General features: G+C 38.2%; 1 protein-coding gene across 1 annotated transcript; it reads right to left on the bottom strand.

Moving 5' to 3' along the window:
• Nucleotides 1-609: 609 nt before the first annotated feature.
• Nucleotides 610-268,937, bottom strand: TMEM163 (transmembrane protein 163). The gene is made up of 8 exons (XM_043991105.1): nt 268,136-268,937; nt 261,652-261,771; nt 134,228-134,271; nt 132,727-132,818; nt 70,989-71,085; nt 24,636-24,747; nt 2,739-2,880; nt 610-1,655 (listed from the first exon to the last, which is right to left on the bottom strand). The coding sequence occupies exons 1-8, from the start codon at nt 268,317-268,319 to the stop codon at nt 1,595-1,597; spliced, it is 852 nt and encodes a 283-aa protein (XP_043847040.1). The 5' UTR covers nt 268,320-268,937; the 3' UTR covers nt 610-1,594.
• Nucleotides 268,938-405,217: the final 136,280 nt, after the last annotated feature.

Here is a 405,217-nt window from a genome sequence, read left to right as displayed (position 1 = left end):
AACTTAGCAAATGCTTGTTCCCTATCCTCCCGCACATACCTCCTCACCACCAAAAACTTTGAACACAAAAGTGTTAGAGACTAAGGGATTACACACAGTAGGATCAACTTATTTTCCTTAGACTCTATGATCATCTAGAGAGGTCGTATGGCATAGTGGATAGTGGGCCAGATTTGGTATTGGGAAGACCTGGGTTCAAGTTCTGCCTTGAGACATATAACTATGTTGGGGCAGCTAGGTAGTGCAGTGGATAAAACACCAGCCCTGAATTCAGGAGGACCTGAGTTTGAATCCGGCCTCAGACATTTGACACTTACTAGCTGTGTGACCCTGGGCAAGTCACTCATTGCCCCACCAAGAAAAAAAAAAAAGATATAAAACTATGTGATACAAACTACCTGTCTGACCCATGGAAAATCATAATCTCTTGGCGCCTCTAAGCAACTTTAAAACAAAGCTGCAGAGGTACTTTCGATATCCATTGGTGGATGGAACTTTTACTCAACAATGAAATCACAGACCAAAAAAACAAAACAAAACTAAGAAAAGCATCATCCAGGGAAAATACCAGCCTCATACTTGCAGAGTGAAAAATACTTCAAAATATTATCTCCCCATCCCATATAAAATAGATATTTTTATTGATCATACACCATTACTTTAGAGAAGCAACAGTGTTAGAGGTACAGAATGCCTTGTGTTGGATGAACATTTTTACAGAAGAATCTAGTCTAACAAATTGCACAAACTGAAAACATTCTGCTCTTTAGAGAAGAGTGCATCATCACTAACACACCATCATATACCATTTACCATTCTTAACAGGGCATATAGATATATGCATATAGATTATATATATATATATAATTTTAATTTTTTTACAAATAAAAGACTTCAGTTTTTACTTCTCAAAAAATGGATCCATTTTAATAGTTACTTTCAAGTTCTGACGGTCACTGAAAAGGGACATGTGCTTGGTTGATCCATGCAAAGCTCATACACGTGTCACTAAGTACTTTAAAAATAGAGTAGCCTCTTTTAAACTAATTGGTTAAGATTTAAGATTAGTAAAACAGTATGAAACCAATTAAATACATTGTTAGAAATTAGAGGGCCATACTTGGATGTCTCTGAAGTGATATGACTGGTTAGAAGAAAGCTATGGGTCCCCTTCACCCCACCAAGTGGAAACAGAGCTCCCAACATCACAGGTAAAACTCTTTCCAAATGGGCCTTGATTACTAAGTAGAGGTTTCATCTTACCCACGGGAAGATTTTTCACTCTAGAGAATGAAAAAGTGTCCACTAGTTAGGGCTGGAAAATCAAGACCTCATTTCTCCCTTCTATGCATGATTCAATGATGCACTTGAATAGGGAAAGAGAGCCTGTGGTGTTGAAGGATGAGCAGTGCACAGACTTAGCTGTTTTGATGGATCTACTTCCCATTAGAACAAACTTTACAAAAGAAAATTCCCCAAAAAGAAATTGGATGTTCAATTAAATAATGTTGGCACCATCTGCCTGTACTCTTGAAAGTCCTCATGCTACTGATGCAGGGCAGGGGACAGCTGACTCTGCCCCCACCAACTACCTTCATTCGAACATTTCATAATGGCGGGTCTGCCTCACCCGAGGCACCATGTCGATGAGTAATCTGAAAAATAAAACCAAAATGAGGTCACTTCAATACCCCACCATCAGTCTGACTACCATGTGAACTTAAATGCTTCCTCAGACACACATTAGCTACTAGTGTTGCCCTAGGCAAGTCATATAACCTCTGTTTGCTTTTATTTCTTCATCTGTAAAATGGAGACAATATAGCACCTCCCCTCCTTGTTAGGAGGATTGAATGACATAATATTTGTAGAGCAGTCTGAAAATTTTCAAGTGCTGTATAAAGTGATGCTACGGTATCATCAGCATCCTCCTCCTCCACTCAACCATTGGTGAAACACTGAAGCTTAGAATTAGTTTGCTCTTTTTGCAAATGGCCATTAGAAATGGTTAATTGAAATGGAAACTACAACTTCAAAGGACAAACCCAAAGCTATTGGAATATAGCATGACTTTTCCCCCACATCATTAGATACAGTGATTCTAACTCTCCCCAATCAGGGGCTTAGTGAGAGGTTACTGTACTCATTCACTGTTAGAATAAACAACTTGAAATTTAGTATTTAGTATCTCAGCACAGTGTACTTTTTTTTTTTTGGCAGGGCAATGAGGGTTAAGTGACTTGCCCAGGGTCACACAGCTAGTTAAGTGTCAAGTGTCTGAGGCTGGATTTGAACTCAGGTCCTCCTGAATCCAAGGCCAGTGCTTTATCCACTGTGCCACCTAGCTGCCCTCCACAGTGTACTTTTGTTTATTTTATTTTATTTTTTTTAGTGAGGCAGTTGGGGTTAAGTGACTTGCCCAGGGTCACACAGCTAGTAAGTGTTAAGTGTCTGAGGCCGGATTTGAACTCAGGTACTCCTGACTCCAGGGTTGGTGCTCTATCCACTGCGCCACCTAGCTGCCCCCCACAGTGTACTTTTAACACACTATAGCTACTATGGAATGCATGCTCTCCTAATGGCCTGAAAGTTAACACACTTTAGTGGAAGGTATAAAGCAGCCCTTCCATTTACTTACTTATTCTTGGCTATAGAATGGGAGAGTGAATGGGGGAAGAGGATGACAGAGAAGCACGCTTAAAGAACAAGTTACAAATGAGAACATGAACTCAACTCACTTGACTCCATAAGCAAATATGGTCAGGCCAATCAACACTCCTATGCTCCCATCCAGGTACCAGACAGATGCATTGTGCTTGAATACTTCTGCACTGAGAAGAATGGAGAATCCCATCACTCCACCTACAAGTGAGTTGAAGCCTGGAAATAAGAAGCAGAATGTTCAAAGAAAGAGTGCTCAACCTCAGAAGTCATCATACAAGAGAACCCAGCTCCTGAGAATTTTCTGAAGCTTTGGACAGCTTCCTTGGGCCCCCTTCCTCAAAGAACAAACATCCTTTAGGACTGAGCAAATGACCAAATTCCCCGGGGCCTCAGAAGAGTCTCTTAAGGGTTTCACATGGAGATAAAAGAATCGGGGAGTGTCAGAAATGGAAAAATCCTTGGATAAAATCTAATCCAGCTCCCTCATTTAACAGACTGAGACCCAAAGAACAGAAGGGCCTTCCCTGGTTAATGCTAGACTTAAGACTAAAGTCTACTTATCCTAATTTCTAGTGTAGTGGGTTCTTTTTTTCCCCAGGGCAATGAGGGTTAAGTGACTTTCCCAGGGTCACACAGCTAGTAAGTGTCAAGTGTTTGAGGCCAGATTTGAACTCAGGTCCTCCTGAATCCAGTGCTTTATCCACTGCACCATCTAGTTGACCCCTAGTGTAGTCTTACAAATAAAATCATGGTGTATAACCTATTAACCCTCATGATTTCTTCATGAGGAAGAGAAGTAAAAATTGAATTAAAATTTTAAAAAATAATTATTAATCACCTACTTATTACAAGGGTCGTGACATCCCAAGCAACTTTCCAAAATTGTTACAAAGTTGTCAGTCTGCTTCAGAGGAGCAAATGCCCACATGGAGAGTTTCTCAGGGCAGTGAAATCCCAGACCCTCATGACCTGAGCCACAGAAAAGTATAATGTACGTGCTGGGAATACAAAGATAAAATTAACCTGATCCTCAAGCCTAAAAAGTTCCATGGACTCCTCAGGCAGAGAAATGGAGGTCACTGAATGTAAAGAATTAATTGTTATTTGAGGTTTTATGACCCCATATTTTGGCTAGAATTAAAAAACCCCAGTGCATGCACGGGCCTGGGGTTCAGGTGCAGCATCTCCACAAACAGCACGGTGCTCCACCCACTGGTTGTAGCAGTTGCCATGGTGCTGGCACCTCATGTCATTACTACTCACTGATGCCTACATGGGCCTGGCAAAATTATAATGACTGGAAGCCCAGTGAGGGCAGTCATGTGACTGTCAGTGAGGGCTGCCAGTCAGTTGGCTGGGGGCTGTGTGTGGTCAGCCTGGGGTCTGCTGGGAAGAAGAAGGGAGGAGTTTCCTCATTCTAGCTTGAAGCTGGAAGGCAACAGGACGCAGCTATGTGTTCTCAGCTGATTCCTGGGCGGTGGTGTTATTCAGGTTGTATCGTGTCTCTTCCCCCATTTTCTTTCTTTTCCCTTAATTCTACTGATTTTGCTTGTGATTTTAAGTTCATTCTTGTTAATAAACCCTGTTCTGTTTTTGAGGGAGGCTGTCAGTCTCCTTCCTTGCCCCAATAGTGCAACAAGCCGCATAGCTAATACTCCCCAATTAGAATTTGGCCCTACATGAAGAAGTATTCCAAGAGGGATTTTGCTGGAGACAGAGCCATGAGGATCTCCTTCACTTGCCCCTAAATAGGTAAATTCCAGAACTTTGCCTGCTGAGCAGCTCAGTAGCTAGTCTATGAATAGTGGAAAAGAAGGCATTTTCTGTAATCACCTTCTAGTGAGCTGCTACTCCCAGCATTTCAGATAAGCGATTTAGCTTGTTCTAGAACCTGCTGGTTAGAGCTGGCTCAGGCACACCCCTGCATAGAATCTAGATGTGGTATGGAGCCCTAAGAAATTAAGTCTAGTCCTTGAACTTTACAGATGAGGAAACTAAGATTCAAAGATGTGAAGTAACTTGCCCAAGGTCACCCAGATCATTTGGGGTATTGGCAGAATCTGAACTCAACTCATTTAAAGGCAATGCAGTATGTTCAAAAGGGAGCTGCACTGGGAATCTGGATACCTTGGAAGTTCGAGTTCTTCCACTAGTAAACACTGTGTGACTTCTGGCAAGTCAGGTCATCTATCTCAGTTTCCCCATCGATCAAATGGAAGGGTTGTACTGGATGATTTCTAGCTCTTGTGTTCTTTTATCCTCAGAAGACTGGCTTAAACTTGGAAGGAAGGATGCAATTCAAGGGGAGGTTTGTGGGCACAGGAAGATTTAGGTGACTTGTCCAACCCATCCACTTAGTTCAAGTGGCAAGAGAGAGCCCATGCCCCACAGAATGATCCTGGTGTGCTAAACTACTTCAATAGACTGTTCCCTAAAATGGGCAAACCGGGTAGTTAATCTTGCTTCTTTTTGATATTTTGCTCTCACGGTAAATTTTGACTCCTTCTTCCTCCTTGGTCCTGAGTGCCAGGCCCTAGCACAACACCTCAAAAGCAGTCCATCAGTATTCAGAGAATATATGAATAACCTGCCAACAGCTCAGGCATTAAGACTGAGGCTGGTATAGGAGAAAGGTATCAGCACCTTCAAATGACACCATCTGTTTAATTCTAAACACCAAGTGACTATTACCTATAGTATCTTCCATTAATGTCCCCAGAATTTGATCTCTCATTCTCTGGCAGTCCTTTGAATTCTTTAGTGATTTCTAAATAATGCAATCAGGACAAATACCTCACAGAAAAATGGCTTTGATGTTCCAGTTCTTTTCTCTGCAAGTTTATTCTAAACTCAGGTCATCAGCTCCAAATTTCTCATGTGTTCAGCACTGGAAAAAATTCTCCCTTATGTCAATGCCCAATGCCTGCTTCAAAAGAATGAACTAGCTTTGGGACTTCAGCTGAATTATCTCACATCTGTGAGCTTTAATTTTCCCATATTTAAAAAGAGGCTGTTGGACTAGATTCTTTCTAGAACTCTTTAGCTTTGACATTTTACCATTCTGTGAATCTGGGAAAGGATGAAGCCCCATGTTTTTTCCTAACATGACCACTAGATGTCCACTCAGCTCCATGAAGTCACAAAGCTAGTTCATGCATATTGGTGGTCATTCCATTAAAACACACTAAGACCTCTTCCCATTCACCCAAGCTCAATGTCCTGTTTTTTCCCCAAGGGCAAAAGGTATAAGAGTATGCAGTGAAAAGATCCATGACATAGACATACTTTCCCCCTTTAGAATGGTATGGATCTCTTCTGGGGAACCACTTTCATTTTCCATGTATATTACTGCCTCTTGGAGAGGCCATATGACTTCCAATCACAACACTATGTATGATCTCAAAAAACCATAATCACAGGTACCCCAGGGACAACAGGAAGACACTTGGGTGGGCACAAGGACGCTGCATCCCATTCCATTATAAAAGGTAACTTGCATTCAATAAGTAGCCTAAGAGACTTTACTAAGGATATACATAGCTGGAAAATGAGGTGGTCCAGTTATGTAGCTACATGAAAAGATGGTGAATGAATAACTATATTGACACATGACAATAACAATAACAGTTAATATTTTATAGAGTGCTTTAAGGTTTTCAATGTGCTTTATTTCAGTGCTATCAAACTCAAGTAGAAATAAGGACCCCTCATCTATACATAAGATATCCTATGGGCTGCATATGACAGTTTAGTTATCTATGGTTTTCTGTAATTTTATTTATTTTATTAAATATTTCCCGATAACATTTTAATCTGTTTCAGCCAAATTCAAGAGTGTTTCTAGTTGCAGTCAATTTGACACCTCTGTTTTACATAATGCAGGGTGAGCCAAAAGTCACAAGGGGGTTTCAATATTTAATAATCACTTTATTTTTTGTTTTTAATTTTTAATACCATAGCATCATATACAGTATAAATAAGAAATGAATTTAAATTATGTGTGAAAAATCAAATCTCATAAATGATTAAAAATAAAGGAAAAATCATTTTCAAAAGGTTATTAAAGCATTGTGACTTTTGGCCCACCCTGTAATAATAATTATTATTAATAATAATATACCCCAGGGCTAGGGACTACTAATTAACAATAAAAATAATTGCTAGCATGTCCACAACACTTTAAGGTTTAAAAAGCTCTTCATGTACATTATCTCATTTGATCCTCATAACTCTTTATTGTAAATGAAATTATACAGATTTGGTATATAAGGAAACTGAAGCTAAGAGAGAAATTGTGTGGCCATAACCATGTAACTAGTAAGGCCAGGGCAATATTTGCACCTAGGTCTCCTCTGACTCCAAGTCCAGGGCTCTTTATACTGTCTATGCTAAACTGTTCAAAGAACCAGATGAAGACTAGGATATAGAAAGCTATAACTATGAATCACGCAAGAGGAGAAAGTGGGCAGGACTTGCACCAGAGGAAGGGCCAACCCCCCTCTTTCCCTCACCCCCCCAACCAATGAGATCTCTTCTAAATATCTTGACATGAGTTCTCTAATTGAATGGAGAAGATGGGGTTTTTTTTTATTCTTCCAAGAAACTTGAAGGGCTACCCCTGAATCGGATATAATGGTTACTGATACCTTTCAACATTTTCAGGATTTCCAAACTATCATCAGGAATGAAGTCATATTACAGAGCAAATGAACGAAAGATTCCTCCACGGTCTTTTTCTTTCCAAAAAAACAAGATCCTCATGAGCGGGCTCCCTGGCCCACATCCCATTCCTTAGAGAATCATAGATTTCTACCTGGACGGGATCAGCCCAGAGCTCATTTGGTCCAGGAGCCTCTCTTTATAGATAAGAAAATGGGAGCCCAAGAAGTTACAGTGATTGATTGATTGCCCAAGGGAGTAAGTAGCAGATCCAGGGTGCAAAGCCAATACTCCTTTTATTCTACTTTTATAGATCTATAATTTATCAAAGCCAATAAGAGGAAATCATTGTAACTAGCCCTTCCACAGCAAGGCAGCTGCCACTGGGAACTCAACATGTCTGTTAGTCCTAGTGAGCTGTGTTTCTATTGACTTGATGGCTGCTAGCAATTCTCTTCTAGCTGGAGGTTTCTTAATGCTCATTAGCACCTTCCCAGGGTAGGCCAGGGCAATCCAAATCAATCTGTTTGGTCCCTTGTTAACAAATTTGGCCAAGGATTTGTCGGGGATTTACAAAACTAACATAAAAATTTACTGATTCCAGAAAAGTGGGCTATGTGTCTGCAGTGCATGTATAGATGTTAGGGGACACTATTTCTGTGAATACTATAATTTTAGGAAAATGTTGATTATTTCTAAGTATAAATACAGTACCTAATGATAGACTTGCTTCAATGAATAGGTACTGACATTACCATATTATTTGTACGCAAATAAGCTAGTGTTTGGAAATTTGGGGAAACACTTTTTAGTCATTTAAATGCTGCCCTTATAATCCTGTCTACAATTAATTTATTTAGCAATTGTTTTTTTTCCTTCTTAGAGTAGAGGTGAACTTTAACCTACTCCAGAGACACCATCTGTGGGTCCAATTAATGAGGCTTTTGCTGCCTAGAGTTAGCTGAGGGAAGCTGTTGATCCTCAAATTCTCAGTTATCCAGTCTTTTCTGTAGGGAAAGGCCAACATTTTCCTTTTCAGTCTATTTTTTTAATAAGGGAAGGGGGGTAATTGCTCCATAACAAAGTAAGCCAGGTGAGGAGACTGTGAGCCAATTCACCCACTACAAGTTGGGCTTTCAAAATGTACCCTCTTAGGGTTAAGGGGATGCTCCTTACAGGAGAAACAGTTTGCTGACCTAAGAAGCCAATTCCTTCTCTGAGAGAAAATGCTTGGCTCAGCCTGCCATAAAGGAGAGAGGCCCATACCTCTGATGCATCAGGGAGCAAATGAGCAGAAAGAAGCAACCAGGTGATGAGGAAGGCAACCCCAGGGGTACTGCTTGCATTTGCAAAGCTCAGAGGGAGGCAACACCACCTAGGAGAGAAATCTCAAATCTTGCCAGCCAGAAGAACTGTACTCATCCCCCCCACCACCACCATTGGGGCACCTCTCTACTCTTCCCCCTCCCCTCCCTTTCACACACACAGGAATAGGAAAGCTGAAACAGTTGTAATCATAGTTTGCCTCCTAATTCTCCTGATCAATGAATGCACAAGTTCCAGGTCCTAAACAATACAATGTAATTACAGAGACAGATTTCCCTGCCACTTCTGCCTGGTAGGGGTCTGAAGCAAAACAGTCATGAGGCCACAAAGTAGAAAATGGTAAGAAAACAAATAGCAGCCACAGGAGGCAAATTGTGGTTCTTCTGGGTCTGGGTCCCAGTTTCCCCTTCTGCTTCCTTTCCTCTTTGTTCTTTGAAATCATTCGCGTGACATTTCTGACAAATACCAGGACAGGACCTACTTATGGGTAGCCACAAATATTGCCAGGCTTTATAGCCGGGGTTCTTAATCTTTTTGTGTGTCAGGGAGCCCTCTTCAGAATAATATTTTTAAATGCATAAAATAAAATACAAAGTATTTCAAGGAATCATTTATGATGAAATAAAGATATAACTTTTTTTTCCCATCCAAGTTCACGAACCCCCTGAAATCTATTCACAGAGCCTGGAGACAGCCATATCACTTGGGGGTATTTAGCCCTGTTTTATAGGATCATGGACAATGGAGTTGGAAGAAGCCTCAGAAATCACCTAACTCAAGCCTTTGCCTACAGTGGGATTCCATGTTACAGTCTCTACTGGGACAGTCCCACAGTGATGGCATTACCGTCTTCAGAGGCAGCCAGTTCCATTTTCAGATAGCTCCAATCATTCAACAGTTCATCATATTGAGCCTAAATCCATCTCTTTAACTAGTTTGGTCCTAGTTTGGTCCTCAAGAGCCACAGAGGAGGAGTATAATCCCTCTTCTATGTGCCACAGCCCTTCAAATATTTGAAGATAGAAATGTCATCATCCCATTCCTAACCAACACCATGTTAGCTCCAGTCTCAACATCTCTATTCCTTCAGTAATCCTGCTGTGACAGCTGGAATTCCCCTTGCCATCAGCCTGCCTCTTCTGGTTGGAGACAGGCTTGCCAATGACCTTCCAAAAATGTGGCATCTGGAAAAGAAGTCAGATATAGACTGGGCAGCACAGAATATAATGAATGAGACTACTGTCTTCCTCACTATGAACTTCTCTTACTGCAGCCTAAGCCTGAATTTATTTCTCTAGCTGTCAGAACACTCTGCTGACCTGAGTTGGGCTTGCAGTCAACTAAAAGGTCCAAGTTGTTTTAAGATTAACTACTGCCTATTCAGGTCTTCCTAGTGGTTTTCATTTTTGTATTTTGTTTGTTTTTCCAAATTAAGTTCAAGACTTTAAAATTAATTTAATAAGACTTTTATCTGTTCATTTTGGCCCCATCTCTTCTGATCTCTTGAGACCTTTTTGAAACCTGGCTTGCAGCTTTAAGTCAGTCAGCCAATAGCAACAAAAAGAGGTATGGACCCACAGAAAAGGATGCAGAGATTTGCTGGAGGCAGCTTGAACAGAGAGCAGAGAACCTGTTGTTAAATTTTCAGTGATGACCTCTGAAGTTCCCTTCAGGTCTTAATCTGTGATATAAAAGTCTTATTCTACTGAGCCCTGGATTTGTGTTGTGTCTTCTACTGGTCATGAATGAATAAATGAATGAATGGATGGATGGATGGATGGAGGGAGGGAGGGATTAATGAATGAATGAATGAATGTATGAAAAGGCATTTATTAAGCCTCTACTATGTGCAAAACACTGCACTAAGTCAGGAGACACAAATAGAAAAGTAAGAAAGTCTTTGTTCTCATGGCACTCACATTCTAATAAGAGAATACAAACATACAGGAGATATTAGCTGCAAATCAGATGAAAAGATCTTTCAGTAATCCTTAGGACACACAATAATGCATCTTTGAAAATGTTGTTGTTCGATCATTTCAGTGGCATTTCACTTTTTGTGACTCCATTGGGGGTTTTCTTGGCAGAGATACTGGAGTGGCTTGTCATTTCCTTCTTCAGATCATTTTACAGATGAGGAAACTGAGGCAAACAGGGTGAAGTGGCATTTTCATTAAGTAAACCATATCAGTTTCTGATGCTGAACAATTTGGTAGTACCAAGTACTTGGGTGACAAGGATTTTCTTTTTTTCTGGTCTTCAGTAATTGTGGCTACTGAGAAGGTAAGGGCTCCAGAGCTTTCAGAGGCAGTGACCAGGTTGCATCTCCTGAAAAGGTCCTTCTCTGGAAAATGACTGTAGGAACTAGCCTGGAAGTCAGGCTGGTGGTCTGAGGGTGGTGGGAATGGGGACAGGGAACACTGCTTCTTCCCAGGACTCTTGCCTATTGGTGATATTTCATTGGTAGGTGTTGGTGACGTCCAATATCATAGGACTCTTCTCCAAAATGATTGTCTCATGAGCAACAATAGATACCTACATATATAAACTGGGTTTAGTGATATAATCCAATAAAGTCTACAAAGTTAATCTGACATATTTGAGGGGGCAAAATTGTTATTGAACGTTATGCTAATTAAGAAGCACTGCTAAGTCTTCATATGATAATTTACTCTTATTTTCACCTAGTCAAAGCAAGATTTTCTGAGATCTGCTAAGGGAAATGATGAGGGAAAGGGAAGTTGAGAGGAGAAAGTAAAGAGTCCAAAGGTACTCTGAGACCTCTGTGAGGACTTCTGAATCCACAATACAAGGGTGGGTGGTCAAGTTGAAATGGCCTCCCCCCTTCTCTAGAAAGGGATATCCAGATACCCAAAGACATTCAGGAAGCCAGCAACTGGCAGGGGCTCTCAATCCTTGTATGTTAGGAGTTGGCACTGAGCTGATCTGAAGATTCAGTTATGGGAATTATAACCTCTTGCTTGAAGAGACAAGTCAAATCTCCTCCATGTACTACTTAGAAATTCTGGAAATTAGGGATTCATTGGATTTAACAAACATCTCTAGGAGAAATAAAGCTTTGTTGGGGATGAGGGAGGAAAAGAGAATTTGGTAAGAATTTTCCAACAAAGTAATTTCATCAAATTGTATACATCTAATATAGAGGTTGAAAGAAAAACTCTAAGGGACTAGGAATTTGGAGAAGGCGTGAGTAGTAGAAGGAGAGAAGGAGTACTTTGGAACAATGAGGAGTCTGGAACAACTGAGCAGTGGAGGGAAAACCATGAGCAAAGAAAGAGAAGTGGGAATGATAGACTAATTGGAAGCAATAGAGGGTATATACCTGGATTTCAGTATTCGATGAAGTTTTATAGCAGATTGGCTAATAATACACTTAGGTAGCTTTAGGACTCACTGGATGATTGGACACAAAGGATTACACTTAAACGTTCAATGTCAAAGGCAGTTAGGTGACTCAGTGGACAGATTGTTAGAAGTAGAATTGGGAAGATCTGAGTTCAAATCTTGTCTCAGAAGCTTATTAGCTGTGTGACCCTGGACAAGTCACTTAACCTCTGTCTGCTTTGGTTTCCCCAACTGTAAAATGGAAATTATAATGATACCTACATGACAGAGTTTTCAAGGGCATAAAATAAGTAAAGTGAATTGCAAATCTTGAAGTGTTAAGTAAATGCTATTATTATTATCAGTATTCTATTCAACCTAAAGAAAGCCTTTTGTCAATTGTCATAGAGCTCTATACTTAGCTCTAGGCTGGTCAACATTTTTGTTCATGACTTTGGTGAAGGTAGAGTGGTATCTTTATAAAATTATTATATGATGGGAAACTGGAAGGACTAGCTAACATGACAGAAACAGAATCTGGATATAGAAAAACTTGGCAGACTAGAACAGCTCAAATCCAATAAGATGAAGAGTTCAAATTTCCACAGCACTAAAGGTTTACACAGTATTGAAGAAGGATTGCATAGAGAGAGGCATTGTGTACAGAATGAGGGAGATGATATTCACAGTGTACTCTGCCTATTTAAACAACAGCTGTATTAAGTTTAGTTCCAGGGATTACAATTTTTAAAATATACTGTTGAGATCATTTGAAGGAACTAAGGAATAGCTTAAAGAAAAAAATTATGCTGGAAGGTGAGGAGGTAGGAGAAGGTATGAAATGGTAGCTGTCTTCAAGTATTTGAAGGGTTGTTGTAGAAGAAAGGCAACTAGGTGGCTCATAGGGTGCCAGGCCTGGAGTCAGGAAGACTCTCTTCCTGAGTTCAAATCTGGCCTCAGACACTTACTAGCTGTGTGACCCTGGGCAAGTCACTTAACCCTATTTGCACCATTTTCCTCATCTGTAAAATGAGGAAAAGGAAATGCCAAATTGCTCCAGTATCTTTGCCAAGAAAAATCCCAAATGTGGTCACCAAGAGATAGACATGACTGAAAAATTATTGAACAAAGAACAACAACAACAAAAATGTGAAAGAGGGATGACATTCTGCTTAGCACCAGACAAGAGAACTAGGAAAAATGGATGAAAATTACACAACAGGAAGATTCTGTTCATAATTTAGGAAAACTACCTGACAATTAGAGTTGACCAAAAAGTAGAATAAATATATTTATTGATAGAATGATTCAAAATCTGGCAAGAGCAAAGCTTCTGTGGTTTGTGATCCCATATGGGGTTGCACAACTGAATGGGAGGATTGTGAAAAATTTGGCAGCAGTAAAAGGTTATGTATACTTATTTTATATACCTCTATACCTGGAGTCATGTAAAAATTTCTTGGACAAAAAGGGCAAGTGGAAAAAGATTAAGAAGCCCTGGGCTAGATGACCACTTTTCAGGGATTCTCTAGAAGGGATTCCTATTCAGGCAAAGATCAAGCTAAGAGACATCTTCCTCCCAACTCTGAGATTTTATGACATAGTAAAATTCCCCAGGTGGGGTACCTGATTTTTTGCTGTGAATCGAATCAATCTTTAAATTGTATAAATGATGCTTACTCCTAAATTTAAATTTTCACATGTCATATTGTCTTCTCTTTTCTTTTCCTTTTTTTTTTTGGTGGGACAATGAGGGTTAAGTGACTTGCCCAGGGTCACACAGCTAGTAGGTGTCAAGTGTCTGAGGTCAGATTTGAACTCAGGTCCTCCTGAATCCAGGACCAGTGCTTTATCCACTGTGCCACCTAGCTGCCCCTTTGTTATTTCTTTTTTTCTTCTTTTTTCATGTTGTCTTAAAGAAAGTATTTCGCAAACTTGAAAGCATTATATAAATACTAGATGTTGTTGTTGTTCATGTAGATTGTAGTAATACTATGAGAGATAGAAGTTTAAAGGTAGTGAATAGGGTATGTGTTTTCAGTTGGGAGTACCCGGATTCAAGGCTTTCTCTCACACAAATTAGGGGAACATTATGGGGAAAGTCACTTAACTGCTTTTTTCTACACCAGGAGTCCTCTAGCCTAACAAAGTCACATTTCCTTTATACATTTATTAATATAAAAAATACACATGTGTGTCCATAATAAGAAGTGTCTTACCATGTAATGACTGATTTTCTTTAAAACAAGTCTACTGGAGGGGGCGGCTAGGTGGCGCAATGAATAAAGCACTAGCCCTGGATTCAGGAGGACCTGAATTCAAATTTGGCCTCAAACACTTGACACTTGCTAGCTGTGTGACTCTGGGCAAGTCACTTAACCTTCTTTGTCCTGCCCCCCCCCCCCCCCCCCCGCCAAAGTCTACTGGAACTTAGGACATGCCACTTATTATTTCAGTGTTTGTACTTATTGCTTAAACTGATTCTGAAAACTTCTCATAGAATTAGCTTCAGAGTCAATTTACAAGCATCACAAGACAATCATCTCCTTACTTTCTAGCCCCATGAGAATCAACAAATGTGGTATAATAGAGAGAGCTAGACTCAGAGGCAAGAAGTCCTGGGTTCCAATACAGTCTCTGATACTTATTAGGTCTGTGGCTATGGGCAAGTCACTGGAACCTTTCCGAGCCTCAGTTATCTTATCCACAAAATGGGGGCATTGAACTCTATGTACTTTGAAGTCCTTTGTGATCCTCACTCCTCACACCATCTTCTGATCCCATTTTGGATCTCTCACCTAATTCATTAGGCTTGAGTCTAAATGATTTTAGAGGATTAAAAAAAAATCAAACTTGCCACAGAAGGAGGCAGACTCACCACTACTGAGAATAGGAAAAAGAATTCTCAGCCCCACTCTTCCCTTCCCATACCACTCAGGTTGATTTTCTATGGTTACATAGGGAAAGCCACCTTTAATGTGTCTGTTCAGGGTAACACCTTTGAAGGGGGTAGATAGCACATTTGAATGACTCAATTCTAGCATTTGTTTAAAAAGAAAACCACTTTCATACCCTTATAGGCATACCTCATAGGCTTATAAACTTGTCAGCTTTATGCAGACCCAAGGCCTTGATTAACATCAGACCCAGAAAGCTCAAGAGGACTGGAGGTGCCAGCTGTGAAACCCAAATGAGAAATCCCTACTCACTAGCACTTGTGAAAACCGAACATGCCATCTTTTACAGATGCCTGACGATAGATAGCCTTAATGAAGGTAGAAGGACAGGCTTCAGAGGAATAAATGAGTTCCCTGAATAGTCAGATGGATGAACTCTAAGGTCACTTCCCTGGTCTAAATCCTGTGAAAGTAAAGGCAAGCAAGACCCCCAAAGAATAAGCTGGCTAGCCCAATTCTAGAGAGGGAGAGGAGAGAAAAAAAAGGAAAAGCACTTCACATACAGAAGAGAAAATTCAGGCGAGTGGTGAGAACCTGATTCAACATCCTCTATAAATAATAATGTTGTTTTGATCTTTCTGTTCTAAGAACTCAATATAGATTATATTCTTGGCTTAAAAAAAGAAAGAAATAGATGTCATTTATGCCCCCAGGGGAGTTAGGCATACTTTCAGGGAGCGACCCAGCTTTCTCTGGGCTCTTTTCCATGTCTCTCCTTGATAAATGCAGTACACAAAAGAAACAGCACATACATCAAACAAGATGCCTGGAAAGAATGCATCGAATCAGTCACTACATTAACTATTAAACAATGCCATTTAGAGCTCATGTTTTGCCTTCTTTTTCTCTGTCATCTTTTACCCTAAGTGCCCAACACTGAGTTTCCCACTGACTGAGCCAGAGAAGAATTCAAAGGACAGTATAGCCTCCTCAGCAGACCTCAAAGACATATTCTAGAGGTTTAGTGAAGTGGGAAGAACATTGAGTCTGGAATCAGTAGCCCGAGAGTCAAGACCCAGTTCTTGCCACTTTCTGGTTGTGTGACCTTCACCAAGTCCCAACCTCCAAGAATCACAGTTTCTTGAGCTCTAGATAAAATGACTGTGGTCAAATTAAATCATACATCAGAGTGCTTTGTATAAATTATTACTTTGTGACCAGGGCTGGAATATGTCCACAGCTCTAAGGTCCATCCCAAGACTTCTGTCTTGTACAACACCTTGTTCAAATCTTAGTACCTAAATCAGCTGTTTATCAGTATACTCCATTCATCATTACTAGAAATTATGTAATTCTTACTTGTGCATTCTTTGTATTAGAGGTATGCTCTGGAGACTACCAATATATTTGGTTCATTGTCCCTATACAGATGAAATTTGAGAATATCAGCTTAAATGATCAGAATATTCTTCAAAAGCAACCATCAGCTCCCTTTATAAGCACCCAAGCTCACAAGGCTTCAAAAATTTGTTTATACAGTAAAAGGTAGAGAAAGGTCTCTCCTCTGACCCCAGGGAGGTAATCAAGGGACCCTCATCTACTGTGGACCAGCCTCTACCCCAGGAGCAGCTAGGTGGTGAAATGGATAGAGCACTGGCCCTGAAGTTGAAAGGACCAGAGTTCAAAACTGACCTCAGACACTTACTAGCTCTGTGACCCTGGACAAGTCACTTAACCTCAATTGCCTTAACCATCTGGGGCCATCTCCAGCCATGCTGATATATATCTTGCCACTGGAACCAGATGGTTCTGGAGGAGAGAGTGAGGTTGGTGACTTTGCACAACCCTGCCTCACTTAAATCCAATTCACTGCAAGCCATAACATCACCTCCTGAGGTCATGGTTCTCTTCGAGAATGAAGGACAAACAACAACAATCCTCTACCCCAGGAACTTAGAGTATTACCCTGAGTGGGATCCCAACGAAGGACAGAATGGGCTCTTCCACAGTGGTGCTCTGTGGTGTTGTTGTTTTTTTTGGTTTTCTTCCAGCAACTATGTTCCTATGTATGCTTAACCCCATGCACTGCTGTTGTGGTCTTCAGTGGTACTTCCCTGTTATCTATGGTTTAGGTAATTACCTCCTTTCTTAGAAAAAAAAAAGCTGGATCATGTAGTAGGGTGGGGGATCACTGGATCTTCAGCAGAGAGCATCATAGCTCTTCTCTATCTCCAGAGCATGGAGTTTCTTTAGCCTATTTAAAACTCCTGAATTAGAAACAGAGCATAAACCCACTAATTGGGAGTAGCTAAACAAATTGTGGTACACAAATGTCATGTACTATTACTGTACTGGGAAGAAATGACAAAAAGAAAATAAATAGAGAGGCATAGGTAAACATAGATGAACTGATGCAAAGTGAACTAAGCAGATCAAAGAAAACAACATATACAATGACTACAACAATGGAAATGGAAATAACAAGGACAAACCAATCGAGAGTGAATGTTACAGAATTACAAAGAACTATGGCCTCAAAAAAAAAGATATGAGAAGACAACCCCACCCAATTCCTTTGCAGGGTGGAAAGTCCACAGAAGTGCTGTATTGTACATATTTTCAGATTTTTTAAATGTATTGGTCAGTTTTCATCTCTTTTTTTTACTTTAAAAATATCTTTTGTTATATGGGATAGCTTTCTGGTCAGGGTTTGAGGTATGATATTGGCAGAAATTTTGGTGTTGTAAAAAAAGAATTCAATAAAAAAAATTTAAAGAAAACAAAAAAACACCTGCTATTTTACAAAGCCTTACCTTTCACTCAAAGCAATTTTTCAAGTGCATATGGAAATAGCTTCTTCTTAGGCCATCAAAATAGTTTTGCTTTCCATTCTAGCTCATGGAAAATTTAGAACAGGTTACCTAAGTATGTTGTGTCAGCTCCTCCTACTGAACAGAATACTCTCAGTATATGACAAATGCCTTTAGCCAGAACTGATTCCTTTTTGTCTTCATATCCAAAAGGTTTGCACAAATTAGGGACTTCATAACAATTTTTATAGAGCTAATTTAAATGGAGGTGAACTTAAGAAAAGTATTTCTACCCTTTGCTTTGTTCTCTCCAACTCCCATCTTCCACTGAGGCAGTTTAAACAGGTTTTATTCCCAGGAATATGTCTTCAAAACCCTCCAATATGGAAGAGAGGAGAGTGGAATCAACAGCAACCAGCACCTTCTCCCAGAGAAGTCCTCAGGACTCAGAATGAGATAGAAACCCCGTCTGGATTATCTTTTGCCTCTTTTTGTATCACCAGGACTTAGCATAGTGACTGGCATACAGTAGGTAGTTAATAAATGTTTACTGATTGATTGATTGATTGATTGATTAAGGTCCTTTTCAGCTCCAAATGTCTGACCTTATGATTATTTGAAAATAGGAAAACCAGTGGAAAACAGAAGTGGCTTGAAGTCAAATTCTGGAGGCAGTACCCAGAGGTAAGGTCTATGTGTCCATACTGGTGGTTGCAGAGATCTTACATAAAGTTGTTGGTTTCCCCCAGCTGATGGATCTAGCACAGGGTTAGGTGCATGGGAATTGCTCAATAAGTACTTATTGATTCAATATTATTGAAGCACTGCACTCAAACAGCATTAAGTACAAGACATTCACTCAGCAGATCCTGTCTAGGGTCCAGACCTGCCTGAGTAAGAAATCCCTGTGGTCAGTCCTTGAAAGCCTTGGGTCAGGCTGCCAGGTACACATATCAGTGCATTAACACTTCTTAAAAGCAGATCGGTGAAGAAGACTCCGTCTTGCATCTAGTTGACCCATCTACCACAGCACTGATAAGCAGATGTCTTTGTATGCTTTGAATATGAAAAAGTTGTGGTATGGGGGAAGATTGCTTCCCTGCTAGAAGGAAAAGCAGCATAAATGCAAAAAAGTACTAGAATAATCAGAATGGGGTGTTGGCCACACCTGGCATGCTTGCCAAAGACATCACATGAGCCAATCACTGCTACAATAGTATACGTCTTATCCACTAGGGGAGCCACTGTTGTGACTTTAATAGAATATAAGCTCCTTGAGGGCAGATATTGCTTCTCTAAAGTGAATACATACACACATACATACATACATACACACATACATATACACATATATACATTTGTTAAGCACCTACTAGGGCAGCTAGGTGGCATAGTGGATAGAGCATTGAGCCTGAAGCCAGGAGACCTAAGTTCAAATCCAGCCTTAGACAGTTACTAGCTATGTGACCTTGAGCAAGTCACTTAACACAGTTTGCCTCCATTTCCTTATCCATAAAATGAGTGAGAGGATAGCAAACACCAGTATCTTTACCAAGAGAACCCCAAATTGAAATGTGCCATATACTACACTAAGTGCTAGGGATATAAAAAGAGGCAAAAGACAGTCCCTGACCTCAAGGAGGTTGCAGACTAATATATAAATGTGCTTTGGTGTTATACATGGCCAGCTGACTAATTTGGGCCTCAGAAGCCTGGACTCCAGGAAAGTGTTCCATCAGCATGTACTTTTGGGAAAGTTATTAAATCTATTCTTTATATGTCCCTGTATATAAAATAATTAATCCCGATCACTTTTATGTATTTTATATTTGAAAAATATTTCAGCTTTTCCATGACTCTCAAACTTTAAGGAATTTTTATTCTGGCACATTTATTTCTGATACTAGTATGACCTTTGACAAGTTGCTTCACCTCTCTGAGACTCAGTTTCCTCATTTGTCAAAATGTAAGAGTTGGATTCAATGACTTCTAAGGTCCCCCAAATTCTATGATCCTGTGCTTTTAGTCTTGGACAAGCAAGCATCTGTTCAGCTTTCAATCCCCTAGGCAAATGGATGGTTGATCAACATTTTCCCCACAGAAACTGAAAAGTAGTTTCCCATTCTACCTGACTTCCGTATAGTTTTTGATACAATCAAGCATCCCTTCCTCCTGAACATTCTCCTCCCATGGCTTCTAGGACTGGAAGACTGACAGTTCCTTTGCTGACTCATCACCTTTCTCCTGCCCACTTGGTATAGGTCTCCCCCATAGCTCTGTCCTAGGCTGTCTTCTCCTCTCTCTCAATACTCTTTCATGATCTTATCAGCAACTATAATTTCAATTATCAACATGCTTTACTGGTGTTTTTTTTTTTTAAACAAAACACTACAGTCATTTTCTGATAGGCATCCCTTTCCCCCCACCCAATAGACTCACCCTTGTAACAAAGAAAAATAGTTAAACAAAATGAGTTTACATAGTGATCACACGTATTAAAATATGAAACATCTATCTCCTTTAGTTGACTCCAATCCCTACTGAGAGGATGGAAGTGTTTTTAATCATTTTTCTGCAACCAATTACTATTTTATTTAATCTGAATTTCCTGCCTTTTAATGACAATTTCATTCATACTATTTTAATCAGCATATTGTCCTTTTGATTCTGCTTTCTTCATTCCACATCAGTTCATGCAAATGTTTCCATAGTTCTCTGAATTCTTCATATTAATAATTTCCTAAAGTAGAATAATATTCTATTACATGCATATGCTACAATTTGTTTAACCATTCTCCAAGTGATGGGAAATTTTTTCAAGAGTTTTTACTAAAGTAAAGCAAGTCTGAGGTACCACCTCATACCTATCAGATTGGCTAATATGACAAAAAAGGAAAATAATAAATGGTGGAGAAGCTGTGGAAAAATTGGAACACTAATGCATTATTGGTGGAATTGTGAACTGATCCAACCATTCTGGAGAGCAATTTGGAACTATGACCAAAGGGCTATGGGACTGCACATACCCTTTGACCCAGTAATACCACTACTAGGTCTGTATCCCAAAGAGATCATAAAAAAGGGAAAAGGACACACATGTACAAACATATTTATAGCATCTCTCTTTGTGGTGGCAAAGAATTGGAAATCAAGGGGATACCCATCAGTTGGGGAATGGCTGTAGTATATGAATGCAATGGAATACTATTGTGCTATAAGAAATGATAAGCAGGCAGATTTCAGAAAAACCTGGATAGACTTAAGTGGACTGATGCTGAGTGAAGTGAGAAGAACAAGGAGAAAACTGTACACAGTAACAGAAACATTGAGCGATGATCAACTGTGATAGACTTAACTCTTCTCAGCAATACAATGATCCAAGAAAACTCCAAAGGACTCATGATGGAAAATGTTCTCCACATCCAGAAAAAATAACTGTGGATTCTAAGTGCAGATTGAACCGTACTGTTTCTACTTTGTGTGTGTGTGTGTGTGTGTGTGTGTTTGAGGTTTTTTACCCTTTTTCTGATTCTTCCTTCACAACATGACTAATGCAGAAATAGGTTTAATATGATTGTACATATAAAACTGGGAGGGCCAAAATTTGATATACAGAGCATTATTTGGGTGACTCGCCTTAATATTGGGGTCCCGGAAATATGAGGGACCCTTTTAGGTTTAACCTCCCCTCTAAAGTGCCCTTTTTAGATATTTCTCCTAGGCCAATAAGAAAGGAGCCTCCAAGCTTTAGTTCACAAAGGGATCAGATTTTATTACTTGGGAATTAATTAAACAACAAAGGTGAAACTCATAAAAATCAAAGATAAGGAAAGAGGAAAACAGAAATACAGAGAAATGATCTTAACTCTAAACTTAGCTTAAGCTGGTTCAAAGGAATTTAGGGTTTTCAGTAAGTAACTCGCCAACCTGAACAGCCCTCCAGTCTAAGGTTGCCAGCGCGCCACCAGGACTTCAGTCACCAGCCAGAGAGAGAGTGAACTTGTGGTCCCAAAGTCACTCTAGAGTTGGTGTTCCAGAAAAGCCTCGAGAGCTTAGCATTCTGGAAGTGCCCTTTAACCTCCCTTCAGGGAGCATTCAATCTTTTCTCCCCCAAAAGGGAATGTCCTTCAAAAGCTGCCTATACCACAAATAATTTTACCACATAACCTATATCAGATTGCTTTCTGTCTTGAGGAGGGAAGGGAAGGAGGAAGAAAAATTTGGAACTAAACATCCTATGAAAACAAATGTCAAAAACTATGTTTACATGTAACTGGAAAATAATAAAATACTTTCATGATTAAAAAAGTTTTTGCTAGCACAGAAAGTATTGTTGTGAATTTGAGTAGATGGGTTTTCTTTTGTTTTTTAGTTATTGGGTTTTTCGTATTCCTTTGCATTATGCTCATGGATTCAATTATTTCTATGCTGGTACCTCCCAAATCTCTCTCCTGAACCCTAGTGTATGTGGCTATACCAATGCCATCTACCTGCTAAGACTTCTTCACTTGGATATGCATAGGCATCTTGAACACAAATCATTATATTTTCTCCAAAGCCCATCCTACCACCAAGTTTTTCTGTCAAGGGAACCATCATCCTTCCTATCACCCTAGTTTACAAGCTGAGAGTTACTTTTGTTACTTACTTTTCCCTCAACCCCATATCTCACCAACTGCCATGTATTATCTCTACAACATTTCTACCATCTTGTCCCCTTCTTGTTCCTCACACAGCCTTCATTCCCATTCAGAACCCCACACCTCTCACCTCAACAGTACTATAATTGTCCTGTTTCCTTTCCCTTCTTCTGTTCTTTTCTTCTAGCTAATCTGGGCAGCTAGATGACTCAATGGATAAAGAGATGGACCTGAAGCCAGAAGACTTGAATTCAAATCCTGACTCAGGCATTTACTTGCTGGGTAGAAAAGTTATTTAAGCTCTCAACCTCAGTTTTCTCACCTGTAAAATGGAGACAATTATAGCATCTACCACCCAGGGTTGTTGTCAAGATAAAAGGAGATAGCATTTATAAAGTGCCTCACAAACCTTAAAGTACAAGAGAAATAGATCTAGTTGGATGGACATCTATCTAGACTTCCCGTCTACAGCTGCCAAAATGGTATACCTAAAGTATGTCTCACTGGGTCATTCCTTTAGTCAAAAAATATTTAGTGACTCCTGTTTGATTCCAAGAAAACAAAATCCTCAGCCTGGCATCTAAAATACATCATAATCTGACTCTCACCTGCATTTCCAATCTCATTTTATTTTACTCCTCTTCATTCATTCTCTACTCCACTCAAAGTCTATTACCTCTTTCCCATATACAACATTACTTGTCCCACTATAAGGCCTTTGCGAGGGTGGTCTCTCCCCACCCCACTCGCACCTCATGGCCTGTACCCTTTCCTTACCTCTCTCTACTTCTTTGAATCCCTGACTTACGTCAATAGCTAAGGTGCCACCTCCCATATTACTTCTTTACCAATTCCTCCAACTACTTTGATTATACCTGAAATTACTTCACATCACTTTACATACATTTTACATTTTCTTATTTGTGTACAAATTGTATCTCTTGCCCCACCACACCCCCACCCCTGTCTAGAAGGTAAGCTCCTTGAGGACCTAGACTGCTTGGTGGTGTGTGTGTGTTGTTTTTTTTAATTTCATAGCCCAAGCACCTTTCACAGTACCATGGACAGAGCAGAGGTTTAATAAAGGCTCAGGGAGTTGAGTCAAGCACAAATAAAATCCAAAAAAGAATCAAATATAAATAGGAAAGAAGAAATCCCACTTTGTCAAACTTCTTCTATACACTTAAAAAGTAGTAATTACTGATGATATTATTAATATAAACTATAATTTTATTAATAGTAATTTACATCTAAATAGTGCTATAAGGTTTTTATAAAGAACTTTCCTCACAATGTTGTGACGTAGGTAATTTAGGGGTTATCATATCCATTTTACAATTAAAGAAACTGGGATTTAAAGAATTTAAATAACCTACCCCAGGAACACATGGCTAGTAAGTAGCAAGACAGGTAGGTGATGTAGTGGAGAGAATACAGGATTTGGGATCAGGAAGACCTGAGTTCAAATCTTGCCTCAGATATTTCCTGTGTGTCCCTGGCGAGTCAACAAAGATATTAAATAAATGCTGACTGAACTTAACCTCTCTCCACCTCATATTTCTCATGTGGAAAATGGGGATAATAATAGCACCAAGGTCCCATGGCTGTTGTGAAGATCAAATAAGGTAACACATACACAATACTTTGCAAATCTTAAAGTGCTTTATACATGCCAGCTATTATTATTATTATCATTATTATTATTAATATGGGCTAGGTTCTTCTGATTCCAAGTTCAGTATTTTTTCACAGTACTAACCCTGTACCCTGTTTTCTGCCCACTCCAAAGATAAAACACATCTGATTTGTCTTCGGTTTTCAGATAAAGAACATGGGATACTCATCCAGCTAAGAAGGATTTATATAAATATCCTTGATGAGTATTGATCTTAATCAGCTAAAGGGGAAAATCCTAACAAGGTTGGGAAGAAAGTATATTTTGGATTCTGGAAAGTGATTTATTTTTTGCTTGGAGCAACACAGGGAAAAGTCAACCACATGTGAAGACCTTTGTGCTTTATTCTTAAAAAGCTTAGGGCCAAGAGACACACTGCTAAGAGAAGGAGCTGAACATTTATAATTCATAAAGAGAATATTAATGCTCTAGAGGCAATGGAGGTATCTTCTTCTTTGGGGGGGGTCATCTAACCAAGTATATCAGAAATAATAAGGGGCCACAAAGCTCTCAGTGGACAAATACAGCCCTTTTATGTTATTTGTATATAAGACGCTCAGCTAGGTCACTGATTTTCTACATTAATACAAAGATCACTAGGTAAGTTGGTCCTACTTACCATCCGTTATCAGAGCCCTGCTTGTCAGAACCTTTCCCAACATAAACTTTAACACAGCCAAGACACTGCATAGGATCCCACTTAAAATGGAAACACTGAACAGGAAATCATCCTGAAAAAGAAAATTGAAGATTTCAGAAGATCATTTGCTATCTATCATAAACCAAATTAGTCTAAAATATCAGTTAAAACAATACTTCTTAGTTATTCAATTCAGTTCAATCAATGCATCTAATGACAATTAAGTGATTACTATGAACCGGCTAGGGGACATACAAAGTTTAGATAAGATAAAGCCTCTAAATTCATGGGGTTTATAGTCTATAGGAAGGTGCTACACAAATAACTATTATAGCAAACAGAGAATTTGTATATAAAAACTCCTAAAGTCCTTATTATATGAGAGCAATGGAGGGGGGAGCCAATAGAGAAAACAAACTTGTGTTTATATTTTTCAGTGCAATTCAACACACACACATGCACATGTTCCCTCCAAAAGAGAAACTGTCTTGATATTTTTCCAAGCTAAGTCACTTAACTTTCTGAGCTTTAGGCAGCTAATGTTAGAAATTACCAATAAATTGTGACTAATCCTTGAAATATTGATGCAAGATTAAAGCTCACTGATTGATGGGTAGTGGGAGCTGTTAGGATAATAAGAGCAAATCAGCCACTTGCTAAACACTGTCCATGGATAAATAATTCACCAAGCAGATAGACCACATGCAGATAATTGAGAATTTGGGTTCCTCAGAGGTACACAACAGCCCCATGGTCACAAAGTGGCTAGACAGCTATATACAACAAGAGGTTAAATATAGATGGAGGTGATAAAACACTTAAATTTCCACTGAATTCACAATGCAGTTGAACTTGGATATAGCCTTTAAGTTCAGTAAAAAAAAAGATCTAAAAATAAAATGTGCTACTGACATTATCTCAACACTTACAATAAAATTTTACCTTATCATGGCAAGCTAATGAGTCACTCTTATGCAATACCAATAACCTTCCCCTGACATTGGGACCCATCTGGAACAAATCAGGCCCCAAAGTCCATGTAAACAACTCGGCATCAGGACTTCCATGTATATTAATTATTGATTCTGTATTTTTTTTTCAAATTGACAAAATAACCAGGAGGTTGACAAACTATCATTGATTGACTGAAATAGGAAACTTTATTATATCTGGAACTATCTGGAACAAAGGAAAGAGATTCTGTAAATATTTTATCAGCAGAAATCACAATTATAATTGAGGAAAGCAAAAGGAGTTCAGAAATGATAAAAGGAAGAAAGAAAAGAAAGAGAAAAGAAAGAAATGATAGGGAGGGACATGGTCAATAGAAAGGAACTTTAAAACTTTCACACTAGTATAGTTTTAAGTCCTCCAAACATCTATTTCTTTTCTTTTTTTTTTTTAGATAATTAATTATTTTTTCAAACATCTATTTCAACAAAGCAGAGGATAGCTTACTATTTGTGATTTTCCACAAAGACATGTGGATAAATAAGAAATGAGACATCTACTCATTTGTCCATCCATTCCTCTCATTCTAATATAGTAATATAAAGGAATAGCATTATGCCACCAAAAGAAGCAATGATAGACACATTTAATAAGCACTTACTATGTGGAAGACAAATACAAATAAAAAGGAAAAACAGACCCTAGCACCAAGGAGCTTACACTATGGGGGAGCAACATCTAGAAGGGAAATAAAAAGCAGGAAAGATTAGAGATAGATTAGAAGAAAACATGGCTGATGTTGGTAGTTCTTCAAATGGAGATTCAGGGCAGGAACTTGCTAATTGGAGGAGGGGGCCACACGAGTAGAGCATTTCCAGCTTGAGAAGGCAGCTGGAAATGGGAAAGTCAAGAGAATCAGGAGGTTAAAAATGAACAACAAATCTGAGTAATTTAGAAACCTTTGAGATGACTTATATAAACTGATACATAGTGAAGAAAGCAGAACCAAACATGTATACACACAATACCTACAATGACATAAAGAAAAACAATATTAAAATATATCAGAATTTAGATGAACATAATGACAAATCTTGATTGCAGAAGACTGATAAAATATTTGCTTTTTTGAGAGAAAGGCAATGGATGGAAGGTGGATAAGGAATGCTGCATACACTTGTCAGACACAATTACTGAGTCATTTTATTTATTTTATCATTTCTCTTTTACAAGGGAAGGCAGACTCATAGGGAGTGGTATTGGGAAGTTATAGTGATGAAAAAAATCAATACAATATTTAAAGGAAAAAAAGACATAATCCCTCAACCCTGAGAGGCTTAATCTGCAGATTGGGGGAAGGGAAAGCAGACAGTAAGTATATGAACCTTCTTGAAAAAAATTAAGAATTAACCTAGAGCAAGGTCAAGATAGAATGAGCACAAGTTAAGTGCTATGGCATTGGAGCCTTCAGGAGCCTTGACCAGTCACTTTATTATTGGTTAAATGCCATCAAGACTCAAAGAGAAAAATATGAATAGTCTTCTGCCATGCTGCATCCCCAAGGAAATATTTACAACTCCTCATTTAGAAAAGCATAGTTTTTATATTTGTGAGAAAATGATGAGACTAAGCCTATGCTTCCAACTCTTTGTCCCCTTTATGGTGTCCCATATTTTGTTGCCTTTTCTAGCCAACATTGGATTGCTGTCTCAGAGGAAAGTACACAGTGACACCATATCTTTCTCTATCATAAATGATAGCTCAGGGACCTTGCATCATCATTACCTGGTCCATGAAAATGAACATACTAAATCAGCTTAGAGATATAAGGAGATGAAAAAAGAGAGCTAAAAACAAAGGAAGAGGGCAGCTAGGTGGTACAGTGGATAAAGCACTGGCCCTGGATTCAGGAGGTCCTGACTTCAAATTTGACTTCAGACACCTGATACTTACTAGCTGTGTGACCCTGGGCAAGTCACTTAACCCTCATTGCCCCACAAAAAAGAGAGAGAGAGAGATAAGGAGATGTAGACATGTTAAATGCATTCTAGTCTGCTCTAAACAGCCATTAGTTTGCTGTAATAGACCCTAACTACTGCTTCTGAGTCACTGGCAAGGTTAGCCCACGGCAAACCACAAGGTGGGAGGTCAAGTCATGGAATTCATTCCTTCTATGAGAACTGTACAAGTTCAAATGCAAAAAGGTTCAAGAAAAATTAAGATTAATGGGTAATAAATCCATTAAAGGTTATTTCATGGATTTAAGGGATGTTTGTTATATACTTGTCATTCTTACAAGCTGACATTATAAATGATATGTGTAGTTCATAATCACTTAGGCATGGAAATGATGGTCATTAAAAATCGGCTTGAGTTCAACAAGAACAAGTCACTTCATTTCTTTTTTATGGATTATTAGACTAATAGGTCAAAGAAATAATCCAGTCATGACTACCTGGATTCCAGCAAGGCTTTTTACCTAGGCTTTCACAATATCCCCATAGAAAATCTGGAGAGAGGTGAGATGAATGATAGTACAATTACCTAAATTCAGACCTGGTTGAACGATTAATTCACTAACTAGCACAATTTGGATCTGCTATCAATTTGATCTCTAGAAGCTTGTATTGAGGCTCGCTTCTTGGTATTGTTCTTTTCAACATTTTTTCCATGAACTTTAGGACAATGATTGCATGTTTATCAAATTATTCAGGTGACATAGAGCAGGAAGGGATAATATAGATAGTATAATGAATCTAGATTAAAAAAATAAAACAACAGGTTAGAATATTGGGTGAGTCAACTAATAAAAACAAAAAGGCAGAATCGATTTGATAAGATAAATTTGACAAGTATAGAAGGAAACAGGAAGGAAGAAAACAAAAATGTATTAACCACCTACTATGCACCTACTGAGAAGTGGGATTATTATCCCCATTTTACTGTTGAAGAAAGTGAGGCTGACAAAGGTTAAATAACTTTCTAGGGTCACATAGCTAACAAGTATCTGAGGCCATATTTGAACTTAGGCCTAGCACTCTACTACACCACCTAGCTGCCTCATTTTATAAATGTAAAGACTTGTACTTTGATTCAAAAATTAAATTGCACAAGAAAAAGATCAGAAAACTGCAACCATGCCACAGTTCCCACAAATCTACTTATAGATTTTTTTGGACAACAAGCTTAAAATAAATCAGCAGTACATTATAAAATCTATAACTTACTTTTTCATAGTAATCCTTTGAGGCAGGTGGTACAAATATTACCTAAATTTTACATGAGGAAACTGAGGTTCAGAGCAGGTAAATGATTTATCCACAGTCATGAAACTAGCATGTGTCAGAGCCAAAATTCAAATCCAGGTTTCCTGAGCCAGTGTCCAAATTGTTTTCCACTACAGCACACTAATGCTAAGTCTAAACCTCAGGGTGGATCATCAATAATCTGAAGCACACCCAAAGGTATGTGTAACATATACCATGATGAGATACTAGTAACCATGACAAAACAGCTAATAGTACTGATTCTTATAGAAGCTATGGATAGTTACCTGGAAAATAGGTAGCTTAACACACATAACAGTATTTTTTAAAGTTTGAAGAGCTGTGCTGAGGAAGCGAGATTAGTTTTATGGTGCTTGACCTAAGCCAGAAGAACTGGAAACCAGTGAGTTACATTACCATAGTTGCATTGTCATAAAATGTAGTGCCTTTTTAATTTCAGCTGAAGCATAATAGATTCTGCTCAAGTCTCTTATTTTAACTCTATGTGTACCTTTCTAATTCAAGTGTGTTCGAATCCATTCTGCTATCCTCTTTTGTTTTATGGGTGAGTTCATCCCATTCCCATTCACAGTTTTGATTGCTAACTGTTAATTTCCCTCCATCCAATTCCCCATATCTATCCTTCTATTTTTAACCCTGACCTCTTCTTAAGATGTCTCCCTTAGTCAATCCACTCTCTTACCCTCCTCCTCTTTTTCTTAGCCTATTTCCCTTCTACTTCCATGTTGGGTAAGATGAGTTTCTGTACTCATCTCTGTGTATGTCTGCTTTTCCCCCATTCTACCCTTTAGTGTATAAATACTTCCTCAAGCACCTCATTTATATGGAATAATTTTCCTCATTCTTCCCAATCAGAATTCAGTTTGTCATGTTTTAGGTCATTGTGGGAGAGGCTTTAAGGAAGCTGAGGCAAGGGTGCCAACTTTTCATTCCACCATCTTAACAACATCTCCCATAAAATGTAGCATTCAGACATGAATACAATATACCAGGCATGCTTCTTACCAATGCAAATTGCAGTGACTTTTGTGGTGACTATATCACACCATTGGCTCATTTTGAGTTCCCAGCCTACTGCAGTAAAGTCCAAATCTTTTTATTTTAATCAACCATTGACTATCTACATTACCCTACATCTTATATTTGTGAAGGTGATTATTTTATTTTATTTTTTAGCAACAAACATTTATTTTATTTTTTCAAGTTACATGTAAGGGTAGTTTTCAATATTCATTTTTTTTTTGTTTTGTTTTGCAGGGCAATTGGGGTTAAGTGACTTGCCCAGGGTCACACAGCTAGTAAGTGTTAAGTGTCTGAGGTCAGACCTGAACTCAGGTCCTCCTGAATCCAGGGCTGGTGCTCTATCCACTGCGCCACCTAGCTGCCCCTTCAATATTCATTTTCATAAGATTTAGAGTTCCAAATTTTTCTCCCTCCATCCCTCCCTTTCCTTCCCCCTCCACAAGATCACAACCAGGTTATATATATACAATCCACAAATGTTCTTTTTATCAGTTCTTTCTACGGGGATGAATAGTAAGCTGAGTCATTAGTTTCTTGGGATTGTCTTGGATCATTGCATTGCTGAGAGTAGTTAAGTCATTCACATTTGCTCATTGAACAATACTGCTGTCACTATGCACAATGTCCTCCCAACTCTGCTCACTTCACTATACATCAATGTTCATTAGTCTTTCCAGGTTTTTCTGGGATCATCCTGTTTGTAATTTCCTATAGCACAAGACCATTCCAGTGAAGGTGATTTTTTTAAACTCAAATTTAGAATTTCAGATATCCCTTAAAAATGAATGCTATTAATGGGGCAGCTAGATGGTGCAGTGGATAAAGCACCAGCCCTGAATTCAGGAGGACCTGAGTTCAAATCCAGCCTCAGACACTTGACACTTGCTAGCTGTGTGACCCTGGGCAAGTCACTTAACTCTCATTGCCCTGCCCCCCAAAATTAATGATATTAGATTTAGTCCAATGTTCTATTCTATTAATATCATTTTGTATCTAACATGTTAGTAATCATTACCATCTTTGTGTTACCTATAAATTTAATATCATGGGGAGTAAAATTTTGGCTCACCATAAGGGAAGACTTCCTCAATATTAAAGCCATCCAAATAAGGAAAAAGATAATGAGCTTCCTGTTTCTAGAGATATTCTATCAAAAGCTGGAAAAAAACACTGTTGAGGATAGCATAGAGGGAATTCAAGCATCAGGTACACAGTGGACCAATAAGATGTCCTCCAACTCTAAGAGTCTATGATCCTGTCATCACTGTCAAAGAAAGAATTCCAGGCTTCTATCATCCTCTACAAAGCATTCTGCTATGTGCTGGGAGAGATCTAAATATAATTAAGATTATAAACTACATGAAATGCCATCACATAACAGTTTACAATCCAGCAGGAATTAACACTTTCATCCATTAGTTACAATGTCATAAAAGAAACCTTGTCAAGTCATAAGGAACCATCTCCACAAACCATGGGATAAAGAACTTTCTGGCCTAGATAATACTCAAATACCTCTCCCTGTGTTATTTCCATCAGGGACTCTTTCTCCCATCAAATGTTGGAGCAATGGTGGGCCTCTCATCGGAAGAGCAAAGGTTGCGTCAATTATGGCACCTGAGCTCCTGAAATCAGAGAACGGCTCTCATCAACTCTCATGGTGCCAAAAGATAACCCATACAGAATCTCCTCAGAGATTTATATCTCTAAAATAACTGGGGACCTTGGCCCTAAGCAAAGTTATGAGAGTATCAAGAATCAGCTTTCCTTGATAGTCATTTTTATGACTTTCCATGTCAGAAAATAAATGTGACAACTTGCTGCTAGGCTCAACTAACACACAGGTGGTCCTATTCACACAGAGATACCAGAATCTATTATTAGCATAGGCATAATGTCAAAGAGACATCTCAAGTCAACCAGTGCAACAAGTTAATAAAGGAAGAATCTACTTCAAACACAACTGAGTATTCAAAGTACATTTATTCAATTGCATTCCACAAATAGTCATTCACCACCTACTATGTGCAAAATACTGTACTGAGCAATGTAGATCCCAAGATGATACACAACTCATGCCTTCAAAACATATACCATCTAGTGTGAGAGAAGCATGGGAAAAACAATAATACACATTAGTAACTGAAAACTACAAGAGAAGGGTCCAGTTAGGGTTTGTGGACGAGTGAAAAAAGGAGAAAGCACCTCCTCTTGGGGGAAATCTAATCATTTACCTTTTCCTAACTCTACACAATTCTTCACATTGAGGGCAGGGAACCTTACTAATTCATGGATTGCTCCAATGACATCATAACTCTTCTCAAACCAACTCTTCAGTGACTCCCTGAGTGAAGAGCAGAATGCCATTTTAAACAGAAACAGGGAAGTTAAGATAATAGGGACATTTAGGACAGCAGGATAAATGGGGGCCGGGGGGGAGATGACTTTGGTTTGGGCTATTTTGAGTCTGAGGTATGGGTGGAAATGTCCAGTAGGCAGTTGATAGTACAAGATGAGAACTCTGTAAATAGGCTAAAGGGATAGAGATCAGAAGCTAGGATTCATTTGTATAAATCTCATATTTGAATAATGCATCATACTCAGAGGGCTCAGAATTGGAAGGGATCTCAAAGATCATCTATTTGAATTCATATCTGAACAATAATGTACTTTATAGCATACCAAATCCAAGTGATCATCCAGCCATCTCTTAAAGATCTCCAGGGAGAAAAAATCCTCAAGTGATCATCCCTCTTTGTGATAATTCTAGCTAGAAATCCTTTTTTCCCTTATATGTGGTCTAGGTTTCCTTCTCTGCAACTTTCATACATTGCTATGATTTCTTTCTTTAGGTACCAATAACAAGACTAATCTCATTTCCATGTGGCAGCCCTTCAAATTTATGAAGACAGTTAACCATGTTTCTCCCTAAGGCTTCTCTTATTTAGGCATAAGAGGCCCAATTCCTTCAAATGATCTTCATGTACCACATGTTAAAGACCTTTCACCTTCCTTGCTACTCTCCTCAACTGATGTCATTTCTAAAATGTGGTAACTAGAGCTGAAAAACACAGGGCAGACTGTGTTAACTTTCTTAGTGGCCATGTGACACCATCGGGTCATATTAAGCTCAAAGCCCACCACAACCTCCAGATCGTTTAAAAATGAACTTATAACTATTTGTACTATACAGTCTCTTGGATTTGTGAAGGCAATTTCTTAAACCAAAATTTAGAATTTCATATTTATCCCTCTAAAAAATAATGTCATATTCAGGATTGTATGTCCCATTGTTGGTTTCTCCATCTTTTGAAGGATGAAATTATCATTACATAAAGTCTAGAATTATTAGCTCCTCTGATTTTGTCAGGCAGAGAGACAGAGAGAGAGAGAGAGAGAGAGAGAGAGAGAGAGAGAGAGAGAGAGAGAGAGAGAATCTTGAACATATGTCTGACTAATTGAAGTTTACCTCAATGCTAAGCATGTGTTCCCACATTCATATGTTTCCTCTGACTGTCACTGTGGTCTGCAGTATAACCTGATGGCAATATCTCTTCTGTTTTGCTTCTGTTGATCCTCATCCAAATGTTTTCCCCATCTTCTCTGCTCCCATCAATGTCACTTTCTCTTGCCCTGGGACCTAGATTTCCTCATAGAAGCATGTTTTTAATGAGCAATTCTCCTTAGCCCTCCAGAGGCATATTACTGTCAGACTATAGACACCAAATCCAATAAATATCTTTGAGGTCAAATTTGCCTTATACGTTGGCATCTCCAGTTGATAATATGGAAAGTAGAGAGACATTCCTTGAGACCCTTTTCCTTCTCTACTAAGAGACAGACCAGCATGAACTTGGTGTAGAGATAATAATTGGCATGACAGAAAGAGAAACCAAGCTAGCTTTTAACACAAGGTCCCCACGATATTTTAGTCTTTCCTATACTTTCCAGAAATGCTGATTTTTGCATCTCTGATGTCGTGTAATTCTCAAAATCAAATGAGCTATCATTATATCTATTTGATTGATGAGGAAAAAAGAGAAATTGAGTGACTTTCTTAAGGCCATTTTTCTAAAAACAAAGTCAGGAGTAGATATCCAGATATCCACTCTGTCGTGATAATTTATCTTTTGACCCAGTGTTTTTCCTTCATCCTAACTGGACTATAAGGTTCCTCAGGAAAAGGATGAACAGTTATTTCAATCATGGTATCTTCTACAATGCATGATATGAATAACTAAAGACAGGGGCACAATAAGTTCTATTCAATAAAATGTGCTACTTGCTTCAAAAGAGAAGAAGCAATGTTTTCTACAGGAAAAGTTGAGAAACTAAACCCTTTCCCATGGAGTAATGTTTGACATTATCAGAAGGAAGAAACAGAATCCATGCCCTTGAAGAGATTATATTCATAAGGCAAAAGGATTAGAGAGACATTGTAAACAAGAACATTGGTCCAATGTGCTCTTGTGGGCCTAAAATTAACAAAGTGCTGGACATTATCAATAAAGAGCTTGACAACAGTACATAAGGCACTATCTTATTCTTATTTTTTAAAAGATGAGCCCAGCTTCTCCAAGATACTATGCACCATTTTGAAGCCAATATCTCAAATAGGCTATAATTAAACCAGAGGTGATGCAGAGAATGGCTACCAGAGTGTTAGCCATAGTATGGAACACATCCTAAAATATTTGATACGCCTTCCTGGAAAAATGAAGACCACATGATCAAGAATTACCAGGTCTTGAATGTAAATATAGTTCTACCAAATTCCGAGATAGGATGAGAAAGCATCCTTTCCAATCTGATCAAAGTAAATTTACCTCAAAAAGTGTATAGTCATACAGGGAATAAGCTTTAGGAATTCATTTGCCCTAAGACAAGGAAGGATTGGCAAGCACAGATGGGTAATGTTCTTTGATAAATTGATTTCTCATCATCACTGCCCTCTATCCCCACAAATGACACTGATTCAGAAAGGGTTTACGAATGACAAAGTCACCAAATGGCCACTAAGAGAAATTAGAATATACCAAATCCATAAAACCACCACACTTGTCACCATATATCCCTTGGGGCCTTTAGAGGAAATAAAGTACTCTGATGGATGGACCTTGTACTTGAGGCAGTTCCTGAGTTGCTATATTAAAAATAATGCAAGTCAAAATACTTGAAAAAGAATTCATTTGAAACAGGGCCCATCAGCCTTACACAGTTGTGATGTAAATAAATTTTGCCCTCATGTCTCCCTCTTCTGTACTCCCTATTCTCTCCTTCTTCCTTATGCCCTACCTCTCTGCCCCACCCCGCCAATGCTCAATGCTCCCAATGCTGCCCAAAACTTTCCAAAATCCAGCCCTCCCCATCTTATTTGTCAAGTCCCTCTTTACATTATTAGTAATCAAAATTTTAGCAAAACAAAATGAAAGGAGCAAATAGCAGCTAATACCTAAGTTACTGGTGGTAGATCATTTAATACAGGTATAATCTCATCCTTTAAAATTATTATTGAATTCTTTTGTCCTTACATAATTTTCATTTCTGAATATATCCTTCATCTCTCCTCTACTCATTAAGCCATCTTTTAAATTAAAGAATAAAAAAGAAAAGGAAAAAGAAGTTTAACAAAACTAAACAACCTGTCAACAAAATTTGATTGTATATGCAATGTTCCACACCCATAGTCCCCCACATCGGCAAAGAAAGGAGGCAGGCACATTTTCTAATCTCTTCTCCAAGTCATTATCATGTAACTGCATTTTAAAAGAGGACTGAGTGTGAAGGAATAACTAATGTAGAGGTGGAATTTGAGACATTTGAGAGATACATCTAAGGCTAACACATCTCAAATCACACTATATAGTGAAATGTTTATCTATCCATGAGAAGTCTGGGATTCTTGGCAGGTTAGTCCAGTGGCTCCCCAAATCTTTTAAATAAATAAGCTCCATCTATTAGTCTAGCATCACGAGGTTTGTCTAGTATCATTTATAGAGGGGTACTTATCAGTCAAACACCTAGAAGCTGAGTGCTGCTCCTACACCATAGGTACTAAAATGACTTAGAGTAAGGCTCTCATTCAACTTTATTCCTCTCCTGCTGTTTGTCCTCAGTGGTGCCTAAGCTGAAAGAAGAAACATTCATGTTTCACTCACTGTGATATTACTCTGCTACTACAGAGAGACCCTACAGAGCAAAGACTTCACAGATACCATAAGCCTTCCTAACCATTGCATGGCAGACTTAGACTTAGATTGAAATGAAATAAAGTGAAGGGGAGGAGAGAAAAGAAGGAAGGAAGGAAAGACAGAGGGAAGGAGGGAAGTAAGGAGGGAGGGAGGGAGGCAAGGAAGGAAGGAAGGAAGGAAGGAGTGAAGGAAGGAAGGAAGGAGGGAGGAAGGTAAGGAAGGAGAGAGGGAGGAAAGGAAGGAAAGAAGGAAGGAAGGAGGGAGAGAGAGAAGGAGGGAAGGGAAGGAAGGAAGGAAAGAAGGGGAGGAAGAGAGGGAGAGAAGGAAAGAAAATAAATCTAGCAGAGCAAAACTGGCTAAATACTATATGGCATTTTAAATAATGAAAGAAATTGTCATTCTTGCTAACTTTTACACTTCTTATTAGGCTATTTAAAGATAGTCAGCTTTCAAGTGAAGCTGTAGAAGTTACTTTCTCTTGGGGGTGGTAGTTATAAAAGGTAGGTTATATGGTCCAGGAAATGGCATGAGCATGTCTAAACACATCGCAATAGTTAGAACAAGCCTCAGCTGTCTTTAAAATGTCAGAAACAACAAATGGAGAAATTAGGTAAAGGACATAGAAATGTTGTGAACCTCTCTGACTGTGTTTGATTCAAAGAACATTGTGTTAGAAAGGAAGGGGAAGGGAACAGGCATTTATTAAACACATATTAGATGCTAGGTACTGTCCTAAGTACTTTACAATTATTATCTCAATTGATCTTCTCAACAGCCTTGGGAGGTAAGAGTTATTATCCACATTGTACACTTGAGGAGCCTGAGGCAGACAGAGGTATAATAACTTGCCCAGCTCAGTACCATATCTACTATACCACCTAGATGCCATTAGTTGGCTAGAAGCCAACTGATTCAGCCCCTTAACTCCAAGCAAACCTAAATCATTCCACTTCAGAATATATTCTTTCTTTCTTTTTTTTTTTTTTTGGTGAGGCAATTGGGGTTAAATGACTTGCCCAGGGTCACACAGCTAGTAATTAAGTGTCTGAGGTTGGATTTGAATTCAGGTCCTCCTGAATCCAGGGCCGGTGCTCTATCCACAGCACCAACTAGCTGCTCCCAGAGTATATTCTTATTTATTTATTTATTTGTTTGTTTGTTTGTTTATTGCGGGGCAATGGGGGCTAAGTGACTTGCCCAGAGTCACACAGCTAGTAAGTGTCAAGTGTCCAAGGCCGGATTTGAACTCAGGTACTCCTGAATCCAGGGCCAGTGCTTTATCCACTGTGCTATCTAGCCACCCCAGAGTATATTCTTTAGGATCTCCAGGGCAGGAGATTTTACTATCTTTCTCACTGTAAATCAATAATTAAATGAGATAATATAGATAGAGCACCTTCAAACTTTAAGGTGCTATATAAATATCAATTGTTATCACTACTGTGTTGTTTTTGTGGTTGCCTTTACTGATAGTGAATTCTCTTTAGTCAATCTAAATAGAGACATAGTCTGATACATACTGAAAACTTTGGGGGAACAGATTTTAGAGATGGAAGAACAGGTAGGATTTTGTGGCCAGCAATTCCACTGAGGATGTCAATTCAAGATGGATGGGACACTCTCAAGAATGAATTCTGATGACACAAACACCAATGATCATGATGAAGAAGAAAAGGGCACCTGTCTAAACAGATAGATGTGTCCCTCAACCAAGGAACTCATCAACCATCTCAGATTTTAAGAAGTACAGAAGATGAAAGCAAGAGCAGGTAACAGGGACTGAATACAAAAAGTGGTATCATACCATAAGAATAATAGAGAGCTAAATAAAGCCCAGGGCCACCTGAGGCTTGTAATGAATACTAAGGCAAACAAAAAAGGGGCTTTTAAGTTATATGGGAAGCAAAATGAAGATGTTAAAAAGGAATAGGATCCCTTTTTGTGGTGGCTGAGATGGTAGGGAACAATGGATAGCTGGTATAACTGACTACTCAACTCCCGGTTTGTTTCTGGGTTTTTTTGTCAGATGGAGAAGTGATAGATAAAAATAGCTAACAGGATACTAAAATAGCTATGGGGAAGTAAATAACTTGGTAAAGTATTCAATTTGTAGTCTGAGATTCTTTGTTTGAATCCTCCCTCTACAAGTGTCCTTATGCAGGTCACTTTTTTTTTTGGCAGGGCAATGAGGGTTAAGCGACTTGCCCAGGGTCACACAACTAGTAAGTGTTGTGTCTGAGGCCGGTTTTGAACTCAGGTCCTCCTGAATCCAGTGCCGGTGCTCTATCTGATGCACTACCTAGCTTTCCCCAGGTCACTTCTTTCAGCCTCAGTTTCCTCATCTGTAAATTTATGAGGGCTAGACTATACATAGGTCATTTCCATATCTAAATCTATGATCAAAAGGTGATAATTGAGGAGTTGGATATGGATGTCTATACTACAGTTTAAAATATTAAAATGACAAACTTTTGGTCAGAGAATTCGTCCAAGAAAGGCTAGTATATCTCAAAGGGCTTTAACCTGAAAAGGAAAAGGGAAGGAGACAATTGCTTTTGTATAGCCACAAAGCTATATCCCATAGATAATTCCTACAGTGTAGGGAGAATGGCAGTGGAAATGTTCAGGAATTCATGAGGAAAAAATCAAAATTATGAAAGGAGCAAGGAATCAATCTTATGGCTGCAGACGTCGATACACAAATGTGCTCAGTAGATTAAAAAGTGAACTAGAGTTATCTTTACAATATTATTGTTATTGTATAAATTGTTCTCATGGTTGCCTATTACCTTTAGCATTCCTCTGTAAAGCTTTCTACAACTTGGCCCTAACCTCCCTTTTCAGCCTAGACATCACTCCCTTTTACATATATTCAGCCAAATTGGCCTTCTTTTTGCCCCTGACCCCATGTATTGCATTCTATCTTCCATCTTTGTGCCTTTGCACTGGCTATCCTTCCAGTCTTCCATTCATTCCCTCCACAACTTCATATCTTCAGGAAGCTACAAGGTTTAGCTCAAATGCCACTGTCTTCATGAAGCCTTTCCTGATCCCCCTAGCTCTTAGCACTATCAAACCCAAACTACCCTTGTAACTGATTTACAGTTATAAATATAGATATAGATATATGGATAAACATACACGCATATATGTATATCTATGTATACATGTACATGTTATGTCCCCCGACTAAAATTTCTTAATACTTAAGTGCTTAAGACTATTTTTTTGTTCCTATATACCCAGATACAAGCACTGTGGTACTTGGCACATAGTAGGCATTTAATAAATGTTTACAGATTTATTGAATCTGCCATTGTTGCCTGTGTTTTGTGGGAGATTCCTGTTTATGTACAGGACTACCAGGCAGCTAGGTGGTGCAGTGGATAAAGCACCAGCCCTGGATTCAGGAGGTCCTGAGTTCAAATCCAACTTCAGACTAATGTAATGACACTTACTAGCTGTGTGACACTGGACAAGTCACTTAACCCTCATTGCCCCGAAAAAAAAAAGATGAGAATACTGAATATTCATGATCCTAGAGGACTGATGATGAAATACAATATCCATTACAGAAAAGTGATAGATGAAAAGTGTAGAATGGAAAATCTATACTTTTGTATATAGTCATTGAGGGGATATTTTGCTTGACCAAACGTCTTTTTTACAAGAAATTTGTTTTTCTTTTCTTTTTTCTTCCCAATGGGGTAGAGAATAAGAAGAGAAAAAAATAGTTTTTTGTTCACTTTTTTTTGATAGGGAGAGAGGGATGGTACAGATATGAAATGTTGCACCTACCTTCAAATGAAGTCACTGCATTATCTGTCATACTTAACTGTTTTATTTGATTATAAGAGACCTCTCATGAAATGGGAGTAATCTAGAAATGTTTATAATGTAAAAACAAAAAAAAATCAATGGGGGGATATTCTGAGAAGATGAAATTTAAATAGAGGTAAATGTAAAGTCTTTTATTTGGGCTAAAAACATCAATTTCAAATGAACAAGATGGGAAATATTTGTTTGGGTAGCAGATCATCTGAGAAACTTTTGTGGGCTTAGTAGACTGTCAACCTAATATGAGTCAACAGTGTGATATATGAAAAAATAGGATCTTGGACTTCATTCATAGAATATCCAAGGACATTGGAGGTGATCATCCACTATGCTCTGCTCTAGTCAGACTAAATCCAGAGTATTCTATTCAGTTATGGACACCCCCATTTTATCAAGCACATACAAAAGAACAATTAAGGAAAACAAAGACCTTTTGGGTTCATGCCATCTACAGAATAGTAGAAGGAAATTAAAATGATTTAGCGTGAAGGGGGAAAAGACAATGGAAAAAAGAGAGCCAACTTCAGATATCTAAGGGTCTGACATGTCAAAAAGAACTTAGAATTTGTTCTGCTACCAAATGGCATAAGTAGGAACAATGGGTGAAAGTTTCAGAGGCGGTTTTATGCTTAACATAAAGACTTTCTAATAGAACTATGCAAAAGTGGAATGATCTGCCTCAGAAGGTAGAAGCTCAGCCTCACTACACAGGTTCAAGCAAAAGATGAATGAGCACTTTTTGGATATGTTATAGAGAGGAAGTTTGGTCATGTTAGTCCTCTGAGGTTCCTTCCAACTCTCAGTTACTGTGATTCTGTGAAACCAAAGACAGAAGATAAGAGAGGGAGCAGTAAGCTGACCTCAGGAAATTCAGGTCAAAAGGCCTTCATGAAATACTTCTTCACCTACTGAAAGTTCTTTTAGAGACAACTGCTGAGCTACTATCAAAATCCTGCCTGGGGAGGGGGGAAGTGGAAATCATTGAAAGCTAGAGAAAAGTTGCAGGCCTGACTGGAAATGGGCAAATGTCCCGATGGTTCAAAAAAGGTTCTTAAAAAGGTAGATTTTTTTAAAAAATAGGCTGTTAAGTTTTCCCTGGATTTCTCTAAAAATTTTAGACTATATAAATAAAGCAATAGTTTGTAAAATTTGGAAAGACAAGTGGCAATCACTCCCAAGTCTACAGAGGCCCATCGAATCAACCTAGCTACACTTCATTGGCTGCTAGGAGGTATAGTGGATAGAGTATTGAATTTGGAGTCAGGAAGACCTAAGTTCAAATTTCACCCCAGACACTTACTAGCTGTGTGACCCTGGACAAGTCACTTAACCTCTATGGCTCTCAGTAACATAGGAGAAATAAACTATGGAGCTCTATTGCTGATTTTTTCCCCTTGAGACCTAAATAAAATGCATATCAAGTTCACAGCTAACATAGAGCTGGGACGATGAACATGTTGGACTACAAGACTCAAAAGCTAGAACTATGGGCCAATTCTAATAAGGCATGAACATAACTGAAATCAATGCAAATACACACTTGGCTTCAAAAAATAAAAGGCACAAATATAGCATGGAGGAAGATGTGGCTAAACAATTATTCACTTAAAAACACCTGCAGAATTTGATGGACTAACCATTTTAATACAGGCCACATGGAAGTCAGAAAAGCCAATCATATTTTAGGCAGCATTAATAAAAGTACAGTGACCTAGCAGGGAAGTTATAGTCCCACTTGTAACCTGTCTGAGTCAGACTACACGGGGAACTTAATGTTCAGTTCTGGATTACACATTTGGGGAGGGAAACTGATAGGCTGGAGTATATCCAGAGGTGGGCACCCAGGATAGTGAAGGGATGGACTAGAAACCATGGCATAATAGGATCAATATGAAGAAAGCATTGGGAAAAACATGATCATCACCTAACATATAAGGCTTAATATGTGGAAATGAAATTAAACTTTTTTTAGTTTGACCTAAAATAAGAAAAATGAGAAATCAGGAGGAAAAAGTAGAAATTGAAGAAAGGCAATAAAAAGAAAAACTTCTTTATAGTGTCATGGGCTGCTTTAACAAGTAGTGAGTTCCCCATCAGTAGAGATCTTAAAGCAGAACCTAGAAAATCAGTTGCTTCAGAGGGTATTCCCACTCAAGTTTGAGGCAGATTGGATGACTCTTCTGGTCCCTTCCAGTCCTGTGATTCTCTGTTATGTAGCAGAATATGGAATTGAAAGTCAAGGAACCTAGTACTGTCTTTGCCACTAACTTGCTGTGTGATGTTAGGTAGTCTCTTTTCTTCCTTGGACCTCAATGTCTTCATCTTTAAAATGAGAGGATTAGTCTAGTGAATACTTCAGGCCACTTCAAGCCCTGCTAAGTAGCTACATAGCTCAGTGGATAGATCCCTGAGACCTCAAGCTAGCAAAACATGAGTTCAAATCTGGCCTCAGGCACTTAATAGCTGTGTGATCCTGGACAAGTCACTTAACTGGCACCTGCCTCAGTTTCCTCATCTGTAAAAGAAGATAATAATAGCACCTATATTCCAGGGTTGCTGTGAGGATAAAATGATATAATATTTATCGACTGTTTTACAAACTTTAAAATACTATATAAAGGCTAACTATTATAATTATATTATTAAAGTATCCCTACAACAATATAGACCTCTTATTTAGAAGTAAGCAGAGATGAGAACCAAATGGAGAAGGTAGAAAGTTGGTAGTTGGTATAGACTGGAATCTTCCCCCTTTCCCTTCCCCAGACTTTCAAATCACATACTTGAAAGCCCACACATTCAGAGATGGCTACCTGAGTTAAACCTGAGTTTTTGTTGTTGTTGTTTGTCCCTCATTCTTGAAAAGGACCATGACATCATGGTGATGTCGTGACTTGCAGTGAATTGGATTTAAATGAGGGAGGGCTGTGCAAAGTCACCAGCCTCATTATCTCTTCCAGAACCACCAGAATCCAAGAGCAAGATAAATATCGGGATGGCTACAGACGGCCCCACAAGTTTAAGACAATCGGGGTTAAGTGACTTGCCCAGGGTCATTCAGCTAGTAAGTGTCTCAGGTGAGATTTGAACTTGGGTCCTAGCAACTTCAGTGCCAGTGCTCTATCCACTGTACCACCTAGCTGCCCCTAAGTCTGAGTAACTCCTGTCAATAGCCAAGGTCAGTCCTAGGGTCTCTGGCCCATTCACCATCCAAAGTCCTAGTTATCAGTTAAGCTTAGACCAATCTTGATCTGCCAGTTCCTTACTTTGTGATGCTAAACTCTACCTGTGACTTCCTCCTAACCCACATCATGTATTCACAATGAATACCACCATACAATAGGTAAATTCTTGACAAGAAGTGAGAAATTCAACTTTTCTAAACCAAATCCTATTTTCCTTCTGATAAGTAGCATGATTTGTAAGATAGTTCATCTTCATTTCTGTTTCTCTTTAATCAGCAGTTGCTTTTCTTTATTTTTTGTTATTTTTATTTCTTTTCTTTCTTTATTTTTGTGGGGCAATGGGAATTAAGTGACTTGCCCAGGGTCACACAGCTAGTGTCAAGTGTCTGAGGTCACATTTGAACCCAGGTCCTCCTGAATCCAGGGACGGTGCTTTATCTACTGTGCCACCTAGCTACTCCCAGTTGCTTTTTTAACATGTGGATCTTGCATTTCTGTGGCCCCCACAGACCTTCTGTAAATCTCTTTCTCTAAGCCACCTTCCAGCAAACCCTTTTTATAAAAATCAAGCGAGCCTTTTGTAGACAGTGTGGCATGGTCAAAATAATGCTGAATTTGGAGACAGACCCTGGTTTCAAAACTCAGAACTACCATGGGCCTTAGGTCTTTTATCTGTAAATGAAGGTGATAGGACAAGATGTCCTCTCGCACTACAAGATAACCACTTTTGTACAAAGTATCACCCCTATGTTCTATGTCTGTGTCTATCACTTGGGGAACAAATCAGATTTTCTTAAAGCAAGACACATCTGTAGTCCTAATTCCCACTCACCATGGACAGCAGCTACTACACACTCCATTTCCTAGGCCCACAAAGACCTCTGTCATTGACATGCATGGTCTGTACCCAACACATGCCTTTTTTGCAAGATGTATGACAGCAAGTAGAGGAAATATGGAAGCTGGTTTGCTTATGTCTGCAAAAAGGCGTCCTTTGCCATACTAATGAGGACAAATTTCCAACTGCCCTGACACTACACGTGTTATACTATTACCCAGGGAAATGCAAGTGCTGGCTGAATAATACATGGGTATCGATTTACAGACCCAGGTGAAATTAAAACAGTTACTCTCTTTGCTGGATCTTTTAGTCTCTGAAGCCGATGAGGAAAACCTACTGATGGAGAGGCCACTGCTCCAAAGAGCAGCCTGCAATTTCTTCTCCATGATTATTAAATTATATTGATGGATTGCTGTGGGTTCACATTCAATAACTTTTTTAAATGGAGTTTCCATCACTGAGGGTCAAGGAGGGTTAAGGGTCAGTGTTTACCAAAGCAGGTAAGGATGGTAGGAGGGCTCAACTGCCAATCATGACAATGTCACATGAGAGAGTCAGCAGATGGTCATGGGAGACAAGATCCCTGGTGTTCCTGGGCTGGTTTACAGATCTGACAGCTCAGAACCTGTGAGTTCCCTTTAAAAGAACAGAATGACAAGCACCAAGAGGCTGAGAGTCACAATAGGTCATTGGATGCTGTTAAAGTTGGGGAAGCAGAAACCGCTGACAAGCTTCCATGTCCTTGGAGGACAAAGAGGATATTTTGAAGTGCTTTGCTAACATATTCAGGGACTAAGACTGGCTTCTGTCAAAGAATGCACCAAATCAAACACAAAGAATGCACCAAGTCAGATACCCATTCTCCGACACACAAATGACACTGGAGTTGGGGGAAAGCAAAACTTCAAGACAGTAGAATGCTTCTCAAAAGGAGGCTAAAATATTGCCATTTAATCTAAATGCTGAGAAAACTCCCTTTGCTGTTTACTGATTATTGTACAGGCAAGGCGTGCTGCCCAGCCAAGCCCTATAATTTCGGGAGACCCAGAGAAATGAACAAGTCACAGAAGACCCACTAGAAATTGATTAGCTTGAGCCTGTTGGTTCAACTAGGGAATATTTACAGGGGCATTATTAGAGACCTTTACAACCCCACAAAGTAGCATTTATGTATAACATGTGCCTCGGCTGAATTCTTCTAAACATTCAGGAGTTACTCGTTCGCCCATTATTTCAGCCTGAAAATACTGTAAGCAAGAGGGCAAGATGAAATTGGAGCAAAGGGGCAAGCTCCTTTCAGCTGCCTCCATTTTCTTTAATATTTAATTTTTCATATTTCTTCACTGGCTAGAAGTTTTTACTTTTATTTTTCCTCAGGGTCAGGAGTTTAAATGTGGACCACTGAAAGGGAATGTCATTAAAAACAGCAATACTATCAAAGGCAAAATTATGCATGGCTGACATGATGCCTCTAAAAATGTAGGAGAACATTAGCTGAATACTGAACTTGGGTTTTCAGTATGTTCTTTGGGCTGGCTATTCCATTAGTGGCTATGTGATTTGGGAATTTCAGTCATTTCTCATGGTCATGAATCTATCAAACCAATTCCTAAACTCCATCATTACTGACTCACAGGTGTTAAGATGGAAAAATGGAGGCAGATGTAGTACTTAGAATGAGTCAACAGTCAATCCCTCAAACACCTATACAAAATGGAGTGGAAAATTATGTGATCTGGAATACTCTTTAACTCTCATATATACCTCATGTTCTAACTACACCTGAGTATTATCTGTATTTCTTCATGGAATAGATCCCTTCCTTCCCCTCAAAGTGGGCATGGAATAAGAAAGGGCTAGATATGATCAAATGTGAGCACTGGTATCTTAAGCATCAAAAATATCTTAGGAAAAGAGAATATTGGGACTTCTCATGGCAAAAGAATGGCTATTTCACATTGAACCTTTAAGTCTACTAGGGCCTAAAAATTTCAACACTTCCTTTGCATTCAGCTAGACAAAAAAAAAAATGATCTGCAATGTCTTGGTCAAGCTCTCAACACTCCATAGCACCTGAATGTCAATGGAAAAAATTTAAATAAAATATTAGCAAAGAGATTATTAAAATATATCACAAAGATCACATACTATGACCAGGTAGGATTTATACCAAGAATGCAGGGTTGATTCAATATTAGGAAAACTATCAGTATAATACACCATGTCAATAACAGTAACAACAAAAATCATATGACTCTATCAATAGATGCAGAAAAACTTTCAGAAAAACCTGGGAAGACTTATATGAACTGAAGCAAAGTGAAGTGAGCAAACCTACAGGATCTTTGTATACAGTAACAGCAATATTTTAAGGATGATCAACTGCTAAACACTTAGTTACTCTGATCAAGATAATGATCCAAGACAAAAAAGGAAGATAATAAATGTTGGAGAGGCTGTGGGAAAATTGGAACACTAATGCATTGTTGGTGGAGCTGTGAGCTGATCCAACCATTCTGGAGAGCAATTTGGAATGATTCCCAAAGGGCAATAAAGCTGTGCATACTCTTTGACCCAGCAATTCCACTTTTAGGTCTTTTGCCCAAAGAAATCATGGAAGGGGGAAAGGGACCCACATGTACAAAAATATTTATAGCTGCTCTTTACGTGGTAGCAAGGAATTGGAAGTTGAGGGGGTGCCCATCAATTGGGGAATGGCTGGACAAGTTGTGGTATATGAATACAATGGAATACTATTGTGCTGTAAGAAATGATGAGCAGGAAGAGTTCAGAGAAACCTGGAGGGTCTTACGTGAGCTGATGATGAGTGAGATGAGCAGAACCAGAAGAACATTGTACACAGTATCATCAACATTGAGTGTTGACCTACTGTGATGGACTATATTCTTCTCACCAATGCAATGGTACAGAAGAGTTCCAGGGAACTCATGATAGAAGAGGATCTCCAAATCCAAGAAAAAAAAAAGAAAAAAAGAACTGTGGAGTATAGATGCTGATTGAACCATATTATTTCTTTTGTTTTGGGTGCTGTTGTTTTTTTTTCTATTTTGAGGTTTTTCATCACTGCTCTGATTTTTTCTCTTGTAACAGGACTAATGCAGAAATAGGATTAATGTTATTATGTGTATATATATGTGTGTGTATATATCTATATCTATATGTATAGAGATATATAGACATAACCTATATCAGATTACCTGCTGTCTAGGGGAGGGGGGAGGGAGGGGAGGGAGGGAAAAAAATCTGAAATTGTAAAGCTTGTATAAACAAAAATTGAGAACTATCTTTACATGTAACGGAAAAAATAAAATACCTTATACATTTAAAAAAAAAAAAAAGATAATGATCCAAGACAATTCCGAAGGACCCATGATAAAAAACGCTATCCACCTCCAGAGAAAGATATGATAAACCCTCAGTACAGATTGAAGCATTCCTTTTTTTTGCTTTATTTTTATTGTTTTATTTTGTCTGTTCTCTTTTGCAACATGGTGAATATGAAAATGTTTCGCATGACCTCACATGTATGGTTGGTATCAAATTGCTTACCTTCTCAAGGAGGGAGGGAAGAGAGGAAGGGAGGAGATTTGGAAATTTAAAAAATTTAAATGATTGTTTTAAAAATTTTACATGTAATTGGGAATATTTAATGAAATAAATAAAAATATTTTTGCAAAAGGGCATATACAATTAATAGTTGCTTCAATTTCCTCTTTTCTCACTCTCTCTTCTTAACACTAGTCTGCCTTCTGACTTCTTCATTTAACCAAAACTACTCTCTCCAAAGAGACCAATGATCTTTTTTTTTTTAATTTTTTTTTTTATTTTAGTGAGGCAATTGGGGTTAAGTGACTTGCCCAGGGTCACACAGCTAGCAAGTGTTAAGTGTCTGAGGCCGGATTTGAACTCAGGTACTCCTGAATCCAGGGCCGGAGCCCTATCCACTGCTCCACCTAGCTGCCCCTGACCAATGATCTTTTAATTGCCAAATCCAATAGACTTTTCTCAGTACTCATCCTTTTTGACCTCTCTGCAACCTTCAATAGTGTCAATTGTGCCCGCCCCTCCCCCATCTCTGTCTCCTTATTCTCTCTACCTTAGGCTATTTTTTCCCTAATGAATATTGACACAATTTTATTTTATTTTGTTTTATGGATCTAAGGGGCTTTTATTATTCTCCTTTTTCAACTTTTTTATTTAATAGTATTTTTTCCAATTACTTGTAAGAGAATTTTTGACATACATTTTTGAAAGATTTTGAGTTCTAAATTCTTCTCCCTCCTTCTCCTCTCTGCTCCCCAATATGGCAAGCAATCTGATATAGGTTATACATGTGCAATGATATTAAATGTAATTCCAAATTAGTCACATTGTGAAAAAAGAAACATAAAAAGGGAAAACACATGAAAACAAAGAACAAAAAAAGTGAAAATAAAATCCTCCAACTTGCATTCAAATTCCATCAGTTCTTTCTTTTTCCGTCATGAGTCTTTTGGAATTGTCTTGGATTTTTTTTTGGCATTGCTGGGAAGGGCTAAGTCAATCATATTTAATCATTGACCAATGTTACTGTTACTGTATACAATTCTCTTGGTTGTGCTCACTTCACTCAGTATCAGTTCATGTAAGTTTTCCAAATTTTTTTTTGAAATCTGCCTGCTCATCATTTCTTATAGTATTCCATTACATTCATAAACTACAATTTGTTCAATCATTCCCCAATTCCCTCAATTTCTAATTCTTTGCCACCACAAAAAGAGCTGCTATAAATTTTGTATATGTGGGTCCTTTTCCCTTTTTATGATATCTTTGGGATATAGACCTAATAGTTGTATTACTGGGTCAAAGGGTATGCACAGTTTGATTGCCCTTTGGGCAAAGTTCCAAATTGCTCTCCAGAATGGTTGGATCAGTTCACAACTTCACCAATACATTAGTGTCTCAATTTTCCTACATCTTCTCTAACATTTATCATTTTCTTTTTCTGTCATATTAGCCAATCTGATAGTGTGAGATGTGTAAAGAATTAATTATTTGAGGTTTTTATGCCTCGGAGCACACTGGCCTGGGGCTCTGCAAACCACAGGGTGCTCCATCCACTGGTTGCCATGGCGCTGGCACCTCATGTCATCACCACTCCCGACGCCTACATGGGCCTGGCAAAATTATAATGATTGGAAGCCTAGTGAGGGCAGTCATGTGACTATCAGAGCGGCCAGCCAATTGGCTGGGGACTGTGTGGGGGTGCTGGGAGAAGGGAGTTGTTGGTTTGTTTGTTTGTTTTCTGGCATTCTGGCTGGAAGCTGGAAGGCGACAGGAGCTCTGCTGTGTATTCTCAGATAATTCCTGGGTGGTGGTATTTTTCAGGTTGTATAATTTCCCTTTCCCCATTTTATTTCCTTTCCCTTGATCCTACTGATCCTGTTTGTGTTGTTTTTTTTTTTAAAGTTCATTCTTGTTAAAATAAATCCTGTTCTGTTTTGAGGGAGGCTGCCGGTCTTATTCCTTGCCCCAATATTGCAGCGAGCCGCTTAGCTAACACTCCCCAATTAAAAATTGGTCCCCACAGATGGTACCTCAGAGCTGTTTTCATTTGCATTTCTCTAATCAATAGCAATTTAAAGCATTTTTTTTTTACTATAGATAACTTTGATTTCTTTATCTAAAAACTGTCTCTTCATATCCTTTGACCATTTATCAATTTACCCCAGGTTTGGGGGGGATACTATTCCCTCCTGGTTCTCCTATTTATCTGATTGCTCCTACTCAGTTTCCTTTGTTAGATCTTCATTCAAATCATGCTTGCTAATGATGGGTGTTCTATAGGGTTTTCCATGGGCTACTTCTTTTTCCTCTATACTGTTTCATTTTGTGATTTCATCAGCTCCTATGGATTCAATTATCATCTCAATGCTAACAATTCTCAAATCTACTTATCCAACTTAACCATTCTGCTGACCTCCAGTTTTGCATCTCCAATTGCCAATTAGATTTCTCAAAATAGATGTCTTGTGGACATATTAAACTCAGCATGTCCAAAACCAAATTTATTATCTTTCCCCCTAAATTCTCCCTCCTTCAGAACTTCCCTATTATTGTCAAGGACAGAACATCCTCCCAATGTTCTAGGCTTACAACCTAGGTTTTATTTTTGACTCTTCAATCTCTCCCTGCCCTTCCTGCCCCCATATCCATAGGGTAGCTAGGGTGGTACAGTAGATAGGGGACCAGGTTTAGAGTCAGGAAGATCTGTGTTCAGATCTGGCCTCAGATACTTAGAAGCAATGTGACCCTGAACAAGTCATTTAACCTCTATTTGCCTTAGTTTTCCTTATCTATAAAATGGGGATTAATAATAACATCTACTCTCAGTGTTGTGAGAAACAAATGAGATAATAATTGCAAAATACTCTCCACAGTGCCTGGCACATAGTAAGTGCTATAAAAATAAATGTAAGATTATCATTATCATTATTGTTTCCAACTTGTTGCCAAGGTCTGTCAATTTGACTTTTATAACATCTCTCAAATGTTCCCTGCTCTCTTCTTTGATATAAGCTACCAACCTGGTACAGACCCTTATCTCCTCACCCCTTGATTATTGCAAAACCTTTTGGTTGGTCTACTTCACAAAACTTTCTCCCTACTCTAATCCATCATCCACAGTGATTTTCCTAAAGTGCAGGTCTAACCATGCCACCCCTCCACTCAAAAAACTCCAGTGGCTCCTTATCATCTCCCAGATGAAAATCCTGTTTAGTATTCAAAACCCTTCACAACCTCGGCCAGCTGCTACCCTTCAAGTCTTCTTATATCTCATGCCCCTCCTCACCCCCTTCCACATGTACATCTTACCTCTTTTCTGTTACTCAAAAAAGATACTCCATTTCTCAGCTCTGGACATCTTCACTGGCTGTCTCTGATACCAGGAATACTTTTCTTCCATATCTCTACCTTTTGGCTTACTTCAAGTCTTAGCTAAAATCCTACCTACCATCTACAGGAAACCTTTACCAATACCTGTTAAATCTAGTGTCTTCTTTCTGTTATTTCCAACTTATACAGTTTATAGCTTATTTTCACATGGTTGTTTGCATTTTGCCCAGCCCATTAGATGTTGAACTCTTTGAGAGCAAGTTCTGTCTTTTACCTCTTTTTGTAATCCTCAGTACTTAGCACAGTGCCTAACTTGTACTAAGCATTTAATAAATGTTTATTGACTGACTAGTCTCACCCACCTCTTTTTTAAAATAATAAACATTTGTATTTATAGTTTTGAGTTCCAAACTTTATCCTTCCTTCCCTCCCTCTCCTTTCCCCTCTGTGAGGCAGTAAGCAATCAGACATAGGTTATATATGTGCAATTATGTAAAACATTACCATATCAGTCATTTTGTACAAGAAAATTTGAATAAAAGAAAAAACGAAAGAAAGTGAAAAGTAGCAAGCTTCAGTCTGTGTTCAGTCAAAATCAGTTCTTTCTTTGGATGTGGATAGTATGTTTCACCAATAGTCCTTTGGGATTGTCTTAGATCATTGTATTGCTGAGAATAACTAAGTCTTTCACAATTCTTCACCATACAATACTGCTATTACTGTGTACAATGTTCTCCTATTCTGTTTGGATATCAATTCATACAAGTCTTTCCAGGCTATTATGAAATATCCTGCTTGTCATCTCTTATAGCAAAATAATATTCTACTGCCGTCATATACCATAGTTTGTTTAGCCATTCCCCAATTGATGAGCATTCCTTTGATTTCCAATTCTTAGCCACCACAAAAGAGCTGCTATAAATATTTTTGTACAAATGGATCTTTTTTCTATTTTTGGAATGTCTTTAGGATATAAATCTTGCAGTGGTGTTGCTGAATCAAAGGGTATGCACAATTCTTTAGCCCTTTAGGCATAGTTCCAAATTTTTCTCCAAGATCTCACCCGCCCCTTAAAGTTAATAATAAAAATAGCTAGCGTTTATATAGCACTTTAAAATTACAAAGAACTTTGTGTGCGTGTGTGTATAGATGTATATATACATCTATATATACACATGTATATAGATCATACATCTATACATATATATGTGTGTGTGTCTATGTCTATATCTATATATATATAAAATCTCATTTAATCCTCACCTTGGGAGGTATGTACTATTAGTATCCCCATTTTAGAGATGAGGAAACTAAGACAGAAATAGATTAAAAGACTTATCCAGAGTCACACAGCTAATAAGTGTTTGAGGACAGATTTTAATTCAGGTCTTCTTGATCCAAGTCCAATTCTCTAACAATTGCATTCTCTTCAAAATGTAATAAAATATTTTAAAAATACCTTTAAAAACATAAAATAGGCCATACAACTATATTCAAAATAATGGAAATTGAGAAGTAGACACTTTTAAGGAATACCACATTTTGATTTCTGAGCTCAGTCTAAACCTTTGCTAATCAGAAGAGAACCAATTGTTTCTATTACAGTTATTTCCTAGGTAACAGTTGAAGTGAGAAGTATACCACTTTACAAAAGGCTAAACTGTCCTGTATGTTTCAGAAGGTTTAATGTTCCAGTCAAAGTGTGCTTAGGTCAGTAGCAGGGAATATTCCCTTGCTACCCATTTGATATATTCTCAGATCTTAAATAATAGAACCATTTTTCAGCAAAAGCATTTCTTACCATCTACATCCAGTAACAGCTGTTTTATATAGCCTGCTGTTTACATTCTTTTCTGCTCTTATCAACTCTTTTTTAAAAAAATCTAAGTATTACTCTATTATATTCCAACTTCCAGGCTGAACAGGCAACACCGTAGGTGCTTAATGGATTGATTACATTCAGGCAAAACCGTCCTGCTTAGCAACTTGAAATTTTAGGCTGCTTCTATTTTTATCCTACACAGATTTGATCAAGGTTCCCACCAGCCCTACCTCTTTATAGTTAGGTTTTGCCCAAGCTCAGCTCTTGAACTCATTGACACTCAGACTATAGCAGGCAGAATGTCATGCTGTTTCTGTTAGCTTAGAAGCTAGAGGTTCTCCCTGGATGTTCCCAGGGGCAGGTGAAGAGGCAGATTCTCTTAGCAACCTAAAATATTCGTCTGAATCTTTCTAACAAAAATTGAGTTGTTGATAGCATGGACTTAGGGGTTTCTCTACCCCTCTGTCCTACCTAAGGGTTTTTAAAAGGAGAATCGTCAGAGTTCACTGATGACAGAGCTGCCTTCCAGAATATGGCCAGATTGTATTTGCTTGATGTTTATTTTAATATAAGTAAATACAACCTCAAATGAATAACTTTAAATTTGTGCCACCTGGCTGCTTAGAGAAGAACATTAGAATTGAAGTCACAGAACCCACTTTGATTCAAAGCTCAGCCCTGCTTCTTACTAGCTCTGTGATTGGTAGGAAATCTCTCAGCCTCAGTTTTCTCATTTATAAAATGAGAATAATATTTTACTATATACCTCATGAGGCTATTGGGAAGAAAGAAATTGAAATTAACAAAGTACTCCTTCAAAAAGTTATTTTTTCACATTTATTTATTTTAATTTATGGAATAAAATAAGCAGTCCCATAACATAATGTAATAAAAAGATGTTTGCACATGAAACTGCAAATCTATTCTGTACAACTTGTTATTCCTTTAAGTATATAATAAAGTAATCAGACAAACTCCTTTTTCTCTCTTTTTTCTTTTTTTCCCCTACCCCCTCCTCCATCCTAGAGACAGCTACCGTTAGACACAAATATGTATGTATGTGTATGTGTGTGTGTGTGTGTATAAAATTATTCTAACTCTGCATAACTCTGCAGCTTAGCATCTTCTCTGCAATTTAAAGTCTTAGCGTATTGTCTAGAACAATGAGAGGTTAATTGATTTGGCCAGGACCAAACAGCCAATAAGTCAGAGGCAGGACAAGAACTCATTTCTTAAAGGCTTCAAGACCAGCTCTAGCCATGGGACAATATGAGTTCACTGAGGGAAAGAAACATCTAAGGATAAGCAGCAGGCTAAGGGTGGAACCTTGGGGAACACCCACAGTTTGGAGGCTAAACTCAGGGGTTCTTAACCTTTAAAACATTTTGATGAATGTATTTCAGAAAAAAATCATTTTTACCATCATATCTATTTTATCTTAGGCATTCATATACATTATTCTGAAGAGGAATCTAGTCTTTATCAGACTGCCAAAGAAGTGACAGACAATGACATGACAAAGAAAAGGTTAAGAACCACTGCTATAAAATAGCAAGGCAGTTTCCTTTGTAGCAGATAAAATACTATGTAGGCATCCTACCTTTGAATTTTCCAGTGTGAATAATGCAATAAAGTTTCATAGGGAAATGTGAAAAGAAGAACCATTGCTATAGGAATCAGCCAAGGAAATATAATATAAAAGCAGAATCTGGGGTAAAAAACAGTCAAAGAAATCAAAGGTGGAGAAGGGACCTAGAAAGAAAGAGTGGTCAAATGCCAAAGAAAGATTAAAAAGGATGTCTATAATATTAATAATTGGATTAGGCAAAAAAAAATCACCAAGAAACTTCAAGAAAACATTGTCAGTAAGGGAGCAGGAGAGGTCATTTCCTATCCATTTCATAGTCCTGATGCCAGACTAATCTTCCTATAATACAACTCTTTTAAAAACTTGTTTTTAAAGTACAAACTCAATGCTATCTTTTTCTTGCTCAATTTTTTTTCATGGCTTTCTATCATCTATTGTATCAATCTGAATCCAGCCCAACATTTGAGCCTCCACAATATATAAGTTGAACATATCTTTTGAGATTTCTCTTACATTACTTTCCTCTATGTACCCTAAGCTCTAACTAAACTATTCTCTAAAGGCAGTTTTTCTTACTCACATAGTTTCCTCCATCTAAAATGTTCTCCCCAATTATCTCTGCCTATTAAGTACTTAAAGACCTATTCCAAATGACCTGGGTAGGTAGGTGATATAGTGAATAGAACACTGGCCCTAGAGTCAGGAGAACCTGAGTTCAAATTCAGGCTTAGACACTTCCTAGGTATGTGACCTTGGACAAGTCACTGTTTGCCTCAGTTTCCTCATCTATAAAATAAGCTGGAAAAGGAAATGGCAAACCATTCTAGTATCTTTGCCAAGAAAACCCCACATGGGTTTCAGATACAACAGAAATTACTACAACACTCCTTCCCAGGCTGATGTGATCTCTCCTACTGAAGTCCATGAAACTTTGAACCTCCATTATGCCACTGATTTTATTCTATTTTGTATTATTTCTTTTGTATATGTCTTTTGTTCACCTAAGATTTTCAGTCATAGAAGACATCCTGTATAAACTCCAAACAAAACAAGGTGAAGTTCTCTCGATGTTCCTATTCGAAAATGACAATGTACTAAGTTTCATCTAATCTTGAAACCTCTTCAATAATATTCAAAGCAATGATGAAAAAAGTAGCCTAACTAGTCACAGAGTAAAACCAAAGTGGATGAAAAAATATTGGCCAAACTATAACATGGAGACATTCAGGTAATCTATCAAATTAATCAGTTGAAATGTAGACCTTGAACAGGTAATATAGATGAACTTAGCCCAAAATTATGCTGGAAGGGAAGGGGATAGATTGCATCTGGAAAATTATATTCTTTCAAAGATCTCAAACAGCTCACTGCTGTAAAAGCTTACCCCCAACATAAAAATTATCTAGTAATAACATAATGCCATGATTTCAAGAGGATTCAAGATAAAAAATAAACCAAAAGACAATGATAAGACACATTATGAGCCTACCAATGAGATATGCTTCATGAAAACCACTTTGATAAAATAAAGGGCACTATACAAATGTAAATAATTGGGAATCTAGAAGTTTCTAACACATATAGATAGGGAAGATGAGGACAGTAAAGAAGAGACAAAATGAATATAGATGAATTGTTTCAAATAATTTCCTAGCAGATCAACAAGAAAAAAATCAAACTCTAAAATATTTTACAAGGGCAAAAGGTCAAACTGTAATGATTACTTCTACTCCTCCTTTACCAGAATTCATTTCCACTGGGTAGGATTGTCCTCCTGAAATGCTGGTGATTGCCAAACTCTAAAGGAAAGCATCACAGGTAAGTTTTCTTTTTAAGCACTCTTGAAGCTCCATTCTTTGTTCAACTCCTAGCATTGTACCTGGAACATCATACGTGCTCAATAAATATTGGTTTGATGAATGAATGTATGTATTATTAGAGCTCACATTTCCAATCTGTATGAGCAAAAATAGATGAAAACAGACTGACCCTCATATCAAGAATATCATTTCTAGGTTGAATGAGTAAGGGTGAAAAGCATTTTGGACCCAGTGTAAAATCTAAAATTCTAGTTGTGATGTCTAAAGTCTAATGAATGGTTGCCTTAAATTAGAAGCTTAGCAAGAGTTTACCTTTTAAGTATTTATTAAAGCATATTAGAAGTTAGTGAGAGAGAGAAGAACAGATTTCTTATAGCATGGAAAATCCTAGGTTAGATCTATTTGGTATAGCCAGAGAGAAAAAACCTTCCTTTCCTAGCAACCTACGTGAAGTCCCCTACCACACCAAAGTCTGGAATTGAAAAGGCCTTGATTCCCCGTGGCTTCTCCCAGAAGTCTCCTGTAAAACAGGAAACAGGGCCATCCACACACAGAGCTCCAAGCTAATTGGCTGGTAACACTGATTGACAGGACCCACAGGTGGCAGACACCACTTCCTGATGCCAATCGGACCTTCCAAACCCCAGAAAAGGTCACTTCCAGAAGCTGAAGTCACATGCTTTCTTTTCATGGAGGAGCTTCCCTTTTGAAAGTCATTTTCATTATGAACTTCTTTAACTTTACAGTTAAATATTTCAATCCAAGCTATTTACAACTTTAAAAATCTTTCTAAAGAAGACAAAAAGATTCTGCATCTTTATAGGTTTTGTTTTGTGAGTGATTTGACAATTTAGAGAGATTTTGTTTAAGCATTTAGAGAATTTGGGTGGACAAAGGAAATTGAACAATAATAATAATATCTGATACATGGTGCTTCAAGGTCTGCAAAACACTTAACATAGTTTAACTCACTTGAATCCTTCAACAACCCTCTGAGGTAGTACTGAAAGTATCATCCCATTTTATAGTCCAGGACAATTAGAGGTTAACTATTTTACTCATGGAATAAAGAATAGGAATAAAGTGGAAACAATTTTCGTCAGGAATACTTTCCTTCCCATAATGCAGAGTTCTCTTCCTTCCTCTCCCAATCCTTTCCCTTGTTTTCTCCTTCCTTTCTCCCTTATTTTTTCCCTTTTCTCCTCCTTCCTCCCTCCCCTAATCATTTCCCCTTTTTTCCTCCTTCCTTTCTCCTTCATCTTCTTTCCTTTCCAAGGATATTGGGTGTATAGGGACCAGTGAAAGTAGAGATTTTATTGTTCTAAATAATTTTTGATAACTAGAACATCAAATCTGTATTTCATGGAAGCATTAGAGAATCCCTTTTATATATATCACTCCTTGCAATGAGATTTACTTGTACTTGACAAGTACCTATCAACTAAATTAGTTACATAGCATATGCATGGAAAGGTACAGATGTACATTCCTTACTATCCTGCCCAGTCATTGTTTTTCTTCCAATGAGATAAAAAATTTAAAATAATTTTGGTCAACATTAGAACTAAATGGCCACACGTCTGCCCGCACAGTCTTGAATCAAACACAAAACGACTCTTACACTCTGAGGTTAATGTGAGATGTAAGATCTAATTCTTCTCACAAACCACAATCACTTTTAAAAACTCTCTATCCTCATTTCAGCCATTTTGCCTTTTCACTCCTGCCAGCTAATTAGCAGAAGAAAAGAGGAACCATTGCAATGTCAGACAATTGACAACACTGGAACAAGACATACATCAAATCTAACTCAAAATGAGTAGAACAATGGGTCAGAATGATCCTCATCTTACCTGGGAGGGGGTCGAAGTACTCTCTAGTTTTCACATTTAAGCAATCAGGAATGAAAAGAAAGGAATGAGGAGACTATGCAAAGCTCAGTTTCTCTTATGGGGATACTTCAGTGGTGAGGCATCAGAGAATATTCTCAAGAATCAAAGGGAAGGGGGTAGCTAGGTGGTGCAGTAGATAGAGCACCGGCCCTGGATTCAGGAGGACCTGAGTTCAAATCCAGACTCAGACCCTTGACACTTACTAGCTGTGTGACCCTGGGCAAGTCACTTACCCCCAATTGCCTTACCAAAAAAAAAAAAGAAGAATAAAAAGGAAGAGGGGCAACTTGAGTCAGATTTTTATCATCCCATGAGCTTAATTCATAGGAACCTAGGATGTGAAGGGAGATTCAAGTTCATCTAGTCTAACATCACCCCCCCACACACCTTAGTTTTCAAATGAGGAAACACACCCTGGCAGCCCAAGTATGTCTATTGTCCCCACATTCTAGGTATCCTGGAGCAGCCCATACCCACTTCAGCCAATTATTAAATTTCTAATATCAGCATTTACTCTCAGAAATTGGTCATTGCTACAAATCATGGCTTTGCTTTATTGCTTTGTTGATTGTCTTGATTTAACAAGGTATGGAGAAAAGGTTATGGATGCAAGTTAAACTTAAAGATATAGCATGCATCTTGGAGAGTCAATTGTAAAACATTTACTAGTACACCTCTGTCTATACTGCAAATAGGGTATCTCCCTGGACATGAAACAAGAACTTAGTGGGTAGCCCCAAAGGGGTGAGAGTTTTGAAATAGAAGGATATAAAGGATTTGAATCTGATTAGTAGATCCATCTGGTTAATAGGTCTAATGCTGAAGAGCTCCAATAAATCTGATGTTGCACACATGGATACTAGAGACAAGGCCCAAATGATAGCTTAGGAAATTAGGGAAAGAATAAGTGAAGGAATGACGTAAATTTTCAGACCCAAACAATACAATGACAATTTGTTTTGCTTCACTCTGCTTGGGGAGCAGCATGCTATAATAGATAGAGAGCTGTCTTTAGAGCCTGGATACAAATCCTGCCTCTAAAATATACTCACCCTGGGTAAGTCATTTAACTCTGTGCACAAAACAACTTTCTAAGACTTCAAATTTCAGAGAAGGTGCAAATCTGCAGTGGTACTGGGAGTTTCCTCAGCTGAGAGTTGCCTATGCCAATGATATTAAAGATCTAGTCTTTATCCCTATATTTATTTGTAACAAGAAAGGTTTTTATGGGGGTGTGTGTGAGAGTGATAGTTATAGGTGAAAAAGAAAAGAACATCAATGAAGCATGTATAAACTACAAAGAAGAAAGTAGAAAGAATTTCAGGAAACATAGATAAGAAGGGTCATTGAAGTCTTCCAATTAAAGATGATAAAGATAAAATAAGAAATAAAACAAGCTATACATAGTAGAATAACAGCTTTACAATGCATGCTTCTTTTTCTGACCTTTCTATATGGAAATATTCATGTTCATTGATGACTATTAAGTTTATAATTTTTTTAAGTTTTAAAAATCACTATAAAAATGGAAAATAAATGAAGGGTAGGTAGAACCCGCTTTTAACAACTGAGTGATTTAGGTAAATTGAACAGGACAAAATAAAATGTGTCAAGGAGAAAAGTAAGTCTTATAGGAATAGAAATCTTCAGAATTGTCAAAGAAAGCAAAAGTAAGGTCAATAAAAGATGACCCAAACCCCAGGAGTGATCTTTGGAGTGTCACATCCTTCCTATTCAAGGGAATTAGAGCAGCTACAGAAAATAGCCCAGAGTCACAGGGAACAGCCTGAGGCTCATACATCAAGATAAAGACCAGGAATCCAATTCTGAAAGATTTAGGATCCCACCATTCCTGGGAGCAATGCCACGTCAACCACACCTCAGGCTAGAAAACCAGAATATCTCTATTCAGTATGTAGGCCAATTCAGAAAACTGTGTTCTTTTCCTTTAAAGCGTTGTCTTTCTTGCAACTCCATCATTTCACTTGTAACCTTCTCTATAGTTTTGATGCTTTTCATTTACCTTAGTTTCTTAGCAGAATTACCCGACTAAACTGTCTAGTTTATATGGAAAGAAGAGTGTTTCCACAAATGGCATAGCAGAGTTAGGAATCAATGCTATATTGTTGGCAGAGCCTGGGCCCACCCCAAAGCTTAAGGAAGTCAAAGGAGTAGAGTCAGTGTGTGTGTGTGTGTGTGTGTGTGTGTGTGTGTGTGTGTGTGTGTGTGTGTGTGTGTGTGTTTGGGGGAAGAAGAAGAGACCCCAGGAGGAATAAAGTATGGACTGACTGTTGGGGATAGATGCTAAGAAGTAGAATTAGGAAAGGTAACGAATTTGTCTCTGAAAAGCAAACAGGGTGCAAATCAAATAGCTAAAATATGTAAAGAGTTTTTAAGCCTTAAAGCACTGTATAAATGCTAGCTATTGTTATTGTTGTTGTTTTTGTGGGGCAATGAGGGTTGTTACTTGACACAGTGTCAAGTGTCTGAGGCTGGATTTGAACTCAGGGCCAGTGCTTTATCCACTGCCACCTAGCTGCCCCTTGTTGTTGTTAATAAAGTCACTTTAGCCACAAAAATCTGTTGTTCATCTTTGAGGACTTAATTTGAAGTTGAATTAGCAACAAGATAAGAGATATTAGATGGAAGTTACCTGTCTATCTATGCCTATCAACCATGATATCTCAACATTAACTAGGAGTTACTGACAGGTAGAAATTGCATTGGAAGTGTGATAAAATAATGGGATTTAGCAGATACTCAAAGGCCCACTTGGAGATTAATCTAAACTGATTGAACTAAGTGAGAATGATTGACTGCTGATTAGCCTACTTCAAGTTAACTAGATTGTAAGCACACCTGGCTAGCCCTTAAGAAGGTATTGTTCTCAGAAGCTAAAGACTTTGAACTTAACTCTAGACCACCTTCAAGTCCAGTGAATCAATGGATTTGGATGACACTAACCAATCAGCTTGAAGCAGTGTGTAAGGATCTCCAATGCTCTGGACCTATAAAAAGCTTCCACATTCAGTTTGAGAGAGTTCATGATTGAAGCAGGCTCAAGGCAGAGGACTTGAGGAAGAACTAGACCAGGCTGGAACTCTAGGCTAGATAGGCCTTTTCTTAACTTTCTGAACTCCATGTGAATAGCTGTATGCTTTAATAAATGCTTAATGCCCAAAGACTGGTGCTAAAGATTCTCATTTAAGGCGACCACACAATTTAGATTTTAAACATCACAGAAGCAATTCCCAAGTTTCTAGCTTATCAGAAGAAATACATGGAGGGAGAAAGAAAAGTGAGCCCAATTCCTAAAGACTTGGCTTTTAGTTCTGGCTCTGTAAAATTCCAGCTGGGTCACCTCAGGCAAGTCACTGACTCTCTCTATATTTTACTTTCCTCATCTGTAAAATGAAAAGAATACTATCTGACCTACCAACCTTATATGGTGTTTGTGAAAATGAAATAGAAGTAGCCATGCAAAGATACCCTCACCAATGTAAAGGATGATGATACCATTTTTCTTTTACCAGAACCGTGATTCCATCCATGAAGGAAGTTCCCAGTAAGTAATTTTCATGACCAATGCAATGCAGAGTAGCACTTCTTCTGTAACTTTTAGGACTAAAGAGTTGTCTAGGGTAATAAGAGAATTAGTTGATGGTCCAGAGTCACATAGCAGCCATTATGTTTCAGAGGAGACACCTGAGCCCAGGTTTTCTTGGTTCTGAGGTCAATTCTATTTAATCTATATATAGGTTATCTGTAGACATATATATATATACACACTAATAGACATAGCATATTAATATTAGATACAATGTTATATATTGTTACATAGCTATAATTACATACATGTACAGTTATATCTATATATTATAGATGACATCCATTAGTTATATTACTTTATAGATATAATCATATTAATTATATCTATGCATCATATATTATATAGAACATATTTTATAAATCACATATCTATTATGTCTATGTTTAATTTAGATCTTTTTAGTTACTAGAATAAAGATTAATATAGGCCAGCGCTATCTCATACCTCCTTGATACAAGTCCCATATAATATTATTACAAACTGTTAAAATCCTGTGTATACAATTTAAAGTGCTGGGAGGATGACTATGGGATTTTGGAGTTTAGAGTTAAAAAAGAGATAATTTAGTCTAGGGGTTGGCAAACTATGGCCTAAGCACCTTCTTTTTAAGAATATCTTTTTTAAAAAAACATTTTTCAATATGCCAGCTCAGTACCAACACATGCAGCAGGCCAGGCCATCTCTTGATTTTATGGGTGAGGAAACTGAAGACTAGAGAAGGGAAGTGATGTGTCCGAGGTCATCCAGGTGGTAGTAAGTAGTACAGATGGGAGGTCAAACCTATCTTCAGACTTCAAATACAGTGTTCTTCCCACTATATGCTGATCCTAAGCATAGTACTTATATCATATATATTTTATGACAATAGAGAGGTATATGGTGGATGTTGCATTATAAATAAGGACTTATGAAAGAGTCCTAGAATAAAGGACATTGTCAAATAAATGTATGAATAAAAGAAAATTGAACTGGTCACATAGGAAAAGGAAGATTAACCAGGCTATGTAAAAAGTAAGGAAGTCTTCTAGCTTCTTGGATCCCTCCTACCACATATATCTACACCTCCTACCCACGAGGTGAACTTTTTTTTTTTGCAGGGCTGTGTGACTTGCCCAGGGTCACACAGCTAGTAAGTGTCAAGTGTCTGAGGCCAGATTTGAACTCAGGTCCTCCTGAATCCAGGTGCAGTGCTTAATCCACTGTACCACTTAGCTATCCCCCCACAATGTGAACTTTTATGAGAGAGCAGAGACAAGAGTTACACAGTGGGGGCAGGCATGGATGGGTTGCAGTCAGCATCTTTGGAGGAAATTGAGATTCAGTTTCACTTGTGTATTGGAATGTGTACATATATGTATATACGAGCATGGGAGGCAGTATGGCACAGTGGACAGAGTGCTTTCCATAGTATCAAGGAGACCCACAGTCAAGTAGAGTGTATAACCATGGGAAAGCCACACTCTCAGTGCCATAGGCAGCTCTCCAAGTCTGTAAGTATATGGTAAATTGGAAAGAGCATTGGATTTAGAGAGAGAAGAACTAAATTCAAAGTTTATCTTTTGTTCTTTCTACCTGAGTAAACTTAATCTGTTTCCTCATCTGGAAATTGAAATTGTTGTACTAAACAACTTAAGAGTTCCCTTCCACCTTTAACACAATGTTACCATGATCTTAAGTTATAGACAAGTTACTAATGTGCATCAATGGAGGGATTTTACATGCCTAGGGTTCTTCACTCCAATAAAACTTCAGGTCTGGAACAAGAAAAAAATATGCACACATTTATGCAGAAGGTTATTTTCTTCTTTTCCAAAATTTATTTCATTTACATTCCAAAGAACCTTCATATACATTGGGAAACAACACTCCTTATGTTATTTGCACATTATGCCCTAGCAGCTGAATGTTTAACTCGAGTTATACATAGCATAACAGAGAATAAAGTTAGCATGATTGCTTCAGAATAATTCAATGGGAGTGAGCAACATCAAGGCTTTTTATCCAAAGAACTTTACAATTAAGAAATTGGTAATTTTAGTTCCTACTCAAAACTTAAGCACTGCTGTAATTGTTCTCCTTCTAAAAAAGTTATGTAGATTAAGTTATCATTTAAGAAAACCCTGCTTTGTAATGTGACTGGGGGAAGCAATGGAGTTTAATACATAAATCAAAAGTGTAAAATGAAGTGTTTTTTTTTAATTTGGGGCAATATTCAAGTTACCTATTAATTCCACATTCATATCACAGAATTGGCTCATATCATAGAATATGCCTCAAAAGACCAACAAGGCAGTGAATAGCATTCTCTTTGATTCAAATATTGATTTAAGAAAATAGCTTAGATCAAGGCTTCAAGACAATGGCCATGAGCCAATCTTTATTTCTCTGGCATTTCAAATGTTCGCAGGCTAATGGATGAAGTGCTGAATGGCACCAGTATTCATTCACTCAACATTTAACAACAATAATCAGAATCAGAACACCTGAGTTCTAGTCTCAGCTCTTGCCATGAATTTGATATGTGACTTTGGAAAGACCACTTCATCTTTATGATTCTCAAATTTCTCATCCATAAAATGAAAGAATAGGACTAGATAATCTCTAAGGTCTCTCCTGATCATGACACACACACACAGCTAAAGGGAAGGATGCCTGGGAGATGACCAATTATTTTTTAATTTTTGTCTCAATACAAATAACTCTTGTTTGGAGAAGAATACTATCATTTGTGTTCAATAATAGGTTAAAAGATATCTCCTCATTAATCTTATGGCATTCCATCTATTAAGATTTTCTATTAATTGGCACGCCCATAATACAGTGATAATTATGACCCAGAGGCACTATTAAATCCTGAAGTGCCTTCTAAAATTCAGAGAATTCAAGAGGGAAAGGAATTAGAAAGTAGTAAAGGGTAAAAAACAGTATGGATACGAATTATATAAGTATAGGGGCAAGACAGGGAAGAGAAGAAAGTAAAGTCAGAGCAGGAGTACTTGAAAAAATACTCAAGTTTGGAGGTTGCAACATGGGTGAATAATTTTAGGAAGGGTGAGACATGGGGAAAGATAGAATGATAGGAGGTTTGGGTCATTTTTTGATAGAGATACATGAGAGCCTTTTTTGTCTTTTTTTTTAAATCAAGGAAGTGAAACACTTGAAGATAATAGTGAAATCCAAGGAATGACCATCCTTAAGCATGACTTAGGTGAAGAGGAGGTCTTGGAATATGAGGGACTTAAGAACTAGGAGATTAGGCTGAGTGAGGGAGCATCAATATGAATGTTGAAGCCTCCTGGTATAAGAGCAAGAGTTGGTTAAGAGAAGAAAGTAATGAGGCACATGCTGAATGACTTGATAAAAGGAGAATGAGCTGAAGGCTGGTAGTCAATAAACATTATGATATGTACAGGGTGAAAAATGTTGATAGCACAAGCTTCAAAAGGAGAAGATGGTGGCCAAAGGAAAGTCTGGAAGTGACAGTGAAGAATAAATAGTATTATGATCTCCCATTCAGGATCAGTGCGTTAAGGGATATAAGAAAGAGTACAGACAGTAGTAGAGGGGATGGCCAGGGCTGAAATGTAATCTGGGGATGTCAGCTTTCAGTGAATGCAAATAAATGGAAGGGGTATGAAAGAAAGAGTTTCAGAATGGGAACGTTTGTTTATCATGGAATGGGAATTCCAGAGGGACACAGTAGAAGAGATAGGAAGAATTGGAGTAGGACATAAATGAAGACATTGGCTGAAGAGTATGGGGATTGAGAAGTAGGAGTTGGGGGTAGTTTACACGTAGGTAGCTGACATTATTACATTACACTGATATATGTACAGAATTTTGCAAACTTTGTCATTTGGCTCATTCACAAGTCTTTGGTGTGGATACTAGAGTTATTATTGTACATGTTTTGGTTGAGTAATTGAGATTAAGAAAGGTTAAAATACTAGTTCAGAGTCACACAGCTAGTAAGTGGGGGGGGCAGGATTCAAACCCAGGTCTTGCTTATTCTTTCTACTATTCTATTGCCTCTCTAAAAAGGAGTTTTTAAAAAGTTTTGAACATATGTGATCTGTACATGAGGAAAATTAATGTGGTAGTAGTAACACAGATAATTTAGAGAGGTGGGTAAGGGATGGAAGTAGGAAAAAAGAAGGGAAAGGAATAAACATTTGTTAAGCATCTACTATTTTTAGGCACTGTACTAAGTGTTTTTACAAGTCACTTGATAGGTAGGGAAGCCAGGTAAGAAGCAGTTATAATAAATGATACAGGTGAGTAGCAATAAGAGTATGTACTAAAATTTTTATAGTGAGAATGCTGTTGTTGTTTGTCCTTCATTCTTTGTTTGTTTGTTTTTTCGTGAGGTGATTGGGGTCAAGTGACTTGCCCAGGGCCACACAGCTAGTGTCAAGTGTCTGAAGCCAGATTTGAACTCAGGTCCTCCTGAATTGAGGACCGGAGCTTTATCCACTGCACTACCTAGCTGCCCTTTGTCCTTCATTCTTGAAGAGGACCAATGACACCATGAAAGTGATGTCTTGACTTGCATATGAATTGGATTTAAGGCTGCACAGCCATCATATTTACTCTCTCCTTTAGACTCATCTAAGTCCAGGGGCAAGACAAAAGCCTTTCTAAATTTAGGTCTTTCCCAAGTCTCAGTTTGTCTGAGGCAATGCCAATTCAATGACTAAGGGCTAGGTAAGAATGGAAAGAAAGATGGCCTAGTTCACCATCAGAAGATTATCAATTTGGGAAGACTCTCAGAGTTTCTGTGCAAAACAGAAAACAATTGCTGTTTACACTCATTTTTAGCCATCGAAACCAAAATCAATGAGCAACAGAGGCTTGGGCTGGGTCCTAGCCTTTCAATGAAAGCCATAGAGATCTGGTTTAAAATAAAGTACCTCCATTTGAACCACAATGGACTTTTTAAAAGCCTGTTTTTTTCAGAGCTATATTTCAAGAAATCATAAATGAAAACTACAGGACAAAAAAGTAAGTAGTCCCATCTTTTTTTGAGGATAAAAATAAATAAATATATTTTTTAAATCTAGCTCCCAAAGAAAGGGGGGAAACTAGGTCCCAAGCTCCAAATTATCTTATAAAATATAAAATATAAAATTATGTTCCTCCATACAGAACACTATAGTGGGAATAGAAAAAGGAGGGAAGGATTTCTAGAAATACCAGAGAGACAGAATCAACAGGCCTCAGCAAGTGATTATACATGTCAGATGGAGAAGAATGAGTAAAAACAAACAAAATACTGTTGCTTTAAGCACTGGTTACTAGGTGGAGAGTGGCATTGAATTAGATGGTATTGTGTTGGTTCTCCCCACACCCATAGAGATCATCCATGTTCAATGTATGTCTTCTTATCCTATCTTTTAGAAAATTCTCCTGATCGAACCTAGCCAATGTACGGGGGGAAGAAGCTTGCTTTTAAATCTTATAATACAAAATCATTGACTTAGAGCTAAAAGGCCAGGACAGGCCATGTAGTATAATCCTTTCATTTTACAGATAAAAAAACTGAGGCTTAGAAATGTTAAGGTGACTTGTGCACTTACACAGACAATAAGTGATGGAACTAAGAGGTGAACCCAGGTGCTCTGATTCCAAATTGAGTGCTTTGCCTACTGTATCACACTGCTTCTCAGTATAAGAGGGACAGTACTCAAGCTGCCATTTATTTCCCCAACTCTTTTTTCCAATCATATACTTCCTTGGTGATAGCATTATATCACTTCTTATAAGTGCCAATTATGCTTTTTTTTTTTTGGCAGGGCAATTGGGGTTAAGTGACTTGCCCAGGGTCACACAGCCAGTAAGTGTCAAATGTCCAAGGTCAGATTTGAACTCAAGTCCTCCTGAATCCAGGGATGGTGCTTTATCTACTGCACCACCTAGCTTCCCCTGCAATTGCTTCCCCCCCCAAATTGCTTTTTAAGTCACCCAGTTTTAATTTTTTTTAATGGTAATACAATTGTCAGAATTAGCAAAGTCACAAGGAAGAGTTAATTTGGGCAGAAAAATTTTTGTTTGGGGAATGTTGGCTTCAAGGTGTCTTGCTCCTAAACTTGTTCTGTGTGACTTTCAAGTACTATCTCTGTGCCATACTCAATACTTCTTTTATCTTTCCAATATAGTAAACTACTAGTTCATTGACCCATGCTATTGTAATGCACATTAGGAGTTGGACAGGCATTCACAGATTCACCTGGCAACATAATCTAGGAAATGTAACATAGAACACTGTTTTCTATGAATTGTTATCCAAGGTTTAACACAGAAATCAGCACTCTAGAAATGTACCTTCTACACTACAGCTGTAGCAACTAGCCACCTGCTAAGAAGAAAATCCGCCACACATGCAAACAGCTGTTGTGGCCACAGGTTATCCAGGAGGAAGGAAATCTACCCCTCAACTCCCAACCCCAATTCATGACCACTCAATAAGAAGGGAACATTTCTCACTTTCCAAGAATACAGGGGAGGGAAAAGGAGGAAAGGAAGGACTCAAGTGACATTCTTATCTGCCTCTGACCTTACATGGGCTAACCATCTGTATAAGCCATATTGATCATTTTAGCCTAGTATTGGACTGTCCTTTTTTGTGGGGCAATGAGGGGTAAGTGACTTGCCCAGGGTCACACATCTAGAAAGTGTCAAGTGTCTGAGGCCAGATTTGAACTCAGGTCCTCCTGAATCCAGGGCTGGTGCTTTATCCACTGCACCACCTAGCTGCCCCTGGGACTGTCCTTTTTTGAAGCAGTGGAGGCTTAGAGTTTAGGACAAATGGACTGCAACTTTAGTCTCCCCTTTTAACTTCTTCATCATCATCATCCTCTCTCTCTCACTCACTCACACACACACACACACATACACACACACACACACACACACACTCACACACTCATTCCCTGGTAGGAGTTGTTTAAGCTGCTGTCCTGAGGAATGACCTTCACAAGAAGAAGTGATAACTCTTATTATTATCTTATTAGCAAAAAGGTATCGAAGAAAGGAATAATGTTAAGTAGGTTTGAGGTGTAGAGTTGGTCAGAAAAGGGAACTCCAAAGACATGTCTATAATGGGAATACAGTTAAAGAGTTTAGAACCATAAAGAATATTAGATATCAATTAATCCAGCTCTCTGATTTTAAAGATAAATAAACTGAGGTGCAAAAAATTTAAGTGATGTGTCTAAAAATCATGTGAAGTAGAAATTATATAAAGCTGTATAGAACAGTTTTAGTCCAAATTTCCAAGGGGAGGGCATAGGGAATATACTTTACATTCTTAGTATTCACAATGGATTCTTAAGTGAAAATAGAGTATGAGGAAGGTCTAACAAAGTATGGTTTTAGCTGGGTTCCCTGATGTCAAGGCCAGCCCAACTTTTTTTTGGTGAGGCAATTGGGGTTAAGTGACTTGCCGAGGGTCACACAGCTAGTAAGTGTCAAGGGTCTGAGGCTGGATTTGAACTCAGGTCCTCCTGAATCCAGGGCTGGTGCTCTATCTACTGCACCACCTAGCTGCCCCCCAACTTTTCTTTATACGCTATTTTCTCTTTTCTGTGATCCAGTCAATTGCCTATTATCTTCCATCTATTATCTTTGCTATACTAAACTCATTATCAAAACAGATATAACATTAGTCATTTATACCTTAGTGTGAATTTAAGACAATATGCCTTCTTTCCCAGGGATACTTCTATACTCTTATGCCAAACTAAGGAATGGAAGATTTTTTCCCTTATTCAAAGAATTTCACATGTCATGCACTAGATAGGAAAGATGTCAAATAAGAAGTAAGCCCTCCTTTGACCCCTAAAATTGTACTATGTAATATCACACTAAATTATTACTTTGACAATTAAAGTTCAAAAAGAAGTAAGACAGGGGCAGCTAGGTGGCACAGTGGATACAACACTGGCCTTGGACTCAGGAGGACCTGAGTTCAAATCTGGCCTCAGACACTTGACACTTACTAGCTGTGTGACCCTGGGCAAGTCATTTAACCCTCATTGCCCCACCAAAAAAAAAAGAAAGAAAAAAATGAGACCATGGGTAAAGAGGAATGGGACAGTCTAATGTCCCAATTCTACAAATATACTCTAATCCCCAAACTGATGGCAAAAGTGATTCCTTTGCACCCTCTTTTTTCCATCTTTGAAGGATCAGACACAAGTCTGATCACCAGTCAATGGGAATACCAAAAGCTGAAATTAGGAAAATCTACTTGTGTGATCCAGTCTCTGTTATAAGGAGAATGAATACCTTGAGGTAATCTCTAGGACTACAATATAACTGCCTTCATAAACTGGGGAAATTCACTTCAATGTCATCTCCTCAATATAACTATAAAATCATTCCTAAATAAGGAGAATTCAGAAAAAGCCTGCCATATTTCCTCCACATAGGTTCCCTGCATGATCCCAAACCAAAATTATATAAGGTCTAATAATTCTGGTCTTGCAGAAGTACTACAGACTCTCAGTCTGACTCACCAAATCATGTGCTACAAGATCAGCCTATATTTTACCTCTGAATCACTGCCCAGTTTGTGTACACAGAAGAGTTATGATAAGGGCAGGGTTTTCATCTCAGAGTAATCCCAGTGGCTGTCTTTTATGCAGATTCACTGATAGAAAGTTGTTAAAATATTCCTACTCTTTGGGCATTCTTAGAAAAAAAAGATCAGAGTGCAGGTAATGAGTTATGTCCAAAGAGCTAGGCATCCACAGGAGTATCTTCATTGTGTGTTTTTTTTAAATCATGGACATTTAAAAATCATATCCAATGTCATTTTTTCCCACCAATCCAAAGATTTGTTTGTGTCACTGGAATTTCCATTGCACTGGAAAACCTAATGCAAATAGCTTTGTGTACTGAAGTGTAACACAATTTAGGGGGTAAGAGGAAGGGGAGAGAGGAGGAAAGACCATTAATTCTACTGAATGGACAAAGAATGACAGATGGAAGCAATATGAAATGTATCACTTTGCCATATGTGAAACAAACAAATTCCTAATACAAAAGAGCTATTTAAAGATATGTTACTTTAAAGTTTAAAAAAAGCATCAAGCTCCAAATATCTACAGAGAACGATGCTGAACACAGTAGTGACAAAGCAGATGGCCCATATGTCGAGAAAGGCTGCTTCCATTTTCCCTGTTGCTGCTCTTCAAGTCATTTCCCTCTGCGCTGTAGTCAATTTACCAAAATAAACATGAATCTTCATATCTTTCTTAAACATGGACATGCTGTGTTCTTTTTCAATGTGATCATCACTCTCAGCAATCTTACTGGTTTGAGGACTCCATAGGAGACCGGTTTTGCTTTAAAAAAAGAGCATTTTAATGAATAAGAGTGACCTTACCACTTCTGGGAGCAGCCTTGTTGAAAGGTCATGGATGGCTTTGACCACTATACATATAGATGACAGAAGGAATATCACCCCCAAGATCACACAGGCTCTGCAAAGAAACAAGAAGTTGAGAATCTTAATTTAGAATATACCACCCTACAAAGGCATTAGTACAATCAACAGTGACCATGAAAAGGATAAATAGAGCAATTCTGAAAAGGTTATGGCTTGCCAATCTCCCACTGAGGCTGCAAACAACTTCCAGAGTTCCCAGGAAGGCAAAAATTTAGAGTCAAAATGCACCTTATATACCTTCTACTTCAATACCCTCATTTTATAGTTGAGAAAGTTAAAATTCATGATAGTAAAGTGAGTTTCACAAGGTCATACAGTGAGTAAATAGCTAGGCTCATATTCAAACCCAGTCCTTTGAGCTATCTAAATAGCCTTTGCTACTATAGGGAATATGCATTTATTAAGCACCTGCTATGTACTAGGCACTGTGTTAAGGGCTTTTCCAAATGTCATTTAATTTGGCCCTCAAATTAACCCTGGAAAGATAGGTATTATTGGGATCTCCATTTTATAGTGGAGGAAACTGAGGCAAACAGGTTAAATAACTTGCCTAGGATCACACAGCTCATAAGTGTCTGAGACTAGATTTGATTTCAGGTCTTCCTGAATCCCAGCCCCAAACTCTATGCAATGTGCCATCTATGTTACAATACGGCTACCTGATAACTAACTTTCAACTGGACCAGACACCAAAGGCTAGCCATTAAAAGTCAATACAATGTGAAAAGCACTTAAGGACACATGAATGTCACAAACCCCATGAATGTAAAAACTAGAGTGAACTTACAGAGATTATTCCCCCACCTTGCAAAAGAACATTTAAATGCATACAAGCCAGATGAAACCTATACTATGCATCTGTTATTGCTATAAACTGTTTGATTTAAGGCAAATGGAGCCCACTATGTTCCTTTGCTTTTTTAACTGTGCATTCCCTACATAGTCCTAAAGCAAGAAGCTTAAAAAGTCAAGTAAACCACTTCAAACAAGTCTAGACAGTTGGGCTCTCTCATTTCTGGCACTCACTTTTGTTATGGGTGTCCTACAGAAGGGGTGAACATTTCATCATGCAGCTGACAAATAAACAAAGAATACCAACAGGAACTCTATATGGAGCAAATGTATGAAATGACTTAGCAAGGCAGACTAAAGAATTTAGACATTTAAAAGACCCAAGAATTTAGGGAAATAGGAGAAGTTTCCTAACTTGTAAAATGGAAGTTCTACTACTTGCATTACCTACCTCATGGGTTTATTGAGAGACAAAGGGCTTTGTAAACCTTAAAATGCCATAGGAATATGTGCTATTTTATTAAAAAACAGTCCTTATGAAGCATGCCCAAGGTATATCAGTAAGAAGGTTAAATGTCTAAGATCAGAATAGATTTAACTTCCATTTTTAAATCTTCTTTCTCTATAAGAGGGAAGTCATTTAAGGAGAAATTTATTGACAATAACTCTTTAGACTATACTTGAAAAGATATAATTTTCTCAAAACAAGAAAGCCTGTGAAACTTAGGGTGCAAAAACAGACATGAGAAATAGAGGGAAGTATGTTTTACAATACATCTAGATATGAGACAAAGCAGGAATTCAATGCAATTCAACAAGCATCTATGTGTACCTGGTACTATGATAAATGCCAGGGATATAAAGATTTTTTTAAAAGCCATCCATTCCTCCCCTCAAGGATCTTACACTCCACTGGAAAGAAGCACCATTACACAGATAAGTATATACAAAATATGTACAAAATAAATTTTAAAAAATAATTTGAAGGCAGGGAACTGTAACAATAAAAGGGATCTGAAAAGGTCTCTCGTAGAAGGTGACATGCACCTTTAAGGGAGCTGGGGATTTCAAAAGACAGAGGGGAGGAGGGAGAACATTCCTAGCACATGAGATAGCCTATGCAAAAGCAGGAAGTTGGCAGTTGGAATATTATTTACGGAAGGGGATAAAGGTGCAGCAAGTAGGCCAGTTTGTTTGCAATGTAGAGTGCCTGATGGTCATTCATCTGGAATTAGTCTGGAAAGATAGGTTGGAGGTACATTGTGAAGACTTTCAAATAACAAATTAAGGAGTTTGTAGTTTATCCTAGGGGCAATTTTGAGGCACTAATCTTGGGCAGAGGAGTGACATAATCAGATCCATGTTTTTCGATGATCAATTCGACAGCTATTCTGAGGATAGGCTAGGGAGGAAGGAAGTAGATGTAGAAAAATCAGTTATGACTCTGTTCTAGTAATCCAGGTGATGTTTGACTGAACTATGATGGTGGTCATGCAAATGAAAAGAAAAGGACAGAGATAAGACATTTGGGGAGGTAAAATCAACATGGATATGAAACAGTCAAGAAAAATGGTAAAGGAAAAGAAGGAAAGGAAAAGGAAGAGTAAATGTTGCAGACATGGATGACTAAATAATGGTGGTATTCTCAACATTAGCACCATTATGAATAGGGAAATTAGGAAGAGGAGTTCAGTTTAGAGAGGAGAGGAGACAATGAGTTTTATGTAGGATACACTGAATTTGTGGTAGTTATAAAACATCCAGATAGAGGTCTGAAGGTCAGGAGAGAAATGAGGGCTGAATTGTAGTTTTTGGGTGTCATTTGCAAATAGATGATAGTAGAGCTCCTGGAAACTAATAAGATCACAGAGAATGTATTGAAGAAAGAGGGTCTAGGACAGAACCATGATAGATACATTCATGCAGAGAGGGTCATACATGGATCATGATCCTGAAAAAGACTGAGGAGTGGTCAGAAAGGTAGTAGAGAAAGGAGAGAGCAGTGTAACAAAAACCTAGGGAAGAAAGTGTCAAGGAGAAGAGATTATGAAGAGTGCCAAATGCTGCAGAGAGGTTAAAAAAAGATGATCAGAAAAATCTATTGGATTTAACAATAAGAAGATTTCTTATGGAATTGGAAAGAGAATTTCAGTTTAGTGATGAGGTTAGATGCCAGATTGCAAGGAGTTAAAAAGTGAGTAGAAGATTAGGAAGTTGAGAGAATGAATATAAACAGCTTTTACTACTACTTTGGCTGTGAAAGTGAAGAAAAGTATAGGACAATAGATTGAAGGGGTGGTAGTCAAGTGAAGACTTAATGGACAGAGAACTGGGCTAGGCAAAAAGAAAGGAGTCAGTGGAAGGAAGAGTGAGAAAGAGAGGATGGGGGGGAAGCGGGATAGAGACTATAATCAAATAACTAAAAGATCAAGTTCATGGAGGAAATGGCACTAAGGACATGTGTGAAGGAGTTGGCTTTGACAAGGAGAAGGGATACTTCTGACACTAAAACTGGATCCAAAAGGGAAACAATGAAGGAATAATGTGGAGGGAGTTTGAAGTATAGAGCAGAAAAGGGAATTCAAAACAGATGGCTCTAATTTTTCACTAAAGTATGAATCAAGGTTCTCTGCTGTGAAAGAAGGGTGGAGGGCAGGATAGGTGACTGAAAGAAAGAAGGATCAGCATATAGCAGTGATGGCCCTAAATAAATTTGTATATAATTATGTAATTTACACACACATATATATATATATATGTATATATAATTATATAAAATTTTAAATATAAATTTTAGTGGCTCCTATCAGTTTGGTTATGTGACTTCTTCCAGTGAGTTTAGAAGCAGGAGAGGAAGAACAGACAAGGTAAAGGGTAGGAGTAAACCAAGGTTGGGGAAGTGACTCAGAAGGAAATAATGATGAGATAGTGATATAAGACCTTAGAAGTTGATCTTCATGAAGGAGACCAAGGCAAGGTGTTTAAGGAAGTAAACCTAATAGTACTTAGGAAGGAAGACCATAATTTAGCAATGCTAATTCTGGTATAAAATGGAAAGAGAAGAAAGATGGTAAAGGCAAGAGAATGACAAGGGAGAGGTTAGAGAACAATAGGAATAAAATATCATAGGTTGTGACTATGAGGTGAAAAGAAAAGACAATACTTATTCTAGTTTTGTCAGTTCATTATTTTGTATGCCTTATATGTAGCAAATTTTTTAATCCATGTGACTTCACTACAATTCAACATATTTCTAGACCTAATCCATGTTCAGATAATACAAATTAATTTTAACAGTCCCATGAATGACATGATGAATAGGTAAACCTATCATCCATCAATACACAAGATGCATGTATATAGATCTGCATATACAGATATATTGCTATATACAACCATATGTATATTTCATATCCCTAGACTTCTTTGACTAGAACTCAGTCACTCTGTTGGTATATATCAAGCTTCAAAGTGTTACATGATCAAATTAGATTAGAAAATGCTGATCATTTACTAAACTGATGTTATCCCTTAATTGTATTAGCAAAGTAGAATGATTTAGGTTTCTTCGGGTCAGTTTTATGGAATTTCAATCCATAGCATCTTGAAGTCAGATTTCTTGATATTCAATGCTTCTTAAAATACAGGTGTGAATCTAAAAATTGACATGGTCACAGGCTAAAAGGCAAGAAATTTTAATCATTTCAAAAAGAATAAGATGGAAGATAGAGGACAATTTAATAATGGCTAAGAAGTAATAAAAATATGAGAGCAGCACATGGAAGGTGGGATGAAAGGTCCACCTATGTCAAATCTTTGTAATGAGACACTTGGGAGAGAAGATATGATTGAACATCACAATAGCTAGCTAGTCTTTATATAGCACTCGAAGTTTCCAAAGTGCTTTACAATTACCAATTCATTTTATTCTCACAAGCACTCTAGGAAGTTGGTGATTTTAATTATGTTTATTTTATATTTCACAAAAGTGACGGAGAGCGAAAGTGTTTTGCCCAAGGTCACACAGCTGGTAAATAAGGATCTAAGGCAGGATTTAAACTTAGGTCCTCCTTTTGACACCTCGTTGCCTTTAAATGGAAAAGAAAAGAAGAAAAAAGAAAGCCAAAATCAGGTTATGAACAAGTAGCCACTGATCACCAACAAACTACATAGCACAGAAGAAGGATAAAGTGAAGAATTCCAAACTGGAGTTTGTTAACATAAAGCAGAGAACTATGGCTCCTATTGAAATTCAAAGTTGGACAGAGGGAGGACCATGGACAGCAGCTGAGTGAGTGACAGTGTGATGAAGAGGAAGAAATTGAAGGATCAAAGAGCTAGATGAAGCTACTAGTGATTTTTAAAGCCTACAAAGAAGGGAAGAGGGGAAAAAATGTATGCTGTTTTCATGGCATTGGAAACAGTATGAAAAGTATACAAATATAAAAAATATATAAAAGTAGCCCTGAGATTTTGTGAACAAGGTATAGCTGAGTTAATAAAAGCAACCTGGAGGTTTTCAAACCCAATCAAGATAACCTTATGGCCAAGTATATTGTAGAGGGGGCTGCTGCTTAGGAATAAGTTATACTAGGGGGCAGCTAGGTGGTGAAGTGGATAAAGCACCAGCCCTGGATTCAGGAGGACCTGAGTTCAAATCTGGCCTTACACACTTGACACTTACTAGCTGTGTGACCCCGGGCAAGTCACTTAACCCTCTTTGCCCCCCCCCAAAAGGAATAGGTTATACTAGATAACCTCTGAGGTCACTTCTAACTCTAAGATTCTAATTTTATCTGTAATGAAAAGTGCACATTCTCTATTACTGTCCACTCAAAGCTTTGAACCTTACTTGATATATGACTTCATTTATAATGTAATCAAGATATCTGTATTATGGACAGTAGAATGTTCTGGCAGTATAAATTTATATTTTTAAAACATTTTAAAAAACATTAAAAACTGTCCCTCTGTTTCTTTCCTCCCCTGATCCTGCTCCACTCCATCATGAGATGCATCTTAGGCAGCTATCTGCTTCAATGTATATGTCTAGTCCTAACTCTGCATATAGTCAAAACACTTTCTATTTTTTAGTAAGCACTTCCATTCCAAAGTCTTTTGTTTGGTAGAGAATGGGGAGAGTACTGGGGGATTAATCTTAATATACAAGGCCTGCCAAGCTGCTCCCAGAACATGGATTGCAACCCTAAAATGAGAACACTGAAAGGAGAAAAATATGGACAGATTTCAGGGGGAAATATATCCTTACCTTGAGAATAATTTGGTATTGCATAGAGAAAAAAACCTTCAGGTCTGGACCCCAAGAATTTATTTCCATTTATAGAGATCTTGTGCAAAATCACTGGGACTTAATTATTAAACAATCATTTCATCTTAATTTATAGGGAAAGAATGCATCTAACAAATTCTAAAGGAATAGTGACGCCTGATCATCTTCATTACCTCAAGAAACTAGTAGAGTAGCTAGTATTTGTGTATGACAGCCACAAAGGCAAAGGAATCACCATTCCTTTCCTCTGGAAACCAGACTAAATGTGGGGTTGTTTTCAGTTAAAAAAAAAACAGAAACAAAAACAAACAAACAAAAAACTCAAAAAACCACTGGGTTCAGAGAGCTTCCCAAAGGAATATGGTTAAAGTAGGGAGGAAAATAATCATCTCCATCACACAAAAAGGCACTTTAGGCATATTCACATTTGTATCTACAAGTACATATATACAATGTGGTGTAATGGGTAGATGGCCAGCCTTGGCATAAGAAAGAACAGGGTTCAATTCTGACTTTCTTCCATACTTGCTGTGTGACCATAAGTAAATCACTTAAGCTCCCAGTGCCCCTGTGTAATTCTCTAAATCTATAAAAATAAAGACAAGTTACTGATCTCAGTAAATGGAAGGAGTTTGCAGACTGGGAGCTCCCTGTACTGATGAAATGAACCCTTCTTTCCACCAACTCCTCCCTCCTGCAAAAAAGTACACACAAAAAAAGAAAACCATGTCCGCTATATGATACAAATAAGATTATAGAATTATTTTTACATCATGAAGGGATTCCTTTGCAAAAGGCATTTCTTAAAGTTTAAGTGAGAGCAGCTATTAGTACCCATGCCCAATAATCTTAAATTTTATTTAATTGCTAATGATCTCTTAAAATCATTTATTTATCAAACAGTCTAGGAAGAGGGAAAATAATGAACTTCAAAGTCAAAGTATTAGGAATCAAACGTCTGATGAAGATCAATCAGAAATTTTAAAGAGATCTCTGAAGTGTAAGAAAAAAATCAATAAAGGCCTACAATTTGATTGTCAAAAATTGACTTTACACACAACTCATCAGAACTTCCCTGTTACATAAAAGGAAGCACACCTGTGCTCTTTTTTTTTTTGATTATATATCCTTCACCACTATTCCTGTGAGCAGAGGATCAAAGTAAAAAAGGTCTTAAGATCCATTTCTGACCCAGGATGCTTGAAATTCTGTGTATTTGAGAAGAAAAAAGAAAAACTAGGCATCCAATCCTTTTTATAATTTTTTTTTTGCAGGCAACGGGGGTAAAGTGACTTGCCCATGGTCACACAGCTAGTAAGTGTCAAGTGTCTGAGGCCGGATTTGAACTCAGGTACTCCTGAATCCAGGGCCGGTGCTTAACCACTGCGCCATCTAGCTGCCCCCATCATCCAATCCTTTTTAAACCAAGAGCCTGGAGGAGTTCTTTTTACAATTTTAATTTTCCTTCTAATGCTATGAATTTAAAAGGAACTGTCAGCCTTTCTCTAACATGGTTGTCAGCCTGTACCTTGGCACTTATCTGATAGCACAGCCAAGATGGCTATTATTAGCAAAGGAGTATGATGCTATTTTTTAACATTTTATTAATAATGCATTCTGTTTACATAGCATCTTTCCTCTCAAGCACTCAGAGTTCTTTACATATCAGGTCAGAAATCCCTTGGAGGTCCCTTACCAGCAGAGTTGTTTGGGGGAGGGGAGGAAAATATCTTGGTTTTTAAACAAGTTTAAATGCAAGCATTTAAGAAGTTTTTTCCAAGGCCACTTACTGATTGCCCAGTCAATTTAGAAATAGAATCTATATCACTTAATTTACAGGCTAGTGCTCTGACCTATAGACCCTCAGGGTCTCTTGTGTTTTGGGCCATACACGCGACAATCTCATAACATTCACTCCAGAGACTGATGAGATCTGGGACACTGCCTAGATTCTGGTCAGGAAGAAGTATGGCGAATGCTGCCTGCTCAGTCTCTTCCTTGGTACTTTGCTCCTATCTTGGGAAAAAGGTGGAAATGTTTGGGGGCATGGAGCAGGAAGTAAGCTTTAAGATATAAATAATGTAGCCTGAGCAGCCGGCAGTTGAATGGACACCCAGAATTCTGCCCAGCAATTACACTGGAGGGAAGCTGAGATGCAACAGCCAAGAGAAACCTAGTCAAGAAATAAGCAATCTCCCCCAGCCCACTTCATCTCCCCTGATGAAGCAAGATGCAATTTGGGGGAGGGAGTGAGGAGGTTTTTTAAGGAATAGACAAGCCAACCACCATCCACTCTTCTCAAAATTCTCTTATTCTATAGTTTTATAAATCCCACATTGCCTTAAATCCCAATTACTCTTGTTTCAGACACAATTATTGTTTCCTGAAGAATAGTTAAAAGTTGTCAGATATTTTCACCCTATTTTAAAGGTGAAGGGTGCTAATTACAAGTATGATCGAGAGCCTCTAAGTGTAATTAGTTGAAAGCATTAATTTTCAGCTCCAAAGGTGTGTCATCAAAACCTACAAAGATACTCAACTCCTTACTTCAACCCTTTCCCCTCTAAATGCACATGAAGACCTTGTCATAGTTGCTATTAGGCTGAATATCTAGACTTTAGCCAATTTATGCACCTGTGGGACTTTAAGCCTCATTTAGCTTTATCTTATAAGTTCTAAACTCCCTGCCATTTTAATAGGAGAGTGAAATGCAAAAGGTGAGTTATGACAGGCTTCTTTTCATTTTCCTACCTTTTACTTAAACCCTAAAATATGCACTTCTAACAATTGAATTAACTCAAAACTTAATGTTTAATATTTGATGTATGATATTTCATGTCGGATTTCAACATATTAAAACATTCCACAATAGAGACCCTGGTAGTTTCAGTAGCTAGGTGGCACAGTGGAAAGAGTGCTAAACCTGGAGTCAGGAAGACCTGAGTTCAAAACCTGCCTAAGACACTTACTAGCTACTTCAATTCTGTCTACTTCAGTTTTCTTATCTGGAATTGGGGATAATGAATGAATAAAGAATTTATTGATCACTTACCATGTACAAAGCACTGTGCTAAGAGAAAATTTCATTTATTTATTTATTTATTTATTAGTGAGGCAATTTGGGGTTAAGTGACTTGCCCAGGGTCACATAGCTAGTAAGTGTTAAGTGTCTGAGGCCGGATTTGAACTCAGGTATTCCTGACTCCAGGGCCAGTGCTCTATCCACTGCGCCACCTAGCTGCCCCTAAAAGAAAATTAAAAGTCCCTATTTTAAAGGAGCCTACATTCTCATGGGAGAGACAACACATGGAAGGTGTCAGCAGCACATCAGATAGAAAGATCCCATGATCCTTAAGGGTTGTGAGACTAAAACATGATAATATTAATAAAAGCACTTTGCAAACCTTAAAGTACTAAATAAATGTTAATTATCATTATGATTTATGGAAATTATTTAAATGTGTGGACAATGATGAAAACGAAGAGACCAAATTGTGAACACATACCAGATTTATGGATAGTTAATGATGGATTTTGTGTTACACTAGTAAGGTCTTTCTCTGATTTTGTGTGTAAGTGTTCAAAAGCTAAAGCAATCAACAAAATCCTTTTTTCTTCAGGAAGGAGAGGGTGGGGACAGATAGAAAAATGTGGCATAACACAAACATGGAAAACTTTCCAACCCTGAAATATAATAATAGCTAATAATTAGATATCACTTACTATGTGCCAGGCACTGTGCTAGGCTCTTTACAATTATTATCTCATCTGTTCATCACAACCCTGGAAGTAGGTGATGTTATTACTTCCCACTTTACAGCAGAGGAAACTAAGACAGGCAAAGGTTAAGTGACTTGCTCAGTCACACAACTAGTGTCTGGGGTCCAGATTTGAACTCAAGTCTTCCTGACCATGCCCAGCATTCAATTTACTGTGCCACCTAGCTGCCTGAAGTATGTTGCCTGCTGTCCAAAAAAAGGGGAAAATAAATGTTTACTTCTTCAAAATGGGACCTACTTTTGTATGTTGAATACTCATTAGTCTATAGACTAACTTCTAGGGAAATAGGAAGGCTTCTTTGCCCAGCATTATTTTTCCAAATTGTCACTGCCTAAAAGCCTTCCATTAGAGATTAATAGAATCTGAGGTTTGGGAAAAGCCTAAACACCATCAAGCCCAAGTTCCCCTAAAGAAGGACCCTCTGTTACAGAATGTCTGAGAGAGTTTTTCATCTTCTATTTGAATGTTTCTAATCACCTTACCAATTTTAGGATGTGGGTTGTTCTGGAGCTGGACAGCTCCCCGGTCAGAAAATTCTTGCATGGAGCCCAAATCTGAGTCCCAATAACGTCCATCCACAGATCCTATTGCTCTCCTCTGGAACTATACATAAGACTTATCCCTCTTCCACATGCCAGCTCTTCAGATATTCAAGGAGAATATCAGTGTTTCTTCTTAGGTCTTCTATTATACATTCTAAAAACCTAGAAGTTCATCCATTTCTTCATATATTACAGTTTCTGACCTTTCATTTCAGTTGTGCTCTTCTTAATTCTATCTAAATTATCAGGGTCCCCTTTAAAATATGACACCCAGAAACAATAGTCTAAATGTGATTTAAACAGCAAAGACTATTATTGACCTTTACTTAGACACTAATTCCTTTGGAATAACAAAATGACTATTTTTTTATTTATCCATTCATTCAATCATTCATGTATTTATCCATCCATCCATCCATTCATTTTAAAAAGCTTAACATGTAAGAATTAATGGGGCACACTTTAGTTTAGATTCATTTACTCTCTTGATAATAATTACAGTAAAGAGCCCCAAAATTCACTAAGGAACATTATGGGGTGTTTCATTCTGTGGTTTCATTGGTATGTTGAGGAAGTTTTCTCACTGATAGATGAACCATTATTCTGTAACTTCTAGAAAATTCACTAAGGGGTGCAGTGGGTAGAGCACAGGCCCTAAACTGAGTTCAACTCTGACCTCAGACACTTATTAGCTGTGTAACCCTGTGCGAGTCACTTAACCCCAATTGCCTTCCCAACCAAAAAAAAAATGACAGAATTTAAGTTGTTTGTCAAGGGTCACATAGTGAATACTTGTCAGAATATAAATTTTATCTTAAATGCACATATACCCCTTATGAAATGTGACCAAGGATTATGACTCCAAATCCAATATTTTGTCACCTATTAGCTTGCCTTGATTTAATGGAGTAAGCCAGGTATTAATAATGTCTTGAATACTTGCCAAAGGGAATACTATGATGATCTCTCTCCTTCAGGAATTTTTTTGGTAAATAATGACCCAAACATGGGATCAGAGAGGTTGCCAAGATAAGAATTTATTTGAAAAATATTTAGTTACTTTAGTGGACCTGTAACCCCAGTATAAACTGAAGTGTGTGCCTGTGCCTGTGCCTGTATGTGGGAGGGATGACATATTCAGACTTGTGTTTTAGGAGTGGCATATAATAATACTATAAAGTTAGGCAAACAGCAGACAGTGAAGGGCTGTAATGCCAAACAAAAGAGTTTATATTTGAACCTAGAGCCAATAAGAAGCCACTGGAATTTACTAAGTAGAAGAGTATATTGATCAAAATGGTGTTTTAGAGGAAAAATCACTTTGGCAGCTGTTTGGAAGATACTTTGGAGTAAGAGAGATATCACATAAGGAAACCAATTAGGAGACCCATTTCAGTAGTCTAGGCAAGAGATAATGAGAACCTGACCTACAGTACTAACTGTGAGATTGATGAGAAAGAAATGGACTTGAGTGATGTGGTAGAGATAGAAATGACAGAATTTGGCAATGGATTGGATATATGAGGTGAATGAAAATGAAAAATCTAGGATGACACAGAGATTGCAAACCTGTGTGAACCTGCCTGTGATATGATATCTTAAGAACAAAAAGAAAAACCATCATCACCATAGCAATTCCCTATCTTCAATCAGCTCCTTTTTCAAAGAACCCAGAGTACTCATTATAACCAGAATTTCAAAGCATTAGGCAAACATTATCTCATTCAGTCTCAGTCATATCCACAAGAAGCAGAATAAAAACTAGCTGCTCTATGGGTATGCAAAGGCTGAGCACACTCCGAATGGTTTTCCTCAAGAATTGTGAGGGTCAATATGGAGCCATCCACTCTTTCTCATTCAGTAGTTCTTGTGATCAAAACCAAACATTGACAAGATACTTGCTACAATTTAAGAAGGTAGTCAATAGTACAGTCTTTCTTTAGTACAAATCTTAGTGGTTTAATCTTTGGACTTCACTTCATACCACCTCATGACAAAATTCATCTATTCAATTCACTCAAAAAACATTGAGCATCATGTGGCTGAGAAAACAAAATGAAGGGCTAGACAAAAACAAAATAGTTTCTGACTTCAAGAAGCTGAAATTCCATTGGGATGCAACAGACACATATATGTATGTTGTATCCAAAATGTATGCATAACAATGGCAGGAAATAGCAACTAGGGGGAACTAGAAAGTGCCTTTCATTGAAGAGCTAAGCACTTGAGCTAAGCCTTGAAAAGGGTACTAGAGTTTACAAAGATGGAGGTAAGGAGAGAGAAAGTATGTTAGGCAAGGGAAACCACCTATGCAGAGACTATGGGGCAAGAGATTAAATGTAGGGAACTGCAAGTAGGCTGTTGTTGTTTGTCCTTCAATCTCAAAGAGGACATGGGGTGATATCATGATCCACAGTGAATTGAATTTAGGGCGGAAGGGCTGTGCAAGGTCACCAACCTCACTCTCTCCCCCAGAAACATCTGGTTCCAGTGGCAAGACAAACATCAGGATGACTAGAAATAGCCCTGAATGTTTAAGGCAATTGGAGTTAAGTGACTTGCCAAGGGTCCCACAGTTAGTAAGTGTCTCAGGTGAGATTTGAACTCAGGTCGGTTCTCCTGACTCCAGGGTCAGTGCTGTATCCACTGGGCCACCAAGCTGCAAGTAGGTTTGTTTAGGAGGAATGGAGAATCTGTGAGGGTAAACAATATATAATCAACCTGAAGAGACAGTTTGGGAGGGGCTTAAAATGTCCTAGAGGCTATGGCAAGCCATTTATACTCCACCTGCAAGGGAGTGGAAACAACTGCCCCACACCAAATGAGCTGATATAGTACCAGGCTATAATGAAAAGAATGCTGGATTGAGTGTCAGAATCTTAGTCAAATCATGACTCAGTTGTATACTATCTGTGTGACATTGGAAGCCAAGCTATGTCCTTTTTCTGGGTCTGTTTCCTTGTTAGTAAAATGAGAGACATGTACTAAATTATCTCTAAGGCTCCTTCTGCCTTCTCTAAACTTATGATCCTACAACTTTATGAAAACCTGAAAAAGCAAAGAGTGATTCACCCTAGATTAGCTGAATCAGTTGTGATTTGCAAAGCTATATATCCATTCCTTGTACTAGGAGAAAGTAAGAACGGAAATGTGGATATTTGAGACTCACAGCCACACGTAACTAACTCCCTATCCAGTTGTAAGAAACAACAGTTAACGAACAGGCTGTGAGCATTCTGTTTCCCCTTCCTGTTGCAGAAAAAGTCAAGAGGGCCCCTGCTTGCCTGAGTTCAGAGAAATGAACTAGATGACATTCCAAGACTCTTTTCAATCCTGTTGATCTTTTGACAAGAAGAAGAAGAAGAAGAAGAAGAAGAAGAAGAAGAAGAAGAAGAAAAAGGCTGTAGACTAAGAACACAAGTAACACCCAATTGCCTTAAACATCCAGGGTCATTTCCAGTCATCCTGATGTATATCTTGTCACTGGACCCAGATGGCTCTGGAGGAGACAGTGAGGTTGGTGACTTTGCACAGTTCTCTTTCAATTAAATACAATTCATTGCAAGCCATGACATCTCCCCAATGTCATGGTCCTCTTTAACAAAAGACAAACAATAACAGGTTAAGAAACAAAAGAAGAAAAATGGAAACTGAGAAATCAAAACTCAAGAGAAGAGCTTAAGCAGAATAACTCTTTGGTCTTTCCAAACTTAGCTCAACAGACCCAGAAAATGAAAGTATTAACATCAGTGGGATTGGTTATATCAATTGCATCAGTTGACATAATAACTATTTTATAATTCAAAAAGTAATTTTACAATAATTTACTATAGTTTCTGGGCAAGTATACTTTACAAATAATTACAAGGAGATATTATCATTTTACTTGGAATTAAAAATTTATATTCTATCTTTATTTGCTTTTCCTTTTGGATAAAAAAAGAAAAAGAACTGAGTCAATTGGTGCAACTTAGTCTTTTAGGTATTCTTAAATTCTGGACATTAAGAAAAGAGAATGTTATCATTTAACTCCAGGTGACATGACAGAATTACAATAAAATGAACCTCTGCTAAAAATACTTTCATTTAGCCATCCTAGATCATTGTTTTTTTTTTACCTGGCAGCTTCCTAAAATCCTCAAAACAGGCCTCTGTCTCCTTCTATCACTATAGCAGACTATATAAAATTTGTTTGTTTACTTTTACAAATGCATTACCTGACAAAGAGAAGAATCCATTTGCAGTAGCAATTAATTTGAAAGAGGACATCAATCTTGTTCATGCTGATACCACCATCACTGATCATTCTTTAACCAAAACCCCAAACAAAATGCATCTTACCTTTGGCTTAAATTTTCAGTGAAAATTTGACCAAAACCTTTAATTAATAAATGAAACACTTAATTAATCCATATATGCAATTTTTTTATTAAAATAAAGCTGATATTGGGAATTTGTAGCAGAAACAAACAACTTTCAGGAAATGGCAAGTCAAGGAATATGAAAAACCTAATCTACTATAGCAGGTGTTAGAATCTAAGCATTAATTGATTTTAATGGATTATTTGAAAAAGGTCCCTCTGATATACTAATAAAAGTCCTTCAGTACTTTCTCCCAACCCTTAGGGTTCAATCCAGTAGCCTTTTCCCTTCCCTCCCTTACCCAGTAGTTCTCTTCTTATTTTCAGCTGACTAACATCAAACCTCTGCTCATTGATAATTAAAGTGTTAGCTGATGGCTCTTAAAGTTTGGAAATGAAGCTCAGTTCTACTGCTTACTACCTGTCTGACCTTATACAGATAACTGACTCAGTATTAGAATTTAGAGCCAGTAGGAATCTTTAGGATCCCCCATTGACTGTGAGCTCCTTGAAAGTTGGGAATGTCTTTTGTCTTTCTTTGTAACTTCAGCTCTTAGCACAGTGTCTGGCATATGGTGGGTACTTAATGAATATTTACTGACTGACTTACTGATCTTAGTTATTATCCAGTCCAACCGTATAATTTTACAAAGGAGGAAATTTTGATCATTCAGTCAATGGACGGCTTACTATGATGCAATTTCCCCTCCCAAATGCCTGTGCCTGAGTCCCCAGTGAAGGAATTTGTATTTTAATTCATAATCTCCAAGAAGATAGGTACCATACATTATTACCTTGCCAATAAAAGATGACATGCAAGTGAGTACTTATTAAAACACTTATTAACATGGTGATGATGGACTAAACTAGTCTGGAATATGGATAAGAAAAATGGATGAGGTCTTTACAGAAGTATTTAGCAACTACTGTTCAGAGGTGGAACAGAAGTCAAATTTTGTACTTTACCACTTTGCTTACCTTTAGATCATGATATAGCATAACAGTCACCTTTTCTTCATATCTTCTTGGCAAAGGGAAGTGGCAAACAACTTTGCAAGGTCTCATTAAAAGAGAACTATAGAACCCAAACTATGGCATCATTAAGGGAGAGGAAATAATTCTATTAAAAAGAAAACATGGAAAAACATGGAAACCAGAGGTAGAAGGGCATTCCTAATCTGACTGGGGCTGTAGGAACAAAAGTGTAATTGGATTTCAGGAGGAAGCAGGACTCTAATCCTATGTGACATTTGCTAGTTTTACAACTATAGGCCCCAGTTTCAACCTCAATTTCTTCCTCGGGAACCCTTTAATCTTCTCTGTTGTGGTTTCCTAAACCTTCCTCAAGTCCTCCTTTCAAGTGGCCTAATTCAGAAATGGACAATTATACTTACCTAAAGCTAAGTAAAATAGGAGGACTGGACTACTACAATATCTATCAACTTAGGAAATGCTTTAAGTTCCCATTTAGACATTATTTTCACATGTGGGCTACATGCATCTCTTGCTAGAGATACTAGTAAAATGAAACTGGGGCAGAAAGAATAGTTCTTAGAATGTCTTCTACTTGACTAATATTGCCAGTGTTCTGACAGAACCATATAAATGAGAACTCGTGTTCCAAACATGAAGCGTGGGCATAAAATGACATTAAAATGAAAGTGAGATATACACAAATATAGATGTATACATTTAGGAATATCTAGACCAAAAAAATGCCTTAAAGTCAGTATACCATAATTTGTTTCTGAGCATACAAAAGTGTTAAGAATGACATTTTAAACTTGAGTCTGTGGCATTTTCCCCATCCTCCAAAGTCCCCCTATTTCATAAGCAAGAACCTGACTTTTATACTGACAATCTGGTACATATGGCATATAACATGCATGTCAGTAGCTGAAATTTGCAATCTAGTCCTGTGGGTCTTACTCCTTGGAAGGTTATTGAGTAATTCAGAATTCTGCTCTTCCTTAGCTGAGTAGAATTCTCTTAAAATAAATTTAACTATATCTGGTTTGAAAAGTCATATATTGGTTTTCTTCTTCCAAGGTGAAGGGCAGAAGAAAAAGAACTAGATCAGAAGTCATCAGGCATGGGCAGGGGGTGGGGGGATTATTCTGGTACTTACAGCTGCTTAGCTGAGACCTTAGACAAGCCACTTAATATCTCTAGCCTGATCTGCCCTATATGAAAAATGACAATCTCTAAGTTCTGTTCCCATTCCAACATTCTATTCTCTTTTAAATATTGGGAGAGTAACATTTCTAATTTGAATTAGAATTTTAGCTATCACTGAAGATATTAATTCTTATTCACTATTAGTTAAAGACCCTGGTACATTTGCATAATTTAAAGGGGAGAATTAGACAGTAGGCATTTTATAGCCACTAGCAAGTTAAAAATAAGTTTTCTACTGAGCAGCTAACAAATCATTATGGGCTTTTCCTCATTTATCACCAGAGAATTGTTAGATAATAGTCAAGAAATAACTGAAAACATGGCATCTTACTTATTTCTGCAACTTCTCTGTGACCTACAGACTGTGCTATTTTAAAGGGCTGACAAATTTCCTAGAGAAGGGGAAAAACACAAATGAAACTTTAAAAGGAGAATGTCATTCATCCATGAATCATCCAGTTGGCTTTCTAAACTCCTTTAAAATGATACTAATTTGTGGTGCAACAAGAGAGTCTCATTTAAAATGACTTGGAGATGGCACAGAATTTGGAATAACTATCATGAACAGTGCTGGACATTGAGTCAGGAAGAGCTGGGTTCAAATCATACCTCAGGCCACAAAAAATCCCCTTGAGCTCAAACAAACCACTTAACCACTCTGAGTCTCAATTTCTTCATCTGAAAAATAGAGATAATCAAATGAGATGATGACTGAAACATGTTGCATTCCTTGATGTACTGTCAACTATCTCTAATTCTTCCTTGAAATACTAGAAAACTTCTTTACAACGCAGTCTCAGCTATGACCAAGTCTTTTGACTTGGCTGAAGTCATGTGTCTTTTGACTAAGACCCCGAGGGTGTAGTGTACAACAAAAACATTTACCCCAACACTTTATGTCCTCCTGTTGTTGTTGTTCAATTCTTTTCAGTTGTGTCTCTTTGATGCCACATTGGAAGTTTTCTTGGCAAAGAAGCTGATGTGGTTTGCTACTTCTGCTTCCATCTAATTTTACAGATGAGGAAACTGAGGCAAACAGGGTTAAGTGACTTGCCCAAGATTACACAACTAGTAAGTTTCTCAGGTTGGATTTGAATTCAGGTCTTCTTGACTCCACATCTGGTACTCTATCCATCTATGCCATCTACATGTCTCTTGTATCCTCCTAAGTGATCACTATGGTCAGCATAATCCTATTCAATTTGCAAATGGAAAATAGAAGAATAAAAAAGGCCAGTACATTGTCTCCAGTCTTGAACCGATAAACAATAGTTTGGAGCACATGGAAGGAGGATACTCTTTACCCTCAGAGGTTATACCAACTATCAAAAGAAAAAAAACATAGGTTCAAAAAGGGTTAAAGGGTTAAACACATTCTGGGCTTACATGGATCAGGACTGCATTTTTCATATTCCCAAGTTCAAATCATGTACCACTGATAATATTCAATAGAAGCATCTTCTCTTAGACTGCCCCCATAAGAACATGTTCCTGGGCTAGCCAATCTCTAAAAGGAGAGTTATCACAAAAGCTGATCATTTTACAACATGAAAAGTACTAGGTGATAAGAAAACCCAATCGGAGAAAGGATTTGAGGCATCAAAGAAAAATGAGATGTTTTCTTTTTTGTAAATCCTATTTATCTCCTCTGACTTTCATTGATGTTTTTTCTCTACCAGGCATGTACAGTGGAGCTGCAGGATACATTAATTTAGTGTATGCAAATCCAATTATACAGGATCAAAAGAAAGAGAACTGAGAAGTTAAATGGGGCTGGTTTTTCCATCTGACATTTTACACAATAAACAGATGACCTGGAGTAAAGTCTGAGAGGGGAACTTTGAATCTGTCTCCTCACCCTCTCATGGGCAGGTGGTAACAGGGAGAGAAATAGTAACCAGGCACCTAGAGTAGTGCCTTGTGTAACCCAATCTTGAACTCAATTCCATTTTGGCCACCAGTCAATCCTTAATCCAAAGTTATAGATCTAGCTCATGAACCTCCCTTATTTATATTGTTCCAACCTTCCAGATGCTGTCTACCTTCAAGACCTGCTTCAAGGAGAGTATGTTAGACTATATGGGGGTTTTGTATTTTGGTTTTAGGTAGAAGCTAACCTCTGGGTCAGATATGACTTCACTTTATTTGAAATCTTCCATAACTTCGATAGTGGCCCCTGTTACCTGTTGTCCTGTCTGTCTCAAATCATCACACTGATCAGTTACCATCTGGGAACCTAACTAGGAGGGAGGCACAAGTCATCAACATAAGATGATGAGTCTGGGGGTGGGGTGGGGGAACAAGACAGGAAATTTAAGCTAATAGAGATGTTGAATGTCAGGAGGTACTTCAAAGAAAAGGGAGAGCCAATCTAAAAAGACTGCTTTGAAAGAAGAACCACATATTGCCACCTTGACACTTCTTAGAAGCTTAACTTGGGCTTTGAGGGGTCAAACGAACTTCTACCAATAGAAGTTGGAGAAAATCTATCTTGTCTTTAATATTTCAAAAGCATTTTAAAGTATCAGTATTTTACTATAAAGGAAGGAAATACACATTTATATAATACTCACCATGTGCCAGGCATTGTGCTAAGCATTTTTTATAAATATTATTTCACTTGACCCTCACAACAACTCCAGAAGGTAGGTGCATTATTATCCCATTTTATAGTTGAGAAAACCAAGCCAAACAGGTTAAGTGAATTGCTCAGGGTCATACAGCCTATAAGCATCTGAGGCCAGATTTAACCTAAGGTATTCCTGATTCTAGGTCCAGTGTTCTATCCGCTATACTGCCAGCTGACTCACGATTGCAGTCCAAGTTTACAGAATAATAAGAACTAAGCTATTTAATAGAAGAACAAGGAACTGGAGATAGTATTGACTCAATAACATGATGAAGCTTTTAGAAATGTCATTGTCTTATGTATGCATGTTTTGTAAAAATCATCCTTTTGCTCTATTCCCTCCAAAACTGCTTTGAATTTGCTTTACATATTTTGTCTATACTTCATCAGTATATATGATATTGCTCTTATTTAGAATATAAATTTCTTAAGGTCAAGAAGTATATTATTTTTGCATTTATATTGCAAGGGATCAAGGGCAGCTAGGTGGCTCAGTTGGTAAATCAATGGCCCTGGATTCAGGAGGGCCTGAGTTCAAATCCACCCTCAGACACTTACTAGCTGTATGACCCTGGGAAAGTCACTTAACCCTCATTGCCCTGCAAAAAAAATATTGCTAGGGATCAACACAGTATCTTGAAAACCACAAGTATTTAGTACTCAGTAAATGCCTGTTCCATTGATAGGTATAAGTCATTCATTCTTTTCCATAAAGATTTATTAATGCTTCTGTCTAAGCCAGGAGTGAGGGGCACAAAGACACAGTAGTCCTTGCCCTCAAGGTGACAGTACAAAAAGTGCTGGAAATCAAGAAGACCCGAGATCAAACCTGGCCTCTGATACTTACTAGCTGTGTGACTCTAGGCAAGTCACTTACCTACTCTCAACCTTGGTTTCCTCATCTAATAAATTGAGTTATAATGATAGCATCTGCCCCGTAGGGTTGTGGAAAGGATGAAATGAGCCCTTTACAAATATGTAAAGTGCTTTGTTTTGTTTTGTTTTGCTTTTTGGTGAGGCAATTGGGGTTAAGTGACTTGCCCAGGGTCACACAGCTAGTAAGTGTCAAGTATCTGACTCATGTCCTCTTGGATTCAGGCCTGGTGCTCTATCCACTGCACCACCTAGCTGCCCCTGTAAAGTGCTTTTTGAGCCTTAACATGCTAAATAAATGGTAATACTATTATTAAGGAGTTTACAGTCTATTGAGGGGATATAAAATGAATCTTGAAGAATGGGTAAGATTTGGATGGAGGGGATGCATTCTCCTCAGAAGAGCAGAATAAAGATACAGAAGAGGAATGAACATGGGGGCGGGGCTAGAAGATAATAGATAGAAGATAGTTGATAGATTAGACTATAGTAGATAGAAGATAGACAAGGTCTTCTTAAGCTTTTTCCACTCATGACCCTTTTTGCGATCCCAGGTATATAAGTATAGGTATATTTAACCTTTTATTCTTGCCAAATTTTTCACAACCCCCACATTCAGATACATGAATCCAAATGGAGCCTAAACCCCCAGTTTAAGAAGTTTTGGGATAGACTAGAGAGGATGCAGCATTGTAGCCTAGGTACCACCCCATGGACCACCTTGCTCTTACAGTAGAGAAAACAGAAAAGATGCCTGTGGCCACCACAAGGCTTACTCTCTTTAGGCTCTTCCAAAATTTATCTGTATGTATACTGTTGCTATTGATCATTTACAAGCCATCATTTTATTTTTTTTTATTTTTTGGTGGGGCAGTGAGGGTTAAGTGACTTGTCCAGGGTCACACAGCTAGTAAGTGTCAAGTGTCTGAGGCCAGATTTGAACTCATTTTAAAAGCACTGTAGAACTGGCCAGGGACTTGCAGACACAGAAAGAACCTGAGACTGTTGCAGCCCAAAGCATGTGAGAGATCTCCAGCTGCCTGTCTTCCCCTGACCCTCTACCAATGCATATCTTCCATAGGCATGAAACTTATTTCCATCTGTATAAAAATGTAATTTAGTTTTTGACCCATTACCTTTTAGAATAGGTAACACTCACTTCTTCTGGAAAGTCACACGTCAGAGATCGGATCCTCCCTAGATTTGAGACTTGCTGCAGTTCTCTTTTTTATTTTTTCATTGTGATTGTTTAGTAACTTTAAAATTAAAATGTAGTTTTAAATAAAGTTTGGACTTGCCTATAAAAAAGCACAATATATGTGAGGGTAGGGGCAGCTAGGTGGCACAGTGGATAAAGCACTGGCCTTGGATTCAGGAGGACCTGAGTTCAAATCCAGTGTCAGACACTTGACACTAGCTGTGTGACTCTGGTCAAGTCACTTAACCCTCACTGCCCCACCAAAAAAACAAAAAAACAAACAAGTGAGGATAGTTATTTACCAGTAGTAGAAATGGAGCAAACTATCCAAGCTAGAAGGAGCACTGGGTTTCATTTAGACCCACCATATTATTTTACAGTTAAGGAAACTGAGACCCAGAAAGATTGAGTGCCTTCTCCAAAATCACAGAGCTAGGAAGAGACAGAACTAACACTTGAACTCAGGTTCAAACTTACTCCAAGTTCAGAGGTTTTTCTGCCATACTACACATTTGCACAGAGCCCTGTGCATTCTTACTAGGGCTTTCTTGTGACCTAAGCTTGTTGGTTTGGGTAAAGAAGTCAGGTGTTTGAGTTTCCTAGACTATATATGTTTCCTGTTAATGTCTCCCTTTTCACTAAATAAATTCTAGAGCCATCGAGAAGACCACCAAATCCTAAGAGAAGGACTGGAGCGTGTCTCTCTCTCTCTCTCTCTCTCTCTCTCTCTCTCTCTCTCTCTCTCAGCTTGCTAGTATTGCAAGTTAAAGTTTTCCTACACTAACAAAGTTCAGCCCCCTAGAACTCTAGGGCTTCTTGGGCACAGAGCAGATAATTGGCAAAAACAGCCCAGAAGATTTAATAGCTTTTCCATAAATAATCCAGCAAGCTTATGTTGAAAGTATCAAATTTTACAGACCTTTACTATCCATTTGCTTTATTTTGCCAACATAGAAATAGTCCAAGAGCACTGGGCTGTAAACCAGTGGAGTAAATGGCTACAGTAGCAATAAAAACTATAGTCATTTATTATTCCCACTGCAATTATTTCACAGTGGATTATCTGAGGGTCATTACACTCCAGCCTAATGCTGCAACTACCTCATTTTGCTTTAATTTGTTTGCCCAATGATTTTGAATTAAACAATTAAGTCTTTGCCTTTAAAAAATGTACCTTTGCAGGTTAAAAGAAAATTGTGCTTGTTACAAGTAGTCTCTGTGATACACATCTCCTCCCTAATTACCACCCCATTGGCTTTCTGACAGATGGAATAGAGTGACAAAGCACCTAACCAAGCCTACAATGAAGCCGGGGATAATTGCTACTCTACATTCAGTCTGCTCCATTAATGGCAGGGGTGGTACAAGAGAAATAAGAATCCTATAAAGATTAGTGATGCATGTGCACATACACACTATCTTTTTCCCTTCTCTTGTCTTTTAAACCTTTTTTTTTTTTTAGTGAGGCAATTGGGGGTTAAGTGACTTGCCCAGGGTCACACAGCTAGTAAGTGTTTAGTGTCTGAGGCCGGATTTGAATTCAAGTACTCCTGACTCCAAGGCCGGTGCTCTATCCACTGCGCCATCTAGCTGTCCCTCTTTTAAACCTTTAATGTAGAAATCCTCCCCACTGGAGATAGTGAGAAGCTCTTGTCTTTTACCAGCTGCATTGTATACTTTCTCTTACGGTAAGCTGAGGGTGGCACCAGGCACACATTAAATCACTCGTGTGATGACTCCCCTAGATAAAAACACACTCTCCAGTCAATAGAAGTTGAATTATTCATCTGCTTCTTAAAAGATAATATGCCAAAAACTTTATTTAAAAGAAAATATCAGAAGTGTAAAACTCAGTGGTTGAGTTGTTTGTTGCTTTTTACTTCATGTTTCCTGATGTCTCCAATGTCCTTAACAAACTATAATCACTCCTGAAGCAGAGCCACACTGGCCATATGCCATCAACTATGAGGAAACAGAGCCCTGGGCTGAGAATAGAGGACCCTGTATTCCAGTCACAACTCTAACACTAACTAGTTCTGTGGCCTTGGACAAGTCACTTTACTTCTTTAGGCTCTAGTTTTCCCATCTGTAAAATGAGGAGTCCTGACTAGATGATCATATTGGATTTTAAGTCTTGAGAGCCGGTACTGTCTTTTGCCTCCTTTTGTATCCCCAGAGATTAGCACAGTCCCTGGCACATAGTAGGTGCTTTTAAAATGTTCATAGATTGATTGATTAATATACCATACCTGGAAAAGACCATAGAGACTGAATGGGGGAGGGGGAGGGTGTCACATAAAATTATAGCTGAAATGATCATCATCAACTGTGAGTTCTGACACTGCATGTGATATAAGTGCAAGAGTAAACCCTTGTATAAGAGACATCTAGTCAAGAGAGAGATGGTTAGTTTGCTTACTTACTCTTTTCCTCATTTTATATAAAAGGTCTCACTGTACAAAGAACTCATATGTGAAAATAAGGATAGGGGATAGGTAATATACTCATGCTGTCTATGATGGCATCATTTTTTTTCTTTCCAACTAAATGGTGATGGGCAGCTAGGTGGTGCAGTGGATAAATCACTGGCCCTGGATTCAGGAGGACCTGAGTTCAAATCTGGCCTCAGACACTTGACACTTACTAGCTGGGTGACCCTGGGCAAGTCACTTAACCCCAATTGCCCTGCCCCCCCAAAACGAAAATGAAAACAAAAACAACTAAATGGTGATGCCCAGAGGTTTGAAGGCATAGATCTTGGGATATAGGAAGCAGATAACACATTAAGACCATAGGATCATAGAAAGCTGGAAGGGACCTCAGATACCATCTAGTCCAACCCCCTTTTTTATGGATAAGGAAACTGAGGGGGTGAGGGTTGTGAAAAGTCTTGCCCAAGGATACAGATGGTTCATGTCAGAGATAGGATTTGGACCTGGGTCTTCTGACTTGGGAACTAGTATTCTTTCCACTGTACTATACTGTTACCCACAGAGCATGGAAGCCCCTGTTCAAGTATGAAATCATAATCATGGCCTTGTGTAGCCACTGTATCCACAGGCAGAGCGCCATGCATTGGCATGTAGCCACATGGGAACAGGAGACATGTCCCTGGGAATTGAAAGGCATCTACATGGTGGCCAAAGGCAGGCACCCTTTCCCTCATGTATCCTTGTAGGCATCAATGAATGGAAGTAGCATTGAGGACACATAAGTGTATTGTGCTATATCCATGATTTCAGAAGCACGGTGTCGTGGCATAATATAGACCTCTAAGGTAGGAGGGACTGACTACCCAAATACCCAAGCATCACTGGCAGAACTTGGCATGGAAAGTGCTTATCAGCCAGGTGCTGAAAATTAGACTTTAACGACCCCAAATCAAAGACCATGGGCTTTACCACTATTGTTTTACAGGTGAGGAAACTATGATGCCCCAAGATCACACAGCTATTAAGCGCCAGAGATCCCAGGATTCAAACACGAAGTCCTATGAGTTTAAAACTTCCCATTATAAAACATTGCTTTTACCCCCCTCAAAAAAAACAAACATCGGGATGTATTACAAATTATTTACCTGCCTGGTCCAACCTAAGAACCTCACAAAAACACAAAGTTAACTGTTTTGGGGGGGGGGGTGATTTACTGAAAACCAGTTTGGGCCCTTTGTGGAGAATGCTCATGGAGAAAACACTCAGGAGCAGGAATGCAGCTTTCCCCAGTGAGCTTCCAATAAGCAAGGGGAGCTGGGATGTAGCCTCTAGTCCTGTATGAGCACAGATGGATGTTTGAGAAAGGCTTCCAGGACCAACCAAAGGGCTGGGCTTCAATCTCAGGAAACAACTTGGAAGAACTCTGATTATTCTCAGTGCTGAGTGTTTCCTCATCTTCCTTGCTGTCCAGAAGGGAGAGACCAATGTCTTTAGCTCTTCCATCCTTAGGTCTGGGCAGCCTCTATAGGAATCACTGACAACCAGTCTCGATTGTCTCCTATAGGAGACAGACAATATTGTCAGTGGTGCCCCTCATGCAGTGCTTTCAAAAAACCAGTTTAAGTATCTTAACTCAGGCATTCCCACAACAGCTGTAGACAAAACCCTAGGTAAATTTTCACACTGGCAAAGTTTGTCTTTGTTGTCTCTCATTTCAGCTTCTGCATCCTTCTCCCATCTCGTGCTTGTTTTTCCCATCTGTCCCCTGCCCCTAAAACCTGGTGTCATCAATGACGCCTTGGTATTCGTTCATTCTTCTCAAGGTCCTTTATCTTTTTTGTGTCATGGGCCCCTTTGGCAATCCAGACATGTTTATGGACTCTTTCTGAGAATAATGATTTAAAATTCATAAAATTCATAGGATCATAAGGGAAACCAATTCTATTAAAATATAATCACAAAATTAAAAAAAATTCATGGACCCCAGCTTAAAAAACCCTTGATCTAGGACCATGCTAAAATTTACTGTCTACTATAGAATTATGCCTCTATTAGAAAATGTCCACTTGCACTGGCCACTTTAAAACTTAGACCAAAAATTATTCTAGACCTTACAATTAAAATAGCATAGTGATGGGGCAGCTAGGTGGTACAGTGAATAAAGCACCAGCCCTAGAGTCAGGAGGGTCTGAGTTCAAATCCGGCCTCAGATGCTTGACACTAGCTGTGTGACCCTGGGCAAGTCACTTAACCCTCACTGCCCCACCAAAAAAAATAGCATAGTGATGTTCTGGAATGATCTAATTTCATTTCATTTCATTTATGTATGTATGTATGTATTTGTTTGTTTTTGTGGGGGCAATGAGAGTTAAGTGATTTGCTCAGGGCCACACAGCTAGTGTCAAGTGTCTGAGGCTGGATTTGAACTCAGGTCCTCCTGAATCCAGGACCGGTGCTTTATCCACTGCATTACCTAGCTGCTCGGTACAGGTAATTTTAGCATCCAAATTGAAGACTTTAAATGTCACCCAGTATAACTGTCTACCTAGTATTTGAATCCTCTTCTACAACATTGTTGTTCAGTCGTTTAAGTCACATCTGACTCTTCCTGATCCCATTTGGGGTTTTCTTGCCAAAGATACTGGAGTGAACAATATGCAAGCCCTATTTAAACACATCCAGAAACAGGGAACTCACTACCTCATATGGGAAGGCCATTCCATTTGGGGGAAGTTCTAATTAAATTCCTCCTTATATCAAGCTAAAACCTTGCTCCAATTCTGCCCTTTGGAGCAATATAGAATACTGAAAATTATCATGTCCCCTGAAGTCTTCTGTTCTCCAGGCTAAAATATTTTGTTTTTTCAACTACTTAAATTACATGGTCTCCAATCACATCCTCTGGATGTATTCCAACTTGTCAGTGGTTCTTTTCCCACCTCTCTAAAAATATGACACCAACAATTGGACACAATCCTCTAGGTAGAGTCAGATTTTCTTTTAAGAAATCATTTCTCAAGTATTACTAGTCTCCATGGCTTCCTTCATGACACCTCAAATCTCACCTTCTCAAGGAGGCCTTTTCCCAGTCTCCCCAGCTACTAAGACCTTTCAACTACTTTCATTTACTCTGTAAATCTTGTATGTGTCTATTCACATCTCTCTCATTAGAATGTGAGCTGCTTGAGGGAAGGGACTGGTTTTGCCCAATCCTCTGACTTTTTCTTAAAACTCATTTCTCTTAAAAAAAAAATAAACCTGGGGGCAGCTAGGTGGTGCAGTAGATAAAGCACGGGCCCTGGATTCAGGAGGACCTGAGTTGAAATCCTGCCTCAGACACTTGACACTTACTAGCTGTGTGACCCTGGGCAAGTCACTTAACCCTCATTGCCCTGCCGAAAACAACAACAACAACAACAAAACCCTTAGCTCTCTTTCCAATACACCCAACTGTGTCTTTAAACAAGAGTTTACTGTTTTCCCCAACTTCCACATTGGAGAATGTTGCCTTTTCAGTGGAAGCTGATGGAGACCCAAGGTCTGATTTTGATCCAAGTTGTTGTCTCTGTGTCTTTTCTTCTTTTTAACCCTTCCTCTCCAGTCTCCACTAGTTACCACCTTCCAACCTCCCTCCAGCAGTCTTTTCCAGCAGACATCCTTCAGTCTTCTAAGTTTCTCTGTGTGAGAGTGTGAAAGGAGAATATTCCTAACACTTGATTTATTTATACATTATTTTCAAGGGAATGATAGAGATTGGATCCATTATTTCATTAGCATATGAAGCAGCAAGGAAACTCCCTCCAGCAATCCAGGTCAATGACTTCTCTGTAACTCTTTTTTTAAAAAAATTATTTATTTATTTTAATTTTTCTTAGTTACATGTAAAGATATTTTTTGAGTTACGAATTTTTCACCCCCCTTTGCCTCCCATCTCCAGAAGGCAGTAAGCAATTTGATAAAAGTTATACATTACAATCATGTTAAATATTCTAATAGTCTCCCTACTTTCCCCATCTTTCATCTTTGTTTTGTTTTGGTTTTTTTGGTTAGTGATAATGCTGTCTAACCCACCACAAAAGCAGAAGAAAAGAGGTTCACAGAGCCATTTAAAAGAAAATGCAGAGAAGAGGATAGAAGAAAGTTCAGTAGAAACACAGGCAAACAAAAGCACAGGCTTGAAAGTAACATGTTGAATTAACTTTATACCTTTTTTTAAAAAAGTAAGTTGTACATGATAGAGATTTTCAGGTTCAAATACAATCATCATTCTCTTGTTTTATTGTGTATGTGGAAATACTTTTTAAAACTTCTGTTTATTAAGTGAATAATCAAACCAAAAAAAATTTAAATAAAAAAAACTAACTGAAAATTTCTTCTCTTCTAAGATCCACAGCAAACTCAACTTTAATGTTGTGATGATTTGCATGTTTATTGTCAATTATACATTCTTAACTATGCATGCCTATTATATACAAGAAAAGTATATAAAATTTATTTTGTATCCACTTTCTAGAAACCCATTCAATGTTTTCCCCTGCTTAACTGTTCTAAGAAAAGGCTTCATAAACAGTTCTATAAGCATCTCATATTAAAAATGTCAGGGGGCAGCTAGGTGGCACAGTGGACAAAACATTGGCCCTGGATTCAGGAGGACCTGAGTTCAAATCCAACCCCAGACACTTGACACTCACTAGCTATGTGACCCTAGGCAAGTCACTTAACCCTCACTGCCCTGCAAAAAAAAGTCACAGCAATTTAAAAAATATTTATCTTCTTTGTTTTTCATGTCCTTTACAACCTTCGCCTTTCTAATATTGGAGGGTATTCTCTTCTAGACCTATAAGTATGTGGTGTTTTTTTCTTAAATACTAATGCAAAGTTTGGAGAGAGAATATCAGAAGGCTGGTTACTTAGTGATGAGTTTTTTGTGTCATAACAATTCACAAAACCATCTGCTAAGTCATAAGGGACTCTATTGGTAGAAGGCATTTAAATGATTTCAACAAATTTTCCTTTTACTCTTGAGATAAAATACAGATGCCTCAACCTGACATTCTATGTCCTTTACAATCAGGCCCCAACTTTTCCAGACTTAAATTCTAGTATAATAATGCTAGTATATTTACATAGCTTATAATAGTATTACAGGATATGATTACGATATATGTCATGATATACGTGATATATTTTATATGATATGGCATTTTGTTAAATCATATGCTACTTTATGATATGTGTTTTACATGATATCATGACATGTTATATGCTATTTTATGATATGATATGATAGTAACTATTTTGTTCATTATTAGTATTATCAAGAAAAACAATGCTTTGAGAGCCAAAACACCTGAGATCACGTCACAGCTTTGTCACTTGCTCTATCTCTGTGACCTTGGGCAAGTTACTTAAATTCTCTTGGATTAAATTTGCTCATTTATAAAAGGAAAAGGTTGGACTAGAATACCCTATAAATGTCCCTCCTAGCTCTAAGTCCTATCATCAGATGGTGTCAAGTCATGAGATTTCAAATTCAGGTCTTTCAAATAAGAAAGATTTTTCTAACCAATAGAACTATTTCACAATGGAATAAGCTACCTTGAAAAGCAATGAATGCTCTCGCAGTGGCAAGATGAACACCTTTAAAAAATGTTATAGAGAGGGGCAGCTAGATGGCACAATGGATAGAGCACTGGCCTTGGAGTCAGGAGGACCTGAGTTCAAATCCAGCCTCAGACACTTAACACTTACTGGCTGTGTGACCCTGGGCAAGTCACTTAACACCAATTGCCTCACCAAAAAAAAAAAAAAAGGAAAAAAAAAAAGAAAAATGTTAAAGAGGTAATTCATACAGCACGAAGGTGGACTAGAGGCTCACTAAGGTCACCTTTCCCCTCCAAGTTTCTAAATTTCTGTTATCTATGCTATTAGACGTCAGGACCTTCATCATGTGCCTTAGCCCACTGGATACTCATTACATCAGTGACCAAACAATGATAATGGAACCAATGATTTGAAGGGTTTGGTGGAAAGGGATGGAGAGACTGATTCTTTTGAAATCCTTTTTTTTTTCTTAGCTACTGGACCCTTGCTTCTGTGAATTGTTGGAGCCCCAAGAAATAGTACCCTGATAGAAATAGGGATCACTTAATTCCGTTCTTTCAATCTGTTATAAAAACAACCTTGTGTACTTTCTGGAAAATGTGCTTCTGGCTCTTCTATCCAATATGAACCTTGCATCTCTGAGGAACAGAAAGGAGTTTCTTCTCTGTAAATCTATCCAAGCCCTCTTTAGTCTATAACAAAAATTAAATTACTGTTTTAAACTTCTGCAATAACTCAGTAATGTACTTTCTTTGGGATTAAACCTAATCATATAGAATTCACTACTGGGGTTACAGGGAGAAAGAATGAATTAAGAGAATTATTTAAGTAGCTGTGATTTCCTTCTATTTCTATTCTCGGTTTCCACTCTCCAGATACTCTCTCATCACTATTACTCACACACAGAGACATCAACAGAAGAAAGACTATTTTTTCCCCTTGAGATAAGCTGATCATCCCCACATCACAGGGTTTGAGAACCCACTAGAGTTGACTTTACAAACCTATCCATAGTCCCTCTTTCCCATTCCTGTTTTAGTTTTAATTCCAGTGATTCTCTTCTTCTGAGCCATTTGTACCTCGCACTGTGCTAAGTACTAGAGATATAAAAAGAGACAAAAGACAGCCACTGCTCTCATGGTGCTTACAATCTAATGGGGGAGACAGCATGCAAAGAAATACATGCAAAACAAGCTGTGTACAGGACAAATAGGAAATAATTAGCAGAAGAAAGGCACTGAAATTATGAGGAGTTGGGGAAGGCTTCCTGTAGAAAGTGGGAGTTTAGCTAGGACACAACCAAGGGAACCAAGGAGATCAGTAGTCAGAGTGAAGGAGGGAAAGCCTACCATTCCATGCATAAGAGACAGGAAGAATGCCCCTGAGCTGAGAGATGGAGCGTCTTGTTTCTGGAAATACCAGGACACCCCTGTCACTGGATCAAAGAGTTTGTGTTAGAGAGTAAGGTGTAAAAAGACTGGAAAGGTCGGAGGGGACTAGGTTTGGAAGAGCTTTGAGCATTTTGTATTTGCTCAGGGAGGCATTAGGAAGCCATTAGAGTTTATTGAGAAGGGGAACTGGGGTGACATGATCAGACTTGCGTTTTAGGAAAATCACTTTAGTGTTAGAATGAAGGATGGATTGGAGTGGTGAGAGACTTGAGGCAGGCAGGCCTACCAGCAGGCTATTGCAAGAATCAAGGCATGAGGTGATGAGGCCTGCACTAAGGTCTTGGCAGTGTCAGGAGAGAGAGGGGCAGAAGTCGCAAAGGTGAAATACATGTCTTTTTAACCAGCTTGCATCACATTCTAATGGTGAATTGAAGAGGGAGACGGAATTGCAAAGAAAGGAAAAGAAAGCAAAGAAAGGCTTTAACAGTAAGGTCTGAAGGATGTTGTTGTGGTGAAATTCAACCTGTTATTAAAGGGTCGCTAGTATTTATTAAGTATTTGCTTGGTGCTGTGCTGGATACTATACCAACCATAATTCTAAAATAAAGATACAGTGTCATTCCTATAAAGGGGCTTCCCTCCAAATTTTTCCAAAAGGTTTTTTTTGATAAATTTAAAAAAGCTACATTAAAATGATCTCACCTGTCCTATTAATTATTTAATTAAATGCTGGCCACCTGAGCATACCCTTGTTCTTACTACTTTTAAGGTCCCATTAAATCATGAATCAAGCAATCTAACTCTGAATGTGTTTCTGTGTTTCCAGCCATGGTTCCTTTGCAAAACAAGATTGGTTCAATTTATACCCTAGAACTCTCAGATTTGCTGTAAAGCCTTTGTTGTCAATTATATAACATGACTGAACTGCCCTCTCCCTATCTTATCCCCATTTTCTATTGTTGTTGTTGTTGTTTCTCAGAAGGTTGCTCAGACAATTTCAGGGCTTTAATTGACAGAAACTATAAACAATACCATTAAGTCATATTCTAAAATAAATCAACAAATGTAGTCAGGAAGCTCTCTCCTATCCCCCAGACCAATAATTGTGCTCAAAATAGTTATCAGAATTGAAAGACTAGTTGAAATTGTGCTTCCAGAATCAATTCAATTCATCATTTATTAAGTACCTATTATATACCAGATCCTGTTAAGAGTTAGAAATAGAAAAGAGAAAAATATTCCTTCGCTTCAATGAGATTACAATTGAGTAGGGAAATAAAAAGAAATGACATGCACAAAAATAACTAATATGAGTCTCCCATTTCTCTTCCATCCCCCAATTTATAACAAGCACAGATATTCTCTGACTTTCCCCAGGAACTACAGAGAAATCTGAGCATGCACAGATATCCTGCCTATTTCTGGCTATATGTGACTCTTTGGGGTTGAAACCCCCTAATTGATTGCTGAACTAAAACCAAAGCTGATGATTCAGGGTACCATAGTGGTTAGAAGAAAAGATAGCTTTCAGTTGTTGACCATCTTGGCTTCCACACTTCTGGCAGCAAGATATGATTTCAGCCAGGAGAGGGAAAGGAAGCTATTTTCTACCCTGGAAAAATGGCAGCAGTAGCCAGTGACTCAATTATCAGAGCTTCTACCAGGGCCCCAGGCTGCCTCTTCATTTAGCATACAATTTGTGAATGCTGAATGATCCTGGAAGGCCTCAGAGAAGTAGCAGCAGCTATTGGGTATAGCAGCAGAGAGAATATACTGGTAGCCAGGGAAGAGTTAACATCAGATCTTGCTTAATGTTTGATTGGATTTTTGTGTCCCAAAAAGGTTTAAATATCAGTCTCCCAAATGATTGCACTATTGCTGATAAGGTATTAGATCCTAATCATTCTATTATTCTTCATTGCTTAGTATTCCCTTTTCTGTGTGGGAATAAACTGCCTTCTCCATACCTGATTCACTTTTGTGGAAATTATGCAGTTGCTAGGAAAAACCCTAGACTTCAAGCTTATAATTATTTCTATAATTAGCAAATCTATAAGTAACAACTTTCCTTAGGAATAAGAGGTATGTATATATAGGGAGGGGACAGTAGGAGAAATGATTAGGGAGCCTAATTCCCCTACTGAGGAAACAGGCAACACTAGGTCAATGACTCCAGGGGAAACCAAGTAATCTGGTAATGTTGCATAGGGGTGTGCTGAAGCTAGTTTATACTGGTTCATGAGAGCTGGTTGTTAAATGTTCAGTGTGAGCATTTATACCTCAGAAAAAGATCAATGCTACAAATTATGACTTGATTTATTATTTTATTGGTTGTCTAGACTTAAGGCAATGGAGAAAATGTCAGTGGAACTTTAAAGTGTATGATTTGTACATTTTTCCCTTTCAAGAGTCAATTGTTAAATAATTACCAGTACACCCTGGATGGGCAAGGATTTGAGCAAGTCACCAGCCTCCATGGCTTCAGCTAAGTCATGTCTAGTTAGCCAAGTGATAGACAAGTATATCTGCATTTAAGCATACACATAGGAGACATCAAACAAATTTTTACAGTGGGGAAAAGGGGGGGAAGAAGGAAAGCTCTTCATTGAAGGGGGTGGTACCTGAGCTGAACCTTAAAAAGAAGGAAAGGATTTCAGCAGGCAGAGACATGGAGGATAGGCCTATTGGGGATATCATGCACAAATCTAATAAGCAAGTATTTGCTGAGGGCCTTCAGTGAACATTTGTACTCTAACATTCACTTGGGATACATAGGAAAGAACAGACAGGGTTCCTAATTGCAAGAGGGAAAGTCTACTGGGGAGACAAGACAAACGCAATTAACAAAAAGAGAGAGATGCAATACTATAATGAGTTTATTAAGTGGGGAAGATAAGTATGTGTTAAAGATGGTTTTGAAGAAGAAGCCTTGCCAAGTAAACTTTGATTACAGGGAATCTTTGTGTGTACCTCTGGTGGCCCATGGGCAGGTACTCATGAAAATAATTGGAAGGGGAGAAGGAGGTAACTTCACCTTAGTTAAAAAACATATTTGCATGTGTATCCATATATACATATACGTATACACATGTATATTAACAGTCATATATTTTTAAATGACCTGAGGCTCAAACACCTAAGATCAGACTATTGTCTACCCAACTATCACCACTCTTCTGCTTCCCCAGGAGGATATCATGTAGTGAAAAGTGTGTTAGACCTTGAGTGAGAGGACCTGGATTTGAATCCTGGCTCTGTCACCTGAGTGGCCCTAGACAACATTTCGCCTCTCTGGGCATCAACTTCCACCTTATCTCTAAATTGAGGAGGTTGGTCCAGACAGATAACCTCAAACGTCCCTTCAAGCTCAAAATCTGATTCTCACTCTCAGATCTTTTCTCCCATAGGTAGCCCTTAAGGTTCTTAACTTGATTTCACCTGTATGAAAATGATTGGCAGAGAAAATGACACAATATAATCTACTTTGGGCTCGGAACTCCCTGGGGATGGAATCTCCCTGGTCTTGTCATCATTATTCCATCTTCAGCCAACTGCTAGAAGCCTGACTTCTGTGGCATATTCACAGTAAAGTGGTTCAGAGGTCTTTGTTCTGGCTCTGCTGCTATGGGCTGCTTGCCACCCTGTGAACAAAAGAAATCTCCAGCCAGAAGTTCTTAACCTGTGGTCCTTGAACTTGCCATTTTAATCCATATTTTGATAACTGTTTTTCAACATGATTAGTGTCCTTTATAATCCAATGTACCTTATTTTATGTATTTAAAAACATTATTCTGAGCAGGGGTCCCTAGGCTTAAAGGGGTCCGGGACACATACAAAAAAGGTTAAGAAGCCCAGCACAAAACTAAGTCTGGTTTCACCTTCATGAAAATGCTAACTTGTAAGCAATGCTCTTTCCAAAACATCTCTCAATAGATCAAGCAGTTCCAATGAATTCTTTTAAAAGCTTCAGATAATGATGTTTTTGCAATAGGGTATACCCTGAAATAGAATATTTTCTTTCAAAACTCTTTCTTCACCTAAAAGGAGTAGTAGTAGTGCTGCTGCTGCTGCTGCTGCTGGTAGCAATTAGAATTTATATAGCTCTTAAAGGTTTGAAAAGCACTTTACAAATATTGCCTTATTTTATCCTCACAACAATACTGGGAGGTAGGTGTTATTATTACCATCATTTTATAGATGAGGAAACCAAGGCAATCACAGGTTAAGTGACTTGACCAGAGTCTCGCAGCTAAGTAAGTGTCTAAGACTGGATTTGAACTCAGATCTTCCTGATTCCAGGCCCAGCGTTCTATTCACTGTACTATATAGCTGCTTCCAGGAATAAGAACTTGACCCATCTTTAGGACTAAAACAATAGAACTCACTTTTGGGGTGAGAGTAAAAAATAATTAAGATGATTATTTACTAGCCAAATTACCAAATAATGAATTTGATTCTGATAGTCTCATATATTTAAAATTCCAAAACTCAAAAGGACAATGAATGCATCCATTTTCATACCAGTTGATACAATCACAAATACTTTGATTCCCAACCTACACTAATAAGGAAAACCATGTGGATGATGGACTTGAACATCTTGGGCTTTCTGCCCTATTTATGTCTATCTCTGACTTTGGTTACCAATGACACCATGAAAACTGGCTTACAACAGAATCACAGCTGTGACTGAGACACAAAATGTGCTTAGGGAATACCATCATTCTGCTATGCATAAGAAATAGGTAAATTTATCAATCCCTACATATGTTACTAATTCTCTGCTCCTTCTATCACCATTGGAATTGGCCGTCTTTCCAAAGCACATCTGCTGTTGGGAGTGGGGGGGAATAACCAAGATTACAAATCAGGGAAATTTCGATAGAAAAACTATAGGGTCCTACATAATACATCCTAAATGCAAACCAAGAGTTTCCATCTTCATTCTGAATTCAAACAAGGATAACATACAACACTACATTTGAATTCACTCATAACTTGCCTTCTGCCTTTGGTGGGGGGAAACTTAATTAATTGAAATAGGATTGTAAAAATATCATCTCTTGGAGCAGGAAGACACCATGAATGCCCTCGTTTCGTATCTGTGATAACTGAAGCCCAGAGCTATACCCCCAATCTAATACTAAAGGACTCAAATTTATGAATAATGGATAAGAGTTTCTCATATAATATCAACATTATGGTACAATGGTAGTATAACTTTTTTCATATGGCAAGAATAACTTCCTCTGACTTGAAAAGGAACACAAAAGACACTAAGACTCTTCCCCCTTATACTGTATGAAGCACGTTTGCTACCAGAGCAGTGTAAATTAATCGGAATTCATTAAACCTGAATACCTAGAATGTGATCCCTGTTCCAAAAGCCCCAAGACATCTTTAGAAACACCTAGTAAGATGAAAAGTACAAATCTGGACAATGTTCAATGGGGTTTGATAAAGGTTTAGTCACATGGGTCCTTCCCACACATGGAAAAAATATGTTGAGCCATCCCCAGTGCCTGCTTTTCCAAAACCGAAATCACTCCAAAATGTGTCCAGTCTTACAGAACAACTTAAAAGTCACATTGTAAAAAGAAAAAAAAAAAGAAAAAAAATTCACATTGTAAGTACCTTAATCCTGATCAGACTTAATAAAGAACTTTAGCTGTTCCAATTTGAATTACCTTGCCAAAGGTACTAGCCAAAAAATAAAAATAAAACAATAGGGAAGAGCCAAGAGAGGCAGACTCATTATCTCACATGGTTGGTATAGATATGGGTTGTTTAAAAATCTAAATGTGGGTTCTAATCTGTGCTCCCCACAGTTTGGGGTGGGGGGGCGGGGGGTGGAGGGGACTGGCTAAAATCACTGATAAATTCAGCAAGAGTTTAAGCTTTTAAGGCTTTATTTAAAGATATATTATAAGATAGTGAAGAGAGAGAAAGATTGAGAACAGATCCCTTATAGCACAGAAATCCTAGCTTTCCTAGCAGTTCTGCCACCAAGCCAATGTCTCAAACCAAAAGAGGAAGATCCAGTCCGCCAGCCTCAGCTTCCTACTGCCTATCCTCCTCTCAGAAAGGGAGGTTCTTCAAGTTGATTGGCTGAGAGTGGTCTCCTGTTGATGTCAAAGTCCACAGCCTCTGAGAACACACCCCTCTCAGGGTTGGCCACTTGTGGTCTCAATTTAATCAACCTTAACTAGGTTCAACTTCTGAGAAAAATACCCTACTCAGGGCTAGCCAATTGTGGTCCCAATTTAATCATCATTAAGTAGGTTCTCAGTCTTGCAGTCTCACCCAATTCAATCAATTCCAAATCAAACTTCAGGTGGGGGCTTCTGGGCATCTGCCCAGAAGTCCCATTATTTTATCATAGATACAACAAGTCAATGGATCATTTGCCCAACTACTCTTTCTGCTAAAGTTAACTTGCAAGCTCCCTGAGAGATCAAAATATTTTGGGGTCCTCAGATATTAAAGACAGTGCCAAAACTTGCTGGACTGAATACAATTGGTAGGTTTCTCAAGCATAAACCACAACACATACCTTCATTTTTCCAAAGAAACACAATTTGTGTGTATAACATAACACACATATGTATGTATGTATGTATGTATGTATGTATGTATGTATGTATGTATGTATGTATGTATGTATGTATGTATGTATGTATGTATGTATGTGTATATACACATATATACACTCACATAATGCTAATACTCCAACATGGAGTCACAGTATGGTCCTAATGCCCATAAAAGCATATAGCAAAAACAGACCATTGGTACTTTTCCACTGTTCTACCCATATTTATTTTGTGTCAAGTAGATAATACTAGAATCTTTCAATTATATGAAGCTCTGGGCCTGCTGTGGAGGGTCTTGCCTCTTCCTCCTGCTGCCTTGCATAGCTAACTCTGTTCATGCTCCTGATAAAGAGAGTCCTCCAACCAGAGCTTCACCCAAGCGCAGTATAAATAAATTACCCTGAGAATTTTTCCACCACATGTAGGTCTTAACTAAGAATGTCCCCTCCCCCTAAGGCACCAGTTACCTGTTTTCAACCAAGTTCATTCTTAGAGTATATAATTTCACCACCTGAACCCCAACTATGAGCATATTTCCTCCCCAAGACATCTCCATTTCCCTCATGCTCGGTGAGTTTCTTGTATCCATGGAGATAAACCTCTGTTTATTTCACCATATTGTATGTGTATGTATGCTTTGTCTGCTTGCTGCACTATATAATAAAACCCTTTGTTTGTATCAGCTTCCCAAATTTCCTGAAAATTCCCAAACCCAAATCTTTGCTCTAAACAGAGTCACTAAGCCAAATAAAACAACTTTGCAAGGCATATTCTCATATTATTTCATATTTGTTTATCCTACAAAGATCCCCTGGGAGGTAGATAGGGAAGGTAGTAGTTTCCCTAATTTACAGATAAGAACATTGTGGTTCAGAGAGAGAGAGAGAAGGTAACCTGGTTTTGGCCACATAAGGATTAATGGTAAAAGGCAGCAGTATAACCAAGATCTCCAGACTCCTAAAACAGATCAGAATGTTCAAGAACATTCTGAGAATGAGCAGAGATTGTCATAAGGGAATCTCATTTGTGCAAAGACAGGATATTTCCTGGGAGAGTTAATTTGCATTTGCATTCTGAAGCCACTAGTTTTGAAGGTTACACTCTATTTCTAGTTCCTACTCTCTTTCCCAGTACTTCTGAAACCACATAATAGGCTTAGAGATCTAAGATACAGGAGTATCAGTCAAGGGACAAAAGGGGAGGGAATGGAAATTAATGAGCAAAAATGAACTCACTGTATCCATTTGAATGTTTTCTATTTAATACTAAAAAACAAAAAACTGAATCAAGATCTAGTAAGAAACAAGGACAAAACCCATTACAGATAAAGCTAAGACTCTTCATGAATCATTAATGGAGATATAAATTCCCTCTTCTTCATCTCAAAACCCTTTGAAAACGTCTCTCTTATCCTTTTCCCAAGTCTCTGACAGAAAGGTGGCCCATCTTCTTGCCAAGGCTAATCCTTCTATATATGTATTTGATCCTATCCTCCCCAGTAGATTGCATCGTTGATTTCCCTTTGCTCTTGAATATTCAACTTCTCCCAATCAACTGGTTCCTTCCCTATTGCTTTCATATATACCCAAGTCTCCTCCATCTTTTTTTTTTTTTAAGTGAGGCAATTGGGATTAAGTGACTTGCCCAGGGTCACACAGCTAGTAAGTGTTAAGTGTCTGAGGCCAGATTTGAACTCAGGTACTCCTGACTCCAGGGCCGGTGCTCTATCCACTGTGCCACCTACCTGTCCCCGTCTCCTCCATCTTTAAAAAACTTTGCCTTGACCCTACTGTCCCTTCAAATTATCATCATATCTCTCTTTTTCTCAAACTTCTTGAAAAAGCTGTTTATACTTTCTACTTCCACTTTGCCTTCTCTCGCTTACTCCTCAACCCTTTGTAGTCTGGCTTTTGACTTCTTCACTTAACTATAACTGCTCTCTCCACAGTTACCAAATATCTATACATTGACCAACTAGATGGTCTTTTCTCTTGCAGATCTGCTACATTTGGCACTTTTGACCACCTTCCTCTACTGGATCCAATTTTGTCTCTGGATTTTTGAGACATTAATTCTCTTCTGGTTCAATCCTACCTATCTGTCCACTCCTTCTCAGTCTTCTTTGCTGTCTCATTATCCACATCAAAAGAGTGGACATTCCATCAGGTTCCATCCTGGCTTTTTTTTGCTGCTCCTCAGTAACCTCATGAGCTCCCACTGGTTTAAATATCATTTCGATGCAGATGGCTCCCATATCTATTCCCATCAAGCTTTAGTTTCATATCACCAATTGTCTACTGGATATTTCAGAATGAATATCTGAGAGACATTTTAAACTCAACATATATAAAAATGAATTCATTATCTTTTACCCTAAACCTCCTCTTCCAAACTTCCCAATTTCTGTCTAAGGACTTGGCAACAGATTGGATGTGCATAGTGAATGTGAGGGAGGAGTCAAGGGTAATAATTGGGTTTCAAGCCTGGGTGACTGGGAAAACGGTGGTGCCCTCAGTAGAAATAGAGAAGTTTAAAAGAGAGACAGAACCCACAGGACTTTATAATTAACTGATTATACACATATGTATATGTATTTATTAATTTTTATTTGCCATACATATTTTATGTGTAATTCTTGCTCCCCTTTTGGAATATGAACTCCTTTTGAATAGGGATTGTTTCATTCTTCATACTTGTATCCCCAGTTCCAAGAACAGTGCATGGCAGATAGTAAATACTTGTTGAAACAACATGTAAAAACAAATAACTTTGATAGACTGAGGAACTCTGATCAATTTAATGACCAACTATGTTTCCAGGAAATCAGTGATGAAGAATACTTATCCACCTCTTGACAGAGAGGTGATGGACTAAATTTGCAAAGTGAGACACACATTTTTAGACATGGCCAACATGGGAATTTGTTTTACCTGACTGTTCATAATTGTTATAAGAGTTTTATTTTATTTTGTTTTGTTTTTCTGAGCGTGGGGAAGTAGGGACTAAGGCATAAAAAGACTGGAAAAGGAGAGAGAGAAGACCACTGCTTGTTAATTTTAAAAATTTAATTAAAAAGATATGACTTTAAATGTATAATAATCAATTAATAATAATTTATGATTGAATTTATGATCATTTTATTTATTAATAATAAATTAAAGGATTTTATGCATTTAATTTAAAGATATAAATATAATTTAAAAGATATAATTTTTTAAAAAATATATAACAATTAATTGGTTGATCAATTAATTAAAGGAAGGAAGTCACTGATAATCTATCACATATCATTTAATAGAGCAAAAAAGCTATCACTGGAATTTCAATGGACCCCTTGTCACAGAGCCCTTCATCTTTGAGGCACCTTTGATAAACAGCATTGATCCTTCCTTCCCCACTCCCCAGATACCAGAAGGGAAAACAGCTACCGACCAATTCCAACTTTCTATATCTAGATGGCACAATGGTAGAGCCCTGGACCTAGAGTCAGGAAGATCTACATTCAAATCCAGCTTCAGATTCCAATCAGCTGAGGGATCCTAGGCAAGTCCCCTCTTCTGTGAAATGGAGATAATAATAGTATCTAGTTTCTAGGGTTTTGTTGTAAGGATATATTTGAAAACCTTAAAGCACTACGCAAATGATAGTTATTATTAATGTTGTTATTCCACTCCACTTCCAGGTTTCCTAGTACTTCTAAGGGGGACTTTTTTCTCATTTTAGTCACAGTTGGGTCTAAGCACAGAGGTTTAATTTCTTTTGGCAGTGATGAGAATTATAGAAAAGACAGCCACCATTCTTTCTAGTATAATATTTACAAATTACCCACAGCAGTCTTGGCTAGTTTGCTGTCCCCATGGTGAAACAGGAGGGCTTTACTCAAGTTCTTGGCTTTGATATAACCTACCATAAAATACTTTAGGATTTTTTCTCCCCTGAGTTCCCAATCATGGCACCTAATTCCAGTTCCTGACAAATGAAGGGTGTCTTCTCCTTGATTGAAAGGCTGAAGAACTTTGGCAGATCTCTTCTTAGGCTGGAGGAAATTTTGAGGCTCACACTCAGCTGCTAGCTCTGCCTCTGAAATGTGTTGGGGTGGAAATGAGCAATGAACAAGTCCAGGCAGAAGCCAAAAGCAAACCACCCTGTTTGCAAGACTATCAGAGCATCCAAGCCTTCAGTAATTCCAAAGTCAGTCCTTTGCCCCAACGTGCACATAAAATACAGCCTGATGCTTTTGGGAAATACAGATATAGGCCCAGAGAGGAACAAAAGAGAATGTTTGCAGCTGAGACATTTGAAATACATCCCAGATTACAAACTCTCCATCTTATGAATTAATACCAAAGCCCAGGACTGTGTTATGGGTTTAAATGTTTCTCTCAGGCAGCAAGGCTCTTTAATCTTTTCCATGTCCTGGACTCCTTTGGCAATTTGGAGAAGCCAATGGACCCTTTCTCAGAATAATATTCTAAATGCATAAAATAAAATACATAGAACTACAAAGGAAAAGATTCCAAAAAACAATTTAAAATAAAAAAAAAAGTTCACAGACCCTGTGTTAAGATCCCTTGGCCTAGTGCAGAAGTTGGTAAAGTAGGCTTCTTAAGAATGATTTTTACATTTTAAAATGAAGCATTATTATATTTTAAAATGTAAAAGCTCTCTGTCTGTTACAAGAACAGGTGGGCAGCCAGATTTGGCCCTCGCATGTAGTTTGCTGAACCCTGAACTAATGGATAGAGTGCTGAATTCAAAGTCAGGAAAACTTCCTCTGCCACTTATTAGCTGTGTTATTATAGGGCAAATCACCAAAGTTCTCTGAGATTCAGTTTCCTCATCTGTAAAAAGTAGATAAGATACCCACAGTAAATACACTTTACAAGGGTTTTGCAAGGGTCAAATGAGATAATGGAGCCTGGCAAACTTCAAAGTACTATATAAATGTTCATTATTATCACTATTATGTACTTTTTCTGTAGGGACTCATCCTTTTATTCTTTCCTCCCTAATATATCCAGGGGTTTATTTCCTTAGTACTATACTGGCATAGCTGGAGCAACCGGTCATTCATAAGTTACACTGGGTGTGGCTTGAAAAGGAAGGTGGAAGGTCAGCTGTACAGAAGGTCATTTGGGGCAAGCAAAATTTTCCAAGTGGTACAAGATGGGGCAGTGGCCATTTTTAACTCACACTTTCTTTTTGTATATTTTGTAAGGATGCCAAAGGACTGTTATCAGACTCCCATTGTTTTTTCACCTCAGGAAATTAAGGACCTGAAGAAAGGTCTTCATCATCCCTTCCTCACACCCTTCCAAACTTCCTTCCTGACTCCATTCCACCATTTTACAATCTGTCAGTTGGTTCATTCCAGGAGATGAGGGGGAAACAACCTTAACCCATCCTGATGTGAGAAGTCAAAACCTCAGGGATACATATTTCACCCTACATGCTCTGGCTTACCAATGTTCTGTCTCTTTTAATGGGAGGTTTTCCATGCCTTTTCATGGCAGTGGAAGGAACCTTTTCCCTTAAAGGGAACTCTCCAGAATGGCTTCAAGTGCCCATAATAATGAATCAATGGAATTGCAGATGGGAGTGGGGGGGGTGGGGGAGAGTTCTAGCAGGTCAGAATCCCAGAAGACTTGTGATCCAATAGAGAATTGTGATAGCCAGTATGGACTCAGAAAAAGAAAAGCAGGAACCACTCAAAAAAAAGAAAGAAATATGACATGGAGTCCCATAATGCTTTTTGAGGAGTGTTGGGATATTCCTAAGCAGTCAAATCAAGGAAGTCTGGTGACATAAGCCATGATCTGTGGAATACTGATCTGGTCTTGCAGTACATGTGGGGGAAAGGAACTGTGGAGGTTAATTCACTGTGGAAAGAATTGGCAGCACAAATCTATAGTGTAGCCCCAGGGGGTTCTGGCAAACCACTGTAACATAAACGGGGTGGGGGGGGTGAGGTGGGGGGAATGGGACATGAAAGTCCTCTCACCTATTCCAAGCATTTACTAAAGAAGGATTTCCCCCACCTACTCCTAAGTTTTTCCTGAAAGAATTGTATTGTATCTATCACCTTTGGAAATATAGATTTATGTATGGAGAAGACAACAATTCTGCCACCAGATTTATTTACATTGCTTTTATATCTTAACTAAATGATTTTGCTGTTGAATTTATTTTCTACATGATTGGTAAATTGCACTACACTGGTAGAGTCCCAAGCCATAATTTGCAGAATTGATTAGCATCAGAGTCGGAGGTCTTCAGGGGACTAGTGTTACATTTCTCTGTTAAACTCTATCACTTCTAATTATCATCATCCATTCATGACATTTTTGAAGTCACAAGGTTTCCTGAACCTAGCTTTAAGGGGGTGTATGGAAAAGGCTTTGAAAAGTGAAAACCAAGTGTAAAATAATTATACAGAACCTCAGATTTCATGCCAGGTCTAATCAATCATAGCTACCTCATGGGTAAAAGGAGCAGGAAAAGCAGCTTTGGATTGGGAGGCATGTGGGATGCTACTTTAATATAACACCACACACATACATACGTTTTTTAAAAGACTGGGTATCAGGACTTTAAGGTAAAAGAACTGCTTTCTTATAACAATCTGGTGAGGTAGATATTCCCATCTTCATTTTATGAGGAGGAAATTAAGACTCAGAAAAGTGTGTCAAACAGACAGCCCACACACTCCAGAGCGGCCCAAACAAATTAAAATGTAATTGGGAGGGGACTGGCACAGTGGATAAAACACCAGCCCTGGATTCAGGAGGACCTTAGTTCAAATCCAGCCTCAAACAATTGACACTTACTAGCTGTGTGACCTTGAGAAAGTCACTTAACCCTCATTGCTCCACAAAACAAAACCAAAACAAAACTTGAGAAATAGTCAATCAAATAAATAAAAATACAATAAAACATAGAAAACATTACATTTTAAAACTAAATCAATATGTATTCTAGAGGGATACTCATGTATGGTTGTGTTGTTCAATTCTTTGATTCAGTTCATTCAGTCATACCCCAACCCTTCATTTCGGGGTTTCTTGGCAAAGATACTGGACTGGTCTGCCACTTCCTTTGCCAGCTCATTTTACAGATGAGGAAACTGAGGCCAACAGAGTTGAGGAACTTTCCCAGAAAAAAATTAAAATTAAAAAAAATTTTTAAGTATAGGGCCCGATTCCAGAACTAATTGACATCAAAGCTTTGATGTACTTTGTTACTGACATGGACATGTTCAACATTCCCTAGGCTCAGCATATTGATTTCAAACTTTGTTCTGACATTCAATCTGCATAAACCACAGGAGCTCAAAACTTCCAAACTCAAGAGATCCATCATTAGCCTCAGCCCCCCTGACAGCAGGGATTGCAGGCATATGCCCTCCTGCCTGGCTACCGTTATATATTTCTAAAGCATCATGCCCAGGGATTGAATTAGGTAGCCTCTAAGGTCTCATCCAACTTTGAGAATCTATGGTTCTTTTCCTTCTTAATATGCCTTTCCCTTTTCCTCAGAGCATGGTAAAGCAAGCAAATAGTTAATCTATCGTGGGATTGATTGTTATCTTTCTTTGTCAGTCTTTGCACTTAGTCCAAAGGTAGCATGATCAGCCCTTAAAAGATGATAGAAGCCAAAACCATCTGCCTCCCAGAAGAGCGTAAGCTCCTTGAGGCAAGGACTGTTTTTTCCCCCTTTGTAACCTAGCATAGTGCCTTGACCATGGGCTTTTTTTCTTTTCTTTCCTTTCCTTTTCTTTTCTTTTTGCAGGGCAATGAGGGTTAAGTGACTTTCCCAGGGTCACACAGCTAGTAAGTATTGAGTGTTTGAGGCTGGATTTGAACTCAGGTCCTCCTGAATCCAGGGCTGGTGCCTTATCCACTGTACCACCTAGCTGCCCCTTGCCCATAGTTAAATGCCTTACAAGAAGCTTGTTCTATTGGATCTTGTCCAAAAGATCAAAGTTCCAAACAAGATCCGAGCAACTGCCATAGGAAGAGTGTTATATAGTATGTGCAGCAATATACTCCTCATGGGAGCTTTTGAAGGGTGAGTACCTAGCAATCAGTATAAGTGGTCTGGATAAAACATGGGTTTAAGGTAGTTCCAGCTTATGAGAAAAATTATAGTGTGGAATCTTATCAGATGGAGCAAGTATATACATGTGTGTCATATCACAGGTGTGAGGCAATACAAGGAATAATAATTGATACACACAGATATATTAACTTGATTACAGAAGACTATTTTTAAATAAAATATCAATTAAAAGTGATCATTTGATTATTTTTCTTAGCAAGTTTGATAATTATTTTATTGTCTTATTTATCATTTTACATGTTTATTGTTTATGTATTTAAAACAGATATTGAACAGTTACACTTTGTCACTTCATGAGTTCTTGAAATATGCCTTGTGCAGATGACCATGAGCTTAATCACATGGCCAAATTTATTGGGTTTTGAAGTGTGTTGTGTTGTACAAAATATTAATTGAATAAAGTCAAAATTTCTGACCTTATCAAGTTAAAACAACAGGACTTCATCCTGTCTACTATAATCCTTCAATCTAGCCAAGTCCCTTGGCTCAGCAAATTAGGTAAAGGGGAAGGGATATAAACCACATACAATACAATGTAGCCCCTTTTCTTCAAATGGACACTCAAAGATTATCCATTGCAGTGCTTTCAAAGTTTTTCTTTCAACATCCTGCTGAGCATAATGAAATTTGGGTAGACTTGGCACAGGAAAATGAACTTCTGAACTAGGAAGATTTGTTTTTGCCTCGTTGTGGCAGAATTATGAAGCTGAGGAGGCGAACAATGTCCTCCCATCTGCTAGTACTTCTCCTTCCAACAGTGTAGATTTGTAGCCTAAAGAGACAGCTAGGATCGGTGAGCTTTCCTGTTACTCCTGACTGTGCTGTAATCAGATGGAAAATGTCAGGTGCCCATAATGGGAATCAAGCTGTACCTTTCATTGCAGGTGTCCTGATTTTCTTCCAAAACTAATTTCAGCAGGTGGTGGTATTTCCTATTGACTTACACTACTGTACATGCTGCATTTAAATCAGAAACTTGAGACCATACACTTGGAATTCCTTATGCAATTTGACTTGACCAAAACCTGTTCATGCCTGTCTTATTCCTTGCCATATCAACGGATTCCTTCCCCTTGTTTCATCTTCAGTCCTTTTGATTTTATTTTTTCAATTCAACAGATATTCAAACTAGCTTTAATATCCCCCCATTTCTTCCCAACAAGGACATCTACTATGTATCAAGCATGGTAGTGGGGGTGAAGGTGGGAATTGGTTTTAAAAGATAAAGTGAAAACCAGTGACTGCCCTCAAGGAACTTACATTTCTTTATTTTATTTTATTATATTTTAATTAATTAATTAATTTTTGGTGAGGCAGTTGGGGTTAAGTGCCTTGCCCAGGGTCACACAGCTAGTAAGTGTCAAGCGTCTGAGGCCAGATTTGGACTCAGGTACTCCTGACTCCAGGGCTGGTGCTATATCCACTGCACCACCTAGCTGCCCCAGAACTTATATTTCTAATACCATGTGCAGTCTATTAATTTCTTCCATGATCATAATATTTGGGTTTTTAAAAATCCCTCCAGGTCCAGGGTTTTTTTTAAATGAAAATTTTGTAAAATGTAGTTAATAGACTTGGTTAAGGAAGTTCAGAGAAAGATTAGGGGGTTCATAAATTATTGATAGAGCTGGGAGGTATCTTGAAGATCATCCCAGCTAACCACCTCATTTTTTAGAGATAAGGACATTGAGGTTCTTAGAAGTGATGGGTCTCCACTCTATCATCTCTCTTATGGGAGTTTTTCCCCTTATTAGAGTCCACATTTGAAAGGAAAGGAGAGTCAGAAGCCAGAACCAGGAAACCTTGTTGGTTGAACTGTAAATAGGGTCCACAAAAGGGTAGAAGACAGTCAGAAGAATTGTTTGGTCCCAAGAAATTCCCAGAAGTTGAGGATCAAGACACAGAAATGAACCCAATCTTGCAGTCAGATGATTAGAGAATATGCAGAAGCTAGATATTGAGGCAGAATAGGATGTCAAAATCAAGGCAAACATTCAAGAATTAGAGAGCACACAGATGCTAAAGTCCAACATGGCTACATAGCAGGATTTACTAATGGCGAGATTCCTATGCTATGACCCATCACAAGGTCTGGAGGAAGGAGCAGGTTAATCATGAGGAGACAATAAGTGAGTTAACTGGATGAAAGAAAGAGTTCACATTTAGAAAGAGTGAATCTCAGAACCCTCTGGTTCTCATTTTTATCACTGCTCATTGGATAAGAGTTAAAATAAGATTCTCCTGTTAAGTAGAAAGGTAATAGAAGACTAAGGTTTGGGTCAAGATCTCTCAGAGGAAATGATGCACACCAGAAATAAAAGAAGCTTTACCTGGTTAGAGTGAGTGGCATAGTTGATTGCCATGTCCCCCAAAAGAAAAAACAAAGTGCTGAGGGACATAAGCATGGCCCTAAGAAGTTGATCATGTTAGAAAATGTTTGAGCAAATTAATTAATTCTTTGATGTTTTGTTGAGATTTTTTTTCTGGCTACAGAAATTGTGCTCAACTAAATACTGCTCATTTGTTCCATAATTTGGTAAAAGAAAAACAACCCAACAATTTACCCAGTGCCATTTAGACCAACAACGACAAATGACAACATTTTAAAAGCCAGAAAAGTCATGTTAGAATCCTTTAAAGAGTCCTAAGGTTCATTATCATGCCTAAGGTGAAACTGTGTCAGATATACCCTCAACAGAAAGGTATTTGTCCATTCTTGTTTAAAAGTGAGGAATCAGATTTCATCTGTCTTTTCACTCTACAGAATTCTAATCACTTGAATTCTATTCTGCTCATTCCCAAAGCCAGGAGAGTGATTGATGATTAATGGACAGAGGGAGGAGAATTAAAGCTCACTATGAAGTTTAAAAAACTAAATAGAAAAGGCCCAAAGAGAATGCTAACATTTTCTAAGTAGTTTAACTGACTTCTGAAAGGTTTTCACAACACCATGGCGCTGAGATTTTTACCCTACTAAGCAAAGGAGCATAAAGGAAAGTACCTATGTAGTGAAGTAGATAGAGCAGTGGACCTGGAGTCAGAAAGACTCCAAATTCAAATCCTGTCCACATACTTGCTAGCATTGTGACTCTGGAAAAGTCACTTAACCTCTTTCTGCCTGTCTCCATTTCCTCATCAGTAAAATAAGGATAATGAGAACATCAATGTCCCAGGGTGGTTATAAGGATAAAATGGTGTGATATATTTAAAGGGCTTTGAAATCCTGAAAATTCTACATAAATATTTATTATTAATCAATCATAACAGTTTCCCCAGTGGGATTATAGGGAGTAGTACACTGTTTTCAGAGAATTATGATACTCCTCCCAATGATTGTGAGCATTTCTCCCTGGCACTTGACTGATTGATTTTCAGAAACTGAGGCTGCTTCCTGATGATAGACTGACTGAGGAGCAGGGGGCCAAACTCTTAAAAGAGCTGCTCCTCCCCCCATTTCTGGTGAAAGGAACAAAGACACTACTTCTATCTTTTTCCCAAGCACTCTTGAACATAGACTGTCATGTGAAAACACAACAAAGTAGACCTTCATGGAAGAAGGGGAAGGAGCTATCTCTTCCCCTTTCTTCTCCACTCCCTATTCCCTTGTAATTAATGGTGATTTGCAGTGGAAGCACATGACCAAACTGCATGAGGATGCACATAGCCTGAAAAGTGAGTTCAAACTGCAAAGAAAGTTGATGATCGTCAATTGAAGGATGGCTAAGCAAATCATGGTACAAGTGGAATATTACTGTGCTCTAAGAAATTATGAATATGATGAATATAGAGAAGCATGAGAAGAGTTAAATGAACTGATACAGAGTGAAGTAAGCAGAGCTAAGAATATATATATATATACATATATATATATATATATATATATATATATATATATATATATATTTGGAAGGGGACAATGAGGGTTAAGTGACTTGCCCAGGGTCACACAGCTACTAAGTGTCAAGTGTCTGAGGCTGGATTTGAACTCAAGTCCTCCTGAATCCACGGCTGGTGCTTTATCCACTGCACCACCTAGCTGCCCCCCAAGAAAACAATATACACAATGACTACAGCATGAAAATGAGAAACGAGAACCACGAAACAATCAAAAGCAAATGTAAATGTATAATTAATATTCTATTGTTTGCCTTCTTAATGGGTTGGGAAGGGGTAGGAGGGAAGGAAAGAATTTGGAACTCAACATTTTTATAAATTAATGTTGAAAATTTACATGTGAATTGGGAAATATTTAATGAAATAAAGAAAACTATATTGACTTTTAAAAGTAAATGTAAGGGGCAGCTAGGTGGCACAGTGGATAGAGCACCGGTCCTGGATTCAGGGGTACCTGAGTTCAAATCCGACCTCAGACACTTAACACTTACTAGCTGTGTGACCCTGGGCAAGTCACTTAACCCCAATTGCCTCACTAAAAAAAAAAAAAAAAAAAAAAAAAGTAAATGTAAGATTTCAAAGAACAGGCATGGTCCCAAATAACAGAAATAAAAAGAAACCTCTCTTTCCTATACCAACCTGTTGCAGGAGCCAGAGGTCCATGGTATATGACTTATCACAAACATTTTCCAATGAATTTATCAGTTTTGCTCATTTTTCTCTTCTTTTTTTAAAAGAGGGGAGTTCTAGTATATTGTCATTTATACAAGGTAACTCCAAAGTCTTATTGCTTTAGTAGCTTGTCCTTAAAAGAACAAAGGAAAATGAATTTTTCAGATTTTTTTGTAGTATTCAAGGAAACAATATCTACTTTCCTATCTTTACTACACTTGATACTGGAAATCTATTCATCAAATGTGAGCCTAGGATATCTTGACATTTACAAATATTCATTGTGACTTATTATAAATGTTCACAATAGACTCAGAAATTCTGTTTACTTTAAAGTGAAAGGCTGATTAAAAACCATTGGATTTGAATATAGTAATAGGCCATCATAGATGCATAGGATTGAAAGTGACCTTATTCACTTTCAGACAAGAAAATATCTAAACCTCCCTATAGCCCAAACTTCCCCTCAGTCTCTCTTCACTTTAATCTGTTCTGTACACCTAGGGAATATACAGAACCTAGGGGTCAAGGTGGGACTAGAAGTCAAAATCAAGGCAAACAGTCAAGAACCAAAGAGCATTAAGTTATTAATCTCACCTAGGAATTGAGATTCATAAAGCACATAGCTAACCACATTACATATCTCCTCAAGAAACCTCAATGGCTCCTAATTTCCTTTAATTTTGCAGGGGATTGGGGGTTAAGTGACTTGCCCAGGGTCACACAGACCCTAATTTCCTTTAAGAAAACTATAATCTCCTCTTTTGGCATTTAAAGTCCTTCAGAATCTGGTGTTAATTGATCTTTTCAAGTTGATTATATCACTAGCCATGATTCTAAATCCCAGTCAAACTGGCTTTCTTTCTGCTATCTGTACACAACATTCCATCTTAGATTTCAGTATGCTTGCACATGTTCCCCATGACTGGAATGATCTTGCTTCTCACCTGTATGTCTCATGATTCCTAGCTTTATTCAAGTCTTAGCTTAAGTATGACTTCCTATAAGGCCTCCTTTTAACCTCACCTCAACTCTAGAAGTGGAGTGGGGGGGGGAGAGAAAGCAGAACAAGCATTTATTAAGTACCTACCATATGCCCAGCGCTGTGCTAAGTGCTTTTACAATTATTATTTAATTTGATCCTCACAACAATCCTGGGAAGTAGGTGCTATGATTATCCCCATTTTATAGATGAGGAAACTGAAGCAGACAGATGTAATAGACGTATCTAGTATCACACAACTCATAAGTAAATGCCTGAAACTAAATTGGAACTCACAAGATTATGACCTTTGGCTCCAGCTCCCAGAATCGGATCTAGCCTAAGTAAGTGGAAGGGGACCCAGAGGTTAGGTCATGGATCACAGCAATAAATGAGCAAATTAGGAATAAGAATTGGCTCAAAAACAACAAATGCATAAATTTTGGGGGACATCTCTGTGTGTGTATTTGTGTTTGAACACCAAATAACCCAGCCACAGTCATATGGCTTGATTCTGCATCAAGAAGAATGGGCTTCTGTTTGCTTACAGTGGCAATCACAGGTTAAGGACTCATTCTGAGGCTTGGAATACTCTCAGGAAGCAAAATGGATGAACCGAAGTCCGGATGGCTATTTTCCAGAATGATTAACCCGAAGTATGGTCTTTGGCACTTAAGAAAATCTAATCAAAGAATCGATTAGCAGATTCTCCTAATCTATATACTCCTATCATTCACTTGTACACATCAGTATGCCAATGTCTACTTCCTGCTGGCAGTCCACAGCATGACTCTGAATTTACAGGGAATCCAAAAATTAAAACTAGTTAAACTAAAGCTGACATTGTAAAGGATTGTGATCATGGTTTTAATCATGAGATTAGTAGTCTTTCTGTTGCTCACTGACTGTCAGGTGTCCAGCCATTTAGAAATTATAAAACCATCTTCTTGGGAATGTTTTTTACTCAGTAAGTCCATGATTATTAATTTCTTGAAAAAGGCAAATATTTAGGGCATATTAAACACACAGTAGTCAAACCAAGGACATTTCAGGCCATGGAGTAGTATCTCAAGAAATTCTAAGCTATTTACTTTGTTTACAATGTCCCCAATACTAATGAGAAACCTCCAGAAGTTCTAAATTTATGATAGGCAGGTAAGCAGCTATAAAGGCAAAGGGAAGGATATGTTTAAAGATCCAGTTAGAAGAATGAGATTAAATGAAGACTTCATAAATAAATTCATCTGCCTTTTCAAATTCAAATTTTCTAGAAGACTGTTGGATTCTAGAAATCTCATGACGCTTTGAAACAAAAGGAAGATGGATGGGAGTGATTTCTCTTTAGATTATACAAAAGGGTGTGTGTGTGTGTGTGTGTGTGTGTGTGTGTGTGTGTGTGTGTGTGTGTATGTGTGCATGAAATCCATTTTCTAGAATGCTGTAGTGTTTGCTCAATTACTGTTCAGGGAGCACATGAGCTAAAAAGGGACAACTCAGAGATATAATTGATAGAGATTAGATAGATAGATAGGTAGATAAGTAGGTAGGTAACCAAATAATTCCAAATGGACACAATATCTGGTATTCAAACCAACACACAAAAGCCCAATCTTTTATAAAAGAGTAACAGTATGACTCCAGCAGTCACCAATACTCTGCATATTGTCTGCTCTTTCTCAAAAAGGTTTATAATTAGTGATTTAGACCTGAATGGTGAGTGACTTCACATAAGATGAGATTCTTCATTTTCTTTGCCCTTTTTTCAATGTTATCTCAAGTTACTCACCTTGGTGTAATCACTTTCTTCTTGATTACCCATAATCATTTTAGGTTTACTCTGAAAAAAAATGCATGATGATCATTTCCAGAGATGGGAAACCTCTTACTAAAACAGACTTTTTTTTAGGGCCCAAATGAATAGATTACAGAATAAATAAATAATACACAAAAGCATTTAAATTGATGCCTCATGTAATCAGACTGAAAACTTTTATTTCAGTATATGTGCTATCAAAACGAGCACTGAAAATCCTATCTTAAAAGAAGCTAAGACAACAAAGACATTAGATTTAGTCCTTATTTCCTTCCAAATTTCAGTTGGTATTGAAATTACACATGAAAATAGGACATCTGGTGCCAAAGGAGGGTGTTGGAACCACTGGAAAGAATGTCAACTGTGGTGATAATCTATGTCTGAGGGTTCTTCCAAGAGTGAGCCAAAGGTGGAGCTGAAAAGGAAATATTTGTCTTTCAAGATATTGACTTATACCACTACTGTGTAAGGTGTGTTAGCTCATGGGAATGTCTCCAAATTTTCTAGATTCCATTCACTGATAACACAAGCCACCAGTTGTCTGGAAGGAATATCCTCCCAGAATATATTGGATGTCATTTTACCTAAACCAAAGCACAATGTGAGTAGTTGCCCAGCTGTGACATCAGGGTATCAAAGACCTTCTGTTGCAATACATACAAACTCAAGTTTAACAAAATTAATTCTACTGTTGCTCACAGGCAATTTTAGTTTCATGTCTATGGGCAGTGGTTACAGTACTATCTGAATGCCAGGATTTCAAGCACATTTAAAAGCTTTAATATGTGTTTAAGAATGACATAAAATCCCTATGATGACATGTCCTTAGATTTAGACTCAGAAGACTACAGTTAAGAAGGCATCTAGTAGTTTTTATCAAAGTTCTAAACATTTCCACAAGTGAATTTTATCCCATCCTTTTCTGTCTTTGCCATGATCTTGCTCCATTAACCATCCCAAAAAAGGCAAGTAGGCGATACAGTAGAGATGGCACTAGGTCTAAAGCCAAGAAGACCTGAGTTGAAATCCAACCCCAGACTCTTACTAGGTATGGAACCTTAGGCAAAACACAAACTCTGTCTGCCTCAGTTTCTTCATCTGTGAAATGGAGATTATAATAGGACCTACCTCACAGAGTTATTGTGAGTATCATATACGATAATAATTGTAAAGTGCTTCATATGCTTATTTCCTCCCTTCCCATATCTCTAATAGCTCTTTTTAAAATTTTTCCTTTTTATTATTATAAACTTTGCAAATATCAACAAACACAATAATTTCCTTGTACAAAGGACAGGGAAAAATACTGTGTTTGAAGCTGAGAATCTCCACTACATTTTGCTTGATTTATTGCCATATATTTCTAATTTAATTGTATATATTTCAAACTGATGCTCATTAAAAAAGATTCATCAAGGCTCTTTTGATTTTTCTTTTATTTCTATTTTTAAATATCATTATCTCCACAATCTCCCCCAACTCTTTCCCTCCAAAATAAAATAATAATAAAAGCTCTCTCTTGTAACAAATATACATAGTGAAGTGAAACAGATCTATATATTGGCTATACCTGAAAATGCTTGTCCCATTCTGCAATACTACTCTATTACCTCTCTGTCAAAATACTCTGTCAGCATTCTACTGGAGTGAAAAATAGTCATTTCATTGATCATAGATCTTAAGCCTTTTGTAGTTGCTTTCCTTTAAAAAATGTTGTAGTTATTGCATAAATTGTTCTACTGGTTTTGATCATTTCACTCTGCATCAGTTAATACAAGTCTTCTCAAGTTTTCCTAATTCTGTCCTTTTTGGAATTTCTTATGATATAGTAGTATTCCATTGTATTTGTATACCGTAATTTGTGCAGTAATTCCCCAACTGAAGGGCATCCCCAATGTCTCAAGTTCTTTGCTACAACAACAAATTTCTACAAATATTTTTGCACATATGGGTCTTTTCCCTCTTTCTTTGATATCATTGGGGCATGAGCTTGGAACTAGTATGCTTATTTACTATATTTATTTCCACAATTTATTTTTCTTGGTTTATTGCTATAGTTAGCATTTCTAGAATTACATCAATTAACAGTGGTGACAGTGGATAATCTTGCTGTACTACTGATCTTATTATAAAGAACGCTAAAATTTCTCCATTACAATAAATGTTAGCTCTTGATTTTAAATAGATGCTATTTATTATATTAAGAAACACTCCATTTCTTCCTATTGTTTTTAATGTTTTTTTTTACTAAACTGGGTGTTGTATTTTGTCAAAGACCTTTTCTCTTTCTATTGATATATCCTATGTTTTTATTGTTTTTGTTATTAATATGATCCACCACATTTATAATTTCCTAATGTTAAGATAACTATGCATTCCTGATATAAATCTAACTTGGTATGTTGTATAATCTTTTAAATATGCTATTGCAGCCCCTGTGCTTACATCTATAACTTAACAGTATTGGTCTATACTTTCTTTCTCTGAATTAGCTCTCTCTGGTTTAGGTATCAGGACCAGATTTATCTCACAGAAAGAATTTTATAGAAGCCCTCTTTTTTTAATTTATTTTTAGTTTATAAAATAAAACAAGCATTTCTATAATATAGTAGAATGTTTCTTTAAATGATCACACATGAAACTGCAAATGTATAAATGTACAACTTGCTATTCCTTTTAAATATATAATAAAAAGTTATCTAACTTTTCCTTCTTTTTTTCTTCCCCTCTCCTCCCCACCATAGAGATGGCTACATTAGACACAAATACGTACATATATATATATGAAAATAATTCTATACATACTTCCATTTATCAGTTCCTTAGTCCTTTGTAGTTAATTTGGGTATTTATAATAGTAAAAATGACTTAGTCATTCAAAGTGGTTCTTAAAACAATATTGCTTTTACTATATACAGCATTCTCTTGGTTCTACTCATTTTACTCTTCATTATTTTGTACAAATCAATGAGCTCATCTTTTCTTACACCACAACAGTATTCCATTACAATCAACTACCAGAACTTGTTCAGCCATTCCCCAATCTACGAGCATCCCCACAATTTCCAGTTCTTTGCCACCAAAAATATGGCTGTTAAAAGTAGTTTAGAGCAAATAGGTACTTTTCCTTTTTCCTTACTCATATTTGGAAATAGATCTAGTAGTAGTATTGCTGGGTCAAAGGGTATATGCATGTACAAAGTCCTCTTTTTCTTATTTTTGAAAATAATGTAAAATAGGAATTCATTGCTCTTTAAATGCTTGCTAGAATGATTTTGAGTATTTTTCCCTTTAGGAGTTATTTTATGGTTTATTGGGTTCCTTTTGCTGAGACTAAGTTACTTAAATCATCAATTTCTTGGTTCTGTTAATCTGGTTATTTTTCTAAGTATTCATCAATTTTATTTGTTAGTCATTTTATTGCCATCACATTTTTTCTAATGGTTTTCTTTATTTCATCTTGATTTGTCAAGAACTTTCCATTTTCATTTTGGTAATTTGGTTTTCCTCTATTATTTTAAAATATGATTAGCTAACAAATTCTCCCATGTACCTTCAATCTCTTTTTCTCTAATGACTTCTCTACCTTTGCCCACAAAATACTCAGTTCCTTTCTATCCGATCAATCTATCACAAAGCATTTACTGTGTCTAGCACTTACCATTTGTCAAATATGTACCATACAAAATGCCAAAGATTTAAGGACAAGATTGAAACTATCCCTATCCTCAAGGAACTTACATCCTATCAAAAGACCACATCTCCAAACTAAAAAAACTTTCCATGGACCATGCTACTAGTGCCATTGCCATATTTCTTTTCTACCCTTTATTGCCAAATTCTAGCCTATGGCCTCTGCCTTCATCTCTTCATCTCACCACTCCTCAATCCCATGCAATCTGCTTTCTGTCCCCACCACTTCAATAAATTAAATTCCATAGAATTATTAATGATCAAACAACCTTTTTCTCTTCCCATTTTCCTTAACTTCTTTATATTATTTAATCATTTTTAGAGGTAGAAGATGATTTAAAGATCATCTAATTCAACCCCTTCATTTTATAGATGAGGAAACTGAGGCTACAGAATTTGAATTCTTTTTTTTGCAGGGCAATGAGGTTTAAGTGACTTGCCCAGGGTCACACAGCTAGTAAGTGTCAAGTGTCTGAGGCTGGATTTGAACTCAGGTCCTCCTGAATCCAGGGCCAGTGTTTTATCCACTGTGCCACCTAGCTGCCCCTAGAAATTGCAATTTTCCCTCACAATCTCTTGGAGGATGGTGTCTAAACTCTTGTTTTGGTCATGGTTTTCAGGTAGTCCAATGATTTTCAAATTGTCTCTCCTAGATTTATTTTCTAGGTCAGCTGTTTTTCCAAGGAGATAGTTCACATTGCCTTCTATTTTTTCATTCAATTGGATTTGCTTTACTGTGTCTTGGTTTCTCATAAGCTCACTAGCTTCCATTTGTTCAATCCTAATTCTTAGGCAATTATTTTCAGCAGACAGTTTTTTAATCTCCTTTTCCATTTGGCTTTTCAAACTGTTGACTTTTTTCTCATGACTCTCCTGCATTGCTCTCATTTCTCTTTCCATTCCTTCCTCTCTTTCTCTACATCTTCGTTCTATCTCTCCTACTTTCTCTTCAAAGTCCCTTTTGAGAGCTTCCATGGCCTGAGACCAGTTCATATTTTTCTTGGAAGCTTTGGATGTTGGAGCTTTGACCCTGTTATTATCTTCTTCTTCTGAGGATGTATTGTGGTTTACCTTTCCCCCAAAGAAGTTTTCGATGGTCTTCTGCTTTCTCTGCCTACTCATCCTGGCTTACTGTTTCTTGGCTTTTTACTCCTTAAAGTGTAGTGCTGCTTCCCGGACACACCGTTCATGCTACAGCGTGGCCCAGGGGGTGATTGGGCTTCTTCTCAGCCTGCCTGGCTTGTGAGTAATCACAGCCGCTTTCTCTTTGACCCGGAAACAGAAGTCTGATTGAACTCTGATTCTCTATGGTCGGAAGCTTGGCGTGCTTTTACCCCTCCCCCACTGGGCCACCACCACTCTATTCAGCCCACTGGTTCAGACCCAGGGCGCCTTGCCCCAACTCCAGCAGACACTGCTTCCACTTCACCCCGGCCCACCCCCGAACCCCCTCACCAGCCCGTGATCGGAGCCCCAGAAGCTGCTGGTGCTGAAGACTCCGACATGTGCCGGAAGCACTGTCCCTGGCTGGGTCCGGACCGCGAGCTGAGCTGTTCAGCCTGATCAGTAGGTGATCAGAATTGCCCTCTTTTGCAGAGAAACAGTCTCACTCTGTTCTTATGTGCATAAGGTTGTTCTGCCCCTAGAAATTGAATTCTAATGACAAGTTTCTTAACAACCACTTTATGACCTTTTCCCACCTTTCCCTAATATTCTTGACCTTTTGTAGTATCCCAGATTCAGTATTAACTACCTGTGTGACTGTTAGTGAATCATAATATCTCTGACCTTGTTTCCTCAAATAAAAATGAGGATAATAATACTTACCTCATGAGGCTATAATAAGCAAAGTGTTTTGTGGTCCAGAAGTGTTATACAGAATGTTACAGAACTCAAATAAATATATCAATCTAAGGACTGTTATGGAATTATAACCTTCTAGTCACCAGGTGAGAAACCTCGAAATCTTCTTTGACTTTTCTCTTCTTCATCTCAGACATCCAGTAAGTTGTCAAACCAATTCTGCCTCTACAGTCTTTCATTATTCACCCTCTAATTTTTATTTCCATTGAGCCTACCCTAATTCAAGCCCTCTCTTGTTTTCACCTGGCTTTTTACGTACATATCATTTTTTGTTCAATCTGTTGGTGCTCTATCTCTTCTCTAAAGAATTTTTCATACCACTACCCATAAACTCTTCCTAATGCATTTCTCTGTTCACATCACTCCTCAGCTAATTACTTTTTTTTTTTTTTGCGGGGCAATGGGGGTTAAGTGACTTGCCCAGGGTCACCCAGCTAGTAAGTGTCAAGTGTCTGAGGCCGGATTTGAACTCAGGTCCTCCAGAATCCAGGACCAGTGCTTTATCCACTATGTCACCTAGCTGTCCCAGCTAATTACTTATTGAATAAAAGTTTCAATCTTGATCCTAGCATTCAAGGCTTTCTACAATCTGATTCCAATCTAGCTTTTCACATACATGTCACATTATTAGTCTTCATATATTCCATGTCAAACTCTATCCCTTGTTTTGTTTTTTTTTCTATCCCTTGTTTTAATCTTGTCCTTTCCCATCTCTGTGTCTTGGTTCAATTCACACCTTGAATAGACTCATTTCACTCTAGTCCATCAAAGAAAGGAATGCTTTAGATTTATGTACTGTGCTAAAAAACTCTCCCATGTCCCTGTGTCTATAAAACTTAATTTTAAAAAATTTTAAATTTTGTAATTTTTTGCGTGGCAATGAGGGTTGTGACATGCCCAGGGTCACAAAGCTAGTGTCAAGTGTCTAAGGCCATATTTGTGAAACCTTAATTTAAAAAATGTATTTCTTGTTCTTGTTTGTTTTGTTTTTAAATCAATAAGGAGTCCTTCTTTTTCTTCAAGGCCTATCTCTGGTATTATCCTCTTGTCTAAACACATATTGATGCTCCCTTCCTACACCTTTGTAACAAGCTTTCCCTTTTCATATTTCTCATACTATTTTTCCTATACCTCCTGTGACATTTTATTCTCACATCATACTTTCCTCATCCTACTCCCAACATGCCCATCTGAATTTGATGTTAAGTCTTTTAAAAACAGGATCTGCGTCATGTCCTTTTCTAAATCCCCAGTGCCTAATACAGTGTCATATACCTAGCAGACACTTAATATTTGTTGAACTGACTTTAAAAATTAATAGTAATTGTGACTATGGGGGAAGAATGAATGAAACATGAAATGGCTAAAGATTCAGTATGGTGGTTTCACCACTATGACAATCAACATTAGGTATACATTAAGCAGAAAAGCTCCAGTTTCCTCCTGCTTTATAATATATTCCTTTATTATAGTGCCATCAGAACAGAGGGAATAAGAAAAGGGATGGTGAGAATGAAGTAGCCACCATCAAGACTTCTGGGGCAATCCTTTCTACTGATGTGGTATGGAAGTGAGAGGAGAAAAGTCATGTGACAGAAGTTGGAGGTAAGTGAGAAAGTGAGAGAGTGAAGGTGGGTCATGATAGATGAAGGGAAGTGGATGGGATGAGGATGAAAAAAAGAGAAGATCAATTACGAGTGTTTCAGGATCTCCCAACAGAGAGAGAATTATCTTTGTGGGTTAAAAAAAAGACAGAATAAACTAATAGAGCAGAGAGAAAGACTCTATTCAAGAAGTTTATCAGTTGGGGAATGGCTAAAAAAACTGTGGTATATGATTGTAACAGAATATTATTGTGCTATAAGAAATATCAAGCAAATAGATTTCAGAAAAACCTGGAAAGATTTACATGAACTAATGTATAGTAAAGTGAACAGAACCTACACAGCAATAGCAATGTTGTATGATGAAGAACTGTGAATAATTTAGCTATTATTAGCAATGCAATGATCCGAGGCAATCCTGAAGGACTAATGATGTAGCATACTATCCACCTCCAAAGAAAGAACTGACATTGATTAAATTCAGACCACAGCATATTTTTCTTTCTTTCTTTCTTTCTTTCTTTCTTTCTTTCTTTCTTTCTTTCTTTCTTTCTTTCTTTCTTTCTTTCTTTCTTTCTTTCTTTCTTTCTTTCTTTCCTTCCTTCCTTCCTTCCTTCCTTCCTTCCTTCCTTCCTTCCTTCCTTCCTTCCTTCCTTCCTTCCTTCCTTCCTTCCTTCCTTCTTTCTTTCTTTCTTTCTTTCTCTCTCTCTCTCTCTCTCTCTCTCTCTTTCTTTCTTTCTTTCTTTTCTTTGAGTCTTCCTATACAAAATGACTAATATGAAATGTTTTACATAATTGCACATGTATAACCTCTATCTGATTGCTTACCACCTCAAGGAGAAGGTAGGGAAGGGACAGAGGGAAGAATAGAATTTGAAATTCAAAACTAAATAAAAATGCTTAAAAGTAAATAAAGAAGTTTATACTTCTATATTAATCATAGATTTTAAAAACAATAGCATGCTGGACTTAAGTGTGAGAAGATTCATTATTGTATAATGGAAGCCCAGTTATAACTCAAATATTTATGTGTGTGTGTGTGTGTGTGTGTGTGTGTGTGTGTGTGTGTGTGTGTGTGTGTGTGTGTATAAGCTTGTTCCTCTCCTGTAGAGAACTGGGATTCCATTATATAATGTTATTATTATTATTATTGTTATTGTTATCATATAGATATCATAGTACCTTCATGTTACACCTGAGACCATCAAAAGAACCTCAAAGTGTTTCTTTACTTAGAGATATAAAGGTACATAGGTCAAAGTTCATTGATAACCATCCTTTTAATCGTTGCAAATGTAGACCTGATCACACTTGATTGCCTCAGCTCTGAGGTTTTCTGCTGCCCAATCTATAGAGAGCTAAGATATACTTACATGTATTCCCTGTGTGCAGAGTGTACAGCTGCTGCATTGCTGTAACGCCACAGAACAATCGCAGATGACAAAACATCCAAGATGGCATCAAACTGGAGGAGGGAAATATGAGAGTCAGTGGTTTCCAGGGTCATTTTGCTAGGAACACTTAGCAAATTAACGTTAAAGAAAGGTGACTTCATAATAATTTTAAAATAATAGATCACCACTGATTTACCCTTGGGGATTCAAGTACCCTGTACATCTAATCCACCATCAAAAAAAAGGTATGATCATCTCTATTAACTAATCAAAAAAGCCACAGTCTTTGATATGGCAGGATCTGTTTGTATGCTCTCTAGTTGCTGCCCTCTGGAAACATTAAAAATAAAGGGGCTACAATGAACCCCAAAATACCGAATCTTGTTTTAATACACCTTAAATCATTTGGGTGAAGTTCAACATATCCCTGCCAAAGGACTTTGGGAATAGTTTCCTGCATGCTCTAAAACTCCTCTATTGGAAAGAGAAAATAGATTTGCGAATGGGGTATATCTGTGTAGGGGAACGTGAGGTGCAAAACAAGAAACCTCAATGTTGTGGGTGGTGTTTAAGTGAGGCCCTTCACATCCTATTGCCCGTAGATCACACATTTCATCTGATGAAATTACAGAAAAATCCAACCCCCTTCCCCAATTATTGTACAGATGAAGCTTTCAGAACAGTGTAGCTCTCCGACTTCCTCTCCTCTGTAAATAGCATCACAACCTAAGCAATTGCTCTCTACATCCTTTAAACAAGGTTTTAGAGCAGGAGTTCTGAAACTGTGGTCTATAAACTTGTTTTTCTTTTCAAATATTTTGATAACTATATTTCAATCTAATTTCTTTCCTTTGTAATCCTAATTATTTTATTCTATGCATCGAAAAAGTGATTCTGAGAAAGGGTCCATAGGCTTCATCAAAGGGATCCAAGACACAAAAACACTCAAAATGCCTGCTCAGTCTAAAGAAAATAAGAGTTAGACCTTCAGAAACGCATGCTTCCCCTGGAAAGTGACTTAGAGACAACCCCAAGCCAGACATAATCTTGCTCTTAAGTGTGATCCTTTTGAGGAGGTAGGGGTGGAGGGAAGGGGGAAATCACACCCAACCAAAGGATAGTTGAATTAATATCATTTTTCAAACCTACAATAAATTTGGGGAACTTGAGAAAAAGCTGAAATCCTAAAACATTGCAGAAACTATCTGCGGGAAAGTAGGCATTTATCATTAAGTGAGAGAAACTTTCACCTACCCAGAGTGAAAAATATCAGAACACTTGCACTGTGTGGCTGGGAATATGGTCTCAAAGGCAATTCTATTGCTAAATACTAAAGTATTTAGTAATTGTGTGTTGAGATAGTCCCCAATGCTGATCTTCTCAGAGTGAGTAATTGCACATATTCACAGAGTCCATGGCAAGGTTACATGGCTCAGATAATGGGGCAAAGCAGCATAAAAGGACATTTCAAATTACTTACAGCAAACCCAAAAGCAGAGGCGCTGTACCTCATTACGGAGACAGCTAAAAAGAAAGAAAAGATTGTTCAGAATAATTTCGACCTTGTTAGGGATATTTTCTTTCATTGTGAATATAGTCATCAGAAGTAGTCTTTTCAACACTGTAGGAAGACCTCCAAGAGAACAAAGACCAGTGAGGTACCTCTGCAAATTGGGGGACTCTGAAACCAAGAGGCTCCATTTTGGTTTATTCTTAGGAAGAGGACATTGCTCATCCTCTTACTTCTCAGTCTGCTATAATGGCCAATTGTAGTACATTTTGAGGGCACTCAAATGGGAGAAAAAGATTTCATTACAAATCAGACTCTTACAATCTGGGTATCAAAAATTGACAAAATCCAAAAGAGAAAAGGAGAGAAACAGACACACACATATATACAGTACAAACATGCACTGAGAAACTTTTTTTTTCAGGGCAATGAGGATTAAGTGACTTGCCCAGGGTCACACAGCTAGTAAGTGTTAAGTGTCTGAGGCCAGATTTGAACTCAGGTCCTCCTGAATCCAGGGCCTGTGCTCTAGCCACTGCACCACCTAGCTGCCCAAGAGACTCTTACTGTTGAACATAAAAGTTGTTAAGATGACAAAGCAATCAATCAGAAACAGACTCACTGGGACATGTTACAAAGCTAACCCTAAGTGCAAAGTGTTTCAGTGCCCACAAGGTTATAATCTAGAAGTCACAAATACTTTCAAAGAGAATTTGATCCAAATCCAAAGTGGAAAAAAGGTTCAAGGGGGAGCACAACTTTTCCTGTGTTTAGGGGGGCATTTTTGGCAAGTCTATGTGGTGAAACTTTCTCATAATTCTGTGATCTATCAAATACCTATATAACCTTTGGCAGGGTAGGTATTGGACACTCTAACAATATAACTTAGTTAAATACATTTAAGCTTCACAACATACATATCAATAAAGATGAGACTTACATTAGAAGTTGGAAATCTCTTGAAAAAAAGTAGGCCAGGGTGCTAACCCACTTTCATGTTAAGAACTGGCAAAAGGGGTAAAGTGTGGAGGTGTGAATATTGGCCATTTAATGAGAGATGGTAAAGGGTTAGGGACTGAGAAAGTGCAATCTATGGCACTAGTAGTAGTCCACACTGGTGGCAGGCTAAGGGGTTGTGGCAAAAGAAATTGATTCATATGTCAAAAATAATCTATCCTTGGTTTGAATGAAAAGGGATGCTGACTTCTATGCTATTATAAATATTTAAAGCCTTTTTCATTTCCTTTCATAGGAAGATAGAAGCAAGGTACTACACCAAATGAAAGCATGGAGAAAATATAATTTGTAACTAAAAAATCATTGCAGATTTTCCCTATTTTTACATAAACTAGTTAGAATAACTTCTATTTACCCATTATATCTTATTTTTCTGGATACTCTAATTTATTAAATATAGTGCTATAGGCTGCATTTAAAATATGTGTGTATGTCTTACTTAAAGAAATGGTAAGATATGCCTGCTATTGAGAGTAGATGGGGGGCAGCTAGGTGGCACAGTGGATAAAGCACTGGCCCTGGATTCAGGAGGACCTGAGTTCAAATCCAGCCTCAGACACTTGACACTTACTAGCTGTGTGACCCTGGGCAAGTCACTTAACCCCCATTGCCCCGCAAAAAAGAAAAAAAAATTACAACAGAGAGTAGATTGTTGGCTATATTTAAAAATATAAGCTTTACCATTATGTGGTATTTTTAAAAAATGTCTTTTAAGCTGAATAATTTTATACCTTTATACCATTCTGATGCATTGAAAAGTGGGGGGAAATGTAGAATTGTGACACTTTTTAGAAATATTGATGGGATATTGTTAATGTATGTGGTATTCCACTGAGTCTGTTGGAGTTGAATGCCCATGACTGAAATACATGCAAAATCACATTAAAACATTATTTTTGAATCAGTTAAGATAGCAACTTTGATGTCATTTCAAAGGTGAGATATTATGAAAGGAAAATGGGATATTTTTCAATCACTCAGGACCTTATGTGATAATCCTACTAAAAGTAGTACAATTTACCCAAGTACTCTTAATAGAGTTGAAGGCTTAAAATTTCCATTTTTCTTATAAATTGACTTCCAGTCATTTCCTTTGTGAAATAGAATGGAAAAGATGCTAAGAATCCCTTAAGGAACAAAGACTCACTAAAGAGCCCTAAGGATCATCTTACCCACAGAATCTTCAATTTTCAATTTTCAGTCAACACCGAAGCCAATTTTCACTATTAACTAAGAGGGAAACATTAGTATGGGTCCTGGTCACGAAGAGTTCAACTGGGTCTCTTTCCAAATTTCTGGGATAAGCTTGAATAGCAACTCTATTTTCTTTTGGTGCACAACTCAATGCAACAAATTCCTGTCCCATCCCTGGGTTGAACTCAAGCAGATCAAAATGTTACAAAGAAAGTCAGGTCAAACCAGATCATTTTGTTTAGCACATTTTCACCACTTTTCAAGCTAAAAACAAGTTTCAATTGAATAATATCAGGCTGCACCCAGGAAGAATGTCTCAGGGATGAGATAATGAGATATGGCACCTTTGACATCAAGAAAACATTTAAATTCAGCCTAGATCAGTGGTGATTAAAAGCCACTGGAAGCCCCAAACTCAAAGCTAGCAGGGTGGTTCAGTGAAGAGAACTATGTAGAACAGACAATAGACCAGCATTCATTTGACCTTAAACTACTACTGTGAATGGCAATAGCAATAAATAAACCAGCCATTAATTAACACGGAGGCTGAATTTCACTTTCCCCCCAGACAACCCTCCCCACCCCCCACGAAGCTGGTTCTTCTGGTGAAAATGAATATTTCAGAGGTTTGTGATAATGAAGTCATCACACCTGCCACTCCCATGCTAGCTTCATTCAATCTCTATTATAGCAACTTGGAGTTACAGACCTCTATGTCCCATATGAATTTATTAGACTAGAATAAAATCACAGAGCTCCATGGGGAGATTTTCAAAGGCTTCTCCGCCACTGAAGCTTAGAAAATGTGTTCTTCCCCCAAGAGGCATCTACATGAAATATGCCTCATGCACTGGGGGAACACATGGAAAATAAAGACAGTTTTAACATCAGCTGGCCAGCCTTTCTACTTTAATCTTATTGGCCGCTTATTTAATTATCCACTGCAATGGTTTGCAACCTTTGCCTGTCTCATGAAGTCCCCTCCTCCAACTCAGCCCTGAACATAATTACATGAACATGTAATGTAGGGCACCTCCACCTCACCTCCTCTATTCCACAACATCAGCCTCTCTTCATACATATGTGTGTGTTTGTGTACATACATATATATACATTAGAGCTCATATAGATATATATTTTACATATATATACATTTAAATATATAGTGTGTATCATATATATATATATATAGTGTGTGTATATTACTATTTAGTTTTTACGTAACCAACATTTCTAGCTGAATTTCTCCACTTGCCCTTGCCAGAAAGTCATTCCTCATAGGAAAGATTTTTTTTTTAAAAGGATAGAAGAAAAAAGAAAAAAGTTCCATAATAACATAGCACTTGTTTTCATGGAAGACACACTTCTATACCGGCCCCAAAGGCTATTTTCTATTTGTGCCCTTGACCTTGTATCTTCCTGCCTCAGCTAGGACATTAGCTCCATCAATTGTTCCCTTGAATACTCTTCAGTCCCTCCCTCCTTTGATTCCCTCCCAATTACTTGTAAAATATTTATCTCCTTAATCCTTAAACAAAACAAAAACAGAACCTAAAAGAATTTTGTCTTCCTTCTACCTCACTGAACTACGGTGGCATCTCTTTCCTCTTATTGAAGTCAATTAACCTTTTTGAAGAGGTGCCTCTGCCTGATGATTCCACATCCTCATCATTCACTCTCTGATCAACTCTTTGCAATACAGCTTTCACTTTCACCACTTTATTCAAAGTACTCTAGCAAAGCATGACCAAATGACCTCCTAAATACCACCTATCAGTTTTTATATGCCTTGACCTCTCTAGACATGCACCCCCTTTGGATTCTTTCTCTACCCTTGGTTTCAAAGAGATGACACTTTATTCTCCTATTTCCCTAATATTCCTTCTTTTCCTGACCCCCCAGATGAGTTTTCTCCAAGGTTCTGTCCTTGCCGTTCTGTCCTCTCTTCATATAGTCTCTTCTTTGAGAATCTATTTTTTGTTGTTGTTGTTGTTGTTGTTGTTGCCGGGGCAATGGGGGTTAAGTGACTTGCCCAGGGTCACACAGCTAGTAAGTGCCAAGTGTCTGAGGCTGGATTTGAACTCAAGTACTCCTGAATTCAGAGCCAGTGCTTTATTCACTGCGCCACCTAGCTGCCCCCGAGAATCTATTTTATTACCAGGGTTTCAGTTATCACTTCTGCATCATTCCTAAATCTAATTCATCAACCTTGATTTCTCTTCTAAGTTCCCAACTCCCATCTTCACTTGTTTGCCCTATAGACACCTTAAGCTCAGCACACTTAAGCTCAAAATTCTAGGATCCTAGAGTTAAAGCTCTAGGGGATCTTAAGAGGTCATATTGAGCAACTAGATCATTTTACTGATAAGGACTCTGGGACCCAGATATTTGCCCAAGGTCACAAAATGTTTTAAGTAGCAGTGCCCAGATTTGGCTCTCAACCTACTACAACAAATTCCCTTACCCCTCCTTTCTATATGTAACACATATATAACTAATATAAAATAATATTTCCCATATAAACTTGTATATTATTTATATGTGTAACACATATACATCCCTCAACTAAACTATAAGTCTCACAAGAGTCAGGGCAACAGGGATAGAACATGTTATTATCTACGTTTGTGACCTCCAGGTTAACATTTTTATTGGCCCAAATTTTTCATGCAATGTATGAAAGGAGAGATGTGAATACAAGGTTGTGTGTGTGTATACATACACACACATACTCACAAAAGCCTTAGTGTGAGCAGTCTTCTCTCTTGCTTTAATATTTTGTTAGCAGTCCCAACTATTGTTTTTCTCTTTCATTCATCCCCCCTCTCTATTCTTTCTCTCACACAAACTATCTCTAAAGATATAAATATATATGTATATATAAATTCTAAAGACATAATTTGTATAGATAAAATTATAGATATGACATTAATAGATACACACCTATACGTAAATGTATGTGTGTATGTATGTAATATGTATTCTTGTAAAACAGTAGGGCAGACAATTAACTCTAATATGTACCTACCAATATACCAGTCTAGTTAAAGACTGGACCACCTTTCCTTCCTTAACTAAGTCAGAGTCACACCATGCCTAAAAGAATGCCATTTGGAAACTCCGAATTCAAACAGAAGGACAGCTGGAAAATGGACTGGATTCATTATTGGAATAAAACCATATGTAAATTGTGCAGCTGAATAAACAAGCAGAAGAGAAGGCTTAAGACAAAGCCGTATAAATTTGCAGGATGTTGGTGTGTATTTCAGTGAATTGTGATGTCACAATCAGCAATGTGCCATTCAACCCTATTAAAAAAGAAGGCAATTTCAATTGCAGGCTAGATTTATAGCAACAATGAAGCCCCATCTGTCAAGCTGTCCAAAGTCAAGCAATAATTATCTTGAACCTCAGCAGTCCTGCTTTACCCCAGGCCCCATAACACCTCTAGCTGCTAAATTATGTGACTAGTAAAGCTCTGTTAATAAATCAATCTCTCTTTAATTAGACTGCCTCTATCACTTAGATTCCTAGACTACAGCATTACAGAAAGCTATGTTATACTTCCAACTTAAAAAAAAACACTCTGATGTACTCACTTTAGATGGGGGCTCATATAAATGAGAAAATCAGATTTAGAGGTTCAAAGTTGATTTTGTTCCTTTTCCCACCTGTCTGAAAACCTTCTAATAAATTAAATAGCCTCTTTTCTCCCCAAAGATAAAGTTGCCACTTATGACAAGTTGAAGAAGATGAATGATTTATTTACTCATTTTGCGCCTTGTTGGTCTAACTTCATTGGGCAAAAAGAAATGCATTTTACTTTTTTTTTTTTTTTTTTGGTGAGGCAATTGGGGTTAAGTGACTTGCCCAGGGTCGCACAACTAGTAAGTGTCAAGGGTCTGAGGCCCGATTTGAACTCAGGTGCTCCTGAATCCAGGGCCAGTGCTCTATCCACTGTGCCACCTAGCTGCACAAGAAATGCATTTTAAAAACACACTGCAGATTGGTAAATTGTTTATTGTTTCAGGATGGTGTCCTTTAGCACATCACATTTACTAGTCTAAGATGGCCCCAGTTCACTATGAATTAGAAACAGCCCAACTTACTGAGCAAAATTCTGTTCAATTTGCTTAAGATTTCTCGTACTTTGAATCATGCAATGATATTACATTATTAACTGATGGTTTAGCAACCTACCCATCCTTCTCTCCATCACTCTCCTCTTTCTGTACCTAACCACATTGCAAATACTTGTCCTTCTCCCTCCCTCAAAAGGGGCCAAGGAGGACAGCACAAGTATATGAACGTAGCTTTGTTGTTTCCTCATCTCCCCACACATATATCCTCATCTTAATATGACAGATCAGCAATGCCAGCTGTTGTGGTGATCGACAGTTTCCATGTGTAAATATGTTGGTCCACAGTACAATCATAGTGAATGAATTGGCAGTATACCCTTTCACTCTGCAATAATATAGTGGATGAAGCTTTCTACATGGATAGGTTGCAGCCAGAGGAATGAACAAGTCCAGGGAACAAAAACCCTGAGCCCCTCTCCTGGTTGCTAGCAGCAACCAGGATATATTATGCAGCCTTTATTCAGAATTAACAAGTCTTTGTGGAAAGAAACAAAGACTTAGATAGAAGTGGTGCAGAGAATAGGAAATTTGAGTTTTAGACCAGAGAACTATAGGATCTGGGGAAAGCTCTTGAGCAAAAAGTACAACCTCCATTTCCTCATGAACTCTACCGTATCCTCCAGATCTAATGGCTGAAGCCTTGCATTTCGCTCATAATCAATATTCTGACTGATAGTCAGCCTTTTAAAGTGTGGTCAGTTCAAAAGACAATATTGAGGCTGGGCAACAGATTACAATATCAGTTTAGGGGACCCAGATATGTAAGAGCATGTTCTGAAAATTGAAGTGATGAGTAAGTATTTAGTACTTTTCTTTTTTATTTTATTTCAGCAAGAAATAAGAGGGAAAAAAAGGATTTCACTTTCTTCATCAGTAGGATGAGGAGGTTGGATGATCTTTAAGGTCCTTTCAAATTCTACAATCCCTTTATCCCATATAATAGCTATCACACTGGAAAGAGTAAAAGGTGTTCCCTAAATTCAACATGCTGGTCTCTCACCTGCGTATCCTACACTGATAATGTCCTCCTCCTCAGAATCTTTCTCTTGTTTCGAGGCTCAGGTCAGGCACCACTTCCTCCAAGAAACTCTCTGTTATCTTCCCCCACCCCATCTCCAACCATCTACAAATGTCTTCTTCATCAAATAGAGCACCTTGTTTGGATCTTGGCTTTGCTACCATCACCTCCTGTCTTATGCTATTTTCTTTGTACATGCTACTCTCTCCCTAGGGGAAGAATACTCTGAGGCCCTCAGGGGTTTCTTGAGGGTTAAGATTGAGATTCTTAAACCTTTGTAACCACAGTGCCTTGCACACAGTAGGTATTTAATATATGTTTTTGGATTGAACTGAGTCATCATGTTATGGGTAATCAGAGCTGAAAAACAGATTGTGATATCCTGCCACTCCTTGCCTCAAGTCTCTCCCAACTCCAATTCATTTTCTACTCAGCTATCAAGTTAATTTTCCTAAAATTCAAGTCTGACAATATCACACATACACACACACACTCAATAAACTCCATTGGATGCTCATTGCCTCTGGGATCAAATATTTTCAAAAGTTCTTCATAGGGGCAGCTAGATGGCGCAGTGGATAGAGCACCGGCCCTGGAGGCAGGAGTACCTGAGTTCAAATGCGGCCTCAGACACTTAACACGTACTAGCTGTGTGACCCTGGGCAAGTCACTTAACCCCAATTGCCTCACCAAAAAAAAAAAAAAGCTCTTCATAAACTGGTCTCTTCCTACCTTCTCACATCTTACTCCCCAACACATTTTCTTTGATCCAGGGACACTAGCCTCACTGCTGTTCCACTAAAACTCTTGACTCTGGGCATTTTTGCTGGCTGTCCCTCACCCCTGATATTTTTTCTCTTCATCTCTGTCTTCTAGATTCTCTGGTTTCCTTCAAATCTCAGCAAAAGTCCCATCTATTGCAAGAAGTCTTTCACAGTTCTCCTTAATCTTAGTATCTTCCCTCTAAAACTACTCCTAATTTATTCTCTATGTATCTTGTTTGTACATAGTTGTACATGTTGTTTCTCACATTAGACATAGTTTCTCAAGAGCAGGAATAGTGTTTTTCCTTCTTTGTATTCCCAGGGATGTAAAGTGTTTAGCATATAGTGGATACTTAATGAATGCTACTTGACTGACAATGGGCCATCTAGGTGGCACCATGGATAGAGCACTGGCCCTGAAGTTGGGAGGACCTGAATTCAAATCTTACTTCAGAGACTAACTGTGTGATCTTGGGCAAGTCACTTAACCCCAATTGCCTTACACATCTGGGGCCAACTACAGTCATCCTGATGTATATCTTGCCACTGGACCCAGATGGCTCTGGAGGAGAGAGTAAGCCCTCCCTCACTTAAATCCAATTCACTGAAAGTCATGACATCACTTTGATGTCATGGTCCTCTTCAAGTAAGAAGGACAAACAACAACAACAATGCTTGACTGACTAAAGAGGACATGTATTTGATTGATTTGAACCAATCAGAAACATTAGTTGATTCCAAGCAAACTAAATGCCTTACTCCAATAACTCGGTTCATATATTTGCTACAATCAAAACAAGAAATATGAACCATATGGTACTACCATCATGAGTACCAGTCATGCCATTTAAAGTATCATACAGAGACCCTAATATATCATTAAACACCAAAATTATCTACAACCTCCCTTCCAGGTAATGCTTTAAAGGCCCCTTGCCTCCTCATTTGGAAAGATATTTGAGATTTTAGGGGAGCAAAGAGGTATCCAACCTGTGATTTCATCATTGCACAAACTCCTTCTACCAATTCAGACTGACAACTCTACTGTAACTAATAGTTTTAAAGAGTTGTCTCTAGAGTACTGAGAAGTTCAGTGACTTGTCCAAGGCAGTATGTAATCAGAAGTGAGAATCCTGTTCTCTAGTTTTCCATTCTGCCTCTCCTTAAGAATGGGAAGAAAACGTGAGGTGGTAACGGAGAGGAATCAACGTGGGTCTCTGCAAAGGTAGCTGTCATGACCATTCAAGAGATAAAGGGGAGAAAGCCACTGAATCATTAACTTTTTTTTTTTTGAAAACTGGGTCTCCCTATTTCATCCAGGATGGAAATGCAAAGGCTGCTCATAGGACTGATCTCACTGCTGATCAACAATAACACTACGACTTTCTCCATATTGACCTGGGCTCCATATCATTACTCTTTAGGCAGACTGGTGGTTCCTATGCTCATCGTATTGGTGTCAAACTCAGTTTAGGCACCTGATTTGCCTAAGCCCTACTGAAGGAATTACAGGCATAGGCCACTGCACATACGAATGTTTTGTATTTTTCCAAGTAGTTGAAAAGGTCATGTCTTCACTTATCTTGATCCCCTACTTTGTAAAGGGCTTGTGACTCATTTTTACAGACCTAATTTCTTCCTTCTAGAAAGTTATCTTAACTTCTGGAATGTGACTTCCACCAGACCCCTGTCCTTGAAAGATTGGACAAGGAAATAGAGCAGGGGGGAAAAGCTTAGGACCCCCCAATTTTAATAATTGGCTATTAAAATGAGAGAGAAATAATAATTTCTCTCAGTAAGGGTTAAGTGAATTAGAAACCACTGGGCAGTTAATTGAATACTTACCACACTTGCCCCTTCCAGAAAGAGAGAGAGAGAGAAGAAAGAAGGAAAGAAAGAAGGAAGGAAAGAAAGAAAAAGAAAGAAAGGATGAAAGAATGAAAGGATGAAGGAATGAAAGAAAGAGAGAGAAAGATCCAAGCCAAAAACAAAATTTGTAACTGGAACTGAACATAATGATTTCTTCAGAACATACTTTAGTTGAAAACCTGTATTTACTTTTGATATGTTTTAGGTTGCCCAGATTTGTTGTTTTTAAATAAAGAAGTATCAGCCTTCCTTAACCTAAACAGTTGTTTAATTGTACCCAATGAGTCTATAACCTAAATAATGGCTTCAACTAGATTTCACATTTTTTTCTTTATACTATTTCTTGGTTCTTAATCCAATCAATATCCTTAAGTTAAATAAACAAACGTACCATTATGGACTGGTAAGACATGGGAGAATACACTAAAAAACTTGAAGGAATAACCCAATCTCCTCTTAAATAAATAAAGTTCCCATCAGCAATGCCTGTGCAATAGGTTTAAATAACAAATATGAGAGGTTCAACTCCCACTCCCCATGGAGAAACTATAGCTCAAAGGCATCAGTCCTCACCATGTGGCATCATCATGCCGAGTTCAATAGTACAGCTGGTTACTCTGGTAGGAATGAATGGCACCAGGCATTGATGAGCTTGCACAGATGGAGATCGAAGTTATACATGCTTTATACAATCTGGGCCAATTTCCCAGAGATACTTTGACACAAATCAAAGATAATAAGTTTTGAGTGTGTGAAAAAGAAAATAAGAGTAAGGAAACACAGCTTTCATTGACCCTAGGCTGGTGCTTTTGTCTTAGATTGAATAAACTTTATTATCATGCCACACTAATAAGTTAGCACCTCTGAAAACACAGAGTAAATTGAACTTAGGGGTACCTTCAGCACAGTTGGTTCATCCACATTTTTAAATGTATACTAAAATCCATAAGAAATAGAAAAAACAACCAGCAGAAAACTTCAGGAAGGAAGCAAATTGCCAGGTACTAATTGTTGTTGTTTATCCTTCGTTCTTGAAGGCCATGACATCAGGAAGTGGTTTTGATTTGCAGTGTATTAGATTTAAGTGAAGGACGGCTGTGCAAGGTCATTAGCCTCACTCTCTGCTCTAGAGCCATCTGGGTCCAGTGGCAAGATATAGATCAGGATGACCGAAGATAGCCCCAGATGTTTAAAGCAACTGGGGTTAAGTGACTTGCCCAGGGGCACACAGCTAGTAAGTGTCTAAGGTGAGATTTGAACTCAGGTCCTCCCAACTTCAGGGCCAGTGCTCTATCCACTGTGCCATCTAGCTACCCCAGGTGCTCATAGCAAAAGAAAACTACCATTCCATACTACAAGGATAGTAGCATTGCATTTCACATATTCACAAAGGCCTGAAGGCTTTTGGGAACCTAATATTCAACTGAAGTCTTTTCTTCATTCAGTCATTCAATTAACATTTATTGACCATGTACTTTAAGCAAGATGCCATACTACAAAGATGAATAAATACAGTCCCTGCCCTCAAAGAGTTAATAGTATAATTGAGAGTGGGGTGGAGTAGAGAATATGTACACAGACTTCCTTGACAAAAAAAATTGTTTCCCCTGCTAGAAGTGCCTCAGGTGGGAGGTAGTCCCTAGATCAAAAATCTTTGTTAGTAGCAACACATGATGATGATGGCATGTATGGTACTTTAAGGTCTGCATTATATGCTATTATTATACTCTATTACTACATTATATTCTCATTTTATCCTCACAACAACCTTGGGAGGGTGGATGCTACTTTTAATTCCCATTTTACAAATAAGGAAACTGAGGTACATCAAGAGTTTAAGTGACTTGCCTAGGGCCACACTGCTCATAGATATCTGAGGCTGTATTTCAACTCAGACCTTCCTGATTTCAGATTCAGTGCTTCATCCACTGTGCTATCTAGCAGACTTAGATTTTGAAAAACAGGCAAAAATTATTCACTGAGACAACATGTTTAGATACTAAGAGAAGCAAGAAGCAGCTTATTTTCAAACTTGAAGACAATTTGCAACACCAAGTCTTGTGTGAGATGTTTTTTTAATAACCTGAAGCAAGAAGATAGCAATATCTTCTAAAGTTTTGAAGTACTTCTTATGTCCTAATTCACTGGAAACCACTAATTCTTGAGTGTTATATCTAGTAGCTCTCTGTTAAGGAGAATATTCAGTGAAGTGGAGCATCTGATTTCCAAACACATTGAAAAACAAAACTTTCCTTGGGTAAAAATATGATTTATCCAAGAGATAAGTTTAAAGTTGCTTTATCAAGAGATTCATAATAGTATCCATTTAAATAGCAAGTTTATCATTTTAGAGCTAGAAGAAATCTTAGAGATCCTTTAATTCAAGCCACTCCTTTTACAATTGAAGAAACTGAGGCCAAGAGAGGCGAACTGACTTGCTTAAGGTCACACAGGTAGTGACAGAGCTGGGTTTTGAACCCAAGTCCTTTTACTACAACTATGAAACTCTTCCCATTGTACAACACAGTCTCCTTCTGCTCATGTATTTCACATAATATGTATTTACATAATTTCAATTTAGATGCAAACTTTGAAAGCCTATTTACTGAGTAGTGCAAAACTGTATATTAAGTACATACTCACAAGAATATGTCCAATAATGATTTTTTCCCAGTAAATAAAATGAGTTTGAAAAAAAAAAGAACCACTCATACCTTCTTACTCTGTCCCAGGAAAAGACTGTACTGATTTAACTGATGATTAAGGTTAAGGTTAGTCTTGCCATGGAACATAGTTATTTTCTCTATGTAAATTCAATAGCTATCCTAATGACCTTGGTCTCACTATCAACTCAGCTAAATGGAAAGAAGTTGGGGCAGGGAAACCTCCTACATACAGTCACATAGAATAATTCAGGCTTGAGGCTTTCTTACTTGTCAAAGGTAAAATAAATGAAGCTTTTCTTGTGTGGGCTCACAGAATATTTAGCACTGGGATGAGTCTTAGAGATCATTTACTCCAACCCACTCACTCTGAAGATGAAGGATTTGGGGCAGAGAAAAGGAAAGTGATTTTCCTTCTCTCTCTTTTTTTGCAGGGCAATGAGGGTTAAGTGACTTGCCCAGGGTCACACAGCTAATGTCACGTGTTTGAGGCTGGATTTGAACTCAGGTCCTCCTGAATCCAGGGCCAGTGCTTTATCCACTGTGCCACCTAGCTGCCCCAAAAAGTGATTTTCTTAATGAGAACAGAACCCAGATTTAAATCACTCCTCTTTTCTTTCTTTCTTTTTTAACCATTTTATTGATTTTTTGTTTGTTTTTGCTGGGCAATGAGGGTTAAGTGACTTGTCCAGGGTCACACAGCTAGCAAATGTCAAGCATCTGAGGCTGGATTTGAACTCAGGTCCTCCTGAATCCAGGGCCAGTGCTTTATTCACTTTTCCACCTAGCTGCCTCCTGATGTTATTTTTTAACATAAAAAGTCACTAAGAAGAGAGCTAGGCTTTGAATCCAAATATGTTTTGTAAGTACAAGTCCAGTGCTCTTCCTTAAGCAAGTAGATAGCACAGTGGATAGCCTGTAGTCAGGAAAACCTGAGTTCCAACCCAGCTATGTGACCTTGGGCAAGTCATTTAACCTCTCCATCTCAGCTTCCTCATCTGTAAAATGGGTTGTTGTGAGAATAAAATGAAATACTATTTGACCTTAAAGAACTATCTAAATTCTAGCTATTATTTTTATTAGCCATACCCCTGCCCAAACCCCTCCCTTATAAGAAAGAAAAACAATCAAATTGAGGGACATGACTGTATCAAAATGCATACAAAATATTCTATACCTAGAGTAAACCACTTCTTTAAAAAATTTTTTTTTAATTTTTTTTGCAGGGCAATGAGGGTTAAGTGACTTGCCCAGGGTCACACAGTTAGTGTCAAGTGTCTGAGGACAAATTTGAACTCAGGTCCTCCTGAATCCAGAGCTGGTGTTTGATCCACTGCACCACCTAGCTGCCCCTGAGCAAACTACTTCTGTAGAAAAAAAGATTGCATTTGACCTTCGATCTGATGCCTCTTAATGTTGCTTTCATTTACATTATTGTGTCATTGTACACATTATTCTGCTGTTTCAGTTTTCTGTGCTCAGCTTCAATTCATATTCTCCCCAAGTTTCTCTGAATTCCTAATATTGGTCATTTCTTGCAGTGAAATAATATTCCATTTTATGCATAGACCACAATTTATTCAGTCATTATGCAATCAATGGGCTTCATTCCCATTTTTTGCTACTACTACAACAAATAATAATAATAACAACAACAATAATTCACTACTTCCCTTCCCCTTTCTATTCTATTATGCAGCTGAAGCCAATGTAGCCAACCCAAATGATTGGTCCTCAGGTGTATTAAGCTTGTTTGGAACTTCAACTGGAAAGTGATCTGGAATGAATTCTGTTTGGCACAGGTTAGTATAGAATACTGAAGAGCCAATGCTGTTTAAATTACATAGCTAATAAAAAAATTTGAGGCATCTAAATGCTATTTGCATGCATACCAATTTGAAATATAGCAAATTCTCAAAATGACTTGATATAACCTGTTTCTGCCCTAGAAAAATCTGAGGTGCTGTATCTTTTTACCTATAATAAGGGGATACCAAATCCTTTTCTTTCTTCAAAGCAAGGCTCTAGCACTATACACTACAAAAATCCATTCCTGATTCTCCCAACTCCTAGTGCCCTCCCTCTCTATCTTGTATCTATTGACATTGAATGCATTTATATTTATATTTATTTTATTTTTTGGTGGGGCATTGAGGGTTAAGTGACTTGCCCAGGGTCACACAGCTAGTAAGTGTCAAGTGTCTGAGTCTGGATTTGAACTCAGATCCTCCTGACTCCAGGGCCGGTGCTTTATCCACTGCGCCACCTAGCTGCCCCCTATATTTAATTTATATATGCTTCTGTATGTACCTCTTATTTCTCCCAATAGAATATAAGGTCTTGTGAAAAGGGATCATCTCATTCATTGTAGCAAAATGTATGGCATATAGTGGGTATTTAATAAACACTTATTGATTAGTTGACTGATTGAATTGAAGAGGATGGTATCACCTACAGTATATTTAGCCTGAAATCCCAAGTAAGCTCCTAAAGAAACTGAGCACATGTCCCTTTATTTCAAAGCACACATCAACTGAACATATCACTTGCCTGCATATGGAAATGTGAGAACTCACTTTGAGAGATATGTGTCATTTTATGCAGAAAACGTCTACTTAAGTGGAATATGGAAATAACTGGAATTTTTGCACTCTTTTTATGACTGACAAATGGCAAGGCAAAAACCTGATATCAGGAATTTAATCCAGAAATTACCTTTCAGGTTATATCCCAAGGTCAGAAGAGATTCAAACCAAGTCTCATACACTTTCTGCTTCTATAATTTTTTCATAATTCTCATAATGATATTAATTTATATCTTTGGTATTCTTATGGTATTATGTATGCTTTTATATGGATTTTTTTTAGAATGAAAAGCCACAGTGTTGAAAGATGGAGTGCCATGTGAGGCTAACATAGCTGGATAATATATTGTGTGGAAGGAAGTAAAGTAGAGAAGACTAGAAAGGTAGGAATGGGATAGGTTGTAAAGAATTTTAAATGTCCAACAGATTTGATATTTGATCATGGAAATAACAAGGAGACCTAGGGGTTTATTTGGCACAAGGATGTTACGGTGAGACCTACTACTTAGGAAAATCACCTTGGCAACTGAATGACAAATGGACTGGAGTGGAGAAGGACTTGAAACAGGGAGAACAATTAGAAAGCTATGCAGTAGGACAGCCTTGGATTCAGGAGGACCTGAGTTCAAATCTAGGCTCAGACACTTGACACTTACTAGCTGTGTGACCCTGGGCAAGTCACTTAACCCTCATTGCCCCACTAAAAGAAAGAAAGAATGAATGAAAGAAAGGAAGGAAGGAAGGAAGGAAGGAAGGAAGAGAAAAAGAAAGAAAGAAAGAAAGAAAGAAAGAAAGAAAGAAAGAAAGAAAGAAAGAAAGAAAGAAAGAAAGAAAGAAAGAAAGAAAGAAAGAAAGAAAGCTATGCAGTAGTCCAGGCAAGAGGTAATGAGAGTCCATAATAAGGTGGTGTCTGTGTGAAGAGAGAGAAGGGGACATTTACTAGAGATGTTGTTAAGAGAGAAATGACAAGGCTTGATAACAGACTGGATATGATGGGGGAGTATAAGTGAGGAATTGAGGATGACACAGAGCTTGTGAGTCTGGTTGATTGGAAAGATGGTGATGTAATAGGAAAGTTGGGAAGAGAAAAAAGTTTTTTGAGAGAAGAGAGGAGAAGATAATGTGTTTTGTTTTGAATATGTAGAGTTTGAAATGCCTATAGGATCATCCAATTTGAGATATCCACAATTCAAGTGGTGATGCGAGACATATATATATATATATATATATATATATATATATATGTGTGTGTGTGTGTGTGTGTGTGTGTGTGTGTATACTCATATATACTATACTTATATATATTATACATGTGTGTGTGTATATATATGTGTGTGTGTATACTTATATATACTATACTTATATATATTATACGTGTGTGTGTGTGTATATATATATATATATATATATATATATATACATACTTTCCAGTGTACATGTTATACCACCACCACCACCATATATAAAGTAAGCTCCCTGAGAGAAGAAATTGTTTAGGCTTTTTATCCTTAAGACCTAGTGGCACAGTACCTAGCTCATAGTAGATATTTAATAAATGCTTATTGAATCAAATACTCCAACTTCAAACATTTCCAAATAACTAGTACTGAAATTCATACTCTTTAGTATGTAACACCCAAAATTCCTCTAGATTTGAATTTGGCAATAATATGGGATTTAAAATACAGCATTTTATGAATTGGCAAAATGCTAGAAACTAACACATCATAGTTCAGTTCCACAGAGTAGACAAGAGAAGAGAAGCTTAGGAACACAAAAAATCATTTATTCATCATGCAGCCTGTGCTCCAATTCCTTAGGCTAGCACAGTGATTTGTATTTTTAATTATTTTTCTGGTGCTTTATGATAAATTAAAAAGTTTTTTTTTTCTAAAAGTCAAACACATACCCTATAGAAATACTGATGACACCATGGTATATATTATGAAATAAAGTCTTTATGACCAAACACTAATGTAGCAGGTCTTTAAAATTAAAGAAGGATGTGTAAAAATACACATATACAAATTCATAGCCCACTCTGTTCTTATAGATTATACATGTGTTTATAGCAAAAGAAAAATTATCAAGGCATTAAAACCATATAAGAGAGAAGCTAGTTGGCGCAGTGGATAAAGCACCGGCCCTGGATTCAGGAGGACCTGAGTTCAAATCTGGCCTCAGACACTTGACACTCGCTGTGTGACCCTGGGCAAGTCACTTAACCCTCATTGCCCTGTCAAAAAAACATATAAGAAATACAGCTGTGTGAAAATTGAGGAGGAGGAGACATAAAGCTAAGCCACTGTGCAATACAATTTGAGATAGGGAAGCCTCCTTTCCCAAAATTATTTCCCTTATGAGTTTTCAAAGGTGCCTGAAATTGACATGAATAGAAAATTCCTATAATTTATATACTGTCAACAGAAGGCCATATAGGAAGGTGCACTGGAGATTGTTTCATGGGAAGATCATTTGAAGTAACTGAGAATATGTATGATGAGGGGAGAAGAGAAAAATTGTGAGGGTAGGGGATAAACTATGAAAGCTGTCTTCAAGTACTTGAGGGACTAACATGTGTAAGCAGAATCAGCTCTCCTCTGCTTGGTCCTGGACAGTAGAATGAGAAGTAACGGACAGAAGCCACAGAAAGGCAAATGGCCCAAATATAAAGGGAAAAGATTCTAACAACCTTATTTGTTTAAAAAGTGGAATGAGCTCACTCAGGAAACTCTAAGTTCGTCATTAGTAGAGATCTTTTAAGAAGAAGCTAGATGACCATTTTATGTGTCCTTCATTTTCAAAGAGGACAAAGGCGATGGGGTGATGTCTTGACTTATGCATGAATTGGATTTAAGTGAGGCACAGTTATGCAAAGTCATCAACTTCACTATCTCTTCCAGAATCATCAATGGCCAGTGGCAAAAAAAAAAAAAAAAGTCAAGACAACTGGCAATGGCCCAGGATGGTTTCTTCAAAGTCTGACCAAGTTCTAAGCACTCCACAGTACCTGTTTCAGAGGCTTTCATGGCCATTGGAACACATTATTCTCATCCATCCATTCTACCGGGGGACGTCTTCACATGCTTGGGGTAGCAGACGCTCCACTAACTCACCAATGGTTTTGAGGTGCATTGATTACCCTCAACCTGGTTTAATCCGTCTGCCAAAACAATTTACCAAGTGTGACCTCTTATTGCACATGTTACAGCTTCTTGGAGCCACAGGTGAGTCACAGTTTGGACTACATCTGCTTCTCAGAAAAAACCAAAAACAAAACAAAGACTTCACAGGGATTGTGAATTTGAATGAGAAGATGACCAAAAAAAAAGCATAGAACAGGAGTTCTTTATTTTCTTTTTCCTTTTTTTAAAATAATATTGTCCCAGTTGCATGTAAAAACTCCTATTCCTTGTATTTTATGCATTTAAAAACATGATTCGGAGAAGTCCCTATGTTTTATTAGATGACTAAAGGGGTTTATAACAAACAAAAAGGGTAAGAACTCCAGGGTTAGAGTCTGGACTAACATCTAGGAAGTTCAATGCTATTGAAGAGCAGTTTGGACAGAAAAGGGAAAGCTTAAGGAATCTGAGCACCAAGAATCAGAAGAAAAGAAGGACCATAAAAGGGTAAGGCCTAAAATTAGGCCACAAAGGTTCCCTTAATAAGTTAAAGCTTTATACCAGATGTAACAGAGTTTAATAAGCTGCTCTTTTTCCATTCCTGGTTTAACTGGTAAAGTGCCCTTATCCTATTTTATAAGAGTCTTTTCTAAGGGGTTTCCTTGGAGAGCATATTTCTTACTGTTTTGGGCTAACATTATATATAATTTGAAATCACCCTTTCTACAGAAAACCTAAAAGAATCTTCTTATGAACACATTCTGTAAAAGGATTTGGACTTGCCTTGTTAGGACCAAAGCACCAAATCTCTCAGTAGGCCCTTTCCCTTATCTCCATGTCTCCTTAGAAGGCCAAATCAGACAGTTTAAGAGTGAAATTCCCCAAATACTTAGACAGAAACAGTCATAAAGAAACATATGAAAACTTAAGACAGGCATATAACAAAATGCCCCCCAAAATAGGGGTAGACATATAAACATAGAGGTTCTTACCCAGAAAATTGATTGGAGATCAAAACCAGAGGTTTCAGGTTTCAGAATACCCATATGTGGTCACCAACCATGTTTTTTTTTAATTATAGCTATAACTGTATTTTATAAATTAATTGCTATTTCACCAGTTTTGGCAGTAAGCATTTATTATTAATTTATATTATATATCTGTAAAGTATTGACCGCATGTCTCCCTGACTTCTCATGGTCTCAAGCCTTCAGACCTACCTTGCCCTAAATTGTCCTAAGAGGAAGAGCACACACCAAGAGAGAGCCAAGAGAGCTATTTTACTCAAATTAAAGCTAGAACTGCCGCAAGAAGGTTAGAATTACAGAGTAAGATGGGATCACACAATTTAGAGTTGGAAGAGAGTTTAAGGGTCAGCTAGTCCAAGCTACTATTTTATGATGAGACTCAGAGAATGAGGTGCCTTGCCCAATATCCCATAGATATTAGGTGACAGAACTGGAATATGAACTTAGGTGCTCTAACCCCTAATCCATACCATCCTGCATCAGCAGCTAAGGAAATGAGTTTCTTTTTCTCTGGAAATTGTATATGAAGCATTTGCCTCTTCAAGGTCTACTTTCCCTTTTATTTTTTCTATTTTTTTATTTTTATTTTTATTTTTATTTTTTTGCAGGGCAATGGGGGTTAAGTGACTTGCCCAGGGTCACACAGCTAGTAAATGTCTGAGGCTGGATTTGAACTCAGGTCCTCCTGAATCCAAGGCTGGTGCCTTATCCACTGCGCCACCTAGATGCCCCCTCCTTCCCCTTTTATAAAAGTAGAATTAACTACTGCCTAGAAAGAAAAACTTAATGGATCCTTGGTCATAGGTAACTTTATATGGCAACTACTTAATATCCTAGGTTTCTTCTTTGTTCCTACTTTTGCTCTGTGTGATATTAAATAAGAAATAATTTGGACTCAGTTTCCTCATGATTGGGACTAAATGATCTCTGAGGTTCCTTTCAGTTCCTGTATTCTATATGTAACCCATCACTTGGAACCAGAACCCTGAACTAATACAGATCCATATTCTTTTTTCTTTTTTTCAGACTCGATCCTCCTACTGGCTCCACTGCAAGTACAGCAGTCCTTTGCAGGTCCCCCTGATCAGTATACAAGTTTTGGCCTCCTCCATTTTTCCAATGTGGGCCAGTTTTCTATCTTCTTTGGCAGCCTAGTGACCTCTGTACCTAGGCCCTCCCCCAAGTGCAGATATCTTATTGGCTTTAAGTCCTATTGCAGTTCAGAACTCTCAAACTCAAGCAACCCACCAGCCTCTCCAGCAGGGTCAACAGATGTGTCACACTTGTCTCCAGATTCAATCTTAAAGGGCCATAATTAATCATTTGTTTGTTTTTGTTGTTGTTGTTTTTGCAGGGTAATGGGAGTTAAGTGACTTGCCCCTCTACTCTGTACTTATTATCTTTTATGTACTAATTTATCCATTATTTCCCTCATTAGAATGTAAGGTCCTTGTTGATTGGTTTTGAACATGTCATAATTACTACAAAGCAATCCAATAAGGGTATATGTGGTATGTAGCAAACAATCTAATAGCAAGGAACCAACCTTGAAAAATCAATTGAGGAAGTCCCTAATGGTGGAGGTGGAGCTCTCCAGTGAAAAATAGCACCAGCATCTCAAGAACTCTCCCCCTGCTGTGCACTGGCCCGACAGTCACTGGCCCGACAGTCAATGCCCCATGCGCTTCTACATTGCTGGTCACTGTCATAACTCCCAGACACCCTTCCTGTCTCTACTCATAGAGTTTCCTTGTTGTTCTGCTATTCTGCACTCATCCCCTGGTCTCATCATCCTCCAATCGGTCCATGTACTGGGCCACAGCATTGTGGGAAAGCTTCTCCTCCTCCTGCCTCCTGCCCTCCTGCCTCCCTCCACTGCTCCTTACCAAGAGGATGTAAGGACGAGCACTGTCATCTGCCACCAACTCCCACATGTGCTTCCTACACATAACTACTACCACACTTGGACCAATTTACCTCAACTCCAACAAATACTCAAGAGTGAGGACAAATGTTGATAACAAACAGGGTGGTATTGTTACCGTTTATACAGGTCAAGTTAGCCATGGCCAGTGACATTCAACATGCTTCTCAAAGAGATACCATAAAGACAAATGGCATTAAAAGCCCAAAGCGCTCTTAGAATTCCTTGGAAGAAAGATAGCCTATTAGATGAAGCACTGTGACCTACAAAGGAAGTTCCATAATGCAGTTTATTTGTGGAAACAAGCCATTACTTTTATATTTCTCACTATGCCCTGAAAGTGGGAAAACAAAGATGTTGTCAGCATTTTTTTCTATCTCTGTTTTCAGAAAACTAGCATCTCGCAGTGAGGGGGTTTGGACAGCAAGGTGTGCCTGATTAACACTTACAGAAAAAATGAGTGTCCTACAAAGAAAAAAGCCACCAATATGGGCGAAGTAAGAATTTCAGCATTTCTAAATGGCGCAGCATGAGACTTTTCTTTATCCCACAGAGCATCCCTTAGATGACAGGGCTCTCTTTCTAATGGAGAGAAACCTTCACACACAAAAAAGCAGCAGGTGAGAACAGTAATGGTCTCCTTGCTTCTGAGTCCATCATGTGTTTTAAGTTCAATAGGGGTCAAACCTTCTTCAAAGTAGAAAACAGCTACAAACATTTTCATTTCCAAAATGGAAAGGGCAAAACCCTTCACTGCCAATAAACTGGCCTATTCAGGTCTCTTCTTTATACCTATTTCTGTCCCCTTCAACTTCTATCATCAACATTAAGTCCCATTTGGGGAGGGAAATTTTTATCTTTTTTATTTTTAAAGAAAAAAAAACTAGAGGGAAGGATATTCCTGATAATCTATTCCTCTCTTTCTAAATTCCCCTAAATTCAGACCCTCTAAAAGACTTGGGAAAGACCAGAAAGGCTGAGCAAACAAGGTGGCAAGATAATCATTATTATTTACTGAGTAGGCTTCTGCCAATATATTTCTACACCAAAGTCTCATTATGGAGAAGAGACATTCCTTAGTTCTCAAAAATTAGCCTAGAATGGCACAAGCTCTGGCATTATTCAATCAAACTATGAACTCTCATCTTGGAGTATGCCAGTAGAAGATCTGTCTAGATAAAGCTTAGACATTCATTAATGGAAATCTGCCTTCCAGCTAATCATTCTTTTGACCACAGTAATTCAAGGAAGCTATTGAGGGAGTTGTGAAGGGTTTCTATGTGCATTTGGTGGAGTACAGTTATCCCTTCCATATCATGACTTTCTCCATCATGGTCTCGATCTATTGCGAGTTGGCATAAGAAATTAAATAGGAATTTAGGGAGAGTTTTGCAGAAGCCACAGACAATACTTGAAAGCCAGCAGATGATACACAGCCTATGACCAAATACTTAACCCAAATTTTACAATAAGGTACTGTAAACACCCCATAAAAGAAAAAGAAACAATTCAGATTTTTTTTCCTCAGGTACAAAGGAAGAGCCAAAAAATTTTATGTGGATTTTATGGATTGAAGGGGTGCCATGCCCCTAACCCTAAAGATGTGGAAAGTATAACTACAGTAACTCATACTGATGACATCACTGGCTTTTTTGAAGTATTGAACAACAGGCTACATAGAAAGTGATTAAGTACTTGGTAAATTTGGTAAAGAATGGGTTCTCTTCCCTCAGAGAGCTTATGAGCAGGCAGAAAATTAGTATGTACTGATAATTCCAAAAGTTTATTGGAGCAAGTAATTTGTGCTAAGAGAATGGAGGAAGGCAGAGGCTCATTCAGTCAAGTTTGATGGAGCAAAGGCCCTTGAGTTACTACCTAAAGGGACAGATTGATAGCATATAGCAGATGGGAAGAGAACTGTTCCTCATATAAGGCTTGAAATGAGGGAAGAGAAAGAAAGCACAGTATAAATTGTTAAAATGAAACAGCTTGCCTTTTTCTAACCTCTCACTTTAAAAAAAATCCCCAAAGTCAAAAGAACTATTCTATGACAGATCTGTGTATATAACAGACAGCTCTATCATAGCATTTTTATCCAACTTAAAATCAACAAAGAAAACTTAATAGCTTCTCAAATAGTTTATGATGGAACTGTATGTCTCTCTGTGTCTGATACACACGCAAACACACGCACTTTTTTTTTTTTGTTAAGTCAAATTATGGTATAAGAATCTAAACAATGGATTCCAAAAAGTCTTAGTTTAAGTCTAAGGGTATACTCTGTGTGGCTATTGTATTTTTCTAAGAATAAACATCTCATATACATCTCATAGAGTAAAGAATAACTAATAGTACACATGCACCATTAATATTTTTGTGATGTCAAGATAAAGTGACGATGGTCCCCTTCATATTGAGTGGTCCCTGGTGTGACAAATTTAGGAGACAATCCAAGTCATACAAGATGGGTTCATGTGGATAGGTTATGAGATGCATTATGGGAAAGAGTAACCACATGGATGAGAACACAGATCTAACACCTGAGGAAATATTAAAACACACTGTCAAATCAGGCAGCTCTAAAAGGAGAAGGATGAAGGCCAAACATTTTCATAAAATAGAAACTGAAATCAATGCTCCATAACAGAGTTCCCCAACCTTTACCTGTAGATGTTATTGGAAAGAAGCCTTTAAATTACATCACATACTACTGAGTTCACTCTATACTACTTCAGGTACCAAATAATCCTCTGCACTGGGTTCACACAATAGAAAAGAGAGGGTCAAGAGAATTTTTAAAGGAATGATATGGAAGACCACTCTGATCAGGAAACACAGAGACAAATAGTGCTTTGATTTATTATAGAGATTGCAAATTCTTATTGTAAATTCAAGCTTTAGATGATTTGAACAGGGGGTAATTTGAAGGAGTAAATGTCAGGAAAAACCAACATTCCACCCTGACACCCAAATAGCCTGTTAAGGACATTTGGTCCCAGTATCATAAGTTGCCATTGGCACAAATCAAATTTAACAGGTCCTGCTAAACATTATTCTAGCAGGGAAGGTGGAAGTGTGCCAAATGATAAGTTGGAGATGAAGAATGGGTTGGTAGAGAAGAGCCAGACAATACAGAATGGGCAAAGCCTGAAGTAAGGGAAGGAGAAAGAGGAATGGGAATAGAGACAAGGGTTCAGAAGAAGAATAAGTTTCCATAAGGACAAAAACTGTCTCGTTTTTCTGTCTCCCTATTAGAATAATGCTTTGTACACAGTAAGCATTAAAACTATTCAAAGAATAATATTAGTGTACATAGAGGTAGTGCTTTAAAGTTAAAATAACACTTTGGACAACAGAACCCCATTTGGATACATACATATGCACACATATACACATAAACATGTGCATGCATACATATACACAGTATTTATATATGTATTGTATATATGATATATGTATGCATGTGTATATATAAACACATGGTATTATATAATATGATATGTTATCTATTCTATCATATATCATAGTATATTATTATGTTAACACATTAACACCGTATTGGTGGACCTATGAATGGGTACAACCATTCTAGAAAGCAATTAGGAATTATGCACAAAAGTCACTAAATAATTCATGCTCTTTTCTTTGATCCAGCTATACCATTGCTAGATTAATACCCAAGAGATATTAAAGAAAAGTTCTTTAGATACAAAAATATTTATACCAGCTCTTTCTATAGTGGCAAAAAAACTAAAAACCTAGATGTACCCCAATAAAGAAATGGCTGAATAAGACTTGGCACATGAATGTGATGAGTACCATTATGTTGTAAGAAATTAAGAAATAGATGATTTCAAAGAGATAGGGAAAGACATATAAATTGATGATGAATGAAATGGGTAGGAGAACAATTTATACAATAACTGCAACACTGTTAAAAAAAATTGAGGGGCAGCTAGGTGGCACAGTGGGTAAAGCACCAACCCTGGATTCAAGAGGACCTGCATTCAAATCCAGCCTCAGGCACTTGACACTTACTAGCTGTGTGACCCTGGGCAAGTCACTTAACCCTCATTGCCCCACCAAAAAAAATTGAAAGTTGTAAGAATTGTGATTAGTACATGAACATTTATTATTCCAGAGGACTGATGATGAAGTATGCTATCCATTAAAGAGAGGTTACAGATTTAGTGTACAGAGGGGAACATAAATATGCGCTATATAAAGATATATGTATGAGTGTTTTTATATATGTATGTATATATATATGATATATATATAATATACAGACATTGAGGGAATTTGTTTTGTTTGACTGCATATTTGCTATGAGAATTCTTTTCTTTTTTCCCATTGAGATGAGTCTAAGAAGGATGGAAATACTTCTCTGTTCATTTTTTAAAATAAGGCATGGTGCTAGAAATGTGAAACGTTGCATGCACTTTCAGATGGGGTCTCTGTATAATTTGTTTTACTTAACTGTTTTATCTTGTTACAAGAGCCTTCTCATGAAGTGAGAGTAATCTGTAAATGTATTCATTTGTTTTGTAAACACAAAATACTTCAGTAAAACTGAAAGTTTAAAATGTTATGTTATGTTAATTATATTAAGTACATTCTTCCCTGCTAAGTCAATTGTGGTACAAGCATATTATATATTTACTCTATCTTTCTAAATATAAACATCTTATGCAGCTAGAGTAAATATTTGAGATGTCAAGAAACTTTCAAGAATTATAAAACATATATGTTATAACTATCCTATACTAGATATAGTATCATCATACTATACCCCTAATTTTCAGGATGAGAAAAACAAAGTCAGAGAGAGTTGACTTGCCCAGAGTCACAGAGATAGTAAATGTTGGAGCAAAAACTCTTACCCAGGCCTTGACCCCTAGATGATCATCTTTTGTCTTTACCATGCTGAATGAAAGAATGAATTATTAATGAAAGAAGATGACTGCAAGAATGCAGGTCGGTAAGCAGATGAACTCATTATGTGGGAAAGTTTTCTAGCTATATGTTTGTTCAGGGGCAAGGGTTGTGGGGTGTGAGAGGTGGCTGAGAATTGAAGATGAAATATGAAATAGTGCCTTGGAATAGCAATCTTCCAATAAACTGAATCTGGGACACAATAGAGCTTGAAAAAGTACCCTGCTTCAGGCATGCACTAGATGTTTGGTTTGGCCTGTTTTCATAATTTTGCATAGTTTTTGGTGTATTCTGCTTATGCAAGCAATGGTTTTGAAATGGACCAGTTTTACTCCATGCCTCTATTTCATTGGGATGGCTTTCCTGCAATGTGTGACATCTGCATTTATTATACTTAATTAAATTCTCATCTACTCTATATAGGTGAGTACTGAACAGATGCTGTCAATGTTAGAACTTCCATGTACCATGTTGCATCTGGTCATTTGGAGAATATTTAGCAGGCCAAAGAATTAGAACAGGCATAAGAAACCCCTTCCCTAGCAGGCAGACATGAAGAGCACTATGGAGCCAGAACTGCACAAATACTGCAGATGTTATTAATTTCTTCCCCCTCAATATTTTTAATAATGTGACGATCTATCTCCAGTGTTGCTTGGTTGTTTAAAAAATGGTCTCAGCAGATAAAGATTAATATCTCATACAGAGCATTATTTTTTTACAACCACAGCTGAGATTATTCTGACCATACTCTCAGGAGGAGGAGAGAAAAGCATCTGTCACATGATGCTCCTGCAGAGGCCAGGTTTCTCCCTCTACCCCATTTTTCTATCCCCAAGATCCAAAATATTTCCTGGTACCTCTGATTTAAAATCAAGGAAAGAGGAGGGAGGGGAAGTGGGATGGCTTGTTTATGATTCCAAGGAAAAGGTATTGGATGGTTTAAGATTTTCTTGAAAAGAAATAGGGAATTATATCACCTAATCCTGCCCCAATGAAAGCCCTTACTTCAGACTATAGTAAGATAAAGATTCATAAATATGGCCATTCATTTGTGATCTCTCCTCTAAGAGGATAAATCTCGGTCTTTTTCAAAAAAATTGTGGTGGTGTTGTTTTGGTCTGGATGTGTGATTTCATTAGGGTCAGGTACTCACAGTGTTCAAAACCCTACAAGGAATGCACATTGGCAAATTATCTAAAATTTATCATCTTAGAGATATGCCTGAACCACTGAGGCACAAAACCAATGGTAACACAGCTAATATGAATCAGGGGAGAACTTGAACACAGACCTTGATAACAAAAGCAGGCCTCTAGCCACTGCAGAGTTCTACCTTACAATATTTTTAAGAGTCTGCTATTAGGGGGCAGTGGATAGAGCACTGGCCCTGGATTCAGGAGGACCTGAGTTCAAATTTGTCCTCAGACACTTGACACTTACTAGCTGTGTGACCCTGGGCAAGTCACTTAAACCCAATTGCCTCACCCAAAACAAAACAAACAAAAAAAAGAGTCTACTATTATGTGCTATGTAAGAGTTCAATATCTAGACTCAATATGATTAGTGATCATTTTTCCCTTTAGCAATACAACTGTAGAATGACATGTATTATTCAGTCATACAAAACTCCAGTCACTGCTCTTATATAATCTTGGGATAATATATAATAAAGTATATGGGGTGTTCAGGGAGTACCAACACCTTTGGTGTGAGGGCTTGCCAAGCTCTTTTCAGGGCTACTTACTCCACCTTTTTAGTGTTCACCTTTCACCCAATTCTCACTTGTAGCTCCAAGAAGCTGTAGCATCCACAGCAGCCACACAATGGTAAAAATATCTCAGCAGATAGACTGACCAACCCTGATTGAGGGTAACCAACAGGCCTCAAACTTGTCACTGAATTGGGGGGCTGTCTACCCCATGCATGTGAGGACTGTCCCTAGTGGCATGGGCGGATGAGAACAATTTATTCCAAGTGCCATGAAAGCAGCTGAAGCAGGCACTGTGGAGCACTTAGAGCTTGCTCAGACATCAAAGACACCAAGGTCATCCTCAGCATCCCACAAAAGTTGTCTTGACTCTTGTCTTGCCACTGGACTTCAATGACTAGCTGAGAAAGTGAGGCAGATGACTGTGAAACCCTGCCTCACTTAGATCCAATTCCCAGGCAAGTCAAGACATTATCCTGTGATCTCATAGGTGCTCTTTGAAACAAAGGACAAATAAGAATGCATACTCTTGTAAATAAAATATTTTTTATTAAATCACCAAAAATACTGTTTTATAAGTATCTCTGTGACTCAGAAGCTTTAATTTATGCTGGAAATAGGTCAGTTTACTTCTCTGTAAATGGACTCATCATTTTCTATATACCTTATCCTTTTTATATGAACGTAAACATATTCATTGAAATCATATTTATTCATCATGAAAGCCCTAGTTTCTGCAATGTTTCTGCTGTCAGCATCAATAAAACAATCCAAAAATGTCCTTTTTTAGCTTGTTCTTTTTTTCTAGCTTGGTCCTTCACAACTTCCTTACTATGCTTCTGATGGGAATGAGGCAAATTATTTAATATTCAATTTATTCATTGGAGCATTTTTTGGTAATATATGTTCTTGGATTCCCTTTTTCCATTATGCTTCGCTCAGGCCAATATCAATTCTTACAAGTGTCAGAGAGGACACTGCCCTATGATAGAGCTCCTCCCCCCCACATCCCTGATTATATAGCCCACCAATAATCTATACCCTCTCCTGGTTTCTTTCTTTTTTCATTTGCTGTACAAAGATAGGAGGAATAGACTTTTCAAGCACCAAACCCCACCAAGCCACATCCAACACAAAAACAATCTCCCTTCACAAACCATCTCTACCTATAGGAACATTCATCAGTGGAACCCCTCCCACCTCAAGAACAAGGTCTCCTTCCTCTTTCCTTTTTGTCCTTTTCAGTCCTTCCTCCCACTTCTTTTATTTTCTTGGGCAATGAGGGTTAAGTGACTTGCCCAGGGTCACACAGCTAGTAAGTGTCAAGTGTGTGAGGTCGGATTTGAACTCAGGTCCTCCTGAATCCAGGGCCGGTACTTTATCCACTGTGCTACCTAGCTGCCCCCTTCCTTCCATTTCCTACACACACCTCTGTAGGCTCTTCCTAAGAGATCACAAAGGTCATCTCCTCCTTAATAGCCCCTGGCATATTGTTCATTACTCTCTGTCTTCCTGCCCCCCTTCCCCTCTTCACATACCTTCCTATGTTGTAAAGTAGTCTCACCAAAAAAAAAAACAAACAAAAAAAACCAAAACCATCAATATAGCTATAGGCAGAATCACTAGGTTTTGTCCATAAAGCTCCATCCCTGCCTCTTCACTACTTCTCCCTCCAGAATTTCATCTTCACCCTTCTAAGATCAGTAAGAAGTTTCTTACTCATCTCCCTGCAGTCACCCTGTTGCTGTTGCTTTCCTTGGCTACTGCATATTTACACCTGCATTTCCATGGTTTGTTGTGTTGAGAAATAATATCTTCAGTTCTTCTTTTCTTCCTAAAAATGTTTCAAATATCTCTTTGCTATTGAACATCCATCTTTTTTTCATATATTGGTTAATCTCATATTTTCAGGGTAAGTCACCCTGGGCTGCATTCTAAGCTCTATTTCTCTTCAGAACACATTTTCCCATGCCCTCCTACATTCTCTCATGGTTTCAGAATATTCTGTTATTTGAATTTCCTTTCCTTTTTATATGAAGGTCTTTTTCCTGAACCCTTATGGAACTTCTTGTTCCTGAATTGAATTGTTGAATCTAATCGCTACAAGTCTTAGATTTTTGCAGCCTTGGGTTGTTTTTTTTCTTCCCCTGGAGTTGAACTGTGAATTCTTTCAACCACCATTTCATTTTCTGTGTTCAGAAGTTCTGGGCAGTTCCCTTTCATTATTTCCTTCATTATGGTGTTAAGATTTTTTGACCTCTCATGTTCTGGGAGACCTATAATCCTTTTGTTGTCTCTCCGCATCCCGCCTTTGAAATCTGTGTGTTTTGCCTGCACAGTGAGAATATTTTCTTTTAATGTGACTGGGTTTTGCTTCTTTTCTTCTAGATTGCCTTTCACTTCTCTATATTTGCATTCCTAATCTCTTTATCTCTGTTTCTTTAGTAAAACTTGCCAACTCAGATTCTAGCTTTTCTATTCTGCTTATTCTATTTCTATTCTCTTTTTGCACTACAGACAGTAAATTATCCCCTCATCATTTTCATTTCTCTTTCGAAACACTCAGGAACAGTGTATTGTGATTCCATGTTCTCCTCACATTCTAAGGTGTCTTCTGTTCCATTAAGTGTTGGGTCATTTTCCTTCATTTTGTAATATTTAGGGGGCAGCTAGATGGTACAGTGGATAGAGCACCAGCCCTGGATTCAGGAGGACCTGAGTTCAAATCTGACTTCAGACACTTGACACTTACTAGCTGTGTGATCCTGGGCAAGTCACTTAACCCTCATTGCCTCACAAAGAAAAAGAAAACATTTTACAATATTTATTCATAGATGCCTGAACTTGTTGACTAGATGTAGAAGCCACATTTCCTTCTGATGTTAATGTTTTCTTTGGTGAATAATCTATTTATCTTAAATGTTTGGGTTTTCTTCTGAGATCTTTATTAATTTCAGTTCATGGGTTTTTTTGTTTGTTTGTTTTTTTAAAGGGTGACCTAGATCATGGAGACAATTGAAGTTGCCTTATCTTTGGCATATAACTGCTGTTTTGTAGAAGTTTGAAAGATGGTAAGAGGGGCAGCTAGGTGGTACAGTGGATAAAGCACCAGCCCTGGATTCAGGAGGACCTGAGTTCAAATCCAGCCTCACATACTTGACACTAGCTCTGTGACCCTGGGCAAGATACTTAACCCTCATTTCCCTGCCCAAGGGGAAAAAAAAAGAAAGGTGGTAGGGATAAGAAAAAATGTCTAGTCTTTCATCTTGCTGCTCATGTGACCTGAAAGTCCTCCTTTTTTAAACCTCTCAATTTTCTTACACACATACAATTAAATTAATAAATCTGTTTTCTGAAGATAAAATAATAAAAATCAAAAAAGTTGTTTCTGAGTATGAGATCAATGACCATATAAAAGAGCTAGCATTTATATAGCACTTTAAGTGTAAAGTACTTTAGAAATGTTAAATCAGTTGATCCTAAGAACACTGAGAAGTAGATGCTATTATTATCCCCATTTTACAGATGAAGAAACTGAGACTGAAAGAGGTTTCGTGATTTTTCCCAGAGACACACAACTAATGTCTGAGTTAAGATTTGAACTTGGGTCTTCCTGCTTCCAGGTTTGATGCTCTATGAATAATAGCACCTTCTCTCTGCCTCATAATGATAACCAGCATTTATTTAGCACCCTAACATTTGCAAAGTGACAGAAATATCATCTCATTTTTATTTATAATAACCTCATGAGGTAGGTGCTCCTATTGCCCCCATTTATTTACAGATGAGGAAAAGTGAGATAGAGAGTTTAAGCAACTTGCCTGTGGTTACACAATTACTAAGTATCTGAGGCCACCTTTGAATTCAGGTTTTTCTTTCTCCCAGTCCAGCACACTAACCATGGTACCATCTAAGTGTTTTAATTAAAGAATTGGTTCTAATAATCTATAAACTTCAAGTTGACATCAAAATCCAAGTTGAAGAAAAGTAGTTTCCCATATCTAATTCCTCCACTAAAAGGGATTTTTTTTTCTATTTACATTGAGAAAAGAGCACATTAAATTTCTGCTCCGCATTTTAATGACTTTTGAAGTATGTGAAACAAAGGTAATTTGGGCTGGAATGAATCCTTTGGTTGCAAAAATAACTAGGTCTCTTTAATGGATGAGTCATTTCCATTCATTTAAAGGACTTAACATTTTACCCTCGATTGTAATTAGGTAGCCAAACTGTTTCAGAACCAAAGTCAGGTCCCAAGCCCAGTGAAGCAAGCCCCTGGAAAATATTCTGATATTGAGGAGTTTGTTTCCTTCTGAAATGAAATCTTCCAGATTCCAATCTTGTTTCCAACTAAAATCTCAAATCTTTCTTTCCATTGCATATATGTGACCTTTTCCTCTTAACAACCTTCTCTCTCCTGCAAAAGTAATGTGTAATCACACAGTTATGACAAGGGACTAAGGCAAAGAGCAATGGGTAGCAAATACAATTGGTCTTTGATTTGTCATGGTTAGTGAGTCGTGCCCAGCTCTTTGTGACCCTGTGAACCACCACAAGCCAATACTGTCCATGGGGTTTTCTTGGCAAAGATACTGGAGTGGTTTGCCATTTCCTTCTCCAGTGGATTAAGGCAAACAGAGATTAAGTGACTTTCCCAGGGTCACACAGTTAGTGAGTGTCTCAGGTTGAATTTGAACTCAGGTCTTCCTGACTCCAGGCCAAGAACTCTTATCTCCTGCACCATCTAGCATCTTTGCTTTAGTCTGCCACCAGCTATGTAGTCTTGGGCTTCCTCAATGTTAAAGAGTCTGGATTTGATGATGTCTCTAAATTCCCTTCTATTAGGTTAAGAATAGACAGAAAACATATCAGTAGAATTAGCTGATTGATTCACTAGTTACAAAAACTACACCATCAGCCTCTGCAACCTTTCACTCTGGAACATTCCCCAGCTAACATTCCTCTGCCACAGAAGTCCTCATTGGAAGAAGACTGAAGTTGCTTTCCCTATTTCCTCTCTCTCTTAATGTTGCTAAATAAGCAGTAGCCACAGACATGCAGGACATTCTCTGGCCCAGATTACCTTAAATACTGAGATATATGGTGTACAAGCTCTTGAAATTCTCCAGAAGAAATGCCTTCACTCTCATTGGTTCATGAGATCATTAATTTAGAACTGGCCTTCTCTGCTCTCCTTCCTAAGAAGAATGATCACCAGACTGGAAAGGATAGCATTAAAGTGATCAAGATTAGGGAGAAAGAAAGTACTTCACCTTCTTTAGATGAGTTCAAGTTATCATTATAAAGCTAGAGCTAGTCATCGAGTAGTACAACTCCTTTAACTTGCAGGTGTGATTACTAGACCACTATCTATAATCTTTGAAGTTAGATCCCTGGAGCCTGCAAATAGGCCAAACTTCTCATTTTAAACTAGAAGAAAAAGAGAGATTTTTGAAAATTATAAGCCAATGAACTTGTTGTAAATTGCAGATTTTTTTTCACACAGATTATTGAGGATAGTTTAGAACACTTATGTACAAGATGATTACTGTAAGTCAGCAGGGAGCCACTAAGAACATATCATAGCCCAATCGTTTTTTAAAGGGCTATTAGCGTATAAACGAAATGTTATAGACATTCACAGAATCATTGAAACTAGGAGCTGGAAGGGACTTTAAAGTCTTTTTTTTGGGGGGGGGGGTTAGGGCAATGAGGGTTAAGTGACTTGCCCAGGGTCACACAGCTAATAAGTGTTGTGTCTGAGGCCGGATTTGAACTTAGGTCCTCCTGAATCCAGGACCGGTGCTTTATCTACTCTGCCACCTAGCTGCCCCCTGGAAGGGACTGTAGAGGTCCAACTTGTATGGGAACAGGAATTCTTTCTAGAATATCCTTGAACAACTGATCATCTAACCTCTAAGGGACCATTTGGAGATCCTACTCAGAAATGTCTTTCCTCCCATTTCACAATGACCTTCTCTGACCCTCATCTGCTCCCCAAATGAAAATTGATTCCATCAGTATAATAAATCATGTTGTCTTCTTCTGAGAGTCTTGCTCTCCCTTCAGAGATCTGTCCCTAAAGAGAAACTGGAAACACATCTTCTCTCTCAAAGCTGAAAGCCAGAAGACTAAGATTCCTCTTTTCTCAAACTCTCCCCAACTCTAATCCTCACAAAGTGGAAGCACTGTATCAATTTCCACCAGTAAGTCTTATGCAAATGAGCTTTGAGACCCAAGTTACAGTATCATGCTTGTAAAGCATTTTATTTGTACCTCTTTTGTGACCCTTGTACTGCCATCATTAGTGGCTCTGCCATAGCTCCACCAGCCCCTGTGATGCAATGCCTCCATTGCATGTGAGTTGAGGAACATCAAAACTAGCTGATTCCCAAGAAGTGGACCCCGTCAAGTTAATTAGAGTTGACTACAACCTGGGCTCTAAATCATATAACTACCTCTTTATATAAAGCAGTGATTCTCAAAGTGCTTTCTGGGGATCTGTGGGGATCTTTGTGACCCTTTCAGAGAACCCACAAGGTCAAAACTATTTTTATGATAATAAAGATGTAGTAAATATCAATAGATAAAACTGATATGAATAAAAGCTCTTTGGAGGAATCCTCAATAGTTTTTAAGCATGTAAAAGGATCCTGAGAACAAAATGTTTGAGAACCTGTGAAAGTATTAAATAAATTCAATGTGCTCTTATTAACTCTGAGTAGGCTACTTCTGTTGCCCTATAACTTCCCGCTATTACTTAACAACTACTCAATAAAATCACAGATGGTCAGAAGTCTAAGGTGAAATAAATGATCACAAGAAAAGATTATGCTGTATTTTCTCACTTTTTTCTATACAAAAGCATTTTGGAGTGATCAAAACCAAATTCAACAGATGCTGCTGAGCATTTACTATGTGCAGCATTTATTAAACACCCATGAGCCAGACACCATGCTAGGCTCTGCAAATGCCAAGACAAAATACGAAATGGAAATTTCATTTCATAGTGAAAGGTCACATGTGAACATAGAAGTGTATATCGAATAAATATATACAGAAAAAATACAAGGCAGTTAAAGGGGCACTAGCACTTGGGAGGCATAATCAGGAAAGGCTTTGTATAGAAGATGATACTTAAGCTTTATTCTGATGGAAGAGCAGGATTCCATGGGGTGGGGGTGAGAAGAAAATTATTCTAGGCATGGGAGATGACCAAAGCAAAGGCACAGAGAGACAGGAGATGGAGAGCTATATGTGAAGAACAGAGAGAAGGTTTTAGTCTGGGTTGGCCAAATTAAAGAATATGGGAAGGAAAGTAATCTAGAATGTGTCTAGAAAGGTAGGTTCAGGTAAGGTTCCAAGGGCTTTTCAAAGCCAGAAGAGTCTCTATTACGTCTGAAAGGGTATAGAGCTCTACTGGAGTTTATTGAGGAGGGCAATGATGTGGTCCAAGCTCTACTTTAGGAAAACCATTTGGGCAGCTGTGTGCCAGATGAATTATAGTGAGAGGCCTGAGAAATAGAAACCAATTATGAGTCTATCGCAATTGTTTGGGGCAGGGATTCTTAACTGGTATCTGTGTAACCCCAAAGGGTTTCTGGGTAGATTTCAGGGGACCCATGAGCTTGGATGGGAAAAAAATGTTAAGTAATAACTAAAAATAGCTGACATTTATATAGTGCTTGTCATGTGCAGGCACTTTGCTAAGTACTTTAAAATTATCTCATCTAATCCTCACAGCAACCCTGGGAAAAAGAAGTTATTATTAACTTCATTTTATAAATAAGGAAACAGAAGTTAAGTGATTTAGTTAGGGTCACAAAGCTAGTGTCTGAGGCCAGATTTGAACTCAGATCTTCTTGAATTCAAGCCTGCTACTCTAACCCACTGCACCACCTATGTTTATTTTCACTAACTTCTTTGGGGGGGGGGCAGGGCAATGAGTGTTGTGTGACTTGCCCAGGGTCACACATCTAGTAAGTGTCAAGTGTCTGAATCCAGATTTGAACTCAGGTCCTCCTGAATCCAGGGCCAGCACTTTATCCACTGTGCCACCTAGCTGCTCCTATTTTCATTAACTTCTAATGGAAATTTGGCATTCCCTTCAGTTTTGAAGGTAGGCAATAAAACATTATATATAGTCTATAGGCTTCTCTAACTGGCAAAGGATTACATGTAATCAAAAAAGGTCAAGGATCCCTGGTCTGGACAAGAAGTTTGCGGAACCTGAGTATAATCTCAAAAACGACCAAATTATATCCGTTCAAATCCAAACCATTCGACATCAAAATAATACAAGACTATACTCCAACCACTGATCCTAAAGAGGCCAAAGTTGATCAGTTCTATGAAGGCCCACAACAAGTTCTAGAAATAACACCAAAAAAGTGTGACATTCATCATAGGGAATTGGAATGCTAAAGTAGGCAATCAAAAGATAATTGGAATAACAGACAAGTTTGACCTTGAAGTGAAAAATGAAATAGGGCAGGGATTAATAGAGTTTTGTCGAGATAATTTGCTGGTCATAACAAACATTTTTCCCAAAACCCAGAAGAGGACTCTATACATGGACATCACCAGATGATTAGTATAGAAATCAGACTGATTGTATATGTTGTAGCCAAAAGTGAAGAAGCTCTTTACAATCAGTTAAAACAAGACCTGGAGCAGATCATGAACTTCTTATTGCAAGATTCAAACTTAAATTGAAGAAAGTAGGGGAAACTATCAGATGATAGGTCTGACCTAAATAACATCCTTTTTGAGTATGAAGTGGAGGTAATTAATAGATTTAATGGATTAGATTTGGTAGACAGAGTACCTGAAGGACTAAGGATAGAGATCCACAATATTGTACAGGAGACAGCAACAACAAATTTCAAAGAAAAAGACAAGCAAGAAAGCAAAATGGCTGCCCAACAAGGTTTTACAAATAACTGATGAAAGCAGAAAAGACAAAAGAAAAGGGAAAAGGGAAAAATATACCCACATGAATGCAGAATTCCAGAAAATACCAAGGAGATATAAGGTTTTCTTAAATGAGCAACGCAAGGAAATAAAAGGAAACAATAAAATAGGAAAGACAAAATCACTTGAAGAAAATTAGAGATATTAAGGGAAAGTTTCATGTAATAATGAGCATGATAAAAGATAAAAATGATAGGGATCTAACACAAGCAGAAGAAATTAAGAAGAGGTGGCAAGAATACACAAAAGAACTATACAAAAAAAGGGGCAGCTAGGTGGCGCAATGGATAAGTACTGGCCCTGGATTCAGGAGGACCTGAGTTCAAATCTGACCTCAGATACTTGACACTTACTAGCTGTGTGACCTTGGGAAAGTCACTTAACCCTCATTGCCCCACAAAATAAATAAAATATTTTTTAAAAAGAACTATACAAAAAAGATCTTAACATCACCAATAACCACAATGGGGTAATTACTGATCTAGAGGCAGACATCCTAGAAAATGAAGTCAAGTGGGCCTTAGGAAGCATTGCTAACAATAAGGCTGGTGGAACTGATGGAATTCCAGTTAAGCTATTTAAAACCCTAGAAGATGATGCTGTTAAAATGCTGCACTCGATATGCCATCAAATTTGTAAAATGCAACAGTGGCCACTGGGTTGGAAAAGATCAGTTTATGCCCCAGTTCTAAAGAAGGGCAAGGCAAGGGAATGTCCAAATTACCAAACAATTGTGCTCACTTCACATGACAGCAAGGCTATGTTTAAGATTCTGCAAACTAGACTTCAGCAATATGAGAACCAAGAAAAGTGTAGGCTAGTTTTCAAAGAGTAACTAGAAACCAATGCCAACATTCTCTGGTTTATGGAGAAAGCAAGAAGGTTCCAGAAAAATATCCCCTTCTCTTTCATTGACTCCATTAAAGCCTTTGACTGTGTAGATCATAACAAAATGTAGCAAATCCTTAAAGAGATGGGAGCACCAGGTATCTTACTTGTATCCTGAGGAACCTGTATATGAGCCAAGAAAAACAGTTAGAATCAAACATGGAACAACTGATTGGTTTGTAAGGGGCTAAAATTCTAGCAAGTCTGTCTAAAATCTAATGAGTGGTCGCCAATAAATTATAAGCTTTAGCAAGAGTTAGACTTCTAAGCATTTATTAAGGAGAATAAGAATTTGGTGAAGAGAAAGAGAAAGGCCTAGATTCATCTATCTATTAAAGGGAGAGAGCATTCCTTGCTCAGCTCTCCACCAGAGTCCACACAAAAGAGAAAGAGTCAGAGCGCCAGCCTCCCCCTTCTTCTTCCCACAAGCAAACGTCACTTCCTGATGCCAAAGAAAAGACGCATGGTCTTGCCCTCAGAGACCTCCTTATGGTGGAGCTTTCCTACAGTAATTCTTCAGCAGGTGATGTCATTCCAATTATTACAGGTTTAAGATGGAAAAAGGAGTGGGGCAGGTAGGTTGCACAGTGGATAGAGCACTGGCCCTGGATTCAGGAGGACCTGAGTTCAAATCCAGCCTCAGGCACTTTACACTTACTAGCCGTGTGACCCTAGGCAAGTCACTTAAACCCAATTGCCACACCAAAAAAAAAAAAAAAAGATTGGAAAAGGAGTATGAAAAGTCTATATATACTGACTCCTCATTTATTTAACTTATATTCAAAGTACATTATGTGACATGCCAGGCTGAATGAATCAAAAGCTGGAATTAAGGTTGGTGGAAGAAATACTAACAATCTCAGATATACAGATGATAATGCTCTGATGGCAGAAAATAAAGAAGAATTAAGAAACCTATTGATGAGGGTGAAAGAGGAGAACTGGTTTGAAACTTAACATCAATAACACTAAGCTCTTGGCAACTGATCCCATCACTTCCTGGCAAATAGAGGGAGAAGAGATGGAAGCAGTGTCAGATTTTATATTCTTGGGCTCAAAGATTGCTGCAGACAGCAACTGCAGCCATGAAATTAAAATACACTTGACTCCTTGGAAGGAAAACTATGGCAAATCTGAACAGCATACTAAAAAGCAGGGACATCACCTTGCCAACAAAGGTCTATATAGTCAAAGCTATGGATTTTCCAGTAGCATTGTATGGCTATGAGAGTTGAACTGTAAGGAAAAATGAATGCCACAGAACTGACACTTTCAGATTTTATCACTGGAGAATTCTTTTGAGAGTCCCTCAGACAGCAAGGAGGTCAAATCAGTTGTTTCTTTAAAAGAAATTAATTCAGACTATTCATTGGAAAGTTAAATACTGAAGTGGAAGCTTAAACACTTTGGCCACATAATGAGGAGATGGGAGTCACTGGAAAAGGCCCTGATGTTGGAAAAGATTGAAGGCACAAGGAAATGGGGACAGGAAAGAATGGCTTAGTGTCATGGAAACAATAAATATGAACCTGGGCAGACTTCAAGAAATAGTTCAGAATAGAAGGGCTTGAAACACTATGATCCATGGGGTCACAAATAGTCAGATACAACTGAACCACTAAACATCAACAAAAACCACTAAAACTTGCAACTAAAAGCATAAACCTCAGTAGTGGGCTCTGTGGCAAGTGGATTTTGATGGTCAAGAAGAGACAAGAATATAAGCTCCTGGGGCAGCTAGATGGCGCAGTGGTTAAAGCACCGGCCCTGGATTCAGGAGTATCTGAGTTCAAATCTGGCCTCAGACACTTGACACTTACTAGCTGTGTGACTCTGGGCAAGTCACTTAACCCCCATTGCCTGCAAAAACAAACAAACAAACAACAAAAAAAGAGAATATAAGCTCCTTTATTATATTATTATAATTGTTTCTAATTCTTAATTTTAAAATCTTCTATCTGGGATTATTTCCATTCTTCAGATTTGTATACTTCACACAGTTCCAAGAACATAATAGGTGCCTAATAAATGCTTGTTGATTGAAAATGGGGCCTAATATTTAAAGCAAATTTTTGAAATCTGGGTTTAACACATAGTGAATGGGGATATTGTTGAGAACCTCCTCACTGGTCCATCACTATGGTTTTTCCTCTTAGTAACAGTACTCTCATGAAAACTAAAAGTTTAAAAGCCAATTCCTTGAGAAATGAAACCTACCAAACAGCATGGGAAAGTGGAAAAAGGTAAAGTTAAAGGCACAGGGTTAAAATTCTGATCTTGTCACTTATGACCTGAGTAATATTGGGCAAATCACTTCTCTTTGTCCCTAAGTTTCCTCATCTAAAAAAGTGAGAAGATTGGACTATATGATCTTTAACATTCCATTTCGTTTTAAATCCCATGATTCTCTAAAGTCAATGAATTCATAAAATTCAGTATAATTAATTTTAGTGTCAATCTGTAAGAGTTCAGATGGCAAAGTAACTCAATGTCCTAACTTTAGACACTTTTTTTCTAAAATAATATTAATATAGGTACAAATACAATGAATCAGCCATGGAAGAGAGGGACAAGAAGAAACTAGTCTCTAGACTGCCTCTGCATCAAAGGAAAGTAAAATGTTGCAGCAAATAAAAATGATTTTACCATGAGGTGCACTAGCATCACTAAGATGCCTACAGTACTTCCCTGGGGAGTGCAATATTGTTCTGGTAACCAAGGATCACCACTACCCAGGTCCAGTAATTTTTAAAAAAATACAGATATATTTTATTTTCCCCAATTACATATTAAACCAAGAACTGACCTTTTTCTAATAGTACACCATACAATCCAATGCTGTATATAGTTCTGGGAACATTCTGATATGCTGAGACTTTAGGCCTCTTTCACATATTCAAAGGGTTTAAAAAGCACACATAAAGGAGAGGTAATGAGAAAAGGAAAGCAAAGGTAGGTGAATAACCATTTTTAGTTCAGCGATTGAATCCATTTTCATCAGCAGCTGCCAGAGGCAGCTCTAGAATGAGAATCACAGACACATTATCCAGGTCGTGGAAGTAAGGCCAAAACCAAAGGACAATTGCCACCTTGGGATCTATTCCATTGTCCCGACTGCAGGTAAAATGGGAACATGGCTGATATCTAGAGCAGAGGCCCAGGCCACCCCAGCTAATAACAGATATGTTATTTATGTGGATCTTGAAACCTGCAGAGTCAGAACAGTCTATTCCTAAGAGATATGACCATCATCACCACAAAATAGTGGACAAAAGTAGGGGCGGGGGTTGATTTAGACATTTACGAAACATCTCAGACTTCAGAAAGCTCTGATACCTAGAATTATGTGAACATTATAATGCCTCTTAAGTTTTTGTTTCTTCATCTATTAAGTGGATATATGTGTGTGTGTATTTGTGCATGTGCATATACATATACAGTGTAGAATAGGAGAAAGAGCATAAAATGTGTCGTCAGAGGACCTAAATTCCAAATTCATTTCGGCTACTTACTTTATCTGTGACCCTGGACAAGTCACTTTATTTATTTTTATGGTTCTCTACAGCTCTGATATCCTATTATCTCTCATTTGTTTTTAGTGTTTAGTTGGAAGGAGCCTACTTATAGGGTAGCATTGATCAAGAAAGGATTTCTTAATAAAGTCGCGTAATAGACTTTATAATCTTCTCCAAGAAGCTTTTCCTGGTCTTCTTTAATGCTAGTGCCTTCCCTCTACTCATTATCTCCAATTTCTCCTGTGTAGTTATCCCTTCCACATCTTGACTTTCACCACTGAGGTATCGATTTATTGTGGGTTGGCAGAAGAAATTAAATGGGAATTTGGGGGGAGCTTTGTGGAAGCCAAAGATAACACATGAAGGCCAGTAAATAACATAGAACCTATGACCAAATATTTACTCCAAATTTTACAATAAAGTACTGTAAATACCCCATAAAAGAAAAAGAAAAAATTCAGACTTTCTCTGGTATGAAGGGAGGGCCAAAAATTTTATTCAGATTTTCCAGCTCCCAGGGAGTGGGGGGACCCCATACCCCTAACCCCTGTGATTTGGAAGGGATAATTGTATATTGTTTATACACAATTATTTGCATTTTATCACCCCAATAAACTGTGAGCTCCTTGAGTGCAGAGACTGTTTTGTTGTTGTTGTTGTTGTTTTTGCCTTTCTTTGTATTCCCAATGCTTAGCATAATATCTGTCACATGGTAGGCAATTAACAAATGCTTTTGACTGATTTACTGATTCTAAATTTCTTCTGATTCTTAAATCACTAGCAAAACTATATACGGCCATGTGTATTTATAGTCACACACACAGCCCCCCCAAAAGACCAATATGTAATGGACTGTTACCACAAACAGAGGTCAAGAAAGGTAGAGATCTGTGTGGGCTGGAATAACCTGGGAGAATTTCATACAGGAGAAAAACCTTGAATTGTATTTTGAAAGAAGAGGAGGAAATGAATGGAGGAGGAAGGAATGCATTTCAGGTATGATTTAATTAAAACATTTGTCAGCATTTGGCATGCCTTAGAGATTATTAATAATTCCCTAAAAGTGCCACTAGATTTAAATTTATCCAATTAAATTTAAATTAAATACCCCATTTCTCAACCAGAGTCCAGCCATCCAATAATAGAATCTGAGGCAATTACAAGGACTGTACCATTTTCAAAGAGACCAATGCCCCACCCCCAAATTTCCATTAAATACGAATCATCTTTTTTTTTTTTTAACGATTAATGTCCTCAATTTAACCAACTCCACCCAGATTCAAAGTGCCCAAGAACTGCTCTTAAGGAAGTAATTTCTCCCTGGCACTCCAAGTCCTATGGGAGTAGGGAATAATTCTAAACAATGTATTACATGCAGGATGAACATCTCAGCAGATTGAAAGCTTTGCTTTGAAAGCCAGCACCAACATTAAGGGTTAATAGTCTCCGATGACTAGAAGCCTGATTCATAAAAAATTGAAGACAACTCTGACACTGGGATTTTTACATGTAGTGCTTTAATTCAGTAAGATGTTGGCCATCAATGTCTTCTCCCATATAAACATTAACAGCACATCCTTCCATATTGGGTAATAGGAAGGAAAGGGAGAGGTCACCCTAGAAGAAAGGTCAGGAAGGTGATTTAGGATGGTCTTGAGAACTTTAGCTGAAGAATTTTAGAGGTTTTCAGGAGGTGGAGTTAAATATAGATATATTAAATATCATTTCTATTTGCAGTCCTTAAAGGATTGTACTTGGGCAGTCGCAAACCATCCCCACTACAGAGTGGCAGCAACAAAGGTATGCAATGGCACATTTCAATTTTTATTTTATTCCTTTTCCCTTTGCATTAAGAAAAAAACAAAGAATTAAATGATAAACATTAGTGTTGTATAAAAGCTACAGATTTGAATGTGAGGCTTTTTTCATTATGAGTTAGAGGAGGACCTTAACTTCACTAAATGCTCCAAGATTATTCTGAGACAGTTTGGCTTCTGTTAGGTGGTAATTACATCCTATAACTTATTAAAGAAGAAATCCCATTTCATAAAAAAAGTCATTACTAACCAGAATAAAAACAGACTCTAGCTATTTATATGCTGCCTGTCACTGTGATCTGACACACACACACAGCAGGATAAAAACAAAGACATATGTGATACGAAAAGCTTCTCCCCAGCTCCTTGTTAGCCTAAGATATTGTAGAAATGTATGCTAGACTTAAATGGGAGGGGGGGTGCAAAACACACACTGAAAGAGATTCTGTTGGCCTATTTTATGAATCTATGTTAATTTCCATCTCCTTACTTCAGATAGCAACCAAGTAAATGTCATTTCATAAGATACACAGAAGTGCCAAATTTGTGAAAAGGGTAAATAAGACCTATTTTTGAATCTTACATATAACACCAAGTCTTACAGGATAAGAGCCTCAATTCATTATCTCATCTTCTGTCTGAGAGCCTAGAGACACAACTGTGGCAAGGTAGCAAGTGTGCAAGATAATGGACTTCAATGACCACCAATAGATGACAGAGAATAGAAATGGCTATAGAATAGATTCACAGATATAGAGAATAGATTAGAGAAATAGAGAGAACCATTTGCATACAATAAATTTGAACTGCAATGCGAACATGTATGTGACCAATTATATATTCAACTATCAAAAGCTCAAGGGGAAAAATTACAAACAAAAGAACTATATTGATTCAGTAAGATCTGGTGATTCACAAGTAAAATGATGAATTAAAAAGCAATTACCTGGTGGATAGAGCACCAGTCCTGGATTCAAGAGGACCTGAGTTCAAATCCGACCCCAGACACTTAACATTTACTAGCTGTATGACCCTGGGCAAGTTACTTAACCCCAATTGCCTCACCAAAAAAAAAAAGGCAATTACCCAGATAATTTTGGGCGGGGGTGGAGAAGGAAAGGTGGATATAGCTATCAAATTATATAGGCAACATAGGAATGAGTATCTAACATGAATTAGAAAGATGACTGGCATTAAACCCCACTTTAGTTTTACTAGCAGAGATAAGGCTCAGTGCTTAATATAATTGAGCAAAACGTTAGTTGGCTCTGGCAGCATGGTGTAGTGGAAAGTGGACTAAATTATACAAGAGACCTGGGTTCACATCCTGATTCTGAACTTTATAGCTGTGCTAAAATAAGCAAGTCACTTAATCTACTGTGCCTCCTTTTCCTCCTATTAAATGAGAGTGCTAGACTTGATAGCTTCTAAATTTATGCTTCTATGATTATTCAGCTCTAAATTTAAGATCCTATGATCCCCTTTGCCTCAGTTTCTATATCTGAAACATAGTAATAACAGTCATAATACCTCCCTAACCAAGTATTGATGAACAACCAAGGTCACTCATTTAAAAGTGTAATACCAATAGCTGTAAAAAAGCAGCTAAACTACCCAAAACCCAGAGCTGGGAGGGCAGTGACAATGGAGGAAAGAAGGGGGGATCCCTTATCATTAAGGGAATTCACACCTTAAATTGACCATGGGCCCAGATTTATTAACAAGGTGAATTCTCCAATTGAGTGAGGGTTTAACCACATCCAGTTCTAGAAGAATCAGCAAATCCTTTAGATATGCTCTTCTTTCTGACATCTAAGTTCCTTGAGAAGTTCATCTGCAATAGAGGCCTCCAGTTCCTTTCCTCTTACAATCTGACTTCTGATTTCAACAACCAATTGATGTTCTTAAAACGCATACCTGACAGTTACCTCCTCCCCACCTCAAAAATCTTCAGTGACTCCCTCTTACAAATACAAAAACCTCAGCCTGGAATTCAAAGCCCTCCACAATCAGTACCCTATATAACTTTCTAGTTATATTTAATAGTATTCTCTTCTCCCTACTCTCCATTCCAGTCAAACTGGTCAGGATGGCTGTTCTCCATATACAACACCTCTTATCTTCATGAATTGATGGACCATCTCTGTAATTTGCTCTCTTCTATCACTGACCTTATAGAATCTCTGCTTCCTTCAGAGCAAAGCTCAGGTGTCCCCTCTTTCACAAGGCATCTTCTATTCTCCTATTAGCTCGCTCTTCTTTTTAAAATCATTCTGCACTGGGGCAGCTAGGTGGCAGTGGATAGAGCACCGGCCCTGGACTCAGGAAGACCTGAGTTCAAATCCAGCCTGGAACACTTGACATGTACTAGCTGTGTGACCCTGGGCAAGTCACTTAACCCCATTTGCCTCACCCAAAAACAAAAACAAAAACAAAAAAAGAGTTGGAGAATTCAGGGGCAAGCATTTATTAAAATTTATGTGTTAGGGCAGCTAGGTGGTGCAGTGGATAAAGCACCAGCCCTGGATTCAGGAGGACCTGAGGTCAAATCTGACCTCAGACACTTGACACTTACTAGCTGTATGACTCTGGGCAAGTCACTTAATCCTCATTGGCCTGCTCCACCCCCTCCCCCCCAAAAAAAAAAGAAAAAAAGAAAAAAATCAACGTGAAAATTTGTTTTTACATGTAACTTGGGGAAAATACTAAATGAATAAATAAAAATTTTAAATCACTTACAAAAGTAAAAACAAAAATAAACCTCATCTCCCAGATATAGCCTGACCAGAGCAGAATAGAGTGACATTATTGCTTCTCTGATTCTGGATACTCTTCCTTTCTTAATGAATCCTAGAAGAGCAGAATGCCATGAGCTCACAGTACACTTAGCCTCTCAGATAGCTTTCTTAGCAACCCCTCTCAGGAACCAAAAGTAAGAGAACCATTGTCTATTATCATGCCATAAACCTTGAGCAACAGACAGACCTTATTTGATACATCTCTTGCCCTCAAAATATTTTAAAAAGTTTTTGTTGTGTTAACATTCATCATCAGCCCTAACTCAGACTTCAACACCATCTTTACATATTTCTTTCATATTCATCCTCAATAACTTGATCTTACTTTCATCTTCTTTCCATATTTCAAAGTCTGAGTTGCATAAGTTCCCTGTGCATTCTCTTCAGTGCCTTTAGGAAACTTCTCTTTTTTAGTCATCTGAATAATTTCTGCTTGTGTCTTCAGAATTTCATTATTCAGGGGTTCCCATTCCTTTTGGGCTGACTTCCTCTATAAAGTATAATGCCATAGGACACAATAAATTCTTGTCCTGGATGCTTTGAAATATGTTATCTCGAAAACCAGGGTGAATAGGTCTCCTTTCTCCAATCTAATTTTCATACATCTGCCAAAAGTATGTTCCTAATTCACAGGTTAGACCATTCTACTCTCCTATCCAGAATAATTCAGTGGCTCATTTCCTAGGGATCAGAACTCACCCAGACTAGATTTTGTGTATACTCTAAAGCAGAAATAAGGTCTCCTAGTTGAGTGGGGTCCAGCCAAAGATGAAGGAGCATGTTACCTGAGGGTTAGGTCAATCTCATCAATCAGTCAAGTCTTTCAGAGACTAATTGACCTTCTACAGGGGCTAGGCCCTAAATGAGCAAATAAAAGTAGAAAAGTCTGGCTCCTAATTTAATAATTAGTTATTAATATGATAGAAAAATAATAATTTTGAGCTAGAATTAAAAGCAATATATAGTGCTAGGAAAGTGGGGCAGATTTTTAAGGATGGGCATAGTGCCTAACTTAAAGAGTTTCTTAGAAGAGGAAGCCTGAAATTCCTATGCCTAAACTACTTTTGAATTCAACTGGGATTTGAATTTAATAATTTTGACCTAAACAATAGAAATGTTGCAGGAACAATATATAGATTAGATATAAGTAATTAGATCTAAAGGAGCAGCCTAGCAGAGTGATAGAGAGCTGGTCTTATTGTGAGGAAGATGTCAGCCCAAATTCAGGCTCTGACACATCACTGGCTATATGGTGCTGGGCAAGTCATTTAACCTCTCAATGTCCAGGTAGCTCTCTAATACTGTAAATTGTGGGGTATGTGCCAAGCTACATTAGAAGACAGAGTTTTCTCACCAGGAATTCTCTAAGTGGATGAAATCATAGATGTCATAAAATGAAAATCAAGTCTAGATGTCACCTCTTCAAGCACTGGATAAATACAAGAGCCAGAATGAACTGTTACCTGAAATATGTTGAGAGTTGTGTGACAAATGGCAAATATAATTTCCATCTACAAGAAGTGCTACAATCCCGAGAGGGGACTATAAGAATAAGAGATAGGTGCTATTCCAATGAGTCCCACTTTATCTATCCAACCTTAGCCCCTATTATCTGTAACTTCTTTGCTACAGGTTGGTCATATTCCACTTACATTACATTCTCCACCCCTCCTCCATGCCTTTGCTTGTGCTGTCTCCTCTCCCCTAAATGACCTCCCCATTTCTCTCTGATCACCCACATTTTCCCTATTCTTCAAGGTCCAGCTCAAGAATCACTGTTTTAGTGAAGCCTTTCTAGCCTCCTCCAGCCCCAGTTGTTCCAAACATACAGAGAACACTTAATAAGTTGATTCTGTATTGAATTTTCCTGTTCCCTGAATCTGATGATATATTGTTTTACTTTGATCTCAGATTGTTTTATGTTTTACCAATAAATTGTAATTTTATAAGGGAAGTAATCATGTCATTAGCCAATGATGTATCTTGAAAATTAGCTTATGCCATGACAGGTATCTATCAGGCACCTAAATCCTTATTGATCTTTCATAGTGCCTTGCTGGTGGGATTCATGATAAAGGATATTATCATTGATGTCATTATTAAAAACTCAAGCAAGAAGAACTTACTAGAAGAAAGGTAAAAATCACATCTATAAAGGATTGTTGCATCTGTCTAAACTCATCTTGGACTCCTGCTTCCTCCTAAATCCCCTGTTCCTATTGCTAACCCTGCCATCTTTCCAGTCAAGCACTCTTGAAACACTGACATCTTTGACTCTCTACCCCACCCCCGCTCAATCTATGACATCAGATCGGTCACCAGGACCTGATGATTCTATCTACACAATCTCTCTTCTATCTGTATCCTTTCCACTCACCCTAGTACAAGCCTTTATCACTTCTCTTTTGGACTACATAATAGCTCTAAGCTGATTTCCATGTCTCAAGAGTTTCCTTTCCAATCTAACTTTCCCACAGATGCCAAAAGTATGTTCCTAATTCACAGGTTGGACCACTGCATTATCCTATCCAAAAGATGCAATGGCATTAGAGCGTTAAAAATAAAATTAGAAGTGTCTTAACTTAAAAGGCTAACTCCGATGCCAATCTACTTTCCCTTTCTTATTTCATATTCCTTTCCTTCATATAGTCTAAATTCCGGTCAAACTGGACTATTAGTCATTCCCCACTCTCATCTTTCAATCCCCCTTCTCCTCCCTCAGTGAATTCATCTTCCATTTCTACAATGCACTCCATCCTTTTGGCTTATTGAAATCCTTATCTTCCTCCAAAGACCAAATCAGATATTATCGTCTCTATACTACACCTTTCCACCCACTGAAAAATACTTTCTTCCTTCTAAGATTTTCCTAGAGCACTTTGGAAGGAATCTTTCTTTTGCTATATTCCATATTCTATACAAGTTATATTCTGGCTGCTATCATAACTATTTTGATAGCTAGGTTTCTGTATTCTCCTTAAGTAGGCACTTAATAAATGCTTGTGAATTGAACTTTCAAAAAGACTTTGAGAGACACTCATATGCAAAAAAAGAAAAAAAAAGCTAAGTTACCATGGGACTGGAGGAAATGCATTTTCACACATTATAAACTGACTTGGAGACAGAAAATAGCATAAGGATAAGACACTTTTCTCGGTAGATAAACATTAACAGCAAGATCGCATGGGAAGTTGTGCTGGGGCCAGTCTTAATTAGCATATTTTAAATTACCTGAAAGAGTATCTGAACAGGGAAGTCTCCATATTGGCAAATGATGCTAAACTCTTCAAGGTAGGAAAACGATGAATCAATAAGGTTTCCTTAACCCTTTTGTGTCATGGGACCCTTTTGCCCATCTTTGTGAAGCCTAGGGAACCAATCCCAGAATCAGACTTTTAAGTGCATAAAGTAAAATACATAAGATTTTTAAAAACAGTCAATTATATTGAAATACAATTTTAAAAATATTTTTTAAAAACAAGTTCCCATCATTTGGTGAATGGCTAAACAAGTTCTGGTATATGAATGTAATGGAATATTATTGTGCTATAAGAAATGATAAGCAGATGGATTTCAGAAAAACCTGGAAAGACTTACATCAGTTGATGCTAAGTGAAATGAGCAGAACCAAGAGAACACTGCACACATTATCAACAACATTGTATGATGATCAATTGTGATAGTCTTAGCTCTTCTCAGCAATTCAATGATCCAAAACAATGCCAAAAGACTCATGAAGGAAAATGCTCTCCACATACAGAAAAAAAGAACTATGGAGTCTGAAGACTGAAGCATACTATTTTCCCTTTTGTTGTTGCTTTGTTGTTGTTGTTGTTTCTTCTTTCTTGTGTTTTTTTCCTTTTGTTCTGATTCTTCTCTTACAATATGACTAATGTGAAAATATATTTAACAGGATTGTAATGTATAAACTATGTCAGATAGCTAGCTGGCCTCTGGAGCAGGGAAGAAAGGGAGGGTGGGAGAAAATTTGGAACTCAAAATCTTACAAAAGTGAATGGTGAAAGCCATCTTTAGATGTAATTCAAAAAAAGTAAAGGTCTGTTAAAATGAAAAATAAATAAATAAACAAAGACTCCCAGAAAACAAACAAACAACAACAAAACAAATTTTTAAAGTTCCCTCATCCCAGGTTAAGAATTTCAAACCTTGGGGCAGCTAGGTGGCACAGTGGATAAAGCACTGGCCCTGGATTCAGGAGTACCTGAGTTCAAATCCGGCCTCAGACACTTGACACTTACTAGCTGTGTGACCCTGGGCAAGTCACTTAACCCCCATTGCCCCGCAAAAAAAAAAAAAAAAAAAAAGAATTTCAAACCTTGGGGCAGCTAGGTGGTGCAGTGAATAAAGCACCAGCCCTGGAGGAGTACCTGAGTTCAAATCTGACCTCAGACACTTGACACTTACCAGCTGTGTGACCCTGGGCAAGTCACTTAACCCCAACTGCCTCACCAAAATGATAATTAATAATAATAATAATAATAATAATTTTATAAAAGAATTCGAAGCCTAAAAGAAGTTAACATAATCTTTCGTGATTGAAAAATTTAGAGGGTTGAGGGAGGATGCATATAAAATATGGCATGGGGGGCAGACAATAATCTAAACAGCATATAAAAGATGATGGGCTGAGAAGGATCAGAAGACATTGTAAAATGTACATAAAAATACTGGACCAATCTGATGCCATGCCCCCCAAAATACAAACAACAAAACATTGAAAATAATTAAGAAAAGTTTCCAAATAAAAGTGAAACCTATACTTTTTTGGAAACCTATTCTTAAACAAAATCAGTGTGTGTCTACATGTGGCACCTTATACACAGTTCTTATGACACTTTAAAACATATAAGCTAAACTGGAGAAGGTCCTAAAAAGAAAAGCTGCTATGTACATATTTAGTGACAAAGAAGAAATAACACAGTTCTAGCAAATGTATACAAACTGTCTTCTCTCAGAGTTGATATAGGCTATAAATAGGTTAAAGAGGTATTTATACAAATTTGAGAGACATGATAATGAAATAATTTAAAATTAGAACAGACTTTAGAGACTGGTCAACCCTTGATTATATGGATTAGCAAACTGAATCCCAGACAAGTTCATTGGTTTTCCCAGGACAGTAGATGGTATTGTGAATAACAGCAGTCTCAGGACATTTAAATCCATATCTAATGTTCTTTCTTTAACACCACCCAAGGATAACTAGAGGGGATGCGAGGCGCTGAATATTTCTCCCCCCAAGCCTCTGCCACCAAACTGGGGCTTGTCAAGGAGGGAAATAGAGAAGGGTCCTAGAGTCCCCTAATGTGGCTGGTCAGGGAGGAACCTCAGGCTGAACAAGACATTTATTTCTACTTTGGCCCTCCCTGAATTTGAGTAGGTAACTTGCTCTTGATTTAATTCCACAGGCTATATCTGGCTTATTTCAAAATTGAATGTTTGGGATGAACTTTATTCTAGTTGGGTTTCTAGTGTATTTTGAATGGAGAGTTAGCTCCATGCAATGGAAAGAGGATGAGATTTGGAGTCAGAAGACATGGTTTCGGGGCAGCTAGATGGCGCAGTGGATAGAGCACCAGCCCTGGATTCAGGAGTACCTGAGTTCAAATATGGCCTCAGACACTTAACACTTACTAGCTGTGTGACCCTAGGCAAGTCACTTAACACCAATTGCCTCACTAAAAAAAAATAAAAAAGACATGGTTTCACAGAACACTTCCATTAACAACTTCTCATATGACTTTGAGTAAGTCACTCCACTTTACTGGACCTCAGTTTCCTCATTGCAAAATGAAGCCACTGGACAAAAAGATCTCTAAAGGCCCTTCTGGCTCAGGCTTCTATGTTCTAAAGGCAAAGCAATTTCTTTTACAAAGAACATGTTTACATATAGCCTTAATTTTTAAAGTTGATTTCATGGAAAAGAATAATTTCCTTCCACAAAATACCCTGTAGTACTACTGACAGAAATATAGCGCTTTACTGGGTGGACCAATTTTCTGACTTAGCTCATTACAACATAAACCACCACTGAAAGATTTAAGATAAATCTCTATGTTCTCCCATGGCGGCATGGGCATTTTATACTAAATTGTCTTTAATGGTGAACTAAACTACCAATATCAATTACACAGCTTTGGAGAGGTACGTGTTAATTGTAGAATTTTTATCTTTATAATTGCAAAAATGTTATCACCTGCAAAACTGAAAGCTCTTGAATCTTGACTATGTCTGTGATTTAATAAATGAGGAACTCTATCAATGTACAGCGACCCCTCCTCTGCAACTTCTGGTCTTAGAGACTTGCCCAGGGTCCCACAGATAGTATATATCAGGAGGCCCTCTCTCTATCAACTGCTCTATCAATTCTATCCAACACTGCCTCTTAAGATTGTTCAAACTGGGGGCAGCTAGGTGGCGCAGTGGATATAGAACTGGCCCTGGATTCAGGAGGATCTGAGTTCAAATCTGACCTCAGACATTTGACATTTACTAGCTATGTAACCTTGGGTAATCACTTAACCCTCATTGCCATGCAAAAAAAATTATTAAAGCTTTATATTCACTGGACTTCTTTTTGTGGAAAACTAATCTATGGGGAGAGAGGGAATAACCACTTATATAGTACTTCCTTGTGTGCTAGGCACTATGCCAAGTGCTTTGCAAATGTTATCTCATTTGATCTGCACAAAAACCCTGTGAGGTAGGTGCTTTTATTATTTCCATTTTATAGATAAGGAAACTGAGACAAACAGAGGTTAACTTGTCCAGTGATAAGGCTGGATTTGAACTTGGGTCTTCCTAGCTTCAGGCTCAGCACTCTATCCACTGTACCACCTAGCTGCCAAATCTCTGACCAGTCTGGCACATCAGAAAGCTGGCCATTCTTAATTGAAAGGCACATTGGAGGAAAACACAGGTCTTTTAGAGCAAACTAGCAAAATATTAGAATAATGTAGATCCTTAGCCTTCTGTCTTTCTCTACTGTAGATAAACATTAAGCCATAATGAATTTAAACACAAAGGCTTGTTGAAGAAAAAATGCCAACCCTAGACTCCTCTCTCTGTTCATGTAAGCATCAAATCACAAATGCAATAAAGGCAGAATTCCCTATGAGCAACGATTCCAGGGAGACCTGTGAGAGAAGATTCGAGACCTACCTTAGGCAACATTTATAATTGATGTGGCTGAAAGTCAGAGGCATACATGCATTCCAAATTAAGCTCAATGCCCCTCTCCCTTAGGCCCCAGTATTTCAAATTATGATTTAACCTTGTTGCTATGAAATTGTCATCCAGGCTTAAAGACTTTTAAAACTGCAGCTTGAACTAAAACATACAGCAGTTGTTTTCCATGACCAGCACCTATAGCCATGACTTTACTCTCATTTGGATGAGAACACCAATTGCCTTAATGAAAAATAGGGAAGAAAACTTTCACCTGAATTACAGCAGACTTGATGTCTTTGTACCCCTAACAAGCTTTGGTGAAATTAAGTGGTTCTGACATATTTGACTTCATTCACTCATTCAACAAATTCAATAACTCAACTTCAGAGAAAAAAACAGACAAGTCAAGCTATTCTTCTAGTTTTTCTTTCTACCCATTAGCATCAAAGCAAGTTCCCCAAGCAGAGTATTCCTCTCATAAGATCAGGAAGATAGCCTTTATACCAAATTATTATAGTAAATTAGTTCCATAGACTATAGAAAGAGAAATTTAACAAACAAATAATAAACCCACTAACTCAAATGTCGAACTATTAGAACCTCCCTATTTTCTCCCCTTAGCCCCTCCACCCCTGTCATGGGCCGTCTAGAAATAGTGAAGCTGCATAAAGCCTAGGATTCAAATGAGGAAAGATTCAAAGATGAAGGTCATTAACAGAGAACAAGTCTGTGAGCTGCCCACATATCATTAATTTAGCAGTAGGGATTGCAATTATTCTCCACCGTCCGGTTTCTCACTTCCTGAAGGCTCCTGATCCTTGTGGTAACATATAGAATTTATCAAATAGTGATTAAGTGACCAGTGTCAATCAATTAACAAGGATTTATTAAAGGTTGCCTGTGTACCAGGCATTGTGCTATGCACTAGGGGTATAGACAGGGGCGTGCTAGAAACAGTTTGAATCCTCAAGAGGGAGTTGTTAAAATTTCAGTGAGCATTCACACCTTGATTGGCAAATGCTACAAATCAGAACTTGATTTATTGTTTTGTTGATTTCCAGACTTAAGAAGGTGATGGAGAAAATTTTAACAATACTTAAATTGTTATGCTTTGTGTCATGCATTGTGTCATGTTATGTGTCACGTATGTAATGTGTTTTTTTGGTTGTTTTGGGGTTTGTTTGTTTTTTGGAGAGCTGATTCTTAAGATTTATCAGCACATCCCTGGATACAGAGACAAAAATGAAACTGTTCCTATTCTTGTGGAACTTATATTCTATCAGGGAAGAAAAAATGGACACATATGAGTACTTATAGATTAAATAAAAAATAAATACAAGGTAGCTTGGGGGTCTGGAAATTGAAGGGGTCTTGAAAGGTCCCACCTCTGACATTTAGTATATGAATAATGATAGGCAAGCCACTTAACCCGAGCTTCAGTTTCCTCATCAATAAAATGAGGGAGTTGAACTAAATGCCTTCTGAGGCCCCTTCCTAAGTTGTATCTTAATATGGAAGAAGTAGGGGCAGCTAGGTAGCGCAGTGGATAAAGCACCAGCCCTGGATTCAGGAGGACCTGAGTTCAAATCCAGCCTCAGACACTTGACACTAGCTGTGTGACCCTGGGCAAGTCACTTAACCCCCATTTCCCTGCCCCCCCCCAATTATTTTTTAATATGGAAGAAGTAAAGATGAGGAGGTGGTAAATTCCAGATGTAAGAGATGGCCTCTGGGAATGTAGAGTCAGTGAAGCACTAGCAGTTCCCTTTGCCTGAAACAAAGAGTATAAAATAAGACTGGAAAGATAGACTGGAATTAAGACTAGGAAATACCTTTAATACCAGGCTAGGATATTTATAATTTTGTTTAGTCAAACCACCATTGCCACCTTCTCTTCCATCTCCTCTCATCATCTCCTGATGGAGAAAGCTTCAGGACCCTGAGCCCAAAAGTCTTGGGAATAGAAGCACTCACCCCCCCAAAAAAACCCCCATCAATCCTGCTTCCAGACCAGCTGCTCAAACCATCACTGAGGGGAGAAATAATTGTGGGAAAGGCCCACCACCAGCAATAACTGCTGACAAACTAAGACTAATGGGAGCCCCAGAAGTAATAGCACCTCCTCATTCACTGGCCCTGCTTCCAGCCCACTTTGTAACCATCATCTAGGATAAGAGGTCCTAGGGAGAAGGGGTCAATCATCCCCACCAACTGCCATGCAACAGCCACACACAAAGTAGGCAAGCCATTCTGAAGGCAATATGTGCCAGACAAGTCAAAATGGTGAATGGTTCAACAACTGAAACCAATATAATTTGTCAGTGGAAATATAATTTTAAGAGCAGCATTAGCATCTACTTTGCCACAGCAATCTAAATACCTTTCCTTCTGACCCACAGGTGAAACTGTGTATGTTTTTGTCTTCTTTATTATAATGTCAGATCCTTGAGAGTAGAAATTATCTTACTTTTCTATTAGTATAACCAATGCCTAGTACATAATTTAATAAATATGTCATTCATTCATCCTAAAGGCAAGGTAGCCACTGCTGAGTTTTTGAAGAAAGAAGGGGAGTGGTCTGATGTGTGCATTAGGAACATAATTTGCGCAGCTCTGTAAAGGATGGGATGGAAAGAGGAGAGAGGAGGCAAGGACGGCCACTGTGAGGGAGGGGCCAAACTCAAGAAGAGGCTATTAATGTAATACAGGTGAGAGGTGATGAAGGCATGAACTCATGTGGGCAGCACTATGAATGGAAAGAAAAGATGTGAGAAACATGGCCAATGTAGAGTTGACAAAATTTAGCCAAACATTGACTATGTGGGAAGAAATACAGGGAAGAATCAAAAACAACTTTGAGGGTTTGATCCTGGTAATGTCATGAAAAGAAATTGTCTTGAAAGAAGGTTAGACTTGGTGAAAAAAGGGGTGAGATCAATTTTAGCTGTTGATTTTTTGACATTGTAGCATCATCCAACTACATATATTAGACCTGAGGCAAGGGAAGAGAGAATGGACTTATACTTAATATCAGAAGATCTGGGTTCAAATATTGGTTCTGAGTAACTTATTTATATTGCTGCCTTTACCCAGAATATATAAGTGGAAGTAGATAAGCTGGGCAGGGGAAAGACCAAGGAGGAAGAGGAAGGGAGGGATGAGGAGGAGTGAGAAGGGAGAGACTGGGGGGGGATATACACACTTAAAATAAGATAACCCAGCAAGAAGCAGAAATAAGAAGGGGACAGCATTAGGAAGTTGAAGGAGATGGGAGTATCAAGATGGGAGTAGCCAACACTGTCAAATTCAGTGGAAGGGTCAAAGAGGATAAGTGAGGCAAAATACTTTTAAATCAAAAAATAATATAAATATAACCCCCAACTGTGTCTTTCAACATTAGGGAAAATTCTCATTGAAACCATTAAGTGATTTTGCCTTTCCCAAGGAGGCAAAGTTAATTCCATCTCGGTTCACCGAGAGATATCTCCATTGTGCATAGGTATCTCTTTCTAAATCTTAGGACACACAAGAGCAAGTTTTAAGCAGGATAGAAGGTTCTGCCAAAGCTAGGGAGATTCATATCCTTTATAGTTCTGAGGAAATGCAGATAGAGCCACACCATAATAATGATGATGATTATATCACTTCACATTTATTATCGCTTTTGTTACTCGCAACAAGCCTATGAAGAAGGTACTGTAGATATTGTCTCTTTTTTTGGAGCAGGAAACTATTGCTCAGGAGTTAAGTGACTCGTATACCATAGCAAAATCTATGAGGCAGGATTTGGAGGCTGGTCTTTCTGATACCCAGTCCAGTGCTTGATCTACTATACTACATTGCCTCTCAAACTGCATTTTAAAAAATTCATAACATTATAGCCACATTAATTCTAACTCCACTAATTTAAAGTTTGTGATGTTCAGGGCTGAAAGAACCTGTTAACTATTTATGAAGAATAAATGACAAAGAGCATCTAATAGCAAAAAGCCATATAAATAAAATTACAGGGATGTGGAAGGTTTCAGTGACATAAGATAAACTACCACCTGCAACCACTTCAGAACATTCAACAATATATTGATCACAATCATTAGATATGGCCCCTAGGGATTTCATGTAGGCAACACAGGTCAGGTGCTGAGAACTGTTCTAGGGGCTGTCTGCCCTGGGATAGAGGAAAAGTCTCAATTGAAGGTGAAAGTCCATGGGGGAGTCAGGGGAAGAGGGAGCTCTCACCAGCAGTAAAGGCAAGCTAGTAGCCTCTCTTTATATCAGAGGTAAGCTCCCTTGACGTATACCAGGGCCCTGATCTCTGGCTACAACCACTTCTGCAGCCCAGAATAGATGGTAACAGTGAGAGAAAGAGACAGACAGACAGACTCAGAGAGACAGGGAGACAGAGGGAGAGGGGACACACTGACAGCTGCCCACTAGTCATGTGGGAACTGCTCTTCTGTCTGGCACCAAATGATCAATACTGCATTGCCACTGCAGAATGACAACAGCCAGCCCAATTACCAGCAATCCTCTGCAGTTGAATACCCACTTAAAAACTGCAACAAGAAGTCCCAACGCCAATGGGTGCATCTCAGTTTCACAAACACATACACACACACTCCTAATCTGCACTTTCTGGGCTGCATTGCTGGCTCCAAGACTATTAATCCAGTTTAATTTATTGTACTTAGAAGTAACAAATCTCCATTTCATTAAAGATATTCTTCAATTTAGACTTTTCACCAATTGATTCCTTACAGCCATTAGAATCTAAATTTCTTGAAGACAGAAATTGTTTTTGTTTTATCCTTTTGCCTTGGATGCCCCTATCTAGCACAGTGCCCTGCACATAGCAGGCATTTGCTGAATGTTTGTCAAACACCATCCCCCTTCGTTTATTCCAAATTACTGCCGGTTTTTTCCATACTGCACCTTCCACCTTCCCACCCACTACTGACTTCAAATACAGCAGTGTACATAGAGGAAGAAATGCTGGGGAGGGGGACGGACAAAGGGTGCGGAGAAGAAACAATAGAAAAGAGGAAGGTATTTAGACCATTGGTGGATAGAGGGAGTCAAAGACACATCCACTTGGGCACTTAAAACATCCTTTCAGAATCACTGCAATACTCACCCAAGGGGTGCCACCAACACACAAAAATAAGGTATTTTCTTTACAGAGGAGGGGGGTAACAGGAATAACGGATCTAAGAGTCAGCTAGATGGGTCTACTTCAGCTGTGCTCTCTTTGCCTAGGTTTAGTTATAGTTCAAACAGTTGCCATAGCAACGCTCCCTCAGAAGGCACACCCCCTCCAGTATCAGGAGCATCTCTCTGAAGCAGACAGCCTTACCACTTAAACACTGTGAAATAGCTAGAAATATTTTTCCTTAATATTACTTCTATATCTGTGTAGTGCTGGGGGTTAGAGGTAGAGTGGGTGGGAAGGGGGTGTTTTGGCTCCCACAGTTTCTTAAGCAAAAAAAAAAGAAAGAAAAAATATTGCTGATATGAGGCAGACTGTGTTAATAAGATAATGGAAACATTGTGACAGCTTCACTCAAATAAGCGTCAAACACTTGAAGAAAAGAAAAATTATGAAAATAATCTTCAATAAAGCATGATAACAAAGCCTACAAAGAATGAACCAAAGGAAGCCTAGAATTCCCAAGTTGCAAAAAGGGACGTACATACAAAAAGAATAACAAAACTAATCCCAACCCAGGATGAATGCTGAAAATCCTTGATTACGGGAGGTGGGGAGAGAACTAAGGGGACCATGGCAGTTGTAAGTGCCATAGATCAGTGAGAAGGGTCAATGACAGCAGCTTATGAATGTTTTATTCCTCTAATCATCTCGGCTCAATCCTTCTATGATTGGGAGTGAATGTTAAAAAGCTAGTGTAGACACATACAGTCACACAGCAGAGGGGAGGTTTTAGGCAATGTGTGTTCTTTAGTCTACTGCAGGTTTCACTCATCCACTGCTCTACTCTAGAGGCAAAAGGCATAGAAAATACAAGATAACAAAAGCTGGATTCATGCTTGTCTCTATGTCACCACTATCTATCTTACAAACACTTCTAGTAATTCCAGTCAATATAAGAATGCCAATTGGTGGGGAACCTATGAACCAGTGTCAGATGTTAACATGTTCTTTAGAAGAGAAAATTATCTTTGTGTTGAGCTTTGGGTAGCTATGAAAAATTCTATTTTCCAGGAATATCTGTCTTGGTATGGAGTGATAATTCTGGTACTGCTACCAAATAAAATTTCACAGCAATATCTATGTCATACACACACACACACACACACACACACACACACACACACTTACATAGAGAAGATACCTACATAACAAAAAATAATTAACACAAAATGGTCAACTTACAGTTCTCCTAAGTTGGGTTTTTGGGTTTTTTTGGTGGGGGAAAGTCATTCAAAGAGTCATTTTTATTTGGCTTTGGAAAATATTGTAGTGGGGTAGGGTTTCAGACAATTTGCCTTGTCTGGATTTTCTTAGACTAATACTGAAAAACTTCATATTCCCAGAACTATTGGATGTCAGGTTATGGTAGGTGGATGTATGCTGGGTGGTAAGAATTTGAGATATTCTCCAGAGAGTTGTTTGCTATGAATAACTCTCAGATGAGTGCACTGTGTAGTTCAGAAAAATGGCTTTTGCTCTAACTTCATTTTTATCCCCAAAGTGCTTTGTGAATTTTTTATTTTAATTTTAAAATTTAATTTTAATTTAAAAAAATTTTATTTTAACATTTCATTACAAGAAAAGTATAGAATTTTGAAAACTATTTACAATTCCCCTGATAAAATAAACAAGAATACTAAAAAGCAATTGAACTGAATCAAATGTGATGACCAATTAATCCAAGAAAACAGAAAACAAAACACTTCCCTCTGTACAGTGCTCATTACTTAGTAGGAGCTTAATCAATGTTTACTGCTTGAGTGTTGACTGAATGATTGAGTGCACAGAGAAGTGAGGGGAGATGAGGCCACAATTGTGAAATGGAGTACATGCTGCCAGACACTGTCATTTTTTTTTGCTTAAATCTTTTGTTTTGTTAAAAGGAAGCATCCAACGGATGGAAGATATAGATGTGGTATTTATAAAGGATTAATAATTTTTTTTGGCAGGGCAATGAGGGTTAAGTGACTTGCTGAGGGTCACACAGTTAGTACGTGTCAAGTGTCTGAGGTCAGATTTGAACTCAGGTCCTCCTGAATCCAGGGCCAGTGCTCTATCCACTGTGCCACCTAGCTGTCCCCAAGGATCAATCCTTTTAAAAGAAATAACTAAGCAATTTTGATAGCCCTTCAAACTCTGATCAGAGTAGTGAATAACAAGTTTGGAGTTACTTTGGGTGGGGTTTGCTTGTTTTTTGTTTTTGAGGCTGGGACTTCCCATCTTGCTGGGGTTGGAAATGCAGGAGATATTCAGGGGCCCAATCCCACTCTGATCCACACAGGAGCCTCTGCCTCTGCTCAGTAAATCTGGTGGGCCCTAGTCCCAGAGACTCACACCACATGAATATCAAATTTAGTGCTGACACCTTATCTGTTTATCCCTCTGCAGCTCAGAACTCCCATGCTGAAGAGATCCCCTAGCCTCAGCCTACCTGGAAGCAGGGATTATGCCAGCACACCTGGCAGCAATAGAGATTTCAAAAGACAGATGAGGAAACATAACTACACTCTCTTAACAGAGAGGTGACAGACTAGATGAGCTGCAGAATGAAGTACAACTCAAACTTAGCCAATGTGCTGATTTGTTTTGTAGGATCGTATACACTATAGCTGTTACTACAAGAAAGGGTTTTTACTTAGGGTCGGGATGTGTGTTAAGTGATAAATTAGTGGTCGTGATAGACACCAAAAAACAAAAACAAAAAATTAAGGGCACCAATAAAAACTTGTTTGAATGCACCAAAGAAAAAAAGTGCAGAGGCAGCTAGGTGGCACAGTGGATAAAGCACTGGCCCTGGATTCAGGAGGACCTGAGTTCAAATCCAGCCTCATACACTTGACACTTACTAGCTGTGTGACCCTGGGCAAGTCACTTAACCCTCATTGCGCCCCCCCCAAAAAAAGTGCAGAAGGAGACACACAAATAACAGAGAGATTTTGTTTTGTTTTACCACCTGTTAAATATAATATGAAAATAGTCAACATTTATATAGTACTTACCATATGACAGACACTGTGCTAAAAGCTTTACAATCATTAACTTATTGTATCCTCACAATTATCCTGATAGGTGGGTGCCCATTTTACAGATGAGCAAACTGAGACAGAGGTTAGATGACTTGCCCAGAATCACAGAGCTAGCAAATATCTGAGATCAAATTTGAACTAAGGTCTTTCTGACTCCATCAACCAAACCACCTAACCAGCCATAGGATATAATGTAATGGATATGATACAATAAAATACAACATAATGTAGTATGATTAGTACATGACATGATATAAAGGTATAAAAGTATGTCATATCCCCTAATAAAAAGATATTTTAAAACAAGATATTATATATACATAATAAAAGTTCGATTTCTTAGACAAACCACTACCTTGTTCTTTTCATATATTGAAATGCTTGTTGATGATTAAATGTACAATAAAAAAGGAAGATGTCTAAAGAAAAAAAGAGCTAATAATGCTGACTTCCCTCTAAATTCTAAGAAAGCCAAGAAATTCATTCTAAGAGCAATTCCCTAAATTAAACTACTTTCCATTTTCCATATTGAGGACTTATCAAAGGGAGGGAATAGCAAGGAAAGAGTCAGCACCAAAAATATCTTGTCACTATTTGTTCCATGTATATGCATTTTAAAAGCTACCACTTGGTGTCTACATGTGAGCACTCTGACTTCCATTTAAGCTCAAACTAGGTAGTTTCACAAAGTCTAAATTTTACTATTGTAAGAAGGTTCCAAAGAGAAAGTACCTTATTAGATTCCTGCAAGCCTCTGCTACTAAAAGGGTTCTTGATCTGGGGTCCATGAACTTGTATTTCAAAAGAATTGGTTTTCTGTGGAATCCCATTTATTTTATCCTCTGCATATAAAAACATTCTAAGAAGGAATCCATAGGCTTCAGCAGACTGCCAAAGGGGTCCCTGACACAAAAACGGTTAAACCCCCCTGACCCCCACCCTGTATGTTTGGCCAGTCATTCTATTTTCCTTACTCATTTCTGCAGTGAGGCACAATATTTTGTGGGAACACACTCCATGACTGTATAGCATTACAAACTGGGTAAACTCGTCAATATCAATGAGCTCTGAGCGCATCTTTCTGGTTCTTAAGCTTTCAATGTGACAGTAAGCAGAAAAGAAGGTTTCCTTAACTTCTTCAGGGTACTTCACGGCCACAGACACCTCAAAACCAACTTCCATTTCTCCTGAAATTCCCAATTACAAATGATCCAATCAGGGGGCAGCTAGATGGCGCAGTGGATAGAGCACCGGCCCTGAAGTCAGGAGTGCCTGAGTTCAAATCCGGCCTCAGACACTTAACACTTACTAGCTGTGTGACCCTGGGCAAGTCACTTAACCCCAATTGCCTCACTAAAAAACAAAAAAAAACCCAAATGATCCAATCATAGAATGGAGAAAACTATGAGGGAAATTACTGGCCTAGTATAATGAAGGCTGGAAAACATGGATACACTTATGGATTACACTTTATGGAAAACACTCCATAACAATGTTAATTATTCTCCATGGCTTAAAAATCTCACTCATGGAATGGATATAATTTTGAATCTCATAACACAACCCTTTCTTTTTGAGAAAGAATAAATCTCTAACTAAATTTAATTATAATTGAAAATACCAAGCTCATTATAACCATCCAATTAATTGGTACATGCCTGAGCATACTGTTGAAAATGGTAATATTTTAGTGGCAATGTGGATAAATGAAAGGTATTTAAAAAGCTCTGTGCCAGCACTGTTGGTATCTTTCCTTTCTCATTTATGCATCAGGAAAAAAGAAGCCTATGAAATTTGGTAGCCTAACAAAGAATTTCTCTTTTTTCCTATAAGCACATAACAGCTTGTGTTTAATATGCTTACATATTTATTTACAAAGTACTTTCCGCATTTTCTTGCATATCTCTAACTACCTCCCATCCCATTTTGCAAATGAGAAGGGTGAAGTTCAGGAAGGGTTAAATGATTCCACAGTCACACCTTTCAGTAAATGTCAACAATTCAACTTCTGGCTCTAAGACCAATGGTCTTTCCTCGATACCAGTGGTGCCAAACTCAAATAGAAACAGATCCCTATGGATTGCATACTAACTTAGAAAATTACAAATGAGCACTATCTATGTCATATTGTATTTTATTTATTTTGTTAAATATTTCCTAATTACAGTTTAGTCTGATTTGGGTCACACTAGGGAGTTTTACAGGCTATAAATTTGACACATCTGCTCAATACTATGCTCCTTTTCAGACCCCTAAGTCATATCCCACTCTCCCTTCTTAATCTTTTTTTCTCCCTTCTTAATATTATGTTCATTTTAAAGGATGACCTATCATTTCAAAGCAATGCTAAGGCAAAAATGTCTGGGAGTTTTAGTTGACTACAAGCTATCCAACAGGAATCAACTGGGTGACTTGCACAAAATTTCAATGCAATATTGAACTCCATGAATAAAAGCACAGTATCCAGATGAAGGAGTTTTCATTATACTCAGCCCTAGTCAGACCAATTCTGTATGGGATGTATGTATGTATGTATGTATGTATGTATGTATGTATGTATGTTTGTATATATGTATGTTTGTATATGTGTGTGTATATAGTTGTTGTTCTTCTTGTTTAGTCGTGTCTGACTCTTTGTGAACCCACGCACCATACTTGTCTATTAGGTTTTCTTGGCAAAGATACTGGAATGGCTTGTCATTTCCTTCTCCAATGGATTGAGGCAAACAGAGGTTAAGTGACTTGCCCAAAGTCACACAGGTTTCTGAGGCTGAGTCAGGTCCTCCTGACTCCAGGCCCAGCACTTTATCTACCGAGCCATCTAGCTGCCCCCATGCAAACCCCAATTCAAAAGGGACATTGATAAGGTGGCCTGCACCCAGAGGAAGGCAGCCAGGATAGTAAGCAGGGCTTGAAACCATGAGTATGAGAATGACTGAAGATGCTAATATATAAACTTGAGGAAATGTATCTTTAAGTATCTAGAAAATTGTGATTAAACGTCTTGTTATGTAATGAGTTCTCTGTCAAAGCAGAGTGGCAGTCACTTGTCAGAATGTTACAGTATAGATGAATGTTTTGGATAAGAATTGGCCAAGATAACCTCCAAGTTCCCTCCTAATTCTGAGTTTGCACAATCCAAAAATGAGACAATATTTGTAAAGCACTTTGCAAAGCTTAGGGTGCTATGTAGATGCTAGCTGTTATTAATAATGTTCTCACTATTACAGATGCCCTGTGTAGTGGCATATGCTTATAAATTCTGCTACTAAGGAAGCTGCAACTGATAGATTCTTGAGTTCGGGAGTTCTGAGATGCCATGCACAAAACTAATCAGGTATCCACATTATGACTGGCATCAATATGGTAAGCCTCCAAGTGGAGGGAGAGGGGGACCTCTAGGCTGCCTACAGAGGGATGAACTGGCCCACGTGGGAAATGGAGTAGTAGATTAAAGCTCTCATTCTGATCAACAGGGATTGGGCTGGTGGGTGGACACAACACTTTCATATAGGGATACCCAATTTCAAATATACACATATACACATGCACATATGCATGTATACAGAGAGAGATAAAATCACATATGCACAATACAATAAGTTAATGAGTGATTCATGAAGCCCCCTCCTTAAGTGTTTTGGTTTAAAGCATTTGGGTTCTTTAGAGAAAGGAGTTTTATTCCTAATGCCACCAATGACCTTTTAGTGCCTTCCCAAATTGACATGCCATAGTATTCACCTACACCTCATTATTTTTTAGGAAAAGAGAGATTGTTATGATGATCTAATACTTTCATCACCCTCTGAAGTCAAGTAAGAAAATGTGGCCAATTGTTATCCTTATTCAGATACCTTGATATCACTGTGACTTTTCCCAAAAGAAGAAACCTGCTCTGCCATAGCTCAGATTTCTTGTTTTTCAGGTAGCCTATTGTTTCTGCTGAAGACATGGAGAGTTATTAATCCCCAATAGTATTTCTGCAACACAAGAAAAGTCTAACAGCGGCCAATGGGCAGCAAAATGTCACTGACTAGAACTGGTGCCTAAATGTGCCATAGATGTGTATAATCTTGTCCCAAAGAGATTTCTTTTTTGTCTAGTTGCAACAATTCTATTTAATGGGACATGAGAGAAGATGAAAAAGATGCCAGAAATGGGAAACTACATACTCCCCTTCTTAAAGCTGAAAACATTCCAAATTAATTTCAGGTCATTGTTAGAAAGATAGCAAAGTATTTCTTTCACTGGATATTTCTTAACATACTACTAGGAAGGAGAAAGTAATCCCCTTTGGCAAGTCACTTCCCTGAATCCATTAGTTAATTCTGTAAAGCATCTTGCCTAAACATTAAATAACCTCCTAATTTACCTTCTTCTGTTAGACAGAATCAGATGGTAAAATTGGATTATTTTTTAATCAAAGAACCTGATCATTCAGATAGTAATTTACCCATGTCTAGAGAAGGAAATGGCAAACCACCCCAGTATCTTTGCCAAGAAAACCCCAAATGTGGTCACAAAGAATCATACACAACAGAAACAACTGAACAATAAGAGGTTTATAGAAAGGATTTCCTTCTCTGCCCCCTCTATTTGTTAATAAACAAATCCACTACTTATTTTGCCTTTGCACTAGCTATGAATCAATCAGTACTTCCAGGAACAAGTGGCAATAGGGCAGACTCATGGCCATCTCAGGAAAACATAAGATGTAAAAATCAGGATATTGGTATGGAGATGAATGTCAGGGACTTTTTTTTAAAAAGAGCAATATTTTGTTCCAAATCTTCTTGCTGACTTTTACTTCCTGATTTTGTTTATTAGATTTAACCATCCCAAATATGCTTTTGTAAAAAATATATGAGGGGGGGCAGCTAGGTGGCGCAGTGGATAAAGCATCAGCCTTGGATTCAGGAGTACCTGAGTTCAAATCCAGCCTCAGACACTTGACACTTACTAGCTGTGTGACCCTGGGCAAGTCACTTAACCCCCATTGCCCCGCAAATATATATATATATATGAGGGGTTTAAAGGAGAAGAATGGCTTTTTAATTTCTCCATCCCCCCAAAAATAAAGGAGTAAGCTTAGAAGAGCTAATGGAAGAATTTTTAAAAATCAAACAGCATCTCAGGACTACTTTTGAGCTGGACTTTTCTTTAAATGCTGGGGCAAGCACATTTACTTGGCTAAGTAGTTGGCAGGAATTCTGGGGGTACACACAGATACATAAGTATACACATATGTATGTATGTGTGTATATATATATTTATATATATATAAACACATTAATTGACAAACTTTTAAACATCTATTATGTGCCAGGTACTGGGTGAGGAAGAGGGTACAAGGATAAAAATCAAACATGGCCTTTGAGAAACATATTCTGTGTTTGTGTGTGTGTGTGTGTGTGTGTGTGTGTGTGTGTGCATGCATAAGGTTTCAACCAAAATACCTAAACCTAAATAACAAACACTTCATAAATTACTTCATCTACTACAGAATTAAGAGAGTTTTATAATCTGTACTGGGAAAAGGAGCATAGACATCAGTAAAATCACAGTTCTATGGAAGTATTCAAGGCCTTGGAGAAGCCTGCTTCTAGCTAATTTCAAATCTGCTCTTAGATACTTTCTAGCCATATGACCCTGAACTAGTCACTTTATCTCTCTTTGTCTCAGTTACCTCATCTTTAAAATGGGGATAACAATAACATTTATATCCCAGTGTTATCGTGAGGTCAAAATAAGACATTATTTGTAAACTACACAACCTCATAGCTTCTGTGGCATGCCTGAAAGAGGATTGGTTTAGTGGTGAGGCAATTTTAGCTTCTGGCTGGTACCTAGAGCAAGATCCTTTGCTGCTCTGTGCCTCAGGTTCCTGATCACTAAGGCCCCTTTGCATCATAAGAACCTCTGAGCCCAGAACGTTGTACACAGTATCATTAGCATTATGTGTTAATCAACTGTGATAGATTAGATTCTTCTCACCAATACAATGGTACAAGAAAGTTCCAAAGGATTCATGATGGAAAAGGCTCTCCAAATCCAGGAAAAAAAGAACCGTGGAATATGAATGCTGATTGGACCATACTATTTCTTTTGTTTTTGGTGGTGGTGTTTTTCTTTTTTGAGGTTTTTCCTTTTTGCTCTGATTCTTCTCTTATAACATGACTAATGTAGAAAAAAAGAACCTATGAGCCTATGATCAGACTATTAGCCTTCTGAAATAGAAAGAGTAGAAGATGGGAAACTTTCAGTTAGCATATGTTGAAGGTCCCTAAAAGAACAACTCCCCAGCTGGTGAAAAGTCATCATATTTACATTTCCCTTCGAATCAAAGACTTAAAAAGAAACCTTCACTACAAATCTGAGTTGAAAGTCTAAATGTAGCTGCTTTTAATAGGCTTTTCAAAATAGGGATCGCATGATGTGCAAGACTTTCTTTCTGCCAACTATGCGGTATTGTACTATCTTCTTTACTCACTTAGTCCTTGTTAAGGCAGCAAGTAAGTGACTCATTTCAATCGGACCTTAAATATCAAAGAATCTCCAAGTTGGAGAAGACTTTGGGAATCATCCAGTCCAACCTAGACCACAAGAATCTCCTCCATAGCCTCCCTGAGGAGTCGGAGATGCTCCACCAGCCCTGCCTGGCCCAGCCTCTACTTAACCATCTCCAGTGAAGGGGAAGGTACCTTCTCCCAAGGAAGACTCTTCTACTTTGGGACACTTTCAGTGGTATGGATGTTCTTCCATACAAAGAGCCAAAATCTCACCCTCTGTAACTGCCGACTCCTTAATTCTGCCCTTAATTCTGTCAAACAGTACAAGTCCATTCATTCTTCAGAATGTTAGTCTTTAAAGTACTTGAAGTCCAACATCATATCCCCTGTAAGCTTTCTCTTCTCTAGTTATACATACCTTGTTGCTTCAATTAAGCCTCTCAAAGTGTAATTTCAATTCACTTTATTTAAAGCCAAAGAGGATTTTTTTAGAGAGGACAAATGGAGTAGAGGAAATAGGGAAAGAGATGGAAAGGGATCAGGGAAGGAATTTATAATAAAATAAATATAAAAACTCCAAATTATTGAATTATTTAATTTAACAACCATTTACTATTTCTACTATGTACAGTGTACTAGGCAATGGAAGAGATACTAATTATCACAATAATGATGAAAATTGAATCTTTGTCCTCAAAGCACATGGTGAAGCCAAAAAAAAAAAAAAAAGAAAAGCTGGATTTTGAGTCAAGAGGACCTCAATTCACATCTTCACTCCCATTGCCTACTTGGCATGACCTTAAACAAGGCACTTTATTTTTTTAACTTATTTCCTCTACAACATCCACAACCAATGCTCCTACCACCTCTTCCCAAAGACTTCCTCTAAACAAATCCACTTGTTCCTCTTTTGGGGTGCTTTTGATGGTTTAGGGATTTAAAACATTGTTTTGTTAAGACTAAAAGTATTTAAACTACAAAAAATATTTAAACATGTTTAAATGTTAAATTTTTGATGTTTCATGAATTAAAATATTGTTTTCTTGGGACTGAAATGATTTGGACTATACAAGAATTTAAAAAAATTTTTAATTAAAAAAAATTGATGTTAGACAAGCAGGTATCATGCTAAATGGTGTGATTGGAAGCCAAAGAACCACATATTTCACTTGATTTCTTACTCAATAACAATCTACTCATAATCAACAAGCAGTCAACAATAAGTCAACAAGCATTTATTAAGTACCTACTATGTGCCAAGGTGGGGATGGGTGTTCAGGGAAGACTAACACCTCTGGTGTGAAGGTTTGCCAAGTGCTTTACAATCTGCTAATTCACCTTTGGTGTCCACCTGACACCCGGCTCTCACTTGTGGCTCCAAAGAAGCTGTAGCAAGTTCTGTAGCCACACCCTGGTAAAAACTTCTAAGCAGATGGAGCCCATCAACCAGGTTGAGAGTAACCACCAGCCCTCATACCCAAAGGTGAGCTAGGGGAATGTCTACCTAAACACATGAAGACTGCCCTTGCAGAATGGGTGGATGAGAACCATTTGTTCTGATGACCATGAAAGCAGCTGAAGCAGGCACTATGGAATGCTTAGAACTTAGTCAGCCATCAAAGACATCAAGGTCATCTTGACTTTTGTCTTGTCACTGAACTTCCATGACTCTGGAAGAGAAAGTGAAGCTGACAACTTTATGCAACTCTGCTCACTTACATCCAACACATGGGCAAGTCAAGACATGACCCCATGATGTCACTGGCCCTCTTTGAAAAGGAAAGACAAAAAACAAGCTTATTCCAGGCACTGTACTAGGCACTGGGGATACAAATAAACAGAAGAATACTGTTGTCCCTGCCTTCAAGGAGTTCACATTGTAATGGGAGAGACATTCGAATAACACATGGAAGATACATAATTCAAATGGGAAGTCATCTCGGAGGGAAGACACTAACAGTGGGAAGGATCTGAAAATGCCTCCTGCAGAAGATAGAATTTGAACTGAGTTTTAAAGGAAACCATTTAAGTCAGGAGATGTAAGTGAGGAAAGAATGGCTAGTGAAAAGGAATAAAGTCTGCAGATGAAGTGTCATATGGGAGGAATAGCAAGCAAGCCCAGGTCACCCTCATTTCCCTGCAAAAAAAGGGGGGGGAGAATAAAGAGAATTTTCAGAAGAGGATGATAAACAGTGTCAAAGACTTCAGAGGGGTCAAGAAGAATGAGAACTGAGAAACGGTCATGAGATTTGGCCATTAAGAGATTACTTGTAAGTTTGGAGAAAATAGTTTTAGTTGATTGAGGGAATCAGAAGCCAGACTGCATAGGGTTCAGAATTGAGCAAAGGAGGCAATGAGAGTAGGTGGCTTTCTCAAAGAGGTTAGCCAAGAAAGGGAGGAGAGATATAGGAGGACAGTTTGTAGGGTACAATCAAGTGAAGGTTTTTAAAGGTGGGAAGAAATGGGAATGTTTGTAGGTGGGGGCGGAATCAATCAACAGGGAAATATTAAACATTAGAGAGAGGATGGGGAGGATGGAGGTGGGTAATCTGCTAGAGAAGATGGGATGCGATGGGATCAAGGGTGCATGTAGAAGAGATCACCTTGGCAAGGAGAAGGGTCATTTCTTCCCATGAAACATTTATAGCTGTCTAAATGTGTGGGGGTTTTTTTTGGTGAGGCAATTGGGGTTAAATGACTTGTCCAGGGTCACACACCTAGTAAGTGTCAAGTGTCTGAGGCCAGATTTGAACCCAGGTCCTCCTGAATCCAGGGCCAGTGCTCTATCCACTGCACCACCTAGCTGCCCCCTGTCTAAATGTATTTTACTATTCTCTTCAGTTTTGTATTTTTTTAGAATTCTGTGTATAAATCCACCAGGAGACAAAAATAATGCCAAAGAAAATCAGTCATGAGAATGCATAGACAGTCACAAACAAGCAAAAAAAGTGAGACATTCCTGTTCCAAAAAATGCAGTCACAGGATAAGTGAAATCAAATAAAAATATCCAATTTTCACTTTATTTCTTTTTAAAAAATTATGTTTTAATTTTTACTATCAGTAGGCAATAAATACTTTTCAAGGAATGAGTTCCATAATTGGGGGCTGGGGGGAAGGACCCTAGCAACCTTTCAAACTAAATCAAATAATTAAAGTTCTATAAAAATGAAGTTATCCCTACCTAACACAGGGAGATAAAGTGCTGATTCATGATTGTTATGTAAGGATCACAGGTCTAAAGTTAGAAGAGACCTGAGTGGGCATCAAATCCAACCAACTCATTTAACAAGAAGATAAGACCTAGCATTATCTTGATGGCACATACAGCTAAGAGATAACGAAATACTCAATTGTATCTCTGCTACGGATTAGCTAAATATTCCTAATCCAGTCATTTTATGGCAGTTTCATTATCTGTAAAAGAAGAGTGGTTAGACCAGATAATTTCCATGGTCCCTTCCATCTAGGGCTGAGAGTCTTTGCTTCTCTATCTGTATATTTGACCTTGGTATATTAACATAGTAGGAAATGGAAAAGAGCCTTTCCAGCCAAACTAATTACCTTTCTAAACCACAGTTAGTAGTATCTGTCTTTTAAAATATGTTTCTTTTAAAAGTAGGAATTGATTTGCAGGATTTTTGAACTAGTAGTTTTTGAGACCAACAAAATGCATGTGAGAAGTACTGACTGTGGTTAAGTGCTATGTAGTCTGTGGCCATGGACTAGAACAGAACAAAACTACATTGGCTCCATTAGCACCATGTTCTAGCCTGCTGAGTTAATTAGGCACAGACTAACATGTAGTCATGGGCATCAAGGGTATTTTTAATCCAAGACCACAAAAAGAACAAGTTCTGTAAGATGAAAAAATGATGAATTATTTACCTGAGAGACGGAAGTGATGCCATTAGAAAAGCTGCACATTCCATCTAAATACACAATTTTCAAACAATGTTTTATTTACAGGATACAGTGAAATGGCTTGCCAAAGAACTCTGCAAAACCCTAGTCAAATGTTTTCAAAACAAAGATGTTGTTGCTCTTATAAATTCAGTAGCACTGACATCATCTAAGGTGATGGAAAGATAATTTACTTACCTCTGTGTTAGTTTATTCTAAAATTTTACATTAAAAATTATTACAGTGGACAAGCTTTGCTGTTTAAAATCTTTCTCTTGTGCTTTTATGCAATTGTGGATTTTAATAAGTGCACATAATTACCACAAAAACGACATACTATAAAACCATTCTAATTCCATTGCAGAAATGTCATTTAAAGTTTGTTCCCTTTAACATATTAAAAAAATCAATAAAGATGCCAACTTGAAAGGGTCTTTTGAAGGTCACCAAGACAAAGAATCTGGAGGCCCCATATATCTTTCTGCCTAGTTACAAGCTCCAGAAGAGAAATTTCTAATGAAAGCCATCCAAGGAAATGGATAGATATAAGTAGCAAACTTCTATAATGCCTTTCAAAGAAGCCTCTCACAAAGATTTTAATTCATTCACGTCCATGTTACAGATTTTAAAACTAAAATGTTAAGAGTAAATAAAAACTAAATGATACATGGGGTTATGTTTGTATAAGAAGAGAAAATGATGAGAAGAGTGATCTTCAATATGGGGTGTGGAGAACTGGCTCCTTGTGTATCTAACATTTAAAAGCTAATATGCATTCTTCATTTTCATTATGCTTCGTGATATGCCAATGTAACACCTTCTCTGAGCTACTCCCCTAACTAGCACTCACACTGAAGGGTCATGTCCCCAGAGGAAGCCTTCTTACTCTCTGGTTCTGAGTCATCCTGTGGCTTCAGGCTCCTACTACTATAAGTCACCAATACATTTCCATTTTATCATCATACTAATGGACACAACTAGTTCTTATCAAAGACACTTACTAAAATGGCACAGTAAGAATGGTAGCAGGGACAGCTAGGTGGCGCAGTGGATAGAGTGGATTCAGGAGGACCTGAGTTCAAATCCAGCCTCAAACACTTTATGCTTACTAGCTGTGTGATCCTAGGCAAGTCATTTAACCCCAATTGCCTCACCAAAAAAAAAAAGAAAGAAAGAATAGTGGCAACAAAAACATAACTCCATTGCCCCTTAATCTGGAATGGAATTCCCACAAGTGGTTGATGGGAAGAGTGATAACAAATTTAGCATATAATAATAGTAAAACATACATATGGGGGACAGTTCGGTGGCACAGTGGATAAAGCACCAGCCCCAGATTCAGAAGGACCTGAGTTCAAATCCTGCCTCAGACACTTAACAGTAGCTGTGTGACCTTGGGCAAGTCACTTAACCCTCATTGCCCCGCCAAAAAAAAAAAAAAAAGACATACATATAGAGTCCATATGTAGCCAAAGCAACTCACGATTCTGAAAATGCAGGGCCATAAGGTCTTTTCTCTCCTTGTAAAGTCTTCTTGGTAGCTGGGTGTTAAAGTGCCAGGGCTGACTCTCTTTTGAGTCCATAACCGGCTCTTTTCTTCTGTTAGAGGTCCTGCTGCTTCAAGTTGCCTCCTCTCTTTTCTGTATCAATGTCTATCTAGATCACAGGTCTCTGCTTCCTCAAATAATGACTTTATTCTCCTGAACCAATGACCTTTCAAACTGATGGAGAGGATGTCCATCTGGGTGAGGAGTTCCAATGTTATATATCCTGGTCAAGGTTGGGGAGAGGAGAATAGAAATCCCATCTCCCTCCCCATGCAGGGGTGTCCTCTACAAACTGCTCATCTGAACTGATAAACTTCCTAAAGCCCTAAAAAAGAGAATTCTAGGTAACATGACCAACAAGTTAGAGGCTTAGACATATTCTCTAATGCTCAAGACCTCTCCAACTTCTCCCAAATAGGAATTATACCCAAGAAATAACACAATTTCAGGTGTCTCTACAGTCTAGGACACCAAATATGAGTTACCAATTCAGTGAACTAAAAGCAGACAAAGCTACTCAACTAACCCCTATAGTGTTCCTTCAGCACTGTCTCTTCCACTATCCACATGGGCTTGAAGCAGAATTGAACTCAATCCCCTTCCCACCTCTTTCTGTGCCTCAGAAATCCAAAAGGCTTGCTCAGACTGTGACAGCAGTGTCTGAGGTACTCTATGCCTCAACAAAACTTAGCCAGAGAACTTTGGAACAGGGAACTGGGAAAATATGCGTGTGGCTGTGTGGCACTCAACTAAGTCAGAGAGAAAGACTCTGGCATCTGACTGGGGCCACTTCTGCCCCCCCAGAAGTCACTTGAGGAAGAGGTGAAAGCTGAAAGAATCAGAAAGGGAGCATTAGGGTACAATAAGAAAAAATGGCTGAAATTACCAAAGCTCTCAGGAGGAAAAAAACTCAGTAAAAGACCTTGAGCATAAACAGATAAACCAATAGAAAAATTTAATAACAGAAGGAAATATGAACTCCAGATCAGATAGAAGAGTCCAGAAATCTATGAATAAATATTACAAGACAAAGGAAAGTGAATCAACACCTGATAGGCAGATGATCTGGTGAATTCCCAAAGGATCATGGACCCATAGAAGGATGATTCTAAGGGGTTTAAAAGATAAATAAAAAATGTAAAGCAGAATTTATGGATTGCACAGAAGAAATAATCGACAGAACAGAAAAACTTGAATCCATGGTAGTATGTCTCACCAAAAAACCAAAATAGAGAATAACTGAAAATGCAAGTACACAGAAATTAAAGAAACTCTAGAAGTAAAGCATGTAAGAGTTCATTTTTTGTTCATCCCTTCTGATATAACAAAATAGGTGTTCGTACTTTGTAAAGAGAAAACAGGATGTTAACACCTGTTAACACATTAATACCTTTTCATCTAGTAGTGCTTCTTATGACAACCTCTGAGCTGGGCTTAAGAAAAGAATCAATGCCTCTTTACACGACCAATCAATCAACAAATACCTGTTAAGCATTTGTTATGTACCATGGACTCTGCTAAGCACTAATGATACAAAGAAAAATGAAAAATAATCCCTGCCATCCTAATGGGGAAGACCACATACACATACATATCATTACATTTCCCTTTAATTCTGGTGAAGTATTTGGTTTGTTTTTCAGTGGCCATTAAAACACTGTGTAGGTGACCAATGTATAGTTATCCAGACTTTTTATTTTTATTTAGTTTATGTGTCTATCCTGAGTTATTTTCTTCTTGGTTATTATCTTCATTAGTGGTTCAGAGGGGATTCATCCATTGGGTAATATATTGTACCACTTCTAAAATCCCTTCCAACTCTATAATTCTGTGAATATAAGGAAAGTCAAATTCTTCCATTTTGACCAATACTACAGGCCAGGAATTGGCTTTAGGAATGAAATAAATTAAATAATAAAATTAATTAATGCAAATAAATCAATTAAACTAAGCTAAAAATAGCAATACTTTGTTCTGGTTTTGTTAAAACAACAACACTGACATATTAGAATTTATGTACCCAAGGATTGCCCCCCCACCAAATCAACATGACAGTCTATTCTCATATCCCAAAGATGCTATTGCTCAAAACAATTCAGGGACTCCTCTAGAAACTACCAGTAGTCAATTTATAAGCTTTGTAAGAAAGTCAGCCTCACTGCATGATAGTCACTTTTTAAAAACCCAAAGTAGCGATTGTTTTCCTCATTTTTAAAGTTTTACTGATTCTTAGGAATTAGATTTTTTAAACATTACTACTACTTCAGAACAGCAGTCTTACCCCTGCCCCCCCAAACAATTCTTCCTTGTAACAAAGAGAAACAAAACCATGAAATTAACCATGTCCATCAGCATATTCAGTAGTCCCATCCACAGTGCACTGTCTGTTAGTGGTAGGAAAATATATTTAATCGGAAGCCTTCTGGAAGGCAGATAAGTCATTGCTTTGATGGCTTCTTTCTTTTTTGATATTTATACATCATTTTACATAGATTATATCATTTGATTTTCACAACAAACCTCATCATAGATGCTACTATATTCTAAATTCTAATGTCTATTCGTGTTGTATTCCTTTACATTATGGTGATATATATACACACACACACACACACACACACACACACACACACATACACACATATATATGTGGTGATTATATATGTATGGTGGAATATATACATGGTGGTTTTATGTGTATATGTGTGTGTATATATACATACGTGTATGTATATATACACATGTATATGTATATAGATGGAGTTGAAACCACCTCCACCATGTTTTAGCTTTGATTCTTTAACTAGTCAAGACCATGTCATAGTCAATAAATCAAAAGACCTTAGACTAAATATGAAAAGTCTTTGAAAGTCATTGGACAGGGCAGCTAGGTGGCACAGTGCATAAAGTACCAGTCCTGGATCCTGGATTCAGGGGAATCTGAGTTCAAATCTGGCCTCAGACAATTGACACTTACTAACTGTGTGACCCTGGGCAAGCCACTTAACCCTCATTGGCCCGCAAAACAAAAAAGTCATTGGACAAAGTGAAATCATACTTGTTCTCAAAGGCTAGGAAACTTGGTCACATCTCCAAGGTTCCCCTATATATTTTTGAACAAGTTGAAAAGAGAAGGAATTACAGAAATTGGAGCATGTAGCTTTCTAAGCACATCCCTGAGAAGGAACTAAGGGTGGGGTAAGAGAAAAAAAGGCCATTAGCCTCAACTTCCTCCTTGGTCAGGTCTCCTTCTCTTCTCCAACTATGACCAGAGAAGGACCTTCTAGTTTTCCAGCTTCTAAAGTCTCAAAGATGTTGGACTTCTCATATTTCTACTGATGTCCTGAATGGAATCTCCAGCCCATCTGGAAGCAGTGTTTACATCAGGAGTCAAGGATACACTGGATACAGATCCACGATGCTTAAGAATCCTACTTATGAGAGGATAGGACTTCCAGAAACTAGGAGTTGGAAGCTACACCTTTGCCACATGTGTTCTCTAAGCTTGCTCCCCACTCTCCCCCTAGACTAGATAATGTTTGTAAAAGAGTGTATCACAGATGTTTAAGAGGAGGGTTTGAACCAACTCTCCATATTATGCCACTTAATACCCCCTTTTAAAAACTGCTTAAAGCTAGCTGACTAAATTATTTTCAACTTTGAAGACAATTGCTCTAAGTCACTAATTAAAATGTTGAACAGAACTAAGCCAAACATAGAGCCTTTTAGCACTCCATTAGAGCCCTCCTTAAGAGATGACATTGTTCCATTAAATCAATACACTTTGACTACAGTCATTCAGCCTGTTCCAAACCAACATAACTATATTCTCATCCAGCCCACACCCAAGAAATGCACTGATCTTTGAAGATTTACATCCTGCTTCCAACATTTACTAGCTATGTAATCCTGAGCTAGTGAAGGAAGGAAGGAAGGAAAGAACGAAAGAATGAAGCATGCATTTAAGTGTCTACTGTGTACCAGGCATTGTGCTAAACATTTTGCAAATATTATCTCATTTGATCCTCATAATAACCCTGGCAGGTAAGTGTTGTTGTTGTTGCTGTTGTTTGTTATTGTTGTTGTTGTCATTAAAAATTAGGAAACTAAGTCAATAAGCACTTAAGTGACTTGTTCAGGTCACACAGCTAGTGAGTTATGGAGGCCAGATTTGAACTAAGGTTTTCCAGACTCTAGGACTAGCACTCTATACACTAACTATCCAGCAGCCTCTCTGAATCTCAGTTTCTGTGTGTATGTGTTATCCGAGTACATCATGATGAAATTTCTCTAGGCCAGATGACTTGATCTGATTTCGGATCATAATATTCAGAGCTAGCCTCAGTCGCTTACTGACTGTGTGACCCTGAACAAGTCACTTAAGTGCTTACTGCCTCAATTTCTTAATTTTTTCTATGCTGCCTCTATTTAGGGAAGCTAGCATGTTCTAGTCCCTAACTTGCTAATTTTTTTTTGTTTTGACATTAAGAGTCTAAAGAAAAAAATTTTTAAAAAAGAAAAAAAAGAGTCTAAAGAGTCTTCTTCTTGTATGAGAAAATAAGTATTCAACTATATTCTGGGCAAAATAGATTCTTGTAGATTGCTGAAATATTCCCCTACTCCCCTCACCAGATCAAGATATTCACGAAGTCAATGCAATGTAGTGGGGAGAACATTGGACTTAGAGCTAGACCACCTGAGTTAGAATTCCAATTCTACTGATTACCAGTTCTGTGACCTCTGGCAAGTTCATTTAACCCCTTTGATACTAACTCTCCATTCTGTAATTTTTTTCCTTCAAGGCAAGGCAGAACAGTTCTTATTTTTGTGACTGTGTCTGGGAGATGGACATCCAAACCATGTGGCTGCACTCCATTTTCATCACTATGCTCCCACTTCCACAACTTGTCCTGAAGGAAAAGCAATAGATTCCCTCAAAGAAAGAAGCCCATAAATTCATAGCCTCCAGCATTTGCTGGATAAAAGAGGAAACTAAGGAATAAATCAAATGAGAAAGACCATGAAGCCTAACACATCCTTCCTTAACCACAGAGCATCCTGTCTTATGCAAGTGAAACCTTCAGACTCTTTTACATAAGAACTGAAAAGGAATAGGAGGGGGGGATGAGGGAGGATAAGGAAGATACATACAGTTATTTAAACACTGAAGACACGGGATGGCACAGTGGAGGGAAATATTGAGCTTGGAGTCAGAAAACCATGATTCCAGACCTAACCCCTCATCCTTCCTCTGTGAACAAGTCACCCAACTTATCAGAATGTTTCTTCTCTTGTAAAATGAAACTAAGGCTTGCACTATCTACTTCACGTGTTTCTGGTGAGGAAAGCCCCTAGCAAGCTGCAGAACACTATAAAAATGTGAACTCTTGTCTCAGAAACCCCCACACCAACAAGCAAGTGGAAAGCATGGTGGATGTGGACTCAGAGGTCCTTGGTTCAAATCTTGACTTTGCTTTTTACTACCTGTGAGACCTTGGGCAAGTCACTTCACATCTCTAGGCCTCAGTATCTTCATCTGTAAAATGAGGGGATTCGACTAAATTATTTTTCAGTTCCTTATGTCAATAAATCTATAATTGACTTAAAAAGATGGGAGCATTTAAAATATATTTCAGTTGAGGTAAAACATGGTATATAGAAATAATATCAGTATGGGTGCTTTAAGATTTACACAATGATTTTATGTATAGTATCTCATTTGAGCTTTGCAACAAACCAAAGGAAATGAAATATAGGTATTATCTTCATCTTACAACTGAGGCTTAGTGAGGTTAAATTTTTTTTTCCATGGTAATACCACTTCTGTCAGGAGCAGAATTTGAACCCAAATTGCCTTGTCACCAAATTCAGAGTTCTATCCACTAAGCAAAGCTTCCTCCCAAAGAACAACATACTGAGAGTTCTGTTTCCAGCTCAAACATCACCAAACTGTGTGACCTTGGGCAAGACAGCCTCTCTACCCTCAGTCTTCTCAAGTATAAAGGAGGATAGATTCAATTATCTCCATGGTCTTTTCTAGTTCTAAAATCTTGTGACTCTGATCTTCATGCATATTTTTAAAACTTGCATCTATCTCCCAAAGCCATAGTTCTTGGCATTGCTAACACCTTTACCACAGATCTAGATCTATGAATATAAAACCAAGGTCTAGCCACCTTTAGAATAAAGCTTTTTTCTTGTGATTTAACACAGTTGACATATGTGTGTGTGTGTATATATATATATATATATATATATGTGGGGCAATGAGGGTTAAGTGATTTGCCCAAGGTGACAGAGCTAGTAAGTGTCAAGTGTCTGAGGTCAGATTTGAACTCAGGTCCTCCTGAATCCAGGGCTGGTGCTTTATCCACTGCGCCACCTACCCGCCCACAGTTGACAATTTTAGAATAAGGATTTGATGGGTTTTTGAAGGGGTTAAAATTCTTCTGGGAGATTAGATAGAGAGATAGATGATAAATACATAGACCAATAGACAGACCAATAGATGATAGATAGATGGATAGATAGATAGATAGATAGATAGATAGATAGATAGATAGATAGATAGATAGATAGATCATAGATAGATATGGCTATATGGAACACATTCTAGCTCCTTTTAAAAAAAGACAGAATCCATGTTAGTGTTTGGAAGTAGAATAAGGTTTGTGCATGGTTGAGGGAAAAAGAAGAGATAGTGTTCAGCTGAAGGGAAGCAAATGCTGAGGATGCCAGGAATCACAAGTGCCTTCTAACTGATGACCAAGCAAGACAAAAGTATCAGTCAGTAGAAATCTGAGATCACCTGCTCCCCCATCTGTAACATGAGACCTCTCCATAAAAAGCAAATTATTTGAAATGAAAGTCCCCAAGTTTAAAGGACTCTGAAACCTACACTACTTAAGTGCTCCCATAAACAAATGGTATTCCAGCTCAATCATTTTCCTTGGAACACTGATTTTTTTTTTCCTGATGATGCTTCCTAGGTACGCTAGATGAGACTGTCACCTCAAAGTACTGCATAGTGTCTACTCATGCTGTCTGAATAACACACAATTCTTTAAATCCTTTCCTTCTAATAGAAATTAGTTTGAGCCTCTGTGTGTGTGTGTGTGTGTGTGTGTGTGTGGTTTTTACTAATATCCTCTTACAAAGTCATTTCTAGAACCCAACTCATTAGGAATTGGGTTGATGTGTTTGTGTATCTTTATTACCCAGACTATCACCATCCCTTAAAAAATGATAATATGAAGTCATGGTGAATTGAATTACAGACCCACAATGCTCAGCTTCCTAAGGGCTTCAAAATCCCACTTGGATTTCAGACTTTTCTCTTTTTGCAAGGCTAATATCAAGGGACCCTAAGATGCCAAAGTGATTCATTGAAAAAATGTGGGCAGGGAGCCTCTGGGGCAGAAAGCAAAATGATTCATCACCAACTGGGTTACTCTGTTCAAGATTTGTTCAGTGGTGGATTGGGGGGAAGGGGAAAGTAGAAAAATGAAATCCTCCTCCATTGCTTAACAGTTGCACATCACTGCAGGGAATATTAAGTGTTCGTTGATGATTTCCATTTTAGTCCTTTTCACTACTTAGAAATTAGACTTCTTTCCAAGCTGCTGTAGAAACAAAGCAATGGATGTCCATCAACCTGGGGCACACCTATAGAGATAGATAGATAGATAGATAGATAGATAGATAGATAGATAGATAGATAGATAGATAGATGATAGACAGACAGATGATAGATAGATAGATACACATACACACATACATATGTGTGTATATGTATATATTTGTGTTTAGTGTATGTATGTGTATATACATATATACATACATGGAGACATGTTCATCCCATTTCTACCTAGTGTGTTCATTTGCCTAGAATACCTAGTTGTCCCTTGGTGGTCTACCTTCCCCACTAACTTTCTTCAAATGGTCTTCTCACCATCTAGTACCATCCTTTGCCAATTGAATCCAGGGCCGGTGCTTTATCCACTGTGCTATCTAGCCGCCCCCACTTCCCCACTTTCAAATAAATTCTCTATAACTATTCCTTTCCAAAATCATCTGGTATGATTGAACTAGAATCCAGATGACCTGGGTCCTAGTTATGACTCCATCACCAGTGAGCTTTTTTAAAAACTTTGGGCAAATCATTTAACATCTGTGGGCCTCATCTATAAAATGGAGGTACTTCTCACTACTCATTTTGCCTCCTTTCCAAAGAAGTTGTGAGGATCAAACGCAATAATGTACAAATGTACTTGGAAATATATAGCATTATACAAATGGTAAGGTGGGGGAGTTGTCTTTTTTTTCAGTCAGATCTATATTTTTAATGGTGTGGGAAATTCCTATTGAGCAAACTTCTTCTACAAATGCAAATCTGCAAAGAAGCTGCAATTTATCATAGTCTCCTGTAGCACCCTTCTCTGACCATTGTGCCTCTACATCATAGGAGCTATCCTGCACCATTAGAATGTTAACTGCTTGAAGACTGGAGCTATCTTTCTTTCTCCATTTTTATCCTCAGCACACACCATATCTGGCATGAAGTAATGACTGAAATATATTTACTCATTCATAATAGGTTGAATGAGGCACAATGGATAGAGTACCAAGGAGGCCTGGAGTCAGGAAAACTCATCTTCCTGAGTTCAAATCTGGCCTCAAACACTTACTAGCTGTGTGATCCTGGGAAAGTCAATTAACCCTATTTGCCTCAGTTTCCTCATCTGTAAAAATGAGCTGGAGAAGTGAATGGCAAACCCCTCCAAGATCTTTACCAAGATAACCCCTAATGGGGTCATGAAGAGTCAAACACGACTGAAACAATTAGACAACAACAAAATATGCTACATATTGTAGCCTGCTTGCACTTATAATGAGCCTCTCCATTGACATCTTTGTGGTATTCCTTTTTAATTCATCAATATGTGTCATGCCTCACTGCCACATAGGAACATCAGTAGAATGTTACTACTGAAAAGATGAACCTTTGCTTTCAGGGGAAGCTTGGGGTCAATAAAAAAAGCTTTGCCATTTCTCAAAGGCAATCCAGACTGTTCTACTTCTATTAAACATTGTGACCAACTCATTCTCCACATATACTGTCTGTCCCAAAAATATATACTGAGGGACAAGTACTGTCAGGTGTCCACCCAAACTCATGGGCAATAGACATTCTTCATCTATCCTGTATGGCTAAATGAGTCGCTCTCCTTTGAGGTATTATAGGTATCTACCAGAAGACACTGCAATGTTCTTGGAGTAGATGCAACTAGTACAATGTCATCCCCCAACAGAAACATCAATGCACCCAGTGAGACCGAAAACATAAATGGAAAAAACCACCACAACAAAATGATTTAATGCTTTGAAATAATAATGATCAAGCTTGGCCCCAAGAAGAGATAAGAGAATACACCTCCTTCTCAACTATGCAGAGGTGAGGGACTATGGGTATGGAATACAATATATTATATCAGATGTGGTTTTATATATTGGCTAGTTAAGTTTAACTTTTTTTGATCTTGTTCTTTTATTTTTAAATTGTGTGGGGGGAGCAAAATATTGGAAGGTTACATATTAAATGTAGATGATGTAAAACAAAAAAGATCAATTTTTAAAGGTAATAACAGCTAACAATTCACCTTGGAATTAAAATGAAGAAAAAAAAATACACAAGATAGGATGAGAAGCAACACATAGTACATAGCACAGAATAGTACATAAAAAATAGCTTTGAGGTCTGAAGAACATGGGCTTAAATCCTCTGATATATATAGATATACAGAGACAGACAGATGTGAGAGAGAGAGAGAGAGAGAGAGAGAGAGAGATCTGTATAATGTATATTAGCTATGAGGCTGGGTAAATCCCTTAATTTCTCAGTAATCCTAGAAAATTCTTTAAGAATATGTTACAAATTGCTGCTCTGCATTGGTAAAGGGGGTTTCTGATGAGGTCACAATTGGAGGAGGAGGAGGGAAATCAATATATTTAACACCATAAGAAGTAGGGAGGGGAGAAGTCCTATAAAGACCAGAGATTTCATTAAACTATATTTTAACAAATCTTAAGATAACATATTCATGTTTCTATTTATCAAATACGCAGTGATAAGTAAGATTATATTAAATTCTATTTATAGCAGGAGAAAATGAGTGATACCTTTGATTTAGTATTCCATCTCCTTGGCCTATCTTCTGTTCTTCTACTCAATTTGGTGTTACAGGAGAGAGAGAGAGAGAGAGAGAGAGAGAGAGAGAGAGAGAGAGAGAGAGAGAGAGAGAGAGAGAGAGAGAGCGCGAGCGAGCGCTAGCCCTGGATCTTGAGTCAGAAAGACCTAAGATCAAATTGAGCTCCAGATACCAGTTGTGTAACCCTGGGTAAGTCATTTAACCTCTGTCTTCCTCAGTTTCTTCAACTGTAAAATCACTCCTACTTACCCAGTTCATTGTTTGGATAAAGAGATAATATTTGTAAAGTTCTTTGTAAATGTGAAAGTACTTCATAAATGCTAGCTTATTTTCAATATCATCATCATCCTCAGTCTTCCATCAGCACTTTGGCTTTCAGTTTTGCTGGATCAAATTGCTGACTAATTGTCCACCTCACTACAAGCTGTTGACAAATCAAACCCCAAGAACCACAGTAAGATAGCAGAACAATGATTTCTCAAGGGACAAATAGAAACAACATAGCTTGGTTTAGATATGAATAATTCAGATATTTCTTGTCTGAAAAATGACTTTCAGATAACTAAGTCTAAATCAGATTGAATTAATTAAAGATGATGAATAGGGACTCAAGCAAATTCAGTTCTTTTCATCCTGATTAATTTCACAAATGACAGAAACAGATTTTCATTAAAGTTCACAAAGGATGATTCCCAAGAAAAAGCAGCACACAGGAAATTTGGCCTCCACATTTGGGAAAAGGGGCCAAAGGGTTTGTTTTCTTTTGTTTTGGTTTTGTTTTTGTTTTTTGTGGGGCAATAGGGGTTAAGTGACTTGCCCAGGGTCACACAGCTAGTGTCAAGTGTCTGAGGCCGGATTTGAAATCAGGTCCTCCTGAATCCAGGGCCCATGCTTTATCCACTGTGCCACCTAGCTGCCCCTCAAGGGTTTGTTTTCTTAAGACAAAGTTGACACGAAGAGCGACTTCAGTGAAATTGTCTATAAGTCAGAGAATCTTACAACACTTTAGGGTAGAAGGGAAAAATAATAGAAACTTGAAGGCTTAAGACCATGGTTCCCAAAATGTGAGCCCCAGGGTGCCACAGAAAACACAGGAAATTTCAGATTTTCAGAGGAAACACAGCAATACTCTCTATCTGTCAGACACTGAACTACCAGCTCAAGGTAGTTGACAGTTTCAACATCAGATCACAGCTACTTTCCTTTTGATTACTTTCTCAAATGTTTGTGAGATGATTTCACTTACTTGTATTTTCAGATATGCCAATAATTTCTCAAACTCTCTCATTTGTAAAGTTGCATCTTTGCCAAGCTGTGTTTTGGATGATCGTTGTGATGAAAAGTGAGTACTGTGAAAAAAAAATGAATGTGGAATAGCTAATGAAAGCAGTGGTACCCAGTCTGATTCCGAAGTTCAAGAAGCTGCACAGTGCCCAACAAGGGTCCAAATCCCATTCATAAGTCACTATGGTTATTGAAGAATGAAATAAAAATGGGATTATTTTTCTCTGTTCCTTTTATGTGTATTATTTTTTCAAATGGTTAGTTATTGTTATAGTGTAATTACTTATTAAGTTGTAAATACTTAATAAAGGAAACTGTTAGATTTTTCTTTTAGTATAAAGATACCTTGAAAAAAATTATTAAAACACACATAAACAAAGAAAGTTTGGGAACATCTGGTCTACAAGGACACCACAACTTCCCAACCTCCAAGAATTGATGCCTAAACCAATATTCGTCTAAGGAGTCACAGTACCCAAATTCCAATTACAATTATAAGACTGGCCTTGTATACAAGCAAAGTAGATCATTGACTAGATGGTTGTCCTTTGAAGGGCTCTAGGCACCATGAGAAACCCCCATCAAAATTTTCTTCTGTCCTCAAGTCTCAGAAATTCTACCATTAGGGATTCATTCCTCTTAGTTAAGCATGACTTGAGGGACTTTTTAAAGATACACATACTGGAGGGGGGTGCAGCTAGGTGGTACAGTGGATAAAGCACTGGCCTTGGATTCAAGAGGACCTGAGTTCAAATCTAGCCTCAGAGACTTGACACTTACTAGCTGTGCGACCCTGGGCAAGTCACTTAACCCTCATTGCCCCACAAAAAAATAGATATTCATAGGAGTAACATATTAAGTTATTAAGAACAAGAGATGGAATTGTTTACCAGCTCATTTTCTTCTAATGAGGAAAGGCAGCATGACCAGTCCTGGGTGAGAGTGGTAGGAATGGTGGAGGACGAAGAGGTAAATGTGTCACTTTAATAGAAGAAACAGAGAATAGTACTGAAGAAACTCAAACAACTTCACAATTTTGCCTAGGTCAAGCTACTGAAGCCCATAGAGCTTCAGTCATTCCATCATTTAGAAACTACCCCTTGGTCTACCCTCATAGAATCATTAGATGTTTCAGGTAAAAGGGGCCTCGGAGATTATTTAGTATATATATATATACTAAATATACGTATATATATATATGTATATATAATGTATATATGTGTATGTATATATGTATACATATGTATAATATATGTATATACACACACATATATATAGTGTGCACATACATATATATGTATGTCTATACGTATTCCATAGAAATGTAAACTATTAAATGTCATAAAATATATTTTAGCATGTAATTAATTCATATGCAAATATATTATTTCACAGAGAAGGAGGTAGGGAGGAAGAAAGAGAGAGAGAAAGACAGAGAGACAGAGACAGAGAAGTAAAGTGACTTGCCCAAAGTCACACAACTAGTTAGTATAGAGTCAGGCCTCAAGCCCAGATATATTCTAGCCCATTGTTCTTGCCACTACACCATACTCCCTCAGTCACTTCCATCTAAATGGCTTATAAATGACACATAAATTGGAGAACTGAGAGTGAAGCACACTCTTTGGTTTTTCTCTTTCTTCCTGCCTTGTCTCCAAAAAGCAACCTGATCCTTATGACAGTGACTTTGCTTTGTGCTGTTGACATCCTCTGAATTTCGAAAAGAACCCTGCTGGGTTGTTTTAAGTTTGTATAAATACTTCCTAATTTCCTTCCCTATTTAAGAAGCAAACCAAAATACACAAAGTGAATCTGTGTCCACCCATTCTACAAGAGAAATGTCACCCCTAGACACAGACTCTGGGGATGATGCTAAACCATCTATTTATGATCCCAGAAATATAAAAGATGATTATACTTCCAAGATGACATCCACAGAATCCTAAACACAAGATGGAAGAAAAATTATAAACAACCAATACCCCACTTCCTACTGTTAACAAAATGCCACCTTCATTTGTTATATACAACATTTTTTGCATATTCAGATACTAAAAATCCAGAGATCAAAGAAAAAGGAAGAAGAGTATATGTTGTTTTTTAACAGTCATTTTATTAGGATCCTTGAAGATTATTCTTTGTTAATTGCTTTATAATGAATTCTTATTTAAAAGAATTGTTTTAGACCCAAGAAGGCAAGATGCTAAAATGTCACCACAGCTCTACCAGGCACTAGCTGTAGCAGCTCAACAAGGAATTTTCACCCCTATGGGCTTCAGTTTTCTCATCTATAAAATAAAGGGGCTGGGCCTATCAATGTCTCAGATCCTTTCCAGTTTTAAGTCTATGATCTATGGTTAAGTATGGTACAGTTATGAGAGGGCTGGATTTAGAATAAGAAGATAGGTTGTGATAGAGAACAAATTGTTTCATGTCTCCTAGCCTAAGTGTCCTTGTACTTTAAATAGAGATAAGAGTAGTTCTATATATCTCATGGGCTCAAATGAGCTATAGTATGAAAAGTCTCTTGTAAATTATTAAGCACTATACAAATATAAACTATTAAATGTCATAAAACATATTTTAGCATGTAACTACTTTATATGCAAATATATTATTTCAATATTTGGGAAACCAAAATGATCACCTTAAATGACAATTTATTCATGGCAATTATCTGAATGTCATTGTTGTTGTTCAGTCGTTGTGTCCAGTGCTTTGCCACTCCATTGGGTGTTTTCTGGGCAAAGACATAAATGGTCTGCCATTTCTTTCTCCAGCTCATTTTACCGATGAGGAAACTGAGGCAAACAGGATTAAGTGACTTGTCCAGGGCCACATATTTAGTAAGCATCTGAAACTAGACTTGATCTCAGGAAGAAGAGTCTTCTTAATTCCAGACCTGGTACTCTACCCATTGCAGCACCTAATTGTCCAATTACTGAATAATGCGCATGAAAAACTTGGTACTGAAAAAATGGGATTTCAATTATTTTAGGTACCTTCTTTCTATAAACAACTAGGCAGCACAATGGGTAGAATACTAAGCCTAGAGTGAAGAAGACTTGAGTTCAAATCTGGCCTCAGTCACATACCGGCTGTATGACAGGTGAGTCACTTAACCTCCCTCTGCCTCAGTTTCCTCAACTACAAAATAGAAATAATAAAAGCACCTACCTCCCGGGGTTGTTGTGAGGATCAAATGAAATAATATTTGTAAAGCGCTTAGCACAGTGTTTGGCACATAGTAGGTACTATATAAATGATAGCAATTATTATTGTTTTCTTCATCATTTGCATGAAATATTGAAAAGGGCATTGGACTAAGCATCAAATCAGGGGTTTCGGGAATGACTTTGCCAATAACCTATGTACCCAAACCCAAGAGAGAAGTACAGTGGAAAGCACACTACATCTAGGGTCAAGGACTTGGGTTTCTACTCTGGCAGCATAATGGATAGACCTCCAGGCCTGTAATCAGGAAGAATTCTCTTCCTGAATCCAAATCTAGACTTAGACACTTATTAGCTCTGTGACCTTGGGCAAGTCAATTCAATTTGTTTGCCTCGGTTTTCTCATCTGTAAAGATGAGCTAGAGAAGGAAATGGCAACCGCTCCATAATCTTTGCCAAGAAAATCCCCAAAGTGGTCACAAAGAGTCAGACACAACTAAAAAATGGCTAAACAATAACAATCTATGTGAATTCAGAGAAGATACTTCAATCTTCTGGGTTTGGAGTTTCTAATCTGTGAAATGAAGCTTTTGGACTCAGTATCCTTCAAAGTTCTTTCTGGCTCTAAATATATGATCCTTTGGGGCTTCAGTTTCCTCATTTGGAAAATGAAAGGTTTAGCCTACTTTGATAGTTTTCAAATTTTGGTTGGGGATGGACCCCTGCTGGTCCCTGAAAACACTGAAACTGTGAAATCAAAACTAATTTTTTGGGCAGCTAGGTGGCGCAGTGGTTAAAGCACCGGCCCTGGATTCAGGAGTACCTGAGTTCAAATCTAGCCTCAGACACTTGACACATACTAGCTGTGTGACCCTAGGCAAGTCACTTAACCCCCTTTGCCTGCAAAAAAAAAAAAACAAATTTTTTTTAGTTTGAATAAGATTATTTTTGTATTAAGGAAACAGAACTTTTGTATAACACAACCACAAAGATAGATTTTATACAAGTTGAAATTATTTTATATGAAATTATTATAAAATTAGGGAACCTCATTATATCTCATTAGCCAAGCTTTTTCATATAGGGCTTTTTTTCAGAACTTATTTCCAGTAAAACATTCTGGTGGTCAGTGAGAGAAAATTTCTTCAGATACATGGTTGTTTTATGGAGTTAAGAGACCTGAGCTGAAAGCCTAATGATTCTCTTCTTACTATTCTGGACCATGGGCTGACTGTCAGCTTGCAAGTTACTAGAATTTTGCTCCATAATCATATAATCAGGAAGGTATCATAAGATTTTTAATAATTCTAAAAATTGGTTTATATAACCCCCATAAACAAAAGCTTTTGTGGGTCTTCAACAATTTTTTGAAAGTGATGGGGTTGGGGCAGCTAGGTGGCAAAGTGGGTAGAGCATGGGCCCTGGATTCAGGAGGACCTGAGTTCAAATAGGGCCTTAGACATTTGACACTAGATGTGTGACTCTGGCAATTGCCTCACACACACAAAAAATGTAATGGGGTCTTAAAACCAAAAAGTTTGAAATCCACTGAACTAGATGAATTCCAAAGTACCTTCTGGTTTTAACTTTTTTTATAGGGCAATGAAGATTAAGAGACTTGCCCAGGGTCACACAGATAGTAAGTGTCAAGTGTCTGAGGCTGGATTTGAACCCAGGTCCTCCTGAATCCAGGGCCAGTACTTTATCCACTGTGCCACCTAGCTACCCCCCTGGCTCTAACTTTTTATGATATTGTGATTCAAATCTCCCAAACAATTGCAGGTCTGTCCATTCTTTCTGAATAAACATGAGGTACTGAGACAGACTAAAAGCCTTGAAAATTGACTACTCTAAATAATAATGCTAGAAACATACTAAGCCCCAAAATGCCTATAAATATTCAAAACATAAAATGAAAATAAAGCAACATATTAAATAAATAACTCTAGTTACTCCCTTTCCTACTAAACACACTACAGAGCATAGGACTAAAAGGAGTTTACCTTAAAATTATAAGTACTATTTATCTAAAACCATAAGCAAACATTATCTGTAATGGGAATAAGCTAAAAGCCTTCCCAGTACAATGAGGGATGAAGCAAGGATGCCCATTATCACCTCTATTATTTAATATTGTACTAGAAATGTTAGCAATAAGAGAAGAACAATAAATTAAAGTAATTAGAATAGGTAATAAGGAACAAAACTATCACTCTTTGCAGATGATGTGATGTTATACTTAGAAAATCCTAGAGAATCAACTAAAAAGCTACTTGAAATTATTAACAACTTTAACCAAGTTGCAGGACACAAAATAAACCCACATCAATTGTCAGCATTTCTATATATTACCAATAGAGTCCAGAAACAACAGATAGAGAAATTCCATTTAAAATAATTGTGAACAATATAAAATACTTGGGCATCTATCTGCAAAGATAAACACCGCAACTACACGACCAGAACTACAAAACACTTTTCACAGAAATAAAGTCAGATCTAAACAATTGGAAAAATATTAATTGCTCATGGATAGGCAGAGCCAATATATTAAAAATGACAATCCTACCCAATTTCATTTATTTATTTGGTGCTATACCAATCAAACTATCAAAATAAATTTTATAAAACTAGAAAAAAGAATAACAAAATTCATTTAGAAAAACAAAAGCTCAAGGATATCATAGGAATCAATGAAAAAATATGAAAGAATGTGGTCCACAAGTACCAGATCTCAAATTATTATAAAGCAGTAATTATTAAAATAATCTGGTACTGGCTAAGAAATAGAGAAGTAGACAAGTGGAATAGAATAGATAGAAATTACACTATGGTAAATGACTATAGTAATGTAGTATATGATAAATCCAAAGATCCAAGCTTTTGGAACAAAACCTCATTATTTGACAAAAACTGCTGGGAAATCTGGAAAACAGTATGGCAGAAAACAGGTATAGACCAACATCTCACACCAAATACCAAAATAAGGTTAAAATGGGTACATGATTTACACATAAAGGATGAAACCATAAACACATTAACGGAGTATGGAATCATTTATCTGTCAGATTTATGGGCAGAGGGAGAATTTAGGACCAAAGAAGATATAAAGAGTAAAACAGAACATAAAATACATAATTTTGATTATATAAAATTAAAAAGCTTTTGCACAGACAAAACTAATGTAACCAAGATTATAAGGGAAGCAGAAAACTGGGAAAGAATTTTTGAAACAAATATCTCTGATAAAGGCCTCATTTCTCAGATATATAGAGAACAGAGTCAAATTTATAAAAATACAAGTCTTTCCTCAATTGATAAGTGGTCAAAGAATATGAACAGGCAGTTTTCAGACAAAAAAATCAAAGCTATCTATAATCATATAAAAAGTGCTCTAGATCACTATTGATTAGAGAAATGCAAATTAAAACAACTCTGACCTCAGACACTTGACACTTACTAGCTGTGTGACCTTGGGCAAGTCACTTAACCCTCATTGCCCCACAAAAAGTAAAAAAAGACAAAAAAAACCCACCTCTGAGGTATCATCTCATACCTACCAAAGTGGCAAATATAACAATAAAGGAAAATATTGGATGTTGGAGGGGATGTGGGAAAACTGTGACTCTAATCTACTGTTGGTGGAGTTGTGAAAAGATCCAGCCATTCTGGAGAACAATTTGGAACTATGCCCAAAGGGCTATGAAACTGTGCATACCCTTTGATCCAGAAATACCACTGCTAGGTTTATATCCCAAAGACATCCCCAAAAGAGAAAAAGACCTATGTGTAAAAAATATTTACAGAGCTCTTTCTGTGGTGGCTAAGAATTGGAAATCAAAGGAATGCCCATCAATTGGGGAATGGCTAAACAAACTGTGGTTTATGATGGTGATGGAATATTATTGTGTTATAAGAAATGACAAGCAGGATGATTTCAGAAAGGCCTGGAAAGACATGCATGAAATGATGTATAGTGAAGTGAGCAGAACCAAGAGAACATTGTGCACAGAGACAGCAATATTGTTTGATGAAGAAATGTGAATGACTTGACTATTGTCAACAATACAATGATCCAAGACAATCCCAAAGGACTATTGATGAAACATACTATCCACCTCCAAAGAAAAAACTGATATTGATGGAACAGACTGAAGCATGCTATTTTTCACTTTCTTTCATTTTTTCTCTTAATCAAGTTTTCTTATACAAAAAGGACAAATATGGTAATGTTTTACATAATTGCACATGTATAACTCATATCTGATTGCTTACTGCCTCAGAGAGGGGGCAGAGGGAGGGAAGGAGGGATAAAAATTGGAACCCAAAACTCTAAATAAAAATGTTTATTACATTTAAAAAATAAATAAAGATGAGGACATGGAAGCATACAAATAGCTCTAGCTACTTCTACTAATACTTCAAGGATCCATTATTTTTTCCATGGGGATACTTCCTCTAACAGGGCACATCAAAACCCCATCATATGCTATTAATAAATTGCCTTCAAGAGCTATGGTAGTTGGGGAAAGATTCACATCTCCTGGCAGGCAAATATCTGCATTGAGAGTCTCCATGTTTTGTAAAAACTGGTCTTCAGACAGCAGACATAGAACTCAAAGATTTGTTCAGCCTGTCAGAGCTTGAGTATCAGTGGTATATCCTAAAAGAACCCACAGACATGTCTGCACTATAATAAGGCATTAGAGTCACATTCTAGAGCAGGGGTTGGTTCTTTTGAGCCAAATCCAACCCACTGCCTCTACTTGTATGGCAGGCAAGTTAAGAATGATTTTTACATTTTAAAATAAAATTATATAAATAAACATTAAATAAAGGAAATGTTATTTAATATTTATTTTATCTTTATGATAACATATGGTTTATAATAATATGAGAATGTGACCCTGGGATTGTGGTTTACCAAACCTTGTTCTATAGTATGATTATTCATGGAAAATCAAGTCATCATATACCAAGAATATCAGAACATAACTTAGGTTCTCTGTGTTTATGTGACTTCAAGAAAACATGACTATCTTTCTATCAACTCCCAACACAGCAGCCACATTTTTTACCCATATGATTTTCTTCTACGACTCACATCTACTTGGCCCAAATGTCCATACAGAATGAAGTTTTCTCATAGTTACTCTAGAAATACAAATTCCTAAGAAATCCCCATAAAAAGGTAATGAAGAAATGCCACTGTTTAATTAATTGATGGAAATTGTGTTGCCTAATATCCATTATTCCCAGTGTAAATTTCTTGAGGCAATCAATGTGAAGAATATAGGTATTTACCAGACTATGCAGCTCGAAATAAGTGTCAACAATAGAAAAATGGAAATTCCTTTGGCAATCTCTAAGCATTTATAAAAATTAGTCAAGTAAATGACTGCATGGGAAAAGAACTTCTACATAATGATTTGGAGTAAAATTTTAAAATAAAGCAACAAAATGATTTTAAAGTAGTGTTCTGAATAATTAACCATTTTCTTTTAATGGAATTCTCATTTTAAATAGTTCTTTCTACAAAAGGTAAATATTGAATGCTTCAAAAGCATTTTTAAACAATCAGAAAAGAATTTTGCCAGAAAGTAAAACAACCTATAAATGCTATCCTCTAAAAAGTTAGTGGTCTAATTTAGCCATATATTCAAACCTATAAACAAAAAAATTTACATTTTTGCCATTATGCTGATTACCTCAGTATTAAAAAATGAATTTCTTTTCTTTTGTAATTATGTTTTAAAGAACAAGCTTCCTAGAAATTCTAGTGTTTAATTCACAAGATTCTAATTCCTTAAGTTGACCTTCAATGCATAGAGAATGGCCTTTGTTTTCAAAAGCTATGCCGGTAGAGTTCAAGATCCAAACAAATTGGAAAGACTTTAAGTGTGGACCCTTTAATGGACTGTATGTTTATTGTATGGTTTGGTTAATTTTAGGCAGGCTTATCATCAGTAGTTTAGCTGCCAGGTGATGCTTTTTATTTGGACATAATAACTTATGAAATATCTCCTATGAAGACGTGGAGAGAATGCTAGATGAAATAGAAGATCATTAAAATACTGGGATCTATAAATTACCCAACTGCTCTCTACTTCAAAAGAAGGCAGAATATTATCTTAGAATATTATCTTCATATTATATTTAAAATACGTCATCTGGTCAAACTCTACTTCTTACACCATCTGTGTATCTGTCCAGTGTTACCCATTGCACATAAGTCCCCTCAATATTTCACACTTCATGAAGCTATGGGTAATATATGAATAAGAATAAGAGCAAGAGTTTTTTATTACAAGATGAAATTATTTACCTCTAACTTCTCATATAGATCATTATGATAAAGATGTGAAAGTTTTGCATTGTTGGAATTCTTTCTGCCATCCCGCCAATGGAGATGCATAACCTTACTTATTATATATTATGCATAATATAACTTATTAGGTCAGTTTTCTAGAATTGCCTACTATTCAGAGTAGAAGAGACTTGTCTATGCTCAGACAGCTAAAGACAGAGGTAGGATTTGAAACTTGAGATCCCTAACTTGAAGTCCAAAATTCTATCCACTACCCCCCCCATTCTATTCTTATCCTCTCAAATGTATGTTGTAAATTGGCTTAAGATTCATCTATGGCTTGCATTGCTTTTTTATTTGAGGTCAAAATTCAGTTTATCATATTAGTTCATAGACCCAAGGCTAATCAGACTTGCTCAAATTTAAGGCACGAATTCATAAAGAGACTTAAAACAATAGGTTTATGATAATATACAGCCTTGAGAAATGGCCATACTTCAGAAAATCTTTAATAGATTGGGGGGAGGGGAACAGGAGCAGACATTAAAAAACAACTAACAGAATTTTGTTAAATAAAGGATAATAGTTCATCTTTTTTGATTGGCTTTTGTATATATTCACCCATATCAAACTTTTTACCTTTACTTTTAAATGCTTTATTATGCCTCTTTTAAAGTGAAAGGCAATAAATGCCAAGCTGTCAAAAGGAGCAAGTACTAGCTAGCATTGATACTAAGTAACTTACCTGTCCTCTTTAAGCCTCAGTATATTTATCTGTTCCATTGAGATGAGAATAAAATAACTCACTTGATCTCTTTGAGCCTCAGTTTCTTTATCTGTACAATGGGGATGAGAATCTGAGCTTTTCTCATAAGAGTTTTGGATGGAAAAAATGAGTGAGTACTTTAAGCTCCTAAATGTCCCTAATAGTTTAAAATCATATTTTATCGTTTTCATGTTTCAAAATAATACAGCTTTCTGTTATCCAATAGTAAACTATAAGATTAATTAACATTGGCATTTTATAATAGGAACCTAAGTGTGACATGATAGAAAAAGAACTAATGTTGGTGTCAAGGTACTAGTGTTAAAATTCTATCTCCATCACTACTTCTTGTAACCAGAGGCCCAGAACTGAAGTTATGGGTTTTACATGGACTAGATTCTATCTTAGAAACTTCTGATTCAGTGATTCTTTGGCTCAAGCCTCCTCAAAAAGTTACCCTCAGGACGTAAGAATTTGGCTCTACAGGTGACATGGATGCAGTTAAAAGCTAATAACACATCACAGGACCCTAGATTTGGAGGCACAAGGAGCCTCAAAAAGGATTCAGTCCAAAGCCCTCATTTTAGAGATTAAGTACTCAAGACACAGATTGCCTATGTGACTTGCTTAAAGTCACAGGGAACCAAGTAATAATCACATCAAACATAAAACACTTTATTTAACATAACAGAAAATGCAAAATACAAACGGACTCATACCTGAGCCCATAAACAGTCAAACAGCCCTCCTTCCCTCTCTGAACAGTGTCTGGCTCTTCCCAGGGACCCACACAGTAATTAACTATGCAGTACAAGCCCAAGGGAGTTGAACCAAATGGAAAGAACTAGGAGTTGTTAGAGACTTGAGCAATCCAACCCTGCATTGATCCCTTCCTCCCCCAGGGATTCATACATTTCTCCATAAGTTATAGATTTATAACTAACCTTGATTGAGGTCCCCCAAAAGAGAAAATAATAGAGAATCAGCCCCTCTTCCCTCTTATCAGAATGGAAAAATCCATTCTCTCTGCAGGCAATTCACCAAAGGTTTCTGGTAAGGTTTGTATAAGGACAATATACAAAGAATAAAACCATCTGTAAATATGGTAGTCATTTTCAAGAACAATTTTGGGGGTTCCTGCTCAGCAGCTGAATTTTTCAAATAAATTATGCATGTCCTGTAAAGTATAATTCTAGCATTGTTTAAGTGTTAGATGTTAAAAAAAAAAAAGAAGCTTTCCAGGAGGATCATGGGAAAAAACCTGGAAGAATTTAATGAGGATGCGAGTCACTGCAGCAATAGACCCTAACAAACCTGGATTGTGTTTATATGGCCTACAAAAGTGAATATCTCATGGTTCAAAATATCACAAGCAGTGCAAAATTGGGAGCCTCAGCTTCCCAGTAAACACATATAGAGATACTCAGTGAGTGTTGTTATTCATTCATTTCAGTTGTTTCCAACTCTTGGTGACCCTATTTGGGGTTTTCTTAGCAGAGGGATTTGCCATTCCTTCTCCAGGAAGGAATTTTACAGATGTGGAACTGAAGCCAACAGGATTAAATGACTTGCTCAGGATCACACAGCTAGTAAGTGTCTGAAGCCAGATTTGAACTCAGGAAGATGTCTTCCTAATTCTGCCCTACTAAACAAAGTATTACGGTTCAATTTAGAAAGACATTAAATCTCACCTGCCACATATCCCCTTCTACAGCTTGTTAGCACATGACTCTATGCTACTGTTTTGTGCTCAAATTTTAACGGTCTCAAGGTCAAAAGAAGTCTGCCTCCCATTCCAAAGATAATTGCACTTCTTTGTTATGATAGCTTGCCTAACTCTCTAAGACCAAGACTGGAAGGTGTTATAAAACCATATTATGATCCAGAAATCACTGACTTTGTAAACATTTCCACTTTTCAAACTAGTAATTGGAAACTGCATTACATCCCCCACCCCCACACTGGGAAACAGAGCCAGGATTTCTATACAAATAAACATGTCTGCAAAAAACTAAGCAATATAAACCCACAAAGTAGTCTGACTTTGAAGTGAAGCAAGCTAAAAGAAAAATACAAAGATATTAAGAGCAACCTGCATACTTCCCTTGATAAGAGAACACCAATCTCCTCCATTGGCAGAAAAGCAGGCACCTGGTTGTCTTAAATAAATATGAACTGTGACATTAACTGTGACTAAGTGTGTGCAAAGCACAGGTGTTAATTGTGGTTCTCAAGTTACACTTAACTGTACAACACATCCCTTGGCTGAAAGTTAAATAAATCAGAGATAAATATTACACACAGACTGAAGCATGCTATTTTTCACTTGCTTTCATTTTTTTCTTTTATTCAATTTTTTTGTACAAAATTACTAATATGGTAATGTTTTACATAATCACATATGTCTAGTCCATATCTGATTGCTTACTGCCCCAGGCAGGAGAGGGAAACAAGGATAAAATGTGGAACCCAAAACTATAACTAAAAATGTTTATTATTATTTAAAATGAATGGATAATAAATGGCTAAATAAATTAGTAAATAAATAAATTAATGGGTACGTTTAAAAATATTATGCACAGCAGCAGATCTATGCCAAACTCCATCATAAGCAACTCAGTTATGCTAACCTGGGGTATATTGGTCACTGTTTAGCAACCAGTTTCACTCCCCCTTCCCAACACATACACACATGCAATCTGCATTATTAACAATTACTATGTCACTTCCTTAAGTATAAAAATCAGCAAAATACTAAATCAATCCCTGATTTAAAACATCTGATCTGGGGCAGCTAGGTAGCATAGTGGATAAAGCACTAGCCCTGGATTCAGGAGGTCCTGAGTTCAAATCTGGCCTCAGACACTTTGACACTTACTAGCTATGGGACCCTGGTCAAGTCATTTAACCCTCATTGCCCTGCAAACAAAACAAAACAAAACAAAAACATTTAACAATGGTTCAAAGCCTGTTAGAATACTCCTGTTTGTACCTCACAGGATTTTTATGAATATCTACTTTTCTAAACCATCATAAACCTTAAAGAATCTGTCAAACATGAGTTATTGTGATACTAAATTTCTATTTTTTTTTTGGTGAGGCTCCATAAATGTCTTTCTTTCTTTTTTGCAAGGCAATGGGGGTTAAGTGACTTACCCAGGGTCACACAGCTAGTAAATGTCAAGTGTCTGAGGCTGGATTTGAACTCAGGTCCTCCTGAATCCAGAACCAGTGCTCTATCCACTGCACCACCTAGCTGCCCTATATACATTTCTATTTTTAAAAAAAACATGGAAAAAATAGATTAGGGGCAACTAGGTGGTGCAGTGGATAAAGAAACTGGTCCTAGATTCAGGAGAACCTGAGTTCAAATCCAACCTCAGACTCTTGACACTTACTAGCTGTGTGACCCTGGGCAAGTCACTTAACCCCCATTGCCTTGCAAAAAAGAAAGAAAGAAAGACATTTATGGAGCATTTGCATATATCACATACTTGGACCTGTAAGAAATACAAAGATTCATATGCTATAATCCCTTCCTTCAAAAAGCTCATAGTCTAATTAAGGGCATGCAACAGACCATCTACTACTTTGTGTTACTAATGTGTAAGAATCAACTGATGGTTACAGAAGTACTTAGTCCAAGTAAGATGCCTACTATATACCAGAGGCTACACTGGGTGCCAGAGATAGATACAAAATAAAAAATAAAACCCTTCCTTAGCTGAAAGGGCTTACATTCTACTGAAAGCATACAGCATGTAAAAAATAATACAAAATCTGTCCAGAATGACTCAATAATTTCAACTGAAGGAGAGTGTCAACAACTGGGGAATGGCCTTGTATAAGGCGAGCACCTGAGCTTGCTTAAAGGAAGTGGGCATTTCAAGAGGCGCCGGTGAGGAGGAAGTATGGCTTCATGTGATCCATTCACTTAGAAGTTGTCATATTCTTCTAAATGCAAATTTATTAAAGCCCAAAGTATCTCAGAATGGGATCAAACATGGAGGGAGTATGGTTGATTTGGGAATTAGAAAGGTCAATAACAATAATTTGAACTTTAAAAAAATCATTGTAAGGCCCTTAATTATTTAGGTTATTGTCTAGTTCCCAATTAGAAACAGAGGTAAAAGCTATTCCTTACCCATCCATAATCACCCTCCCTACCCCTGGCCTTCTGAATTTTTCTCTGAAGCATTAACAATATTCAAAATTCCACACAACAGAATCTTGATTATTAGAAATAGAAAGAATTTTAAAGCTCTATCTCATTTTATGAATATGAAAACTGAAGTCTTGTTCTTGTTCTTGTTTTTGTTCTTTTTCTTGTTGTTGACTTACCTAAGGTCATTTAACTAATTAGCAGCAGTCAAGAATCAACTGAAGATGTTCTGACTCCAAGTTCAATGTGTCCATTCTGCTATGGCTTTGAATCCCTAGGTGGTAGGGGCTCATGAACTTGTGAATTTGGTGTGTGAACTTGGAGTTTTAAAAATATATACTTTGATAATGGTATTTCAACATAATTGGTTTCCCTTATAATAATAACTATCATTTTTATAACACTTTAAGATTTACAAGTGATGTATGTGTGTTATTCTATGGGTTTTATTTTAAGTATTTACAAATATTATTTAAGTTGGATATGGTGCCACATGCCCAGAATCTCTGCTTTCTAAAAGCTGAAGTAGGTGGATCTCTTGAGCTCAGGAGTTTTGAGCTACAGTGGGCTAAGCTGATCAGGCATCTGCACTAAGTCCAGTGTCAATATGAGCCACTAGGCTGCCTGAGGAAGAATGAACCAGTCCAGGTGGTAAAGAGAGCAAGTCAAAGTTCCCATTTCAATCAGTAGTAGGATGGGACCTAGTAGTAGTCACCATACTTTCATTCTTGCAAGAGAAGGAGACTTGGTCTACAAAATACAACGCCACAACACAACAAGAATAAAATATTATTCTGAGAAGAGGCCCAAAGGCTTCACCAGATTGCCAAAAGGGTCCATGACATGAAAAAAGATAAGAGTTTATTTCAATAGTATTACCTTATGGAAGAGAATCAATTAAGCCAGATGGCAGCCTAAACTCAGTCAAGACTGTTCCCAAGAGAACCATCAGAAGTCACATATCCTGAGAGCTAATTCAATGAAGGAAAATTTCAGAAAGTTATCAGACACCTTTAAATGTATCTATGTTGATAAGAATTGTGATGTGGGAACAGGTCTCCTCTCTTGGTTTTAACAGATATCTTTTAACTGAATCAAATCATTATTTCCCAAAGTGATTTGAACAACCAAGACCTGTTCTCCTCTGTGTCCCAAGACTTATTCCTATAATTTTCTGATGTATATCTTGACCATCTTTTAGTCAATAATATTAACTTACACAGAGCTGCTAGAGCAGTTTTCCTAAAGCACAGTTCTGACAAAGTTACTACTACCCTACTCAATCTATTGTGGCTCCCTATCATCCCTTGGAGCAAATACAATCTCCTCTGTGACATTTAAAGCCTTCCTAACCTATCCCAACCTTCTTCCTTTCTACTCTTATTATCCATCACTCTTCTTCCTTCGTATTCTGACACCTCACATTTTCCTTCTCCATTCCATGGTGATGGCTGTCCCCTATACCCAGAAGCCACCCCTCCTCCTTGACTCCACCTCTTAGAACCCCAGGTTTCCTTCAAGACTCACATCAAGGGCCATTTTCTACATGAAGTCTCTCCTGATTCCCCTTCATTGATAGTACCCTCCCTACTAAACTCACCTCATCCTTATTTTCACAGATAGATAAATCATATCAAGGGACATTTATCAATCACCTAACATGTGCCAGGCACTGCGCAAAATGCTAGTTTATCTTGTCTCCCCTAATAGGAATGAAAAGTCCTTGAAAACGGGGACCATTTCACTTTTGTCTTTGTGTTCCCAACAATGCCCAGCACATAGTAGGCCCTCCATCTTGTTAACTAATTGTTTAACCTATAGACATAAACTTTCCACAAATCCAGCACTCTTCCAGTTAATGTGTATAACAACTCGGGAGAAAAGAATATCTAGGCAGCAGGGACACACTGGTTACTTGCAACTGCTTCCTATGCTACCATATTATTTAGGAAACATCTGGTAGAAATTAGCTCCTAACTGAGATGAAGGAAGAGGTATTTAACTGAGAGCTAGTAAATGTGTACAGTCAGTTCACTAACAGCCTGTAGGGATGACAACCTCTAAAATTGACCTAGTCCTTAATATTCCTCATAGTCCCTACCACAAGAGGATAAATAGGTCCTAGAACTCTGCATTCCTTCCAGGAATCTTCTCCAGGAGTGGAGGACACTACTGGAGAGAAAGGAAAGGTGATGTTATAGAAAAGATTGTTTCCCAACCAGCCCTCCATTTTCTGAAACTTCTAACTAAATTTAGAATTTCTGGAAAAAATGATGCCCATTTCAGCAATTTGTGTGGCAGAAATTTTTGTAATTAAATATTATAAACTTCTTAAAATTCCACTTCCAAAAATTTAATGAGAAATTGCCCATAGGTCTACCCCAACTCGTGCCCAAAATATAAATGACTATGTTTGAGACATATCAAAAGAAATGTAGTAGGAGAGTTCAGTTATTTTATAATAAAGTTTCAAATATAACAGAGAAAAATTAGGACAATTGTTTTATATACATTGGGTATCCAATTGATATATAAATTTTAACTTGGTTATAAATTTCTAGAACAGAAGAGCCACATGACAGTTAAGGGGTTCACTGCATTGTACATGGAAAATAAAACAACATAGTCCTATTCCTAATATAACCTAGGTTTCCAGTCCAACATTGATGTCTTAATGAGCAAAGAATGACCTTCAGCACCCAATCCAACAGTAATAATGCCACATTTGGATGTTAATTTCATTTGATCAATGTTACAGAGAAACTGTGCTATCTGAACCCACTCTCCCAAGAGACTAGAGTGGTATAAAGGAAAACATGCCCCCCTGAAGTGTTGGGGAAGGATGTCTATATATGTGTTATTGCTATATTTTTGAAATAATTATCCCTTTTTTAAAAACCAATTCATGTTAATTAGTTAAATGAAAGTGGGACACTAGGGGAATATACCCATAATGGAGGCTTGAAAGATAGCATTAAAGAAGAGATAACCCCAGTCCTTTAGGGGTACCCTTGGAACTCTAAGGAGGAGATGTATTCAGCCTTCCACTGACGAAGGTAAGGTGAAAGATACTTGCTATGCTTATATCATTATGAATCAATTATTAGAAAATTAAACTATTCCCTTGAGGAAGAACACTTAAAAATGGATTAAAATAGGTGGGTGGAGGAAAGCAGGCCAGAGGAATTGTAGGAAGGAAGACCAATTAGGAGGTTATTGTAATAGCCTCAGAGGTCTAGATGACCTCAAAGAATCTTTCATTTATATCATTTTGTGATTATTTTCACACTGTGTCACTATTGTGGCATCTAAAACATATTACTTAAACTTACTTGAATATCATATCATCTGTGTATTCCTCCACAGGACCAAGCATAGTGCTTTACAGTTAGTGAGTGCTAAATAAATGTTCACTAAATAAACCTGAGGGAAAGTCTCCAGTGACATGCCCCAGAATTGTAAACCCAGAATTTTAGAAATGAAAGTGGCCTCAAAATTCATCTACCTGAACCCATACCTTAAAAGGAATCCACTTTACAGTAACCCTAATAAAAAGTCATCCAGTCTATATATCTATATCTCCAGTATCTTCTGTCATTAAGTAGTTTGCTGAAATATAGTTATATAGTGACTAAAACATCTCCTTGATTTGAATTTAGTAATTGTCAAAAAAGTACAATGAAGTTAGTTGGATATGACATAGTGTTGATAAACCCATACTGGTTCTTGGTGATAAATTCAATTTCATGTTCAGAGGCTATCCGTTTGACATAGATCTCTGTCCTTGGTGATAGGCTGTTAAATGTCTTAATCAAAGAGTTGGATGAAGAAAGACCTCCTTATCCATTTCCAGAAGGCAAAAAAACTAGAAATAATGGTAAATCAATAACAGATGCAAGAGTCAATTATCTCAATAAACTAAATGGGATACCAAGCCAAAACCAACTATATAAAATTTTAAAAGGATGAATGTGAACTCCTTCATTTAATTTTTTAATCAATCAAACAAATATTTAATAAAGGAGATGTGGTTTAGTGGCAGTTCTTACAAAAATGATGTGAAGATAAGTGATTTTTTGCAAGTCCAATATGACCTTATAACTCTCCCTTAGTGATCTATCTAACCAACCACTCATAGATGATTCCCAAATCTATAACAACATCAACTTACCAACGACCTATGATACTGTCTGTGAGGGTGCTTTGTCCCACCATGGCTGATCCCCCATAACTATTTGCCTTAAAAAGTTGCCTGAAGCACAGAATCATTTAATTAATAAACATTTATTAAGCACCTACTATGTGCTAGGCACTGTGCTGAATACCAAGTATACAAAGAAAGGCAAAAAGGTAATCCTTGTCCTCAAGGAGCTAGTGGGAAAGACAACACTCACACAATTATGTGCAAACAATATATGAACAGGATCAGTAGGAGATAAGCAATGGCACTTGATTCAAGGGGAGGTGAGCAAAGGTTTCCTATAGGAGGTGAGATTTTACCAAAACTTGAAGGAAGGGAAACCAGGAAGCAGAGATGAGGAAAGATAGCATGGCAGTCATAAGGAACAGCCAGAGAAAATGTCCTGAGTCAGGAGATGGAACATCTCATTCAAGGGATAACAAGGAGGCCAAAATGACTGGATTGGGGAGTACTTTAAGGGATATAAGGAAATTTTAGAAAAATTAAGTAACTAACCTGGGGTCATGAAACTATTGTCAAAGGTAGAATTGAAACCCAGGTTTTCCTGACTTCAAGCCAAGCACTTTATCCACAACACCACACTCCTTTTAGCTATTCAGTTCTAGTTTCTCAACCTGAATTCTACTGCCACATCTCCCTACTTGATATTTTTCTTGGATGCTCTACTAGCACCTCAAGCATGTCTGTGATATGATAGGATCATTCCCTCAACTCTGTAATCTCTCCTCATATCCACATTTCTATTAATGGTATCACTATTACTTGCCCAGATTAAAAATCTTGAAGATATTTGTCTCTTCCTTGTCTCTCACTCTCACTTCTATCCTATTAATACTACATAAGAGGTCCCATTCAATGTAATGGAAACCTTAAGAAGTTTGATGGTATGTGATGGAAGTGTCAAATGTCTTTCAACATTGTGTGGGTACCAGTAGGGCAATGATGTCAAACTCAAGTAGCAACAGGAACACTATGCTATACATAAGGATTCCTGGGAGCCACATCTGACATAGAAAACCACAAATTACCATTATCTGCATTTTGTTATATTTTTATTTGTTCTGTTAAACATTTACCAATTACATTTTAATCTGGTTCAAGCTGTACTCTGGAGTGTTGTGAGCTGCAGTGCATCTGGAAGGCTGAGCATTTGACACCTCTGCAGCAGAAAACTGGAACTACCTATCAGGTTGTCTTCTTTTTCACTACATGGTCTTCCTATCTCTTTTTCTAGAGAACCAATTATCAGATATCTTTTACTTAGGCAACATGGTACAGTGAATAGAAGATTAACCTTAAAGTCAATGAGACCCATGGGTTCAAGAGCTACCTTTGACATATAACTAATGATGTAACTATGTTCATCACCAAACCTCTCAGTATCTCTAGGCCACTTTCTAAGACTATAAGTGACAGATGATTTGTTCATCTCTATTAATGGGGAGAATTTCTTTAGTAGAAGTTCCCTACACAAATTAAATCACAGGTTCAGACAGCCTTCCCCCCATTTTTTTACACAGCTTCTGTGTAATCAGTCAGCATTCTTATGCCCACTGTGCATTCTTTTATTTAGCCTTTAGGTTATCTACAATTTTAATTTTTAAAATATTAATATTACGTGTATAGAACAAAGATTATAAAATATTTATAAAGGAATATTTGTAACCCTCTTAAGACCCTTTAAAAATTATTTCCCTGAGAAATAGATTTTCCACTCACCCTTGAAGACTGTTCTCTTTATATTTGACTGTCAGCAGCTATCATATAATGTATAGCAAACAAGGAAATGTGTGAGGCAAAAAGGAAGCAAAAAACATGTTAACAGAGCTTTTTAGATAGCAATCATGTGAGAATACTGAGAAATTTTTCAATGCAATTTAATCAGTGGATCTCGTTGATGTACATCCTTGATTGTTAATTTAATTTTCTCCTGTGCTTTAGAATTTTTTTAAAGTTACAATTCTTAGGAAAATAGATAAGCCTGGTGTTGGAGATGCAATGGTCCAATATCTCCAATGACTCACTGTAAATTTCTTCCAGGATGTCCTTATTGTCAGTTAAAATTCAGCATATCAAAAGCTGAATTTAACATATTCCTTTCATCCCTATACCAGGCCCCTCACATCTAGATTATTATAATAACCTCTTAGCCATTCCTACCCCCTTCAATACTTATGCATACTAACAACAGATTAATTTTCCTAAGATTCCATTTTATGACATCAATCCTCTTTCACACACACGTATGTATTCATGCACATGCACACGCGCACACACACACACACACATTCGCCTAAGCCTTAAATGGCTTCCCAGTGCCTAGGGAATAAAATTCCTGACCCCTGCATAGTATTCAAGGCTTTCCATATTATAAACCTTAATCTATCTTTCCAATTTTATTTCCTCCTCCATGCTATTTACCTAAACACATATTGAAAATTGTTATCTGCAGAACTATGCTTGGGACATGTCTCCTTCCTAAGATGTGCAACAACCTATCTACTAAAATTCTCCTTATACATCAAGGCTCAGTTGACATCAATGTCTCCATCTTCTGGATCCCTATGACCTGCCACCCACTCGGGTGGCACTTATCTCTTTATGTATCATTGAGATTCCTAGACCCTTCTCTTTTAACAAAACAGGCAGGTTTAATCTTGAGGTGTCTCTAATAAACCAAACACATCATGCTTAGAGATTAGACCCTAGGAAAACTTAAATGTGGTTCATCTTTAGCTTTTCCCTAGTGACATCATGCTCTCAACAAACATTTAGACATGGAGTACATTTCTTAGATGGCATGGAAAGGACTGAAAAGAGGCTCACTTCAAAACTCAGTTGGCAAAGGAATCATGCTTTTTCTCCCCTCCTATGCCCCCTGGAAACAAACTCATAAGACGAACAGAGAAAGTCTCAGTCGTGTGAGTTGAGTTGGGGATCTCAAGGATCATCCATGTCTCTCCCCTTTTGCCTTCTTCCTCTGAAGGCCGCACAGTTTTCTCACTGGTTTGCTCTGTTATCTAAGATGTCATGCTACATCTGCTATCTGCTATCATGCTGAATCCAATGCAATTCTGCACTGTGCATAGCAGTGACAGAACCTTGAGGCTCCCACAGTTCCTAACTAGACTCCGGAAAGCCTCCCTAATTGGCCATCTACACACTTGCATTGCCTGTCCAAGTCCATATTCCTAATAATTACCATGAGCCAGTAGATGCCCCGTCCATCCAATAACCATGCCTCTTGCTGAAAGTCTTGCCCCTGAGGCTCAGGGCCCACAACAAGGAAGAAAAAAGGTTTCTTTGTTCTCTTCCTAACTATACAAGTCTTTTCTATTATATGTATGTCTTCTATATCATATCCTGCCTTATTATATCTCTTGTACTGCTGTCACCTTATCTTAACTACATTACAAGCTACTTGAAAGCAAGGACATTTGTTATTCTTCTTGGAATTTTCTACACTACCTAATAGTAGGTACCAATAAAAATTCATTGAACAAATGACTCAGACTTAGCTCTTCTCAGCAAGACAATTCCAAAGGACTCATGAAGGAAAATGTTCTCCACATTCAGAAAAAAATAACTTTGGAATCTGAATGCAAATTGAACCATATCTTTTCTACTTTTTTGTGTTTTTTTTCTTGTTTGAGGTTTTTCCCTTTTGTTCTGATTCTTCTTTCACAACATGACTAATGCAGAAATATCTTTAATGTGATTGTACATATATAACCTATATCGGATTGCTTGCTGTCTTGGGGAGGGGGGAAGGAAGGGAAGGAGGGGAAAAAATTTGGAACTCAAAATATTATAAAAACAAATATTTATGTGTAACTGGAAAATCAGAAAATACTTTTATGATAAAAATTTTTTTCAAAAATACGGGGGTAGTTACCAGTACAAACAATCAAGAATGTGACAAAGCAGATTGATACATGGGTTTACCTCTCTCTTTATTTTTAGCCATTATTTTCACAGAGCAGAACACCTCAATTTATCAACAAGTTATAGCTATCCTAGGAATTACCAGAATGAGAAAGTTTGGTGCTGACCTCTGATTTCATTGATATAAGGAATTCCCAGTAAGGAAACTGCATTTACCAGTGACATCAGTGACTATATTGCAATTTATAGTTTTAGAGATTTTCCTTGAGAACTGACAGGTTAAGTGACTTGTCCATGATGGTCACCCAGCTTTCATGTTTGGGGAAGGACCTGAAACCAGATTTTCCTGACTAAAAAGTAGCTCTTTGTCCTATACTCCATGATGTCTCTCGTCAGCAAGTTAAAATTAAAAAAAACAAAAACAACCTAGGAGTGAGGGTATCAGAAAGCTCTACCACAGATAACAGAACATGAAAACTCTCTTTTAACTCTGGAAGCAGTATTAGAAAATAAATATAATAACAATATTATATCATTTACTATGTGCCAGGCACTGTGCTAAGTGCTTTACAATTATTATTGTAAAGCCAGGAATAGAACCAGAAGACGATCTGGGATGTGGAGAGAGAGAAGAAAACAAATTTCCCCAAAGGAATCCTGTCTATTTCCTAAAATAAAGCACACAGGCTCTGGAAGGTAAGAGAGGTTAAGACCTTTCCCTGTCTAATTAGACCATCCCAGCACTCCAGCTGAGGCCCACCAGCCCTACTTGAATGTGTCATTGGCATTTCTGTGTAAGAACTACACTCTCCTGCTAATAATGTGCCCTGACCACACTTTTAATTAAATACAATGTGCTGAATGTACTGAGAAAGGGAAACTGGCCTGAGAGGCAGCTGGTTGGTTTTTCCCTCTCCACACACCCAAAGGGATAAGAGCCCTGGAAGGGAGAAAGTGCTTTCCTAACACAATGTCAATGACTTTTATATAAACCTATTTTGAGAAGCCATAAAAGTAAAAATCTAGGCAACTACTCCAGCCATTTCTAGGTTTGTCTGCAGACCGATTTTGAAATCTTAACATCCATCTTTGGGGCCTTCTGATTTGTCATGATTCTTCCAAACTGGTAGGAGACTGTTGTTCTAAGGAAGAGCTGTCAAGCAAGGTTCTCAATAACATGGTGGTCAGCCAGTCAACAAACATTCATTAAGTACCACTCTATACTGGGCACTGTCCTGGGGGCTATAGTTACAAAGAAAGGAAAACAATATAATTCCTGTCCTCCATGAGCTTACATTCTAATGAGGGGAAAAACATGCATGTAACTAGGAACATACAAGATATATACACTATAAATGGAAAGGAATCTTAGAGGGGAGACACTGAGGAGATGGTGGTAAAGAAAAGACCAGGGAAGGTCAGAAAGTAGGATTTGAGCTCAATCTTGAAGAAAGCTGAGAAAGCCAAGAGGCAGAGGTGAGGAGGGATCACATTGAAGATATAGGAGGAAGTCATTGAGAAGGTAGAGTCTTGAAAGTGAAAAGTGTTAAGATTAAGTCTTTTTCAACATGAATAAAAAAGTGTTTGAGTAGTGTTAACACAATAATTTGAGTGGTATTAATTATGTGTGGAATAGTCATGTAGGATAGAAGAGAATGGAAACTAAAATCTTTGTTGAAACAATAAGAAGTAAAAGGGACAAGGAAAAGGGGAAGTTGTCCGCATAAGGTTCCTTTCACCTAATTTCCAAGAGATTATGTGGTCATTTGTCAAGGAACCATCCTGATTGAAAGGCCATCTGGGTGACAATTTATGAAATCATTGTGAGAGCAAAATAGAAGCTATAGTTGCAATCTCACAATGAATTTTCCAAATGAGATATAAGTACCTTAAAAACTTCTGAAACCATAGTGTAGTCATTATAATAAGCCCAACTCATATTATTAAACTATCCTATCATTATTGGGCTAACAGTAGAAATATGGAAGAATGTACTCTACATGTCAAGGGCATAAAGGTGAATATCGGAATTCAATCACCTCTTCCAAAAGCTATTATTTTCTCCCACAACTGCCTTAAGAGATCTCAGTCTTAGAACCACACAAATGAGGAATATGTCAATCTAGTCCCCTGTGGACTGAAGGCAGGAGATGCAAAATGGTATAGTGTTTGAAACCAGTCAAACTCCCCTCCAAAAACCTCCTCTAAATATCTCTGGAAAATCTAAATTTTGATGGGGAAATCTGGAAAAAGACACAGTGAGTCATTTGTCCAGCCCAGCTTAGCTTAAGGAGACAGACAGGGAAGTCTGCGGACACTGGGGCTAAGTCTTCCCAGAAGCACACCCCATACCCTGAGCACTCCAGTACCCAGGGCATGGCTGTACACCAGGGTAAAAGCAGGTCTAAGATCCATACCAGAGCTCTACCGAATCCATACTGTAGCATTCCTATGGGGACAGGTGTGAACTGATGGCTTTGTTGCCCACTACCCAGTTCTATGTCACAGACTCAGCCATAGGGGTTGGGGGTTATATTTCTAAATAAGGAGGCCCTGAGCAGTATAATAAAAAAGGAGGAGGTTCGATCAGAAACAAGCAACAGCAGCAGTGTGGTCCAGACTCCAGGCTTGGAACAGGATCTCATTTCTAGCATCTAGCCCACTTTACAGAGAAATATAAGGACAGGAATCCCAGACCAAAGGGAACCCAGTTTTCCAGCTGGCAGATAGGAGTTAAAACCAATAGCAGTCAAGTATACCCAAAGCCAAGTTAAGAACTTGCAGAGCTCAAACCAGGGGAGCAGCAATCAGATTTTGCCCTGGATCAGACTACTTTGAGAGCACAGAAAGCTCGCAGGTTCCCAGCCTGTCCCTGAGCTCCTAGAATAACACATTTAATACCCTAAGAAAACAGCAAGGGCACCAGCCCAAACCTTCCTTCCAGAAATGCCTGAGACATTCCCTAACATCAAGTCCAAAGTTAGAAAGTAGGCTAGGAGAACAAGTAAACAAAAAGAAGTCCACCATAAGGAGCTATTGTGGTGGCATGGCAGTTCAAGACACAAATCTTGAAGGAGGAAATGAAAAGGGAATTAACATCTTACCACAGGAAATATGAAACCTTGCCCAACCAACATATATGATAATTAGAATGGGCCGAATAGAAACTGATAACTTCAAAAGGCAACAAGAAATAATAGAATAAATTCCAAAGACTATAAAATAAAAGAAAATGTAAGGTATTATATTGTAAAGAAAAACTGACCTGGAAAACAAATTGCAGAGAAAAAAATGTCAGAATCATTGAATTATCTGAACACAGTGATTCAAAAAAAAAGAGACTACAAAACCTATTTCAAGAAATCTTAAAAGAAAACTGCCCAGATCTCTTAGAACCAGAGGGCAAAGTGGAAATACAAAGAATCCACCAGTCACTTCCTGAGAGAAACTCCCAAATGAAAGCTCCCAGGAACATTACAGGAAGAATGCAGAGTTTCTAGGTCAAAGAAAAATACCACAGGCAGATAGAAAGAAAGAATTGAAGCACCAAGGAGCCATGGTCAAGATCAAACATGAGTTAGCAGCCACCACTATAAAGGAATCAAGAACTTGGAATACAATATTCCAGAAGGCAAAAGATATGGGCTTACAGCCAAGAATAATTTACCAAGCAAAATTGAATATAATGCTGCAGGGGAAATGGATCTTTAAGGAAATAAAGGACTTCTAAGCATTCCTGATGAAAAAACTAGCACTGAAAAGAAACTTTGAAGTTCAAACCAAGAGTTCAGAGAAGCAGAAACGGGGAAACACAAACGAAGATGATAAAGGACTAAACAAGGGTGATGGAACCCTATCATTATCAGGGTTCAAAAAGGGAGCCCAATTAGATAAGTTCTGTTATGTCTTGAAGAGCTTAAGAAAAAAATGGAAAGAAAGAAGAATACACTGGAGGAGAGAAGGGAGGGAGGGAAAGGACAGGGAAAATTACCTAACATTAGTAGACATCTGTACAAACAAGTGGGGGCAGGAGGAGTTGAAGTAGCTGACACTTGAATATCAGTTTCATCTTAATTGGTCAAAAGAAGGAAAAATACACACACACAGTTTTGGCTATAGAAATACATTTCATTCAATAGAGAAATAAAGGGAAAAGGGGAACAGGGGGGAAGGGGAGGAGGAATTTGAAGGAAGGTAGATTAAAGGAGGGATTAGTCCTGAGCAAAACAAACTCTAAGAAAGCACAAAAATAGGTATAGCTCTTTGAGGTAGCAAAGAATGGAAATCTGAGGGAGTGCCCAAAAGCTGGGGGATAAATGAACCAAATTATGATATTTAATGAAACAGAATACTATTGTGCTGATCATATAACAGCTTAATTACCAAACATGAATCCAGAGGACCGGTAATAAAACAATGCTACCCACCTCATGATACAGAGGTAAAGGACTCAGAATGCAGAATGAGATAACTTTTGCTGGACATGGACCACGTTTTGATTGACTATAAATGTTTGTGATAAGTTTTGCTTTTCTCATGTTCTCAATTGGGGGGAAGATGGGGTAGGAGAGTAAGAAGGTGGGTTTTGGCTGATTAAATATTTTAATAAAAATAAATAAAATTAAATGAATGCCTAGTAGTGCCATTCACCTTCCCTGTGATTTTCTGGACCAAAGTGCCTCTCCCTAGCCACCATTATGGTATGTTCATTATTTATCCAAGGCAGCTAGGTGGCACAGTAGATGAAGTGCTGGACCTGGAGTCAGGAAGATTCCTTTTCCTGAGTTCAAATCCAGCCTCAGGCACTTACTACCTATGTGGTCCTGGGCAAGTCACTTAACCCCGTTTGCCTCACTTTCATCATCTATAAAATGAGCTAGAGAAGGAAATGGCAAACCATTCCAGTATCTTTGCAAAGAAAACCCCAAATGGGATCACAAAGAGTTAGATTAGACTAAAATTAACAAAATCATCCATATTTAGAATATAAGTTCCTTGAGGAGAGGGCTTCTCCTTGTTTTAAGACTGGTATCCCCAGTTATTGGCACAGTGCTTTGCATGTAGTAAGTGCTTTATATATGTTCTTTCTTTCATTTATGCATTCATGCATGCATACAAGAGAAGATAGACCTTAACCATCTTTTTGGAGAGATATGAACTTTAAAAATGTATTTATGTGTGTATACAGAGGTTTTTTTCCCTCAAGGAATCACTGAAAGTATCTTTTCCCTCAACATGTACATAGTACCCAAAGAATAACTCTCATTTATTCAAATTTCAAAAATGTTTGAATTTATCTTCCTTAACTTTTTTTGTATTTGTATAAAATCCCAAGTTTGGAAAAAGAGTAGAATTTCTATTCCTACCCAGGTTGCATTCCTTGCTCTCTAGGACTTTCTGCACCATGCTCCAGAAACTATTTCACCGCCAAAGCAGGAAGACATGCATTGGAAGTACCCTTCACCCTTGCCTTCCTCTGGTTGAATGGTTCCTCTAGAATCATCTTTTAAAGAGGATGGTCAGGGGCAGCTAGGTAGCACAGTGGATAAAGCACCAGCCCTGGATTCAGGATGACCTGAGTTCAAATCCGGGATCAGACACTTGACACTTAGTAGCTGTGTGACTCTGGGCAAGTCACTTAACCTTCATTTCCCAGGAGAAAAAGAAAGGAAGGAAGGAAGGAAGGAAGGAAGGAAGGAAGGAAGGAAGGAAGGAAGGAAGGAAGGAAGGAAGGAAGGAAGGAAGGAAGGAAGGAAGGAAGAAAGGAAGAAAGAAAAGAAGAAAAGAAAGAAAGAAAAGAAAAAATAAAGAGGACAGTCATCAAGGACAGTCACATCTTCAGGCTTTCATTTTTGGAACCAGTTTTAAAATTCCACTTGAGGTTTCTTTCTTTAGAAGTCGACATTTATTATCTTGTTTTACAGAATTTGGTGTTTAACGAAATAGGAATCAAATTCAATATGTTCACAAATTTTAAATATATTTTTATCCTATTAATGGTTACAAAGTCACCAAAACTTTAAAATAAAAAGTATTTGGTGTGGAAAGTTTTAGCTATGTCAGGAAATCAAATTTTTTTTAAACAACAGGGAAAAGACTTTAAAATCAAGAACAAAAACACATTGTACCTGACAAATTGAAAGCTGCTGGAAAAGTCAGAGGTTAAATAGTGCCTGGCATATAGTAAATATATCAGGTAGAACTTTCAGTGTCATTAAAGTTAAGAAAAGTTTTTCCAAAATTTCCTATTCAGAAATTCCATCCACTCTCAGCAGTTTATCACCCAAATCAGGCAAAAGGATTTCAATCCATTTACTCATAGGGCATAGGAGAACTTCTGGACAGAGCAGTTGCCCATTGTCCAAGAAATATTGGCTATTATGAGATTGAAGTCATTGTAGGATGTGATAACAAGAACATTAAGAATAACATAATATCTAAGGTAAGTGTTTTAAAGTCTTCCAGAAAGAATTTATGACATACCAATCAATATTTCCCAGATATCTAATAATTTTTTTCATGTAATTTTATTCAAATATATACATTGAAGGGGTGGATAGGTGGTACAGTGGATAGAGCACTAGCCCTTGAGTCAGGAGGAACTGAGTTCAAATCCAGCCTCAAACACTTGACACTTATTAGCTGTGTGACCCTGGGCAAGTCGCTTAACCCCAATTGCCTCACCAATATATATATATAGACATATATATAGACATTGAAGTACTGACATAGAATTTTCTGTGATTTAGAAAAGTTGAGGTTAAATTTTAATGCTCTTTCTCCCCCCATTATAGAAGACAAAATCCCTGTCCACAAGAGGCTTATGATTTTGTAGGAGACTTCAGACTATATAAAATTGAGCTGAAAGAAATTGTGATCTAGTCAAGAGTGTATTGGTAGGGGCCAGCTAGGTGGTACAGTGGATAAAGCACTGGCCCTGGATTCAGAAGGACCTGAGTTCAAATCCGGCCACAGATACTTGACACTTATTAGCTGTGTGACCTTGAGCAAGTCACTTAATCCTCATTACCCCACGAAGAAGAAGAAGAAGAAGAAGAAGAAGAAGAAGAAGAAGAAGAAGAAGAAGAAGAAGAAGAAGAAGAAGAAGAAGTGGTGTATTGGGAAATGTTTAACAATCAGCTCTTTGAAAAGATACTAAGTTTAATCTGCATTATTAACAGTTTTCATTACTTTCTTAAGCCTAGACAATCAACAAAACTATAAATCAAGCTCTGATTTGTAGCATTTTGCCAATTAAGATACAGATGCTCACAACAAAAATTTAACACTACGCTTTCACAAGTTTAGTATAAGCCAGCTCCAGCAATCAATCAATAAATATTTATTAAGCACCTCGTATGGGCTGGGCACCTCTGCATCTAATGCTAATGACAATGAATGGCACTGTCATCATAAAATGTTAGAGCCAGAAAGTTCCCTCAAATTCATATCTACTGAGTTCCAATGTCTGTTCTCGCCACTCATTCAGTTCATACTCACCAGATTCCCAGAAATGTAATAAAGCACTGTTTTAATTTCCAGTGACTTTGAAGGAACCTAAACACAGAATCTGGGCACAGATTTTGGAAAAGCAAAAGGTAAAGGATAGGCAAAAGATCTCATTTTGAAATGTACTCTCTGTATATGTGTGTGGAGTATGGATGTGTTCATGGGCAGGGGAGGGGTAGGGGATGAGAACCTGGCAACAAGCCAGGTACTGCTCTATGCCCTGTGGATACTTCAACATTAATAGATTATGAGATCAGGGGTAGCTAGGTAGCACAGTGGATAAAGCACCAGCCCTGGATTCAGGAGAACCTGAGTTCAAATCTGGCCTCAGACACTTGACACTTATTAGCTGTGTGACCTTGGGCAAGTCACTTAACCCTCATTGCCCGCAAAAAAAAAATAGATTATGAGGTTAAATGTTTAAAACTGGAGTTTGCAATAGAGAATTTTAAAACTCACTAGGCTGTACAATTAAGTAAATCATATATGGCTTGTGTCTTGAAGCAAGTTCATGAAGCATCATGGACTGAAAAAAGATTAGTGAATAAGGGTGACTGCACTGCCTCTCTTAATATCTTGGAACTATTAAGAAGTCTAACCACCCTGAAATAAAACCAAAAGGGTCATTTTATTAGCTGGCTTTAAGACTGTAATTCTCTATATAACTTCTATTCCTATTTCTCTATAGTAAAGGGGGGAAAAGATGCATAAATGGCTCTAACACACAGGCTAGTGACAGGATGTGTGGGATACAGAAAGGCCAGCTACAGTCTGCCTCCTATACTACAGAGGGTATTGGGCCAGACATCAGTTTACTCTGGTCTTCTGCAAGGATTTCAAATGCAGGTGGCATAGGACAGGGCCAGGCATCTTAGGTTCACCCCTTTTAAAACTCATACCTAGTAAGAGAAACAGATCACCTTCCAAGGGAGAGATGGCATGACAGCACCCTAGTTATGGTCCTCAGAGCCTCTTGCCTGAACTATTGCCATAATGCCTTGTAATCAGCCTCTGACCTCTCTGCATTCAGTCTCCCCTTCTCCTATCTCTTTTCCACACAGCTGTTAAATTAATATTCCTAATGCATGGATCTGACCATGTTATGCCCCACCTCAAGAAGCTTTAATGGATCTCTCTTGCCCCTCAGACAGGGATTCTTAACTATTTATGCTATGGACCCCTTTGGCAGACTCCTTCTCCGAATAATGTTTTAAAATCCATAAAACAAAATATATAACTTACAAAAGAAATGAATATGTCTGCTCGTGAGACAGAAGGGAGAAAAACAGGGAAAAAGAGAGGTGATAAAGATGTTGGGGATAAGAGATTCATAACTAAGATTTTCTAAGAAAAGGATCATCAAGCAGTGGTAGACAATACTTGTGGTTCTTTAAGCATGGTTGCTGGTTATTTCAGCCAAAATCAATCAATGAATTGTTTTTGTGTGTTATTATCTCATTAGCAGGTAAATACACATTACAAACATAGGCACAATGAATCTTTAACTAAGCCATTTCATCCTTTATCACACCCAATTATATATAAGCCAGGATTGAAAGCTAGAGGGAGTCTAGAGGTTATTAGGTCTCATTTCCTCATTTTGCAAATTAGGAAACTGAGGTCCACAGAGAAATGACTTGTCTAAGGTCACACAATTGCACCAGAGCCAGGATTCAAACCCAGGTTCTGCGACTCTTTCTTCTTCTTCTTCTTCTTCTTCTTCTTCTTCTTCTTCTTCTTCTTCTTCTTCTTCTTCTTCTTCTTCTTCTTCTTCTTCTTTCTTCTTTCTTCTTGTCATCATTGTCGTTTGATCATTTCAGTCACTTCCAGTCATTTCCAGTCATTTCGTGACCCCATTTCGAGTTTTCTTGGCAAGGATATTGGAGCGGTTTGCCATTTTCTTCTCCAGCTCCTTTTACAGATGAGGAAACTTGGGCAAACAGAATTAATTGATTTGCCCAGGGTCACACAGCTAGTAAGTGTCCAAAGCCAGATTTGAACTCAGGAAGATGAGTCTTCTTTACTCCAGGCCTGGTGCTCAAAGTGCAGATCCTCCTTTCTCCTTTATCATTGTCCCGTCCTTGTTTTCAGCAATTACCCAATATCTCTGGGTTCATTTGTCACCATATTTCCTTACTCCTCTTTTTCTTCCTATCTCTTCTTTGTTCTGCCCCATAACTTCATCTCTGGCTCAAGTTTTCCCTACCATCCCAGATAACAATCTAATCTAATCTAATAAAGTCATTATACTCATGAGTTCATGGGAAGCTATAAGAAATATTCATCTTCTTCACCCATCCCTAGTTCCAAGGCCACATTATCACAAGGACTTTCTGTAAATAACAAATAAATATTCTGTCTATTATACTTCAATATTTCAAGGAACTGTGATTTCTTTAATGCGAGTCTTTCTTCTACCAATGTCAGTTCCAACTCTAGGAACTCTACCTACAGCTAGATGGTTTTGTGAGTTTACCCTAGACTCAATATCTTGAACTGCTCACTCCATAGGTATCTCAAACTCAGTGTGTCCAAACCAGAACCAATTAACTTTGACGAAAAACTTTGTGGGGGAAATTATCCTTCCATCTACCATCCTTTTGAATTTGACTTTGAAACCTGAAAGTAATCCTCATCTTCTCCTTCTCCCTCACATCTAGTCAGGTGCTGTACCTGGCAGAAATCACCTCCACAAAATATCCTGTATCCCACCCCTTTTCTTCACTCACATGGCCACCACACTTGTTTGGGTCCTCTTCAATTGTGCCTTCTAATCAGCGTCTGACCTCTTTGCATTCAGCCTCCCCCTCTCCAATCTAGCTTCTAAATTGTTATTTCTAATGCACAGGTCTGACAATGTTATACCCCACCTCAAGAAGCAGTAGTGGCTCCCTCTTGCCCCTTAACCTTTTTGTGTCTCATGGACCCCTTTGGCAGTTTGGTGAAACTTCCAGGCCCTTTCTCATTAAAATGCATAAAATAAAATAGATTACAAAAGAAACCAGTTACATTGAAATTAAGCTGTATTTTTTTGTCCTGTCCAAGTACAAAGACTCGCTGAAACCTCTTATGGGGCCCATGGATCCTGGGGCAAGAACCACTGTCTTAAATAAAATATAGACTTATGTTTGGTGCTTAAACTCCTTCACAATTTGGCTCTAGCCTACCTTTCCAGACTAATGGTATATTACCTTCTTCTATACATGCTACATTCCAGTCAAACTGATCCACTTGCAAATTCTGTCTTATATTTCTGTACCTTTACAGAGGCTGTCCCCTTTACTGAGAAAGTTCTCCCTCTTCCCCTCTTCCCCTCTTCCTCATGGAATTCTTGACTCCTTTTAGAGCTCAGGCAAAGGAAGCATAATAGGATCCCTTTGGGTGTTAGTGTCTACTCCCTCCATTCTGAAATTTACTTTTTATTTACTGCAGACAAGGCCTAGCTTCGTTTCTCTTCATATCCCCAGCACTTAGCACAGTGTTTGGCACATAGCAGGTACTCAATAAATGTTTATTGATTCATAGGTTACACTTACATTTTGTTTTTAATTTTCTATGTACATTTTGTCTTCCTCCTCCCCGCCCCCACCCTTACATAATAGAATATAAGCTCCTTGTAGGCAGGAACTCAAGTGTTCATGGTGTTCTTCTGCATGCAACCAGGTTGTATGTTTTTGTGGTCTCCTGGAACCACATAGATTGTGTAATGGATAATCACTGCATTTGAAATCAAGAAGATAAGGTTACAAGTCCTACCTCAAACACTAATTGGCTGTGTAATCCTGGGAAAGTCAATTAAACTCTCTTAGTCTCTTATTCTCCTCTGTAAAATGAGGTAGTTAGAATCAAGAGCCTCTTAGGATACTTCCAGCTCTGAATCTCACGTTGAATTTTTGTCTTTCCATTCCTAGTGACTAGCACAATGCTTAACACATAGTAGGCACTTAATAATGTAATAAATGATGATAATAATAGATAACATTTCTATAGTGCCTGTTATGTGTCAGATATTATACCAAATACTTTATAAATATTATCTCATTTGATATTAACAACAACCCTGGGAGGTATGTGCTAATTTTATCTCTATTTTATGGTTAAAGAAATTGAGTCAGAAGTTAAGTGACTTGTCAAAGATCATTCAGCTAGTTAAATGTCTGAGTTTGAATATGAACTCAGGTCTTTCTGACTTCAGTCCCAGCACTCTACCTACTGCCTGACCTAGCTGCTTCTGGGTTAAATGAAGAGATTTTTTATGTGACCTCATAAATATATCAAAGGTTTATGTTTTCATTAATGTGGAGACACCTCCCAATGACATGGTTCAAAACTTGTTTATAATTTTTTTCATCTTAGAAAGTTCCCTGAGGCTCAGAGGTGTTGAATGTTTTAACCATTATCACTAAATAAGTGTTGGAGGCACAAGATGAATCCAGGTTTTTCTGACAGCATCCTATTCATCTTTTTTTAATAGTAAACTACATTTATTTAGTAGTTTAAAGGGAGATTTCCTTACAAAATGGGATTGAATCCTTTAACCATGATCTCTCAATAAGTGTTAGAGGCACAAGATGAACCCAGGTTTTTCTGACTTAAAGTCCAACATTCTATCTACTATGCTAAGCGGTCTCATTAACTTGAGTCAACAAAATTAATATACACACCAGTATAGAGGGTTGGTCTATAATTTCTCTGACATTTTTAGTTATTAATATAATGTAGCTATTGACATATAATGTAGCTATTACCCCCCCAAAAATGGCTCTTCTCCCTTAAATGGCTGCCAACCCATTCTAGAGTGGTTTACATTCCTTGAGGAAACCATTTCAATCCTCTAAAATGAAATACTGTGAGCTTGGGTTTGATCTAGTCTAGGATATCTATACTAGATCCCCTTACAATCCAAATCTGGCAAAATATAGATCCAGATTTCAGAATATAGGTTTAAAGGTACCAGTAGTCTTTTTTTTTTTCAGTGAGGCAATTGGGGTTAAGTGACTTGCCCAGGGTCACAAAGCTAGTAAGTGTTAAGTGTCTGAGGCCGGATTTGAACTCAGGTACTCCTGACTCCAGGGCTGGTGCTCTATCCACTGTGCCACCTAGCTGCCCCCTACCAGTAGTCTTTTAAGGGAGGAGAACAATTTTATTCCATGCTAGAATATAACTTTTTCCAAAGACATTTTATGTTTTTAAAAATTCACACCAGATCTATATATGGGAGTAGTTAACCTTTCCGATGCTTTGGGTTTAGTAAGCACTGATCTCAGTCAGAACAGGTTTTATTCAGAGCTCAACTGCTATCTTATGTGATCTTGGACAAGACACTTAACTTCAGATGCAATGGATAGGATATTGGGCCTGGAGTCTAGAAGACCAAAGTTCAAATATGGCTTTGGACACTTACTAACTCTGTGACCCTGGTCAAGTCACTTAACCCTGTTTGCATCAGTTTCTTCATCTGTAAAATGAGCTGGAGAAGGAAATGGCAAGCCATTCTAGTATCTTTGTCAAGAAAAACCCAAATGGAGTCATAAAGAGCTGGACATGAGTAAAATATCTGAATAACAAGAACAACAAAATCCTCATTTTCTTCCTCCTTCCCTTCCTCTCCAGTGTGCTAATCTGTAAAATGGAAATAACCATGCCTATCCCTAAAATTCACAATGATAATATAAAAAGTCAGCCAAATATATACCGAAGTATTCTAACTACTTTAGATGTAAAAGCATCTGTTACACCAATCCAATGCAATGCTACTGATAATTATTGGATACTTGAGATATGTTTGATAATATTTGATTATCATATATAGTTGATAATGGTCACAACAGTTCACTGATAGCAACACAAGTAAGGTAGCTGTCTTGGGGGAAAAATTTACACGGCCTACTAGAAAGAGCACTAGATTTAAAATTAGAAAACCTAATTGCAGATCCCAGCTCTTCTATTTATCTGTTTGACCTTGAACAAATCACTGTACCTTCTTTGTGCCTCAGTTTCCTAATTTGTAGAATTATGTAATTGGACTAGATGACCTCTAAATTCCCTTCCAGTCTGAAATTTGATGATTTTCACTGATGGTTGCTCAATTAGGATAATTATTTTTTATTTAACTAATTCAAATCTATAGGCATTTAAGAAAAATCTTATTTTAAGACATTATGCTAGGCAGATACAAAGATCAATTAAGAAATAAGACAGCATCTCTGGCCTCAAAGAGCTCATAATTCAATAAAAAATTAGGTGCATAAATTTTGTATAGATTGGAACACTTTAAATGCATAAAAGAAGTACAAATTGTTATAAGATTTGTAAAGTGGGAAATAACTTCTGCTGGAAAGATCTGTGACTAGAAGTACCTCCTCTTACAGAGTCAGTCAACAAGAAGTTAGTATACACCTGTTATTTCCAGTCTCTCCCTTTTGCATATATGAAGAACCAGAGATCCAAACAGATTAATTAACTCTGTGTCTATGCATCTACACACAGAGCAGCCATCCTTCCTCATCTTTCCCATCATGGCTACCCCTATTTCTAATCAATGCCTCTAGTCAAATGAAAGAGTCCAATTTAAAAGGAAATTAAGGGGTCTTTTCTTGTGCAGAAATAAGGTTATGTAAAGATAGACTGCATAAATAAAATGTATTTTTTTAAGAATAAATGCTTCTGGATCAATGACAACAACAACAAAACCAACTGGCTGGGGAAATAAAGACCATGTGAATGCTTTGACACACCAAAGACTTATTTTTCAACTAATATCTCAGAATGTTTTGATATTTTGCAAACACCACACCAGTTTGTTCTACCAACTAATTTTTGCTGAGGAAAAAACAAAGTGGTGACTTGTCAAACTAGGTTAGGGCATCACACCATGGTCTGGGTTTTTGGAATATATTATCTCTATGCTTTTTTGTGTCACTTTATTTTTCATTCTGTGTCACCTTTTCTGAAACTTGAAATTTTCCTTTAGACACATTTCAATTTATCCTGAATCTCTGAATACAATCTGTTTCGATTCCTTAGTTAGGACTGCTTTTCCAAACATCAGTCACAGCACCAGGAAAAGGATAGCCTCTGAAATGTACAGCACACAAAAGAACTTAAATTCAAAGTGTAGATGACGCTTTGTATGGGACCTAAAATACCTATTGCTCATACATTTGGGTCATCACAACTAGAAGGTTTGAAATGATCTGGTTAATGTGACTGTCCTATTAATACCACAAGTACTTAGTTTAATTGTATTATTAAAAACATCATACTTTATGCCTTTGGTGGGGGGAAGACATTAATTCATCTAGTTTTAATGCCCATAAAGAAACATAAGTGTCAAAGGCATGACTACTAGAGAAAAGATTGTTTCTTGGGATGCTTAGACCAAATACATGTGTTGATTGGAGAAATGCAAGGACTACATTTTCTGTGAAGTTTTGTGCCTAAGACATGCTTGATTGGGGGAGACAGAGGATCATTTATAAAGGCAATGTAGTGGGGAGTGAGGAGGAAGGATTTATTTAGTCATAACAAGAGAAGAATAGTCAACTGATATACAGAAAGGATGTCCCAACTTGATTCAGCTGAGTACAGCTCTCCTGCCTGACTTGCCCATTGGGGTCGATCAGCCCAAAATGAGAACCTACTTGGAGTATCTTGACCCTCTCTTACTCAGATGATCAGGAAACGATATCAAAGCCTGGCCCTTTAATCCCCTGCCCCAATCAAGTTTGGAAGACGGCTATGAATTCAGGTTTTTACTTTTATTTGCCAGAACTGCAGCAGAGAAATGTAGATTACTAGAGAGTCAACTTAGCCATCATATAGACCCTAAAGATGAAGCATCATAGGATTACTGTCCCCAAATGTTTTCAGGAACTGGACAATTAATTTGGTAGCACCAAGAGTATAGGGGATAAGTACATGAAGTTCCTAACTTCCCAAAGTGGGACAAAAAAGCTTCTAGCTTTTTGGTTGGATTGGAAAGACCATTTCAAAAAGCAATGCAGTGATTGTAGAGTTCATTAGGTTGGCAATAATAATAGTTGGCATTAATATTGTACTTTAAGGTTTGCAAAGCATTTGATGTATATTCTCTCATTTGAGCCTCACAACAACTCTGTGAGGTATTTTTGGGGTGAGGAAAGATACTGATTGAGGTTAAGTGACTTACCCAGGATCACATAGCTAGTTAGCATCTAAGGTTGGGTTTGAACTCAGATCTTCCTGACTCCAAGTCCAGTGCTCTACCCACTGGGCTACATGGCTGCATCATGTAACAAAACAATATGGTTGTTCCTAATGCTGGAAGAGTAGCAAGAACACCCTCCCAGTTACTAAGTTGTTCTGATTAATCAAGGATGTAAAAACAAACCTGATCAAGGGATAACAAAACAAAAGTTGATCTTGCATGGCCCCAATATCCTAAAGTTTGGGCCACTGAGATAAAAAAGGAAAACAAGTCTAATTAAGCCTCACTGGACCAAACCTGCTAAAAAGAAGTCATGATAGGTCAAGGGCAGATACATTGGAAACAAGACATCTGCAGAATGAGAGAAAGACTTTATTTCCACTAGAATAGAAGGTACCTAGGGCCCAGAATGCTGGGCCTGGAGTCAGGAGTACCTGAGTTCAAATCCAGCCTCAGACACTTAACACTTACTAGCTGTGTGACCCTGGGCAAGTCACTTAACCCCCATTGCCTCACCAAAAAAAAAAAAAAAAAGATGGATGTTACCTAGGCTGAGCCTTACTTAGACCAATGCCTGCAGTACTAGGCACTACTAGTGACCCTAGGTGTTTATGATCAATATTGGAATGAAATTAAATGAAACACTCATAGATCATTCAACAGTTAACAAAAGATTTACACAAAGTACTTGTTCTTTACTAAAGGTAATGCAGTGGATGGAGAGGAGATTTATTTAACTATAACAAGAAAAGAATATTTAACAAGGTTATGCATTAAGGATGTCCCAAGTTGACTTAGCTGAGTAAAGCTCCCCTATCAACGTTGCCCATTGTGGTCTATCAGCCAAGCTGCAGAATCAACCTAAAGCTCCTTGTGGCTCTTTTGTATTGAGATGATCAGGAAGTGATATCAATAGCCTGGCTCTTTAGTCCCCTGAGGATGCTTTCAGTGCCTATTAAAGAAAAGCTAGCCTAACACACTACAAATGGTATAGCTTGTATACTATTTATATATACATACATGTGTGTATATACACACACATATATACATATATATCCATAATACATATCCATATGGGTGTAGAAAGATAGATATAGATATATTTAGATATAGATCTGTAGTATATATTCATAGATTATAGATATAAATATAAAGATATGCAGTTTATTGTACAGTAGATAGAGTATGGGGCCTGGAGTTAGGAAGACTCCCCTTCCTGAGTTCAAATCTGGCCTCTGACACTTACTAGCTGTGTGATCCTGAGCAAGTCACTTAACCCTGTTTGTCCCAGTTTCCTCATTTATAAAATGAGCTAGAGAGGGAAATGGCAAACCACTCCAAGATCTTTGCCAAAGAAAATCCCCAAAATGGAGTCAAAAAGAGTCAGACACAACCAAAAAACAACTAAACAACAATAACAACATACATACACACATACACACATACACACATACACACATACACACATACATACATACATACATACATACATACATACATACACAGAGAGAGAGAGAGAGTATTCTAAGAAATCAAGCCTTTTCCTATCAGGCATGTTATTTACATTATTTAAAATTTTCACTTAGAGAACGGTGTGTTTTATATGTGTTTATGTGTATATAAATGATGTACCAGTTATATACGTGTATGTATATGTGTGTATGTTTATGAATGAAACTGGTACACCATCCTATAAGTGAAATTCTCAAATTAAGTATGCAAATGGCATGGCTGATAGGAAAAGGCTTTATTTCCTAGAATACTTGAACCCAAAACACAAGCATGCACTGAAAGAGAATAAGGATTCTATTTCCCATGATATCATGTACCCATGACACAACTATTAATTAGGGAGAAATATCAGCTTTTGAAAAGGAAGAAGGGAGTCATGAGGGAAAATGGGGATAATTATGGCAGAGTCTGAAATGTTCCTGAGACCCCATGAAGCAAGGAAAGAAAACATCTAGAGTACTCTAGCTGTAGATTCACTAGAGGAATGAGCAAAATTGCAGGAACTACGTACACTATAGCATCTCATTTTGTCTCTAGCTGCAGAGAGACATTGGCCAAGCCTTTCCTATAAGAGTTTTACGCCTATGGAGGTAATTATATCCCCAGTTACTGGAAAGGGGAGTGGATATGAGGTAGCCATTCACTGGAAATATGGGCAGTGATGGTTTGTTTCTTTACCGTGTATTTCTGCCCTAAATATCTATCTTATATTTTCAATGTTTTTTCTAGCTTGGGCCTGCTGGTATGGTTAGCCATTAAATACATGGAATGCAATTAACTTTGGATGTTCCCAGAATTATCTCAGTGGGATCAACAAGCCATGGAAGTGATTCATTGAAGAGAATCTCTATGCAAAGGATCTGGACCTCTGTGTGTATGTGTGTGTATATAGTATATACATGATTATTACATGATGCAGCCATATAGCCTAGTGTGTATATATGTATATGCACATACATACATATATATTCTTTTATTATTTAGCACTAAAGATAAGGAAGTAGCAATACTATTCATGTTTAGCTAGAACAATTGCTAAGATAAAGGAATAAAGATCCTTTGGGGAATAAATTCAACCTTCAATTTCTCCGCATTTTATTCAACATTTTTTATTAGGGGAAAGGGAGATACAGGAGTGGCAGTCATTTTCCATTCCAGAAGAGGAAATGTAACATTTATAAGATAACCTACCTGATCTTTAATGTAAAAATCTCTATTCCCTAACAAGTTGTTTTTTCTAACATTATTTCCCCTTGCTATATCTAATAAAGTCCTCCCTAAACAAAAGAGATTTCCTCAATATATCTTTATATTTGTTTCCTCAGACACACAAATAATAAAGCCACAATGGCTTTATTAGGCATGGAAGTGCTTGAATAGCCATTATGCTCCTTCCCAATTCAACCATCTTTCATCTGATCCACTTCCTTTACATATGTAAATTATGATGTCTGATCCATAGAGTCTAACACAACCACCACAACCAAATCATCCTTGGGGGACAACAGACAGGCTTGTTTATCTGATTTCAGCTGGAAAAGAGTCAGGGTGGTGGTGGGGGGACAAGATTCCAGAAATAATAATTTCTCTTGATTAGATTTCTAACTCCCTCATAAATGTTTATATTCTCTAATGCATTGTGGCTTACTTTTAAATGTTTGTTTCTGGAGCCAAGGAATGGAATGTGTTTCTAATATAAAACTGCTTCAAGTAATATATGCCAAGTTTTAAAGGGAGCATTTGGTCAAATCCTAATAATCCCTCTTGGGAGCTAACACCAACTTCCAGCGGCAGGTCCAACATTACCGATTAGAACAACACACATGCTGGAGCAGCTTCTAGAAAGCATAATTTGCTGCTTCCCTCTCCCATCACTCCCAACCCCAACCCCCATCATATACATATTGTATATATACACACTCGATTCTGAAGAATGTTGATTCAGACATCTTGGGTGATATATGTCATTTACAACCTAGATCTTTCTGTTAAGGTGATAAAGTATTCTCAAAAGGGAAATAAATTGTTCTCTCCCCCCAGTGTGTAAACACACACACATACACACATACACACACACTCACACACACACACACACAATGTTTTTATATGGAAACTGAGCTCCAATGTGTCACTGCTTGAGCACATGAATCTCTTAATAATGAATAAAAACATCCACTGTGCACAGTTCTCATTATGGCAAACATTTGCAAAAGAAATTCATGCCACAGAATTTTTAAATGAAAAAACATGATTTTCTATGCACAGAGGAAATTCCATTTTCTTTAATTATTTGTTCTTGATTGAAATTAATATTTTTTCTTTTGGTAGATACTACAAATAAGAATCTGTTGGGGGCGTTTTAAGCAGAGGAAAAACTGAAGTCTTCACACAATGCCATTCCAAAATATATATGCACAATAGTGAGGAAAGTGAGAAAAAATACCATACAATGTTTCATTCATCTGTCTGCATTAGGTTCAAGAGATGAATGTCAAGGATATGTATTTGTTATATTTGTCATCCAAGGCTGAAGGCAATCTACCAACAGAATATTTTTCCTTTTTCAACTGATAACCACCATATATTTTCATATATATATATATGTTATATATATATTCTGATTAGCACCAAAGCCCCCACTGATTTCTTCTTGACCATCACTTCTCTCTACAGAAAAGAAAATAATAGCTTTTCCTTATTTTACTAAAATATAAAGACCATACTTCACCAGAGAGCTACTAAAGTGTTCCAAATCATCTTGAACTAAATCAAAAGGGATGCCCCTCCAATGTGAGCACTTTTTAAAAGGCTAGTGTGTATGTATGGCTTTGTAATTTATTCAATACTCACTAAAGGCAGCCACTGCCAATGCCAAGGTAACAACGATGGAGAACCAGGATACCCATAATGCCTTTTTTCTGTAGTTCTGAGCTTCATGGGGTTTTAGTCTTGTGCTGCTTTCTAGTAAACCTGACAAGAAAAATAAAGAAAAAAATTAATAAACAGGGAACTCATTTATTTCTCTCTTAAGAAACCTATAACCAGATTTAACAATGCCTAATCAATTCTTAAATGTAAATTTAGCAACTTTGGTAGTTATAATGAGGTCATTAAGACCAATCTTAAAGACTGATTATGATAATGCTACCCTTTATATATGAAGATGATGTTGAAGTTCCACTTTTAAGAAGCTATAACCTTTCAATTTTTTCCCCAGGAGTAGGTGTTAATTTGAATTTATCTATCCACCTGATCGTCTGAGCAAGAGCTATCTAGTACTATCTAGTACTACACACAAAAGCAATGAACCAATGACAAAATTCCTGTTTTTCTTAACCTAAATAGCCCCCCCCAAAAAAAAATTTGAGACAGTTGTCCCTTTTCTTCACATAACTGAGTACCTTGTAGTTATCTAGTAAATCAAGTTAAAACCTTGAGAAACCAAAAAGTAAACAGTGGATATTGGGAATTTTTCTGGAATGCTTACAGAATATAGAAAAAGAAAAATGCCTATGTAGGAAAGATTTCATCCAATTTCCTACCTTCAACATTCATGATACCAAATTGTATACTTTTTCATTGATAAGACTGAAGTATTACAAGTGCCTGCAAGATTATATTCACTATAGCTTCAGTGGTCATTGTATTTTATTATACTCTAATTATCTAAAAAGTTATCACCCATCTAGTCTCTGTTATCCCAAACCTCAATTTCCAGCCATTCTAGGTAAAATGGGAGTTTACCAAATCCATGAACTAGTCATTGAATGAACTCCAGTACCTTAATAACCAGTTAGAATTAAGAAAACTACCCCAGATGCCCAGTTTATAAGCAAAAAGGCCCTGACATATTCTATTTTCTAATAAATGGACTCAGAAATGAAGTATTTGGTTTACAGATCACCTGTATCACATAGCATCTAAATGAATGGGCATCAATTAGTCCTTGATCTCCTATATTTTCATTTCATCCAAGAAGTAGGAATCCCATGGGAACTCCTTCACTTCTTTCCCAGTGTCCGGCACATAATAAGCAATGACCAAATGCTTGTTTATTGACTAAATGATTCCAAAGTGATAGGTTATTAAACAGAGCAAGGAGGGAGAATACTTTCTAAAGCCAGTCAGTTTATTGTGTCTAAAAGTGCAACATATTAAAGCAGACAGGTACATTTAGAAGTGGAAAATATAAACACTGCCATTTCTCCCTAGACTGCCTTCAATAAACATACTTTAATAAAAGAGATCTTTTCTCTTATCAAATTTTGCCTGAGTTAAAGATAATCTTAATTTCAAATACAGCACTTCTCTATGTCTATTCTTTCCTAAACTGTAGAAAATTACCTCTTCTTACTGAATATTACTGTCCCATTCATGTGAATGTTAGCTATGATTATGAAAACCTTGGGGATTTTTATTGTACTTCTTCCTTTCACTGCTACTGTCCCTTACCCCTACAGAATTTCTCTGTGCTACCCTAGATGACAAAATAAAAATCTTTCATCTTTGACACTGGATTTTCACCACTGCATAAAGCTGTATTGAATATTGACTTGTATAAGCAATTCACAAGGTAGATGCTTTTGACAATGACAGTACTTCAGAGGTTTATCTGCTGAATGGGAAGCTAAGGTTTCCTTTTAGAAATGGATTTAAAATTCAGAGACAAACTATGAAGATTTGAGTTTTCTATTTAGCCTCATAACATTTATCCTCATTATGGTGAATTTACCCACTGCCAACAACACGCCGGGCATCAGATACAACATAAGTTTCTTCTCCCACACCAGTCAGCCAACATTTGCCTGGAGGAATTTCTAGGAATGAGAAGGTATCTTTCTGACTTATCACTGGTCTGCCCCCACAATGAAGCTGCAATTTGACCCTATAATCAATCAAAGTATATATTTTTTTCCTCTCATGAACCAACCCCTTATTCTCTCCCCAGTGAGTATAACTGCTATGAAGACAGTCCTGGAACTGATCAACCTTCTTTGTTTCTACCAATCCCTTCCTATATCCACCTACCAAAAATGGTTTGAGATTCCATCCTAAGAACCCAACTGAGCAGAGAACATGGTAATCCAGCAGTTCGGCTCAGAGATTAGCTTTAAAATGCAGAGAAAAGTGTGACATTCCCAACTTTAAAATACCTTACTTACAAAAATCCACCCATACAATACTACTACACTAGCCAAAAAAAAAAAAAAAAGATTTTTAGCTCTATTCCCTGAATATTTTCATTTTTCTTGGCTACCAACCTAATATTTTACCAGTTGGGAATTCATTTGAGAATGAGTTGTCATTCAGCCCTACTATAAAATCAATCCAATCTTACTGCTTTCTTCTTCACATCTAGCTGAGTACAAAGATAAATCTAAGGGAGCTTCAGTTATAGGTAAGGAACATTTTGGCACATAGAGCAGAGGTAGATAGGCACACAAAGAAATTTTGTTCATTTCAGAATTTTACCTAAATATAAGCCCTGCTCTAAGAAAAAGGGAACTAGCTAACATGGATATATCACTTTAAGGTTTGTGAAGTATTTTACATATATAATTTCACTTGATTTCTACAAGAATCCCATGAGATAAAGTGGCATTTTTATCATCACTTTCAACTGAGGAAATTGATTCTGAAAATGTCTAAGTGATTTACACACACACACACACACACACACACACACACACACACACGCAGGATCCCACAGCTAATAAGATGCCTGAGGTAGCATTTGAATTCAGGTCTTCCTTATTCTAAGTTCTTCCACAATGCCATCTAGCTGCCTCTGGGAGACTTCCTTCTTCAAGGCAACATATCCCTGATTCTTTTCCCCTCCTATATAAGTACTCTCTGATTCAACTATAATGTGAGCTCCCTTGAATTAATTTTTTGGGACTAGTCTAAGAATCACTTCATCATTCATTTCTCAACAACTGACTCACAACAGCCCATTCTAAGCTTAGAGCTCTGAAAAGGACTGGACCTAGTCGAATAGACTAGAAACAGAGGGAGAGGAGTTTAGGGGCAAGATCGTAGGGACAAAATGGACCTCAAAGATCATCTAGCCCAACACCTCCATTGTACAAATGAGGAAACTGAGGCACAAGGAGAGTAAGAGACTTTTGTCTGAGGTTATACAGGTAATAAGTGTTAAAGGCAGTATTGATCCTATGATTACAAAGCCAGTTTTCTTTCCAGGGAGAGGTATGGCAACAGCAAATCCAGATGATCCCCATTCCCCCAATACCAGGAGGTGTTTAAGCCATTGTGAAGCAGGCAATTTAATCCAGGGACACAGTAGACAGACAGGATTGCCAAAGATTCCTTATTCTAAGTAACTGATTACCAAAAAAATAGAAATAAGACTATACAAAGGCCCTCTTCAGGTCAATGATGATAATAATAATAATAAATAATATGCAATCTCTTAATAATCTCACATTTATATACTGCTTTAGAGTGTATAGATCATTTTCCTAATAGTAACACCATAAAGTAAACAATGCCTGTATTATCCCTACTTTAAAATGAAGAGCCTGAAACCAAGGGAGTTAAAAAAAAAAGGCTTGCCCTGAGTTATATAGCCAATAAGTAGCAGAGATAAGACTCAAATCATGCTCTTCTGGTTCCAGGTCCAATATTCTTTCCATTACGCCATGTTGTTTCACTTTAAAAAACAAAGACAAAAATACTGCAATAAACTTTCCAAGATAACAATATGATTTGCTTTTTTTAAAAAATGAAGTCTTCAACTTTAGCTCTTTGTTGTCCAGGATCTGGCCCATAAATGAGGTTTAGTTTTTTCCTTTTGTTTTCCCCCTTAAAGAATGTCACCGCTTTGCATTTACTTTACCTTTCAGTTTCAAAAAGCAAGTGAACAACATCTTGTGGCAAAGGAGCCAGCTATACTGCAAAGGATACTTAAGGCTGGGTGGGAAAGAAGCAGGAATGAGAAATCCAAGCTATTGTATGTGTCATGCACTGAATTCACACATTGACATATTTCATGAACAGGCAGCAAATTCATTCATACTCATGGAGTGGGGAAAAATGAAAATCAGTTTACCAGCAAAAATAACCTAGAATGAATTCCCAAGGAATGAGAGATTTTTCTCATATTTCTGCTACAAGTTACAAAATAGTACTTTATTAAAATTATCATTTTGAGGGGTGGGGAGAAATAGGCCATCTTTTAAATATAACCTGCAATGCTACAAAAATAAGCTCAAGGCAGGTGACTGGCTGTCTTCAGCTCAAAATAAGATCTTGGGTTTTAATTTGTAAAAAAATTTCTTCAAAACTCTTATATGATCAAAACAAGAACATTGCTACCTGCAAGGTCTCCTATAATATTCCTTTACATAATGTTTTGTTAAGTATATGGGAAACAGGAGAAGGGTAGAAACGCCAAGGCATTTGCAGAACTCGGTGCATTTGGAGCAGTTCCAATTGTCTGTAAGCTCTCTGCTGATTCTCTGGGAGTTGCTGTTTCCATTTCATTCTATTTGAAATTCTACAGTTTTAAATTTCAGAAGGAAAAAAATGGGGGTCATGCATTAGGACATTAAATACCAAACAGGCACACAGTTGAGAAAGGATAGAAATTGGGCATAAATCAAATAAGACTGCAAAACACAAATTGATCTCAAGCTATAATAGAATGTTTCTTCTAATAAAGATTTCTAAGTCAGGGAAGGCTAAATGAATTTAATTTCTCCTGATGATTCTTTGTGAAATTCTACTTTAATTAATGAATAGACCAGGTGGCTCTGTTAAGACAACTAAAAATCCTAAATTGTGAAGTGCTTATTTCTTCAGGAACCAGTGCCTGCCTGGGAAAGAAAGGAAGTAAGGGTACAGCTATGAAGCAGAGACCTAGGTTCTGCAAGCAGTCTGAACCTAAAAAGATGAAAGGGGGTGGAAGGATAGAAAAAGAAGAAAGGGGAGAAAGATATGAACATCATCAAATCATCGCCGTTCCGTGAAGTTAACCGAAAGAAGGATTTGAGAAGTCAAGAGTTTAGGTTTTGTTACTAAAAGCCATTACAGGGATGTGATAACAACAGATTGGGAAGGGGTGGTTGAGAGGAGAGAGATAACTGATCAATAATAAACCGCAGAGATATTTCATATTGCCTTGGTATATAAACTCCTGGGTTTTAGATTCATTCAGCAAAGCTCTTGGATTTAGAGCAATCAGGAGCCACCTTTGTCCTCCAAAATTGTGTTGCCTTTCTCTTTACCAAAAGATGGGTCAAGTTTGCTACCCAAACAGATCCACTATGACCTGGGACATAAAGTACGTGACTATGCGATACAAATTGGCCTGAGCTGTAACACAAAGAACGAATTCTCTCTCGCTACCTTGTCCCTTCCTCTCTTTGGTACTCCCACACTTGTCCTCAGGTGTTGGAACCCAGAGGTCTCGGCTCTGAGATGGACACAGCCCCAAGATCGAAGAAATAACCCGGAAAAGCTAAATCCGCGTTTGGAAATATTCAAAAGGGGAACTAGCAATGACTGAGTAAGAAGCCAAGACCCCCGCAGATGGTGAATACCCCATGATTTGGCAAGGCCACGGTGGAGGGACCGGGGATGTCGGCGCGCCTCTGGAAGGAGAGTTGTAACCAGGCTACCAAGGAAAAATGAGAAATGCACCCACCAGCTGGAGGGCTCAAACCCTAGGTATTTCCAAGCAGTGAGGCACGGGCCCCGGGGTCCCAAGGAAGCCCCAGCCTCAGGGACCGAAATGTCTCCCTCAAACTTTTCTCGGTGGAGCGGGATGGTGACAGTTCCTAGGTGTGGTGCTGAAGGGTAATTGGTAGAAAAGCGAAAAGGGTTGTTAGGAGAAAGCTGGCCACATTTGGGGGGGAGGTGAGGTGGAGGGATGGAGGTACCCAAGGGGAGAAGAGGAAACAACCCCACACACATACACACACACACACACACACACACACACACACACACACACATCTTCCTTGGAATCCTCAAAAGCGGTAGCAGTGAAGAAAGCCGGCTTTGGGAAGGATCGGCTGCAAAGCAAGCCGTTTCATTTCGATCCCTCCAAGATAGAACCACTTATTTTCGGCGCAAGGAGACGGAGACCAGAGCTTTCTCCCGAAAAGGGCGGAGGACAGAGGCCCCCAGAACACTGGTCCCAAAGATGGGGAAGAAGAAGAGATGCTGCTGGCTGAGAGGAGTGGAAATCGCCCGGTCCAAGGAGCCCTGATCCGCTCCCACCGTGCCTAGCCCGTGGAGAAGTTGTGAGACTGAGGGCTAAACGAAGAGCTCGAAAATGGGAAGAGAGGAGCTAAGGTTACCGCTCACTCACCTCTGTCTTCCAACCCGTCACTAAACTGGCCGCTTTCGCTGATCCGGAGATGCCGCTCCTCCTGCGGTGGCTCTCGGCCTGGGTAAGGCTGAGAGCCCGTAGCTAAAGGCGAGCTGTCCTCGGGGGGCTTCAGGGCACTGGGCTCCGGGGGGCTGCCATGCTCCCTGGCTGTGGCGGGCTCCATGGCAAGGGACTAAGAGGGACGAGGCTGCAGAGGCAGAAGACCGTGGCCAGAGAGTAAGAAGTGCTAGGCGAAGCGGGAGCCTGGGGGAGGGGAGGGGAGAAGGGAGGGGAGGTTGGAGGGAGACGCTGGCTGGAGGTGCGTTCTGGTGGGCAGGGAAGGGAGGGCACGGGGAGAAGGGGGAGGAGGAGACTCGGCTTGGAGCTGGCAGGCAGGCTGGCAGGCAGGAGCTTCGCACGCGTCGGCTCCACCGCTGCAGCCCTGAAGGGGGCGGCCCTGGGCTCCCTGCCCCGCCCTCAGGGCAGGTGCAGAGACTGAGAGACCCCGCCTCTACCCTCTCCAACCCGGGGCGCGCAGGGGAGCCCCGCTGCGGAAAGGAGGCATGCAGAGAAACCCGAGAGAGGAGAGCTGCGGGTCATTGGGAGTGTCGGACACCTAGCACGGGAACAGGGACCGTGGACGCGGGGTAGGGGAACCGAATAAGGGAAGAGCCAGATTCAGAAACCGGTTTGGGAGGTCCCTCCTGACTTTACTTCCTTGGGAAAGACTGGGGGAATAGGAAGGCAAAATGGGTGGCATTGCATTTCTCTTTTCCCAGGGACCCTTATGCCTCTGGTTCTGCGTCCCGTACGCCACTGCCCCTGCTCTGATTCGATGGGAAAGTTGCAGGGTGGGATGGAGGTAGGTCAAAGGAAGAAGGGAGAAAAAAAGAGGGAGAAAAACGTTACTAATTTATCTTTTGTTTTCTTTTTTTAATCAAGGTGTAAGGAAATGTTATTTTCTGTGGCATAAACCTCGAGCATTATTTAGTGACTCGTGTGCACCTTGCTCGGAAAACTATCAGATCCTGCCACCTGTCCACCTGTCACGTGAATTCCCATCTCTCTCTTTCTGCTTTCCCAAGGCCCAATTTCCTACTCACCTCGGGAGCATCAAATGGAACTCCTGAATATCCAATGTCACAGAGCTCTGTGGTAACAGGTCCTCTGTCCCACCATATCCAAGGCATGCTGTGGTGTACTGGATTGAGAGCAAGTCTCAGTCAGAAAGACCAGGGTTCAAGTCCATCTTGCTGTCAAGTGCTAGTTATGTGACAGATCGCTCGTTGAGCAATTCACTTAACTTCTTGATTTTGCAGGCATTATTTAAGACTAGATGCTGCAGAGAAATTGCTGATTTGCACTAATGAAAGGAACTCTATGCAAATAAAACCAAAGGTCTTATCCTTCCCCTAAAAATATCTCAGGCTACTCCCAGGAAAGAACATTCCCCAACAGAAACCCTCTGCTGTAGCCCAGCTGACATCCTCAGTGTAACCCAACACCCTTCCCACAACTCTTCAGCCTTTGCTTCTTCTGCTGTTTCATCACCACATACTTTCACCATCTAGGATATCTTCATCCCAGCTTCCTCCTTTCTAAAACCAGTCATTCAAAGCCAGAACCAAGTTCCACTTCCTCTCTGAAAAATTTTCTTTGGACTCGCCAACCCATATTGATCACCCCTTCTTCTAAAGTCCTACCAGTTATTTTCTTAATATTCATTTGACATTTTATTGGCTCATATCCATATGTAGGTGTAGCCTAGGATTCAAGCCTGCTACCATTGTATAAGGCTGTCTTCATTGGTAAATGAGAGGATATTTTGGTTCTAAACTCTCTTTGAGGAAGAAAAAGACTTTGGGAACAAACAAATGTAGGAGAGCCCAGCCTCTATATGCCTTGATTTTCAGTTTGGGGGAATAGAGATTTCAGGGAATTTCCTCCTGGATGAGGCCAGGGATTCTCTCTCTTTCTCAGTATTGACAACTACTGCCTTCACTAAAGAGAGCCTTATGTAACCAGTTCAGCCAGGGTTGAACCCCTGGGTTACCCAACAAGGCCAGGAACCTGGAATTTTTTGAAGCCTTCTCTGATTTCTCCTTTCCCCTAAAAGTGATTTCTCCCTCTCCTGTAAAATCCCTTGGCACTTGGTTTGAATGTCATGGATTACACTCTCATATTCTACCTGTTATTTGTATCTATTATTCTGTTATTTGTATAGATTTATTTTACCCCTTCCTAAACTATAAACTCTGTTAAAGACAGTGTCTGTGTTTTACTCTTTGTATTCCTTAAACTTCTAGCACAGTGTCTCTCATACATAATATTTGCTAGATCCATGAATTGATGTTTATGTTGTGTTCCTACACGACCTATTACAATGGTATTTTCAGTCAGTCATTTTTTTCAGTTGTTTCTGACTCTTTGTGACCCAATTTGGGGTTTTCTTGGCAAAAATACTGGAATGGTTTTGCCATTTCTTTCCTACCTTGTTTTACAGATGAAGAAACTGAGGCAAACAGGTTCAAGTGACTTGTCCAGAGTCCCACAGCTAGTAAGTATCTGAGGCCAAATTTGAACTCAGGAAGATACCTTCCTGCCTCCAGGCTCAGCACTTAGCAGCCCTCTTATAATGGTATATCTGTAGTCAATTAAATACATATTGAATTGAATCAAAACCTATATTCTAGATTTATTGTTTTTAGATTTATCTGTCTTAATCAAAAATTTTAATTCTCCAGTCTGTATGAATAACTCTTTTACCAGATTACTAAAAACATCAAAATGAACTGTTTTAATACTTATTTTGATCTTTCCTGACCAATATCTGGTGGTGTTGAAATTCCTCATCATTGGTGAAATAAAGAGAAATAGAAGGAAGGAAGGATTTCTGTATTTTATCAATCAATATTCACCAATTTTACAACTACTGGAATGTGAAGGGTCAATGATTTTTTTTTAACTTTAAAAAGGAGTCCTGATTCCTAAGCAACACTGAATCAAAAGGTCACTGGTTTGAAAGTCAAAAGAAGAGGATTTGGATTCAAATACTAGTTTAGTCACTTACTGTGTGACCTTGGATAAATCACTTCAACTTTGCGGATGTCGAAGTCATGTCCTCCCATGTAAAACAAGGGAATTAGACTCAATGATCTCTGAAGCACCTCCTAGCTTTACAGCCTATGATACTTCCACATCTAGATCCTATTGTAGCAGGTAGATAAAATGAACGAATTTCTGATACACAAATCATAAACATTCAATGGCTACTATGCTTGTAACACTCAAATATCTCATTTGGTGAATAAGAAGATCTCTTCCTGTTATTTCTCCCACCCTCCTTGATTAGCTGGGACAATTTACTGACTGGATTTGCCCTAATGAAGATATGCTACAAGTGTGGCATGAAATGTGTCTACTATAGGTAAAATGTCATGTTCAATGTGGTAATTTGAGTCCAGGCATACCTTGAAGATATTTTGGGTTCAGCTCCAGACCACTGCAATAAAGCAAATATTGCAATAAAATGAGTCACACAAATTTTTTGGTTTCCCAGTGTATATAAAAGTTATGTTTACACTATGTTGTCATCTATTAAGTGTTCAGTAGTATTATGTCTAAAAATGTGCATACCTCAATTTAAAAATACTTTATTGCAAAAAAATTTTAATTTAATTTAATTTAAAAATACTTTGTTGCAAAAAAAAAATGTTGGCCATCATATGAGCCTTCAGAAAGTCTTACTCTTTTTGCTGGTGGAGGGTCTTGCCTCAATGTTGATGGCTGCTGACCGATCAGGATAGTGGTTGCTAAAGGTTGAGATGATTGGGGCAATTTCTTAAAATAATACAATGACATTTGCCCCATCGTTTGACTCCTCCCATCACTTGAACACTCTGAGGTCATTGAAGAGTTATTAATAGGTCATTAGAGAAGTCAGAACATACACATACACAATATTTATCAATTAAGTTAACAGTTTTATAACAGATAATAATGAAAAAATTTTAAATATTGTAGAATGTAACATGAGACATGATGCGAGCCCATGCTGTTAGAAAATAGCTCCAATAGTCCTGCTTGATGCAGGGTTGCCACAAACCTTCAATTTGTTTCTTTTTTGGTTTTTGGTTGTTTTTAAACGTATATCTGGATGTGAAGCACAATAAATCTAAGTACAATAAAATGAAGAATGCCTGTACTTACTGCCACAGGTTTATAAGTGTTTAGTGCCCCCAAAGCCCAGTAAAATAAGGCTTAATAGCCCATTAAATTATAAGCTCCTTGAGGACAAGGACTGTCTTTTATCTCTTTTTGTATCTCCAGTGCTTAGCTCAGTGACTAGCACATAGGGGGCACTTAATAAATGCTTATTGATTGATTGACTGATTGATTGGTGTAGTACCTGGCCTTGAAACCCAACCTATTAGAAGCAGACTGCATTTGCAGGGACAGAATCTGGAGTGGCTGTGCAGGAATTCTGGTTAAGGACAAGCTGAGAAACTACCATCCAAGATGAACAAACATCCACTTTATAATGCCACAGAAACTATCCTTTCACTTGAAGCAGGCAGGATCAGTCATGATAATATCAGCATATGGTGATACATATACATGTGTGTATAGACACATATATTTGCATATATGTATATATACACACATCATGTATATATTTCAACCACATTAATAAATCTTTTGAGATTCAAAGGTTAATCCATTTATTATTTTCACTATCAAAAATCTAAATAAGCGTTAGCAAACTCCAAAAAGTAGCATTAGATGTGGGATTTCCAAAATCTGAAATAACCAGACATATGTAAAGTTAAGCAGGGCTTAAAAAAAGGCTTCTAACCTACCAGGCCCAGAGTGAAGAGCCATATTGATCATGGGAATTAATGGTTTTCCATGGAGAGAAGCCATGCCCACCTCTCCCTGATCTCTCTATAGGACTAACTTTTTTCCACAGATAGAGAAGGATGAGGAGAAGTGATGCCCTTGATACTGGAACACTACCAAAAAAAGCAGGGGAGAGAGGAGAGCTCAGGAATTATGGAATGAACTGACTCTTACTGCTTTAAGCAAACTGCAATGGGGGAGCAGCTAGAATGCATTACACAGGAAGAGAGCTTCATACATGAACTTTGCATGAATAAACTGGAGGGTTATCAAAAGCCAGCTGGGAAATCAGAAAAATAGGCTCAGATCCTTTTTATAAGGGGTTGCTAATAGAGGGAAAAAGTTAACTTAAAAAAGTTAACCCCTGGGGGCAGCTAGGTGGCACAGTGGATAAAGCACTGGCCCTGGATTCAGGAGGACCTGAGTTCAAATCCGGCCTCAGACACTTGACACTTAATAGCTGTGTGACCTTGGGCAAGTCACTTAACCCTCATTGCCCCACCAAAAAAAAAAAAGTTAACCCCTAACTGCGAAAGATCTTGACCCTGAGACATTTGGGAGAATTTTAAGGGGTTAATTAAGTGGGAGGTGTCCACCTCCTGGGACTCCCTCAAACCAAATCTAGCTGATCCTTTACTATACATACTCTGTCACTTAAGAACTAACTGACAGAATGGAAAGAATGATTCCCACACTGAGATTCTTAAGGTTAAAATCAATAAACAGCCCATGAAGGTACAGAGACATCTGTACAGGCAGAAAGCCCACAGAGGAACAAGGAAGAAGAAGGGCTAAAGGTGTCACCAGCAGGGTAGAGGAGGCCCAAATGGCTGTCACTATGCTTGATCACTCACCCATACCCTTATTTTAGTCAATTTCAGAACCCAGTGTATTTCAAATAGAGACATGCCTGGAATTGGTTGGAGAAAGAAGACTCCTCTTGACTCAGCCTCACCAGAACCTAATGATCTCCCTAAAAATGATAAGGTAAACACTAACAACAATGAACAGTTCCATATATTCCCCCAACTTACCTTTATGTGTTGCCTTTCCATATTAAAATGTACACCCCTTGAGGGCTGAGATTGCATTCCTTTTGTTTTTATTCCTAATAATTACCTATCTACATGATAGAATACATGAAACTGTCTTTGTTATGTAGAGTTCACTTTTCCCTAAAACTATTTCTCTCATTATTTTCATAGCTCAATTATAGTCCATTTCCTTCATACACTCTAATTTGTTCGGCTATTCCCCAGTTGACAGGAATCCTCTTAGTTTCCATTTTTTTCTACCACAAAAAAATACCACTATAGATATTTTTGTAGGAATAGATCCTTTTTCTTTCTTTTTAAAAATATATCTTTGGAGTATAATCTTAGTAGTGATATCACTGAGTCAAAGGTAATGTGCAGTTTAGTGACTTTGGGGATATAATTCAAAATTGCTTTCAAGTTGCCAATTCTACCAAGAGTGCATTAATATGGGTTTCCCCTATTTGTTATTTTCCTTTGTGTACTCTTTACCAATCTAATGGGTGGTATTTCAAAGTTGCTTTAATTTGTATTTTTCTAATTATTAGTGGTTTGGAGCATTTTTTTCACATAGCTATTGGTAGCTTAAATTTCTTTCTTTAAAAATTTCCTGTTTATGTCTTTTGACCATTGGAAAATGGTTCTTGCTTTACAAATTTGAATCTGTTCATTGGATACCTTGGAAATGAGACCTTTATCAAAGGAGCTTTCTGGAAAGATTTTTTTCCTCAATAAATTGCTTCCCTTCTCATTTGAACTACATTGGCTTTTCTTTGTGCAAAACTTTTTAAAAATTCTATGTAATCAAAATTGTTCATTTCATATTCTGTGTTCTTCTCTATTCCTTATTTCATCAAAAACTCTTTCCCTATCCACAGATCAGAAAGGTAATTTCGACCTCCCCCTCTGCTCTAATTTGTTTATGATGTGAACTTTTACATCCAAGTTATGTATCTACTTACAACATATCTTGGTATATGGTATGAAGTATTGATCTCTACCTAATTTCTGCCAGGCAGGTTTGGCAGTTTTATCAGTAGTTTCTACTGAATAATGAGTTAGTATCTTCAGTGGTTAGCGGTTAAATACTAACAGTGGTTAGTGTCTTCACTTTTATCAAATATCTTCTGTATGTTGTATACTTAATTTATTCTACTGGTTGACCTCCATATTTTTAATTGGTACCAAATAGCTTTGATCTGTTCTGCTTTGTAGTATAATTTAAGATCTGGTACTGCTAGGTCCCCTTCCTTCCCACTTTTTTTTCATTTCCCTTGAGCTTCTTAACCTTTTTTTATTCCAAATGAATTCCATTATTTTTGTTTCTAGCTCTATAAAGCAATCCTTTGATGGTTGCATTGATAGGGCACTGAGTAAGTGAATTAATTTTGGATGTATTGCCAATTTCATTATATTTGCTCAGTCTACTCATTAGTTTAGGACATGGACTTTTTTCCTTTCTTTATATCCCCAGTATTTAGCATGGTGTCTTAAACAGAGATATATGCTTGATGACTGACCAAGGGCCCCCATTTTAGGTTGGGAGTTTCTAGGAAGCAGATATTTGAGGAAATGATGGAAAGGGTCCGCCTCACTGTTAGACCAGTGAGACCCAGATTGTACCCTGTAGTGATCTCATTCATTCCCAATGTATTCCAGGACTAGATGTATTGAATAATTGGGAAAAGTCTCCTCTTGTTTTCCTGACACAGAATATTAGAGCCATCCTGAATGGCAGGGCAAAATGAAGCTGATAGAGCTTCTTTTGTTGTTGTTCAGTTGCGTCCAACTCTCTGTGACCATGGATAAGGTTTTCTTGGCAAAGATACTGGGGTGGTGGGGCAGCTAGGTGGCGCAGTAGATAAAGTACTTGCCCTGGATTCAGGAGGTCCTGAGTTCAAATTCAGCCTCAGACACTTGACACTTACTAGCTGTGTGACCCTGGGTAAGTCACTTAGCCCTCATTGCCATGCAAAACAAACAAACAAAAATGAAAAACCTGCACAGAGAAAGAATAGAACATCTATGTAGTAGTCCTTCAAAAAATATTTGATTGATTGTGGAAATAGTTAAACCCAGAGGACAATGCACAAAGGAGACAGACCAAAAGGCAAGACTCATTAAAATTCAGGTATGGGAGATAGAGAATATGACATGAGTTAAGTGGAAATGTGTGATTTCATATTTATTCACTTTCAGCACAGGTTTTTTTTTAGTACCTTTAATTATTAGGAGAGTTGTGAAAATTTTGTTTAAGTCCAAATATCTTAAACCTGTGACCTCCATGATGACTTTCCACAACCACATCTTGGTCTATCAACCAGAGGTCTATAAATTCATTTGCATTGCATTTGCATATGATTATATAAAATTTGCATGCCTCCTTATGTAATTCACCTGTTTCTAACCTGACTCCAATATTTAGTCAATGTAGGGTTTGCTTTCTTTTTGCTGCTCTTTTGAACTGCCACTTTTAAAATTTATTGTCTCCCAATGCCAAAAAAACTCATGATGGAAAATGCTCTCCACATACAGAAAAAGAACTATGGAGTCTGAATGCAGATTGAAGCTTACTATTTTCACTTTTGTTGGAGTTTTTTTCTTCTTTCTTGTGATTTTTTTCCTTTTGTTCTGATTCTTCTCTCACAACATGACTAATGTGGAAATATGTTTAACATGATTGTAATGTATGAGATTGCTTGCTAGCCTTGGGAACAGGGAGAGAAGGGAGGGAGAAAAATTTGGAACTCAAAATATTACAAAAATGAAGGTTGAAAAGTATCTTTACAGTAATTGGGGGGAAAATAAAATACTGTTTAAAAAATTATTGTCTTCCCCATTACAAATCCTTATTTTACAATAAATTGACTGAATGAGAAATATATGAGAAATGCAAAAGAAAAGAAAGAGGGCAAAATAGTGGAGAGAAGAAAAGGTAGATAGTAAAAATCACAGTTTGGGAAATATTGTCTTAAATATAACTAAGGCCTAGATGCTGAGCTTCTTCTACTAATCTCTACCAATTCCTTACATTTGGTAAATAGTTACATTTCCATTTGGTAAATTAGTTAAAAATAAAACTATGTTTAATTTCTGTTTATCTTATTTGTTGGAATGAACAGAGTTTTGTGACTGACAATTGTTTAATCATAGCCTGAAATTCTCCATCTCTCCCTCCTTACCCCTGAGAAAATACTCAAGAATGAAATCCTGCCAATTCAGTCAAAAAATAATACACCAAAGAAGGAAAGAGCAAGCTATGGAAAGTGAATATTCAGGACTCATTGACCAAATCAGACCTTTAAAAATCATGTACATGACAGCAAAGGTAAGTAAATATGGATGTTACAAAAAAGAGGCATGATGCCCTAAGGATAGCATCATAAATGATAAAACTCAGTCATTGTTGTCATAAGGACAACAAAAATGGGGAGTTTTGCTACACTGGGAGAGAGGAGAAAAAATAAAGAAGAGGTAGATTCACTGCTTGAGGTGAATGATAATGATGATACTGAATAACAAAGCAGAGGTAAATCTCAACTCTTATTTTCCTTCTGTTTTCTCTACAAAGAATAATAATCTTTGGTCTGGAAAAGAGCCATTAAAAAATTGAAAAGGAACTGAAATCCAAGATAATTGAGGAGATGGTACAAAAGCACTAGACTCAAGCAAGCTACAAACCAAGGAACTGAAACAATATGCAGTTGTGCTTACCAAACCCCTGTTAGTGATATGTGATATAAAACTTCTGATATATATATATATATATATATACATATGCAACCCTAGGCTCAGAGGGACAATTGCATGGGACTCTTTCCTCAGTGGTGGAGAATGATTATTCATATCCTATATCTATGTAAAGGGCAGGTAGAATTGGTAAGATCAGGAGAGGAGAGAGATCCTGGCTCTTTTTTTGGCTTCTAGCTTCAAGAGAAAAGAAGTATTATTCTAACCTCTCTTCAGGTCCAGGAAGGGAAAAAGACTCTGAGAAGAAGCTGACATATAGAGAAACTGTCAGTCTCTATCGTGTCCCTTTCCTCAGTTTGTTGAACTTAAAGACTTTAAGGAATTTCCCCTCGAGTGAGATTTTGGATGCTTTCTTGGTTGAGTTGAATTATTTCACTTGCAATGAAAGAGGTCCTTCACTCACCACTATCTAGTATATAGTCTCCTGTGTATACTTTCTGTGATTTCTATCTTGCTATAAACTTGGACAAATGGGTTTATTTGCTGTTTGCTATGTGTGCTCATTGTGGAACTGGCATCTGATGTGCTTAAGTCTTGGATATAGATCTAAGGACTCTCGTCCCCTTTTAAGGAAGAGTGATCAAGAGCTATAGTTTGAACCTGAAAATAACATCTCCTAGACTAAAGGGAACAAATTGATTTAATTCTAGTCTGGTACCCCTTTCTTTCTAAGGAGAACAGAGTATTCCTTCCTCTCTTGGGAGGAATCAGTCCCCCTTAGAGAAGGATGAAGGGAGGAAATGTTAATATTGTCTGGCCTCACCTTCCTGTGAGCTTAGATTATATATTTCCACATAGATCTATGTGGAAATATATAATCTCCATGAAGAAAAATAAAAACAATACCCACACCACCTTTGTTACATATAGTTGTTTTTTAAAGTTTATTTGATTTTAAAAGGTTGTAATAAAATTGGTCTGTGTGTGTCCCCTTCTGAAGTTATGTTTTCTCTCAGAAAGAAACAGGGATAAAGTCTCTTGTGATATTCTTGTGGACAAGTTGAACAGGTACAGGGCAGACCAGTAGTCTTCAAAATGGAAGGGTCAGTCTCCTTTGGGAATGAGACTCATCTCACTTCTACCACAACATTTGCCCTTCACTATGGAAGCACACTGTGTAGTCCTATGTGCAATCCCACTTCTGAGTATGGAAGGCTAGATCTTTCAGGACAGTTTTAACCTAACCACTCCCTGGATATCTAGAGCAGAAGCATCAACTATACAAATGCCATTGGGAAAGTTTCTCACTTAGTCTTTCCCTCAGACTACCTGGTGGTTGTGGCAAGTAGCCCTAGGAGAGTGAGTTCTGAGCTCCAGAGTGATGATCAATGAATAAGAACTGCACCCCATCCCCATTCCCATTTTCATCTAAAGTGGAACTGAGTAAATCTCAAAGGATGAGAAGGCATGATGAGTTGCGATATACACAACCCTAATTACATTATTTTCTCAACTCCCTTTCCCCTTCCACAATCCATGGCCTTTCAAATTTCATTCCTTCTTTTGAGGGAAACACCGTATTTCAAATTCATAACCTTAGTGTCATCTCTGACTCAGTTCATTCTCACTCACTTCACTTTATCTAGTCAGTTACCAAATCTTTTTTCTACTTCCATATATCTCACATCTGTCCCCTTCTCTTTACTCATATAACTACCAGTGTAGTTCAGCTTCTCATCACCTCTTGCCTGGACTATTACAATAGTTTCCTACTTGATCTTCCTGTATTGAGTCTGTTCACTCTCCATATGATCTTCCACATGGCTACAAAAGTGATTTTTCTCAATAAACTCCATGGTTCTGAATTAATTCCAGGGTCAAATATTACTTCATCTTTATTGCATTCTTTTTTGAATTTCTATTTTTGTAAGTTTTTTAAACTACATAATTATTAGTACAGTAGGAAATGTATATAATGAATTAATAAGTAAATAATAGACATTGTCAGTGAGTGCTTGAAGTGTATGTATGTATGCATATGTGTTATCAAAAATGTTTGATGGCCACTGGGTTAAAAAATAGTACATTTAGCTGGATTCTAAACTGGATAACTGACTGAATCTAATGAATAGTGATTAATGGATCAATGTCAACCTGGAGATAAGTCTCTAGTTGGAGTACTCCAGGGATCCATCTCTGATGCTGTTGTGTTTAACATTTTTATTAACAGCTTTGATTAAGGCATAAATAGCATGCTTATCAAATTTCCAAATGACACAGAGCTTTTATAGATAGCTAATAATATATTGGATAATGAAGTCAGAACCAAAAAAAGATATTGATGGCATAAAACAATGGGGCTGAATCTAATGATTCATTATAAAAGAAGTAAAAGTAAAGTATTACCCAGGTTTTTAAAATTAGGGATTCCTGGCTACATGACTATTCATGTGATTAAGACCTAGTGAGAAATGAAGAGACGGATGACCTAGTGCACTTCTTCAGTGGAAATTCTTGGAGGAGCCATCCAATCAAAGCAAGGGAGTGGAGTGGCTGAGGAAGCTTCCAAAGTATGAATTCTAGGATAAAGAATTTTCTGGGACATGAAGATGAAGTCAGAAGTGCAGTCTATTGAGAAATGAAACATTCATAGAAACATGGTGTCCAGAATGAAGAATGGAATAGATGTATTCATCTCTGGTCAGACCATATCTGTGTTCAGCTCTGAATGTCATATTTTGGGAAGCACATGGGCAAGTTGGATGCATATTAAAGATGGTGACCTGAAGGTAAGGAGACTGGAAATCCTACCATATAAAAACTGGATGGAATAATTAAGACAATTTGGTTCAGAGAAAAAAAGACATAAAAAAGGGTGTGATGATTGTTCTTGAGTATTTTAAAGGCTGTCATGTGGAAGTGGATTAAATAAAATTTAAACAGTTTCACAAGGCAAATTGAAGAGCAATTGGAAGAAGTTAGAAAGAGACAGATTTGGGTTGAATATAAAGAAAAACTTCGTAATAATTAGAGCTTTACAAAAGTGGGATAGTCTACCTTGAGAGGTAGGGAGTTTTCCCATCACTGAAGAATTTCAAATGGATGCTAGATGACTATTTGTGTAGATGTGGTAGAGGGCATTCTTGTATATAGAGGATAGACTTGATGAGTTTCAAGTAACAAGCATTTATTAAGCATTTACTATGGTCTAGGCACTGTTATGAGTTCTAGGGATGCAAAGAAAAAGCAAAAAGTCCTTGTCTTCAAGGATCTTACATTCTAGTGGGAGAGAAAATGTACAAAAAATGTCATATGTAAGATACACACAGAGTACATATGAGATAGTTTTAGAAGGGAAGACCTCCTTCAGGAGGTAGCACTTTAGTTGAGTCTTTTTGTTTGTGTGTTAAGTGACTTGCCCAGGGTCACACAGCTAGTAAGTGTCAAGTGTCTGAGGTTGGATTTGAACTCAGGTCCTCCTGACTCCAGGGACAGTGCTCTATCCCCTGTGCCACTCAGCTGCCCCTTGAGTTGAGTCTTAAAGGGTGGCAGGGATTCAAAGAGTTGGAGATTAGTAGGGAGAGCATTTCTGGCATGGGGAATAGGCAGTGCAAAGGCACAGTGATAGAAGATACAGCTTCCTATGTGAAGAACAGCAAGTAGACCAGTCAGCTGGACTGTAGAGTCCACAGAGGAAAGTATGATGTAAGATAAGACTGAAAAGAATAGAAGGGGCCAAATTGTGAAGAGCTTTAAAACTCCATTAGAAGGATTTGTATTTGATTATAGAGGTAATAGGGAGCCACTGAAGTTTATTGAGTAGAGTATAGCATGTCAGACTTATACTTTAGAAAAATCATTTTAATAGCTAGGTGGAGTGGAGAATGAATTGGAGTGAGGAAAGACTTGAGGAAGGGAGTCCAATTGGAGGGCAATTTCAATCGTCCAAGTGAGTAATGATAACCTGAACTAAAATTGTAGTTGTGCAAGTAGAGAGGAAACATGAAATATATTACAATTAAGTGAATCATACAAAGTTAACAAAAAAGGAAAATAAAAATGTTGGAAGGTCTGAGAAAAAACAGAAATATTGTTGCATTTTGATGGAGCTGTGAATTGGTACAGCCATTCTATAAAGCAATTTAGAATTATGACCAGAAAGTTACTAAATTATGTATATCCTTTGATCAGTACCACTAGGTTTGTATCCACAAAGAGATTAAAGATAGAGGAAAATGACACATATGTACATAAATATGATCTTTTTTCATTTTATTTCAGGACAATGAGGGTTAAGTGACTTTCCCAGGGTCACACAGTTAGTAAGTGTCAAGTGTCTGAGGCCAGATTTGAAGTCAGGTCCTCCTGAATCCAGGGCCAGTGTTTTATCCACTACACCATCTAGTTGCCCCAACCATGTATTTTTCTTACAAAATTTTCACACACACACACACACACATACACATCATGATCTCTCCTTTGGCATTTAAGGGTTTTGTTTTTAATTTTCCCCAGTGTTGGAGGAGGCAGAGAAAAAAATATATATATATGCATATATATATATATGTTCATTGAAAACAATTGAATTTTGAAAAAAAGGAAAAAAAATTAAATCTATGCATATCTTTTTTTGTGTGTGTGAGGCAGTTGGGGTTAAGTGACTTGCCCAGGGTCACACAGCTAGTAAGTGTCAAGTGTCTGAGGCTGGATTTGGACTCAGGTCCTCCTGAATCCAGGGCCAGTGCTCTATCCACTATGCCACCTAGCTGCTCCCTATGCATATCTTTGATTGAGCAATATCCCTGCTAGGCTTATATCCCCAAAGAGATGATAAAAAGAGGAAAAGGTCCTATATATACAAAAATTGTTTATAGCAGCACTTTCTATGGTAGATAAGAATTTGAAACTAAGGAGATGCTTATATATTAAACAAATGAACAAACTATGATATATGAATGTAATGAAATATCATTGTGATATGAAAAAATATGAAAGAGTTTCAGGGGAAGCTAGGTGGTACAGTAGATAAAGCACTGGCTCTGAATTCAGGAGGACCTTAGTTCAAATATGTTATCAGATACTTGACACTAGTTGTGTGACCCTGGGCAAGTCATTTAACCCTCATTGTCCTGTAAAAAAAAGAGAGAGAGATGGTTTCAGATAAATCTGGAAAAACTTGTATGAACTGATGCAGAGTGAAATGAGCAGAGCAAAGAGAACAGCATTTTAACATTGTAAAAAATGAACAATTTTGAAAGACTTAAGAGCTGATCAATGTGAAAATCTACCATAATTTCAGAGAATCAATGATGAAGAATGTTACCTACTCCCTGACAAAAAAGTGATGTATACAGAATGAGACACATTTTTGCACAAGATCAATATGGGAATTTATTTTTGCTTGACTGTGCATAAAAGTTATGAAAGTTTGGAAGTGGGGTTCCCAGTGGGTAGAAAGAGGTAGGAGATAGAGAAATAAATGATAATTTAAAAAATAAATTATGTTGGCTAGGTAGGGTGAGTGAGAGTAAGGAGTTGAGGGTGACACTGAGATTTTGATCTGGAAGGATGGTGGTGCCCTTACTAGAAACAGGGAAGTTTGGAAGAGGAGTGAATTTGGGTAGAAAAATAGAATTTTGTTTTGAATATATTCAGTTTGAGTTATATCCAGTTTGAAATGTTGGTGATGTGGAACTGAAGCTTAGGAGAGAACCCAAGACTAGATATACAGTGTAGAACTGCAAATTATCTGCATAATCAATAGGAGCTAATGAGATTCCCCAAATGTAAATATATGAAGAGATCCTTAGAATCTCTATGCTCCTTAGATCCTATGATCCTTAGGACACAACCACTGTTATAGTAGTCATGTGAAAATTCAGCAAAGGATACTGAAAAGGAGTAGTTAGGTAAGAGAACTGAGAAGAGAATCCAGAAAACCCAGAGAGGAGAGAGTATCTGGAATGGGATGGTGGGTGGTCAACAATGGCAAATCCTGCGGAGAGTCCAAAAAGGATGAGAACTGAGAAAAGACCATTAGCTCTGGCATTTAAGAGAACTTAGAGGCACTCTTTATTAGCCTTTTGTTATGGGTAATAAAGGGTGTTTTTGGTTTTGTTTTAAACTAAGTTGAGAAAATTAAGTGGCACTTTAAAACTATCGTGTTCTCTCATATATAAATCTTTGTAAAAAGATGTGTTTTGAGAAACTGTCTATCCTCATTTAGTATGCTTAATATCTTTTTATTCTTTCCCTTCTGCTTATAAACACATGTACACACACATATACATACGCATTTCCTAGATCTAAATGTCATTGGATGATAAAGAGAGAGAGAGCTGATGGATAGAGATAAATGAATGAATATATAGGTAAATGAATGAATACATGAATGTATATATTAGATTAAAATAAAACTCTTAATTCTACTACCCACTCCTGCTACCCTTCCCTCTCATATCCTCTTCCTCTGCTCCTTTTATTGCCAAACCACAACTCTGTAATGTCTTGGTTGTGGAAATTTATTTTGATTTGGGGACCCTACCTTTGGGCTGAGATTAGAAAGCCGTAGACCCTCAGGGTCTCTTCTGTGTTGGAGGTGATGGTGCCCCTCCCCCTCTGCTTCAGCTGAGCCAAAAAGCCCCATAGGCTGTATGAGACGCCAGGTCAGAGAGATGGGGGGAAAAAGCCCCCAGCTCCCTATGACCTGAGCAGATCTATCCCAGAGATCCTGGGCTTGTCCAGGCCGGGCTCTGGTGTAGCCCGTGCTGAGGCACGTGATGCTCAAGCGTCCCCCCCTGGCGAATTAGCTTGGTCTGTGGGGGCACAAAAAGCCCCAAGATTTGAGGGGAGAGAAAAAAAGATATATATAGACCTGGGAGTTAGAACAGGAAGACTGACCGAGGCTGGTGGACAAGATTAAAGGAGGCTGACAAGATTAGAAGAACAGAGGAGAGGGGTGGCAAAGGAGGCCGAAGGACAAGACTGACAGAGCAGACAGACAGAACAGTAGGCAGTGGAGAGCACAGAAGCGGTCAGCACAGGGTACAGGTTGGAGAAAGCGAAGATTAAGAGAACAGAAGGACACTGGAGTACTAGGAGAACAGAAGGAGAGGTCGGTGAGAGAGAAACACAGGGGTTCAGCAGTGGCAGTAAGGAGAGGAAAGTTAGAAGCAGGGGGATTTACAAAGTGAAAGGGGCTCAGAGTTAGAAAGTAGTTGAGCAGTGAAAGTGGAACATACCCTAAGGCAAGAGGCGGCTACAGCCCTTATTGTATTAAAAAGGTTCCAGGCCCAGCAGGCGGAAAGAGACCCCGTAATACAGTCAGGTTGTACATTTTATTTCCCTGTATTCTTAATTTTAAATAGTATCTCATAAATAAACTCTGCTTTGATTATTTAGTTAAGAGGCTTCTTAATTTTGGGAGTGGAGCAGTGTGGTGGAACTTTGTAGACGGTCCATATTGAATTAATAGCAGTCAGATAACAGTCCCAGATTAGGTACCCCAGTCAGATTAGTCTCCCCAAATTAGGCCAACAAGTTAATAAAATATTTCTACATGGTCCTTCTCCTACATCTTTGGAATACTCCTGTCTCTTTTGTTGACTCTTCATTTTCTACCTGTGCCCTAAATGAAGTAATTCCTCAGGTTTCTGTCCTAGATCCTCTTCTATAATTTCTCTACACTCTATTCAAATGTTTATTGAATTAACAACTAGGTGGCACAGTGGATAGAGCACTAGCCCTCAAGTCAAGAGGACATGAGTTCAAATCAAATCCAGATTCAGACACTTGACACATTAGCTGTGTGACCCTGGGCAAGTCACTTAACCCCAATTGCCTCAAACATCCAGGGTCTGATGTATATCATACCACTGGGACCAGATGGCTCTGGAGGAGAGAGAGAGAGAGAGAGAGAGAGAGAGAGAGAGAGAGAGAGAGAGAGAGAGAGAGAGAGAAAGGCTGATGACTTTGTATAGCCCTGCCTCACTTAAATCCAATTTACTGCAAGTCATGACATCACCTTCTGATGTCATGGTCCTCTTCAAGAATGAAGGATAAACAACAACAATCATCTCATGCAACTTCATGAAAAAGTAGATTATGCTTCCAAAGTCATTTACAATCTGATTTCATTCCCACAACTTTCCTAATACCTTTCTTTCAAATGTCAGCAATGACTTCCTAATTTTCCAAGTCCAATTACTTTTTCTTAGTCTTTTTCTTGTCTATAGGACTTTGCAAAACTGACTACCTTACCCTTCTTGAAACACTCTCTCCCCGAGGCTCCTGTGACTAACAAACAGCCCCAAAGAAAAAGTCATTTTTGACAGATAAGAGCCCCACTGCCTTATAATTTAAAACAACCTATCAAGGGAGTAGTAAAACACTCATAGTAGCTTCTTGATAGGGGCACCTAGGTGGTACAGTGGATAGAATGCTGGAGTCAGGAAGACTTGAATTCAAAACTGGCCTCAGACACTTACTAGCTGTGTGACCCTGGGCAAGTCAAAATTCACTGAATTCTTTTGCCTCAGTTTTCTCATCTGTAAAATGAACTGGAAAAGGAAGTAGCAAATCACTCTAGTATCTGTTAAGAAAACCCCAAATGGAATCACAATTAGACACAACTGAGAAACAATAACCAACAACAAAAGATACTAGATTCAGAGGCAGCAAAATATTACTATAACAATAAAAGGAAAAGCTAGGTAAAGGTTTACGGACTACTATGTAGCCAAAGGAATACAAAAGATTCATACAATCTTGGGACTGAAAGATACCTTTGGCTTTGAAGAGATCCATCTCCCTGCCTTCATATAGGTAAGGAGTTCAAACTCATATTGGTACACAAATTAAAAGTTTCCACAAAATGAGTCTCCACAAATTTTTCTATTATGAAAGTTCTGCTGCAAGTTATTTTATGTAAAACTACCACTACAGATAAGCATATTCTACAAATATATTAGTAGCAGATAAGCAATTGTTCATCAATAAACACAAAACTCCTGCTTTTTCTCATTTTCTCTTCATTTTCATTCTCACACATTCCTTTTTTTCATATAAAAGTGTTTGTACTGGGGCAGCTAGATGGCGCAGTGGATAGAGCACCGGCCCTGGAGTCAGGAGTACCTGAGTTCAAATCCAGCCTCAGACTCTTAACACTTACTGACTGTGTGACCCTGGGCAAGTCACTTAACCCCAATTGCCTCACAAAAAAACAAAAAACAAAAAACAAAAAAAAAGTGTTTGTACTTTTATATAAGTGAAATGTCTACTCTTTTCTACAAAAAATCAAAGATAGTAAGTAGATTTGAATTAGTTTAGCCAAAAAAATGCATTGGAGGAATCATAAAATATGGATAATGAAGGATAGATCTGTCTCTCTCTGATATCTCCATGCTCTAAGCACATAACAAGTGCATTTTGTGTTGTTGTTTGGGTCTCGAGATAATGACTATGGAAATATTGATTAGCCTGACTGAAGCTATGGAGGAAAGTGTTCATGGGCCACACAAACAGCAGGAAACTGGATGGTGACTAGACAAGTAACCTCAGATTCATCTCTCCATTGGTCTGAAGTTTTCCAATTGAGGCCTTCCCTTTTTCACCCTAGAGGGTATGACCATTCCTAAATCCTTGTCATTTGAAACAAGCCAGGTATATTTACTGGCCTACTCTCATTTTGAAAGCCCCAGTTGCCTCCACCTTGGAATTTTGTTAGCAAGAAGTAAACAAGAAGCTAGTGGTTCAACCAAAAATTTGCCTCAAATCAAGGTCATCTCATAATCTGCTGATTGTCAGTCCCTAATACTAAATTTTCCTCCCTATCTGTCCAGATTCCAAAAAAAATCTGGAACATTTTTTCATCTGTCTTTAAAACCTTAACACCTAAGCATTATAAACTTGTATATAGTAGACACCTGATAAATGTTTTTTGGATTGGATGAGTTAGGTTGAATTGGGTTATGTTGAATTGGGTTGGATTTGCTACCTAGATTTATTATAATGATAGGCTTGCCCCACTGACTATATTCTTTCTCTGCCTCTTGACTCTGCTCTTCTCAAATCCTATCAGTCTGCCTGGTGACAGACCCTTCTTGACCTCTGATAGCTCTCTGATCTCTCACTGCTATCATTTTTCGCAGTCATTTCCCAAAGCTTTCCCTTGACTTTGTATTCACTCTGCTACCTCATAGTGCCACATAATAACAGGATACAATCAAGCATGAAGCAAGAATTAAGAGCAAGAATAATCCCAGAATCCACAGGTAAAGAGCAATGAAGTGAATGATCCAAGATGGAGAAGGGAAGGTGAAACTTGACAAGACTGTTATCAAGTCCCATAGCAACCTTCTTTCCTCCTTTCATATTAAAGCAACCTTCTTTCCTCCTTTTCATATACCCCATTCTTCAAGAAAATCCCCCAATTCTCCAGCCTTCATCTTCATCACTGCCAAACATTTTACATGTTTTGTTCAGGTTTTTTTGTTGTTTTTTGAAGATTTTTTTTTTGGTGAGGCAATTGGGGTTAAGTGACTTGCCCAGGGTCACACAGCTAGTGAGTGTCGAGTGTCTGAGGTCAGATTTGAACCCAGGTCCTCCCAATTCCAGGGCCTGTGTTCTATCCACTGTGCCACCTAGCTGCCCCACTGCCAAACATTTTTAATCTGAGGGCTATCTCCTTAATACCATACTCCACCAGACAACAAAAGCTCTGTAACAAATTAAAGAACCCTCTTCAACCATCTCCTAAACCCCATTTTTCCTCTCAGCCAACACACACTTTTTCAGAATTGTTCAGAATTAATTTCTTTGTTTTCTCCTTCATTTCTTCCTCCTCTCTATGGGGATTGAAAATTATAACTGTTTATTGGGTAGAGACACATTGATGTCTTTAGATGAAAGGTGCTATTCTAAGCAAGAATACTTCTGATTGTAGTTTAATTTGAGAATTGCAAACCAGAGTGGTATTATCTCAAGAGACTGTGATGTTTTGTAGTCCCTTGTGAAACTTGAGAATTGCTGCTAATTCCATGCTCCTGGTTTCATGAAAATATGTTGCAATCTTCCACTCCTCTTACTCTCAAGTGCTATTCTCATTCTGAACTTCCTCCATTTATTGCTTCTCTTATCTCATAAAGGGAAACTCTTCAAAATGCTTCCAAACTGTTCCAGATCCAAACCAAATACAAGCAAGACAAATAATACAAAAACTTCAGTGCTCCCCCCTGCAGACTGTAGGTTGTCCACACCTTAGAATGGGTCTTTGCCCTGACATGAAGTCTATGAGAAGCTATCACTGATTTTAACGAAGAGTTCTGAACCTAAAGTCTATGAATTCACTTTTTAAATATATTTTGGTAACTGTACTTCAATCAATATAATTAGTTTCCCTTGTAATGCTATATATTTTATTTTATGCATTTTAAAACATTATTCTTAGAAGGGGTCCAGAGGCTTCATCAGACTGGCAAAGGGATCCATGACACAAAAGAGGTTAAAATCTAGAGAAAGCTAGGAACAGTTAATTTGGGTTATACCATACCTCTGCCATGTTCTTGGGGAAAAGATATTAAAATTTTCTGATTTTACGAGGATATATTGAGATTAATCTTAGTTCCATAGGGCCAGTGACACACAAATATATCCTTATGTTAGAGGTTCAAAATGGTTCATAAATCATCTAATGTGGTCACTATGATGTTTAGTTTTGTTTAACTATTATTTCTATGTGGGAGAGGTCTGGGGGATGGGGAAGGAGTAAAGATAGTGAATTGGGAAGTGACAGTAATTCAAAGAACTCAATTTGTTCGATCAGTTTTATAATATTCTATAATAATTATAACAGACCTCATTGTTTGCTTCTCAGGGAATTGGAGAAGGGCATTCCTTATCATGTGACAAGCGGTCTCCACTGTGATAAAAAAAAAATGCTTCATTTTCTCCTGACTACTTCCTGGTTTCAATTCTTCCATTGCCTGGTCTTTCTGCTTTTGGCTGCTTTCCTCAACATTGCGTCACATCTTATCCAACCCAGCATGTGTTTAGTTCCTGCTCCTGCTTCCTGCCTTGGACTTGGCATTCCCAATTCTCTCCCTCATTGCTGATTCTCTTGCTGCCAATGCCCCATGCAGGGACCTCCTACAAGAAATTCTGCCCAACCCTTCCTTGGCTCTCATGCTGCAGCTGCTGGTAATTAACTCCCTCATCTCCTGCCATGTGTTAGCCAGTCCCAGACATGAACACAACAAATGATTCTGCTAGGCAAGAAGGTCTTCATTTGAGCAGATCTCAAAGCATCTATCTTTATCATTTGGTGAGCATAGGAGCAATATGTCTTGGAAATATGTCTTCAGCAAGGTGATTGGATCAAATCAAATACTGATGACTAGTTCATAGCATAGGGTTAACCCACTTGTCGATAGGTGGGAAAGAGGCAGAGACAGAGACATACAGACATAAAGTCACAGAGAGAGACACAGAGACAGAGAGAGAATGATAGAATACTTGTTAAGTACTTAAAATATGCCAAGCACAATAAAATGTTGTAGCTTTCTCATACCATGTGCCTCTCTGTTTACTTTTGGGTGACCCTTAACTTTAATTACTTTTAAGTCACATTGTTTTGTAAATTGCAGCAGCATCAGAAGGATAGTTGTTTTGTTTTAAGATGGGTCTTTATTAAAGGGAGAAGATATGACACCATTAAGCTGCCTAATGTCACTGATTTGCTGAAGGACAGGTAAGCACAAGAGCCCTGGGTATAGCAGTATCCCGCAAACTTTTATTGGCCCTATTTCCAACCCAGCCATCATAGATAGCCATCATCCAGGAAAGCAACATCTGAGGAAATTCACTCTGGCAACTGCCTCTTCAGGTGTCTCCTCAGCAATCACAGCTACTGAAAACCTAGAAAACAAAGTTCTTACCAACAGTCTTTGGTCCTGTCAAAAGGCTCAAAATCAGTAACACGTGATTTTTATTGGGGTGGAGCCGAGATGGTAGAGGAAGAGCTCCTGACAAATCACTCCAAAAACTAAATAATGCCAAAGACAATTCTTGGAGCAGCAAAACCCACAAAAGGACAGGCTGAGACCATTTTCCAGCCAAAGACAGCTTAGAAGTTCAGCAGGAGGGGTCTGCTGTACCAGGGTGGGAGTGAAGCCCAAGCTTGCAATCATGCCGACACAAATCCAGCCCCAGGCAGGCTGTGCCAGAGAAATTTACCCCCAGAGCCTCTGAATCAGCTGCAGCACCAGTGTCTTCTGGAACTAAGTTCACAGCCTGGTGAGAGGGCTGAGCGGTTGGCCAGGGAGAGACTACAAGGATCTCTGCTGAAGCTGAGGCAGAATTTGGTAGTTCTACCCCAATTTCTGAGAGCCAGGAAGCAATCTTGAGTGTCAGACTGAGGTGGGAGAGGGGCACAGGCTCACCAGAGCTATCAACCCAGTGAAACAACATTTTGTTTCCTGGTTGAAGAACAAGTTGGCTTGGGGTTATTAACAGACCAGAGCACAGGCCAGGTGAGTGAAGAACTTGCCATCCCTTAAATCACACCACCTTGGAGACACTGAAGCTTGGACAGTCCAGCCTGGAAGCAGGGCCCCACTTTAAGAATGAGTTAAAAGTCAAGTAATAGGCAGGCAAGATAAGTAGACAGAGAAAGATGCCAAACATAGACAGTTTCTTTTGTGACAAGGAAGATCAAGGTGCACCCTCAGAAGAGGTTATCAATGTCAGGGCTCCTACATACAAAGCTTCCAAGAAAAATATGAATTGGATTCAGGCCATAGAGGCACTCAAAAAGGACTTTGAAGATAAAGTTAGAGAGGTAGAGGGAAAAATGAGAGTGATGCAGGAAAGTCATGAAAAAAAGTCAACAGCTTAAAAAGCCAAATGGAAAAGCTCTCTGAAGAACATAATTGCCTAAGAATTAGGACTGAACAAATGGAAGCTAGTGACTTTATGAGAAACAAAATCACAATAAAGCAAATCCAAATGAATAAAAAAATAGAGGGTAATGTGAAATATCTTCTTGGAAAAACTGCTGACCTGGAAAATAGATCCAGGAGAGACAATTTGAAAATTATTGGACTACCTGAAAACCATGATCGAAATAAGATCTTAGACATTATCTTCCAAGAGATTGTCAGGGGAAATTGCCCTGATATTCTAGAAGCAGAAGGTAAAATAGAAAGTGAAAGAATCCATTGATCACCTCCTGAAAGAGATTCCAAGATGAAATCTTCCAGGAATATTATAGTCAAAGTCCAGAGCTCCCAGGTCAAGGAAAAAATATTGCAAGCAGCCAGAAAGAAACAATTCAAGTACTAGGGACCCACAGTCAGGATAGCACAGGATCTAGCAGCTTCTACATTAAAGGATCAGAGGGCATGGAATATGATATTCCAGAGGCCAAAGGAACTGGGATTACAACCAAGAATTACCTACACAGCAAAACTGAGTATAATCTTTCAGGGGGAAACAATGGGACTTCAATGAAAAAGAGGACTTTCAGGTATTCGTGATGAAAGACCTGAACTGAATAAAAAATTTGACTTTCAAATACAAGACCCCTAGAGAAGCATAAAAATATAAACAGGAAAAATAATTCATGAGGGATGATAAAAGGTTAATCTGTTTATATTCCTACATGGGAAGATGATACTACTAACTCATAAGAACTTCCTCAGTATTAGAGCAGATGATAGGAATAAATTTAGACAGAGGGCACAGGTGGGAATTGATTGTGAAGGGATGATATATATTAAGCACTTATTGTTTGTTTATTTTTTTTTGTGGGGCAGTCAGGGTTGAGCGGTATGCCTAGGGTCACGGAGTTAGTAAGAGTCTTGTGTCTGGGGCCAGATTGGGGCTCAGGGCCTCCTGGGTCCAGGGTGAGTGCTTTGTCCACTGTGTCACCTAGCTGCCCCATGATGACATCTTTAGGGTAAAATTGAGGGGGAGAGGATTGCACTGAGGGGGGAGAATGGAAGAGGTAGAATGGGGTGAAATCTCACATGAAAGAACAGGAAAGGGCTGATGGAGTCGGGGGAGAGATGAAAGAAGAATGGAGCAGTGAATGAGCCTTACACTCTTCAGAATTGGCTCAAAGACCTTACTATCATCAGAATTGGCTCAAGAAGGGAATAACATACACACTCAACTGGGTGGAGTAATCTAACCCTTCAGGAAAGTAGGAGGAAGGGGATAAGGAGGGAGGGTGAAAGAAGGGAGGGCAGAGTGGGGGCAGGGGGCAGTCAGAAACAAAACACTTTTGAGGAGGGGAAGGGTAAAAGAAGATAGAAAACAGTAAATTTCATGGTGAGGGAATAGGATGGAGGGAAACAGTTAACAATAGTAACTGAAAAAAGTTTTGAAGCAGAGGCAAAAGTAATGTAAGATGATGGTGGTGGTGGTGATTGATGAATTGATGATGATTGGAGAAAGATGAGGATTGATTGATGAGGAGGACTAATTGATGAAGATGAGGATTGGTTGATGATGATTGATTGATGATGACAAATGTATGGTGCTTTGCGGGATTATTGTGAAGAAAATTCTTTGTCTGGTACAAGGTACTATATAAATGTTATCTATTACTCTTTTGCAATAATCAAGGAAATCTCTCTTTAAAGTACTATATAAATGTAGTTTACTATTAAAAAAGGATGAGCGGGATGCTATTAGAAAGACCTGGAAGGACCTGCATGAGCTGATGTAAAGTGAAACGTACTGTATATAAAATAACAGCAATATTGTGAGATGATCTGCTGTGAATGACTTGGTTACATTCAGCAATGCAATGATCCAAGACAACTCTGAAGGTCTTATGAGAAATGTAATCCCCCTACAGAGAGAGAACTGATGGTATCTGAATACAGATTGAAGCATAATTTTTTGTTAGTTCCTTTATCTGAAGTTTTGTTTTTGTCTGTTTTCTTTCACAACCTGGCTAATGTGGAAATGTTTTGCATGACTGCTCATATAGCTTATATTGAATTGCTTTAGTTCTTGGTGGGGGGGAGGGAGGGAGGAAGATAATTTGGAACACAAAGTTTTTTTAATTGCTGTCAAAATTTGTATTTTACATGTAATTTGAGAAAATAAAATTCTAAATTTAAAAAATATGATTTTTATCAGTGGAAATGACATTAAAGATGTTGTTACCATGTACTTTGCTGCTGTGGCCTAAGGACCATACAACTTTTCCTTCTGATTTGTAGCTGATATCTCCTCTATGTGTTGTCAACCCTTATTAAAATGCCAATTTCTTGAAAGGAGGGGCTGTCTTGCTTTTCTATTTGTATCCTCTGCACTTAGTAAATGTTTTGCACATAGTTAAGTACTTAACAAATACTTTTTTTTTTTCCATTCCATTCATTCATTAAAAGTGCTATACAACCTTCCAAAGGAAAACTAGTCTGCTTTCCTCCTATTCAATTCTGGGCTTAGTGAATTGTTCATTCAAGGTATCTTTCCAAGATCCATGTACTAATCAATCAAATCTATGTGTTACCCATCTAAGTGTATATCATAGTCTAGACAATACGCAATCTTCATCCATTTGGTTTTTCCTCTGCAAAGAGTTAGGCCATGTGCATCAGCATGTAGGAAGCTCTGCAACATTTCACTCCTGGTGAAATCAGAAAACATGCATAAACAGAAGCATCTAGAGAACATAAACATCTCTATAGATTCCCTCCAAAATCTGCACTTTACATTGAACATATTCCATGGTGATGGCAAATACCTTAGCCAGAATCTGTCTGCCTGTTTTATTCCTCACTTGGTATCAGTGACCAGAAGACCTTGGAATGGAATTAATTAGGAGAAAAATACAATAGGGAGAAGAAGTCAAAGAGAGAACAGAGGAGGCATGCATGTCCCACTGAAAACTGTCCCCAAGGGGTTTCTATTGTACTAAAGCCATTGAGAACAGCTGTTTTGAGGTCGATTGCCTTAGTATTCTTGCTCAGGGCTGCTATAGGTGAGGTATTTGAGGGAACCAGAGAGAAGGGATAGGGCTAGTACATTATTTGGAGAACTAGTTAGGATTGCATTGTTGTATTAGGGAATAAAGCAAGAGAGGAGTCAGATGAAGCTTGCAGGGATAACGGGACAGCACAAACCCAGCAGCCAGAGCCCTTGGGTATGTCTCTCATGTGTACATTTATGTGCATTGTTGTCAGCTCTCCCTTTGGGAAAAGTGTCTGGGGAATTGTGGTTTCTGTGTCCCAAAGGTATTGTGTGTTTCTGTTCTCATAAGGTCTGCTGCCTGGGAACATCTGTACCCACTCAGAAAGGCTATGATGAAAAGGCATGTATGCCCTAGATCAGCTTCCCAGCTGTTCCCAAATGATACTGCTTGAACTCTGGCCATCTTTATTCTCCTTATCCTCTTTCCCTTTTAGTCTCTCTGGTTCTCTGTACTTTATATGAGCTTTATCTTGCTAGGGCCAGACTTCCGCCTCACTTTCTGGTTATTTCCAAAACGTACTGTGGCTTACCTCTCTTCACCTTCTAGTTCTACATAATGTGGTTTATATTAGAATATAAACCCCTTGAAGGCAGTGATTATCTTGCTTTCTTGCATTTGTATCCCTAAGGCTGAGCACAGTGCCAGGAACATCTTGTAAGAGACTAACAAATATTTTTTCAGACATTAGAGCAGATACTTCATCCCTGGAAACACTGTCTGAGACCTTCCTTCCTACCAAGGGCACATTGAATGATTTCTCCCATCCAACCCTCTATTACACTATAAGCTTCTTGAGGTCAGGAACTATGTTTCTGCCCTTATTTGTATCCACTACACTTAGCATAGTTTCTGATACAAAGCAAGTACATAATAAATGCTTGTTGATTGACTACTGATTGAATGACTGACTGGACATCACAGGTCATAGGGTCCCTAACCATTACAGGCAGCTCTCTTTCTCCATGGCCTAGGTCAAGGTGAGGTGAAGGTCAAATAAACTAGTGCAGGAAATACAGACACTGCAGGAATGACCTGAGTATTTTGAACCCACTATCATATCCTTTTCTATTTTCTGGGGCCAAGGGGAAGAGACATTAGCTTTCTCTGGGCATTGTCAGTTGCTCTTTAAACAACTGCATTTTTCCATTAGATCAGATGTAGGTGGCATTAATGGCACTGAGAAAACTGGGAGTAATTACTTTTGACAGTTAAGGCCTTGGATGAAGGATGGAAGCCCTTTTTTTGAGACAGAATTCTTGGCTATTGGGAACCATTCTCACAGACAACACGACACTAGTAAAATTGGTGATTGGTATTAAAGCATGTAGTAAGACCATTACTCACAAACATTAATTACCTCAGTTCAAATCTGGTCTCAGATATTTATTTGTTATGTGATCATGGGTAAGTTGCTCAAACTCTCTCAGACTCATTTTTTCTATCTGTAAAATGGGGTTACAATAGAACCCACCTCATAAGATTGCTGTAAAGGACAAACAAAATAACATGTAAAGTGCTTTGAAAACCTTAAAGTGATATATAAATACAAGTTATTGTTATTATCATTGTAGTTGTTAGTTTTATAACTATATATAGTACAACTATACATATATGTATATGTATTTATGTACAGATATATGTGTATGTATATATGTATGTATATACATATATATGTGTATGTATATATGTGTGTATATATATATATATATATATACACACACACACATATATAAAACTAAATATAGTTCTAAGTTTTGATAGCCAAGAACTTTTGAGGGCTTACTGGAAGCAGTGTTAATAGAAATTTTGAAGAAGGATTGAATGAGTGAATGAATGAATGAAAAAACATTTATTAGGCACTATGTAATAAAACATTGTTCAAAGTCCAGGATAAAAATACAAAAATGAAGACAGTCCCTGACCTCAAGAATCTGATCTTATGGAAGGGAGGGAGGGAGGAAGAGAATTTGTAACACAAAGTCTTAAAAAAAACTTTGATGTCAAAATTTGTATTTATAAGTAATTTGGAAAAATAAAATTCTAAAATGAAAGTCTAAAAAAAAAGAATCTGATCTTATAATAGAGGGAAGCAATGCATATAAGCAAGTGGTGACCAGAAAGGGGTATTTTGGTTTAGAAAGGTTCAGAGATGGTTTGATGTTTTTTGTTTTGTTTTGGTTTTTGGGAGGGTTGTTTTTGGTTTTTTGGTGAGGCAATTGGGGTTAAGTGACTTGCCCAGGGTCACACAGCCAGTAAGTGTTAAGTGTCTGAGGCCGGATTTGAACTCAGGTCCTTCTGACTCCAGGATCGGTGCTCTATCCACTGTGCCACCTAGCTGCCCCACTTTCTGGCTATTTTTAAAACGTGCTGCAGCACGCTTTCTTTCCCTTTCTAGCTCTATATATTGTGTTCTTCTATTAGAATGTAAGCTCCTTGAAGTGAGGAACTGTCTTCCCCTCAGGGAAAGAACTAAGATGTACTCTCATCTGAATTATCCTATGTCTACATATCTTAGAGTTACTCCAATACAAGCATTTCTGAGAGGAGCTGGTGGAAGGAATGCACATTGGGTGCACCCAATGCACCAAGTTCATGGACAAGCAGTGGATCCTTCACTGTACACTGGTTGTGCACTTCAGGAAGCAGGTAGGCTTCTGGATGAGGAGCAGCAGAGGCAGTAAAACAACCCATTCAGAAAATGATGAGCCATTTAGCACCATGCCCTGTAAGCAGCGTCATCTTCAAGTATCATGACAACAGTGGACTCATGCCCTTCTTTGCTAACACCTGAAGTTCAAATTATGCCATCTGTGGCAACTCTTATGCATATAGTTTTCTTTGATAGATAATGCTTCTATTCAACATACACAGTCTGATTTTAAAAAGAAGAAAATGAGGAAAAGGAAGAGCCAGTGAAAGAAAAGGTGAGAACCCTAAGCCCACACTTTTGGGACTAGCTGACAATGTAAGTTTCTCAGCATTGACAGTATCAGATTGTACATGATCTGGGTTCCCACTGCAATACTTCTGATCTTCTGGCCTGGCAGAGCTGGTGAACTGGGGGTTGGGATGATTGAAGTTTCAACTTCCCTGGGGAAGGTAGAAACTAGACCAATAGGTGTGAGCTGGAGACTTGGGCTTCCAATGTACCTCAGTACTGACTACTGAAAGGCCCATGTTGTCTATTTACTGTGGTCTGGGTCAACAAATAATATAACTCTTCTATCTCCAAATTCAATTGGGGAAAAAAGGTCAAAATATAAACTCCAGAACAGATCTAGGACTTTCTTTTCTTACCCCTTCCCTGAGGTTCCACTAAAGTACCAGAAGCACCCTGCAACAGGGTCATCTGGAGGAGAAGAGTCATAAAGTACCAAGAAACAAAGGACTTTGGAAGACAAGATAGAATGGAGTAGTATCCTGGTGAAGGAAAAATCAGTCAGTCAACTAGCATTTATTAAATACCTACCATGTGCCAGGTACTGTGCTAAGCTCTATATACAAAGAAAGATTTTTTTTAAAGTCTTTGATCTCAGGGGGCAGGTAGGTAGTGCAGTGGATAAAGCACCAGCCCTGGATTCAGGAGGACACTTGACACTAGCTGTGTGACCCTGGGCAAGTCACTTATCCCTCATTACCACACACCAAAAAAAAGTCTTTGATCTCAGGAAGCTCACAGTCTAATGAGGGAGGCAATGTACAAATAACTATGTACAAACATGATAAATTAGTAAGCATTTCAGAAGGAAAGTTCTAAGATTAAGGAAGAGTGGAAAGGGCTTCCTACAGATGCTTGAGACTTTAAAGGAAGCCAGGAATCCTAGGAGGAATAGGTCTTCCTGACTCCAGGACAAGCACCACCTGTAAACCTATACCTTTAACACCTCAATGACCTAGACTTCAAATCTTGGATTCATATTTTTTTTTTTGGTGGGGAAATGAGGGTTAAGTGACTTGCCCAAGGTCACACAGCTATTAAGTGTCAAGTGTCCAAGGCTGGATTAGAACTCAGGTCCTCCTGAATCCAGGGCCAATGTTTTATCCACTGTACCACCTAGCTGCCCCTCATTGGAATAATCTTTGACTCTCCTCTTCTTCAACCCCCACACCTAGTCTTTTGCCATATTTTCTTAGTTACACTTTCATGTTTCTATATCCTTCCCTTTTTCTAGCCACACAGTCATCAACACTAGGTGAGATTCTTATCATCTATCATTTTACACTGACACTGGCCTCCTTAACTTTAGTCTCTGCATTCTCCAATCTATCCTTCACACAAATGCCAAATTAATCTTCCTAATGCACAAATATGACCATGATATTACCCTTCTCAAAAACCCTCTCTGGTTTTTTGTTGTCTCAAGGATAAAATATAAATTCCCTAATTTAACTTTTAAGTCTCTCCACAACTTGTCTCCAACCCACTTTCCAGACCAGTTTCCTTTTTCTTTGCTCTCCAATTCTGTGTTTCACTCAATTCCTGAACTCAACAAATCATCTATCACCTTCTGGCATTTACAAAGACTGTCCCTCATGCCATATATATGTGTGTGTGTGTGTGTGTGTGTGTGTGTGTGTGTGTGTGTGTATTTGTCAATTATATCTTTTAGAATCTTTATATTACTTTATTGCTGAGCTCAGGTGCTAACTCCTCCAATATTTTTTCCCTGATTCCTCTTCCTCATTTAAAAATGTTCTTTCACTTATCAAATAATTCTAGAGAACTTTTTTCTGGTTCTGGCCCTTATAAAAATCATATTCTAACTCACGTTGGTCATATTTATGCACCAAAAATGGGGATTTTGTCCCTGGGGCAACAGACAAAAAGACACCCTTGGTTGAGGACAGTGGGACAAAATCCAAGGACACCATTGCAATATCACAATGGGATGGGGGAGAGAGGATCTCACCTTTGCAGATCAGCTGGTAGTTATCAATCCGATGTAATCCAACAAATATTTCTTAAGTGACTACTATGTGCAAGGTATTTTCCTGGGCACCAGGAATAAAATTTTAAAAATACTGCCATGAAGGAGTTTACATTCTTCTAGTGGGATGCAACATGTATATATGTGGAAATTTGAGACAAGGGAGATAGCAATAGAAATTAAGGGGATCGGGGAAGGTTTCCCATGGTAGGTGGCACATGAACTGAGACTTGGAAGAAGCTAAAATTCTAAGAGGAGGGGTTAAGTGGGGAACATATTCTAGATATAGGTTGGGAGACAGAGTGTATACAATGGCACAATAATACCAACATCAGAAAGTAGATCAATTTGGCTAGAATGAAGACTGTATAAAGGAGAATTATGTGAAACAGGCTTAAAAAGAGACAAACCATAAAGGGGTTTGAATGGCAAGCTTAGATGTTTGTAATTTACCCTAGAGACAACAAGGAGTCATTGAAAATTCTTGAGCAGAAAACAACATAATCAGACTTGGAGTTTCAGAAAATTACTTCAGCAATTGCATGGAGGATAGATTGGAAAGAAAAGAGAGTAGAATCTCTGAGTACAATTAGGAGACTATAATGACCATGCAGGTGTGATGAAAACCAGAACTAGGATCGAGGGTATATGGTTGGAGAAGGAGACATGGAAATGAGACAAGTGGAGGCAGAATTTATAAGACGTGACTATTGATTAGATATAGAAGGTGGGGAAGTGAGAAGAGGAGGATATTGAGGTTGCAAATAAAGGCAGTTAGAAGAATGATGGTACCCTTGCCAAAAACATAAAGAAGTTTGGAGGAAGAGAGGGCCTGGAGGAAAGATAACTTTTTAGACATATTACATTAGAGATGCCTATAAAATATCCTTCTGAATATCCAACTGGGTAATGTGAGACTGGGACTCAGGAAAATAAGAGTTTAGAGCTGCATATATAGCTCAAAGAATCATTTTCAAAGAAATAGTTGAACCAATGGAAGCTGATGAGTTCACTAAGGAAGAAGTATAAAGAGAAAAGCTAAAACGACCCAAGAAAGAGCGTTGAGGGAAACTCAGGTAAGAGGATAGCAAAGGGGGCACCCACTAGCTGCACACTAGGGTGCCTCCTTCTCATGAGAAGAAAATAAAGCCTTTGTCACCTCGCTGCTGAGTTCCTGAGAATTATTGAGAGGAGGATGAATTTTTCCCTCCCAATTGGAGGTCCCACCGAGATGTAAGGAGCAGCGGGGCCCTCCGGGTTCCAGCACTCCCAGTGCCCTTCACCAGCAATGGTCAGAGCCGGAGCCCGGAGGGGGCCACCCCCAACTCCTGAGTTCAAGGATCTCAGCAGAGACATGGAAAACGCAGCCTGGAGCAAGCTCACCAAGGGGATGGGACTTCTGGCCCAGACTCCTCAAGTTTCCAGCTCACCAATTTAAGCCTGGAGACTGGGTATTGATAAGAGCCTGGAAGAGCAACAAGTTGGAGCCTGATTGGGAAGGGCCGTTCCTGGTGTTACTTTTCACTGACATTGCAATGAGGACTGAGGAGCAAAACTGGACTCACTACTCTCAAGTAAAAGGGTCACCTTTTCCAGAAGAAAAACCAGAGCCAAAACATGAGCAGTAGACTGTTAATAGGGAGTCTGATCTACCGAGGGTGAAGTTTAAAAAGACTTTAATGTACAATATACCAAGCCTGGTCCAAAAAGGGGGAAGGGAGGTAACATTATGAGCAGTGGGAGCTGCTCAGGCAAACAAATAGTGGAGGAGCAAAAAAGATTTGGTACATGGGCATCTGAAGGAAGAACTGATCCTGTAGGAAGAATAGGAATATCCTTTGAAAATCTCATGGATCCTACATCCCCCTATCCTTTTAAGACTCCAGAAATAACTTCTCTAAGTCCAGAAGGGAAATTAGGAAACCCAACAGGCCAGTGAAGTTAAGGATGTGAGACAGACAGTGGAGAAAGAGACTGGGTTTGGAGATTCAAATGCTCAGATGGAATGGGTCAGTGCTTTGGGAAGACCAGCTGCCCATACTCTAAGTCCAGATTAGCCTGGAGGGGTTCTGGTGTCTCCTTCAATTATACCAGAATTGATTGGTGAAGGGTGAGAGTTGCAGGGATTTGGAAAAAGGACAGCAGCTCTTTCTTGGTTTGGGTGTGCCATGGTGCCAGGCGGTTAAAGTCCATAGGTACCAGGTGTGCCAAGGTGCCAGGCCTGCCAACCAGGGTGCCAGGCGATTAAAGTCCATAGGTACGGGGGCAGCTAGATGGCGCAGTGGTTAAAGCACCGGCCCTGGACTCAGGAGTACCTGAGTTCAAATCCGGCCTCAGACACTTGACATTTACTGGCTGTGTGACCGTGGGCAAGTCACTTAAACCCCGTTGCCTAAAAAAAAAAAAGACAAAAAAAAAAAAAAGTCCATAGGTACCAGGTGTGCTAAGGTGCCAGGCATGCCAACCAGGAAGCCAATGAGTTGTATCCAAACATTTTTCATCCCTGATCCTCCCCTGAGCTGACCTATGGTGGTATTGTGGTGGAAGACCAACCTTACTCCCTAACTGGGCTGGGACTTGTGAGTTGGTGTGGCTGGTCACCCCCTTTACCATGGCATCTGAGCATTTCTCCAAATCTGAGTCTAAATCAAGAAAAAAAGGGTCATCTGACGCTCTACTCTGTCTAGATAGCATGGAATTCAGATTTAGACCAAAAGGCAGAGGAGATATTCAATAAATGGAATGAGAGGAGCCAAATAGTCAAAAATAAAGAAGAGGAATTGTGAGAAATGGGTAATTGTCTCCTCTCAATGTGGATATAACAGTCAGTCATACTCCCCTGACCTGTTTGTAGGACAAAGGTCTAAGATCCCCTCCTCCCCCTCAGGTTAGCAAGGTCACATGGTTCAAGGAGCCCTGGTCTCAATTAGGTCCTCTTCAGAGTTCTGTCCATATAAGGAAGTATAAGGTCCACTCCTGAGTTATGCCCATACAAGGAAGAGGGGTGGGAATACTGTGTTCCGATTAGCTAGTTTTTGCCCATAGATTGTAACCCCGACCAGTGATGAAAAAGGGGAAGGTCCATTCACATTAGGGACTAGGGTATAAAACAGGGCCTGTAAGCCCCCTTTCTGGGCACCCACTAGCTGCACACTAGGGTGCCTCCTTCTTATGAGAAGAAAATAAAGCCTTTGTCACCTCACTGCTGAGATCCTGAGAATTATTGAGAAGAGGATGAATTTTTCCCTCACAAAAGAGTTGTTTTTGTTCAGTCATTTCTGACTCTTCATGACCCCATTTAGGGTTTTCTTGGCAGACACTGTACTGGTTTGCCATTTCCTTCACCAGCTCAATTTACAGATGAGGAAACTGAAGCAAACAGAGTTAAAGTGACTTCCCCAGGATCACACAGCTAGTAAGATTTGAACTCAAGAATATGTGTCTTCCACACACCCAATTGGGTGGAGTAATCTATCTAATCTGGTCAGTATATCATCAGAATTGGCTCAAGGAGGGAATAACATACACACTCAATTGGGTGGAGTAATCTATCTAACCCTGCAGGAAAATAGGAGGGGAAGGGGATAAAGAGAGGGGGCAAAAGAATGAAGGGCAGACTGGGGGAGGAGACAGACAGTAGCACATCCTTTTTGAAGAGGGATAGGGTGAAAGAAGATAGATATTAAAGCCAATATCATGGGGAAGGGAATAGGATGGAGGGAAAGTAAACAATAGTAATCATGAAAAAGAAAAAAGGGGGAAAATTGTACAAAAAATATTTATAGCAGCTCTTTGTGGTGGTTAAGAATTGGGAATCAAGTGAATGTCCATCAATTGGGGAATGACTAAAGAAGCTGTGGTATATGATTGTGGTGGAGTGGTTTTGTGCTACAGGAAATGACAAGTAGGATGATCCCAGAAAAACCTGGAAAGACTCATATGAACTGATGTATGGTGAAGTGAGCAGAACTGGGAAGACACTGTGTATACTGACAGCAGTATTATTAGATGAGCAATTGGGAATGACTTAAGTACTCTCAGCAATACAATGATCCAAAACAATCCCAAGGTACTAAGCATACTATCCACCCCCATAGAAAGAACTGATAAAAGAGAGTACTTGTGGATTGTACACATATAACCTGGTTGATGTCTTGTGGTGGGGAAGGAAAGGGAAGGAGAAAAATTTGGAACTCTAAATCTTATGAAAATGAATGTTGAAAACTACCCTTACATGTGACTGGAAAAAATAAATGTTTGGAGCAAAGAAAAAAAAAAAAGAGGATAGCAAAGGAGGGGGGAGCTAGGTGCAGTAGATAAAGCACTGCCCCTGGATTCAGGAGAACCTGAGTTCAAATCTGGCCTCAGACACTTGACACTTACCAGCTATGTGACCCTGGGCAAGTCACTTAACCCTCACTGATGAGAGAGAGAGAGAGAGAGAGAGAGAGAGAGAGAGAGAGAGAGAGAGAGAGAGAGAGGAGACTAAGAGGGATTGGTCAGGCAGGTAGGAGAGGAACAGCAGGGATCAAGACCACAAAAGCCAGATAGGGTGGAGAGAGAATACCTGGAAGGTGGGAGTGACCAAATCTCAAAAGATGCAGAGAAGTTAAGAAGGAGGAAGACTTGGAAGGGGTTACCTATAGGATTTAGTAATTGATAGATTCTTGATAACCTAGGAGAAAGCTGTTTTAGCCAGTGCAGTGGGATTGTAGTTCCATTTCCAGGAGTTGTGAAATGAATGAGAATCTAGGAACTAGAGGCTAAAACTAGATCGTTTTTTCTCTTAGGTGTTTATCTATGATTGGGAGAAGAAATATAAGATGAAAGCTTACTATTTTAACTAATTATTGTTATCAACTAAGTTCTAGATAGACCACGTATGACTGGGAGGAGAAAAATAACAACCCTCTCCCCAATCATCCCTATCCAAATGTAAACTTGATCCAAGGACTCTTCCCTTCCCTGCCACTTCATGATAATGATGGGTGAAGTGGCACCCAACCCCCCATCAAAACACTTGGCAAAATACTCACCAACCGTGACAAACAGATGAGTATGTCTAAATCAGGACCTCTTTGGCAGTCTGGTGAAGCGTATGGACTCCTTAGAATAACATTTTCTAAGTGCATAAAATACATAGGATTACAAAGAAAACCAAGAAATACTGTTATCAAAATATATTTTTTTAAAAGTTCATAGACCCCAAGTTAAGACCTTGTTTTTAGTGGTATGTCCCCCCAGTTGTGTGGGGAGGAGGTGGCACAATGTCTTGTTGGGGCTAGGGTGGGGAAGTTATAGCATTTTGCCCTTTCAGATGCTGATAGGATGTCCCCATTCCTAGAGGACATGCTGAGGTTTTCCTCCTCCACAGGTCAGCTGGTCCTGCCTCCTTGAGCTTCCCACCTACTGCCTGAATGTTGGAAGGAATATCCATTCTTTACTCTCAAGCTTTCTTGGTGCCAAGGCTATCATCCCCTGCTCTTCTTTAAACATAAAAAGCCATCTCCACTTCCAATTACCAGCCTCAGTCCAAGTGGGAAGTGCCCAAGGTATTTCAGCCACAAAAACCTCCTGGAACAGGAAATACCTGATTCTGACTTCCTCAGGCCCTAGTAAAAGGTCACAGTGGAGAAGACATTCTCCAAAAGAGCCTAGAGTGTTGTCATCAGGGGTGTGCTGGAACAACTGATAAATTTTAAGTGTGCACAATGGCTACTACTCAGGGCTTGATTTATTGTTTTGTTGATTGCCTAGACTTTTAAAAGGGTTAATAATGTAGATTAAACTTAAGTGTGTGACAACTCCATTGCTGAACATTTACCAGCATACCCCTAATTGGCATCCTATCTCTCTTGTGTTACCCTTTCATCCAGGGATCAAGAAGTACTCTTTACAGACACACACACACACACACACACACACACCATAGTGACAATTTGGACAATTAGGACAACCCAGGCACATGCTTGCCACATGCTGGTTGAAGTTCTATTTTCCCACTAGTAGAACATAAACTTCCTGAGGGTAGGTTTATGTAATATCTTTCTTCTGAACCCTGCTCATTGCCTTACATTTAATAAATGTTTAACAAATATTTAAATGAATTTAATTACTTTTTTTTTTTGGTGAGGCAATTGGGGTTAAGTGACTTACCCAGGGTCACACAGCTAGTAAGTGTTAAGTGTCTGAGGCCAAATTTGAACTCAGGTCCTCCTGACTCCAGGGCCATTGCTCTATCCACTGCGCCACCTAGCTGCCCCTGAATTACCCTTTGAATTAGTTGCCTCCCTTGATTTCTTCTTCTGAGCCAATCCTTCCTTCCTTCCTGCTTTGGCAGACTGGGATTGGATTTGCCCTGTGGTTAGCCTGAGCCTTGAGCCACTGCTGTTGATGGTATAAGCCCTACTATCTCAGCCTGAATGAGATTGAATGAGCCAGACCTCAAAATCCCAGTCTCTTACAAAAAAAAAAAAAAAGGATAGGATGCCTATAAGGAAATAATTATAGAACTACATTTTAAAACTATTCTGCTGCATTCAAAATGCATTTTAAAATATTCAGTAAGAGAAAAAAGCAGGGTCCTTTAAGAATTCTCTGATAAGAAGCTACATTGATATTGTCTAGAAAAATGGATAGTCACGAAATAATAACTAGCCTTTATATGGTGCTATACATTACCTTTTTTGATCCTCACAAGCCTGTGAATGAATGTTCTCATTATTCCCATTTTACAGATAAAGAAACTTGGGCTGAAAGAGTGACTTGTTCAGTCGCAAAGTAATAAGACACTGAAACAAGATTTGAACTCAGGTCTTCTTGACAGCAAGTGCAGGACTCTATCCATCAGCTTGCTAGCCTAAATAGTTTGGTTAAATGAATTCTTTCTATACCAATGAGAAATTTCTTAAAATGAAGGAGTTAAAAACATAAAAGAAAAAAACTAGAAATTACCTAACTAGCAATTTAATGCCTAGAGTTATACAAAATTTGACTAGAAACAAGTTATCTTGAAGCCTTAGATAAGAAACAGAAGAGATCTGACAGATTCTTTTATTGTAGGACTGCTTCTCCAACCACCACTGGACTAGTAAATTAGAAACTGGGATGATGGAGACTTACTACTTCCTCCCTCAAGGTCCTAAGGGTAACTGTTGAGGTGTTGGTTGGGGGGAGGGATTCCTTATACTATTACTTACAAAAATCCCCCAATGTAACTCTTATTAATTATCTGGTTGACAATTAGTCAGATGGAATTAATTAGCTTTTCATTATGATTATTTACTAAGATTGTATAGTACAAAACCTTCCCCTCAAAAAGTCTGGGACTCATTTTAACCATATTGTAGTTGTTGAGGAATAAAGGAAGTGAGCCCAGAAGGAATCCCTCTGGCAATGGGAGTGGGAGTTGAAAGAATGAGCCCAGAGGGGATGGGACATTTTTCTTTTTAAAATTATTTCACAAGAACATAAATACTTTACATGTTGACACAATAGACACTTCCCCAAACTGTCTTTCAAACAACTACAATACATATTTCTAAAAAAACATTTAAGCAAAACTACTGGACAAGATTGTGACTAATTGCAGGGCAGCTAGTTGGTACAATGGACAGAATGCCTGGCCTGAAGTGAGGAAGTCTTACCTTCCTGAATTCAAATCTGGCCTCACACACTTGCTAGCTGTGTGATCCTGGACAAGTCACTTAACCCTGTTTGCCTCAGCCTCCCCATCTATAAAATGAGCTGGAGAAGAAAATAGAAAACCACTCCAGTATCTTTGCCAAGAAAACCCCAAATGGGGTCACAATGAGTCAGAGTGACTGAAAAGTGACTGAACAAGAAGACTATAGCACAATAACCTGTTTTTCCTCATTTTTACTGTTTTGATCTGGGAAAGGTCAAATGAAGAAAAGAGAAATAGGGTAAAGAGAGAGGAATGGAGACTGGGGATGATCCAAGCCCTGGCCACTTCTAGGGGCCATATGTTTAGGAAAGGACATATGCAACCAGTAGCTTCTGCTTTATCCCCATGATTCCTAGTGAAGAGGGGAGGGGATATTGAAGATGACTAGGGACTTAGCCCAAAAGAGCTGCTCCCCTCAGGGGGCTGTATAAGGGATGAAGGAGAAAAGTGCCAGCTTCTTTTATCCATTTTTAGCTTAGGACACTGGCAAGGGGCTGAGTGTATGGTCTACTGGAAAGAGCCATCACTCCATTGTAAAAGTTTAAGGTTATATCTAAATAAAAGTATTTACTTGAAAGAAGTAGCAGCTGGCAGAGGGCTGCTAACAAAAACTCACAATTATCCAGTGCTCTAAGATTTACAGAGAGCTTTCCTCATAAGAACCCCGTGTGGCAGTTAGTATAAGAATCATTACCTCCAAGGTCCTTTCCAGCTTTAACTCTAAATGAGGCCCACTTTACAGATATGGAAACTGAGAGCCAGTGAGATTAAATGCTTTGCCCATGGTCATGAGAAAGTGTCAGAACCAGGATTTCATTGTAAATCCAATGCTTTATGCCAAGGTTTCTTAATCTCCTGTTCATTGACGCTCCCCCGCCCCAAAGTGTGGATTTCAAGGATCTGTGAACTTGGGACGGGAGGGGGGGGGGTGGCGCGCGGGGAATTGTATCTTTATTTTCACTATTGTTGTTGTTACTCAGTCATTTCAGTCGTGTCTGACACTTCATGATCCCATTTGGGGTTTTCTTAGCAAAGATACTGGAGTGATCTGACATTTTCTTCTCCATTTCATTTTACAGATGAGGAAACTGAGGCAAACAGGGTTAAGTGGTTTGCTGAGACTCACACAGCTAGTAAGTATCTGAGGCCTGTTTTGAACTCAAGCCTTCCTGACTTCAGATCTAGCATTTTTTCCATTGTGCCAGCTAGCTGCCCTTTATCTTCACTACCCTCTTAGTAAAATTTAGCATTTCCCTCAATTATGAATGTAGGCCCAAAAAACAAATAAGCAAACCAATATTATTCTGAGAAGAGATTCATAAGTTTTGCCAGAATGCCAGAGGACCATGGGAAGCAAAAAAAAAATATATATAAACCTGCTTATCCACGCCGCTAATTATATACAACAGCCCATACGCTTAAACATAGGAAGAGGGACCATCATAGACAAATGTCCGCAAAAATGTTACCTAGGGGCAGGCTGCTGGACAGAGAAAAGCAAGATAGACAACAGGAAAGAAAGACACGATGAAGAAAAAGGGTAAAAACAATGTCTAGGATTGTTCATGAAGAACCAATAAGTCTCCATTTTTAAAGGATTACTTAGTACTTAATACAATAAGGATGATTGAGGGGCAGCTAGGTGGCATAGTAAATAAAGCACCAGCCCTGGGTTCAGGAGGACCTGAGTTCAAATCTGACCTCAGACACTTGACAAGTACTAGCCGTGTGACCTTGGGCAAGTCACTTAACCCTCATTGCCCCTCAAATATATATATATATATACTATAAGGATGATCAATTTAAACCAGAAATTATAAAGATGCCATTGCTTAACTTCTAGATACTAAAGTTTGGGGCAGTGGATAGAGTACCAGGGTTAGAATCAGGAAGACCTGAGTTCAAATCTGGCCTCAGACATATACTAGCTGTGTGACCATGGGCAAGCCGCTTAATCTCCATTTGCCTCAGTTTCCTTAAGTGTATTAATGGGGATAATAATATTACCTACCTCTAAAGGTTATTGTAAGGATAAAATGAGCTAATAATTGTAAAGCTCTTAATACAGGACCTTGCACATAGTAAGCACCATGTAAATGTTAGTTATGGTTATCATTATTAGTTGTGCCCTTATCCCATCTGAGTGTGTCCTAGACAACAGTGGTCCATAATAAAACATAGGACCTTCAGGGTGGTGTAATTCAGAAGAGGGGGGAACTGAGTTCAAATCCTCCATCTGGTACCTGCCTTAGACAAGTCATTTCATCTCTCTAAGCCTTGGTTTCTTCATTTATAAAATGAGACAGTTTCATTAGGTAAACTCTAAGATCTCTGCTAAATCTAAATCCTATGAGACTATAACTATAGAATCTGAGATATGGGTTGGATTTCAGAGATCCATCTAGTTCAATTCATATTTGAAATAGGAATCCCCTCCACAACAGCCCACATGAGCTATTTTCCTGACTTTGCTAACACCTCCAGTGTCAGGAACAACTGTAATTGTGATGAAGTCATTGCTTAGACTAAAGCAAAATCTTCCTTCTCCTAGCCTCCCCGTACTCCTCTTAGCTCTCCTCAGTCTTCCACATGAAAGTCCCTCATTGGAAGATAGCTATCATATCTCCAAGTTTTCTCTTCTAGATAAACATCCTCTTGTTTGAGTGTTTCCCCTCTCCCCATCCTCCACAGAACAGAATTAAATATCCTGAATGATATTACTACAATGATAATTAATACAATAATAGTACATATAAGGACAATTACAGTTCCTAAGAAACTTATGTTTTTAATTAAATTGAAACACCTGCTCATATCATTGACCTAAAACAATGGCACCTCTCATTTTATATAACTGCAAATTCTATTTTCCTCTGTCAGAATAGACTGCCTATAATTTGGTCATTTGCTTTATCCCTGAATGTGCCTGGATAGATTTGCTCCAGGGTTACTGGAGGTATAACCAAATAAGAAGAGGAGGGAGGTCCATGAGGACTGAGGATTAAAACCTAGAAATGCAGCATTTGCTATCTTTGATATGCTATACCTTCCAGGCATACAGCTGCACTGACACAGATGAGTATAAGGACAGTGTACATTGCTGCCCCAAAGAACATTGTCTTGTTCTGAAGCCTCGAGTGACACAGATGCCTTGTGCTTTTCCCTCCATTGGTGTTTCCCAAAGAACATCCTCCTCCCTCACCCCAGTATCAGACCTGAATCTCTAAGTTATCTCCCTGCCTAACTCTCTGAATTTTCTGCCAGTTATGAGTTTGGACCATGACTTTTTCTCCTAAGCATGTTTCTCCTTTCTCCCATCTTGTTAATTGGTACCTTCTAGAAGAAAAAATGAGACAGCTACCTCCAATGTGGGCTACTAAAAGTATCGTAGATGACTCAACAGAGCCGCAGAATTAGAGCCACCACAAGGGCAAGAAGGGGATGGAGACATCTTTGTCAAGTACAGGAAAGTGCTGTAGGACTGGAGCAAATGTTGTACTAAATGTTTTAAAAATGGAAGGGTAGGTCCAGTAGACTATAGAATGGTAAGAGTGATGCCAGTCCCCAGAAGAAATCAAGAATGGATAGCTCCAAGTAGTTAAAAAGCTGGTAAATCTTAAAAGCCTGCATTGGCTCACTAAGAACAATTCATGCCAGTCTAACCTCACTTCCTTCTCTGACAGGACTACTAGACTGGTGGATACAAAGATTAGTTTGATCTATATAGTGTCTCTGAATTTCAGCAAGGTATGGCATTAAATCTGGGAACGTTATAGGACCTCTTGAATGAGATTCATGGTCACTCAAAATGGACTGGCTTAGTAATATACATAGGGAGAACCAGAGAGAAGAAAAATATTACTCAGATTATAATATGCAGTTAGCTGGACAGTCTATGTAGTTATTTCATTAGTACATATATCTTAGACAATATTGATGAACAATGAGGCATGTCTAGAATGAAAGAAAAATATGCAAATGGGACTGGATTGCCATCAGGAAATTCTGCAGTATTTTCAGTGACCCAAGCTGACACCAAAAGGCCATGTTTTTAATAATATTTCTTCAGTCATACTATAGAACTGTGAATCAAAGAATGCTGATCTGCAAAGAAGTGACCTAATGGTAAAAGAAGAAACACATGGTAGATGTACATATGCTGCAAAATATCACCAATGTCTAGGCCAGTCATGTCTTCATTCTTCTCCTGACTCTACTCTTTACCATATAGACTTTCTCTACTATGTCCCTACATGAAGTGCCTTCTCCCTCCTCAGCTTCTTTTTATGTGTTGTTTTCCACCATTGGGATATAAGCTCCTTAACACTCAGAATTGCCTTTCTTTCTACTTGTATTTGTATGCTCTGACCTTATCACACTTTCTGGCACATAGTATAAACACTTAATAAATGAATGCTTGTTGATTTGACTTGACTCTTACTTGAGAAGGGATATTTAAAAAACATCCTTCATGATATGTACTATGAGAATGGAAAAAGATAGATCAATCATGTAGGAAGAGTAAGGGGGGCAGCTAGGTGGTGCAGTAGATAAAGCACTGGCCCTGGAGTCAGGAGGACCTGAGTTCAAATCCGGCCTCAGACTTTTTTTTTTATGAGATATTTTATTTTTTTCCGTTACATGTAAAGATAGTTCTCAACTTTTGTTTATACATGCTTTACAATTTCAGATTTTTCTCCCTCCCTCCCCTCCCTCCCCCCTCCCCTAGACAGCAGGTAATCTGATATAGGTTATATCTATATATCTCTATACATATACATATAGATATAGATATATATACACACACATATATATATACACATAATAACATTAATCCTATTTCTGCATTAATCCTGTTACAAGAGAAGGAATCAGAGCAGTGATGCAAAACCTCAAAATAGAGAAAAAAAAAACAACAGCACCCAAAACAAAAGAAATAATATGGTTCAATCAGCATCTATACTCCACAGTTCTTTCTTTCTTTTTTTTTCTTGGATTTGGAGATCCTCTTCTATCATGAGTTCCCTGGAACTCTTCTGTGCCATTGCATTGGTGAGAAGAATATAGTCCATCACAGTAGGTCAACACTCAATGTTGATGATACTGTGTACAATGTTCCCGGCCTCAGACATTTGACACTTACTAGCTGTGTGACCCTGGGCAAGTCACTTAACCCCAATTGCCTCGCCAAAAAAAAAAAAAAAGGGTGAGGGACAGGGGCAGCTAGGTGGTGCAGTAGATAAAGCACTGGCCCTGGATTCAGGAGGACCTGAGTTCAAATCTGGCCTCAGACACTTGACACTTACTAGCTGTGTGACCCTAGGCAAGTCACTTAACCCTCAATGTCCTGCCAAAAAAAAAGAGTGAGGGACAGCGGATGCCATCATGGAGTTGCAGTGAGATCCATGAAAAACAAGAGACTGGGAAAAACGTTCTCATGTGTTGGGTAAATTATAGGACCATAGATTTAGAGCCGGCAAGAAGCTTAGAGGTCATTGAATCTAATCCCACCATTTTAGATCAGTTGAGAAAGCAGAAGCCTGGGAAAGTTAAATGATTTTCTCAGAGTCATATAGCTAGTTCTTATTATGTGGATTTGAACCCAGCTTTTCCTGACTCCAAGTCTAGTAGCTTTTCTCCTACATGTTCCTCCTCTGTCCATTACACCAAGCTGTTCCATGCTGCCTGAAGATAAGCTATGGAGAATTTATGGAAAGATGGAAGCAAGAATTCTACAGGATTAGAAGGCAAAGATGAGTTGTGATTTGCACTAGTAGAGGAAAGAAACATACCATTAAGATAAAAGATCCATCAAAATGTGTGTTAAAGTGATTCATGATATCATAGAATCAAAGATTTAGAGCTGAAAGGGACCTTAGTCCAATCCTTCATTTTACAGATGAGAGTGTTCAGGTCCTGAAAGAGAATTAGGGTCACACAAGTAGTAAGTGGTAAAGCTGGGATTTGAATCTATGTTCTCTGGCTCTAGTTCTGATTCTCTTTACATTGTGCCATGCTGTCCTGATGGCCCACTTAGGTAGATTCAATACTACATGACACCAGAGTATATTATAATCAAAGTACTGTCATGTCCAACCTTATCTACCTGTGGACAAGACCAGATAAAGGGTTAGAGGAAACAAAACATAATACGTAAGAAAAAAATAGGTAAAAAAGAATATGTAAAGAGAGGCAAGAGTCCTCTAATAGTATCAGAAGGAAGGAAGAATAAGAGATGGCAATACACAGAAGTACAAATCATGGTCCAAAGCCAATCAATATCCAAAGAAGCATCAGGCCAGCAAACATTCAGATCACAAGGCACCAATGTCAGAGACTGACTTGGGCTAAATCAAGGTCCAAGTTTGAAATTTCAGACCCATGATACAAAGAGTATTTTGAAGCATATCAGGTAGGCTGCCACGTACTTGGCCTACTCATGGGACTTACCTGGATTCAGCTTTGGTCTCTTGCTTCTCGAGGGACTTCCCTAAGCTCCCTCAACTGAAATAACTCTATTTTCCTCAAATTTATTTACTTTCATTTTCCCAAATAAAATTCCTTGTTCCTCTTTAGGTTCTTGTGTATGACTTTCTGTCCTTGCAGCTTCCAGCACCTCTTAATTTAGTATCCATCGCACATTTCAAAATGATGACGTTTGAGCCCTTTCTTGGAGCACTAATGAAAGTGAGAAATAAGAACTGTGTCTAGAAATAAACCTCTGGGGTGGTCCAAAGGGAGGTATGCAGAAAAGGAGCCAGGTCAAGTGGACTCTTTACTTTAACATGGAGTTCATGAACTTGGTTTCTTAAATGTTTTTTTGATAACTATATTTCTTTTTTTTTCTTTTTTTTTTTTTTTTTGCAGGGCAATGTGGATTAAGTGACTTGCCCAGGGTCACACAGCTAGTAAGTGTCAAGTGTCTGAGGCCAGATTTGAACTCAGGTACTCCTGAATCCAAGGCCGATGCCTTATCTACTGCGCCACCTAGCTGCCCCTTGATAACTATATTTCAAGATAATTGACTTTACTTATAATCCTATATATTTTATTTTATACATTTAAAAACAATAGGCTTCCCCACACTGCCAAAGGGACAATTTGGCCCCAAAATGGTTAAGAACCTCTGCTTTATGGGAAATTGATGGGGGCAAGTACCTGGGATCGTTATTATATGAGAAACATTGTTCTAATTCTATTCAATTTAGTAAGAATTTGTTAAGTTCCTACTGTGTGTTGGACATTATGCCAGATGCTAGGGATACAATGACAAAAATGAAAGTCATCCTAAGGAGTTTGTTTACATTCTTCTGGGGGGAGACAACTTATACATAGATAAATAAATACAAATATAAAGAAAATAAGTACAATAAATATTAGAAGGGGAAGGGAATCTAGAGAGTCAAAGATTGGAGAAATCAGTGGCATTGATTATAGGAAGTAGCACTTGAGTCATTAACCATGTATTAAGTGACTACTATGTGCCAGGCACTGTGCTAAAGATTGAGCTCAGCTGAGCTGAGCTTAGCCTTGAAGAGAGTGAGGGGCTCCAAAATATATACATGATAAAGATGTGCATTTCAGATGTGGGGCCAGTCCATGTAAAGACATAAAGATTGGAGATGGAATGTCATGGGTGAAAAAATGTGTGGAAGCCAGTTTGACTAGATCATAGAATGTAGAGAGAAGAATCATGTACAATTGGCTTGGAAATAGGTTGGCTCCAGATTGTGAATGACTTTAAATGATGAAGGAGTTTGTATTTTAATCTAGAGGCAGTAGAGAGCCTCTGGAGCTTCTTGAAGAGGAGAGTGACATGGTCAGACTTGTGCTTTAGAAACATATATTTGAGAACTGTGTGGAAAATGGACCAGAGAGGCTAAAGGGTGAATTCAGAGAGAACATTTAAGAGTCTATGGTAATAGTCCAGAAGTGAGATGATAAGAGAAGCAGTTCATAGATTTAGAGGCCATATAGTGCAACCCCATCATTTTACAAATAAGGAAACTAAGTCCCAGAGAGGTTATATGACTTATCTAAGGCTAGATTTTACTCGAAAGCCAGTGCTCTTTCCACTGCACCACTTAAGAGACAGTGGTATCAAACTCAGATAGAAATAGGTCCCTGTCTGTAGGCAGGATATTGACTTTGAAAACCACAAAGTAACATGATCTATGTTGTATAGTATTTGGGGGGGGGCAGGGCAATGAGGGTTAAATGATTTGCCCACGGTGGTCGGATTTGAACTCAGGTCCGCTTGAATCCAGGGCCGGTGCTTTATCCACTGCGCCACCTAGCTGCCCCCTGTCATATAGTATTTTTATTTTCTTAAACATTTCCCAAATATATTTTAATCTGACCTGGGCCACTTTTTGGAGTTTTGCCAGCTTCTTGTGTCCTAAGAGCCATGAATCTAACACTTCTGTGTGGTGAAGATAAGACTAAATAAGGCCAGCAACTATCATGATTGGAGAATAAATGAGAGTGAAGAGTATAAATAGATTCCTATGTTAAGGAACTTGACAGTTAGAAGGAAGATGGTATCCTTGATAGAAAGAGTGAAGTTAGGAGATTACATCGTTTAAGAAGACAATGAACACTTTAATGATGAGTTCACTCTACAGGGAAACTTTTACAGTTTCACCTTGATCTGGAAGCAGACCAACTCACCCTGAAGCAGCCCTAAGGTAGTGTACGTGTCATATATTTTGTAAGGATCTAGTGTGTACAAAGTTGTTTGCATCCTATCTCCACCCCCATTTAAATGTGAGCAAATATAATAGATTTGCCTCTCCTTGTATCCCAGTATTTAGCATATTGTCTTGCACATAGTAAGTGCTTAATAAAGTGCTTGTTGACTGACTAAGGTGAGGAAGAATTGAAGGCAGGGAAGGCATGTGAATTATTAGAGGTAAAAGTGAGAGGAAATATAGGAAAGGAACAATTTGCTATATCCATTTCTGCTTCTATCATGCAGATATCAGAGTGCCTCTAGACCCCCCTTTTCTAAAGCCATCTCTTCAGTCAAGCCAAAGGATGGAGCATCACTAGCTATGAAAACCATGAGAGGTTATGAACATAAAAGGGATAGCTACTCTCTGAATGAGATGTTCCTGAAGCTGAAAACACAAAATGAATTCTCAGGATATTTTTTTCATTTGTCCTGATACAATTTCTCCTCCCTCTGTGAAACTTGCTGAGTAACCTTTACTGAACTCGACATCTTGAGTAAGGAAACAAATTCCCTGCTGCCACAGAAACAGCCTTTCACTTATGCAGCTATGTATTAAAGTTGAAACCAAGTAGAGAGTCACATTCCACAGGACTGCCAGAATCTGACAGAGTGAAGTGCCTATTTGCATGTATATATACCAAGTGCCAGACATCAGGCTTTGAAAAGCTGAGCTTCTTTACCTGGGTAGGGAAACAGCAAGCATTGTTCAGGCCAAAATGTAGCAATAAAGCTGGTAATTATGTATAGTAAAGACAGGAATATGCAGGATGGGAAGCTAATGACCTGGCTGCTTCACCTAGGCTTTTGTTCTTGTCCCTAGCTTCATTTACATGCCAGTTAAGAAGGATAGTGGAAGGAAGGGAAATCTCAATACCTCAACTTCATACTCATCCCATGGGAACTTTTTGCATAGAGGCCCTTGAAATGAGTTTTGGGGGTGTAGACTCTGAATAAGGAACATAATGTGAGTTAATAAGTAATTTTCTAACTCCCCAGTTGTCTTTGACCAAGGACCTCAAGCTTTCATAAACATTATTATCCAGAGATATGCTGATACTTTTTTCTTGTCTGCTTAGCTTGGTATAACTTAAAGTATTCTTCTATATGCAAAAAGAATGTTAGACCACCAAAAAGTTGGTATAAGAGAGCAGCAGAGAGCCCTAAAGATCTAAAAGCCAATAGGTTATAGAGGAAAATAGCTTAAAACCAAGAAAGGAGTGGAGATGCCCAGTGAGAAGCAGATAGACCACAATCCCAAATATCTGGCTCTGCGGAGTTGGAGGTATGAGTTGCCCTGATCATCAGAGTTCCTGTGTTCCCTCTATACACGTTTCCTGTTTTTCTCATCTGGGCCTAACAAGCCAATTCCCTGGTAGTTTAGGTTCAATATTGGAACAAAATGAGATATTTGGAGTCAAAGCTGTGCTGGAGCCAGTTCGTACCAGCCTGTGAGAGCCATTGGTAAGTTTTCAGTGTGAGCATTTATATCTCAGAAATTAGCAAATGCTACAAATCAGGAATTTATTTATTCTTTTATTGATCGACTAGACTTAAGAAAGGGATGGAGAAAGTATTAACAATGCAAAATAAACTTAAAGGTATGTTATGTATACTTTTTTGTAGATCAAATTATTAAACACTTCCTAGCAGATCACTGATTAAAGGTCATTTGTGAGTAAACAAAAAGGGAGTTACTTAACCATAGCAGAAGGATATTCAACAAGGATAGGTACTGAGGGCACCATGAGTTGTCTCAGCTAAGAAAAGCAACCCTGTGTGACTTGCCCATTGTGTTCCACCAAGCTTAAGTGAGAGCATGTGGAATAAGTCATGGCTGTTTTGTACTCTGTCGAAGTGGTGTCAACAACCCATAGTCCCCTGAGGCAATTACAAGGATGGTTTCAATGCCTTTTGAGGAAAAACTAGCCTAAGTTTCATTAGAAAAAGGGTTAAGATATTGTTCCTGTCAGACCTAGCCATATATATTCTTTGTATGTGAGACCTCCATGTGTCTTCCCTGGTAACATGTATAAGTGAGTGACAGTGGGCCATAGGTCTGCTCAGGGTCCTAAGAAAAACTATGAATGAAGTGAATTGTGACTCAGAGTTCTAAGCAGCAGTTGTTCATTTGAATGTGACAAGCTGTGCAATCCTATAATAAAGAAAGAACACAGTATGCTTCAGTGAGTTATATATAAAGAATTAGAGAAGTGAAGAACTTTTCATGTGATAATTTGGGAGATATTGACATCAGAACACCTTATATGATTGTGGAATAAATATATATCTAATCATATATATATATATATAATATATATATAATATATCTAATCATAAACAAAAAAATGAGAATTTGGTTACAAACCTTAAGCTAAGTAAGATAAATATACATAGAGAGAACTGAGTCAAGTTTATAGAAATAAGAGCCATTCCCCAGCTGAGCAACAGTCAAAAGATGGGAACAGGCAGTTTTCAGACAAAGTAATCAAAGCTATCTATAGTCATAAGAAAAAAATGTTCTCAATCACTCTTGATTAGAGAAATGCACATTAAAATCATTCTGAACTACCACCCCACACCTATCAGATAGGCTAATATGACAGAAAAGAAAAATGTTGGAAGGGATGTGGGGAAATTGAGACACTAATATACTTTTGGTGGAGTTGTGAACTGATCTAACTATTCAGGAGAAAAATTTGGAACTATGCTCAAAGGGCTATAAAACTTTGCATATCCTTTGAGCCAGTAATACCACTACTAGGTCTATAGCCCAAAGAGATAAAAAACAAAAAGGAAAAGGACCTATATGTACAAAAATATTTGTAGCAGCTTTTTTTGGTGGCAAGGAATTGGAAATTGAAGGGATGACCACCAAATGGGGAATGGATGAACAAGTTGTGGTATATGATTGTGATGGAATACTATTGTACTAGTAGAAATGAGGGGCAGGATGCTCTCAGAGAAACCTGGAAAGACTTATATGAACTGATGCAGAGTGAAATGAGGAGAAGGAGGAGAACATTGTACTTAATAAGAGCAATATAGTGTGATGATTAACTGTGAATAACTTGGGTATTCTCATGAATACAATGATCCAAGATAATTCTGAAGTACTTAGAATAAAAAATACTATCCATCTCCAGAGAAAGAATGGATGGAGTCTGAATACAGATTGAAGTATACTTTTTTCACTTTCTATATTTTTCTTGGGGGGTTTTTGGTCATTTTCTTTTATAATATGACTAATATGGAAAATGTTTTGCATGATTGTACATGTATGGCCTATATCAAATTGCTTGCCTCTTCAGTGAGGGGCAAGAAGAGAGAGGGAGAGAATTTGAAACTCAAAAATTTTTTAATGAATGCCAAAAATTGTTTTTACATGTAATTGGGGGAAAATTTTTTTAAAAAAAGAATCTATATAACATAGAACCTGTGTCATCAAGGAACTTTTATGGATTGTCCTGAGGAAAAAAAAGGCACTAAAGATTATACCTCCTGATTTGTGAGTTACTCCAAGAACATGGATTTTCTTTATTTATTATTAGTTTGAGGTTCCTGTGTGTGCCCACTCTACCCCACATATACTAAGTGAATTGGCAGAAGAATGTGACCATGGTTTATGTGTGGATTGTGATATATGAATTATTCCTGCATTTGTCTTATATGAGTACCTATGATGTTGTAATTATGTTTATAGTTATTATTGCTTTCACCTTACTGTTAAATAAATAGTTATATTTAAGATCAAATGTGTCATTGTTGTGGGTAAATAGGTTTGTATAAATGAAAGTACATCAGTAGGGACTTAAAAGATTTAGTGGTGAGCAGGGAGAATATAGTCCTTCACAACAGGGTTGCCCCTAAGATTCTATAAGAGTTTGAATGAAGACATATGGAGGTGGTCCTTCTCTGAGAATATAGACCTGCTAATATGAGTGGAGGCTAGGGTGAGTGAGCCATCCCAGGAGTAAGTAGGTATCCACATGTGAGAAGTGTGAGGCACTACAAGGTAGGTAACAGCCCCTCATATGTATTATACTCATATTCTTAACATGTGTGCCCTCCTCCATTGTTGGAATTAAAACATGAACCCCCTTTCTTTGGAGGGCTATGGGAAAAAAGGTTTAATTTTTTCTTGTCATTTAATTTGCAAACTTCTTTGAGTAAATATAATTTATTTTGAATTAAAGAATCTACTAAATGGTGGCAAAAGTCAATGGATTAATAGGGAATCATCGACTAATGTTTTGAGTGGGTGATGACCTACAGGGTATTTCAAACCCAGGGTGGCTTTCTAAGGAAGTATTTGTGTGTGTGTGCTTAAGTGGAAAATGCTACTTCTACCTCATCAAGGGCCAGAGTAGATCACACTCTTCTTCCTCTAATGGCTTATGCTATTCTCCCACCAATTACCAATCCCAGGAATGGCTATTAAGTGTAATTACACAAGGTAGATCATCAACTGTTTTAAGCCTTCAGATAATATAGTGGTCCTCACTCTTTTTTCATTAAGGAAAACCCCTGAGAGTAGTTATGATTTCATATCCGTATTGCTTTTTAAATCATGAACAATGAAATAAGTAAATGAAATTTCTATATAGAAACTTAAAGACATATGGACAATGAGCATCACCTAATTCAACCACCTCATTATATAGGTTAATAAATTAGGTCTCACAGAAGAGAAGTGACTTGTCAACAAGCACACAACTAGTTGTGGAAAACTTGGCACTCACACCAAGAAATCAAATCGCTGTCCAATACTCTTGTCATTACATTTGCTGCCTTACAGTAAATAATGATAAATTTATTGAGTATCAGCTCTTTTTTACATGTTATGTGGAAAGAGAATGGCAAAAATATATAATCAGTCCATAAATTAAGCCACCCAATTGTGAACAAATCATACATTAGAAATAAGTATGCAAACATGCACATCTGGAGAAGCTGTTATCATCTGTTGATGATTCAGAACTAAAACAGCTGCAGATGAATTGATCTACAATTTTCTTACCTTACACAAATGTTGAGAGTTAACTTACTTTTACCCAGAAGCATTTGTGCTGCACTCTGCACCCAATGAATGAAAATGTGGACCTGGGTACTAAGTCCAGATCTCAGAGATACATGGCAGAAGAGAATCCCTCCAATAAAAAGAGGATAAATATGTCCTTGATGTTCTTGGTTAGAATTCAAAGGCATTTTCCCATACAAACATTGTCATAGAACTAGCAAGATGGTCAAGTAAATGAGAGCAACAAATTCCAGAATCTCCTTGTCATCTCAAAATAGCAACAAATGTAGCACATGAATTTTTTCAAAGAATAAAGGAAAGAAACTCACAAAGGAAAAACCTTTTGAAGAAAATAGAAAACGTAGGACTCATGAAACAAATAGCCAGTTTTTTAATGGCACAATTGGAAGATAAGCTAAATCAACAGAACTAGAAGAGAAAGCTTAAAAATTAATAATGATGATGATGATGATAATTAATAACAATAGCTAACATTTATATAGCACCTACTGTGTTCATGCACTGTGCTAAGTACTCTATATAGATACATACATATATATGCATATATACATAATCTCATTTGTTCTTCATAACAACCCTAAGAGATTGGTGCTATTATTTTTTTATTTAATTTTTTTTTTGCAGGGCAATGGGGGTTAAGTGACTTTCCCAGGGTCACACAGCTAGTGGGTGTCAAGTGTCTGAAGCCGGATTTGAACTCAGGTACTCCTAAATCCAGGGCCAGTGCTTTATCCACTGCCCCCGATTGGTGCTATTATTATCCCGATTTTATAGATGAGGACTGTGAGGCAAAAAAATAAATAAATAAACCCTAAGTGATTTACCCAAGATCACCTAACTAGTTAAGTGTCAAAGGCCAGATTTAAACACTGGTCTTCCACACTCCAGATCTAGCACTCTAGCTACTGCACCACTGAGCTGCCTCTGATCTCCAGAAAAACAAATAATATAGAACTGAATTTCAGAAAATTATACAAGAAAAATTTTGAAGTATTAGAAACAAAGAGGAGAATAAATATCAATCAATCAATAAGTATTTATTTAAGCACTTACTTTGTGCCCGATTATAAAAATCAATAGAACCCATAGGGTATCAAAAGAGAAGAAAACTAAGTTTAATTCATCTGGAACTGTAGTATCAAATCAAAGCTTCATTATCAAAGAAAGAATCTTACAGACATTAAGAAGCATTGTATGTTATCAAAAAGCAAAGGGAGGGGGGGCAGCTAGGTGGTGCAGTGGATAGAGCACCAGCCCAGGAGTCAGGAGTACCTGAGTTCAAATCTGGCCTCAAATACTTGACACTTACTAGCTGTGTGACCCTGGGCAAGTCACTTAAACCTCATTGCCCTGCAAAAAAAAAGCAAAGAGGTCTGCCCAGTGAGGAAGAAAAAGTAGAATAAATTCACTAAAAACAAAGGAAAATCAGTTTACATAACAAAATTGTTATTTTTCCAAAGCTGAACACAATTCATCAATTCATAACTGATGTCAGAAAATTTCAATCTTCTGCCCTGTTCAATTTTCTGTTAATTTATATTAATTAACCAAGAAACATAATTTCAGTAAAATAAAACTTGAAAGCTAGTAACAAGTAAATAATAACTCAACATTTACATACTGTAAAAAATGTGATATTATTATTGTAGCTTTTGAAGTCCTACTTTACATTGGGACACTGAGAATATAAGGACTGGGAACTTTAGGGAAACACCCTATAGAAGTAGAACAAACAGAACTAGAATACCCAGATAATGGAAACAGGGTTCAGAAATGAACTATTATTTCTTGAAATTGGGTATCACGTGAAAGTGGATAGTAGAACCTGGGTAGAGAAACTCAAGCTCTTAAATCATACTCTTATAGGGGTTAGGTTAGGGAGAGGAAAGTATATCAGTAAAAGTAGAATCCGGAAATTTCTAACTGGACGTCTCATAGGCATGGCAAACTCAACATATCCAAAACAGTACTATTTATTTTCACCATAGCCCTCCAACTTATCTCCTTGCTTTTGTTGGAGACACCGATCATCCTTCCCAGTCATTCATGTCTACAACCTCAATGTCATCCATGCCAAATCTTGTCATTTCTACCACCACAACAAAACTCATATCACTTATCATTCTCTCTACTCAAAATCACCATGGTAGTTGAGGGTTTCACCCTCCTCATACCTATAATATATCATTAGGCTCCAAATTAGTCTCCCTGCTTCTTCTCTCCCCATTCCAATCCATTTTCTATAGCCACTAAAGCTGATTTTACAAAAAAGTACAGATCACTTCCCTACTCAAATTGCTCCATATTGCTTTTAGGATCAAATATAAACTTCTCTGTTTGGCTTTTAAAGTCCTTTGCAATGCAATCCTAACCTACCTTTCAACTCCCTTTTTGAACATTACTCCCCTTTCTGCATACTTGAGTCTATCTTTACAGGCCTTCTTGCTATTCTTCACAAAAGACCCTCCTCATTTCCTCTCTCCATGCCATTGCATTGGCTGTTTCTCATGCTGAGGATGCCCTCTGTTCTAACCTCCACCACCTACAATCATTGATTTCTTCAAAACTCAAAACAAGTACCACCTTCTATAGGTATGGACTTTACTGATCCCCCCTCCAACAACTAGTATCCTCACCTTGTAAATTTCCTAAAATGTATCCTGTACATATTTCACATGTATGTGTTTGTGTGTAGATGTTGTCTCACCAAATAGATAGAATGTAAACTCTTTTAAGGGCAAGGACTATTTCCTTATTGTCTCTGCATCCATAGTTTCTGGCTCCTGTTATTGATGCTTAATAAATGCTTATTGATTGATTAATTAAGGGAGTAATTGACTATGGTCCTATAACCAGCATGTGACAAAGGCAGAACCTGAGCCAAACCCATTCTGACTCTGAGGCTGGTCATCTATCTATCCACCATCCATCCTAACCGTCCTCACTGATGATAATGATACGCCCCCAAAAAATTATGAGAAATACTTGGGGATGCTAGGTGGTACAGTGGATAGAGCACTGGCCCTGAAGTCAGAAGGACCTAAGTTCAAATCTGGCCTCATACACTTACTAGATGTGTGACTCTGGGCAAATCATTTAACCTCAATTGCCTCCCCCCGCAAAAAAATTGTTATGTGAATTACTGGCAAAGATACTATAGCTCTACTTCAATGATTTATTATGACCATGTGGGATTTATAGTGGTAATGCAAGAATGAGTCAACATTATGAAAACAATTAGCATAATATATCATGTGCCTGACACATAAGTGCTTGTTGATTAATTGATCATATTAATAACAAAACAACACAAACCAGATATATCAATAGATGCATGGGAAACACTTAATAAAATATACCTCATTTTAAAACAATAATAAGCATAGGAATGAAAGCCTCTTCCATTAATATAAGCAGAAGTACCTACCTAAAACCAAACATTAGTATTATTTGTAATAAACATTGGAAGCTTTCCCAGTAAGAGCAGGAATATAAAAATCATATTCACTCTCACTGTTGTTATTTGGCACAGTACTAAAGATTCTAGTGATAGCAAGAATATAAGAAAAAGAGATGGAGAATATACATTGATAAAGGGAAGATAAAACTATCTCCATTTGAAAGAAACATAAGGGTTCACTTAGAAAGCCTTAGAGAATCAATGCAAGTATCTCAATAACTTTAGCAAAGTATCATAAATCCACAAAAACAATTCACTTTTCTCTTTCCTTTTTTAGTTTCTTTTCTTTTCTTCTTCCTTCCTTCCCTGTCTTCTTCCTTTTCTTCCTTCCCTTCTTTCTCTATTTCTTGTTTGCTTGGACCTGCAATTTCTTTGGCACAGGAAGTTCTTCCTAAGAACTTGCTCTACCAAAAAAGGTCAGTACCTTCTTTGAATCATATAATCCTAGAGAGTTGCCTCACACTGAAAGGTTAAAGTGATTCGTCCAGGACCACATACCATCAGTATGGCACTTGAATCCAGGTCTTCTAACTTGGATACCAATTCTATCAATTACTAAGAAGGAAAAAACTACAGATAAATGGAGAGAGAGAAAAAATTGAAATGCCTCTTCGAATAACAACAAAATCCACTAAACATCTGGGAGTTAACCTACAAAAGCACACCCAGTAGTTTCATAAACAAAAAATTCAAAATAGTTTCTAATAATGCAAATAATTGTAGAGATATCCAATATTCATGGTTGCTATACATCAACCTGTTAAAATTCATATACAAATCAGTCTACAGATCTTGTTCTGTGCCAATCAATTTACCGAAGAGATATATTAGAGATAGTCAAAATAGTGACAAAATTGGTATAGAAAAACAAAAGGTTGAGAGGGGAAAACGAGGGGGAAAAGCAAGAAGGAAGTTTGGCATTAGCGGACCCCAAATTATATCACAAATCAGAAATTCTTAAACTTCTCTGTCATATACCAAAAAAAAAAAAATAGAGATGGGAATCAATGGGATAGACTAGATAAAATGAAAATGTGGCTTTTAATCTAATCTTTTATAAATCCAGGGACTCAAAGTACTGAGGAAAGAAAACTATTCACCAAGAACCAATAGCAAAACTGATACCAAGGGCCTAGATATTAATGTATTTCAAGACAAGAAATGCAAATTATTAATAACATCTGAAAAAATGTTCTAAATTGCTTATAATCATATAAATGTAATTAAAACAACTTGGAGGTATCACATCAAATTGGCAAAGATAGTAAAAAAAAAGTTAAAGTCAGAGTTGTATCTGACTCTGGAAAGGGACTAGGGAAAAATAAATAAATTCACTACTGACAGAGTTGTGAACCGGTCCATCTGTTTTGAGAAACAATTTGGATTAGTGCAATAAAAGTTACTGTTGTTCCGACCCTTGACTAAGAAACCCCATTGCCTATTTTATATCTCAATAAGAAATGTTTTATCTGGGAGCAGCTAGGTGGTGCAGTGGATAGAGCACCGGCCCTGGATTCAGGAGGACCTGAGTTCAAATCTGGCCTCAGGCACTTAACATTTACTAGCTATGTGACCCTGGGCAAGTCACTTAACCCCAAATGCCTCACCGAAAGAAAGAAAGAAAGAAAGGTTTTATCTGTACAAAAACATTTATATCAACATTACTTGTATTAAGAAAAAGTTGGAAACAGTTTAAGCACAAATAAGGAATGGCAGAACAATTTATGGCGGGTGAGCATAATGAAATATCACTGTGAAGTAAGGAATGACAAATATTAAGAATTCAAAGAAATATTGGGAAGTGTATTCAGTGATACAGAAGAGGAAAAAGCAGGAATAAAGAATAATGTGTGATGCAACAGGACTCAGATCATACACAGTAGACATCTTTGGTATTGATTTATCAAACTTAAAACATTTGCCCTTCATAACCTCAAAAAATATTGGTAAACTACTACTTATAACAGCATAAAATCCTAAGCATTTTCAGTCAAACTCATTCTTTCTTGTACTATTTTGCTGTACTATTTTCAATGACTGAATATTGTAAGGGTTGTAATTGTGATTTAAGAAAGAGTTTATATCTTATGTTGAAAGAAAAATTATCAATAACAAGAAACAGTGTTAATAACAGTGTTTTACTAAATACTTTCAATCACTGAATATTGTGGGGGGTTGTAATTATGATTTAGGTAGGAGTTTATATTCTATGTTGAAAGAAAATTTATCAATAACTAGAAACAGTGCTAATAATTGTGTTTTGTTAAACTATTTTCAATCATAATTAACATTGTGGGGGTTGTCATTATGATTTAGGTAGGGGTTTTGATTCCATGTTAAAATAAAAGTTATTAATAACATGAAATGTTGTTAACAAGGGTAGTAGATTTGTTGTCACTGAAATGGTAGCATAGTAGAGATATCATATACATCGCCTTGTCTATATGTTCCATGACACTCCTGAACCAGAATAATATGTAACTGAGGGGGGCAGCTAGGTGGTGCAGTGGATAAAGCACTGGCCTTGGATTCAGGAGGACCTGAGTTCAAATCCGGCCTCAGACACTTGACACTTACTAGCTGTGTGACCCTGGGCAAGTCACTTAACCCTAATTGCCTCACACACAAAAAATGTAACTGAGAAATATTTTTTCAAAAATAAATATAAATACAATAGAACATAGATATTATGTGGTTTTCTAAATCAATATATAGATGCAGGGATCCTTTTTAAATTTTTGGTTTTTTTAATATTATTGTGGCTTTTTCCAATTATATATAAAAAATAGTTTGCACCATTCATTTTTTTTTTTTAGTGAGGCAATTGGGGTTAAGTGACTTGCCTAGGGTCACACAGCTAGTAAGTGTTAAGTGCCTGAGGCCGGATTTGAACTCAGGTACTCCTGACTCCAGGGCTGGTGCTCTATCCACACCATTCATTTTTATAAGATTTTGAGTTCCAAATTTTTCTCCCTCCCTTCCTGATCTCCCCACCTCCTAAAGCCAGCAAGCAATCTGATATAGATTATACAATACAATTAAGCTGAACATATTTTCACATTAGTCATGTTGTAAGAAGAATCAGAACAAAAAAGGAAAACCACAAGAAAGAAGAAACAGAAAAAAAAATGAAAATAGTATTCTTCAATCTTCATTCAGACTCCATAGTTCTTTTTGTAGATGTGGAGATCATTTTCCATCATGAGTCTTTTCGAATTATCTTGGATCATTGTATTGCTGAGAAGAGTTAAGTGTAACACTGCTGATCATCACACAATGTTGCTGTTACTGTGTGCAATGTTCTCTTGGTTTTGCTCACTTCACTCAGCATTAGTTCATCATCAGTCTTTCCATAATTTTTCTGAAATCTGCCTGCTCATCATTTCTTAGAGCACAATAGTATTCCATTACATTAATATACCACAACTTGTTCAGCTATTCCCCAATTGATGTGTATCCCCTCAGTTTCCCATTCTTTTCCACCACAAAAAGAGCAGTGATAAATATTTTTGTACATGTGGGTCCTTTCCCCTTTTTTATGATCTCTTTGGGATGTAGACCTACCAGTCAGAGGTCAAAGAGTATGTACAGTTTTATAGTCTTTGGGGCATAGTTCTAAATTGCTCTCCAGAATGGTTGGATCTTTACACAACTCCACCAACAGTAGATTAGCATCCCAGTTTTCCCACATCCCTTCCAACATTCAATTTTTTCCTTTTTCATTATATTTGCCATTCTTATAGGAATGAAGTGATACCTGAGAGTTGTTTTAATTTGCATTTCTCTGATCGACAGTGATCTAGAGCATTTGTTCATATGACTATGGATAGCTTTGATTTCTTTGTCTGCAAACTGCCTGTTCATATTCTTTGATCATTTATCAATTGGGGAATGACTTGTATTTTTATAAATTTTATTCAAAAAGCCTTTATCAGAGATACTTGTCTCAAAAATTCTTTCCCAATTTTCTGCTTCCCTTGTAATCTTGGTTACATTAGTTTTGTTTGTGCAAAAACTTTTTAATTTTATATAATCAAAATTATCTCTTTTACATTTTGTATTGCTCTCTGTATCTTCTTTGATCCTAAATTCTTCCTTTGTCCATAATTCTGACAAACTATTTTATGATCTCTTAATTTGTTTATGGTTTCGCTTTTTATGTTTAAATCATGTATCCATTTTGACCTTATTTTAGTATTTGGTGTGAGATGTTGGTTTATACCTAGTTTCTGCCATACTGTTTTTCAGTTTTCCCAGAAATTTTTGTCAAATAATGAGGTTTTGTTCGAAAAGCTTGGATCTTTGGGTTTATCATATCATCTAGTCATTTACTATAGTGTAATTTGTACTTGTTCTATTCTGCCTATCCCATTCAGTCATTTTCTTTCTTTCTTTCTTTTTCTTTTTTCTTCCTTTCTTTCTTTCTTTCTTTCTTTCTTTCTTTCTTTCTTTCTTTCTTTCTTTCTTTCTTTCTTTCTTTCTTTTTTTTTTTGCAGGGCAATGAGGGTTAAGTGACTTGCCCAGGGTCACACTACTAATAAATGTCAAGCGTCTGATTCTGGATTTGAACTCAAGTCCTCCTAAATCCAGAGCCTGTGCTTTATCCACTGTGCCACCTAGCTGGCCCCCAGTTCAGTCATTTTCAACTGGGTCTAACTCTTTGTGTCCCCATTTGGGGTTTTCTTGGTAGAGATTCTGGAGTGATTTGCCATTTTCTTCTCCATTTCTGGATATCTCTTGTATCTAAGTTGCCTGCATGTTGAATCCCACATTAGAATGTAAGCTTCTTGAGGGCAGGGACCATGTTTTTGCTTTTCTTTGTATCCTCAGCACTTAACACAATGCCTGGCACATAGTAGACAACTTAAATGCCTATTGACTGACTGGACTATGGGATTCTATTTCATACTGAGTCTTTACCAACCACTTTCTCTTGAGAAATAAAGGCCTGGGGCTCCCTGATGAATTATTCATTTTGTCAGATCTTTTCTCTTTGAGATGAATACTACAGTTTGCTGTTCTCATGTCTGCATGTATAAGAGAGTTTTCACTGAAGTCTGCCCTTTTGACATTTAACCTTCAATCTCCCCTTCTACACACGCGCGCACGCGGGCATACACACACACACACACACACACACACACACACCCTAAAAGCCTTGAAGTGACCTCTATTTCCATGGAACAATTATCTTCCTCCACTGTCTTTGCTCAGGGTGGAGAGGTCAAACAATGTCAATGTACAGGCCAGCCAAGTTGAATGTTTCAACTAAGAAAAAAAGGAGTTGGGAGAGAGCAGAAGAAAAAGAAAGAATAATGAAATCTGAAGGTGACAAGGGTACTCTGATGGCAAAATCAAAAGATCTGGTTTCCATCCTGTCTCTGTCATTAGTTGTATGAACTTAGACATGCTTTTTAATTCATCTGGGACTCGGTTTCCCCATTTATAAATTGCAGAGGTTTGACTAAATGGTAAAAGGTAAGGAAGGTCCCTTCTAGGTTTAAATTTATGTTTTGATGTTTTGTTGATCTGTGACCCTCTAGTGTCTTATTACAAAAGGTCATGACATTAGTGACAGGAATTTCCAGCAGGTGACAAGCCAGTAGAGCAGATATTTGGATACAAACAGTCCTTTAGCTCTCTGGATTTAGATTCAGAGTACCTGAGTTTGAATCCCTGCTCTGCTACTTACTAGGTGACCTTGGGCAAGTCATTTTCTTTATCTAGTTCTCAGTTTCTGTCTCTATAAAATAAGGGGGTTGGACTAGGTGACCTCTAAGGTCCCTTCCAGTTCTAAAGCTATGATTCCAGTATCCTAATGAATCATATTGAGCGCCTGCTTTACCTACTCAAAGATCCAGCTCTTTTGAGTATATAATCTGACTTAGAGTACAGAAACTATTCTAATTCCTTTCCTCCTTTCCCAACGTTAAGCCCTAAATATGTAGCCAGGGGAACAAATTTGTAGTATGGGGTCTTATTTCTGCGATTTTGAAAGGTAAATGAATATTAGAAGATTATCCAGGTATAGGCTTAGCTCACAAACCTGTGTTTGCCCCCTCTATGAACTCCCAGATGTTTTCTAACTCTAGCTATAGCTTAATGTGGGAAATTGCCCGTTTTGACCAAGAGTGGGAATGTGAAGGAGAATACCCTGCTGGGATCCTGGCCAGGTCCCTTCTAGGCATATCTCACTAATTAACTGCCTAAGGTTCCCAGGAACTAGCCATTCCTAGGGACTATAAACAATTCCAGTAGTTCTGGGGGGTTGGCTCCCCCTCAGAAGTATGTCCTGAGAAACTAAAAATTTATTCCAACTTCTCTGGCAGTGATCTTGCACAAACTCACTTGGTGTCAATCATAAAATTAGCTCATCATACAAGCCGCTATTGGTGGCTTCAAACCACTTTTGTTTAAGGTACTATATAAGTCAAAGTAAGCCCCCACCTCTTTGGAGTCTCACCCGTGGAGAGGACGCTCTGCCCATGATGTTCCCAATCTGGACTCTGGGAGGCTGTACTGGGACCCACAGCCAGTTGGACCCAGGAGTTGGTGCTTCCCCAATTTGGTGATGTATTTCTCTTTAAATCTCTTCATAGTGGTCACTTTTGCTTTAATAGTTACATTGTTAGGCTGCTTACTTTATTTCTGTTGCAAAACTAATATCTCTTTTCCTGTACTATAATACTCATTAAATTTAACTGTCTTCACCTGGAGTGTCATTTTGTAGGAGTGAATCCAAACATTATCCTTAACAATACGGATCTAGAAATAATAGGCGGCTCGGTGGTACAGTGAATAGAGGGCTGGCTTTGGAATATGGAAGCTCTGTGAATCCTCCCTCAGACACTCATTAGTTGCATGAACCTGGGCAAATCATTTACCCTCTCTTGGCCTCAGATTCGTCATCAGTAAAATGTGGATGAGAATGGCACCTTTCTCTCTGGCTTGGTATGAGGATAAAGTGAGATAATATTTGTAAAGCAGTTTGTAAACCTGCCACACAAATACTACTTATTATTATTAGATCATAGAGTCACAGAATAATAGTTTTAGGTTTTAGAAGAAATCTTGGGTGTCACCCAGTCCAACACCCTCATTTTACAGATGAGGAAACTGAGGCCAAGAGAAGGTAAATGATTTTCCCAACTGATATCACATATATAAAAAAGTGGCAGAAGAATTTGAACCTAGGTCTTCCAACACCAAATTCAGTTCTTTCCACTATATTGCACACCCTAATTCTACTATACTGTGGTACTTACTGCAGCTCTACTCTGACTCCCAGACTGAAAAATGGTACAGAAAGTTCTCTGCACAATGGTCTACAACCAGAAGACAAGGAGAGTTTTTGACTCCACATAAGTATAATGAGAATGAATAGTGTACACACTAAGGCAGATGTATGAATAGGCAAAAGTGCTTCCTATGAATATCCTTATTTGTTATTACTAATTGCTGCCACCAAAATTAATTTACCCTCAATTCAGGGCTCACCCTGTGCTAGGTACAGTCCATAATTTGGAAGACATGCAACCAAGGCTCTCACAAAGCTTATATTCAAGAGGCTCCCCAGATCTGGAGGGCATGTGAATGAAAGTCTCTATTGAGACATGGGCATGAGATGCAACCATGACAGTAGAGGTATTTTCCATGGAACAGAAAAGCCCACACAGGCCTGGGGTAATTCAGATGGCCTTCATGAACAAGGAGGTGGACTTCCTGACTTCGGGAAAAACTGCTTAGACACTTGAGGAATGACAGTCTTGGGTATTCCCACTGCTTTAGCAAAAGGTGATGGCGGGGTGGGGGGGCAAGGAGAGAATCGTAGTTTTCTTAGGATCTGAACACAAGAAAGTGTGTTATTTTAGAGTCTAGAGGTGGAATGGACCTTAGAGATTATTTCTATAATGCAGATAACTGAACTAGGAGTCAGAGAATCTCCGTTTGTGAGTCTCTTAGCTATGACAGTTACTAGCTGCATGACCTCGGGCACTCAAAGTCTTTCACAGTCTGCTTGCATATAGCAGGAACTCAGTAAATGCTTCTTGGATTGAATTAAAATGGATTGGATTGGGCAAATTTCTGGTTCATTATCTCAAAAAGGTTTTATAAGTATCAAAGAAGAAAATGTATGTCAAAGCCTTTGGAAAACTTATTAAAGTGCATATAATTATGCACTCAGTGAGAAAAGAAAGGTATAAGGAAATGACTTAACATTAGAGGTTTAGAGTGAGAAGGGACTTTACATATAGGTCATCTAGTTACAGAGAGGAAAACTGAAGCTCCAGGAATTTGCAACCTGCCATTGTTCACAGTTAGCAATTCTATAGATAAGAAAACTGAGACCCATAGAGTTTATGTGGCTCAAGATGACACAGAAAGTAGGCAGCAGAACTGGGATTTGAACTCAGGTTATCTGACTTCAAATGCAGTATATTTCATAGCATCTACTTTTCAGCACCATGAGAAAAGAATTTCCAAAACTTTGCACAGTGTCTGGCATAAAGAAGGCTCTTAACAAATGTTTATTGATTGATTATTTGATTCCATAGACAGAATAAAAAAAAGTTACAGAATAAATTTGGAAGATTCTTGCTGATTTATACTAGGGTTGAGCAACTTTTCAAATGTGGGAAGCCAAGTGTCCTTTTATTCACTGTAGGTAGGTTGGGGATGAATAGTCATCACAAGGTCTCCACTCCCAGGCTTTACTTGGAGGTTCTGCTCCAGACTTTGGGTAAAAGACAACCAGTGAGGGCAGCTAGGTGGTGCAGTGGATAAAGCACTGGCCCTGGATTAAAGAGGACCTGAGTTCAAATCCGGACTCAGACACTTGACACTTACTAGCTGTGTGACCCTGGGCAAGTCACTTAACCCTCATTGCCCTGGAAAAAAAAAAAAAGACAACCACTGATAGTAACTAATTATTTCCTCCAACTCTCCCCTGCTCTAGTTCAAGAAAACTCCATAGAACCTCCAACTTTAATTCACTTTAGGGAGGGAGGATAGCAAAGACCTTTTTTAATGCCTATGCTCCTTAGGACATTACATCTTAAACATTTGTTATTGTTGTTTATTTATTTTCAGTCATGTACAAATCTTCCAGACTCCTTTGGGGGTTTTCTTAACAGAGATACTAAAGTGGTTTGCCATTTCTTTCTCCAGCTCATTTTATAGTTGAGGAAACTGGGGTAAAGTGACTTGCCCAAGGTCACACAGCTAGGGTCTGAGGCTGGATTTGAACTCACCTCTCTATCCACTGTATCATCTACCTGCCCCTTAAACATTATTAACATGTTGGGCAGAATTACCCCATACTCGTTGAAGTCTTGGTCTGGAAGGGAGAAAAGGGGTTCTGATGGGTGAAGTAGGAAGATGCCAAAGACAACCTTCACAATTTTGCCAAGCACTGGTCCCAGCCATACCTCTCAAAATCATTCCTCCCGTTACTATGATCACAGACTTAGATCTGAAAGGGGCATTAAAGGTTCAACCTTCTCAATTTACATATGAGAAAAATGAGGAAATTAAGTGACTTGCCCAAGATCACACAGGTAGAAACTAAGGCAAAGCTGGGATTTGAACACCATTCTTCTGGGTCATATTTATTGGTCTTTCTAAGGTGTCTCACCTCTTGTATCCAATGTGTGGGATCATGTAGAGAATGCTGGGCATAAAGAGCTAGGTTGAAATCTTGCCTACATTTGCTCAGTGTGTGACCAATGGCAGGTTATAAATTCCCAGACCTTCCATTTTCTTATCTGCAAAATGAGGGTAATAGCCCTCACAAGATTGTTGTGAGATTCAAATTAAATTGTATGTAAAGCTCCTGGCAAACCTCACAGCCCTAAATAAGATGTGCATTGTTATTATAGGGATGAAATTAACTAAAGTCTGGCAGGATATGTGTTTTCTGAAGAAAGAGGGAAGAATGGTGATTGGAAAGGGTGTAATTTAGTATTTGTTACATTATTTTCCATTAAAGCCCTTGTTTTACAAATTCTGGAGCTATATGTCTATTTTGTCTAGATTTTTGTAACTTCCCTATGATCTCTATTAGCTTTTTAGATATACTAGCTCTCTGATTCTGATGTCACTGCACCTGTTTGCCTCAGTTTCTTCATCTGTAAAATGAGGGTATACCTACTTTCCAGAGTTGTGATGATAAAATTGGATAAAATTTATAAAGTACTTTGCAAACATAAAAGCACCCTATAAATGTTTGCTGTCGTTGCTACTGTTATTAATTATTACCCTATGTATAAATAGGACCCCTAGAAATTTCAGACCAAATGTTGCTTTAGGCAAATCTCTCCTATTTCTGTTAATGGCTCTTAGAGTGTGGTCAATCCTTGAAGTAAATAAAATAAATATTTTAAAATATTCTTCATTTTGGCATGTCAACATGCCCTCTCTTTGATTCACTCCATTTAGCAGAAACAAAGGAAGAGAAAAACCCTCACTGCTTTTCTGAAGACTCATGAGGCTTCCATACAACACTGATGATAAATACAGCTCCTATTCTCTAGAAAGTGGCAGTTTTTCTTAATTTAAGAGAAACCAAGTGATTCAGAGCCTCATGTGCAAAGTCAGAGACTGGACATGGTCAGCATTTTGGTTTGCTGATGCAGAACACATTCCAAATTTCTATCCTTCTAACACCCAGATTCACAAATCAAATCAGCAAGCATTTATTAAGCACCCTGGTGTTATGGGCTGGGGATACAAAGAAAGGCAGAGAAAACAAAACCTGTTCTTAATGAGCTCATATTCTAATAAGGAAAAATAACATTCAAACAAGTATATATAGACTAAACATATAAGGATAAAATGAACATTAGTAACAAAGAGAAGGCATGTTAAGGGGAATTGTGAAAGACTTTTTATAGAAGGTGGGATTTTATCTGGTACTTGAAGGAACCCAGAGAGATCAGGAAATGAAGTTTAGGAGGGAAAGAATTCCAGGCATAGAGGACAACCAGTGAAAAAACAAAGAAGCCAGTGGCATTAAGCAGGGGCAGCTAGGTGGCGCAGTGGATAGAGCACCGGCCCTGGATTCAGGAGGACCTGAGTTCAAATCCAGCCTCAGACACTTAACACTTACTAGCTGTGTGACTCTGGGCAAGTCACTTCACCCCAATTGCCTCACCAAAAAATAAATAACAAATAAATAAAATTAAAAATTAAAACCAAGCAGATCCTAGAAGTATTAGGGAGCCAATGAAGTTTGTTGACATTGTCAGAACCTTGACTTTGGGATAGCTGATCAAAGAATGGATGGCAGTGAGAGAAAGACAGGGAAAGCAACCAAAAGGCTAATGCAACAGTTCTGGCATGAGGTGGTGAGAAGCTTCACTAAGATATTGTGAAGGTAAACTCATTAAGATTCAGCAACAGATTAGATACCAGGGGTAAGAAATAGTAGGTGCAACCTAGGTTGTAAACCTGAATGACTGGAAAAATGGTAATGCTCTTGATAGTAATAAGAAAGTGAAGAAGAGGGGAGGACTTTGGAAGGAAATACCAATTTCAGTTTTAGACTTACTGAGTGTATGATATGTATTGGACATCCAAGGGGAAGAACTCAATCTAAGAAGGTGGCTAGAGACAAAGGGGAGATAGAAATAGCCTTTGATCAAGTTGTCCCTGTGCCTGGGATGACTTCTCCATAATTCCTTTTCTCCCATTGAGCTCCTACCTGTCCTTTAAAGCAGAGGTCAAATGCTACCTCTTTCAAGAAACCCTCTGTGGCATCTATATCTTTTCACAGAGTTAATAATGATATTCTCTTCATTGAGCCTCACTTAGAATTTTATTTATACTTTTCTTATTATGCTTTTTCATGCTTATCATGCTTTCATGCTGCAATATTTTTATATGCACCATATCCCACTAGACTACATGGTTCCTGACAACAGTAACCAAAGTCTTATCTAAACTTCCTATCTTACCCAGTATCTATCACATCATAGATTAAATGATTAATTGAATTGAATTACCAAAGAATGATCAATTTGAATGAGTAGATAAGGGAAAGTAAAAATAAAAAATCCGGGATTTATGTTGAGGGAACAAGGTTGGGTGGTGCTAAACTTGGAATTAGAAAGACCTGAATTAAAATCTTATCTCATACATATACTAGCTGTGCTACCCTGGGAAAGTCACTTAACCTCTCTCAGGCTCGGTTTCCTTATCTGTAAAATGGGAATAATAGCAGCACCTATCACCCAGTTATTGTGAGGACCAAATGAGATGATATATATAAAACATTTTGTAAATCTTAAAGCACTATATCAATGCTAGCAATTATTATCAAGGTAGTTACTCCCTCTAACAATACAAATGGCAACCTGTCCATTCCTTTTCTTTTTTTTTTTGTTTTTTGTTTTTTTTGTTGTTTTTAGGCAATGGGGGTTAAGTTACTTGCCCAGGGTCACACAGCCAGTAAGTGTCAAGTGTCCGAGGCCGGACTTGAACTCAGGTACTCCCGAATCCAGGGCCGGTGCTCCAACCACTGCGCCATCTAGCTGCCCCTGTCCATTCCTTTTCATCCAACTTGACACTGTGCATGTGCTACCATCAATCATCCACAGGTTGCCCATTCAACATGGAGGAGGGTTGGCTTCCTCCAACTCTCTCAATATTCCACAACTACCAATATAACCAACGGACTATCTGTCCATCCATTGTTACTCCACTCACTATTAGACCTACCCAATTCCTTTTCTGGTTATACATATCCTTGCTTCCATTCTGCTCTTAGGGAATAAGAGCATTTGTCAAGGCACTGTTCTGGTAACCTTAGTCCCAACTCAGGGGAGGAGAAGAGTATCCAAGGTCACTTATAGAACAAATCTCTAAGCCTGAGGATCAGTGAGCACACCTGGCCTTCAATTATAGAACATTGGAAGAACCAAGATGTCAAAGGTCCCCAGACAGAGCTTAGAAAACAACACACAAAAAACTTGATGCCTGAGATATTATCCCCCACACCCCAATAGCAGAGTCCAACTCTAATATGAAGTTAACAGACAAGAAAGAGGCTATTTTTAAATGAGTAAGAAAGTGAGAAAGAACCCAACTATAGATAGCCACTATGGTATAGAGAATATCAGAGTTCAAACACAGAAGACAAGACAGCTTCTTGTAAAACTTCAAAGAAAAATGTAAAATGGTCACAAACCCAAAAAGAGTTCTTGGAATAGCTTTAAAAAGACTTTAAAAATCAAATCAGAGAGGCTGAGGAATTGGGAAAAGAAATAAGAGTAATTCAAGAAAAGCAATAAAATTATGAAAAGAAAGTCACCCAATAGGAAAAAAGGCCCCAAAACTTACCAAAGAAAATAATTCCTTAAAAATTAGAATTGGGCAAGGGGGAACTAATGACTTCATAAGATATCAAGAAAAAAAGAATGAAAAAAAGAATAGAATGTGAAATATCTCACTATAAAAACAACTGATGTAGAAAACAGATCAAGGAAAGATAATGTAAAAATACATGAAAGTTATGATAAAAAGAGACTAGAAACTATACATCAAGAAATTATTAAGGAAAATTGCCCTAAATTTCTGCAACTAGAAGGTAAAATAAAAATTGAAAAAAATCTACCAATCCCTCCCTGAAAGAGATACCAAAATAAAAAATTATAAGAACATTATACCTAAGCTTCAAAGTTCCCAGATCAAGGAGAAAATATTGCAAGCAACTAAAAAGAAAAAAATTAAATATTGTGGAGCTACATTCAGGGAAAAAAAAATGAGATTTATCAGCTTCTACATTGAAAGACCGATGGGCATAGAAATAATACTTCAAATTGCAGAGGACCTGAGTTTGCAATCAAGAATAACCTACCCAGCAAAGCTGCAAGGAAAAAAAAAGGATATTTAATGAACTGGAGGACTTTAATGTATTCTTGGGGAAAAGACAGAACTGAACAGAAAATCTGACTTACATGAATCAGGAGAAACATAAGAAGGTAAATACAAAAGTACAATTATAAAAGATTTAATAAGGTTACACCATTTATTTCTTATATGGGAAATTGATATTTGTAAGTCTTAAGAATGTTATCATTACCAGGGTGGCTCAAAAGAATATACACAGATAGAAAACTTGGGATTGGATTGATTATGACAGAATGATTCTAAAAAGTAAAATTGGATAGGGAGAGACAAAATGGAGCAAACTACCTTATTCAAAAGAGGCATGAATGAAACAATTGTTTCAGTGGAGGGGAGGATAGGATTCAGGGTAGGTAGGAAACTCATTCTCATAGGAACTGGGTTAAAGAGAAAATAACATACATTTAGTAGGGTACAAAAGTATTTTTGACTTATACAGAAGGGTAAGAGCATAGGATAAGGGGAGGGACTTTTAGAAGGGTGTGTGGATTAGGGAGGCATTGGTAAGAAGTAAATTAGATTTCTGAAGAGGGATAAGGTAATAGAGAGACAGCGAGAGAGAGAAGAATAAAGGGAGGAAAATAGGGTGGAGGAAAATATACAACTAGTAATTATAACTTTGAATGTGAATGGGATGAACTCATCCATAAAATGGAAATGGATAGCAGAATGAATTAAAAACTAGAACCTGACAATATGTTATTTACAAGAAATTTATTTTAAAATGAGAGATACACATAGAGTAAAAATGTAAAAGACTGGAGTGGAATTTGTTATGCTTTAGCTGATTAAAAAAAGCAGAGGTAGCAATCATGATCTCAGACAAAGTTAAAGCTAAAATACATTTAATTAAAAGAGATAAGCAAGGAAACTACATTATGAGATGTAACATGGATAATTTTGATTATATTAAATTAAAAGACTTTTGTACAAATAAAACCAGGCTAGCCAAGATTAGAAAGAAAGCAGAAAATGGGGGGGGGGAGCTATAGACAGTTTCTTGGATAATGGTCTCATATCTCAAATATATAGAGAACTTTATCAGATTTATAAAAATATGAATCATTCCCCAACTGATAAATAGTCAAAGGATAATAACAGATAGTTTTGGGAGGAAGAAATCAAAGCTATCCTAGTCATATAAAAATGTTCTAAATCATTATTGATTAGAAAAAAGAAAATTGAAAGAACTTTAAGGGACAGCTAGGTGGTGCAGTGGATAGAGCACCAGCCCTGGATTCAGGAGCACCTGAGTTCAAATCTGGCCTCAGACACTTGACACTTACTTAGCTGTGTGACCCTGGGCAAGTCACTTAACCCCAATTGCCTCACACACACACACTCAAAAAAGAACTTTGAAATACCATCTCAGAGCTAGCAGATTAGTTAAAATAATACAAGGGGAAAATGACAAATGTTGGAGGGGATACAGAAAAATTGCATCACTGTGTATTCACTGTTGGTGGAACTGTGAACTGATCCAACCATTTTGGAAGCAATCTGGAATTATGCCCAAAGAGTTATAAAACTGTGTATATCCTTTGACTCAGCAGTACCACTATTAGGTCTGTTTCCCAAGGTGATCAGGGAAAAAGGGAGGTGGGGAATCTATAAATTCTAAAGTAAAGAGTGAAAAGAACAGAACCAAGAAAATATTGTATACAGTAATAGCAATATTATTCAAAGAGCAAATTTGAACTATAAAGGAAGGAAGGAAGGAAAGAAGGAAGGAACAAAGGAAGGGAGGGAGAGAGGGAAGGAAATGCAATCTACCTCCAGAGGAAAAACTGATATATGGAACTATGTAATGTATAGTTTCACATATATGTTTTTATTTTTTGTTTTGTTTTGGTTTTTGTTTTTTCTGTGGGGCAATGGGGGGGGGGGGTTAAGTGACTTGCCCAGGGTCACACAGCTAGTAAGTGTCAAGGGTCTGAGGTCAGATTTGAACTCAGGTCCTCCTGAATCCAGGGCCAGTGCTTTATCCACTGTACCACCTAGCTGCCCCAACACATATATATTTTTATTAAATGTTGACCTTCTCTAGTACAGGGTTAGGAGGGACGGAGGGAAACATCTTCAAGCTCAAATGTAACAAAAAATGAAAAATATATTTTTAAAAGAATAAGGAAACCAAAGCTCAGAAAGGTTAATTAACTTACCGAGGGCTATATGCTGGGGCAGATTTGAACTCAGATCTTTTTGATTCCTCATCCAACATTCTATCCACTACTCCAAGCCTCCTCTAATACCATACGCATAACTTCTTTTTTACTGTGATGCTGTGATGTCTAAAAATCTAATGGGCAGTTGCCTTAAATTAGAAGCTCATAGCACCATCTTTGGGCATTAAGTATTTATTAAAGTATATTAGGGGTCAGTAAAAAGAACACATGTAGTTCAGAAGGAAAGACCCTAGCTCCCTGCACCTGCGGCTAGCTGCTCCTCTGGAGACCTCCAACAGAAAGAAAGATCCCAGTACCCCTCAAATGGAAGCTCCCTGAGGCTGCCCAGGCGCGGTCCCCACACACAGCTCCAAGCTAATTGGCTGGCAACATTGATTGCCATGATTTATGGATGGTTCTATGAATAGATGTAACATCTGGATGCTAGTCTCATAGTCATATGCTTTCTCCTCTGAGTAGCGCTGCCCTGATTCTCACAATGTCTTTCTCAGCAGAGGGGTGGAACCCTGATTCTCACAAGGCTCATCTAAGATGTTGATATAAAGCATGCAAATATGAGTTTTCATTATTGAATCATAGACCTAAGAGCTGTCAGTGATCTCAGCTGTGATCCTGGCAATAACCCACCCCAACCCTACATTTTGCAGATAAGGAACCTGAGAGGCAGAAAAGTTAAATGATTTTCTGCAGGTCACACAGGTATTAAGAAGTAGAGATAGAATATGAATTGAATCCAGGTGTTCTTATACCAAAGCCCTGTGTATCATACCACAGACTTCAGGCATTAGTGACCCACTCAAATAACTAGCGTTGATGACCATCTTATTTTTATGTCCTTTTCTCAAAAATCCCCAACCTTCCCCTTGTTCTTTTCCTCAGTACTGAATTCAAAGAGAAGTAACTTCAGAAGATTGGCTAGCACAAAACGGGAACAGGAAGGCAGTGTAACACTTTGCACTTAAGTGTTCCCAGAACAAAAGAGTATACATTTGAACAAAACAAACACACTCATAATGCAAATAATTTATATGGGTAATAAATATTCTATGTGTAGCAGGAATTGAGCTAGAGAAAAGATCTTGAGGCCTGACTATTGACCAAAGACAATGCAAACCAGTCTTCAGGGCTGGCCCCTTGAAGGAGGGCCTGACAAAACAACCCTACAAGAATGGGAGTCAATAATAATGGGGTTTGGGTGATTAGTATAGTCTTATTCAAATACAGTAATAATGGTTTGCCTTTAACATGTACAAAGCCCTTTCCTCATATCAACTCAGTAAATAAGGAATTGTCACTATAAGCATTTTTTTAAAGATAGAGAAATCAAAGTGTAGAAAGATGAAAGGACTTGGCCACAGTCACACAGGTCATAAATGTCAAAGCCAGGACTCAAATCTAAGACTCTAGTGAGAAAGGTAGGAAGGAATGAAGGAAGAGAGAAAAGGAGGGAGGGAAGGAGAAGAGAAGGAAAGAAAGAATGGATGAAGGGAGGAAGAAAGAGAAGGAGGGAGGGAGACAGAAAGGATGAAGAAAGGGAGGAATGAAGGGAAGTACAGAAGAAGGGAGGAAAGTAAAAGAGGGATGAAGAACACCATAAGTAAATTAGGGGAGCATGGAAAAATGTACCTGCCACAGCTATGGATAAGGAAATAGTTTATAACCAAACAAGAGATAGAGAGGATAATGAGAAGTAAAATGAACAATTTTTTCATGAAACTAAAAATGTTTTGCACAAACAAAACTCATCCAGTCAAAATTTGAAGGAAAACAGGAGACTGGGGCAGGTAGGGATGGAATTTTGGGGGGGGGTTTGGTGGGGCAATGAGGGTTAAGTGACTTGCCCAGGGTCACACAGCTAATAAGTGCAAAGTATCTGAGGCCAGATTTGAACTCAGCTCCTCCTAAATTCAGGGCTGGTGCTTTATCCACTGTACCACCTAGCTGCCCCCCCCCACCTAGCTGACCTGGGGATGGAATTTTACAACAACTTTCTCTGACATAGGCTTCATTTCTCAAATATATAGGGAATAGAACCAAATTTATCAAAATAAGAGTCATTCTCCAATTAAGTGGTCAAAGAACATAAACAGTTTTCATAAAAAATCAAAGCTACCAAAAATGCAGAAGAGATAATCCCTTCTTTCAAGAAGATTGCAATCTAAAAAGGGAAAATGAGAAAATTGCTCAAATAAAGGTTGTTTAGATAATGAAACAAATATGAATGTTGTTCAGTTGACTCTTTGTGACCCCACTTGGGATTTTATTGGCAAAGATACTGGAGTGGTTTGCCATTTTCTTCTCCAACTCATTTTACTGATGAGGAAACTGAGGCCCATAGGTGTGAAGTGACTTAATTTTTATTAAATGGCAAGGCCAAGCCTATACACCCAGATGCCTACACACCCAGATGCTCTAACTAAATCCATCCCTCACTCCCCTCTCCCATGCTGTGTCAACCTGTATGTAGGAACAGGACTAGTCAGATAATCAAACAAGGCTGTAGCTATATTTTTCTAGAGTGGCTTCTCACTGGTGGATGCTTCTTGTTGACTTCCCCTCCTCCTCCTCTTCCTCAATTCCCACCCCATTTCCTCTGACCTTCTGCTCTGTGTTGTTTACTGCTCTGCCTATAGCTCTCAGGCAGAAAATATTAGTCCCCATCATCTATTCTACACTATCCTGCAGTGCCCTATCTTCCACATCACCTTGCCAGCTAGGTGGCACAGTGAATAGAGTGCCAGGCCACAAGTCAGGAAGACTCATCTTCCTGAGTTCAAATCCAGTCTCATACACTTACTAGCTATGTGACCGTAAACAAGTCATTTAACCCTGTTGACCTCAGTTTCCTTACCTGTAAAATGAACCAGAGAAGGAAATGGAAAACCACTCCAATATCTTTGCCAAGAAAATTCCATATAGGATCAAAAATAACCAGACACAGCTAAAAAACAACTAAACAACAAGTTTTCTTCTGCTCCTAGCAAATGGCATAAACCATTCCTTTCCCCCATGAACCAGTTCTCTGTGGGAGAAATAATTTCAGGATCCCTGTTATGATAGACCTGGGCAAAACACAGCTCCAGACCAGCATGCCTCTGTTTCTGAAACCTTCTCTTGTTCTACAGTTCCTTCAACCATGGACCACACACAAGGTTTCTCCCATAGATCAAAGACATCCCTCTGCCTCTCAGTGTGCCTTAAAAGCCACACTTCTAACCATCTGCATGGACTCCTCCATTTCAAATCTCAGCCTCCCATTTTTATCAATAATCCCTGAGGAAAGATGGGTGAGAAAGGTTAAGCAAAATTTTTCATAATTTTCCAAAGAGAGGGGACTTTTTACAATATAATCTCCCATATCTTCCTATGATATTTCATTCAACGATGGGTGAAGGAAGATAAAATCAACACCAAGGGCCTTCCTGATACACTTAGATTTGAACCCAGGCTCCTGCACAAGTCAGATGCTTCTCAAAACTTCAGTCTTAAAAAAAATGCTATGTAAACTTCAGTCTATTCCTATATGTGAAGGAATAATAATTACCCACCTCACAGGATTATTGTGTAGAAAGCTTTTTATAAACATTGAAGCATTATGGAAATGTGAATTATTATACCTTTTTGAAACTGATTTAGGCTAACATATGTCAAGGACTTATCAATATGGAAACACCTTCCACTTAGGTCATTCATTGGGTCAGTCAATCAATAAATAAATAAAGATCTAGTCTTAGAGTTAAAAACGCCAGAGTTAACTCTAGCCCGGACCCTGGGTAAGTCACTTAACCTCTGCCTGCCTCAGTTTCCTCAATTATAAGATGGAAATCATAATAGCCCTTACCTCCCAGGTTGTTGTGAAAATCATGTGAGACATTTTTAAAGCACTTAGCATAATGCCTGGCACATAGTAGGTACTTAATACATTCTTGTTATTTTCCCTTTCCCTGTTAGGGATCTTCTATGCACCAGGCATTTTGGTAGCCCCTGAGGATACAAAGAATGAAAAACCTCTGCCCTCAAAGACTTTATATTATAATCTTGCTTAATACGCAGAGGGGTTAAGATAACTAGTCTTTGATAACAGGGCCACTGGGTGATAGAAGTTGAGCTCAAACCCAAGTCTTTCTGACTCCAAAATTGTATGCACATACTGTTTCTCCTACATGCTAATAGTCTAATATACTTGGTGCAGAATATAAAATGATTTTAATTTTTATTCCATTTTAATAATACATAATTTCCTTGAATGAAAGGACTGTCATTTTATCTTTGTACCCTGAGCCTTGCTCAGAGATATTAAACAAGTCACTTAAGAAATGTTTGTTGAATTGAAAATTGAGCAAATAACAATCTCTTTTGAAACATCATGTAAAGCATCCTTCGAATAGGAGCTGACGTCAGCATACTGGGCAGAGACGTTACTGCTGTTTTCCTGGGCAGGAGTTCAAGCCAGGATGCATATCTTTGGCCAGCTAGCTCACTATGCCATCTAGTGTGGATGGGGGAAGGAAAGTGGAATTGGTTTCTAGATAAATGCCTTCTCTAAGTTCTGCAATTGTGGGCAAAGCATTAATGGTTCTAAGGTGAGAATCACTTCAGTGATCCAACTAGGTGCCAGGTCCCTACCTGTCCCCAGTCTGTAGGTCTACTTTGCTAGCCTTCCATCTCTAACTTAGCTTATGACTATGTTTCTCCACATTTTCCTTTGATCTCAGAACCATGGTTCCTGCCCTTCCCCCCTGCCAATATATAACTACTCAACTTCCACTGTCTCAGAGCACAGGAACCTAGACCCAGTCAGGCATAAGACAAAAGAACTGCGGCCCATGAATAAATTGAGCTGGACCCAGTGTGCCATAGTATCTATCACACATGTGCCACATTTATTTATGGATTAATAAAAATATTGTAATAATTTATTATATTCTCTAACTGAAAAACTGTTTCAATATCTAATTTTTATTGTCAGATAATTTCTTAATTATATGCTATAATAACTGAGATGCAGCATGTCTAGGGGATAAAGAGCTGGCCTTAGAGTTTGCTATGTGATCTTGGATAAGTCACAAATACTGAGAGAATCTCAGGTAACTCTTTCAGACTATAAGTATTTGAACAATTCTATCTATTTACATTGATGAAGGTAGTCTCCTCACTGAAGAACTCCCTACCCTAATGAAATCACAAATCTGGAATAAGGACCTAAAAGGTATAGTTCTAAGAGCTCATAGAGTCCTAGAATTTTAGAGCTGGGGGGACTTTAGAGGTTACTTGTCCAGCTCCTATTCAGTGAAGAATTCCTTTTACAAAACAAGGGAACTATGGATATGGAATACTGCATGTATAAAAATTTTGTTGGTTAATTTTGCTCAACTCAATTTTTTCTCTTTTATATTTTGGGAAATGTAGTTGACATTTTTTATAAAGGTAGTGATAAAAATCCTTTCCACATCTCTGGGAAATAGTTTGCCAGATCTTTCTTAAGTACTTCTAATGATTGGAATTTGTTTTCTTATGAAGGAGCTCTTTCCATTGTTGGATAGCTCTAATTGTTAAAAAAAAAAAAAACCACCTCTTACTCATATTTACTCTGTGAAATGCTTGTTCCCAGTTTTCCTTAAATCTACCTTACTGGACCCACCATGATGTAGCCTACTTATGCTCACCAAGTACCATTATTGCCCTTTGAGTTATTGATCATTCTGATTCTGATATATGTTTCACAGTCATACAGTTTCACCAGGAGAATATTGTTAAAGAGATGGGTTTTTATAGCAGCAAGAATTCTAGTATCATTAAAGGCACTGAAAAGTTTTCTACATTTTCTTTCCCAAAATTGCCAGACCAATGTCCTACACCTATCCAATTCTGGGATCATCTTATTGTCTATCTTCACCACCTTTTCAAGATATACATAAACTCCAGGAGGACAAGGATTTATCTTTCCTAAATCTTTTTTCTCTGTGTGTTTAGCACAATGTTCTGTACATAGTAGGAACTTTATTGTTTCTTAAATTGAGGAACTAATTCAGGCTATCTATTCAGCTGGATGTCATTTGCATTTTTCATACAAGTCAAGTCAATGGCATTTATTAATCACCTACTGTGTGCTGATCACTGTGCTAAGCACTGACAATATCCCCCAAAATGTAAAAAACTGTCCTTTCCTCACGGAGGCTGCAGTCTAATTAGGAGGACAACACACAAAGAACTATGTACAAACAAGCTATATATAGGACAAATCAGAGAAAATCAACAGAGGAAAGACACTAAAATTAAGAGAGATTGAGAAAGACTTCCTTAATTGGAAACTGAGGGGATGCCCATCAATTGGGAAATGGCTGAACAAGTTGTGGTATATGAACGTAATGGAATACTATTGTGCTATAAGAAACGATGAGCAGGAGGATTTCAGAGAAACCTGGAAGAACTTGCATGAACTGATGATGAGTGAGATGAACAGAACCAGGAGAGCATTGTACACAGTATCAACAACATTGTGTGTTGATCAACTGTGATAGACTTGATTCTTCTCAGCAATACAATGGTCCAAGATAGTTCCAAAGGACTCATGATGGAAAATGCTCTCCAAATCCAAGAAAACAAAGAACTGTTGAATCTGGATGCAGATTGAACCATACTATTTCTATTGTTTTTGTTGTTGTTTTTCTTTTTTTGAGGTTTTTCCTTTTTGCTCTAATTCTTCTCTCATTACATGACTAATGCAGAAATATGTTTCGTGTGATTGTACATATATAACCTATATCAGATTACTTGTTGTCTTGGGAAGGGGGGAGGGAGGGAGAAAAATTTGTAACTAGAAATCTTATAAAAACAAATGTTGAAAACTATCTCTACGTGTAACTGGGAAATAACAAAATGTTTATATGGAGAAAGCCTTCCTTAGAAGGTAACAATTTATATACTGATTTAAGGTTTCCAGTATACTTTACTCAAAAAAAAATCCTATAAAGAAAGTAGTGAAAATATTAATATTCAGGTTTTACAGATAAGGAAACAGGTTCCAAGAAGTGACTTATCCATGGTCAAATAGCTAGTAATTATTACTGTCAAAATGATAGAATTATCTAGTCAGAGCTCAAAGAGTCTTTAAATATAATTTAGTCTAACTCTTCATCTTATAGATGAGGAACCTTAAACCTAGAGAAGTCATGACCTTGCCAGGGCTAGACTGATAGATATTAAGCTGACTCAAACCTCAGTTCTCAGTCTCCAAATTCTGTACTCTTACTAATACACAACACTGATTCAATAACTAACCTTCTTGGCTTGAACTCTGTACAGAACAATTTCCAAAGCACTGGTTTGATGGGGTTTTTTTTTGTTTTGTTTTTTGTTTTTTGTGGGGCAATGGGGGTTAAGTGACTTGCCCAGGGTCACACAGCTAGTAAGTGCCAAGTGTCTGAGGCCGGATTTGAACTCAGGTACTCCTGAATCCAGGGCCGGTGCTTTATCCACTGTGCCACCTAGCTGCCCCTTGGCTTGATGTTGAAAACTTTATAGGTCAGGGTTTTTAAATGTCAGGGTTTTGATGCTGTTGTTATTAAAGTGTCTGCCTGCTTTACAATCCCCTTGATGTCAGTACTCTAGGGAATCTTGCACAGAGTTATCTCTGTAGTCTATCTGGGAAAAGGGTATTGTATACTTTTAATAAGTATGAGGGACATCATATTTGAGGAGAGCTTTCAAGGCTACCTTCTGTTCTCCCAAGTCAAATACTTTGAGAAAATCGACTGATGGACTTAGAAGCCGTGGCAGCTATAGCCTGTGAAGTTCCATAGCTGCCCTTAGTAGTCATAAAGAACATTCTCCTGATGTTGGTGAGAGTATGCAGGAGAGGAAGCCAGAGGAGTATCTGGTGTTGCTAATTCAATCAGAGTAACTTTTCCATATTTTGTAAAAGAATAATAGAGTTTAGAAACATTCATTAACATACTAATACCTTGTTATCACACTTAACTGCTCCTAACTAGACCAATTAGACTAGGAAAAAGAGAAAGAACCACCCCCCTCCCCAACAACAACAACTACATTTACATCAAGCCTAAATTGTTGCCTCTGTAATTCTATATAGTTGCTTCTAGTTCTGCACTCTGAGCAGCCTACAGAGAACAAATCAAATCTCTCTTCCATATAGCATTTCATATCTAAGCCTTTTCTTTTATAGCCTAAATATACTCAGGCCCTTCACCAACCTGGTTGCCTATCTCTGGATGTTCTCCAGCTTATCCATATTCTTTCTAAAATGTGGCAGTTCAAGAATGAATACAATATCCCAAGTATTGTCTTACCAGAAAAGACTATCATCGGACTAACTTCTCTCTAGTCTTGGATATTGTGTTTCTCTCAATGGTGTCTAATATTGTGTTGGCCTTTTTTTTGGTTGCCTTATCACACTCTTGACACATATTGAATTGGTAAGTCTATTAGAACCCTCAGATCTTTTTCATATAAACTATCTGGCCACATCTCCCTCACTTGTGAAGTATTTTTTCTTCTTTTTTTATAAAGCATTATATTTATGCCTATTAAATTTTACCTTACTAGATGCATCCTAACATCAAGACTATAAAAGTCTTTTAGGATCCTAATATAATAGTTATTCTCCTAACATTATATCATCTACTACTTGATAAGTAGTCCATCTATGCCACTATCTAAGTCATCAGTAAAAGTGCTAAAGAGCACAAGGTGAAGCATAGATCCTTGAGATATTCCACTACAGACCTCCTCCTTCCAAGTTGACTTCAAATCTGTAGACTTTTGCTTACCTTGATTCGCTAAAGTCTAATGGCATAATTACATTATATTCTTTTAAAGAAATCATGAGAGTTAGACAAGCATATGTCTTTATTCTTTAATGAGTGCCAAACCCAATATGATAATTTTGTAATCTACTGTGGTCAGATTCTAAAAATGTAGATACTTGGGCAATCAATCCATGAGGTACAACCACAAACAAAATCAATGCAGCTAAAATGAGAAAGAGAATATTTAACTGTAGAAGGGAAAAAATCTTAGAAAGTTTCTCTGATAAATGTCTCATCAAGTTGGGTTTTTTAGCAAAGGTCACAAATGAGTTTGTTCACCACAACTTAAAATCCATCTGCAGAGCATGTCAGCCAGTATGTGAAGAGTATAAATATATGTTTGGCAAAAAGCTAATGACAGTAGAAGTGACTCTCAACCACTGTTACCACTGTGGAAGTAGTGCCACAATTGCGGTCTTCAAAGTTATTAACCCAAGGGAACAAAAATTACTCTGGTAGCTCCAGATTCACAATATGTAATATTTCCCCAAAACACCCATATTGACTCTGAGACCTTGAAACAACCCCCTATTCCCTTTCGCTTTCTCCTTCTACCTTTAATTTCCTCTTTAGTCCCCTCCAACAATTTCTTTAATGATTTGGTTTTTTGCTGAAAGTATGCCTCTTGCTACCTCCATCATTTTTATCTTAAATTTTATCTAAATTTATTGTGCATTATGTTGACCAGAGCAATATTTCTCTACTGATTTTTCTCCCCATCCTATCACATCCCAATTATGAGATAAAAAGTTACACACATACACACACACACACACACACACACACACACACACACCTTTCTCCTTCTTCTATAGCTTATATCCTTTTCCTCTTAAGATCACTTTAAAATAACAAAGTTGCTCCCACACCTTCTACATTATTTATTGACTCTGTCTCTTGAAGACACTAGAATTCTGAGGGGGCACTTGTTTCTTCTCCCCTGTTAAGATATAAGCATTTTATTGTTGCATAGTTTCTTATAATTGCTCAAATATATTTATCTTTCTATGATTCTTTTTGACTCCTATGTTTGCATTTCAAAGTATCTACTTAATACTAGGTCTTAGGCTTCCCTGGTTTGTCTCTAGTCCTGGAGTTGAAAGGCTCAGTGCTTTTGCCTGTCTCCTCGTGTGGACCTGGTCTAGAAAAATATATGTACTGTAGTTTCTTCTTGAATTTCTTGATCATTTCTTGGTTAGTGTTTATTGCTGTTTTAAAAATATTTGCTGGAGTAGTTGTTAGAGAGCAGGGCTATCCTACTTGTACTCTTTCTACTGTCTTGAGCAGAGCCCCTAGGGCAGTGGTTATAAACCTTTTTCATCATGGAAACCTTTGGTTATCTGGTAAATCCTATGGATACCTATTCAGACTAATTGTTTTAATGGATGATTTAAGGAAATGATAACTTTCATTTAGGAGTTAGTAAAAATAAAGATGTGGGACAGCTAGGTGGTACAGTGGCTAGAGCACTAGCCCTGGAGTCAGGAGGACCTGAGTTCAAATCTGGCCTCAGACACTTAACACTTACTAGCTGCGTGACCTTGGGGAAGTCACTTAACCCCAACTGCCTCACTAAAAAAATAAATAAATAAATGTTATTTTTTCCCATCCAAGTTCACAGATCACCTGAAATTTATCCTCAAACTTTTTGGAGGCCACTGGGCCCCAGGTTAAGAATTCTCCCTAGAGACTGGCATTAATTCAGTTTCCAAACCCTTCACAAGGACCATTAAATAAAGTCATTGTTTCTCTTGCTGTAGCAATTACATTTCACCTTGAAAGCATGGTTTATTTTTGGTTTCAACATGAAAAGTGAAAAGAATCAGACATTTTTGTACATCTGAAACAAAAAGTCCTTTGAAGCCAAGCAAGTTAGAACTTTCCCACAACATTGTTTCTTGTCATGTCTTTAGGAAATGAATGGAGAAACAGTATAAAAGATATCATCAAAGACATTTGGGGCCGAAAAAATGGACTAGTCTTGTGGCAAAAAAAAAAAACAAGGAATAAGGATGGTCTACACATGCTCTCACCATGTGAAAAGAATTTAAGGAAGGTCAAAAAAGAGGATGTGCCCAAAAGTCCCATGGACTAGACAGGTGTAGCTGGATTACCATTTGTATTGTGGGAATGTTCAACATCATTGTAATCAAAGGATCATTGCACTGTTAGAGATGCATACAGGGGTGTGCTGGACCCAGGTCAAACTGGCTCACCAGAGCATATTGTTAAAGTTTGAATGTAAGCATTCACATCTCAGAAATCAGCAATGACTTGATTTACAAATCAAGCAATAAAACAAAGATGGCAGTGATGGAAAATTTTTAATGAAGCAAACTAAACTTAAAAGTATGCCATACAACCTCAGACACTTGACACTTACTAGCTGTGTGACCCTGGGCAAGTCATATTGCCCCGCCAAAAAAAAAAAGTATGCCATACATACATTTTTGGAGAGCCAATTGTTAAACATTTATCAGCACAGCACTGGCTTTGGGGAACCAGTCAGAACACTTAACAGATTAAAGTGATCTTATACTTAAGATCATTTAGTTCATTCTATTTAAGGTATAATGGTCTACTTATAAAGGTCAAGTGTTCTTAGTGAACTTATTGCACACCCAGAGATGAGGTTGACTTTAACTGTTTTGTGTACTATTTAGCATCCCTTAACTTCAGTTCATTTTCTACTTTTGGGGGAATCTTGTGAAGCCAGTTAATTTTAATGAAGCATTTTAGCATCTGTTAGTTCTGAAAATCAAATTTTCCCCTCTGAGGAAATAACCTCCCAATCACCCTGAAAAGCATTTTTTTTTGCAGGGCAATGGGGGTTAAGTGACTTGCCCAGGGTCACACAGCTAGTAAGTGTCAAGTGTCCGAGGCCAGATTTGAACTCAGGTTCTCCTGAATCCAGGGCTGGTGCTCTATCCACTGTGCCACCTAGCTGCCCCTTGAAAAGCATTTTTAAAAAAAATTTCCATGTCAAAAGCTCTCCTTGGCATATTGTTCTTAGTTGGGGGAAGGGGAGAAAGGTCTATGTGTACGTGGACACTTTTGGTTTGGTTTTGTATTTGGGGAAATGAAGAGGGCAACTTCTTTAGATTAGAATTGATGATTCCATTTTCCCTTCCCCCTCCAAACCTACCCTTTTCCAGATGGAATCACCAAAATGTCTGGGTTAGAAGGGGCCTCAGAGGCCCCCTAATTCAACCTTCATCTGAACAGGAATTCTCTCTAAAATACATCCAACAAAAAGTTAGCCTCCTTGCTTGGAGATCTCTGATATGTTGATAACTATTTAACAACCTACCTTATGAAAAAGCAGGACACAGTTTTAAGTTTAATTTAAATTATTAACACTTTCTCCAACACTTTCTTAAATTTAGATAATAAGCAAAACAATAAATCAAGCTCTGATCTGTTTAGTTGTTTTTCAGTCATGTTGAACTCTACAATCACATACGGAGTTTTCTTGAGAAAGATACTAGAATGATTTGTCTTTTCCTTCTCCAACTCATTTTACAGATTATGAAATTGAGGCAAACAGGGTTAACTAATTTAGCCAGAGTTACACAGCTCATGTCTGAGGCAGGATTTGAACTCAGATCTGCCTGACTCTAGTCCTACCTCTCTATCCACTGTACCACCTAGCTGCTCTGATTTGTAGTTTTTATTCATTTCTGAGGTGTCTGTGTTCACACTGAAAACTGATCAATTGTCTTGTAAGGCAGTATGAGTTGGCTCCAGAAAACCACTTGTGGCAACCCCCTGCATATTAAGACAGCCCATTGCATTCTATATAGTTCTAATTATGAACATTTTTTTTCTTTAAATCAATCTTGTCTGCCTCTTTGTAATTTCTTCCTATCCCTCATAGATCTATTCCCTGGAGCCAGGTAGAATAGCCTAATCAGTCTTCCACATGTTGGCACTTTAAATAGTTGAAGACAACAATATGATCTGCCCTAAATCTTCTCTTCTTTAGGTTGTACATCTCCATTTCCTTTAACCAATGCTTATTTGGCATGAATTCAAAAGTCCTTCACCATCCTTCCTGCCCTCTAAATTATCACTGTTTTTGGTAAAAATGGATACCCTCTTTCTAAACCCTCTGCTTCATATTTGTGTAGCTTTTAATCATGTAGCTATATAAGAAATAGAATGCATGAATGAAAAGGCATATATTAAATACTTACCATGTGCAAAGCACTGTGCTAAGTGCTAGGGATAGAAATAGAAAAGACAGTCCCTTCCCATCAAAAGCTCAGGGAAGAAAACCCCAATAAAGTGACTCACACAGTTTTCAGTCTGTGTTTTAACTAATAATTGTGGGTTAGGGGCTTTTCATTCCTGGTCAAACTACAAGGTGACTTCAGGGGAGGAAAGTGTTTTTGTTTAGTGGCACTATCTGTAGATATACACACATATATTACTAGTTGTAGAAAACTGGAAATTGATTATCTTTTAATACATGATGTAAATAACTCTTGTTTTTTTTTAAACACTTCCTTGAAATAGATACGTATATATACATGTATACATATACAGATGTATTTATTATATGCATGTATATACATATATATGTACATGTGCATTGTGTGGACATGTGTACATGTTTACATATTACAAAGAAGTATTTAAAACCCATAAGAGTTCTTTATAGCATGTATATATACATATATATTGATTATCATAATCTATATTGAATTGTTTTATCTCTATTGTTCTTAAATTATACCAATAAAAAAGCTATACCTAGCCCTCCCCTGAAATTCTTCTTACCTTATATCAATGTTTGCATTCTCTCTTCAATATAATTTTTATGGGATTTTGGTTGGTCATAACTGGCTAAGGAGATACTAATTATCCTCCATCCATTGTTCACCTATGGACTTGCTAATTTCTGATCAACACAAGGGAGACAATGTGGTACAGTAGAAAAACACACTGAACTTGGAATCACAGGAGCTGAGATTAAATCCCAGCTTTATCACTGATTCACTCTGTAACCTAAGATGAGTCATTTAATCTCCCTGGGCCCTAGTTTCCTCAAAAAATAAAATAAAAGGTTGGACTAAATGATTTCCTAAAGCAATTGCTGTAACTGTGTCACTCCCTTCCTCAGTAAACTCTAATAACTCCCAGTTTCCTATAGGATCAAATATAAAATTCTCTGGTTTTTAAAGCCTTTCACAACCTGACCCCTTCCTACCTTTCCATTCTTCTCATTCCTTACTCCTCTCTACATATTCTGGGAATCTAGGTGGAGAGGAGCCTGTAGTCAGAGAGACCTGAGTTCAAATCTGACCTTGGGCATTTAATAGTTGTGTGACCCTGGGCAAGTCAATTACCTTGTTTGCCTCAGTTTCTTCATCTGTAAAATGAGCTAGAGAAGGAAAGGGCAGACCACTTCAGTATCTTTACCAAGAAAACCCCAAAGGGGATCACAAAGAATCAGACACAACTGAATGACTGAACAACAAAAACATATTCTGTAATCCAGCAAAACTAGCCTTCTCCCAGCCCCCATACATGAAATGCTTTCCCTCCTTTTCTCTACCTGAGGCTTTCCTGGAGGTCTCCAAGACAGCTCAAATCCTAATGAAGCTTTTCCCGTCTTCCTTAATCTTTATGCTTCCTCTTTTGAGATTTTCCCCTACATGGTCTTGTACATGCAGAGTCTCGTGTTGTCTCCCCCATTGTAATGTGAGTTCCTAAGGCCAGGAACTGTTTTTACTTTGGAGTGTATCTTTCCTCAACGCTTGGCACAAAGGTCTAGAAGATAAAAAAATGCTTTTTAATTTGCCTCTAATGGTGCTTCCAGCTGTAGATCTATGATCTTATACAATAAGAAGTTTTTTAGCACAAGAAAAGGGAACCTTTATTCTGTCATCAAGTATAGAATTATATGATTCACAAATTCAAGAATACAGAAGGGATATTGGAGGTCATCTAATACTATGTCTCTCATTTTACAAACAAGAAATTCATTTGCCGGACCAGACCACACAAAGGGTAACTGGCAAGTCCAAAGGTCACATAAGGGAGTAAGCTGAAAGGGAAGGCTTCACACTCAATAGTAGTAACTAGGAAGAGCTAAAGGACTTTGTCCTGGGAGTAGAAATTTAGTTGGCCACCTACAAGTAATTTCCTTGAAGAACAGCTCAGCTGGGAAAACATTTCTCTCTCTTTCAATAGTTTACAGAACCCCTTTTGAGGGGGGGGGGCAGGGAAACCATGAGGGTGTTAAGTGACTTGCCAAGGTCACACGTAGTAAGTGTCAAGTGTCTGAGGTCGGATTTGAACTCAGGTCCTCCTGAATACAGGGCAGGTGCTTTATCCACTGTGCCACCTAGCTGCCCCAGAACCCTTTTGATATCCCAGAGTATGCTTCCTTACCCCAGTGGCTGTCACTGGGCATGCCATTCCACCTCCACCAATGTAGAAACCTCATGTTGCATGGGATAGTCTTTCTCTTCCTAGACTACAACCCAAATGAACCTCTGCTCTCCTAACAAATGTGCTTCAAGTAGAATAGAAGCACTGGTAGTATACCTGGTAGGACAGGGAGAGTAAGCAAGGGGAGAAAAAGGAAAATGTTCTCTTCTATATTCCATCCCATTCCATTTGCCTTAGGCTCTGGAATCTAAGTCTTCTGATTCAAAATCCAGTACTCTTTCTAAATTTGTACTCTACCTTACAAACCTGAAAGTGATAATAGGATTTCAACTCATGAAAAATGGCAATGTACTGTATAGAACAATCGATTTTATGAAGTGGGAGGAAGGGGCAGAATTGATCCTCCATATAGATTGTACATGAAATCCCTTGTGTTATGTTAACAGGGGTTACTATTACCTTTCTATCAGTACAAGATACTTGGTTTCTAATAAAATAGTTGGCAATAGTGAGAAAAATAAGTGCCCTGGTTTCTTACTGATGTAACTTGTATTGATGTACTGAGTTTGTTCAGCTTAATGGTTTTCACAAGAAAACCTGGATACATGTATAAATGCATGAGAGAAAGAGAGAGAGAAAGAAAGAGAGAGAGAGAGAGAATCCAATCCAAGTGTTCACATTGATTATTTGTGCCTAACCTGTGGTAGAGCATTCAGAGCTCATATTGGTCTGATCAGCCACAGTTGGACACTGTAACTTGACTCTAACATGGTAGTGTTATTTTAGTCCTCTTCAAGAATGAAGGACAACAACCAACCATATATGTATGTGTGTTGTAACGATTGGAATGACGCCACCTGCTGGATACTTACTGTAGAAGAGTTCTGCCCATGAAGCGAAGGTCTTTGAGGGCAAGACCAGGAGTCTTTTCTTTGGCGGGAGGAAGTGACGCGGACTAGTGGGAGGAGGAAGGAAGAGACTGGCGCTGACTCTGGGGCTCTTTCCTGAGGACGCTGGCGGAGAAGGGAGCTAGAAATGTGCTCTCCCTTTAATAGATAGGAATCTAGGCCTTTCTCTCTCTTTACCAAATTCTTATTCTCCTTAATAAATGCTTAAAAGTCTAACTCTTGCTAAAGCTTGTAATTGATTGGCGACCACTCATTAGATATTTTAGACAGTTTAGCTAGAATTTTAACCCTTAACACTGTGTATGTGTGTATGTATACATGTATATTTGTATATATGTATATTGTGTGTATATATGTGTATAGTGTATATACACACATACATACACATAAATACATATATAATTTTATTTTTTATTTATTATTTTGACCTTTGTGTTCCAACTTTTCTTCCTCACCCCCCTTCCCACCCCCCCCCACCAGAGACTAAAGCAATTCAATATAGTTTATACATGAGTACTCATGCAAACATCTCCACATTAGCCAGGTTGTGAAGAAAACAGACAAAAACAAAACTTCAGCACAAAGGAACTAACAAAAAAAACTATGCTTAAACGTGTATTCAGATACCATCAGTTCTCTCTCTATCAATGAATTGCAATTCTCATAAGCCTTTCAGAGTTATCCTGGATCTTTGTATTGCTGAAAATAATTAAGTCATTCACAGCAGATCATCTTACACTATTGCAGTTATTCTGTATACAGTACATCTCACTCTGCATCAGTTCATGTAGGTTTTTCCAGGTTTTTCTGATAACATCCTGATCATCATTGGTTTTTTGTTTCCAATAAAGTTACTAACAAAAATAATTATGTTTCAATCTGTATTCAAAAACCATCAGTTCTCTCTCTGTAGATGGATTGCATTTCTCATAAGACTTTCGGAGTTCTCTTGGATCATTGCATTGCTGAAAATAACCAAGTCATTCACAGCAGAACTTTTCACAACATTACTGTTATTTTGTATACAGTAGATTTCACTTTGCATCAGCTCATGCAAGCCCCTCCAGGTCTTTCTGATAGTATCCTGCTCATCATTTTTTATAGTAAACTACATTCATATAGTACTTTAAAGAGAGATTTACTTACAATGAATCCATAAGGTTGATTATTGAAACAATAGTAATAGATGACTTTTATATATTACCTTAAACTTGACAAAGAATTTTCTTCACAATAGCCCAGCAAAATAAGTACCATACAATTTGCCATCATTGTCATCATCATCATTCAAGTATCATTCCTCAATCCTCATCATTATCCTGTCAGTCTTCATCACTGTCAATCAATCCTCCTTTCAATCCTCATCATCATCAACCAGTCCTCCTCATCAATCAATCCTTAACTTCCTCCAATCATCATCAATCCATCAATCAATTGAATCATCATCATCATCAATCATCATCTTACATTATTCTTGCCTCTGCTTCAAAAAATTTTTCACAACTACTATTGTTAACTTTTTCCCTCCATCCTATTCCCTTCCCATCATATTTTCTCTATTTTCTATCTTCTTTTACCTTTCCCCTCCTCAAAAGTGTTTTGCTTCTGACTGCCCCCTCCCCTCACTCTGCCCTCCTTTCACCCCTCTCTCCTTATCCTCTTCCCCTCCTACTTTTCTGCAGGGTTGGATAGATTACTTTACCCAATCGAGTGTGTATGTTATTCCCTCCTTGAGCCAACTCTGATGAGATTAAGGTCTTTGAGTTAATTCTGTTGATTGTAAGGTTCTTTCACTTCCCTACTCCTCCCCCATCACTCCCCCCACTCCATAAACCCTTTCCTCCTTTCATGTGAGATTTCACCCCCATTCTACCTCTCCTCTTTCCCCTCCCCCAGTGTATTCCTCCCCCCCCCCACTCAATTTTACCATAAAGATATCATAATGGGGCAGCTAGGTGACACAGTGGACAAAGCACCCACCCTGGACCCAGGATGACCTGAGCCCAAATCTGGCCTCAGACACAAGACACTCACCAACCCCAACTGCCCCCCACAAAAAAGATAAAAAATAAATGCTCTAGGGATATCATCCCTTCATAATCAATTCCCACCTGTGCCCTTTGTCTAAATTTATTCTTATCATCTGCCCTAATACTTAGAAAGCTTTTATGATTTAGACATATCATTTTCCCATGTAGGAATGTAAACAGTTTAACCTTTTAACATCTCTCATGATTTCTTTTTCCAGTTTACCTTTTTATGCTTCTCTAGGGTCTTGCATTTGAAAGTAAAATTTTCTATTCAGTTCAGGTCTTTTCATCATGAATACCTGAAAGGCCTCTTTTTATTGAAGTCCCATTTTTCCCCCTGAAAGATTATACTCAGTTTTATTGGAGAGGTGACTTTGGGTTGTAATCCCAATTCCTTTGCCCTCCAGAATATCATATACCATGCCTTCTGGTCCTTTAATGTAGAATCTGCTTGATCTTGTGCTATCCTGACTGTGGCTCCACAGCACTTGGATTGTTTCTTTCTGGTTGTTTGAAATATTTTTTCTTTGACCTGGGAGCTCCAGAATTTGACTATAATATTCCTGGGAGTTTTCCTTTTGGTATCTCTTTCAAGAGGTGATTGGTAGAGTCTTTCAATTTCTATTTTACCGAGTATCAGGGAAATTTTCCCTGAGATGATGTCTAAACTCTTATTTTGATCATGGTTTTCAGGTAGTCCAATAATTTTCAAATTATCTCTCCTGGATCTATTTTCCAGGTCTTCAGTTTTTCCAAGAAGATATTTCATATTACCCTCTATTTTTATTTATTTGGATTTGCTTTATTGTGTCTTGGTTTCTCATAAAGTCACTAGCTTCCATTTGTTCAGCCCTAATTCTTAGGCAATTATTTTCTTCAGAGAGATTTTGTATCTCCTTTTCCATTTGTATTTTCAAGCTGTTGACTTTTTTCTCATGACTTTCCTGCATCACTATGATTTCTCTTTCCCTTTTTTCCTCTACCTCTCTTACTTTGTCTTCAAAGTCCTTTTTTGAGCACCTCTATGGTCTGAGACCAATTCAAATTTTTCTTGGAAGCTTTGGTTATAGCAACCCTGACATTTCTATCCTCTTCTGAGGTACTACAATCTTCCTTGTCACTAAAGAAACTTTCTATGGTTCTCAATTTTCTCTGCTTGCTCATCTTGCCCACCTTTTACTTGACTTTTAACTCCCTCTTATAGTAGGGCCCTACTTCCAAGCTACACTGTCCCAAGCTTTAGAGGGTCCCAGGTGTTTCAATTTAAGGAAGGGCAGGTTTTTCTCTTGCCTGACCTTTTCTCTGGTCTGAAGATAACCTCAGGCCAATTTGCTAATTAACCAGGCAGCAAAACATTGTGTGCTGTGGTTGTTAACTCCAACAAGCCTACACCCCCTCCCCAACCTGGGCCTCCTGCTGCTAGAGATTTCTTCCTGGTTCCCTGATGGAGTAGGAACACTGAATCCTTAGGTCCCACAGACACTCCTGTATTCCACTCCCCCACCCTGGCCAGCCGTTCAGCCCTCTCACCTGACCATAAGCTTAGTTCCAGCCTGCGTAGGGCTGGATCTATGTTGGCATGATCACAGGGTTGGACTCCACTCCAAGCCCAGCACAGGAGCCTTCTCCTGTCAAGCTTCTAAGCTGTCTTTGGCTAGAAAATAATTGCAGCCCATCTTTTCGTGGGTTCCACTGCTCCAGGGGTTGTCTTATGGCTGTTTTTGGAGTAATTCTGTCAGGAGCTTTGAGATTTTAATGCCTTTCCTCCACCATCTTGGCTCTGTCCCCCCCCCCCATATATAATTTTCAATCACCAAAATATCTTCTGTATGTCTTGCCCACCCCCCCCACACACATACACACATACAAATACACAAATGAGAATAAAAGGAAAACAAAACCCCTGTTACATCCTTGTATAGTAAAAGCAAATCAAATTTCTGCATTGGCCATATAAAAAATGGATGCCTCATTCTGAACTCTGAGTGCTTCACCTCTCTATAAGGAAGTAGACAGGGGAGGCTAGACAGTGCAGTGGATAGAACACTGGCCCTGAAGTTGGGAGTACCTGAGTTCTAATCTCACCTCAGATAGTTACTAGCTATGTGACCCTGGGCAAGTCACTTAATTAACCCCAATTGCCTTAAGCATCTGGGGCCATTTTCAGTCATCCTGATGTATATCTTGCCACTAGACTCAGATGGCTCTGAAAGAGAGAATGATGTTAGTGACCTTGCACAGCCCTTCCTCACTTAAATCCAATTCAGTGCAAGTCATGACATCACCTCCTGATGTCACTGTCCTCTTCAAGAATAAAGGACAAACAACAGGAGGTAAATAGCATGTTTCACTAATAGTTCTCTGGAATTGTGGTTGGTGATTGCGCTGATCAGAATTTTTCATTCAAATTTACTTGTCTTTAAGATATTATTATCATTTTTTTCTTGGTTCTGCTCATTTCACTCTGCATCAGTTCATGTGAGTCTTCCCAAGTCTCTCCAAAACCATCACCATCATTTCTCATAGCACATTATTTCATCACATTCATATTCGACAATCTGCTCAGCCATCCCCCAATTCAAGTACTCCCTTAGATTCCCATTCTTTGATACTTCAAAAAAGTGCATCGTTAGAACCTCTTTTCTTAGGATTAATCTCTCCCTTATTCTGCCCTTCCATTAATTCCCTTCTCCTTTCTCCCCTATCCTTCCTATTTCCCTGTTGAGTGAGACGTATTTTTATACCCAACAGGCTTTGTGTGTTTGTGTATTCTTCCCTCCTCCTTTGACCAATTCAGATGAGTGTCACCCCTCCTCATTGTTTGCATAGATGTCTACTTGTACACACTGATTATATGAAATAATTTTCCCTAATTTTCCTTTCCCTTCCTCACCTAGTGTAATCTTCTTCCCCTCTCCTTCCACTATTCTCTTAAGATAAAGACATAAAAGAACTACTCCCTGACCTCATCTAATTGGACCCCATCTTTGACCATTAAGGGTGATAGTGTTCAGTGGGCATATATGTATCATCTTCTCATATTAAAACAAGCAGTTTTTCCTTGTTTGTTCCTTTATCATTATTTATTCATATGAACCTTTTTATATTTCTCTTAACTCCTATATTTGAACTTCAAAGTTTCTACACAACTCTGGTCTCTTCATTAGAAATTCATATTTTCCCCTGTAGGATTATCACTAGTTCTGCTGAGTAAGTTATTCCTAACCGCAAACCTAGACACTTTGCCTTCTGTGATATTGTATTCTAAGCTTTCTGCCCTTATAGAGGTGGCTGCTAAATCATATTTGATCCAAACTGTTGATGCTCAGTACTTGAATTTTTTTTTCTTTCTAGTTCCTTGCAGTATTTTTCCTTTGGCTTAGGAGCTCCTGATTTAGTTATATTGTTCCTGGGAGTTTTTAATTTGGAATTTCTTTCAGGAGGGACCAGTCAATGTGTTTCAGGTTCCACTTTGCCTTCTGATTCTGAGAGAGAAGGGCAGTTTTCTTCAAAGATTTCTTGAAATATGCCTAGGTTCTTGTTTTGGTCACGATACTCAGGTACTCCAATGATTCTTTTTTTTTTTTTGCAGGGCAATGGGGGTTAAGTGACTTGCCATGGGTCACACAGCTAGTAAGTGTCAAGTGTCTGAGGCTGGATTTGTACTCAGGTACTCCTGAATCCAGGGCCAGCGCTTTAACCGCTGTGCCATCTAGCTGACCCCTCCAATGATTCTTTCTTCTTTTTTTTTTAAGTGAGGCAATTGGGGTTAAGTGACTTGCCCAGGGTCACACAGCTAGTAAGTGTTAAGTGTCTGAGGTCGGATTTGAACCCAGGTACTCCTGACTCCAGGGCTGGTGCTCTATCCACTGCGCCACCTAGCTGCCCCAATTTTTCTTTTTTTCTTTTTCTTTTTCTTTAGTGAGGCAATTGGGGTTAAGTGACTTGCCCAAGGTCACACAGCTAGTAAGTGTTAAGTGTCTGAGGCCAGATTTGAACTCAGGTACTCCTGACTCCAGGGCCAGTGCTCTATCCACTGCGCCACCTAGCTGCCCCTTCCAATGATTCTTAAATGTGTTATCCTCAATATATTTTCCAGATGAGTTGTTTTTGTTATGAAATACTTTACATTTTCTTCTATTTTTAATTTTTTTTACTTTGATTCTGTATTTCTTGCTGTTTCATGGAGTAATTGGCTTCTATTTGGTCCATACTAATTTTCAGGGAATTTGTTGCTTAGACAATATTTTGTACCTCTTTGGCAAGTTATTAGTTCCCTTTCCAATTCTTTCTTTCATGTGTTTCATTTCTTTTACAATTTTTTCCTCTTATCACTTTTATATCATTTACAAAAAATACTTTAAACTTTTTTTAAACCCTTGTTTCATCTCTTCCAGGACTCCTAGTTAAGTTTGTGCCAAAACTGTGTTTTTCTCTGAGGCTTTGCTTGTAGATGTTTAGAATCATTCTCTTCTCCTGAGTTTGTGTCTTGAGTATCCTTGTAACCCTGTTGTGGGATTTTAAAAATGTGTTTGTTTGCTCATTCTTTCAGCCAATTTCCTGACTTAAGAGTACATGTTAGAGCCAGTTTCTGTGCACTCATGATGGGAAGGTCTGGGTGAGAGCTGTTATTGTATTCATGGGGTATTGAGTGTTGTGTTTTTCCAGTATCTCAAGGATAGCTCAGACCTACAAACCTTCAGTACTCCCAAGATAGTTTGATCAAAACAAAGGCTGATTGCTTCCTCCCAGTCTGAACTCTGCAAGTTCCAGACCTCAGTTTGGTTCTGAGAAACAGTAAAATGCTGTTGGACTCAGATACTATCAGCCAGCTGGGAAACTGCTGGTTCAGAGAAACAGAACTGCAGACTACTCTTTGCTCTGGAATTCCTGCCTTAGTGATTCCTCTGCAGGTTTTGGACTAGGCTAGACGTTGGAACTGATACCATGTTCTGCTGCTGGGATCTGAACCACACTGCTACTTCCTCTGAACCTGCTCTTGATTCTCAATACATATCCCAGGGCCTGTATTTGTGGGAGAGTAGATGAAGCTTAGGTCTCTTACCCTCAGTTTCTCTCTGGTTTTGTGACCTGGAAACTTGGTAGTATGTGAGACAGCCTGCTAGATGGACCTGTTCTATCAAGCTGCCAGAATAGGTCTGAATGTGACCTCTGTGTTCTAGGACCTCCACATTTGGCCTGTTGCACAATCTCTCCCTGAGTATTGGAGTGCTTCATGCAGTACATTCTTGCTCAGACCATCCCCCATTATCCACAGACCTCTCTATCTATCTTCTGTTGCTAACCTCTTCAGAAAAAAGACTCACTCTGACTTTTCCTCAATTGCCCATCAGGATTCAGGCTGGTACATTCTCCAAATCTGTTTGGAGGAGTTCAGGCAAGAAAGGAACCTCACTGTACAGATTCATGACCTTTTCCATTTTAGCCTTGCTTCCCCAAATATGACGTTTTTCAAAAGAAAAATCCCACTATTTTACTTAAATAGATTAAGCTGTGTGGATAAAGAGTTTAGGCTGAGAGAGTTATTATGTAGATTGAATGATTCCCTTTCTTAATAATAAAAATAGGGCAGCTAGGTGGCACAGTGGATAAAGCACTAGCCCTGGATTCAGGAGGACCTGAGTTCAAAGCTGGCCTCAGACACTTGACACTTACTAGCTGTGTGACCCTGGGCAAGTCACTTAATCCTCATTGCCCCACAAAAAAAGAAAATAAAAATAACTAGCATGTACATAGAACTTTAAGGGTTACAAAGTACTTCACAAATATTTATCTCAAGTTATTCTCACAGCAACCCTGGGAGGTAGGTGCTATTATTATCCTTATCTGCAAATGAGGAAACTGAGACAGACATGGTTCAATTGACTTGCCAAAGTCATACAGCTATTAAGTACGTGAGGCTGGAATGAAACTCAGGTCCTGTTGACTCCAGGACCAATGTTCTAGGTATTGTACCACCAGCTCCCTCTTATCCAAATGTCTAGAAGGGGTGGAAGATTCCAGCTTCCAGAAGATATCTTATGCTGAAGACTATTCTGGCCATTTGAGATAGACTGTGTAGGTGTACCAGAAATAGAACTGGCTTTGAGTTAGAAAAGAGGGGTTCAGGGGGCAGCTAGGTAGTGCAGTGGATAAAGCACCAGCCCCAAATTCAGGAGGACCTGAGTTCAAATCTGCCCTCAGACACTTGACACTTACTAACTGTGTGACCTTGAGCAAGTCACTTAACCCTCATTGCCCTGCCAAAGAGAGAGAGAGAGAGAGAGAGAGAGAGAGAGAGAGAGAGAGAGAGAGAGAGAGAGAGAGAGAGAGAGAGAGAGGGAGAGGGGTTAAAAATCCCACTTCTGATTCTACCTGTGTGATTATGGCCAAGTCACTTAATCTTGCTGGCCTCAGTTTCCTCATCTGTACCCATCTGAAACCATCTAGATGGTTTCTTAAGTCTCTTTTAACTCTTAATTTATTATTCTATGATCTTGCACTTGTGAATTGTGTTCCTGAAATAGTGTTGACTGCCTTGTGAGGTGCATTCAGGTGTTAGTGACAACCCTGTGAAGTTCTCCACTTCCCTGAGGCTTACCCAAGTCTGTATTCTCTTCTAATGTTACCAAAAAATGATGCATGTATTATAAAAGCAAATTAGAACTTGAAGCAATGAAGTTGGAGAGGTTTTTTTTTTCCCAAAAAACTCCATTTAAAACCCATAAAATAGGAGTTGTGTCCTTAATCATCATTAGCTGGACTACTGTTCTGACAGTTTCTAGTGCACTTTGAATCAAAGGCTGCCTGCAAAAATCTTTGTTCTTTGTGTGATAGTTTTAAAGTGTTGACATTTGTAAAATATCTTCAGCTCTTCAGGTGAAAGGTGCTGTTGTGTGTAAATTAAAAATAAAAAGCCCATAGGAAATTTGTCAAGTGGAGGGGGAAAGAAATGAGGGGAAAGGACATGAGGGTATTGACATCAGCCAGCTCCTGTTGTCTCAGAGAGGGGGGAGGTGAGCTCATTTGCTGTCAGGGCAGGAGGTTGAGAATGGAAAGAGAACAGAAATTTGGGGAATGGTGGCTGTGGGGGATAAAATAGGAAATGGATGAAGATAGAGATAAAGTGGTCTTCTTCCTGTTCCTCACACAAGTCACTGCCACTTCTTTCTGTGCACTGCTATCCCCAGTGTATGTAAATCTCCTCACCTCCATCCATGTCTTTGAATACCTTCTTTCCTTCATAACTCTGTATGCGTGCCTCCTTCTACCCCTCTGCTCCAGCTTGGAGTGCTCTCCACAGTCCAAAAAGTTTACCTTACATTTATATTATATATACTTACCCATACTACACATGTTGTCTCCCCAGTAGTGTGAGAAAATAATGGGGTTTGGGGACTCCCAGAGGCCCCCACTAGAGGGCCTAACCCAGAGAGCCTCGCCTGACCTTTCTTGGGGCCAGCCAGGAGAATTTCAAAGGAAATGTAGTCATACAGCTATTAAGTACGTGAGGCTGGAATGAAACTCAGGACCTTGCTGACTACTTACAGGAAGTTACCTCACTAAAAACCACACCTACATGAAAGCTTTTCCCTTCAGAGGGTCTACTCTCTGTACTCTGACATCAGCACGTACTGCTCATGGACCACCCTGAAGTCCAATGAACTTTAAGATTTGAATGATGCTAGCCAATTAACTTTAAGCAGTGTGTAAGGGCCGCTTCTTCTCCTGACTGCAGGAAGAGTCTGATCTGACTCACTCTCTTGCCTTGGAATGCTCAAGGAGGCTGGACACAGATGATTCTCTCCCCTCTCTCCTAGATAGACCTGATATTTCTAAGCAATGTGCTCTCTCTCTTTCCTAATATTTAATATGCTTTAATAAATGCTTAATGCCCCAAACTGGTGCAGTAGCCTCTAATTTCTAAGTAGCTACATATTAAAACCCTAGCTAATTTTCCCTAAAACTTGGAACAGTAATAGGACGATCCTATATAATTTTAATCACCACAATAGAAAGCAAGCTCTTTGAGGAGAGAGACTATTCCATTTTTGTCTTTCTATATTCATAACCTATTAAAGCATCTGACATATGAAAATCCTTAATAAAGGTTTGTGGATTGATTGGTTGATTGATTAAATAAAAGGATTATTTACAATTGGCTAGGGCTAATAGTTATAGACCATGAAAGTAGTGTATAAAATCAGCTTAATTTCATGACTTTTTACAAGGACAATTTTTCTCTCCAGAATTTTCTACTCTGAACCTACAGAGATTAAGTTTATGTTATCTTTTAATCAATCAACACTTAACAATTTAAAAATCAACAATTAACATTTGTTAATCATTAACTATGTGCCAGAAATCATCCTTTCAAATACTTAAACAAAAACAAAAGATAGTGATCATGTCTCTATGAAGTCTCCCTTCTCCCAGCAAAACATTCTCAGTTTCTTCAAGGATTCTTTCCATAATATAATTTTCTAAGTTTATTTACCATTCCATTTCCCTGTGAATGCACTACAGTTTGTTAATGTCCCTCTTAAAATATTATACCCAGAAATGAGAACATAACTCCCTCTAGATAGGGTCTAGTCAATAAGTATTTTATCTCTCTAATCTAGGCACCACACTTGTAGTAATATAGCCTAATATTTAATTGTTTTTGTTCAGAGATCTCGTTTTAGTATTTAAGGCAAATTGCATCTAGAAAATATGAATTGGGTGTCTCAGGTTCTGTAGTAAGCAGGGCTAAGAGAGTACCCTGCCCCCAATTCCTAATTGGAGAAATAGGAAGAAAGTAGAAAATTATTTGGAGACCCAAGCCTAATGAGTTGAGATAGAAAGACTGAAAACTAGCCTGTACTGCCCAAGATGATACAAAATATAAAGTGAGAAATGTCAAACTGAGCAAAATCATTGAAATGGACAAATACTTATTTCTGTGAACTATAAAATAGTATATATTCCTTTCCCCCAAAACTGTCATACTCTTTCATTATAAAGTAGGTTTGTCCATCATTTGTGTGAGAAAATGTTGGCTGTGGCCTAGTTATGGTACACAGGAGGAAAAAGAATCCTTCCTAGAGACTCTCCAATAAGGGGCTGTGAGGAAGAAAAACAGATAAGAGGGTAGAAGTTAGAGGTGAGTGGTGACCCCAAATCCCACTTTGTCATAAGAAGGCATCTACTCTTGTGTTGAGGGAGATAGAGAAATGTTTGGGGCCTGGGACATCTCTGGAGTAAATTGACTTGGGTGACCAAGAACTAGCATGAGGTCACCTAGTCACTGGGAGATGGACAACGATAGGGGAGAAGAAGTTACCAAAAGAGTAACAAATTCAATTAATTGAATAGCATGCTCCCATGGATACTATACTGTATTTGGAACCAAAGGATTCCAAGTTCCTAAGTAGCAAGTTCTGCCTTTTACTATCTGTGTGATCTTGGATAAATCAAAAAATTAAGTTAAAATTATTACCTAACAATATTTTTTAACTTCTCTTTCTGAATATCAAACTGAAATAGCTATCAAGGAGAAATCCTTTTCTCAGATGAATATGGAATATGTAGATCCAAGTGAAGGCTGGCAAGATGGTAGTTCTTCTCAGGGAGTTGCCTGAAAGGAATAGTCCCCAGATGGGGCTTGTGAGAACAATTTGTTCCAACAGTCATGAAGGTGACTGAAGCAAGTACTATAGAGCATTTAGAGTTTGGTCAGGCATTGAAAATGCCAAGGTCATTCACTGCATCCTGGGCCATCACCAGACATCTTGACTTTTGTCCTGCCACTGGACTTCAATGATTCAGGAAGAAAGAGCGAGGCTGACAAATTTGGACAATTCCATCTCATTTAAGTCCAAGTCACGTACAAGTCAAGACATCACCAGTGATGTCATTGGTCCTCTTGGATGAACAACAGCAAGGGAATTTTTTTAATGAGTTCAAGTCTCAGTATTAGATCCTGAACAGGAGTGAACAAGAATGACATTGACAAGTCCACTGTGAGGTACCACGGAGCTCCAGTAGCTGACCAGGGTGCTGAAAATCATAGTTAGCCAAGTGAGCCCAGAGCAGAATTACAATGTCTGAAATGCGTAGTTTATGTTGCTGGTCTGAGTGACCACAAGCTATACATTTTATGTGTCAGCCATCTCCATCCTCCCTTTGGGGGGAGCTAAATAGGCATGGGCATTTCTGTGCTTCTCTAGGCTCAATGCTCATTTGACCTGAACTTCAGTTTCTCCAACTCAATTGTCCCCTTGAAGCCACATCTCCACTAGCAGCTTTTCAAGATCTGCATCCAGAAATAGGCCATTATTAGGAGAGCCACAAGTTACAGGTTGCTTGCTAGGACTTATCTACTTAAGTTAAATATTATATACTTGAAAGATGCCAAGGAGATTTTCCCCATACTGATGCCACAACAGCTCCAGTGTGCACTCATGTACTACTAGCCTGAAGGCCAATTTCTTAATTACATTTTGGTTTTCAGTTTCTATTCATACACCCACCCTCCTTGACACAAAATCCCTTCTGCCAAAAAAAATACCTCCAAGTTGTATGAGACATACAGTGCCAGGGAGGGGTGTCATTTCTTAAGGAAACCATTGATATGAGATGACCTCACTTCATTAGGCAGTAATTTTTAGGTATGACAGACTGGTTTTGTCATTGAATCAATCAATTGACAAGCATTTATTAAGTGCCTACTATCTGCCAATCATTGTCTTAGGTGCTGAGGGGGCAGCTAGGTGACACAGTGGATAAAGCACTGGCTCTGGATTCAGGAGGACCTGAGTTCAAATCTGGCCTCAGACACTTGACACTTACCAGCTGTGTGACCCTGGGCAAGTCACAACCCTCATTGCCCCACCCAAAAAAAAATGTCGTTAGGTACTGAGGATACAAAAACAAGAAAAAGAAATAGTCCCTGCCCTCAAGGAACTTTACATTCTATCTGTGGAGACAATGCACACAGCATCCATGTGCTTCTTCTGCATGTGCTCCAAGGACTGAGTCGTCATTGGTCAGCAAAAAGGATACAAGGTAGATGGGTGGGAAACACTGGTAGCTGAAAGTATTAGAAAAGGTTCTGTTGATGCAAAAACTGTCTCCTGCCTTTCCATCAGATGTGGACCTATTTGTTTCCTATTTGAAATTTAACTTGACATAAAAATGAGGCATAGGCAGTCTGAGGATTTTACTTGTATCCTTGAAATATTAAAATATGAAGGAAAAGTCCTCCAGCATATTTGGTAGACCCTATGTGACAAACTTGGATGGGAGCGTAGAATAAGAACTGTATAAGATAAAGGTCATGAATTTGTATCCGGGGGAAAAAATCCCCCCTCCAGTAATACTGTGGGTCCATCCAAGCATTGAAATACATTAGGGCAGAGGTGTCAATTATAAACTTTTTATCTGCCTTAATACTTAGTAAAGTGCTCTTCATATTCACTTAAGAAATATTTGTTGAAATGGGTTGAATTTGCTATTGTAGTCTATAGATAGATGTAAATTTAGGTCCTGATTACTCCCTTCCAATGGGATGTAACTTGGATCTTATCCCTCGTCTATAGATCACTTACACTCCTTGTCCCTTAGTAGCTACATCTCTACAAGGGAATAATATTACTTACTCTATCTTATTCACAGAAGGCTTGTGAAAATTAATTAGATTACATTTGTGGAGTGCTATATATGCCATGAAAGAAAAGCAATAGATGTATAAATAGAAGATAGCAGTGTAGTTATTGAGACACTTTTTCATAATCAAACATTCAGTTGCAGCATTATCATCTTTCTAGAGAACCTCTCAATTTCTGTTCCAGAGGAAAAAACAAGCAGAACAAAATGCCAAGTGGAAATAAATGTTTGGTTTCATGAATTTTTAAGAGCCATTTTAAATTTACAACATTTGGAGCTGAATGATATACATCATTTCTTTAATTTATTTGTTTGATGAATTTTAAATAGCTCATCACAAAGGTCTATTTTAACACATGGGAAGGAAATTCTGTCAGACCTGATTTCAGGGACTTCATCTCCCACCCACCTTAAAATAGACAGTATTTCATCTCTTCCTCTTCAGCTTCTCTTTTTTTCTACTATGGGAAAAAAGAAAAAATGACTCCATGTCAATTTCCCTTTCCCAGATGTTTAGCTGGGAAACAAAATCCTTTTAAAGCCTGAGTAGACTAACACATGAATGCAGAAGTGTTGGCAACACTGAGGGTGTGACTGACACAGACAACTCCCACTCACTGAATTTTAATTAAGTACGCTCAGTTGTCACTTCTGTCTTCCTTTGTTAAATTCATAGTCATCACAAGGTGTGTACCTGTGAGAATGCCTTCAATTAACAAACTCCCAAAAAGCAAAACTAATAAAGATGGCATTTAGATTTTGATCCAGAACTAAATTCAGATTGGGAAAAGTTTGGTTGGCTGTTATATGAAGATGTTGTTTTTACCTAATGTTAATGATTACTGCATCAAGGCAGTTTATTTCTGGAGGTCACAAATGATTTGAGTTTCAATTTTGGAGTGTTTTTTTTAAGGGGAAGTTCCTGTAGGCCCCTTCCCCAATACTGAGCACATGTATAATCAGTGTGTAAGAGAAAAAGTAGAAAATGTGTTGGGCTTTGAAACCTAGGTTTAAAACTCTCTTCCATCTATTGCTGGTTATAGGATTGGGCAAGTAACAACCTCTCTGAACTTTGAATTTTCCTTTTTCTAAAATAAGGGTGTTCTTCTGTATAAAAGGTTCTTTACCTGGGGGTCTATGAACTTGTTTTTAAAATATTTTGCTAACTGCATGCAAGTATCATTGGTTTCCTTTGTAATCCTATGCAGATTTGAAAAACATTGTTTTGTGATGAGGACCATAGGATTTAACAGATTGTCAAAGGGATATATGATACACAAATACCCCTATCTTAAGTGATCTCTATGGTCTCTTCCAAAGCTAAATCCTATGTCCCTCTGTCCTAGTCAATTAATTATTAATTTTAAAATACTTCATGGACACATGATTTCATCTGTATACTATAGATTATCACCCTCCTTGAACTAGAAATTTACTATATCTGAAAAATACATCTTCCTGTGGCCATACCAATGATGAGCCTCTCCAATTTATTCTATTCTATTCTAGGGCTAGGCCAAATGACAGTACACTCCTAAGCTGGACAATCAAAGTTTTTCCAGCTTGACAGGACCTAACAGAGTTTTTGGTCCTTTAGAAAAACCTTTGAAAACCCAGAGTCATCTCCATGCTACAAGGTGGGACCAAAGAAGAAAAATCTAAAATTAATCATTTTTGAAGCCCCAAAGTAAGTTATAGAAGGTTCCAGTTAATGAGCCAACCTCAATGGAGTATATTATATTAATTGTGTTTATTTCATTTGCAAGGATGCTACCCCAGAGGACTCTCAATCCAACAAAAGCAGATGAAATGCAATCTCTTTTTTTAATCACAAATTTTATTTCCTATGTAGGGGTTTGCTTGAGAGGCAACATAGTGTAGTGGATTGAGAGCTGGTTTTAGATCCAGGAAAACCTAAGCTCAAGTCTCATATCTGATACAGATTGGTCTAATACAAATTATTTAAAATCTCAGTGCCCTTAGCAACTTTCTATGACTAAGTTGCAGAGAAGGTGCTTACCTGCATTGGTGGAGGGCGTGTCTTCATTGGAAGTCCCCTATTTTGATAAAAATCACAGGTCCAATGCATTTCATCATCTAAGTGATAAACTCAAAAGCAGAATGGATCAGAGTAAGATCTTTGATTTTCAGTCTAACATATCTAAAAATCTTTACAATATTCTCAAAACTGACTTCAAGTACAGAGGTTGAAGCTAGAATGTTCCATCCCCCTCTTTTTAATTATAATGAAGTATGAAAATGTTCATGTGTCTGATTAATTAACTCAGACAAATACATATGGACCCTTGGGTTTTCCACTAGATGGCAATATTCATTAATAGCAAAATCAGTTTTAATTCAATAAATATAGGCTTTGGTTTAAACTATAAAGATTAAGTAATTTGCTATTACCATGGGTTTGCTGTTACCATGCATATTTATTTAAACTTAGACAAATTACACTATCTTATTCAAGTGGACTTGTCAAGGGAACCAGTGGTTCAACAGAGAAGCCCTTGATAATGCATTACTATATGTATAATATAGATAATTTGCAAATTGACAAATGCAGACAAAACTAGAATCCAAGCTTAAAAAGCAAGTTTATTCTTCTATATACCAAAAAAAAAATTTGAGTTTTTTAAAAAGTAAATTAAAACAACTAGCTGTAAAAGAGACTTAGTTTGCCAGTAAAAATAATGAACTTCATTTAAAACTTTAATTTCAAAAAGCAGAACATTTTCCTGGTTTGCTAATTTGTGAACTCTTTTAATTCAATAAAAGTGGTTTGAGATTTTGCTATTGTGCTTTTAATTAGCTTTATTCTTTTTCAAAGGATTGAGTCCAGTATTTATCTGTACTTGAGCATATCCTCATCCCTTCCTTGCTGCCTGTTAGTGTTTTTCCTATATTCTTAGAACGGCTAGGTGGCACAGTGGATAAAGCACCGGCCCTGGATTCAGGAGGACCTGAGTTCAAATCCAGCCTCAGACACTTGACACTTACTAGCTGTGTGACCCTGGGCAAGTCACTTAACCCCCATTGCCCCACACAAAAAAAAGTAACAGGATTCACTCAATAATATATTTTTCTCTCAATTTCTTCTTGAAGAAAAGATGAAATAAAACCACATAATGGATTTCTTTTCTGTTTTTTCCCTCTTTTCACTTCTCACCAAGTTTATACACTTCTCTCATTTTATCTATTTCTAGCTTTTTCTCTTTCCTCCTCTCTCCTCTAGGCCTCTCAAATCCTACTCCATTTTCCCAAACCCAGATAAAAATCTTGCCTACATAAAGTTTTCCTTGGCCGCAGTGATTTTATCCCCTTCTCAACCCCAGTAGCATTTATTCATGATTTCTATTTAATTTTTTGATTGTTGAATTGGATTCAATTGTTTAATACATATGTATCAAGTATTTATGCTGGGTGCTGGGGATGTATTTTTTTATATGGTAGTCCATTTCTTCCCACCCTCCACACCCAGCTTACAGTCTAATAAAAAGTATGACACATGTACTAATATAAGATTGTGTGTGTGCCAGTATAATATATGTATGCCCACATGGGTTGTCTAATTGAGACTAATGGATGTAAAGAATAGATAGATATTGGGAACAGCTAGGTGGCACAGTGGATAAGGCACAGGCCCTGGATTCAGAAGGACCTGATTTCAAATCCAGCTTCAGACACTTGACATTTACTAGTTGTGTGACCTTGGGCAAGTCACTTAACCCCCACTGCCCCACAAAAAATATTATTAAAAAATGGATAGATATCTCTGGAATCTGGCCCATTCCTCCCCAAGAGATACTACAGTCTCTACCTTGAGGTAAACCAGAGAAGTTATACATAATAGAGCATACCAGAATACACCAGACAGTGATTGGACTTTGTTGATGGGAGCAAAATAAAAACTCAATTCAACCAAAAGAGAGGGCCTAATCTTGTTCATAAGAAGGTCTCTGAAATCTTTAGGGAGGCAAGTTAGAAATCAGGGATATATTGAGGAGATGGATAACCCTACATGTCTGTAGCTCCTAAAGTCTTTTGCACTCTCTCTTCCCTAGAGTCTCTAAAAGAACTATATATGTCTCCCACATCATATCTATCCCCTTACACAGGTACTGAGCATCACATTTGCTAGCATTCCCTTCATCAATCCAGTTACATCTCCTTATACAGACACAGTAGTATACAAAATGTCCCAGGCTTGGGCAAAGGCCCAGTTACATTAATAACTAAAAAGCAAAGAAAGTTTTAATTAATTATAATAATTGTAACTTTATATTGTTTGATGTATAGTCATCATTTTAGGACTGCAATATAGAGTCACTTGGGGTAAGTAGTCCTAATGCCCATAAAAAAGATATAGGCAAAGAGAGAAATTTATACTCTTCCACTCTTCTGGTGTGTGTTAATTCTTTGTCACAAAGATCATGTTTTCAGCTTTTGATTGGATGAAACTCTTGACTAGTTGTAGCTTGACTTATTCTCCTTCAGCCTTAGATGGTTAACTGAGTTTGTAGTCCTCTTAAAGAAACTACCTATCCAACTTTCACCCAAGCCTGGTATTTATGAGAGACCCCAAGAAATTTTCCACCACATCTGGGACTAAGAATGGCCTCTCACACATCTGGCACCAATTATCCATTCTCAACCAAGTCCATTCCTACATTATGTAATTTCACCACCCAAACTTCAACTTTGAGCATGTTTACTACCCAACACATCTCCCTCACCCTCATGCTGGGATTAAATTCTTGAATCCATAGGGATGAACCTCTGTGTGTGTGTGTGTGTGTGTGTGTGTGTGTGTGTGTGTGTCTGTGTATGCTTAGTTTACCTGCTTACTACATCACATAACAATTAAGCCACAATAACAATTTCCTCAAAATTCCTGAACCCATGTCCTGAACCCAAACAAAACTGCTATGGGAAATTCAAGAAAGAGATCATTTTAGCTTGGAAAATAAAGCCAGAAATGGTGGGGGTTGGGGGCAGAGAGGCTGGCCTCCATGAATTCTCAGAGGTAAGAGTCAAGGCTAGCTCAAGATAGAATAGAAGAAGGGAAGCATTATAAAAGCATCTTATCTCTCCAATGAGATTATATGTCTTGAATCTTATATGTCTTTGAATACCTCACAGCACTTAGCATGGTACCTTGGATTTGGTAGGATTAGACCAGATGTGTGATTTCACTGAAATGGGGAACTCCCAGATGTGGAAATTCTTTCTACCAATTCACGTCAGAACCTTCTCTGCAATTTACAGTCTTAGAGAGATGCCTAGAACACTTAAATTACATGTCTTTTTTTTTTTTTTAGTGAGGCATTTGGGGTTAAGTGACTTGCCCATGGTCACACAGCTAGTAAGTATTAAGTGTCTGAGGCCGGATTTGAACTCAGGTACTCCTGACTCCAGGGCCCGTGCTCTATCCACTATGCCACCTAGCTGCCCCTTAAGTTACATGTCTTGACCAGGATCACACAACCAGTATGTATCATTTCTTCCTGTTCCAAAGTCTGCTTCTTTTACATTTAATGGGTGTACAATAAATATTTGCTCCCTTGATTTAACATTCTCTATTTGTTCTATTACTTTCTTCTGGTAATAGCTATATAAGCTTTCTCTGGCTGACTCAATAGATCCAACAGTGGGCCACCTGAAAGACTGGGGCAGGAGAATGGAAAAACATTGTCTTGACTAATTCTTTGGTTTTGCATATGACTGACACTCTGTTCCCTTGTCCTGGAGATAGGACTTGTCAGAAAGTTATACGAAGCCTAGTAAGATCAATGAATGGCCTGAGAATAAAGCAATATGAACCCTAAAGAACCCTGTGGCCTAGAGAAAAATAATCATCGTGATGTTCAGGTTCTTCTCCAATTAACTGTATTGCATTACTTGTGGAAACATGTACCCATGATCTTAACAAAAAACACTTTGGTTTTGAAATGGTCTTGGAACTATATAGACTGTGGTCCTAGGGTGCTGGGAAAGAGGGACTATCTGATCCTTAATCCCATGAGTTAGAGAGGATGTGCAATGGGATATCATGAGACCAGACCCTGATATAAATGTGCCATGTGGATACATGGGCTAAAGAGAATGGTGGCCTCCCCTTCTGGGGAGGAGGCTGTGTTCCTTACTCCCTACTCCTTCACACCCTCTCCCCTATCCCAACCCCACCCCACCATGAAGCAAAGCCTCATCTGCCTTGTGCTAGTGGCTTTGGTAAACTGACCTGACAAATGCTTTAAGATTAATCAAGCACTGTTAATGTACATGTATGACACTGAGAAAGGAAGAAATCATAGAATTATGTGATCTCAGGAGTTGGAAGGGAACTTATTAGGTCATCTACTATGATTTCCCATTCAATGCAGGGTTGCCTAATATAGTATCTCTGATGAATCAATTAAGAATTTTGGAATGTGGGCTATGGATATTAATCATCATTATTGTCAGTCTCTTACAAAGATGAATAACCCAAAGTGTATTTTAATACTATCATTAGTACACCTCATTATAAATACACATTAGTTAAGCACCTGGCCACTGGTACTTACTTGTAGATAACATACAACGCATGTCAAGGGAAAGTTCCCTGGGGTCTACAAGCCTGAATTCTATGAGATAGCACTGACCAGTACAAATGTGTAAAGGACATACAAATAATAATCACTGAATAAAATCATTACTAGGTATGCAGGGGGATGTGATCTTTTTGCCATTGTAGCTGGATGCTGAAAGTAGATGCCAACGGTTCCTCTTTTCTCTCTTGAGCTTCTAGTGCCTTCTTGAGGCTTCTCGAAATCTCATGGTAATTGAATAGTCCTTGCCACTGAAAGGGAAAACAGGAGCTGAAAAAGCCAATAGAAAAGGCTGCCCAAAAAGACCCAATAGAAGATGCTAGCCTCATGGAGAGCTAAGAAAGAGGTGAATGGAATTCAGAAACCTTAATCTGGCTAATAGTCAGAACTGCTGACCATTAGTCAAGAAGAAAAACTTAATAGCTCTTCAGAGAGGTCTGCCTGTACCTCTATGTGTACATAGACCTGACTAACAAAAAAGCTAGAAATATGTTGACTATCCCCTGAGATATGTTAGATAGGGCTGGGTCATTCCCAAAAAGCTATTAATTATTTAAAGTTACATATTGCAATGGCAGCAGTGGTAGGAATCCAATGATAGAAAATGGAATAAATAGATGGGTGTGGCAGGTAGAGCAGCAACAGCAGAGAGGCAAATTTTTCATGGGCAACCTGCTTCTGGACCAAGGCAAAAGGTCCCTGAGTCAAGTTGGTGGCTATAATAATATGAGCCAAGAACAGTGGACCAGCAATGGAAGAAGGACAGTAATTCTAGGATTAAGCCAAAGAATTCCTGGCTCAGGTTGGAAGTTATAGAAGCTAGCACCATGGAGAAGAAAGGCAGAGAGCCACTATATGGAAGAGAAGACCTGGAACATCCTAAACTAGTCCTATGACTTATGTGAATTGCATGGCTACAAGCAAGGGCCCTGACTCTTCAGTCACCCAGAATTGGATCTGCATTTGGATAAGGGGATCGGATATCCATAGTGATGCTATGGATCTGGAGAAACCGTAGAAGTCCCTGAAGAAGGTTGCATCACCATTGGAGGAAGTCTTCTTCTTCATCCATGGGCTTAGATATGAGTCTTTTTCTGAATTCCTTGTTGCATGAAATAAAAATAATATAAATTTGTTCTATGCTTTATTAATTTGGGTTGCTTGAGATAAAACCAAGGACACACAGACAAGAGTTGATAGTGAGGACCCCAGTGGAAACCCTGAATGGTAGCAACGAACGAAAAATTAAATTGAGAAATCAAAAAAACTGAAACATAGTCCTTAAAAGCCCAGGGTTCTCAGGTTACTGGCCAAAGGCTATAGTAAAGCTAATATTTACAATGCAGTAGAAATATGCCATTATTGGATGGGTATGGCTTCGAGGCAAAGAAAATATCATCAAAGAAGTTTACCATCTAGTACAGAAAAGTTTCATGGAGATAACTGTCAAAGATTTATCAATTAATCACATACATATGTTCTTATTTTAAAATGTGTTTTTCTCTCATTACTTTTTCTTTTCACAATTCTAGGCACCCCAGTCAAGAAATAATCCCTTGTTCTACTGTTCCTATAAGATTAGCTCCTTTGGCAACCCAAGAGATAATCTTTCCCAGATCTGAGGTGCACTGAATGGAGAAAATGAAATAAAAAGTTATTTTAGATGCAAAAAAATGCTTTTCATCCTTTGTCATGCTGAGGGAATTCCGCAGCTAAGAAGCTAGCCAAGAGAAACTGAAAAGGCTTCCCCGCCCCTTGTTCTGGCATTCAATCTTCATCTGGAGACGCTGAAATCTGCTTGATCTAAGCCTAATTCAAGTTGTCTCTATGTGATGATTTTGTTACTGGCAATTTTAAGTCAAGCTTCAGCTATTTGTCAACTGGTTGCCCACGGATACCACAATGGCCAATTCTCCATCTCCTTTCCATGGCAACACTCTGTTATTGCCTAATCATCTTCTGTACTGAGAGCCCATATTTTGAAGTATATTATGCCACCCCTGGATTGCACAGCTGAGATCCATGGTGAGACCAAAGTAAATCCCTAACCTTCTTCCGATCACAAAGACTTTTGAGTATGCCTTTTCAAGAATCTGAGTCATTACTAATCTACTACTGACTTCTTCACTAGCAAAAGATCTAAGTCTTAGACTATAGCAGTAGTAACCATAAGCCTAATTTTCCTAGTGTCTGAACTGGATGTTTCTCTAGAAAGCTGCATTAATTCCTGGGCCCCAAAGGGTTGCAGGTTTTGCTTGGAAGTATCAATTTCCAAAACTGTAGCCTATTAGCCTGAAATAATTCAGACAGTCTTAACTTTAGACAAGTTTAAGCCTTTGGGTTAGAAATCAAACAGCACTAACCCAGTTCCCATAGAGTCACAGTACAGCAGTAAATTTTAAAGTAGAGGAAGATAAGGAAAGGTAATAAGCATTTATATAGTTCCTATTATGTGCCAGGCACTATGCTAAGTTCTTTACAGATGTCCTCTCACTTTATCCTCAATAACCCTGGGAGAGAGGTACTATTATTATTACCATTTCGTAGCTAAAGAAACTGAGGCAAATATAGGTTAGGTGACCTACAGGATCACACAGCAAGTAAGTACTATAAAGTAAAATAGGCATATTGTATCTACTTTTAGGATTTGTAATTTGAATGATCATTGTCAATGAAGTAAGTTCCAGCTCCTAAGGAGTTGAAGAAGATGAGGGTAAAATTAGCAGACGAGCACTACAAATTTCCACAGTGAAGTAGAGTGATGTGGAAGGAACCTTTCCATTTGGAGCAAGGACCTGCATTTAATTCTAGCCCTGCTACCTATTAGATATGTGACTTTGGGCAAGTTATTTCACCTCTAGGCTACGAGGTCACTTCCCACTCAAATTCTGTGTTGTGTGAATTTTCTCACTTAACATTGTTATAAAATAAGAGGGCTGGATTAGATAATCTCTAAATCCCATCCAACCCTAAAAGTAATAACTAATGTAGCATATGGGTTCTGGGACTCAGTATCTCAACTCCCATGTATACCAGTAACTCAGGTTCCCAGAGCAAAACTCCTCTTAAATCTTGGGGACAACTCTAAGAGTTTGGGTGTTTTCTGCAATATTATTGATTTTAAGCCCCCATCTAGTGTATTTTCTTCATATCACTTAGTCAGTTAATAGCTCCCCAATATTAATCTGACCAGTTGTTCTCTACTCACATCATTTACTCAACCCAAGTAGTTACAAGTACAAGTTACTCAGTTACAAAGGAATGTCTGCTAAGAATTCCTTACAGGGAAAGAAATGAAAATGTATCCTCCCTGCCCCAAAATCATCATATACTCTTCCTCTACAGACCCACTTAGTCCTTGGGGAGAATCAATTCAAACGAAGTGGGTACTAGTAAACATTAGGCCCCATGAAGTTTCTTCGAAGTTTATTTCTAAGTATAACCAATGGATGAGCTATTCTGATACTTAAAAGACATTATGTCTCAGCTTTCAGATCAAGTTACTACTACATTGGGTCAAGCAGGACTCCCCAGGACTTGACTCCTGCAACTACTGACAGATTTTACTATGAGCTCCAAAATCTGAATTTCTATGTCTCTTCTTATCTTTCAATGTTCATAGAGTCCTAACCTAGTCCATTCTATCTCCAATCCTAATTCATCTAGAATCAGGAAAGATTACAAATGACAGAGACAGAAACAGAGCAGCAAATGCATTCACACATGGCTGCCAAACTGAGTTTAGACAGTGACTGATAGCTACTACCACTTCTTCTACCTCTCCCCACCTACACACCCATAGCTTTTCTTCTTCCTCCTTACTTGAAAACCACCAAGAAAGAGTAATTCATCCATTCCAGCCAATTGTATGCACACTCAGTTTCAGCTCATCATTCAGTTCAAAAGTTTTTCATTACCATACAATATACCAACAGGAAGCAATCAAAAGATACCTTTGTATGATCTGAATCAAGAAGGGACAAGGACCCTCCATCATGCATTTCCAGAAGGAAGCTCACCAAGCCTGCACCTGTATTGCCAATAGTCAGGGAATATCATATGCTCTAAGGACTAGGACCGTATTGGCCAGTCCCCCATTACACTAAAATGTCTGTAGTGATTTATGACTTGCAGAACACTTTAACTATGTCATCTTATTTGATCTTCACAAGTAGGTGCTATAATTATCCTCATTTTATAGATGAGAAAACTGATATTGCAAGAAGCTAAATGACTAGCCCAGGGTCACATAGATAATAAGTATATAAAGTAAGATTCAAATCAAATTTACTCTGTCTTGCGCCCTTTTCACTGTACCATTTAGTTGCCTCTAAAACATGTGATTTCCCCCTCCCAAACAGATAAATAATGAGAAGGCTATTTTATAGATTTACTTGTTATATATACTTATGATATTATAGATTTTTTTTATCTTGATTTCATTCCAAAGACCTGATTCCCAACTTTTTTCTCTTATTTCCTTCTAGCTGACATATCATCTCTCCATTCATTCATACATTCAACAAATATCTCTTTAAGTACTCACATGCAGAAAATTGTGTTCAATGTTGTGAGATGTGTGAAGTTGAGTCAGGATGGAGTCACTGTCCATAAAACGACTTCCAAAGTTATTGGAATTTCAGATATAAAAATAACTTCAACAGAAGAGATAATGAAATATACTTCACTCCTCCATTAAAAAGGTGGGGAACTATGGGTGTAGAATGTTATATGCTGTCAAAAACAGTCATTTTGTTGGTTAACCATTTTTATTTCAAAGGAAAGTTGTCTTGCACAGAGGCAAAACAGTATAACTATACAAGAAATGGAGAAAAATCAGTTTGGATGGAATAGAAGTTATATGATCACAATGTTGATGATGGAGATAATATTTCATATTTATAAAATGCGTTAATACAAAGCATTTTGCTTACACCAATCCTTTGAACTAGGCCTTCCAAGTATTAATATCCCTATTTTATAGATAATGAAGCTAAGATACAAAGAGGCTAAGAATGAAATACTTATGCAAAGAAGTGAAAAATAAGTCTGGAAATATAGATTGAGCTCAGTTTTATTTGGTAAGCCATGAGGGATCATTGAAGATGATTGAAGATCCATAGCAGGAATTGGGCTTAGATCAATTTCATACACCGTACTCCATATAAATTCAAAATGAACTGACTATATCATAAACAATTAGAAGAGAGGGAGATCTCATATCATTAGTTATAGATAGATTTATTTGTAATTAAACAAGGGATAGCAGCAATTACAAATGATATAAATAGTTTTGATTGATTACATGAAATTGAAAGCTTCTGCACCCAAAAAAATAATAATTTAATGCATCTAGGATAAGCAGGAGAAAAGACCTTACATTTGGGACTCAAGATATAGTAACAACTAACAAAAATATATAAAGGTTCTTCTTAAGAATGGGCTATAGTTAAGAACTGAATATCAATTATTATCAGAATAGTATATTGGGAAAGAGACCTGGATTTGGAGTCAGGGAGACCTGGATTCAAATTCCTACTTTGACCTTGGCAAAATGGCTTAATTTCTCTGAACCATTTTCCTAATATATAAAATGAGAATAATAATTGTACCTGTTGGTAGTGAGGATCAAATGAAATCATACACATAGTGCTCTTAGCAAATCTCATAAGTAATGTTAACTGATTAATGTTACTTTTATGAGAGATAATATGGTATAATGGCTAGAGATCTGGCCTCAAAGCCAGTGACATAGATTCAAGTCTCACTTCTGACCAACCCATACTGACACTGTGACCCTATACAAGTCATTTATCAGTGCTTTGGGTAACTTTCTAAGACTCTAAGTTTCTGACATGAACTAGTAGAGGATGTTTCCAGGGAAGATACTGATACCAATGAAATCACAGATTCAGTTCCTAACTCAATGATTATTATTGTCTCCAGCCAGGCAATTAGCTAATGCATGAATCAGTTCTATTTATACTTGCAAAAATTAATAATTCATTATCTTAAATAAGACTGTATGTCTTAATTTGGGGTGTTAGGACATGAAAATGATTGAACCTAAACAGAAATGAAACAATCCCTGAACCAATGAGCCTACATCAAGGTAAATCATCTTACTTAAATAATTAAGTTGACAATAGGATTTTGAATTTCATGAAAATTAATGCATTTACTAATTTTCCCCTTCATTGGAATGTCAGCTGGTATGTGGTCTTTAGCCCTAACATATTTATCTTTATTATTTTTAATTCATAGAAATGGAATAGAATTATCAGTCTTCCTTGGGTAAAAGTCTAAAAGCAAAAGATAAAAGTCCATGTATCTGTCTAGAGCTGAGCCAGGACTAGAGATGAGCACAGAGCACTTCAAAAATATTTTTTATAAATGTGTATAATTAATATAAGAAAATTCCACTCTTCGTGCACAAATTTATTTTTGTGGTATCATGGTACATGTGAGATGATCAGGATTATTACATTTGTTAGACACATAGTCCCAGCACTAATAAACAGAAGGCATGATTTTCCTTTATATTTGTTTGTTTGAGATTGGGTCGTCCAGGCTGGAAGTACAGCAGTCACTCATGGCTTGACCCTACCACTGATAGGCATAGAAACTTTGACCTACTCCATCTCCATCCTGAGCCACCTCACCCCTCCTAAGCCAACCTATTGTCCGCTGCTCAAGGGACTCACTTTGTTGGTGCTAAATTTAATGCAGATACTTCACTGGTTTTATAGACTTACTGAAGCTTAGAATTCCTGAATTCAAACAATTTGTCATCTTTAGAATTCCCAACAGCAAGGACTACAGGTGTCACCAACCCTGCCAAGGTACTACTTGCCAAGGATGTACAACAGGGAGTGGTCCACTGAATGTCTTTATTTGTGGACCACAAAGAATTATGTATAAATATGTCTATCAGGTATCATACATGTAACCTACAACCATGGACTCCAGAATCTGGGCTTCCACAGATCATAACCAATTTTGGAGCTTCTTCCAAAGAAAGTTCCTGTGACATTTTTGTTTCCAGCAAGAATTCCTTCCAGGAAATCTCAGAATATAGTTCTAAAAAAATTATGCTTAGTTTAGCATTTATGTAGATAAGAAGGTCCTTAGCTTTTGTACAAACATTCAAGATTATAATATATATTGGATACAGGAAAGCATTTATTTCACTCTACAGAAAAAGTCCTCCAGATTCATGGGTCCACTCTAAAGTTTAGAATCCTTCCACCCTTACTCCTGAGGGATAAAAAGCTTGAAGTTACTAGAGCACAAGCTCTCACCTAGGGACTCATGGAGGCTTCCATCTTTCTGGTGCTACCCCAAGGGCTTAAACTCCCCAAGAAACACAAATGAGTTTGTGATTGTCAAAGAAACAATCTCTTTACTCCTGGACCTGCATTGACCAGATAACTCATGGTAAGAGTAGAGGGAAAATGCAGGATTTTTGCTCCTCAACATTCTGGCTCAGTCCTTTGCTGCTCCTCCAGCTCTGAATCCCTTGTTAGTGAGCCTCTTTTCCTCAAGACACTGAAACTACCTAGGAACTAACCATCCCTTTTCTCTCTAGAAGACTGGATTCTGGTACTTAATATCATCCAAGAAATCCCCTCTTCACTATATAGGATAGTGAAGTTGGTATTCAAGAACTCCCATTACTTAGCAGGGTGATTTCCCTCTCCTGAGGTCACATGGTTGAGAGCTTCTCCAGGAAAAGTTCCAAACACTGGCACAGTTCTGCCACTCACTTAACTGCTACCATCTCTTGAAATAAGGGAGGGTGGGATGGTTATGGGGGGAGGGGGTGCAAGAGTTGTATCAATTCTCAGCAGTTTCCTAAGAACCAAACTTTGCTTTTAGGTCTCCAGTCATTGATTTGGGCTTTCTCTACATCTCTTTGAAAAAGAAAAAGTCCCAAAAGACCAACTTTTTAGCTGTTCCCTCCCCTATTTAAAGGTTATCATGGGGGCAGCTAGGTGGCGCAGTGGATAGAGCACCGTCCCTGGATTCAGGAGGACCTGAGTTCAAATCTGGCCTTAGACACTTAACACTTACTAGCTGTGTGACCCTAGGCAAGTAACTTAACCCCAATTGCCTCACCAAAAAATAAAGAAATAAATGAAATAAAAAATTAAGGTTATCATAAAGGAACATTTCCAACTCATAATGACCTAATCCAATCAGTTCATCTCCAATCAATGAGTTCCAATCAAAGTCCCAAACAAAGGCTATAAACTTATCAATTTGACCCAGGGAATGCTCCTGATCAATCCCCCAACAAGCAATTTGAGAGTAGGTGTTGTAACCTAACCAAAACCCTATGCTTATAAACCTCCCAGCATATAATATTATTTCATAATTCTGTACAATTTAAACCCCCCCAAAAAGAAACAACTAAACTGTGAAAGAAATTTTCAAATAATTGAAATATTTATATGAAATAAATATTAACTTATTTCAGGCCATTCCAAAGGGTAATACTAGAATCAATGACTGGAAATTCTATGAAGGAGGATTTATTTCAATATGAAAAATAACCTCTGACACAGAATAGTACAAAAAATTAATAATCCAACTAGTATGATAGTTAATTCCTTGTTGTTGGAAGTGTTCTACTCATAGATGGATCACTAATTGACTGAAATGGTAGAGAAAATTTCAGAAATGTCAGGGGGTTGGACTATATGACCTCTAAGGGCCCTTCCAACTCAGATTTCATTATTCTAATGGACCTCATCCTAGTTCAGCTCCAGAGAAAAATATTGTTGAAACACTGAAACAGTGAGTCAATTACCAAAATAGTCAGTTCCTGTGAGTAATCTCAAAAGTCAAATGGTGATAATTTCTTCATGCTGGTTTTCTACATCAGTGTTACTTTCTGTTCTCAAGGCTCCAAGAAGGTAAAATTCTATTGTCTCAAACAACAGCACCTAGCCAGATGAGCCCCAGTGGGATGCCTGCCCAGATCATTTCTGTGGCTGTAAATTCATAAATGAGCACTTTAAAAATAAACTGGAGAGCAAAGAAATAAGGACTGAAGGTTAGTTGACCATAAGCCTCCTGAAGAACCAGAGGGTAGGAAAGTCAAGCTGGATGTGGAAAACGAGGCTAAGATCTAGGCTATAGTGACGCAGTGTTCAAAGCTTCCATAAGAGGGCAGCAAAGACCTGACTGAGTCTGGGCAGCTAAGGACACTATTGCCAAGATCTAGGGAACATTGTTGCTCTGGTTTCATAGAGAGACCAACAGAAGTCCATTTGTTGGATTTTGTGTTTGTTTGGGGGGTTGGGGGGTTGGAAGAAGAGCTGGGGGGAAAGTGTCATTCTTATTATTACAGGGGGCAGTGTAAACCAGGAGTACATGAAGGAACATGTACTCTCACACTGGGAGCCAAGATAAAACAGACGAGTCAAGAACTGAGTAGAAATCAATCAATAAGCATTTATTAAGCATTTACTATGTGACAGAGACAAAAATGAAAAGTCCCTAATTTTTCAGAGCCCATAGCCTTCCTGAGTTCAACCAATCCATTTGGGATTCAACCAATCAATCAGTCATTCAACAAGCATTTATCAGCACTCATTTAAAAGATGAGGGGACTGTGCTTCATGACTTGCTAGTCATGTTACAGAACTGATAAGTGTCTGAAGTGGAATTGAACCAAGGTCTTTCTGGTGCCAGGGCCATCCTCTATCTTCCCTGCCAGGCTACCTTAATGGTACAGGTGCAATTGTCATTTTCCCGGAAAAGTTAGTTGTGCCAAATCTTTCCAAGTACTATTCTTCTATATAAGAGGATTTAGTATAAGAAAGTCAAATTACCCTGAATGTTGGCATATGTCTTCTTGTTTTCTGACCCATCTAATATTCCCTAGGAGGATTAAAGATTTAAGTACTGATTCAACTTAGTAACATGAAATTGAGAAATTAGGACAGACTATTTACATGTTACCTGGAAAATGAGAAGTGGAAAACATTTCTCTTTTGGGGATGTTACAGGCATCTCCCTCCCAACAGTCAATAAAACATATGTTTTGAAAAAGAACAGATCATTGTCAACTTTTTTAAGGTGCTTAACAAGATATAACAATCCAAGTTAATAGTCCAAAAAGTTAATCCAGGGCCTTAGTAAAGAGCTGTGCTTATACTAAATATAAATGGATAAATTCAGTCCTTTGGCCAATAGGCATTTATTAAACACTTAATATGTGCCAGGTATCGTGCTAAACTCAAGGAAAAGGCAACAACGTGATCTCTTTCCTCAAAGATCTTACACTCTAATGGGGAAGACAACATGTAAAAGACTAGGTATATGAAGTGATATACAAAATAGATAAAGTTAATGTCAGAAGGAAGGCATTAACAATAAGGTGGAATAGGGGGCAGTAGGTGGCGCAGTGGATAAAGCACTTGCCCTGTGTAGTAAAACAATGGAATTTGGCAGACTGATTGGGATGGGCCACACCTGTCTTGTCCTGAGTGACATATGCTACTGATGTCAGCAGGAGAAACCACTCTCCACAGGCAGTTTGAAGGACCTCCCCTTTTGAGGGAGGGAGAGTAAATGCTTGCTGAGGGGAGCTCAGTCTCTTTCTCATGGCAGTCTTTGGTTGGGTAAGCTGGTGGGAGCAGACGAGAGAGGTTTTTCCTGGCAGTTTCTTTGCTGGACCCTGGCTGCATAGCTGTTTCCCATTGAAGCTATGGACCCTAGGTGGTGAGTTAATAAGCCCAGCTCTTTGAAATTAGCAGAGCTGGAAGCAAGTTTGGGGATTGTATAGGCTTTTTGTTATAGTTAGGGGAATTATCCATTTTTCTTTTTCCCTATTCCCTTGTCTTTGACTTTATTAATTTCAGCTTTGCTGTGTATTTTATTCCCATTAATAAAACCTGATTCATTTGTGGGAAAGAGGGTGTTAAGTTCCTTTCTTATTGGCCTGGGAGAAATATCCAAAAAGGCAGTTCAGAGGGGAAGGAGTTTCATACCTAGAAGTCCCTCATTATTTTCTGAACCCCAATATTAAGGCAAGCCACCCAATTAACTCTCTACATATTAAATTTGGTCCCCTCACCTGGATTCAGCAGGACCTGAGTTCAAATCTGGCCTCAGTCACTTGACACTTACTAGTTGCGTGACCCTGGACAAGTCACTTAGCCCTCATTGCCCCACCAAAAATAAATAAATAAATAAGGTGGAGGAGGAAAGGCAGAAAATAGGATCTGAGCTGAGCTTTGGAAGGAGCCAGGGAACCTAAGAAGTGGACCATTCCAGGCATGGAACAGCCAATACAAAAGTACAAAGATGAGAGATGAAATATTGTGTCCAAGGAACCAACTGGTTTTCTCTCTGTCCACAGTGATCCAGCATGACTCATTTTGAAATAAATATACTTTGTGTTTATATAACACTCTATGCTCCTTTCAAAGAACCTTCATAAACAGTATTTGCCATTTAACCTTCCCAATAATATTCTCAGAAGGTTTGGACAGGTGCAGAGATTGAGTTATCTGAGGTTATACAATAAAACAGTGACTAATCCAAGAGGTCTAGTTAAGCATGATATAAGGGGAGGGGAGGGGGGACTTCCTAGCAACTAGACCTGTCGAAACATGAAACTAGTTGCCTTAGGAGATAGTGAGTCCCACCTCAAAACTCATCTTCAAAGAGTCTATATAATAATCCAGTGCATATGTGTTAGATGGGAACTCTTCTTCAGGTTCCAGGTTAGACTAGATGGCTAATGAGGCTCCTTCTAACTCTGATTCTGTGACTATATAGGAAACTACAAAGGACTATATGTCATACCAAGCCACCATACCATACCACATCTTAGCATACCATACCATACTATACTATACTGTACTATATTATTCTGTTGTTGTTCAGTCATGTCTGACTCTTCATGACTCCATTTGGGGTTTTCTTGGCAAAGATACTGGAATGGTTTGTGATTTCCTTCTCCAACTCATTTTACAGATGAGGAACTGAGGCAAACAGGGTTAAGTGAGTTGCCCAGAGTCATGCAATATCTGAGGCTGGATTTGAACTCATGAAGTTGAGTCTCCCTGATAATAAGCTCAGTGCTCTACCTGCTGTGCCTCCTAGCTGCCCCAATACCATACTATAGTCCAAGCTTAAACTATACTTTAATATGAACATTTTGTTCTAGACAAAACTCAAACATGGATGTTCAAAAAATGTTGGGCAATAGAGGCAGCTAGGTGGCACAAGTGGTAAGAGTCAGGAAATCTAACTTCAATTCCTGCCTCATACACTTACTAGCTTAAAGCAAGTCATTTAGTGTAAGTTTGCTTCAGTTTCCTCATCTTTAAAATGGGGAAGACAACAGCATCCCAGGGTTGTTGTGAGGAAAAAAATGAAATAATATGTGTAAAGTGATTTGCAAACCTTAAGGTGCTATATAAATGCTAGTTATTATTAGACAATTGTGATGTTTAAAATCTAAATTGTGGTCACCTTAAATTAGATTAAATGCACCAGTTCTTGGGCATTAAACATTTATTAAAGCATACAGATATTCCCATGGAGTTCAGAAAGTTAAGAAAAAAGCCTATTTAGCCTAGAGTTCCAGCCTGGTCTGGTTCTTCCTCAAGTCCTCTGCCACAAGCCTGCTTCAATCACGAACTCTCTCCAGCAAACTGATTGTGGAAGCTTTTTATAGGTCTGGAACAGATCTTTTATAGGTCCTTACACACTGCTTCAAGCTGATTGGTTGGTGTCATCCAAATCCATTGGTTCTGAAGGTGTTCTCAAGGTGTGATTACAATCCAATTAACTTGAAGTAGGCTAATCAGCAGTTAATCACTCTCACTTGATTCAATCAGTCTAGATTAATCTCCAGGTGGGTCTTTGAGTATCTGCTAAATCTCATTATTTCATCACACAATAATACAAATGCTAACTTGAGGCTATTTTGACAGAGCAGCCTAATGTAAGAGTCAGAAGACAGCATTAGAAGCAAGGGGATAAAATTAGACTGGCTGTTTAAAACTAAGCATGCAATAATCTTTGGGCATATGTGTAGGAAGAAGGATGTAACAACCTTGAAATCCCTCATGCCTGGAATACATTCCCTCCTCACCTCTCCCACTTAGAATTCTTTGTTTCTTCAAAGCTCAATTCAAGCACTACCTTCTACACCAAGCTTTTCATGATGTCTTCCCACCCCACCCCCAACTCAGGTGCCCTCCCATAGTCTTGTATTTATTTTATTTTATCTATCTATATCTTACATATACTTTTATATATGTGTATGTTGCCTTCCCCCAATAAATTATAAACTCCTTGACAAGAGAGGCTCTTTATATTTTGTCTTTGTATACCCAATACCTATTATAACACACATAGTAAATATTTAATAAAATTTTTCAGTTGATTGGTTGATTGGTTGAAGGCAAAGGAAGAGGATGTTAATTGAATATATTAGTGAATTGATGAAAGTCACTTAAGACATCCAGACCTCAAATAGCACTTAAGTTTGCTTCACATTCATATACCCTGGTTAAAAGATCACAGCACTTGGGGCAGCTAAGTGACATAGTGGATAAAGCACCAGCCCTGGATTCAGGAGGACCTGAGTTCAAATCTGACCTCAGATACTTGACACTTATTAGCTGTGTGACCCTGGGCAAGTCACTTAACCCTCATTGCCCCACAAAAAAATAAAAAAAGATCACAGCCCTTGTGATAGTCTCTAGTGATAAGAAGCCCATAAGAGTCTACTGTTACATATTTAGATGTAGCTATGTCTGCTTTCAAGAGCTCTTGTGATATGTTCATGTTTTACTCTAAGTCAGGTCTTACCCAAGGTCCCTCTGCCAGTATATATCAGAGGTGAGACTTGAACCTAGGTCTTCCTGGTTCTGAGGCCAGTCTATTCACTCCACCCTCCTACCTCTGGCACATAGAAGGTGCTTAGGCAGGTAAGTGGGACAGTGGATAAAGCAATTCCCTTGGAGTCAGGAGAACCTGAGTTCAAATCTAGCCTCAAACACATATTAGCTGTGTGACCCTGGGCAAGTCACTTAACCCTGTTTGCTTCAGTTTCCTTGTCTGTAAAACGAGCTGGAGAAGGAAATGCCAAAGCATTCCAATATCTCTGCCAAGAAAACTCCAAATGGAGTCACAGAGAATCAGAAACAACTCAGTAACAACAAGGTACAAAATTAAATGCTTATTCATTCATCTATAAGTAAGTGTAATTTTTTTATTCTGCTCCTGATACTGAGTTATTGAGAAATTTCAAAGATGTTCTTTCAACAAAATGTGGTAGCCTAGATCTTATCTTTTGAATGATCCAAGTAGATATGGTTTGAACCATTCATACCCTTTGACCCAGCCATTGCACTACTTGACCAGTTTTCCAGGGAAATCAATGACAAGATGAAAGATCCCTTACATACTAAATATTCTAGCCTCACTACATGGTGAGAAAGGAGGAAGAAGAAGAAGAAGGAAGGGAGGGGAGGGAGGAAGGAGGAAGGAATGAAGGAAAGAAGGAAGGAAGAAAGGAAGAGAGAGAGAGAGAAAGAAACTTGAAGCATAGTGGGTGGTCTAAAAGGATTAAAAGGACTGGAAGCTCAATATGAATTAGTAGTATGATGTAGTAATCTCACAGCTATCAGATTGGCTAATATGACAGAAAAGGAAAATGATAAATGTTGGAGGGGGTGTGGGAAATTGGGACACTGGTGCATTGTTAGTGGAGTTGTGAACTAATCCAACCATTCTGGACAGCAACGTGGAACTATGCCCAAAGGCCAATCAAACTGTGCATACCCTTTGATCCATCAATACTACTAGTAGGTCTGTATCCCAAAGAGATTGTTAAAAAAAAAAAGGGAAGGACTTATATGTACAAAAATATTTAGAGCAGCTCTTTTTGTGATGGTAAAGAATTGGAAATTGAGGGGATGCCCATCAATTGGGGGATGGCTGAACAAGTTGTGATATATGAATGTAATGGGTTATGATTGTAATATAAGAAATGACAAAGTAGGCAGATTTCAGAAAAACATGGAAAGATTTACATGAATTGATGCAAAATGAAGTAAGCAGAACCAGGAGAACATTAGTATCAGCAACATTGTGTGATGATCAACTATGAATGAGTTAGCTGTTCTCAGCAATACATTGCTCCAAGACAATTTCAAAAGACATGATGGAAAATGCTATCCACATCAAGAGAAAGAACTGATGTAGTCTGCATGCAAATTGAAGCACACTATTTTAACTTTCTTTTTGAGGTTTTTTCTTTTGTTCTATTTCTTCTTTCACAACATGACTAATATGGAAATAAGTTTTACATGATTTCACATATGTAACATATATCAAATTGCTTACCATCTTAGGGAGGGAGGGAGGAAGAGAGGAAGAAAATTTGGAACTCAAAATTTTATTTAAAATGAATGTTAAAATTGTCTTTACAAATAATTGGAAAAAAATAAAATGCTTTTTAAAAAATTTTAAGTAATGTGACATAGTAGCCAAAAAAGCTCATGCAATCTTAGGCTCCATTAAGAGAGACACAGCTTACAGAAATAAGGAGGCAAAGGAATTTATGTACTGTAGCCTGGTAAGACCACATTTGTACCACCCTATTGAATTCTGGGTACCACAGTTTGAGAAGGGTAACCAGCATGGCAAAGAGCCATGAGTCCACATTACATGAAGATCAATTGGAGGGTATTTAGCCTAAAGATAAGATGGAATAAAGGGTGGGGAGAGGAGACATGATTTCTGACTTTAAGTATTTGAAGGACTGTGATGTAGAAAAGGAGTTAGATTTACCATCTTTAGCCCCATAGGGCAGAATCAAGAAAGAGTAAAGGGTGGATGATGCAAAGAGGAAATTTAGGTGCTGGGGAAAACAGCTAAAAATTAGAGCTATCCCAAAGTGGGAGGGGCTGCTTCACTATGTAATGGGTACCCCTTCATTGGAGTTCTTCAAACAGAGGTTGAATGGCCACTTTTCAGGTATGTTAGAGTGGGGATTCCTTTGGGACTATTGGTTGAATTAGGTGCCTACTGAGGTCTGGTCCAACTCTAAAATTCATTGGTTCTATGGTTTTGTATTCTCATCAACTGGAGAACTGCTGAAAAATTTGTGGCATACTCATGTGATATAATGCTATTTTCTCATAAATTATGTCTATAAGGGATTCAGGGAAACATAAGAATTATATGGATTTTCAAAAGGCAAATAAAGTAGAACCTAGAAGACAATATGCATTAGGACTACATTTTTTTAAACCTATGGTTTTGGACATGCATGAGCATGATTGGGAGGTATACTGCCTGCAGAATATGCTGAGGGAGAAGGACAGTAAATCCAGGACAGTAAATGTCAGTTGTAAAGACTATACAGGTCTGGGGCTGGTGGTAATCTCTTGGCTTGGAGATGAGTCCTTTCTATGTCTGTTGATTTATAACTAAAACTGTTTTGTATTTTGAACCCTGTGAGCCTCAAAGCTTACAGAGGGTGCTGGTGATACTTCCAAGATCCACCTGGGTAGCAGTGATGAGACAAAAAAGTAAAGTATCCTTGTTCCCTTCCTGTCAGGAGGGAGTCTCTGGAATGATGGTTACAAAAGTACTCAGACTGGGGCAGCTAGGTAGCTCAGTGGATAGAGCACTGGCCCTTAAGTCAGGAGGACCTGAGTTCAAATCCAGCCTCAGACACTTGACACTTACTAGCTGGGTGACTCTGGGCAAGTCACTTAACCCCAATTGCCTCATCAAAAAAAGAAGAAGAAGAAGAACAAAAGTACTCAGACTATGCGAATTAGCATAGTATAGTAGATAGAGTTAGATTTAAGACTTAGACCTCTGACTCCTGCTTCTGGCACTTACTAGCTATGTAACCTTTCCAAGCTCCACTTTCCTGATCTGTTGTGCTAAGCATGAAATGAAATACTTTACATAAAATGTTTTAAAGGTATCTTTTTAGTTAGCTTAAATGCAGAATACATCATGAAAAATGCCAGACTGAATGAATCAAAAGCTGGAATTAGGTTGCCAGGAGAAATATCAACAATCTCAGTCATGTAGATGATAGAACTCTGATGGCAGAAAATGAAAAATTAAGAAGACTCTTGATAAGGGTGAAAAAGGAGAGTATAAAAGTTAATTTAAAGCTTAACATATAAAAAACAACTTAGATTATGGCAACTGGTCCTATCAATTCCTGGCAAATAGAGGGCAAAAAAATGGAAGCACTGTCAGATTTTATATTCTTGGACTCAAAGATCACTACAGATGGCAACCACAGCTATGGAATTAAAAGATACTTGCTCCTTGGAAGGAAAGCCATGACATATCTGAACAGTATACTAAAAAGTAGAGATAGCATCTTCCCAACAAAGGTCCATATAGTCAAAGCTATGGTTTTTCCAGTAGTAATGGAATGCCTGTGAGAATCAGACTATAAGAAAAGCTGAAGAGCACAGACTTGATGCTTTCGAATAGCTCTGGAAAAGACTTTTGCGAGTCCTTTGGACAGCAAGGGGATCAAATCAGTCAATGCTTAAAGAAATTAATTTATAATATTTGTTGGAAAGACAAATGCTGAAGATGAGGCTTAAATACTTTTCCACATAATGAGCAGAAAAGACCCTGATGTTGGGGAAAATGGAAGGCAAAAGGAGAAGGGAACAGCAGAGGATGAAATGGATAGATTGATATGGAAGCAATGATCATGAGCTTGGACAGATTTTGGGAGATAGTGGAGGAGAGAAGTGTCTGGTGTGATGGGGTCCATGGGGTCACAAAGAGTTGGATGTGACTGAATGACTGGATGAAAACAACAACAAATTGGAAATGATAATGTGTGTAGCATTAACTTCACATTTTCATTGTGAAGATCAAGTTAGATAACATATATAAAGCACTTTGCAAACCTTAAAGTCCTATATAAATGTCAGGCATTATTCCCTATTTCACAAGACTGTTCTAGGAATGAAATTTAATAATTTATATGAAACTCTTTGAAGGCTTTTTACCATCAGAAATGAACTCTCTGGGTTTCTTTTACCCTTCTCTTCCCTTTACCCTGTAATATACCCCAATGTGGAAACCAAGAATGACACCTCAACATTTATGAATGAACATGAAAAGGAAAGTATCCTGCCTATCACACCACCCACCCTATAAAGGGATCCTTGTATATGTATAAGACAACCCAGTCTCTGTTCTCCAGGGAAAACAATCATACTTATTGTGTACCATCAAGTCTTTTAAGTGAGGCAATGTGTTGCCTCATCTATTGGTAGAATTCATTCTGTGTTTAAACAAACCTCAGTTGCTGGATTTGATGAAGTCATTTTTTTTTCAATCCCTCACCTCCCCTGCACTGTAATTGTACAGGACTGATTGACAATGCTAACCTTTTGTATTATGAGTGAATGGTATATAATTGCCCATTATGCAAATGCATAACACCTCATTTCTGAATTAGACATCCATTATGGAAACAGTGATTGAAGAGGCTCAGTAGAAAGAGAAGAGGGCTCTAGGCCATGACTCAAAACAAGAGTGAAATAGATGGAAAGATGCAAGCTCTACACTGGCTGTCAAGCTGACATGCCTGCATACAGTTGTGAATGAGCCTTGCTTTTCCCTATGTGTCAGTAATAGCTTCTTTCTGCAGAGTACGGAGCCTTATTAAGTTACCCTGATCTGACAAGACAGTAATACAATCAGCTGGGCTCCTGGACTGAGCCTTATATCTGAGTTCCAGCAGCTGAGAGGGAAAACAAAAGAAAATTAGCAATACAGCAGAAGCCGGTTTTTCTGGGGTTGTTGGGTTATTTACTCAGTTATGGTGGCAAATTGATGAAATGCAATTACTGGAAAACTCCCCGACATTGGATGTAATGTGTCAGAATGTGACAAGAATACCTTCTGAGGGGGGCAGCTAGGTGACACAGTGGGATAAAGCATCAGCCCTGGATTCAGGAAGACCTCAGTTCAAATCTGGCCTCAGATACTTGACACTAGTTGTGTGACCCTGGGCAAGTCACTTAACCCTCATTACCCTGCAAAAATAAAACAGAACAACAACAACAACAAAACCTTCTGAAAGTATGACTCTATTTACCCAGAAAGAAAATATATAATATTGTTTTATGTTCAAACACAATAATATTTATGGTGATCAGTGTGTATTATGTGTGAGTTTGTGTGTATGTGTGGATATGTGTGGTTGTAACTAGCAATTCTCCTATTGGCTTTGAACAATGGTGCAGACCTAACACATTAAAATTTCTTGACATTTTACTTCTTCCTGGTTTTGGCTGCCATTCTTCATCTTCTCTTTTCTCCTTAGCCTTTTCCTCCTTTCCTCCCCTTGCCATTTCAGTCTCAGAAGATGTCTTACCTCCCACTTCATAGAATGGATGATCTATACTATTGCCTCTAGGTGGGCCAATGGAGGAGAACTCATCATAGGATGTAACTCAGAGGGTTCAATTGACTTTGTTGGATGCATTCCCATTTAGAGGAGCAGGGCAGGGGTGAGAGATTCAGGTGGAGAGTAATGGAAGTGAATCACATTAAGTTCCTGAACAAGTAGGGTGGGCAAAACCATCATGAGACCAAGCTAAGCCCCATATACTGGAACGTATCATGGAACTAAATTCCAAAATGATAAGTCAAGTCAAGAAGCACTTATGAGGTACCTAGTATGTGCCAGGAACTGTGCTAAGCATCCAAAAACAAAACATTTACATAGAGCTTTGAGATTTAAGTCCTTTTCTCATAACAACCCTGAAACGTAGATAACAAAGTACTATTATCTTCATTTTAGAAGTGAAGAAACTGAGACGCAGAAAAACCGTGTGTCCAGCATTGCACAGTTAGTAAATGTCGGGGTAAGGAATCAAGTCTGGTTCTCCTGGCTCCACACTCAGCACCCTCCCTACTACTCCACACTGCCAAAATGCAGCTAAACAGTGTCTAAAAGAGAAGCAGGATCAGAGCGAAGTCCAGGGGGACCATTGAGAGGCAAAGTCCAGGGTCAGGCTACTGAAGAAAACAAGGTACCAAGTTGGACAAACACTTGATTCATTTGTGAGCCATCAAAGGTCTTGCTAGCACGTGAACATTTGGGGCATTGCTCTGCCCAGTCAGCCTTGACTTCCAGCTTCTTCTGAATTCTCTTTCTCTGAAGCTTTTGTCTGATCACCACTTTCACTGTTCTTCATAATACCAGTCAGTTCCACGCAGTGGCCAGAGTCATCCAGCTGAGCTCCATTAACTTCTTCCCAACCTATTACTGTCCTTACACCTGTCCTTCCATCATTCCCTAGAGTCTTAGAGGAAGAGGATACCCTTCCTATGGCTTAATGTCAACCAGTATGAGGTAGACAAGTTGGCAGGGGTGAGCTTCCCCTGAAAAATCATCTCATGGCTCCCTATTTTCATTAATCCTTTCTTTTTTCTAACTAGAGGAGCATGAAGGACCCATGCAGAGGCCTTAAGATCCCCAGCATGGAAGGAAGTCCTTCCCTCTATTCACCTGAGGTCCCTTCCACTCCATCACTACCATTCTTGTCCTCAGGCAGGTTTGACCCCAGGCCCCCATCTCTCCCTATTCAAGCTTATGGTAGGTGGTGGAAGGACAAGAGGCAAAAGGCCAAGACAACTCCACTGAGTAGGAAGGCAAGAGGGAAGTGAGAAGGAAAGCAGTATGCCCCACTACCCGCGTAAACCTACAAAGTGCCTCACTGAATAGACATGTAACTCAAAGTCTTGACCCCAAGTGTGTGTGGGAAAGGGAAAGCAGAAGGAAGCCTGTCATTGCCAGACCCCATGACTGACAACAGATGGGGGGAGGAGAGACACGAACCTTCAGCTATACACCTTCCTTCCATTTATTCCTGTGTGAGTACAAGGCCCCTTGATACCGCCTCCCATTCTTAAGGGAAGCTAAAAGGAACCAGAAAACTCCCCAAGACATGGGAATAAGAAAGGTTATGGCAGTCAGGTGCCCAATGCCAATCAAATGCCCCCTTTCCCCACCCTCCTCCATGAGGAGTGAAAATACCTACCATCTTTGCAGATATGGGGACCCATAGTTTAGTGCCAATTTGTTACTACACAAGAAGTCCTCTAATTCTATTTCCCCAGCCCTGTCCAAGCCTCTCTGCCCCCTTAATTTGTCCCAGATATGAACTGGCACCAGGATAAGTAGGGTGATGGATGGCCTAAGTCTAGCTGCAGGCTGTCACATGGTGGCTAGGCAATCCTTGTTTACTCCCTAATATGTATCAAGGTACCAAGCATCACCCCAAAGGAAGGTGTGAAGATGGTTGGGGAGGTTCCTCATGATTTGATCCCCATGATTCTCCTGGCCTCAGTTTGGGTCCAACCACATTACTCCCATACTCAATTAACTACAGTGGCTCCCCTATAGCCTCTAGGATCAAATATAAACTTGTTTGACACTCAGAATCCTTTACCACCTAGTCCCAACACACCTTTCCAATTTTATAATACATTATTCCCCTTGACAAACTCTATAGTCTCAGTGTATTGAGGATGCAATAAGCCCTTGGGGGAGAAAAGGTCACATGACCCTTTAAATTTGTTGGCATCCTGACCCTGGGCAAGTCACTTAACCCCCATTGCCCTGCAAAAAAAAAAAAAAAAAAAGAAAATTTGTTGGAATCTAGGACAAAGCCCTACTTGAGCCACCTTGGGTGCATCTCTACCTCCAACTCTGTTCTGGATGTTATAACTTCTTGACTCTCCACAGGATTATGTATAGATCCTTACCCATAGAATGGAACAATCCCACTTGGTTGGTGAGGCTTCAGGAAATCAAAGTCACACAATTTGTGTCAGAAGTGAGACTTGACCCCTGAGTCTATTGCTAGTTCCTATTCAATACTACTGGGTTATGGTGACAAACTCAAACTGAACCAAGGAATGACTATTATGGAAAACAGGAGAGAAGAGAAGAAGGGAGCAGAAAAGGTGACCTGTGAGTTCCAAAGACCTATAATAATGCAAAATGCTTTATATGCATCATCTCTTTGATCCTCACAACTTTGCAAGGTAAGTTCTGCAAGTACAAAGCTCCCTACTTTGTTATGTGGTCTAGGGTCAGCCCTGCTCACTCCCCAAATTATCTTCCACTCCTTTTCTAGCACTTCTAATTTATTCTCCATAGTCTTCTCTGTTGCCTTTGAAAATGCTCAATTATTTTGTGTTTGTTTATTTGTTTAAGTTATTTCCTGTGATATAACGTAAGCTCCAACAAGACAGGAACAGTGTTGTTTTTGTATCACTGTTGCCTAGCAAAGAGGCTAATGTAGGTAATTAATAAATGCTTGTTGAATGAATGAATTTAAAAAAAAAAACTTTGTTCAACCCTACTGGCCAGCCATTAGCTATCATCCTACTTCTTTCTTTTTCTGCTGTCAACCTCCTAGAAGTCAGCAACATCTGCCTCAGCTTATACCCTCACCATTCCCTCCTTAACCTTCTACAGTCTGACTACATTTTTGCCCTGGCTTAGCCTGAGGTAGGACTAGCCAGAGCCTGCCATAGAGCAACATCCAAGTAATAATGCTAACAGATCTGGGAAGAACCATTTGCATCAGATAGGGAAAGGCCAGAAGAAAATAGGTCAGTTGTACTAGGGATAGGTCAGAGATACAAAGAATATCCCAACATTGTGTGTGTGTGTGTGTGTGTGTGTGTGTGTGTGTGTGTGTGTGTGTGTGTATGGTGGTGGGTTTCTGGGAAGAAAGAGTTGTATAGAATGAGTGGGCATGGATAGGTTGATAGTGTACCGCTGGAGGGAGTAGACGTGAATGAGGTCATAGATCCATTGGAGTACTCAGAAAATAAAAGTCAGAGATGGCATGGCCATTTTTGAATAAACAGAATCAGTACTCACTGTACTCCAAATGCTTTAGAAAACCTCCACTGGAATAACTCATACTGTGACTTCAAACTAAACACATCATCTTCCCCTCCATTCTCCTTTCTAAATTCCTCGTTGATGTTAATCACAACATGAATATTACTTCCACCTCGGATAGAAGTATTAGACCAAAGGTTTCTGAATAAGATGTTGACCTGAAGAGTCATAGAGAAGTCCAGCTCTCCCAACTAAACATCAGCAAGTACCTGAGAAGGACAACAGAAAGACATGATTTTTTTAAAAAGAAGCAGATATAAGCACCTCTATCCCTTCATAATTATACAAAAAGAAAAGCTGAATTTGGCAAAGGATGGCAGAGGAGTTGTACCCAGGCTGTGCCGCTGAGGGGTCTAACAAATGGCTATAAGCCCATGGAGGTATAGAGAGGAGTTGCTCCAGAGGCCTGTTTGAGTCCCTGCAAAAAGACTGTATGCCGACCAGTGTGTTGAACATGGGAGTTGAAATGCAACATCAATTCCATTAATCAGAAACCTGAAGCTCTGGCCTATCAGAAAAGAACCAGAGAACAGAGTCAGAATCCACAGATCACTGTGGAGGGAGAAAGCCCTCAACTGTGTACTCTTTGGAGCATTAGGAATGACAGCAAGAGATAAGGCCACCTCAATACCAGGGTATTGTGGGGGCAGCTAGGGGTCACAGATGATACAGTGGCAGGATGCAGTCAGGGAGACCTCACTTCAAATCCAGCTTCAGACACGGACTACCTGGATGATCTTGGGTAAGTCACTTAACCCTGTTTGCCTCAGTTTCCTTATCCGTAAAATGATGTGGAGAAGGAAATGGCAAACCACTCCAGTATCTTTGCCAACAAAACCCCAAATGAGGTCACAAATAGTCAGACGAGACTGGAAAAAATGACTGAACAGCAACAATACCAGGGTACCAGTAGCAAAAAACCATGCAAGAAGCCTGAGACAAGAATGATCTCAAACCCACAAAAGGGCCATCTGGGGCCACAGGAACAGTGAGAAACAACTCCTAACTGGAGATCTTGCAAAGTGAAGGATTTGGAAACCAAGGCCAGAATTCACAATGAACTATCAGGAGAATGGAACAGAAATCAAGGACCATGGCCTACTCTGAGGCATAATAGCAGCCCTATCTAGATCAGCAGTGATAACAGCAGTGGTAGTAGCATCCAGACTGTAGATGGGACAAGACCAAGAAAACCTTCCTAACCCATACAATAAGTACCTTAGGTGACTAGCCTGAGAACAAAATCCTAACCCTGGATTGAATACTGAAAATTCAAGTAAACCAAAGAAAATCATAAACACAATGAAGAAATACTATGAGTTAGGAAATGCCCAAAAGCTAGACCAGAAGAGAGTAACCCCACAAAAACTATAAGCAGAGACTCAGAAGGGGAAAAAATATATTGGCCATAAGAGTGGCTGGAAGAAAGAAGCAAGAGAAGGGGTGAAGGCAAGTTACTGGCGCCTTAAAACCAGTCACTTCGGGCAGGTGAGGCTTGTTAGCCTTGGCAGGCAAGCTGCCTAGGGGAAGGAAACCCTGATTTTAAAACCTCTGCTGCCTTGCAGCTATACCCATATATGGGAAAGGCTTCGGGAGTTAACCCCGAGGAAAAATCAGGAGTTGGAGTCCCTTAGGCAGTTGGATGTTGGACATCACATCCCTCTGGCAACTCCTGCAGCGGCACTGGTGCCAAACTGTATTGGCTCTGCCTCTCCTTTGGATCCACCAGTGTCACGGAGAGGGAAAACCTGCTGTTTTCCATATTGATCTGCCCAGGCCAGCACCCTGGAGAGGACACTCCAGCTATTCCTCATGGGGTAGATACAACACGGGATGCAGCAGTTACCAATTATAAGTCACTCAGGAGCTGTGGCTCCCGTATCTGACTGCACAGCCACACTGTGGCCCGTGGCTCTTCAAGGTGCTGATCCACGGTCGTCTGCAACTGGTGGATGCCTACTATTAGCTGTGTGACCTTGGGCAAGTCGCTTAACTCTCATTTCCCTGCAGAAAAAGAAAAAAGGAAAAAAGAGGAAAAAAAAGAAAGAAGCAATAAATAAAAATTAAATTAGAAATAAATGAAAGTTTGGTGGGGGGAGAAGGAAGGGGGGGAGAAGGAAGAGGGGGAGGAGAAGGAGAATTGCTTAAAACAAAGAATGGGAAATCTAACCTGAACAATGGTGCCTTAAAAATTGAATGGATCAAAAAGAAATATTTTTTAAAAGTCAAAAGATTTTTATAAAGAAGAGAATTTAAATTATGTATTATTAAAAGCAACTAAGCCAGAAAACAGGTTACAGAGAGAAAGTTTAAGAATGAACTGAGGGGGGCAGCTAGGTGGTGCAGTGGATAGAGCACCAGCCCTGGATTCAGGAGGACCTGAGTTCAAACTCAGCCTCAGACACTTGATGCTAGCTGTGTGACCCTGGGCAAGTCGCTTAACCCTAATTGCCTCACCAAAAAAAAAAAAAAAAGAATTAACTGAATTGGGGGCAGCTAGGTGGCTCAAAGGATAAAATACCAGCCCTGGATTCAGGAGGACCTGAGTTCAAATCTGGCCTCAGACACTTGATACTTACTAGCTGTATGACCCTGGACAAGTCACTTAAGCCCTATTGCCCCCCACCCCCTCCAAAATGAACTGAATCTCTGAAAGCCATGATAGATACATACATACATACATACATACATACATACATACATACATACATACATATATACATATGACCCTGGGTAGTATATTTCAAGAATATATCAATGGGAACTAACAAGATTTAATACAGGGTGGGCCAAAAGTCATGATGTTTTAATAACATTTTGAAAATTATTTTTCTTTATTTTTCGCCATTTATGAGATTTGATTTTTTATATGTAATATAAATTCATTTCCTATATACTATACATGATACTATGGTATTTTAAATTAAAACAAAAAATAAAAGAGTTATTAAATATTGAAACAGCTTCGTGACTTTTGGTCCACCCTATAGAACCATAGGGCAACGTGAAAATAAGAAGAATGCATTGATCACCTTCTTAGAGAAACTTCAAAGTGAAAACACCCAGGAATTGTTTTTCAGTCGTTTTTCATTCTTATCTGACTCTTCATGACCCCATTTGGGGATTTCTTGGCAAAGACACTGGAATCGATTGCCATTTCCTTCTCCAGCTCATTTTACAGATGAGAAACTGAGGCAAACAGGGTTAAGTGATTTGTACAAAGTCATACAGCTAGGAAGTGTCTGTTGTCATATTTAACCTGAGGAAGAGGAGTCTTCCTGACTCCACGCCTGGCATTCTATCCACTGTACTACATAACTTTCCCAAATCCAAAACTTTCAAGCCAAAACAAAACTATTATAAGCAGACAGAAAAAGTTTGAGTCATGCAAGACTATGTTGCAACTACCTAAAGAAGAGAACATCTGGAATATGATATTCAAAAAGGCAACTCTTTAAAACTGGTGTGGTTTGGTTTTTTTTGTTGTTGTTGTTGGGGGGGTACGGAATGGATCTTAAATAGAAGACCTTCAAGCATTCTTGATTTAAAAGAAAAAAAACCCACTGGTCAGAGCTGAATAGAAACTTCAAAGTGCAAGCACAGGAATCCAGAGAAACTTAGGAAGGTAAATACATCTGAACAATTGGAAGAGCTAAATGGTGATTAGGTGCGTATATTCTAATAACAGAGAAAATCCTAATGTCTTTAAAAGTCACAAAGGGAGTTGACAAACATAGGGTCTGATGTTTAATTTGTTCTATTATATTACCCTTAAGAGAGAAAATAAAAGAGAGAGAAAAGGAATATACTCGGGGGAAAAAGAAGATGGAGGGAGAAGCTTTTTTTTTTTTGCACAAATGGAATGTATGAGAAAAAGAGTATACTATCATAAAAGGTTGGGGGAGTGGGCATCTCATGAACCTCACTCATTTGTATCTGAATTGGACAAAGGAGGCTGAAACATACACACAAACAATTTGGTGTAGAAATATGTTAACTGAATATGGGAGTAATCATGGACAGGGAAAGGGGAGAGAGAAGAGTATAAGAGGCAAGAGTTAGGGAGGAAAAAGTCACAAGCCAAATCAGCATCACTTTCAGATGATCATAAAGGGAGAATTTAAAAGATAGAAAGAGTTTGTAAGAATCAGAAATCAAGGTCTGGGGGCTTGGTGAAGAAAAGAAGGGCAAAGCAATAGAACAGTCCACTTGGGTTATAGATGTCTGGTTTGATAATTACTTTTGTTTCTTTACCCCTTTCTTCTTTGTAAAGAGGGAGGAAAGTAAACATGGTTAGAATGGAATGAAATATACAATTAACTCAACCATGTAACAGAAGAGGGCAGCAGAATGTATTATAAAACAGAAACTAACTTGAAAAGTAAAGATTCACAGGTGCTGGGAACAGAATTTATTATGCTTCAGGAGGATTTTAAAAAGCAGGGGTAGTAACCATAATCTCAGGTAGGCAAAAATAAAAATTGAAATAGTTAAAGGAGATAAGCAAGGAAATTACATTATGCTTAAAGACACTGCAGATGATTCAATAATATCAATAGTTAATATATTTGCATGAAATGGCATAGCATCTAAGTATTTAGAGGAAAAGTAAATTGGAAAACAGGGCAAAATAGTAAAACTAGAATGCTCAGGGACCTTAACATGTTCTTTTCAGGTTTCAACAAATCAAACAAAAAAAATTAGAAAGAAAGTAGGGCCTAATAGAATTTTAGAAAAATCTCTCATGATTAATGAATGGGAATAGAAAGAAATATACCTATTTCTCCAAAACTTTGGAGTCAGCTTCAGCTCCTCCCTTTCAGCCAATCCCTATATCAAATCCACCTGATACATGGTGTTGTAAAACAGAAACTTTTACCCAACATTCATTATCCTTGATTATTGACAAAGATAAAACAGATAGAAAAAATGAACTCAAATAATTAAAAGATCCCCCAAAATGTTTCTAACTTGCTATATTTTTAAACTAAATTCCTTTTTTAAACCAGTGTAGTACAATGGAAAGAACACTGGTTAAATCCTACCAATGATTCTGTCTACTGTGAGACCATGGGGAAATTATTTACCTTCCTAGGCCTCAGTTTCCTCATTTGTAAAATGGAGGGACTTGAACTAGACACCCTCTAAGATCCTTTCTGGT

Source organism: Dromiciops gliroides, chromosome 3 (genome assembly GCF_019393635.1).
Source record: "Dromiciops gliroides isolate mDroGli1 chromosome 3, mDroGli1.pri, whole genome shotgun sequence".
In the NCBI taxonomy this organism is placed as follows: domain Eukaryota; kingdom Metazoa; phylum Chordata; class Mammalia; order Microbiotheria; family Microbiotheriidae; genus Dromiciops; species Dromiciops gliroides.
The sequence above is the reverse complement of the archived record's forward strand: the minus strand, read 5'-3'. Positions and strand labels throughout refer to the sequence as shown.

What these genes read in the sequence shown, in the direction of transcription:
- TMEM163 (XM_043991105.1), bottom strand. Translation starts at nt 268,319, where the DNA reads ATGGAGCCCGCCACAGCCAGGGAGCATGGCAGCCCCCCGGAGCCCAGT. An exon ending in TGACGGGTTGGAAGACAGAG is followed by an intron (nt 261,772 to 268,135) that starts GTGAGTGAGCGG and finishes TTTTCTTGTCAG; the next exon opens with GTTTACTAGAAAGCAGCACA. An exon ending in CAAGGCTGCTCCCAGAAGTG is followed by an intron (nt 24,748 to 70,988) that starts GTAAGGTCACTC and finishes TTTCTTTTTCAG; the next exon opens with GATGATTTCCTGTTCAGTGT.